The 576,716-nt window shown below is 40.2% G+C and overlaps 3 protein-coding genes and 2 long non-coding RNA genes across 15 annotated transcripts; 2 read left to right on the plus strand and 3 right to left on the minus strand.

Moving 5' to 3' along the window:
- Nucleotides 1-71,429: 71,429 nt before the first annotated feature.
- ARHGAP6 (Rho GTPase activating protein 6) lies at nucleotides 71,430-392,672 on the minus strand. Of its 7 annotated transcripts, XM_064646600.1 has the most exons (15): nucleotides 192,568-192,670; nucleotides 191,575-191,654; nucleotides 191,139-191,217; nucleotides 134,296-134,455; nucleotides 113,881-113,952; nucleotides 104,373-104,629; nucleotides 99,284-99,479; nucleotides 96,222-96,277; nucleotides 92,469-92,619; nucleotides 91,127-91,275; nucleotides 87,685-87,864; nucleotides 82,949-83,046; nucleotides 76,546-76,808; nucleotides 74,793-74,873; nucleotides 71,430-73,541 (listed from the first exon to the last, which is right to left on the minus strand). In XM_064646600.1, the coding sequence occupies exons 3-15, from the start codon at nucleotides 191,142-191,144 to the stop codon at nucleotides 72,835-72,837; spliced, it is 2,376 nt and encodes a 791-aa protein (XP_064502670.1). In that variant the 5' UTR covers nucleotides 191,145-191,217; nucleotides 191,575-191,654; nucleotides 192,568-192,670; the 3' UTR covers nucleotides 71,430-72,834. The 7 variants fall into 7 exon arrangements, with proteins under 7 accessions (XP_064502670.1, XP_064502672.1, XP_064502671.1 ...); XM_064646602.1 differs by lacking the exon at nucleotides 191,139-191,217; XM_064646601.1 differs by lacking the exon at nucleotides 192,568-192,670 and having other exon boundaries at nucleotides 191,575-191,784.
- LOC135410167 (uncharacterized) lies at nucleotides 335,958-341,833 on the minus strand. 2 transcript variants are annotated; one of them, XR_010428544.1, is made up of 3 exons: nucleotides 340,898-341,833; nucleotides 339,650-339,716; nucleotides 335,958-336,306 (listed from the first exon to the last, which is right to left on the minus strand). It is a non-coding gene; the product is annotated as an uncharacterized LOC135410167 (long non-coding RNA). The 2 variants fall into 2 exon arrangements; XR_010428543.1 differs by lacking the exon at nucleotides 339,650-339,716.
- A 5,408-nt stretch (nucleotides 392,673-398,080) lies between the features above and the next one.
- On the plus strand, nucleotides 398,081-412,369 carry LOC135410171 (transcription initiation factor TFIID subunit 4-like). 2 transcript variants are annotated; one of them, XM_064646607.1, is made up of 3 exons: nucleotides 398,081-399,430; nucleotides 401,878-401,925; nucleotides 408,524-412,369. In XM_064646607.1, exons 1-2 carry the CDS (start codon nucleotides 398,096-398,098, stop codon nucleotides 401,884-401,886), a joined length of 1,344 nt encoding a protein of 447 aa, XP_064502677.1. In that variant the 5' UTR covers nucleotides 398,081-398,095; the 3' UTR covers nucleotides 401,887-401,925; nucleotides 408,524-412,369. The 2 variants fall into 2 exon arrangements, with proteins under 2 accessions (XP_064502677.1, XP_064502676.1); XM_064646606.1 differs by lacking the exon at nucleotides 408,524-412,369 and adding an exon at nucleotides 402,012-403,062.
- Nucleotides 412,370-427,762: 15,393 nt separating this feature from the next.
- Nucleotides 427,763-431,959, minus strand: LOC135410172 (uncharacterized). The gene is made up of 3 exons (XR_010428546.1): nucleotides 431,379-431,959; nucleotides 429,206-431,297; nucleotides 427,763-429,114 (listed from the first exon to the last, which is right to left on the minus strand). It is a non-coding gene; the product is annotated as an uncharacterized LOC135410172 (long non-coding RNA).
- A 30-nt stretch (nucleotides 431,960-431,989) lies between these two features.
- On the plus strand, nucleotides 431,990-452,008 carry MSL3 (MSL complex subunit 3). Of its 3 annotated transcripts, none has more exons than XM_064646604.1 (13): nucleotides 431,990-432,709; nucleotides 434,712-434,794; nucleotides 435,374-435,469; nucleotides 436,035-436,135; nucleotides 436,849-436,940; nucleotides 437,788-437,910; nucleotides 438,371-438,531; nucleotides 440,404-440,562; nucleotides 440,830-441,092; nucleotides 441,480-441,589; nucleotides 441,775-441,874; nucleotides 442,307-442,391; nucleotides 451,078-452,008. In XM_064646604.1, the coding sequence occupies exons 1-13, from the start codon at nucleotides 432,005-432,007 to the stop codon at nucleotides 451,175-451,177; spliced, it is 2,178 nt and encodes a 725-aa protein (XP_064502674.1). In that variant the 5' UTR covers nucleotides 431,990-432,004; the 3' UTR covers nucleotides 451,178-452,008. The 3 variants fall into 3 exon arrangements, 2 of the variants coding, with proteins under 2 accessions (XP_064502674.1, XP_064502675.1); XM_064646605.1 differs by lacking the exon at nucleotides 431,990-432,709 and adding an exon at nucleotides 433,400-433,532; XR_010428545.1 differs by lacking the exons at nucleotides 442,307-442,391; nucleotides 451,078-452,008 and having other exon boundaries at nucleotides 440,830-441,130.
- The last annotated feature ends 124,708 nt before the right edge of the window (nucleotides 452,009-576,716 follow it).

A 576,716-nucleotide genomic window follows, 5' to 3' on the forward strand; every position in this document is an offset into this window, starting at 1 on the left:
AAGAAACTTTGAATTACATCTCTATGAAACCAACATTACTTTGATAAATGAAGCATTTTCTCATTAGCAAAAAGTACTCATGCATATGATAAAATCTCCAACAGGGTTAGCAGCTGTTTATTAATGTCTGTTGGCTTGTTGATACAGTCATTTCTGTTTAAACATGAGCCAATATATTACTGCAGCGGGTATATCTGTTCCTGTGTTTTTCATTTCATCCATGCATATCAGAACATATTCCTGTTTCTTTTACCATTTGTGTCATTGCAAACTGGGAGTTACTCCTATTAAACTCAAGCAACCACACCAGCATAATACTAGATAAAAATGAAAAAGGAGACAAAGCCCATATTTCTCATGCAAAAACAATTGCCATACATTATGGGTGCTATATGTTCATTTTCTAGGTATATTTTCTGAGATCTGATATACTAAAGTGTTCAGAATTATATTGATGAATTATTCAACAACTCTCTTAACTATGATTTATCTGACAGCCAAAAGAATTCATCACCAGCAGAGCTAAAATAAACACACTCTTATGACTTTAAGATTAAATTACTGACATAAACAGAATCTGAAATTCCTACATACAGTGCTCTACATCAGCAGAGAAAGGAATATTTTCTTGTAGTGGCTATAAGAGTGCAGAGACAGTTTCTCAACAAAAATCATACCTCTTCTTCTGTCACAAGGATAGTAGAAGAACCATGTATCTAAAAATTTCCTCCAGTTGTATTCCTGACAATAAATGGTGACATAAATGGAAATTTACAGGTATTGCAAAATGTTTAATATAAAGCAGGTAGTAAAATGGGCAGTTTACTGAGGTTATCTTGATGCCAGTTTCCAACAATGAGTAAAATCTGTAGTGTACAGGAATTATACTTTTTTATTTTAACTTTACCTGGCGTGCTTTTAATTGGCCTCTGAGGAACAAGTTACAATCAGTGAATCCAGTCATCCCCAGGGTACTGTAACCAGGGGTACACAGTTTGCCTTTAGTTCTATGCTTCATAATTAGGCACCCATGGTGAATACACACACAAGACTGAAACACAGGATTCCATTGTGCTTTCACTTATTTGCAAACCTGAAAAGTTTATTTTTAAGCTCAGCATTGAAATGAAGGTCTTTTCTTTCCCTCCTGTCACATGGAATACCAGAGAGGGATGGTTATTCTGGAAGGCCTTTTTTGTTGCATGTGAACAGCATAGAAATTAAGTCCCAGGCCAAACATTTTAGGACTTGTAACAGGAAAAAATTGTAAAATACCAAAAACCAGACAAAATTCTTCTACTGCAGCTGGAGTCTCTAATAAATTAAATTAATTCTAATGACTTCATACTTATGATAGCATAAGGAATTGTAGGACTGGTGGATTTACAATGCAGTGCACTAACCCAGTGCACTTCTTTACATGTTTTTATACATTTCCTGTGTGTTTCAAGAAAAATGTTCTCACACATATATCTGTCAGATCTAGGCCTGGCTTTCAGGCATGTCAGCTGTTTAAATCCAAGGCCTGAATTAAGTCAAACATCTATTGACTGGTGAAAAGCTACTATCATTTAATATAAACTTGTTTTCTTTTTTCAAAAAAGATTTTTTTTTGGTTATCTTTCCAAAGTTTTCATAATATTTGCCAAAGCTTGATTTATCAAAACACAGCTGCTGGTGGAAAAGAGAAATACATATTTTTAATGTAATTATTTGAAAATATCAGAACTTTTAAAGCAACTCTCTAGGACATCAGTTTTGGCTACAAGTGCACATTCTCACAAAATAATTTTTAAGGTACATTTCTAGTCTAAAAAGTTTATATGTGAACTACTACTTCTCTGCTGTATTCCTCAGCTACTTACTGGAATAATCTTACCCACATGACTGTTTTCATCTTGTCTCAACTCTTCTTGGACTCCCTCACCCTATAAATTTGAACAGCCTCTAACAATGGTACTTTGATCTGGGATATTATTTTAGATACAACTGAGATATTCATCATAATAACAGTAAGTGCTGCATGCCTTTTAAAATCTTGCACAAAATTCTGCTCTTTCAATTTCAAAGGCATCAAGATATTACTCCATTACCTCTTTCATAACCTTCGTCTCCAGCTTTTAGCCTTGGGACACATGAGAAATACTTAGTCACTTGAAGTGTTAGATTGGCACATTTCCTAGAACAGAAAATAAGATACTTCAATTTCTGAAATAAACAAAAAAGAGCAAGCACCGACCTATATGTTTTAGATATTGCAAAATATGGGATTTTGTGTGACCTTTCTCCTCTCCTGGAGTGCATACTGGGGCACACATTCTCCTTCCCGATGAAGCAGAGATTATTGTACAACAGGGGGCTTCAGCAGCAATGGAAAGCATTTTATTAGGATATTAGCTACTACATAGCAAACCCAAAGTCCTGTACTCAGCGCTGATGGTCAAACACTTCTAACAGATAAAACCTCCATTCTGAATCGATGGTCTGAACACTTTCGGACTCTCTTCAGTACCAACCGTGTAGTCCAAGACTCAGCAATTCAGTCCATCACACAACAACCAGTGAAGTATGAATTGGATACTGCTCCCACTTTAGGAGAAACCCTTAAGGCCATACAGCAGGTGAAAATTGGCAAGGCAGCTGGGATTGATGGAATTCCACCTGAAGTCTGGAAACATGGGGGCTACATGCTAAACTTCATGAGTTTGTGGTGCGCTGTTGGGAACCAGGCGAACTACCATCAGACCTTCAAGATGCAGTCATCATCACCTTATATAAGAAGAAAGGAATTAAATCAGACTGTTCAAATTACCGTGGTATTACTCTGCTCTCCATTGCTGGCAAAATCCTGGCAAGAATACTCTTGAACAGACTAATACCCGCTATAGCAGAAGGAATTCTACCTGAAAGCCGGTGTGGTTTCAGAGCCAACAGGAGCACCACAGACATGGTATTTGTTCTCAGACAACTGCAAGAGAAGTGTAGGGAACAGAACAAAGGTCTCTATGTAACCTTTGTTGACCTCACCAAGGCTTTTGATACTGTGAGCAGAAAAGGTCTGTGGCAGATTTTGGAACGCGTAGGTTGTCCCCCCAAGTTCCTTAAAATGATCAGCTCACTCCATGAGGATCAGCACGGCCAAGTCAGATATGGCAATGCACTTTCTGAGCCCTTTCTAATAACTATCAAAACCCAAGTGTATATGTAACAGCTGTGGTGCATTTAATGCACTGTTCTATCCTGTTTAAACTTATTCTAAAACAATGTGCAAGAGTAGGTTATTAGTGTTACTGGTATAAGAAGCGGTTTGACTGAAAAATATTTCCTTTACAGAATGATGAAAGAGAAAACACTAGAACTACCATCTTCCTGTGTTAAACAAAGTAAACCATGCCACTTAGAAGGTTTAATTTTCATTTCCTTATTCTGGAGGTTACTCCTACTAATCTTTAATGAAAGAGAACTACATTTCTGACATGAGTACAATTGCAGAATTTTGATGGTCTTAATTAACAGCTAAATTAAAGCTGTCCATGAAAGACTGTAGCAGAAGGGTATTTTTTGTCCATTCAGTTCAAGTCACTGCTGATTTAGAAGAGAGCTTGCTCATTTTCTTGCATTCTTTAGCTAGGATTTGTGAAAGCAAATATGAATAATAGAGGAATGCCATTACTGCAGGTTTGGAAGAGAGATGAAAGAAGCCAAAAACACTACAAAAGGAAGCAATGCAGATCAGATTTCTGAAAGAATTATTTTTCTAACCGTGGCTGGAGAGTTAACATAGAAAGTTTTGAACAGTTATGTGTCTTCACCTGGATTAGATTATACCATTGTAATAGGAAAATTAGTCAAACAAATTAATTCTGTGTACCTAACCATCACTTAGAACAGAATTAAAAGAACCAAGGTGCATTTATTTTTTAAATTAAATATTTACATTTAAGGTATACTTGGCAGTATTTTTAAGGTAGTACTGCTTGAACTTTGCTGCTTTGGAAAAATTATTATTTGCCCATCATACTGCACATCTTCATCACTGAAAGGTACATTATTTTGGCCTGCTCATATACCCTGGAAACAGAATTTTGAAGGAAATAAGTTCAAACAGACTGGGTCAGCCACAACCAGCATCTAGGAGGATTCTACAGAGTGGCTTCAAGAGACAACATAACCCAGTAAACTGGTTTTGTGCCTACAAGATAGTTGCTGTGGACTCCTAACCTCTCAGGGAATTCATCTCAAGTCAGGCATCGAAAGTCCAAAGCTAGGATGTAGGTTGCCCCTGGTCTTAAAGGCTCCCTGCCACAAAAGGATAACAGGTGTCTCAGAGGTTGGGTCAAAAGGAACCATTTTGTGTAATGAGCCACCCATATATAACCAAGCAAATGTGATAACCGTAAAAGTATTTCTGTAGTACCAGCCTTATTGAGGACATAAAGTTTGTCTTTACAGTCTATGCAATGCCATTCACAGTGGCCAATATCGTTTTGAATAATGGAATCCAGATATCAAAGGCAGGAGAACTGCATGATTACACTTTCATAACAGTCTCTTCTGCCTCTTCTGACTCCAAGAAAATAGCCCTAAGCGAGGACTGACTCCTCTACTCCCAAAAGAGTCACCTTGGCTATTCATCTGCAGAGGCAATGCTGGCCTTCCCTGCCTGCTCACATTATTTTCCATGTAGTCCACAGCCAGGTTGTCTCTGAGGCAAGATCTATAGATGGGATACTCTCTTGGCAAAGGCGGGACTCCAGAGCACAAGTCCCTCATTTTCCAGATGTGTAGTCTAGCCACCACCTGAAACAGCCATTCCCTACCCTGCCAGCCCAATGTTCAAAAATTGGTTACAACTGCATTTTTTTGTGAGGTGCTCCACCCATGTGGCAGTAGCAAGAGATTCTTCTAAAACACCCATGGGCCATCAGGTGCCATATAATTTAGTTTCTGTATTTTGAGTAGGATTATGTATGAAAGACTTAATTGAGTTGCTCAGGGGAAGACAGCAAAAGAAAAGGTTCATCACATTTAGGTTCAAGCTACGTTCTTCACAGAATGTGTTTCCATTGTACACCAAGATTCAGCTCAAACTATTCGGCAAGTGAGAACAAGAGGCACCTGAATTATTGGTTTAATTGAAACATCTGAAATGTAAGGTAATCCAACAGAAACAGGGACTTTCCATGTGGATCAGTATATGTTGACTGACAGACAGCTAGCAACGAGCAAGAAAAGTAGTGGTCTCCCAGATCACAGGGCTGGTGTAAGATGAAGACTTCAGGGTATAAATTTATAACTGTAAATTAGTCAAGAGAATGTATGGTTGATATGGTGAGATGATGACTTATCACTTTGGGTATGAAGAATAAGATGAACTGTCTGCTGTCCACTTTGGCTGCTTGGGACTTATCAGAATTACATTCCCCTTGTTGTCTTTTCATGTTCCATACCATGTAAACTAAAGTAACAATACATACAATTATCATCTTTTAATTCCAACCGACTAATAAATTTGACAAAATTGTTTCATTAGTAATATATTCACAGAGGTCACAGAGATCTTCCACTGGTTTTAAATCACGGAATCATCTCGCATTTCACCCACTGAGAAATCCAACAGTAAAAAGCTGTGGTCAACAGTAACTATAAAAAAAACTTTCCATGGAACTATCAAAATAATGTGTTCCTATATAATGTACATTCCTATAGGAAGTGTGTCAGAGTTTAAGCATCTCACAGCGGAGAAAGGACAACTAAATTCTCTTTCTAGATTCATGCTAGAGCCTGTTCCAAATAACACAGCTTTAATGGGAACTTACTGATTTGAGTTGAGAGCTCAAGGGTCACATGTGATCCTTGGCATGACATTTCTCTGCAAACCATACTGACTTGTAAAACCATAATCTGCGCTGAGCTACAAAAACTGGCACAGCTTTTCCACCCTGGTCTAAGAGGCTCAAAAAGCTCAGGTGACCTTTTGATGCCCAGAAAGAGAGGACAGGCAGTAGAGCTATTAGTGCAATGAATAACTATGCTCTTTTTGTAATGCCTGCAATAACAGTAAGACTACCATCTTCTTCACAGGCAGGGGATTCTGGCCTCCTGGAACTTTACAAGAAAATTTAATCTACTGTTTCCATTCAGCCTATTTACATCATAGTTTTTAATAAAATGACTAATGTTTTACAAGAAACTGGGCATGAGTTAGACATGACACATGATTTAAGAGCTGGAAAACTAGATTTATTTTAATTTCAGACAAGTAACTTGTTATCTCAAAAGCTATAATCATCTTAGTCACTTAAATATGAATAACATTAGGCATTTTGGGATAATTTAAAGGAACTACTATCTCAGGATTTCTAAAAATGAAAAAAAAAAAAAGGAAATTCCAGACAGTATAATTCACTGCTGCTCATTAGTGACTTCACATCAAAGAGATATATTTATATGTAATAAATACTTGCTCTTATAAGCGAGGTCTTAGGTTACATCTGATCAGGGAACTTGAGAATGTTTCCCTGCTTTACATTTTTCTCCCTGCCCCAGCCAATTCCCTATCAATTAGGACAAAACCCAAACACATTATTCCCCACTTTCCACAGAAAGAAAACCCAAATACACAGGTCAGGCAAGATGCAAGTGATGCATGGACCAGAACCCCGGGGCATGCATGGTATGCCCCAGCAGAAAACTCTAGACACAGCTTTGAAATACCAGTAGGAAACTGATTGAAGAAAACTCACTTGGTTTGTAATGTTCGAAGTGCCCATCAAAAGTGAGTTTCTCCAATATCAGCTTGTCACAAAAAAAACAGCCTCCCAGAGTGAGTCTCCAAAGTAAGAAATCTCACTCAAGCAAAGATTTGGCCACCAACATTTGAAAAATTCTTCAATATCAACTTTATAGTCAATGAAAAAGAAAGAACACTGGCATCATGGTAGCTATATCCCAAAAATTCAGTGAGCTAAGCTAATTTAATTTTATCCCTTCTTTAATGTATCAAGTGAAGGAATCTCTTAATCGATGAAATGTAATATTAAAGAAAAATAGAAGCTTCAATAATAACCCAGTGTAGCATATAAGAAAACTTCACAAACCACAGTTCTGAGTCCCCAGGATTTCCGAATTCAAAACCACACAGGTTTCAACTTTCAAATCATAATATTGTTTTATTATGCTGAAGTATTTAGGATGTTGCTACACTTCTTTTTCAGTCCTGGAGATAACATGGAAGAAAAAATGAGAAACTACTGAAGATGTATGAGTGGAAAATATTATAGCCCTGCACAAAAAATAATAACATCATCATTTAAAACTGGCTCTTTTCTGTGCATGTCAAAGGAGACGATGCTTGCAAATTTTGAAATTAAAGTTTCTGTTGGCAGTTCTGTTTCATTTTTACTCATTACTTCTAGTTATGTCCTGTGTCATTGTAACCCTGTTATATCTGAAATTATAGGGTGACTAACAACTTCACTTTAACATATTAAGGAGAAAAAGGTTCTTTTCTTTTTGTCTGGTCTCTGAAAGAGTTTTTAATTCCTCCCTTATCTATATGCATTATTTATAAATATGCATTATTCAGTACCTAATTTGCTGATGGGCCAAAAGAATTTTCATGGATCACATTTACAGCTGCTCAGAGAAAATGACTTTATCAGTGATACCACTATCATCATCACTGAAAAAGTTATTTTTGCTGAGCAAAGGGTCAAAATCCTCAAAGACATCTGCTCAAAATACTGATGTGTGTATTCCCTGCATTAAGATAAAACTAACAGAAATCTAGGAACCACTTTCTTAGAAATCTAAGGCAGATTTACTGAGCTTTACTCAAATCAATATTGTTGCCAGAACAAATATTCTGGATACACTGACTTAGCAATTTGTTTTGCTGCAAAGTTCTATTGGAAGATGTGTAGCTACAGGCCACCTCTTTTATTTTCAGGACTGAGTGCAGTAATATCAGATTTTCCCTGGCTAAATTAAAACAGGGGAGAGGAAGGATCTCTCCATTCAGAAGAAAATTCAGCATATACTATTGAAAGAAGACTTCCTTTGAAATTTTATTTCCTTTTTGCTTAATTTGGTATGGTCAGTATGAAATTTGTATAAAGTTGTGAAAGGCTTCCATGAAAATTGGTGATGCTTCATCAGGGGCCATTTTCCAGTCTGCAAATGATGGGTTTAAACCTCTTATTTTAATTTCTTTTTTTTTTTTTCCCCTTCTGTTACCATACTCTTGTCAAAAACCCTGGGGAATGTATCCATCTCCTAAAACCCTTAGGGAACCTTAGCTATTTGCTGGGCAGCAGTACAGTTAGCACTTGTTGTGGTTACCTCTCTTTACAAACTCAGCAATATACTTTATGTCTACATACATCTACACCCAGCTATAAAGGTGTTTGATAACATCAACAAAGTGCCCAAGACGTAATGAGATAGATTCCCAATAAGCCTTATAACTCAGTGACCTATTGTAACTGGCACTCATGGCCTTATGCTTTTTTTTCCATTAAGCAGCTCCCCTATAGAACTCTGCCAGAGCATCAGCTAAATCAGTTCAATCCTGACACTTTATTTGATTTCTGACCTAGGACTTGCAGTGAATTTTAGTGTGGACCCATAGAGCTCTCCTAATCCAGTGCGAGTGCAGGTTCGGAGGAGTGAGTAAGCATGTTGTTTTGGTGGTTATACTGAAAGGATCAGTACCTAAAGGATCTGTTTACACAGTGCAATGGGTTATGGGGCATGATCACCTAATGCAGTGCCAACCAAGCTTGTTCCAAATTGGAAAAAAATGTACTCAGCGGTGAATTTGGCTGCTTTGTTCCTGGAACAGAGACTGGTCCCTGTCCAAGGCATCCTACAATCCTGAGGAGACCTCCTGCTCTGCTGTGAGTCATGGGGACTCTTGGCTTTCCCTACAGACATTGGAACTGTAAGAGCCCGTTACTTCTCATACACAATGTGCCCTGACTCTGCCTCTCTGTGTGTATGAGCATGAGAAGATGTCTATAGTTCATTTAGTTCTAAATAGCTGACCACACTGCTTCTGTAACCAGTTTTTCTTGATTTTGGCTTTCTATTTAAATGAGAAAAGTTAACCAACAAGAGCTCATGCTTCCCAAGTGCCATTTGGTAGTGTAACTGCACAAATTCAGAGTAGTTTCCTTAAGTGCTTAATTAATTTTGACTTTACTTTCTCCCATCTTGTTAGATAGGACTACACGAACTTGCATGACTGTCTATTCCTATACTAATGAGTAACCATTCTTTTTACTATTTTTCAAGGATAAGGAGAATTTTATTTTTTAAAAGTGGACCAATTATGTAGTAGTTGGCCTTTTGCACTAATTATTGATGAGTAAAGAAAGAGTTCGACTTTCCTCCACAGTTGTCCTCAATTACTTCCCTCAGAGTTTTGGGACTCCATGTTACCAAAACATGTCATTCTTAGTTTCTCTTTTCTTTGTGAAAAGGTGAAAGCCCTTGGCTTTATACACTTACATTTCTGTCTTTGCTTTAGGTGGGGACAGGAGTGGGAAGCAAGAGATGAACTGGCCTGGAGCTGTTTAGTGGTGCTGCCACTGTTTCTACAATAGTGTTGGCTTCTGCACTTGAGAGTCTCTAGAAACTTGCATGGTGCTCTTCAGAGCTCAGATTATGAATAGGCAGATAATATTGCTTTTCAAGACAAGAATCTTTACCTGCCAGCTTGCAAAATGGTAGAATTTATTAGAGCCTTAGCTTGTTTCCCCAAATGCTGTGCATCTTCTTGGCTTGTGCTGTTTCAACACATTCAGCTACCTGCCCTGGTTTTGTGTGGAGCCTGGGACTAGCACCCCACATTCCCTGCTCCCTCCACCCCACAGAGATGTTCTGTGGTCCCAACTCAGAGTCCTGCTCATGAGCTGTATGTAGAGACTTATTTTGCTTGACAGGTGCTAATATTTACCTCTTACTACAGCCCCAGTATGCTTTCTGCTCTGAACTAACGCACTCACAAGAGTGCATTTCTGCAGCCATCCTCCCAGTGTCTCCACTGTCTCTTTGGTTTGGGTGATAGGAGTGTACATGCTGAACTCCTCACAAATGAAACAAAACTGGCAGTACCCTCAACGTGAACATCCAAAGGCCCAGACTACAACTAGATCAAAGCAAAACTTCTAAACAGTGCAGTAAAGGCATCACACTGCACCATCGACAGAGGAGCTCTTGGTTAAGCACCTTTCTGGCTAACATAGTCTTTTGTTACTAATTTCTATTCCAGCCCCATTTGGTTTTTTACCAAAGATTCAATTTAGCACTTGCGGATGCAGCAGCCTCACTCCTCATTTTAAATTATTTACAAACCCTTCTCAGGGACTTTGATCCTTACTTAAAAGCAGAACACTAGTTCTTGGTTTTCTGTGCCATTTCACATTTAATGATATTGTTTCCTTTGCCTGAACTGTCTGAAAAATCACAGTCTGTCAAGTTCTTTAGCAGTAATTAAAAAAAATAAGGTTCCCTTCTACTGGTTTTCCTTCTTAGTTTAAGCAGTGTTTCTATCTTATGAGGTGTCAGCAGCCTCCAGTTTCCCTCCAAGTTTCAACAAGACCAGACTCGGAAGTGTCCCCATTTCCACAGTTCACACCAGATGACACTCGGCAGTTACTTAAAAGCCATGAGACAGACATTCTCCACCTTCCGAGGGTTCTGGGTATACCTGCAGGGTTCGTATTCCTCCAGGGGCTCCATGAAATCCAGCATCCTTTTTGCCAGATAGCTCTACAGATGGGGTAGCAAACCAGTGGTTATGGGTTTGAGAGAGTGATGAAAAGAGAAAGCTGCCACCTTCTTGATAAGATTTCATTCTTTGGTGACAAAGCATCAGAGTTGGCTTGAGACTCTACAGGAAAAAAACCAAACAAAATTGCTAGACCTTGGAAGTGCTGGAAGGTGTTTGTAATCATTAATCACTCCAAATAAAGGATTTCAGCCTTAAACTTCACCAAACCCAATCAAGCTGGTGACAATGCCTCAGGTGAGAGGGTGAGAATGCCTGTCATGTGAGGCACAAGTCACACACCTCACGGGGGTGCCACAAGACACAGGATGCACAGACCTGCTGCCACTCTGACAACACACTGAGAGAAATGGGTCTCCAGAAAAGCCTACCCCCATCTGTGGGGGTAGCACTATGCATACAGCCACAAACTGTGGATGGCTCATCTGCACTCATGAGGCAAAATACTGATTAGCAGCTTCTGCTTTTTCAATCTGGATCTCAACTGGGCTAGTGTTCAAAGGCAGAAATATGACAGCCTAAAAATAGCTGTCAAAAGCAGAAGCTGGAAGCCAGTATAGTGTCTGGGGTTATTCAGACTTGTGGATGTGTTATGAGAGTCTAGGGAATTATAGAGCTAACTCTCTAAAGGCATTCCTTCTGAGGCAAACAGTAAAACTCTTGCGATAGGAAATTAAAACATCAAATTGGAACCTAATCATCTCAGGAGTTTAAGAAAAGAGCTTAATACCTTGACTTTCATTTTATAATTTGCTCTTGATTAAAAGGAAGATGAATTACACATCTGTGTGACTAGAAGTGATTCAGACAGTATAGGAAAGGAAGAAAAAGTCAGTTCAGTGGATTTTTTTAATCTAAATTTATTCTTTCCTTATTTACAGTGACAAATGGATTACATTACAAAAGCAAGGGCTGACATGCTTAGCTTTAGTATCAACTTTTCTATAGCAACATGCTTCATAGAAGAGACTGCAGCACCCCAGTTAAAATGGCTGGCTAAAGTGCACCTCCTCTAACAACCACCTCTCTACTACATGATACAAGAATTGAGAAATTAAAGAACCTTGCCTTTTCCCATTAGAGAGGATGTCCAAGGTAAACTATAGGTTGCCAGCAGATCACCCTTTAGGGTTTTACCCATGCCCATCCAAAGTCCCCAATGCTTGACTTTCTTTTGCTTTATTAACATAACAAAGTTGCATAGAATGCATCTGTGCACAAGCTTGAACTAGCCAGCATGTGCTGACAACTCACCGTGGCCAAACACAGCATTGGTGGCTCTTCATTCTGCAATAGTCCAAGCCTCCCCTACACAGCTATGAAGGCAGCTCTCTGCAGGAGCACAAGCCCCAACTCCCACTGCTGCTCTTCCCATTTGAGATGGGATTTGGTGTAACTCCACCTTGTCCATTCTCCTAAAACTGTTCCTGTGTTCAGGCTTTCTTAATTCAATAAGCATCATCAACCATTGTGGAGAAATGTCAGGATGATACAGCTGTGTGTCTGCTTCAATTTTAGCAGTCATTGTTGAAGCTATGGAAACAAACAAGGACCTCTTCAAGAGGTCTGACTTATCCTATTGCTGTTAAATGCAGACTGACCACCATTAATCCAAGGAAAATTGGTACAAATCTCTTGCAATAAGAAAATAGATGTGGAGGAAATAGCAGCTTTGCAAAATTGAAACCTGTGTTTAATTTTCTAACAGGGAGAGTTTATGAACCTGATTCCTATAATTAATGCCTGCACATACAGTTCCCTGTCTTGAGTTCCATCCAATACAAACATTGCTTTTCCAGAAATGGAGAAACCTGTGATATGTACCACAGCAAGAGGGCCAAGCACAAGGAGGTCTGCACGCTACCCAGACGGTGCAGAGTGCATCAGACAACCTTGCTGTCTCTCCCATAAGAAATGTGTGTACTTTTAGTAGGTAGGTCTTAATCTAGGACAAGAATGAGGAAAAATGGTATATTGGCCAGTTATGGTCTGCAAATTCATTTCATGTAACCTCTGACATCTTTCTTTTCTGACTTATATATTGTGCCTACAAAAAGAGTATACAGTCCTCAACTAAATAGATAGATAGATAGATAGATAGACAGACAGACAGACAGACAGATAGATAGATAAATTTGTCCAGTTAATTTAGATTTGTCCCTTTCTGCCCAACAGGGTTTGTCTCATTCATTCTTGTGTTGCTACTGTCGTTCCTTCATCTGCTTCCTGTGCTTTCATTACTCCTTTCCATTACATTTCTCCTTTGGTAGTTTCATTCTAAATTGGATGCAAAACCAAATACATTTATTCTCAATTTATTAAAAACGTTAAAAATATTTATGCAAAGTAAATTTTCCCCATATTAAATCAACTTGTTATTCATAACACGAAACACTGAATATAACAGTCTGTCTTTAAAAAGTTCTAAGAACAAGAGAGTTTTCTTGCAACATTCATTTGTCATTGACATTATCCCTGCTACAAAAAGCAAAGTAACTATAAATAAACAGTCAATATCTTAAAAGGGAACACTATTAGAGCTAGCTATGGAGTGCTTGGGTTTTCACTCCTGAGGCTATACAGCAGTAAGCCCCTTATTAAAGTTGTGTTTTCTGAGATCTCAGTGAAGTGCATGAAACTCCAAAGCTATAATCCATGGCTTGCATTTTTAATACTTAATGCACTTGTTTGCATGTAACTAGAAAATGCCCCTTTCATGGGGCATTCCAGTCTAGCTCTCAAAGAGGAAGTTCATCAAATATTTTCCTACAGAGATGCATTTTTATATGAGTCATTGAGCAACTGGGTCTGTGTGAAAGGGACTAGATAATAAATCTAAATGTCTGAGAACTACCTATAGCTTGTTACTTTATGACCTTGGGCAAGATATCTCACTCTGCTTTATGTACATATGTAGAGTCATCTGTGACTGCCTGCTAACAGAATTTAACTAATACCATATCAAATATTTAAATAATGTTTAGCATAACAAAGTTAATCCTAAAATTTCAGATGTTGAGTCAAACTGAAAATACGTGTTTGCTTTATAGCTATGGGGGAAAAAAATTGTATTGTATGCAGAACAACACCCGATCACTTTGCATGTTAAAAAACTGTCTCTTTAGCACCATGATTTATTTAGAAAGGAAGCAAGTGTTCTGTATAAGCAACCTACTCTTCATAAATATTGACAATATTAACTATCAGGCAAGATAAATCCTTGGTGCTATAAGTGAACATTGCTTTAAGGTCAAAGCCATCCCTCTGGTTATTGCTTGTAAAATGTGCAAGACAGAGGAGTTGTACACATTTATTTTTTCTACTCTATTTCTTTCTCTGTCATTTTAAATTATTTGACCACACTAGGCTCAAAGCATGCACTTGTAGATGAGCTTACTTTCCAGGTGGCTTCTCCCAGCCTTTCTAACAGGAGGAATTCTCTCTTTGAAGCATATACAAGCCATCATTTAAGTCTGAAGAAAACCTTTGGCTAAGCGATGTCAGTTTTATGATGCTGTTTATTATCAGCTATATTATCCCAGTTTGAGGCAAGGATTACTCAGCATTTACAGGTAATCCACTCAGATCACTGCTATACCAAATGAGGACAGCACAAGGTTACACCAATTGAATCATTTAAGTTCCTACATGCATTTCACAGAAGAAAACTACAGAGTGAGTCTAACACATGACTTCATTAAAAAAATAAGTTTCTTTTAGCTGTCATGTTGAAAGCCATGAGGTAAAAGGTAGGGAACTCAAATTATCAAGCTCATTCAGAAGTACAAGGCAACTGGGAACACCAAGCATCTCCTGAGTTTCTCCAATCTCTGCAGAATCAGGGTCACTTCACACATCAGCCATCAGCAAATCAGATCAGTGAAATTAAAACTGAGTATTAATGAACATTCAGAAATTATGTCATAAACTGAGATCTGCTCAGCCACATCAAGCACATTTCTAGAAGCCTCTTAGTAAACGTGATAGAAATAGTATCTTAATAGCTGAGCTTACAGTCAGAATTGTCACATAGCTTAGGAAGTAATGGACCAAATAAGTCAGGACACAAATATCCTGAGCACCTTTTCCTAGTTTTCAGGCACATATTTTTCTAAACAGGTCAGACATCACCCCTATGACTCCCCAGGTAGTGTCTCTAGCATATCATGAGATGTGTATTGTGAACATCTGCCGAGTTCATGACCTCAACCACAGAAAAGAGTTAAAACCCAAGTGAACTAGTTTTACAAACATTCCCACAAAAGTTGAAATACACAAAACACCAGAAGATTGAACTTGTAAGTGACAAAGAAACAGCAATTTGTCATGTGCAGAATACAACATGCTGACAAAGATTAAAAGAAACTTCCAAGCAGGACTGGGGAGACAGATATGAACTGCTGATAAAATCCCCCTCCTACTCATCCTCATAGAAGAAATACAACACTTAACAAGTTATCCCTATCGCTACAAGATCTCTTTCCAAAAAAAGGCTATTTTCTTTAATAACTGGAATGAATACGTTACTCACAGAGTCACTGGCATACTCTCCTAACCATAACTCTGCTGTGCAAGCAGACATCTTGCACTGAATAGCTTAGAGGGGCTTATTTGGAGAAGGAGGTTGTGGAGGGATAAAGAAAACTAATAACTCCAGCCGTCCCCCTCAATCATCTCCTAAAAAGGGTCAAAGTGCAACTGCCCTGAAAAATCCAGGCCATGTCTTGCCTGAATTCCTCACATTTGTGGAATTCCAGACACGATTAGGAGACCATTAATGACAGGGAAAAGCACTGACTGTGTGCAATACAAACAGCAATTATCGAAACCATTGCCAAGTTTATGTCCCATGGATGCACACTTTCTTAAGTGAAACGGTTCTGATAAGCAAAGCCTGGCAGCTTAGGAAAGCAAGGAAAGGCAAAGGAATTCTTTGGTGAGTTATCTCCCTTGGGCTGCCAGGTGGTGCAGGAGATTCCACAAGACTGAAGTCACTGCGCTAAGAGAAGGCCCTCAGCATGGGAATGACACACCTTTATTATCACCAGTCTCCAGCCTGAGAGGAAACCAATATACCAGCTGGGGAATTATCTGTACCGTCCCCTAAGCTTTTCTCCTCTTCTCTCACTCCTTCACTAAAGCCCATTATCAAAGAAAACACAAACAAAACCCAGACTAGACTAGAAGAATCTTTTTTTCTTTTTCCTTTTTTTTTTTTTTTCCAAGAAGAGAACTAGCAGAATTTCAAACATCTTATGACTGGAGAACATGAAGAGAACATTTCGCAGTATGTGGTGAACATAAATTTTTAATTTAAAGCATGTAGCAGTTTCATGAAAAAGTTCTTTCTGGCATAGGCTAAAATAGAATCCTGCAAAACCAGTACCAGCCACGTATGTACTGATGTGACAGGAGGCAAGCTGTCACTAACTGGAAGGTCCTAACTGGATTCATACTCTTAAGTTAATGTATATGGAGATAATTCATATTGGAGACCGCATTCAGCTTTTATATGTTATGCCAAAGAACTGATTTTCTTAATTGACATAACTACCAGGGGACACATAGTAGCATATTAAGATGTTGTCTACAATCTGCAGTTTGCATCTCTAAAAGGCTATTGAAAGTATTGTGAAAGGTACAAAAGAAAGGGTCTGAGGTATAGAAAATATCTCCAACAGGCAAACATAAAGACTGAGTTTAGCAAGGAGAAGACTGACAGGTGACATGGTTACACACAGTTATGTCATGGAGAAAAATAGCAGGCTCATTAATTGAAGAGCATAATCCTCAGTGGTCAGCTTCTGATGCCAGATAAAGTTAAATTGAAAGTAATCGTTTGTTTGGACTTCGTCAATCATCGACAAAATGCTATCAAAGCAAACTTTCCTTAATTTCAGATCAAAACCGGATGCCTTTCTGGAAGGCATGTTTAACTTAAACAGGAAGTAATGTGTTCAACATGGATAATGGGATGAAGTGTAGCAGCTTGTGAAATACAGAGAGCAGACCACATTATCACCTTCCAGCTTTAGGTTTTGCAAATCCCTGAGTTTTTTGCTGGACTTAGTCATACTCTGCCATCAACTCTTTTATGCATATCACAAGGCTGTCTGGACCTTCACTTATACACTGGACTGTACTATATATTCTTTATGTGAACCTTTCCTCGTCCCAGATCAGAGGCAACTTGTTAGTTCACTAAAAATTCATTTGAACAAGTCTAGTAAAAAATAAAGACAAATAAATCAGCTGTGAACCCTGTGGCTCAGAACCTAATTTTCAAAATATGTGTAAGTTGGTGACATGAAAATCAATTTCCTCTGGAATGTGCTTCTCCTCAGCAAGGGCTATTTCAATGCCAATGTGCTCTCTCACATCATTGGGTTTGGCTGTGATACTATTAAATGGAAGTGGCAATTTTTTTTTTCCTTCCACAATGAATAAACCCCTTAATTTTCTGAAGTGACTGAGTAGAGTTTAAGGTCTGGGAGGGTTTGATGGCATAGTTTGATGTGTATTTTGGAAGAAAAAAGGCCTGAAATTTTCAACATAAAAACAAGAGAATATTAAATTACAGTGATTGAGAAAAGCAGTTAGGAGACAACTCTGTCAGAGACTTGAAAACACAACTGTACTACAGCTGTAAGTGCAATTCTGAGAAGCAATGAACTAACCAAACGAAATAACTGAAACAACCAAGTATCAACGGAGTTGCAAGTAACGGGGCAGAGGGAAATCAAGCTTCATTCCTGCCATGGGCTTCCTGCCCCCTTCCTACTCACTGTAGTGTGTCACAAATGCAACACGATGCAAAACGTCCCTTCGTTCCCACCCCCCCCCCCCCCCCCCCGCCGGTGTAGGCAGAGGGTGTACATGGAGAAAAGCAGCAGCAAAACCCCCAGCAAGGTTGGGAGCCCCAGGGAAAAGACACTGGGCTTCTCCCATGCACTAGCCCAAGACAATTCATGCTAACAATGGGCTTCTGGTGGGGCTGAGGGCTGCACGTGATACCTTTTAAGGATATAGGACATATTCTTAACCAAATGTTTGAGATGCTGCCCTGCAGACACGGGCACAATAGGAGAGAGTGGAAAAATGCAAAAAAAAAATATATCTATGAAAGAACAAACAAAGAAAAAGGAGGAAAATGGGAGGGAAAGGAATATTTGATGAGAAATCTTTCCCGTGCTTGCTGAGCCCACAAATCCTCAAGACCACCCTGGATATTAAGTGAAAACATGCCAAAAAGAAAAGAGGAAATGCTTTTCACAGAGCAGCTACATTTCAGCTCTCAGCTTTAGAAGTGCCAGGCTGCCATTTTCAGAACCTATATAAGAACTCTTTTTACTCTCATTTTCCATTAGTTATGAATTGTTTTCTATTAGCAATCTATTTTAAAAAATTTTGACAAGAACCAGCTCTCAGTCATATCCATTCCCAGAGGCAAACTTGCTTCATCCCATTCTGAATCCTGGTTGGTAAACAAATCCATAAATCTATTTTGACAATGTCATCAGATTAGGCACTGGCTTTTTGGGGGTAGGGGGTGGAGCATGACGCGGCAAGAAACAACTTCAGAAGAATGACAGAAGCTTAAAAAAAAAAAGCTGACGTGAGAGAAAACATGAATAGTTCAGAGCAAAATAGTTATTAAATAATAGTTACAAAATTTAATAGTTATCAAAACCCCACATCAACCTCATTTCTCTATATTCAGCAGCATTTGACTTGGATCTGTTTCCACCAGGAGTGAAGGTTTTTCATATTCCCTATGGGAAAAAAAATCCCTTCCCTATTACACAGCTTTGATGGATATTTTTTTTTATTCCAAATCCAATAAGAAAATCAATCACCTTCATTCATTCATCTGCAGGGAAAAACCCTAAATATAGTCACTTCCTTTGGTTGAGGGAAAGGAGGGACCCTGGGCTACAGAGCGGTAGGATCACACTACCTGTAGTCTGAGTGCATACACTTGGCGAGATATTCATAAGGGATTAAAAAACACATGTCCTACATCTTTTTATATGGCAAGAGGCTACATGACATTTTCCATTCTAAAAGATTTGTGAAAGCTTTTAGAAAGAATAGCTCCCTCTAAAATGAAAAATCTAAAGAACAAAAAACCAGAAGTGTGACAACAAAAAAAAGTCTTGGATAGGGAAATCGCCTTTTTTATGCCATGAAGTTTAGGTAGGGTAGAAATTTTCGCAAGTCTATATTTGTTTTCACAGGTTTTTTTAGGGAAACTCCAAGAGCAATAAATGAAACGGGGACATTTGGACTATGCCTGTACCAGTAAGTGACACAAGGGGACACTCCCAGAAGTTACAACTTGACCATGTGTATCATTCACTTCTGGAATGGGTTTGACTTAAACTATGGGGAACACTCTCAAAATATTTCCAGGCATAATTTCAGTCAACTTGGATCCATTGCTAATAGGTGGTCTGCATGACTGTTTTGAAGGGTAAGAGTTTAATAGCATAGCTATGAACTGCTCCAGGTACATTGGCCTTGGGGCCAGGTATTGGGCTGGCCCTGTTGAGTTTACTAGTCTAGACCAATGCCAGACTGATGCTATTGCTAAAGCAAAGCACGCTCCGCAAGCACTAGAACTGCTTTTTCTTTAATCAGAAGATGAGAGTCTCCATGCTGAATTATGTAAAGCTCTTCCCACAGTCTCTCTTGTGCAGTCCCAGTGGCTCCCACATCCTCTAGGAGGAGAAAGGAGGAGAAAGCTCAACTCAGTGGTCCCTGCCCACGGACCCCACACGAAGCCCAAACCAGCCCTTGGCCAGCAGTCAGCCAACTTCACTCATCCCTCTATTCCTAGTGGCAGAAAGCACAATAGGAGTAACTTGTTCACTGCCTAAATAAAAGTTACATATGCTATGGGAGTGACTATAGTTTGACAATATACATTTTATTTTACTTTTTATACTAATGTTTGAAATTATGCACCAATCCTTTATTAAATTTATGATATTTTGTTTGACGAAGAAAACGCCTGTGAAAATTATGAAATGCCACACTGAGATTTCTGTGCAAACATTATATATCTACATCTCTGATGTAAGTTTCCTCCTAAACCAGTTTTTTTTCCCCCTGCAATTCCTCACTGCCAAATAAATGTATTTCCAGCTGTATCTGTGGGAAACAAATAGTGTCATGCAATGAACAGCTAGGAAATGCACACCTGTCATAAACTAAAGCACATCTCATGGGATATATTATATTCCATTCCCAACCTACCAAGAAAGGATACAATGAAAAAATGGATTGGTGTCAACTGCCAGATGTTTTCAAGCCTCTCTAATTAGGTAAAAATTAAACAACTGCTATGTTCTATATTATAGATATTTTGCAGATGTGTAATTCACATAAACATAAAGTCTGATTTTCATTTACACAGAGGCCTATTTACACTGCTTTAGCATCACAACATTGTTTAATATTGGCCTTAGTTACTTAGGTTTGTATTTCAAGTTTCTTTTTTTTGTAAGAGTACATAATAATCAATTTTACATAAGCATATCAGGATAAGGCCCGTCGTATGAAGGGCATGACTTTAGCAAAGAGTCTTGAGGGACACCAGAAGGCAAAAGAAGCATTCTCTATTACTATTTACATTTCATGGAGAACAAGTCTGTTGAGAATGAGTTAGGTTCAATTCATCTGTACTGTACATCTTCACAAATGTCATTACATATTTAATTGTAATTGTGCTTAATTTGTTCATGGGGAATGCAAAATGTTGAGCTGTTTCCATTACCTGCTCAGCCTTTCTCCTCAGGCTTTGCACAAACCCTCAAGATGAAAAACATCCAGGGGGAAAAAAAAATTAATAAATCCTGCTTGTACCAAAGCAACAGCAGTTCCTCATCTTTCAGATTAAAATAAGAGGAAAATTATCATTAGACAAGGTAAAAGGGAAAAATTTACTGGAAAAAAAAGCTAATATTGAAATAAATTATCTACTTTATTCTGCTCCTAAAAATGAAAGGAAAAATAAAGTTCCTGGGTTCTTTCATAATAAGAAGTCTGGTTTATTTAGCTGTTCACAGATATCATGCATGAAAGACCATAAGAGGAAGAATACTTTGGTGCAAATAGTTCAGCTCACAGAAGTCAATATATTTTATTTTTATCTTCATCCCAAGTAACAATTACCAGATATATATAGTTAGATACACATTTGTAACCCAAATAATTAAGTATTTTTAAAAAGAAATAATATGCATTTTATTAAGAACTTAAGGCAGGAATGTGATTGACAATGCTTATCAGCACCTGTCTCCACCTACTTCCAGCACACTTTTCTCATACTCCTCAGACATAGATTTCTGTATTTGTACTGCAACAGCAATGCAATCCCTCCACTGGGGACTCTGCTGCTGGGAAGAAAAGCCTGATAAACCATATGCTTAAGAGAAGGAATGCCTGGATTGAAAATTATTATTACTACAGAAGATTAGACAAACATACATCCATGGTGTATCATTTTCCCCTTGGAAAAGACCAAAGCATGGTTATTAATGTATTTAATTTTTTTCTCAGCATTCCCGAATCATTATTTACCTTTTAGCCATCTGGTCTAATTGTTAATTTTCCTTAGAGATGGAATAGTAATACTAGCAGTAATTACTATGTGCTTATGGTAACCAGGATTTCTTTATTATTACAGGCAGTATGTGCCTAAATGATATTGCGCTAGTCGAAAGCATTTATCCAAAAAACTACCAAGAATTCATGTGATAATCCTGATTAAAATGTTGTGGGGTTTTTTGCTGTTACAATTGCTGGGAAAAGCGAGTGTTAGTCTAACCACATGTCCAACTATATTTGCAAGAGAGTTTTGTGAACTGCAGAGAAGTCTGATCTGGGTTTCTGGTTTCATTTCATGTTCATTTTGTGAAAAAAATTAAAATTACAAGAAGGGAATAACTTTTTACACACTTCGGTTTGTGTGGAGCGTAAGGATGAAGGCTGCCACCTGTTCATGGACAGCATATGCAGAAGTAACCTCAAATATGGGCTGACAGACCAAAGAGAGCCCAGGAGACATCAACAGTTGGGCTACAAACACCATTCCAGAAATCCAAGATACTCTGTAATATACACGTGCAATAAGTATGTACAATGCTCTGCAATATACCCTAGAAATCACTTATATGTCCTGTTCTGCCTCATGTATTCTAAGCTGTAGAACACCTAAAGAATGTCTTTTTCCTCCTTTTGTGCATTTCAGTCTCCATGTTACTCTCTGTTCTCAATACTTTCATAACTTTTCTGTAACTTTTCTCTTATGTGCTTACAAATTATATCTCTATTTGTCTGTTCTTCTCCAAAACTTTCTTTAATATTTTGTTCTGCCACTTATTAACCCTCTTCTTTCCTTCAAATCTTCTTTGTTCCATGTGAAAGAATGGGGATAATTTCACGGCATGATGCAGTGTTATCCAAATGCACTGGAGTAGGCTCTGGACTGGACAGTAGTGTCTGGATGCACTAGCATGCACAACCAGACTTAGGTTTATTTGCTAGCTACACCTCAGAGAGCATAGCTGCTTGTAGCGCCCAAGCCATGATATTTCATGCTAATGCAAACATTGCTATACCTCTCTGCATTAGCAGACACTGAACACACCTGTCTCAAATGCTCAGACCAAGGATCACATGTGTATTTTGTTGAAACGATAAACCCTCTCAATTCACTCAGGCATTAAAAAAAAGCTGCAGGAGTATAATGCTGGTTGACATACAGGTCACAGGATCAAAAAAAAATACAAAACAAAATATCCCTTCTATATCCTTCTCTCTACAACACCAGCACTGAATAATAAAATACTGATAACAAATAGGCTGCATCAATCACAGCAACGTGTTACTCAGTGCAGGCATTGAAGAGGGCACAAGACTGATATCTGCATTCCTTCTCATCTTCCAAAAGAGACTAGCAGTTAGCTAGGATGTGTTAGAGATCTTGCCTTAGGAGATATGGTCAAGGGGATCACAGCTGCTGCACACCATTCACAGCAGGGCACTTCCACTTCCCAGGTTCCCAAAGGATGCTCCCATCCTGGTCCCATGCCTTCCCAGCAGTGCCTCCCAAGGCCTGTCTGAAGACAGCAAGCAGTTCCAAGAGGAGTCCCACCATATGGAGACTAAGCTGAAATAACATAGCTACTTCATATGGAGCAGGAAGATTTCCTTCATTTTCCACTTGTCCAGCAAAACTACATGTGTGGGAACCTGGTAGACAGAGGAATGGCTGATCTGTAGCTGCTGGAAGCTCCTCACATGTATCTGCATCACTGAATAGCTTTGGGAAGTATCAGTAAGGCCGTATGGGATGGGAGCCAGGGCAATCTCAGTGGATATTCAGGGAGGGGAAAGAAAGTTTACCAGCAGTGGTAAATAGTGGGGACAGAGAACTCCATCTCTCCCCACCGAGTGCCAACCCAACCATTCATCAAAATATTCCTCCTTACTCCACCACAGGGGCAGCTCTCACATCCCCTATAACCAGAAAGACCTTGTACCCTAACTAGACTGCCCTTACCTCCCCCACAGATTAGACATCCTGATTCCCTATCTCTGCTCCTCTTCATCCTGCCCTTCCTCACCAAAGAAAGCATTTCCTTCCTCTGTTAACAGCTCCCTTGCTTCCCTTGGTCACCCCTCACGCCACACATTCCTACACCCCTGCATTTCCAGCAGCAGTGACACAACTGACAGAGGCTGTCAGAAAAGTTCTCCTTATGCCATGAGGAGAAGGAAGCCAGAGTCAGGAGGGTCTCATAGATTGAACCTGTGGATCCTTCTGCTCCACCAAAGATGGGCACCAGTCACCTCCCCTCCATCCAGTACCCAGTTCCTTTGGGTCTTCCTTCTGCAGCAGCACCAGTATCACTAGGCATTCAGTGAATGGATACTCCTCAAATAGCCCTTCTTCAGCAAGATCACAGGCAGTCAGCAGTCACTGTTTTCTCACTCCCATTCATCTCTGTAGCCAACAGCCTTAAGTAATCACATCATTTAAAGAGCCCCACGGTCTTACTTCCACCTACTCCTTTTCTCAGCAGCTCACTGAGCCTCTGACCACCCAGACACCTCTCCCCTGAGCCTTCTCAGCCAGGCCAAACTGCTGCTTCAGGGCCCCAGAACAGACCCAACTTTTAAGATGCAGCAGCAGCAGCAACAACAAAACCATTTGCAAAGTGTTTTAAGTACATCTGGTCCTCTAATGAGTTTGAAGCATGGTCCCTCCAACGCAACTAAGGGGATAGAAGTGAGCAGGAATCAAAGGATCCCTTTGTCCCATACAAGCACCAAATAAAATATATCACCAAACTTCATCTGTCTTAATAGCTTCCCTTCCCAAACACACCCTGGGCCTTGTAAAGCAAAAAGAGTCATTAGACGGTGAGCCTCACCTTCAGGAAGTTTCCTGTTGATCTGTAATCTCTTGGTTTTTATCTCTGAGATAAAATAAACGTCTGGAGGAACCTCTGTCCAAGTCAATCCCTGCAGCAGTATTTGATTACCCCTGCTGTGTACCTCCACAAGAGTCAAACTGCAAACAAACCAGATCCTACTATCAATAAAATTCAAAGAAAGTCTTCATTGAGATGTGCTGGGAATCTAAAAAGCCAAAGCAAAAACCCACAGGTTCCAGTCCTTAGCATGGGGAATAAAATGGGATGTCTATTTCTTTAATTTGCTATTTTCAAAGAGTAGTCCAGTCCTTATTACAGCAATATTTTTATTCTGAATATTATCATTCCTACCACAAAGGAGGAACAGATGGAGTTTCTACTCATTATTGTAAAACAACTTAGCTCACTCATATTGACTGGGTCAATACTGAATTTCTGAGCTTGAACACTATCAGTGAGTGAGGCCCTCTTAGAAATCTGCTCCTTGAAACCACAGTATTTCACGATGTGGGTAACTCTAAGTGTCTGAAATGAAGCATTCAAGTGTAAAGAAGAGAGGGATTTTGGAATCTGGTCTGTGATTATGAACATCTTTCTATTGGATTGGTCAGTTATCACACATCACCTCCCAAGCAAAATAGATCACTAATCTTTTTGCATAAACATTTATCTGCATTCTACCAATACAAAGCTTAATAAGAAAAAAAACCCTTCTGAAAACTGTGTTACTAAATCATACAGAGAAAACAAAATAGAAACTTTAACAAAGACTCTTTTACCTAAGCTTGTTCAAATTGAAAAAAACAGGTGGATATGTGACAGATATAACGAATATAAATAATGTTTGTAATCTCAACTGAACCTAGAGAATATAAATATATTCTTCGTAAAAGTCTGATTAAATCTTCTAAAAAATCTGTTTATCAAATTGATCATACAGGGAATCGGAAGTAAAAGGTTTTAAACTGAAGCAAATGAGGTTCAGGTTAGATGGCAGGTACTGTGAAGAACTTGTGAAAGATTGCATAAAGAAACTCAGAGATTTCTATCACTGTAATTCCTGAGAACAGGTTAGATAAATTTGGCAAGACATATGTAATATATTCATCCAGCCTTCCTTGGCTCAGGAAGGAACAAACAATTTGTTCAGTGCAGATAATTGTTCTTTGTCATCATAGAAGTCGCATTAATTTTGAATTACACAGTATTTACTACCTAGCACTTAGGAAACCCATATCATCTGCTTGCATTTATGCAGTTTCCTTTTCTTATTTGACAGATAAGAAAACAGCAGAAAAACTATCTCATTACAGCCTTTAACAAAGCTGTAGAAAATTGAACAATTCAGGAGTTTCAGTGCCTGTTTTCATGTTCACTAATGGGATTAATAGTTCTTCATAATGGGTTAGCAGAGCTAGGTTGGTTTCTAGAGACATTAACCCAGAATTTCCCTGCTATTGTTGGTTTGTTGCACACAAAGTATCATTTAAAGCAAGCTTTATTTGTTTTACCCATAGCAATGGAATAAGGAAATAACCTTCACTCCGCTCTTCCTCCACACCAACATCAGTTTAAAGTCCTTCCTGGCTATGTGCACCCTAGGAATATATTTTCCTGAGAAGTAGTTTGCTGAATAGAATGCTGGGAGGGTGGAAAAAGTCATTATTTTATTAGAAACCTGAACTTCTTGGGTCTGTCTTGTTGGCTACATTTGCCAAGAAGCATAATGCACTGGAAGAATAATTTGAAAATCAAGAAACATTTATTCAACAATGACATAATTTTCCATTTTGGTTATAAATGTTTTAAGGTGTTTTTAAGTTTGCTGTTACAGCTCTTTGTTTTAGTACCATCATTGTATCCTATCATATAATATATATTAGCACGCACAATATATTTTTTTGTGTAAACTGCTGTACATATTTCAACACCTACCTTCAATAACTTTCTCCAGGTAATGAGTTAATCATAACTGTACCAAAGCTTGCACATTTGAGCTTTTACATTTTTTTTTAAATTGCCTCTACTTTAAGTTGTACTTAATCTAACTCCTTCATAAGACACCTCTCTTTAAGTGACAGTAATAGTCTAGTTCCTAGGGGCTCCTAGTTCCTAGGACTACAGGAGTAGTCTGTGTGGAGCCTGAAGTCCATATTTGTACAAGGGCCACCTCAGGCCATTCCATATGAGTGGTTTTGGTTCCTGGGCTACCCTGACGAAGCTGAACCAGGTACTTATGACCTATAGGAAGAAGGAAGAAATTGATGCTCAGAAGCAATATTCACACAGCCAACATGCTGTGGGGGTTGACCTTTCTGAAGTCCCATGCACACATAGGACCACAGCCTGAAATTCCAGCAAGAATTTGGCATGAGAGCATTGACTTACCCCTTAAAAATGCTTACACTGTTGTAATAAAGTCAGCAGTGGTGGTGCCTACCTCTCTGTAAGACGTGGTTAGAGCATTTCTTTATTTGGGACATTCCTCAGTTCAGGAGACAGATGGACAGACTGACCACTGTCCATCCTTTACATGGATCAGAATAAAAGACGTGTTGGGCAAGGGGAGACCCAACAAAAGAGCCCATCATGATTCCATGATTCAGCAGTCCAGCAGCAGGGGGATTGACCTTTGATGGGGAGGAATTTTAGATTCCAATCCCCCTTCCACAAGCTGTTTATGTATCTTAATATAATTGTTTATTAATTCAAAACACACAAGAAGTCCCAAAGTGCAAAGAAAGCCAATTAAATGAGAAAAATAGCAGGCACCAGAACCCATGAACTACAGTTCTCATCTTTGTTACTTTTGAGAGGTTATTCTGGAGTGTTTGCATATAAAGGTTATTTACAACTGGCTTGAATAAGGAGGAGTGAGATGATCAGTCACACTTAATACATCATAAATACATAGGGTCACACTTAAAGAAAATAATCCTGAAAATTATACTTATGATAAGTCACTGAGACAGCCAGCTAGGAATAACACACATATTTTAAAAAACCCACTCGCTCAAAATCAAATGAGAATGGAAGAACAGAACAAAAACATCAGTGCAAGACATTTCTTCTTCACTTTTTTTCCTTCTTTCCAGTGTTATCACTAATACATGAATATACTAGGTGCTCATCTATCATAGATTTCAACAAAGGTTGTGTATTTTATCAAAAAAGCTAATAATAACGCAAAAAGTAGATTTCAACAAAATTGAGGCATTCTAACCAATGAAGAAAAGATAGAAAGATATACATAATTTTAGTATACCTTCAAAAATTGATCATGGCTACAAAAAGCTACATTATATTTCGTGCTAGTTTAGCCATAAGGCTATGACAAGACATGGAGAATGGAGATAGAAGTATCAGGAAATAAAATTATGGTTAGGCAGACAGGTGAAAGAAGAAAGAGTAATGAAGTATCATTCTCTTCATATCATATTCTTATGACCACCAGTCAGAGCAGTACATCACAGGAGGGTTACCAGGAGACAGAGCTGGAGATCTACACTTCACCCATGGGAGGAGCAGCTTGCCAAGAAATAAGTGACCAGCTGAGGGACAGAACAAAGGAAATGATAACTCTGAAACTCATAAAAATGAAAACACACATTAGTGTGTGACAAAAATAATTTCCTTAGGCTCTGCTAGTGTATCAATATGCCAGCACGACCCTTTAATAAGGTTGACTCTGTCATAACTGTAGCAGTATTTTGACCTAGCACCATACTTTGTATTGGGATGGAACATTGAAGAAACACCAAACTCAGGTATGGAAACAAGAAATCCAAACTGAAAGAAGGTAAATCCTCAAGAACCAGCAGAAAACACTGCATATACTCTTCTGAGTTAATACACTGAAGGGATTAAGCGAAGTATTCTCCTCTGGTTTAGCTGTTGCCAGGGCAGAAGGAGGGGATCTATTACTGTCCAATCTTGAGCCAGTCTAACCTACCATGCAGTAAAGGACTATTTCAGTAGCAGGATTCATCCCTTTCTTCCTCTCCTTCTTATCTGTCAGGTTGAAAAGTCACATTTTCTCATAAATGATGGTGGAATAATGCCCTTAAGTGAGCTTTTACTTGATGTGTACGGTGAAATCAGGCTTAGTGCATGTGCATGTAAAGTTGCCCTCCCCAGGCATGAAGAGCAGGTTACATCAGTTTCATTTCCCACAAATATCCCTGCAGCCACATTTCACTATTTCCCTTCAGACGGTCCCTGACAGTGGCCCAACATTGCCAAGGGAAGGGATAATAAGGAAATTTCCACGGAGGGAACATATGCTGTTACATAAATGCTTCCATAGGCCTGACTACTGTTTCCTGAGAAAGGAAACTCCATTCATCAAGTCTGTAATAAACTGACATCTCATCAGCAGGGGAAACAAGAGGAAGGTACTTGTGAAGGGAGAAATCTGTCCCTCTACATATAGGAACTGTTTTCCTTTGCATGCCTAATCTGTGAGGTGACTAAAGTTTCACCCACTAGTGCTATAATACTCACATGGGAAACATTAAGTTAAATATTACAAAATTAAAGTGTAAGAGTTATTGGAAACTAGAGCCGAGGAAAATATTAGAATTTTCATCCTGGGGGAAATTCTAATATTTCAACATTTGTTTTCTTCCAAAATTAGAAAGGAAATACTGAAATACCTATTTTTTTCATAGAATGAACATGTTCTCAGCCACTTTGACATTAAAATGAATTTGACAAAGGTGTTACAACATCTCCTGGGAATTGTTGTTAAGGTACCTTGTACTTAGAATTGTGTTAACAAGGGATATTTCATCTGGGTTATTGAACCAAAGCTGTAAAAAAATGTTTGGGGTCGGGTGGAACTCTCACTTCATTTTTGCTTTCTTTCATATTATTTAATCACCGTATTCCCTTTAGCAAAGAAAAAAACAAAAAAACCACCCCACCAAAAACCACTCAAACCAAACAACCAATCAAAAAAAAAAAAAAAAGGAAAAAAAAACTTGTTCTGTTCCAAAAGGGAAACAAGTTTTGCAACGGAGAAATCACATCATTCCATTTTTTAAGATATTCAACAGTGTTCTGGATTTTGTATCTGATTTTCAGAAATGGTTCTTTTTTTGGTTAAACTCCAAAATGAGATAACTAATTTTGGTTCATATGTTGTTGCCAAAACTAATTATTAATATGGATTCAGTAAGTATCAATCAATTCACAACTGAATTGATCAAGAAAATAAATCCCTGAAAAAATCTATCTCATTTTTTTAAAATATATTCATTTTTCATAGGCTTCTTGCTTTAATTGAGTGCCCCCATAGGTAACCTTTAAGCTGGGAAGTTGAAATGCTCTCCTAATATATTTCAACACTGACACCTTAGCAAGTAGCATCCTGGGAACTTACTGTTTTTGTTTCTTCAGGAGGAATACTTTTTCTGTCCTGATATTGTGTTGCTGGGTGCTCCTTGCTGGGTAGATCACCTTTGTTATTGGAGTACTGCTGGTATGTTGGCTGAAGTCTGTGGACTTACTAAGGGAAAGAAGTAAGAGCAGAATGTAAAAATCTCAGAAAAATGCCCTTATGAAGGTGAAAAGGTATCTTGCTGCAATTAAATGCATACTAAAGCACTTGAGAAGCTAATAGAGGGGACCCCACTGCTAGGATTCTTTTTGCAGATTTAATCAGACTAGAAGTTTTCCACTTACTCACAGATCATTCATTGATATTCTGATGTTAGTTTAGTTGGCACATATTTTTTTTTTCTATTAAATAAATAGGGCCTGAGACCTCAGATGTTTATATACACACATTTTTTTAAAAAAATTCCTGTTCATATTTTTTTTCTGCTCTCATATAAAGTCTAAAGGTTAGGGTTTTAATTTAGAAATAATATTTTCATGGTTCATAACAAAATCTGTAAATCTGTATTAGTTTACATTTTTGGCAACCTTCATTATACCCTAGTGATTCCTAGAAGTCCTCGTACTTTCTCGCTGGTGAGAGATACTTTCCATAAAATAACACAGTATAAAAAAAATTATTATTAATTCACTGTGATGTATTTTAAGGTGCAGAGAGTGTATTCAAAGGAATAAACTTACTCGGTGTCCAGTTTTATGGCTATGTTTTCCAATTATTATGTTGTAAAAATGTACTTTTAAACCAGGATTAGAAGGTTCACTAGTGAGAAAGACAGGAGATAATCCTAGTTATTTGTAACAGTCTCATATCCCTTAGGTCTGACAGACAACTACAGTTCACCTGACCGAGGCTTTTAAAGGGCTTGTGGGCTACAGAAGGGTTCCGCTCTGAGAACAACTCTAAAAATTGGTTCAGAAGTTCCAACTCTCTGCTCTGACACAGTATCAAGGTTGATACCTGCATAAAGTATGTTTGAAGGATACTGAAATTTGATAGTCGGTATACTGATGCAAAAGAACTTTTCTCATTTTTTTTTTTCCAAAAGGATGCCTGAGTTGTCACAAAACAATGATTCAGCAAATTCTAAATACTGCACATAAGTAGCCAGGCTCATACACCACACACATGCACAGTGCTGCTCAACTAAGCAGCTTTCTGAGAGCTGTGGGGCTATGATCCATCTCATGTTTTTGCAAACGATCCCTATGTCTTGCTGCATTTAAGATGGCAGGATTTGCCTAGGTTATGTGTCAATCTCTGAGAGGAGTAAATGAATAGTGGTGTTGCAGGTGGTTTTGCTGTGGCTTTTCAATACTGGTAAATATATTTTTGTGTTTTTGTGGAATTTGCCTAAAGAAAGAAATGGAATTTTGTTTCATTAGTGCTTTTATAATCTCAGGAATGTTTTTTCTCCAGCAAATCCATTTGAATGTTCATATCAAATTGATGCATTCCCAGATTGGTATACATTAACAAACTGAGAATATTTATAATTTTATATGCCTGTCTTTACCAATACTTATTTTCAAGAAGAAGCCTATACACACTTACAGAACAAAAAGACAACAGAAATAAATAGTTCTAATAGTGAGAGATATGCATTTTACTGTACCTTATAAGATACTATATATCTCACAAAAAAAAAAGTTGATTGATTTTCTGTACATATTTAGTGCAGAAAACTTTCTAGTAATTTCTGAAATTGCTTGAAAAGATATCTACCAAAAATCACCTCCTTAGGCATCTCATGTAACATGTGACTTTGAAGTAGAAAGCAGAGAAAAGATATGGAGCAAAAGACAATACTGGTGATCTTTCATATAAACAGTTCATCCAGAGATCCAAAGCAAGTAGTACTGTATCCATTTCACAGAAGGAGAAATGCATAAGCAAGAAAAAGAAGCATCAGCCTATTTGCTTAGATTTTTTTGTTTCCCAGCTTTCTACTTGGATGTGTACTTCAACTAGTAGCTGTAAGGGCTGCAAAACAGCATAGAGTAAAGTCAAATATTAAAACAGATTAAATAATGTGAAACAGTGAAGATTATGAGTCGAAGATCTACATTAATCTGTGCAAGGGAACACTGTGTGACAAGCTTTAAAGATAATTTTTATTATTAACAGAATAACATTATGAGAAACTAAGGCAAATGCTGTACATTAATGAAGTGCATTTAACTGGAGCTCTAAAAGTGTCTATCTTAATATTTTTATCGGTAAGTGAAATGAAAAAATCAAAAGCCATACTTAGCAGAAAATCATTTCCTACCTTCATAACAGCAGAGCTTTACATGCTTCCCTAGTAGTAGCAATGGTACATGTCCATCACAGACTGCAATTCTCACAAGTAAAAGCCCAAAGTCAATAGCTTTGTCACACTGAGAAACAAACAGAAAACAAACAAACAAACAGAAAACAAACAAACAAACAAAACAACAAACAACAAAAAGACTGTTGACAGACTGGACATGTATACTAGAAGTTGTACACTTATAGCCAGATTTTGAGAGGCAGAAGCAGACCTGAACTGTTCTAGCTGGAACAATAAAAAGAATGAATACTGAACTGTCACTTGTATTCATGTATTCTATTTCATTTCTTCTATTCCAAGTTCCTGTCCCTTTATTTAAAATATTTCACCACTTTAATTTTTTTCTCTTTCTTTCTTTTATAACTACTTTGTCTAGACATGCTGAACAAGTTATTCCTATCTATTGACTTCGGTCTATGAGGCAAATTCTGAACATGCCAAAACGACTCATACAGATTGAGTCAGATAATGTTTCTGGTATCATATTCTGCAGAACACTTAAGTTACACATGTAAACACACACACAGTGAGGTAATTTTTGAGGTATATTCACTTTAATATTGTTTCGAAATTCAAACATTTTCCCAAAAAAAGCACGTGTCCTTTAATCTACTGATCTTTATGTCAAGCAACTCTGAGTACGAAATGAGTATTGTATATATTCTATATCATATCAGAACCAGCTGTCTCGAAAATTTCTCCAAGGAGAAACGAAATAAAAAAAATCCCTGGAAATAAAATAATTCTAGGAATCTTGTATGACTCTTACTGAAGAATCTTTCATAACCTAGGCCATATTATATCTGAAATGGTAAGCCATGCTTATTTTATATCTGAAATGATGCTTGCAAAGCAGTATAAATCTAAGCCAAATCATCAGTTTTAAAGGCCAAAATCGTGAATGAATCGTGTCATAAAATGACACTTGCAGGAATGAGGGAAGAATATAGGATATGTTTCATCTTCTAATACTCAGAGTTGAAAGAAGAATTACTCTTTTCATAATGAATTTCAAAAACGTAAAATACTCCCATGGCAAACAGTAGGTCATCAAAAGTCCCAACAGGTAGATATTGCTATGCACTTAATACACCAGCTCAGATAGCTAAATATTCTATTTTTAGGGGAAGAAAAAAACGCTTCTTTTTAAACATAGAATTTCCATGTAACTAAGCACTAAAGATTTTTGTTTTCTCTTATCCCTTTATTTCTGTAAAATGTTGCACATTGCCATCTTATATAATCCAGAGGAACAAAACCACCAATGTGTTGCCTGAATGATTCAGTGCAGTCACTCCTTTCTGTTCCAGCCCATGTAAAGCTGCCTTGGGAAGCAACAGCAGCTTTGGCAGCATCCAGATAAACTGTATCCACAGACAGAGAAAGACAGTGTGGCTCTCCAAAGACAAATTCAGGTCAGAAAAGACAAAAATCCAAAGCATCAACAAAAAGAATGTAAATATTTTGCCTCCGCAATCCAGTCTGTAATTTCTAGATCTTTCAAGTATTGTGAAAGAAGATCCTGTCTAATTCCCAATTGCCAATTCTTCCTCATTGCCGAACTGAAAAGTATTTAGCCTGCAAAATCCAGTTCCTGTACTTTTCACTACAAATACGTCTTCCATTTTGCAATTTGGATTCTTCCTACCATTTGCAATCTTTTGGACATCATTGTGGGTATTGCTTAGACTTACTTTCCTCTTATTCTTAATCTTTCTTCCATCTTCCTATTACTTTTCAAGCAGGCAAGACCACAAAGTCACTGTACTGCTGAGATTTTGAATCTGAAATACTTCTGCCAACCTACACCTTCCAGCAAGGCATTCACACAGCTTGATAGCATGCCCTTAACAATAACAGTTATTAGGAGCTACATTGCAAGAGCTCATTTTCAGTTAACAGTCTGTCTAAGCTCCTGTAAAACTGTTAAATTTAAAATCACTTCACTCTGTTATTATATAAAAAAAAGTGGTGACACACAATTAGCAATATAATTATAGAATTATTACGCTCCAAAAATTATACAGTTAGGCCCCCAACACCCATAGCTGCAGGGCCCCAGTGCAACCAGGAGATTTTTTTCTTCTAAAACAACAGATGTGTCAAGACAGGTTAGAAAGTTTTTCCAGATTTTAGGGGTTTTCTCTTTTTTTCTTTTTCTGCCAAATCTATTTTATCTTTTGAGATGTCCTCTCTAAGAAAATGTACAAATCAAGATATGAAGATGTAAATGAAGGCAGTGGAGTTCAGGTTAATACTCCAAAATTTATCAAGCCTAGCTTGCATCTTGAAGTGAGGATGCTTGTGTGACACTGGCTAAGAACCAAGATGTGAGCCCACCATCGCAGAAGGAAGCTGAAGGCCAGCTTGCTTCTTTTAGCAGAATAAATCCCTCCAAATGCTGACTATTTACAACCTGCTCTGAAGAAGTGTGGAGTGACTTGCTGATGCCAGCGCTGTAGCCAAGGACCCCCCTCTCCCCAGAGCAGAGTCCACCAAGCCTTCCTGCCACACACCAGCTGCCACAGGACAATAAAATACAGCACTTTTCCCAAAAGCTTAGTTAAGCCTCATTAATCAAAAAGGGCCTTGACACAAAACCATTGGCTGTTTTATATACATGCCTAGTTAAAATGAGCAGTAGCACCTGACTTCTGTTTACAGGAACATAAATGTGAACACAGGTAGGCATACAAATTAACCCACTGACATGCAGGAAAAGTCTAAAGTTGGTCACCTTTTACAAAGCCTGACATTTCCAGGAAGGTATCAGGATCACCTGACTTGCCTGCTCACCTAAACTAGTTTGACACAGTACACTGGCCCTAGTCACAAACTTAACACAGAACAAATATGTGAAATTAGATCCAGTCTTTCCATTTTAAGAGAGGGGATGAGGGAGAAAATAGCAATTTTTTTTGCCCTCACGTGGTCAGGCAGCTGCTGAAATCTGTTTTAATAATAAAAAAGCAGGAGTCACCAGGATGAGTTTGCACTCTCCAAGAGCAAAAAGCAAAAGCAGCAACCGCTGCATCCCACGCACCTTTGGTAATTCCCCTTCTGGGACTCAATGGTATCTTTGAGGAACTTGAGGCATGGGAGAGAGACCCAAAGGAAGATGTACAAAATAAGCAGCATTGAAAACATGTCTAGGGAGACAACAGGTTAAAATGTAGCAGGATTTCCAGGCTGCAGTGGGTTGTGGAGCTACTTCTGTCAGAAGGTTTCCCGTCTCCCTGTCTGGGTTCAGTTTTCTACATAGCTCCATGCTATAATTAGTCTGATAGCTGTGCACTTATTTAATGAGCAGCAAAGCAACTGCTGGAGTTGCCTATAGCTGGATTGGTGTGTCAGCCTATAAATTACAGTTCTGCTGCCTACACACTGGAGTTTTAAGTCCTAAAGACATTTCTCTGCAATTTGCTGATTATTGTAATTTTGATAATTTTATATGACCACATCTCTACCAAACACCAAACAAAAAATATATTGAAGAGTTTTACTAGTTTAAACTGGCTAAAGAGTTAAAAAGAAAAGCATTTAGCACTTCCAAGGTGCTTTTCAGTGTGTGAGTGCTGAGGGAACAAGTGGGTACTCAGCTGTTCATTTAGCTGTCTGCTCTGTAAAGAGATGGCAGTCTCACAGAAGTGCCTACACAGAAGAAGAAATAATTTTATTAAAAGGAAGTGAATTCTCAGTCTGCTCCTCTTCCAGACATTTGCTATTTTTTTCTCAATTTTGGTAATACCTCATTTTGGTCGCCTCTTTGAGCAGCTCTCTCTGGCAGTCTTTGCAGTACAGTGGCACAGCCCTATTTCAGCAGCAAGCCCCTGAATGAGGAGCTCAGGAATCTACTCTTATCCATCAAACCCTCAATGACCTTTACCCACCCTCACTTTCTGCTGTTCAAGACCTCTTCACTCTGGCACCCCCCGTGTATATTAGGTCTCTGACTGATGGAAGAATACACGTCATGGATATGTTTGAACCCCAAAGAGGGATTTGAGAGAGGTTAGCACTGTGTTTCATACTGGATATCTATTTTAAAAGCCAACCTTAGCATGCCCCAGACACTTGTACTGTGACTTCCTATTTAAACCTTATCAGCTCTACAGGATCCAAAATAGAAGACACCAGCCTCACTAACACGGGCACCTTCGCACTCCGTGGTGTTGAGCTGTTACTCCATCACTGCCCCGGGGTCAGGCCACAGGACCAAGTTTTCCAGTAAGCAAATCTAGACAGACTGCCTGCACCACTACCACTGATACCTTGTCATCTGCTTTCCTCCTCTGACCTTCAGGGTCTCAAATAGTTTTAAATAAAGGTCAGTAGGATTCTAGCACAGCACTCTCTGTCTAGAACGAAGAAAGGAAAGTACATCATTAAGCATGTATATCCAGAGTTAACAAGAGCTAATTCCCTCTTAATTAACACTTCACCACTCTCTCCCCTCATCAAATAAACCGTCAAGGAACTGACATCCTGCTCTTGCCAATTCTTATTAAATTATCTGGAAGCTTATACCAGATTATCACAGTGGCTCCATCTGGTCATACAAATCCCTCTCTCCAAGTTCTTGCCCTCTGGAAAACTCATCTGTTCCTCCTGTGAGAAGAGAGGCAGCTCACCTCACACAGCAGTGGTAAGGTGCCTGGTGGAATGGTTTCCAGCATTGGTGCACCCTAATAAACACCTACAGGCTCAACTCCCTGGCATCTGGTATTGGGTGCCAGGATGAGCCATCAAACCTGTCCAGGACCATAAAACACAAGCAGAGCCACATCAGCTATTCATAATTGTCATTACTTTTCTTTTAAAACATTACAGCATAGAAGTATTGATGCACAGTAGTTATAAAGCCAGCAAAAATCAAGGGTGGATGCTCTGTATCAGGAGGAGGAATACTACTTCCCTGCTTATCATGAACACTGCCCCTAAGATCACAGGAAAAAAAGCATGATCAGGATTATCTGGCATTTTCTCTGAACTTGGATTGCACAAGCCATGACCTCATGCAACTGAGAGTGACAGTGGCAGAATGAAGGGCAGTGACAAGGAAGGTTTGCTCTACACTCTTCTGGTTCCCACTAGACTAGATTTTCTAATCTTTCCTTGCAAAGAAGGGATTAAAAGATGTATCCCAAATCACACAATAGGTATATGAAGAAATCCCAAAAGTTCCTGGTGCCCTCTGTAAGCACTTTAACTCTTCTGGTAGTTATCGTAAAAAAAATCCCATAGAATTGCAGAGTGTTGTTTGCTTTTCACACTGCATTTCAATAAAGATTATTCATTGTCAAGATTAATACGAACCAAACCAGAGTATTTATTGTAAATTAGAAAAAAGGGTCATTATCTGTAAAGGACTTTGTAGCAACTTCTTATGTGTCCTTTTTCACACGCAGATTGAGCTGCTACGTGCTTGTATCTGCGAGCCTGGGGATAGTCAGCAAAATCCCCATGGCTGGCTGCTGTGCAGGCACAGGAATGCAGAAGAACTCTGTACATTCTGGTGTGTTAGTCAAAAAATAAACCTAGGTGAGCTGTGATTTCAGTTTTTGATGTGCATTATATTATTGCTGGCTAAAAACTTTTTTTCTTCTGTAGTTACCTCAAAACTTGTTACTTTGAGACTTTATCTCAAAACAATGAATTTGAGAAATACTTTGCTATTAGTTTTTCTAGATAATTTAATGTGGCAGAAATTTTGTTTATTTTTTGAAAATTTAGCCAATAAATTAAATAGAAGAAGCTGTCAAAATTGTATTTACCTTAAAAAATAATTAATTCGTCATACACACTGAAAAAAAATGCTGGGAGTTTAAAGTCTCTCTTCTCAACTTGTATCTTCAGTCTGCAACACCAGGTATAGAGAAAAAAACAAACCAATTCCCCTTCCCCCTATGCCCTCCCAGCTTTCATTGTTATTTATTAAAACAGAGTGTAAGCAAAACCACACTGAATGCCCTTGCACTTAGATTTTATTGGAAAGATCTGGAAGGCAAAATTGATTCAAAACAATCTGTTTGAAGACAAATCTACACAGAAATCTGTTAGAATCTCTCCAGACCAAGCCCAGAAACACTAATGAATTAATTTTTTTCATTAGTTTTTGAATAATAACTGAATTAAAGTTTCATTTCATGGTTCCTCATTCCCATCTTTGCTGGAAATCAGTCAAAGTAAATCCTCACCTGTAGTGAGAAGTCCAAATTCCCACATCGGGCTTTGCTCTTAGATCTTTCAAAAACTTCAGTGACCCAACCTTCAGAAATTATGAATTTTCATCTAAATGTGTACTTTGAACTTGCATTTTACATCAGTAATCTAGCAGAGTAGCATTCAACTATGCAGAATTATAGTTTTAATGAGTATTGCAGTCAACCTGGGTAGCTTTCACAATTGGACATTACTGCCACAATTGGACATCACTGAAATTGTGATTAACAAATGTTGCTATTGATGGTTAGCATCAAATAATCAGCCATTTTGCTTCATTACATCTCTTCCCTACAAAAATTAAGGAGATCTTGAAAGCATAAATGCAAGCTAATTTTGAGTGAGGGGGGGAAAATTAGATGAAAATGCAGGAAGGAAATGATTTCAAAATTGTTGGTGATTTTTAAGTAGTGTGCCAATTCCTCTTTAAATTTTTCACTCTTTCTCTCCTATTTTAAGAGAGAACTTTTAGAAATTTGTAGAAACCTCACTTTTCAACTTAAGTCTGGAGGGAGACAGGTTTTCATTTAATATTTTTGTGATTTCTTTCTTTCTATGAAAAAATGCAAAATATTCACTTCTGTAGTAGTTACTGGAATTTGAAGTTCATCTGTGAATTGGTGTCTAGCAATTCATGAAGGGGCAAATTTCCCCTCAAGAATTTCGACTGAAGTCTGCAAAAAAACCAGAGGTCAATTTAAAGCTCTGAGTATTTTAGAAGTTATATGTTTTGATATGAAAATGAGACCTCAATGGCACAAAAGCTGATAAATTTATTTGTTTGTTCTGTCATGGCCCTCACAATTTTTTCAAATCTGATTTCTAAAACCATTTAGTGTGTGGTCAAATGAACTTATTCCAACCACATTAGAAGAGCACAAGAGTGAGAGCTGAGCTGACACAACACATTCCTTTAAAATGACAAAACTGCCTGACCGAAATTCTCAACTCACAGGGAGAAAAGAAAAAAAAAAAGGAAGTTGTAAGGAGAGAATGATATCTGCAGCAGCACTTAAGCAAGGATGAACGAGTTCCAGTGGGAAAACAGAGGACTGCTTCCTTTTCTAAAGAGAAACTAAATCAGGGTAATTTACTTTGATGTTGATGGGAAATTACTGTATGCTTTAAAAAACTGGGACCTAATAGGCTGCTATTCGACTGGAATCACAATGGTTTGAATGTGAGGAGAGAGGTGTATGTGAGAAGAGGGGATGGGCAGAAGAGTTCTTATTGACAAAGCCCAGACAGGATTGCCCCCAGTGATGTAAAAAGGAAACAGGACAGTTGAGGTTCAAACCAGTTACCAGCTGGATTTTATGGCTATTGTTTATAACACTTTGTAAAGATTATTTATTTAGTGTTAATTAAAAAATTCAGCTCCAAGGGGAAAAAAAAGCAGATGTAAAATTAATGTCTCTATAGAGATTGAAGTGGTCCATTTGGAATTTCAAAGGCAGGAAATTCATGAAAACTATCATACAGTGGAACTGTCAAGCATTCAGTAATATCAGCTACTTAAGGAAAAGGCTCAGTATCTCAGAGGCAGAGTCTGTCACTGATTGCTATGCATATTTAATGCTAACTTATTCAACAATTCATGTCCATGCGCTCAACAGGACTACCTAGTACGTGAGGAGCTATTATTGAAAATGTTCCCTTTATTACCACAGTATATTGCTAAGTGCTATAGCTAAGTTGCCAGGGTCAATATCTATGTGGGGCGGTTAATTTATAAAAGAACTACAAACAGGAAATAATGAATAGACTGTAACACCAAATAGTTATTTTTATTAATAAACTATCAATTTGATCCCATCTGACAACCAAGAATTATTGCTGGTTGATCAGGCCTACAGTTGCTGAGGCCTACAGTTCCTCAGATGACAGAAGCAAAGCAGGACTGAATTCTACCACAGGGCTAAAGAGCAGGGTGAAACTTTCTGTTAGTTTTGGTTTTCCCTCTATAATTAGCTAAAACAACTCTATGGCTGTTGTTGCCATTCTTCTCTGATCAGCTCACCTTGTTTTCCTGTATTTCCCTTTCTAGCTTGCTTTTGATTAGAGATATCATTCTGCCCCCTATTACACATACGGATGGGCCAAGAAAAAAAAGTGATTTGCCCCACATTTGTTAATTTTGCTGCATCAAAACAGAGCATGATCCAGAATATATAAGAAATGTTGTCAGATGCGCACCTCTTCTCCTCAGTGCATGACTCTTACTTTGGAATGCTTCTACTTCTTGAAGGAAGGAGGAGCATCTGTCAGAACTAAGTCTGCATTTTACTGATTTAGTGGAAGCAGACTATGATCTCTGAGTTTCTTTTAGCAAATCCTTTACATTACCTGTACCCTTCTTTACAGTAATCTACCACCACCATGGGAACAGCACACCCTAAGTTTAACATCACCTACTCTCACTTCAAACCATGACAAATGCATAGGCGTTTTTAGCAGGACTGTCTACTTTGCAAGATTTAAAGAACAGTCTTTAGATACAAACACAGAATGAAAAAAATAAATGAGTAAATCATAACTCAAATAAAATCATCAGCCATACTTAAGTTCCTGCCTGGCTGTTTCAGCTCCACTCTGTAGGAATTTCTATCTTGCCTCTCCTTGAGTAGGTCCTGGGACCTTGAATTCAAACACATTCCTACCTCCCCAGGTATTCCCTATATTCTAGAGTCAAATTTTCCTTCTAATTCAAGTGCCCCCTGACAATCTACGTAGCTCAGTCTTTCTGACTATTCAGCAGGATTTCTCTAGCCCCAGTTTGCACATAGCCATCCAGGAACGCGTGATCTAAATATGAACACTGATGGGACTGGTCAACTTACATTTTTAAAGTCTCTCTTGTACTCTTCTTAGTCAGCCCCGCTGTCTGCCTCCACCCTGAGCAGATCACTCTTTTGGTCCACCAGAGATTAGTAAAACACTCATATTAAATGTCACACAATGCATACATTTTGTCCAGCTTGTGATCTGGGTCCCTTGGCAACTGTCTGTGGAGACCACACAATGCTTTCAAATAACTGAGAAACACTCTAAAAAGTCAAGAAGAGAAATCCAGCTCTACAGGACCACACTGGAGATCCATTTAATTCAGAAGACAATATGAGAGTAGTGAATATTTTGGAACAGAGTAAGAGACAAGGGAAAGAAGACAGAGGTATTTCCCTTGTATATTCCACTAACTCTTGGCCCTGCAAAATCTAGGACTTTCTGAGCCAATGGTTGCATCAGAATCTTAATGTTTAATAGGGCCTTGGTGGAGTTTTCTTCCATGAACTCCTCTCATTGCTGTGCCTGGAAATGCTAGAAAGACAAGCTCTCCTCCAGTCATTTACTTTAACTGAGGTTCCCATGACACAGAACGCAGTGGAATGCATATGATGTTTCATCACTTCAGAAGATAAGTACCTGGAAAACAGACAGCTGACTCAGCTTCAGTCTGGATGAGAGCTTGGTGGTGCTGCTAGATGGAAGAAAGCCTCATCTTCCATGAGCCTGGAATTAGATTTTAACTGACTGTATGTGCCAGCCTGTGATTACAAACCACTGAACATTCAAGGCAGCTTTCTCAATTGCCAGATGTCCAATTAACTGCACCCCCAAAACTTACCTAAACGAGCAGATGCATAATTTTCAGGGTTGTTTCAAGAAGTGGGCAGCATGAGCTGCTAGTTAAAGATCCAGCTCATCCAGCTACTGAAGACAGTGCTGACTGTCCCAAATCTGGCACTCTGCAGATCCCAAGGCAGAATATGCTGGCTGTGGTTTCCTGCATCCATAACAAGGAGTGAGAGTCTCTGCATCTATACAGAAAGTTTCAGATTTGTAAATAAAACACAGCACAGACAATATATGAGAGAGCCCTGAAGAGAAGAGAGCATGCAAATGCCCCTGAAGAAGTGAAGTCCATGGGGAACTCCATTCCAGGAAGGAGGATGCATCTTCCCCTCTGTATAGCTGCAAAAACATTTGTGGCCATACAAGAAGCCTGTGGATTTACCAGGTCATGAAAAAGTACTAAAAATATATTCTATTTCTGATGAAATTTTTTTTCCTAGGGCAAACACCTTTTTGGAGCCATGGTGACATCTAGACACTCACAGATTTCTAAAGTCAACGTGTGGACACAAAGCCAGAGTCCCTGAAGAGCTTGCTCTCAGATTCTAACAAGACAAAAATGAAGGAGGAGTCAGGGCACAGAAGACTTACCTGGAGTCAAAAAGAGCCAAAATCATAGAGAAGAAAAGCAATCCTGCTTCTCCTAAATTCCAGGCTAGTTCCCAGTGTATGCAGTCCTAGACCCTGCACAAAATTCAAGCCATATGAAGGACAAAGAATTGTAAAACCTGAGACTAATGAAGATAAACCATAGACAATACTGGAAAGAGGAAAATAAAGTGGATGTACATGTCATAAACTCAGCAGAGCCAAGAAAATCACAGGGTCATTTCTATTAGCACAAATAGATTAAACTCATGTATATTTGCACAAGTCTTCTCCAAGAACAATTGCTTGAGCATATGCTGTAATGCAAGCCAAATGGAAAGGGAAATTGTGCGACAAAAGCCTCTAGAAAAAAAACTAAATAAACCTACACACACACATATGTATGTGTATATATATATATATATATATATACACACACACAGACAAATGAATACTCTAGAGATGTCTCCTTGAAATCACTCTTGAACTCTTCTTTCCAGGATAAGCTTCTGACTTCTGAAGTCAAAACTTTTAAAAAACTATGCTGGGAAAAAAACAAACAAAGAACTCACCCATAGTATTTGATATTATGGGTAGTTGTAACTTTATTGTCCTTTCACACTCCTGCTAGATGGGTGCATTGTCCTACTAGCACTTATTCAACATCAAAACAGCTTAAAATATCATTCAGCTGCGTACCAAAAACTGGTGTAGTGCTCACCACATCTTTCAGTTTAGCTTTAGTGCAGAAGGACCCACTTGGTTGTATATATGGAAATTAAAATCCTAACATAGTAGGAGATCATATGATATGCTCAGCCATAGAGAAGCAGTCTGTGCAGCACAATTGAAGCAATTGCAGGAGCAAGCTCTCTTTTCAGAACACCAAGGCAGAATGGTTATAAACACTGTGGGTGGGTGCTGTTAACACCTGTGTCTCCTAAGACCACCACCTTTGTAAGCTTTGCTATTGGTACTGCTGGAGGAAGGAGAAAGACCAAGAGACCAGATTAACTCTGTTGTGGTGGGTTATCATCGAGGTAATGCCATTGGCTTCTCCATTATGAGATACAGCAGACCTAAAATAAACCTTTTAGGATTGTATTGGGAACACCAAATTTCTATCCTAAAGAATAAAATTGCTAATGAAGGTGGTTACAAAAGAGCTGATCCTGCATTCCTCTAAGCTCTTTTTTGGAGAGTGGGAATGGAAGAAAGGATCCCGAGTATAACTAATAATTTTCCAGTGATGGAAACTTTAAGCCTAATCTAAAAAAAAGTACAGAGGAATCTCGCTTGGAACAAATTCCTGTACTGCACGTGTCCCCAAATATGAATTAGTGCAGTGCCCTCATGGATGTTTTTTATTCTCTTGTTGTATAAAAACATAAACATTCAGGAAAATGGGAGGAAGATCCTCATTTGAGAGAAAGTATGCTGTTTCCCAAAAAACTGGAAATGCATTTCAAGAGTAATTTGTCCTAATGCAAATCTAAGCCATGGCTATTTTTAATGCAATGACTGAACTTATAGAATGAAATAGAAACATTTGTCAGGAGTTGCAAACCAATTTGTCATGGGATGTTAAATATAAATTTACATAAGTGCAGGCGGCTTTGCTGTTATGAGCCCTTTACAGAAATAGTTAATTAGTGTTCAATTCCGGCTTCATTCATGGCAACTAGCAAAGCCCATCTTAGTAAAGTGTCTTTAGCAGCCAATATTTGTCATCTGGAGAATGGAAGAAATCTCAGAAACACCGTTATAAATAGGGGAGTGATTTAAAGTTTATTAATAATACAAAGAACAAATCTGTTTTCTGTCTCTTCAAGGAATCATTGTAATTTGCAGATTGCAGTGCAAAATGAGATGGAGCACAATGATTAATCTGTGAGCTACAGAATAACTACTATACATATAACAGATGTCTACTGTGACAAGGGGCACATTACCTTCATGTTTATACTAAGAAAGAAGAGAGATTCAACTGTTTTATATGGGAGAGTTGTGGGAAAGATCTCAAAAAGCCCCCTATGAGAAGGTGGGGAATCATAAATATTTGCAAATGTTTATTCAGGTGCCACTACAGTACACTGGTGAAACATGACCTGAATGCAAAGGGGAGTGAGGGAGAAAACATCTGATCTAAATGTTACTGGATTCATTTCACTGATACAGATGCTGACTCAGTTCATCTCACTTGGTTGACACCAGCCCTGAGCCAAAACTTGCATGATCATTAGCATCAGCTGTACAACTGACAGGGCATTTTTCAGGGTAAAATCTTGCTGGAGAAATAATATTATTAAAGGCAATTACTTCTGAATAGTGAGAAACACAGGAAGCAGCTTATCTTCATAAAGGTGGGTGGATCCCAGGTTATTTAGAGAGATGGCTTCAGATACCCTTCTGCTTTCCTTGTGTTAAGCTTAATTTTGGCAGCAGCTAATGCCTTTGCTCTTCCTCTACCACCACCACAAGTTTGCACCACAAAGCCAGGTTCTTCAAGGAACATGAGAAGTCCATCTGCCTTTGCCAGGATGGCAAGAGAAAGGTGTGCGGTACCACTGCCTTTGAACGAGCAAGTGGAAGAATTTAGTGATTTTGGTTAGAGTTCTCTTCAATTTCTGATGGAAGAATGCAAGTATTGCAGCTTTACATAAAAAAAAAAAAGGCTAAAAACCCCAAATCAAAACAAAACAAAAACAACAACCAAAAAACCAAACAAAAAAAAAAAGCCTAGCAAAGCAGACAACAGACTTAAAGGGTAGGATTCAACCAAAGTCACCTACACATAGTCATATGTATATGATGCCATGTCAGCTTGAGTCTTCAGGTCCCACCATGCTCAAATTCCCTCATCTAAAAGTGGAGCTCTAACAGATCTCCCGAACAGCTCTCTAATTTCTCTTGAGCACACTTTACCCACATGGAGACACCTACATCTAATTATAGGAGTCCCAATTTACAAACTGAATATATCTGAATTTTATCTTTATGGAAGAGAGACTATGAAAATTAAGACACAGTGCTCCTGTTTGTTGAGATGGGCCTTTCCTGCTCACCTCTGAGCATCCAGAGAGACTGAAGTTTTGTGGGTCCTGCCAGCAATTACAGTGTGGGGCACTCATAATCCTTCTCCTCTCTGAAAACTGATCCCATCATGTAAAAAATGGAGGAGTCTCAACTGGCTATTTCTCTCCCTTTTTTAACAACTTTGAGCAGTCCAAATAACACACACTTCATTCCAAAATCTTGCTGTTTAAGTTTGCCCCCTAATGGGAAATAGCTCATGCCCATCAAATTCCTTTCCTCTCAACCATTGCCTGCAGGGAGGGGGGCTGGTAAGGGAATGGCTTCGGAGCATGCTCAGCTCCATTTGCCCCCACGGACGCTGGCAGGAAATGATCCCAATTATCTCAGCCTTAGGAACACTGCCATCTGTAGACACAGGAAAATCATGACTCCATTGTCAGCTGATGGTTCCTTTGCCCAGTGCTCTAGAGGGCTGATAAGAATTACTGTGCTAAAGGATGATAAACAGAGGCGAAAAAAACAGGAAAAAAAAAAAAAAAGAAGTTAAGCTCCAATCCAATACACCCTGAGGCTTCCGAAAGGAAGAAAGGAAGCAGGATAGCAGCTCAGTAGCTGAGTATGCATAGTGTTTATTAGCTCTGCTTTTCTTATTGTCAACTTCTGATTTCATTTTAAACATCGTCCAAAAGAACTCAAAAGAAAAAAAATACAATCCGTGTTACAGTGCCAGAGAAAACTGGAATAGATAATGTCTGACCAAGGAAAGAAAGTTAATCAAATCTACACCTTAACTGAGCACAGTAACTCATGCTGGCTAAGCATGTTGTATATTTGGGCACAAAAGATGTGAAATCCCAACTGACTTCAAAAGCAATAGAATTAGGTCTTTCAGAAAACAACCTATCAAATATACACTTGCTAAAACCCACAGTCATAAGCATAATTGTATTTATTTCACAGATGTTATTGGTAAAAAACTGCAACATCACCAGGCAGCAAAGCAACATTTGGCTCGCTTTCCATTGAAAAAACCTGAGAAACTGTACATGTAAGATTTGTGGCACTTGATGCCTGCCAGTTCTCTCCATGCTTCTAAAATACCATTTACAATCGAGACCTGGCAATCTCATGTATATGTAAACAGTCCCGAATCACATACAGTGCAAAATGTGCCAGGATCAGAAAGCAAAGCATGACTGAGAATGGCTTTTTCCTACAAAATAGAAGTTATTCTTGAAGGATTTCCCTTAAACCGAAACTGGAAGTGCAATTATAAATCCTGAATCCAATCTCATCTCTGAGAAGAAACCATCAGTCCTTCACTGTCCCAGTAGCACCAGTTAAAATTTTCTTTATTAGGAAATATCATCACAGGAAGCGGGAAAAGGAACACGACATTTCTGTTTGACCTCCAAACACCCTGTATGTATCAAAAGTCAAAATATGAAGCAAAGTGAGAAAACAAAACTTGGTACAAGAGATGCAAAATAATATAAAGGTGGATTCCTCTGGAGAGGAAACAAGCACTGAAGGCCAACCCACAGGAGCAGACAGCCAACAGGAAATTGAGGCATGGTACTGCAGATCATGCAGGAGCCCTGACAGATGACTCAAGCACCTGGGAATTGTACTGGATTTCAGGACTGCCTAGGTTTGTCTTCTGCACTGAATTTTATATGGTATGTTTAACAGAACGACTTGCAGCAAAAACAACATGGTATTTGCTAAAGGAACCACTCAGTGTAGTTAAAATAACAGGATAGTCAGAGGAATGCAGCAATCCCACTTACTCCCTGATTCACCTCCTCTGCCTGAGACTGTGGAGAGGTGAGAGGAATGAGAACAAATCTTCCAGTTTGTACAGCAGGACATAAGCAAGGGATGAAATACTGTAGGCTCCTACCATAGTACTCTAGTCTACTATAACCTTTACTAAGACTGCAGACACAAAGGTCTACACTTACTTTCCAAAATCCAAACCAAACATTACAGATGAACCTGAGGAAAAGCAAAATCCCCAAACTCCTCTACAGGAATAGCTTCCTGACATACTTCAGCCCTAACTCCTTCTGTTTTTTATAGGAAGAACATAGAAAATAGCAGTCTGGAAAATGGGAAAAGAAGGAAGCAAATCTAGATGCCATTTTGCAGCTGCATTTGTCTGAAGCCAGCATTTATACTGAATATAAAGGGTATAAAGAGCTTTCAGATTATTAAAAATAGCCTCTTCTGCACAGGGGTAAGAAGTTACAGATGCTGCAAACCAATGCAAGGGCAATTCTGAATGAGGAAGTTCTCATGTAATTGGAGAAAGGCCTCTGATCATCTACAAAGCAAACCTATGGAGCAGCCTTTCAAAAAGAGTAGTGGGACTAGAACTCAAGCCTGTAAAGATGAATTTCTCAGATGCAGATATCATATGGCTGTCTAGGTTAGCAGTGGGCTGGACTAGGTGATTCAGGAGGTCTTTTGCCATCCATATCTGTATGTCTCCACATAATGAACACAATGAAAGATGACAACTGTGATGCAAAGGCCACACATCACCATCTCACAGATTTTTTTCTGCCGAGGTGATCTGCTCCATTGAATCTAGATAAATAAAGTAGATCCAGAAGAAAATAAAATAAGTCCTGCAAGAGAAGGGTAGAGAGCCGATACTTCAAAATTTTGATCAAAAATAGTTACATGGGCAGCAAAGTTTGATTTTTCATCCATGACCCTAGTTGCCAAATGCCAAAATTCATTAAGTCCCAAAGTCAAAATTTGTCTTCAAAAATGCTTACTAAGCCACAAACACAGCCCCATGAGCAGTTCATCTGGATATCCAGCACTGTAGCATTGAGACAAAAGCTGGAGCATAAATTTTGGTGTTCAACTTGGGCCCTCAAACACTGGTATTGTGTGAGAAAGGCACTCCAACTCTAATTCTTGTACCAGTCCAGCCACCTCTATGTCCTTCCACGGGCACATTTCTCCCTCTGACAAAATGAAGGGAGGGGAAGGGCAATAGCAATATTTGGATTAAACTGATCCATCCAGAAGTGATCCAGTTCTAATCAACACTACTAGAAGAAAACCTCACTTTCCCTTCCACTCCCAAAAGTAAACTTTATTCTCCCAGATCATCCAGCACTAATGAACTCAGATGCATATTATGTAGCTATTCACGTATGGTCAGACAAAATGGAAAAAAACGACTACTGTCTTCCAGCGTATTAAAAAGATTCAAACCAGTTCAGTCAGGGTCATCACATTTGAAAATATGTTCACCACACTTGCAAAAATTTAGGACCACCTTTTATTTAGTTATTTCCAGGAAGTAATGGGAGATTTCTATTAAAAGCTAAATCCCAGGACCACTCTTAGCAGAGTGCACAATGCATGAGATCCTGGTTTAATACAGCTTTCAGGAGTTAGATTTTCACCATGCTTCAAGATGTAGTTTGAAACAAATGTCTAGTTATTAGTTGAACCCATTATTATAAAAGTGAGCAATACTGTAGCGACAGAATATGTGAACAGCTGAAAGAAATACAGAATCATGAATCCTAAGCAAATAAAAACCTTCCATAAAGGAAACATTCCAAAATATATTTCCAAACAATGGTTGACTGCAACCAAGTAATTCACACCCCGTTGTGAAACAAACAGCAATAATTCCTAGCAGACACTAGGGCTCAGAAGCAAACAATGATCCCCCTTTCTTTCCCCCTCCTCTTCCAGACTAGTTTACAAAAAAGTGTGGTTAGAAGTAGTATGTATTAAAGCAAAGAATTGAACTCACTTTCAGCTCTGAGGGGAGAGTAGCTTAGTAAATGTATTTTTTCCTCAAATGCTATTTCTAGCAGAACTCTTTTTAAAAAAATCAATCTACAAGCTTCAAAGTCAGCTTAACACGTCAAAAAATCACTTTCTATCAAAAGAATTTTTGGCATGAGGTTCAGCTATTGTTTTCAGCACTCTTTCCAAAGGCTGGTATGCTGTAACTGCAGCTACAAGCCCAGACTTCACATAGGTGACCATGACTGTACACACTAATTTTGCAATTACTTGAACTTGCAAGAAGCTCAAGGAGCTGAGCTGGGACAATGTTCACATACTCTATGTGTTAAAATCACCATGAATTTTGCTTAAAATGGCTTCGCACTTCCATATAATTAATATTTTCCTATAGAAACTACAGAGCAAATTTCAGCCTTAGTCATACAATGAACGCTTTAAGTTGTTTAAGGGACTCCAATAATGCTAATTAAAGTTGCAATGTTAAAAGTCAAGGGTTTTTGCTAAACCTTTGTGAGTGACAGTTTCCTTCACTCTCTTAGACAGGCAGGCATGAGGAACAGCAATTAAATGTAAAGCACTTAAGGTGACAGGTCTGCCAAGGCCCTGCAGGCTCCCTTCTGGCCCTTCTGGTTTGGGCGAGTGCAGCATCCTTCTGCCCAGAACCTCTTCACTGTAAGACATATATCCATATATCTGTCTTTTCTCTGTCCCAGCCAGTGCCAAAGGGAGGCAGCTCACTCACTCATGAACCTCACATTTCAGAAGTTTTTTGAGAGGTCTAGTTCATCCCTGAAAAGCTGGGTCAATATGAGAAATTTGTATCCCTACCTGGAATAAAGACCATTCCACTTATGGGGCCTAAAACCTTAACAAAAGCAGAATCTACAGAAATTTTTAGTGATTTAATATCAGAGAAGAATTAAAATGTAAATGTTGGGGGAGGGTATTTTATTTTTTAATCATTAATATTTTGTGGTTGATCCTTTACCTCGTATCAAACCCTAAGGCAGTTTTCTTTTTACCTAACCCATTCAGCTGTGGCTGAGGTATAAACTTTGGCATTTCAAAGGTTTGACTGCCATGCAAAGATTGCATGTATTTTGTATACTACTTACAGTTATACTCAGTGTACACATCCTGTTGGATAAAGCACCCATGTTCTGAAGAGTTCAGCTAATGCTGAATTTCTCTGTTAAAAGAACAAATGTTTGTTGAAGCCTGATGATGAGACTGACCCAATTTTTGAGAAATCTCAAGAATCTGTTACTGCCCAGTAATAAAATCATAACAGAAATCCAATAATGAAAGCACTTTAACAACAAAGTTATGTGTAAACAATTTGGTGTTACCAGCTGCTCTAAAATGCTATTGTAATACTTATCCTTCCAGAAGTTTATCTGAAAGTTTTTTCCTGAATTAAAACTTACAGACATGGGAACTTTTAAAGGTAGAAGTTTGGACATTTTTATTGTTGCAAGTGGTCTGTAGCATGTCGTGTTTCAGATGGATTATTTAAGGTTTCTGTATGACCATGCTTGTGGTCTTTTCACCTCTCTCTTGCATTCTATAAATAAAAATAATTCAATTTTAACGCAGTCCATCCTTATATAATCTGTATCGGGCAGAGACCTTTCTCTCTCTTTCTTTCTTCCTTTCTTTCTTTCTTTCTTTCTTTCTTTTCTTTCTTTCTTTCTTTTCTTTCTTTCTTTCTTTCTTTCATTCTTTCTTTCTTTCTTTCTTTCTTTTCTTTCTTTCTTTCTTTCTTTCTTTCTTTCTTTCTTTCTTTCTTTCTTTCTTTCTTTCTTTCTTTCTTTCTTTCTTTCTTTCTTTCTTTCTTTCTTTCTTTCTTTCTTTCTTTCTTTCTTTCTTTCTTTCTTTCTTTCTTTCTTCCTTTCTTCCTTCCTTCCTTCCTTCCTTCCTTCCTTCCTTCCTTCCTTCCTTCCTTCCTTCCTTCCTTCCTTCCTTCCTTCCTTCCTTCCTTCCTTCCTTCCTTCCTTCCTTCCTTCCTTTCCTTCCTTTCCTTCCTTTCCTTCCTTTCCTTCCTTTCCTTTCTCTGTTTTTCTCTTTCTTTCTTTCTTTCTTTCTTCTGTCTATCTATCTATTTCCATGCTACTTAGAACAGTAAAGACTCAATTGGACTCTTTGTAGTACAAGTATATACAGCACGGATGCTACAGAAAGTGAGAGATGACCAATGTATTGCTTCTGTTGCATCATTCTAAGCATTACTTAAATTCTGAGGTTTAGATTGTTTAGAAAATTGGTAATTCTCTGAAAGAATTGGCCCCAGGAGTTTATTTTGGTTTCTCTTAGGAAGCTGGAAATACAACTGCAGGATGCTAAAAAAAGATGTCTCTTGCATTTTTGTCTTGCTTTGGGAGAGGAAATATTTGTCTGTTAGTGGTTCTGATTAGGATAACATGGTTCCTCTGCTGTTAAGGGCAATAATGCCTCTCAAGACAGATGGAATAGTGAGTCAAAGCCCGCGTTAATATTCTCCTTGTAGATTTTTTTTGATTTGTAGCATTAGATGTAGTCAGATCTATGGCTCTTATACAAGTCCCCTGAAAGTCACTACCACAGGCCTCCCCTCTCTTCACCACTTCAAGCAGGCAAACTGGAAACAATAAAAAGATTTTAGAGATTTTAGAGAAAAATCGTTCTGTCTCTTACCTCTGTGAACAATTCCCAGGTGTTTCAACACAAGTTCAGCTTCCCTGCAGGAAGGAAGAAGCAGCAGTTTATGTCTGTGGAGGCTCCAAAATGGACCATGTTCTCCATGATCTGAGTCCCTCATGACTTCTTCCTGGCTGGATAACTAAGTGAACCCCAAAGAAAATCTTGTCATGAAAATTATTATGGAAACCTAAATCCAAATGGTAAATAGAGGTCTGTGTGACTCAGGGTGCAGAGAAGTGTTTGGATGAACCTGAAGCTTCCTTTTCTGCTTTTGTTGCTGAAGACACCCAAGCATGCCAAGACGTGGCTCAGTGTTTAGGGGTGCCAGAACAACTAGACATCTGTACTCTGCCTGGACCCTACTTGAGGAAGTAGAAATATAAGTTTTAGAAACTCCAAGACATAGTAGGGGACAAATGGCATTGTATACAAGCTTTGCAAACCAAAGGGAAAATCTTCTTTAAGCCTCATTTAGGTCTTTTTCCTACCTCCCGTCTCCTCCTAAACCCATATGGCAATTAGGCTCACCCAGACCACTTACATCCTCATTTTATACCATCCAAAATTTCTGTTGGATTGAGTGTTCAAGAATATGTTTCTGGGGGGAAGGAATTAGCACAATCACCACTTGCAGTGGTCTATGGAAAAAAGAGAGATATTCAATGGATTCATTAAGCGAATAAAATACTGAAGCTCCCTCACATATGGATGCCAAAGGCAAGTTTGGCTTCTTCAGCACTGTGTGTGTATATAGAAATATAAAACCACACAGAGTTACAAAGCAGAAGCTATGCTATGTTTTCTTAATAAATGAAATATAGATACTTAAATGAAAATTAAACAGTCAAGTCTTTGTTATTGTAGCAGAACCAAACCAGTGTAAAAATCCATAGAATAAATAATCTATATAATCCTCTGGTTAAAGTAATTCAACAGAGTAACTCGTATTGACTCCAAGAATTTGCTTATGCTTGTCTGCATGACTAGGTCTCCATCTTTAATTTAAACTGCAAATAGAATATGCAGTTATCTTCTGTAGGGCTTTGCAATTGCTTTTCTCTAAATTGGTTGTAGGATTCGGCTGGTCCTTAATCTGGCTAGGATGAGATATGTCGTACAGAGAGCCCTGTTCATAATTTTGGTTCTTATTTTTGTAATCAATTCCTTAATAGTATTATATTCAGGGTTCAGTCAATTATCTCAGCACTGAGCCTAAAGTTTTCCTTGGCCCTATGCTCTACAACAACACTCCTATTCTACTGTGACAAAGAATAAAGTTGTTTAGTCCCTATGCATTTGTTGTTATTGGCATGCAGCCCAAATGACATAGTGCTGAGCATATCCTTAAAAAAAAATATATGTAAGAGAAAGGTAGATATCCTCTCCAAGCCAAATGTACAGCATGCAGGAGAAATACTCTGACCACTTAGAAAATATTTAATTCAAAACCCACCAAAGCCTGAAGCATTAGCAGTCAAAGAAAGAGGAAAACCAGGAATGAGTAGTATCACACTTCTCTGAAATAAATTCACTGCTGATTTCCATAAGAACCAGAGGCACCTCTTTGAAAATCCTGATGGGCACTGATTGTAACTGTTCCCTTAGCCTGTGACAAGCTTCTGAGGGCTGCTGCAGAAAGTCTCCAGGCAGAAACCAAGCCATGTTTATTTTTGGTTTCCCTTTTTACAGGTTCTGTCCAAGTATTTTGACCCCAAACTTTTAAGGTTTAGAAAACAATAATACTGCATGTTAGTCAGTCTCTTTAGCAGTTACAACATGTGCAAGGATACAAACCACAAAGGCTGTGAGTACCATGTAAGACAGCACAGGGCTTTGACATAGAATAGAACCATAGAATGATAAAATAGTTTGGGCTGGAAGGGGTTTTAAAGATTATTTACTCCAGTCCCCTACCATGGGCAGGCACACCTTCCATTAGACGACATTGTTCAAAATCTCAACCAGCCTGGCCTTGAACACTTCCAAGAATGGGGCATCCACAACTTCCCTGGGCAACCTGTTCTAGGGCCTCACCACTCTCGCAGTAAAAAAATTCTTCCTTATATCTAGTCTAAATCTACTTTCTTTTACTTTAAACCATTCTCACCTTGCCTGATCACTGCATGCCCCTGTCAAAAGTCCTTCTCCAGCTCCCTCATAGGTCCCCTTCAGGTACTGCAAGGTGCTGAGGTCATCCCAGACCCTTTGCTTCTCCAGGACTAACAGACCCACCTTTCATCCTGTCCTCATAGGAGAGGTGCTCCAGCCCTCTGATCATCTTTATGGCCTCTCTAGATTTGCTCCAACTGATTCTAATCCTTCTTATGTCGGGGGCCCCAGAGCTAGATGCAGTACTCCAGGTGGAGTCTCATCAGAATGTCCTGTTCCTTCATCTTGACAAAGAATCACCAGAGAGGGATGAGGGTGTGGATTTAGTTATATCCAGAGATGTATATGATAGTGGTATTGAGACATCTCAATAGAAGGTGCATGTGGAGCACCATGGTGGTGTAACAGCCCCTGCATGGGTTTTCAGGAGGGCCACAGGTAGCAGACGAAGAGTCTCACAGAGTGGGCTGCAAACTGGCCCCCATTTTTATGGAAACCTGCAGAAAACCTCAGATCAGTCCCACTCTACCTGCTCTACCTGCCAAATCTACTGTATTACCTCTGCTGGGGCTGCAGGGTGGGGTTCAGGCTGGAGAGGGTGCACGGGGGTTTGGGTTGGAGAGGGGGCATGCAGCAGAAAGGTGGGGGCAAAGGAGAAGGCAAGTTTTGGGCACATGCACTACAGGTAGTAGTAACCCACAGTGAATGCAGGTATTGGAGAGGTTAACTCTGGGGAACTGTGCTAAGTGCTTCCTGTGAAAAATTCTGTCCATTCTGCCAAAACCCTGATGACAAGAAAAAATGAAGGTAAATGAATAGATCATTCACTAAATGTATGTATTCCTGAAGTTCAAAGTGTTTTCTCACTTCACTGAACAAATCCTCATTTGATAGGACATTTCCAGTCACTTAAGTTTAGAAATCCAGTCAATTACTAAAGAGAGGGAAGTTGGATTATTCCTGTACTTATCTTCTAGGAAAACAAACTCTTGCAAGACTATACTTAGTGATCTAAGAGGGGGAAAAACATTCAGAACTTCAGAAAGATTTTAAGTCCCTGTGGGAGAAAGCACATAATCCTGACTGTGATTGTATTCTGACAGTATTATATATTCATTAGAAAGCATAACTGAATCATGAAACAAAATATGTTACGTGAAATGCAGTGAAAACATATACGAGCTGGTTAAAGCTCATGTGTCTCATAAGCCATCACAGAAAGTGTTCAGTCTAACTAGCTGCACCATCGGCATGAGCTGAAGAAAAAAGAGAAAAAAAGGCTTTCCCAGGCCAGAGACCCATAGTGGAAGGTGCTCAGAAGAGGAGAAGGATTAAGACTCCTGGCTGACAGATGCCGTTCTCCACTGCCCTGAGCTAACTTGAGTTCCCTGGGCAGGCAGCGAAATGAGCTCTCCTTTCACTTGGCTAAAGACCTGAAACTGATTATTCCAGGTGCAAAGCAGCAGGTTTTTTCTGGTGAGTGAGTATGTGCATGTGTGCAGGCAGGCTTCACATGAGCACACTTGAAGCTTTGCTCTTGAGGCAAGAAGAGGGTTGAGTGGTGCATGCACTCCACTACATGGAGATAAGGAAAGAGAGGATGCTCAGCTTTGCCAAGGCAAACCTCCCTATTCTAAAAGATATATTTTGAGAATTTTAACATTTATTTTGTGCAGATAGGGTATGAGGTGGTCATTTAAATTTAACTTTCATCCCTGACAATGCAGAAGATTTTTAGGAGAGCTTCCAGAAATGTGCATACACTTGTCTCCAAGGGCTTTAAAACTGGCACAGTAATATTTAAGTCAGCTGAAATAGCTACAGGATAAGATAAAATCTCCTCAGGTTAAAGAACTGACACTTTGTTTATTTTCCCCCTCCCACCCCAGTCTTTACCTACCTACACAACTTATACTGTAGACTACAGTTGCATTAATCATATTTGAAATATTTCTCTTGTAAATGCCAATTCTTTCCCCCTCTTGATGGACTAGATTTTTTTCTGTTCAAGTTTCATTATATAAAGCATCTATTTTCAACGACCACTAACAATTTTAACATGACTTCCCTATACATGAAGATGCTCTCATCTGCATTCACAATAGCACTCACAGCCAACTTCGGAGGCAGGCAAGTTCACTGCAAGGACTGAACATACTCAGTATCTTGTAGGTTTTCAGTGAGTATAAATTTTCTAACAATCACTCTGCTGCTTGTGAGGGCCAGATTTTAATGTCACAAAAGAAAACCAGGTTAAAGACACACCTGGAAGAAAGTCTCAGTTTTCAGCACAAATTTACATGGCCAACTTTGCAAATAAAAGCCAAGTGTTTCACGTGGTCTTGTTCCAAAAATCCTAGAGGGAGTTCAGTTGTTTCCACTCCAAAGAAGCAAAACATTTCATTGGCCTCTGAGATTTCCTACATATTGTGTATAAACTTTCAGATATCAAAATGAGTGCAGTAAGCCAAGAATACAAAGTAAGTGATGTGTATTTTGAATTGTTGTCTGCAGTAAGTGACCATGAGAACTAACAAGAGGAATACAAGCTCTTCCTCTGCCTATGGTGATGCTTTTCTGCTTTCTTGAGTTCTATCAGATTATTTAGCAAGGAACCAATTCAGAATTTACTGGAATAGATGGCTCTAGGACCAAGTCTTATTTCAGCATGGTCCAAAACATATGAGATAAGGAAAAGAAAGAGAGAGAAGATATTTTTTCTTTACTTGCAAGGACTTACTTCTTGGGCAAGCCTTAATGAGCATCTCTGTCCTCCTGAAGATACTTGGGCAACCCTGGCACAGCAGCCTGAAGGACTGCATTATTGCTTTTATCTATCTTGCATCTGAATGAGCACTTCGCTCTTAGGCAGCATCGTGTTCCAGCCCTGGAATGGACATTTTCAGTTCAAGATCTGGCCTTTAGGCCAAAATAAGGAGCATATCATGGAAAATTTTGGTTTTGTTTCTTTGGACATAATCCCACATTTCATTCCAAAGCAAGCAAAAACTTGGCAGGACCTAAACCAAACATTTCAGTCAGTACTGGTGCACCCCCACTCTTTCAGCCAAATAGTGAGCACTTTTTACATGAGGCATGGAAAATTTAGGTTCAGTCCCATCCTCTATGTAAAGTTACTTAATTTTTATCATATGCTTTCTACAAGCCTTGGTCTTCCTGCGATAAGGGTTGTCTGGGCACAGTTCCCTCACTCTCTTGTTCACACCACAGAGCTTTGTGGAAAACACTGGGCTACTACCTGGAGAAGGAGTTGGATTGCGTCTTCCACTCCCAGCATGTCTCACCTCTCAGTGTGTGTCCTGTCACATACTTCTTTTCCAATTAATATTTGCACATTAGTAATGGATGGCATACCACTACCATGTCACCCTGAGGAAGATCCTCCTGCAAACACACTTTAGCCTTGAAGTTCATACCCTGTCCTTAGGAAAACTGGGAGAGAAGGAGGAGGGGAATTGGCTATTGAGCAAATTACAGAGATGCCTGACTCCCTTCTATTCATCTAGCATAAAACAACAGAATGTACACTACCAAGCAAGTTCACACAAATAGCTTTAGGATGCCAAATCTGCATTTTTCCTTGAAGGAAATAATCCCTCTCCCCAACCCCATTTCCAAAGGGATTAAAAAGAATCTGCCAGCCCATCCCTCCAGGCTTGTCTATACAAAAGCAGGCCTCTATAAGAGCATTTATCTCTTGAGTCAGAATAGTTTTTCCATCTAGTAAATAAAATATTTCTTGGTTCTAATAAAGAACAACAATTCATAGTTAATATCTTTAACAAGAACTTGTTATACAGTTCCAGAAAGTAAACCTGCAACTAATATCCTGAAACTGAGAATGCTGCTGATCTTGCCAAGGCAATCTAGTGCATTGCTTTGGAGAGTAAGGAACATAGTATAGACCCTCTGGGTGGGATTTCTTACAATAGGCTCAGAGGAGAGCAGTTTTAGAGGCAAATAGATAGGAGGGAAGCTACCCCTTTTCTTCTCTGGCTGGTCCCTGAGTAGAAAAGAATATTCATATTCCATTCCTGTCCCTTATAACAGTGCATCTAAATGAACTGTAGATCCTGCCTCAGATAAATCCTTTACCTTCCAACTCACCATCCTTATTTTGCTCCACTGAGCACAGAAGGGCCCAAAGGACAACTCCACACTAAACAGTGTAAAAGTTTCTGGGGAATTCATGGCCAAGAAGTGTAGAGGCATGGAAAACATGAAGTATACAACAGGACAGAACAGAAAAACAAAGATGTACGGAACACAGAGAACAGAGAAAACAAGGGATTTTTCAGAAACAATTTTGTGAGAACAGATGAACAGAAACACTAAACAAAGGCTGCAGAAACTGTCCTTGGTAAAATGGGATGAGTTGGAGGGAGGAAGGCAATTGCCTATAACTTCAATACCAAGAGAATGTGTTTTACACAAAACCAGTTTGGTGGTGAATAGATAGGATGAGAGCAAAGGACTTAACTCCTTGCCCAGCAACTTTCTGTGCAGCTCAGTACTGAAATGACTGATCTTCTGGAAGGAATGGACTTCAGCAGCAAAGCATTTTGTTATCATTCCTATGTCTGGCTACATCAGTGATGGCTGCTGGGGCTCCCTATCATGAATATATGTTCCACTGTCAGTCAGAGCAGCAAAAAGTTACTAGTTTGTCCTTTAGCCATGACAGATTAAGACAGAAAACACAATACAGAAAGCTTTCAGTTGCTGCAGGATGTTAAGCACTGGTACCTAGTTTTCGGGTGAGAGTCACAGAGACTGTGGAGAGAAAAAGTTCACATAATGAAAGAGCACATGCAAGGATTCCTTTGATAGGCATAGGCTCTGCAAAAATAAAATGTAATTTGCCCAGGTAGGTTAAGGATAGATATTCCCATGGCACAAAAGGGTGTGCAATATAAAAACCTCTAAACTGCTGTAGCTGGGTGTTGATCTAGTAGTGGTATAGTTACCCCATCAGAGTATTGTATGAGCATAGTACATTTTAATCAACTGATTAAAAAGGCAAATCTTCTTACATTTTGCCTGACAGTATACCAGAATTGTTACCAGCTGGAATTGATCTAGTGTTTCCACATAGAGCTGTACTCTGTCTTATAGGTCTACAAGAGTGAGGTTTTTTCCCAATTCCCCAATTCTCCAATTTCACAATCTAAATACACCCCAAGTATCCCTAATGATGTCTCCTGGAAGCATCTCCTTTTTTATGAGCCCTAGAAACCCACCATTAAAAAAATACCTTCTTAGGGAGAACCACTAATTAAATGCTATGTGGAAAAATTCTGAGTAAAAGAAGAAAGGTGGGCAACAGCTGACGAAGGAGATTTCTCCAGTGTTCTCAGTGTCCCTTGACCACAGTTTGTGGTGATCACCTCAGACAGCGCTTGGAGATCTAGATAGTGTCACAAGACACAGACAACTACGATAGAAAAAAAAAGTATATATACAGTGCAGTATGAGGATTGGTATTGAGCATTTACAAAGAAAAGGAGAGTGGTCATTTTTGCTCATACGGTTACAAAAGTCTGAATAAGCAGTGATGGCTCATGACATAGAATTGCTGGGACTTGCTCATACCTTTGTTTTTACAGTGGTTCTTCTGTGCAGTAGTAGGACCCCTTCAGGAGGTGACATTTCCCCAGCCCCAACACAGTGCAGCCAGGGGTCGAATGCTCAGCTGTGATTCCCTTCTATTCCCTGGCACTACAGAAGGACAGACATTCCCATACACCCAGATTCTTCTCATAGATGCACAGTAAGAGAATGAGAATGGTCACAAGCTGTAGCAAGGGAAATTCCAATAAGATACAAGGAAAAGCTTTTCCATCATGACAGTGGTCAAGCACTGAAACAGGTTGCCCAGAGAAGTTTGGACATCCCTGTCTCAAAACTTCATGGGACACAGAGTAAGCTGCTCTGTGAAATTGGCCCTCCTTTGAGCAGTGGCTTGGACCAGATTATCCTGGAGGTCCCTTCCCACTCAACTGTGCTGTGAGACCACTTCCAGCTCTCCCCTCTGTCTGCACCAAGCGCAGGTGATCCTGGGTGGAACAGGACAGTGCATTGCTCACCCAGCTAAATACTTACCTCTCATACAGCCAGTAATAATTTAGCACATAATTCCCAGTCAGCCTGTGAGAGACAAAGCTTAGTTTGCTGCACCTGAAGCACCATCCACGAAAGTCCAAGGCCTCACTCCCCCTCACAGGTCTGCACAAAGTGAGGGACCTGAAGCTATGACTTGTCCCTCAAGGTCATGTTGTATTCCTTGTCCATTCGACTGATTGTGTCTGTCACGTCACCATCTCAGTCCCACAGCAACTGCGTGTGAACAGATCCCAACCAGTCTGGGTGGAGACTTCCACATGTGCAAGGCAACTAATAACTTGCAAGTAGAAGTCCTAAAACTCCTGCTTGGACACCTGCTTGCCTCCAAGGCACAGCTGAAGCAGCAGAGGCTGCACCTTGTCTTACCAGACCCCTTGAAAATGCCAGGATTTGAGCTGCTTACTGGCAATCTCTTTTCCTTCCTTTATCCCTGCTGAAACCTAGCTGTGATTAATATTCACATTTTCTGCTGCATTTTCTCTTAGCAGTACTAACAGATTGCTTAAAAGCCTTCAAGGCTTTATTGCATTTGCTGGCCAATACAAAACCTGGATGAAATTAAAGCCTGACTGAAAGCCATAGCACATCGTCCTCTAAAATCCTAGAGTTTCATGACACAGTAATGAGCTGCTTTGGAATATTCATCCTGATGTTTTACATTGCAAAACAGACGGGGTAACATCCCGCTTAGGTGAGACAGAAGGTGATAGGATCACTCATGCAAGGCTGAAACAGAACCTCCTCCTCTACCACATGCACTCCCATATATATTCTTGTCTCCCATGATAGTGGAGGTCTCAGAAACCATTAATGAATAATAGCAACCCAGTCTGCCTTTCCCTACAGAGCCTTCCAAAATGAGAGATCTGGGGAACTACGTGGATGCTTTCATCATCCCAGTGCTCTGTATATGGTGGCCTCCCCAGACCATGAGATAACAAGTTGCCAGTGTGCAACTGAGCTATCCCAGGTGATGCCCAAGACATCAAAGTGCAGTTAGTGATAGCAGCAGAGCTGGGGTGCTACCCAAGATTGGAATTTTGTTTATAAAATGGTTTGTCTTGAGAGGAAAATAAGGTAAACCCCAAACATTTTGGGTAGCTAGTGCAGTAATGTCAGTTAATAATAATTCTGAAAGGGGTTTTTGTGAATTTTTGTTTCAAGCTGCCTGAAAGTTTATGGTATAAGAACTCCTTTCTAAACTACCTCATCACACCACAGGATGTTCATCTGAGCCCACATCATTTACTTTGCTGAGTATCTATCATGTAATACTGAGGTAAATAACAAGAAATGTTTCAGTATTGCCCCTGCCTCTGAGAACAGGCATTAGGAGGCAACCAACCTTGTGCTTGGGATGAAAGAAGAGTGGAAAGGAGGGCTTCAGTGCTGCTTTTCCTCAGCTGCTCTCTCAAAGCTCAGGGAAAGCATCCCATCTACACTTGGGGCCATGCAAGGATTAGCTCTGTAATAGTACAGGCAGTATCCTTACATGCCCCCTAAAATGTTCAGGAACTGATGCTTAAAATGAAAGAGAGTCATTCTAATGGGCACAGGTTACCTTAGACATGAGCCAGGAGGGTCTTTCTTGGGACATTGCACTTATAATGCCATCAAATGCCTCAGACACTGCCTGAAGAGTACACAAAGGTCTTGTTACTGCGTCTCTCACAGCACACATGCTTGCTTTATATTTGTTCTCCTGACAGCTGGGACCTCAGTTCTCCAAATGACAGTTTCTTGAATTCACTCAAATGAAATGGTCAGTATTGTATAAGTCTGATCTGGCTTGCAATACCATTCTATTAACATGAATCCCTAAACAGACTTTCTTTGGCAGCCCAATCATTCAGTGTTTACTCCAGAGTGGCCCTGGTGTTAAACATGTGACAACAACAAGTGAAAAAACTGAAGCAGAACTTAATGCCCTTAGAAAAGATCCCACAAACAAAGCTAATTTTGTGTCTGTCCTGCTGTATCTACAAGAGTGTAATGTTCAGAAAACATGAAGGATAGCTTAGCACCCTGACTGGCATGGAGAGCTGGGCAATGAGGCTCTTTCTCTGGTTAATCCCTTTGTGGGAACATGGCCCAAAACTCTCATACTTTAAAGAAAAGGTCCACAAGCTCTGACATGCAACAGATATTTGAATTTTCCACCGACATAGCTATGCAACTTGTGTCTTAGTTTACTGAATAAAATTAAAAAGTGGAAAGGCAAGGCCTGTATGCATACATTCTAAGAAAAGCCTTTTTTCTCTGTTTCCCCCCTCACTGAACGTCTGTTTCACAGTGGACAAGATTGGCAGAGTTTGGGATCCAGCCACGAGGAACTCAGTCCAGCAGCCTGTTTGCTAGGTGGAAGAATCGGGTCATTCAGCATGGCTCTTGCTGATGCCATTAAAATGGATTTATATTAACACAATTGTGCAGTGAGCACAAAGTTTCTAAGGGAAAAGGTCTACTTCAGTTGCCCTGCTAGTGTGTTTGCATGCACCTGCCAAATAAACAACGTCTCCTGCTGGGTGATTGGAAACAAGTGTAAGAAATTCTGAGTATAGGATGCTAATCCTATAGGATGCTAATCTCATCTCTGCTCTGCAAAGACTTCTCTGACCACTAGATCTGACAGGGTTACACAGCAAAGCCTGTGGGTTGGCAGTGAGAGCTGGGTGCGCGGCCACCATGAGATCCTGCCTGGAGCTGGGTTAAGGATGGGAAACTCCTGGAGCTCATGCCCTGCCCACCTGCCTTCTCACACAGAGTCCTGACCTGCACAAAACTTCCAGGCAGTAAGAGATGTGCTATAGAGGGGTATCACAGCCATGGAGAGATGGAAATCCAGGGCACAGACATAGCAAATAGTCCCAGGGCCCCATGGGAGAGTCAGTATCACTCCTGCTGCAGCCACACACAGCTGTGCGTGGCTGACACTGATGGTGAAAGTTCAGTGTGCCCCTCACAGCAGCAGTTACAGTGGAGAGGTGCTTGCTGCAAGTGAGGGCTGTCTCCACAGCAGTCAAGGAGACAAGCCAAATCCACCAAACTGCCTACAAAGCTGTGAAGTGAACATGCACCAAGTGCCAAAAGCATCATGATTGCGGTTCATGTTTTCTTTTTCTCTCTCCCTCCCACCAAAGAAACCTCCTAAGTTTTGTTCAGAGGTAAATGTAAACCTGAGGGTCAGCAGGAGTCAGCTTTTGGCTTTTGACACCAAGTCCAAGCCAAGCACCACAATGGATGCACAGTAGTCATCGCTACCCTTTTCTAATACACAGCATTGCAGAGAAATACCCTTCTTGCTGTGCCTAGACAAGTTTATAGTAACACTAGGTATTAAGGTTAAAAAAAAAAAAAAGAAGGGGACAGTACTTGTTAATAAGCTGGAAACAAAAATCATGACCTGAAAACTCTAAGCTAACTCCTTTTCGTTTTGAGGGGTTCACAGTGGTTGACTGTGCATGCTGTGATGAACCTCTGCAACTAGGCAGAAGTTATCCATATTTTACAATTAGTATATGAGCTCAAGTGCAGCAGAGCATGGCAAACAAACCTTAATAGCATGGCTTTATTGTATTTGGTGCCCAAATTTCTTTTCTTGCACTCAGTTCTGTCCCAGTCCACTGGGTGGGGACTGATCAAATTTGACATGCTCACTTGCTTGAAGGAAGAATGGTTATAGAAAAATTTTTTAAAAGTTTTTTCTATGAAAAGGAACAGTGTGGCTTTCTGTCTTCCCAGTCTCTTTTGGTTACTTTTGTACTTCCATTGCCATCTGCATCCCCGATGCTCCTTATCCATGGGTTTAAGCTAATCCCTTGATACCAGAGGAAAGGAAAACTACATGTACTCCCTGCCCACTCCCTTAAAACACAGAGTAGAAAATTGCCCGAGGCTGGTATGAATATTAAACCGAAAAAAAAAAAAAGCTTCTGGATAGCTCTCCTTGAAGAGGAGTACAGACTTCTGCTGCTCCTTTTGTGCACAAGGCAGATACTACAGTTCATGAAGATCAGTGGGACCTAGGGGCAGAGCAGAGAAATATTAAATAAAACCAAGACCCCCACAACAACCACAAACAGAACTTGCACTACAGGCAGAGAAGATAGAACAAAACCATTACCAACAGCACAACCTTGCAGCCCCATGCTCCAACCTCTGGGCAGATACAGTCTACCAGCACATGCCTCAGCACTGCATGATCCAGCTGAGCATGCCCTTCCCAGGTGGATGGATAAAAGAAAAATGGGAGAGGCTTGAGGAAGGCAGGACCTGAAATCTGTGTGTGGTCCATTGACGAGTGAAGTGCAGCTGCTGGTCTGCCCTTTGTCCCCTTCACTAAACAGGGGAATGGGAGAACTAGATGATAGATACTCAGAACTTAAATAGCCTGATATATCCCAGGAGTACTGTTCAAATCACCAAATGATAGGAAGATACCATGAAGGAGGGACATATTGAAGGTCACTTCTTTTGATTTGGCCAGTGCACAAGGAAGAATGCAGGAACCATAAAACCAGAAGAAAAGCAGAACAAAAGGCACTATGACTCTGTCCCACCACTTGTGTAGCAATGCCATTGCAGCAAAGCTTGAAGCTCACACGTATTCTCACACCTATTTTTCACTAGCACTAGGATCAGGTACTTTCAGGGCACAGAGGGCAAAACACACCAGCCAGCAAGATCTCCTCACACCTTCTCTGGTGCTCGTGGTCCCAGGCTCCACCACATCAATTCTGGATATTCCTAGCTGCAAATCTTCACTCTTCAAGGATGGGAAACGTGAAGGTTTGGAAGCTGGTCTGCCAATGGCTGACACAGGAAAACAGCATTCATTCTCCACTGCAAACTAACTTTCTTGCTTTCTTTCTTTTTCTTTCTTTCTTTTTTTCTTCCTTCCTTCTGTCCTTCCTTCCTTGTCTGTCTTTCTGTCTTTCTACAACTCCAGCCTTCCAGCTCTCAAGGTCCTACCACTCATTTACCACTGTCAGCTCACAGAGTTAGCAGTAGGTTCCTCCAAAATAATGATCACTCACTGACAGCCCCAGTGGGATGGCGTTGCTACTCCAGAGCTCTCTTTTTTTGAACCTTACTGCTTTTTTCACAGACTTCAAAGTGGCTGATAATACTGAAGCCAGGGGGTTTGGGAATTTTTTTAGGAATATTTCAGAAGAACCTTCTTGCAGCTCAGAGCTCTTCCAGTGTTCCAGCTCTCCCTGAGATCAGAAATAAGGCCACAACTACACAAAAGCACAGCTAGTAACCTTTAGCTGCTATTGGGAGCTACAGAAATAGCCTATGGGTGTAAGGAAGAGTTTGTTCAGCATTTCACCCTTTTAAACCTTTTTATAGGAGAAGAGCCAGATGCTGCTTCCATATTCAACACTCAGTCTCCCCAAAGTGATTATATGGTTCTTGTCCTCGAGTGAACGGTGTGTTTTTACTTCCATAACCTGCTTGGCAGGCTACCACATGCATTTTTTTATTTTCTGCATGACAAAGTGCTTTTCAGTTCAAACTTCTTCCATTCTTTCTTTTCTCCTTGCTTCTTTCTCTCTCATTCTCTTTCTATTTATCTCTTTCTTTCTTTCTTTCTTTCTCTTTCTTTCTTTCTTTCTTTCTTCTTTCTTTCTTTCTTTCTTTCTTTCTTCTTTCTTTCTTTCTTTCTTTCTTTCTTCTTCTTTCTTTCTTTCTTTCTTTCTTTCTTTCTTTCTTTCTTTTCTTCTTTCTTTCTTTCTTTCTTTCTTTCTTTCTTTCTTTCTTTCTTTCTTTCTTTCTTTCTCTTCTCTTTCTTTCTTTCTTTCTTTCTTTCTTTCTTTCTTTCTTTCTTTCTTTCTTTCTTTCTTCTCTTTCTTTCTTTCTTTCCTTTCTTTCTCTTTCTTTCTTCTTTCTTTCTTTCTTTCTTTCTTTCTTTCTTTCTTCTTTCTTTCTTTCTTTCTTTCTTTCTTTCTTCTTTCTTTCTTTCTTTCTTTCTTTCTTTCTTTCTTTCTTTCTTTCTTTCTTTCTTTCTTTCCTTTCTTTCCTTTCTTTCTTTCTTTCTTCTTTTCTTTCTTTCTTTCTTCTTTCTTTCTTTCTTTCTTTCTTTTCTTTCTTTCTTCTTTCTTTCTTTCTTTCTTTCTTTCTTTCTTTCTTTCTTTCTTTCTTTCTTTCTTTCTTTCTTTCTTCTTTCTTTCTTTCTTTCCTTCTTTCTCTTTCTTTCTTTCTTTCTTTCTTTCTTTCTTTCTTTCCTTTCTTTCTTTCTTTCTTTCTTTCTTTCTTTCTTTCTTTCTTTCTTTCTTTCTTTCTTCCTTTCTTTCCTTTCTTTCTTTCTTTCTTTTTCTTTCTTTCTTTCTTTCTTTCTTTCTTTCTTCTTCTTTCTTTCTTTCTTTCTTTCTTTCTTTCTTTCTTTCTTTCTTTCTTTCTTTCTTTCTTTCTTTCTTTCTTCTTTCTTTCTTTCTTTCTTTCTTTTCTTTCTTTCTTTCTTTCTTTCTTTCTTTCTTTCTTTCTTTCTCTTTCTTTACTTTCTTTCTTTCTTTCTTTCTTTCTTTCTTTTCTTTCTTTCTTTCTTTCCTTTCTTTCTTTCTTTCTTTTCTTTCTTTCTTTCTTTCTTTCTTTCTTTCTTTCTTCTTTCTTTCTTTCTTTCTTTCTTTTTCTTTCTCTTCTCTTTCTTTCTTCCTTTCTTTCCTTTCTTTCTGTTTCTTTCCCTTATATTTATATATTCCCTTATATCTAACTCACCTTTGTGAGGTTGAAGGTAGTAACCAGGGCTCAGGTGATCTTTTCTCTTAATGACTGGAGAGTTTTTAAACTCTAAAGGGTGCCTTGATTAGTTGGTAGCTCTTTTTCAAAGCAGACTAAATTTGAATTTCTATTGAGATGATGCAGTAAGTAATCTTCCTTCCTGACCAGGGAGGCAAAGCACCCAAGCAGGGAGCAGTCTGCCAGTGATTCCGTGTTGGGAATTGCGGTTTCTGTGTCTATAACCTGGCTGGTCTGGGCAGAGGTGGCTCGGCTTGGCAGGGTCCCATCTGGCCAGGGCAGCAGGGATGGCCCCGACTTCAAGGAGGGCTTCATCTGCCAGGCAGAGAGAGCCGGGGCTGGTGTCGGCACCTTGCCCAGGGGCTGTGTGGCCCTGAGCACACCTGCGCTCCTTGCTGGCGAGCAGCTGTCAGTGCCCCCCTACACACGTGCCAAGGAAAGAGGAAGGGGCTGCTCGTCGTTTCGTTGGATGGGGTAAGATATTTGTTGATCTTTTTCCCATATATTTTTCTTTACACACCAGAAGCAAATGCTTTTTTTCTAGTGAACCCAGCAAAAGGAAATGGTGACTGAAGTGTCCAGTCGTGTTCCCTTTGTTTAACAGAGACACTGTTAAAAATTATTCGGTTTTATTTAAAAGTTTGAATAATCATTAGAAGAGTGTCTGGAGTCTGGGGCTGAAGTCCTCACCCAGAGAGTGCGGCAACAACCCAGCCAGATATGCTCCTCTCACCTGCTCTAATATGCTCTTTCATCCTCTCCCAAATGCAATTCAGGAGAGAAGTGCATCAAGACAGCTCTCCTCTTCCCTCTCAGGAGAGAAGTGCATCAAGACAGCTCTCCTCTTCCCTCTCTCCCTTGCTCTTTGACCCTAAAACTCCAGTGGTGAAGATATTTGCTTACTCAGAAGCAGAGGAAAGAGGACTCCCATCTTTCAACAGGAAGATTTTATCTGCCTGCCTCCATTTGCCAGGGCTACTTGGGAATCAGTATAAGTCCCCTCCCCCTCTATATGTCTAAAATGCCCAAATCAGGTTGCTTTCATAAATCCTACATTCATTTTTTAAGTCACCGAACAAATTAATTAAATTACAGCCCTGTTCATGAACACTTTTAGATCATCTGGAAACAGAGGTTTCAGTGAATAAATAAATAAATCCATGTTAAAAACAAACAAACAAAGAAGAAGTACAATTCCAGACTCTCCCTCACTTTCCAAAAAGCCTGGGTTTCTTACTGTGCCATCTCCTTCTGCCGGCCAGCTCCCCAGGACCCCAGAAGCAGCACCGACTCGGCCAGCCCCAGTAGCCCTAGGTTATCCCAGGAACCCAGGGAAGAACACAACATTGTTGAGGCCTCTGGATAAGTTTCACTCCTCCTAGGAGCTGGAAAGGTGTGCTGAACATTCACCATCCATTTCCTATTTTACTAGACCCTTAGGGTGGGATTCATTCCATTAGATTTGGAGGGCTACCATATTTGGGCAACTTATTTAGGCTTCCTTTATACAGGCAGGGGAAAGAAATGGGCCCTTCTTGTGACCAGCCCTTCAAAAGACACAATCCTTCACAGAAAGGCTCATGTGGGCTGTATCGATGGTGGCACAGAAATACCCATCTCTTTCCACTGAATCAAACGGGAGCCTGTAACTTTTCCAAATGCAGATACCACCTTTTGAGATGCTTTACACTTCAGAAAAATTAGATGAATGCTATTTTCAGAGACAGTGCATTTTATGACCCAGTTGCCTGGGTGGGTGTCTACATGCCTTGAATAGTTCTGTGGTCTCTGCAACAGTGTCTGGACGCCGAGACGCTTTCCCCAATAGCAACTGAAGCACACCAGTTGTTCCCTGTTCCCACTGATGTTGTAAAAGGACTTACTGTTGTCAAAATACTCTTTAATGAGGCTGAGAACCATCTCCACCACTCTGCAGCTCTGTGAGGCTACAGCATTGCACAATGGAGATACTACTTTCTTTTTTATTTTCTTTTAATTAATGCAAAAAGAAGAGAAAGAGAGAGACAGAGAGAGGGAGCAAGGTGAGGCTCAGACATCCTGTGTGTTTCCCAGAGGAGAAAGGAGTCCTTGACCCTCTGCCAGACCAGCAACACAGAACAAGCTGATGCTCCAGAAAGGCTGGAATTGAGGTTTTTGACCTTGACCAATGCATGTGAAACAACAAAACCAGTAAAAGACCAGGAAACACCCCCCTCCTCAGACCATACAAGCACAAATTTCAGTTCATTGAACCACATCATTTCAACAGCACAGAAATTCTGAGCAGCATTAATCCATGCCATGGTGGCAGCCTGGGCTCCCAACGGAGACAGCAGAGTGCTTGAGATTTCAAGTACCCAAGCCAACAGTTGGATTGGCTCAGGTTTGTACCTCAGTCACTCTCAAGTGCTTGGCCGGGCTCCTGCCTGCAGGTTGCAGCACCAAGCCCTGTGGCTGCACAAGCAGCTGAACAGGGCTCACTGGAGGCAGCTGTCAGAGGGGGCAGCCAGTCCCACTCTCCTCCTCTCCCCTTCTCTGACCCTGTCCCTCCTTCCCCTCTGTGCCTACTACTTGTGAAAGCCACTAAGCTGCTTGATTTTATGTGTCTTTTGCACAGGGCAAGTTTTAGCCAAGTCAACAAGCCCCGGAATTCCTCCCACCACTCCAAGAGCTGGGGTAACTGATGGGATAGGAGACTGGGGAAAAGGGAGAAGGTTCTCACTCAGCAGAGGAGCACAGTCTCAGAATGGGTGACTCAACAGTGCAATCACATCTTGTTTTAAAAGACAGCAGCAACAGCAATTTTCAAATTAATATTTTGAAGTCTGTGCTTTTCCCTTTTTCCCTTGGCTGAGAGGTTCCCCACCACATCTGGCTTGTACCTAGGGCTGTACTGAATCCTTGATTTTTTTTCTTTCTGCAGCAGAAGAGAGAAGGGCAACCCCAGGCAATGCCTGCGGGAAACTCGCAGGCATCTTGTTCTTGGAGCACCCACCTCTCCTGGGCTCACCTGTGAGTGCACCTGGAAGACAACCCCTGAGAGGAAGTAATTCAGCCCATCGGGGGAAGCAGTTTATTTACAATCCTAGGTATGAACCAGCATGGTGCAACAGGAAATGACGGGAGAGAACAGAACCACAGGATCTTGCTGTGAGGCCTCAAGACCTCCAGAGAAGACCTCCTCTATCACACTCTTCACTGAAGCACAGGCCCATGACCCTTTTGCTAAGGCAGGAATCCTCCTCCCCAGAGAAACAGAGAAAAAGCTTTGATATCCCCACACTACAGACTTTCCTTGTAAGAGGAGTGTTATGGTTATACAAAAGCACGTGTCATAGGAAGAAAAACACTGCAGAGATCTACAATGGGATACCACACACAGATCTATCAACCAACAAAAAACTAGAAACAACCTTTCATGGCTACTTTTCTTGTGAAATGTAAAAAAAAGACATAAAAATTATGTCACTGACTTGAGCTTGGAAAGAAGTACAAATAAAAATTACATTCTTAATCTACTTCTGATAATTCCGCTCTGTCCTGTTCAAGTGAAAATGATACAAATAATGTAATCTTGGCTAGTGTCACTTTAATCCATTGGAATTTATACTATACCTTCTTTTTTTCCAAATAACAGTTTATTGAAATTTCTGCAGACAAGGCTGTCCTCCAGCAGTGGTCTTGTATTTTGGTTTTGTCTTTTGTTTAAACTCCATGTAGATGATAATATACAGATATTTACAAACACATACAGAGAGAGGTACTGGCAGAGAGCAATCTCTTTATGAAGCTGAGATATCCTTAGACAGCTTTCATTAAAAATATGCATGTGCTTCTGTATGTAGAAAGGGTTTTAAAATTAAGAGATAGATATCTAGTGAACATAGTATCTTCTGCAGCAGGATTTACACTATGCCTGGTTTTGAGGATTATTTGGGAGCTAATTCCCTGTAGCAAATCTGTATCAAGCCTGGCATAATACTGAGACAAGATCAAATAGTGAAGATTGCTTGTGAGAGCTCACTTTTTTCCTTCCTTATATATTACAATCATTTTAATTTGCGGTGGACTGCCTTTTTTGGAATAAATTGACACAGCGCTGCTGCAACAAGGCAGACACAAGAACCTTTTCCTATAAAGTCTCATATCAAGATGGTATTTAGAAAAGCCTTGCAACCAGCAGAAAAGAGTGAGATTTTTTCTGCACGCAGCATTCATAAAGAACCACAACAGTCAAAGGCCAAATCCTGCCCCTTTCTACTTGGCTTGGTGTTTTTATCTTGTAACTTTCATGGAGATATAAGGGGAAATGGAGATATAAGAGGAAATGGAGATATGATGGGCAGACTCTTTATATGATGGATTTTAAGCCTCAAACTGAAGTAAACCCTTGGATCTTGTATATTTAAGTAGCATTTGAAGGTGGTCCTTAAGCTCCTAAGCCTTTTACATGTTTTTGACAGAGATACTCAAGAATGTAACAAAACCACATTATCTTCCCCATAAACCTTACTTCAAAAAAAGGAGCAAAAAATATGCTCGTTGTTTTACTTAGCTTTTTATTCCATCATTATGGCACAAGATAGAACTTAAAGACAACATTACTGTATATGTCTTCAACTTCATTAAAATTAAGACTAATATGTTTTATAAAATTCTTTTATATGATACATTTTCCCTTATCGAGTGTTAATAAGGATTTTCTCTAAAATACTGCGGCACATTGCCACCTGCTGGTCACAAACCGTTCTGCAACTTAAAAACACCACAACGTGTATAAAACAGCAACATTAACAACGCAACATATAGGTACTGAGGAAGTATTACTGACTCAGACTTTGGCACAATATTTATAGAAACGCAGTTGTGAGCTTCTCCAAACCACATGTTCATTTCTGAAACTCTGCTTGACTCCCTTTCGTATGTCTGCCTGCATTTTTTTCCCTTCTCTAACTTTCTTAATGCTGGAGCTTTGTTATTTCAAAGGAAAAGCCATATTCCTTCTCAGTTGTTACGCATCTGAATTTATGGGGTTTGGATTTCTAAAATTTGGATTCCAGTTTATTGTTTTAGAACAATACATAACATCATACATGTATAAATATATATATTATATCCTGTATATATAACATTGGGTTTCCTTTAGAATGGGAGGGCAGACCTTTGCACTACATCCTTAGTTGGTTTAGGCATGATGTTGCTCTTAGCTGATTCTCTGAGTTGCTTCCTACCAGAATCTAAAAAAATACTTTTACAATCTTGTACCGAATTTTAAATTTTTTTGAAAACATATTTATAAGAAAAAAATATTCGGTATTTTCCCCTCTAAGTTCACTACTACCCTTATAAAATATATGGCTTTTCATGTTCCACTCTATTTTAGTGTTTTTCAATAGGCAGTGAAAAGAAGGACAACTTTCCCCTTTAACAGCTTTTTTTATATATATATATATATATATATAAGCACAGAAACCAGCTTGTGCACTTTCTATAGAATTCCAATGCATATCACGGTAATGTAAGTGCAGTGATTTTTAAAAAAAAAGCAGTCATGATTGATTGACATCTGTATATGAAAACATAATATATGATTATCATACAATACCCATTACAGAATATACAATCATCAAAACTGCAGATATATAAATACATTTTTAGCAACATCAAAGCAACAGTTTTATCTTATACACAGCATATGCATACAGTTATTACACTAAAATTTTCATCTTTTTTTTTTTTCAAAAGTTTGCTGAAAAACAGGAACATACTGTATTTGTAAAGTAACTGCTTGACAGTGCTGTTACAAAATTAAAGTGAACAAAGTTTTAAAAAAGTATATGCAATTCAGTTGATATAAAACAAACTAGCCCTCCCTGTTTTCCAATGTCACCGCTGTTTTCCTATGAAACGGAGGCACAGGTATGAGAGGCAGCTCTGCAGAGTCAGATCATACAAGGGTTTCTGGGAGAGCATCAGGGTTATCAGCTGATAAGAGCTCCCAAATTTGCCACCTCTCCCTTTGCCACTCATTCCAGTCCGCCTCTGAAACACTTTTACTGTTCTGACTGTGAGGTGCTGTGGAACAGGTGTGACCCGCTTGTGTGTGCGGGGCCGGCCGCTCCTGCCTGGAGGTGGCCTGGTCAGGGGCTCTGGCTGGTGGCCCTCCAGCTGCTCTCGGCCCTGAACCTTTTTCTGGGCGTTGAAGTCTCCACAAAGAGTGCAATGTTGAAGAAACACTCGACTGCTGTGACGAAGCAGGGCTTGGTTTTGCTGGGCCTGGGTAGGGGGGTGGTGGGCGCTCTTTTCTGTAGGATGGCTTGGCTGTGCTTTGCAAACAACCCGCGTTCGAGTCACGCTCACTGAGGTCCTCCACACTGCTTAAAGTCAAGTGCTGCTCCGACTTCGAGTGTGACAGGTCTGAACTCCTGCTGCCAACTTCAATTTGTGCGTTACTGCACACGCGGGACACCATGGGATGGAGCTGACACTCGGGAATGGCAGCTGTCGTTTGGCTCCTTCGCATGACCTGCCTGCCGCTGTCCAATTCCAAGGAGCTGCCCTGCCACCGAGGAGAATACATGGTGAGGTTCCCCTGGGAAAGAGAGCACTGTCCGGGTCGCAGCAAGGTGCTTTCATAAATATTGCCGTAAGAACCTGGGGGATAGAGTCAGAAAGACAACATGAGTCTGCAGAACCATTTACATGGCATTAAACAAGTTAATGCTTTTCCCCCTCACCACACTGCAGAAGAGGGATGGGGGCTTTTACCATCAGGCTGTGCCACTGCAGGTATATCAGCCCCACCTCCAGCTGAACCTGGGGACATGGAGCAGCAGCCCTACGCGGACCTGAACCACATCTAATATGTTACCTGTTGACTCTAATACTTTGCTCTGTCATAAAGCCTTACAGTACTTAACATTTTTCAAATGAAGAGTGGAGGGGGTCGGGGAGTGTTTTAGTCTCACAGTTCCTCTGTGAGGTGGGTGCAGACGGGAGAAAAACAAAGGCAGGACAGGTCAGGAACTGGCTGGGAACATACTGACTAGCAGCAGGGTCAGCACTGGAGTTGCCAAACTCACAGCCTGTGCTTGTGCCACTGTGGCAGCTGCTCTCAAATCTCCACTGGATGTCCACCTTCCAATAAAGCAAGTCCAGAGGAGGGCCATGAGTTGATAAGGGAACTAGAGCACCTCCCCTAAGAAGACAAGCTGAGAAAGTTTGGGCTGTTCAGCCTGGGGAAGAGAAGGCTTCATGGAGACCTCATAGTAACCTTTCAGTATCTGAAGGGGGCCTACAGGGAAGCCAGAGAGGGACTCTTCATCAGAAACAGTAGTGATAGGACAAGGAGTGATGGGCACAAATTGAAAGAGGGGAAATTTAGGAAAATTTAGGAAATTTTAGATATTAGGAAGAAATTTTTTACCATGAGGGTGGTGAAACACTGGAACAGGTTGCCTGGGGAGGCTGGGGATGCCCCAACCCCATCAGTGTTCAAGGCCAGGTTGGATAAGGCCTTGAGCAACCTGGTCTAGTTGGAGGTGTCCCTGCCCATGGCAGGGGGCTGGACTTAGATAATCTTTAAAGTCCCTTCCAACCCTTAACATTCTATAGTTCTATGACCCTATGAATTTTAAAAGAATATAAAACTATTTATTGAAGTAACTTTAAAATTACTTTTTATATTATCTTTGATAGTTTGAATTGTTGCTGCTTCCCTGTATTCCACTAAATACCAAGAAGTATAACCACTGTGCTTCTCTGTATTCTACTGAAGAGTCACCTTTCAAAAGCCCAACCCTGGACAATATGAATTCTCCTGCTGGTTTCACTGCGATTTCTTGAAACCAAGAAATTGTTTTTGTCTTTGCCAGATTTGGGCTTAAAACTTGAGAAGTAACTGACCTGTCATTGCTGGATCTTTGCAGCCACTTTTCAGCGTTGAATGCCAAGTGCCCCAGATATCAAAATGATCTTCAGAAACATCTAAACAGCAGTAAAAGCAGGGGAAAGATGATGAATCAATCTTCTTAAAGACATTATTTAGAAATACACCGGTGGAATGGTAAAACCTTGTATATGTTATCAGAGTCATTAACATCTGTTAGCATCTTTACTGTGCACCTAACACAAACATCTCAAATGTGAGACCCCACCCAGAGTACTTCATACAGTTCTGGTGTCCCCAGCATAACAACATGGAACAGTTGGAGCAAGTCCAAAGGAGGGCTATAAGTTGATAAGAGGACTGGAGCACCTCTCCTATAAAGGCAGGCTGAGAAAGTCCATTCCAAACCCTGAGTATTCTATGTATTTGTTCACAGCTATTTTTTGTTTCAGGCTCAGATCCTGCAATGGATTCAGCGAGCTCTGTGTGGGGAGGGCGTCTGAGTGGGCTGAGTCCTTAAGTCCTCTGAATTATTGAAGCCAGAGAATTTGCCACAGGAACAGGAAGATTTGGTTCACAGAAGGTAGTTTCTGGCAAAGCTCCCTCAGGCAGCCCCAGCCCCAGGGGTCACTGTAAGGCATGCTCTATCAACCCAAAGATGCTGCTGGTCTTACATGGAAGTGCAGCCACAAAATAGAGATTTAATGAAATGCACATATCAGGCATTGTGCTGGATTATAAACAGTTTCATGCCTTCTTCTGGTTCCATCTGTCAGTAGAGGAATTCCCTAATTTGTCATGGCCCACTACCGTTGTGATGGATATTAAAGTCCAAAAGATGGTTAATACGATAAAACTTCATGTGATTTCCTTTTCATAGCTTAATAGAAATCTGAACACCTGTTTAAACCTATTCAGAGATTTAGATGCTGAATATGAAAGATAAATGCCCACTAGCATTTATAAAGCATATAATTGAGATATTAGTGTAAATCCCATTAATTCCCAAGGGAAGTGCCTAACTAGTACCTCTGAAATGAAACCGTTTCAAAAATACCACCAAACAGTTATGTGCATCCCTAAGCATTGAAAGTTCTTTATGTCTGGCTCACTAAGTATGAATTTCATGGATGACAATTTTTTTAATACATATTTTTATAGGAAAAGTATCTTGAAGTGCTGGTGAGCTATTAGACTAAACCCCAGTTCTTTACCAAAGAAATCATTCAGGTATGCACTCCCTAAGTAGCTACAGAAATTATGGATCCCTGCACTAGTATTGCTTGGTGTGTAATTGGCTACAGATGTAAAGCTGTGCAGCTTGGCTATGGTCTCCAGTGAGAGGGTGTTGAGGTAAATCTTTACAGCTGGAGAAAATCTGTAGCTTGAAGTCTCATATTTTTCCAGTCTGGACCATAACCTTGCAGGCATTACAGTCCCACAGATCAGGACTAGACTTTGCCATGCTGTCACAGGCTGAAAAGCAGGACATACATAGTTCTACTTTCCTAAAAATAGCTCCAAGTTTTGAGAAGTGCTATACCAAGAGCATCCCTGACACTTGGCTGAGTTAATGGGGAGGACTCAGCACAGACCCTTTGGGCTCAACACAAAAAAAAAAGGATGTTGGTCTGCAATTTTTTGTAAGGTTATTTACATGATGGCTCCTCAAATCACGGTAGCTGATAATCCAAATCCAGCACTTTTCAACTACTTCAGAAATCCCCATCAGTCACTGAGGAGGAGGAACATGAGCAGGAGGCACTATACCTTTTCCAGCCTGTGATGCAGAAGAATTCTCCTTTGGCTTAGGCTGCAAGTGTCCAACCAGCGTGTACTGCTCAGGTACCTTGTACAGCTTATCTGGGCTGCGAGCAACTTCTTCTTGTGATGCCAGCAGCGAGCGCTCAGACAGTACCGGGGAGTTGTTGTCATATGGGGAGACATCGCCACTTGAAGCTTTGTTGGAGTCTGTGGAAGAATGTCTTTCTCCTGCAGAGTAGGAACCTTCTGACCGCATCATCTCAGGGCTCCTGATAAATTTTGATAAACAAACTACTATTAATAAAAAATGCTTTATGTTCACAGCTAGAAGTGCAGTTTAACATCAAGACCAGGTTGAATGGGGCTCTGAGCAACCTGGTCTAGCAAAAGGTGTCCCTGCCCAAGGCACGGGGTTTGGAATTAGATGATCTTTAAGATCCCTTCCAACGCAAACCGTTCTATGATGATACAGATAAAATCAAATACACGAGAATGGTCACAGCTGCTGAAATGAAAACCCTTCAGAAGCAGTTACAGAGGTGGATTTTCCATGAGTAAAACTTTTGTCATGAAATGGCCAGCAGAGGCCACTCAAACTCAAAGGATGTTGCCGTCGAGAACAAAAAAAAAACCCACACAACTGAACAGTAAACCACAGGAAACTAAGCAGTGAATCAATTCCTTATGTTACCTTGACAATTTAGCTTGTTATAGCAGTAAAGCTGAGGGCATGATAGGGAAAATTAATTTGATGCTAAGCAGTATGCTAAAATAATTTCTTCTATTGTGAAGTTTTGCACAGTCAGTGAAATCAAGCACTCAGCTCACCTCTCATGCTATGAGAATGATTTTCTTCTAGACACATCAGAAGGTAAATATTCTATAGGGGGCAAATAGATGTATCTACCGTACTTATGACTGCAGCAACAAGCAACTGGCTCTCCTGATACCTTCTACAACTTCTTTTACCTTTTCACCTTTACATCAGCAACTGCATTTAATTTGGACAAAGAAAGGCAAACAAAGCCCCTGACAAAGTACAGCCAAGGCTCAGAGAGACAACTAATTTTTGAAATGTGTTGGGAACATTGAGGGAGATTTCTTGAACTGTCACAGTTTACTACACAGAACAGGAGGCAAGCTGTGAGTCACTGTGAGTCACTGAACATCACAAAGAATATGTAGAAATACTCTGTAAACAAACATAACTTTTTTCCCTATTTTTCCCTAATTCTCTAATTAATATTTCTCTTACTCATTTTTAATTTCTCTGAACCTTTGTTTTTTACATGCTCATCTTTTCCTTCTCTTGAGTCAAACACTTCTCTGTGACCTCTTGTTACTATCTGTTCTAATTAAATGTGATACAACAGAGGCTCATTCTTGTAAATGTCTGAAAATGCTCAGCCCTTCTCAGAGTCAAATCCAAAGACAGCTTTAACTGTGTGAGCAGCCAAAACTCATTTCTCGTTATGGAACAATAACCCCGTTTCCAGACAAATGAAATAAAACTGCAGAAATAAAGAAAACACACAGCTAGCCACAGAACATTAAATATTAATACAGAAATAATGACAAAACTTAACTTTCAAGCTGTTTTTTTTTCACCTGGCCAATTTACACATTGTATGTCCCAAAAAATAAAATATATACACTCAACAGCATGATTATTATGTTAGTCAATATTCATTTTTTTTTCAGTATAAAACAAACCATAAAGCATTGGGAATTAATTAAATAAGGTTACTCCTCACTCTCAGTGAGAAAACCATCACTGAACTGATCCTATCCTGAACTTTAACTGGGGCTTACTCAAACAAATAGAACTGCCATTTGGCTAAGTAGCTCTGTTCCAGGCTTCCCGGTGTGTTAATGTTGAGGAGTCATTAATTTAATTTAAAAAAAAAAAAGAAAAAAAGAAGAAAGAAAAAAAGCCTCAATTAGGTAACCTCCCATCTCAACTTCTCCTCTGAAGATGCGTCCAACACAAATTAATTCATAAACAGTCACACACTGAGGAATTATTGTATTTTAAGTATGTATAATTCTATTACAAACCTTTTTTCCCTTTTTTTGCCCTCCTAAGTTCTAAAAAGCCCTTGCAAAATGATGAGATTTAAGTAATGTCTTGGGAATTTAAGAAGAACTAGAAAGACCTCTTAGAAAAGGTAAGAACTGTTAGAATTTATAGGTTTCCTATGACCAAATATCTTTCTCTCCAGCTTTCTAGACCGAATGTCATCTAAAGCTCACCCTGCCAGCTTACAGACATACTTAGCACTAACTGGTGACACTACTGGTGACACCAAAAAGGCTTATCACATCTAAATCTTTGCAGCACCAAAACCTAACTGTACTGCACAGGGCAAAGATAGAGGTAAACCACCACTCAGCCATGGCAAGGTAACACAAGGAAGAAGGGAAACAGAAATGGAAATGAAAGAATGTGAGAACATAAATTTGAGCTTTGTGAAACACTGATTTCATGTCTTACCTTGAATGATCTGTTATAGTCTATCTCTTCTCAAGACAGAGCTCCTGCTAAAAATTTACCTGAATGGAAACTTTCAAGTCTTTCAAAAGATTCAAACATTCAAGTTTCTAAACTGATTTACAGTTTCTGCTGGTAAGACCATGCTATTTTATATATGTGTGTATATATATATATATAAAATAACTTTCAAATTTGTTTAGAAAAAATAGCTTTAAAAATCAAAGGATGTGCCTGTGGATTCTGTCAATCTTACTACAAAAAATCATCAAAATGGATTGAGTACTTTAAAGCTGGAAATTGAAGTCATACATTTGCTATGCTCTTCATGAACAAAATAAAACACAACTTGCAAAAGACTTCAGTTTGTATCTTTGCAAAGAACAAATTCTCACGAATTCCTTAAAACAAAACTTTTGCATCTGTTTGCTTTATTGTTTGAGTTCATTAGCAAACAGATGTTTACTAAAATTCAAAATTCTTCTTCCCTTGGATAGTGAGATTCTTTACCCACACACCAGGGAAAAACTAAATTGGGAAGCAAACTTTGCAAGATACCCACTTGTTTATATGCAGTCTGAGAGGAAGGGCAGATTATGGCCCCCACAGAGAATAAATAGATGATTCTGTGCAATCAAATGCGAGAAACGGGAAGGCACGTAAAGTATTTTCCAGTGGTTATGAACTATGTTAAGGAAAATATTTAAAAAGTGGTTAAGTACAAATGGAAAGGTTTGCAAGCTGCAAAATCAACCTATGCCACATGAGTTCAAAAATACGATTTCAGATTCCAAACCAACAGGCATCCTTCTATGAATTTATGCTAGTCACCAGAGTCTACTTGTATGGATAAACTGGCAAAATGTTAATAGTAATACTTACTTCTACTGGGGATATTCCTACTTTTCTACTAGCATCAAAGTTATCAAAACAGAAATCCCTTTCTGTTTCTAGCAGAACCCCTTTTCTGCTATACCTTAAAGCTTTTGAGTGGGAAAAAATTATGCCTTCAAGAGGCAAATCATATGGAGTGTGATGGCTTGGCAGCACACAGTAATTTCCACACATATTTGAGCAACACAGGTGCCACCAACAAACCAGATTACTATAGGATTATGATGTGGTTGCTACTGTAACAGGGTAGAGGACTCCATGATTCACAGAGCCTCTGCGTTTTGAAAACTGCATGTACACATACTGTATGGCTTCATCTTTGTGCCACAGGTCAAGATGGATTAAAACCCATCATCATAATCCAAAAACATAAAAAACTTCTGTAACTTTGAAACTCATTTACTCTAAAAGGACTACTAACCATTATAAGCAATAAATAATCATAAGAAATAGATTTTATTTTTTGTTAGTTTAAAGATGCTTCATCTTACAGCTGTAAACCCCAAATTCCATTGTCATCAAGCCAACATACAAAAAATTGGGGAGTCATCCACAAAAGCACACTTGACAATTGCTGCCATTTGTAGTTAGCGCTTTACCATGAACAACTCTCAAAAATTCCCTGACACACCATTCACAATGCTCAGCTCTTAAGAGAACTAAAAGATGAGAAATATCTGATTTGTCCTCTCTGGGGAGGAAAAGAGATTGTGTCTTCTCTGTTAGACCAGAGCCAAGAAAGTATTTATAATGACAGCAAAAGCAGAAATGTGAGGGCAAGTGCAGAAGCAAGACAGTCAAAGCAATTAATGTGACATTAAAGTCTTGAAGCTCATTCTATACTCTACTATATGCAGCCAACTAGCTCTTCTGATGAAGACTGTCTCAAAAATATGCAAACTTTTCTGTTCCACAGATCCACATTTGGATCTTGAGTACGTGACCAGGCAATTTCCAAGAGCAGTAAGGATGCATTTTGAAGTCTCATTTTTATGAAATCAAGACAAACATCTCCTTGTTGTCTACTGCCTCACATTTCTTATTGGAAAAATAAGCAACAAATATGTAGCTTCAAAATTGAGATTACACTCTGAAATAGATTCATCTCTTAAGAGCATCACACTCCTAGCAATAACACTTAAGCAACATTCCCTCTAATTGCCTGGAATATCTTAACCAAGAAGTTGCAATCACAGTGAAAACATATCTCATTAACATTAAAAATAAATCACTTACATGATAGCAGAGTAGAAGAAAAATGACAGATAGTAAGTTTTTCCTATCTCACTGATATTTATGTGCCCATTACTGAAAACACAATCAATTAGTACTAATGTAGCTATACGTTCCTATTCGGTTTCAGAACCTTTCCTTACAAAATGCCTTTTGTCAGTTGTGACCACCTTTCCACAATAAATCCATTTTCTCTTGTAACTGTGCATGCTGGATAAAGGTAAGGAAGCTCAAGGAAAGGTCAATTAAGGAAACAGGATCTAACAGTAACCTGTTACATCCACAATGATTTGTGACTAATTTATGCTCAATTGATATGTGTAGTCACACGTGAGACACAATTTTATGTCTTTTTATTATATAGACATTGAAATCCAGCATGAAGGTTTGCATTAGCTTGAGTTAGAAATAATATGATCATTCCAAACTGAGGGCTTAAAAAAAGAAGTCTCTACAGACTTTACCTTATATCATGTGATTTGCAGTCTCTCCTAATTGTAATCCTGGCTCGTGGCAAATGTGAAACAAGTGTAAAAGACAGCTAATGTACTTGTAAACTATCTTGTACTTATTGTGATCTAAATACACACATGTACTTGTCGGTTAGACAAACTAGCTGAAATTATTTCACATAGAGAAAATTACCCCAAATCAAATATCTGTGATAATTTCCTACTGTATGTTATCTGTTCATGTGGTTAAGTTAGCAAACTAATAAAATCCTTTATAACACAATACATTCCGCATATATTTTTATTTCCAAATTTTATAACTGAAGAAAGCTTTTCCCCCTAGGTGTTTAAAACTTAACTATTTCTTGTATACCTCTTCCTTTAAAGCCAGGCACACTATTATGTTGCCTCCAACTATACAATGTTCAGAGGGAGAGAAAAAAAATTATCGCTAACTGACTGTACAAATTCAATTTAATTATATTCTGAATGCACTAGGCACTTTCCACAAATACAGGAAGACAAAGTCCAATCTGTCCTAGAGAGTTTAGAGTCTAGGAAACCTGTTAAAAATTCCTTACAGCAAGTCTGTCAAATTTTGTGATTTTTGGGTCTGACATATTGGTATTCATTAGAATAAAGACAATGACTGTGTGGTTCCATGAGGAAGCCAGGAATCCTGTTAAAATGAATGTACAAACTCATAGCATTAAGGCACAAGGGTGCAGGCATATATACACCATACACAAAGTCACAATATGATATATATCATAACTGCAAGAGTGATCAGTGTGGGATTTTTCTCCTCAGATCTTTCACAAAGTATACAATTAAATAATATCCAAAGAGTCTCCATAAACGTGCTGTTGTGGCAGTTGATTTGTTTACAATGTCCTATGTGTACATGATAGGAAAAGAACAACAAACTGGTCAAGCGGCTCACCAGGATGGTATTAAGGCACTCCAGAGTGTGTTTCAAGGATAGTGGAATAACGCCTCCTGTTACTGAAGACTACAACAAACCCAAGACATAAACCAGCAGATCACTAAAATACATCCTGTCAGGTAATAGTGCACTGAATATTCTTATGTACATGTCACTCTGTTCTCTGCAGCAGAACACAATCTTTCCTCAGAACTGGGAAACAAGTTTTGTCTTTAGAAAACACTGTACAAGAGTCATAATTTCTTTGGCAGAGTCTGTGTAATGGGGAGAGTAGTTCTACACCACTGTAGACAGTGCAGAAGAGCTGTGGAAAACTGGAACCTTTTGAATACTTCCAGTGGGAGATAGAAATTCCCAGCAGAAACAGGGATGATGAAAAAACAGATTACTCACGATGACTGGGAAGCTTTCCTCCTCAACAAATAGTCCACAACATCTGGGTCAGTCTCTAATAAGCTGATAAGCACTTCATTCTGTAGATCAGGGGAAACCTATGAAGACATAAAAAAATACTCAGCTGGAGATTAATATCCTTTCACCAGCAATTTTGGTACTATGCTTAATCTAAAAGACCAAGCACAACATGTTTACAGAGAGTACATAAAATATTCAGAAGCCTCCACTTAAAAGAGAAATTTCAAAAGATAACAAAAGATAAAGTAGGACTAAGGATCACTTTGCACAATGTTAAATGCTGATTACTGTTGAATACAGTTGGTATCCAGTTGGCTTTTACACCTGGTAATAACAGTGGGATTACTCATGTATCACAATCTCAAAAGCTTCAGTTTAAGGTCCTCACCTTACATCCCTATTGAAAGATCTGTGGACATTGACATTTACAAATCTCCATTCCAAGGAACTGTACTTCTCTTCTTCTAGAAACAATGTGAAATGTAATTACAACAGAAGGAGAATGTTTCTTCATATATTCCATCGCATTTGACTTATTTATGTCCTTCTCTTACGGAAATTTCACGGTAATTGTTCTATCTATGAAGATCTTCAGTTGCTTCATTTCAATGAGGGCTGCCAAAGGTCAGCATTTTTCTAAATGAAGCCTTATAAATATTTAACGTTCAGGTATCCATATAGCCAAATCCTGAGATCTTAGAAGCATTTAAATTCCTGCTTATGCTCAATAAGACCTTGAATAATTACAGAGTTCACCTGTCCATAACTCAGGCTTACAAGTGGGTCCTGCTAGATCTCCAGCCACTCTGAGCAAGAGGCTCAGCTGGAATTTGTGTCACCTTCTTTGGAGTCTGACCTTCTGATTTGTTAACCTTCTCTTTGCACTTTGTATGGAGGTGAACCTTCAAAATCCTTGATAGTTTCAGCAGATGCAGGATACAGCAACGTCTCCTGGGCACGTAGCAGAAACGGCACCCCAAAATCTGCACAAGTAAACTTTGAGCTTCCAACTGCACTTTTCAGGAGTCTTATCAATCCTTAAGTGAGTATGTCTACGTCACAGTGGAACATTCAACTCGAACTTCAAAACAATGAAACAGATGAAACCATCCAAAAAACTTGAACTAACAGCCCAGGTTCACTCATGACAGAACTGGAGACAAGACAATCCCAGCAAGAGGTCATCAACTGTTTTTGGATGCAACTTGTCAGGGCCTGAATATCTTGACCTTCAAGTCACACTGCATGGGCCATTTGTTCTCCCTGACATTTCTTGGGAAACAGGAATTACTAACAGATTGCCCAGAGGAATACCTCAGTTTGGGAGGTATTTAGGGAGTCAAGTTACAGAAAAGGCCTATTTCTTTAAGGAAATAATTAGAAAACAAATGAAGATATGCATAATTTAATTCAAATTGATCCACAATCTCTATGAGAAACTTGTGTAACCACATACTCATTTTTTAAAATTTGTATTCAGTCTCTAGGCTGGAAAAATATCTTACTGATGGTCCCTGATATTCTAGTCTTTAAATGAATTATTTTATCTTTATAGGAATATATTTTTGGAAACCTAGTGTGCTGTAACTTCTTCATTTAGACAGCCCTTCTATACTGTAGAATAAACTCCAGATAAAGTTTAAGGGTAAAACAGAATCCACATCTTTCTGTCTGAAACTTACTATTCAGTTTTATATCAAGTAACTTGCAAGAATCTACTGAGATTTTGTCAGTAAAATAAAAATATGTTTTCCATTATTAAAAAAAAAAATCAATCTTTCATTCCTTCGAAATGATTCTGAAAAAGTTCCAGCTAGAATTTCAGTTCCAACAGAAACCCAAACTTAACAGTTCTATTGAGTTATAGGGCTTCCATCTGAATGAATGAGGACACATTAATGAATGAATCTTCAACTTGATTTGTACTGATGGTCTCTTTGCTAGCTTTCTACTGAGTTTTATTGCTCCTGTGCAGCAATTTTCTTCAGTTTAGTTAAGTAATTTGGTAAGTGTAGACATGATATGCATGTAATTATAAATTTACAGTTATAGAGAACTACAATACTGGTATCTCAGACAGATGTCACAATAACTATTACTGAATTAATTGTTTAACTGGCAGTTGTGTCTGAGTAGATGGATGAGAACCTGAAATTTGGGGACAGAAGGGAAGCCAAGGCACTGCTGAAATAACAGCTATTGAGAACATACAAGGATGTATCAGAGTTGTCAGGACTCCAGTACAGTAGATATTCTGATGTTTGGTGCTGGGTGCTATTATGAGAGTCATAGCTGTTGAGACACAAAAGGTGGAGAGACCCTTGAAGTGTCTCCTTTGTGCTGTTCCCTGCTACTGATGTGGCACAGAAAGGCAGTGTGTGCCTTTCTCTGCGGTGGGGAGGCCACAGTAGCCCCTAACAGTAAAAATAAGAAATTTCATCACTATGTAGTGCTTCTTTGTAGCAGGGCTGGGTTTGGGTGCTAGGAGATGAAAATGCATGACCAAGCTGCTGTTCTCTATCCTCCATGCTGAGTCAAAGCCAAAAAGATGAAGGGTGGTTGAGTTGTACCTCCTTGCATTGAGCTGCTGGACATAGTTCAGGGACTGGCAAAGAACAGTCCTTTATACATTTCCATAAAACATTTTAATGTATCCCTAAGTTTCACTGAAATGGAAGAATTGGATATGAAAGATCTTATAGAAGATGGAATCTAACCTTTCTTCAGATGTCAGTGATGATAAGAAATCCACATTTCTTATTCCATATTGATGTTACTGATAGTTGCTTAGTAAAAACAGTGCTCAGTATCATGGGTTGTTCTGACAAACAGAACCTCCCTGACCACTAATATGTTAGAATCATTCTGATATTGTGGTCTGGGTACCCCAACACATCCCGGTTTCCTAGGTTTTGGTTCACAAATGTTGTTCCAATTTCAATGCTGAAGCCAATCACAGCTTTATAACCTCCCCATACATAACAGTAACATAAAGAAGAAAAAAAAAAGAAAAAAAGAAAACCAAACACAAAAGCACCTTAGTAGAAATACACTATGTTACAGCTGTAGCTGAATGCTTAAGTCCAGATGGTTTTCTTTTTTTAGTAGCATAAATGTCAAGTATAAACAGTAAAAGTTGTTCTGGAAAACAAAAGAAAAATTTTTTCCCACACTTCGTTTAACCTTCAGATGAAAGTGCAAGTGCTGAAGAGATAGAGGAAAAAATCTGTCAGAATTAAAAGAGCCCATATGTAGGTCAGTCTAACCTTAGCCCCACCCTTTCCAGAGTGAAAGGTGGAATGTGTGCCTAAGTATTATGTACTGAGATGTGTCTGTGCTGTAAGAAGTTCTTGAAGAGAAACAGTAAGAAATCTTCAAGTATTGCAAGTATTCTTATTCAAGTATTATTTTAAACTTGATAGTGTCATCTTCACTCTGGGCCAGTAGACCTTCATCCATGAGTGCAGTTCTGTCACTTTCTTTTCCTGATGTTGAAGGAAAAATAGCACCTAACATTTCCCTAAACTGTGAAAAGCATTAAAAAAGAAAAGAAAAAAAGACTGTGCCTCAATGATACAAGAATAAAAATATATGCAAGGAAAACCACAAAGAAGTTCATCTGAGGCTAAGATTGATAGGCAGGGTTCGTGACTGCTTCTCATGCTCTTCTTCCTGTTGAAATCTGATAGACACCTTCCCCTTACAGTACTACATGGCCATCAGCCCACAGTTCAGGCTTCTCCATCTTCTTCCAACAAGGTCTCCAGCACTCAGCTTTGCCGAAGCACTAAAGGAGGTTTTCAGAGTGTTCTTCTTTCTGCTTTGGGAACTTATCTCCTCAGTGTAACATACTGTGCTGCTTAGTTTCAGGACATAATAACCAAAGCTATTTCCACTTTTTCAAGACTACTGGTTGTGTTAGGATGCGTATGTTTATTAAAATGAAGATGGGATAGTGCACACAGGTCTAACTGGTCTTTGCTAACCCAGAGCAGGGCCCTCTCAGGCACAAGTCATACTGAGGTGGCCTATAATTTTGTACACAAAAAGAGCACAAGGTAAAGCCACAGAATTAACTGTCCAGGTAACTGCTAGGCATTAGGAATGTGATTTAACTAAGCTGCATCTTAAGTAAACAACATGTCCAAATCCAAGGCCATCAGCCTTCTTATGAAGAACTTCCTTGCTTCAGCAAGAGAACAGAAGGGAACTCAGGAACTACACAGATTTATGTTTTACTCCTCTTATCCAACTGAAAAATGAGAAAGCTTTGTCCTTCCTCTTCATCCAAGCAACAAAAAAAGTCTCTGTTTCTTAAATTAACCAAGGATCTCTTAATCCCTGCAGAAAAACTGGCTTCCTGACTTCCAAAGCTGAGATGTAAAAGGTCATTTTCAGTCTTGTCCATGCATTGTTTAGTATACAGCTGAATAGCCAACCCCATCATTTCCACAGACAGAAATCTTCTAAGGAATATACCCTTAATTACACAGAAATCATTCCAGGCAAGATGTAAGTACACATTTTTAATACTTTTACTTACTGCAAATCATTCTCCTTGATAGAAGACTACTTTTTTTTTTACCGATACTAATTGATCCTAATGTAATGCAGCTTCTACAGTTTATTTCATCTCATCTACTTTAAGACCAACCAGGTATTCTCTCTCTTATCTTAAAAATGTATAGGAGTAATATGAAAAAATATCCACCTACCATGAAAAGGGCTTCATAGTTTTCAATCATCTTTTGTACAACAGCTATGATAGCAGTACTCTCTTCAGCTCGAGCTGAGCTCTGAACTGAGAATTCCTTGTCTGTAGATTTCTGCTTGTGCAACAGGTTAGGGCCAAAGATGGTAGCCAGGTTAAGTGATGTCATTTTGTTCCCAGTAATCTAGAAAACAGAATATAGATGAGGTGGAGTCTCACAGGGTGTAATGTATACAGACATGTATATACACATATCTACACACACTCGAACCCCTCCACACCCACACAAAAACACACACACTCTCTTCCTTATTTTCACAGATGTTTCACTCATCAAAACCAAAACCTAGCACTAAGTCAAATAAAAAATGAACAATTTTTAGAAATCTTGAAACACCTTGTTTGAACATCTCTGCAACAAGTACTGTGGGTATTCAGGATATATTTTTAAATTAACTGGAGGAGTAGAAGGTGGAAGTACTTCCTGCCCTTAGTTCCCTGGAAGCTCGACAGTGGCATACTTCTGAACTCAGAGAAACCTCCCCACGTTATCATCTCTTAGGACCAAATACTGAAAACTCCTACCTTTCTCAAATAGCACTCATGATTTGAAACCTACACAGTGATACTCTTCCATGTTTAAACACTTTAGATAACTAAGGAACAGGCTCGTTATTTTTACTAGTATTTGCCTGCATTTTTGCTTGTTTGCTAGAACATGACAAATGTTTACGTGTTGGGTGAATTTTTTGGTTTGTTGTATTTTTACCTTTCTTCCTGCTTTTATAGATCTGTGCTCAAAGAAGCAATAGTAACCTGAATTTTGAGGAAGCAGAAAGCTAGGAATATATACTACACTAGACAAGAATGATTGAAAAATATGGCATACATTATTATATCAAGAATTTAATTGTTATATTTGTAATTACACTACTTTTTTTCCCTTCTATTCTTTCAACAGAGCAAAAAGTTGGGATCATGTTCTTCTTCTCTCTGTCTCCCCTTGGTTGCTACTCTTTGAATGCAGACAGTTAAGACTGTAAGTGAATTTTGGCCACTGTACCAGTACTTCTTGCAGGATTATAAAAAAAAAAATTCATGAGAGTTATTTTTCATTTGTTTCAATTACACTTGAACAAACAATTTTACAAAAGGACACGAAGAGGCACCAAAAAGAGGCAGTAATGGAATTCCGAGGAATGGGTGATATAAAATGGATCTTCTCAAAGCAGTATTTTTAAATTTTTTTTTGTAGCTGGTCATTTACTGAATACTCCAGTTGAACTTACAACTGTGCACTGACTATACCTGGTTTATCTTTTACAGAGCTCAACTAGACAGCACAGAGCTGACGGTAAAAAACAGTTTTTCCTTTTACTGGTGAGACCACTGTGTAATGTTGGAGAGACATCTGCACTAAGTAGGTGGATGGGCAGTCATAGCAAACATGTTGGCTCTTTGTTCAGAGACTCATCCCAGCATGACTGTGAGAACAGCACACTCCCTTATTTGCACACCACCATGCACCCAGCTGTTTTTCGGGTGACCTGCTTTTTAAACTCTCTCTGAGTTTCAAGTCACCAAGGATGCAGAGGCATGTGGTGCCTCCAGTGTGCCAGGGGCAGCCTCTGGTTGTGCCTGGATCTGCATGTGCAGGCTGTTTGTACAAATAGTGAGTCTTTTCTTTGGGGCAGCCTCAGGGCATCCCTTAAAAAATGTTGTAAACATATCCACTGAAATGAACTGAATGAGTAATTTTAATACAGTTAGTCATCCATCTTCATCTTTGTGAGAGAAGGGCTTTTGAAAGAAATCATGAAGAGGTCCTGTGTGCCAAAGCTTGGCTGTTTTCCTTCCAGTGATAGCAAACAGTCTGATAAAATACTTTCTCTTGCCCTGTATGCCTTTATTCACTTAATTTTTTAATTATTCATAAATGGCTTAAATAACTGTGAGCAGAATATTGTATTATCTATAAAAGGTATCCATTTGCACATAATATTCCTGATGCTTACAATACTGTCAAGAGAGCTTACATAAATCCGCCTTGCCAAAATACCTGTGGCAGAGCTGATGTACTGTTAAGTGGAATGAAAATGCCTTTAATACAACTTTTGGGCCAACTCAACTCTCTTAAGCAGGATCTCCTAGCCCTGCAATAAGATCCTCTTGGGTACATTCCTGAACCAACAAAGAACTTTTTGCAGGACCAAGGGGACCATGACCTTAGCTGGCTTATACATGTTTTCAAGCACAGTAAAACTGTTACAAGCTGCTCTTTCTAAGTGCTTTCCATCATAGTGGTGTAGTTTTTTACCAACTCCTTGCTAAGAACAAAAATAATACTATTTAAAGTGAATTTAAAAGTGAAATAGGCCTAGAAGTCACATGCAGCACACTGGAAGTTAGGACCTGAGGCAGAAATTAGGAAAAACTTAGTCTCAAAGTGCCAATTGTTAAATCCAGGCAACTGCAAAAGGTGTCCAAATTTGATGAAATCAGTAGGATTTTCCATCTGGAAGACAAAATTCTCTAGGAGTTTCAGAAGAGTCTTAGAAGTAACCTCAGAAGAAGATTCTGCTGCAGTTGAGAGGACAAAGTCCATCCCACAGATAAACCAGTTCAGTTCTGTTAAGCAGTGACAGACTGTATCCATTCCACTCAAAGTTAACAGAGTTGCCACCTTTTGCAGAGCAGTCTACTAGTCCAAGTCTTTTCCTGGTAGAAAATGGGAAGCCTGGATTTTCAGGTCTTCTCTAGTGTGAACGGGCACAGACGCAGACGTGTGAAGCTCTGAAGTGCAGCTCAGCCCCACTGCTACAGGTATTCTTGTATCTGTGGGGTTAGTGCACACCAACCTCTCCACTGAATTTGGTCCTGACTGCAACAGTAAGGAGGCCAGAAGGAAAACAGGCAAAGATGAACACGCTGACTCCAACTAGTGATGAGGTCTGTCAGTTGAAAGGATACAGCTGGAGTTCCTGTCCTTTGTTTTTTATTTTTCACTACCCAGTGCACACAAGGAAGCTAAAGGAACTAAGAAGTGAACTGCTGTGTCCAAAGGTCATATAAGAAAGTAACAACAGAGAACAAAAAGAAAATGAAAAAGCATATTCTTGCATGCCTGACCTCTTCTGAGTATTTTTTCCATAGAACATAATAGGATAAAACAAAGCTAGATGAATAACATTAAGAACAAGGTTGGTTACGCTGTGAATCAACCAAAGAAAGTCGTAGATGCTTCACTGATTAAGTCATACAAAAATTAAACTTTCACAGCCCTAAGAGCATAGTAAACAATCAAATGGCAAAAGTGTAGGCAAGTAGATTAAATGCCTCCCATCTTTCACAGGTATGCCACCACTGTGAATGTTTCAAGGCTTTCAAGATCTCTTTTCAGACCATCAGTTAAGCAAAGTCAAAGGATACAAGTGATCAGGACTTACCTCTTGGCCATCTTTGTCTCTGGTGTCTTCTGCATGGCCAGCTACTGTGGAGAGGAACTGCAGCAGCCGGTGTAGGGTATCGCAGTTACAAGGAGGTAGAAGATAAATGAGAAGCTGTAAGGTGCTTAGCTGTTCATCTGGCTCTAATACTAAGAGGGGAAAAAATATATTCTAAGAAAATCACTCCAACTAACCTAAAAGAAGAACAAATAGACTGTTCCAAGCCCTAGGGAAGGCATAAGAATAGCTTTGTTTAAGGATCATTTCCCTTAGAACGTCAGAAGAAAAAGAGAAAACTTGAAGGAAATATCAAAAGTGCAACAACTACTATTATGAGATTTTTGCCTTGGTTGATAAACATTTCACTCACAAATTCAGAGGAACTTTTCTCTTTCTATAAGAGAGCAAAATCCATGTTGCACACTCCATTGCTGCAACTGGACTCCAAAATTCTGCTTACTTTTCTATTTACTCCATTCATTTAAGTACAGCTCCTGGTATATACAGTAGCTGCCAAGCATCCCAGTCAGGTTTCAATATAGCCATTTTTAATCAGTTTTCTTACAATTTTGCATCTTACAGAGGTCCTGGGAGATTGGAAAAGCAAGTAGAGATATAAAGGATATTCTTGCAAACACCACCACTCGAACCTCAATGGTAGCCAGTAAGACAAGACAGAGGCAGGATCTCACAGAAAGATTCTGAAGAACACAAACCGAGCAGCAGCTGAAGCTTGAAGGGTCCAACTTTACTTTTTCCTAAATTTGTGAGAGTCTGCACTCAGGCAACACATCGTACTTAACATGATGCCTTTAAGGACCATTAACAATGAAGAAACTTGACTATTTTAAGCTAGGATGGAATTTTGGTCAGTGAACAGCTCTAAAAATTTTAAGATACTGGGATTCAAACTGGAGTCTGTGATCAGGTACTGCTGAACCAATGACAGGGTCAGATTTTAATAGATAACATGAATCACATCCTATATACAAATGCAAAAATATGTATGAGTGAAATAGTTGCTGTTCTAGTTTTCTGGATTACACTTACACAGTATGAACACAAAGGAAAAACCTCAGTAAATTTATACTAAAGGATATACTATAATATTTATATTATATACAATATTATATATATGACATACACTATAGTATAGTATATTATATATAGTATAGTATATTAGAATATACTATATTGTTTATAATACATTATACAAATATTTGGAGCAAATCAAGGCTAAAGCCTTAAATGCACAGAATGAAAGAAGATGATTAGTAGAGATAAAAGAATTCAATCAGGTTAGTTTTTCAAAATTGGTAAATAAAGATGCTGCAGAGCTCACAGACAGTATTGATGAAAGGTGTATAAAGTTCTCTGGTGAGAAGCGGGTCAGGCATGTCACGCAGAAATTCCTTTAACAAAGCAGCAACATCATGAATGCTGTGCTCTTCATCTAATACAACATCGATGCCTCGGTCAAACTCTTCACGTAACTGGAAAAGAACATGACAGAAAACCACAGTCACTTACTGTCCCAATTAATACATCCCAACATAGAAAATCTTTTAAGAAGTAGATTTACTAATTTTCACTTTTGAGTTTGGGCATGACTAGTTTTTGGTAAGGTCAAAGATATAATTCATGTCTAATTGTTGTTTATTTCATGATACATGACTTAAGGTTTGTACTAGACTGTAATAAAATATAGTTTTTTCTTTCCAGCTAATATATGACACTCTTACATGAAAAAATGTGCCCAAGTATAATTTTTGCAGAAATGCAAGGTTCATATCAAAGGCAGAAACCAGAGAGAATAAGGAAAATTGAAAGAAAGGCTTTCTTATACCACCTTATTGCATTATCCCTAGAACCAGAAAAACTAAAATTGCATTTCATAACATTTACAATTTTGTACAAAAACATTAATAATAAGATAATGTTAATATCCACCAAACTCACATTTCTCTTATGATTTAAGACTCTATGTAAGGATAGCAGCAAGCAGACAGGTTTACTCAAACAGCACGGAATTCGTCCACATACACCTTGTTTTGCCTTTTAATTTAGTTATATTCACTAAGTGATCATTATTACAGAGTTAACATTACAAGGTATTGCTACTTTTTTTCCAGCTACGGTCCTCAGACAAATTCCATTTAATTCAAAGGCATCATGCTTCCAAAAGGCAGAAGAAATTCCTCTCCCACATCCAAGATACCTTATGAAGAGATAAAAGCCTGCCCTTCTGGAGAGATTTCCCAGCACCAAGAGCAGAATGCTTTCCTCAGGTTGACAGCTCCACTTTTTACTCTCTTTTCATTTTGAAAAGAGTCAAGATGTTTTAAAACTATTTCCTAGAGAAAATTCATACCTTTGCTAACATTATGAGGTATCACAATCTATCTTCTCAGAGAGTAATTACAGCTAAACCTTACTAAAAAAGGAAATTTAAGGTATCAGATTTCTTTACCAGGAATATTACAGACATACCAAAAAGAGGAAAGAAGCTAAGTCACAAGCAAACTATGTGCCTGTGATAATTTGTGGCAAATCCTGACCACGTGCAAATCTATCTTGAGTGTGTACAGCATGAAAATCCTGTGTTTTCAGTTGAAATTGTCTTTCATAATGGCTGTGAAAGTCTGAAAACCACAGCCTCCATTCTAATTTATTAGGATTACTTTTAACATTATTCATATCAGTCATTACTAATAATGAATAATTATTCTACTAAGACCAGAATATGTTCTTTATCTGGTATTATGCTTCCCCCTGCTGATTTGTGGTCAAAGATTTTTCAGTGCCAACTTGAGGACTTCATTCCTGGCTCGATTCTCCTCTCCAGACTGGTGGCAAATGCAGAACATCTCCATGGAGCACCATGAATTACCTCAATCCAGAAGATTTCTTCTGCATTTACTGCCCAAAAGCAACTGAGGAAACAGCACTGCATCAGGAATTCAGAGTTCCCAAATAGCTGTCTAAATCATAAACTGCTGTTACAGCCTTGAATATGGCATTTCTGGTATCTAATGAGGCCTATAGAGATGTCCTACGCAGCACAATATCAGATAAGCTTTGGTGAGACATGGTCACATTTCAGGCCCAGGTACCACGGCTGTTTAAAGTGTGTATTTTTAAGTTTAAACTTTAGGTCTCTCAGACTCCACTCAGAGGGAATACTTTCAGACTTCTGGAAGATACTTATGTTGAACTACAGCATCCACTGGAGCTTATGATATGAGAGATGAGGACATCCATGCTGGGAGAGGGGATGGGAGAGCAGAGCTCCAGCCATGTCACTCTGCAACCTCAGGGTTGAAGCTGCCACCAAGTCACCAGGCCCAGCATCGAGGGCTGCCCACCCTAACCTTGGCAAGAACACTCTGCTCAAGCATCTGTATCATTTCTGGGCACAACATGGTACCTGGCATCCCAATGCACCAGACCTACCACCTTGAGTCAACACGAGCTCAGGCATCTTTGTCCTACACCCCACTGAACGTGAAGGAGGAGGTTTGTAATAGGTGCACTTGTTCTAGATTTTCTCTTCCTTATGTATTTATTGCAATAAACTACAGTGGAAACATTACATTTTCTAACTGGGAAAGGAAGGAAAACAAAAATATGCTTACTTTCTAGACAAGGAAAACTAATGAACAGCTGCAAAAGCACACCAAAATCTGAGTCCTGGGTTTGGCTTTCCGTGGTTCAGAAAATGAGTGGAATTTTAATTGAATCCAGACTTTCCCACGTGTTCATGTTGACAGCATTTATTATTGTAACTGCAAGGGCCAAGCTGATGCTTCCTTGTTGTTTAATAAAATATATCAGTTTATGTAGTTCAATAAATTAGTCAGTGTAATAGAACACATAGATACCCAAATCTTTTTATTTCCTCACCTTTTGAAAGCACAAGAAAAATTGGTGGAAGTCATTGATGTTCAAAGTAAAGCTTAGTTCACAAGTAAATGATAGAAGCTCTCTGCTTCCAGAGGTATGATGCAATTGTACTCACCCCTATATGATAATATATGTTTTGACATTAAAGCTTGCAAGGCAACTTCAATACTTTATCTAGTTCAGTGCTGACCTAACAACTGCCTCTGCAGACCATGAATGTTTTTAGCTTGGTGTTACACCAGCCACTCAACAACAGAAACTGCTAGAGAATAAGCTACAAACCAGCAGGCTATACTGTCCTACCAGCCAAAATCAATTCAGTTTAGCTACTCAAGGTAACTTGACAGAGCGACAAAACATTACACTGTTTTTGCAACAAAGTACTTCTGGGATCAGATGCAGTCAAGCTTTCTTTTGCTTTTTTTTTCTGTTTGATGCTTTTTGTCTTATACTTCCTGGGAGGGGTATTTTTCTGTAATGTTTTATCCCTTCCTTAAACATCACACAAACATTAATTACTATTTCTTACTGCTCTAACTCAATGTATTCCCAACTTCTGGAAATAACAATGCAATATCTAGGGGTAAGGTAACACCCACTTCTGACTTTGTCTCTGAAACCTAATTGTACACCACCTTTGATTTTTCATCATTTGGTTGAAAAAAAGACTTGGAAGGACCTGCTCTGACCTTCAAGTTTAGCAGGGGTAAAGAGAGGTGACATTTAGGAGTAGCAATCTGAGGGTCAAAGAGATTGTTCTGTACTTGCATGTTTTCTCATACCGTGAGTTTTCCAAAAAAGATTTACAGTTTGAGTTTACTTTGGGAGCTTCAGCTGTTTCCGAGATGAAATGAACAGCCAAGTTGTTTTTTTTTTTTCCCTACAGTGTAACCTTTGGAAAATTTCATCACTGTGGTCTGTTTGGATCTTCAACCCTGTGATACTTTTGCAGAGCAAAACATAACAGACTGTTAACCTGCTGAGAACCTGACAAGGATTTCACCAGATGTAAAAGATACTGGAAATGGCCTGTTATGAGCCATCAGAAAAACAAGTCACTGATCCAGAAACCCTGAATTTCACCAGGTGATGGATAGGGAGGAAATCACAACAAATGGAATCGGATTTGTTTGTATCGTAGCTGGAAGGAAAACCGTATCGTAGAAGGAAAACCATATCCATATCCACTCACCTGTCGTACTCTCTTTTTTGAGCTTCCAACTCTGAATATTCCTACTGTCTGGAGACCTGCAAGTGTAGCACATCATAGAACTGTTTTATCATTAAATTTTCTCCTGACAATTGCATTCAACCCAAGTAATCCGAACTATATGTGTACTTAAAAGAATAATAAAAAAACTAGTAACATATTTCTCTACAAACTTGTACTTACCAGGCTGAGGCAAGACTCAGTTGTGATTAAGAAGCCATCCACTGTGGTTTTTAAGGACCTCACCTAATCTGCAAAATGGTATCTCTGTGACATTTCTTGTGATGCCATTTTGGTAGTGCCACTGCTGCTGCATGAGGAACAGAGGTATGCAGAGAGTGAGGCACTGCTCAGGGTTTGGAGGTGGCACTTCCAGGACTGTCATCCAAGGGAACAGGTTATAAAATAACTAAATGTGTGAGCATTGAGCTGTGTCTTTGGATACAGGAAGCAGTTGGTGTTTGGGGTTACTCACTGGCTCTATAGTGCCTGTCAAGACAAAGTTGAGTTTCCTTCAAAGGGACATAAATAGGGCACTCAGGCAGACTATGAGAGGCAAGAACTCTACGTGGGAGTTGTACAGTTTATAGGGTAGGAACAGTTTTTATACAGAGGGAAAGCTATAAAGAAGCAAAGTGCAGAAGTGTGCCATTTAGACTTAAAGTGATTTGGAATGGGTGTTGCCTGCTGTTCCATAAGAAATTAGTTCAAACCTTCATCTAGCTCTGTAGATACCACCAGAGTATCAAACAAACAATAACATGGTTATCAAATGGACATACTTTGCAGACTAACGGGACCAGAAAAATTTGAGAGTAAATGCTACCCTAGAGGTGACATGGCCTTTAGCAATGGCAATGTGAGTGGAAATTTTAGAGCCTTAAGGAGCTGTATACTTAATATAATTTTACAGAGTTATACATTTTTGCAAAAAGGATGAAATTATCTATAAGCTACACTTATAACGAAGGGATGTGTCACTTTGCAATGGTGTTTGGAGTTGCAGATTTTCATCAGAGAAATTCAGACAGGATTCTGCTTTCTTGTTTTTAGTCTCAACATGACACATCACTTCAGATCTTCTGTCTTTGATTAACAGAATATTACACTGATGGAATACCATTTAGTAAACCTAGAGACATTAGCAGGGAATCATCCTAGATGGAGATACACACATTGGGCAAAACCCACAGGCTGGTTATCAGTCCCTGCAAAGACATACAGTATTTGTTCTACACTTGACTCCTACAGGGAGTCAAGCTTTACATCTCTGAGACATGATGCCAGGAAAGACAGGTAAGGTGAACAAGGACAGGAGCTGTTATGGCTAAAAACATAACCATTTTTTGTCATATAATGTTCAAAATTATCGTTTAAAGCATTTATCAGAAAATGCTGATGATTTGTTGCTGAAAAATCAGCCTAAAGGCTTTAGAAATCAGAAAGGCTTAAGAATCAGAAACTTGGTCCATCATGTAGCCTTGAATAATGTTCCTACAGGATTCTTGCTAGAACTGGAAGTCCTCTATGATCCCAGTGAGCAAACAGTGATGTCCATCTTTTGCAATCTTTAAATTTCTCTAAGTCGTTCAGTCGCAATGACTGTCTTGTGGACAGCAGATTAAATTGAAAAATGAAGAACATCACTATTTGCCTCAAATTATATCATATTATTGTGTTGTGGGGTACTATACTGCACTCTTAGACAATGAACTCATAATAAATTTCCTTTAAGAGAAAACTTCCATGTAAAGCAAATATTTTAGTAAAGAGTGTTGTACAGAAAAGAATCATTGTTATGACAGTGGGTTAAGGGGATCAAAAAAATTATCACAGATGATCAAGTGACATAAAATCACAATATCCAAATGATACTCAGCTGAATGGCTTTTTTGGCTGACTCAGATACTTTTATGTTCTCCAGACTCAGCTATCCTTGCTTAAAGGGATGCAAGTCATTCATCTCAACCTTAATCATCCAACACTTATTCATCAGCCATGGTATCTAATCTCTGTAAAAGACTAACAGTGACTATCTTTTGCAGCAACACAGTTTTCAATTACAAATTATGAAAGCTCAGCATTGTTGTTTAAATTGCAGTCCCTCATCTGCAAAAGCCTTTCATTCAGAATCAGTAAATTATTTCTTTCTGGTGAAATTAGGCATCAAATGCATCATTTGGTGTTGCAGTCACCATTATTTTATGGTTTGTTTATTATCTGACCATGTGATAACTCTGTCTTGCTGCAGCCAAGTTATTTCAATTCTCATTAAAAAACTTCACAAGACTAAGATAGTTTGGCAGAGATGCTAAACAGATACCTTGACTGACTATTGTTTCTGCATTACATAAAGCTGTGGGAGGTTCGTGTCTGGACAACCATGAAGACATGAGAAGAATATTGGCAGGAGTCTGTAACTCCCTTTGGAGAGAGCAGGCCTGAGCCTTAGGGTGGTCAGCAGGAATCAAGTCAGAGACAAACTGAGTAGTCAGACTTCAAGCCTTGTAGAGAACAGGAAAAAGCTTCTTGAAGCTTAATATATATTTAGCATGGGATTTTTTCTTTTTCTGTCTTCAAATATCAGAAGTCTTGCACTGTAGTATAAACAGTTCATTTAGCTCTCACACCATAAGATCCACTGGTTGTGAAGAATGACTCCAGACTGACTGGCACATTTCAAACTTTTATTCTCAAGGTATAGGTAAACCTGTGGGGTGTGAAGAGTCGTTCCTGCAGAGCTGAGCACCCCAATAAAAGATGAGTGACCTCCAAGAAAATCTCTATCCCCACACTCTATGGGTCAGTTTCCAAGCTTGTAGCACAGAGCCCTAGTTAGGGAATTTATCATCTAAGTACGAGACAAGTAAGTCTCACACTGTAAGTGAGACTATCTTTAGCAAGAGGCAAAATAGGAGGGAAAGTGTCTAACTTTCAAAGATGACCTTGCAATTGGAAGCATATAGTTTCTTCTTAAAATGTGCATTTATTTATGTTATAGTAAAAATACATCTGCCCCTCCTGGGAAAACAAAATATTCTTACCATGCTTTTCCAAGTGCTGGCAGCAACTATCTACAAGCCGGGGAACCTGCCTGTAAATAGGGTTCAGGCTTAGTTTCTTATCTCTTGCCTTTTCTTTCTTGCTCTGGGCTTCTGCTGGCAAAGACAGCTGTAGAGCCTCCAACAATCGTGACTGATTGTCATCAAGATCTGTAATAGAGTCCACAGACATCGCACCCTGTAAAATACACACACATGAATAATCAGTATGGCTGGAGAAATATAAATGTCATAGGACCTCATCTAACAAAGAATTTGCCTACCTGCATTTTAAACAAACTAATACGAAAATATAATTTGCTACAAAGTTTTTATAAATTAATGAAGTTATAATACCAGTGTAATGGATGGGAAAATCACAATGGTACCATGCTATTCCTAACATATTACAAGAAATACAAATTAAGATATTGGAAAACCTAAGTGCTTTCCACTCATTCGCTACATCTTTTTACTGTTATAAACCTGCACATACTGCAGGACAAGGGTGAATCATGGTCTGTGTGTGTACATCAGCAGTACCATATTTACGTGCATGGAGACAAATACACATTTTTAAACCTGATTCCCTACTTCTTCTGTAGCTTGGACCATTGTATCAGTGAAACTCATGCAAACAGATTTAAAACTATACACTATATACAGTCAAGAGTTAATATCACAAATACATACAGCTGTGGAGTTTGAATTAATCCCACATTATCACAGAACAAAGACACACCAGAGAAGCAGAGGGGTAATATTCTTTAGATAATTCTACTTCATGTATCTTCATATTTCAAAATCATTAAAATTCCAATGAAAGCTTTGAAAGCTATGTTTGGATTACAGCAAGGCACAGAAGTTCAAGCAGTCTGTAAAGGAAAAAGCAGTACAAGCAGCAGGAGGTTTATGGCATGTTTCAATGTTCACACTTGAAAAACAAGTGGTTTTTTTTTTCAAACCACAAGATTACTGTCACTTCAAAATTACCAATTTCCTCAACTGTTATTAAACTTATCAGGCAGAAACATTTTAGAGGACATATAGGCTTACAAACAATAATAAAACAAAAAGAAAATTTTTGGGTTTTATTCCTATTAAAAATATGTTGTAAAGTTTTTTCTTTCTTTCCAAAACACAGCACAAACTTTACAGTAACATAAAAAGTACTGTACAGGGATCCAGTGTGTCATGTAAAGAAGAAAATGTAAATTCCTACTCAAAACTTTGCTGACAACTATAGTTTCTTAAAAGCACACTGTTCTGATGACAGGTATTTTATAGACTGCTAGTTAGATCTCAATGTGTATTATATGAGAACATTACAGCAGCCTGCAAGGGAATTTCAAGCTCTAGAAGTATTTTCTTCCATCAGCCCAGCCAACCAAACTTTACAAATATTTCCAACTCATAAAAAGTCCAATGAGATTTCAAATTCATTAAAAATTTCTAGTTTGTAATGTCTTTTCAAAAAAACCCATTTAACTTACCAGGTATAATTATGTTTCTTATAACTCATGGAAGACATATAAATAAAGCACAGTGAAGTTTTGGGGTTTTTTACCCACATTTTTATATACAATTACTAGACCCTTTAGAATGCAACTTTTGACGTTTATTTCTGATGTCTCTCAAAAGTACATCTGCTTGATTCCCTTTACCATTTCCTGCCAAATGGAAACAAAAACAAACAAACAAGCAAACAAAAACCTGAAACCAAACAAGAAACTCTGGCTAGGATCCATGTGTGTTAAATTCCAACTGAACGATTTTTTGATTTTGTTTTTAATAGTTTGGCATTCCAGACATCAAGTTAATTGATTGACACTGAAAATCCTAACAACGCCCTGACCGCTGCAGCTCCCAAGCAGATCCTATATGACACATGCCTTCCTTTATACCCTGCCTTAACTGGTCCTCTCCTGTCTGCAAAGCATCCTCATCTCATGAATCATTATTATCACAGAGTCACTTAAGTCGGATTCAGATCCCTAAAATAGATGTAAATACAGTCAGTTCACCGTTGTCCTTGGGCATTTTATCAAACTTGTGGATTAACTGGAGCTAGCTTTAAGAAGGGTGACCTTAAGTTCAGTGACTGAAGTACAGCAATGCTTGGCAATACCAAGTCCAGGCCAGCTCTGATTTTGAACTTCAAAGTGTACAGGAAAACACTACCAACATATTCCATGGATCCAGCTCAAACTCAGCTAGACCTATTCGTTCGGGCTCAGACAGATATAGGACAGCTGAGGAACAACGGAGGAGACTGTGCTCACTGCTGCCCACTACTCCAGGACTAATAACACATACACAGTGATACTTGGACTGCAGTGCCCAACAACAGAAGAAAAACGAGTTCCATCTGCTAGGCATTACCTGTGTACATAATGGATACCAGTCCCTGCTCCCCCATGACAAGCTCAAAATCTAAATAAGCTGGGCAAGTCTTAAGCTAAACGCACAGAAACACAAAGGAAAGTGAAATTTAAAGAGAAGATGGAAAGAGCAAAAAGAAAATCAAGGCCAGAGGAATAGGTGTTCAATGAAGGTCAGATGAAACTTTTCTTTACCATTTTACTTTTTTAGGGTTTTAGAAGGCTTTTCTCTTTTGAAAAGATGAGCAACATTAGAGTATGCACGGGATGCATTTCAATTCCATACGTTACGCTATTTCAGTAGTAAAGCAGTATGACTGAACTCCTCATACTTAAATTCTGGTTGTATTATATATATAAAGTATTAACAGGGAGTCAGAATTCTCTACAATAGGCACACAGAAAGTGCTTTGATGATAACCAGGGCCTGAACTTCCAACCGCTGGGTAAAAATCATACACAGAAAATGCAGCAACAGTGATTTCTGTCAAACTCTTGGAGGAGACAGAACCACAGCACTCATACCACGAGCTCTGCAGCCAGTATTACTTTATATCTCTTATTGAAAGTCTCAGCTGAGTGTTTGAAGACTCACTGGAATACACAAAGTGAATGACACAGTAGCAAATAAGTGAATGGTACAGTGATAAGCAATCCCTCACATTTAAGTCAGAGAGAACTGCACTCCAGGTGTCTGTGCAGCATTTGTGTGATAAACCAGTTGTAACAGTTGCATGTACTAATGAATAATTTTCAAATTTTTTTGTAAGCATTTGTCTTCCTACACTTGAAAATAAACAGTGCAATAGCGCTCAAGAGATAAAAGGTAAGTGCAGGCTTCCTTACCATGCCCTAAAAAACCTCAAGAGAGAAGAGTAAGTACACTGATAAGCAGAATTCTAAAGGCTAAAGACAGGCAAGATATGGCACATGAGTTGATATTAATGTTAAATAATTGACAATTCACAACGTACATTACCTGTATTCCCAACAGAAAATGCCAGCTCCCTCCTGTCACACTGTCCACCTTAGTCTACCTTACTTCTCCGTAGGTGAACCATGTGTTACTGCATTCTCATGGCTATGGACTAAAGGCTCCATTTCAACACTGTGAAAGCTGCAATCCTGGCATTAACAAACAAAAAAAACCCCAAAACCAAACAGACAAAGCCCCCCCCAGCCCCCCTCCAAAAAAAAAACTCCAAACAAAAAAAAGCAAAACTCTCCCTTTGCTTCTAGGAACTTGGTCCTGATGGATCTCTATCCTTTAGATGTACCGAAGGATCACATTCCTTCTGCTTCCTGGCTGGTCAAATGCATGTCAGAGATCTTATCACACTTGAAAAGAACAGCAGACGACCCATATCTGGACATATGAATTATTTTTTACTCAGGTTCTGAAGCCAAGGGGTGTATATGGTGAACTTCTATTTTTTGTCACTGACTACGCCAAATTCTGAAAGAAGTTCATGGGTTTCCCTTCACACTTAGTTCAAATGTGCTTTGCCCTTTTGTGTGAACACAACTGCCTGTTCATGTGGTTTGCACAGATCAAGAGATGTGCATTAATGCATATATTAGAGTGCAAACATCATGTTTTCAGCTATTTGCAGACAGCATATAGACACTTCTAGCTTCAGCTGGCAGCTAGAGTGAACAAAGAGCCTCATGATCTGTCTTCTATCTTCTCTTAATTTGCAATTTACTCCAGTTCTATCCCTCTTAATACTCTGAAGAGCCCTACACGGCATTTCCCTGAATCAGGTTTTATCCTAACGATGAAAGAAGGTGAGGTTCCTAAGAAGATCTTTTATTTTCCAGAGTCTGTTCTTATACCCCAAATTGTTGCTTAGATTTCTTAAAAGGGGTTTAATTTAAAGTATTTTATTATGCTTTTTTTTTCCTCCCTCCATTGCAAATGAAATCAAAAAGCAATAAATGTTAGAACCTCCATTTCACGGTAGCAAAGGAAAAAGATTTACTGCTGTTACTGTACTACTGGAAAGTTCAGAGAGTAAAATTTACTTACAAGGAACAGAATCACGCTAACAAATGGTCAACTAGGCACCTATCTTACATGTAGATTAACATTCTGCCCAAAACCACCACACTGTGTTCTGCTGCCAAAGGCATCTTCATAGCCTGTATGCAGAAACATCCTTCAAAGAGCCTGGTACAAATCTACTCTGACAACTTCTTACTTACCACTAAGGACATGATCAGAATTAGAACATGAGGATTTTTATTAATATTAGGATAGGGATTAATAGTTAAGACTTATTACCAAGTTTGTAGAGCTAGTTTAACAGAACTGTATCTATAAATATCAATCACATAGGTTTAGTCTTCTCTAGTATTCTTGGTTGAAGACAGATGGAATTTGTTAAATCTAAAAGACTTAGATAGAAGGAGGTTGATAAAGGGAGCAAACAGGAAGACTTCTAGATAATCTCTCTACTGCTTTGTGATCTGTAACAAACTTACACAATCTATAAAATCTTCTCCCACCAGCATCACAGAAAGAAGATTCCCACTACAGTAAAGAGTCTTCTGGTGTTGACCAGGTTGACTTCCACATGAAAAAAACTCCCACTATTTGAAACGCAACAAAAGAGGTATTCCACAATTCATAGACACAACAGGTGTTTTCCTGGTCCAGCTAGACCCTCTGGACCTACTGTCATGCATCCCCTTGTGATGGGTCTACTTACACGCCTCCTTGCTCGTGGCGCTGGCTCAGGTGTGTTAGGAGAAGTGGATTCGTTTGGTGTTTCTGAGGTTGAGCTAAGAGATGAGTTACTGCTTGAAAGTTCTTTGTTCTGTCTTTTAGTTCCAAATGGCAAAAGAAAGGCCACAAAATCTGAAACATCTTTTTGCTCTTCTCTCTGAGAGTCTTGCTTGAGCTTGTAGGCCCGGTCATTAGCAATCACTTGGGATAAAGGCATTCCAAAAGCCTGGGGAATAAATTCTGCAACAATAACAACAAAACCCTAATATTTACCAAACATCTGCTATTTATTTATTACAAAAAGAATTAACGGTTAAGCTGTTAAAAAGAAAAACAATCTGAAGTCTCTTTAAATATATAGTAAGTCCAATTAAGTACTAGACTGCATAATAATAACAACAATGCCAGGTAATTGTAGCCCATGGTATCTGAATCCTGTCTCTAGTTGCATCATGAAAGATACACCATGCAGAATCTTGGTAAATCACTTGGGAGCAGAACTAATTAAGATCTTCACTTCCACTGAAAGTGAGTGAAGTCAGGCACTTCTGGTTACATCCAGATGGTGCAGAGGGGCATCAGAAACTCTGTTAACCTCATCCTGAGACTGGGGAGCGTAGCTGGACTGTGCCACAACTCCCTCTCATTTTTCAGAGCCATTCACCAGGCTTCTTTCTCATAAGTGTTGTAGGGCACCAGAGTCAAGGGGTACCAGTACGTGCAAGGTTTTCATTACAGTTCAGGAGAGTATGCATCTACCTGTACAGAGAGCTTGTAAGTACATTCACTTTTCAGACTAAGCCTTCAAGGATATAGTTTTAAATATACACAAGAACTATACTGTTTTAAATATTGATAAGACTAACCCTGTTTAATAGTGGTGTATCAGTATAAAGGTCCTTTGTAACAGTATAAAAATATACATGATGTATAGAAATACAGGAGAAGAAATGTTTCTCTCAATTAACAAAAAGACATAATCCCATCCCACATCAATATAACTGTAATGTACAAAACCAGCATATACTTCAGGTCTCTAAAATGCTTAAATATTTTACAGAATAGAAAAATGTTTTACAGTGAATCAGCCAACAACTAACAATAAAATGCTCATCATTAAGTTTCAAATCAGACCTATCTGACATTAGCAGAACCAAAACCATTGGGACAGACTTCCAACTAGAACTGGTTTGTGCTCAAATGGAATGAAAAAAATATCTATTGATGCTATTCATCCTAATGAGAATGGGTGCAACTTCTACTAGGTTCCAGTTTCAGAACTGCTTGTATCAGGAATAAATATAGCAGCAGAGATCAAACCCTTTTTTTTAAGTATGAAAAAAGAAACCAAAAAAACCCCCCAAAAACCCATAAAAAACCCCAAATCAAAAAAAAAAACAGAAACAGAAAAATTCTTATATGCTCTGCTTCTCTTTTGCCACAATCATGTAAATAAAGGCCAAAGTTCCTCCTAGAATTTTAAGTCTGACTATGTCTTTGATGATATTTTCAAATTTTATATAGATTTGCAATATCATTAAGGTTATAGTAAGGTATTGAAAAGAAGAGGTTATTTTATGAATCTTGACTGAGTTCACTACTAGTTTATCACACTAAAGAAACAAGAGCCTGTTGTTCCAATTCAGTGAGAAACATTCCTGCTCTTTAGAAGTATGAAATGTTAAAACACCGACTAACTTTGGTGGCCAGACAAAACTAAATCAGGAAGCAGAGCCTCATATATCAAGCAAGTCTGGAGGTGACCTGTGAGTATAATGACATCCAAAACCATCTGCATTTAATTTAGGACAAGAAAGAACATCATCACACGGATATCAAGCAACGTGAGGATTGTCAGTTCCAGGAGTCCCTCCTGTACCCAGCAGAGTGTGTCTGAAAAATTTTGAGAGTACTAGTATTAAATTACTGTTCTGAATTATCTGCCCAGTGAATATTTAAGATGACAAATTTGAAACACACATATGTAACGTCTCCCCTCTCACCTGTCTAACCGTGTGCTTTGTTATACTCCCAGCATCCCTTTTTATTTGTCCTTCCACAACATTTCCTGAGAAAAGCCACCGAGTCAAATGAAAACCTGAACACAAAATACTTCTCTGGTTTGGGTCAGAGCCACTTGTGCTTCAAATTGGGAGAGGACAGCAATATTTAGCTCATGTGATGCCCATGCTGGTGCCATTGATCCTACAGCACTAGCATCAACTGGGGCAAGATCAGCAGGAGATGAGATCTCAACACTGCTTCATTAAAAGAATTTCATTATAATGACCCTTTCCCTACTTCATTATGTGAAGATTGATATTTTGAGGTAGGTGTTGCCCCTCCTTGGAAATTGTCAGATGTGGGATTCCAGGTTTTTAATTGCCCTTGCTCAATGTAGCCCAGAGAAAGGACACTGAACCTCTACTTCAGGACACTCTGCTGTAGGCCTCCTCAGAGGACGCGAACTGCTCCCCCGATTTCTCAATGCCTGGCAGAGATGCGGAACTGGATGAAAACCAACTGGCTGATTTTTCAGACTAAATACAGATGGAAGTGGTGCTGGCTGGCAGTGGTAATTACATTAAAGAGTTGGCAAACCCATTAACTTTTTGCTCATTTGTTGAAATTGAGAGAATCAGCTGGCTCTTCCACAGACTGGCTACACCCCCAAGTTCCCACCAAAATGCGTGTGTGTGCGCGCGCTGTGGCGGTGGGGAGCATGTCCTACCCACTACTCTTCACAAGTATTCAATCCCAACAACTTCCTTGTTGGACAGGCAATTAGAGTCAATGTCAGCCCTTCTGACGTTTCAGACTCATTAAAAAAGAAGAGTTGTAGTCATGCAAAGTAATTAGCAACCCATTGATGAGGGAGAAAGGGCACTAACTCAGACACAAGAGGCATAGGTTTGAGACTCTGGTCTCACCATCGATGTATCAACTGCCTCTTTACAGCTGTAGGCTGGGGATCCCCACTGCTGGAGAGGTTTCATTTGTATGAAGAAATGTTCCTTAGAGCAGTGGCTCAAACTTTGATCTGTTGTATATATACTGAGGGCCAAAGCTACTAAGTCAGTTACTTTCTGTAAACCCAACAAAAATTTGATCACTTATTCAATTAGGAGACTGTACAGCTTAAAAAGAAATTTTGCACAAAGTACCATATAAAATGTGAAACAACCTGGCAGACAGGGCAATTAGCTTGGAAATGCAGATTCATATCCTTAGCCAGCAGCAATTTTGATACACTTTGGTTTTTAGTGTTTACTGGCAAAGGAGACAATTTACTATTTTGGAGAAATGCATAATTTCTCTTACCAGAAAGTCAATCTTGCAGCTGAGGCCAGTTTCTTAACAAAATTTTGATCGAATCTGGTATGTCCTGTAACTGGTAAATCAGCATTTTCTAATAAAAAGCAGCATGTCACAGAAAAAACTCCTAGCCAGATCAAATAAGAGTTTCAGTGATCCCACATCCTTCTCTTTGCTAACCAAATTATAATATCAAGGATGTTGACCTACACAGTTATAGCTTACTTGACCTCATGTTACCCTATCCAAGTACAGCTTAAAAGACCTCTCTGAAGTTTCAGATGGTGAAAACTGTGGTTTCCATCCCACAAAACACATCAGTCTATTAAGAACCAATGAAGTCTATATTCTAGACTCTTTCAATGCTAATACAGTAAACAGCAACTTCTATTAGTCTCCTTAGCATTTTGAGTTTTTTCTTAAGTACACCTTAAGTGCTAGTTTTGGGCTGCTAAAATCCTGTGACCAAGATGTACTAAGGTGTTGTACCACCTCTATTTAAATGATAGGAATAGAGTGGGAGAGAGATCAGAGAATAAAATACTTTAAAAGGGATATTTAGATGGGGTCTTTAAGTCAATCTCCCCAGCTAGCCAGACTGGGTAACTCTTTTGCTAACAGAAATTCACTACTTCAGATCTGTAGAGACAGTGATGGAAGCAGAAAACACGGAAAACAGAAACCTCCGTCTACAATGGAAACAGCAAAACTCCTTCCATCTCAAGGTTCATCAAAACTCGCAGTGACTCCAGGAGACTTGAGATAAGAGAATGTTCTCAGCATCAGTTCTGTGGCTAAAAGTCTCTTCTCCAGCTACTCACTTCTGTGGTTGAAAATCTCTTCTCTAGCTACGCGGAGCTCACTGACCTGCAAGGACTGATATAAGGCCCTCCCAATTACTTATGCTATTTCTCTGGGTAGGTCTGGATTTCTTTAAGAAAAGTTTAGAGATTCTTTGGTCCTTCAGTTGACCTCATTACAAAACATGACATATGGTGCTTAAAAAAACCTTTTGTATGCCTAGAGAGCATGAGAAACATTTTCAAAATTTTTTTTAAAAGCGTGGTGGGGTGCTGGAAAGGCTTGGAAAAAAAAACATTTCTGATAAACCATAGTAAAAAACAAACTTCATCCATTCAGCTCTCTCCTTAGGCTGTGCCAAGGCACATGGACATCATGACAGGCTGAAGAACAAATGCAAACATAAAGAAATACATCTTAATTTACTGAGCATGGATGGGAAGTAAACACAGAAGACATTTTCAAGAATTTTGAACTAAAGAAAAATCAAATGTCTACTGCTGGATTTGTATATACCACCGAGTTACCATGAAGGCCTTTTCTCAGGAAGTCCAGCACACACAGCAGCTCTGCTAAGGCGCCACAGATGAACTTGCTGAATATTTACATTCCACACAGAAACATCAGCAAAAGGGATGATTCTCAGCTGCTCAACCAATCACGTAACAAGTGATTATTATTTCTCAGCAGGTCTCTTCTTTCACCTGTAGTATTTACTGGAACCCAGGCAAAATGGACCTGTTTTACTGATAAAATCTTCTAGGACGAACAATTTCTGGGAAGCATCTCTCTCTGGAATGCCTGTGTGTACTTTAAAAGTGGGCATGCCTACGCTGATACCCATATCACTGGCAGGAGACAGACAAAAGACTGCTTCTGCTGCCGCCAAAATTAGCAGTGAATTTGTAAGGGAACAGTATCCAGCTGACAGCATGCATAGCATCCTGAGAATTTCTTATTCTAAGCAGCATGGACATGTTACTGCTCCTCCACCCTGAGTACTGTCTGTCAGCAGCTAAAGCAATTGTTTGGAAACATATGTAGACAGTAGGATTGAGAGTCATGGTCATTATTAACAAGGAGGCTGGGTAGAGTAAAGCCAAAACACTTGAATGATGGAAGCTGAAAATACTGTTTAAATGTCTGGGTGGAGTGGTGTTCTCCTGTTTAGTCTGTTTACATCCGGTAAGTTTTGCTATATCCTGCTTCAGTGAGTCACTCAGAGATGTAAAAACAACTGAAAAAACCCACTTGTTTTAGTATTTCTCCCCTTTTAATGATACAATGACCGATGTCAAAAAGGACAAAATAAAGATATGAAACTCATTTAAAGTGCATTCAATTCTGCTTTAGTGTCTTTATTGGCCTTCAGAAATCTAATAATTTGCTGAAACTCTCACTTAACAGATAGACAGGTTGACTGACATCCATCCAAATAAAACGTGAAGTTTAGAGAGTAAAAACCCCATAGAATAGACTGAGTCCTAATATACAAGTGATTAAATCTCCAAACAGTCCTAGAGAAAATGAGTACCATTCCTTTCGGTTATACCTTCTAAGTATAGACACCTGGCGATGTGGGGTGAGGAAGAACAGTCTTGGGTTCAGTGCATGTCAGTGCTAAAGGAGAGGTTTTGTCAGGGAAGACCTGCAGTGAGACCTCCATTGTGCATCCCTGGTAATCAGCACAAGAGGCCCTTTTTTTCCATCTCTGTGGCTTCCTGTGCCAGGCACATCTCTGTTATCTTTGGCTGCAACCCCCCCACACAATCCCATGGTGCTGCATGATTGTCAGGATTAACCTTCAGGAGTCTATCTTTACAACAGACTTTTCAGGTGGCACATACTCGAGGCAGGACTAAACACATGGCTGCCCCAGCTGTTACTTGTCCTGGTATGTGGGGGCTCCCAGGCTGGGATACGGAAAATTCAAAATGTTTGGAATTAATTAAATACTCTTTCAACTGCAACTGTGCTTACAAAAGTGATGCTGAATGGATGGAAATGAAGTCTGCATTAAAGCAGCTACATGTCCTCTGTATGAAGTATCTGGAAATCAGCTTCCTTGCTTCCCCTCCGACGTCCTGTGGCCTGGTCTTGTTTTCTTCTTACAGCAGTGCAGTTGGACTAGTTACTAAAAAAACCCACCACAAAACCCCAAAAAGAAAGAGAAGGAAGGCATTTCTTTCACACATGAGAACTAGGGACCTGCCCAGGTGGCTAAGTGCGTGCTCCCAGTCTTTTTTGTGAGCACATCCACGTCCACAGTGAGGAGTGTTTGTTTTGGACTGGTTGTCCAGAAATGGAAGGTACTCTCTTCATAAAACAAGCAGTAGAAATGCTTATTAGAAAACCCAGCATAGAACAGCCCAGGATAACACTTCCAGCTTTGCTGTGACACACATGCAGAGGAATGTTTACTCTGACTCTAGGTGACATGGAGACAATTGCTCAGGGAAGGTGGTGGGGCTCAATTGTGAGCATGGTAGGCTCATCCTTATGGAGGACCAGCAGCACAAGGCCTTATATTTTTCTTTCCAGAGCACCTGAAAGCTGGGTGACACTGTCCCTCCTTACTCCTGAGGCTGGGAGAGATGCTGGTTCTGATGATTCCCACGGGAAAATGGTGACCTTTCAACCACTGTGCCAGGCTTACGGTCAACACAGCACAATCCAGCACCACCCTGGTTATTCATCCCCTCTGCTGTCATGCATTAGGAGTCTGCTCAGCAAATACCTGAGTGGCAGATGATCTTTAATAACTCAGAAGGACAGAGAAAAGTACACCAGAACCAACAATGGCCAGAAAACCTTAGAAGTTGGATGCCATATACTGCTATTCAGGCTATTTTTGCCTAACATTTGCTGTTGGCAACAAATAAGAGTGAATATGGCTTTCTTTTCACTCTGCTGACATAACCTGTTCAGAACCTGACTCCTTCCAATTTCCTGGACCCTTACTGACTAACCCAAGTTCTTCCTGAAGGAAGGAGAGAAATATAGATTCAGCTGTTTGAGAAGACCTGGGGTATTTTCCTTTCAGAGGGTGCTCCTATAACATTTTATAAATTGAGAGAACATGTCAGACATTTCTATAACTGAAAATAAGGCAGTGAGAGATGGGAGAAAAAGGATAAAAGCAGAGTGGTATATACTTGAAAGACCTGAATTTCAAATAAGAAGGAAAAACGAATTAAAATTAGGAGAATCAACATAGTGATTTCTAAAAATGCTTGGTATAGTTAACCAGAAGGTATGAGCAATGCTGAAAATAAGGAATATAAATATAAATATATAGGAATATAAGTATAAAGATAAATATAAACAAGGATAAGTATAAAGTGCTGACCTTCACTATGGGCAACTAGTGAGTCCTAAAAGGCAAAGTGCACTCAGAAAACCCTTTGGAATAAAACCAGAAAGTATATCCCCAAAGCTACTAACTGAATAGCTTATAAATGCTCCCGTGCAAATAGACAGAAAAGAAAATCCCTGACCAGAAGTGTAATAGCAGAAAATAATATTATCTGGAAGTGCTCAATCAATGCATCTAAATTATTAGAAGCAGAAGTCAGTGTGGCTGTAAGGAAACTACAAAAGAATACAAGGCAATGTAAGAAAAATCACTGTTTTAAAGATCTCTGACAACAGAGGATTTAGAGGAGTAAAGACCAATTCTGAGTTAAGCATCTGTATCCATTACCAAAAGGATGCTATCACTTCTCAGAGCACCACACCAAAGAGGTATTGGTGGAACTCCAAAAGTGCAATTGCAAAGATCCTCCAGCTTTGGGTGACACAGCAAAATTCTGGCTTTGGTGAATTATCAAAGCAATTTATCATTGTTAAAATCTGCTACAGCAATGAAAAATATGAGAATAAAAAGTTAAAATGTATTTAAACTCTCAAAAGAGCTTCTAAAGAGAAAGTTTCAAAGGAGACTGCCAAAGTCATGCTGCCCATAAGAGAGGAAAGATAAAAGCTCAAAAAAAAGAGCAGGATGTGGTTAGCCTTTTCTGATGCAGAAGAGCACCCCACAGGCTGCTATGAAGATCAATATCTGGCAAATGCACTGAAAAGCAAGGAAGGTTTTGAACAGAACTATGTTGCTTTGCACTTAGTCAAGGATGACTAAGGAAGAAATATAGCGACATAATAACTACTTAATTAGAGTGTAGCCAAATGTAGTGTATTAACAGGAGCACTAAAAAAATTGATTTTCCCCAAAGGGGACTATAAAATTATTGAACCTTTTCCTTAAAGACTCCTTCTGCATGTTAGCTCAGTCCTACATCAAGTGATCTTGTAACAAATAAAAAGTTTGCACTTCCAACGTAACATAGGAGGTCACTGGATTTATCCAAACAAATGTGTCAGGGGACATTCAATGTTAGAAAGATTAATGCAAATATTTTCCATAACCAGTTTTAAATCAAGAAAGGACTAATCACATATTTGAATTCATGAAACAAATAAAAATTAAAAGAAAAATACTTTCTTCTTGACAAATATCTAAAGTAACTTTGAAATGGGGATGTTCATTTTTTTCAATGGAATATTTAAGTTCCATCCTTCTGTAAAACTAGACTAAAAGCGATAACATCAGAGTAACCAGACCACTTCTCCTGTCATAAATTTGTGCATTTCTGTGTGTGTTTGTGAAACTGGGATGTCAATACTGTGTCTTACTACCATTTTTCCAGAATGTTTTTCCAGAAGGGAACACAAAATTTGATGCACAATGCAGAAAACTGCAATTTCACAGACATTTTTCAGTGTCTCAGTATTTAGATTTAGTTCAAATGGCTCCAAACTACAGGTCAAGTTCAGGTCTTGGATTAGGACCCAGCCCATAAAGCTGATTAGTGTCCAAACAAAAGAGTACAACCATATCTGTAAATCCATGTCACATGGAGTTTATTAAAATCCAACTGATCAGTAGCACCAAAGCATTTATGTATTTTAAACAATGGCTATTTTCCTAAGGTTAAAGAAAGAAAAGCAAATGAACTGGCTTGCTTGGGCAGTGCTGGGTTCATGGGTTCACGTGCTTTGTAAATTGAAAGAGGAGAGTGCAAATGCAGGTAAATAACTGGATCATGTTATCCAGACCACAGTCTGCACTGGATGGTGAAAACAGGGAGAAAAAAAATGGAGAAAAGACGCATTGCTTTAACACTTCCCTTTCTCCCATAAAAAAAAAATATCTTTCAGTTGAAGAGATATGGGTTACACCGAAGTCAAACAGAAAGGATAAAACATATTTTTCAGCTCAGCAACATTCTCCTACTCCAAAAAGTATATGTTTAAGACTAAAGAAATCTCGTAGGGAAAACTAAGATCTGATCACTAAGTATGTACTCATTTTATTTTACCTTTGTCTCTGTTCTTCTCCTTTCCTAAAGAGTCCAGTTTCTTTCTTAATGATTTCTTCCTCTTTTGTCCATCTGTAAAAGGCAAGAAAAGAAAATAAAAAAAGGAAGTAAATGAAGTGAAATAACACTAAACAATCTGCTGCACAAGCTATAGGAACATGGAGTGAGAAGGTCACAGCATTTGGAATCAGGAAGGGTGTGGGGACATATTGCACAAAGGCTAGAGACTGTCACAGTCCCTCAATGGAGAACAAAGCATTTGGCTTTGTTCACTCAAATGCTGAGGCTGCACAGGGGAACCAAATGTATCCCCCTGCGTGCTGCTCGGCACATCTACCCATGTGTGGTCATCTAATTTTGAAGACTTAATAATGGAGTTTTGCTGCTGGATGCTCTTGATAGCAAGGTACCATAAACCTAAAAAGTATTGTTTAGTCGTCATCCATGGTCACAAGACTGTGATTCAGGTGTGCAGTTGAAGGTAGTATTTGGAAAGAGAGGATTACTAAGCCTCTAGGATAAAGTTCTGCATACCAGTCATACCCGTTGACCACCTTCACATGACCCATCTGATCTGAACTCACTCTGGGAGTTTGCAGTTTGGTACAGCATGTCCAGATTGGTTCAGGTGGATTAGAGTCTCAGAGAAATGATTGTTCTAATAACCTATCTATCATCCAAGTTTTCACTAAGGTATTAAGGACCAAAGTTTTCAAGCAATAGTGGAGGCAAGTTGGTTCTTGAAATGATTATATCAAAAGGCTGGCTATCATTATTTCCTTCAGCAGCATCTTTTATAATGAAAAGTCAACAAAAAAGCATTTTATTTATTAGCTATCAACATATACCAGGGATTAAGACATGGGCCTGCTTTAACTTGTACCTTTTGAACTTTTTAAGTTCCAAAGCAATATAAAGGGTCTAACATAGGGACTAATACTTTAACATAGACACCACTCCAGATAAAGGTTAATGAACACGTACCTTTTCCTTACCAGTTTTGTAACATGGCAAAAACTCAAAACCAAACATACCGTATCTGTTTCATTTTTAGGGCAAGAAAGTCACCAAATAATCTGTCTCAACAGGTTTTTCTGGTTATATAAGCCAGTGTCTTAAATGGTCTTTTACAGTAAGGAACATACCACAGAGGAGTGAAGTGGATCTTTGTTGATGAACTCTCATCTTTGCAATTAAGGGTCATGAGAGAGCACAAGCCATTTCCCCATACTTTTCCCTCAGCTTCTTCTGAAAACCAAATCCAGAACACTACTCAACGGACAGCTCAACAAATTATGACACTTTTTATAGCCAGTTAATATCCTTTTAATTTAAAATTAACATTTCTTTTTACTTTTTGTAACAGTGGTTTGATCAATTCCACTTGCACACTTGCAATCTGCATTTATTTACACCATACCACAGAACCACAGAATCATTAGGGTTGGAAGGGACCTCTGGAGATCATCTAGTCCAACCCCCTGCCAAGGCAGGGCCACCTATAGCAGGTAACACAGGAACATGTTCAGGTACGAATTTCTGAATTTTTTAATTTCTCCAGAGAAGGAGACTCCATGACCTCCCTGGGCAGCTTGTTCCAGACTCTGCCACCCTCAATGTACATAAGTTCTTCCCTCATGTTGAGGTGGAACTTCTGTGGTTTAGTTTAAGGCTTTTACATCTTGTCCTGTTTTTGGGCACCACTGAAAAGAGTCTGGCACCATCCTCTTGGCAACCACCTTTGAGATAATTGTATGTATTGATGAGATCCCCTTTTGGTCTTCTGAGGACTAAATAGGCCAAGCTGCCACAGTCTCTCCTCATAAGAGATGCTCCAGACCTCAAATCATCTCTGTGGCCTCCACTGGACCCTCTCCAGTAGCTCCTTGTCTTTCTTGTACTGAGGAGCCCAGGACTGGACCCAGTATTCCAGATGTGGCCTTACTAGGGCCAGGTAGAGAGGGAGGATCACCTTCCTCAACCACCTGGCCACACTCTTTCTGATGGACCCCAGGATACCATGGGCCCTCCTGGCTGCAAGGGCTCCCAGCACTCACTCGACCATGATACTCGAGGTAGAATTGTCATGTGCTGGTTAATTCCCTTTTTTTTGCACCTGCTCCAGTGAGAATTCATCTCTCTGAAATAAGGCTGATTAGATGGATAAGGTGTTCCAGATAAGAGTTCAGCAATATAATGGTAGTAATTCATTGCCTGATATGATTAGGTCTATGATTACATTTTCCTTTTTCTTAGCCACATGACAAGGTTATAACTCAAAAGTCATACTTTGATTGATTAATATGCCCAGTCTTTTCACACCTTCTGACATTTCCTGTTGCTAAGATTGAGTTTACAAGAGAAATTCTTTCACCTCTTGGCAACATGAACAGTCAGTAGCCTGCTTACAAACACCTGAAAGTACAGCTTGTTTTCATAAGGTTCCCTACTACCATTGTGTTCTGGCTTTATAGATATAAAATAATTTTCAAATTCTTTTTCATGTTATAAATTCAAATTACTGCTTCACAGTAGCGTTTTGATAAATGACTTACATTTCTTTGGAGTCATAGAGCCTTATTCTCCAAAGACCAACTTATTGATATTCTGACACCCCACTGAAGTCTACTGAGACATAAAAAATGAGAAAAAAAGTCAAAATTTGATGTAAAATACAGTGTTTTGCTACAATCATTTACATTCACAGTTTACCCCATGGCAAGAGAAAAAGAGTTGCATATGAAAATAAGACTGAGAGGTATCTCAGTGAAAAGCTGAAACTTAGGAGATCTGCCAAGAGGTCTGAGGCCAGTTCAAACTCTCCTCCTCCCCAGAAAAAGATATCATAAATTAGAGTCTATATTCTGTAAAAATAAATATGTTTTGAAATGACTGTTGAATCAAAGTACATCAGGCATGAACACTGCTGAAATATTCATAACATGCTTAAAGACATGCAATTCTAGCAGTTTTACATATTAAATGAACCCAATTCACAATAACAATGCTTAGTACTTATTAACTGCAGTGTGTTTTGAGAATATATTTAATATCCAAAGCATTCTTGGGAAACAGGAGAAGCATTATAACCCACACCTAATACCAACTGTACATTTTTTAATTAACTAGCAAATATTTGTGCAAAATAGTATTGTATCAGTCCAAAGTACTATTAGATATCAACTGCTCTTTTCATTTCCAGTTTGGAAATGTTTAAACCACAAAGTGATAAAAGCTGTAGGGGTTTTATCCAGCCTTTTGTGTATATAATTATCACTTTATGTCTTCTTTCTGCAGATCAATGATATACTACTCCTCCAACAGATTCCACTCAAGAATATTAGCAAAACAAAAGAAACACTCAAAAGACAACAACTGTCAAAGTGAAGGAAGCTTCATCTTTTTTCTTTGCTAACCCATTCTGTTTTTCCTGAAGGACACCTGCCAAGGCAGCTGTGCAGATCAGTTTGTTTTTCAGAAATGGACTTGATCCATTCAATACTTACTAATTTATATGTTTGCTGCATTTTTCACTGCAAGGCATACATCACTCCCTGGGCATCTATGTATTAAGACTAGCACAATGAATATTTAAAAGACCAAGAGTCTATAATTGAACTCCTGAGTGCACATTAAATTGCTGTGTGACCTGTTTTTCCAAAGTGGTGAGCACTTCCAGGTTCAGTTAATGCCAAAAAGACTTTTCTATTTAAAAAATTAGGTCATCTTTTTAGGACTTTGTCAGTGAACCACACAGCCTACAGAATACAAGAATATTTGTACTGATCTACTGACTTTTGACAAGAACTGAGCAGATTGACTTCTGAGATTATTTAAGTTTTGATATTTTGAGTTAAGGCTGACATTCACCTGCAGTGTCATCACTAACACCATTTCATTAGCAGTTACACTATCAAACCCCAGATTTTCTACAGACCATTTCAAGGCCTAAATCTCTCTCTATGTGAGACTATGGTTCTACAAATGAGGTAACAAGAAGTCATTTTCATGATGAGGATATATAAATTTCAGCTTTAACAGTTAAAAAAAAAAGAAAGAGAACATAAAGAACTTTGTAAATTTTTTTAATGACAGATTGTTCTGTTGCTTTGCACAAGACCACCTATCACTACCTCATATGACTCAATGAGAGAGAGTGCAGGCTGAATCCTGTTACTATTTACTTCCAGTAATTCTTTATTCAATTTATATTTAAGAAAATCAACAGGTCTGTTTGGTAGGTAGAGGTGCTGCTCAGCATCAGCTAAAGCATCACTAATTAGGTATAGGGAATTAGCTCAAAATGATACAGTAAGTGGCATACCTAAAGTTAACATTCAGAAACTGGTCACCAGTTTCATATTATGTCACTTAATAGTCAATATACTCTGAAATCATAATCCAATATGTTTTTCATAATTAATATAATATACAGTAAAAAAGTACAACAGCATCTGAGCTTTATATGTAATTTTTGGGACACTATTACAGTATTAGGCTTCAGATCATCAAAAAATACCCCATCAAATATGCTTGAAGTGAACATGTAAAAAAAATAGGATTCTTCAGCACTTTCTTTACTTACACATGGGCTGGTAAATTATCTGTAAGAATCGATGTTCCTTTTATGTTACTTACATGCAAGCACACTTTTTATTAATCAAAAAATAATTCATAAATTATTACAGATCCTTTAAACTATTTTAATTCAATGGGGTTTTGACATAGATGATCTGCTGCTTAGAGGGTTGTAGAGCAAAGAGAACTCCCCTCCCCATCTATTGGCAACTTCCTTTGCTTAAGAGAAATGTGTTTCTTGTCCATTTAGGGAAGAAAGTTGTCTTGTTCTACAATGAAGGGTTATTTTCACACAGTATAAAGAGAGGAGTTATGTGAGAGATTATTATCAGACCCATAGCTCAACTATCAAAACAGAAACCAATAAAAAAGTTGACACGGTGAGATTTCTAAAATACACTTTCATAGTAATTCTATTCATGGCCATTTTCCATTAATAGCCACTAGTAATTGGATCTAACTGCACTTAAAGAAAAAAAAAAAGATCGTATCTTCTAAAAGTGCAATCAATTTTGTCTTGAAAATTACTACCAATGGCACCACAAACCAGCAAGTGTGACCCTTCTTGAGCAGTTGTTGGTTCACTTCACTCACAGAGAGCAATGTATTTCCCAAGTGCCAGCCTCTCACAGCCAGCCTGTGCGCTCACTGTCAAGCTGCACAACACTGTGTGCAGTCTCCCTGACCTGTGCAATACTGCAAGGAATCGAGATCTCATATAGAAAACACTTCTAAATTCTGTTGACAGAGCACAATAAAGACAAGACTGCACTTCATTCACTGACAGCTGCACTGTGGTTGTGGTTGAAGTAGCTCCTTTGGGTCACTATACAAAGCAAATTTACTTCTGAAGACACTTGGAGCTGCTCTGCTGAAGAAGAGTGTGCTGGTTTTACTTAGTCTTTTCTGTGACTATAAATGTCCATCTTGAAATATTTAAATAAACTTGTTGAAATGCCCTGTCCCCATGCAGTAACTTCCAAAGCACTGCCAGCTGCAACGAAGAAGGAAGCTAAAAAATTTCAATGAGAGAAACAGGAGTTACAGATTTTGGTACATAAAGCAATATGAAACAGGAAAGGCTGAGCATACGGGTATTTCTCATCACTGTCTTTCTCTCTTTCACCTGATCTCAGCCATACACATACAGGATCTCCATCAGTGATGCAGATTATTATATTAATTCAGAAGCCTTGGACTATCATCCTGTTTTTCCTTATGGCCTATGTTGCTCTCTTTATTTCACACTGACTTATATCAGCACTTCTTCGTGCTTGTCAGCTAGCAGCTGATGGAAGAAAAGCCATATTCATTCAAGAGTATATCTCAGCTGCAGCCACGACCTTCCAGATGGCAGCTGGCTCATGTATGTTCGCCTCAGCCCACAGAGTCAGGTTCAGACTGTTTGTCACGAGAACCACAAACACAATGGAGGCAGCTTTCCCCTTAAATGCTTCCTCTGATGCAGCAAACAAGTTTCAGCATTCCCCTTTCTGGGAAGTTCCTGATGAATGTGCTTATGGCAAAAGAAACAGTGTGAAAAGGGCAAGCTGAAGTCAAAGCTGGTTCCTCAGGAGAAAGGCTGTACCTCTCCATGAGCTGTGCACAGGCAGGACCAGAGCCAGAGCACTGCCTGATCCAACCCTTCTCAGGGCAACAGTGAGAAACCAGGTGAGGTCTGGAGAAAGCTCACTGTGCAGGAAACAACATTCTCAGCAACACACAGTGTATACAATACCACTACTTGAGAAAACCCACAACCATCAGACAAAAATGTGCTTTTCATTCTCTTTTTCTACATTCCAGCAGACTCTCTGGTAATCTGCAGTCAGTGCATCTTCTTCAGACCTAGGCTTCAGTCCCTTTGGGCTAAGGCATTTCTGACTGCTAAAATTAAACCCAGAGGAATTACAAAGTCCAGCTGCACAGGTTTAAGTGATGCAGATGCTAGAACTTTAAAACCTGCATTATACACAAGTTTTAAGTGCAGAACAGTAAGAATTAAGTCACACTGGTATATGAATTAAATTACTTATCTATGAAGTATTTGTAAGTTGCCGAGGAACCTACCTAGAAGGCAAAACTGCTGGAAACCTCACCTACTTCAAAAGAGAGCTGCTTTCCCACAGGAACCTCAGTTTTGTTAATGAAATAACCTCCAATTTATTTACAATAACCTCCAATAGTTCTGGTATAAATTTAAAAAACAAAAAAACCAATCCTTCATAATTTGCTTGCCAGGTATTAATAGATTTTTTGATGCACATTTGTTGATACTGCACAGCTATTCTGAAGGCAAAGGTGATATATCAATTTATACTAACTGAACATATTATTAGTAGACTGTCATGTCTTTTAGGAAAACAAATCTAAAAAGTGTAGTTCCAAACTAGGATGAAATCTAGAAAAATGCACCATTTCTATTGAAACTTACTCTCAATGTCTATTTCTATCAGAAAGAGCCATGTCCCAACTTGCTGAACAAAAAGTGTTGCATGTTAGAAAACAGCAGGATACAGATTTAGACTGTAACTGTAACCACATAGGTATAAACTCTTCTTAAACAAACAAACAAACAAACAAACAAAAACCAGAAAAAACAAAGCCAAAAAACAAACCCGAAAAACACCCCACAAAAAATCAAAACTAAACAACGTTGCAGGTGCAACGTACCCTAAAAGTGAGAACCAAACCTTAGGAGAGAGGGAATAAGGGATTTGGGCTCTGGAGAGAGGTCAGGGCTGCAGAAGCCACAGCTGGAGGGAGGAGATGTCAGCAGAGCCCACCCCTGCGAGGAGAAGAACCAGGAAGGAGCAGCTTTCCAGGCCTGCACCCCTGCTGTGCAGGAAACTGCAGGTCTAACAGATGAACAGGGCACAACTGCACCAGAAGAAGCACTTAAGGGAGTACAAAGAGTATGCCTGCCTTCAGTTTGTGCATGCAGTGTATAAATATCCTTAAAATAACAGAATCTTTAATATAGTTTCAGAATTCTTCAAACCACCACACCAAAACTAAGAATAAATTTCCCTGTTTTCCTTTTTAATTTGATTTTTTTTTGTTTAATGTATTCTTTAACCTTTTTGCATTTGGACTCTTGAGTAGAGATAATTGTGTTGGAAAAGTTGGGAAAAAAAAATCTCTTCAGTTATTTTGACGTTACTGAATGAAAGCATACATAGTTTACATAATTTAAATATTTTTAAACTAACAATACATTTAAAATGGCTGCATTACTCTGAGGAACAAGATACTTAGTGAGTTTTAGAATAAATGAAAAAATCATAACACTAAATTATAATTGTTTAGGAGCTGATTTGCACTTGCTAAATCTTCAGCTGGATCTAAGGAAAACAACTCATTTTGACATGAAAATAAATAGTTGCTTAAACCTCTTTTTATGTTAGAATGAGGAAAACGGCTGCTGCTGCCATACACAGAAGGGACAATGGAAATAACTCAAAACAAGCACGCAAAGCTACCTGGCAGCCTTTAGAGGATTACAAAGGAAGGGTCAAATGCCTTTGCATTCCCTTTTGCAGCTGTCAGTGGAGAGCAGCAAAAAGCAGGTAAATGCCTGGAAAGGGAGAACAGATAAAGATGCAGGATGTCAGGTCTGACTTCCCTGTGCATAGACAGACTCAGATTCTCAATTCATAAAAAGCTCTGCTTGCTTCAGTACCTACATTGGTGTAGGATTTCCTGCATCATAAGAAATCCCAAGCCATAGTAATCTAATAAAATAATAATAAACCCCCCAAACAAACAACCTAACCAAAACCCCAATCTCACCCCCCAACAAAATCCTTAAAAAAAAACCCCTGAGAGAGTGGGCCAGGCCTTTTGATGGAGCACATGCCTTGTGTCAATACTGGAAGCAAAAAATGTGTCTAGGCATACTGAAATTAGAGGGAACCACTCCTTCTATGCTTCAGGGTATATTTGCTATATTGACACTGATGACAGGATTCATGAAATAGTGGTATGTCAGGGACCTTGCTGCCGCCCTTCTCTCTAAGTGGAAGACACTCAGAAACCACAATGATGGGCAGAGGCTTAAAAGCTTTGAGAAGGATTGAACAACATTTCCTTCTTGGAGTGCTTTCATAACTGATGAATAAACTGTCAACACTAAAACAGGTCAAAAACTGTCTACACTAATACATGAAAACAACTACAGTCAATGAAAATATTTTACATGTACTGAAAAAAAATTCAGAACACCAAACAGAAGCCTTGATGCTATAATTTGAGATAGGAAAACTACAAATAACAGCTCTAAAACTGCATTCAGCCCACTGTGGGCAGGGGAGAATTGACTGTCTCCTGGCATCAATAACCTAAATAAAAAGTAATCTTATAATATGGAGGGAACAGAGTCATTTGATGCTGTTGGTAGTCAAAATATCATCTTATTTTTGTTTGATAAGAAGGAAAATTAGCTTTAATCCCCATAGTACAGGGTGGGCTGGGGCAGAACAGACACACAGTTGCCACCATGGAACTGGCATTGGACTTACTGCGTACCAATAAAGTGGCCTGCACGCCTGTACTGGCAGGTGAAGCAGCAACCAAGTTTCTTTACATCTCACTCAGATCTTTCCCCCAGGTTGCTCTCAGTGTGAACACTGGTTGAGCTCTTCAAATGAAGAGGAAATTCCCCTCATGCAGGAATTCAGGAGTCCCACCAGTGGTCACAGAGATGGTTCACAGCATCCAGGTCTAATTAAACTAGTCCATTACAATACTCCTGCTCAGAGCATTGATGAAGAAATTAAATGAGAGAGAAGCCCTCAGCACAAGGAAGTGAAATCATGGTGCAGTAGGTCTCTCTCTGGACAGGCTGGTGGCCTCAAAAACTGAGATGAAAACCACAATCAATGGAGCTTCTTTCTAACGATGTCTCTTTGTAATAGTTACTTGTCCTTTGTATCATCAATCATCTAGCTTACATACTTTTTTATTAATAAACAGGAACAGGTGTTGAAAATGTAAACCACACAGATAAAAGACAGGAGGAGCTCTGCAGAGAACACTCAGGTCAACTTCCTGCACAGAAATAGAGTCACATGGACATTTGTCTAATCTATTCTTAAAAACCTTCAGCAAGAGATTAGGTCTTCATTAAATCTCAAGGTAGCCTTTTCAGTGTAAAAGCCTAATACAGAGACATATATAGTACCAAAGCTCTGATATAATAAATCTATTTGGAGTCACTTTATCTTTTCTAATCAGTATTTAGAGACATTACACTTCTGGCACCAACCACAACAACTCCACTTAAATAACGTCTTTGAAAAAACTATAGAAAACTTTTCTACCTAAGGCAAGAAGAAATCACCAGGAATACTTCCCTAATGCATTTTTGAAAGGAGTAAAACACATAAGATAACAGAAATAAGGTCGATTTTCAAATGCAATTTTTAAATAAGTATACCAGAGGAATACACATTATATTCCTGTTACATACTAGCAAAGCTCTGCCAAAGTCAAGTAGAACATGGAAACTGGTAGGCTGCAATTCAGTACTCTCTATAAAGGTTCAAAAGCTTTTCACATGGGATATATTTATTGGTATTTATTCTTTGGCTTTGAACCAAAATAAAGCACAAATTCTTAAGTCACTATAGAATCACCAGACAGTTATGTGGATTATTTGGAAAGTACAGAACAGCCTAGTTATGAATCAAAGGGTCGACACTACATCAAGTACTAAAGACAAATTTGGCAGGACACAATCAAGAATACCTCTGTTACACCACTGTTCTCATAAAGATTTAGGAAAAAAAAAATCAAATATACCTAATTGTGCAAGATGTTTTAGAGCCTCTGTATGTGTATTTTGCTTCCCAACATTGGTTCTCTCAACTATGTGTCTCAACCTTTCAATAGAGCCAATGGTCACGAGCAATGTTTTTAAATGAAAGCTGAGACTTCCATGTGTAACACTAACACAGACAAAATATCAAATATATTTATATGTACTTAAAATCAATAGCTATTTCAAGTGTACTACTAAGAAAATGACATTAGATAGGATTTTTTTTGTCTCAGAAATAATTTCTAAATTCAATGGGACTTATCATCAAATATATACATGCAGCAGTCTCTGGATCTGAATTTTTAAGAGCAGTACCCCAAATCCACCAGAGTCAGCATCTAAATAAGCAACTGCCCTAATAGTGAAGAACTCTGGTCATGACTCCATCTCCAGTAACTATGTCAAACAACATTTGTAAATGAAAATGTGGATTGTAGTATTGCCCTATTTATCTTAGGAATCTTAGTAAGATCTCTTCCCTTCATTGTGAAGGAAACTGAAAGACTCCTGCCTATCCTGCCCAACAAGCTCTACAGCAAAGCATTCCTTCAACATCCATCCCTACCTCCATTCCCTTTCTCCCCCTTCACAAAATATGCCTACACAATAGGTAGATTTTCAGAAGTTACACAAACCTTTCTTTTAAACGTGCTGAGTTATACACTCATTTTTCCATGTTTACATTTAGCAGTGGCACTGATTTCCCCAAGAAGCCTATAGCATTTTCTCCTTCTGTTCTGTGTTCATATAGCACTGAAGAAAACGCATGCTGCTTTTCAACCAAAGCTCTTAGCTATTTACCAAAATACTGTTTAGTAAAAAGACAAACTTTTTTTGTTTGTAATGAGTTTTGTAATCAGCAAAAACATTTCCTTTTAAACATATTAGCTTGTCTTTAACTGAAGAAATAAATATGTTGAATAAAGTTTTCCTGATGTAAACAGACAAGTAAAACCTGCTATGTGATACAAGAAAATCTTGGAAATCAATTTGCTGAGCACTGCGCAGTCTTCTATTAAAAAAAATGCCTCATAGCAAAAATTAAAAAAGAAACAGGGCTCTACAAACTTTTTAAGTTTTGAAGATAGTAAATTATTTTCCCTGTTCCAGTGTGGGAAAACCCACGTTCTTGCAAGCTTCATGTATTTCCATTTATTTCCAGTTCTTGTCTCAACAGTGGCACAAAGTTGAATTTGGGAAAAAAAAAAAAATGAAAAATTTCAGCAAATTTCCTTTCTTATCTCTCTGCCTGTAAAAGCTCCTGTCACATTCACTTTGACAAATGCCTGTGTAGCAGAGTGCAAGGCTGTGTCTTACAACCTCTACCCTGCAGCAGCTGGGACTTCTCCTAGCTTAAAACATTAAGTCAATTTTATTTCTTTTTTTTTTCCAGACTGAGTGATATTGGGTTTTGTTTTCCCGGGAGGAAAAAAAAATCCTCAGAAAAATACGTTTCCATGAAAAATTTGAATTGGAGGGCACAGGAGGGAAGTTTCAATCTGAAAATCAGAAAGATAAACAGTTCTTATCTCTGACCAGTCTGATACAGTATATCCAAGACTTACTAATTCAGCGTAAAGGACCATGTTAGAGACAGTATTTATATGAGAACAATCAGCAGAAGTTGGCATTAAGAGGGGTGGTAATAAGCCTCTTCACTTAAAAGATACAGACTGGATGCTTTTGATTTGGCATCACTATAAGCCCATAGCTCCACAATGTATATGCTACAGTTTACTTAGATGTTTTCCACTGCTGCAACAGCCTATAAAGTATATAACATGGTCAGTGATTAAAAACAATGAGCAGTTTGGAGCCCTCACAAAAATGCAAGCCCAGATAAAAATCACAGTCAATCTCAGTGTTAAGGAAAATGAATCAAGAAATACAATGGCGAGTAATGTAAGCAAAAAACAGATCCAAAGAGCTACTCCCTGCCAAAATAAACAAGAAGGAGAGAATGTGTAACTCTGAATTCCCATTTTTATTCAGAGCTTAACTGGAATGTACTGGGGGCAAAGTGCACAAATGAAGAGTAAAAATTCAGAAAGCCCAACTGCATTTTCTTTCATTTCAGAGATGGGGTTGTCTCAGCTCTCAGTCTGTAATCACACACTTATCCAGCCCTGCTCCTTCAAATTTACCTTACCAGTTGTACAGGAGACAATGGCTCGCTTCATTTGAGCAGATGCACAGTGTCATATGCCTGGTGGAATGAGCTACAAATCTTGCATGGAAAAACGTACACCAGCATATGTTCAAGCAGCATCAGTAATACCTTTTCTTAAATGACTGGGACTGCATTTAGGCTTCTAAACCCAACCTTAGATCATATTCATTAAAACTAAATGAATGAAATGAGATTTGGCAGTAAAGTTAAAGATTACCTTCTCTCTACCCAAATGTCACAGAATCATCAAGGTTGGAAGAGACCTTCAAGGTCATCTAGTCCAACTGTAAACCCAGCACCACCATAAGCACCTCTAAACACAAGTGCCACATCCAGATGCTTCTTGAACATCTCCAGAGACGGTGACTCCATCCCATTCCTAGGCAACCTATTCCAATACCTAACTACTCTGTCAGCAATTTTTTTTCCCCTAACATCTAATCTGAATCTCCCCTGATGCAGCTTGAGGCCATTTCCTCTTGCCCTTCACTTGAGACGTGGCAGAAGAGACCAACCTCCACTTTGCGAAGGAGCAAGATTCAGGATGGGAGCGGTTTCAGGCGTGGAGAAAGACATACAGCAATTGACAGGACTTTATTATATGGACTTTACCGTTATTATGTGGTTTCAGATATGTGTATCACATTGTACCCACACTACACAGTGCACAGCCTGGGCATGGCCGGGTTTGCCACGAGTTTGCCTGCTCTCTGCTTCCCCGCTCCCCTCTCTGATAGGCTGAAGAAGCTGCAGAGAGGAGACAGTTACCATTTGCCCTTTCCTTCCCTGGTTCTTCCCACGTTCCTTCCCCTTTGCCTGTGTCCCTACCCCGATTTGTTCCCCCGTTTGTTTGTCTCATGCTCCACCCCGTGTTCTAGTCCTTTCCCTGCCTGAACCCATAAAACCTCTGGAAACCTCAATAAAGTATTCCAGTTGCACCTCTACCTCGACTCCAGACCCGTCCGTGCTGTGTCACGGCCCCAGCCTCCCTCAGACCGTGGCACCACATCACTACAACCTCACTACAAACTCTGGTAGCTGCAGAGAGCACTGAGGTCTCCCCTAAGACTCCTCTTCTCCAGACTAAACAACCCCAGCTCCATCAGCCGCTCATCATAGGACTTACCCAGGCCCTTAGCAAGCTTCGTTGCTCTTCTCTGGATATGCTCTGACACTTCAATGGTTGAAGTGAGGGGCCCAGAACTGGACGCAGGACTTGATGTGCAGCCTCACCAGTGCCGAGTACAGAGGGACAAACACTTTCCTTGTCCTGCTGGCCACACTATTCTTGATACAGGCCAAAATGCCATTGGCCTCATTGGCCAGCTGGGCACACTGTTGGCTCATATAAAGCTGGCTATCAATCAGCAATCCCAAAATTATGATGAGATGTCAGGACTTCACCCAAAGTATAGGAATAACAAAGACAACTGGGCTCAGCAGAAAGTGGTTATCACACCATTTTAATGTCAGCAGAGAGGAGGAGGGGCTGGGTCTGTGGCACATAGTAGCCGCAGGACACACAGCTGTAGGGAACTGGACCTAAAAAATGCCCAGATCCTACCTCTTCCTCCTGCATCCACACCCCCTGTATTGTCTTTCACTTCCAATATATGAGTTTTCAAACAAATGAGAAATCAGTATATGAGAAACTCAGGTCCAATAGTTCAATCTGTACAAGAAAGAAGCAAACACACAGAATTACAGACTTCTAAATATCTGCTGAGTATCCTGTCTGACCTTTATTTTCACTGCAATACCCTGCCATTTAGCGAGAGCCACTATTTACAAGTCATTGGTCACCATACGGTCTGATGAGCTTAATCACATGCTAAATCATCCCTAAAACAATTTCATATAGTACTTTTGGGGACTTTCGTGGGATGGTCAAGCTTTCAGTAACAATTCAGCTACAGTGTATCTACTTGTCTAAACACTGGTAGTACCTACATATTTTTCCTACTTCCCTAGTAGATTTTCACAACAAATACAAAATTTCAGTGTCTGCTGATGCCTCAGAACATAGGCCATGTAGATTGAACCATTTGCAAACAGTACTTATTATCTAGTGATTCCCACTCATCTTCTCTTTTTCTATGGTAGTATTTATAAATGCTTCATTATTCCTAATTATGTGTGCATCCCCCTTATTTATCTTCTTAACAAATGACCACAAAAAGCAGCTCAGCCACGTATGGTTGCATGTCTTACTGGTAAACAGACACCTACCTAGGCACTATTCAGAATTAATAACAAGCTTTTCCCCCCTTCCCCTCATTTATTCCCTCTCTCCCTACGACACTGCACAGCTGAGATGACAGCAGCATATCCTGTTGGAAACTGTCAAGAACGTGAGCAGTCACTCTCTCTTCTTGTGTAAAGAGAAGTGAAAACTGCAACTGTGACCCCCAAATCCCATTCAAGACCCTATACCTTAAAACCCAGCCAGATGCTTGAGGAGCTGAATTAGGGTTGAGGCCCTAATTCCTCATTTGCTCTAACTCATAAAAGTCCTAGTAGTGCCTACCAGTGCTTCCAAATACAGGTGTAGTGAAGTAGGACAGGACTGTGAAAGAGATAAATAAACCTCATTCAATCACTCCTCTACTCAAGAGATACCTGGAGCCAATTAACAAAAGAAAATGAGCTCCTCTCTAGCTCTGATCCCAGTTTTACCCCATAAAAGCCATCTGACTTACCACTTTTTTGTGAAGACCTGCTCTAAAAGCTTAGTTTTTCTCACTACTTGTGTACCATGACACACAAAGAATTGAAATGTCACCAAAATGTAAGCACACCTAAAGTGAATTCCATCACCTTTGTTTTCTCCCATTACAAAGAGAAGATTTACTTCCCTAAAATGAGAAAAAACACAGTATGTTCTAAACAGGAACTGTAAAGGAGCATCACCAGAATGGTACTATTGTGTCATTCAAAATATCAGACGCTAAATTAAAAATCTTGCACAGAGTAATTGTATTGGTAAAGAAACTGTGTAATACTCTGCCTGGAAATGCCACCATCCTAGAATCATAGAATCATAGAATCATACAATCAGCTGGGTTGGAAGGGACCTCCAAGATCATCAAGTCCAACCCTTGATCCACTACCACCGTGGTTACGAGACCATGGCACTAAGTGCCACATCCAGTCTTATCTTAAAAACCTCCAGGGACGGAGAATCCACCACTTCCCTGGGCAGCCCATTCCAATGGCTGATTACCCTCTCTGTAAAGAAATTCTTCCTAATATCTAACCTAAACCTCCCCTGGCACAGCTTAAGGCCATGCCCTCTTGTCTTGCTGATAGTTGCCTGGGAAAAGAGACCAACCCCCACCTGGCTATAACCTCCTGTCAGGTAGTTGGAGAGAGTGATGAGGTCTCCCCTGAGCCTCCTCTTCTCCAGGCTGAACAGCCTCAGCTCCCTCAGGCTCTTCTCATAGGACTTGTGCTCAAGTCCCTTCACCAGCCTTGTTGCCCTCCTCTGGACCTGCTCCAGCACCTCAATATCCTTCCTGAACTGAGGGGTCCAGAACTGGACACAGGACTCGAGGTGTGGCCTCACCAGCCCTGAGTACAGAGGAACAATCACTTGCTTGGACCTGCTGGTCACACTGTTCCTGATCCAGGTCAGAATGCCACTGGCCTTCTTGGCCACCTGGGCACACTGCTGGCTCATGTTCAGCTTCTTGTCAATCCAAACTCCCAGGTCCCTCTCTGCTTGGCTGCTCTCCAGCCACTCTGTCCCCAGCCTGTAGCACCTTGGAAATTAACACATTAACCCAGAGAGGATAAATGATTCTTGGTCTAGTTTCTGGTGGCAAATGAAGGAGTGACACAGGAGTGAAAAAGATGATGATTACAGAATCTGAATATATGAGACAGGAAAACAAGAGAACAAGAAACAAATCTGAAGTATCTCTATCATAGATATAAAAATACTAACTTGAATTTATTCTAATTACCTACTGCAGTGCAACTGTAGGATATTTGAAATGACATGCTGGTTAAAGAAATTCTTGTGGGAGGTGGTCCCTTCTCTGCGACCACAGGATGTTTTACTAGGAGATGTTAGTAATGTTCTTCATTAATGGTAATGGTTGCAATACTGAGAAGGAGAGGGATTACCTATGAGTTCCTCTACAAGTGTGGGAATAGCCAGATGTGTCCTGGAAGTGTTAATTGCACTTGTTGTGACAAAGGGGCCTTCAGAGCATGGGAAGACCAAAACATTATGAAGAAGCAACCAGTAACAACATCACTGTGGTTGTAACAATAAGGCAGATGCTTCCGTACTCTGACTAATATTCCACACAAGCATGTTTGGAGCAAACACTTGTTACCCAAGAACAATAAATTTTTACATTTTACAGTACTTATGCCAGTAAATGTAAATACTCAAATACCTGCGGGAAGCAAATGCCTACCAGGCACATGTATGTTCTAACGTCATTTTCCAGCAAGTTTTAAAGAATAGTCAAAGAAGTCCAACTTTTAAAACAGCTTTCTAAATTTTCCAATACATAAATTGTTCCATTAACCTCTATTCATGAATATTTTCATATGGCATTTTCTGACGTAGAAGAGAGTTGTAGAGTACACCTTTCATTTTTCTGGATCTCTCTGGATCTCTCCTCCAACTCACTCAAACAGACAGTAATAGTTCTACATCTCACTGCTGTGGGTTTGGATTTTTAAACAGAAAATGTTTAACAGCCTTCAGTCTGTTTTTAACTTGAGGCACAAATGCCTGTGACAGAGTTTTATTTTATTTGTATTCCCGCATGCCCAAAGTGCCCAAGCCAGTTTCACACTGATAAAACTTGAATTCTCCATTTACACAGTCCTGTGATGTTAGCAGATCAACTGGATGGTCACCTGTAATCTCTTACCATACGTTTTCACTCCCCACCATTCAAAAATGATGGGTACATGAGGTGGACTTCAGAGTGTCTCTGCAGAGGGCCTAAGTCAATCTGTAATAATTTAAGAATATAGCAGATTCTTATTCTCCTACCAAAGTACCAGCATGACGGACTGATAGTATGATTATTGTATATACCTACTGCAAAATATTATTTATACCTATTGTCAAAATTGGTGACAGACTCAGAAACAGGATGGACAGTTAAAAACTAGATGTACCTTCATTGCCTTCAATAGATGGTACTACAACATTTTAAAATTCAATTGTAACAGCTATTCCTTCACTCTCCACACCTTAGAATACAGAAAAATTCATAATCTGGTCATTCAAGGTAAGAATGTAAATGTGAAATGATTTACCTCTTATCAATAATCTCACCGGTACCTCTAACCTGAAGAGCAGAACTGAATATTTCCCATTCAAACTGCTCTAAAAGATACATGAAATGATGGGGTCAGCAGCAGAGATGAAACAGGAGCCCAGAGCTCCTTACTTTGTGAAATACCTTATATTTTAAGATGTTTAACAAGAATTTATATTCTTATTTAGTTTTTATGCTTAAAATTACACTTTTCAGACTCCATATATCTAAAATTAACTTCATGTTATACATTTATCCATGTATATATGTGTGGTGAAAACAAAAACTGTTCTTGTGTGTGATTCAAACCTGAAAGATTCCCCAGATGGCTGGCCTTTCATGGCAGTCCCAGGAGGAAACAGCAAGAAGAACACAAAAGTAGTACTCACTCTTCACAGCTCAAAGTTTCTGAACATGGCTCAATGCCCAGATGGACATGGGTGACAAGTGGTGTCCCTCAGGGCACCATTGGTACCAACACTGCCTGACATCTTCATCAGTGACACAGACAGTGATACCAAGTGCACCCTCCGAAAATTTGCAGCTGACACACCTGAGGGATGCGTTGCCATCAGGAGGGACCTGGACAAGCTCGAGAAGTGTGCCCATGGGAACCCAATGAGGTCCTGCACCTGGATCTGGACGGCCACCAGCATCCATACAGGCTGGAGCTGAATGAATTCGAAGTAGCCCTACTGAGAAGAGAAGGACTTGGGGATGCTGGTGGATGAGAGGCTGGACATGAGCTGACAATGTGTGCTCCCAGCCCAGAAAGCCAACCACATCCTAGGTTGCATCAAAAGTAGTGTGGACAGCAGGTTGAGGGACATGGTTCTGTCCCGCTACTCTGCTCTGGTGAGACCCCTCCTGGAGTGCTGTATCCAGTCCAGGGGTCCCCAGCACAGGAAAGACATGGACCTGTTAGAGCAGGTCCAGAGGAGGGTCACAAAAATGATCAGTGAGCTGGAGCACTTCTACAGAGACAGGCTGACAGAGCTGGGGTTGTTCAGCTCAGAGAGAGAAGACTCTGCAGTCTTTTAGTAATGAAAGGGGGGCTTATAAGAAAGATGGAGGCAGACTTTTTAGTAGGGTCTGTTGCAACAGGACAACGGATAATGGTTTTAACCCAAAAGAGGGTAGATTTAGACTAGGTATTTAAACCAGGTATGTGTGTATATATATATATATATATGTGTATATATATATATATATACATACATACATATATATATACATATATATGTATGTATATATGTATACAGGGGAGTTAGACTAGATGACCTTTAAGGTACCTTCCAAACAAAGCTAATCTATTATTCTATGAATATGTATACTCTATTGTCTTTGATGGTATTACCTCCATTTGTGTATCTTCATCTCCCACTGAAACTGCCTGTGGCAGTTCAGACTGTCAGAAGTTATTGCAGTGCCCTTAGTGATCCAGTTCCTCCTATGAATATCCTGTAAAATTGTTATCCTATTGATCAAATGTTTTTTGAGGCACCAGGGGAGCTGGTGGGACTTGAAGAAGTTGATTAAATCCATCTCACTACAAACTGATGCCTTGCTGTAATTGGTAAGTTGGACTTTGTTGGTTTTGGCAGGACTTTTCTGCAGATGCTGAAAAGCTGATGAATACACAAGCCTGTCACTGTCACATTTTTTCTTTCCCACATCATTATTTTCATGGACTGGATGACTTTTTTCCTGCTTAACTTTGACTCATTAGAAAATTGGTCTTGTGGCACACAGCACCTCTGCTCATAGCCAAAGGTGAGAATTCAGCGATCCCTTGATATTCCTTACATAAGTATACAACTGCAAAGAAACAACAGGAAAGCCAGATTTGCAGATGACTGCACAACAATTGTCTATGCTATGCTTGATCTCCAGCCTACAGGAAACAACAGAAACTTTCTCACTAGTTTTAGTGAGGTTTACATCTCTTCCATAGTAAACTAAGCACACATCCTGCATCAGGATTCTAAGAGCTGAGCTTCTCCTTTTCAGTTAACCTCCTGTTTCCTAAGAGTTCAATGTTTTATGCTGAAGATTAACTTGTTTTTTAGGAAATAAACACCACTGTCTTTAGGAAAACTTGGGTAGGATTCATATTATTTGATGTAAATATCTTCACTGTCTGTCTGAACTAGTGATACTTGGCTTTCTTCATAGACAATGCAATACAGAGTGAAAATGCCACTTCTAGGGTATGATCTACCTGACCTACATAGAGCTTTACTTTAGGATGTCAGGAAATGTGAGAAAAGCCTTTCTGCCTCAACTGAGTATCAAGACATCCTAGGATGAATAGGTCTGATTTAGATTATCTACCCTGTAGACATCTGTCCTTGATCAGATGATCCCATCCCCAGGTGGCCCGAATTGGACGCAGCAGACAAACAACTTTACTCGTCACTTTTACACAGTGACTGTGTTTAAGCAAAACTGAAATAGAAGACAATATCTGCGGAATAAAAAAAAATCTAATGTTTATTGCTGTGATATGAAATCAGTGGCTTAGCAATCTAAATAGAGACAGTTTATCAAGCCCTTACCTTTGGGGATAGTAATCTGACAGCCCAGGTCACAGTCCTGCTGCAACTGATAAAAAGCCACTTCCTGCAGCCGAGCACGCTCCAGCTCCGAGAGGCTTTGAACGGGAACTGACTTCAGCCGAACACTGCGCCCTGACATGCTGTTCCAAGTGAAATCACCCTACAGGAAATCAAATGGAAAAATATGAAGCATCATATGGTATGCACAGTTTAATAAACAGAACCATCTCTTTTACTGCTAGAAAAAAAACAACACAGGTTCTTCGTACTAAAATGCAATTTTCTTGGACACTTCTAAACTTTCAAATATCTTTGTTTTCCCTAGAGTAGCATTCCTTAAAAGGGGCACAGACATGCGAAACAAGAAGTCAATTTTGTCTGAAACAATTTAATCAAGTATTGTTGCAAAAACATTAGGACTCCAGTGAAAAAAAGCACAAAGTAGGGGAAAATAAAAAAGCAAAAAACAGCCCAAACAACCTTTATCTGTTTTTCCCAGTTTGCTTTCTTTGTACAGTACTTGATCATCACTTCATTCCTTTTCTTGCACTGTCAGTCAGAGATGCAGATCTCCACAGGTCCATGGACAACACAGATCTTATCTCCCTCAATTTGCTAATCCCATTCCACCAGACAGTTCAGAGAGTACCCTGGCAGAGCCTCTTTTCTGACACATCACATCCCCTCCTTATGAGGATACTGTGTTTAGAATACGATTGACTAAAGGACATGTTTTTGAAGAGCTGTAATAACAACGTATGTGTTAACATTTAAAGAGGAAAACAGCGTTAAGATATGTTACATCTCTGCAAGGTACCAATTATTCTCGGAAAGCAAACAAAAAGATTTAGCTTTTCTATCTCCCACCTGTGAAAAAATATACAAGAAACTATTCTCTGAGTATTTAGATTGGGTCAGAGAAGTAATCATTACTCAAAGAGAAGAGCAAGCACAAAACAGGCTTAAAGGGTGACAATTAACTTCAAGCAAGGCTTTCAGAATTCATCAAAGCACCATCAAATAGCACACATTAGCACTACAGGGAAAGAAAGAAAAATTTGTTTTTCATTCTATCCATGTTAAAAAATAAGCATTAGTCTTGTCAGTAGGTATAACCTGATGCACCTGCAGATAATGAAAAGCTCTGATGTACATCTGCTGGGCTGTAACAACAAACTCACCAACCTGCCTTTCATCACAACATGGCAGATTTACAATGAACAAACTTCACTCTCATTTTCAGCTTACATTTCAACATCTGTACATTCACTGCATACTCATTTTTTTCACTGTACACTGTTCTGCACATACACCTGCAAAGGATGTCCATTGACTTTAAAAGATATTGGCTGAAACTCCTTAATATGAAAATCAGTAAATTTTGACTTTACTTAAGAGTTATGCATCCTGTTGCATGTAAACATCTTCATTAACAGTCTACATATTTTGCCTATATATGTGCATGTTATTTATATGCATTCATACAACCTGTATATACATTTTTGTATACAAACATATATATGCACACTTATGACTGCCTGTGTGTATTCTCATATAGGTACAAGACAAAAATTATTCACAAATATGCAGCATCATCTAGCAATATAGATTTAGCATCATTTAGCAATATAGAATTACACAATAAACAACATTTCTTGTGATTCATGACGTATATCTGAGTTCATCTAGGAAGATTTTTTTGCCACAGTAGTTTTATTTTAAGTCATCGTGCAACCATAATAGATATAGATGTTACCTCAACATGAACAGCTGCACTTCTGTATACTCAGTGGATGTACTATGCTCAATATCTTTATGACATTTATATACACATGGGCCACATATGCAAACTTCTGTGTTAGCCCAATATTTATTTGACTACCGGAATTTGTTCCTTCATTTTTTGCCTCTTCACCTCTTCTTGCTCTTCTAGAGCCTTACTGTTGACTAACCAGATTTAGTAATCTCAAACTAAAGGTTTGCATGGTGTCACAAGCCCAGCTGATCAGCTTAACTCAAGCAAAACCAAAGCAGCAAGTCACACAAACCCTATTTGCAAAATTGCAAGTAAACATTTACATTTTTTAAAAAGCTGTTGTCATTTATAGATAAAAGTCATCAAGAACAGAATCCACAACCAAATAATGTATACTATGAAACTAATTCCTTTCCAACCCTGATAATGCAAAAGAAACTTTACAAGTACAGAAAATGCAATACAGTCCTCTGAACATATAATATATAAAATATTCTACAGTCAAAACAGTACAGAGAGACAAATATACATCTTTATGGTGGAGTTTAAGGCTATTTTATCTGAGTTATTTCTCTGACATGAGCATTTTCATAAACAAAAATATCACTGATATGTCTACCATAAAAAATTTCAAACTGAAACACTTAAAAGAGGAATGGGAAGCAAAAATGACGCTCCTTAGAAGACGCTGAGCTAATAGAATACTTATACTATTTAGAACATGTCCTGTTTCCTGTAGACCACAAAAAACCAAAGGCTGCATGGGACCTTTAGGAATTACCACAAATTAAACAAATGGTCCTTAACTGAATTTTGCACGGACACATAAATTATCCCTCTTTTTCAGACAGATTTGCCCTTGGCAATTTTTAACTCTGGAGGTAACTCCACATCCTCTGAGTTAGCTCTGTAACCACAAGCAGTGAGCTGTATCACTGCAATGCCCAGTTCTAACATTAGCTCTGCTAAAACAGCTGACCTTGGAGAGATGAGGCTTGCAAGCTGTGGTACAGCTCTGCACTAAGATTCTGCTTTGAGGACTCCAGTAACCCCTGCACAGAGCTGTGCTGGTTTTTTACGAGCAGAGCACCCAACTCAGCACTACCAGGCTAATTTCATCTTCATATGGGAATAACCCATCCTTCTGCCCAGGGAAGTGAGGGGGAGGAGTCACAATTCCTGGAGGTATTTAAAAGACACGCAGAGGTGGCACTTACGGATATGGTTTAGTGGTAGACTTGGCAGTGTAGGGTTAATGTTTGGACTCAATGATCTTAAGAGGTCTTTTCCAACATAAATGATTCTATAATTTTTTTAAATTATTTTTATTCCTTTTTTAGTAGGAGTTCAAGGGCTTAAAACCAACAGAAAGGTGAAAGCACCAAACAAGACTGAGGGTTGTTCCTTTCAACCAGGTTTTTATTCTGGCAGTTTGCCAGCATGCTCCTGGTGCTCACAGTTTAGCTGAAAACTGTGGGATGCAACTTCTGCACCTTACAATGGCATGACAGGTTGCCGAGCATCGATAAAGAGTGTGGAATCACTGTCCAGTTGCAGTGCACTGAAGAAGACATTCCTCTTCAACACTTGATGGGTTTGATAACAGCTCTGCTAGGTCACATTAACACAGGCTTTTATTATGCTAATGGAACACATGACTAATAAATTAAAATATTTTTGGAAAATCATATGGTAGGTAGGGCCAGTGGAATCTCCTAATCTTTAAAGAAGCTAGAGGCTCAAGAAACATTTCCTCGAAAAAGTCTGTTTCATTTTGCAAATATAAATCAGTGTGTTCTATGAGTCAAAACACAGTATTTCATAATTTAAGCTATTAAAATACTCCTATGCTTTATATAACACAAAGTAAATTAAAGGCCTCATCTTCCTCCCAAAGCACTGCTGAGTTTTACAAACAGACTGTAAATTACTAAAAAATCAAACAAGCTTGGGAGAGGTCCAGAAAAGTCAAGCTCCATTGAAGAATGGGTGCCGGTGTAATTACATCTGCCTGAAGCTATTCTCCATGCTGTGGGGCAACCAAAGGAGGATAAGGGCAGCACAGACATGAAGAATATTTTCTGTTTCTCTCTCCATATGAGGGGCAACACTTCACCAGCTTATTTCAACATCAACCTGATATAGCTCCTTGGGCAAGCTTAAAAGGAGCAGATTATCTTCAAGCAACAAGTCAGAGTGACTTATTTTTTTTGAAGTTCATGCCCAGCATATGTGTTCAGACACAGGTACACAGCTTATTATTTAGATTGTAGGACTGTAGGTCTAAATATGACCTGCAAATGACTTCTTCATAACCAAGAAGATAAAAAAGACAACACACAGAAGGAAGAGTGCAAACAGAAATACTGCTCTGGGATAAAGTGATCAGCCTGATAGGACATGAACTGCTAACTGCAAAGCTGTTTTCATAAATGAATTTTACGAAACCTTAATCCAGACTAAAAGCCTTCTCTGGTTTCTAACACCAATCAGTCACGTATTTTTCCTCTCAAGCCTCCAGCTTCAGCTGCATTTTCTCTCTGGCACTCCCACTAACATCTAACATCTTTCCTCCACTCAACCGAGCAGTTCACGTACCAGGTAACTAACTAAAATACCAGAGCAGATGACTCAGCAAAGGAGATGACTGAAAAACTGCATCTTTTGCCTCTGAAGAATCTGTCAATTTTCCCCATACTTCTTGTCCACAGTCATAAGCATATTTTTAATAGGATGCAGACTGTAGTTTTACTAATATATCTTCAGGCATTTTTTTTAATAGGTGGGATGTTTGGTGGCTCCAAAATAAACATTAAGTGGTACATCCTGACTTAAGTAACACTGTGTGCTTAAATTACTCTTAAGCATGTCTAAGCTATTCTTGTGTACCTGACCTCTTTCTCCTGAGACTCCAACACAGAGTCTTTCAGAGGTCTTTTAATAAAGTCTTGTTCTCCTGTCCTTTGTACAATACAGAAAGCAGCTGACAGCTACTGCACAGAATGCTGAACGTGAAACTATGGGCAATGACCAACCTCTGCTGATTTCTGTGGAGTTTTAAGGCTTTGGGAGTAATGTGGATGGTGCATAGGGTGGGAAATAAGAACCCCCCCACATCATAGTTTTAGAAAACACAAATTTTAATGCAAGATAGAGAAAATAATTTTTATAGAATCATAGAATCATAGAATCGATTGGGTTGGAAAAGACCTCTGAGATCGTCGAGTCCAACCCTTGGTCCAAATCCAGTCCATTTATTAGATCATGGCACTCAGTGCCACGTCCAATCTGCGTTTAAAAATCTCCAGGGATGGTGAATCCACCACCTCTCTGGGCAGCCCATTCCAATGCCTGATCACTCTCTCTGTAAAGAATTTTCTCCTGATATCCAACTTAAATTTCCCCTGACAGAGCTTAAGCCCGTGCCCCCTTGTCCTATTGCTGAGTGCCTGAGAGAAGAGACCAACCCCCACCTGGCTAGAACTTCCCTTCAGGTAGTTATAGACGGTGATGAGGTCACCTCTGAGCCTCCTCTTCTCCAGGTTTATCTTACTGACTTATTGTTACTGTTAATGACTTTGGTCTTTACTCATTAGTTGTCTACTTTTCATTAGTCTTGTGCTCAAATCCATTTGAAATCACTAAGATCAAAACCAATTATGCTTACTTGTTCTTATCCTATTCTAGCAACTCTTAGCTATGTATTTATATTTAGATGGGTGTCCATTGTAAAAGAATTCAGTGGTTTTGCACACTAAAAGATTAAACTGCAAATAACATGGCAAATACAGCATTAGAGTGTCTTAATTCTGTTTGCTTAATTACTTTTTTAAGCTTCATGAAACAACATATAATTGCCACTTTACAACCTCTTGTTTACCCTGGTCATTTATTTCAACTCTCTCTAAAATTATTTCCAGACTCCTTAGGCATAAACTCTCACAATTTGGCTGTTGGTACAAGTAATCCCTCTCTTCTTCATTTCCCTGGTGTTGCTGTTAGGAAGAACCAAAACCAGTTCTGAAATGAAAGCTAGTCACTTCAGTACAGCTAAGTACTCTGTCCTATTGAATCAACGTACAGAACATTGCTCCTGGACAGGATGAGAATTAAGGAGAAGGGAGAAATAAACTAAATAAAGTTGCCTTTTTAGCATTACACACAGGTTAAGGACTGCATGGAAACTTCTTTGCTATTGCCACCCTAGGTAACCACCTGTAGATTAATGAATAGTTAAGAAGAAACAGGATGGTACAAGTGTGCTACAGCCTGCCATCCCATTTCCAGCTCCTCTTCCATAGTCAGTTCAGGGCATTATGGGCAGCGTACTGGTTTGCAGCTGGCATTACAAACTACTGCAACCTAGGATGCTCTGAGATCACACAGCTGTTCCCAAGGATCTACTAGTAGCACATGGCACCTAAACACTATACAAAGAAGCACAAGACTTGCTGCGTGACACCAAAGCATTCAGAGGAAGATATCTGAACATGTATACACCAAGTATGGATGCACAATTTATCTTCATTAAGAAAGACTGACTTCAGTAAGGTTGTTATCTAGGGTGACATCCTGTTCCCCTTGACGTCAGTGGCAAAATTATTAATATGTCTCCACTAGGAAAAGAATGCACAGTCCAGATGATCCTGTGTTACAGTTTGAAGCCTTGCACTAAAGTGGCCTTATCTCATGCTATATTGCACTTAGGTGTAGTTTTGTCAGAAAGATCACACTTTACAAAACAAAGATTTTGTTTAGGTTTAGGTATCAAAACTATTTAATGGCAGTTTAGTGTTGCCAAAGACAGACACTTCCTTACTCCTAGCAAACATCCTCTCTCATTCCCAAGGCTGGAAATCCATGTACCCAGCATCAATACTGCAAGGCAATCACTGTGGGAACACTGGAAAGCTGGTATTCCACTCAGGGAAGACAGAATTCACATCGACAACAGAAATACTTCACTTAGCAAGATGGCATGAACCCGTGCCCAGGTAAAGATACATATTTCAGAATATTACAGTGGTGATTTCCATTTATCGGGGGGGGGGAAAAATAGTCCTTCTAACTTTAGTCTAAGGATAAACAGAGAGCAGAACAATGAGCATGCTTTCACAGCAGTATTAAAATTGTTAAAATAAAGAGAAAAATATTTCCGGAGCAACCTCTCCAAGTTTTCCAAATGCCTCAGGATACTATTTCATGTTTAGAGTATTTAAAAAGCATTCTCTTAAAAAGACTGATGCATAATGGAGATGTATTTAATTTATTTTCTGACATTATTAAACATTAATTATGTTGAAGGTATTGCCTAGCAAAATATTCATCCCTAGCATACCCACTCTGTACTGAACTTTTTCAATAGGTCCAGAAAACCAACCTCCAGAAGTTAGAAAACTCCATTAAAATGCATCAAAATACATGGTCAGATTTTCAGGATTTCTTACTTCAGCAGATATCAGTATTTCTTAAGGGATTTATCAAGGAGCACCACAATTAGAACCAGAAGGTGCGAGTGCTTTTCTGGAGGTGGCAAAATGAAGACAGAACACCTTAAAAAGCCTAGATCCAACTTTAAAATTACAGTTGAAATTTTGTCAGTGTTCACGTAAAGATATTTTTGTGAGTAAAAGAGAGTGAAGCCATACTGCAATACTTTATATTTTGCTGCAGGTTGAGGGTACAAGCAGTGCTGCCACAACCCCGAATGCATGCAGTAACAAGCTGAACTGCAGTAATTAAACCATCTGAGAGCACACTAATGGGCTACAGAGGTTTCATCAATCTCAAGACAAAAGATCGGGGTAGCCTGGGTTCAAGAGGAGAATTCTTATCCCTTTTATCAGTTCATATAGTGTACATTTTGAGAGGCTGGTGCTGTGTTTTTCTCAAGTGTTGAAACAGATTCCTGCTTCATCAAGAGTAACAGGAACTCTGCAAGCTAATGGTAGCTGACCCAAAATCCAACACTACAGCTGCAGGATTATCGAATGTGCTTCCAATAGTCCTCAGTTTTCAGGTGCTTGTGAAGCTGAACAAGGAACCACAACTCACAATATACTGAAGACTGGCATGCCCTCTCTGAGTTGTCCTGTGCCCCAAGTCATGGAAAAGGTGGACTCCATCCTGAGGACAACTTTTACACAATATGCAGGTTTTACAGTACCCATGAATGCCATCTATTCAAGCTACGCTCTTACTAAATGTAAAGACTTCCAATTAGATTTTGAATATGAAATAGTGCTCTTTCTCCTAAGCCTAATGAGACTAATGTTAAGCAAATAAAATAGTAAGGCTGAAACTATATGTGAAATGTATTTAAACAATTTGGATGAAACAAATATAATCACATATCCTATTTGGATACATGGTCCTGAAGTAGTACAAAATCTCCTGGTGAAACAATAAAGATCTCTGCTAGCACAGCACAAAAGTTAACAGTTTCTGCACTCAATAAGTATCAATGTGACCAGAGCCAACGGTTTGAACCGTTAGGAGTGGCATCTATTTATATTATGTTCCTTATAAAAAAAAAAGTGAAACATTTTAGAGAGAAGTAAATTACCTACTATTTGAAAGAGAGAATGCATGTATGAGGACACACTGTCATTTCCAAGCATGCAAAAACCATATCAGCCTGAGTATTGTATACAAGGCTAGAAATACATATTTGAGTACTTTAGTTTACTTCCTGGATTTTGAGCTTCTAAGACTCATGTAGATTGTATGGTCTGACTAGCATACCATCAGAATCTCATAATGAAGTTAAAGTCAAATAATTATGTTATTCCAAGAACTAGGATTTGACTAATAGTGAAGTCTTTAATTCAATACAACCCCCTATTCTTATTGTTTCAAGTGGTTCATGCCAGTATTTTCTTTATACCTGTACAACTCACAGAAAGGAAAATGAGATCTGTTGCACATATGAAAACAACCATCCAATTAACTACGTAGCAGGTCTGGTTGGAAAACAATTCTAGGGTTTTTTTTCACTTCTTTTGCGGGGGAGAGTGAGGGTGGGTGTGATCTAGTTGATAGGAACAAAATGTAAGACATCTCTAAATATTTACATTTGGAAGTAGAGTGAGAGCTCTCAGTTACTCAGCTAAGACAGAGGACTTGGGAAGAAGTCTGTACTACATGGCTTAGAGCAAAACCTTGAACCAAGCTTTCATACAATTACAGAATCATTTGGGTTGGAAGAGATCTCCAAGATCAAGTCCAACCTTTGACCAAACACCACCATGTAAACTAGATCACAGCCCTAAGGGAATAACTCCAGGGATGGTGACTCCACCACCTCCCTGGGCAGTCTGTTCCAATGTTTAACCCTTTCAGTGAAAATACTCCTCCTGATGTCCAACCTGAACCTCCCCAGTTGCAACTTGAGGCTATGTCCTCTTGTCCTATCACTGGTTGCCTGGTAGAAAACGTAGAAAAGGCTGACCCCCACCTAGCTACAATCTCCTTTCAGGTAGTTGTAGAGAGTGATAAGGTCACTCCTGAGCCTCCTCTTCTCCAGACTAAACAACCTCAGCTCCCTCATCTGCTCCTCATCATAGGACTTGTGCTCCAGACCCTTCAGCAGCTTCACTGCCCTTCTCTGGACTCGCTCCAGCACGTCAATGTCTTTCTTGCAGTGAGGAGCACAGAACTGAACACAGTACTCGAGGTATGTCCTCACCAGTGCCAAGTACAGAAGGAAGCTTCCCTGGTCCTGCTGGCCACACTATATTTTATACAAGCCAGGATTCCACTGGCCTTCTTGGCCACCTGACCACACTTCTGGCTCATGTTCAGTCACTCTCGACCAGCACCCCCAGGCCCTTTTCCACTGGGCCTCTTTCCAGCCACTCTTCCCCATGCCTGGAGCGATACACGGGGTTGTTGTGACCAAAGTGCAGGACCCGGCACTTGGTCTTGTTGAACCTCATGCTGTTGGCCTTGGCCCATTGATCCAGCTTTATCCCATCCCAGGCAAATGCCCCAATCAGGAGGGTACTGACTGCTCTAACATCTACCCTGACTACTATACTGAACCTTCCTAAAGATTATCATCCCCCTTCCAGAGCAACCTGCAGACTCATTACATGAATGGTTACTCTCAGAGCTGACTTGAACACCTCCAACAGTGACTACCCACTCACTCTGTACTGTGACCATGTGCACTCACACACATTCTCTCTTTCATAAATTAGTCGAAATAAAGGCAGAAAAAAACAGGTTGAAGGAGTCATTTTCTTATTTAAGGAAGTTTTCTTTGAGTCACCAGTCAGCAGTGCTGCAGTGTCAGTGACACAAGAATTCAACAGATGCCTATAGGAGGAAGGGACGGGCACATTTCAAACATGCAAAAAGTAAGCAATTAGCTTTTAGAGAATAGGATTTTTCATTTCTTTTGCTACATAATCACTCTACACTTCCACTTCGGTTTTATCACTCTCGCACTATGTTCACAGGTGCAAATACTACCCTGTCCTACACACTTATGTCATGTAGCCTGGGACAAGTCTGTACCACTGAGTCAGTTGCAGTGCTCTGTCAATCTACTCCAGTTTATTGGGATGGTATTTCTTGCTTTGTTTTGATGGCGTTTTTATAAGATCTGGGATATCAAATTCCACCCATACTAGCAGCTGTTTGGATGACTCTTTCTTTCCAGAAGACCCTGCAAAGACAATCCTCTATGGAAAAGATAAGAAAATAAACGAAGTCTAATAATAAGGAAAAATACTGCGAGCACAAAGAGGTGGCTTTGCACTCACTAGCATCACGAATACTTTTCATCCATGAAATTACTACTTCTCTTCTCTCTATGCACTGAAACAGCATGTGCTCCCTTCTTGCAAAGCACAGCACAGGACAATACCTCACCTTATTGCAAAGCACTATTTTATCATTTCTTATAAAACAAATTACTGTTTGTACACGCAAATCTGCTGATTTGCCATTAAGTTATACCAAATACCAAACAAGAGTCTGAATATTTTTCAAGAAATCACCTCAGCTACACTGAAAATATACAAACAGCTCTGAATGTATATATAGCTATAGGTCAGACTGATGGATCAGTGTACATACCTGGAAAGATCTCTAAAGAGTAGGTTGAAGCTCATCATTGTCTATTAACATGGAGGCTTGTTAAAAATGTGACTTCCAAAGTAAGAAATGTAAAATGGATCCACACAAATAAAAACACTGTGCTGCAACACAGTGCACTGTGCTGCAACATCAGTTTTCAGGAGAAAGGTGTATTTTCTAAACTGCCCCTCCAACCTGAAGGACCCCAAGTGCAAACTGTGTGCCTGCCAGACAGTCCACCACTTCTGTTTTTTTAAGCAGTACATTTACTTTGGATGGAAAAGGGGGAAAATAGCCATAAAGTTCCCACTGTTATGAAAAACAGAAACAACTGCTAGAGTTACAAGCTCCTCACAGACAAAGCCAGAAGATGAACAGCTCTTGGTCTCTACTTTCTTGTACGCAGTTAACTTGAATTTAAAAATGCAACAATAAAAGTCATGGCCATAAAACCTGATGCTTACAGAAACTGTTATTTGCCAAATTTTTTTGCCAAATTTACCACATATTTGCCAAACCAAACCTATGCAACTGCAGCTGTCAGTTTTCAAAAACTCTTTATCCTCAGCATATTTTGCTCACAACTGCCTGGGTTACTTGTCCTTTATGCAAAGAGCATACAAAAAAGGATAAACATGTCACCACAGACTTCAAAGGAAAGCACCTGACGAAGCCACTCAAATACAAATCGGTCTAATTACACAGTTTGGATCGAAAATGTTAATGCCACTTCTCATTCCACAGTTTCATTCCTCTCAGTCCAGTTATGAAAACAGGTAAGGTCATGAAACTGGTCTGAAAACAAACAGTATATGAGGGCTCTCAGTTTGTTGATGAATTTCCAGAGCACGGTAAGTAGTTGGTAATGCCAGCTTTTTTTCCCACTGAACCAAAGCTGTTCACTTTTCTTCAAATTTAGCTAAAGTCCAAAAAAGTTAAACCCCGTGGCACCGTGAGCCCCACATTCAGCCCATGTTGTCTATTACACTTACCTCCATCCTATGACATATAAGATATTCAATTTCTTTACCCATTAACTGAGCTCTCTTGTGTCTTCAGTGTCCTTTAGTATTTGACCAAACTGGACTTGAATTAAGGACCCAGATCCAGATATGCCGTTTCGTAAAACAGGAATAAGTTAAGAATGTCATTGACCTGAAGCTGCATACTAAACAGCTGAGAGCGAGCCCAGCTGGAGCAGCTGCGACTCCCAGGACACCTTTTGCTGCCAGACGTCATGAATCTTAAAGAGGAAAAATTATCATTTCCTTTCTCCACTTTGAAGTGAGCTCAGAGCCAGGCCTAAGGAAAAGCCCAGGCACAAAGATAGGTTGTGACTGGGTTCCCAGCTTCTGACTCCAGCGATGTCCTGAGGCAGTGCAAGTGGCAGTGAGGAAGGGGCAAAAATCCCCAAAAATCCTTCAGCCTGGGGCTGTGCAAGCTCAGAACCAACTACCCAACTCTCCCTCTACCAGAACTAGCCTAAAGAGTGCTGGATGCAACTGCCATGGCACTTTAGAGGATAGCAAGGAGCACTCAGCAGCTTCTGCCTGACCTTCTCACGCAGTTTAGAGCTTTTTAAAGCACCTTTGAAAAATTACTCAAGCAGGCAGCCCAGCTAAATTTATAACATGATTTCGGCAATAGCAACTTAGAAACTGAGCAATTTACACAGTTTGCTAGGGAAAAAAAAATCCTTGATAAAGGCTCTGCTTCATAAATGATGTCTGTCATGTTCACAGTCCCCATACAGAATGCTGTCATCTATAATGCGTGGGTAGGGAGCATAGGAAATTTGTGAGAAACAAACAGTGAATCACCAATTATTTTGATGGCAGCTCTGCCCTACGTGGCATTTCACCAAGTCATTCTTCAGTGACAAGTTTGTTTGTCAGCTGGCACGACTTAGTGCTTCATCAGATTGCTCACAGAACAGGAGAAAAACCATGGGCTAGAATTCATGGCAGTGGCAAGGGAGATTATGTAGTGTAATTTTATTTTTATTTTTTTTTCTTTTCAAAAATCTATGCAGACACTTCATCCACCTCTAAATCAGCAGACCGAAGAGCCTTCCACCTGCCAGGGTATAAGAGCCCCCGCTCACGGCTCTGAAACACATACAAGCCCTTCCTGACTTGACATCTTGGCCATCAGCCTGGTTCCTGGTAGCACCAAACTCAGACATCCAATGTCAGATGCTTTGGAGCCCAGGGAAACCGATGCAGAGGCCTCAGCATTTTCAGTGCCTCTTAAATCAGACACCAAATCCTCAAATCATGCAGCTCCTCACCTCCATTTCCAGTCTTCTTCCATATCACTGCACAGGGCCGAGAGGTGCTAAGGCCAGCCATCATGTTGCACACTAGGCATCAAACCACACAAGGTTTATAAGGCAAAAAACCTGTCTTATCTGCAAAGATAGCTGAATAACCTCAGAAGTACTGTCACTGCTTGTCAAGATGTTGCAGATAAAGATCAGTGTCCTGCTAGTCATCTTATAATTATGCTGTACATATGCAATCTTTCTTTAAAAATAAGTTTCTTCAGCCCATATATCCCTTGTACCAATATTCTTTGAGTTTCCTCTAATGAGAAAAACTCTGCTATTTATATAACTGGAAATGGGGCTGTGCTTGGAAATGGCAGTTCCTTCATCACATAAAGGGTTCATGAAGGAACTGCCATTTCCAAGCTCTGCACAGCAGCTGCCCTGCAAGTAAAGTATCTAAAAATCACCAAATTTTCTTGGTGGCCCCACAGAAAGCTAAAATAGAATGGCTGTGAAGTATCCAGCTAGACTACCCCCTTTCACTTACGAGCTCCAGAAAAGAGTTTTTTCCTTTACCTGAGATAAAAAAAACCTAGAATGACATTGGAACTATAGGCTCCAATGCAGGTTGACAGAGCTTCCATCTCAGAAACTGAATTCTGCTTTGAACCAGGGTTCTTCCGGTTGTTCAGTAAAAAAAAAGGAAAAAAACCAAACCAAACTAAACAAAAAACCAACCAACCAAAACAAAAAAAAAACAAACAAAAAAACCCCAAAGCAAAACAAACAAAACAAACCAAAACAAAGAAAAAAACCCAACAACCAAAAAAACCCCACCACCAAAAAAACCAGGGATGTTTTGGGCACACTGTCTACACTGTCTAGTCGAAATTATTTGTACATAATTTCTATTACATACCAGCACATCTAGGGATTTATTTTTTCCCCATTTCAAACCTTTTTTTTCAGTAATGCACAGCTTTATATTTAAAAATATGCTACCAGGAAGAAAAGTTATAACACAAAGTGTTCATGGCTTATAGAGAGGTTATACAAAATGTACCTTATCAGCAACAAAAAGGAAAAAAATGAACTTCAGTTGTCTACTTTGGATTAATTTCTTCCCAGAGCACTCAAAAATATTAATCTTCAAACTTTGAACTGAGCTAGGCCTAAAGTCTCATTAAGAAATTGGTTAAGCCCATCTGACACTGTAACTTTCTATTCACAGATAAGTAGTATGGGACTTTTAATTTGTTTCTTAATTATGCAAAATTCCAAGGACTCATTCTCACTCTGGAGAGGCGCAGGATTAGGAGAACCAAATTAGCAGGCAGCTGAGAATTCCTCTGGCTGCTCTCTTGTTCTATCAATGACCAATTCTAGACACAAATCTGTCACAGGACTGTCAAAAATAGCTTCAGAAACAGAACTGACCTAAAATCTCATTTTTGCAGTGGACAAAAAAACCCAAAAAAACCCCAAAAACAAAAACAAACAAACAAAAAACCAAAAAAAAACCCTCAGTATTTTGTCTTAAAAGAACACTCACAAAAGATATGTTTCCTGTGGGGAAAAAAATGATGGTTTGGTCAAAAAGTTAAAAAATGTTTGCAGCTAAGAAAGATGTTTTCAGTCCAAAATGTGCTGGTATGCCTCACAGGAGCTACCTTTCCCCTTGCGAGCAGGAGTTCCTGTGACAGACTCCTCCCATCCTCTCCAGGGATGGCACTGCACCACCAAAGCTCCTTCAGGCTCATTAAAAAGAATCAGGAGTATAAAAACCCCTGCACAATAGCTTCCAGGAGACATGGCAGAGCTATTTTGAATACAAACACATTCAATCTTTGCATTTCCATGAAAAGTAATTGAAAAACACTGACTAGTTTAGACTTTCCTGTATTCTTTTTGAACTCTACCAGGGAGCCTGAGAGACAGACTGAGCAATGACAGTCATACAAGGTTATATACATTAGGCTCAGCTGAAACAGCTCACTGAGAAATAAAAATAAGTAAGAGAAGTACAACAAGATCTATTAAATTTATGCTTCATATGATCCTAAGACCTATGATTCTATTCTGAAAATACAGAAGTGGTTGCAGGTTGCATATGCAAAAAAGGCACTTTAATCATATCTGAGCTGTCTGGTCCAGTAACCACAAAACACCCATCTGCTCCAGAGATTGTCTGCCTGTGCCTCAAAATTTCTAAAAAGCAGAAAGCAAACAAAACCCAATTAAATATATTTAACTTGGGCTTTTTTATCTCATAATTTTAACTGCTATCCACTACCAGAAAGTGATGACTCCAAACGAGATGATGTAAGTACTCTGAGACATTAGACTTTAATAAAAGCCCATACATTGAGACAGATAAGGAAAGGACATGCAGCATCGTTCCTGTTTCTAGAAAAGGAAAACATCAGAGGGATTTTCAGAGACTTTGGTTAGCTGATGAAGAGTAAAAAGGCAATGCTGGAGGAACCAAAGCCGGGTTTGCTCAGACATGCTGGTGCTGTAATCTCCAAGAAGAGTATGCCCTATATTTTCTCAAAGACTCTTAAAAGCATTCAAACATATTCTCAGTCATTGCAATATCCTGAAAACCCCACTTTACAGATTTACTTTTATAAAGCCACAAAGTAGATTTTATCTTTATTGTAGTTCCAAAATCCAGGTGCAACAAGCAACATTAGGTACAGCCCACACCTCACTGGTGCTTGAATCACAAGGACAAACTCCTGTCTTTAGGAGTGTTTAGATTTCTCACCTGCAGAACTATGGATTCAACTGATATTTTGGAAAATGCTGCTCTAGATTTTAAGCATATTCAGTGAGAAGAGGGTGCACCAAGGTTGTCGCCCAGCCTTCAGAGGCAGCAGCATGGCCAGGGAGAAGCTTGCAGCAGCTCCCCAAACGTGCAACCAAGGCTCCAAGTCCTGTTCCTGAAACTAAAATCTTAAAGAGCAGAAGCCCTACACTCAAAGCATTTGAAAAGACATGTCTTTATCCACAGTCTCCAAAGGAAAGATAAACATAAACAAACTCAGAGGCAGACTGGAAACCTATTTTTAGATGAATGAAGAGCACAAAAGCTTTCCAATGTTCTCTTCTTACCCCCTCTTCTATTTCTTCTCCTCCCCTTATCCCCTGTATGCTTTGGCTGGTGACTGCCAAATGCTCTCTGCTCCTATTTAAAATTTTTAATGGCAATCTAGCAGACATCCCCAATCCAATTATTTTAATCTGTCTGTGTTAAGTGGCCAGAGCAGCTGTTCACCTCCTCTTATTGACATTATTAATACTGTAATTAAAATATATGTTAGTCAGCTGAAAGATCCACATAAACCTCTTTAAATTTTACTTTTCATTATTGATTGAGTAAAGTGCTTAGTGAAAAAAGAAGGAACCAAGAGTGTGGGCTTTGCTCTTGCTAAAAAAAGGCATGTAGGCACAGGAAGTTAAAGAGCTTTCGCTGCAATATCCTTGGTTTCAGACATGTATATTACTTTTGAACTTTTATCAAACTCCACTAACATCAAAATATCACAGCATTTCAGCTTACTATGAAAGATTTCCAGTAACATACAGGTCTACAGAGCAGATTAATTGATTAGTTTTGAGGTTTACGAGGTTTAAAGAGTTCTTTTCTACATTATGCCTTCCAATGACCTAAATAAGATTATTTGATACAGGTCATTAATAATCACAAAGAGTATTCAAGGGAAACTCAAGCCATAAACCCATATTTTGAAACAAGAGGAATTATACACTTATCATTGCAACGTGCTTCTAACAGGCTGCGGATGTGCTTTAGTTGATCGCCTTAGACATGCTCTTTGTTCTTCAGATCCCCAGGGATCCCCTACAGGAGCTTCTGCACTAAGGGGGAGAGTCTACCACATGCCAACCTCTTTCAGAAGTTACACTCACTTTAATGTAATTACACATAACTACTCACGTAAGAGTCCAGCTCTTCAGAGATGTCATTCAGAGCTGTCCTGGCAAAGCAGCAGGACTTCAACAGCTTAGTTGCACTGTGACAGTTTCCAATAGCTGAAGTTGTTGCTATTTGTTCAGAACCAGAGCAGGACAGAAAAAAACTGATATAAATAAGGCTTTTTAAGAGCCTTTACTCAGGTCTGAAGAATTCAACAGCTGCATCCCATTCAAAAAATGGAACAGAATAAATATCCTCAGCTACAAGAATGACTTCCAGGGGCCAAGCTGAAAATTGGGTACATTTCTAAAAGACAACGTTGATTTTAAAGGCATTTGCAACACTTTCATGGTATTTTTACAAGTTAACTTTGTGGTATTTTGGTATTTGCTTTAAAGCCTTATCTCCAGGAGGTACGTGGAAGTCCAGGCACATCTCACCGTATGTATTTACATAAGGAATACATAAAACTCGAGTTGTTGCAGAGAGAAGCCTGCAGGTATGCTCTCTGTACTTTTGCAAAGTGAGAACCTGAGAAAAGAAATTCAAATGTATTTTTTAATTCTGTCTGATGATTTTAAAGCCATTTTCATTATTCTGCTTTTCTCAGGATCCAGGTGATTCTTCCTTTGAAATGTGCAGCTACAATTCCTGGCATTAGGAAAACCACTGGCAGCTGCCTGAGCTGCTCCTTCCAAAGGGGTAAATGGGCTGTGGCAGGAGGGAGCCAGCACATTTCTGCTGGTGGCAGACATCTAGGGTAACACGTCCTGACTGCTCTCACCCCTGTCTGAACTTCTGCATTTGAGTTCCCAGTTATCCACACAATGCAAATTGTATTTCCTCCTAGTAGAGCTCTGAGTCATACAGAAGCATTTGGTATCTCACCGGACTGGGAACTGATGAAATATGTGAAGCTAGCTGATGAAATTATATACACTGTATACAAGAGATATTTTGGTAAAGATGGATACAACTAGCCAATAATGCTTGCAGATGGAAACTGAAGGAATAATAAAGAACAAAGCATCTGTTAAATCTATAACTTTGTGTTTATTATTCCACAGAAGGCTACTTCCCTTACACTTCTCCATTCAAACCCTCCTCTGAATAAACATTAAACATGTTTTTCCTCTATGACTTTTCACACAGCACAGAATAAATGAAAGAATGTATTACTAGTGTTATTACTTTTATCGTCATTATTATTACTCATACATAATTCATTACAGAATGAACTGGCTTATCCTTGAGGAATCCCTCAGACTTTTGAAATTTCACCCTTTCCATTTGACAGAGAAATTAAAGCTGGTAATGACAAAAGTGAAGGCTAATTATGGATGTTTCAACTGCTGACACATCAGCTGTGGGGCAGACGAGACCTACAGTGGGATTGCTTTTGAAATACTGCCATCTCTATCTAACTAGACATTTTAAGTATCACTTCGAAACAGCAGTGAGAAACAGGAACTTTTGGGGAAGCAATTAATTTCATTTGGCTTACACAGATAAGAATGAAACTCCAGAAATACCTTCTTCCCGACTCCTCCCATGCAGGGAGGGAGTGCACAGTGCCCAGAAGTATATGCCTACACTGTGGCTAAACAGCAAACATACAGTAAACGAACTGAATTCCCTTCTTACATACCATTTTCCCTTGTTGCTAAGCACTAAGTTTCCTCCAAGTTCTGACCTTTGCTAGTAAGGCAGCAGATGAAGATGCTTATCCATGGCCATCTCCACAGCTGCTTGATAAAACATGGGATTTTGTGGCAAACTTGCCAACGAGTTTCCCAGGGCTGACCATTTGTTCAGCTACAGCCCCTCCTGTAGTCCTCTAAAAGAAGTCAGACAACCACAGCCTTCAAGGCACCGACTCATCCTTGCAGAGTCCAGACCATGGACACGAAGCTGCAGACCTTGCAGTGTCCAGAAAACAGCTCGAGGCTATAGTTCATTTTATTACTTTCATGTCCAACAGTGAAAATGGAAGCTGCAGATGAACCTGACATTGCTTAGCTCGTTGCCTGCTGTAATTCCCTGAAGTCCAATTGGCATTTATAGCTATGGGGCTGGGTGGAGCATTGGAGCATCCCTGGGAAGAAGGAGATCACAGGCTGCATTCTTCAGCTGCTGCAAGAGTCTTTTCCCCTAGGAACTGGGCATACACTGTGCTATTATGAAAAAAACAACAGTCGGTCACACTTTTCAGTTACACTACTACTACTGGTTTTCAACTGATTTGGTGGCAACCTCCAAAAGAACGACTTCCAGCAGTACAAAACTTCATCCCGAAAATCAGCCCAGTGAGTTCTGTTACGGAGGATGTGAACTCTTAACAAAAATGAACTATAGTACAGATAATTAAATATCAGATGAAGCAATAATGTACTCATCATGAATTCTGATGCATAGTGGTGTAATATAACTAATAAAAAGTATTATAAACCAACACAAATTAACAATGCCTTAAACTACTCTGCCCCTTATTGTCTTCCCTCAAAAAAACCGTCTGTAGCTTACAACAGGAAAAGAGTGAAAACTCTTTCAAGTCCATTAGGGACTTGCTATTGCCAGTCTGTCCTGCACAGGAGGCTACCAGGGACTACACAAAGTAGCATGCAACAGAGAAAAACAAAGAGCATCCACAGATTGCAATGATATAGTTAATACTGTCTTCCTCTCTCATCTTTTCCAAAAGGCTAAATCTGCCTTCTATCTGAAAGCAAACCAGAAGACAATAGTACAAATACCATCCATGGTTCACACTTGCAAGAGTACTCTGTTTAAAATCAAATAATCTCCTAAATGGCTTTCCAAAAAAAGAACCTTTTTTTTCTACTAGTTAATAATTACAAAAGAATTTTCTCAAATTTATTGATGGTGGGAAAGAGAAGTGCAGTTAGAATGTTATTTTCTTGTAGAGAACCGAAATAACATTTTTTCCAGATTTCCACAGAGATGTTCAGTGGAAAAATGCCCAGTATCCTGAAACACTTCTCTCTGGAAATTAATTTCACTCTTTCCTTCCCATATAGTCTTTTATGGATGTGTTGAAAAGCACACAATAAAACAATACACAGCCTTTAAAAACACATTGAAATATTCATTTCTGATATCTGAAATGTCTAGCTGTGAGTTTATTATACAGTATTACAACTCGATAAAGATTTTCTACCAATCTAGAAAGTCTTTTTTAAATATTGTTTCCTGCCTTTGCACCTGATGAGAATCAGCAAGTTCTATTTGGATTAGTTATTTTACATAAATAGGTGCATAACAAAGACAGGACTGAACTTTTTTATCTAAACCTTAAGCTCTAAGGTAAGATGCCAACTATTCAAGCATGTCTGTCCGACTCAAGTTCTCATTTATTTTCAATTCTTCTAGTAGTTACAGAAGTAATTTCATAGAGTCATCCAACACATCCTCCTGATGAAGATATCTTTACAAAACATGCCTACTTGTTTTTTTCACTGTACCATGGGTGAGAGGATAAGAAGCATTGCAGAATGTGCAAGATGAACTGTTTTTTTAAACTTTAGATTACCCAGACAAAAACTTTCTCAGAAACGTAGGAGAGAAAGAGGGCGGGATAGGGTAGAAAGAAGAGGGAAGAGGAACTGACCCAGCTCATTCATCTCACTTCCAAAGGAGGTAATCATTTCAATCCTATCACCTCAACAACGAATTTAAGTTTGCCTTGCCTTTTGACATAGGAACTAATATGTGATAAGTGTTACTGAACTCAGCCATGAGCCATCCCTCCCACCACATTGTCACTGTCCCTGCAAGAGACACAGGGCTACTCTCCAGAGGGGAGAGCTGACAGAGGTGGGTCTGCAGCCACAGCCTTCAGCTCAGTGTCCTTCCCCCTAAAAGTGCTCACCTCCACCGCTGGGACTCAGCTGTGAGCTGAGGGGAAAGTCCTGAAGACATACAGTCAGCTTCAGTTGGCACCAGTTTAGGTTTCTAACATGTTTGCCTATTCTTCTTCAGAGCTTTTCTCTAGTCCTATTGCTTTGTGGTAACTACTCCCCCTCCTGCCCTTCAGCCCTGCAGGACTACCAGAAAAGGAAAACAAGTGCTGTACAATACAGAGGCAAAAGACAAACTAAACAGCTATTAACATCACAATACAACAACAAATCAGAGGGATGAGGAGGGAAAAGGACTATCATTTATCTTCTGCTTAATGCCTCTTCTGTATTACAGCACCTACAGTATTTCAGAAGCAGTATGATTTTAAAGACAACTACCCTTTGTAAACTGTGTTCCCTGTTTACCCATCTGTGATGAATTATTTGAGGCCAACTCTAGAGAATGACAGCCCAAGTTACATCCCACTGGCCAGGCTGTGCCCCGAGGGATGACTGTCCTGCTCCCTAACACTTCTGTCATCGAATACCACAGCCTCTCAGCAGACAACTGTTTTGCTGTCTAATGTAGCCCCTCTTCCAGACAACACCATGGATTGCCTTTGCAATGCCTAGAATAAAAAAAATTATATTAAAAACAAAAATTCATTTGCTCTTACTGAAATACGATGCACAAAAAGCATTTGATAGTCTACTGATCTGTGTACCTACAGCTGCTTAGATTTACATTATGCTGGCATAAAATCAGTGCAATTATGCGTGAAATAAATACAGGACCCTTTTTTCTTAACAAAATGCTTGAAAGGTCAGCTTGTAGTACAGTGCTGTTGAAGAAAACATTATTAATCAGGATGTTACCTCGTGTTTTTATTTGAGTATCGTTTCATAATTTAGGATCCACATTTTGAATGCAAAAAATTATACTGTTTGTTTCCTACTGACCTTACCACCAGATTTGCACATTCCAGTTTGAATTAATAAGGCCATTAAATCACTTAGCATTTGTCTTCATGTAAACAGTCAGAATCTGGTCCTCCACTCTCAGTCACATAACACACCTCACAGACTTTTCTTTGTATATGAGGTATTCTCTGTATAAAGAGATGCATTCTGCATAGAAGATAAACTCCAAACAGCAGACATTTACCTTGCCAATAGTACTGTGTTACTATCTAAAGCCAAGGATGGGAGAATTTATTGGCTCTGCTGACAGTCACCATAGATTTTAAAACTCCACAAGCCAAGAAACATTCATCTAAGTCATCTTGTGGTTTTTATGTTGTGTTGAATTTAGACCTGTTTTCTAAATCTTGGAGTCTGCCTCACCAGTAAAACAACCCAGGGGAAACCAGTGCAGCACACAGATACAGCTGGAGCCCCACAGAAGCTGTAAGGATATCGACATAAAACATGGAAGAAGATATTTGTGTGTTTGCATTGCAGATACGGGTATGCATGTGTTGGCAGTTTAAGAGAAAAATACCACATATTAAGAACAATTTATTAACAAAACAGTAATAACAGAATGAGAACACTCAGTTGTTCTGGGTTAAGAGGTAGGAAAAAAAAAAGCTATTAGAAGAATGAGGACTTTGTAGCTTTCTCCTGTGCCCCCCATTTCCCACTAAGGCTGAGTTCCTTTATGCCTCTATGTGCTTGAGCAGCCCACAAAATTCCCACTTTGCCCAGCTGATGAATTAGCAAACAAAACTAAAACAAATAAACAAAAAAAACTAACAAAAAACTCCACCTACTGAAACTTGTAACACGCTGTAACAACCAATTACCTGTTTTAATCTGCTATATATTTAACAACTTTCCATATAAAGGTATGTAACCTACCAAAAGGGCCTAAGCATAAAGAAAGCCATGCAGGATACAGTTACACGGCCTTTTATAAGGTGGAGTGCTTTCCAGTGGGCTAAGAGCGAACCTCACCTTGCTAATTCTACTGTGATAGTGAATATTCCTGACTGTTCTTATTTGTATGGCACTACGCTCTGAAGATTTTTATGAAGGTTTCTCAGTGTTGGTGGAGACAGACCCCACTGTCCCCAGAGGAGGTTGTAGATGCCCAGAGAAGCTGGCTTTAGTCATGGGGTGGATTGCAGTGGTCACAGAGGAGCCAGCCCTGACTGGAGAGCAAGCACAGCTTCATGTACATCAATGACAGATGCTTATATTTTATAAATATTTATCAGAAAGTGTGTTACTTTGTCCCTACACTTGGGGGGACACACCATGGTGCCTGCCCCACTCAGATAGTGCTGATGGAGAAGCTGCAGGGTCTTACCTAGGCTCCCATCTGATCCATCCACCCAGGTTTCTCTGCAGGGAGGGGGCTGGTGCATGGCCAAACCATGCCCCAGAACCCACCTGAGGGAGCCAAGATGTGCCCTTGGTCTGCTAGTACAGCTGCAGCCTTCAGCAGCTATGCATGCACAGGGGAAAGACCCTATGGCCAAGGAGCTTGTACGTGACCAACCTTATGCAGTTAAACAAGTGACAACACATCAACAGCAATGCAATTACCACCTATGTTAGCACTGCTAACTTGCAGCTAAGGAAAGACACCATGTGCTAGCTTATGAACACGATGGAAGTTAAAATGAATATATTTACAAAGCGTTTTTCCAGTCAAAGAGCGCACATGTGGTTAGCTAACTTAGCTCTGCCATCTGCTAAGCTTCAGCAGCCCCGGGATGCTCCCCATACCGTGGCTTATCACTGCTGACACAGACAGTTGACCAAACGGTTCTCTTGCTCAGGGCTTAGGCTGAAGAGCTGTGTTGTCGTGTGATTTCAATTTAGGATGGAGAAAACCACAAACCCATAACCAAAGGCTGAAATGTATACTGGCAAACTACACGTGTCTGGGCTCGTGCGCTGGCAGTGACCCAGCTGGCAGGGAACAGCCTTAATCCACACTATTAAACTGCCTCCCCCTGCAGAGCAGCCACGTCAAAATGGTCTGTCAGAAATAACTCCCGGCCTGTGGTAACTATATGCCAGCAGCACAGATGATTAAATCCCAGCACCAGAGGATGCTCCCTGACATGGCTCACATGGCTGTGTAGACATAGCCCAAGAAATCAGAGCAGGAGGCAGAAAGGCAGCACCTGCAGTCAGGGCACTGAGGTATCTCTAAGAAAGTTACTCATGCTCTGCAATATGCCCTAAGCAAGAGAAGATATGAAGCTGTACTGTCAAGAGTAAGGCAAGAGGGGAGAGAGAGAGAAGCATATCCTTGGTTTACTTCTCCTTTCATGGTTGTGCTAGACCTGTGCTGCCTACTGCCTCACCTTCAGAATGCAAATGATAAAGAGATTCCAGCCCATGATTGAGCAGGTCAGTTCTTCAAACCTGCACAAAAAAAAGTAATACTACATTTTGTGATTTATTTTTCCTGCCCAAGCTATATGAAATATTTGTTGTAAGAGTGACATAAGTTGTGTGTATACTAAGAAGTTTTAACTAACTACAAGAAATAACTAACATTCTCATTAACATCAGTGCTATACATTAATTAACATTTTGCCCACATTAGGATAGTCTTTCCAAGGTACTCTCAGTCCTACTGACAGGATCACACTACTCTTAAAGCAGCACCAAGCTTCACCTGAGCCTCAACTAGATTCAGATCAAGTGACAGAAAATTCAGTGTACCCCCAGTCAGGCCGATTCATACGTTTGTTATCATTTGATGCTGTTTTCTACAAAGTGGACACTGGGATTGCTTCTCTGAAATTAAATAGGAAGTTGTACACTCCAGTTAACAGAGACAGCTGAAGCTATTAGTATTATTTTCAGATAGTAGTAAGTACTTTCACCTACTTGCCAACCCACACCACATTCAGTGGGACCGCGTATACAAGCAGTTAAGCACAAGATGACGTGTCCTGTTCGATGACAGCCAAATCAGTAAATCTTTGAAAATACAAACGATATTTTTCCTTTGGCCACCCTGTTGTATTTGACTTGCAACAAATTTGACTGCTGGCAGGCTTTAGCTCTGCAAGAGCTTAGTAACAGTGCTGTCTTCATTGCACATTTTAAACCAGATTTGTCAGTTCAGTATATTTTTTTCCTATTTTCACTCCTGCACAATTCTTCATATTGCAGAACAAAAACAAAACAAAACAAACCCACGAAGGACTAATTAGTTCTGACACAGTGGGTTCCCCGATGGCTGCAGTTTCCCAGTTCCTAAGAAGAGATCCCACTGTCTCCAAGCCCCCCTTTCCTGTTCTCCTGGGACAAGAGAACAGTTTGACATTTTCCTCAGCTTTGGAAAGGCAAATGAAATAAGGAGACCTATGATCTATCAGATTTATTTTCCTACTTTGAGAAGCCTAAGCTGTTGCAGCCTATTAATCTTTTCCTTTTAGCCCAGAGAAAATGATCTTTCCAAAGGAAAGGAGCTATTCCCTCCACTCTTTGGCAGGATAGCAGGTGATCCCATTACTCCTTGAGAAGCAATAGCAGAAAGGATATTCTCCCCTCCATAATAAAACACTAACAGGCTCTGTGCAAATTGAGCAGAGTAGAGCAGGAAGTTCAGGCAGCACAAGGATTTTCTTTAGATTTTACTTGTTCCAGCTAAAGAGGTACTTGTCATTTCCCTGTCTGAGCATTTTTCACTCCATTTTACTTCAGCTAATGACTATCCAACCAAACTACTGTTCATCTTTCTTCTCCCACTTAATGAATAATATTAACATTAGCTTCTAATTAAAGAATTGTCACAGAATATAGAAATTGTAAGCCACAGAAAATATTTGGGTGGATTTACACCATTACTGCATTTTTTTTTCATGGTATGAAAAAACAATTGTAATCTACTGAGCCTTACTCAGCATTTCCGCAATGTTCTTCCTTAGTGAGAAGACTTCAATAAGGTTAATGGAAATAAAAATGAAAACATCACTTAAAAATTAGTGTATTAGCCTAACTTCTATCACCATGAAAACTCTGAATCTTTTTGTTCTGAAACTTCACACCAGGACAGAAGAAACACCATGTCTGGCTCACAAAATACATACCTAAATACTTGAGAAGGCAGGAGCTCTATACATGAAAATTGAAATTTTAGTAATACAATTTTGTTTTCTGAAATTATTTCTGAAGATTATCAAACAACACAGTTAAGTTTATTTTCATAACCTGACACAGCACTACTAACACAGAATATGAACTAAATTGGCTTATTACAAGAAAAGGAAAATACTTCACTTCTCTTCAACTCCCAGTTGTGATGATGTGAATGATGGAAGACCTCAAAGCCTTATTTGTAAAGGCATAAAGTCATTAGGGGCTAAGAACTGGAAAACCTTTCAGAATGTTATCCAAATGCAGGAATTCACCCATCTAGTCTGTTCCTCCTCTTCACTAGGGTGAGCAAGGATATTCCCTGTAGGAAGATCTGGTTGCTCACTCCCTGGGTAACGCATGGATGACAGTTCTGTGATTGCTTAAAACTATGTGCAAAACTATGGGCAAATAGATACTAATCCTCCTTCTCCAATACTGAATCTTGAAGCTGTGAAATCTTTTCACTGAAAACCTATTATTTCTTAATTCTATGAGAATGGGACAAATTCCTGCAGTGGAAATATCATCTCCTCCCAGATTCTTAGCTCTGCTCATGACAGCATGTTGAAGGCATGACCTCCTTAACTTTGATGCACCTCTCTGAAGAGAGGTCACTTCAGCTAATACTTTGAGCAAGACAAACGCACCACACCGTTATAATAATAAACGTTATGAGAATTTGGCACAAAATTCTATATTTTGTGAACAAAGTTACATTAAGATAGATAAAACGGCCAGGAAAGGGAGAAAAAAATTGTAATTCTACCAAGGGAGTGGTCTTCAAGGCAGCTCTTAAGTAAATATTTTTATCAACTTTTTTAAAGTCTTCTGTGAGGTTTCTCAAAGAAAAAAATGCAAACATCAATCCCCAAAAAATCATGAGAGCAAAAACTCAACACAGCAAGAAGGGATCATGCACAGCTCTCAAATATTTTTGCAGATTCTCCAGTTGCTAAAGCTTATTGTTGTTTTTTTAAGGCTATGACTGCTCCCACATTCCTCTCTCAGGATCTACTAAAGCTGTGCTGTTGGCAAGTATTGCTACATTACTTTTAAATGACATTTAGTCCTTTTGCTCTTGGTACTCATGAACAGGGCTTCAAAATTAAAGGGAACTGCTCTCAGAGACTGCAGAAACAATGGAGATCAAAACCAAAAAAAACCTCAAACATTTGCATTCTGTCTTAAGATAAATTCCAAACTCCAAAAGAATTTTATCTCCAGTTTGCTCTTCCACTAAACACTTAAAAAATGAACCAACTTTCCAAGTTGACTGCAGAAGATCTGTCCCTGATATCTACAGATTGTAAAGCTGGTCTGTATACTAAACACTCTGACTGGAATTAATTTTAGCAGACCTCTTGGGAATGCTTTGTCTGATCCATGAGACAGTGCCATTGTCTGGGGAAGCTAGAAGCCTTGGTGCTGAGAGCTGTCCTCGTGCCAGGTGGGACCCCTTCAGATCAAGGACCCTCCTAAACCCCCACAGTTCCTTCCTCATGGCATCAAGTTCAGGTGGCTGGTTAAGTCAGTGGTCAGGGAGATGAAGAGCCTCAGCACAGCCCCACACAGACATGCCCAGCATGCATAGGGGAGTGTTAACGAAGAGACACCCACCTTGGTCTTAGAGGCAACACATGGCATTTGGCAGCTCTATTCCATTACTGCTTTCAGAAGACTAAACTACTTCCATGAACAGCAAAGGGAAAAGATTAGTACAGCAAATGAAAACTCGCTCACCTGACATCTGGAATACTATTTGGTGTGCCATGGCGTGATGTTACACAATTGGCAGCTGTTCCAAGCCAAAGGGCAGGATTTCTTTTCCAAACTCCTTCAATCTTATTAATCTTTCCATAGGAATGAAGCAGAGATAGTAACACTGTTTTGACCGATAATGCTTCATGTAAAAATAAGCTCCTAATGACTTCAGACAGAAGGCAAATTTGCCAGTCAGCAAAACATTGAAGTACATGCTTAGTTTAAGAAGTTTTGCCATCTATTGTGTGCAACTACTCTCTTGGATCACAGATGTGGGCTCAGTTTTGTATGGGTGAACTTGAGCTATTTAGCAAATCATCTCACCCATCCTGGCATCCCTCGACTGAAAGAGGAGCTCAATCTTTCTGTCAGCTACAGTGAGGTACAAGACAATTGCCTTATATGTTTAACTGGTGGATGAGAAAGCTCATGCTTGAAAAATCCTGCCCTTAGTGGCTTATCAGTAACTCAGCGAGACAAATCCATCACCACCATATTCATTACACGAAGTCAAAGCCTGCCAGCAAGACCCAGGTCAAGACCTATGGTACTTCTGAGTAATTTTACTTCATAACACCAAGGCAAACAAAATACATCTTACAGTTTCCTTTTCTAGCTACCTCCATCCAACACAACCTGGTTTTATCAACTTCAGCTAAAAGGTAAAATATTTTCATCCTTCTGACACACTCATTCACTTTAAAATACCTGACAGCAGGAAGACAGTGATTCATTATGAAGTTATATTAGTGTCAACCAGCTCCCAGTGATGCAATATCAGAGAACTGCAAAGGGAACCTGACTCACTGGATCTTCAGACAGAGAGGATCCATTTCAAAACAAGTTCAGAAGATGAAAACGTACACCTATAAGGAATATCTTCAAGTGTCAGTCCTGGTTTATCAGTCCAGAAAGTTGTTTTGAACATGGAAGTTCATGCAGCAAATTAAATTCTGAGTTTATGACAAAGGAATTTGCCTAAAAATGGGAGGTGTTCATGCATATGAATTCAGGCAACTCCACAATCATAAAAGCCCATTATATTCTTTAAATGGAGGGGAAAAAATAGAAAACAAAAATCTTGTCCAGTTTCAGGGAGCTTTTTTTTTTTGCCTAATCAGAAAAGTTCAGAAGTGTTTAGTATTTGGAAAAGGTTATCTGCGTAAGAGAAAACGTGATCATTACATTAGGAAAAGAGAATTGCAGATTTTGGAAACTATGATATCTGCTTTTCCCCTGCTTTAGTATTTTAGCTAGTACAAAGATATTTCCCATTCCTCTAAGACCAGATGGCTTAAAGTTTTAACATTGTGGACTGCAGTGGCAAAGTTGAAACAGAACTGGAAACACAGAGATTTTCATTCTCATGAAATGGTAATGGTTTAAAAATTTAGTTTCAGCTCACGAGGTACATAAGAAAACTTTGAAAATGTGTTACAGCAGGAGGCTCTGCATTGGGGAAAAAGACAAGAGAAAAGTTTACCAGAAGGTCTCCGTCTGCCTTTTCACCCAGCAAATTTGGGACTTCTCAAATTTTATGACTTTGGGCCAGTATCTCCATGTAGGAGGCAACTCTAGACCAGAAACTTCAGCACTTCTAGACTCACCTGAAAAAAACATCGTAGTAGACCCTGTGGTCTGCATCAAAAATTTTCATCTTTGAATTACCAGAAATTAATAAAACTCTGTAAATTTTGTCACACAAAGTTTGAGTCTTTTTTTCATGGAATTATTTTCCTCAAATTGTTCTATCTTCTTATACTGCTGTTCAGCACTCAGAGGATACTGAAAACCTTTTCTAGAAAATGGTGCCATCATAGGTATTACAACTGACTCAGAGCTTAACAGCACCATCAATACAATGCTTGGCTCTGCCATCTGTTCTCGGGCAAGGAAATATGCTAAGATAGCATACCTATGGATTACCATTGACTCCTTTTCTTCACTGGATGAAGGAATACCTTCTTTGGGGCGTTAGCAACACCTTGGCCTCAAGACCTGAGGCAACACATTTCCATTTTCTTCTGCTTTTGTCTGTATAGGCAAAATCTCCATCACAGACAGACTGGCATCGACACCAACTGCCTATGAGTATGTGTACAGAGGCATATTACTGCAGCACTAGCTCTTACATTTGTTACACAAAAACCCAAATGCCAAGCATTTAAAAGTGCTGTGTCAAGGCATCTGGAAAATGGAGAAGGGGAATCTGTACGAGGGGAAGACTACACTTAGCAGGACCTTGCATCCTAGGAAAACATAAAAAAACTAAAATTGTGGCCTTTGCAAAAGATAGTTAATAACATGTCCTTTTATGTTTAGAAGAAAATAAGCATGCAATATAATACATGCTCACTAAGTGATTCAGAAGGCATGAAGATTATAAGAGTTTCTTCTAACAGTGCAACTAGCTTACACAATTTTTAGCTCGCTGCTCTTCTCCCCATTTTATACTTTAAGCTCACTAATGCTTTTACTCATGTAAAAGCTGCAAATCTCATTCTTTCAGTATCTTTGAACTCATTTCTTATCACCACTGGAAAAGAGACAAAACACAAACTTCATCACTGCTGCACGAGAGCTCTTTGTAAGGCTGGTTTTAATTTCATTTTTTTCCTTTTCCTTCAGGATTAAAGACCAGGAATCAGAAAAAAAATCTAAAGCATGTTAGGCATTTTCACTTGCTTTCAAAAATCAATCCATCTCCTGTAGTCAGCAGTGCATACCTCCATGAACTCTTCTCCTCAGTGAGCACTCTAACTGGAAAAACAAAAGAGTGTAACTAGCAGAGAATAAAAAAACTTTCAGAAAAACAAAACAAAACCCCAAACAAACAAACAAAAACCCCCCAACAATTCTTTTGTTGAACTTGGGATTTAAAAGATGAGCTTGAGGTGTTACACTTTGTACCGAAAACAGCTCAGTGACTGCACAGAATAAACACGCTATCCTGAAAAATGATCACACTGTGGTTTGAAAAGCTACGATATACCAAATTATAAAGACTATCTGATAACTTTAATCTGAAAAAAGTACTTAAAAATACAGACATACTTAATCCACACCATGAACTCTTATTGTAATTGAACTTGACCTTAGATAGTGAGAACACGACCCTGTTGCAAAGTACTTTGCACTTCTAGTAAAAACATAGAGAATTAAATCTCCATGGACTGTTTCTAGTTTTGTTTTTGCAAATTATCTGAGAACACAAGGCCATATCTTACTCCTTCCCTTATTAATGAGAAAAGAAAGAATATTTTTTTTTTGTTCTGAGAGAACTGAACTTATTAAAAAACATTTTATTAAAATCAGTGGCTTAACTAGCTTCATTTTACAATAGAGTCTAAACCATTTATACTTCTGTTAATAGGCACACACATAGGGAGTTATTAGCTATAATATCCTTAAATTAAGTTTGACAGGCTTATACCATAAAAGTTAGCACTATTAAAGGCATAGTGCCAGTTCACAGGCTATATAAGCAACCTCAACAGCCATACGTAAGAGAAAAGCATGAGAGGTATTTGCTATCAATGCCATGAGCTGGCATTCTGGGGGAGGATTTACACCACACTTGTCAGAATTCACTTTCCCAAAGAGCCACAAAAATACAGAAATAGGCTTTGGTTTTTTTAGTTAAAAAAAAAAAAAGATCTCCTCCCTGGCCTGACTCATGGAAGCCAGCACTATGCTCCCTGTCAGCCTCAATTGACAGCAGGAGTGCTGCTGGAGCTCCCTTGGAGAAAGGGAGAAGAGCTTGCAATGAGAAAGCAATGATTCAGCCACCAGCAGTAAGCAGTGGCTGCTAGGAAATCCCCAAAACGTGTCCCAACAGTGAGAGCAGTCTGAGCCTGGGTGAGGTACGCCCCAAGCACATGGCTCCCGGCTCTGCTGCTGGCCAGGGTTGTGCTCACTAGGCACTCACGCCTCCACAGATGTCCACTGAGACTTGCAGACACTGTACTTAAACATCTCTTAAACATGCTTTCATTTTGCTTTATTCAACAGGAACAAAACCACACAGAAGTGAAGAGGCTTCACCTGAACTATGTGTCTCCATGTCAAACTTGCTACAGAGGCATTGCCAGCTGCAGCATCAACACGAGCTGCCTACACTGCCTGGCTTTAGGTCCAGGCATCAAACCCCAGTCCTCTTCAGCATCACGGACAAAACCACTCTTCCAGGCATAATCTCTTCTCCTTTAAGCATGATGCTACACCTGCTGAAAATTAGCTCTTATTGGCTTAGTCATCAGGGCACCATCTCCTAAAGCCAACAGAAAGTCAGAAATCTACTAGCAAACCCACTCTTCATCCAAAAAAGTCTTTATTTTTAGAATGCACAGCCAATTTAAAAAAAATAATTTTACTCTTTTTTCTGTTTTAAAGGCCAAAGAAAATTAATTTACTATTAAATTTAATAGTAACCACTTAGAAAGAGAAGGGAGAAAAAAGCGTTAGTTGACTCTAAAACAATTTATTGTTTGCTTTTCTAACCAAAGCAAAAGTCAACCTCTAGACTGTGCTGCCCATACACTGAGATTTTTCTTCTACATATTGGCAATGTCCCTCTGCATGGATGTTTGCTCTAGAAAAGTGTAAATGGTATTGCACATCACAAAAAAACCTGTATGGCAAGTGCTGTTGTTTAAAAAGGAAGGATTTTGTACACTACACTGGATGCTTTGCAGAGCCCCATTATGAGGTAACAACTCCTTAGTGTCCACTCTAGCCCTAGGATGCTACACCAGCTCATCACAAAGTACCACAGAGAAGAAATACAGACAACTGGAAAGGAGCTACTGCAGCACTTGGCATCATGCACTTCAATTCATCTCTAACCACTGTGCAGGACTGCCCCAGCACATGAACAGAAGAGTTTAAATCTCAAGCTGCCTCCCTTGGAGTCATCCTGTAGCTGCCTCTGGATCTCAAAGAATCGCTTACAGCAACTAATGTTTGCACACAAAACACAGGAAACACAGTTCACAAGAAGAAAAATGCAGCAGCAGCAATGGGTGGGGGAAGAAAAATCTCCTTTTCACAAGAGATTACTCTGTAAAAAATTAAAGAAAGCAAAGATAGAGGAAGACAAAAAAAAAAAAAAGAACAGTGTTGGGGGGGAAATGGGAACAATAAGCAGCATTTGACAGACAAAACTTTGCATACTGATTAAAAAGTTACTAACCTTTCAGCACAAGCAGAAGAAAGAACACTGAATTCAAGTGGAAAATACTCAGCCTAATCTGTTCTTAAAGCTAATTTGCAAATTAAGACCACAGTGATTGCCTTCATTTGTTTTTGAGAACCAAAGTGAGACTTTCAGAGAAACGAGAATCAGGAAGCGGCATCAGAAAAAGGAAGATACAAAACTAGTTCATTTGAAAACCTAGAAAAAAAACCTAAGGCAACAGCCCTCGGCATGTAGGCCAGTAGATCTGAAGGGCACCCAAAACCTTGCATATCAACATTTTGAGGGACCTCTACACCTTCTTACCTGTTGTATTACCATGAGCAGACTTTCAAGGCCGCAAATGATAACTCAGAGCCACAGTCCACTGGGAAGCACATCGGCACATTAACCATTTGCAAACACAAGAAATGCATATCTTTGACTCCATGCTTCTGAAAACCTGTTTCCTAAGATGATTTTGTAAGAGCAAGTCCACTTCCAGCTAGATGTCCAAGTACTACCATCTTGCAATGACTTACAGCTGTCATTTATCATTTCATAAAGGTCCATTTTTTTGATTACCCTGACAAAAGACATGAAGCAACAAGAGAATGATAAGAGCAAACAATCTTTTCCCTTCACAAATAGTCCACTTCTATAAAAACACAGCCCACCATTCTGATGTCACTTGTTCCAGAATTCTTCCCCCATGTATTTACCACTTTTAAATTTTAAAAGCAGCATTACCCAGTTCACTAGCTCACACCTGACAGAGACTTATTCTCTCATTTCCTCACATATAAATAAGGAAAAACAAAAGATAAGCTCAATTGACCATAATGCAACATACCCACTAGCTTTGCATTCCCTTCTCAGACAGAAAGTTACAGACCCGGATTTAAGTCCTATTCCCTCACCTTTACCTTTGCTATACAGCCTTTCATAGAGGAAGAAAGCATACAGGTATAACATGGAAAAGACAACTAGAGGAAAATCACCTGCAACTTGTTGAGATCCTTTTTCTTCCTACTGCTACTGACTTACTGCTGGGGAAAAAGCATAACCTCTATAAATGCACGACATATTTGGCATAGGGCACTGCTGGAAATCAAGGAAGAGATAAGCAATGCCTCATTTTCTTTAGCCACAGCCAACTGACTTTTGCAAGCCAATTAACTGGGAAAAAAATCCCATAAGAAACTTAAAGGGACAGACTGGGAAAGAAAACCAAGAGGGAAAAGAATGACAAGAAAAGAATTAGTGGAAACCTCCAGCAGATTGCAGGGTACATCACATTACCAACTTGCAACCTGAGAGAAGATGGAGGAGTTTTCTAACATACAGATTCAAGTTGGGCCGAGAGTGTGAGATGTATTGAATATCCCACTAGAAACAAGTGGGAAAAGTAGATGAAACTTTGGGGAAAGCAAAGGCAAACTGGTGTAAAGCAAAGAATAAAACAGAGAAGGAGAACTTAAAAAATGAAGATAAAAATCAATGTGAGACCACATGAAATTAATTGAAATTCATCTAGAAAGCAAAACAGTTATTTCCCCTAAGGGACATTTCTCTTGATACAAGTTCACATGCAAAGACTATTTATTATTGTTGCCTAAAAATTCCAGCAAAGTAAATTATTCTCAAGTCCAAAGCATCCATGGGAAATTTCTCTTCTTGACAGCTAAACCAACCAAATTGGTAGTTTCAAATATCATAACATGACGAAAAAGAACAGCATGAAGCGTCTCAGGTATTTTTTTTCATCACTTCCATTCTACCATCAAAGCCATGTAAAATGACTGAAAAACATTATCTGAAAAACAACAGAGTTAAGAATTTTTTGGGGGGCCCACAGGGATTCCCAGCAGCTCAGAGCTGTTTGTGGAATGCAGCCACCCTGGGAGGCTTCAATCTCTTAGCCAAGCAGGAGCGAAGGGATTCCATCGGATACTAATTGTCCATAGATAACGTTACCAGTATTAAAATCAATCAGAAAATGATCTCCCGAGAGAAGTATTGTGCCATTAACTTGAATGAGTCTGCATGTTATCATATGTTAAAGAGTGGAAAGTTTCCACAGAACTTAAAAACCTAGTGCTTATATAGTCCATTTCAAACCCTGTAAAGTGATTAGGGCCTTGATTAATGAAGAGAGAGGAATGATTTTGAAGGCCTCTGAGGTACAAAACACTCCCCTGCAGCTGAGAAAGAGAGCAGCCCACGGTTAGAGCAAACAGTGAAGAGCCCAATTGGAAACTACGGCTTTGAAAGAGGCAATTAGTAGACCTTGACTGCAAGGTCAGCCACCCTCTTGATTCCTCCCACCATAAAGGTTCCCCTTCCAAACCTTCCCAACCACATGGGAAGCCCAGAAGACAGCAGTGGTCCATGTATGTGCAATATCTCTACAAAGAGAATGATTGGTAAGATTAGGAACATGGAGACTGCTACACGCAGGCTCTTCTTTCAAGACTTAGTCTTCTGTGTCTGTACAATGGGTGTTATTTTAGACCCAAGTGAGCTTCTCCTTAAGTTAATGGTTATGAACACACTGTGATCAAAAAGCATGCCTGCTATTATTATCGGATCATATTTTCTCTCACATCTAGTTATGCAAAGTATAAACTTAGATCAAAGTTAAACACGGCACCTGGGAAAATGATTTTAATAGTAAAGGCTAAATGGAGGGGGCAGAAGAGACCAGAAACAGGAAGAGCAAGGTTGAGGAAGGAACAGGAAATTCACACCTCTAGGCGGAATTCCTCTGGCCCTTGTGAATGTCAAGGGGTGTGAATCAAGCTCCCCTTGATCATATTTTGCAGAGACATGTAAGGTACTTCTTTCTTTCCCGAGCAGCCCAGGATGCACCCCAGCCACTTAAATAATGTCTTCCTTTATCTTCTTCCACAGATGCTTTGGCAAGATAAAACTGGTGTCGTTCAAGCATCCATAAAATGAGAGAGGAGCCTTCCAGAGAAGAAATGGGGCAGGAAGAAAAGTTAGTTCACATTACAACTCACAAACAAAGGCAGACAGGTAAATTAATATCTTCATTCCTCCTCAGTACAGAGCAAGATGTGGCTAATAAGACTCCCACTCAGTTATCAAATGTTTCCTCTTTGGAACTGGAACAAATATGTTCTGTGCCTCACTGAGCTCTCCTAATAAACAGACACCTCTCTCATCAGAATATGGGTAAATTATCTCAGTAACATTTCTGGCTTGGTGTAAAATGCTAATCTGTAATGATAAGAGAAATGTACATATCCCTGTCATCTTCAAAGCACCACGCAAATAATAATTAACTGATCAATGAACACTGCACTGGGGAGTGCTAACATGGGATTACTGTGTTCATAGGTACATGGACAGCTAATGTGTATGGTCAGTGTTTAATCTGTGTGCCTGATTTCACCTTCCAAGAAAGGTTGCTCCCTTAAGGCAGGTCATCTGTCTGCCTGCAAGGGAAGGGTGAGAACCAGGAAGCAGCTGCTGACTCGGCGCCAGATCCCGCCTGACAGTGGAAAAAGCAGCTTCAGAAAAGCCTGGAAAGGTCCCAAAGCCTCCCCGCCTCCCGAGCCAAGTGAAGAGAGGAAGAGAAAACTTTACAACTTAGGCGGGTTAACGCCGGAGGTGGCTGACATTTCAAACAATAGCATACTAAATTGGAAAAGTAAACCTTGGGACACAAAGCAGATCTGAGGCAACTCTGTGACAGTTGTGCTAAAATTTTATTTTGCACTACAGCATCTTGCAAGCACCCAGAGGAAGAATGGAGATGGGCAGGAGAGCACCCAAGTGTTCCCCTCTCAAGCCATACATTATTCCATGTGTTCAGGCTGTCAGAGCCAAAGAAATCCATTAGCCATGGCACCACCTCAGCCAATGTGCCAGATTTATTATCATCTTGAGAAACTGATAATCTGGCTGATAAGATCCTGAAAGGTAACAAATACAGGCAATGCAGCACTATCTCTCTATGGATAAGCAGCTCCAGGCATTACATCCCTATGAGCACAACTACAGCCTGAGATGGATGATCCATGAGTGGCCAGTCTTAAACCACAATAAGACTATGTTAATAAACCTCTAGATTTGACACCATGCATAGCAAATCAAGATTTTCTTTGTAATCCCATTAACTGAGAGCTTTCCAGTTTATCTTTCCCCAACCTGCCACAGCCATGTCCCTCTTTCCAACCACAGCTTGCTTACCGATTTTTGAGGTCCAATCTGAGCAGATAGGCCACTCCACTGCCAAGCAGATGTTTCGTAACAGCAAGGTAAGTGCACAGGATTATTATCTAGATGTAAAACCTTAGTCGGTGAAAGGTCCTGCACTTTTACTACCAGAAAAAAAAACCTCTCCACTTCCTGTTTTCAGTTGATCACCTCCTATATAACATGCCTCTTAGCAAGGTTTAGCAACAAACAAATAGTACAGAAACAGGGCAGCTTTGACCCACACACACCAGAAGAGGAATCTCACTGCAAGTAGCATAGGCATTTCCATGCCCACCTTTGCTTCTGCAGAAAAAGCAATGCCTTGGCAGTATGGAAGCCCTCAAAAGTTGAGGGCTGCTACACTCTGCTGCAGTCTGCTTGATTTTTACCTCTGAAGAAGTTACCACCCAAATCAATCATGAGTTCATAACAGTATGATAAATTAATAGTTATTTTGGGGGAAAAGATAGTATTTTGACAATGTGTCAGAATTTGGCTTTTCTAACACAGATAGCCCATGGCACATCCATGTAGGAATGGGTGAACGAATGGCTGCTATTCTTCTGTAACTTGTGTTATGAGTTTGCACTTTCAAATTTAGGTGGCAGAAGCTGGGTTTGAGCTTTAAAAGTACAGTTGTTGCTGCTCCTATCCTTATTTTGGCCTATCTGGTTTTGCTAATACAATTCCCAATGAATGAGTGTCAACACCAGCTTCTCCTAACAGAGGTGTTATATATTCTTAAACAGATGGATATACCATCTGTATAGCCACCCAGGCTGCACACACAGCAGCAAGAGCTATGGAAATTCTTTCACTCTCAGACTTCATGTGTGCACAGTTCAGACCCCTCACCACCACCACACAGGCAAGGTGGCAGTGATAAACCCACTGCTTGGCCAGGATACATGGGAAACAGCAGAAATACAAAATAGGATGAAAGGCTTGTCAAACCCGGGAACGTAAACAAGCACAGCTGTAAAGAAGTGACAGCCCCTACACAAGTGCTGCTGTTACATTAGATGTTAAACACACCTCCTTGTAAAACTGCATGTAACTATCAATATTCCTGGCAATGTAGATTAAATAAATACTTAGAAACAAAGGCCAGGCCTCACTGAAAGCTCTCCAAATGTCTTTGGGTTAAGAAATACTGCAGCCCTTTGTGCTGCAAGGTTGTACTCGCATTTAACACTCAGGGATATCATATATCAAAGAAAGCTTCTTCCTTCAAAGAGCCAAGGGTCTGTCTTAGAAAGCTACCAGAACTACTTTCCTTCTTTTTTTGGCAGCCTCACATGACCAAAAGTTATCATATGCAGGCATTAGGCAACAGAAATAACACTTCATAACTCTCCATATACTGGACCATGTCCTGGGCAACAAGATCTACTGCAACCGGTCCAAACAAGGCTGGAGCTGTCAGAAGTATCACTCTCAGACTATGAACACAGCTGATTCAATAAATTCAAACCCAACTCTTTTTAGCAGAGCATCCATTATTCAATAACAAAAGTCAAGTATCTCAGTCACCCCTTATCTGCAGCTAACTCTCTAACTAGGCTCTTACGTAAGGCTACAGCTTTCTCATTGACTCGCCAGGTTTCACAGAAGAGCTGTCTCTAGAGGCTCCAGTGATACAGTGCCATGCTCTGGCATCCCAAGCTGGATTCCCATGTACCAGGTGCCCCCTGGATATCTCTGTCAGGAGCCCCCATGTAGGAGGATGGCCACAGTGCAACCCCAATGTTGCCAAGGGGGTGTTTCTTCACAGGATGAGATCAAGGGATGCTCAAGGGAGTCCTTGGAAAATGCACATCCTCCTTGCAGCAGCCTCACAGTGCAACCTCTGTGTTAGCCACAAGATAAGGAGCCCATTGCAAGATGCCCCGCTTCTTAGGTAAGGGAACCGGTTAGGAAGGGGTTGTACTCAGCAGTGTCCGCCCGGGAGAAGCCCCGCCCAGGGTCTGCAGAGGATTTCCTCACCGTGTCCCTGAGCCTTCCCAGCCTGGCAGCATTTGCACTGACACCTCGAGCATCACCTCCCTCCTGCCGTCGGAGGGTTTAGCATCTCTCTTTGATGTTAGGCTCAGACTTGGACAGGATAGCCTGCATGGAGCCAGCCAGGAGACATCTCTTATGTTCACTGCTACAAATCCTACAGATTGCACAATCTCCCTGCTTTTGCTTTTGTTTCGTTTTGAATATAACAACCTATTTACCTCTCAATTTAAATCTGTGCCTTTAGGGATGCACTAGAACAAAACTACAGCACGGAAACTCAGTCATATCTACAACTTTTATACATATCTCCACAGGAATTACATGACCTTGTTAATTGAGTAAAATCAGTAGAACCTAAATCAGATTTTCCTTCTACCTTATAAAATGCAGTGGTGCCTCAGGTGAGCTTGTGCATCTACCTTAGAGAAAGGCAAAGGCATTGGGAAAAAAAATCCTATCATAGCAATGTGGATCTGAGCCATGTCAGTTTTCATTTCAAAGACACAGAATTTTGCTTGCTAAATTTAATGTTTGTGGATAATTTTGCATGTGGAGCCTCCCACTATTAACAGTTGAGCATTAAAGAATCACAGAGAACCATTTGCTGGAAAACATGGAACTATACTGTTCAATTTCCCAAATAAGAGTTTTCTATCTTTAAAAAATGCTGTTTTTTGACAATAAAATACTATCATCATTTGCATAAACTGGGCTTCAGTTCAACTCCTTTGGTCTGTAATTCCATCAATATGAAGGCAGAAAATTCTTTGGTTTAATGCTACTTTTGAATACTTTATAGTAGCTATTTCTAACCATTTAGAAAAAATTCACTTTCAAGACAACTGTGAATAACTTCCTGTCATTTTTGATCTGGGGAAAAAATAAATAAAAAGAGAATAGTGCTTTTCCTTTAAGTTTTATAGGAAAAAAAATGCATGTGTAAAATCCATACCTGAAAGGCTTTTAAATAACACTCGTTTAGGTTACTAAATTAAACTGGATAAGATTTTTCTGAATATCCTCATACATTTGTCTCAAGCTTCCTAAATTTTTTACTGATGCCAGTGATGACTGATTAGTGTTACAAACTAAGTAACCTGCTTTTGCTTTCAGATTATATAATTTCTTCAGGTGAGAAAATTCAGTTTATCTACAGAAAAGTCTGAAGTGATTGGCTAAATGAGACACTAACATATTCCAGTTACTCAGTAAATCTCAAAGTTTAGTTGTTCAGACCATTTACGAAAGTGTGCTGCATGCCTACAGCTGCCAGCAGCACTGGCACACTCCAGCTGAGTGCCCATGAATCAGAGACCCAAAAATTGTATAAAAAAGCAGTAGCATACCTAGTTTTGGGAAAAAGGGAAAAAAAAAAATCAAGTAAATACCTGCATGTTCTTCCACACCAGAGCATAATTAAGCAGGAGGCTTATCTGCAACACAGTTAAATACAGCTGAGAGGAGAAACCCTTAACTTAAAAGGTATGGGAAGTTTGCACTCTGTGTGTAATTACTGTGTAATTTCTCCCTGACCATCACATTTTCTCAACAATTTTTTACCTATTTTGAAACAAGCATAAAAATGTCAGCATTTTCTGTTACATATAGTTCTTCATAACACAGGCATCCTTATCTGTTTCCTAGAAAATCACTCCACAATTCACTAACAATTCAGTGGAGCTGAAAGGCTTCCATCTCTTGTGACCTAAAGAGCAGAAACAATGCACACTGATCAAGTGCAAGTTCTGCTGGTGTCCCTCTACTAACACTGTGCTATTTGCTAGGCACAGGATGCTGGATAAGGGCAGTCAGGTGCCATGGAAAGGATGAAGTCCTGATGGAAATGAAGAAAAGTATTTCAAGTATTTCAATCAATTTGACAAGAAAACAAGGAAGAAGATGGGCAGCAGTTGGAATAGCTCAGGCTTCTTAAAATGAGAGAGATGAAAGCTAGTTTGTCTCACTGAGGAAAAGATGGTGAGACATAAAGGAGAATCTTGGAACCTGAAGGAGTGAGAGTAAAAGAGATTTGAAGATGAGGTTGTGTCACTGGGGCAAGTGAATGAGAGAAAGAAAAATGAGTCATCTCAAGGTCTGGGGAAGGATGCAGGAGGAGAGTGTTGTGTAGGAGGAAGAAAACCACATACAGGATGCTATGGGGAGGAAGACATTTATGGCACAGATTTCAAATGTTGCAAATTTCTAATAAATACTGCTCACTAACACATGAATATCTAAAAAGAGATGTTTTTGTCAGTCTTCCCTTTACTTCAGTTACTTCAGTTATCTCTAATCTCATGTGAATCCACAAAACGACTTACTGAATGCAAGAAGGTAGTAACTAGTCCTTTACTAAGATTTAAAATACATAAAATTGGTAGCAAAGGTTTATTACTTTCTCATCCGTGAAAAAAATGTGTGCATGCTTCATGCACTGCTTCTCAGCAACTCAAGAGCAGTGAACTTATTCCAGCTAAATACCTCAGTGTCATTCACTTGAAAACTGACTCTTAGTTCAGTCATAATTTTTAGTAAATGCACAGTGTAAAGTTGTTGTAAATTGTATTGAAGGTAATTTAATTTTTTTTAAACTGCAAAACGAAACACAGGATTCAACCCTACAAACCTGGGAGTTCTGGGTATGAGTGGTTAATGCTCAAAATATTAGCAAGGACATCTGTAAAATAAATCTTAGTTCTAAAGAGCTAGGTAAACATGTTTGGTTCACGGGGCTTTAAAACTAGTGTAAGAACTGCAAAAATCTGTATTTAAGGTACTAAAATTGTTCATATTTATGACTCATTTACAAATATGCTTAATGGTTTAATATCTACTCTTTAATTAAAATCAGTAGCTCTAGCTTAGAATTAATTCTCATCTTGCATAAAGAACCCAAGACGGAGGCAAAGTGCTATATAAGTGACCCTTTGCAACCTAAGACTTCCAGTGAGATTTCAAAGAACAAGAGTATTAGCCAAATTCTCTTCCCCTAATATTCAGCTGTAAAATGCCCCCAAATTTCACCAGCAAAACTGAAACTACCACTAAATTAAAATATGTAACCTTAAACTAGTGAACAAACGCTCAGGTTAGACACCTTTTTGAATATTAAAAGTGAGTGTCTGTATGCCTGCCATGTGATGTGTGTTTTCCACTCATGTATCATTCTTCCCAGCTGTTAGCAGCCAGCTGGGTCCTAAAGGATTAGAAGCGTTAAAGTCTCTCCCTGGACAGCAGTTATTGAATAACATCTATGCCAGGGTTGCTTCTGCAACACTGCTGCAGAGAAAGCCAGCAGAATTCCCCTCCTGCCACAAGTTTGCATCATCTTTCATTTACTCTACAGTACATCATCATTCCTCCATTAAAAAAGAACTCCATGGTAACCAAAGAGAGTTTAAAAAACTTTGTAAAAAAATAATCACGGTTGGGAGGAACGGAGAGGATGAGAAGAAAGGAAGCTATGAAATGAAAAAGGCTTGTCCTAGTGACATCCACATCTAACAAAAATTTCTTCAGGCAGAACATTTGTCCCTTGAAAAGTATACTTTTCAGAGATGCTTGAATCCCTGCTTTCTGTTATGTAAATAATTTCTTCTGTGCTGTCTCTGTAAAGATCATGCAGTCCTGCAAATAAGGCTGAGCTGGGCAAACATTGAGCCATTTCTCAGCCGAAGTCATAAATTACTTATTGTTTTAATATACTGGAAAATTGGCAGGAAGCGGGGGAAGGTACGTCAGTTACACAAGACTTTATACCATCACTTATCCTTGCCTTTCATTAAAAAAACGTTAGTTGCTGTAGCAACTGTCAAACCACACTCCAGTTCCTCTTCCTCCAAGATACAGAACTTCTCCAAAACACTCATACACAACACAGCCCTCCACTATCCAAAGGACAGCTTTCTGGCACTTTTGCATTATTTAGAAAGACAGACGCTCTCCAATGAGCTGACAAATCCCTTGTAGGGGTTTTGCTCCAAGGTACACTTCCATAAAGACACTTACTTGAAATCCTTGCAATTCTTACTTTTTTCCCATACCTCGAACCCTCTTTTTTTCCTCCTCTTCCTTTTTCCCCCTTCTATCTCTGCATTACAGAGAATGTCCATGCAGCTCATTCACCATTACATCTTCCAGTGTTACACAAAATGCCTACAAGTCTCTCAGATGTCCCTCCCTCCTCATGGGAAAGGCACAAGTAATAGGGACAATGTCACGTAACATATCTTGCTTTTCCTGACCTAGAGATGCTGCAAAGTGAAAGACAGGTCTCCTACCCAACACCTAAAGAGACAATCCCTCTCCACAACTAGCACTTCTCAGTCATTCCCAGGGAATCCCTGCTCTACCACCAGGGAGAACAACCCTCTTTTCACTGGCTGAAGTTCTACTCAACAGGACAAATTTGAACAGGCTACAGAAACCAAAAAAAAAAAACAACAAACCAGAGCCAGGAAAACAAGGCACGAAGAGAACCCTTGAGAAAGCTCTGTCAGAAACAAGGCAAAATCACACACTACCAAAGAAAATGTCATGAGAAAGTGAAAACATATTCCTCCCCTTTGTGCAGCATGCCAATATTAACGATAAGCAAAGATCCCTGGGAAGCTCTTACATGTTCAAGGACACTAGCTAGGGCAGGATATTTGCACAGTAAAAGAGAGGGCTTACCCACCTTCTTACCTGCTTCAATCCCCAGCAGCTCCATTATTTTCTAACCAGAATTTGATGCTTAAAAAATTTTCATGCCTAGATCTTTTTGGTTTTAGGAACTCTTAATGCAAACAAATCTGTTCTTGTACCTAATGGGATGATTATATTTTTAAATGCTGTCTAGAAAAGAGAGCATTGTAGTATTGCACAGATTGTATTCAGGAACATGCACAAATTTTACTCTTTCAAAAAAATTTCATACTTGGATATACTTACCTTTTTCTATTATAGTAGTTTTATAATGATTTTTCTGAAATGTCTTGTAAAATGGGGCATTAATGGTTCCACATAAAATTATTTTTTGTTCCTCTAGAAAGATTTGAGCTTCCCAGCCACCTCACCTTGCAGTTTTGTTTCTTCAGTGACATAAGTATCACTTTCATTCCTTTCTAACCCACCCGCTTGTTTCTCTGACAGAGCAAAAATGAACTGAAAATGTACAGCACACTTCTCCTACAGCAGCAAAAAGCTCTGAGGCAGCTACGGGAGGACGGGTTTGCGTGCGTGTCCATACAAAATTAATTGCAAAGGAATATGCATAAGCATACCCTGAAAACAGCTTTCTGCAAGCTTACAGTGGAAACAGCTGCACACTGGCCCAGCTATATAGCATAAACAAGGTCACTTCGCTACTGGGAGCAGTGACACACCACCACCAGTTTGAACCACAAGCAAACAGCAATCATTCGCTGCAGGCAAGTGAGAAGCACTGAGGGATGTCCTTACTCACTCTCAGCTCTGCCCACCAAGAGCAGTAGCTGATAATAAGTATTGGTGGCTGCTCTATCAATAAATCTCAAACTAGCCAATATGTTTTTTCCTGTACTTAAGATTGCTGGACTGTATCAAATCATAGTTGAGGAGGTTTTTTCCTATTATCCCTATGCAAAATTGTCCAGTTTACACAAATCTCTTCACTTTAAATGTGACAGTCGGCTGACAGAGCCAGCCATTGATCAAGAGGCTTCTTAATATTCCCTTAAATAATTCCTTTACTATACAGCTTTATGTTACATGTTACTTTGTTAGTTGTAATACCTATTTTTAACTGCTTCAATAGTTGTAAAGCTGATCTTTCAGTACCACACCTATTTAATCTGAATTCTTTTAGTTTAGAATGATAATGTAGGACAAGTAGCTCTGCTTCCTCAAATACTAAAAGCTGTTGCAAAGGGACACACGTTCAAGCCAAGTTTTGCCCACATGTAAATAGGGTGACACTTTAAAAGCAGAAATTATAAAATGTGGAACAGGTTCTAACTTGGCTACAGACATAGATTTTAAAATACTTTCATGTTTTTTATAACTTCAGGTTTTTAACTTTAAAACATTATCTCAGTCTGCCTCTAAATAATGAAACGAACCTGTTCCTTAGAACAAGCAAATATTTCATAATGTTTTCTTCTGAGTTCTGCTTTAGCTACAAACCAAAACAGACCTCTTATCCCACATATCCCACTCCTGGAGCTGATTACTAGAAACTCAGCTCTCTTCCAATTAAAAAAAAAAAAAACCAAACCAAACCAACCAACCAATCAAAGAAAAAACAAAACAAAAACAACAACAACAACAAACCCAATCAACCAACAAAAAACCAAACCAAACCAAAAAAAAAAACAAAAAAAAAAAAAAAGAAAAAAAAAAAACAAACCAACAAAAACCAGGGACTGAGGAGGAGAGAAAGAAGCTCATACCCATTTCCTGAGACAGGAAGTCTGAGTGAATATGGCCTGATAAAAGGAGGAAAAAAAAAGCCCTCAAATGTTTGAGTCTAGTAGCTTGGCTACTTCTGAATATGTACCAGGACACAGCAAGTTCCTCATTCTAAAAAAAAAGCATAATGAGTCATACACTATAGCAGAAACCCTTAGGGGTTTTTTTGTATTTTTGTTTTTAAGTTTCTAAACAAAAAGTTTCATACCAATATAGAGGAATAAACAGCCTCAGGAGAGTGCAAGGAAACGTAAGAAATCTTAGTCTAGGAAAGATTTTCCCATGTGACCACCTGTGATGGTACCAAAAAAGCAAAGAAAGTCAATTTCTTGAGAAAGAATCATTTTTTTTCCTTTCATTCTTTCAATTTTCATTCTCTCCATTTACATGAGGAGCTACAGTTGCTTAAAAGTGATTTGTGCACTGCAATTGTACAAAGAGCTTCTACTCAATCTCCTTCAAACGCAGTTTGTAAACCTCCTTTTCCCCCCACAAAAAAACCCACAAGGCCCCTACTTCCCTTACCAACTTAAACATTTTTAGAGTAAAGGAAATAATTTTGTAGATATCAACTACCATTAGAATATAGATGTCTCCAGAATAAAAAAAAAAAGAAAATAAAAACCTGCATCAACTAAGTGCAGTATAATCACATTCTAATAATAAACTCAACATTATGATGTAGAAAACCACCATGAGACTGCAAAATTTACTGAAGGACTACAGAACAGCAATAGTTAAATAAGTTAATTCTTTCTCTTCAGACGAAGGAATCCAGCTCCGAGCTATGGTTAGGACATAACTACAATACTAGTTCCTAAAATATCAGTCTTAATCAACAGAGAATTTCCCCAGCCAAATTTAATTTACTACAGTGAGAAGACAAAAGGCTGACTGTAGCTTAAGGAAATACCATGACATCTATGTATGGATTTGTCCATGTTTGTAACTGCACATAAAAGCCCAGAAGCTCAGGTTACAACAGGTTGGATCTGGCCTGCCCAAAACCATGTTTGGATTACTAGGCTTTTTTTTACTTCTGCTCCATCTTCTAGAAGCCCTACAGTCCCCTCCCAGCCACATGTCTGGAATAACACCTCTCACATGACAAAATGCCACCTTCCCCCCATTCTGTAGTGCACATCTGTTAAGTGCACAGGAGTGCCTGTGACCACTGGCTCAAAGTCAGGGCTGCCTCAGCATCCATCCCACCCTACAGCTAGGGGTGTTCCCATTCCATGACCACAATGTTGGTGTCCCCCATAGAATCACTAGCTATATTCCCAAGGAGAAATGCCTACACTTTGTTACTGTGATGGAAACACTGCTGGTCACGCAACGGAAACCTCCATAACAAGCCTTGGAAAAGACAAAAGATCAGGCACAAGTGAGGTACAGGGCCTGAATCTGGTAGTACTGAGGCTGACAGTTATGAGGAGAAAGGGCAGACAGAGGACAGTAGGTTTGGAAGAGAAGGAGGGAGAATGGTCTGAGAGACGTGACTGATGATGTTTCACTAAAATGAAAATACAGCTTTAAAAAACCAAGGGGAAAATCCTTCACTATCTTATACAGAAGTTAGCTAACAAAATGTTACTCAGTAATTAAAACTGTTACCTGGTTATCTGAGTACAGAACTTGACCCATGCAGGAAACATCCAGGTGAGCCAGGTAGGCAATCAAAAATGAATGACTACATGAAGTCTTGAGATATTCAAGTATGATTAGCATTTGTTAAATGTGAAAGGAGAAAGGAAGGTGAAACAACACCATCCTTATCCTAACATATAATTCGTATCAAGCTGTGATGTCACTTGCGATATCAAGATGTGGCCTACTCATACATGCACTCAAAAAACCTAACACATTCTGAGCAGAATTTACATTATAAATGCCCTTACTAAGCATGATTCCAGCAGTCTTAAATTCACTCTAAAATGATATATGATGCATAATAAGTCCTGCTTTTTCTTTATAAGGAACCTCAGAAGGAATATATTGCAAATCAAATTCAACAAAAATTTACCAGTCAGATTCATGTTTATTGCTCTGTCTTGCCCCCACACCCACACAGATAAGTACCAAAACACCAAAAAAATAGCTGCTTGTGAGAAACAAGCAAAGGCTAATTTCCAGAAATAACATTATTCTTGAAACTTAAGCAAATCTACTTTTTCAGTTGTTTGTAATTGTCCCGCCTTGTCAATAATCATCACCCCAAAGACTGACTCACACTTCACATGATTTTTACAAAAAATCAGTTTTGTTAAACTATGCATGCATATACTTGTACAACATGCCACATTTACATACATATCTAATACATCTGTGCATGTTTAAAGGGGTAATAATTTTCTGATCATTCCCTGTTCCCTACTGGACATCTGTTGTTGGCAGTTGACAACAACTGACAGCTGTTGTTGGCATCTGCTGTTCTTTCGTGTTTCAATTGCTATTACAAGTTACAGTTACCATTTGAATTACTATCATAGATCAGGTCAATACAAGTAAGTTGTTGACATGCTTAACAACAATAATAGTAGTAATAATAACAGTCTCTGCTGCAAGCAATAAAATTTTAGAGCATTTTTCACATCTGGATGGAGACATACCATGAATTTCTATGCAAAACACAGTAATCGTGGAAGCCATGAGGCAGATTCAGAGCCACACAAGCCTAGCAATATATTTGAGCTAAATTTCCTGTCTAAACACCACCAGTTCTGTCAGACAGAGATATCAGCAGAGGCAGCAGAGCAGAGTCTGGTCCCAGTAAACACCCCACCAGAGCAGGAACAAGAAAAGCACCAGCAGCTGGACACAGCTGAGCAGATGGAAGATCAGAGGAAGAGTGAGGCTGTAGTGGCCAGCACAGCTGGCCAAGATATGAGTGAGGCAAAGCATGGGGGAGAAAGGAAAGACTTTTACTTATCAGGTTCCCAGCCAACATCATCTGCCACTGTTTACCTGTTCTGTTAAAAACTGTATGATTCCTGTCATTTTAATTCAATTTTTCCATGCTAGCACAAAAACAACTCCAAGAAGTATCTAAGTGCCCAGAAAGCATCAATCCACAGCAATTTCCAATGCCAGTTAGCTTTGATGAAGCAACCCCATTTAATGAAAAGCTATTATGGTCTCAGATTACAAAAGGGTGACACTCGTGAGAAAGGTTCTCTCTTTTGCTACAGCAGATTGCCTGAAAGGCTATTGCATTTCATAACCAACCTTTCCTAACACTGAAGGTATGAACACACATATGCTCCTTTAGAACTCTACAACTCTCCTAAATTCTTCTCTGGGGCGATAAGACAAAAAAAAAAAGGAACAGAAGTAAACAATAGGGAAAAGCATCATCAAGAGAAAGAGAAGCAGTAACAAGTACTGGAAGGCTGCAATAAGTTCTCTCTGGAGCCTTCTCTTTTCCAGGCTGAACGACCCCAGCTCACTCTGTCTTCACAGGAGATGTGCTTCAGGCCTCTGATCATCTTTGTAACCTCCTCTGCTCCAACAAGTCCATGTCTTTCTTGTGCTGAGGACCACGGACCTGGACGCAACATTCCAGGTGAGGTCTCACAAGGGCAGAGTAAAGGGATGAATCATCTCCCTTGACCTGCTGGCCACCCTTCTTTTGATGCAGCCTAGGCTGTGGTTGGCTTTCTGGGCTGTGAGTGCACACTGTTGGCCATACTCAACTTTTCGTCTACAGGAACTCTTAAATCCTTCTCCACAGGGCTGCTCTCAATGACATCTTCATCCAGTCTGTACTTATGCCTGGGATTGCCCTGAGCCATGTGCTGCACCTTGGACTTGTTGAACCTCAGGAGGTTCTCACAGGCTCACTTCTCAAGTTAGTACAGCTCCCCCTGGATGGCATCCCGTCCTTTTGTTGTGCCAACTGCACCACTCAGCACCGTGTCATCTGCAAACTCAACGGGAGTGCATCGATCCCATTGTCTGTGTCACTGGGGAAGATATTACAGAGTGCCAGTCCCAAGACAGAGCCCTGAGGGACATCACTCATCACCGACCTCCACCTGGACACAGGGTCATTGACCACAACTCTGTGTCCATCCAGCCAATTTCTTATCCAGGAATAGTCCACCCTTCAAATCCACATCTCTCCAAATTGGAGATGATGATGATGTGTGGGCCAGGTCAAAGGCCTTACAGAAGTCTAAGCAGATGACATTGGTAGGTGTACCCTTGTTGACCGCTGCAGTCATTTCATCATAGAAGGCTATCAGATTGCTCAGGCATAATTTGCCCTTAGTGAAGCTGTGCTGCCTGTCTTGGATCACCTCCTTGTCTTGTACATGCCTTAACATTGCTTCCACGAGGATCTGCTCCATGATCTTCCCCAGCACAGAGATGAGGCTCACCAGTCTGTAGTTCTCCAGGTCTTCCTTTCTCCCCTTTTTTAAAAATGGGAGCAATGTTTCCTTTTTTTCCAGTCACCAGCGATTTTGCCTGACTGCTATGACTTTTCAAATACAGAGAAATTTATTCAATTATTGAAGTAATTGAATATTTAAATGACTAGGCTGCACATTCACATTGTATCTTTGTGTACATGTGTAAACCTTTTCAAGGTAAACGGGGGGGGCAGTAGGGGAGGGTAGTGGATTTTATCTTAATAGAAAATGTCATACAAAAATTTACTTTAGTAGCCATCCTTCTGGACTCATTAAACTACATGCAAGTCAGTTTTATAAATGCATAGCTCTTGAGGAGATGGGTTCTTACAACACTTCTATAAATATGCTTTGTAAAATGTTTATGTGGGCTCAGTGTGTGGGCAAATTCATAAAGAGACGAGCTAACTCCTTTCTGCCTGATGACCAATAACCAGAAGAGGAAAAAGAAGAGATCCCTTTTAGAAGAATAGTCTAGACAGTTCAAAAATAGCCTCTGTGCCCTTGCCAGGTGCACAGAAAACTGAAAAAGCAGGAACCATGGTGCTTACTGGAACCAGAGTGCTGTTTTGACTGTATTTTTCATCCACCCTCAATCTTCTGGATTTCAGCAAGGAGATTCATACTCATTCAGCTCCCAAAGAAGGCCACTTCATCCTAAGGCTTAACTAAGAAGAACCATCATCAGGTTTCCAGGTGGCCTTCATACAGTGCAAAATCCTGAACATTAGGAGTATTTGTGATGCAAAGTGGCAAGAGGCTTCAAAAGCTGAGATGTCTTCAGGGCTTTAGCTCATCCTTTGCCCATTTGTTCCAATAAAACTCTTTTTGCTTGTTTGCTTGGCCTGGGGAAGGAAGGTAGTAAGGGAAATTGCATTCCCTCTTTCCTGTCTTCACTTTTCAGAGAAAATAGCAAAGAGTTACTTATTCTTTCAAGACAATGTGCATGTTCTGTGCACTCAGGATGACATTCTCTCAGTGGAGACATGTGGAGATGTAGAGTTAGATAACATCAATTTATATTAAATAATCTTAAAATAGAAACACATACAGTGCTGTTTTTAAATGTACTAGATAATGCTTTCACATAGTCTGATTCTGCACTTTAGTTTTTGTTTTCTTTCAGTGTGTGGGAGATATTATCTCATGTCCTAATGGATGTGGTCATTTTCTCTCTGTGGCCAAGTTTATAGATTCTTGAAGGTTCTGCTCCCACAGCTGGGGACTCTACATTTCCCTCAAGATCCTGGGTCAGCAGGAATCTATAAAACTCCACTCTGCCAGTGAGCCTTCACAAACCTGAAGTGACTGAAACTAGAGAGCCCAGGGATAGCAAGGGCTGCTGCAGGAAGATTTATCACGCAATGGTCTAGGATGTTAAAGACTTCAGTTCTCTAAGCAGAGTGCTAATGCTGCATGCACACATTTCATCATATAACAAAGTAAGGTTGTGGCCATCAGATCATATCATAGCTCAACCAATTTGAATTCACAATACTGAATTATACATTACTATATGCTTAACACCACCAAACTTCAGGCCTGTAAACACTAACTCCGCTCTTACTAGCTGCTATAAATTTGCCATTAGAAACTTAGTACTGTAGAGAGATTGAAGATTAATTGCTTTTTATCTTCTCTTCACAAAGTTTTAAGTTATGACACTGTAGATATGAAAACAGTTCTGCAAGCCAAAAACTAATGAAGTTACCAAGCTGCTAAGGGCTGAGCTGCCATTACCTGGATCTACTTGATGCTTCTCCTGCCATAGCCAGCATCCTGTTTAACTGCTCCTTTCCTAGTCTGCCAGCATGTTGTAAGCTTGGCCACTAGCTAAATAGCAAACAAAACATACTATACAGAAGGCAAAGAAGAGATTATGCTTGAAAACACCAGCGCAACTAGAAAAAGTGTGTCTAAATTTAACAGGTTTTGGGTTGTGCCTACTTTTCCCTTGCCCCCGCTTCCTTAACTTCATTGTATACATCAGCTTTAACTTCTTTCCCAAGGCACACCACCAAAGTCACTGTCAATCTCTGGCCTTAATTTCCCACAGCATGCATGCAAGTCCCTAAACTCAAAAGCATTACAAGTGGGAAACATCAATGCTGGATGGAGTCCAGATCTGATGATACAAAGTACAATTAAAGGTTCGGCAAATTAACAAGCAACAGCAGCTGCCTAACCACATTAAGAAACACCTTACAACATACATGCTTCAAGGGACGTTTTCTGAAGCTTTATAAATACTGTTTCTTGCAATTTACACTCGCCAAAGAGCTACTGTTAAGGATTCCTATAAAGCACTGCACATACAAAACAGATTAATTAAATGCTGCAGCCAAAGGTGATTACCCCCAGCTCCAGGTTTACACTGCTGAACTGCTGATGCATTTTGCAACACTGCTTGGAAGGAAAGAAAACCAGTACACTCAGAAAATCTTACTCTTTTTACAAGACCCATTTTAAGAGAGTAAGGAAATAAGAGTGCCTATAGATATATTTGTTTAATGCAAAGATGCTAGTGCTTTACTCTGTGATGAAAGTCAAGCAAGAAGCAAAAGAAAAGGAAATGAGAAAATTAATGAACTGGAAAAAGAATTCTTGTTCCTTAGTAGACTACCTAACTTTGTTTAAAAATTACAGCTGCCTGAATGTTGCTCTAATAAGCATAAAAAGTTCATACTTGCTTGGCCTAGTGAGTGAAAATAGCAATTATTTTCTAAACTGACAAATCATTATGAATGGAACTTCATTTTTAAACTGCAAATCATCTCAAGTATATACTGAATCCTAACTTTGATTGAAGGTGTCACACTACTTTATTTATTTGAATTGCTACATCATATAAGGAAACTCAATACAACACAATTTTCACAAAGCAGGCTTATAGAAATAACCTGAGGTAACAAAATAGGGTAATTCTGAAGGGACTAAAGCAAATCTTTCCAAGTCAATAAAAGTTTACAGCAGACTTGCAATCTATCTCACAAGCACCAGACTTCCTTAAAAAGCTGGTATTCATCATACAAATCTTAGGCTGCAGAAAAAAAAGGTATATATACAGTATCACACTAACAGAGAAACAAGCAAAGAAAAAAAATGTTTTGACCCAGCCATCTGCCCCATGATCCTGATCTGTTATTTATTCAGCCAAGCACATCATAATCACCTCCAAAACTACTGCTGCACTTTTGCTGCCAGTTAACAGAGAAATGGCATTTTGGCACCTAGTTCATAGGGCCATAACAGATGATCTTTTCTGTTTCAGAGATGAGTATTCCTCCATCTTCCTGACAGGTGTTAGGAAGTCAGCAAGTCAGCCACAATGATGTCTTTCAGACAAACCTGAGGTTCATTCACAACCCCCTCCCATGACACAGTGTTCAAAATGGCACTTCAAAATCTCAGAGAGGCTTCTGATAATGTGGAGTTTAGAATCAGACAGCTCTGGCAATTCAGCATCAAACCAAAAAACCAGATGAGTTACTGAAGTGTTTCTGTTCCTGCAACAGGAATGGCAGGAATGAAGTTGAATACTGATCATGTGCATGGTCCCTTGCATTTCTAGGTCTTCATGCTGGTACTTCACTTAAGGTTTTGTATTTTTTCAGTCAGACTGGAGAGTTCCCAAAGCACTGCTCACTTCTAAAATGCATGAACTGGCTTCCCTGGAAATAGCACTCAGCTGTAAAAGAACAAGAATTATAAAAGTAAAGACTGCCCAAGGGAATAAGAGATAAAAATCCTTTGCATTTACAGTTAGGATTTATGAAGTACTTTGTTAACAATTTGCATAGCAATAAGAAAGTCTTGGTGGGCAGCCTGAAGAAAAGCCAATTCTGACAGCCTGGTTTTCCTTTTATTCTATGATTCTACCATTTCCCCTACCTTTTGGTCATTCCTTCCCATCATCCATACCTTTAATCCTTACTCTGCTGTCCACATCACCTTACAGAATCAGAAACACTCTGAACAACCTGATACTGCATTATCCTGTAGACAGAAAGTTCAGTTTTCCATACGGCCAGACTGGAGTGGTGGAAGACACGTTATCCAAAAGCCTAGACATTTCCAGAAAAACCTTTGCTAACAGCCAGTCATAATTCCCTTAGAAAGGTGCACTAATTAGAACATGAGTACATTTTTGCAACTTCTTTAAAACTTCATCTCAAGAGCTCCTTGATTTTTCATGAGGAATAAAAATCTCTTCCTGCTTTTTTTCAACAAGACCTTTAAATGTACTCTTTCCTTCAGATAACTTTTTCTACAGCCAAGAGCATAATATTTCCTTACATTGTTACTGATGCTCTAATTATGAGTTCAGCATTTGCCCTGGAAATATAATAGGAACTCATAGATTACATTATCCAAATTTTTCTCCCCACTCGCTTGGACACTATCCCAAATAAAGCCTAATACACAGTTTACAGTTCATGCCCACTGAGGACTATCTTAACAGCAGCAGATTAGCATGCATGTAAATTCTATACTGTCAGAATTTTTGGTTACAGAATCACAGAATATTCTGTTGGAAGGGACCCACGAGGATCATGGAGTCCAACTCTTAAGTGAATGGCCCATATAGGATATGATTGAACCTGTGACCTTGGCATTATTACCACCAAGTTTTAACCAACTGAGTTAATCTCAGGGCTGATGGACACTTGGACATTTTGCAATAAACTCTGTGACCTGCACTTAAGGTCCTATGTTTTTAAGACCAACACATGGAAATTTCTGCTTCACATTTTATTCTGCCTCTTAAAGCAGGGTTTGTGCCCTCAGATTTGGAAATATGTGAATGTTTAGAAAAGTCAAAAGAACGGACAAGTACATATTTTTAAAAATCCATCTCTATATTTTTCAATCCATCTCATGATTTCTGTAGTCTCCAGAGTGGACAGTCTGTCTGCAGTGGAAGGCATTTTACAGAAGTTTAAAAGAAAGAAGTATGGCAAGCTACAAGAAGGATGTAAATACATGCATAGTTTCCTCTCTGTCAAACTAGGATTTGGAGACCTTCTAATTTAAAAGGCAGCTGCAAAGTAAAACATTTCTAGGGATTATTTACTGTAGAATTAATTCTCTGTTGGTTTGGTCGTTTGTGAATCTTATAGATATACTCCCATATGAGAGAGGTAGCAAATTAAGAACTTCTGTTGTTTACAGTGCTTGAATGGGAGAGTCCTAGTGTACTACATCTGGAAATTAATATGCTCCCCTGTGCTCCAAGTAAATGAACGCTCCCCTCTATTTCCCAGGATTTTACATCTTCCTCTCAGAAATATAACAAATATAACAGTCAGAAAAAAAAAATTCTTTGCAAAGTAGATTCACTGAGGAATTATATTGAATTGACACTACCATCGCATTTCCTTCTGACATTCTATAGTCTACTATATTTAGTCATAATCAGTATTTATATTGCATAACTTTGATACACATCAGATAGCATGTCACGGCTCTGACATTATTCTCAGTGTAGGCAGTTTCCACTTCTTAGGATAACAATTCAGTCAAACATAACATTAAATAAGATTTTAAGACAGCAGATGGCATCACTTAGTTATTTTTAACTGTTGCACACTGACCATTTACTGTGCACATAACCCATCTCTGAAGATTAGTTAATGGAGCTCTATGGACAGCACAGAAAAGTGACATTTCAAATAAAAAAAAAATATTACCATTCTACCGATCTGGTTGTTTTGATCTTTACTGAGCTTCATGCAAGCATCTTAAAAGAGTCCAGAATTTCCCACAGCTGCAGTTGCTCTTCTTTGGGTTCACCAGGTACTTCTGTACCCCTAGCTGAAGGCATTCTTATCTGTAAGAGCAGTGGCTGGCTTTCAGCAACCTGTCAGCTCTGACTACAGCTTAGTGGGAATTCATGCACTTTTCCTCGTTTTTTCCCACTAGGATTGCTGTTAGAGCTACACTGCACCATTAGGCACAAAATCACAAAGTATTTCAAAACACTATTAGAGAAGTTGCCCATTCAACAAATCAGAGTTAACAAAAGTGGTGAATGCCACAAAGGCTCCTCATGCCCATACAGCATGACACGGGAAATAATAGCTGGGATGAAGAGAGACCTGGCTCTGAGCTTTGTGAGGAACTGCAAAACTAGATCTGCTATTCCATCTTCCTTTTATAATTTCTTTTGCAATGTTCCTTGTATAATATCTAGAATTATGTGAATTCAGATGATACATGGATTTGAAAAGGTAAACTTTAAAAACAAAGGTGTCTGTGCACAAGCACAAACTGCCTGGGGAAATGGGAATTCAGAGAAGGCAATGTACCAAATCATTTTTCTGATCCCTTTTCAGAACAATAAAAACATAATGTTCTACTCAGGGTATTTAAGAAAGTGCCTGTCACAGTAGTTAGGTGTTACAGTCAGAGTTTGTGATCAAAGAGGTGTATTTTTCCATGTACCACTCAGAATGGATGCAAAGGAATGCACTGTGGAGATCTTGAGCTTGCAATACCACTAGGGAACAGTCAAGTGGACGACCTTCAGCAGGCTGCATGGCCAGACTTGTAAAATCAAAGTGATGCATAAGTGCACATGCCCAATGGTATTCATGCTTAGTATTTAGTGTGGATTTTACAGCAGCCAGGAGCTCGACCTGAGCATCTTCTGTAGGCATTAATAGATTTTCAATGACGAATGAATTATGAAAATCAACAAGGTAAAGCAATTTGTGAAAAAGCGATAGATTTCTTCAGAAAAAAAAATACTACAGAGAATACTGAAAACAAACATTAGAACTAATGAAAAGGTTATAAAATCTTTTCATTTTATACCTTCATAAAGATCTGTTTTCTCCTGCAGTGTTCAGATCAGCATTGCATTAACAAAGCACTCATCCTTTCTACTCCTAGCCTAGGGCAGAAATAAGCCTTTTTAGTCACTCAGAGTATGACATTATACTTCCAGAAAGCAAACAGAGCTCCAAGAGCTGCGAGGAACAGAGGTGAGAAGAAGGGAAAATGTCAATCTCTGATACAATAAATAACTCAAATCTTTTTATAAAGTCACTTTCTAAAGTGTTGGCAGACTGCATTAGACAATTTTTTTTCCCCTAAGGGTTAATTTTTTTTTTCCAACCTGCTAGTAATACAAATACAAATTGAATGTAATTTTCCCTCTGTAATAGAATGAATTAGACAGGTATATCTAACAATAATGTGAACCCAAAGTAGCAGCACAATTACCACGATAATTGGTATTGATACTCACTGTAGCCAAATGCTTCCTGCTGAGTCATGTTTGAAATACCAGTTCAAAAGGTAGCAGACAGAAGATAGAAGACTATATTCCTAGAGGTCACCAAATAGTTGGTAATGTTATTTGTAGTGAAGGTCACTACCATAACGAGAAGAATTACACAATGCAGTTGCCTACAGTTGCAGTGGTCAGCCTCAAATGATCTTGCTCTGTCCAATCTTACAGCTGCAGCTTAACAAAACATGATATAGACACAGTAGGTAAAAACCACAAGACACTAGCTCAAGAGGTCTGTACTCAATGTCATAAGTGACATTGGGTAGACTTCAAATTCTAGGTGAAGCATATTCATTTAAATATAAATATATTTTAGCATTATTTATAGGTCTAAAATTACACATAGAGATCTACCAGGGCTTTCTAAAACAGAAGCAAGTCAGTTGCCTAAGCCTTGTTGCATTCAGCAGCTGTTAACTCAGCAGTTTGTTTAAATACTGTAAAATGCCACAGAAGACTTCCCCTACATGTATGTGTGCTTAGGCATTTCCAAGCATCTGGCCAATAGGCACATGTGAAGTGAAGCCCTTTAAACTTCCCCATTATGTATGCCATTCTGCCCTATTTGATGAATTTTGTGGTGACTATCATAATCAAACTGTGTATTGTATTCTTTATGCCAGAGGCACACATACATAAACAGATAAAAAACAGTTTCTAGAATCACAGGGAAAGTTCTGTAGACATGCCTACATTATTTCACAGTCAGCTACAGTGAGCTTTTGAGCTAACCTATGTAAACGAAGCACTATATTCTCCCCAGCTTACTTCTGGCAGGCATAAACAGGTCTCCAGAGCTCCACCAATTCCTATGATGTACCCCTTCCTGCACCTTCAGAATTACTTCCTTCCCAATCCTTCTCCTAGACTAGCCTTCCCAGCTAAATTCTGAATTTAAATAAGCAGTTAATAATAGCTGGTTTCTCAAGTGCATAACGATCTACTTACCCTTTTATCCCAATTTCAGCTGTCCTAGGTGGTTTGCAGACACCTGTGCAGCAAATGCCAAGGGACTGGCTATCTCCTCCCTTCCTTTAACACAGTTTAACTATGAAAATATGAAAAATTACCTCTTTTCTGTCTTCAACAGCACTTTTAAAGTGGTGGTGGGAGGAGTAGAAAGTCTCCCTATCTTGGAGTGTAAGAAAAAGCTAAAATTCCCATCAGAAGTGACTCACCAGCATTAATCATATATACATCAGATTGAAAGGCACTCAGAACATGAAGCTTGAATCTCATCCTCAGTTAAGCAAATGAGAAGCAAATTGCTCAGTACTATCACATTATTTCAACCGCTGTATCTGTACAATTTTGCACAATGAAGCTGATTAATATAAATTTATTGTTTCTAGCACTGAATTCCTACAGAGAACTGCTGCTGAATCTTTTGGAAGAACAAACAGCTGAGTAGCATGCAACTTCCTTTATCTTGAAATGAAAAAGTATCAATGTAAAATATTTTCATATGTAAGACATTCACATCACTTACCACCTGGTTTATGCATTACAATGAATATCATTATAGCTTAACCAAGCAGATGCACATCAGAGTCTTCAGTAACCAAATTACACTGCAGCCTGAGATATTTCATCTTGGAGAGTATTGTGAGTTTTTATTCAATAATATGAAATTCAAGTACAAAAATCCACAGAGTACTGTTTAGACTCAAGATAACAGACAAATGTTGGGAGTGAGGGAGGATGAAAAAAAGGAGAAAAACAGTAGGAAAAAGTCCTACTGTCTCCAAAATGAAGTTTGAGAATGAGAGGATTTATTTTCTTATTTAAAAAAAGACAACAAAGTCACAATTGGAAATACACACATGCCACAGAGACTACAAAGCAGGGAATTTTCCCATTCATAATATGTACTCAATACCGCTCTATGTTCTTCGTAAACTGGACTCAGGCTTTTTGCCTTTCTGGTGTTTTTAATTCTGCCTAATACTATTATCCAGCCCTCACAGCACTATACTCGGAATTGTATGTGAAGAATATTCTATTAACCATAAAAAACAACAGTAGAATTATAAAAAGTGAACTACACTCCTTCTATTTTTCAGGGAAGTAGTCTAATGCCCAGGAACCAGATTACAATCTGACACCATCTTGTAAATTCAGGATAAATCAAGTGCTGCTTTAACAATACTTTGGCATAAAAGAAATCAAGATTTCACTGCAATAAAGTGCTTGAGCTACTGCCAAGTTAGTAATTTCTATTGGCATTTAATTATAGTGCATTTCCTGAAGCTAAGGCACAACCTTACCATGAGCAGGGCTACTCTGAGCAAGAGACTTGTTCTGTTCAAATGAACATTCATCTGACAAATGGGTTTAATATGTAGCAATGTGTGACATAGAAAACCAGGTAAGGCTGTAAATTTAGCTCCTCACTGAATGTTAGAGAATATTCAACCCAGAAATTATAATTATCAATGTAAATAATAGCAATACTTAAGTACATCCTACTTATGTTTGCAAATGTAAGCACGAAACAGTCAGATTTCCTTCTGGGTAGAGGTATTTAAAAGAGTCCTGGTCAAAAATTGGGTTCTGATATACCTTCCACACTTATACACCTCTAGAGAAAATGTCTGCATAACCTTCTAATTTTTGGTGACTAGGCTTTTTCACAGTATTTTTAACATATTCTGAACATGTCTTTTTTTGACATATTCAAAAAGAAGCACTCTACAGAAAGGCCTAGAGAGATCCTGAGCTGCAAATATCCCCGAAGAATATGTTCACCAGAATATGCCCTCCAGGTAATGTTTTTATGTAATAAATAACAAGAAAGTCTTTTAATAAAGTGCTTTAAAATTGCTACTGATGGTCCCAATGCCATCAGTATTGTAGTCTGGGGTACAAGAGTGCAAAACCTCGAAAAGCCATATTAATAATGTAGAAAAGTTCAGTCTAAGGACTAACACGTTGGTTGCTACACAAGATCCTACACAGACAAAAATCAAAAGAAGGTAAGCCTTTGTTTCTTGATAGATTTTGAGAGCATAAAGAATGACTGCTTGATTTTACTTTGAAAATGAACATCTCTACTCTCACAAAAAAGAGCAGTGTTAAAAATCAAGTGGGAGTAATACCTCACATCGTTTGAGACTTGTGACTAGTAAGAACAAAATCTACCATGATTAAGTTTACAATGTTCATAATGACATATACAGCATACTGAATCCAAAGCAGCAGAGGGGACCAATCCATATGCCTGTGAAGTATCCAGCTCTCAATAATCACTCCAATTCACATGTCAGATGATCAAAATGAAAGGTTTGTGTTAGATGCTTAACAGAGACTGTACACAGGCATTTAAAGTCAGCCCAGGAAAATTGCCCAGGCTTCTACAGCCCTTCTGGCATGGTCAATGAAATGTCAGTTTACAACCAATCCTCATACCTCACCTGCCATACTGCCCTAAGGTCCACACAGCAGTGATTGAACAGGCAGGAAGTTCAGGAGGTGGTCTTCCAGAGGTAAATATAAAAGGCAATGTGTTTACAGGAACAAATGATGACCACAGCTTTCATTCCGAGACATGGAACTAGGCTCTTCTGTAAAAGAAAAGCTTCATGCCAGAATACTAAGCAGATGTGGGAATATATTTCTGGGGGAAAAAAAACAAAACAAAACTAAGAAAAGAGTGAAGAAAAAAAAAAACAAAACCCTCAAACCAAAGCCAAAAAACAGCTGCCACCACTACCACCACAATTAAAAAAAAAAACCAAAACCAAACCAAACAAAAAAAAACCCAAACCAAACCAAACAAAAAAAAAAAAAAAAAAAACAAAAAAAAAAAAAAACAAAAAACCAAACCAAACCAAACCAAAAAAAACCCCACAAACCAAAACCAAAAACCAAAGCAAAGACATAATCAACTAGTGCAAACATAAGACAAACAAAGGAATTCCTGATTTTAGGCTATTCTCTAACCTAGTGGCTTGTAGCTCTTTCAAGAAACTGGAGTTTGAACCTCCTGCCAGGCCACACTGGAGAACAGTGAACCCATGTCTTCTGGGTCCTGTGCAGCCCTGTCTGGCATCACAGCAGGTCTATGATACAGCACCTGCTTCTTCTCTCCATTGCATAGTGAGCTCAGGCACGCACTCAAGGATGTAGTTTCCCCTCCAGAAAAAGCCAAGCATTTCAAAGGTCTGTTACAACTTTGCAGTTTGACACTTCCCTCCCTATTTTAATTTAGTCCCAAGGAAATTGTTTAAGGTCAGCTTCGTAGAAGCAGGAATAGAAGTCCAGCACCAGTCTCAGATGTGGACCACACCCTGATGTTCACTGCCCAAGTATGAGTGCATCATTCAAGATCCAGGGCTTAATCCTTTCTCTTCTCCAGATGCTTCGCAGCAACTGTTGTCACTCAGGCTGGAACACAGTGTGAAGAGTGCTACATTTCAAGTACATTTCTGGACTCTTATGACTCTTGACTCCTCTTTCTTGTCTGTTTAGAAACATACGGGGGTAACATACACCATAAATAAAACAAATGTCTTTCAAGAAGGCCTCAGGAAGATGTTCAGAAAGTCTCTTGCAGTTTATGATTCAATCTGTCTCCTCTTGAGTTTGATCTGATGTGTTGGCCTGTTACAATCTGTGTGGTGCTTCAGATATTTTCAGTAAGTCTTAGTAAGACAAATTCCCCCCCCTCCCCAAATTTAGACTAAATTGGAGTTTTCATCTATGTTATCTGAAATTTTTTACTGATCAGAGTAGTCGTCCTAAATTGACAATGCACTGATATGGGCAAAATAGAAAGGGGCTACTCTGAATATGGACAGTCAGAAATCGCAAGGTTATGTAAATAGAGAACTCACATGAAATTTGAGTCTCAGAGTCAAGGGAGAGATTTTATCTTTTACACTTATAATTAATTTCTAGCCTCGTTAAGCACACAAAAATATATGCTTGCCTTTCTTTCTACCTAAGCGTACAAGAGTCTCAGAAAATTATACTGGTAAACAGGAACAATGACAAGTCTTGATTCAGGTATAAAGAGAAAGGAACAAAAGCAGGGTCATGAAAAATTGTAGAAGCAAGCATTGAATACCTGAAGGGAATAATTCATGGGAAGTTAATGAGTACCCAATATGAGACTGAGCAGGAAAGCAACAGTCAGAGACCTTTGGAGGAAAAGCAGCAAATGTAAACAAGGAGAACACAGAATGAAATAGGGTGTTGACAACAGGCAAATAAAAATTCAGATTATTAGAAAATTAGGAGAACTGAAATGAGCAACCAGATGCAGGAAGGCAGGAAAGAAAAAAAAAAAAGGCCAAAAGAGTAACGAATAATTTCAAAAAATAATGCACTATTGAAAAAGAACAATAACGTGATATACAAATCTTGGCAGCTTGTCAAATTTTAATTATCTTTTCAATTACTAATTAGGTCTTCTCATTGATTCAATGAGGAGACAAACTTTCAAGAGTTTTAATGTTATCTTTTTTGTCAACCTCTATGATCTGCCCATCACAGTGAAGAACCAGAATCCCATCAAAGAGCAGAATAGGACATTTGCTACAAGACAATCTCTGTCCCTTAATACTACAGAAAACCCGAGTAAACATCTATCCTAAATGAAGAACAAGGCAGATATTTCAATTACATCAGTGGAATACGATTTTACATGTGTTTTTGACAAATAAGCCTTTCTGAGAAAGCAACCTGTCTTAAATGGAAATTAATATTTTTTTTTGTAGTTTTGATTGGAATAATTACTTAAGCATATGAGCATCAAAGAGAAGGCAGCTGATGACCATTAGCAGGCACACATGATGCACAGGAGTGGTACCTGCACATGATCATACCAAGTGCATCTGCATTTCTTTTTAACTGCTACCAGACTGATTTCCTTTTAATCAAATAAGAGAGAGAAAGACACTGCCTGGCCCAAAGCCAGCATTACCACTTCCAGGCCACCTTCTCTCCCTCCTCTGTAGGCATCAACACTGGAACATAGGGAGGGCATGAGGAAAGCCAGGAATTTCCCCTGAAGCCTTGAAAGGAATAGCAGTGCCTAGAGCAGGACAAAACTCCTACAGTTACTGCTGGAAACTAATGCCGGGCCCAAAGTGCAAAGAAAGGTACCTGGAACTTTGTTCTTGCTCCTTTAGGGATAGTACACAGAACATGTTGTTATTTACAAGCTACAGAGAAAAATCCAGTTGCACTCCTTTCCTTTATGATGGCTTTCAACTATGTATGTTAAATCTTAAAAATTATATAAATTAAGGTGCATTACCCAGGGGAACATTAATTCATTTTTGTATTACCTCTTTTCCTAAAATACTTCAATAGGTATTCATTTCAGATTGAGCCTTAAATCTTTTTGCCCAAATTCAGTGGGAATACTTGTGCAATACATGTCTTAGTGAAATTAATGTGCATCAAAAACTGCCCCACTGTCAGTCATGAATCTTGCATGAGACTCAATATATATACAGTAGTGCTTACTCTGGAGCAACCTGGGAAGGCATCTTTTATCTCTTCTTTGATTTTAATGTATCTGACATAAATAAAAATGCTTTTTCAGAACAGCTGTTGTTATAGATTAGGTATAATTAATATGATGTTGAAAATGGAAAAAATCTGAATTAAACTGATTCTGTACATCTAGGGAACTCTGATAAAGTAAAAACTCCTGTTCACAGTTTTGTGAGAACAGAAAGTTTTCTGTATATTGGAGATGCACACAAAGTGCACTAGAGCAAACAGAAAGATTAATTGCTGTACTCTAAAATAAGCTAAGTCCAAAAAAGACATGCACTGACTTCTGTCCTCATGGTCACTAAAAGGCAAGAACAAATTTTACAGATTTTACAGAACAACACTGGGTTTGAATCGGGTCAGAGTATCTGAAATTTTGCTGGAAATGAGAGAAAAGTTCAAAGGCAAGCAAACTTCCATTTTTGCAGCAGAGAAGGCAGCAGTGAGAAAATTAATCTTGTGCATTAATCTTAGCATTCCTCACAAGTGACTCAGGCCTGCAGAAGAAAACATTCCCACTATCTGGTTAGAAAACGTCATGTTTCCCATGTGGAGAAGAGGAGAGGAGCTCAAGCAGTGCTGTTTTTACTACTTTCACCCTGATTAATTTGCTTGCAGACCCTTCTGCTGCTCAGAGTCCCAAACTGTTAAGGAAAATAGCTCCCATTTACCAACAAAAATTAAATTAGTCCTCATGTGTATAATAAGCTTGAGTCAGAGCATTTCTAAACAATTATTTAACTATTTATAATTTATTATAATAGTCATCTTAGAATGACAATCAGCAGCAAAATAGAAGATAGGCTAATAAACTCCATGGCAATATCTGTTTACACACTTAAGAGCTATAAAAACATTAAGTGGTGACATGCATAAAAAAGAGCCCATTGAGCAATGAAGAGTAAGAAACACCCTTGGAGAGCTGGAGAAGTCAGAGAGGTCAGAAAGCTACCTCCAGCACCTGAACCTCCATCACTTCTTGTGTCTGAGCCACATGTCTCATTTAGAAGTGAAATCCCAATTCTGTCAGAAGCACTGATGACCACACGCAGTTCTTATGCACCTCCACAAAAGCCAGTGCAGTTACCAACTGGGAAAAAACTACATTTTTGCAAAATGGTTTGCAAAAAGGACAGTCAGTCTTGATATTTTGCTCTTAAACCCTCTAAGCTTGCAACAGAAACCAGAGCATCCCACTGGGAAGGGCAGTTACAAGCGACCACTTCCAGAACCGCCTGCGCGCGGAGCGAGCAGCTCCTCAGACCGACCCCAAAGGAGCAGCAGATGCCTACGTCCCAACTTACATCACTTCAGAGTGCTGAATGGCTACACTCAACACCTAGAAGAGGCCTGTATCATGCCAGCTCTAGGCCTGCTCACCCTCCTCAGGCCACGAGTGCCAGCATGGAAATTGCGACACAGAAGAGTGAGCAGGAGGCCAGTTGCATCAGAGGTGGGTGCCCAGGGTGCCTGCCCCAGGATCCTCCACCTCACCCAGGGTGAGGTGTTCCTCAGCATCACCACCTCTCACCCCCATCCTGCAGGATTCAAGAGAGACTCCAGGTGGATTTGAAGATTGGATTGGCAGGACAAGCAGCTGAGCACTGAAACCTAATTTACTGTCTTGATAAAACATATTGGGACAGCAAGACAGAAGACTCAAAAATACCTCCAGCTGAAACAGGTAAAAACCACCAAATCTTAACCGCTTGCAAAACAAGAAGGAATCAATGTGAAACAATTAAACTATACAGAACATTTATACAGATTGCTATTTACAAATCTTAAAAGTATTTCCCATACATTTACTCAACTGAGCTTCTGATTTGTTTTGTATTTGTGTGACATGAAGGTTCAATTCAGAATGATTTTTCTCTATTTTTATTTACACATGGGAACACTTTACGATTCCAAATCAATTTTTTACTGTGTCTCTGATTGAAAATTATCAGTTTGGACTGAATAGTTTTTCTGTACCAGCTTAGGTCTTTTAGTTATTGCTTTTTCACAATACAATATACTGAAAAAGGATTGAGACTGCTGAAAATAATTGTATTGGCAAGCAAGAAAGGCAAATTACTAAGGGCAAATATTTCAAGTTTTTAAAGCCAAGTCCTCCTATTACAAATTCTATGTCTAACTCTCTTCCACTTTTCTTTATTAAATATTTTATTATATTCTACCAGACAGAAATGTTGTACAAGGACATAAAATATGCTTTAAATGTTTTCCCTCTCTCTCTGTATCTTGCATGTTAGGTCAGTTGTCCCACTTCACAGCTTAGCTGAAAATCTGTAATAAAAAAATTGAGGAAAAATACATTTGAAGAATGCCACAATAAAACACGGAAATCAAGGAGTGAAAATCAAGGAGTTTTTCCATTTGTCACGCTATGGTAAGGGATGTAAGAAAAAAAGGATTTAATTCAAGTTATTAACAGATTTTTCCATTTCTCTCCTGTATCTCACTGTGGTTTACAACATCCTTAGTCATGTTTGAGTTTTTTGGTGTTAGAGGAGTTGTTTTTTTGGTTGCTTTTGAGTTTGGCACAGACAAAAATGAAGTGCCTCCAAGTCATGACCTATTAGAAGCTTTTATATGAAAAAATAAAATAAAAGCTTATTACTAGCTAAGTGTTCACTTTAATCTGTCAACAACTTACAAAAAAAAAGATGAGAGTGCAACAGCATAAAGAATTATAATATATCAACTACATTTGACTGATGAGTTTCCAAGGTGATTTTAAAAATTAATATTTTAAGAAAATGCATATATTAGAGACTTTGTAGTACATACATGAAAATGAGACTATAACAGTTATTCCAAGACAGAATACAACACAGGAAGGTGGTACTTATGTTCTTATAACAAAGTTATGGACTTCAACAACTTCCTTCCCCTCCTGTCACCTGACACTTAACAATTCACCAAAAGGAACACCAAGTAGGCATCCTCCACACTTACTCATTTTTTCATCCATCCATAGCCCACTAATTATCATAATCTGTATACATGCTAATATTCATATTGACTAACTTGTTATAAGCACCTTTCATACATACACCGTACATTGATGTAAACTTCGGGAAGGATTATAAAAAAAACTTCATAAAGAAATGTACTGACTAATTTAATCAATGTCTGACAGCTTCACTAAAAGATTTCACTGGAAAAATACAATCCAACAATAGAAATCCTAAACCTAGTTAACATTAGCACAGTAGGGCAGAAACAGCAGATATTTGTTTTGTATGGAGTGACTGCTGTTCTAATGCTTTAGAGCATCTCAACCATATAAGAAAGGCCATCTCTCAAAGTCACTCACATTCATCACCTACAAAAACAGTAATAAAGAAAGCTGTTGATCTCTAATAACTGAAACAAGGAGAATGCCAGACATTCTCAAAATCAACAGAAAAACACAGGAGCTCAAATTACCAAGAAGCAAAGTAACATGCCACAAAAGTCAGTAAAAGAGAAGGAAGAACACACAGTTATACTGACATGTTATATTGGCCTCAGAATGCAAGATTCTACCTCAAAAAAGTCAAAAAGTTTAAGTTAGAACAACTATAATTTAAGATTTGTCATAATGCCATTATTCTCTGCAAAAAAAAAATTAAATTCTGGGATTTCTTTGATCCCTACTTTAAACAACAAGCTAGAATGCAGAGAATTGTAAATGTCAAAAAAAGCAATCCCTATATAGCTTCGGATCTTAAAATACAAATTTTTAAAAGAGCTCTTCAGGTATATTTCAGCTGTCAGTTTGGTTAGTAAGAAAGCTTATGAGTAGAAATACTCTGCTGAAGGTAGTGGGACTACACAAACTGAATTCAGTCACACAGGATTTTATCTTAATCTTTAATGCTGATTCTCCAAAACTGCCCATGTAACTACCTTCATGGTAGACAAAGAAGAAAAACATAACACACATCCTTTATGACTGTACTTAACCATTACTCACTTCTTTCATTCAATTAAGATTTACTTCTTGATCTACAAAATCTTCTGGTCGCCTGTCAAAACATGACCTATTTTCTCAACTGCTTATTATTATTAAAGATCTTCCCCAGGAGTCATTTGACCTGCCCCTCATTGATCTTGTCCCTTTCCCTACAATACTTGTCTTCTAATCCACCTAATCTGCCTGGATGAACTCTACATTGTCCCTTCCCCATTTCCTCCCCTTAGACTTCCTGACTCTCTTCAGTGTATCATCTTCCTCACTTTTTTTTATGTCCATACTGTATCCTAGCAATGCATTACAATGACTGTGAATACAGGTGCATTAATCTCTCAACCAACCCCATTACTACATTGCTTTGCCTGCTTCTACTCTTACTCAAACAGCATTCATTAGTAGTTGTCTGATTCCTTCTTAGCTTGAAACATAGGCAGATCAGGCAGCATTGCCACTGGGTTAACTCTGTGATAAGACTACAGCTGAGAAGACTCTGCTCACACAGCAACTCCACAACAAATATGAACTACATTTCCCTTTAGTGGCAAAAGAACAAGCCATTCTTTGTGTATCATGGAGTAAGAGCATTTGTAATGCTCAGAAACTTAACAGGCGATATGCAGCAAACTAACATTTACCTTGATGTAACTTGCTTACATTTCCAAAATGTAAACTCTTTGGGAAAGCTGTTTTAAGTCTTGCTGTCCCATCAGGTATCTTCAGAGTATATATATTCTCCCACTATTAGCTGCTCTATATAGTCAGAGAAATGTAGAGGAAAATTATTGCAAGTGACAATCAAGCCTTTTAAGCTATATGTAGTAGAAAATGTGGCAGAACATATCCACATGATAAAAAAATCCTCCATCTGAGTAAGAGTCCGTGAAACCTCTCTAAAAGCCCTGTTTCTGATATTTATTTTAACCTTGCAGAATTTTGGTGGGGTTTTTTTATATGAAGGAGACTAAAAATTAAATATTCTTCTCTTATAAATAATGCAACAGAACCACATTGTACATACACTGTAAAGCAACTAAGGATGTTTAATCGCTTTTTTCCTAGGATTCTCCCTTAATTTGACATTTCAAAAGTTGTACAGCACATCAGCAAAAATAATGCACTGATGTGAATATTCTGACAGAAACACAGACATCTGCCACTGCCACATGGAAAGTAATTTTTAAACAAATAAAAAGCTACAAGGCCAAAAAGAACATTTAACCACAAAACTATAATTTATTTTCTAATACATCTTCTTATGTGGTAACTAGTCCCTGTCTCTTACTGTTGAGAAGGTATTAGACAACTTGGCAACTAGATGACAATAAAACAAAATTTGAAAAGGTCTGCAGATGTTCAACCCTGTACAGGTCTGAGCATGTGAAAGGTGAGAGGTTCCCCACATGCTTAATGCTTAACAAGAACTTTCCATATCTCCTGAGACCAAGCCTTAAAGAGCTTTTTATTTTTTGATGCCCACCCATTTAATATAAACTTATCTCCTTGATTATGTGTATTCTGGGAAATGAGAGCAGTGTACTGTTTTTGAATAAATCTTTACCTTTTCAAGCCACACAGCTCTTGATACCTTTTTAGCCATATACTCCTACAGCTCACTTTGCATGAATTAATGTGACTTTCCCGTAAAAGCTGGCTTTAACATCATAAATAACTGACAAGTGTTAAATAAACTCCTCAGAAAGGAAAGCTCAGGATGAGATGGAGACTCCCTGCAGGCACCCCACCTGGCAGCAAGAAAGCAGAGGCCACCGCAGCTGCTAGTCCACACCACCCCAAAGCTTACTGGGACATTCCAAGGCAGTAGCTCTTGTAAATATTTTGAATGTTGCATTCACGAGGAACATAACTGGGCAAACTGAGTGCACCAGCAGTATGGAAGTTACTCTGAGAAGATGCAGGTTTTATTAGAGACAATGCTTTCAGCTTCCCTGCTCATGAAAAACCCAGGGCTAGCATATAGCCAAATTTTCACTGTTTTTCTCTCATTTTTTCAGGTGACAGAGCAACACATGTGTAGTACATCCTAAAAATAAGGCAGAAGACAAGCAGTTTACAAGCACTTCTGACAGCACTAGCCTAATAAGCCTGTGGTCATCCCTAAGCTTCCCTCAAACTGTACCAAAGTAGGTCATCCACTTTTTCTCTTGAGCAAGTGCAGCAGCTTCAGACCAACTATATTTTTCCGCCCTTCTCACTCTTCTCAGGTTGTGCTTTACATTTGCTCTTACATACCACTGTCTGCCATTTTCCTTAGCCTGCTATCTATCCTTGGTGCCTTTACACCATACGTCAGTACATCAGCCCTTTCACTTGCACTCGTGTGGTGCCATCTCACTGTATCTGTGTGGAAACCTACCGTGCCCTGGCTCCCTAAACCCTTACATGTATGCAACCCTGCTGAGGGCAGAAGGAGATCAGGGGGCCTGAGGGGAACCATCAAGGACTGCTCTAAAAGACGATTAAGCAACACACATTTCCAGCGTAGCGGCTCTGTGCGTGCATTCACCAGCTCCAGGGAGATAACACATCTGAGGAAGATGGAGTCTCCTCTGGCTGGGGAGGCTGTCTGGAGGACGAATTACAGGGCAAGGACAGGACTCTCCCTCAGCACTGGGCCTCTGCCAAGGCAATGAGATGAAAGGACTTGACCTCTGAAACTTGCCCAAGGATTAAATGAGCTTCTTCACATTGCGTACGAATGCAACTGTTTTGATTGTGGTTTGCCATCCTACTAGACTGTAATAAGAGTTTTTCTCTCAGCATAAACCAATTACATCAACAGTCCAAGGCGTTGTGGGACAACATGTACACGCACACTTCCTCTGTGAGCATCTCCCCTGTGTGACACACAACCATCGCACCAACCACTCTTTTTAACAGGGAGGATCAACCCTCCTGGCCCACAGGCAGGGCAGGCCATCACAAGGCAGATCCTTGCGGGATACCATCATGGTGCTCAGTCAGGTCAATATAAAAAGAGACAGTCTTATTACATGTAAAAATTTAGTACGAGAAAAATCCTTCAAATATGTCTTTAAAATAACCTCATTCTCTTCCATTCTCAGCCATGATAATATGGCTGTCATCAGTGGAGTCTTCTCAACGTCCAATGTGAAGACGACAAAGGGCTCCAATACTTTTACAAAAGAAAATAAAGGTGCACGAGGAGAGTTATTTTGTAGCTTCTAATAATATTTTAAGTAATGGAGAGTTAAAAGCAGATATGAAAATACCAATTGATAAAAATACAGCACTTTCTGAAGAACAAGTACTGATTACCTTAAATGACAACAGATGGGTCTGATATCTTCACCCAAGGTAACAAGGTACAAAAAGAGAGCATTTCACCTTTTCAGCACCTACCTCAAACACTACAGTCAGTTACACTAACAAAAATTTATATTGCCATCAGACACTCAACAATGGGCTTCTGTTGTGCTAGGTTCCCACCTCAGAAATGTCTCAGGAGGGAGTTACCCCTCTCACTCATACCACGGCAGGTGACATGCAAGAACAGCGGCACACACTCGTCCATTTACCACACATAAAGTACATGCTACCTCCTGCCCCTCAAAGGCCCCACGCCTTACTTCTCAGTAGTACCAGCCAAGGCAATTCCTAAAGCAGAATCTGATAAAATCTGAAAGAAGTAGCTTCTACCATCTGGATGATTTAACTGATGTAGGCTAGAACGGCCTGTCTGTCACTGAACCTGGGCCTGTTATAATCACGTACACTGCCAGGGATAAGAGGATTTTGTGTACATGACAATCAGCTTGGTAACCTTGACTGAGACAGTGAGGGAACAAAAAAAGGTATAAAGTCTTCTGTAAAGATAAAGTGGAAGAGTTAATATGTCATCTCTAATATTCACTTCATCCTACTGATGAAGAGTTTCTCTGATGGACTGGGGAACACAGTCACAGACTCCAGAGAGCAGCTCCCCAAAAGGGACAGACCTAGTAGCTTTCCATTTTAAATTGCAAGAGGACACTGGCACTGTAACAAATTAACCTCTGTGAGCTTCCAAATACCCAGTGGGATGTTTGTGTTTAGCAATACAACAAAACATTAATGCCTCCCAAACACTAACAATGTGACACTTCTTGCTACTGACAGTCAAACAAACTCACTCTTTCCCAGCTAGAAAGTATTATTAAATCCTAGCTCCTAAGAATTAAAGGACAGATAGGTACACAGGTACTTAATTCAGTCAAGATCTTTTAGGGATTCTTCTACTGAGGAGTATTAGCAGTTCAGTCCAAAAACTTCGTGCACATCACATAAGATGAATACTGCTCACAGTGAGTAGAAACAGCCACTGTTACAAAAGGAGACTCCCAAATCATTAATCATTTCCACAACAGCATACATAGTCCAGGCACGTTCCTTGTTCTTGCGCACCTCCAAGAGCATACATTCACAGTCCAAAGGAAAGCTACAAAGCAATGACAAATCACCTCGCACTATAAACACAAATATTTGGCTAACTGACTGGTTCTCAGAAGCATCCAAAATAACAGAAAAGTCATTTTCTCTTTTCTGCTAAAAAGTTCAGCCCTCTTCTTCTTCTTCTTCCCCCTTTCCTTTCACAGACTGAAGATGGTTGGTCCAGCTGGTTTTATCTCAGTGACTTCAGAACTGGTTCATTCTCTTGCAACAGTTGCACTCTTCTTCCCTACAGGTAACATATGGCTCATCACAACAGTCTGTGGCTGGAAGATACTACCAGTCTTCCATGGGACCTTACTACCAATGTAAATACTTTTTAACTCTCATTTCAAAGTCTATCAGGTTTTTCAGTCAAACTTATTTTTCCAGAAGTTATCAAATAAGCATTTCTCTGTTCTATTCCTTATTTAGTAGCTACCATGTCAGACCACTTGTTGAAGAACACCTAAAGGCAAGTTTAATTCTTCAGTGTTCTGGTGAACGTGTGGAGCAAACCAAGTAACTGCTTTGGAATTTTCATCCTCCAAGGCATCCTTGCAAGGCAACATACATTTTTCAGGATGACACTAACACTGAGCCTAAAAATGATAAATCCTTTTAAATGCTGTACATCTTTGGAATAAAAAAATATCTACTGTCAGCAAGTCAAAGGGAGGGGGAGTTTTACATAGGACTTTCATACTCATTTATTTACCTTGGCTTCAAATACAGAGGTAATATTAGGTATTTTCATCACTGATACAAGGTCATACAATTTGAAAAAAAAAAAAAAAAAGAAAAAATCTAATTGTTCTTTTGACATATTCAGGTTGGGCTTCAAGGCTTCAGTACTTTTGAGTGTTCGCCTATTAAAGCAATTAATTCTTTCACATATTGGCATTATATAGATATTAAGTTTTCCTTTCTTAGAGGAAGAAAAGTGTTAACTGGATAACCAGGATTATAATTTTGGCAGCCTTATGCATTCAGAAAGATAGAATTGCATCTTTACATCTGACAAAAAAATTACTTAATGCCTTTACAAAATTATTGTGGTGTAAAGTTGTGAAGAAAATGTTAGGGGTCTTTGACTTCCTTGCTTTTGTTTCAAAACATTATTCCTGTTTGATAAAGATTTTGCAAGATGCATTAAGTCCACATGCAGAACTTCTTGGTCCTGAACCATGCATAAAGCTTTCCAGCTTCTTTAATTTCATATACATGAAAATTCAAGGAGTGGTGACTTGCAATCCAGTATAACTAAAATAGGAACCAAGACTAGTGACAGGTACCATGTCTGCTCCTGAATCTTACTGTTTTGTTGGTTTACATCCAAGTTTTTTCCTTAATGTGAGTGAAAGATCCACACTAAAAAAAGAGAAGGCTTGCATCTACAAACCACTCAGGCAAAGCGGGTATGTAATAATAACAGATCTACACCGGCTTTTGAGGATAAGAGCAATTCTCTCTGTGCCAAAACCTTTCAGATGCCAGCTCACATTTTGGTGTAAGGTAGAGACATGGAGCTACCAACAACAGAGAAAACTTAATGCAGAACCAAGCTCATGTATTTCTGTCCACACTGTGTGAACAAACTGAGCACATGGTATTGATTCCCCTCCCAGGACCATGCTTCCCAGCAGATCACTGCAGTTATGTCAAGCAGCCATCATAAGGTTCACAAGCCAGCTACAGTTGTCAAATGCTGCAGAGTTAATGTGGTACCTGCAGGACAGGGCAGGCATGCTGCACAGAGGTACACAAACCTAATGATAAGGTCACCTCTCAGGCCCACATCACATCCAACCTGTCAGACCTCTAGGGAAATTTGGGCGTAACACCAGAACTGCCCAGCATACAAGCCAAATATAGCAGGGCCACCAAGCTGGAAAACAACTTTGCAGAAGAGTTCCTGGTTCTGAAATTGAGCCAGCAGTGCATCCTCACAGAAAAGAAGGCCATCAGCTTCCTAGGCTGCATAAGCTGCATTAGAAAAAAATGTCACCAGCAGGTTAAGGGAGAGGATCCTTCCCCTCTGCTCACTATGGCTGAGGCATACTTGGAATGCAGGGTCAAGCTCTGGAGAGACAGCACAAGAGACAGGGACTTACTGCAGCAGGTTCTCAAGCAAAGGGCCACAAAGATGACTAAGGAATATGAGCATCTCTCTTACAAGGGAAGGCTGAAAGAGCTGGAGAGCAGATGCCTTAGGGGAGTCTTATCCATGTGTAGAAATACGTGACTGGGGGGGAGAAATAAAGACTCTTCTCTGCAGTGCCCAGTCACCAGACAAGAGACAGTGGACATAGACTGAAATTCCACTTAAACATAAGAAGACACTTTCCCGTGAGGGTGATCAAACACTGGCACTGGATGCCCACACAGGCTGTGTAGTCTCCGTCCACAAAGACAGCCATAACACAACTGGACACAGCCCTGAGCAACAGCTGACCCTGCTCTGAGCAGAGGTTGGACTAGTCTATCTCCAGGGGTACCCTTCCAATCTTAACTATTCTCCATAGCTGTAAAAATGAAGAGAAAAAAACAGATAACTTCTAATCTTTCCGTGGTAAAAGTCATATTAGATAGCACTCGTAAAACTAGCAAGAATGCATATACAGAAGTATGGCTTTTTTAACTGACAGTGTCATTCATTGAAGCTTATCAGTAGACCCAAGAGAGTTATTACTTTCATTCTCCAACCTTCACAGAAGAAATAAAAACTGTTTTAACCCCATAAAACTTCTTCTGTCAGATAAACAGAAACTTATCTACAGTAGTTTACCAATCAGCTGAGAAAATAAGTGGCAAAATAGTATTTAAAAAAACAAATTAGTACATACTGCTATTTTCCCCAAACCTTCACTGTCAGTCTTGAATTTGAGGGCTTATTAACATTCTAATTAGTACATGTTGAAATAAAAAGTACCTATTGTGATAAATAATTACATCTCACAGAATATTCATAGTTTTTTATGAAAACAAATTTCTTCATAATTCAAAATGATAGCACAGTCTTTTCACTATGCAGCATATGAAAGCATGACGGCTGCACGCTTATACTTCATCTAAATGCGGCCAATGAAAACCAACGCCAAAATAAAGAGTTCTCCTTTAGAGGATAAATAAAAAAAATAAGTAAGAAAGGATGTAATAAAAACATTTGTCTGAGTAACTCATTACCAAACTACTCAAAAAATTAACACGCTAATAAACCTTTCAGTTTAAAAATAAAAAAAAAATGCATCACACTTAGAATTTACTTTACCTATTTCATGCCAATGAGGAAGTTGACTCAATTTAGATTCAAGTGTACGTGAAGTTGCTCAAATCTCTGTGTCTGGGGAAGAAATCCAAGGAAACAGTCTGGTCTTTTACTGCAAATCAAAGAAAGCAATTCTCAAAATAAAAACTGCTGGTTTATAGAGTCACAAAACCATAAAGATAAGCCAGACCATTTCTTCCTTTGAGGAGTTTTTGCTCGTCTCCCTGCCTTGAAATTCCTCCACAGAGGAGTGGTATCTTTCTCTTGAACTCATGGTCATTGATGGGCAGCTCAATTCAAAATGCACAAATCCTGGCATCTCTCTGATGCTGAGACTCAGTTGGGAACAGCACTGCCCTACTTAAGTCTCTTGCCTTGCCATGCCTTCTCGCCAGGAAGCTTTTTCACAAAAGCTCTGTCCCAACTTGATGCCTCCTGACCACATTTTCCCACAGAGAGGGATTAAAATGCAAAGAGCTAGCTAAAGGCATACTCCATGACAAATGGGAGATGTGACTTTCACTGATGTCAAAACAGCATCAGCCATGGAAGTTTACTCAATGTTAAGGAGAGGACAACATGAAAAGATAGCATGAGTCCTTATGCCTTCAACCACCCTAGTGTTCTTTACTTACAGACATAGAGAGGATGAACTTGTCACGTTGGCAAGCAGTTATCCACAACTAGATTTAGCTCCATCGTGTACTGTCTGTACAGTGCCATGGCATGTTAATATTTATTAGGAATAAAAATACTGAGGAGTCCTATAAAGTAGGAAAGGTTGTTCTGCCCTCCATGTCATGATGATTACAAATGAAGTCAGTGCCCAGTTAAAGAGCCACTATTCAAAGTTTGGTAATAAAGCTATTTCCAGAGGTAAAACAGACAGACTTGGGAATGCTTAAGCGGTGCTGGAGTGTCTGACATACCAGCAATATCAGGGGGAAGAGGGAAGAAACAGTGAGAGAAGAAACAACTCCCACTCATGTTAAAGGGATTAGGATGAGTCCTGCAGACAGCACTACTCTACAAGCCACACAGAAATCAAATATGTTTTAAAAGTTCCATGTATAATAGTAGCAATGCCAAAAATTTTATCAGGATAGATTTCACTGCATTACATTTATTTCTAGCCAGATCACAGCTCACAGCCTGTTGCCCATGCTAAGAGCAGCCTTGTCTAAGCCAAGGCCATTCCAGAGGAGTTTCACAGATGAGAAGATGCATTAAGGGTTTGACTTAGAGGAATGATTTTAACATTTTGCTAATCTAAGTGGTACTGCATTAAACCCATGCTAATAACTAAATTAATATATGAATAGAAAAAAGAAAACAAGATTGCTCTATCAGCTTGCAAAACCAAGCACCTCATGCCTACCAGACCAATATACATTTCATAATAAAGCCACACCCTGAAGAGGAACAGCTCTAAATCTAGTGATGCCTAGTTAAGCACAGTGCCTGGTGGGAGGAAAGTTAGGTATAGTGTGCAACCTAATCACAACAGCTCAAAATGGGAAAAGCCAGAAATGTAAGGCATGTAGAAAAGAATGAAGTTGTCCTGAAGTAGCAATCACATTTTTCACTTTCTTCAAAGACTCACAGGATTTGCCTACTTATAAAATAACTGTAAGCTAAGGAAGTACATTGAAAAAATGACAGGCAAATAAGCACTCCACCACTGAGTTCCCATTAGCAAACCATATAAGCTGAAATCCAAAAAGCCTCCATTGCTGCAGTCTTTAGCAATTCATGGATGCCAATTACTGAGTGCTTGTAAAACACTCTTCACATGCTTCTTTGAGACCCTTTCTCAGCTAGGTTTGTACAACTCCCCACCCATGTGAACCAATTTTAAGGTAAAGAAGCCATGAAATGCACCAAACCTCCAGATAATTTTTATGGAGCTTTGCATTTCTGCTGCTGTTTCTGGTTTCCATTTCATTCCATTACTTCTCCTATTATTTAATTCACTTATTTAATGATTTACATAGCACCTATAGCCTTAGCTATCAGCCATCTTCCCATATAGCCTTAAAAGGACTTGTTTGAGTTTGCAGGAGGAGGGGGAGAGGAGGAAAGGGGGTTCCTTCTGACCCTGCTATGTCAAGGTTGTTAGAAGCCAGCAAATCCTGGCCTCCTGACCCATTTTTAAATAGCAAATTATGAAAAGAGACCTCACGCTCTTTCTCACTAAATTCTGTTTTATGATTCTACTCGTAGTGAGAGATAAAAATCTGCATTTTGGTGACAAACAGAATGTGAAGCATTCTATAATTTTCCCTTTAAAAGGATGCAAGAATCGCTGGCTCCTTACAAACTTGTCATACTCAGCACACACACACAAAAATTTAAACAAGTCCTTTTAAGGCTGCATAGCTTCTGTCTTAAAAAAAAAAAAAAAGAAAGAAAGAAAAAAAAACCCCACAACCCTCACATATTTGCCGGACTGCCTTGCTAGCGCTTCCCAGGGCTCTTCTCCATCCCTTTACGAGAATCAAATCATACCCTGTCCCCAGACACATGGGGACAAAACCGCCCTCATTCCCCACCAGAGGGGAAGGGATGGCCGAGTGACATTTCTTCCACTTGGCAGAAATCTTGAAGTATAAAAAATATGAATATTTTAAAATTACACTACAAATGGTAAAAAAATTAAAGTGGGAAAAATAGAATTGGATTAAACCACTAAAACTACAAGCTGTTTTTCTGCCCCAGTGACACTAAAGCTTGATCTTCACTTTCCTAATGCACTTGACTACTGATCTTTGCTTGCTGAAGTTCTGCATTTCCTGCCTTCATGACATTAATGTACTTCAGAGCCCAGAAGACCAATTGGTGCACAGGATTTTATGTCTTATAAAGTGAGCTGCCCCCATCATAAATACATTCCATAATAAAGTCTAGAGATGAAAATATATGCTAACTTTTTCAGTTTTTATGTCCTCCAGCATGTTTTGTCTCCATGGATACTAAAGGCTCTATTTTTCATTTGTTCAGAGTGGAATATGAGCTTTTGAAAAGATATACACAACACTAATAGTCCTCACACACAAAACCCACCACAAATTCCCCAATGTCAATCTTTTTAATCTAAAATAGTTCTTCTGTGAAAACCAATACATCTTGTGGACCCCACAAATCCTGGGCAAAAGAGGTATTTCCCATTCCAGCCACACTTTTCATGAAAGAACATGAGAAGAGGAAGGTGAGCATCAACTGATTGTGAGGTTGGTCGAGAAATACTTGCTTCCCTGGAAGAATTGCTAACCTGAGTTTATTTATGTCTATCTTATGATTCATAGCTGTGCTTTAATGGAAAGAATTGTTTATTTTCTGTTTATTCCCTTGATGAATCATTGACAATAATCACACCCTTCTCATCCTCCCTTTCACTTTGCAAAGCAAAGCTATTCTCCTCCAGTCCTCAAGATGATAGTACCTCTATTTTCCTTAAATGTTTTTATACAATTTCTCCAGATATTAATCTTTCTTGAACATGGGGCACTGGAAATGTACTCCTATTCTCCGTGAAACTGTATCAGTGCTGTTTGCAACAGTATAAACACTTTCTCTACCAAAACCACCTGATACAAGGCTTAGTTAGAAAACTAAGTTAGAAAACAAAACAAAACAAAAAAAAAGGAAAAAAAAAAAAAAAAAAAAGAAGAACCATCAAATTACTCTGGCACAATCTGGCTACGGTAAAATTATGCTTCATTTTCCTCTTATTTTCCATTCATCATTATTCCTTGTTTTTTAGTAATGACTTGTTTTAAACTCTTTCACACAACAAATGTCAGAATAATCAACCTATAGGTGCCCGAGTCACATTTTTGCTTCTTTTTAACAGCAAGAAATATATTTCTTATTCTCCAGTCATATGTGAGCAGTTCTGGAAGGACTGAGCTATCAGAAATGCTTGAGATCAGATTTTATGTGTCACACCCCTACAAAATTTTGAGCTGGTGCCGAAGGCAGCCAACACAAACCTTGCAGAGAGAATAATATATTTTACAAGAACAATCAATATAGCTAGGGCGAAGAAAGTATACACAGGGCTTTTGACCTCTGGGCATTATTACAGTCATTTAGGGATGGCTATAATATGGTTCTCAGGATCCAGGAAGATCAGACACATTTTATTCTTAAAACAGAGATTCTATTTTTCAGGTCCTCACTTATACAAATTACCTTGGTTTTAATATAGCACCTCCAATATTATTACTCAATTATTGAGAGTGGAGATAGAAAATACCTAGTTTTGAGATCATCTCTATAGTATTTTTAAGGTCCACTACACCCTCAATGCATCATGGCTTCATTTCAGTCCCTGTTTTTGTGTCTGAAGGGCATCTTTTATTTGCATCAGTTTCCTCTGCAAAGAACTCAGCTTGACTTCTGACAATTTACACAGAAGCCTTTAGCCTTCAAGCCACATCTTTCTTTGCAGGACCTCCTTGCAGTTCATGCTACATTTGCATTTCCAATAGAACGTTTTATTTTTGGTTTTGACAGCTTAGGGACTTTGATTTCTGACCAAAAAAAATGTCTCCCCTTTAAGTTAATTAATTAATCTATCTTCCCTTTAAGTTAATTAATTGCCTAAATTTTATTCCCTGCATTTTGTTCAACTTTCCATTTGAAATTAGTGAAATTGTCAGCACTTGTTCCAGGACTGTTTTCATAGCCAGCTCTTCCACAAGACCATTCCTACTTACCAAAGCCAAGCCTGAAATGGAGCGATCTTTTCATTCAATAACTATTAGAAGAAATATGTTGACTACTACATCCAGAAATATCCTTCCTATCATTATTAATAGCATCTTCTCCAAGGAATAAAAGTTTCCCATAGATATGGATCTCCCAGTAGTATTTCTTTCTCCAGCAACATTGACTTCTAGATGAAAGCTGAATTTGGTATCTACAGCAGACCCATCCCACTGCATCTCTCACCTTAAACCTACCCAGAAAAGATAAAACAGGAAAAGAATAAGTGCGCAGGTCTCTGCTCCATGCCATCAACCAGGAGGCCTTCCAGGCTACCAGCAACTGTAATAATCTTCTCACCCCCCCCAGGCTGTTCTGGCACTGTGTGAACAGGCTGGGAAGCACAGGTATCGTGTATTTCATACAAAACTCACTAGAATCCATTTTTTAAGTACTCCTAATGACAGAAAAATTTAAAAATTCATAAACTTTGACAAGCTTTTTACAACTTCTAAGTTTGTGGATCCCTTCTGCCAAAAAATGTCAGAGAATTAGCCAATTTGACCTAACAGGATATTCTTATCTACATTAGACAGATGTTTACAGACAGACAAGTCTGAAGACAATTTAATCCTTATTTGGCATTTCAGAAGCACCTCTCACCTATGTAGTGTAACAAAGGCAGTTTTAAGTAACTTGAGTGCAGTTGTATTTATTAACACTTTGCATGAGTCACCACTCCCAAATGCCTTATGCTGTCCTTAAAATCATATTGGCATGTATTTCCTTTGAACATTTTGCTAAGTGCTACTAAAACTTTACAGCCCTGGGGAAAAAGATATAGGAGACAGGTGGCCCACTTACATTTTAAACAATGAGGAATACATAAATATTTTCCTCTTTACATTAAGTAAAGGTGATTTTTTACATGTCGTGAATCCAAATGGGGTAATGTCATCCATAAAATGTTACAAGTATGAATTACATTTCCCCCAGAAAATGCAACATGAACAAAGGGCTACTGCTTAGCACAAAGATAATGATTTTAAATCTTAAGTGCAGACACTTAAGAGAGGGGGAAAAAACCCAATATGAATTTTAAAATTAATTTTAAAAACAAATAGGTTTGCAATAGGTTCTCTTTAAAGAGTATGTACTGTTCTGACTTTTTAATCTTATATTTTCTGTTTTCAAAAGTTTGGCAAAACAGAAAGAATAGCACCAGTGAAGCGAATGAATTAGGAAAAGGAAGAGGACTGAAGAAGTTCACATTATTTCCTTTTAGTTGTTGTGGTCATTTTTGTTAAATACATATATATGTTCCAGGCAGAAGGGTATTTTTCCCGTTGACAATGCATCCATAACCATCGACAGGGAAATTTAGAAGTTGGAAGTTTCCTTCAAATTAAGCTATCCATCCAGAAATTAGTCTGGCACAGAAGTAGCAGTGCAAACAAAAGAAATCTGTTCATATGAGCAGAGGGTTTACCCACTATAAATGAACATCTGCTTCACCTACTGTGGTTTACTGTGGTAGAGACACATCCAGGAGCTTCTTCCACAGTTGCTACTCCAAGTGCCAGGAGTCTTTATACCCTGTGGGCCATGCTGCAGATACTGGCAGAAGGGCAAGGGGCTGCAGCGGCTGCAAGAGATCAGTGCTTTGGCTGTGGGCTGGCTGCCAAACACTAGGGCAGCAGGGTCACCTTATCTGTGCCCTTCTCTCTCTCATCAGTAGTTTGCAATTCTCCTTTTTCATCTCCCGTTATCTACAGTTTGCTATCTCCCAACTCCACCTCTCCCGCTTCTGTCCCCAAAACCACTATGAAATACATTTCAAGGGAAACTCCCATAGAGTGAGAAAGATGAGGTTATGTGCTCAGCTTCTCTCTTCTCCGCCTGCAGAGGTAGCAGATCTCAGTCTCTGAGAAACTGATTCTTCTGAGGAACTGCAGAATAAAGCTGATTAAGGCAACTATTTCAAAGACAGGAAATTTAAAAAAAAATCAACCATCAGTTGAAAAGGTTGCCAAGGGTGGCATTCATCTAAATGAAGAACACTGCAATGTTGATGTCAGCTGCTAGGCTTGGGCTCCATTTATAGTTGGGATGAGGAAGAGTTTCTGACAGAGGACATTTTCTCTTTGACTTCAGGCCATGATACGAGGTTCTGTCACTCTGCTTTCCCCACTGTGTGTGTGAAGTTCATCCCTGAAGAAAGCAACAAGTGCAGACGACAGTTTCCAGGCAGAGACACAGAATAAAGGTGTCCATTACAACAAAGAGCCAGCACCGTTCCTCAGGCAAAACAAAACAAAGGGAGAAAAACCTGGACAAAGAACTGGACAGCAAAAGTGCAGTTTCAGCTAAAAGCTCATATGCACACGTTGCCCCAAGAATAAATTTAAGCCAATGATGACTGTCAGTCACAGGGCTCTGGAATAGCCCTTCAAACGAAGGAGTGAACTGAAAAAAAACATCCTACTACTGAGACACAGACCCTGCTGTGTTTATGTAAGAGATTACCCACAGCTAAGTGCAATAGAAAGGTGCAGGGATCCACAGCCCAAGAGGTCCCCCATGTCTTACATTCCGAGATATTGGACAAGTGGAATTTTACTAAACTTTTCAAATATTTTGTTTCCAAAGAAATCCCCTTCCAGCTTCAAGCAAGTATGAAGAGTTACAGGCTCAAAGACTGATTTTCTTATAAAAAGTTACATTAAAACAGAACGAATATGCTTCTGTGAAAGCTTCAGGAAAAGGATCAGTCCCTTAATTTGCCAAACACAAAAATAATAATTGCACTAGCATGTTTCCAGGGTGCTTTTTTCTGGTTGCTATTGCCATTCTTTCTGAAGAAGAAAGTGATTCTCGGGGGAACAATAATTAATAGACTCAGTCGAGAGATCATTTCCTCCGGTCCCTCTGCAGTGCTAAATCGCATCAGTCTCCAGGAAATAGAGCAAAGTGAACAATCTAAAAACAATCTAAGCCTACCACAAATGTGAGGAAGACTTATACCAAAGCAATAGGGATCATGCACACATTTAAAAGAGCTCCAAGAAGTTGTTCTTTTTTTCCCCCCTCTCCCCCCATTTTCCTTGGTGCAAAAGTTGTACCTACACAGATTTACTAAGACTAGAAGTACATTTTTCAGAGGTCATTTAGGAAGTAATTTAAATATATTAAAGATTACATAAGTGAGCCAGGAAACTACCAAACACTCCTGATACAAATATAACAAATCCATGACTAAGAGGTGTCCAGTAGGATCACTGCAGACTCTACCCAGAACAAGGCTAAACAGCAGACACAGTTTTGATCCCGAATCAGAGAGGATGCACATGAGCATCAAAAGAAGGCACCAGAAAGCAGACTGTCAAAACTATTATATGACCTGAAAAACTTCTGGAGAAATTGTTTTTATGCAAGGGCAGTTGCGAGTAAAAGTCAAGCACATCAATGTAAATACTTTAAGTTCACCTCTGCTTTATCAATACATATATCTGGGCCCTTATACTTTTCTCCAAGTTGGTATATTGTTAATTCTCAGAACTAACGCAATTACTTCTGCTATCATCAAAACTGCAACTCTTTTTTCTGCCTTCTTTTTATTTGAATTTATTTTTGTTGAATGACAAAAGCTAACACTGAAGGATTTCTGAGAAGTAATTGTGCAAAACTTGCAGGTAAGGTTTCAATAACACCAACACTGAAATACCACAACACTCCATACTCACAACTGGGCATTAGACCAGCAAATCTAACCTTGCATGAGAACATGGCAGGCTGCTCTGTGTTTTACAAGATACAAGAAATTACTGTACTCACTCATAAAGAAAACATTTCAAAATGGATAACTGAACCTGGTCCTGGCAAGGTAACTTAAGCATCTTTTAGCAAGAGTGAACGAGCTTTCTGTTACAGTCTCAAAAGGCCAACCGGCAAGCTTTGCTCGTTCTCTCGTGTGGTGGTGGTCGATGCCAATGGCATTTGTTAAAGACCAAGCATAATTTGGTAATTGAGTAAACTTGTGGATAACGTGAGGTGAATACTTCCAGCAGCAAAGAAATACAAGAATGGTATATAGAAACATATGTAACTAATACATTGTAATATACATACAAAAGAGGAAGAGAGAAAGCTGATATGCTTGTGATTACAAGAGTCTCTTTTCCCAAAGAAATATCTTTTGAGCATTGTTCCTCACTAACATGATGGTTTGGCCTTCACGTAAGTGGGTATGTCAGCAGGGCTGTTTACGAGCCAAAAATATTTATGTGAATGTCTAACTCAACCTCCGAGTGCTGCTCTTCAGTGACATGGAACAAACAAAAGCTGCAGCTGAAGTCTGAGGGAGCAAACAACCCCCAGGACTAATGAAAACCAAGACGTTGGTAAGTAGTTGAAAAGACTCAAGATTCACCAAACACAGGAAGATAGGGGCTTTTTTTCAGCCCTTTTTTGAGTGTCAACACAGTTTCTATACAAGGAACTCCTTTAAAATGTTACTCTGACAGAGCATGCATCAAACACTGGTGCATGCTGGCTAAAGGGGCAGTGGTCTTGCAGCAACTGGCTGCTGCCAGCAGGAATGGAGCTCAGGAAAACATCCAGCTACACCATCGGTAGGACTGTTTGAAACAAATATGAACATTCCTGTATCTCAGAGCAGGCCAGGAATAGACCTTCAATCTTCACTAGGTTTGCTTATTTATAACCATCACTGAGGCTAAAAGCATCACTCATAAGGCTAGGACCATCTGAACTCTGTGTGGCACAACATGGACAAAAGGGACAATCCCAAATGCAAAGAATTTGCATCGTAAGACATAATTATAATGAGTGATAGGAAATGCAGAGCCATTCGTTTTCCCCCTTCTGCTTCAAGCAGAGAAGCCCTGAGGAGATTAAAAAAAATTTCATGTAAAAGCAATCTCATTCGCCTGATGAATGCAAAAAGGTCTGTTTCTTTATCTGTTTATTTGCAGTCAGATTGAGAAACTGCACTTACAGTTAAAGCCCTGTCTAAATACCTAAATACACACTGTGATGAGTCATTTATTGTTGTCTTGCTCCAATCACCCTGTTAAAGCTGCATTCAAGCTTGCTTTAAAAGGGATCCACAAAGATAGCTAGAGGCCAGTTCAAGCAGAATTAAAGAATATGACCACTGAGACACATTAATTCCTCATGGCAACTCCATCAACTGCAGATATTTATCCCAGAATAAATGTGACCTCCTCTTTTCCCCCTTGCTTTGCATCCTTAATAGACAAAGAGAAATTCTACGGAGTTAACAGAAAACTGAGTAGTATTACCACTAGTGGGGAAAAAAAAGCCCAATGTGAGAAAACACTGAGATGAATCACCAAGAACATAACAAGGTTATTTGTGAAAACCAAGGACATGCATACACACTCTATAACACACTCTTACCTCTAAATGCATTAAACACTTTACAGAACAAGCTGTGCACAAACTCTGCTATTGTCAGTTTATAAATTTGATTTCATTAAACATTGAAACCATTCTCACCTTTCTAAAGTAGCCATGAGAATGCTGGAATTTTCAGAAGCAGTGACTGAAATCTGCTTTCAGTTTTGAAGTTCGTTTTACTCGAGACGTTGGTGTGAGCAGAGCTGCACCATTTCAGAAAACTTCAGATAGAGTGTTTCTAATATATGCTGTAAACTAAACATTCATCCATGTAAAACAAAACCTTGACTTAGCCTGATCTAGCACCCTTACAAAGAGGAATAGTATTAGACAAGAGATCAAACCTACAAGTGCCTCAAACACGCAAGACTAACACACACAATCCAATGACAATCCATACAAGACGGGGAAAACCCAAAAGGGAGACATTTTAGCAATCTTCTATGTCTTTGCAGCTGAAGCCTTTCATTTAAATTTGAAGGGTTCAAAACAAAGCCCCATCTTGCAAAATGACACCAGCAAAATTAAAGGAACTATAATTAACAAATGAGAACAGCACAAAGATCACAGTTCTAACAACACTATCTTGGGAGAATGTGTGTTAGCAAATTACACACATAACTTGGAAGAAATGAAAAACCCTGCTATTTCCTGTGACTTTTAGTGAAAGGGACATTCTAATCTGCAAAGCCTCCCACATTAAAGTAAATAATTACCAATAGCCAACTGCATTATATTTAACATAAAAAAGATGTAGAAAAATTATTAAAAGGTGTAAATATTCCACCAGAAACAATACAGAATGAGTTGGGCTGATAATGTGCTCTTATTGTTTTTATTAAAAATTTTATATTGTTTTTATTAAAAATTGTTGAGGACGACCTACATAGCATCAGTATTTCATAATGGTTCATCTTCTCACTTTCTTCTAAGAGACAGAATTTAAGAGAACTTTAAAATAAGCAATAAAAAAACATCCTCAGGAACACATTAGTAAAGGAAAATAATTCAATTGTATTTCTTCAGTTGGAATTCCTTTTTCAGGCATGAATTCTGCATAAAAGGCAAGTGATTTATACAACTGGTACAAAAATATAGCAATATATAAGTAAACTCTGCTGAATATTATATTCTAGTTAAGGTAACAGGTATCATCTCTGCAGTCATAGGTAATAACTGTAAGGGCTTTCTGGCAGTAATATTTCTTCCAAACACTTTGGGGTTAAAAACAACCCAGCAGCTTCCTACTCATCAGATTTGCTCTCTGTATGCTTTTCAATTACTCTCTATTTAAGCTAAAGACAAAAATACTGTCCCTTTCACCCTTCTCAGTCTTGCTGAGAGAAAAGTAGTTGCAACAGCATAGGAAGAGTTTTGCTGCACAACAATTACTGGGTATTTTGTACTGGCAACAGCACATAATGAAAAAAAGCCACAGCTCAAGGCTTCAGCTGGCCAAGTGAACAGGGCTGGCTCCTAGTCAAGGCATCTTTTCAAATCCAGCTATATAAATCTAAAAGTCACTGAAAGACAATAAAATTGATAATCAGCAAAGTAATTTTTTCCCATCACTTCACAGAGGATGACTAAATGCCCCTATGACATATTTAGGGGTACAAAAATAGGTCTTGCTTACCTGGATTTGAAAAAGCCTGCACAAGTGGAAATACAGAAGGACTTTAAATGGATGATAAAAATGCACAAAGGAAAAGTGATATAAAATAGTGTGACACAGTACTGGAAAAAATCAAAGTCATACCACTGCAGCAAGGACTACAATCTTGACTCGAGTTCAGCCTAATTTAGAGACTAATAGGCACACTACGGCAATTTTAATTTATAGCCAGAAATGCTGTTCTAGCACTGAAGGATTTAAATACTCTCTAGCCATTATGTACCTTCTCTAGGAGTAAAATACATCATTCCGTTCAGCATAACTGACAACAAATGTCCAAAATCATGCAGAAAGACTCAATAAATGGAGACTCACAAATTTCTCATATCAAGGACTGCTTTCAAGACTACAGCACAGTCAGAAAATAAAGATTTGCAAGGAACACTTCCAATGCCATGAATTGCCTGTAGTGGGACAACTACTGTCTGTTAGAGAACTCAGCAGGGACAATGTCCTCCCAGAAAAAAACAGTTGGCCAGAAGGTAAATCATCAGCTAATCAGCATTCAGAAAGGACAAGAGCATCTCTTCTGTAAATAAATGTAAGCAACTCACACTCTCCTTGTTAAAATATAGTAAAAAAATAAATCATTTGACAGATGTACAAGTATGGAGAAGGACTGCACAGTTCGCTCTTTGCAGCCCTTTTCTGGTCTGTAATTCTGATGGAGATTAATTCTGTCCTGCTGCAACATTTTTATCATCTTAAATTCCTATAAACACAGAATTTGACATTGCTTCACATGGGCTGTGCATTCGTGCACGGAAAATCCTGACCGAAATGCAGATGCATTCTGGAAGAAGACAGGTAAGGGGCAATAAATTTCACAACTGTGCATTTAATTAGTCTGTTTTCCTGTGGCCTTCGACTGAATTTCAGACTTAAATTGATCTAAATCAGAACTCGTGAATACATTTCAGGGCAAGGCATGCAAAAAATAAAACAAAAAAATCCACAAACATGTATAGAAGAATTCATATTGATTCTCCTCAATAACTGTGAAAACAAAGCTCATCACTAGCAACCTCAGTAATTCCAGCCACACCATCCACAAGAAAACAAAGCAGCCCAGAACGATGCATCAGCAAGATCTTTGCCCAACAGATAAAACTGTGTGCCCTGAATGACAACAAACTGAGCAGGACCTCACTTTCTGCTGAAGAACTGTGAAGCACCTCTGGAAAGCCCTGTGGCTTTAAATCCAAAACTGCCATGGCATGCTGAGAACAGGATTGACTCAAGCGCTTGTGTGACATCGCTGTTTGCTCCTGGACAACTTAACCATCACACAACTGTGAGCGAGGGATGCAATTCTCAGCTGCTCACGGTTCTGTATCTTAGCCAGCAGCAGTCTCCGATGTTCCTCCAACAGTCAACCCAGGCTGCAAGCTATGCAGGTGTATGTCAGACATCTCTCCAGTGAAAATATGTCATTGAGATACATACCTGATCTACAGATCTGAACATCTTGCAACCCTCACTGTAGTGGCAGCCCCTGAGGCTCATATGGACTTCTCATGGGCTGAAACAAACCCCCCCAGTCATTGCTCCTACCTGTACCTTTCCAAGACACTGCAGACACCACACAAAGTAAGAGATTCAGCGGCTACAACTCTGAAAGACATCCACTCTCCAGTAAAAAGCCAAGCCATGTACTTTCTCTCCTACCACCTGTTCCTACCATTTGTCCAGATGTGCTCAGATGCCAGAACAGGTCGTGAACTCAAGCATGAAAGCACTCACAAGGAAAGACCACAGAAACAGGCATCTGGGAGGAGAAACAACCATCTAATCATGAGATTCCCCAGTTACTCAGAGATCTCTGCTTGTAAACCAAAAAAAATCAGATATCCTACTACAAGTTCCTCAATGCAGTATTCTGCACTAAAATAAATCACTCACTTTTATTTCAGATAACTTTCATTGAAATAGGGAATATTTATAAAAGCTGACATTTAAAGGAGAAAATAATCACAGTATGCAAATATTAATGACAGGCTGCAGTGATACAGGACAAGAACAATCTACCACAGAGGAAAAAAATAAACATTTAAGGTCACAGTACCAATTAAAGGATGTTTTGCCCAGAGGGTCACTGGAATGTGAGACAATTTGCCAAGGGAAATGGAGGGTGTGGCCTATGCACAAAGCTGGACTCAACATCTGTTTCAAGAGCCGGGACATATTTCAGCAAGAAGAGGACCAGGCTGCAAGTACCTAAGGTTTTCTTCCTGCACAATTTGTTTACGGGTTTGGTTTGGTTTTCATACAGATGGCACTACATACTGTGCTCATTCAAGACCCCCATCTGAAAAGCAGAAATACATTTCCAAGTTTTTAAGCAAGCTTAATATCCATCTATCAAGCAATGATCTTCAGATTCTTTTCCACAGCTTGTGTTTAAACAAAGTGCTTTGCAAGCCTCAGGATATTTATTAATAGGACTAGACTGGAAAAAATACAGTAATCACACAAATGAGAATTTCAGCCTGCAAGGATACTGAATCCATATGCCAAGTCACGTATAGATGAGCATAACAGGACCTTTTACAAACTAACAGGTAAAAGGAAAAAACAGTCAACATTAAACACCACCTAAGTTAGGTTTCTAAATCAAATCTGGTACTCCAAGCAATGAACTGACTTTATAAATGTGTAAAACTTTGCAAATATTATACCCTTATCAACACCAAAACAAAATAATTGCAAGTTTCAGGAGATAAGACAATCAGGACAAAGTTTGGGGGCTAAACACCAGGTACCTATAGGCATACTTAGCTATTCAAGATGCTTGATTTCAAAAAAATTTATCATCTACAGTAAACAAAAACAGTTAAGACTGTTTTTCTAGTATAATTACACAGCATAGAAGTAGTTATAAGATCATAGGACCATCTATCTTCATGGCAGCATAGCAAAAGTGACCAATAATCAGATTCATATAAACTAATGCACAAAAGTATGAGATATTATTTAAAAGCAAACAATTCAATTGTATGATGAAATATCAACAGCCTCCACTATAATTTACACAGCTTCGTTCACCTGCTTCAAAAATGTAAAGCATCCAAGTATGAAGTAACAGCAGACTATCCTGCAAGTAGCTAAGATCAGCACTTACTCCTCCTGCATACCTGAGGGCACTGCAGCCTGAACAAACCCAAACTTAACTTAGGTTGCCCTTAACAACTGGACACTAAATATAGTGTATTTAAGTACTGTTGTAATACTCAATGTTCCATCAGAAATTCCTAATATTTTTTGATTTAGTAGAGGACATATTCAGAAAATCCTCTTAAATGTGCACTATCAATAACACTTAGATAGCAATCATTAGAAAGAAAAAATATTACTTACGTTTCTTTTTGAGTCAGTCATGCCTGATAAGATCCAGGTATCTCCCAAAGGAGCACTAAGATTTGATCCCCTTTAGGGAAACTTAATGTGAACCATATGGACTTGTCAGCCAAGGCTTGTTACAGAAAGGTTGTCAGAGTCTTTTTGTAAGCAACACAATGCATGCACACCTCCTTTATTCCCTAGACAAGGAAAAGCCATTTCACTGCATGGAGTGAAACGTCTTTCTGTGTTCTCAAATGTCATAGAAAGGCAGGAATAATGTGGGATTTAAACTCTGAATACATCTTTTACAGGTCACTAAGAGTTCAGCTGTATTTCTGCTGCAGGTACAGGTATTCCATAAGAACAAGAGCAGCAAACAGCCCTTGCACAGGAACACTCCTTGGTGAATGACAGAGGTACTTAGCAAACAAACCAAAGAAGTTCAAAGATCCCTATTTACATGATAACATGTACACCAGTGTTTCCTAGGTGTAATTTTCATTTCAGATTTAAATTCTAAGTATACATGAAATCTTGAAGAGCTGTGGCCTGTATCTTTATAACTGTACAGAAACAAATCTTCCAAGTAAGTAATCTCCTTCGCACTACTATGCAGACACTCGTGCATAAAAGGCAACCCATTTGGAACCGAAGATAAATAAAAGTAGAACCAACTATCTAAATATATCTGTGACCTCAATCATCTTCCATTTACTTCACTCTTCAGGCTGAAAGAAGTGTGAAGATGCACTTGCAAACTCCAAAAAGCTTCTGGAAAACAGAATTGAAATACAAACTGTCAGCCTGCATGGGGAATATTGATCACATGGAGTCCAACATTTTTATTTTAGGGTAGTTCTGTATTCACATCATCTTCACATCTGAACAACCTCTAAAGGTTAGCATGTACTTGCACTTCAGGAAGAGAAGTATTTCCGCAGGAAAAAATAAATAATAAAAGGACCGGAGAAGAGCCTTGCTCAAAAATCACCAAAAAAGGACACGACAAAGACCAAAATCCTCATCTTGCACTTCATCTACGTGGCTAACCTTCATTCCAAGCACAGGTTGCTGATTTTAGTCATGCATGACCTTGCTTCTCAGGCAGACCTCCTCAGCATCGTGAGCCCAAAACCTCATCCACCCAGCAGCTTTATGAGGGACTACTGCCGGATGATTAAATCTTTTCCTGGAGAAGCAGCATCAGCATAAACTGTCCCAGCAAAACATACTACCACATCTGAGCCTGATGACTATATGCCACTCTGAAGAGAAACCTTGAAGGTCCACTTAAGAGAGTTTTATTAAACAGCATCTTTGTTAAGTACTATTACAAGAACTGTCATTGCTTTGCAGGGATAGATTATGCTATGTAAAGACAGGCAGAGAAACTGAATAAAAGGGAAGCTTTACCTCCTGCTTTTTATACACACGGTGGCCACTTTCTCCATGCTTTAGGCCACCTCTTTTCCTGCACAGTATCTGGTAGCAGACTTATACAACCCCATCAGTTTGGCTCTGCAGCTAACTTAGCAAGCCCGGGAAACTCAACATGCATCTGCCCCCATCTTTCTTCTGCACATATGAGAGGAAGACCATTCATATCCACATGTCTGTGAACAGCTCCAGGAATACATCAAGAGTTCAAGAGCTGTAAAAAACCAGAACCTGATCAGAATGGAAATCTACTTCCTGCAACTTTTTAAAAGCATGTGACACACACAAGAACTCTTCGGTTCCTGTCTTCCCCTGATTTCAGCTCTTCGGTGTTAATTCACAGACACTTTGCACAGCAGATAAAAAACAGCTGGACTGACTTCAGATTCCATCAATCCCAATCAAAGCTTGCCCTTGTTGTTCACTATTGAGTGACAAAGAGTGCTCGTTTCCTATATTTATATATGCTCTTTAGAGATTAGCAATAAAAGTACTTTCAAATGTTGCAAAAGTGTAAGCATGAATCATCACTGTCACTGGGAATTTCACCCAAAGGAAGAATGAAGCACTGGGTTCAACATTGATCAGAAATCATATTCCTCTTTCCAAAACAACCAACATGCATGAGGTTAGCATAAGTGCTTGATGAATAAAATCCAAGAGTCGGATGCCAGAAATTTGACATTTAACCATTCCTCTACTGCTAATTGCCTCTTCTGTAAAGGCAAGCTCGCTTATTTGATCAAGTTTAAAGCTTTCATCACAATTTCCTAATTTGAAAACAACACCTACAGAACAATTTCTTTGAAAAAGTTAACTCTGCCTTTGATATTCAGAATAGGAAAAAATAAGTAGCTACCTTCTGCGAAGCAGAGATGATTAAGTTGGTTTTTTTGGTAGGCAAGAATTTATTCTCAAGCCCACTGCCTGCCCTCCACCTCACCAAACCCGAGTACAAATATATATTATGACTGATCTGAATATACATTGATCCAGTCTGCGCCTGAGCTGTTTCTTGCTGGCAAGCCCATTGGGAAGAGAGAGAAACCAGTCAGATGGTCTAGGTGAAGTGAGCATACTTATTAGTCCAGTAAGATAAATTACTTGTAGGATTTCCTACAATCACAGTAACTAATGTGGTCTGCTTGGGCTATGTAATTCTGTTGTTAAAATCTGTGAGTGGCTGAAGGCTCAAGTCATGAGGCAACATATATGGAAATCAGAAAGGCAAGCAACTCTCTTTAAAACTGGATTCTTGCAAAACCCAGGTGAGCCACAGGAGAATGTTAGTGCTTGGGTCCTTCTCACAAGGAGATTTTCACAGTTCCAGCTTAGAGTTATACAGCATCACCACCAATATCGTTATTTCACCTTGAATTATTCTAGCATCTCACCATCATGACTAACAATTAGCATTACTACAACTAGAATATTGGATGAAAATGTCTATTATCCTCTTTTCATTCCCTCTGTTCTCTAGAAAGCATTCTGAGGTTCACAGTGTCATAGTTTCCCTTGCAAACTGTTTCTTTTGTTTCCTCCATCCTTCCACACAGATTGACAGATTTAAGACAGTAAGAGGGAACAAGTCCGCCCGCTGCCCCAGCAAGGGGTCAGCTGGGCGCAGCCTGAGCCAATGCACAAGACAATGCCCCAAATACTGCTGGAGGCAAGGAAAAAACCCTTCTTTTCTCAAAATACTCCTCAATGTCTGAATTGGAGGTGACCTCATTATCAGTAATAGATTCAGAAGCTTAAACCAAGTCTAAGTTGTGCCCTCTAGAGACCCACACATTCCCTCCACTCCGGTTGCCAGAAATCCCAGGTTTTGGCTCCAAGAGAGTCACATCTCCTCAGATGAATCCCCCAAGGTACGCCACAGGTCATGGCAGCCACTTCTAAATCCCAGTTCCTCCCCATTTTCTCATATTCCCTGGTTAAAGACAGCCAGAGTTTCCTCATCAGGGTAAAACGTCCTTTCCCTTCAGGGAAATCCTTTCTGGTAAATGTTTCAAGACAAAACAAGATTAAAGCTACTCCACTAAGATTAAAATGGCTATATCCAAAACAGACCATACTCCAGGCTTCCTGCTTTGAACCACTGAGGGGCCAGTTGATTGGGCAACAGCTGAGGCTATTTTGAGTCTTTTTGTCACATACATAACAAAAACCCTACGTTTCAATTAACCAATGGATCTCTTAAAGTTAGTACAATATCACCTTCCGGTGTTTTAGCTAAAATACATGAAGCAGCTTTTAGTTCTCCCATAACAGCTGCTAAGAGTGGGGGAAGGGGAGGGGGAGAAGAATTTAGGAACCAACAGGAAGAAATCCCAAGTCAGGAAGGTGACCACTCTTTCAATGAATTTATTTGAAAACTGTTCCTGGAACATCTGGAGGTCTTTGAATCAATTACAAAAGCCACAATATCAAAAAGAGCTTGTAAAACAGAGTGAATTCAGCTGGATGATTAGTGGACAAGTAAAACTAACCCATGTCTAAAAATTAAAGGGTACATTTTTGCCAGGCAGCATACAGCAAGAATGAGATATTTACCTTTCTGTAAGTTTTCATAAAAGTGTTATTTAAACATATGAGAAAGGGAGAGGTCTTTGAACTAGTGAAAAGATATGAGGAAAATATTTGCTCTCTGACCCAATGCAAGAGGGTGTTGTTTTTTTTACACCTACTCTCCTTTAATAAGATATTTGTATTCATTTTCAACAGGCTGGTTTCTTTTAACTTACTTTTCACTGAAAACAATGTTTCAGCTCATTAAAATTACCTCTTTGCCTACTGGAGCTTTTTGGTGAGTCAACACCAATGCCGAGTTCCATGTGGAACCGTGACATAATTATCAGTCATCCCACTCACACTTAACATATGCTGGATCAAACGCGCTATAGGAGAAGTGATCATCCCCACTGACATAACCGTCTTAAGTTATTAAGTCTGTGTTTCTTTGAGCTATGCTTGGAAACACACTATGGAGCCTCACAATTGCAATGGCATTCCTGTTGATTTATGGCTACATTATCGTGTTGCACTGGAAGTAGCACATTGCAGAGATAAGGAGCTGGTATAGAGGATCCAATGTCCAAACAATATGAATTTTCCAAGTTTACATTGAAGCTGACTCCAGCTTGGTCCTGAGGCTCAAATACCCTCCAGGCACTGAGAAGCACCACGAGCACATCCCCCAGATCAGCATGACCTGAACAGGTGCTGTTTCCCATGCTCCAGGGCTACCCCAAGACATGAAGCATGGCACACAACTGGGGAAGATTGAGAAACTTCCTTCAAAAGCACACTGATAATCAGAACCAAGATGATAAAGCAGATACTTCCTTATGCACTTTTATGAAAATCATGAAGCTTTAATTATCAGTCCTGAAAAGCAGAAGAGAAGCCCACCACATAAATCACTATAATTTCTTCTGCCAATAAATTAATTGCTATTAAATGCTATAACACTGCATAATTTTGATTTCACAGTTATGAAAACAATCCAAGAACTTGATTTGTATTTATACCATGCAATTAGTTAAAAAGAATGGTACTAAGTTACAGTTAAGCAGTAATTACTAAAACCTCAATACAAGAAAGCTCTACAGTCTGAGTTTATCATCAGGTCAACAACCATTTGTTTTCAATTAGGTTTGTCATAGACTTCACATTAAGCCAATGCTTGGATAATGCACAGCATCCAGATCCCTATTCTCCAAACAAACCAGTAACATCATCCGTAAATATAACTTAACTCCTAGTGTTGCTGTTTTATTACTGAAATACTTCTTAAAATAGTAAAAGAGTATTTTAAAGTATTATTCTTTAGTGCACGATTTATCTTTTGCTGCAACATACAGCAATCAAAGAGCAGTGACTTTGTAACAGGAGCAATGGTCCTCCAAGATGGTTGGCCAACCTGCTTGTCCCCTTGCATGCCTGCTGTCCTGAACTTAATGCACTATCTGCTGCTGGCTCCGGGCATAAAAACTGACTGATATCCCACTGACAGAAACAATAATGTGTTTGTAACTAGTAGTTAATGGCAGATTGACAAGCACAATCACAGGAAGTAATAAACGTTTCATGGAGCTAGCATGTGACGTGACTAGCACTGGTCTCCTGCGCGTCTAAATACAAACGGGGCAATGACCCTATTAAAAGAAGTGGTTCCAATTCAGTGATGTATGATAACTAGATTCCCGGTGAAATCACTATCACTACTCAAACACGATGCCAAATGTGTTTCCTTCTATTAATTAATTTAGTCGATACGCCACTACCTCTAAAAACTGTCGTATCATTACAGCAGCTGAATGCACTAACAACTACAGTTGAGTGTGTACAAGAGTACGTACAAAGAAAAACATTAGACTCCCCCACCAAAAAAAAAATAAAAAATCAGTCTCTTTCAAATTTTTCACACAACGTTTAAAAAAACAAAAAAAGGCATAAAAAGAAGCTTAATTTAACGTCCAATAGTGAAAGAATTAAAGTGAAGCGAGTGGAAAAAAGCACATCGCAGCGTATCTCATAAGGGATACACTTATCAACCCAACCCTGCAATTCCAGCAGCTGGTATAGAGGCTCCCAGGACCAGAGAAGAAAGCCTGCTCTAACTGACAATTCCCACACAACTTTAACAACAGCAATAAAATTATTCATCATTGACAGGGGTGCAAACGAGAGCGGCACCAGCCCTCGCGTGCTATTACTCGTGCTGGCGTTTATTTATGACTTCAAGAGGGGAGGCAGCTGGTTGTTTTTACGGGGCTTTTTTTTTTTTTTCTGCCCGAGCAAACGAGAAAATGCTCCTAATAAGGTTGGTGGAAGTGCAGCGGCTTCTTAACAGCACCAGCTCTTGTGAAGGAAATGAAATAAAGTATGCTGTTACTATCTCAAACGCGGTGCCGGATACAGGCACCGAGAGCACTCCCGGTGTTGGGGCTCACCCCAGCCCCGGGGGACACAAGGGGCCAGCCGGGGCCGGACAGGGGACTCCCGGGACCTCCCGAGTGCCCCGCTGCCCCCGGGGAGAGGCTGCACCGCCACCGCTCCCGCAGGCTGCGGTTCGACTCACCCGCGGCTCGCATCGCGCTGCCCTCCGTTTTATTAATTCAAAAGAAAAAAAAAGTATTTTTATGTCATCTCCAGCAAAGCGCGACACTCCCACGTAGGAAAGCCTCCGGCTCGGCACCCTGCCTACAAGCTGAGCGCATCGCGGCGGGCGCGGAACCCTCGCCGGGCAGGACTGCAGCCACGCTAACCCAGACCCCCGGCCCCGCGCCTGAACGCACAGACAGGCGGACGGACGGACAGACGGGCAGGCGAACGCTCCCCGCCACCCCCCGGCACACGTGGGCGCCCCGTCCCCGCGCAGCCCCCTCCTGCCCCGCACTCACCGCGTAGCGCAGCGCCGGCCTCTCGCTGAACACCGAGTCCCCCATGGGCGCGCACGGACGGCGGAGGCGCCGCTCCCTCCACGCAGCGCGGCGGCGGCGCTGGGCACTGACCCGCCGTCCGACGGCGGCCGCGGCTGCGCTGCGCTCCCGCCTGACAGCCTCCGGCCCCCGGCGCCCCTCCTCGCTACTCCTGCCCGCACCCCGCCCCCGGCTGTCCCCTCCCCGCGGCGGGAGCCGGCAGCCCCTCGGCAGAGCGGGGCGGCAGCGGGAGGAGGCGGTTCCCGCGCCGCTGGAGAGGGGGCGGTTTCGGTTCTCCCGCCCAGGCGGTGCCTCCCGGTGGCGGGGCCGCTCTCCCGCCGCACCTGCGGGGTGACCTGCGGGGTGACCTGCGGGGCCCCCGGAGCGCCGAGGGGAGGAGAGGGTGGCTCCTTTCCCAGCTCTGGCCGTCCCGAGCGGTCCCCTAGATCCCGCCAGGAGAGGCGCCCCGTTGGAGGCGCTGTCCCGAGCCCCCGACCGCTCGGGAGCGGCGGCTCCAGCCGCCCCGTCCCGCAGCCCCGGGGCAAAACATCGGGCCAGCCCACGCCGGCCCCTGGCAGCACCTGGAGGCGACAACCTAAAGGTGAAGGAGAGAGGGACAAATAAAACATAACTTTTCGTGTTTTTGTAACGCGTGCTTTGGGTGTACTGGCTCACGATTCTTTAACGCTATAGACTTTGAAGAGCGAAATCCTATGTCACGGCCTATTTGTTATTTTATGAATATGTCTTTACACAAACGGTCGATCAAACAAATTCGTGGAAGGAAAATTGCATTCTGCTGTGTTATAATTAGTAGTGATTTCTGTGTGACTTGGCTGGGGAGATTATGGCATCTCCATCAATGGAAGTGTTTAAAAACCTCCATCAGTTAGGCATTGCCTCAGCAGAGCCTAGGAGAGCTTACATGATTTCCTGAGCCCTCTTTCACCTTTTTAATCACTTTTCAGTGCTCTGCACAAATCTTAATTAGCACAGTAACTCCTCAAGTTACTCTCAGTTGTTCTTTGAGGAAGTGGCTTTATTGTAGTGCTGCATGACATATATGTAATTAATGAGTTTTACTGTTTCCAGCCTACAGTCTAGGCAAACATGTTCCCAGCTCATTGCATTATCTCTAAACAAAGGTAACATAGTACTTTAGTGGGAAAAGAAAAATTATTTTGGGAAAAAAATGTGTAAAATAACTCAAAATACATGCTGGAAGGATAAATCAATTGAGCCAAAGATTTTATGTGCTCTCATGATGATGTCCTGTACTCAACGAGCTTCCAGTTATGGATCTTGCATGGATCTTAATTCCTATTGCAAAGGAAATCATCTTTTAAGTGTTCCCATGGACAGTCAACTTGGCGTGAACAAAGAACACAGTATCTGCATTTACCAATAAAGTCCATTTTTGTCTCTCGGGTGAACAATCTGTGCTACTCCCGTTCCTGGAAAACAAGGCAGGGTAGATACTTGAGCAGTTGCAGAGCATGTATTGGAAAGCAGCACCCAACAAAAAGAAACCTTACAAATCATCAGGATCTCCAGGCAGGCAGAAAAGAAGTTTGAAAAAAATAATGGGATCTGAGTGCCTGGTTTTCCCTCCCAAACTTCTGCTTTTTATTTCAAGGAGATGTTTTGAACCGGAGAACTCTACATATATCACATGCTCTGATTCCTTATGTTTTTTCCTCTGTTCTGCAAGTTTCACCACAGAAAGCAGGTGAACAAGTTTGGGAAGAGGTTTGCAGGACTTCTACCCTCAAGCTCTATAGCATCGCCACCTTTTTCTGACCACCTTAAAGCAAAAGGAAATGTTAAACGTTACAAAAGGATTAAAACAGGGGGGTTGTTTCTAATAAACACCCCAAAGTGAAAAGAATACTATGGAGGAGAGCAGAAACCCCCTACTGGAAGGTAGAGAAGAAGCACAGGGAGAGATGCAAAACTTTGAGGAAACAGAGTAATTTGGGGAAAAGGAGAAAACCACAAGCCAGGAAGGTGAAGAATGCCCTAGAGGGAGAAGCCAGAGAGGGGAAGGACTAAAGGTGAAGTTTTGCGGGTCAAACTCGTTTGGCCAAGAAACTCATTGCCACCAAAAAGGAGAGTCGGGCTCCTGTTAGCCCTCTTGGTTCCCAACTAACAGCTGCATGCTGCCACCACCTCCCTTCCCTCTGCCTCCGTGCTTCTCACAAACCAATATAGCAAATGGAGCACGCAGTTTCTTTCCATTTAGCAGGCTGAATCAGTCCTTCGAGGGAGCAGATGAGTGCCAGACCTGGCACAATGGAAATCTGGAGGCTGTCTAGTTGGGAGCAAGATACTGGGGACAGAAAAGATGCATGCATGGAAGCGCTTTGCAATAGTAACACGTCCTTACAGTGGTGCAGCTAAGAATAAAAATAAAGAATACAAAATCAGGAAACTGTAGTTGAACTTTTTACAATGACAAGGAAAGAGTTATAGGCAGAAACGTACAGTTTGGGGGGGTATCAACCCAGAAAAGCACAGGCTTATTAGATTCAGTTTTGTTCTGTACACACAACATAAAAAATAGGAAGAAAATATTTTTAAGTGTCTTCATGTATAAAATCTTAAATGACTTGTTAAGTTGCAGCTATCAGAAATTCTATGGTAGAGTTCAAGATTTTTGTGTACCTAGTAACAGAATTTAAAACTACTTGCTGATTACAGAAGGTGTTTTCAAAGGCCAGACCTCAAAACAAAAGCTTTCTGGATTTTGATCACAAGTTGTTGTGGCTGTGACTAGAAAGCTCACTTACACTGTATTTATGATGGCCAAAGAGTCTACCTGACTTCAAATTGCACAGATTTGGAGCACACCCCAGTCTGCAGTGAGCAGTAGCACACTGAGCTGTAGTAGTCAGTTGCCTGCAATCATGTTTCCCTCTTTTAAGCCACTTAGCAACTAGGATTAGCACACAGATCTTTCTCGCTGCTCTGATTACCTTTTACCCTTTCACATTACATCCTTATTCACTTATGATTTATTTATGATTCCTCTCTGATTTCCTTCCAAACTTCCTTCCTCCTTTACTTGCCTGATAATTAGAAACCAAGGAATACGTGCGGCTCACTTTGGGAAGTGTAAACTTTCCAGGTCAGCTTCTCTTAACAGATGATATAAAGCATTGCAGTTAATTTCCTGCATATTCACTCCAAGACAACTCAAAAAAATTCTAGAACTAATTTTAAATAATTTCTATTGTATGAGGTACTACTTCCTTGCATTTTTACTAATGCTTTCCATGGTTCCCATTGTGGTTGTTCCTTATACAGCTTTAAGGAGCTGGAATGTGTGCTTTACACCTGCAAAGATAGATTACAGTAACAACTTCCCTCCTATTCTATTTATCATTTGTTGTTGACAACAGAAAAGAAAAATGAACAACATTCCAGCTAAAATTTAGTTGCTTTCAACACAGCAGCTGGGAAACGAGTAGGTAATTGAATTTTACCTACCTGATCATTAATGAAGCCAGGTTTTGTTTTTCCAGTATTACTCTGGGAACTGAGTGTTTTCTCAACAGTAATTGCTATTAAACAAAGGAAAATAGTTTTACAGTTGCAGACAGCACACAGTTATGAAACCAGGGAGAAGTAACTTCTCTACTTCTCTACCATGAACTTCTCTTGGAACTAGTGACTCAAGCTGTCTGATGTCACATCAGATGAGGTTGGAAAAAGTTTTCAAATCCACCCTGAAATGGGAGGGCAGCCAGCATGGTCCTTACAGCAATAATGAATTTGTCTCACCTAAATGTAAATATCTACAATCTCCATCTCAGCTTATCACCCTAGGCTCCATAGGAAGAAACCCACACATCTGGTGGACAATGTATGTCACTCCAAGTAGGCATCTAAAATAAGGCACATAAATTGAAGTGCCTGCTTCATTCAGGTGGGAGTCCATGACAATTAGGTCAGATGGCTGCCCTTCAGGCAGAAAAGTCCTTAACAGTCTCACTGTCTTGGTTCTTCTCATTCCAAAAAGCAAGGGCTACCCTACCTATCAAGTGAAAACACAATAGATATCTTCAGGTGAAAAAGCTTCAAGAAAGCATGAAGGTCATGTTCTGTTTGACCTTTATAACAGCATATGAATGCAGCTCCACACTGAGCTAACTCCAAATCTGGAAAAGACTTGCCTCTGTGGCTGCTGAACCAGAGCCAAGAGTGATACTGGCAGCACACTTCTTCCTCGGGGAATTAGCACTTTTCTTATTCTGGCCAAATATTCATTCAGTCATTACAAGTTACAGTTTAAGTCTATTTCTCAAAAAGAAGAGAGAAAAGATTACAGATAAATATATCAAATGCATAAAGCTTGAGAAACAGCTAAACCTAGAAACTAAGGAATCAGAATTTAGGAATAATACACTGCAAAAATCTTTTGTTCAGAACTTCTTTTTAAGTATTTATTTGCTACCCATCAAAATATGTTGATAGTTTCTCACCAGTTTGTAACAGAGCTTAGGGAAATAGTACGTAATGCCCATGAAGAACGAGGTGCCCTCTCACTCGTGGAGATGCTTCTTTACAACAGTGATGTAAATCTTCTTAGACAAAAGAAATCCTATTTAGAAAGAACTTGATCACTGTAATTTCCTAGATGTTTGAAAGCCGTTATGATGTCTAATACACTAGAAGGGCGTGACCCTGCTACTGCTCTCAAGGAGCTGTTGCCCAAGTGTTGCTCCTGCTGGTGGGGAAGAAGTTACCGCCTTATTCCTGGGGAGCAGGTACAAAGCATCCTGTCAAACACCTATCTTGTGCTTGCACTAGGTGGTGCAAGCTGAGAGGAACTGCATCCTGTGCACACCTACAGAACGTTCCCACACGGTCCAACTCTGAGAAGCCCTCGAGGGCAAAGTGGACTCCAGGTTACTAACTCAAACCTGTAAACTGTGCTGTACATTGGGCAGGAGGAGCAGCTTTTCTTAGGAGTGGCATCTGTAAGCATCTAGAGGAGGACCCTCCACTGTTCCCCGTGCCCTTTGCCTGCCGTCAGCCAGAGCTGCTGGAGTTGCTGCTGCTGCCTGATGAGGCACCAGCTGGGAAGGAGCAGCAGCAACACAGACATAGCCCTAGGGGAAGGTGAGAATCAAAACAACATGCCCCGGGGCCAAAACCACTTCTTCTGGTAAGCACTCCATGTAAGAAACGGACAACTCATGGAGCAATCACAAGGGAAACCTTTCCCTAAGGTAAAAGATGTTGGCAAGCATCCAGGAGTTTGTTAGTACTGGTGTGCTACCAGAATCTCACTCAGGTATTTAATTCTAGCTATCACATTCAAATTTATTCCATTCAATAAATCACTATACTGTTTAAGTTATAGGCTCCTGTATATATACTGTATAATTTGTAGGTCAGTGATGTCCTGTATGTGATTGTGCATATTACTGCACTATCAGTTATCAGCAGCATGGCAAAGAAATTTAATCTAAAAGACTTATATTTTAGAAAAAGGTTAAATTACTTTGCATCCCTTTCATTTGCACATTGTTCTCTATTTCCAGCATCAGTGAAAATTCACTAGAATATGTTTAAACTAAAACTCCAAACTACTAACCTGTAAATAAAAAAAATTTCCCTAGCACATAGTTTTTCAACAACAATTAGCATTTGCCCTGTGAGTCACTAGAATTCACTGGGGTTTTAAAGCTGCAGAAGAAACTACCAGTTATCTTGCCATCCTTTTCTCTCCTTAGAGGTACAATTTAAATAAATGGGACCACTCGTTTCACGTGAAGATAAATGACAGGGTTTCAGGCCTAATTTTTTTTTTTTATGTTTGTTTTTCCTTGCTGACACAGAACAAGCCAAAAAGGTAGATAGGAATAAGGGAAGAATATAAGGGGGAAAGAAGGGGAAAAAAAAGGGAAGCAAATGTAAATTCCAGGTTGACATCCTTGTGGGTGGGTCCCTTCCAACTTAGAGTATTCTGTGACTGAATAAGTTCGGTTCTGTGACTCTGTGAGTATCAAAACAGCTTAAGAGACTTAAGCGTACAAACCAAAAACCTCAGTGAAGTCTCATCTCTGCAAATTATACACATCTGGGAAAAATAACAATTCAGTGGAAGATTTTTTTAGTTCCTGAAAGTGGGTAGATCTCCATGTATTTCCTTCCTTGTTTATCTCCTTGCAACTCACATTCACTGTAAACTGCATTACTGGGCTGAGCTCTCACTAGCAATTATCCCTCTCCCATAAATATCTTCCAGGAACGGGAGAGAGAGAAAAGCACAATTTTCTTTCATTACATATGACTTGTAGAAATTGCAGCTATATAAAAAAAAAAAATTAAAACCACTAACTTGAAACAAATCAGATACAGATACATGATCTGCTTGCTCTGACTAGAAAGAATAATGCTTATCAACGCACGGGCTCCTATGTAAATTTACCATCTGAGTATTTGACAAGAATTTAGGAGGACAAAGGGCTCTTTCAAAAACCTCAAGTTTATTCAAAATTGTTTCACAAATAGTATGGGACTGTTAAAATCCATTTAGTCTGTAGAGTAATAACTACATAATAAACCTCCCAAGAAGTAACGTGACTACTGTACATTTTGATTTAATGTTGTAATTCATAAACCAGTTTTGTAGTGTAAAAGTAATTATTTCAAGACTGGAACAAGACCAAGCCTCTTGTGACCAACAATAATAATATTCATAATGTTAACAAACCTCTTCAAATGAAGTCATTGTTTAATACACTTCAGGCTATATGTGAAGTGGTTACAAACATCATGTTTTTGTAGTTGTCAATAATTTGGGGATCATGTAAGCAGATGGACCTCACATTCTTCTGTTCTGGATTTCAACTGTAAATTAAGAGTCAGGGTAGTATTATTCATAGTATTCACTGGAGATGGTGGAAAATCTAGTGCTCCAGCTGAGAAGGAACTTTGCTTTTCAAAATCTGATTTTCGTTCAATTGACTCTAAAGCCAACATTTTCAAACTTTTTGTGAACTATGAATTCTTATACTTTGTTTTTCAGTCAGAAGAAGACAAATCATGAAGTAGTCTGCTTGGTTAGCAATGAGCCTGACAGAAATTCCTCTTTTCTCTCAGCCCTGGGGGAGTGCTCATGCAAACTGCCCTTGGAGTGACAGTCCCTGGGAGGCATCCCAGTACCTCTCTGCTCCAGGGCAGGGAGCCTGGGAAGCCAGAAAGGCAGCCTGAGAATTACTATGGAATTAGGATTTGCCACAATCCTGTGACACCCTGAGGTCTTGGCACTGACAAGCTGCAGGGCCGTGCCATCTCCAGTGGTGCCAAGCCCTGGCAGGCAGCCTGTCCTACAGCCCGGGAACTGCTGCAGAGCAGTTATGCCAGGCAGCCTGCACTAGAAATGGGAACCAAGAATTTTCAGGACCACTGTATCAGGGTTTGGATCACTGGATGGACTTAACCAAAGATACATACTCTTGAATCAGTCCCAGACCTTGGGCTGTGGGACAGCCCAGGAGGATTTTTTCACAGTCATAAATCCAGAGTCTTCATGCAGCCTGCTTATAACTCAGGGATAGTTTTCCTGGATTGATTAGAAATGGATTCAAGGAGTTGCAAATGAAATATTCAAAAGCCAGCAAATCAACTTTTTTCCACTGGAGTAAATTCATACTCATTAGTGTGATTAATGGCTTTTGAAATGTTTCTTTTGTATTTATAAAATGGAATCATATGCAATATGAATTCCTTATGAGGTATTTTAAGCTTGTATATATGACTGTCCACCGGGTTAACAAGGCATTTTTACAGAGTGCTCTAGCAATTTACATTCAGGGTCTGGTGTTACTGTAGAAGAACAGATATGGTTACAATTTCAGTATGGTTACAATTCAGTGTGTGGAGTCTGAGGGCTTCAAGCAGTAATGAGTTTTATTTGAGCATCATTTTCCCTGACTGTAAGTTTATTGTTGTTTTCACCTTGAGGCTGCAGAAGCATCAAAGCATATTTGTTTTCTAGTAAGAAACTTCAATCACCTAATGATTCAGGCATAACAGTTCCCCTGACCTGTCATGACAAGTGAGAGAGACTATGAAGGAACTGACTTCAGCACCCAAGGGGAGATGGAGAAATGCAGAATCTTAAGCACTCTGGATGACTCTTATCCTAACTCTAAAAACACTGTAAAGTAGTTAGGAAAAAATCAAACAACCACCAACAACCATGTCCAAGTGTTCCAGGTGGGACTCATCTTCACATTCAGACAGCTATCTATCAGTGTCTATGCATGAGTTAGGCATTTTGGTCCCCATTACAGTCACTGAAGACCTACTCTATACAGTACAGATAGAGCTGAAAGCTCTTTGGAACACAGCAGTCTAAAGCAGATGCCATGTTTGATCTGCTGAACACATTTCCAGACCAAGACGAGTAACCAACTCTATGTGCCCACCTGTAAAAGCTGCCATTGCAGACACATCCATGTCCAGAGCCCTACAGCAAGCTGTGCTACACAAAGGTAGTAATAACTGTGTTAAAGATCTTTAGTCCAACTGGCTGGATAGCCTGTTTCAACTGTCATATGTTCCTAAAATATAAACCAACACAAGTCGGAGTTTGGGGAAGGGATCTGTAAGAAGGCCTGTCTTATATGTCCAGGCAAAACAGATTAATACCTTACCCAAGAGGATCCCTGGACTAACTCGGTACTTAGCAGTGCACATTTCTGAAAACACAGCCTAGTAAACATACAGCAAAGGTGTATTTACTGTACTTTTGTTCTCCCCTGCAGCAGTCGGGTCAACAGTTGCACCAGATGTGACTGCTGCGCTGTAAATATGGCATGCTGCTCTCACAAATTAGTCCTCATGCCAGAAGAGCTGAGTTTCACTGAAGGGTTATATTATGTTAGTGCTCAAACTGCTTCCCAGTTGTATTCAGTGAAAGGTTAAATCACCCAGCACTTGGGCATCTGACGCTCCCTGTTACCTGGAAACTGGAGCTCTGACTACAAGCACTGTTGAGAAAGTGATTTGAAAAAAGCAAGAGGAACATGAAAGCACAATTCATATAAGACATGCACCATCATCCAAGCATTTCTCCAACTGCAGACCCATATTGTTTTAAGCTACAAGATCCTTTACTGATAGAAATATACTGAATCCCTTGTAGCTATCTCCAGTATATCCCAAACTGCGGCTATTCCCTTTGCAGGGATGGGAGGAAGGTGAAAGCAGAGCATAGCCCACAGCCTTCCAGATCCATAGATCCAGAGGTGGTATAGCTGCAGTGCTGCTAAGCAATGACACTTAAACTAATCTGGGAGGAGAAGATCCCCCTAGGCAAAATAGCTTGGGAAAGGCTGGGTTGTATAAAAATGCTGGTCTATTCTCAGGCTATTGTTTTGGAAAAAAGGTAAGCTATGAATTGAAAGCACTGCAACTATTCCTAAAGAATCTCCCACTAGTCTGCTCTTCTTCTGCAATAAGGACACCCAGTTCCTTTGTAGTTAAATTCTTCTCAAGTGACTTGTATTGCTTTAACTGTCCTGGTAAGACTCGAAAAAATGTAAGTACAGGAAAGGCCTTGGAAAGATTCACAGCAGTTTTACACTAACTTGACAATACTGGTGATCTCAATGAAGCCAGAATAGGAGAAAACAGGAATAATGCAGCAGTGAGAGAGCCATGCTATTCCCCCCCACACTTTTTGTCCTTCTCCCTTGATTGAAACATCGAGGGGAAATCTTGGAACTGATCCTGTACACGATTTGTGCTCCTAAAGCAGAGCCAGAATGCTGCGAGCCAAGCGCCGGGCTGAGTATCCAAACTTTTACTGTTTATATTGAAGCATATATTTGCTGGGTGCAGGAGTTTGAGACCACTTCTCCCCACACACCAGCTGGGAGGTATCAAAGCCCTTCGCACTATCCACCCATTCACCTCCAATTAGACCAAGAGTTCACAAGATGCTGAGAACATCAAAGTGTTAAGGAGAAGGAATTCATCCACACAGGACAAAGAATTTAAGCTGTTTACAACTTTCTGCTCTCTGATGTTTACTACAACCCCCCCCTATAAAATCTGCCTCCATCTGCGGTACCTTGTAGCGACAGAGTTAATGAAAACCCAAGCCGCATTCCAAGGATGGCAATACAGAATGAGAGCGACCTCAGCATTGTTTTGCTAAGATCTCGAATTGCCAGTACTGCAAAATGAAGTAATGCACTCTGTCAACATGTAGTATGTTCTATAAATGGGATTGCCTGTTCATCTATTAGTAAAACATGCAGAAAAGCACTATTTGATAGGCGTTAGAGCAGCTGACTGCTTGCTTTGACTTCTTTCTTAAGATTTATCTGAAGCGTGAAACTGCTGAAAATCTGTCATGAGTAAAAAAGACAAAAATATATAAAAAATAATTAAACATATTTACAAACAGCCCTTACTTTATGTGTCTGGTCTTGAGTCAGCATTTCTTTATCAGCAGAATTAAATCTGAAGTTAACTAAAGCACTGAATGCTGAAAACTGATTTCCATGAACTTCAGTATCAACTTATAAAACTTATATCTTTTTACAAACAAAAGATTACTCTATTAGTTAACTTAGAAATCTCAGACAGTTTTTAAAAATGTATATACAGCTTCCAGATTGAATTTTGCTGATCCAGGCTTCTTAGGAGGAGTTTATGGAGCCAGACTTGTCATATGAGCTATTTCTATAAGCCTCAGGTAAATATACACAGGGTTAGTGTTGTTAGAGAAAGTATTTTTTTCTCTTCTAAAAAATTTAAGTTAATCTTAAGCAAAAACAAAAGTTCATTCAGTACATTTTGTATTTGTTATTTTTGACCCATTTTGGGAAGTATTTTCCTTCCACAGATTTGGACTGTCCCTGCTTCTCTCCAATTCACTTTAACTCTTTCATTTCTTTTACCACTCTGCTTCACAGTCTGCTGCTCTGGTCTCTTGAGTTAAAAACAGCTAGATGGCACAGCTGGAGAAAAAGAAAAGGGTTTCAGGTATTTCCTTCTCCTTCCCAACCAGTAGCTTTCAGGCCTTCCCTTTCCTTCATGTCTCCTTTAACTCCAGTGTCATAGAAAAGTTTGATCTGTATTGCAAAACCAATTAGAAGTGTCAGTTTTTACTCATGTAGCTGATGCAGATGCAATTACGGGGATCAAATGGATATGTTTTATTTCCTTTTCCATTCAAAATTGCTGTGGCCATCTAAAACATTACTAGAATATCACTCTGTCTGTAATAACAGGGGTCTCCAATTTTCAGAAAGTTGTAATTTGTAAACTCAATAGCCAAAGCAGTATCTCTTATTTAAGATTTTGGTTTAATGTTGCTCTTTCAATGGAGTATCACATAAAAATTTAGCCATAAAACTCAGACTCAAAGAGTCAAAAGTACTCTAAAGTACTCAAAGACAGGTATCAAAGTCAGAAATCAAAGGATCTGTAGCTTCCCCTTCAGGTATCCATAGGCCTGGCAGCAAGATGGGGAAATGTCCCTCCCCTTGGTTTCATCTATACCATCTCTCCATCCACCATTGGTATTAAGCTGAAATTTGCAAAGCAATTAATTCTTTTTCCACTAAAGTAAGATACAATATGCTTACTACAGGTAAAGGTTTGTAATTAAGTTTGCTAAGTCTTTCTATGACAGAGAATGTGAGAAAAGGTAAAGCAGATAAAGAATGAAGACATGGATAAGGCAATACAACAGGGATTACCAAAATTCTTGATCATTGGCTGGAAATGGACACTTTCATATGATCAAGAGCCTTCATGTGCCCAATGCCCCCAACTCAAGGGCCTTTTAGAGCAGGCTCCAATGCCTCTTGGAGCAGTTCTCAGAGACAAACACACAATGGCCAGGAGCTCCCACTGCTCCTCTCTGAGACACCACTGAATCTCACCAACAGCTGGGGACCCAGTCAACCCAGCAAGGCTGCACAAGCAATCACTGTTGGCTTAGCTCTACTCACAGCCAAGGATGTGGATCAGTCCCTGTGCCAGCACAACTTCACTGCGGGCCTTATGATACAATTTTGGCACTTGAAATGCCCCATGAGGACTGCAGAGACTGGCTACAGCCCGCAAGAGATTCCAAAGAAAAGAAGAGCAATGTTCACATGGGGAGAGACCCAGGTAGGTTGTCTGAGGGGGAAAAGGGTAGATTGTCACTTTTTGTTGGTACTTATGAGAAGGCAGGCAGCAGCAGTTTGCTGATGATGATGCCCAGGCCTGGTGGTGTTCTACAGAACACTCCAACAAAAGACACGAAACAACAAAGTCATATCTGAAAACCGCCCATGACAGACTCTTCTACTCCCTCTGTACCCTCTGCTCCCAGCTGTACTAGCACAAGAAGTTCTCTTGTGATCCTGCGTAAATGATCACTGTTCTTACAGAAATTACTGATCCCATGGGTCCTCAGAGAGAAAAAAAATTATGATATTCCTTATTTAATTTTAAGCAAAAGCATCTTGGCTTATTTGAATGGTTAACACTGGTAGTTGGAGAAGATTTGACTGATTTCTTGCTTAAACCATAAGCATCCAACTTTCACACATCCTGGTCTCTTGGTACCTCTGAGACCTACAGGCACAGCACAGTGATGAACAGATGGTTGCAGTGACCTGTTCCATCCACCTAGAGGGATCCACAAGCCAATGTCTGTATATGTCTGTCTACCATCTGTATTATTCCAATAAATGGGATCATTTTTAGACTGCTGTGGTTACCCTACTGATTTGCAAATGAATGCTCTTGGTATTGTCTTTAATTCAAAAATATTTTGAAACATTCAAAGTGCAATACAAATCTCCCTCTTACTCTTTATTTAATCACAGGCTGCAGACAATGGCTATGATTCAAGGTAGCAACTAACTACTCATATAGTTTTCAGTAGGTTTGAGCATGGAAATGATAACTATGGGATTCTTGTGGAAAATTGCTTCTGAACCAAAGGCAGAAGAAGCTACACACCTCTGGGTGTGATATCTGCCATATCAAAGCTATGACTGCTACCTACAGGATGACCTCAGGTCCAGCTAAGGGTCTCAGATAGGGCAGCCATCTCTCAGGCTCATTATTTCAACTGGACAGAAAGCCACATAGGAAAGCTTTCAATATTGCACCCTCTGTCATTATCTTTTATCAGTTTCTCTGCATTCACCTATGAAATACCATCCAATGAGCAGAGTGTTTTGCTTTGGACTGTGCAGTGTGTAATTCTGCCAGAGGTACCACAGCACAGCAAATGCTGCAGGAGGTACCAGTGCATGAACCCTGGTGCCCACTTGATGGAGGCTAAAAAGAATGTGTCAGTTCTGCTGCTCAGGGACTGTCATGACACACAGACATGGTGGGAATCCAACCAAAGCTAATGCAGGGCAGCTCTCAGCAGAAGGGAGGAGAGCATGCTGTGTCTGCAGTGAACTGGAGCCACCGATGTGCCTCAGCCTCAGCTGCAGCTGGACTATAGCATTCCTCTGGAGCTCATGTAATTCTGGAGGCTTTTCTGTTTATTTTCTTAACAAAGTTTTGTGGACTTTTTAAGTGGGAGAAGGGATACTCAAACATTCCCTTCCCTCAGTTTTAAAAAATCAAGATTCAATTTTGTAAATAGATATAAGAAAAAAATCTCTGTTAGAACCTGCCAATCCTTTAAGGTCTGAACTTCATGACTTAGGATCTTTTCATGTTTTTAACTATCACATTTCTTTTCAGTTGAGTATTATTAAATGAGCAACACCATTATGGCAAAATTGGTATTATTGTAATTGAATAATATGAGATATATCCAAAGGAAAAGAAATTAAATTAATCACTCTTCTTTTGATCTAAATTCATAAGTTAAATCCAAATATCTAAGTGAACTTGACAGTGTCTGTCACTTTGTCTGCAAGTAAATTTTTACATCTTCCCTACAGCACTGGAACATAAAGGTGCCAGTATGAGGATAAGCGTTACACATTATACAAAACACCAGTAAATTAATGCCTTGTGTTGTAATGGAAAATCTCAATTTAAGATCTGAAGAGCAGTAAGAGAGAGAAGGAAAACTTGTAGCTATGATTTTTATCATAGCTGGTGGGATTTTTTTTCCAAATGAGGTCACGGAAACAGATTGGAGAACTACATTTAAGAGGCTCCTCCTTCCCAAGCACAATAGGAATAAGCCCATCATTCTTCTTGTGGTTCAAACTATTCAAAATTAGGTGGCTCTTGTGCCCATGTTACTGAGGGTGGAATTTGTCTTAGCAGAGTGCAAAAAACCAAACAAGGTTCTCAATGAGAAAGCCCTGAAAAGATATGATATCTATACGACAAGTTAGACAAAGAGTATGTGCTGCGCTACACTTTTCAAACACTCCTGCCATTGAGACCCTGTGCAGACTCATGATTGGCTTAACCCATCTGGTGGTGGGCTGACACTACAAGAGTGGTCCTGCATCCCTCTTCTCTCCTCATGTCCATCTACATGCTCCTGGTTTTGTGGATATATGGCAAGGCTGCTACTCCAAAGGAAAATTAGTAGTCTTATGGATTAATTTTCTGTCACATCAACTACCCCTGAGGTCCCTCAACTGCTATAGCTGTTGAAGGGAAGTGAGAGGAATGGATGATTGCAGGTTGCCTTTAACTGGAGTAATTAAATCCTTAAACCAGAGTAAATAAACCTTTTGTACCACTGTACATCCATTCTTCCCAAATCCTGCATATTCAGAGCATATTACTCCAAAAAGAGATGACACTACCTGTTGTTCTTCCTTTCTACAAAAAGACAGACTCTATCAGCATTAGGAAATAATTCAGTTGTGAAATTCATTGTAACAACTGTTAAAGTCAGGAGTGAAAATGGGTATAATGGTTTGAAAACTGAATAGACAAGTTCCCGACCACCAGTGGCTATTATTGTAGATGGGGAGTCCCAAAACCAGGCAGAGTATAGTTTGACAGGCATTCCCTCTTGAATCCTGAATCCCACCCAAGTCCCATGATCAGCTGGACACTCTCCTGTCTCCCTAAGACACAGCCACTGCAGGGTAGACAGTCCCTAGAGAAAGCTCCACACCAGGAACAACAGCAGGCACATTAGGAGCAGCAAAGCTTTCAAAGGTGTGTTACAGAGCTGGTCATAGAAGGCATGAGGGGGTCAGGAGGAATAGAAAGGATAGAGTCTGCAGACAGTTTTGGCACCCACAGCCATGGAGCATACTTACCGACTGGGAAGGAGAAAGGCAGTCCTATATTTAGCTATAAAGGCAGATAGGCTCTCTTAAGAAATGCTCATAGCTTTGATCATCATGGTTAGGCTTCGCAAACGAAGATCTGGGGACACAGCTTTGAAAGGTTAACACAAAGCAACAGCCTTGTCCCTGCCCTTCTGTAAGAGGCCAGCAGCAGTCCCTGCATTCCGCCACTGTCACCACCCTCTCTGCTCTCTCGCCTCCCAAGTGCTAAGGCTTGTCACAGAAGCCTCTGCTCGTTCTCCCACAGAGCCCCACTCATTTATTGCTGCTCAGACATGCAACACCCATGCACGTCTTGGCCACTGCCATTTTTGATCACAGACTAGGAAGGAAACACAACTGTTTGATAATTTTATAATTGGACACTAAATTTAGATTATTCGGGCTTGTTGTCCAGAAGCAAAAGGGCATTTTCTTAACCCATCACACTGCAGAGTTTGCAAGTCAGATAATTTGTAGTCTGCTGAAGACACAGACCTGAACTCAAGTCTTCCTGTTGCTCTTTAAAGCTATTTTTGCTGTCTAAATGCTAAGGATTCAGAAAAGCTGCACAATGCACATCACAGCTCTACTCCTTGTTTTCCACAGACACATTTCTCTCCATCAGGAGCCCATGCCAGCGAGGCAAAGGGAAGGCAGAAAATTGCAGATGTTTCCCTTTTCTGCAGGGAAAACAGTTTTGAAGAGCATAGGGGATGGAGACTGCTCACTCTCCACACATTTTAGAGCTTCAAGGAAGGAAGGTGCTCCTGGTTGTCCTCCTTCCTCTTGGCTGCCAAGCCTGGGAAGGCTTTAACATTGCTGTTTGACCTCCGGCATTCCCGCAGCAGGGGACAATTGAAGCCCAGAGAGAGATGTATTCTGCCTTCTTGGATGCCTGATCACAGATGTGATCTCCACCTCCCCAGCATTCTCCTCACCATTACACAGACACATCTTGTTCATGCAAGCACAGAAAGACAGGGAGCTGACTGGGAAAGCCTTTACCTTCACAAAAAAATTTGCTTCTGTTCCAGCACCTAAGGTAAATTATCAATAGCAAATCTCAACATTTAGTAATTTGTTTTTAATTTAAGGGAATCTCCTGACGAAAAAGTTATTTTTTTAGTATGGTGAGCATTTTTGAGATAATATTGTGTTTCAATGAAGACCAGTTTTTCCACAGAAAATAAAGTTTCCTTAGACCCAGACCCACTCTAAGAACTAAGGTGGTTTTCAGCACACCAAACTCCACAGGTGATGCAAATCCCTTCTTTTTTTCTGACCAATCTTACATATTTTCCCTAATGGGTTTTGATAAAAGTTTGGCTTGAGATTTTTTTTCCTCTCATCAACATGACTTTTCAACACTGAATTTTCTCTTGGAAGTCACAGGTTTTGCTAGAATTATCCAAGGCGTTTTCAGTGCTCCAAAACTGTAATCTTCCACAAACTGCAATAATCAACTAGTTTAAAATTCCAGATCATTCATGAAAGCAAAATGTAAACAAAATTAAATGCAGATTTACTCCTGACACAAAGATATTTGCATAACTGTCATCATTAATTCCTAAACTTAGTTTGAATTTGATGGTATCAGCCCCGAATTTCATATCAGCTACCTTACTAAAAAGCTTGTGATTGCTTCAAAAATATACAAGCTTTGCAAAGTTTGCTCTGTTTTCTAAAATCCATGTTCCCCACAGTATGTAAAAATGTTAACATCTGACCATTTCCAGAAGAATCTCTTTATTTGCTTTTTGCTATGCTAGATATTGAAGCGAGACAAACTGGCCAGCAGCTCTCTGAGTTGTTTACTTAACCATTTACAAAGAGGAGATCTCAGCAGAAATAAATGGTGGTATTGCCCCTTATCATATAATCTGAATGAAGGATCTCTGTTTCTCCCTTCAGGACCCTCCAGTCCAAATCTCCAGGCCTACTCCAAAGTGTTCTACTTCTCTGGAAACCAAGGAGTTTGCTATTATGAATAATGAACAATACATTGCTCTGCACAAACATTGTCTTGGTGTGAGCTCCAGGGGCCGGGAGCAGGATAAGGTTACAGCTGAGTGTGTCTCAGCACTAGCACTGCTTTCTTGGTTGTCCTACCAAGCCCCAGCTCAATTCCTGGGGAGAGTGGACTAGCCTCTTCTGAACAACCATGCAACAGGAGGAGCATTCTTTGCTGAAAAAGCAGATGTTTTCAAGTCACGTTTGACCGCTTAGTAATTATTCTGCTATGTGTATCACATTGTGAAATGCATTCAGCAATTCATAAGCCTGGTGTGCCAGTGGCCCAAGAATTTCTTGATGCCCAAGAACTGTCTCCCAGCTTCTACACCAGTTACACTGCCCTAAGCACAGTGCCAAGACCAGGAACTCGTCCATCCAGTGCTGCTGCCAAACCACTCGTGCTGTGGAACCACAGTCCAAAACATACAATGTTTAGTCACAAAACTTGCTTAGGCAGCTGCTGAAAAGGAGAGACAAGTTTCTTACACACGCATAGTCCCAAATGACCTATCTAATATGTCGTTCAAGATGCTTCAATAAGTGTCATCTAAACTCAAATATTATTTCAATCATCTAAAAAGAAGCCACTCCTCTGAGAGTCAGAGCTCTGGTTCACACGCACCGAGGTGATGAAGTGGGTAGACATCCACTGCCCATTTGCTGCTCAGACACAGGTTGCAGTGACTGCAGCAAGGAAAGCTGAACAACATCTGAAGCAGCTTCTAGACTCCCACAGTCTCTGCCCAGTGCTTCAAAGTAAACTGAAATTGTACCACTGTATGCTCTCAGAAAGGCCATTGTGGTAACCCATTCCTGTTTCAAAACACCAAATGCAGGTAAAAACATGACACATCATGCCAAGGGGCTTTTTGAATGCACATTTACTTTAAGACAGCAGTGTAGTAGTCTCTAGAGGTTACATGGTTTTGAAGCTGAGAGCACAAGACATGACTTCTGATCACCTGGAAACCCTTATGCTGGATCACAGCTCTCCTGTGGATAAGGCAGTACTGCCAACAGCTCACTCCCCATTTGTGCACATTTCTTTTCCAGTACTTCTCACTATGTTATTACAGCTTTTGCCTCACGTTTTAGCAAAATTATAACCTTATCTAGCATTTATCTACTGTATTCTTCTAGTTATGATGATATTTTTAAAGTTTCTTTTGACTCATTTTTTATTTCCCAAAAATATTATTGTAGCCTGGAGAAAGACTAATGTCAAGATGGGCCTAACTGAATCCAGGGTGGAGAAACTTTTGATATGCTTCCAGACCATATAATTCTCTAGTCAGGCCTCTCGAGTATCCGAAAAAAACAACTTTCCCAGGCCCTGCATGCCTGTGAGATGTTGGAGAATAAAGCACCCAGTCTTTCTGAGAGGTAAGGTGCTGATTACACAACTTTCAGCACATCCTGAAAGCTGATTTCAAAAACTAATATTGCTTTTGGCATCACACAGTTCTTCACATAGCATTAGGAGGGGAAAGCAAGTGCAGGAAGGTGAGGGTTTTTTAATATAACTCGGAAAGAAGTATGGAGTTGAGAAATAAGACCCAAATACCCAAAAGCCAACTCAGACTTAGCCAAAACTTAGCTGTATCATTCATGACATTTTGTTTCTGTCCTCTCAATTCAGTGTGGTCGTGCATCAAAGGCTGCTCCACAAAATTATTAAACTGAAATTTTTACACACTCTCCTCTAGCTAGTATCCTGAATGGGTGTGCTGCAGAATTGCAGTATAAACTGCTGTACATGGAGACAGAAAAGCTCAAGAGATTTCAAAAATGCTCATAAAACAAAACTTGTTCTTGCCAAACTGATGACATGACTGGTTCTAGACACATTCAGTAGGCAAGAAAAGACACCAAAAATGACCAAAACTTCAGCACCTGCCACAGAGCAATTTTCTTGTTAAAAGTTCTTGGTTAGACTCCAAAGCAGGCTAAACAAACAAACCTTTTTTAATACATAAGCAAATATTTTCCACACACACATATATATATGTATCTCCATATATATCCATATATAATATATACTATATATCCATACATATATATCTCCATATATATATATATATTTGGAAAAGGAAAAAGGGAAATGAAAATTTCCCCTCTAAGCTGGAAGCAAAATTTTCTTTATTGGCAATTCTTTCCCTACCCGAGTACCTTTCACTAAATTACAATAGTGTACAAAGAATCTTCCCTTCACACTTCTCATATTCAAGCTATCCCAAAACATTCACCAAGCAGACCAACACAACACTGGCTGTGTACCAAGACAGCCTCCTGAACACTGATTTTACTTAACATAAGAGGGACCTTGAGTTCAGTCTGGATAGGAGATGTCTGTGTAGCTGCTCCCTCCTGCCCCACAAAGCCAGCACCCATATGTGATGCTTCCTTGCATCCCACCGCCTCTTCTTCCCATCCTCACAGGGGAGGTCACCCCTCTCAGCACCTCCTTCTCCCCCCTCTTGCACTGAAGAATGACTTTAAATCAGGATCACTTCACCAATGCTGACTGGAAGCCAGAGAGACCTGAGGATAGATGGAGCCGCTGGCCTCCCCGAGCTCCATTCACCAGTGATATTCCCAGAGCAGCATGACTCCTTTAGCATGGCTGTGATAGCAGAGAGTTCTGGGCACGAGTGGAGACCTCTCTCTGCCAGGTGCTGCACAAACAGCTTAAATTCATAGTTCACTGAAAAAACAACCAGAACCTGAAATGGACACTCCCTTCCTTCAGAGCAAGGGAAGGGAAAATAAATAAGTGAGATAGATAAATATAAGTCAGCAGAGAAATTAGTGTCTAGCCTAGAAAGTATTTCAGAAAAAGGATGAGCCTCTAAAAATGACAGCTTGAGAGAGAAACACAGTTGCCAGGAATCAGACTGCTTTCCCACCAGGTTTAAGATGTTTTAAAAAAATGCAATTCATTTCTTCTGCCCTGAAAGAACATGTAAGCATTCTTTTAATCAGTGGGAATTTTTCTCAACCTTCAACTCACAGCTGTTTTCATCCTTGGCTTTGGAGCAAAAGGCTTTACCCTTGGAGAGACAAAAAAATAACAAAACAAAAAAAGAAAAACAGGGTCAGAAAAAATGCCACCAGTTTCATTTCCAAGACAAAAGAGGACTTCTGAGATTGCAAGCAGGTTGGCACTAAGCCTTTGAGGTTACAGTATTTTCCCCAATGTATTTTCTGTTATGGAGGAATAGAGGTGCCATTGAAGGCAGACCATTGACAACACAGTACTGGGACACAACTAATCATTCTGCTGTTCTCCTGCATGTTCATCTCTATCAGGTATTTAAGCTAATTTGGAGGGAACAGAGACCACAGTTTTATGCTAAGCCTGTGAGGAGGACAGAAATCTGTCTTTTGCCTGGGAACACTGACTGGATAATTTCTCAAGTCTGCCTTTCTTCAACAGCTAGACATCGAAGAAAATAAGGAACACCACAGCCTTCTCTTCTCATACCTGTTATGTTTAAGGTAAAGAGAGATTTTGAAAGAGGTGTTCTCAAAAATGGAGAAGAATAAACCCAAGGAGAAGGACAAAACCACAAAACCTAGTGAGTAACTATCAATCAGCAGTAGAAACAGATTATGCAGTTTATTTAAGTTGGGCTTGCTGCATACTTTGGCATCTGAGCCACATATTGGCTGGGACAGTTTTTTTCCCAGGTCTTTTCTGAGCATACTGCTCCCAAGACGGCCTCCTTAATAACCAAATTCACTCATCCAGAGGCCTTTTCCAGCAGCAATGCCTTCATAAGCATATAATTCTGGCAGGCAAATTTGCTTACGGTGACTTAGGATGCTCACATGGGACATCAGGGAGCTGACTAACTCCTCTGCATTTGATGTCCACAACATATGGTCAAATGGAATGGGTCTATTCTCTTCCATCACAAACCCAGTGCAGGTGGGCCAAGCGCATGCCCCATATGGAACCACGAGCAGTGCTGACCTTTGGTGCTCGTGGCTCTTCTTTTTTTCCAGAGATCTTTCCCAGAAAAAACCCTTTTCTTTCCTTATGTAAAACAAGGCTTAGCACTAACAAATCCAGCATAAATCTGCTTTTTAGCAGGGCCTGTTGTAATAGGACAAGGGGCAATGGTTTTAAAGCAAAGGAGGGTCAATTTAGATTAGATATAGAGAAGAAGTTTTTTACAATGAGGCTGGTGAAACACTGGAACAGGCTGCCCATAAAGCAACCTGGTAGATGGCCCAACTCTGGAAACATTCAAGTTCATGTTGGATGAGGGTCAGGGTAACCTGATCTAATTGAAGATGTCTCCAGTCATTGCAGAAGGTTTGGATCTAGATGACCTTCAAAGCTCCCTTCCAAACCAACTGTTCTATGATTCTATGATAAACCAAAGGGTTTCATTAATCTGATGTCTTCTTGTTGTCAAAGCAGTATCAGACAAAAACTACCTTTTTTACCTAAGGAAAGCAAGTTCCAAAAAAAGTTACACAGCACAGACTTTAGAAAAACATTATGTTATCATGCAACTGATCCCAGTTTGTCATCACATTAGGTATTCAAGCTATTCCAAACTGATTCTCACAGTAACACTTGTAAGCCATATTAATCATAATTTTAGAATACATTTATCTACAGATAGCAACCAATTGATTACTTAAAAGTTCAGTGAGCTAAAAAAAAATAATGACTTTTTCCTCAAGAGGTAAATACTTGGTGTCCAAAATATGCCACTGAAATAGGCATGAAAGATGCATCCAAGCATTAAAAAAATATATTTAATAAAGAGGAGTGCTTCTCCAAGTCAGCAACTCTTGGGAACTAAAGCATGTATTTCTGTAACAATGGATTTGCTAATGTAGGCATTGTTACTGTAGATGTGTTTTTATTTGCATTCACTGGTGCTGTAGTTTGCATGAGAATCCACAAATACAGCATGCTATGTTTCTTACATCCCAAAAATTCAGTATTGTACTCCTGAGGCTCAACATGTTAAGTATATCAGTGATGTTCTCAACAGCACAAAGCACATATTTAATCTGCTGCCTATTTGCAGATGCTGTTTTGCATCTGTAGTAATAAGGCAGTGAGACTGAAAGTCTTCAGAAGCTTTGTGTCAGCACAATTATATGGGGATCTAGAGAGGTTTGCAAGGATGCAAACTAACTTCTCATCTGCCTTACATCTACGGAGTGTGTTTATGTATGGGCCTGTCAGCAGTATTCAGGTAACCTTTAGCATCAGCTGGATGCTGCCTTATGAGATGGTGCCTGTGAGATCTGATTAATTCTGCCCTGTATTTTGAACCTCTCCTCATAAACAGGACAGTATCAGCAAGACAAGCAATAATGATGGTGGACAGAAAGAGTTCTGCAGGGCTGTCAGATTCAGGGCATTTCCCAGCACTTTAATAAGTGTCCCTAGATGAGATTTCCAGAGGGACATCAGTCTGAAGCCAAAAAATGATTGCTATAAAAGGTAGCACTGGTATGAGCTTGTGCTTGTTTTCCTCACTGCCACAGACTGAGAAGAATGAGGTAAATGACTCAGCTCTCTCCACACGTGTATAATGGCATTTCCACCAGCCCTGGAAGATCACAGCTCTTGGACATGCAATACCTCAGATCAGGGAATCTCTGCCATCATAAAATCAGGCTTCTTCACAAAGACTTTCAACTCATGGGACATTCCTACAGTGAATATAATCAGCCCCAGTTTAAAGCTGGCAGCCAAAGCAGGGAAGAACTTGCAAAAAGATCACACACATGGGTCGGTCTTCTGTGGCAGATCCACTCAATTCCAGGCAAGTACTTAAAACACAAAACTCTCATAAATTTAAAACTGAATTTTCACCATCTCCTGTATTGGAGGTCATGCTGAAGAGTACTATTAAAATTGAATTCAGCCCAAGATCTTATGGTTAAAATAATTTTTAAATGTAGCCTTAAAAAAAAAAAAAAAAAAAACAAAGAGCAAAGACAAGATCTGCAATAACACAGAGAAAATTAATTACCTAGGCAAACTCCTTTTCAAGTTCATGACTCATGCCAGCATATAAATGTCTGCATGAAGCCAGCTCTTAATGCTAATTTTGTCACTGTAAGAAAATTGTAACCCTCTCTGAGAAAAACTGAGTGCATACCTTGCTGTTGATTTTTCAAGACTCTGACTGGCAGTGCTGTACTGTAACTGCAGATTTCTGCTAATGCTCTAAAATGCTTTATAAATTTAATCTTCCACCGCAGATATAAGAGACTCCTGGCCATTCTGCAGTTGGCCTCAGCTGCACAGAAGCTGTGGTCACAGACACTTAATTTGTTCCTTTTTACTGAATATAGGCATGGCAAGATTATCACTTAATAGGTCAAAAATCCCATTCCGTATAATGACAATAACACGGTACAAAGAGCACAAGGAGTAGGAGCAAGAAAATATGCATTTTTTTAGAGCTAGTCCGTGGTTCAAAGCATACCCCTCCGCTTCTTCCCTGCCAGAAGCTGATGTGTTTTTCAGCCAGTGCTGGCACCAGGTCGCAGCGTCGCAGCGCTGACAGGGTTTCTGAAGGAGCCAGCCCTATCTGCCTCCACAAGACCCCTTCTTGGAACTATCACCTCTTATCACAGAGTTAATTTAGAGACATGAACTACCAACTGCAGGTATCTGCTTTTTATATAAGAATTACCAAAGTGCTCCTTGTTCAGGCTTTTTTTAATCTTACTGGAGCACCGTTAGAGAAAGCAAATGAGTCTGATGGCCCATGTGCACAGCCCTACTTGACCACATGGTGCCAAAAGCCACATGCACCACAGCTACAAGTACCCATTACAAGGGCAGCATCTCTATTAGGGGTCACAAGCTCATTAAACAGGGGAAAAAAAGAAACATGGGCACACTGACACGGGCACTTCTCTCCACTGGTGACAGGCAGAGCCCAGCCAGTGCAGGGAGGAGGGACCCACCACAGCTGGTGCAGCAGCACTGCTGGGCTGCACCACCCCAAAAGCTGTTGGTCCTTTTCATCTCCCTTGGTAAGTCCCTGGCAATGAGTGGGATGCTCACATTAGAGGTGTAATTAACACAAGGACCTAGTTGTGACAGGCCCTCTCCAAACATGTAGCCAGAAAAGGGGCCTGAAGCACCGTATTTTACAAGGCACTGAGCACAGCAGAGGTTTTTGGCTGGCAAACTGAGAGCAGGTCAAGTGTTCTGGCAGCCCATGTCATGCCACAAGGTGCCTTCCCACTACAAAAAGCAAAAACAGCACAAGAAAAAGGACAAGATGGGGAAAACTGCCTCGTCCCCACCATCATTTTCTCCTCACCAGCTCCACGCCTCTGGCAGCATGCACAGGGAGTGATGCTCAGCACCGCGAAAGCCAAGGGCAGGGGGAAAACGCATCCTGTCACCTGCTACACCCAGGCTCCCCCAGTCACTGGGCACCCAGTGCTCCAGGTGTGCTGGTGCAACTGGTCCAGCGTTCACAGAGGCCCATGGAGCAGGGAAGGAGTAGGAGATGAAGGCAACAGGGAGTGCCCTGGTGCAGTGCCAACCATCCCTATCCTGCTCTGCAGGGTGACCAGGCTGGCCCCAGGAATGATCCCAGGGGAAGAAGATAAGAGTGGAGTGTAAGATAGTGCTCACCTCACTATGTACCACACAAAGCCACACAACAGAGTGTTTGCACACAAACCAGCGCAGATTCAAGCAGGGACACTTATATGATGCAGTGCCATATGGTCTGGAAGTCTGAGCCTGCACTTCCAAAGTGGCCCAGTCTTATCCCAAAGTGCCAAACGTAAGCACCATTTGGAGGCAACACAGGGAGCAGCATCTCTGCATCCCATTTTCTAGGCTATATGGAGATAGATTCAGAGCTGTTAAGGGAAAGGTAACTAAAGCATGTTTGGTTTTTTGGGGTTCTTTTTCAAAGAAAAAATATATTTTGCATTTCTTTTAAGTTAATTTTAAGTGTGAAATGTTTGGTCAGTAAACTCATTAATTCCTTGCATATATTCTCAGAAAATGAAACAGAATATGGTCAGCCTAAATTTTTATGACTGTTATTATTTTTTATTCATACCACTGTCTTAAACTTATGCACACATGGAACAGTCAACTGGACAAATATTAGCATTTCCAGCTAAAGTGGAATAAAACTACTTGCTGGATGTTCCAATGTTTCTGTAGCAAATCAATAATAAGTATTTAAATTGTTGTTTGGACTTCAAAGCTAAGACGAATGAGGACATTCTCAATTCTTTCCTGCCGTTGTGCTTTCAGGCTGTGCCTTTTGAATAAGACCTGGTATGTGCAATTCACATCAAAGAATAAGTTATACTTAAAAGCTACAGATCTTATTTTCAGAGCAACATGCCAGCCATCTCCCTACAATGTTACATTGATTTGGCTTGTTCATCTTAATTGCAGTAACTGAAAAGCATCCACAGCAGTCTGTTATGTGGCATTAATACCTTCTTCATTATTGCATCCAGACAACATAGCACTTGTTTGCACTAACCACTCAGCATGCCAGGGAAGATCTATGGCACATTCCTGCTCACAAATCAATCCTATGCTAGACAGTTTCCAGAAACCAGGACAATTCTGGGGCTTGAGATCAAACTTACATATGTTCATGATCATATTTTCAAGGTCCATTAATTTTGTCAGTGTCATTTCCCAAACACAAAGAATTCTGGTCTTTAGGTCAAGTCTACTGATATTTCACTAAATTTTGTGGGAGGTTGAAGAGAAAAGAATCTTTAGAAATGTTATCGTTGTGTTTATTTAACCAAGAGGCTCTTTGCTGGATATAGTACTGGATATGTGATTTATTTATTATTTGATGCTCTGCTTAAGATGAATTCTTCTAAAGGCTTTAATCTGTATAACTAGAAGTGTGAGGGATGGCTATGTTTTACAGAAAACAGGGATGTGGCTTTCTAAATACCTGAGAAAATATTTGCATTTGCAAAACAGGACAAACATAAGAGCATAAATCAACAACAAGGACTTCAAGTACACAGTCAAGGACACAGACCTTAAGAAGGCCATTTAGCTTGTGTAACTTAGGCCATACATGGAGATGTACAATTGCATAGAAAGGTTATATATTCTCTCTTCTAAGCAATGCAAAAAAAAAACCCAGTTATTAATTTTTGTTTCTGAAACCTGCAATGAAAACAAAATGCCTGCAGGCCCCAGATGCATTCTGTAATGCCCCCATTTTCCTGTTTTGATCATGCTGACCCCAGCAGTACACCAACACCTTCTCTCCCCTGGGCCCACCTGCCAGAAAGCACCATGGTCCTCTCTTTGATAGTGAGTAGGACTATGCTTCTCTCCTGCCAAGAGATTAATAGCTCCCCTGAAGCAGAAGCTGCTCCCTTGGAGGAACCTGAGACTCTGGGGTGCTGCTCAAGCCTTTTCCCCACAGGTGTCATCAAACAGACGCGGCAGAACAGTGCACAGCTCAGCTACCACCTGCAGAGGTATTTTAAATGTAAGCACCAAGCAGACCAGTTATGAAGAGAACCTAGGAGTTAGTTGTGCCCAAATGCTGCTTCCAGATCTCTGGTATAAGGCGACTTACCCTGACTGAAATGAGGAAACGAGCTAGGGAGCTGGAGAGATGAGTGGCACAAAATCCTCAGGCATAATTGATGGCTGTTTTCACCTGACCTTCATGTGATGAAACTGAGCCTGTGACTCATTACCTTAAATTATATTTCCAAACTGCCACAGTAGAGTAATGAAGAACAAAAATATCACTCAGAAACTAAAAGCTCTGGTTTTCAACAGCAGGTAGGCACTGTACGAGAACAGGAGAGGAAACAACAGCCCTAGAGGCATCATAACTTCAGCCAACCCTACAGTTTATTTAGCTATTTATTTAGCTATTTAGTATGTTCCTTATCAAAGGCTTTGAATTTCTGACTTTTAAATAAAAAGATTGGTAAGAAACATTCAGAATTGTAAAGACGCCAGATTCTTAAATAAAGATTCTTCAGCTCTTCACTTCAATCCATCTACATCTACTCAGCTGGTCTTTGTCATACTGGTATTAAGAGCACATCCCTAAAAATTAGAACAGAAATAGCAACACTCTTATAATGTCAATAACAAAAGAGGGGATTTAAAAGCATATCTAGACAATAAATATATGTTTTCATTTTTCAGCTGCTTAGTAATCATTTGGAGGTCTTTTATGTTTTCTTCTGAGACAGACTAAATACAAATCAATACTCAGCTTTCAAACAAGGGAAGTCAGTGGGCATCCTAAATTCTGCTCCAAAACTACATCTGGCCTCTGTGACAAGAGTTTTATACTGTCATGACTTATTGAAACACTGGTTCACTTTTTATATCACTGCAGGGGCAAAAAAGGAGTTTGATCCCACATTTTCTACGGGACAGACACCAGATATTTTTAATTCTTTTTTGTGGTGGCTTGCAAAATTCAGTGGAAAACATGCAGCTTAGACCTTTAATTTCGGAACTGGTTAAACAATTTTCAGTGTCTTATGCAATCTTTAGTATCTTTTTTGTTGTCTCTGAAATTATAGTTATAAGGGGACAAACTTTGAATGAGAAGACCCTTCACTGTGTTTTCTCATAGCCAACGGCAAGACTGAGGAACTTTTAAATCCAAGTTTAGTTAGAACCATGTGAGCCTGTCCCAGTCACTAATAATATGCCCTTTCACTCCACGTTTCCATTGTCACTTTTAAAAATTTCTTTCAAATGTAAAGAGATTAGTCTTCTTTCTATCATATGTGTGTATTTTTTGTTTGTGTCAGAAGTATTATCAGGCAACTTACTTGCACATAGCCCATGATTCACCTGTAAAAATAGCCTCAGGACTGAGCAGTAATGCAGGCTTTACATACAAGTGTGTGTCTTCCTGTAATCCCTTCATTTTGATCCTCCACGTGGTTACTATACTAAAGCAACACAGGAAGAGCTTAAGAAAGATACTTGGTGTGCACAGAGTCAGGGATATTCCCTGTTGCAAAAATCCTGTAGTCTAAGTGAATGACATAGACTGAAGCAATACAGATGTGTTTTTTGCCAGAACATCATTTTACTATGCTGTTGGTAGAATGGAATAAATATCATTCAAGACACTAATTCATAAATATTCATTTCACAAAAGCACTCTTTTGGTAATGAAAAGTCTGAATAAAGGGCAACACATTAACAAAACAAAGCACTGCTTCATTCAAGAAACAGGGGCGACCCTACACTAGCATTTTGTGTATGGAGATATTTGTGGCTAAGATACTATGATAAACCTTGCACATCTTCAGTATCTTAAACTGTAATATCATAAAGCCTTTCACTGACAAAGATTTGACACACATTGAAGACAAATAAACATGAATACTTCCATTATAGACTTGTGTACAAGGAAGTTAAATGGGGTTCTTGCCCACAAAGCCATTTGTGGCATAGTTGAAAGAAAACCCCCAGTAATATTTGGTTTACCACTTTATCCAGTCACTAGTCCACATGTTCCCCTGAGGCCACTACATTTCAGTCCCTAAATTATTATTTCTCATTCTGTGTTCCTGATATTATCTTGATATTATTGGCATATGTTAATAATGCCCATAGGGCAGATAAACTGTTCTGATGGTCTCAATTTAATAAAAGAAAGGTTCTTACCAGGCATAGAGGAGATTCCTCAGAAACCCATTAACAGTTACACTCAATTTTCAATTCACTCAATTTTTCATGGATCTGTATTTGCTGTGGCATCAGCCCTGCTCATTGCATATTAAGAAATGCCACATCTGTTAAATCCCCAGTAAATGGTAATTTTCCCTCCATTACAGTCCAGTTTGACATGCATGACTTCAAAGATATGTATTGTGGGATGCAGTCCAGTAGTGCTTCTGTTTGGTTCAGGGGATTTGTCCAGCTCTGGGGCAACCTCTGCCCTCCTTATTTCTATCACAGAGGTAAAATACTGACTTAATTATGTTCTTGTATTTTAGGCACCACTGTTCCCCTTACGCCCCCAATACTTCTTCATATGGTCTCTTCTCCTCCCATCACAGGCTTTGTCTAGTCCCAGAGAAAGCCACTGAGGTCCACAATTACTTTTTCTCACTTCTTGCTCCCATATCTGCCTCTGCTAGAGAGGCAGCAGAAACAGAAAACCTCCCCAGTGTGGACTGCTTAGCTGCTGACAGCCGTGATTTATCCAGGACTTCTCAGCAACCATGACCTAACAGCATTTCTGAGATGTGACTTGAATTCATGATTATGAAAGAGCTGAATGCTATGGCTCATGTGGTTTTTAAACCTTCATAGCTGTTGTCACCTCAAAGCACGCTCCAAGTCAAAAGGCTGGGTTTATACACACAAATATATATGTACTTATATTGTATTTAAACAATGAAATATTCTTACCACCTCGCCATGTCATATCAGTGATTCTCCTCAGTATCAACAGACTCGAGGACACTGGGAAAGCAGAAGTTATTATTAAAGTATAACGAGATTGTATTGGATAAACATGCATGGATTTATTTCACCAATGGTGACATAACCCAAATATCTAGGTTTTAGGGCAGGTCAGCACATAACAATAAGCAGAGAAGCCTCTGAGCTGTCAGGGTGCCTTTAGACAAAGACATGACAAAACTGATGTTGTTTAAGTTTAGGTTTCCTACTAACATTGATGCTTCAAAGCTGGGGGCTCCTAATCCAGGGCCCCTGAGAAAGGAGAAATAAAACAACATCAGCAACTACTCAGTCAGTAGAGGCTTGTAAGGCCACAGCCTTGATGACTGACAGCAAAAATGAAGAAAAAGTCCAGAGGAGTAGACAAGGGGCTCTTAGAATCACAAACAGTAAAGATAAATATTTTCTTTCATATACTTGCCAAATTTTATGAAACAAATGAACAACCCTAGCTGCCCTACGATGTTAGTTCTGGATGCCAGTATTTTCCATGTTTTAGCACTTTCTGTTCTGACTTAACACACAATATTGCAATTTACGGAAACAAATTTAGCAGTGTTTGAGAATAAAAGAAATGTGATTTTTTTTGTGTGTCGTTGTCTAGAAAAGTTTATCTAGCAGGGAGCAGTCCCAATTCCAACATGAGTTAATGACAGTTTGTTTTTTAATGGATTCAAATCATAATTAGGTAATTATAAGCAATCAAGTGAGAGCTGTATAAAAGCTACTGGCTACAGCTGTTAGCTACCTCACCTCAGACAGAAATCAGCACCCCCTTGGCTGGGGGATTTAAGCAAACCTGTTTTATCACAGCAAAGTGTAAGCGCTCACGTCTTCAATTACTCAGCTGAGAAATCAGCAACTTCTGGGAGCAAGGCAGTGAGTTTGTTACAGCTCCTCATGGATCTGGAAAGGGCATATCTGACTGTGCCCACAAATTTGAGCTGTTCTTTCTCCAAGGGTGACTGTCAGAGTTAGTAGTTCACATTGCTACTTATATTGCTCTCTGGGCTGCTAGGATAGTATGCCTTTAAAACTCTGTTCTTCCCTGAAAAATTATTTTAATTAAAATGGTATTTGGGGTCCCATATTCTTTGTTTCTCACTAATTATCACAGCACATTTGTTCAGTTTCCAAGCTAATGAGTGTTTTTGCTAACTGCCAGCTCCCAAATTAAACATAGGATCTGAAATGCCAGGCTTTTTTCTTCTCATGTCATATTTCACTGCCATTCCATCTTCTGGGATTGTGTAGTCACTGCAAGGAGAACATCCTCCAAGGTCTCTTTGAATAAAACTCAGAGATGAGTCCTGCTGAGTGTGTCTGACAACACAGCACATGGCCCAGTCACTGTGTCAGGTCTGTGCATGAAACAGCAGCAAGAAAATACTTTAGAGCTCAAAGTAAGCAAGAAATAATTACCATGAAATCATCATCAGTGAGAGCACAAAACACAGAAAGCAGAACAGTTAAGCAGAAGGTGTAATTTGGACATAGGCACCTCCCCAAGCTTAAAATGACAGAACACTTCCAGAGCAGCAGTTTTTTTCCAGCAGTTCATCACGTGGCTTTCTTCTTCCATCAGCTCTCCTGCAAAGGGTTCCAAATTTACACTGATTATACAGATATGGAAATGTAATGGAAGTAGGAGACGATTTCTAATATGACACAGTCCTGAAAACCTGAATAAATAATGCGTCTTTCATATAAAGTGCTCAATACACTACATTTTTCAGGATGAGACTTGTGTTAGTTACTTCGACATCTACATACTGTATTTGTTTGCTTCAGAAATGCAGGCTAACATGGTAATGTTATACCAGTCAAGCCTATCAAGTAGATCACAGTAAACTTTCCACGGAAACTCTTACTCAGAAGTCAAAAAGATTTAACTTAGCACACTAGGAACAGTCAGCAGATGCACAGATTCTTCCAGTCTTTCCAAAAGACTACTACCTTGATGTATACTTAGCCAATGACCACCATAGAGAACAAAACATTTCAGATCCTGCAAATAATATTGCTGCTCTCCCTGCTCAGAAACTATGAACCAGAGGAACAGGTGCAGTGGTGCACAGAGCATGAACTGGGGACAGACTGGGTCCCAGTGACATCCATGTGCAGTGCTCCCATGCACAGAAATTAAAGACCCTGCACAGAGCGAAAAGATGTACAGTAGATTTCTGAAAAGATCAGAGTGAAACCATAGTTGTAAAAGATATTCTATAAGCTTAAAGTTAACTTCTCTTTTTGCTGTGTGCTCTTCCAAAACAAACAAACAAAAGGTGTACACTTAAGTACAGCAGTGAGCTAGTACAGGAGCAGCCTCAGCAACTTGTTGCCCCACGAGGAGCTTGAATAAGGTTCCTGACAATCCCTTCTGTGGGCTCAGAGAGGGAACTGGCCCCCAAAGGAAAACTGCTACTCACAGGATCCAATAAACAAAGTGATCAGAGGGTGCATGATTCAAAATAACTCAGTCCCTGGGTTTTGGCTAACCTAAGCAAATCTGACGAAACACAAGGGGAGGTGGATGTCTATAAAGGAACTACTTTTTTTTTTTTTAATTAAGAATATCCCTCATTCCACCCTGAGAAACAAGGATGACCTGGAAGCCACTGCACGTCCCAACACCCACAGCTACAGCCTGAGCAATGCTGCCTGCTCTGCCAAGTCTTGTTCCTAATCCCACTGCAATCAGATACACATTGGCATTACCGTTATTCACCTGCATCCCTTGACATTTGCAATTCCTGTCATATGTGACTGAATGCCAGACAGACCACTTGGAGATATGGTCTCGGTGGTTTTGCGTACATACATGGGTATAAGAGAGCAGGTGAAAATGCGTGAAATTAGTTTTATTTTAAAATAAAACTACCTTCCCATCCCCTACAGCTCTACTCCATTAGCTAGGTTTTGTTTCTGAATTGTTGCATCATTTGCTATATAATGGCCTTGATTTTGTTCAGCATCATCCAGGTGCTGTTATCATACAGACATGATGTAAATGTGTGACTCTTTTAAAAGCAAAAGCAAAGGGCATTTTAATTTTGTGTATTACGAATAAGCCTTTCAAATGCCATGCTATGTACAAGGGAACCTAACCCTTTTTTCAGGAAAACCAGTCTATTTCATTTCACATATCACAACAGCAACTGGAGAGATGCAACAGGGTTCATTAATGCATCACTACTTGTGCTGCCAGCAGTTAAGCCAGGCCCGTGTGCTGTAAGCAACTCCAGTTGTGTAGCCTAATAAACATCACAGCAAATTAATGGGAACTGAACAACAGCACTAAATACAGAAAACAGGAAAACAAAAAAGTTGCATTTCAGGTTGGAAATGAATGCGGATCAGTCAGAAAGGTGAATAATGAGAAGCCTAAGGAGAAATGTATAATCAGAGCTTGAGCATGACTGTCCTAAGGGTTGCACACCACTGTGCTGACACAGAACACAGCATCAATATTTAGCATCCTTCATACCAGCTATCTGCACCTGAACAGCAAGAAGACTGTGATGGCGATGTCCTACCTCATCCTTAATGTACCTTAATATCACTGCTTTGAAATAACACAATTGCACAGAGTGATAGAGTAAATTTCATATTTTTTGTTGCTTTTTAAAACTGTAACAACAACTTCAGGGCTGTTTCTTATCATGCATGGTCTTTGCTAGTTTCCTATTAAGCATTAATTAATTACTCATATACCAGCAGCACTGAGTACTGTTGAGCAGAATCCAGGTCATGATGTACCGGGTCCTACCAAGTTCTATTGCAATAGAATGTCTCTGCCTCTCCCACAGCAAATAAGTATATCTCTACAGCCAAATCATGCCAGTTATTCCAAGACAGCCATCACCAACTTTCGGTTATCAGAACGACTTAAGAGCTACAGAGGAAAATCAGAAAAATTCAGAGCAACTTAATAAAACTGGTAACTATAAAACAGTAGTGCATGTTGCATGGCAAAGCTCAGTCTGCCTCATCAGGTCTTTCCTTTCTTTCCTTAGAACAGAGATGCATTTACAACAATGCTCAAGGTAGCATTTGGAGCAAAATTCTTCTTTGCTAAAAGCACACTAATCACTAGGATTGCTACATCATACATGCACATGTACAAAAAATCCCATAGCAGCCGTGATGTCAGTGATGACTTCAAAAATGCTGAAGCTAAACTCTTCTAAGCTCCGGTATTCCCACTGTGTACACTACTGCTGCTGTTTCATTTACTTAATGTGTCAGAGGGTGTGATGAGTAAGAATGCAATTCCTTCACAGCCCAGAGGAAGAAGCAATATTAAAGGTGATTATGCAACTGGAAGTGCATGTGAAGTCTGACTTGAGGACTGTTTTCGTAACAGACTGGATATGGATACATCATTTAGTTTTACCTTGATAATGTAACTTGTCCAGTAACCACCAGGTGATAAAGTGTCCCAGGAAGTCTAATAATTTCCAAGAACATTCCACAGCAAACCAGTTTTACCCAAAATGAGTGCACTTCTACCAGGAACAACTGTGAAGAACATTATTGCACAAGCAGGATTTTCTGTGTATATGGGTATAGCCCTTGCAATATACCTGCTATTTCCTGAAAGTAACAGGCCCACTGGGTCTTTTGGGGACTGCCCAGAAGGTTTTGGAGTGGCAAATAAAAAAATGAGTAAAGTCATCAGTATATGAGGTCATCAGTAAACAGAGAAGCAACTATGTGGAGTTTATCTGCATTTACCCACAAGACCAAGGCTCTCATAAAACACTGGCTTTAACAGAATCTGGTGCTACACAACTATGTGGCAGTTCAGTTGAGGATGTGAAAGACTTGAAAGAGTTGTAGAAAAACCTGCTACAGTTACCCTGACAAAATTTCCAGGCAGGGAACATCTAGAGAAACACAGAAACTGAATGATGTTGAACGAAAGTAGCAAAGTCAGAGTGGGGCCTTGCCCAGGACTGCAGGAAACCAGAAATAGGTGAACTGAACTATCAGAGTGATCAGTCAGTTGGCTTGAACAGATAATGACTGGGTTTTTTAAACACCACTCCACCGACCCCCTAAATAATCCTAAATATAGGTTTTAAACAAAATTCACAAATTTCTCAATCTGGTCATCTTTTCATTCTGTGAGAAACTTTATTTTGGAAACATGTAATTTACAGATGGTTCATTAATTTAGAGTCCATTAATTATTAAAAAAGAAAAATTACTTTCCATTTACTTAAACCACTTGAAAAGCATTTAATTTAATTCATGGTTGGTTTAGGTTCATTGCTGTATATAGTTCCAAAGACATCATTCAGGTGAATATAGATATGGAGCTGCATAGGCAGCAGGTAACAGAGCTCATTAAGTGTTAAGAATGTTTCATTTTCTTCAGTCAACAAAATATTTACTAATACTTTAATTTTCATGTTACAGTTCTTAGAAAAATCTCAAGAATTAGAGGTGTGCATGAATTATAAGCATATATCTTATGAAAAAAATCTGTATTTCTGTCTTTTTTCCATTTTAAAAAGGGGTGAAAGACTGGAAATGTGACATATTCTACTGAATAGACATTTCTGAGAAATAACAGGTTGTCACGCCACCTCCCTGGATAGCTGTCACTCAGCATATCAATCAGCCTGCATTGTTCATAGCCTACCTACTGCACTGGATGGGTAGGAGGAAAAAGCAGACTTCACCTCCATTAGGACTTGCAACAGAATTGCATACATCCCCAGGAATATTTTTATTTCAACATACAAGATTTCTCTGACCAAAAGCTCTCTTAAACGTTGTGGTCAGCACATATGCACACACGTTCACATCTGGAGATGTTTGGTACAGGTGGGAGTGCACCATTGTTGGACCAACCACAATCCTTTCATTTTGTCTGTGTGAGGTGTGGAGAGATGAAAATAAAATAAAAAGCCAATGGGATCACTTTAGGATGAGAACACTATCAGAGCACGTCTTCTACTCAAAAGACTGGGAAAACCTTGGGAAAAAAAACACAGGCCCCCCTGTAGATGTCTTTTTCCTATACAGTAAGAGGCCTGTAGATATGGAATGGAGGCCAGGTGAGGGCTGCATAGGAAACAGTGGCTCATCCAAGTTCTCACAGATAGAGTTCTAGCTACAGCTAAAGGGCTCAGATTATTACGTCAATAAATTGCAAAAATCAATTCAGGAACAAAGCTAAGACTAATAGAATTTTCTCCTAAAGAAGCAAAGCTCTGTCATCACCTCCTTGAGCTATTGCACTCACAGGTTGATACAGGAACTTGTGACTTCTCTAGTGAGCAGTCCTGGAAATTGCACAGACACACAAGCTGTTTGCCTGATCTAAATACTTGATGACCTAACACACACGTTATTTTAACTGGCTGTTCTCTACTGTCATGGCACTTGGCAGTGCCTTGCTACATCCAAAGCCTTGGCCTGAAGTTCACAAATCTTTGATGTGCCACCCTACAGGAAGAGGGATCAGCACTTCCCAAGTGGGATGGTTCCGACATCCTCTTCCTGAACTCAAAGTGACCGTCAGGGCTTAGTTCGCAATACTCCAACACCTGGCACATTTTCCTGCAATGGGAATCTTTTATCTCAGAAATATGAGATTATTGATAGAAATTTGGGTAAATCCCTAGCCCTGTGAGCTGCAAAGAGCACTTGCAAAACTCTGACTCACTGCATACCAGTGGCACAGTGTTTGAACCAGCTCTGCTGACAACCTGCAACAACAGCTAGGAGAGGTGTGACCTTTCTCAGTTCAGAGCAATTTTGAAAACCAGTGATAAATCAACGTCAGCTTTGTTAGCAACCTAATGAAATTACCAGAAGTAAGAGGGAAAATCACACTCTGAAGTAAGTAGCTTGAGTAGCTTATGAACAGAACCTACGATAACGTCAATGGGGTTTTTTTCCAGGTATTCCCAGCCAGGAAAAATAATATTGAATTCTGCATCTCGAGCCCAGTCTCCTACTGTTACAAACATCCACATCACACAAAATCTTCTGCAAATCACCCAAGCACACAGGCAGAACTAGGTAAGCATCTCCACTTCTCTCAGTGGGAAACTGTTGCAGAATTTTGCTTCTCTGATGATTAGAAATATTTTTTTATTTCTAGTCTAAATGTGTCTCACTTCAGAGCATCTGTTTTATACACTAAGACAGCCCTATAACTAAGCATTCCCTGATTTTTATCCTCTAGATACATAACAATTAGGGTTTGTTTTTCTGACCCAAAGTCCCAAACTCTCAATCTTACCTCCTTAAAAAGGCACTTTTTTTCTCATATCACACCACTTCCATTTATCCAATTTGCAAGACAATCCAGCTCCTTTCTTCCCCTTAAGAAAGGGATATTTAATCATCCTTTCTCTTGAGTACAACTCCAAGCTTTGAGTCATCAGCATATTTCATTAGTACTGTTATTTTATTCCAAAGGTCTATTATACTAAATTAGTCCCAAGACCAACAGGAATTTCTCTAGTAAGATCCTTTCAGCCAACATTTCAGCTTTCAGCACTAATTGTTGTCATATCCCCATTAGTCAATTCCTTACTCATCTCAGATTTTTCTCCTACTAATCTGACTCATTGTATATAACAATTCTCCATGCAATAAAAACATTTAGGTCAATTAAAGATCTATACACCAAAAAAATACCATATTAAAGGAAAAGCTCAGGCAAATACTTCATGAAGTTATCTTCCAGAACCACCAGAGCCATAACAGAGTAAAAGCATCTGCTAAGTCTCCTTTTTCCTTTTGTCGTCGTCTTCTCCCAGTCTGAGCACAGAAAGTGAGTGTGGCATGGCTGTAACCTCAGCTGTGGTTATTTCCATTGCAGGAGCACTTGTGCCAAAGCTGATTTGAAAGGATGTTCGCTGCTCAGCTAAAGCTGCTCCTGAAGGCAGTTTTATGCCAACATTCGAGAGTTTCCACCCAACTGACAGACCTTTTATTCTGCTCCTGCTGCTGTGACGGCAGCCATCCCCTGTTGGGAGATGAAGTGAGGAAGGAGGCACCAATAACTTCTCAGACAGCTGAAGTCGGGTTTGCTAGAGCACCTTCAATAACACATTAGAGAGAGCATTTTAAACTGATCTCCCTAAGTCAGGAGAGGCAGTGAATTAAAGCCAGTAAAGGATGCAATTTCATGTTACAGATTATGATGAAGTGCCACCAAGAGCTGCAGTGCTCCCCTGTTCAGCCCACCACTGCTAGCACCAGCTCCTACCTGACCTTACAGGAAGCTCTCAGGAATTCAGGCAGAAGAAAAACTATCACTTCAGGGCTTTTCTTTTCTTCAGAAAGCTGTTTCTCTCTCTCAATCAGTTTGCCAGGAGCACCAATGCCAGCGCTAGTGGAGCAGTTTAAAACTTTTCTGGAATAAGCATACTGATCAGGCAGCTGTACTGTCTGCAAAACCAATTTATAAACAGATTTAAATAGAAGGCGTGCAACTTTTTTTTTTCTTTCTGGTGCCAATGGAGCTTGTGGGCCCAGATTCACGGCTGGGTGCTCCTATCACCAGCTGTCTATCTTGTCCCCTTGGCAGACAATATTTTCCATGTAACAGGGACAACAAAAATGGATGTGACTGTGCTCAGATGGCCTGTCTGAGCATCATCATCCAGTCTGTTGTCCCTACTTCAGGCAACGTCTAAAGTCATACCAGCAAAATGCAGCAGGGATGTCCACTGAAAAATCTGGGTTGGGATGATTAGAGATGTAGCTATTATTTCCTCAGGAAAATTACTGGAAAGCTATCCTGGCCCTACATTAATCTTATGTCCATTTAACTGTTGCCCCACTTCCAAAGAAGCTATGTTAGAAGCTAACTTTTGCAGCATGAAGCCTTGTGTTGTCTAAGATAGTGCACCAAAAATATTACAATAGTCTAGGAGACTGAAACTGTTGAACCCTCAGAATAAAAAAAATTGCATTAGAAATGAAAATATTTCCCATTTCCTAGCAGAACTTTAAAAGCACACAAATACTCCAGGCAGTCAGTTTGCATTTGAAAATAAGTTTCTCTCACAGAATACGTCATTTCGAATAAGATTTACTAACATTTTTAATTCATCTGCTTCCTTCTAAAGATTTCTCATGACAAAATTGTGAATGCTGTTAAGCAACATTAGGAAGTTTTGCCATATCACTTATTCTACATGTGAAAGAGTTGAGCCACCCAAAATGTGCAATAATCTCCCAGTATACATTGTTTGAAGGGCTGTATTGTTTTCATGTGAAAGGGTGAAGATGGAGGAGTCCATGTTTATATACTTAGGTACATTCTTGACACATAATCAGGAAACTCTTCTTAAAGTATGTCCAAACCCATCTCCAAATAATATTCAATACTGTAAATCCCACTCCTGTGTAATCCTCTAATCTGAGATGAATCATGCTCCTCTGAAATAAGAGAAAGTCATCTGGAGTCTCTTGCTGAGCAGTTACAAAACATGGTAGAACTAGATGTATGAAAATGAAAATTAGAAATTCTGAATCACATCATAGAATCATAGAATTGACTGAGTTGGAAAAGACCTCCGAGATCATCAAGAGAGCCAACCCTTGATCCAACATCGCTGTGGTTACTAGACCATGGCACTAAGTGCCACATCCAGTCTCATCTTAAAAACCTTCCAGGACAGTGAATCCACCACCTCCGTGGGCAGCCCATTCCAATGCCTGATTACCCTCTCTGTAAAAATTTTTTTCCTAATATCCAACCTAAACCTCCCCTGGCAGAGCTTTAGACCATGCTCTCATGCCACACATATTCTTGATTTTATGCTATAAAACATACTCTGGGTGGCTGTGACACACGTTGTTATTATTTCTCTTTTTTTCTTCTTTTTCTTTTTTCCTGTTTTTTTTGTTTTCTTTTTAAGTTCAACATCCATAGGCGAGAGGGGATGCAGAGTCAAGTGGTGAATCCAGCCAGTACATGCCAGTGAGCCTCAGGGGCATGTTCTGGTTTATGTCACCTCTGAACTAAATACATACGCAGGTTTGGAGATATATGTACTGCAAAGCTAACACACAAACAGTGTGATTCTTGTGCAGCTTAGGAAGGTCAATCTCATCGCATAAATCAGAGGACTGGACCATGGCACTTTCCACTCCACATATGCTGTACTTGGCCAGAGCTAGGTCTCTCTTTCTGTGTGTTAAATCTATATCCAAAGTGTTGAGTTAAAGCAACGTGGAAGGCTGTCAAAGGAAATCTTGCTACTAGGGTTAAATGGATTGACCCTGCAGACCTGTGCAGCCACACCTCTACACATCAATCCTCTGGCAGCAACACTGGCATAAGGCATCCTCAATTCCCTGATGCCTCATTCCCCTCTCCGCTCAAGGCTGAGCACCACCACACCTCATGGTACCCATGTACCTACTACAAGTGGGATTGCATTGTGAAACAGGTCCTGCCACTGAGGCCATGGGCAGTCTGTGGGCATAGAAGAGAGGGTAACAACTTGGAGCACAGGGGTAGGGAAGAGGAGGCCAGTGCTAGAGGAAGGCTGAGTTTGGATACTTCATCAGAAAGCTTTGTGTCAGCACAATTTGCATAAACTAATCTGTTCTTAAATCTCTCTGGTTAGAAAGTGCAGAAACTTGGGGAGAAAAAAAGACAATGTGAGGATTCTGTTTCCATGTCCCACATTCAGAAACCCTCAGAAATATCATCTTTATTTTGCTCTCCACTAACCTAGAAGTATTTCCCAAGAAGCTGAGCTGTTGGTCTCTGAATTTTTCTCATTTATCTATCATTATTTTCTCCTACAAGTTAATTTTTCCTATTAGTTCACTGGCTTCGTATTTATAATATAAATATTATAAATACTAAACTTGTGTAAATATTTGCTATATAAATATTATAATTTACTATGGTAAATGATTTCTAAGTAAAATCTGATCTCAGTCAAGTTTCTCATACTAGTGCCATGCCAACTAAAAAAAAAAAAAAAAAAAAAGAGAAAGAAGATACTGTATAGAAACAGGTTTTGCTTTATACAACATACCATCTTTTATGTTCTGGACCATCCAGCCTTGCCAAGCATTACTTCAGCTGGAAAATATCCTGGTAGGGAGATGTACTTGTAACTTTAGATACCATGAAGCACAAGTTTGAAACTTCAAATTTCAGCACTTTCTTCATAACAGTAAAGGGTAAAAGAACTCCAGCTGGAAAATAAATAAAGTTAAGTGAAAATATTATTGCATAGTAGTCCAGCTAACAAGCAGTAACAGAGAAATCAACAAAGTGAAATTAAGGCAAACTTAACTCATTTACAAAATGTTAAAGAGAACTCAAGATTCACAAAATTCCCATTTTGTGTAAGGTTTGCTTCTCTCTATACTGTTTGAGTTAAACAAAATCATAGAATCATAGAACCATTGAATGGTTTGGGTTGGAAGGGACCTTAAAGCTCATTTACTTCCAACCCCCTTGCCATAGGCAGGGACAGCTTCCACTAGACCAGGTTGCTCAGAGCCCCATCCAGCCTGGCCTTGAACACTTCCAAGGGTGGGGCAGCCACAGCTTCTCTGGGCAACCTGTTCCTGTGCCTCACCTCCCTCACAGTAGAGAATTTCTTTCTAATACCTAATCTAGACATAGATTTCAGTTTGAAGCCATTCCTTCCTGTCCTATTCACTACATGACCTAGTAAAAATCCCTCTCCAGCTCTCTTGTAGACTTTGTTAAAGTACTGGAAGGCTCCTATACAATCTCCCCAAAGCCTTCTCTTCTCCAAGCTGAACAACCACAACCCTCTCAGCCTGTCTTCATAGGAGAGGTACTCACAAGAAAGACTGGTTTCCTGACAGCTTACTTTCAAACAGTGTAAGACCACGAAATACTATGCAATGGCATGGATTTTTGCTCCAAGTTTTTAATTAAAAACAAACCCAAAACCAACCAACCAACCAAACACAAACCCAAGCATTACAACTTTGAATACATCTGGATTTTCAGGCCTTCAAAACTTGGTTACTGCCAGCCTAAACCTCTAGATGTGCTTGTTTCCAAATACCCAAAAAACTGCAGAAGACTAGGTCCACGTGCAGATCGTAGGAAGGCAGTGATTGAGTTGTGCCCAGCAAGTAATACTGTTTACCAGCACAGTACCTCAACACCTGACAAGACATTAAAGCACCACCTCATGAAACTATTGAGGGATGGTGCTGTCATTCCTGAATCACACATTCTTTGTTATGCAGTTCTACCTCTCTAATTAATTTCTGCATCATAGCAACTTTATAAAAAAAAGGGGAATCCTTTTGTTTAATTAAATCATGGTGTTCTGAAGCTGAATTCCATAAGTTACCATGCAATTTGGCTTCTCAACACCTTTGTAAGGCAAGATGCCCACCTGGGCAATTTCTATTCAATTAATGGCTACAGAGTTCAATGGCAATTAAGATTTGTGTTCTCTGTGTTAAATGTGCTCCTTCAGGGCAAGCAACTATATTTTTTCCTCTTAAAAAACACAGTGTTGTTTAGAACGGGAGGTTTGGAAAACAGATCAGAAGCTATGACAGTGAATGAGCATAATGGTCAACTAGTCCAACAAATAAGCACATTTTTATGTGGAAAAGAGCAGAAGCAGTGGAAAGATCCCTTACATGACTGGAGGGACCACACGGCTGTGATCTATGAGAATACACCATTGCAGGGAATACTCAAAGGGGCTCACATCATCTTCTTATTCTTCCTAGTGAATACTCAGTTGGAAGATATCTGAGGTTTTGTCATTGTTGCCAAGACTGCTGACAGATTTAGCATTGACAAGTCATTGAGAGGACACAGGAACAAATCTGGCACTAGCGATGAAGTTTCTCTTCTCAAGTGAGGACCTTACCCTGCCTTTTTCCCTACTCAACTATTAATGCTTAGCAACAACTGTTCACTTGAGCCAATGCTGTCCTCAAAGGTGAGCTTCAACCTCCTGACTACAGAGACACATCAGTTTGAAAATATCTTGAATGTTTCCAAGGATGGGGCATCTACCACCTCCCAGGGCAACGTGTTTCAGTGTTTTACCACTCTCACTGCAAAAAACTCCTTTCTCATATCTAACCTAAATTATTTCTCTTTCAGTTTAAAAACATTGCCTCTTGCCCTATTGCAACAGGCCCTCCTAAGAAGTTTGTCTCCTCTTTATTATAGGTCTCCTTTAAGTACTGAAAGGCCACAATAAGGTCACCCTGGGGCCTTCTCTTCTGCAGGCTGAACAAACCCAATTCTCTCAGTCCTTCTTCATAGGAGAGGTGATCCATCCCTCTGATCATCTTTGTGGCTCTCCTCTGGACTTGCTCCAACAGGTCTATGTCCTTCCTGTGCATTTTTCCAGAGAAGGGCGACAAAGCTGGTGAAGGGTCTGGAGCACAAGTCCTATGAGGAGCGGCTGAGGGAGCTGGGGTTGTTCAGCCCAGAGAAGAGGAGGTTCAGGGGAGATCTTATTGCTCTCTACAACTACCTGAAAGGAAGCTGTAGGTGGATGGGAGTTGGTCTCTTCTTCCAGATGACTAGCAACAGGACAAGAGGACACAGTCTTAAGCTGAGCCAGAGGAGGTTTAGGTTGGACATTAGGAGGAATTTCTTCACAGAAAGGGTGATTAGATATTGGAACAGACTGCCTAGGGTTTACCATCCCTGAAGGTGTTTAAGGAAAGCCTGGATGTGTCACTCAGTGCCATGGTCTAATTGACATGGTGGTGTTCGGTCATAGGTTGGACTCAATGACCTCAGAGGTCTTTTGCAATCTGATTTATTCTGAGATTCCCTGCCCTCCTCTGCCATGTGATTTCCACCATCACTATGTGAGCCTTGTCACCTTGCAGATGTGCTCCTGCCTTACTGCCAGCACCCAGGAATGTCTCTCATCCCACATGACAAAATACAGATCTGAAATAGAGATCACAGAAAACTCAGACATCTGCAGAAAGGGAGAGAGAATTGGCAGAGTCCGCAAAACTCCATCATTCTTCAGTATAAGAGGATGATGGTCATGATAATCATGTTTGCAGCACTATGATTTGCTCCAGCTTAGACACTTCACTGATCTTTCCCTGCTGCCAAAAGGCTCCTAGATTCCCTTGCCAACAATGATGCTTGGAGGTGGAGTAGAAACAGGGAGGGCATAAGGGATGCAGCAGAGAAAGACTCCTCTCTTGGCTGCCTAAAACATGAGTCTTGGTGCTTCATTAATGCTTTGCATAACTGTCCTGCCAACTTAAATGCTGCTGTCAGTCCTATGTCAGGACACAGTGGAAATTCACTGCTAGAGAAGCAGTCACAGAAACATATCACTGAGTGCTCTTACTGCTTTGTTACTCCACCTCTCCAGCTGCATACTTGGAGGCAATAATTCTCAATTATCTTCCCTTCCCAGAGCAGTATGAGATCACTGTACTAAATTGCAATCTCTTCACAAGAGGTTGCTTACACAGGCATGTCTGTTTGGCTATAAGAAAGAGTACCTCTGTGCACAGGTTTGCCTATCTCCCACTAAGAGCTACTAAATATTTATGCTAGCTAAAAATTGAGATGTTTTCCTGATTTGTTTAATCCAGTTTTAGTAGAGATGGTCACACCTTCCTATCAGTTCTGTCTTCATGTTCCCAGTCTCCTCCTCATTGCAATGCTAAAAATTTTGTCAGTGTGTGATAAAGGAAATGACTTGCTGTAAATTCAGCCAGAGGCAAAAATGGAGTAAAAGATGAGTTTTCAGCTGGATCAGTTCTCTTATCTAACAGCTCGCTATGCAGCTGTGTCTTTACTGGGCACATATAGGAAGTAGAAAGAACACAAATTGCTTTAAATCATGAAATAGCAACCTAACCAGACTTAATTTTAAAATACTGTAACAGTGGCTGGAAGTTTTATTGTAAGTGGATTCCCAGAGCTCAGACTATCAGCCCACTTAAGGAAGTGGTGCCACATGGTAATCTTCACCTACAGGACACCCAGGGCCCCTCAGCAGTCTGATGGGTGCAGTGCAAACAGGGACCTTAGGCTCCCTTCAGAATTGAGTTAAGGGTGTCCATGCCACATTATATTAATAGTGCTGTGCAAAGAAGAGCACAAATAGCAGTTATTGTTATCCGAGAGTCATCATGTAAACAGCCCTCCAAAAGCAAACAGGTAAATGGTCTGTGAGAAGGCAGGAAGCCTTTTTGCAGGTGTTTTGCTTTTGTGCAGCATTTGTTATTCAGATATCATCATACTTCCATTTCAGGGAACAGTTAGCTCCAACATTTTTGCGTATTTCTTTTATGTTTTTATGATTTGAACATTCAGAAACAGTTTTCTGTGAGGTTCATTGTTGCCTTATTAAATGCCTAATCCTGTAGGACATGGCAGACACAAATATTAACATTAAATTTCAGGCATTAAATCTAGCCACATAATTCTAACTGATGCTAAATTTTGCTTTTGTCTAAGCTAGCCTATGCTGAATGATAGGACAACAGCAGCAAAACTACAAACATCCTAAAACTAAGCACATATCAAAAGTACAAAGCCTGACAATAAAACAGTTCACAGAACCACTGATTTATGAGACATACTTGTGCCCAGCCCTGTGCCAAAGACAAGGAGATGCTGCCTCCAGAAGAAATTAAATGTAATGTGGTTCTTTCCTCAGCAGGAAGATTGCAGCACTTGAGGGGAGCTCCACAGCAGCCCCCCAGTGATGCCGCAGCAGGGCTGGGCTCATCTCCAGCTCCTCACAGCCCTGCCCTGCCTGGACATGGGCCCTGCTGAGCCAGGCCCACAGGCAATGTACCCATTGCCTGTCCCAGCCTCGTCCCATCCCTGGCCCCAAGGAAGGTACTCAATGCCCCAGTGCCCCCGGCTGCCCTTCTCCTGGCTGGGGGCAGATGGGCCCTGGCAGCCAGGCCTGTCCTGAGTCCCCAGCCTGGGGGAGTCCCCAGTGTCCCACAGGGCCCTGGCATACTGGATTAAGAGCTACGGCAGGAATAAAAGCCTGAGCAGCAGGTCTAGTTTATGCCTCCCTTGTTCCTGGATGCTCGTTGCCATAATCTGCTGGAGGTTTGCAGGTGACACCATTTGCGAGCACAGACCTGCCCAGCAGCCTCTGCAGAGAAAGGAAACCATAGCAAGAACTTGGGATAGAAAGCATTTGTTCCCCATTCAAGAAATGCCTTCCAGCAAGCCACAGAAGATCCTGTGGTAAAATGAAAATGTCACCAAGCACCAGCACGGCATAGCACTGGGGTGCTGACACAACAACCACCTGCACCAGAGCACCACAGAGTTAATGTCAGTTCTTCAGTTCCCTGAACGCTAACTTTGGCCCTCAAAATGTGACCCAAATAATTAGGGTTAACAACAGCTCAAGTTAGGACTCTGGTGAGTTCAGATTCAGAAAATGAAACTGTAACAAAGACCTATTAAAAAGGTGTGAGTGCAGGTCCCCACTGATTTTAATTATAACAATCCCTATGAATGTCTCCTGTTTTCCCCAGCCCTCTTTTAAAGCTCTGCAGTCATGAGGGTGATGTAAACCATGCTGGAAGAAGGGTGGCTGACAGTAGCCTTATCTTTGGCCTCTGGATAACCCAGTGTCACAAAACTGGGAGGTTTGTCTGGGATTGGGAGCAATCTCTCTCCTTTAATTCTTATCAGACCATAAAATTGGGGTGCACAGTTTCTTTGTCTTTCTTATTGTCTCATACCTCCATGCTGAACTGGAATGTCAAAACCAAACAAGCAAGGGTTCATCAGCTGAGATATGTGCCACAGAAACTGAAGTGCCACAAGTGAGGAGTCAACCTTCCAGCCAGGGGAGTTTGTCAGGAGCTGGATAAGGGTCCTAAAGCACGTGATTCTCCTGGCCCCCTCCAAGGGACACTCACTTGCATTCTCTGGGGTCCCTCTCACTACTGAAAAGGAGGCATTCCTCATGACTTATCAGTCCCCCAGTCCTGATGCTGAGTTTGATTTCTGGTTGCACAGATCATTACAAGCCTCCTCAGAGGGCGGGCCAGATCCTTTCTGTATCTGTGAGCTCATCTGAATCACTCCACATTCATACTGATGCCAGGCTAGTGGCAGGAACATTCTGCAGAGGGAAAAGCCCCACAAAAGCCTTTCCTAGGTAAAGGTAGAAATGAGGTCCTGCTGACCTAGATTTAAAATGTTAAGATGGGTTTGCACTGGCTCCATTTAAACTGGAATGGCAGCTCTGGGTGAGCCAGGTCATCACATGGCCTCCTGACACTCTATGAGAGGGACGATCTGTCAGTTTGCTGGTGGGGAAAAAACAGGGACATGGAATCAGAATCACTGCAGTGCACAGTGTTCCCTCCTGCTTGGTGACCTGTCCACCCGGACACAAAACTCTCATGGTTCATAAGCCTGTGGTTAGCCAAACATGGTATCCTTCTTGCCACAAGGAGAAAAAGATGAGCAATATACAAATTCCACTGGGAAAGTGCAAGTTTAGCTCTTCGCTTTCCCCATGATCTTAGCCTTGATGACTAATATGATAATCCCAGATTCTCAACAAAACAAAGTTCATATGTGACTGGTTCACATCCGGGCCTCAAGGGCACATCAAGGCTAAACATTCTACTTCTCTGTGATAATTAGGTTTGGTTCCAGTAATTTAGATTCTCAAAGGGGTTTCTGTCCCTTATACTGAAAGTTTTCAGGCTCTGAAAGCACAGCAAGTTATAGTTTTTAAAACATCAAAGGGGTAGCTTGCAGCTTCCCAGATAATTCTGAGTGAAAAGTGACTAAAAATGGTACCTCAGGATTCAGTAGCAGTTAATAGCCTGAAAGTCAAATTAAGTCTTGGTCACTTTGGGTTAAATAGCTGTTTGTCTTAGCCTTGTAAAACCTTGCCTAGGTTTGAGAGACAAACTGGTTCCCTATAAACAAATGCCAAGACCTGATAGAATCATAGAATCACTGCATCAACCAGGTTGGAAAAGACCTCTGAGATCATGAAGAGAGCCAACCCTTGATCCAACATTGCTGTGGTTGCTAGACCATGGCACTAAGTGCCACATCCAGTCTCATCTTAAAAACCTCCAGGGACGGAGAATCCACCACCTCCATGTGCAGCCCATTCCAATGTCTGATTACTCTCTCTGTAAAAAATTTCTTCCTAATATTCAAACTAAACCTCCCCGGGTAGAGCTTAAGACCATGCCCTCTTGTCCTGCTGCTGGTTGCCTGGGAGAAGAGACCAACCCCCACCTGGCTACAACCTCATTTTGGGTAGTTGTAGAGAGTGATGAGGTCTCCCCTGAGCCTCCTCTTCTCCAGGCTGAACAACCCCAGCTCCCTCAGCCTCTCCTCATAGGACTTGTGCTTCAGTCTCTTCACCAGCCTTGTTGCTCTTCTCTGGACCTGCTCCAGCACCTCAATATCCTTCCTGAACTGAGGGGCCCAGAAATGGACACAGTACTCCAGGTGTGGCCTCACTAGCTATGAGTACAGGGGAAGAATCACTTCCCTGGTCCTGCTGGCCACACTGTTCCTGATCCAGGCCAGGATGCCATTGGCCTTCTTGGCCACCTGGGCACACTGCTGGCTCATGTTCAGCTTCCTGTCAATCCAAACTCCCACGGCCCTTTCTGCCTGGCCTCTCTTCAGCCACTGCCCCCATTCTGTAGCACTGAATGGGGTTGTTGTGGCCAAAGCGCAGGACCTGGAGTTGGCCTTGTTGAATCTCATTCCATTGGATTCAGCCCACCTATCCAGTTTATCCAGGTCCCTCTGCAGAGCCCTCCCACCCTTCAGCAGATTGACACTCCCCCCCAAACTTGGTGTCATCTGCAAATTTGCTAATGGTACACTCAATTCCCTCATCCAGAACATCAATAAAGATATTAAACAGGACTGGGCCCAACACTGATCCCTGGGTGACTCCACTAGTGACCAGTCACCAACTGGATGCAGCTCCGTTCACCACCACTCTCTGGACCCGGCCCTCCAGCCAGTTCCTAACCCAGCTCAGAGTGCCCCTGTCCAAGCCGTGGGCTGCCAGCTTTTTCAGGAGGATGCTATGAGAGATGGTATTAAAGGCTTTGCTGAAGTCCAGACAGACCATATCCACAGCTCTCCCCTCAAGGGGAAGACACAATGGGGAAGATCAAGTGAGGAAAGAGTGAGTCCCTTCTGGCAGATGTGAGCTCTCAGTCTGACCCACTTGTAAGGTGACTTAAGGGTACTGTGAGCCAGGATTGGTCCTTAGTTAAGGATTTTTGCAGTCCCACACATGCTCACATTTAATATGCTGTTTTCCCTGAGTTTTAGTTTTATCACTTGTGCCTGGCTTAAAAGGTGATTCACTGTTGCATTGTGGCAAGTGCATTTCTGTGCAAATTTGACAACAGAGTAATAACTCTCCTTTCCTCATATGATCCTAATCTCTGGCAAGAAACTGTAAAAAACTACCTGCAGAAAATAACTGATAAGTGCAAACAATTCAGTGCCATTTTCACAGCAATGTGCTTTCAAGCTATCATTAAGTCTCTGTGAGAAAAACAACCACAAAACTACCAGAACACACTGAACCCCAATTGGAGGTTTTATTGTATCCGTCATTTTCCACTGTACGTATATATATAAAAAAACAAAACAACAAACCTTTTTGGCACATAGAACTGTTGTGTTCAGAAAAGTTAGCCAACATAATGCTTCAAGAAATGTAAATGTACATGTACATATTTTAGATTTCTACATAGTGAACTAGTTTAATTGATCCCACTGAAGTTATCCATATGCATCCAATTTAGAGGTATGTAATGTTGCAACTCTTCTGGAAGTAGTTGAGATTAAGGAGGAACAAGTGGAAAAAGAAAACATTGCAAACTCCTAATTCCCACACAAACCCTTAAGGAGAAAGAGAGCAGCACAAACAGACAACTATTTGCAGTCTTTGGACAGTGTACTGTCTAAACTAGAAGAGACTAAATTTTAAAGGCCTCCTTTCCAACAGTATAGATGTTTATCTTTGTGAGTATATAAGAAAAATCAGTCTAGTCTTTCTAATCCTGCACAGAAGATTACTAGTTAAGTCTGTCCTTCACAGCTCGCAACTGGGCTTGCTCCCTTAGGAAAGACCACATCAGTGCCAATTTCTTCAGTTTCACACTTTTTTAAACTGAATTCCACTAGGAACCTTTTAATGTCACTCTTCCACAAGGTTATAGAACAATGAAACATGGAAGAACATCCAGTGCTTGGGCAGTGACAGATACCAAGCTGGCCTGTCGCCTACTGAGAAATTGATTTCTTTCCTAAAGGGTATGACTGCCTATGGTAGGTCATCACTCCCCCTCTCTTATCTCTCTCACTGCTTAAGGAATTATGACTTTAGAAAATGGTTCTCCTTAGCCAAAAAGGCAGTACCTATGATATAAGACAACAATAATGGAGGATGCTAAATACATACAGGACTTGCACAGATTTTGAAAGAACATGGATGATTCCTGAGTGAATTAAAAGCCATATCACCACACACTTTTAATTTTTCTCATTCAAAATCCTTTCTACCAGTACTTCAAATCTTTACTGGAATGTAAAGGATATTATCATTTATTCAGCATTCTGGTACTTATCTGACACTCCTATTTTGCTCCTATGATAGCCTTAAAATATATATTATTCATTGTATTCATACAAGGCCTATTATTTTGTGCATGGCTGCAAACCTCATGAGAAAACCATGACTATACATGATACAGCACAGTCAGAATTCCCCTTGGTAACCTACTGGGAATCAGTGCAGCTGGAACTGGACTGATTTTCACCTGTACCTTTATCTTCTGTCAGGTTTCTGCTTCCCCAGCTGAAGGAAGCAAAATACAACAGGCTTCTCATCCTAAATCTAGAGGAGATGAGGAGCAGTATGTTGTGAATTAAGCTGGAAAGAGTTCTCAGAAGGAAGACTTATCTTTCACCCTTTACATGCTACTGTGGAAAGACAGTAACAGGAGATGAAATAGAAGCTATGTGAGGAAAGAGATGCAACGGGCAAGGAACTGAGGGTGGGGACTGGTGGACAGCCATTTTAAGACAATTTGTTGGGTGTATCCAATGCATTTCAGGAGACATTACCTTAAGTGTATGAGCAGACAAATGAAATACTCTTCTTCCAGGAGGAATTAGAATACAAGACCAAAATACACTAGAAGTTAGAAAAAATACCTTAGTTATGGAGAGTTAATATTATTTTAGTCATTATTTTAAACCAGTCTGTTTATATTTTGGATTATCTCATTTCAAATTCACTGGCAAAATACTTATTTTTCAGTACATGATTAATAAGTGGTATTTCACTGCCACATGTTTGACTCCAGTACTACATGTAATTTCTGGATTTAAACTTTGGTTTCCACAGTCCCTTTGGTTTTGAACTCGCAGTGGCCTCTGCCATCATCCTTTACCTCACAAAAGTATTTCAAAGATGTGTTCCCCAAACACTAACCTACATCCCTTTAACCAGTATTCAGCAAGAACCCATTCTGCGGCTTAAGTTTTCAAGCCAATTCTCTTTCAAGCAGTGTGAAAAAGCATTCATAGCATTCTTAGTATTCCCTGCCCTCGCAGCCCACACTTTACAATGTTTTTGTTGGAGGCACAAAGAAGGAAACATACAGAATAACCTCGCTGAAAAGAGCCATGGTTTAACACTATAAAATGCTAATTCTGCTTCATCTGCTACAGCATATAAACCCTACTGTATCCAGTCCAGTGGTAGACATTAAAAGTGCTGGCATTTTTATAGTGCTTTCTATATTAAGAAATAAATTAGATGTCAAAAATTGCTACTCGCTTTTGAAAAACTGAAAGGATTTTAAATGAGGTGATTTCTTGCAGACCACCTTTTCCAGAAAGCATGCAGTAATTCATGCCTTTTTAAAGATGCTTCAAGCTGGGTAAACAAAATCACCTATGACTATTCTTTAATGTCTCCAGAGCTTGAAAACAAATGCAATTTTTCACTGACAAACTGAGTTTTTGAGTGCTGCAGCCCTATCATGTAGCAGTGGAGTATCAAGAGGGACAGTGGTGTAAGAGCATGCTGATGGGAAAGCTACTACATATCCCAGAGGCCCTGTTACAACCTACTCATGAATATACAGGGAATCTGCCAAGTCAATTTTCTAGATATCCCTATCCCTAGGCTCCCAAATATTTTACTCACATGGGGAGGCTCATCTGTTAAACCTGTCTCTGGCTGGGATACCCTCATTTCAGCAGTACCATGTTTTGTTGTATAGGAAACCTCCACCCTTCTAAAGAAACACCCAGAAGGCTGCATGCAGCTTTGCCAGAGGGACTACCTGCACACGAGGCACTCCTGCCAGGAAAAGCCACGGGTGTCAAGGCTCTCACAGCTTCACACCGCAGATGTGACCCAGCTGCCTTGGCAAAGTACTGGAGCACAGAGCTGGCCTCAGCCTTGGGTTGTAACCACAGAGCTCTCCTCGCCGTCAACAGGATGAGTCAGGTCATTAAATTCCTCTTGATAGATGGACTTTCATGCAGTTTCACCTGGTTTTCTTTCACCCAGAAAGAAAACTATAAATATTTATGCATTTAAAAAATAAAGAGGGCCAACTTCCTGAACATGATCCACATGCATTTCTTTTACTGCTACAAGGGAATGCAGAGCAAAGATATTTAAATGCCATCTGGACAAACAACTTCCACCTACATAAACATGTCTCAGCAAGTGCAAGTCCCACAGGCAGGATACTTGCCACCAACTTTCAGATTCACATGACCCTTCTCACAAACCCTTCAAGGCCTTTAGATTAGGCATCTCTGTTACTGGCACAGCCTTTTGATGCATATTCCCTCATGGCTAGGGAAGAAGGAGCTCATCTAGGTAACTGATTTTTGTCCACGAGACCATGAGACCCCAGTTACAGAACTGCTGCCGAGTATCTGTGACACACTGTTAATTTGTACATTTGACAGCCCTTTAACACATCCATCCCATTTCCCAAACAGTAATGTATCTTAAAAGCTGTATTCAAGTTTGGTTTTAACTAGTACATGCTGCTTCTTGCTGGGTCAGGACATGACAGTATGTGAAGGAACAGGGGCACCAAAGACCTGCTGGAAAGACCTGGCACATTCTCAGGCTGATCCTTGGCTCCAGGTGGTGAAACATGATGTGACAGTCAGTGTTCTGGTCAGTCACAGCTGTTCCCCTAAAATGGGCAGTAAAACCATGAGGTAGTAAAACCATGAGTGCAGAAAGAAGATGGCTAAGCCCAGCTGCATCATTTGCCTCCTCTATCCATCCAAGTACCACTAATGTCCTTACTGGAGTCAAAAAGAGTCAGTGGAAGTCAGGCTTAGGATACCTTTCCATTTCTACTGCTCCCCTGCCATCACCTTCGTCTCTTCTAATCCCCCTCTTACCCAATCTCTTCTGCGATATTGTACCAATCCTTCAAACAGGCTTCTCATTTCCTGACTACCCTTCCTGTCCTTTGAGCAGCTCCTCTCCCTCAAAATGGAGTCAGGCTTATTCTTGCTGTGAGGAGCAGGGAGAAGGGGAAATCTCTAAACAGCTTCTTCTCCAGCATCACTCTTGTGGTATGCCTCCTGTGTTAGGGAAGAGGTGGGAGAATGTCAGGCAGGTGTACTAAACAGCTACAATGGTAATTGCATTATTAAAATCCTCTAATGTAAGACTGCCTAGAGAGGGGAAGGAAAACAGCTAAACTGCCTGCTCAATACTTCTTTGTATAAACAAGACCATGGAAATGTATGCAGTGTACCATGGAGACTGGCTTATGAGAGCCTCCTTACAATCTCTGATGCTCTCTAGAGTTACATTTGCTCTATTGTTCACTTGCCTCTTTTGTTTCTTTTTTCAGGATTAGCTAATCATCCAAAAACAGTAGTTCACACTCAGACACAATAATGCTTCACCCTTCTACCAAAACCACTAAATTCCTACAACAGTATTTTTCAAGAATCAAAGTCAAGAATAAAGAAGAGGAAGCTGCAGGAAAAAGAACTTCGGCATAACTAAAGGAACATTTTATTTGTGATTAAATAGGAAAAAAAAAAGGAAGACAAAACCCAACAGAACCAGCATGTGTTTATTTTGTACCATTTCTACACATGCCAGGTAGTCACAGACCTTTTTTTTCTCCTAACTGATGGCTGTCCAGACTGAATGCCTTTTTTATGTAAGCCCTCCTTTCTGCAGGCTTCTCAAAACACGCTCATCATGTAGTCATTTCAGGAGAGCACTATTCTAAAACAGAGTTCAGAGTTTCAGTCCCCACCTACCTGGGGACTCTCAAGTTTGTCCCTAACTCCATCTCACACCTGACTCCCTCTGCCCCCTAGAGAGTTGCCATTGAGACAACATCAAGACAGTGAGAAGGAGGGTCTTACACCTGGAGATGTTGCTACTGAGCACACTACCAAAATGCTTCAGCATCTGAAGTCAAAGCCACAGATCTGGCAATCCTTACAGCCTATTTAAAGCATACATTTGGAGTGTATGCTGTCCATGCCTGGTGGCTTTTCTGGATATCTATTCATCCTGTTGTGTGAAAATAAATAATAATTAAAAAAAAGGTATGTCCAGAAGTAAACCAGGCTTGGCCTATTGCTACAAAACCTGCGGTTCAGGGACTGGAAGATGCCTCTGAGACAAGAGTTGTGGGTATTGACAACTATGGCAGTATTTGCTCAGGCAAATACTGCTTTCTGAGGAGACAAGTCTTTTCATACACCTGTTGCCTTTACTCCCATTACTTTCACTCTGAAGAGTCTCAGAGTCTCACTGCTTTGATGGTTGGAAACCACCTTCTAATTTCTGTCCTAAGGTTATTCAGTGCCACATTATAGCCCTTTAAATCTTTAGCTTAAATAGCTCTTCCATTTCATCCCTAGTATTTGGTCCCTACTAAGAAAGGATAATCCTACCGCCTTCTCAATGTCCTTCTTTTGTGAGGCTAAGCATTCTAAAATCTTTTGATCTTCCTCCTCCTTGATTTTAGCAGCACTTACTTGGATCCACTTCAGCCATAGGTCGTTGTACCTGAATATGAACAACTAAAATTACACATGAAGTCTTGGTCATATTTTGTACAGTGGAGTAACTCTTTTTCAAATAAAGCATGTAAATAATACACATGTAAAGTAATAGTTTTACAAAGATCATAATACATGCCATGAGTGTCGTCCCTCAGGGGGTGGTATTGGGACCAGCAGTGTTTATTATTGGTGACAGGGACAGTGAGATCCAGTGCACCCTCAGCAAGTTTGCCCATGATACTTGGCTGCGTGGTGTAGTTGACACACTGGAAGGGACCCGGACAGGCTGGAGAAGCGGGCCCGTGTGAACCTCATGAAGTTCAACAATTCCAAGTGCAAGGTCCTGCACCTGGGTCAGAGCAATCCCAAGCAGAAATATAGGCTATGTGGAGAATGGACTGAGAGCAGACCTGAGGAGAAGGATTTGGGGGTGTTGGTTGATGGGAACCTCAACATGACCTGTGCTTGCAGCCCAGAAAGCCAGTTATGAACTGGGCTGTATCAAAAGCAGTGTGGCCAGCAGGTCATATTGATGGAGGTGGAGGTTTGAAACGACAGTACTGCTAAGACTTAAATACGCTAAGAAGGGAAATACTAGGGGCAAGTATTTGTCCACTTACTGTGAAATTTAAAAGTTTTTTATCTGTACTCTTGTCCCTCCTGATATCCTGCAGGAATCAATTATGTCCTCTCAAAAAACTTCTTTCTTTCTTTCTTTCTTTCACTCATGATAAAATCTGCTGCCCAGTATTCCTGCACATCCCACCCAGCATCAGAACAGTAACTTTTAGCCAGCATCTACATTATGTGTTACATAATGGATTGGATGAGTGGACAGTGGGGTGGATTGAGAACTGGCTGAGTGGTAGATCCCAGAGCATCGCAATCAGTGGCACAGAGTCTAATTGAAGGCCTGTCACTAGTGATGTCCCCCAGGGTTCTATACTGGACCCAGTATTGTTTAACTTGTTCATCAATGACTTGAACTGGGGGGCAGATGCCTCCTCAGCAAGTTTGCTGATGATGCAAAGCTGGGAGGAGTGACCGATACCCCAGAGGGCTGTGCAGCCCTTCAAAGGGACCTCGGCAGGTTGGAGAGATGGGCAGAGAAGAACCTTCTGAAATTCATCAAAGGCAAATGCAGGGTCCTGCACCTGGGGAGGAATAACCTCAGGCACCAGTACAGGCTGGGGGTGACCTGCTGGAAAGCAGCTCTGTGGAGAAGGAACTGGGGCATCCTGGTGGACAACAAGCTGTCCATGAGCCAGCAGTGTGCCCTTGTGGCCTCCATGATGGAATTCCTGGGTGCATTAGGAAGAGCATTGCCAGCAGGTGGAGGAAGGTGATCCTGCCCCTCTACTCAGCCTTGGTGAGGCCACACCTGGAGTGCTGTGCCTAGTTCTGGGCTCCTCAGGACAAGGGAGACATAAAGTTCCTGGAGCAGGTCCAGCAGAGAGCTATGAAGTTGATTAAGAGACTAAAGCATCTCTTTTAGGCAGAAGGATTTGGGCCTGTTCAGCCTCGAGAAGCAATAACTGAGAGGGAACTTCATCAATGTATATCATCATCTAAAGGGGGGGTGCCAAGAGAATGGAACCAGGCTCTTCTTGGTTGATGCTGAGCAATAGGACAAGAGACAATGGGCAGAAACTGATGCACAGAATGTTCCACCTGAACATGAGGAAGAACTTCTTTACTGTGCAGGTGACTGAGCACTGGAAAAGATGCCCAGAGAGGTTGTGGAGTCTCTCTCACTGGAGATATTCAAGAACTATCTAGATGCAATCCTGTGCAATGAGCTCTAGGATGACCCTGCTTGAGCAGGGAGGTTGGACCAGATGACTCACTGTGGTCCCTTCCACCTTACCCATTCTGTGATTTTGTGAATATAAGAAAAAGATATTCTCCCAGAAATGGCAGAAATACACAGAAATTTCTGTGAACCAACAGATACCATTATATGATTCACTCCAAAATTTCCACAAATATATATGCCTGTATATATATAACTTCTTGGGGATGTTGCTACTGCTGTGATATGGTTTGTGACAAAAGAATGGAGGTACTGAGCCAGGACTTTGGCAGCACACATCCCACATGGCCCTTAACTGAGCAGAATGACCAGCGGGACTGCACAGTGACGGAGAACTCTGAAGAACAGCAGTGACAGCAGCACTGGAGGATTACAAAGACATTATTCTTACAAGTTGCTCCAGGGCTCACACCCATGTTCTATGGCAGAAATATAATCTGGGAGCACCCCTCAGCACAAAAAGTATGGTGTGAGCTCCAGCTGGAAGGGATCTATCCCTGCATCCAGGAGCTGGGTTGATAGTGGTGTTGATAAATTCATTATCAATGCTGTTGTCAGGTGCATTTGACCTGCTACAAGGCAGTATTTCCTGTATCTTGCCAAGAAGCTGGGCAGAAGGTTAAAATCCTTCTCATAACCAGAGGCCTAACATACACTCAGCTTTCCTGGCTTATGGAGTCTCTTGCTGAATACTTGGCCAACAAGAAGAAGAGATGTAACTGAATGCAGAGGAGATGTGCAACTGTGTGTTTTTGGAAGATCATTGGTTAGATGGCAAAGCCATGCCTCTCAACTTTCTGTTTCTCAGAGGGGAATTGTTTGCAGCAGTTTGCCCAATATCCTGAATAATATAAAAGAACAGAAACTGAAGAGACTTTCGAAAATTTTGGGCAGTTGTAGAGGCCATCTCTGGGAGAAAAAGTGGAATTTGTCAAGGAAATAGGTCATTGATACATTAGTATTGCCACTTTAATGGTAAGGGCAGTTGTACTAGGAAATGCTTTGCTAGACAGGAAATATACTTTTGCATAGGGAAAGAGAGAAGAAAAATGGAAAAGGAAAAGTTAAGTATAAAGAACAGAGAAAACTGGCATATTGTAATTTGCATATTGACCAGAATTATATAAAGGTTTTTGCACATACAGTTAAAAATGCATTTGCTGGATTCAGAAAACAGAAGCATTTGTTCCACAAAATCTGGACATTTTTAAACGTGAGAAGAGGAGAACTAAGTCACAGCAAGGAAGATTTTATCTCCTGCAGGACTGAGTAGAGTGGAAACAATCTGCAAGTTGGCTGATTGAAATGGATATTCCAGTGTGGAGTGTTTACTCCATTTTGCAGGGCACTAGAGTACTTGATCTTGTAATCAGAGGTGCAACTCATCATCAGTGTTCCTCTGTAGGTTTTAATTATACCACTATACACAGCCCTGTGTTACCGTTTGCCCCTCTGAGATTGCTCCAAGAAGCTAAATCCACAAGTCAGATTTTGCATCTCTCGGATTTGATGAACCAAATGTTTCCTGGAACTATTTGGAGATATTTAGGGAGTCCTGAGAGAGTTACTTGATCATTTATTACTCTTGTCAAACAGAATACTTTCCTTGTCTTAATTCCCACAGGCCAAACTGAAGTGCATTGCCAAACTGATAGTTTTCTGTATGACCATGACACATTAGAGTGCCTTAAGTATACCAGGACTTTGAACTGCTTGTAGCCTTGCTTGAAACCTTTGAATCATGACCTCTTAAGTTTCATGAAGAGAAATGCATGGACAAGATACTGTAAGAAATAAAAGATAAAATATTTCAATCTCCAGCATAGAGGCCACTTGGGAAAATTTGTCAGTAGGGGGCTAATAGAAAGGTACATTCTTCTAACCAACAAAGTGTTAGGCCATATGTAGCTAGGAAAAGTAGCTGAAATACACCTGTTGAAATGCACTGCAAAGAGAGATCGTACTACTGGAGAGACTCATAAAATAGTGCTTTCAAAAGGACTGTCCACTCAGGGGTCTCCTCCTGTGAGCATCTCTCACAGATAATGTTCCTCTCCAAATTGATTGGCAAGTGACTGCCATGCTCTCTGAGGGGCTCTTCACGTTTCACTTTTGATGAATGGTAGCATTTCATCCAAAAAATAGGTTCCAGTTCTTCAAGGGAAAAGTAGATACTGGGTGCATCCACCTCAGAGACTTCATTTTAACACCTGCACAGTTACAAGCCCTGGCAGTATCCAGCACCCACCAGTCCTATGGGACATGGAAACATGGACATCAACTCCAGTCCTGACTTCATGTCTCAGGGCTTAAGACTGCACCACTTGTTCCTTCAAGGAGAAAGGCCATCCTGGCTGCTTCAAGTACTGGAAAAGAGTCAAGGAACTCATGAGCAAGCAGCTACCAAGCATTTAGATTTAATTCATGCAGGATGCCAGTTTGAGGACTGCCAACAATGCAGCTGCAAAAAATTTGTCTATGCAAGCTTTAAAGCAAACCACCTCTTTGTGAAGCAAAAAGGTTGATGCTCTGAGAAGACTACATACAGAAATCTAAAGTGCAAAATAAATGGTGTTTGACAAACACTTCCAGCATATCGGATCCTATAACATGAACTAGTAAACTAGAGGTAGAGCTTTTTTCAGGTAAGCTCTAACTGAATTTGTGCTTCTACAGGAAAGAGAGAAGCAGAAAGTACATAAAGCAATCCTGCCTGCTTTCCCCCCACTCACGCTCCCACAACATGCACACTCCCAGCACGGCTGGTACACAGGCTGGAAAGCTCATGAGCCATTATTAAGCAATAAATTCCAAATATTGTTCACTGAAAAAAAAAAAAAAGTTTGGAGTTGTTGAGAAACTACATCAGCCTAGAGAAAGTTGAGAACTGCTGAAGAAAATATTTTCCTTTAACAGGGTAAAAAACCTCAGAGCTTAAGTGCCCATGCTAGCAAGAGAGCTGCTTGCAGCCAGATATGCAGAACAACACTCCCTCATGTGGTCCCTGAAATAAGCGTTCTTCCTTCCCAAAAAGCTGAATCAGAATCACCATCAAATAGCAAGCTAAGCCAAACTCTATCAATTTTAGCCAAATGGATATAATCAAAAGAGAGCATTGAAAAATAATGACAGAAAAATCTAAACCCTGATAGAGAGACTAGCCCATCACAAACTTTTACTAAAACAGATACCACTGAACAGTGTAGCAGGTGCCCATCTTTTTCTTCCCCAGTAAAGGCTTCCAACTTTTTTTTTACTTTTTCTTTCCAAAAGAATTTTTCTTTTTTCATTTCAGTTGTTATCAGGTGATCAAATAGAAATGTCTGTTTATATCCATAAATGAGAACAAAAACTAGAGTTTGGAAGAGCAGAACTTTCTTCATTTAATTTTATCCTTTTTTCCCCCAAAACAAGCCATCTTTGCTATAGCTATGTATCAGAAATGGGCATTGCTGCAACCTTAATCCCTGTAGCATTTCTCAAGTGTTTTGACTAGTTCATTTTTCTTTATTTAAAGAAACAAGGGATTCTTATTTCCCTTAAGGGAATCTCAAGGAAAACTTAATTTGCATTGAAATATATCTAACTCTTCAATTATTAGAGCCTGTATGAACCTTTCCTTAAATTCTGGTAAAAACTGTTAGGCTTTGTTTCGGCTTAATGGAAAAAGAAAGCAGGAGGGAGAAAGTGAGTCATCACACATGTCCTCATGCTCTGTATCAGTGAAATCACTGAACACTCATTGCATCACAGATGTCCCACGCAGCACCCAGAGCATCTACGATAGTTAAAGATGCATAAACTTGTGTATGCCTGCACGTAAACAAAAAAGAATGACGTTTCCTTTTATTTTACAAAGCTGCATACACGCACTCCTCTAATCTGGATCCAGTGAGGTTTATATCTGTATCATCAGCTTCCTTGAAAACTACAGCTTCAATAATGATTAAACAAAACATTTTCAAACCATGATTACTACATTTCCAGCAAACATGCTGTAAAAGACACGCTTCCGGATGCACAGACCTCAGCTTTTTGGTCAGTTCACATTAATACTTCTCCATTGGTACATGCTGTGATCATGTCTTAACTGTTCCTTTCAGAGTCAATGGAAAACACCATGTACAACCCCGCAGGAAATAAGGAAAATCACCCAGCAGAGCTCTTTTTAATGAATCATTTTTGAAGAATTAATCATTATTCTGCCACAAAGAACAGTCATCGACAACCTTCAGAGGAAAGCAGTGTAATTTTCTAACTCCCAATCACCACTTGCCTCCCTATTCCCATATGTATTAAAAAAATCACATAGCAAACTGAAGCTTTTTTGTTTTAAAAGAACCTCACATACACCCACTAACTTTACAGAAGCAGCTTTAAGAGCAAATCTGATGGCTATGGCATGACTCTGAGGCCACAGGAAATATGAAAAAAGCAAGCAACAAAACCAAAGGAGCTAAAAAAAAAAAAAAAATTGGCTGAAAAACCTTTTAAGTAGAGGACCCAAAAAAATCATCAGCCTCTGGGGTTTGCTCAGGAAGTAGTTTGCTAACTGAAATTTAGTGACCAGGCCAGTCCATGCCTGCTTTCTTTTGGCCATGACTGTGCCAGCCTGGCTCCCACTAGCAGGGCAACTTCCACCTATCTCAGCCCTGCAGAACCCATTGCCTACAGCAGGAGGGACCACGGACTTGCAGTGGGACTGAAGACACCAACCCAGGACATGGGTTGGTGATGGAAAAATCCAAACTGATGCAGAGGGACTGTCAAAATGTTGATGCGCTATAGGGTGGTATTTCATGAGCCTGCAACTACAGCTCCAAACAAGCCGGGTATACACAGCCATCATGGCCCCTCAGCATCAATTGGCTCAGTTGGTGAGGGCTGCAGTTTCCCTTGGAGGATTCAGTTTTCCAAAATCTGGGCAGCATTGATCCAGACCAGCATATGACTAACAGTGCAGATGCGAGCCATGGTGGATGCTCTCTCCCTCACAACACAACAGCAATAGTAAGACTGTCAAGAAACATTTAGTGAAAATAATTTGATCTCTTGTCACCTGCCAAGCAATCAATAACAAAAAAAATTATTTTGTTTTGCAGCAGCTCAGGAGCAGACTTGAATGAACTCTTCCCATGAGAGCAGACAGTGGACACAGGCAACACTTTGGGATGGGACAATACTGATGCCAGGCTGGGCTACTCTACTTGGGCTCAGCCAAGGCTCACAGCTTGAGCGACTTCAGCAGCAAACCAGACAGACGCCATCAAACTAAAATCTCACCCTTTCAGATGAAGGCAACAGTAAAGGATGAAGCAAAGCTATTGAACCTCAGTGCCACCTTCAGCACACCTGTGTTCCTTCCCTGGTGTCTTTGTTGCCTTCAGCAACCAGCATGCAGCAAACCCCGTGACACCGCAAGAGCCTTGGCAGCCTTCGGATGAAAATACCAGGTACTGCTTGGTAACAGCCAGTCAGCTGGCAGGCAACACACAGGGTGCTTTACACCTCTGTGAGCTGCAACTTGTCAAGCTTCTTTTTTTGTGAATGTTGTTAATCACGCTTTCCCGAGAATTTCAAGATTGATGGCACGTTATGTGACTATGCCTAAAGGAAAATCTGACTGCAAGTTCCTAATTATAGTGTACCAGTCATTTTAGAACAAATTAATTCCTGATAAGATCTTAAGATACCAGAACCTAGTATTTATGAATATCAAGGAAAAAAATCTCACATATTTTTCTAGTTTTCTGCCAGAAAACCTTTTCTTGAGTTCAAGTATGTAGAAATTGAGCTTTTTCTCCTGTGAGAAATATATTATTGATAGTAAAATGAAATGAAAGTTTTTCAACGCTTCATTTTCTCTTTTGCAGGTAAGGAATCATGAAGTATATAAAAATCATTTCAACATAACATATTCATCATTTTTAATGGAAAACGAAGTTTTTAAATAATGGAGTCTCATACAGTCTATGAACTATTTCAGCATAATTTTTGTGTCATTTTAAAATACAGATTACATTAATAAGAAGAAAAAAATTACTAGGAAAAATTAAAATTTTAGATATATTAGTAAAAAGTTAGAAATAAGACAGTAGCAAGACAATTAATAAGGAAAAAAAATCTTAATTTTTTCTAAAAATTAGTGGCTTTGCATCTTTACTAGCAAGAAATTCTTATTTGCCTTTTTTTTTTTTTTGTCTCCTCGGAAGCTAACCATATTCCTCTTCTCCACTGGGTGGCATTAGTACCTAGAGATGTAGTACCTGATGATTGTATGAAGTTGTTACAATGAAGTAAACATCTCGCATACATTATTGATCCAAATCTACAGAGTAAAACCAATTTCCTGAGACAGCCGTCAAAGCTAGTCTGCTAGTGCAAAACTGCCCCTTCTTAGGAACAGTCCTGTCTCAGACTTTCAGAATGAAGATTGCCATAAAAATGGAAATTTCAGCGTAATTTAATTCATTCTACTGGGTTTGGCAATGTTGAATCATTTACGTCTCTACAAAGAATAATATAAATTCGAAGGGATAGACGAATATAGTAAAAACACATGGTCATTATATGCAAAACAGACAGAAATGCAGAAATAAAACCGGATATAAAGTAAGTCACAACTTCCAGATCTGAAAGCACATTTGAGTTCTAGCAAAACTCGGGATGTTCAAGCACCTGAGCAGTCCCAGTGAAGTGAGCCACATGCTTACAAGTACACCTCGATGAAGTATGCTGGAGGTGTCAGAAAAAAATGCAAGAGAGCGGATGTTATTGTCTGCTGCACATGAACAAGATACCTAGGCTCTGCACTGAATCCCAAAAATCCCACCACCAAATCGTCTCTTTTTCCCAATCCGTGTACTATTCTGTACCATGACCATTCTGCCAGTTTCTTTCCAGTAAAACCGAAGTGCAGGGAGCGAGGAAAGAAAGTACAAACTCAGGTTACATCTCCTTTGGCATGAAGTTATGTAAGTGGTGTGCACACACATCTGATGGGTTGGGGAATATTTTGGGTCATGGTTTAGACAGCAACTCAGCAGCACTAGTAGGAAATACAACAGGAATGGAAAAAAATCTCAACAATCTCCCTTTTCCCCTCCCTTTTACAATGTTTAAAAGCAGGAGGTCAGAAGGAAAAAGATTAATCTAGTTGTTATTCAAGAATCCATATAAATAAATATTTACAGGTAGAGGGTTAGATTACAGGATAACAAACTAACAAGATTTTTTGATGTTGTTAAGGATTTTAATCTGGTTTGATTATAAGTCTTAGACCATGATCCCTGAGTTCCTTTTCTTTGATTATTCTGTCCTTCCCAATACATTTTCTCCACCTCTCATTTCCAGAAACGCTGTTGTTAATCTCTTAAATAGACAGCCCTTATGTGCACAAACCAGTCCTAGCACACATCAGGCTCACAAACACTTAGGACAGTGAACCCTGTACTTCTGGCATATCACAACCACCCTATTGTGAAGTTCAGTTCTCATGTTACCATCACATTTTGCCCCAGGTCTTACCCTAAGCTTGAACATTTTCACAGCTGAAGGATGAGGACAGGAACCTGCCCTGACTGATCCTTCTAAGAAAAAAAACCAAACCCAAAACCTTCCTATTTCCACCTCGACTCCCTCAAAATAAAAAATCCAAAAACTGTCTCGTCTTCAGTAATGCCCTCTCCGGGTAAGGATAATAAAACCTTCCCAAGGTGAGGGCTGCTCATGTTGCACAGCACCTTTCTTCTTTTGTACTTATTCCAGAGAAATCCACTTGAAACTGAGAGGCCTGAGCATGCCCAAGCTGGCTCCCACACAACTAAGAGGAGCCGTGCATTCCTGTCCCACCTCTTGGCATGCACAATGGACAGGGCTGCCCACGCTCATCCCTATGCATGTGCAAAGGGAAGCTCAAGACACAATGCACAGTGCATTTCCACACTGCTGAATTAATATAAATGTAATTTAGAAAAAGAGAAACCTCTCTGTCCTACGAAGCTGTCTACCCACTACTTCCTTTGCTCTGGTATTCTCTCTATGAGCATGTACACTTTAGGTAAGATCTTGATTAAAGAGCCAAATTTGTCTTTCCCTGAAAGATTTGTATTTAAAATCTCCCAACAGAAACAAGGGTGGAATTCTTTTTTCTTCTTTTGTTTCCTTTCAGCAGCCACATTTAACCCAATTTTGTTACTTCCACAGACTTCATGACTTTTGTTTCTATTCATCTCTGGACTAGCTTCTATAAATTGTGGTCTTTGTCCTCTAACAGGAGGTTAGAATAGGTGGAATGAAGTTTTTTCAATACTGATTGTTCCTTTCAGTAAGGAAGTTACAGATTTTATTTATGTCACCAAGGACAAAGTTATTTTTATAATTTGATTGTTATTCAAAAGTGACCAGAAGAGTACAAGAACTACTATTATTGCCAAATACAGTTTATCCACTTAATATTTTCAACAGTTCATATAACACTCCTACCTAAATTTACCATCTTCTCAGTTTTGCTACTTTAACTGTTTGCCCAGTGTTATCCTAACCCAACTTTCTCAAGTGATCCAAACTATGAAAAAAGGAGAGAGAAGGGTAGATAAAAAAAAGAAAGAAAATCTAATACCAACTGTTCATACACTTTTTGCAGACCATTTTAAAAAATATTTATTTCACAAATTTGGAAGAAAAGGACTACTGGGAAAATGAAAACAACAATCATATAAGCCAAATCTGTCACCCACAGAAGAACCTCTTCCACTCAAATTAGTTTGGGATCAGGCCTTACGAAGGTACTTTCTGTAAGTTCATCTCCATTTATGCATTTGAGCATTGGTTTGGCCAACATACACATCTTCCTGCTCCTTACCATATCAACCACATCAAAGAAGCAATGTCAACTGAAGAACTTGGCCATACCGCATAGTAAAGGCAGAGAAGGTTTCTGCTCCTTGTTTTTCACTCCCAAGAGTTTGGGCTAGAGCCCTGCTGTGGGGCTGAGCTGTTGGGAGCCAGAGCTAGTGCTCTTTGAGACATACCATGGATGCCAGAACTGCATTTCTGGTCAAACCGAGGCAAACTATGCTACCCACCATCCTTGCAAAGATGTTGCTCATTATTTTAATGACTATACAGAATGAGCAATTTTCAGCTCCATGTGCCACATCATGTATGAGTTAGCAAGTAGAAAAAAAAGTCTTGCTACAACAGCTAAACTGACTAACTCACGTGCAGTTGCAGCTGCACTGCTGTGTCCAAGAAACATCTCGTCATATTTGAAAAAGGATGGGATTAAGATGCACTCAGGCCAGTAGTTCTGAGTTGTCTTTTTCCTCTCATGAGGGATTTGCAATAATCCTACACATCTCTCAGGTGTCTGGATATGTGGACCATGCACACATCAGAGAATGTGCAGGGCTGTTAATTGCTATATCATCTATGCAAAGTAGAATGTCAACAGAGGACTTAATGCAGTCTTTGATTCTTTCACTTGACAGTTTATGGCAAATTCTGTCATGAATTTTGGGGGGATTTAAAAAGTACAGGAGATGTATCCCACTTTACAGTAGAATTCACCAACTAAATCTAGCCATTGGAGACCTACACACACTTCCTTTTTCTAGAACAACACATTGTCATCTTCTCTACTTGCTTCTTATCACTGCATAAACCCTTGTGCCCAGCTGTACACAAACATTGTCACTGAAGACACAGGTGGAAAATCCTGACAGCCATGATCAGCTACAGCTGAGCTATTCCAAGACGTTGCTACCTACCAAAGCCATGAAATTGCTTTACCTGGGAAGTAACAAAAAGGTTAGGCAATCTATTTCACTTCTTCACTATCCTCACTATCAGAGAAATACTGATGTTTACATGTTTCCCTTTCATTCTATTTTGCGGAGTCTTATTTCCTGTGGATGCAGAGAATTATATTGCCTCTTTGCCTGTGGTTATATTAAAAAAATTTGGAGTGTCACTCTCACATCTTTTCTGTAAATTAAATAATCCCACTCCTTTCAGACTTTTTTGATATATAGCAGTCTGTAAACTTCTGGTAGATCAGAACTACTACTGTAAGATGGCCCACATGTTTCTTGATGAGGGATGCCCAAAAATGGACATGATACTTTTTTGCTAAAGTTTCAGCAGAGCTAAGTAGTGTAGGCAGGTTACTTTGCAAGCCTTGTATACAGCAGTCCTGTTTATGCTCACTGTTATAGTGTTTGCTTCCCTTACAACACATGCCACTCTGAACCACAGATTAAATGCAAGGCAACAATAATCACTGCATCTTCCTATGCAGACCCGTTGCCTAACAAACAATTCATCTGCTAACAAGGTGATGTGCCCTTGATACCTCATAAATAAGCACAGCGTTTTGCACTTGACCTGTATCTTATTTCAGACCTAGATGACCAAAACAAGTAAATTTTAATCCCATTCTTCAATGTTTGCAGAACCATTCCTCGCTCAGTTTGGCATCAGCTGCATAGTGATGCACTTTCTAAGTCATTAATGAAAAATGTTAACTCATTTTGGACCATGACGGATGTCTGGCTCAGTATATAGGACTGACGTCTTTTTCAGCATATAATTCCCATTATGCCTGCACATACAGTTTATTATGGTTATGGAGATAGAGCACACAAATCCCCCACAATTCGTAGGACTTTCAAGACTATTGAAATAAAGATCAGGTCTATTACATTTCACTTTCTTGAAAATGAGCTCTTTTCAAAGAAAAGCACTAGGTTATATTCCATTTTTTCAATTAGTCTTTCCTTCAACACATGTTCAAAGCCCACGGGGTACAGAGAAACTCAGTTAATCAATGTGTATTGCCTAGACCACATTTTTCTACCTGTGCTCAAATTTGAGTACTACGTTTCTAGCCGTGTGTTTCTTTAGGGGCAGTCACCAATTTGACTGACTTGATATGCATTAAAAATCTTTTTTGCCATATCTATGGTTTCATTCACTTTAAAAACATGGCAATAATGAGGGAAACACACTCTGAATCAGTCACTTCAGCTGTTATTTTGGTTGTGCTGTTTTCCACTTCCAAGCTTCAGTTCCATGAGTCCTCTTTCTTTCTGTGACCTTGCCTTTATATCAACCCTTTCATCTCCAGCCATCAAGAAGAACTCCCATGGCCTTCACCCAGCACCCACACCAGTCAGGACAACACCAGGGAACAGCAACATGAATCTGTCCACAAAGTCATCGAGTGTACTCTGTGACAATGGTCACATCAGTTTCCTCTTCTCTGCTGCTTAGAGTGTGACCCCTCCAAAGGATGAGTCCTACCAGATACACACCAAGTTCTGTACTCCACCCAAAAGGATCCCAGCACAGGGAAGGCTTTGAAAGACAGATCTATTAAAAGCAAATTGCATCAAACTCACTCTAAAGGATTCCCCCCAACAGCTGCCATAGGAACAAAGTGTTTGTGGGACAGAAAACAAACAGAAAGTCACATTAAACACTAGCAAAAATTACATAAAAAATATCAGAGGCTGGAGATCATGGGTTTACAAAGCAGTAACGCAGAGGATGACAACAGCTGCCCCTCAGCATCAAGATCCTTTGTCAATAATACACATTTTAGGATACTTTTATTTAAAAGTGAAGTACAGTTTTCAAGGATTCAAGCACTATAAGGGATGAGTTTGCAACTGATTTTTTTAAGAATGATCTTTCTTTTTTTGCGCTTTTTTGTTGAACTGATGTAGCATTTCAGTAGCCTGTTACAGTACTTTTAGAAATTATCTACAAGTAATGATTTTCAAGAAATAAAGGACTATAGTCTTGCCTTTATATCATCTTGTCATTTTGTGAAATAGATATTAAAACACGGAATACCCCAGGTATCTGTGATTCTTCAGCATGAAATGACCCTTTTGTGAGGCTTTTACTCTTTACAGTATCTCTATCTCAAAAAAATGCTCATTTCCTACTCAGAGGCCAGTTCTTATCATTTTATAAAGATGGATTTTGCAGCTTTTTCAAAGCAAGACTTTTCTTTTTGCACTTTTCTAAATTAGTCTAGTACTGCTAGATGTTATCTGCAGGATATATACAGAACACTTCCTTATCATACTTTTTGACCTGCATCATTAAAAGTTTTCCCCTTAAAGACCCAATAGTTACTATCTATATTCTATACACATATTCATGCTTTACTACTTTCATTTCTGTACTATGTAATTGCCCTTAGAAGTTGTGAATAACCAAAAAAGACTTTTAGGCAGTCCAGACAGAACAAGTGAAATATTTCAGAGATCAGCAGCACCAGAACCTGAAGTGTGAACAAATACAGGCCTGTGGATTACACTGAGTAGAGGATACAGTGCTACACCTTCTTCTCAGGGCACTGGGTCTCCTATAGCTACATTTGCCCACAGATAAAATCATTTGCAAAAGTCTTTCGCTCATCTGACAGGAAACAGTAGTTCCACATCTACCCTAAGCCATAAAACAAGACCTTGAGGTTCCATGTCAGATTGCAGACCAGAGGCCTTCCACCAAACATGACTGGCCACTGGGGCCACTATATGCAATAAATGCCACCAATGCTGCTTTACCCAGGAGTTATCTGGTCCATAGAGCTCGTTGAGGAGAACACTCCTATCAGCTCTTCCTATTCATGTGCAAACCCCATAGATACTCTGACAGTAACAGAAAAAAGCCAGCCTGTGATGAGGTTAAAGGGCAGATATGATGCTTGCAGATACAGCATGTTCCCTCAAACATGGCATTTGATTCTTGCAACAATGGGGTAAGAGCTATGACAGCTATCTGAAGAGGTGTTTCTTCCCAGCATAACAGGCCACTTGCAAGCTGAGCCTTACAGGGACAGTCAATCAACGAAATGAAACCAGGACCCTCACACCAGGGAGAAAGTAGTATTACAGCAAGAGCTAAAGACACTTGGTACATATCTCACAATCAAAAATTATTTATTGAGGCAATAAACTCATAAGCAATTTATCCTTTGATATTTGGCTCATAATTCCCCCTGGAATCATATGTACTATGGAAACTATGACGGATAATCTGGCAAAGAAGTGCATCTGTTTCTTACACAATGTTTCCAGCATGGACCAAGCTTGAACTTAACAGATGGGTTCTTCTAGTATTGGATCATTTTGTGGATAATTCTTCTCCCAAATGATCTCAAACGCTTTTATATTTTCCAAGACCAAAGGAGTGTTTACATTCAAGCTTCCTCACTGTCTCTTCTTGATGGCAGCCCACATTGTAGAAAGCTGCCAGATTTTAAAATGTGACAAATACTGTATAAGAAAATGTTTCCATTGGTTTCAAAAACTCAAGAAGTATCAAGGTAGCTCACCTGCAAACATGAGGAATAATTAGAAAGCTGCTACAAAGAGTACAGTTTCATCAGTAACTTTGTCATCAGAACTCAAGAGTTAAAATCAGAACCAGAGGTTCTTCAGATAAACTTCAGGGAGGTAACACGGTAAAGAAAAGTGGTGAGCTATTGACTCCCTTGAAGGCAGGGAGGCTCTTGATAAATTAGAGGACTGGGCAATCATCAACCACATGAAGTTCAACATGGGAAAGTCCTGGATTCTGCACCTGGAATGAGGCAACCCCAGATGTATGGACAGACTTTCCAGATCTGGAAAGCAGTGCCATGGAAAGGGACCTGGGGGTCCTGGTCAACAGCAAGTTGAATATGAGTCAGCAGTGCCCTGGCAGCCAGGAGGGCCAACTGTGTCCTGAGAGGCATCAGGCAAAGAATCGTCAGCCAGACAAGGGAGGGGATTGTCCCACTCTGCTCCACACTGGTGAGGCCTCACCTTGAATACTGTGAGGTTTGGGAGACCTCATTGCAGTCACAACTTCCTCGTGAGTGGAAGAGGAAAGGCAGGCACTGAACTCTTCTCTATGGTGACCACTGACGGGACCCAAGGGAATGGCCTGAAGTTGTGTCAGGGGAGGTTTAGGTTGGATATTAGAAAAAGGTTCTTCACCCAGAGGGTGGTTGAGTACCAGAACAGGCTCCTCAGAGAAGCAGCCACAGCATAGGCCTGACAGAGTTCAAGAAGTGTTTGAGTGATACTCTCAGGCCCATGGTGTGACTCTTGGGGATGGTCCTGTGCAGGGCTAAGGGTTGGACTCCTTGTGGGTCCCTTCCAACTCAGTATATTCTGGGATTTTGTCTTCAATTATTTTCTGCAGTTATTATACAATAAATGTGTGCTTTCAAGTCTCATGAATAATCTCTGTGAAAAGAGGATGAGTCTGTCTGGAAAATCTCCAAGTGTGTCCCTCTCATATCCTTCCAGTGTTTCAATTTAACAAAACACCCACACAGATACACAGAAGATCTACTTCCATACTAACAAGTAAAAGTACTTACCAGCAATCTAAAAGAGACTTCCTCAATGTATCGAGGAGACCTAAACACAATTACCATTAATTTAATATTTGGTAATGTTCTTGCCAGCATCCTGCCATCACTAACATCAATATCTGTTTAATGACACACAACTACTTCTTGTAAGCAACTGAACTAAAGTACACCACGACAAAAGAGCTGCTCTTAAACCAGTCAACTTTTTGGTTCTGAAAAGTTCAAGGACAGGATGTGATATCCCTTTTTCTGTCATTTCCTAAGAAAATTCTAAGCAGAGAAAGCTCCCAGTGTGTCCCCAAAGACAGGGTGTTATCTTAGCGTTCATTCTTTTTTCATTCTGTGATCATTTAATGTTGTTTCTAGCAGAGCTGAAATACCAATTGCCAAACACCAAGATTGACTTAGGGTCTAATCTTTCCCTCGAGAAGGGCAAAATACATTGTTGCCTTGCCTTTGCACCAGCTTCCTATGGGGCCCAGCCTGAAGTAAAAGCCCTCAGAGTGGGATCCCTAAAAATCCACAAAAGCAATGTTGTACACAACAGTCATCTGCAGAAAGATCAGCATCTCTCTGGAGCTGCACGACGAAGACTCACAGCACCAGGCTGAAATCCAAAGGCCAAACTGACCCTGTCAGAGGTGAAATGGATTATTAGTACTAATCCTGCCCAGACTGTGGGATTGGCTTTGTTTATATTCTCTTGAAGAAAAGTGACTGTCCCATACATATTCCAAAAGAAAGGAACACACATCATTTATTTTTGCCACTTTTTGGAAAAGTTTGTTTTATTATCCCAAAGCAAGGGGTCTAGCTTACAGTTTCAAAATCAAGGAGAAAAGTTTAAGCAACACCAAAGATTAAAGGGGGAAAACCCAAATCCACCCAGTCTCCTGTGATCCCTTTCCAGTGCATTAAATCCTCTCCTGCCAGAAGCCCTGAAGCTTCCTTGGACATAGCTCCAGCGAAAAATACTGGACACAGGATGATAGTATTTCCCTTTAAAAAAATCTAGGAATACAGAATAAATTCCTTCATGGGAAAAGTGCACTGGCAGCACAAATCATGTTGTGGCCAGAAGCGCAGACACTGTGGCAGGTGACAGCAGGTGACAGCAGGTGACAGGCTGCTGAGCAAGTGACAGCCAAAACAAGAAAGCCATCACAGATCTGTAATTAGGTCTTCAATATTCAAGGAAATGTCACGGCTAGTGTCTGCACAGATCTTCTCATTTTAACAAGTGCACAGTCAATTATGACAACAAAAGGTACAAAACATTTCTGAATTAAAGAATAAAAAAGAATCATAATACTTGCTTGAAGGGAAAGCACAACTGTGATCGTTTCCCTGACTTAAGGCATCTAACGACAGTTCCTGAAATGGAAATGTCTTCTTAGACCAGTTTATAAGTCAACCAGAGCCCTTCCTGAGCAAGGACAGGAAAGCATGGAGTCTTCCCAGCAGATTTCATGCATTTGGTCTCCTTCACTTCCACCCTCTTCTGAAACTCTAGTACTGGGAACAATCAAACGTGAAATACATGTTATTTACATAAAATATTACTGGATTATGAATCTAGATGAAAAAGCCAAAAAAACCCATTCATTTGGATTAATTGCCATTTTTAAGAAGTCCTCAATGGAGACTGCCAGGGTAGGATTCAACCTCACAAATCCAAGTTGCTCATCTAGAGGCTTTTTATAGGCAAAGGCAGCATTTCCAGGCACATCCTTAGGCACATGAAGTGCCACTGGACTGACTGCAAAGAGATCCCATGGGGGATAACGCTCATATAGACATTTACATTGAAAACATCTAGAGTTGGACTGCACAAACCTCTACTCTCCTAGATCAAGAGAAAGGGAAAAAAGAAGGGTTTGGGATGACAGAAGTAGCAGATGACGATGCTACAGAGCAAGCCCTGGGGATGAGCTGCTTTTAGAGGGACAGATTGTTATGGCTGTTCCCACAATGAAGCCAGTATACCCAGCTAAAACCAGAGCATCAGACACACCACCATGGGGGCTGTCTCCAGCCCGTGACATTACAGCAGAACTGATTTGGCTTGACAGTGCTGAAATTAGCACTTTATTCTGACCAAGAGCCCAAGTATTGGCTATCCTCTCCCATGTGGCAGAGCACTTTGCCCTCTTCCATGGAAACCGAAGATTTTGCTTCATCTCTGAGGTTACTCTGAAAACACCTCCCTACAGCCTTATCTTAGAGACACAGGCCAGTGAGGAGAAAAGGTTCAGCTAAGGACACCATCAAAAGCTTTGATTTTTAGTGATTCAGGGATTCAGGCGTGACATTTCCTACTCCCAGTTCCATTTCGTCCCTTTCAAATAAAGGACTGGATTCAATCACTGGTTTATTTTCACAGGCATTTAATCATAACAAAAAGTAAACAGAAAAATCTGGCAATGAGACAAGCTCTGCAGCTTGCCTTCTTCCTTAACACTGCTACAACTCATTACAGAGCAGTTCAGTCCAGCTGTGAAAATGCCAGTACCTATCTTGATACAATACAGAAACCTGTGATGTATTCCCAGCTCTCTGGACAGCAATGAGAGCTATTCAAAATATAAGCCGAGCACAAGACACGTTCTTACAAGTAGCTACAGGAAAATATTAGCAGATGCCATTAAAAAAAAAGTTCTTATCACCTTTCTCCTACTAAAGGTCTTAGAATTACCCTATTACCTAATTCTGAATACAGTGTTTTAAAAACACAGTGTTAGTGTTTATCTATTGCACAGGTCCAAACACTTGTTTATTCTAAAAAGGGCCTGAGAAGCCAAACAAATCAACAGCTTTAAGTTTCTGTTGGACTCCAGAAAGGACCTGAAGTTCAGAACAAAGAGGGTTCTTCACAATGGGGAAAAAAAGAGGAAGCAGAATAATAAAATGCAGTTTCAGCATCTCCCTGGGAGGATAAGAGTTTTCGCATCGTGTTCTTTCTAGTTCCTAAATTCAAGCTGCGTATTTTGCATAACAAATTTAGCGTGGTCATTCGTCTTAACTTAGGCAGGGAACTCAGTTCAATCAAATGACTACTTGTTATTGTCATTGACCAAAACCCTGATAACACAAAAGAACCCCAAAATAATATTTTAATGATATTTTAGGAATTCTTAACATAAAAGGGAGGAGACCAGAGATGGGGAGATGATTTAAGAGCATATTATCTAATGAAATTAAAATTAAGGAGTATCTGTGAAATGGAATTGAAGTCCAAAGTACAAAACGCAAGAGACAAAACAAATACTGTATACCCATGATACTGAATTTTGGAAGGCAGACGAAATTTTCCCCATTGTCTTTTCCTGAGCTGTCCTTGGGGAAGCACCTGAAGCCATTGTACGAGGAGTCCTCACTGCTGAGGCTGGCAAAGGAAATAGTACATCAATAAATACCGACCCAAACCAGCTCCACCATCTGTGCCCCACACCCAGGCAGACCCTTCCGACAGGCCACTGCTGGAGAAATCACAAGCACATTACGCACTTCGAGCCTTTGCTCTCTGCTGTCCTTCTTTTCACCTTCCTTATGGCAATGCAGGCAAGAGTAAGAAGAGGCTGAACCTCACATCAATATGTACATCACTTCTGACGTAGGCATGCAGCTTTGCCTTTGGCTCTGCCCTGCTTCAGCAGCACAATCAAACACCAGATATTGGTACCTTTTTTCACTGGTGAGGTAGCTTTATTTAGGATTAACCAGTTCTTAATAAAAAAATAATCACCATGTACTTCTGGAGATGTGAATTAAATGTGATTAAATGCCACTGGGAACAAAAAATGAGGCTGTTATTGGAAGGAGAGCTGCACACAGCTACTGGGTGAAATCATGAGGATGCAAGGCATAAAACCAGGCTGTTGGTGACAGCAGTTTTCATCATATCCTCTGCAGAATTGGTTAAACGTGTTCAAATCACAGAGTTAAATCAGCTTCAAAATATGACACTTTTTTTTTCTGCAAATATTTCCATTAAATATTTTCCTGTTCACCATCCAGTTCTCCATCTGCTTGGCAAAAGGGCTGCTGTGAATCTCACTGAGCAGTCACAACTAACCTTTCCTCTCTAGCTCCCCTCTCCTCAAAATTTGTCCTATTCAGTAAGTGATTATTTGGCTTTACGCTGATTGAAAAGGCCTGTACTTAAATCTTCAGGACTCCTAAAAGAGTCTAAGACTTCAGGAAGGAACTAAGGTCAGCCTGTCCTCGATGGAGAGTGGCCTCTGCAGGATGGCAGCACCAAAGGATAAAAACTCTGATATCAAACCTCTTCCTCCCCTCAAGAGCTTAATAAAGTAAATAAAATAGAACCTGAGCAGCGTTAAACAAATACTAAATGAGAAGACAGTACCCATTCTGTAAGACACGGGTCAGTGTACTGTCTGCAGTATGAATAGCTTTTCATTCAGCTCTCTAATGAAAAAACACACTTCTCATGTTGCAGATCCTAAATATCTATCACTTCCAAGCAAGCCTTCTTGGTTTCAGTCATTACTCAAGGACCAAAAAAATTTCTGTTATTGGTGTGTTACACTGTTGTTACCAAGAATGAATGTCCTCTGGTCCCTTCTCTATCCAGACAGTGAAAACTTCTATCTTTTTATACATTTCTTTAGCCAGCAAAGCTTATCTGGATGTTCCCTCTTTTCCCTCTACCTTTCACTTTCTACAAATTAAGGAAGATTAGAAACATTTCAACTGTACTGGAAGATTTTCATTATTTTTCTTTAATACAAAAGAGTCATTACAAGAGATAATTGCCATCTAAGAAGAGAAATCTAAGACTCTTCAGCATTCTAATGAAAATGGAAGCCCAAAGGCGTTATGTTAATGCTTCTAAAACTGTTTTAGGGAAGAAAACCCACCACACCAATCACAGTATTTTATAGCTACTATAGAATTAAACAAAAAGGCCATCCCTAGCCTGCATTATCATAGCAACAGCAAGAGTATAATTTTTTTTCACTTTTAATAAGCATTATTACAGCATACAAGGTGGATTCAGACCTCTTCCTCAAAGCATTCAATATCTGGCCAGTGTACCATTTCATAAATTTCTAACAGTATAATATGCATTGGGTACACATATCTCACAACATACAGAAATACTTCAGATACTGACCAAGAAGAGGTAACCCCCTTAAAATCTTCTATGCTGCTGCTGCTCAGTGGAGTTGAAGAAGTTCCTCATTATTTTTGCCACAGCAAGTTCTGAACACCTGCTGGAGTAACCACATCCTTGACACTCTGCCCCTGTGGGTTTATTGCAGGCAGGTGATACTGCAGGTTGGGAGGTCCACGTGAAGCACGTGCCTCAACAGGAGACTAGGAGTTTTTGCTCAAGACAAAATTCACCCAATTTCCATGGACTCTCCATGGACTTCACTTTCCACGGACTGTATTTCAACTTACTCTGGCAATTCCTGCAGTGCTGTGAAGTGCCCCATCTGGCACTCTCCAGACAGCCCGCCCTGGCTTTTCTTCTGCCAACTACAGAATAACATTAACTCCTCAGAACCCATGAGGAAAATTCAAAACTTCATCAAAATATAAAAAAGGGAGCTGCAAAGCCTAGATAGGCCCTTCAGGTGAATATCTACGACTTGGAAGTATTTTTTTATTGAAGACTGCAGTGTATATATGTCACAGTACTGCACTAAAATAATTTGCAAGACTGATGCAGCCCACCTAACCATGTGGTTGCCCAAGATCTCCAGGACTTTAAACTTCTGCTCTACTCAGCAGGGCAGATGACAATCAGAGAAGTGCTGGTGACAACGGTCCTGCCGACTCCAAAAAGACAGGCAGCTGCTCCCCATGAGTTTGCACCACTTCCCTCTTTGACAATGGAAATCTGCTTCTGAGATACCCCTTTTAAACAGATACCCAACTCTGGGGAGTGCAAAAGACAACAGGGATGAAACTAAGAAAGAGTTGTGGAGTGACTGAGTTTTCTTATGACAGATTTTGCTGCTGGAAGCCTGTTTCCATTTCCACCCATTTACACCAGTATCTCTGCTTCCTTGGGCAGCAACACATACAGCTCTGAGCCATGAATCTGAAGAGACAAACCACGTCATACTGACCTCCCTTATTGGTTCTGCTGATTAAAAGCTTCAAGTGAGAAGTTTTGCATAATTTTATCTTTTAATTGTCAGGATAAAAATGACAGTTTAATCAGCAAGAAGTCTCTTAAATTCACAGGGAAATTCTCAGTAAAGGGTTTGTCTGTCATTTACTTTTAGTCTAGCAGGTGCTTCACAGCTCTGATCCTATAAACAGATGTGTGTTTGTGATCCTAATTTTCCCCTTCAAAAGGACTGCTTTCATGCACACATGTTTATCTGAAGTTTACAGCACATATGTTCCCATACAGCTGGTTTTATTCCAGAGAGGATTTCAAGAGTTAAATTAGAATCAGCAAACTTCTACAATGCCGAGCCTAAATTCGTGACATTCAGTCCCTTATTTCTACAGACATAAACAGATCACAAAGTTCAGTATTTTAAGAGTTGACAAAATATAACAGCTAGCTTAAATACACATGCACATGCATGCACATGCACATACAGATCAAAATATACAAGTCCTGAGCTTACCAGATGTGACATAAGCTGCAGAACCCCAGTGGATCAGTGATGACAACAGCAAGATGAAGGAGGGGTAGTGCTGAGATTCTCTGCCAGACAAGTGAGACTGGGGACAGGGAGGCTCTGTGTGCCCATGAGGGGATGTGCAGGCAGTAGCTTGGCTCCAGCCCTTGTACACAGAGCCATCAGGAGACCCAGCTGAGCAAGCTCCAGTCATGATGTGCAAGGCAGAGGTAGTAGCTATGCTGAGTACAACATGCCAGGAGGTAACTTACTGCTCTCCAACCAAAACTCCTGCAAACCTGCAAACACTTTGAGCATCACCATACCTGGCAGTGAAGGAAGGACAGAAGCTGTGGGACTCAGAACTGCTTGTAAACTCATGTCACTGAGCACACGAGCTACCCACCACAACCCTGCTGAATGTCATACTGCCAAACACCACAGCAGCAGTGGTGGCTAATGAGAGTGCTTACATGAGGCCCTCTGATGTGGATGTACCATAAGGCTACAAGTAAAAAACTTAAAAAAAAAGAACATGCCATTGCCCAAATCCACCTTCCTGCTCCCCCCAATAACATTTGCAACTGAAATTTTCCCACTCAACTTTGTAGTTGTTTGCCAAGAAGATGGTGAGACCAAAAGGCATCAGCTATGCATATTTATGTCAGAGGCTCAGCAATCCACTGGACAAACCAAAGGCACCTTTCACTAGTATGAGGTTTAAAAAAAAAAGTTACATGCATCTCAATACTTTTCACTAGAATTTGAGGACAAAATAAGGCAACACCATGCATAAGGCCAGTATGAAACTCCTTTCTAAAAACTAAAACCAAAAGCTTCAACTCTGCTGATGATTCCACAAAAGCAGAAACACTGTCTAATGAAAAATACATTGCAAGTAATTCACCTTGTTCTGCTCCATGTCCCTCTAAGAAAATACAATTCTTGTTGACAAGACCTTTTTTTTACAGTCCTGTTGTTTTTCTGGGAGGAAAGACTCTTTAAGAAGCTTAGATTTCTTCTAAGTCTTGAACTCAGGAGTCATTTGCTTTGCTCACTCCTCACCCCTGCTCTTCTTTTTCCACCCCCCACCAAACAGATAACCTATCAGTACTTAAACAGGAAAGCAAAGAGGAGTGGGAATGTCTTTGTAATCGAGGTCTTTTGTAAATGTATTTATTTTTTTCCCAGCATGTTTATTTTTAACTGCTTTAAACACTCAGCAAAATCATGTAATTGCTCCCAGCCCCAATGTGGTCACAGAGGCACCTTGCAGGGCAGCAAGGCTTTGCTGGCAGAGTGTGATGCTGCAGCAGAGCAGAGTGTTCACAGGGCAGTGCTCAGAGGGCTTGCTCAGGGTGGAACAGCATCTCCCACACCCATTGCTGCCAACAGCAAAAGCTGTGTCTGCATGTGGGACAGTGGCAGATGCAGCGTCCTCTGCACGGAAATGCCTGAAGAGGGAGGTCCATCGTTCACCCCACCAAGATGGATTTGTGGTCAGCGACATTTCCAGCTGAAGGGTTGGTGTTGAGGGCAGAAGGACACCAGAGCTGCAGCAGCTTCTGCTGCAGGTGTCAACTGTGCTTTTTTAATTTGGGTCCCAAGCATATACTGAGAGATTCTCCTATCCCCATCATGCTCCACTGTTCTCCCCTTCTCTGTCACACAAGCTTTTTGCCATCTCAGAGGCTGGCACCTTTTTAATAAACTAGGAGGATTGGGCTTTCATAGTGGCATTTATAGGAGTAAAAACAAAAAATATGCAAGCTATAAACAGAAATAAAAAAGGGGAGAGACACTTTCCCCAAGAGCACACTGAGTCACCCCACTGCAAGTTGTCTCTCCTGTTAAAAACTGAGCCGTGCCTCTGTTTTTCATCCCACTTAAACTTGTCACTGCCTTGCTTTCTAGGATCACACTGGATATGGTCACTGATGCACTCTAAGGGATTTTTGCAGGCATCCTACTATTAATAGAGCAATTTGTTTCCCCCACAGAATATATCTACTTGAATGCCCCTCAGCAGCGAGGTGCCCTGGGACAGAGCACACAGCACCTCAGTGCTCTGTGACCCTGCCAGAACTACCTTCCTCAAACTAACCAGGTCACAGCTCATTCCTGCTGCTGTCATTGCTACACCCCAGTCCACAGACAGGAAGGAAAAAAACCCCACATGAAATATTGCAGGGAAAGCTAGAAACTGGCATCTCTATGAGAACTGGGCTGCTTTAAAACATGTACTTCAATTTTTTTCCAAAATATTGTGTTATTGACAGACATTTAAAGATTTCACTTTTCCTTCCCAGGATGCAACCACCTCCAGCTGAATTGTGCAGGGCTCTGCCTTCCCCATGGGATAGGGAAACAGAAAAGAAAACCCAAGGCTGCCTTTTTCCAAGAGCTCTTTTCAAAGTCCTCTTTGATATTCAGAAAGCCCTGCTTGATGTTGACCAGAAGCATGAATTTGGATTACTATAGGTTGCCTTATGCTACAAATATCCCCTGATTTTAGTGGGATATTCTTTAAAAAAAATATTTTCTACAGTGGTTTGTAATCTCAGAGTCTAGAAAATATAAAATACAAGAGTCTCTCTTCCCAGTCCATTCCATGTTTATTAGGAAGGAGGATAAAATACACAGTCTATAAACTGAAGTGAGTATTTGTATGCGCTTTACCACTGTTCTCATGATCTCTCACTGGGCAGTACAATTCCTGAATTAAATACTATTTTTAAAAGGAACCTGTTGTTCTCTTTAAAAGGTCATGCATTCTTTTAATGCCATATGCCAACAACTAAACAATGAAAATCATTTTATCCTTCTGGAATTCACACTTAGAAAACTTAGTTCTGCAAAAATAAATTATTTGAAAAAAGATTTTCATCAGAGGTTTTGAATTCTAATAGGTTAATAATGTTCATCTACCCTTTTTCTGGGCTACAGGCACTATGGGAGCATGTTCCCATGAACAGACAATGTATTTTCACTGGAAAACTTGCCTATTAGAAAGAGATTATCTGATAAATAAAAATGTTCCACACTTATATACTAAATAAGTAGAAGCTAAAAAATTATTGACTTGCCTGTATCAAAATAGTTTAATTTTATCAAAAACCCTGAAGTTAAAAACTTCCTTAAGTTAAAACCTCCTGAAGTTAACTTCCCTTAATTAAAAAATTTCCCCTTAAAATTTTGAATTTTTAACTTTTCATACCAGTTAAAGGGAAAGAAGTGCTACAGAAAGCACATTTCAAATTTCTGGCAGCTGGAAGACCAACCCTGCTTTAAACAGGGTTATAGGCATCCCACCGTATCCTTTCATAGGACATCAGATCAAGTGCATCCTCACTGAAGATTCGCTCCTTACCTCTTGTATAAATTTTACCAGCTTCGAATAAATGAGTTCATTATACTTCTTTTTCAGCTAAGTTAGAAGTCAAGTTGTATCAGAGATCTCTCCAACCACACACAAAGATGTGATCGCAGCAGTGGGTTCAGTTTCTCACTGGCCAGACCAACCACGTAAACACGGAGATGCCGTGGAACAGAGGTATTAAATGGACACAGAGCAGAGTGCCAGTATTGCATTCAACATTTTGTTCTATTGCTCTAACTCTCTAGAACATACTGTCACAGAGAAGTTTCAAAAGCCTATCACAATACTAGATTTTCTACATGTTTTGCAGCTTAGGTAGTCTACATTTCCGGAGCAAGCAGCAAGTGGTGTCATACAAGACTGGTAAGATCACCATACAATTCAGATGAGAGGGATGACCTTGCTTGGGTCAAGGTTACAGAGAAGTGGACCCATCAGGGTATTATCAGAAATGCACTCAACAGGGGATACCTGTTTTGGTGGTAAAATGCATCTGAATTCAAATTGTTATAAATAAACATCTTGGCCAGATCTGAATCCCGAGCAAGTGCCCTAACAACCCGTGTATTGGCACACTCACCCTTAATTCCTCGGGCTCACCAAATATATGTCTTTTATTTTATTGTTTTTAAAGGAATAGGATCAAAAGCAAAGATTAGGAGTGACATACCCTCAAATATCCTTTGTTTTGTACAGCATATTACTTTCTTAAGAGATGACTGATGCGGCTTCAAGTCCTTTTGGCCTTGAACCCATTCTTCATTATCACCTCCTAATCAAGGATAACTGGTAAAAGCAGAAGAATTACCACTTTAGCCTGAAACATTTTTCCATCCAAACCTATTCAGCCAATCATCCCAAACTTCCAAATAGCTGAAGAATGAGAGAAACCACTTTTTATTTTTGGGTAAACTATTTTCAAAAAGAGTGTTAACTCTGTTCTCAATGAGAAGTTGCAATGACTGCCTTCAATGCCCTCTATAAACTGAAACATAAATTTTTCATGGTTTATATGGATACACCACAGAGAATGTTAAAGTCCAAAAACCCCACTTTCAGGTTAAACATAAGGTATTCTACTCCTTGCTAAGATGAAACAAAATGACTAAGAAATTTAAGGTAGTTAAAGTGGTTTTTTGGTTTTGGGTTTTTTTTTTTTTGGAGGGGGAGGAATTCCCTTCCAAAGCAGAATTAAGGGCTCCAGCACATGGTTCATTATTAGAGTCAACAAGTTTCTGTGTCAGCTGATGTGCAGTAACCTCTTCTTACATATGCTTAGACTTAGATAAATGCAAAGTAATATGACTTAAATTCTCATACCTTCATTGCAATTTAAACTAAATCAGATTACTTAGTATTTGCCACAGGCAAGGAACATGTGCAAAGACTACTGCAAACAGCTTCTTTACTAAAAAACAGCACACTACTAAGTATCAGTAATATGATTATGCAACTGACACCCAATGTATCCATTGCAACACTCCCAAACTCATAATTTCATTAAGTTTTAATTGTTTTTCTGGACTGCAAATGTAATATTTTAAAGCTATAATGGTCTTGTAATTAATTTCTCTTTCCTCTCCACATTACTGACGTATAATACAAAATTTCATTAGAATTTAACAAAATTTGTCCTTCCTTATTAAGGAAGAGCATTTAATGTTACAAGACATACAATTACAGAGTGCCCAGGAATATTTTCAGTTAGCAAGATGACTACAAATATGGAAATCTCATTAAAAAGAACTGTTTGAAACTTATAACAACCAGATCCTGAAAAAATCTGCTAAATGATAATTTTATTCCTACCGTATTTTTAGGGAGAATGATAGTCTTGCAAAAAGATTCTAACCGTAGTCTTTCAAGTAACTCTATGTGGAATAAAAAAAAGGAAGGTTTAAATATTGCTTCTAATGATACAGATAGCGATATAGGAAAAAGATAGAATGAAAAAGGGAACATGTTGAAATTATTAAAGCACAATGATCATAGAGAATCGCCAGAAAAAACAAACAGTATAAATCGAAAGATGTTCTTTAAAGACTGGGTTCTCTACTCCATTACAAAACTGAGTGTTGTCTTTTTGGACAGATAAGGAAAATTGGTAAGAAACAGCCCTCGCATAGACTGTAGCACAGAAGTCAAAAGTAGAGCAGGTGTGGAAGAATAGAGAGGAAGCTTCTCCTTTGAGGGATCTCAAAACAGACTGGATAAGCACACATGGATAAGCACAAATTAACACTACTTTGTTAATTTGTGAATATTTGTTCACAAACATAAATACTTTGCAAAGTTTGACACTATTAATGACTCCTTCAGCTTCCCCCAAATCCAAACTGTGCAGCAAAGTTGTCCTCTCTGGCAGGCACTGCAGATTTCTTATTTCACATTCTACGTGAAATGTCAGTAGCAAAGTTACTACTCAGAAAAAATCTTTCTGCAAAGGCAATCCTCTCATACTTCTCTCATAATTTTATCACTGCTCAGACAATAGTTGGCATTTTAGTCTTAACTGGTTGTAGTCTTAATATCAGAAGTAATGTGAATATTCCATTATGGAAAAAGTTCTCCATCAGCTACTTCAGAGAAAATGTGTTAAGAAAGATGCTCTTGGTTCGACATCAAAAGTAAAATAAATGCTTTCCTTCCTTGCTTTTAGATTCACTTTCAAAAGCCTAATGCACAACTGGAAGGTACATACAGCTGCTAAGAACTTAAGCCCAAGCACCAGTACACCTGGAACAGCAGCTTATTATTGGGTACAGAGGTTACTCGTGTAGGAGACGTAGCTTTCACTCTACCTTCCCTTAAAGCCCTGCAAGCTGAAGGGGCTGTGTACGGGTCCACAGAGGGGATCAGCTGGCAGCAAGCAGCCTCTCACACATGGTCTGATTCAGGGTCCACTAGATTTCAATCTCAGAGCTTGGGCCCATAAAATAAACGCAAGATGTTAACAAAAAGTTAGATTTTTATATTAACAGGATGCACATAATGCATTTGCTATGAAAATAAATCTCTTCGAGCAAACCAAAAAATGCCCTTATTTCTAATAATAGGAGAGAAAATTACCATTGGCAAACCTAAGACACAATTAAGCCAGTGTTTCAGAGAACTCCAGATCACTGCCAAAACAAATATTCAGATAAAAGAACACAACTTCCACTCCCTGCTTCCTTATTAATTGTGTTTTCTTCTGTCGCCATTACAAATAGGTTTGTAAAATAAACTTGGAAAATATATGGGTCTCTGTTTTTTCATTTGCACTTGATTGTTGTTTCTGAGGATTCACCAACTGCTGAAGAAGAAAGGATTGCACTAATAGTCACTCTATAAATAATGCAAGAAAAAAAAAGAAGAGCCACTGCACAGCAAGGGTAAATGAGGACAACACAGGAAATTCATGTTATAAGGGACTGTGAGGCCTCTCACTTGGCTTTCCAAGTGCAGGATATTCATTGCATTTTATTAGCTGATTAACGAGGTGTGTGGCAATTCATCTGGAGCTACTAAGGTCCCTTGATCCACCCTTCTTGCAAGAGCTGCCCCTAACAGACAAAAGAAGTTCTTTGCAGCCAGCAGGAGGATGCTGCTGGGGGCCAGGCTGGAGATCAGCAGCACAGTTTCCCCATGCCAAGGGAAGAGGTCCAGTTGTCATGTCCATCCCACAGCACCAACCACTAACCCTCCTGAGGGTCCTGAGGGTCCATCCCCGACCTGCTGAGCTGGACTTAGGGGACACCATTCCTGCCAAAGTACACATAACCTGGCACTGTGCTTTCTCCATGCCATCCTACGTCTCTGGGAGGCTCTGGCAGGTCTCACCACTCCATGACTAAATGGGACAGGCAGCTGTTGCTTGAGTATTCCTGGACATGTATGCTCACTTTGGGGAAGCCCTCAACCTACAAAAGCCCTCTTACCCTTGCACACACAAGTATTAATAACCTCAATACAAGCAATTCAATCTGGATCCCTTTCCCCACCCTCGACGTGGGGGAGCCCAGTTGTGGTTCCTTCTCCATCTGAAGAACCATTCCGACGTCTTGAAAGGACGGGGAAAGGGGACTCCAGCGACAGGGTTTTTCAGGCCCCGAGCCTGGAGGGGAGAGGTGCTCCCCCCTCCCCCCACCACCCACGTGGCCCCATGGCAGGCACAGAGACAGCACACCGGGCGTGGAGAGGAGGCAAGAGAGAGTTTATTGTTGGGGATGTCACATTTATAGGGTTAGGGAGAATCACAGGTTAACCAATTAGAAGTCTCAAGGGGCTTACAGGAACACCCAATCACAGGAAAGGGTTAACAAGGACCAATGGGACACCTCAGGACACCTTTCCCAGGACATTCCTGCATGGGAGATAACAGTTGCTGTGGGGGGTGTTGGGAAGAAGAAACATGTGTTTACAAAGAGACCACAAAGAGCCATCCTAAGACATGTTCAAACAAGTTTCTCATCAGACTTAGTGCTACAATTCAAAGCTCTTTTTTCCAGAGATATCATGGCCTCAGACCTACATATGGTTTGTAGTGTTCAAACCTAAAGATTTCAAATACTTAAACTCTTCACTTTGCTCTTGGGCACTGAAAAAACCCAGTCCATCCTGTGCCATAAGGCAGACATGTGCAGAGCCCACTGGACCAACCATCTTTTCAATTGCCAGCAGTGGTGGGAATCTGGACCCAATAACCCAAGGATCCCTCTAAACTATAGGCTACAAAGGCCAAAGTTAAGCTTCCTATGGTAGGGTACACCATCCTGGCTACGAGGAGCTGAGAGTGAGCGTCTTGCTGCTTACTTTGCAGCTTCAGAATGATACAAAGTAGTACAAACTAAAGCGGACACTTTTGAAAGCAGGGAACTGCCTCACTAAAGAGGCAACTTTTTGTAGGTGTTGTCTCTTCCGCCATTTTCACTTCAAACCAAAACCCAGAGGCTGTCCTTATCTTGTGGATTTCTTCCTGGAAGTCAGCTCCACACAGCACAAAACAACCTATGATACGAATCCAGGGGGAGCAGGGCAGGAAAGGGGCAGGAAAAGCAGTGTGATAAGAAGCCAGAGAGAGCAGCTTTCATCTTGATCAAGATGAGAGTACAGTGTCTCTGGAAAGCAGTTGGGATATCCATCTGTACCAAAAGAATGGACAGTTTCACAAAGGTCTCTGAGATGGGATGAGGCAGTCCTCTACGCCAGCTGAGCATCAGAGCAACTGCTGATGAGCTTTACACTCAAATATCATCCAGAAAGAATTCTGTTTTTCTGTGCAGTGAGTATGCTTCTGCTATTTTAATCAAGAACCTAAATTTTCTGGAATAATCCTATCTTACTTTAATCTTCTTCCTCCCCAGTAAAAAGTGATCTCAAAGCAATCAGAGGCACTGAAACACTCAGCTCATCATTTTGGGAGGCAGCCAGGGGCCTAAGTATAACCATTTAGTGCCACTTTGAATGCACTTGAAGATAGTCAAGACTTCCCTGGGAGCAAGCAGAGTGACATGGGCCCTATGCTGGACTGCCAACAGGTGGGACAGCCAAAGTCACCTTAAGTGGTTCCAAACAGCTCTGAACCCCAAATGCCCAAGAAATAAATCTGAATTCCCAGAAGATGAATATCAGTTTTTCTCTACCAAATTGTAAAGGGCATTCTAAAAATAGAAATCTACCCATGGCAGCTCTAAACCTGCACCATTTTAGTAAACAGCATCTGATGGAGAAATACCTTATGAGTTAAAGTTTATACAAAGTGTCATTATGAAGCTGTTTAGTAAGACGGAGGCAAAAAAAGGGCACTCAAGTGACATTCTGAAGGACAGGGGGCTTCCAGGAGCTAGGACTGCTGCTGCTCCTGGCTCGTCTGGAAGGTGGCACTCACCACAGCTTGCTCTGACAGTGAGCTTTTGAGTCCACTAACTGGAAGCTGATGCTGCTGTTAACAATAAAAATCAAAGCTAAGGTTTATGGATACTTAGCTTTAATGGAGTTTCCCACTTCCAACACCACTGCACAGCACTGACCAGCCTGTCCTGGTTACTACAGGAATCATTTTAAGTGCAAGCTGTGCATGGGTCTCAATAATGCACAGTTTAATGGTAACTTCCTATTAAGAAATCAAACGTGCAGAGTAGAACAATAAAGGTAGTGCAGTGTTAAAGATTTACACGTATTCATGAACAAAAAGCAAATGCATTAGTTGAATTTTCTAAGAAGGGCATCCCATGCTGTGTTTTCTAATAGTAAGTGATGAGGGATAAAATGAAGCCACCAGAAAACAGCACTAACAGCCAGTTTCAAACAGAAATTTAATTTATTCAGTCTTGGTCTGTGTCAGATTAAATTCTTTTCTCAAATAATGTTCAAAATTACCTTTTCCAGAACTTTAAGACATCAAAGGAAGTATGCGAAGAACAGGACTAAATAAGTGAAGCTGGCAGATGTAGATGAAATGGAGCAGTTCCTCCACACTGACGTTTCCAGACTGCAGCACTGATAGGCCATACTGGTGTTTGCTTTCTCTGGTCTTATGTCTTCTCTGGGTGGTGAAGGATGGGAAGAGAGGAAGGCCATGCTGTGCTTCCAGGGACAGACTGATGCTGCTGTCTTTTTCAGCTCGTGGAGTATTTCCTGTAATTCCCATCATCACTTCCCTAAGACACAATGTGACATTTCCCTTAGAAAACCTCCTTTGCATCAAACAGATGTATCTAATGCTGAAGTCAGTTAATAGATATTCCCTCAGTACGAGCAAGGGAAGGTACAGAGCAGCATGAAGCAAGACCTATTAATCTGTTCACAAGAAACCAAAAACTATATTTAACTCTCATCTAGGATATGTGCTGCTCATCAAAGTCACAGGTAGCAGAAGCCTCACTCTCCATGAGGTGATGTTCTTGTGGGAGGCTCAAAGCAGCTCTGTGCTGTCACAAGCGACTAAACACCCTTTTTTAGTCAAGGTCTCTGCACCAGGAACACTGGGTACAACTTCAGAAGAGAGTTCTTCAGCTGCTGATGTGGGATTCATGACCCTTTTAGATTTAGGGTACCTACCTACCCACCCCTGCCATCCTGTGACTGCCACCTCAATCAACATCCTCCGAGGCAGCAGCTGTACAGCCAGGGGTCTGTGAGGCTGGACTTTCAAACTGGTGGGGTCAGATTTGGTTACAACAAGATGAAACTGGTCCCTCAAGACCTTCCAGTGCATGTTACACATGCACAAATGCAGTCACAGAATCAAAATGTTTTGACTGTCCATTTTCGTACAGCTAAAAACCTTTTATCAGTGTACAAGCAGTTCCAAAACAATTGACATTCCCCAAAATTTTCAAAATGAAATGGTGTGCTTCTTCAAATCAATGTTTTAGTTTCAAAGTGCTATTTGCATAAAGAACAAGAATACTTGAAAGGCAAAAATAAACCAAATAAACCCCTTGAAATTAATCTTCTCATTCAGCCTGAAATAAATGTCTTTGTTAATTACCACTCAAGACTCACCGAAATAATTTTAAGGACTTAATCTCAAAGGAATTTATGCATTTCTGGACATGACAACAGACCAGTAACACCCCAGGCTCACATTCAAAACTATCAATTTTCATGACTGCCAGTGGTGAGCTAGAGATGTTGGGATGTTAAAAACAGCACAGCTACACTTACAAGCATTCCCAATAGCGCTTACAAAAAAGCACTACCAGAAACAATTGGAGTTACTAAATATATTCAGTAAAACTCGCAAAGCATGCAAAAGCCAGCCTTGCAATGGTAAACGCCTGCTTAGTAACTGGATCTACCCTGAGATTGTCCTGGATGTCACTTGACTTACAGGAAAATGACGTCCCTTAATAAGGACCATCAGTGGAGAGGGAGGAAGATGGGGCGGTGGGGAGAAATGTTTTTTTCATTCTATAATTATAATTTAATTTTGAGATTAAACTGATTGTTTAATGACTCTCCCCAGCTTGAAAACAGGATCCAGGAAGAGACATGGCCAAACAGAGGCCATCTGTCATCTCCTGTCTCTGATAAACTCCCAGCAGCTAAAGGCAGCACCTGCCTGGTGGGAACTCCTTGTGCCCTCCCCGGTAGGCTGAGCGCCTCTCACCCTTCATGCCTCTCGCTGCTGGCAAGGACACCAGACCTGGGCATCTTCCAGCCACGGTGCATTTGGGGCATATCTCTCAGTGGGCACGGTGCTGTCAAAACAAAACACCCCAAAAGGTGTCTTAGGACCTCAAAACCTTGACATGGAGCAAAGAGGTCCATGAGGAATGGCAACTGCCTTCTAAGCTGCACTAGGAGCCACCCTCATGGGAATGCTCATCCATGCTCTTCTACCTGAGCCTGATTTCTACAAAACTGGTGGGAACTTCTCACTGTCTCCCAAGTCTTGCACAAAATCAGACATTATTCATGAGGGACAGCTCAATTGTACAAGAGTCACTCGCAGAGCAAAACAACCTAAAAATATTTTGAAACTACCATCACGTAGTTTCTATTTGTCCTTATCTTTCAAGATACTTTCTGCAAGCCCAAATACACTATTTTTTAATTTTAGATGATGGCTGCACTCCTCACATGTGTACATCCCCCAGTGAGCCGAAGCTTAAGACATGCAAGAAAAAGGGCAAGGGTCCCTGTGACTGACTATACCACAGGGGGCAATGGGCTGGGTGAGATGGTATGGCACCACACCTTGGAAAGGCCTTTTTCAGAAGCAGAGGTCCTGGCAAAGAGTGAGTGTGCGGGCAAGGCCATGGGAGAAGCAGGGGGAAGACCACTAACACTGCTGAAATTAGGCTGATGTGGCCAGCTGAAGGGACACCTGCACTGCAAAGCTCCAGATCCAAAAATGTAGGAGTGGCTGGGATATATGAACCTCTTCAACTGAAAAAACCTCAGAGAAGCACCTGCATGGAATTTCGGAAGCATCAGCCCTCAAAAGGGGAAAAAAAGAAATGATGAAATAGTTGAAAAGGCAAGGGAAAAAATCTGACACTGAATCCAACACATTGCATGATAAATGCATTTGCAGCCAAAGCCAGACAGACTCTCCACTCTCCTCAACGAAAATTAGGAGAGCTTCTAATACTTTTAGAAGAATCCACCTGTGGTAAAGGGCATCCAGCCTGAAGTTTTGCAATTCTTTATTTGCTGTTTGTTGATGATTCGTGATTTATTTTCCCAGCAAGAAGACAGGCTAATCTAAAAATAAGTTGTGTGAGCAAAGCCACACAATTACATTCAGATCTTCAGCACTTGACAATTTTTAGGCTGCAGTTCCAAACCATTTCATTTTCTTTCAGCACAAAGAAGCAGCAAAATATTTTGCTGAAATGGGGCCACATAATAGATTTGTTTGATAGATGAACATCCTTTTTGGCCCTACAGGGTATGTTGAAAATACTATGTTTAGAATAACATTGCGATGTCTCATTTTCAAGCATGAAAATCCAAAATGATTAACATGGCAAAACATACTACACATGACCCAGAGTCCTTTTTTTCCATGTTTGCCGCCTCCCTAAATCAGGCAAATATGGTTACTTTAAGTTTCCTTCAGAGGTTGTGCCAAGAATCTAAATGTAATAGGAAATCTTTCTCTGTAGATTTTCATTGAAACAGTATACTTTCAAGCACAATGGCGTGCTATTATTTTTAAATAATTCAAAAAAGAAAGTGTCAGGGTTATTCTATAATAAAACTTCACAAGAAACCTAGGTCTCTGTGCAGCAGTGACATGGACTGTGTTCGTCAATGTGCACTCCTAGGTCTTTCCTCCTAAAGAAACTTCACTTAACTTGTTGAATTGACTATTTTCAATGTTTTAATTGGACAGAATCACAAAAATTTTTAAATTCTCATACCTCTAATTATAGGTTTGCCTTTAAAATCACCTTACAGAGCCAACTTTGCCTGCTATTTATACACACCCCATGAGCACTGCGACCACCATCAATGTGACAACAGGCCCCAAATGCTTCTACACTTTTCACATGTGCAGAGTTCTTGGCCCAGCAGCATTTACAGCTTCAGTTAGGGCAGGCTCCACACTGGAAAAGGGGACTTCAATACAGGTTCTTCCATTTTAAGGCCAGTTTTCTACAGGAACAAGGCTAATGCCCTTTTTCCTGTCCATTTGTCACTATTCCCACAGCAGCACTTTGGGACAGCACAAGCCACATTCTCCAAGAGAAGAGAGGCCTGACAGAGGATGTATTCCATTCCCATAAACTTTGCAACTTCCCTGGCTGACGAGCAGAAGCCCAGAGGGTTTCCCTAAGGGAAAAAAACACAAAACAAGTGCAGCACAAGTCCATTCGACCTGCTGGGCTGCCTGTCACTGCACATGTGGATCAAATGGGGACCTGTGGGGTGCACTGCCTGTCTGCCCCTTGGCCAAGGACTAGGCCAGCAGCACAGTGCCTGCACAGGGAAGTACGGGAGAAGGACTACCTGAAACTTCAGGGGACCAAGTCAAGCAGCTGAGGAGAAGCACAAGACTTAGGAAGGAACATATTTCATTAGTTCCTTTCCTCATAGGACAGCCTGTTATTTTGTTAAATATAAATTATATATATATATAAATACACATAAAATAGAAAAGCTCTGCTTTTTTAATTTTTGGCCCCACAGCTCAGCATGCTGTGAATAGCCAATTAAGAAACAAAATCACAGCTATTAAAAGGATATGGGTGTGGGTATATGTATGCAGCCCCAAGGAGTATGGTGCTGACACCAGCAGTGTCCAGTCTCCCCAGAAGTGTGGCAGTAAAAGAGTGTGTCTGTAGGCAGTGAGCCAGGGAGACAGACAGCGCCCAGGACAGAGGGCTGGATTCACTCACTACAGCAAAGCATTTGCTGACTCCTCCACACCCGCAGTGCCACAAGCTCCCCACCTAAGCTGCCAAACTTTGTCTCCTATCAGCAGACACTGTTCCCCTGCGATGTTAGTTTATTAAGCACCACTTTAGAAAGTGTTATTTTTCCTACAAGCCAAAAGCCTCCCAGGTATCTGCTTCACAGGGCAGCACTTGCTCAGCAACAGATTCCCTCTGTGGCTGAGAAAACTATCTGACAACCCAAAGCCTCTCCTCCTCTTCACTGTGTTCACTTCGCTGCATTTCAGGAGTTTTAATGATAGTTGTTCCCAAACAGAGACACTTCTGGTGTCGCCTGGCAGGAGCCCCCAGTGTATTTCTACATTGATGGAAAGTCAGTCTCCCTCTGGATGGTTTACAAAGGAGCCCCTATATTCACACCAGCCAAATGTTTCATTCTAGGCATTTTATTATATAAACCAAACAGATAACAAGGAGAGCAAAGACCTTTAAAATATTTATGAATCAATTAAAGTTCTAAAGCTTTCTACTGCACAGTGATAAGGAGTGAATTCTCACTTAGGACACCATGGCATGTGGAGCAACTGATTTTATCCAAGTTCAAAAACTGTAGGTTTGCACACAGTGAAAGGAAGCAAAAATTATCTATTTACAGATTTAAAGATAGCTACTATATACCATGAAAGCAATATGCAATAAATTAATGTGACAGAGTATATAAACTAAAACAATATGAAAGTTTTTTAATCAGCCAAACCTGATTTAGTGTTTGAATGCTTTCTGATTGATGTACTATTTTCTCAACCATTCAATACTATGTTATGTTATGACAGCAAGCAAAAGTTGTACATAAATACAGGTAATACATAACAGCACTTTTTTGTTCAATGTGGACAAAAATTATTCTCGTTATTCTGGAGTTGCAAAGATGCTTATTTTTCTCATAAACACCGTGTTCGAGGAAGCCTGAATGTGAAAATAAATGGCTTCATTTTGTTGCTTTGGTGCACTTCGTTTCACAAAAAGCAAGCATGACTTACTGTGAAGGTCACTGTTCATTATGCACAGTGGCAGAAAAATGAGCAGAGTGCACCACACCAACAGAAATGTGGACTTGAAAGAGGTTTGAAAAATAACCCAGTGCAGTTAAGATCACAGCAACACTGAAATACCATATAGGTCTGAATGGTGCTGTCTCTCCAAATTTGTCACCATCTGAAGACAAGAAAGGAGGAAGGGGCAAACAAAGGCAGTGCCACAGTTCCATAATGTCAATCACCTGTTCAATACTTTTTCCCAGAATCAAGCTGTGTTTTCCTAACTTGTCTCCTTCATAGTGGTTTTTAAAATGTTAAAGCTGAAATTAAAGCAATCTTAGCTGAGGGAAAAGCAACTGAATAAATGCACCAGAAAATAAACTGGTCTCCACACACTGTAACTGCAGGGGCAGGTGCTGCTGGCACACACGTACGTCTCCCCAGGTTATTCTGGTGCATCTGTCACTGTGGTATGCAGGCAACATTTAGTCTGTCAGCCAAACTCACAAGGGCATTGCAGGGGCTTTGCACAGTCCACACACATATCCAGGTCCTAAACTTAACTCTTTCACTTATCTGGGAAGCAACTAAAATGTTGTATCCCTTATATGTTACAGTCTTTGAACAGTGTCAGAGAAAGGGGGGAAACAGGAATAGCACAATAAAGCAATGACACCTTCCATTTTTAGCTATTTTGCTAACCCACATGTAGGAACAAAAAAAAGGCACCACAAAAACCAAACAGCAAAACCCCACTATCATCACTGATGAAAACTGCTCGAGGAAAATCTTTTGCCTTTGGATCAGGACAATTCTTTGAATATGAAACATTTCACCGGATATTGTCAAACCCATATCCTTTCGGCAGAAATTAGCCTGTTTTCCCAAGTCCCTGTTATCTCCTTGATGGTTCCTAGTCTGGCAGGCCCACTGGAGACCAAAAATCAAGCTCCCGGGTCTCATAACAGCCTAAGAAGCCCCATTGATTTCTATTGAAAACTTCATATATGTCACCTCTGTAATTATTTAAAACTCATCCTGTGTGAGCACTGACTCCAAAATTTCAAACATCCTTTAGAAAATATTTTTCTGCATCTTTCTTTCAGTGTGAATTATTGCCAGAGTGTCATTACAACAAAGCATATCTGGAGATGGAGGATCACAGTGTGAGGGTGTCTGTACTCAATCACAGTCCCTAATTTCAAGGCAAATTTCAAATCTTAAGGAAGAACAATACAAATCCAGGTTGGTAACGCTAAATCACTTTTCATCACATGGGACTGCCTAGCAATGAGGACACAGGCAGCACGTGCATCTGGGCAAGCAAGTAGTGGTATAGAGACAGTCCCAAATCCTGCAAAGATTTAGCAGAAAAGCATCAGGTTTTTAACATGCCACTGGCTAAAGTGAAACTACTTGGTTCAAGATGTTAGTCAGCATGCAAGACCAATCAATGCATGCTTTTCTACTGAGGAAGCTAGGCAAATTTTGGAAGCCTGCGATGTGTTGCTGCCCTGATGGTCGCAGAGGCTGACCCTGACTGTCCTGGTTCTTCTTTGGAAGCAGAGCTGAGAAAGGCACATGAAGAAGAGTAAGCATTCTCTGAACTGTGCTCTTCCTGGGGAACAGACAATTTTGTTTGGATCTAGAAAAACTCACCTCCTCAAATGGCAATTTATAAACCACCACAGCTTGTAGGAACAGCTCACATGACTTCCAACTGAATGTTTTACAATTTATGTGAAGAACAACTTCAGAGATTTAAATACTTCACTGCAGAGGAGACATATTTATGAAAATGTTTTGCTCTAAAGTAGGTCACAAATGTCCCACAAGGAGGGGAAGCCCTTGGATGACAGCAAAGGACCTGCTGATGCTAACCATGTGCTAGAGAGACCTGGGGGTCATGTTTTACATTCATTCAGGGAGCCTGCCACCCATATTAACGTCTCCCAGCCACGACACTTGTGCTGCACCCATACATTAACTGCTGTTACAGCCTGTTACAGCCCCATAAACAGCACAGTAAGAAATGAACCCACGTGCCATTAGCAGCTGAGGTGCCTGTAGAGGCAGAACAGGCTGCTCCATTGGCAGTGACATCTTGTAGAGCTGCTTCTGCTGTCACCCTCTCCCCAGCCCTTCTCTTTCAACACCCAGGGCAGAAGGATCAGGCTGCTTGGCCCTATTCTCCCTGTTTTCTCTCTGGGTGGTTTACTTACTCATCTCCTTATTATTCACAGTCTCACTAAAATTCATTTCTGTCCCGGAGATGGTGATGGTGGAAAAAGATGAGACATAAAGGAAGTTACTTTTGTACAGAGAAGAAAAGAAAACAGTCACTGTAAATAGAGCATGATATTAACAGGCTGATGCCTGACATTAAGAAAAAATAAAGTCTTCTCCAAGAAATTTAATTTGCCAGATATGCGAGGATCTTCGGTCTTCACAATTATTCATCCATGAAGCCTCTTGATCTACATGGCCAACACATTTCCTTTTGGGACAGCAATGGCAACTTCTCTTTGAAAGGGGATAATCATGTGTCAAACATGTTTAAGGGAAGAATTGACATTAATAAGTGAAGTAGGCACAAAAATAGAACATAATCAGTGGCAAAGTAGAAAATTAACATGTAAATTAATAAGAGCAGGAGTTTAGAATATGGAAGTAATGAGTGCCAAGCAGACTATGATACACCCCTTTTCTGTCAGCATGCTGGCTCCTCGGGAGAAACACAGCTGGCAGTTCTGTTTCTTAAGTAGCCTCCCTTGTACTGGGTGAAGAAGTGGTCTCACTCACTTTACACCATCCTATCAATGATAAACTGAATGCAACAAGAAATGACCATTGCCAAAATATTTGGGTAGTCAATTTTAGAAAATCTTGTTTTAAATTCTATAAAATTCAGTCAAAATGCAGTGGTAAGCCACATACGATACAGACTCCCCCCAGTCTGCACCCTGGCCAGAAGGAAGGGGAGAGAGTGTGGCTTTCAGCCCCTTCATATACCAGCACTTCCAGGGGCAGAAGTCACTTCACCTCTGCCTTGCCCGAAGCACCACAGAGGCTGTAACAGGAGGGCATTAGCTCCACCAAAAGGGGCAAATGGGTGAACTGGCAGCATGTACTAGATCCTAGGAAATATGAAAAAGAACTAGAAAAGGCATGGGAGTGAAGATTCACCTTTAAACACATAAAAGCACTCAAGATCTGGACTTGGACAAACGAGATGAGTTCTTGGGACCACAGCATAAGGATGTACAGAGTAAAACAACCAACCAAGCATCATAAATCTTTGCTCCTTCCAACCAAAAGCAGCAGTGCCCCAGTTGCAGATGGGCATGAGGCACCAGCGCAGTCACAAGGTGCAGAGGCAGGCAGCCTGGGGCTGGGATGGAAATGGCACTGGCTCACCACATCACCCAGAGATGAGCCTTGATGAGTAAAACAGCCGAGGAGCAGCTGTGTTGACTTGCCCCAAGGATTCTCTTGTGAACTTTGCATTTCAGAGAGCAGCACAAATTCTGTTGGTGTTGCAGCCCATTGCTGCTTGACATATAGTTCAGTCCCCCACTCTGCAGGGCTGTTGCTGGAGTTTTATAGGGGGAACAACGAGTCAACAATTTAAGGCTGAAAAACAAAGCACTCAATTATATGGAAATGGTAAAGTGAGAACAGTATTCCCTTTCTCATTTGCAGTTGGAGTCTCTGGGTGGACTTTGAACAAGCCCACAGCGTCTCAATTACTTGAAATATCAAAATAACACCTTTTCTAGCCTACCTCAATAGTCATCATCATTAACTTTAACATGATGTTCAATATTTGCAAGGTTAAGTATGTGTATATATATATTTTTGTATATATATTTATATATGTACATAAGGTATGCTAATTTATTATAGTAAGATTAGAGTCGTGTTTTCTAATCCTTAAAAGAAATTATTGTTTTAACACTACATATCAAAGTTAACAGAAAATTAACCTGGGTACACTTTGAAGGCAATGAGATTTAAAACAGAAATTACTGTTTGCTATCTGAATTTTCCCCTCCAAAATGTGAATCATATGATCTAGTAATTTTACCAGTACATAAACAGTTTGTTTTCTTCCTCCAGCACAAGCTATGAATACACTCCTTTTCTATTTCTGTCTTGTGTAAACACATTTTTCCCAGGACTTCCATATTTCGGTACGTGGAGGGAATCCTGCAAATAGCACATCCATGAAGCTACACTGATTGCAATAAATCATTTATATGCAGAGCACATAAACGAAAGAAGTCTCAAAACATACTTTTCATTTTATGTGTACAGTAAAACTAGTACACCCAGACTACATCCAAATAGGACCTCAAATCCCAGATCATTCACAGCTGACTTTATGTATTTATGCTACAATTCTCAACTAAAATGAGACCATAAGAGGCCATAATAATAAAATCCTATAAAACTACAAATACTGTCAAATTGAAATATCTTTTAACACCAATGTATTTATCCAACTTCAAATGCATTTGTTTTCATAATTATCTCAGTATCTGTTGTAACATTATATTTAAACTTTCAACAGCGTTTATCAAGTCAAAACAATCTGATGAGACTCTTCAGTTGTCACGGATCACAGGCAGGAACAGTGACGCAAACATCTGCATTAGGTCTGGCCGAGCTGGAGTTCATTTCCCCACAGCAGCCCTCACAGTGCTGTGCTTTGCATTGGCAGCTAGAAGGGTGTTGATAACACACCGGTGTTTTGGCTACTGCTGAGCAGGGCAGGCACAGCATCAGCTCTGTAACATTCCTTCCCCAGTTGAGGGCAAGATCCTGGGAGGGAACTCAAGTAGGCCAGCTGACCCAAACTGGCCAAGGGGATATTCCATACCATATGACATCAGCTCAGATATAAAAGCTAAGGCAAGGAGCAGGAGGGCGGACATTCATTGTCTCCAATGGCTGCCTGCTGAGGAACCATTATGTGTGCTGAAGCCCTGCTTCTCAGGAGTGACTGGCCATCGCTGCTGATGGGAAGTAGAGAATAAACCGTGTTATCCTTCGCTTTGCTTTTGTTTTAATAAACTGCCTTATCCCAACTCACAAGTTATTTTCCATCTTACTCTTTCCCCTGTCCGGCTGGGAAGGGGAGTGATAAGAGTGGCTGGGTGGGCACCTGGCATCCAGACAACATCACCCTACCACAACATCGCAGATTGAGACCCCCCCACCTGGAGTGCTGCATCCAACTCTGAGGTCTTCGGCACAGGAAAAACATGGATCTGCTGGAGCAAGTCCAGAGAAGGACCACGAACATGATCAGAGGGCTGGAGCAATTCTCCTATGAGGACAGGCTGAGAGAGCTGGTGTTGTTCAGCCTCGAGAAGACTCCAGGGAGACCTTAGAGCAAGAACGATGAAGACTTTTTTGTAGGGTCTGTTGTGATAGGACAAGGGGCAATGCTTTTAAACTCCAAGAGGGTAGATTTATACTATATATAAGGAAGAAACTATTTACTGTGAGGGTGATGAGGCAGTGGACCAGGCTGCCTAGAGAGATGGTAGGTGCCCCATCCTTGGAAACATTCAAGGCCAGGCTGGATAGGGCTCTGAGCAACTTGATCCAGTGGAAGGTGTCCCTGCCCATGGCAGAGGGGTTGGAACTAGATGCTCTTTAAGGTCCCTTCCAACTCAAACCATTCTGTGATTCTACACATTGAACAGTTTCTTTTTATGTATGTATAATTTATTACACATATATACTTAAAGCGATAAAAACAACATGATTCTGACACCCCAAGGCATTGAGATATATAACAAGTATTGTTACATCATGTCATAAACTGATTTTTCTGAATCAATGTGAAAACTGAAAAAATGCAGAAAATACAATTTTCTTGTACAGAAACCCTTTCTCTTTTCTTCCTGAAATGAATGCCCATCATCAATATCACTATAGATTAAATAAAACAGTTCATCAACTCATTCTTTCCTATTCCCTCTTCTAGGAAGTTAGGGGCTACTTTTTACTCTCTTTTAAATAAACTGGTTTTATATTCAGTGTTGAGCGCTATATTTCACAATATAAAAAAGGAAACATTTCATTTCTAAGATGACAAATGCTTTGATTTTTCAGTAATGTGTGTTGTTGTTTTTCCAGCTGGAATTATTCACCGAAGGTGTTTTTATTCCATGTTCAACCAAACTCTCTAACACAAATTTACTACTTTTTAATGAATTGTTTATTTTATTTAATATAATAAATCATATAAAAATACTCAGTATGGGCCCGTAGAAGAATGAGAAAAGAGAAACAAGTGTTCAGAACTCATCCATGGCCTATATTTAGAATTATTAGCTCACATATGGGTCTCATCTGCTTCAAGCTGAGTTTAGGAAGAGTGTAAATAAATTAACATTATCTTTGAAAGCTGAGGAGGGCAATAATAAAACATGAAATCCTGGAAAAGACCAATTTCTGACTATAAACTCTAAATATATGGAAACAATTATGTGATAATTTGAATACTTGTTATATGATAAAGGACTTGAAGGATGTCTGCTCTAGAAACTCTTTCAGGAATAGCCTTGATAGGGAATCAGAGATTTTTAGGATGCTTGATGAAACACAATTCACCTTTTTCATACATCTCTTTGGCTACAGTGACATTCTTCAGAGGAAAAAGTATTGCTTCCCTCTGAAGAAAAAAAGGTTACACATACAGGAAAAAGATATACCAGCTCTTCATGCCAAATATAATCATACTTATCATACCAACCTATTTAGAAAATATAATATTGCTAAACCAGTTGTTATGGTTGATTAATCCAAGCCCTTCTTTTTAAAAACAGATGGCACATGCAAGAATAACAAAACACATTCTAGAGGGTATTTGATGAGAAAGTTCATTATCTTTCATTAATTTCTTAGTTATACAGAGCAATAAACCTGGATTACAAATAATTACAAAATATAAACAAAATGGAAGGCTGAAAACAGAGACCAGTCAATTATGCATATGAACAAGTATTTTTAGGGATTTTGAGCAGATTTGAGCTCAGGATTCTCCTGGTTCTCACACTAAAAAAAAAAATTCTCTTTTTGAAACATCATCTGTAAATGTATCTATGAAGAGAGGTAGCATTTTTCATTTTCCTTAGTTCCTATAATGATCCTGTTTGACTGTACTGAGCTAATGTACATTTATCAAGCCTTTTGTGATGGCCTGATTGACTCCTTGCATATCCTTTGTCTAACTTGGGCGGTGTGTTAAATGAGAGCTTGGAAAATGTTCTATCAGTAGTAACGCTGCCTCAGTGTCCCATTAAGATAAAATGCCTGAAATGAAAGAAAAGCCACAGGAGAAGGGAAATTATGAACTCAGTTGCCTGGCCTGAAACCCACACCTTCATGGATGGCAGAGAGAGCAACTGAGCTGCACAAGGGAGGCAACACCAAAACATACTGCCACCATCTGAAAAACGTAATTACGCATCTGAAAAGCAGAATGTCAGAGCTGAAGTCTACCAGGGCGGCTGTGGCTGATTTTTACATACAAGGTATGTAGGAGGAAGGAGGAAGCACCAGAGACAGCCAGCACAGACCATAAGTCAATAGCTCCACAATCCACATCCATGACCCTGCAGCCTGTCCCTCTGGGAGCTGCCACAGTGGTGACCATGTCCAGCCCAGCTGGAACATGCCCAGAGCACCACATACGTCCCAGTGGCAAATCTGTGCTGGTAGCATGGGGCATCAGTTTCCCCAGGGGGCCAAGGCATCATGCTCCACTGGCTTGCTGCATTGAGCAAAACCACAGCACTGCTCCAAGCCCCCTTCTCACTCAGGAAGAGACGAGAACACTGGAAATAATTGCTAAACTTCCTCCCACTTCAGTCTGGATCAAACTGTACAGCCTTTCAGCAGCTATGAGAGCTCTTATGTCTTCTGCACGGCACTTTCAACACTTCCAGCTAGGAACCAATAAAATAACTAGACCAATTTCTTGGTCTAGTTATCATGCAATTTCTTAGTGAAGAAATTTACATTTCCTCTTCAGAATAAGCATTCAAGACCTCACAAGGAGGAAAAAACAACATCTGGGGTTGAGTCCTCTCTGAGTTCATGTATCAGGTCACAACCTCAAAATCCTTCAGCTTTCAAAAGGGGAAGAGTTTACAATTTAGCCCTCTTCCTATAAAGTCCTTTTAGTTGCCTTCCTACGACCCTTCTCTCTGAGATACATATTTTAAAAAATTGAACTGCATGGGTTTCCTGGCCTTACCTGAGGCACGCATCTCCCTCTGCCTCCATCCTGCCTGTACTCCTGCCTCCTGATTTGGCCAGCTCCCAAGAACATCAGGGGACAACCCCGCTGCTTTCCTTCTCAGAAGTGCAAAGAAAGGAAACTTTGTGTGAAATGGGATGCTGTGTCCAAAACAGATGTTTCCAATACACTTCTACCATTTTAGGATGGATTAAACACTTTGCTTTCCCTGTATGGAGCCTGCTGGAGGCAAAAGCTCTCCAGGTTCCCAGAAATATTTCTCCATAGCAAACAAGACACAAGAGGACTTGGGCTATAAAGAGTCCATCTATGACAGCCTTCAGTCAGAAGTAAAACCTGATATGAAAAGAGCCAAAAGGAATTTTCTGGGGGAAACAAACGCTGTAGTAAAAAATGAAACAAGTGTGCACAAGACTTATGCAAGAAACTGCAACAATGAGAGTCACATGCAAAGGCTACAGAGAACACACAATTGGTTTCTCTCAGTTAGACGTGTGCTTTAAATCCCTATTTAACAGGAACCGTAGCTTTGCCTTGATTTACTGTGATCAAAATACAATTATATTATTATGAAAAGTAATAAATTTGCATTTACAGGACATCCAGAAGAATTACCTTCTCCAGCTAACCTGGAATATTTTCATACTCTTACTACCTGCTTCCTTAAGCATTAGCATCACCTGCAAATCCAAATGTACTCTCCTTGGGATAACAGTGCAATTCATGCTGCTCGGGGGAGAGCTGAAGGAGCATCTGCACCTCCTTGAGAGCAGCTAACACCTTGGCCTCCATCAGGAGTTGCGAACAGGGTGGTAATTTCTAATTAAGTCTGGAGCTAAAGACCAGCAGCAGAGCTCAAACACGTAACAAACCATGGGGTTGGATGAGGTCATGGGAAGGGTCTCCACAACGCAGGGAATGACAGCAGTGCCTTCTGCTATTTCCTGAAGCACACGGACAAAGGAAATTCACATGTAAAATGAATGGATGAGTTCTCAAGGCAAGGACCTGTGTTATTTATAGATTTAGCCAGTATGCTACTCTGACTCTCAACGTTTAAGCAGCAATTACTGGATAAGGGGAGATTTCAACAATCTGGAAGTGACAAAAGGAACTACACCAACTTGTTCGCTCTTCCCAGCCCTTACATTCATAAGCCATTGGCCTTACTTGCTCACGAGCTTCTCACCAAGCTGCAGAGTCCATCCAGCTCTCTTTAACAAGCAGCAAAAGGCGACTCTCACCAGATCTGGCCTGATGCCTTAAGCCCCTAATGGTTTTTTATTTTTCTAATATTTGTAAGACTTGTAAGTTTTATAAGTAGATTTTGAAAGCAGCAACCCCCCCCCTTTGTCCCTTGTCCCTTTCCCTTTCTCTAGCACCCTTGTTTACACATTCCTTAACCCTCTTACCCCATTCTGTGCTCCCTATATCAATCCTGAATATAGCAGAAATGTTTGTCAAGGCAAGGCCTAGATTGTTGGCAGAACAGCATATCAGGGCCTAAACCACAGAATACGGTCAAGAATTAGGTAACTATGTACCCTTTGTGCTCTGATGAAGAGGAAGGTGGGATGAACACGGGGTCCCAAAACCCCCAGACCCATTTCTCAGGGGCGGACCAGAGTAAAGGCCACAGAGTGGACACATCTGGGATTGGATGGATGATATTATAAAAATGTAACCTCTCAGGCACAGAGGTGCGCATCTTGTAACATCTTAGCCTTGGCAAAATAAACCCTTTCTTATCTCACCCCTAATTAACTGCTCTGGAGATTTTTTCAGCACCAAAATTTCACGGCAACAGGCCCTGGCTAATGTAGAAGCCAGCCCAGCCCAGCCCAGCCCTTCTGGAAAGCACGGGAACCAAGCTGGCCGGTACAGCCCCTTGGGCAGCCCCGGAGGCCAGGGGGCATCACCAAAGCCCAAGCTTCTGAACAAAGCTCCGCCAGAGGGAGGGCTTCTTTTAAAAACAAAGCGTAACACTTCAGAAGAAAACACTTTTACATTTACAGAATTCTATTAAACCTGCTGGCAAACTCCCACCAATTGCAGCAGGATACCAGGATTTTACCCTTGACATTTTAAGCAACAATACCCAAACAATCCACACAAATAAGATGAAAAAATCCCAACCACCAAACAACATACTGAGAGGCTCTTTGGGGATCTTCACATAGGAGCTGTCAGACACCCACATACCATTGCAAAGTCTTCGTTAGGACCAAGTGCTACGTTCCGCTTTTCTTCTTCAGCCACGCAAACTCCAGAGATAGGAAACCACCTCTTTTCCCCCGGGATCATGCAGACATCTGATTAAAAATGGTGCTGTTTTCCTGCAAGTCTTCACATGGAGGCACGAGATGCTGCTGAACGGACTGAGCGGAGCTGCCTATCACCCAGCCCTAGTGAGCAGGCTACAGTGCTAGAGACAGCAACGGAAGAGCCAGTTCCTGGAGATTTTTTTCTGACTACAAGTCTAGACAGGAAGCTTGAAAGAAAAAGAATTGCTTCATAGGGGTTCAGATTTAATTTTTTCCTTTAAAAGGATATTCCTTTTATATGATATCATATATAGGATAGATGAGACAGAGTAACTCAGACACACACACACATATAAATATATATATGACACAATAAAAGCTATTCATATTTTTGAATTGCCTAAACATGAACAATTCCTGGAAAATGACACAGTAAATTTTCTATCTAAATGGTATGCTAAACTAGAATTAAGATTATGTTAAAATAATAATTAAGATAATTTACTGATTATAAGTAAATTACAAATAGAAACATAAGCAGCATGTTTTCATTTTCTCTGAAACAAGTATTATTATCCATAAAAAATCAAATTCAAGTGTAAATTGGAAATTAAAGTATCAAGCAGAAATGTACAGGAAGGACATCAAATTAGTAGCTATGGACTTAAACCTCCTCAGGTTATAAATGGTTCATATGGCCCCAGAGAGCACTGGAACAGATGTTCAAAGCCATTGGATACAGTTTTGGTTATTTATTCCCCCATTCATGGACAAAATGTGTCTTCTAAATCAAGATCACTTCACTGCCTTCCATGACCATGCTGAGACAACAGGTACCTCCACTTTGTTTGGAGCAAAGATACCTTGAGGGGGTGGCTGGGATACCACAGTGCATTCCAGCTCAGAAATAAGCCTTATGTTGAAGGCAAAGACACACCACATAATCAGCAGTAAGAACCTTCATGCCCATGAACTGTCATTTACAAGGCGATCTGAGCCCCTGATCTCCTTATGGTGTGATTATCTTTCCTTCTCCTTAGATAACACATCTCTAGGACCACATCCAGGTCTGATAAAATGTTATTCCTAAAAAAAAAAAAAAAAAAGAGCGAGTATAAAGATAAAACAAATAAGAATTGAGCAAAATGGTGGTGACAATGATTGTCTTTCCCACTATTTCAGTCACTAGTAAGCAGGAAAGAAGTTAAAAATGTCATTTGGAAAAAAACCCGCTTCATATACCATTTTTTTGAGGAGTAGGAGTGGCTAGATCACAGTTTGAAGAAGCAATAGACAAATTTCAATTTTTGGGATTCTCCAGCTGCAACCAAAGTGCATGCTGCAAAGCTGCAAATGGGGAACAGGAACCAAACATCAGAAACCAAAGGGTGAAAGGACATCACAGTGACACTACCAGAGCCTTCAAATGCCACAACAGGTCCACCTTATTTATGCACTGAGGCACGTTAGCAGTGTAGTCCCCAGACATGTGATTCAACTTTGATTGCAGTAGTGTTACCTAATGTCCTTGCCCATGGCTGGGGGGTTGGACAAAATGATTTATTAAGGTCCTTTCCAACTCAAACCATTCTATGACTCTATGTTCATCTTCTCCAGCTGATCCACTCACTTTATAAAAAATACCATTATAGTTAGCATGCATTCCAGTAACCTGCAAGGGCACCCCAAAGTTGAGAGTAAGTGTAGCTCCACGTGGGGCACAGGGAGCTGAGAAGATTTTTCCACAGCAATAGCCTACACACAAAGAGCAAAGTGCTGACCCAATGCCAAAACCCACTCTAGTTTTACTTGCACAACACATGAAAGCTGAAGTGCTTTCTGGAAAGTACTGGTGTTTTCTTAAGGCACTGTTATTATGTAGATAAGAAATGGAAAAGTATGTTGTTTACTATAAGCTCTGCTTCAAGGACGCTTTTTTTAGTCATGTCTTACTACCTAATTAATAAACGTATTGAAATTGCTGTGCTGAATCAAGGGCAAGGCAAGCAGCTTTAACAGATCTGTGAAACTGGAAGCTAAGAACTTTTATCAAGATTGGCAGCAAAAGTTTGTATTTCTTATTTTGTAGTACTAGAAGAGCAAGAGCAACACTGGAATAACCAGATAAAGAAAAAAATTCTGGCATTAGAAAATCTAGTTCACTATTTGTCTGGGATGTTATGAAATATCCAGAAAAAAATGGCTTCCATGGCCTTAAGTATATTTTCACCATTGTCACACAGAGATATAAAGCTTCAAGAATCAGTATTCAGTGCTGTTATTTTGTGGGGCAAGAAAAATACCACTCAAAACTTGCTGTTTATAAAAGTTACAATAGTAAAATATTTCTCCATAGTAAATTATCTTCAGTTACTAAATAATATATAGGAACACTGTAATAAGATTTACACAATTTGACTTACATCCAGGTGAAAGTTCCATAAAGCAACATTACTGAAAGCTAAGTGAAAAACAATTCTGTTATAAAAATTCATTTGAACATAACAAAAAAAATATTCCTGGAAGAAAGTCATTACAGTGCAGATGGTGACCTGCTTGTACAATGTATGATAAACTAAGGAAAAATTTAGAATAACACTACTTGCTTCTTTCCTTTAGAAGAAAATTATGGGCTTTGAAGGACTTTGTTAAAAGAGGCCAAAGCAGATCAATACCACTGTTGTAAAATGAATTCTTTAACAAGATTATGATGCATGACCTCTTTGTCCAAGGAAACAGGTTGTTTTTAGGGTGGACACAGTAGATGGAGGCCAATTTATAAGCAGATCCCAAGGCAGGCTATCAAGCATCCTACAAGGCATTTCAAGCCAAGATAAAGCATGTCCATGAGTACATGTCTAACTGGCACCTGGCAAAAATCAATGCCTGCAGCTTTACTGCTGTGTCACACCCCTTGTACTAAAGTGCACTTCACAGCACCTGTCCCAGGGCAAAGGGCTCCCTCCTGCTCAGCACCACACAAGCTTTATTCAGAAAAGGGTTTTGTCCATGGATGATGACCTTGGTCCTGCAGAGTCTGCAAGCACCATTAAGATCACTTGCTGATGGAGAAGCTGGGTTTTGCTCCATGAGGGTGCCTCTGCTTCCTGCTAGACAAGACAAGCACTGATCCACAGTGTGGAAAGAGGGGAAGGGTGGAGCAGGTATTGTGACTCCTTTGGCGGAGAGATTTTCTTCTCTGATGTTCACAGTTTCCCTTACCTGTTTTTATCTTCTTTTTACTGCTAGTGCTGCCTGTCATTACATACAATTTCCCTATTGAGTATTTTGCCATGCAGTTTAGTCAAAATTAGCCATTACTCAGTTTAGCCTGACATAAATGTTTAAGGAAGCTCAAAGCTCAGGGCTGGGCCACATACACATTGCAATTTATACAATTTGTAATATAAACCCAGCTAAAAGGGAGAAAGGATGAAAAGAAAATTAACAAGAAAAGCAGACCTAACAAGACAAATAAGTTGGTTCACTTCTATCTCATTGTTTCTGCTACTCTGAAGGTTTTTTGATCTGTCTCGCTGTTCCAGCTACCATTTAACTGCTCATTGTGAACGAGCCGCTCAGCACTTCTCCCTCTAGAGTAAGTCTCTGCTAGAGGATGCAGTCCTCCTGTTCCTCGTACCCATCTCTGCAGCCTGACAGCTTCCACCACAGCAGGTGTGTCATGCTATGTGAGTTTACACAAAGATCAAGGGCTTGAGAGATTGAGAGTCTCCTGAGTCACTCCAGATTTGCTAGGGTAACTCTGGCTACGTTGACAGATGAGAATTTGATCCTCTGTCCTTAAAGAGATTAGTTTTATGAAGCAGTTAGGCAATCCAAAAAAATGAAAGCTATGGTCCCACATTCTTCTTCTCCAATTTTACTGTATTTAGCCAGCCTATTACACCCCTGTTGTATGTGATAAACAACTGAAATGTTCAAGTCTACCAAGGGCATTTTATAGTGGGCCTGCATGGGCAATTGCTGCTTCCATACATGATGCAGTGTTTTCAAACTCTGTGACACCAGTGCCAAAAGTCAACATGCTGACAAGAAACGCATCAGCACTTAAATTAATTAAAATGTTCTGTATTGCAAAAATCCCATCAATCTCAAAATTTAAGGCTGCCTCCACAGCTCTTTGTGCTTGATGAATTCTCACAATCTCTTGAATAAGTTTTCTCTACATATCTTTGCATGACAGAGTCAGGGCATTAAGCTTCTATCATTCCAGTAACACCAAGATTTTTCCTTCAGTCTTTTCAACAATGGATGATGTATGTTTGCTGCATATCACCACCATATTTTTGAGCTTTACAGAAGTATGCTGCAAAATCCTAGAGTCATCTTCTTGCAAATATATTTTTGTTTCACTAATCTGTTAAAAAAAAAGGAGAAAAAGGAAGAAAGAAACTCTACTAGAGCTCACCTCTGACTTTCTTTTCCCTCAAAGAGGATTTCCCCCCTTTGCTTACAAGAGGTGATACCTCCTTCACCTGCAAATGGATGGGACTCTTGGTGAATCCCATGACATCACAGAAAGGCAAAACATAGCTACAATATGTCACTTCCTGCAATTTAATGCCTTTGAGCCAACTTTCATCATCCAGGAGACATAAATATGCAGGAAGGCATCCACAAAGGAGACTCAGAGGCCCTGTGGAGTAGGGATGGTGCTGAAAACAGGTAGCTAGCAGGACAGGAGATTGGTGTCTTCTTCCTCCCTTCTTTGCAGCCCTCCTGCTCCCCATCACAGCCCTGACCTCCCTGATGGCAACCACGAGGACTTCTCTCAGGGACAGGCCATCCCTCTCTGTGAATCCAGAACACACAACCCACAGACATGCAGCCCCAGCTCCTTGTTGGAGTTCTGCCACAAGTGACCTGATGGTAATGAAGTGAGGACTTGCAACAAAATGGAAATGGAAACAATGAAGTTTTATGCCCTGGAACAAGTTATTAATTGTAGTCAATCGATGTTGTAATCATAGTAACTTTAGACAAGATAGACACTCTTATTAACCATCTGATCCAACACTGTGCCCTGAATCTGAGGTTAATCATAAAAATATTTCTCTCACACCCACTCACTACAACAACAAATGCTGCCAAGTGTAATAAATTTCCCCTTTTTTGTTGATCTGCCCATGTCCAGAGTTTGCTGCCTTTCTGTTAAGATCATTCCAACAAGAACAGCGTAAATCCTTCCCTAGCTGCCACATTATCAGTAATTGCATGTCTTGAGAGTTATTTTGCCTGGTTTTACCACCCAAGAAGCTATTAATAGATAAATAGAAACAGTGAAAAGAAGAAAAAAGATCAATGCATTAAAAATTGAGCACAACCAGGTCTTTTAAATAAACATATGTACTTCAGCCTCCTGCTGTTAATACACAATTTCTGGAAAGGTTATACACTCACTTGAAAGTGCTACTCTTAATGTGTGCCAACTTAAAGGGGCCAACATGGCTACTCTACTCCACGATGGTTCCAGGCCCCAGCCCACTCTCCAAGCTAACAGTGTGGTTGTGTCTGATCTGCCTCTGCCTCCTCCTCTGGCCTGTTCTGACCATACTGTAACTCGTCTATGGGCATTCACACACGCTTTGACCCAAGGCAATGCTGTCAGTCAGTATTATGAAGCTTAGGATCTCCAAACTCACCACGCTTTACTTACAAGTGTTCTCCTGTCCTGCTCCAGAATGGTCCAGCCACTAATAGTTTTCTCCTCTCAAAACCAGTCCTTGGCCATTTTCGTGGCCATCTTTCCTCTTAAGAAGATTGGTTTTTGACTATAACAGTTCAATAAATTCACCAAAGGTCTTCAAAAGCATTTGTCAGAGCTTCCCCCAGCCTGGATGAACGTCATTTCACAAGTGGCATTTCCAGAGCTTTTCCCCCTGAATTTAATGCTTAAAGCAATCTTATATCTACACATTTTGGATGATACAGGTCTTCAAGTAACAAAAAAGGAATTAGTGTGGCAATATGCTGCAGTGAGAAACACTTGAGGGTATGAAATGCATTATGAAGGTTAATCATCTATCAGCTAGCACAAGCAGGTCTGTTACAGACAGTTAAACTGTCTGTACTAACACAAAATGCAGTGCTGGAATGTAGCAAATGGACCAAAGTACCACAAAAAACATTTTCATATCCATAAATACATATTTTCCATCCCAAATGAAACTATTCCTTCCTTGAAAGAAACAGATGTTATGGCAAAGCTGGTTTCTCTTTTAGGACTGATTGTTTTTGTCAGTTTAAACTTTTTTAGCTGGTACACAACGATATGATTTTGATCCGTCACTGCTTTACGAAGGAAATGGAAATGGAATGAAAAATGAAATCCTACTGAGATGATGAATCTTAATCACAGCAGGGAAAAGGAATATTTTGTGCTATTTCTGTAGAAGCAGTAACAAAGGTATGAAAAAAATAAACTGAGGTAGACGGGCAGCTCAATTACACAGCACCACTGAAAGCAAAAATGTTAAGGTTTAAAATATAACACTGCTCAGTACTCTACTTGGGCTAAATTGATACAACAAGACAAATAATTTTAAAATTCTTAACGCTCTCATTTTATTGTATTTCCCTTTTGAAATTCCTAACCAATATCATTCATGACTGGGTAGTAACACAGTGGTCAGGAAGCATGCCTGAAATATTATGAAAACAATATTACTTTTCCATTTGTCATTTGCAATAAAGTGAGATGATACACTAAGATCATCATTTTCTCTTAAGTTCTGTTTGTGGGAGCTGAAAATATCTGTCAAACACAGAAGTGCAGCACTCAGTCAGCTCACATGGCATGAAATGTCAACTCTTTCTAGGCCAAGAAGACACAAAGACAGAGGGGTTTATCTTGGCAGTCTTAGAGGTGTAGTGTTGCCTGCCTGACCCTGCATATTAAGTATTCAGAAAAGCGTGAATTACATTGATTTTAACAGATATATTCTGAAATTTGCTACTCATGATGTACATTTCACTATGGACCCTTTCACTCTTAATCTAATCATGGCAAAGACTATGAAAATACACCTAGGAAGATCCTTTGATGGTGGTTCCATTCTCCATGACATCCATTCTGCACACTGCTGGATAAGCCAGCAATAGAAATTTGATCCAGGCAAGGCACAGACAAAAAATTACATCTTTGTGGAATAAGCCAAATCCTTATACTTTTATGCAGGCTGCAGAAGGCCAGAACAATACCTAACACAGAAAATCTTGCTGGCATAAGGTTAACCCCCAAATATTGAAAGAGCAGAAGAAGTCAACATTGGATGAGTGCTTTGCTCCACATGGCCACAACATTTCTGATCCGCTAATCAGAAACAAAACGTTAGATGGATTTGTGATAGGCCTTGAATTTAGTATGAGGAGAACAAATCTTGCAACAGTGACTCATTTTGAAAGAAAAAAAACTGGTTAACCGAGGAGTGATCTTGCCTTTGGAAAAGTTACTAAGGTGTCCACTATACTGTCTGTGTTTGCCCTAACTAGTCCAGACTATAACTGATAAAAATCTTGGGAGATTAGAACTGCTCAGTCAGAAAAGAAACAGCAACTGGAATTTCATAAATATGCAGAATCAAGGAAACGAAGATCTGACCAATCTGAAGTGGGAGGAACGGGGAGGACCTGCCATAACCATTCACTCTCCTTGTGTGCTCACCCAGGTCTGTGGGGGGCAAAAGAGTTTCCCAAATGTTTGCTATAATGCAAATTGTTTCAAAATGATCCCTCTTTTCAGCAAAAGTCAGAGTCGAGCGTTATGCTCTTTAACAAAACCATTAACATATTACTAAGTGTTCAAACAGGATATTTTTAAGGATGTTTCACGTAGGAATTACCATCCCCTGGAGCAGCCTAAGATCATTGTTAATGTTCAGTTCTTGTCAGTCATCCTCCATACACCAACACTAACAGAGCTAAAAACAGCAGCACAGTTTTGGAGGATATTCTCCAATGTAAACATTTTATAAATTAAGGGGTTTTTTTTAGATTGGATATGTATCATCAACAGAGCCAGTTAAGTGTGACACAAAGCAAAGTGTCCATGAAAAAAAGGGAGAACTTTCCACATTTTCTCAGCCTGCTAGAAAGAGAGAAAAATGACTGAAATTGTTCTTTTTCTGCCTCTGCTTAAAGTGTAATTGGACTGAACTCTGGATAATGTCCAGAAATTGGAAGACCTCCCTTTGATCAAATGTGTATTTTCTAGAATGGAGCTGGAATTACCCACAGCTGCAGGTGTCAGATACCCTGCCTTTAAGTTACAAGTAAGATATTAAAAAAACTCAAAAATTATTCCTCCTCTGCTTAAAAAAAAAAAAAAAAGAAAAGAAAAAAAAGCAGCCTGTAGTAACGATAGCTAATAGTTGAAATGGATAGAACATATACACAGATTTTTATTTGTGGTATGACCAGTTCAAACTACAAATCCAACGACTTGTCTTCTAGTAAACACCCCACCTTGGCGTAACTTCCCTAGGGGCATATCCATGTTACTACTAAGACACAGTCAGAACAGCATGTGGTAAAACAGAAGAAACATATGGTTTGTGGTTCCTGCCTATGCCTAATTCGACAGTCGTGGATTTAACAAAAGCTAGTTGGCTTAGGTTAAATTACTGGTGCAAAACCAATTAGACATACTTGGCCATGTGCACATGTCCACATGGGCAGGGATCCCAAGGCATGGGGTGTGCGTAGGAGATGTCTGTGTGTGGTATGTGTGAGCCCTCTCTTTTCTCGCTGACGCTAAAGGAAAGACCCAAGATAAAAGACGACAGTCACTGAACCATAGGGAGAAACAAGGCCGGGCAAAGGAAAAGATAATGGAGAAAAAAAAGAATGGAAATTGGAATACAGAAAAAAGGGAGGAAATTAAAAACTGACAGTACGCATAGCAGAAGGATAAATCTGTGGCTAACGTACAGGACAAAGAGTCCTTGCCAAGCACCATGTGTAACCACAGTCACATCTTCCCTTGTTATTTCAGTTAGCACATCTGCCAAGCGAAGGAAATACTGAGCTAATGCAGGTAGGAAAGATCGCATGAAGTCCTGCGAGTAACACTGCTCACTTGCTGCTAGCACAAAATAAACTAATGGTGTCCCAACCTTTTTGGTTCAAAAGCCAAATAAGGTTCTACTTATTATTTTGAAGAGGTCAGAGCTGTAATGAACAGTAGCTGACAAGACTTCTGCCCTCTTTCACTCTACATCCCAAACTCACCTGGGAAGGTCTAGCCATGGGGAGACAGGGGATCACTGTTGCGTGGGAGGGATCTTGGGTGACAGGGGCTGGTGGGGACAAGTGAAAGCAGTCCCCTCCATCCATTCTCAATGGGACCAGCAGCTATTCCTAGTTGCTCACACTCAGCTTCTCCTTTCCTTCTCCTACCACAAACAACTCAGGGTGGCATAACACAAAGCAATCACCTGCAAAAGGCTTTCCTGGTCAAGAACATCTACCTTTGGTTCTTTTGGCTACTTCCATAGAGATGCAAGACTTTGAGGAGGTCAAAACCCCTTCTCCCTTGGTTCCATCCAGTACAGCAGGGCAGCAGGCAAGCTGGGCAGGGGTAAGGGCTGCTGGGACTCAGCTCACACCGTGGCTACAGCTGTAAGCCCAGCAGCAGCACTGCAAGTGCCAACACACCACTCTGTGCTTTCCCGTAAGGGATTCTCCCAATGCAGTTCAGGAACAGCACTTTTGTACACAATGAAATGCAGTTTTTTCTCCTAAACAAAGTTGTCTAGAAGTGCCAGAAGTGCCAACCACCCAGCCCTAAGTAAAGGAAGCCCCAGGCAAACCAATAATATTTGCTCACTTCCACTGCAATCTCAAAAATAGCTGATGCTTCAGAAACTACTTCAGGCTTCTTCAGAGCAGCCGGCAGATCTGAAACCTGGCTTTTACATTTCCACAGTACCTCTGCTGACCTAGCCAGCAACCCCGTCTCCTAATTTGGTAGCAATCCTCTCACTTCTCCTGCTGTGGGCTATGTGTTTGCAGACTGAGGAAACTGCAGCCAGGCAAGGATCTGTCTCAGCATAGCAAAGGGCAGTGGAGGCAGATGGGATAGGATGATGGAGCCTGCACTCAAGCTGTCTTGGACCCATATGCAGTAAGAGTAAGCAAGCATGAGAAGAGACTAAGTGTATGGTATGGCCCAGGCCACAAACGAGACCCTTAAAAAAACCAAAATGCACCACTGATACCTAGTTTTGCCTCATAGCGTGACTAAACATAGTTCTTTAACATTCTGAGGACAGACATATCCTCCTCCATCTCCCCAGTTCACCCCTTGGTTCAGGGAGCTCCTGTCACTCAGGCACACATGCTAGTCAGCAGACTATGTGGCTTACACCTCAGCTGGCCTAATAAAAGGCTGCAATGGAAAACACCCCAAATTTGCAGCTAGGTTGTCACAGCACTGAATTGGGCAGAGTGGGAACATCAACCTGGCTCCCTTATACCCAGGTGATGGGGCAGGGTGAGGTCCATCACTAGTAATTTTTTTGCTTTAATATCTGTTTTTGCTAGCAGGAATCCTACCTTAGACCCATGCAAGATTCTTGCTGAAACTCCATTTCAAAAATACATAATGTAGAAAGTTTCTACTTGTATAATTAGAATTTTCTGATGCCAAATATATTTTAAAAAATTTGCAGTACAAAAGTTTCTGCTTTTGTACTCATAGACCCAGCATGCACTCTGTAAGTACACAACAGCTTCAGGGTGAGAGTAAATTTTAGTGTGTTTCTCCTATAAAAAGCATATACAAACACAAAGGCAGAAAGGAATTCTCCCTATATTTCAGCTGCAAGGATCCTCTACGCAAGTACTGAGAAGTAACTGCACAGAGTCCTGTTTCCCCCATGGGATGGAAACATATAAATTCCAAATAATTCAAGGTGAGCCAAAGAGAAAAACCATCCAGGCAGGATAAAAAATTCCAGCTGCATGCTGACCACAACAGAAATCAAGTCAACTGTTCAAAGAGCCGTGCCAGGCATCCAGATGCTGCTGCTGGCATAAGAAGATCTTCCATAGTCTGATAGCAGCTGGTTCCAGGAACAGCAGCCAAAGTCTGAACTTAAAGTAGAGAAGAAAGGGGAGAGAACTGACAGCTCACCACTCGATTAGCATCTTTCCTTCTGTACAGGCATAAGCATGTTAGTCACTAATCATAGATGTTCATCTGGAAATTGAACACTTTTATATAGCAAAAACCCAGGTTTGATGCATGAGTATACCAAGCCCTACGCCCCTGAGATGAATAGAACTGACATCTGTAAAAATATCACTGCTCATGTAGGCAGGGCCACTGCAGGATAACTCGATGAGAAAAAAAACTGCTTGAGAGCATGGAGCCAGAGTTCTCTCAAGTTTTTCACTATTTCTGCACAGTGTTCTGTTTTAAAATGTTCACTTCTTCAGTTACTGGAACAATCAGGACTTCTCAAATGTTCTGTGTCTGTACCTATCCCCTTTCATTTCAAACTGCTGCTGACACCCTCCTTCAGCCTCACGGCACATGGTTTGGGCACTGCACAAGAAAGTTGCCTCAAACTGAATGGCATTAACATAATGGAGGCAACTTGAAATGCTCCTGTTATAAACTGTCCCCAGGGATTGCTTCCCAGGCACTTTCAGGCATGTTTGTGGCTCAGAAAAAATAAGTTGTGTATACTCCCTTCAATCCGGGCTACTTGAGACTGACATAAGTCACCATAGGGTAGGAGCATACTCTGCTCTGCCCCTCTACTCTGCTCTGATGAGATCCCACCTTGAATACTGTGTCCAGCTCTGGGATCTCAGCACATGACAGACATGGTCCTGTTGGAGTGGGTCTAGAAGGCTGGAGCACCTCTCCTATGAGGACAGGCTGAGGGAGCTGGGGTTGCTCAGCCAGGAGAAGGGAAGGCTCCATGGACACTTCACAGCACTTTACAGTACCTGACGGGGGCTACAAGAGAGCTGGAGAGGGATTTTTCCCATGGGCATGTAGTGAACAGGACAAGGGGCAAGAGTTTCAAAAGTAAAGAGGGAAGGCTGAGACTAGACATAGAGGAGAAGTTTTTTATGATGAGTGTGATGAGACACTGAAAGAAGCTGCACTGCTGTGGATGCCCCATCCCTGGAAGTGTCCCAGCCCAGGCTGATTGGAGCTTTGAGCAACCTGGTCTAGTGGAACGTGTCCCTGCCTATGGGATTTTTAAGATCCCTTCCAACCCAAACCATTCTTTGGTCCTGTAGCATGTAGAGTTGGCGGAGAGAAGTGGGGACTGACAGCAACTCAAATGATCTGAGTCAGGTGTCTGCTCCTGGACACATTCCAAGTAGCTAGAGGTCAGTTGCTGTTATGACATGTGGCAGAAAAAAACTGTTGTGGTTTACATGCAGATGGTGGCAATTAGCTATGACACTATATTCAAGTTATATAGTACAGAATGAATTAAGACAGAGCATTACCAGGAGGCATAAAACATCCTCTGATGTGAAAAGGTTACAGAGGGAAAATTTTAAGGACAGATAGTGTTGGAGTGCAACTAAGCCAGGGGATCCCATTCCCAGACCTTTGCTAACAGCAGCAATAAATCTACTTCTCAGGAGAGAGATAAGTTTGTTCTTAATAAGGGATGTGGACTGTATTAGCTACAGGATACATGTTCCTCTTTTTTACATGGAGAAAGGGATGCAACAAATACATTGGTCCTCATAATGTCTATAGGTATCAAAGGACCCAAAAAAAATATAGCCATTATTATTTTTCAATAACTCTCAATAATATTTTTATTAATGACTCCATTAAAATTAAGATTCCGATACTCTTCATACAACCAGAACAGACCAAAGGTCTAGTCTGGCCCATTGTCAGTCCTCAGTACCTGGAGATAGCTGGAGATGAGCACGAGTGCAGAGCAAGCACAGCTATACAGCACAGTCCTCCATCCACCAGCTGAGAGCAGGAGCCTCTCTGGTCACCTCCACATCGGCACGTGGATGGTGGCCAGAGGGCTACCAGAGGGGCGGTCGTGCAGAGAAGAGGACTTGACTCTATATACCTGTTTTGGGGGTGTTATTTTGGAACAGATAAGACTGAATGTCTATTTGCACATTCAAAACATTAAATGTGCTTCTGAAGTGCATCTTCTGGGTGAGTTTCAGCTAAAGTGATTTCAGCTTGTGGGCCGTGAGACTACTCCTGGGCAAAAAAAGCAGAGGAGGCAAGGAGGATCAGGCAACTGCTTCAAAAACTGTTTCTAGTTCCTCTTTATTCCTTCTCTGTAGCTCTTAATTTTTTTTTTCATTTTTGACAGCCATTGAACTGTGTCTACAAAATTATCTGCTGTAAACCCAAGATCTTTCTCCTAAGGTACAGTAGATTGCTTAGACACACTATCAGCAGTGAAAAATTAGACATTAGAAATCCGAACCCTGCCCAGTTTTTTGGGTTTTTATATTCTCTTAAGGATCAGAGCACAATTATGGTCAAATATATCCCACCCCCAAAACCACAATTAATCCCTCCATCCGATTTTCTCTCAACATTCCTGATCACCAGTGGAGCTTCAAATGATCTGCTTATTTTTGTATCTCAGAGGAAGATGTTATATTCTTCCAGTTCACAAAACAAAAATGTTATGGTTGGAGGCACTGGGCAAACCAGACTCAGTGTGGTGAAAAGCAGGAAGAGTAGCTGCTCTCTTACAAACAAGTTCATCATCAAAGTCAGTCTGGCTGCTGGCATGTCTGCAGGACCGAAAGGTAGTCCTTTATGCCATTGGAGAAGTTTCTCAAGCTCTAACTTCACTAATCTAAATAATCTAGTCTTGGAAAAAAGCGGATCCTCAAGTCAGAGGCAACATGTGTGGCTGATCACATCTCCATGGGGACCCTGGAGCAAAGGGACAATGTATGCCAGTGATCCCAGTCGAACAACACAGAAAAGGTCCTGCTAAAGATGACAAAAATCGTGTCTCACCAAACCTTTGTGGCTCTTGCCTGCATGCTTCAAGTGCATTTGTTTTCTTTCTTGACCAAACTAGACCCTCATAAAAGTCATTATAAATCAACCCTGACCTAGAATGTTGTTCTAAGCTCTTTGGTTCCTCTTGTGCCTGCTTAGGAAAATAAAACGCTGCTACTATAGATGCAATGCCACTATGCCTAATCAGCCTGCACTAAGGGTGCTAGGACAAAGGTTGGGAATGAGAAGGTAGGTGAGAAAGGGGACAGAAATTCCTGACTTCAGAAGAGACAAACTGCACTGGAGATGGAGATGGGGTCCTCGAGGGAGTTGGCCAACAATTCCATCTAGTCAAGCATCTCCCAGAGCCTGTTGTCCTTTGGTAAGGACTGCTCTAAAAACCACAAAGTTGTTCATTCAATAGGATGAACTATAAACTTACATTTATATTTTGAATTCATTCTAGTCATTACAAGAACCTAAAATTCTTGAAAGTACTCCTCTGCCTATGCACAGTGACTTATGCGGGTTATGCATGATAAAGAATTTTCTTACAATAGTCTCCCTGTCATTTATCATGTCCTGAATAACTCATTTGTGGCCTTTGTCCAGAAATAACAGAACTATTCCCATGTTGGTGCTGATAAAGCTTTCCTTCATATCATCCCAGATTTTCTTCTCTATTTGACATTATACACACAACAAAGAAACATGGATAGATACATTAAAATGTACTAAATTAAGAAATTAGAAGGAAACAGGAAATAGGTTTACTGTAACTTTATCAAATGAAAACAAGGCAAACTCCAGAGCAAAAAGTCAGTCAATTCAGCATGAAACTAAACAAATATGCAAGGAAGAAAATCTACATGAAGGTCCAGATTTCATCCAAGGATTCAAGTTCAAAGGGGAGGCAAGGTCATAGCTCAGGGCCCACAAACCTTCTTGCATCTACAGAGAGTAGTAACTGGTTGTCAAGAGAGGTAATAAAAAGCATCTAGCAATATCCTATAGAACAAACTGGCTGTTGGTAGCAGCTTGCTTAAGCAGGGCAAAAGCATTTAGGGACTGCAAGAGGTTAATACCTCTACCTCTGATCTGAAGACTGCAGTATTTCATGAAGACCATGTTTATCATAAACTGATGAGGATTTTGATTTTCATTTTGCTGCCTCACCTTTGAGTTGGGATCTAAAAGGACATAAAGACTAAAAATGGGAAAACATCAATCTGCTCAATTTCCCTTTTCAGTAAGTCCATCCCGTACAATTAACTGCAACCCAGTTTCAATATGAGATCAAAGGATTGTGCAAAAAGGCTGAGGGGAGTAACAGGGAAAAAATAATCCAATAATTGGATTCAAACATTGGACCCAGCTCTCAAATCTAATGCCCAACCAAAAAAAACAACCAAAAAAACCCAAAAAAAACCAGCAAAGCAAGGCCAACAAGGAAAACGAACATCATATATTGCCTGAATATTCCAGATATAGGCGTAGGTATTTATGAATATACATAGTTTCGACTAGATGCCAAACTACCATGTAAAAATGATGATAACTCTAATGAGAACTTTGTTCACTGTACTACAAATGTCAAACAAAGGTACAATACTCTACATGGATTTTTCTATTCTTTGTTAGGATTTTATTTTAAAATGGAACCAGCCAAAACAAACAGCTGCCAAGAATCTCTTCCAGTACATGAGCAATCTGCTTCTAATATTTACCAGGTTGTGGGTTTGCCTTTAGAGAAAAGGAAAAAAGAAAAAAAGTCCTATGTTTGGATACAAGAAGTTGCATGCAAAATGCTAAGTGTTTCCTCTTACTGTATCATTCCCTACACTATACAGGTAAATTTCTCTCCCATTAGAAATATCTGCATTCAGAGGATGAGAGACCAGCCTGACATTTCCATCAGACAGCAATGGCACTCATCCCAGGACAAGCAGGTGATTTTTTTCAGTCTGCAGCATTTCACGATGGCACTATTCCCTACCACTGCATATCTGCCAGCTGCAAGTGATAGCATTTCAAAGTTTGAACCAAATAAATCAGAATTAAGATATTACCTGATCCCTTATATTTTTAGAACTAGGTCAATAGTTATGTTATTTCCGCAGCCAAAAAGTTTGAGCAAGATGAACTTCTTCAATCAGTACAAAATGTGTTCATTACTTTTTCATGTGTATTGGCTTAGATGTCTAGTCCTGCTTCACCATTTTAGTACCAAAATGAAATACATTATGCTGAAGCAGATAACCTTATTAGATTTTGATCTTCACTACTAACCCCCTCTAGTTAATCTGTTGCATCACAAATGTAAATTACATATGTGCTCATCAGTGTGTATATAGTGCATATAAGCATTTATGCATTTCTGACCCATAAAATCAAAATTCTGCTTTTGGGTGTTACTTGTGGCAGAAAAAGAAATGACAATGGAATTGTACATTTGTCTGATAAAGCCCAACTCTCTTACAAAAAGCATGCAACATCCCCTCCTCTTCTACACAATACAATCAAAGAAAAGATACTTTCTTTGGTAAGAGTTCCCAGCCCTATCCTGTCAACAGTTAGCCTGAACAACAATATTTTCTTCACTGATCTTATTCCTCGCACTTGTTCTGATTTTGTCTTGGTTTCCTTCTTGATCACTCATGTTTTCAACATGCTGCCTTCCCATCACAGGAATTGTTATCAGATGACAGGGGATACTACTTCTGCTTCAAAGTTAAACCTCTGTGTAAGACAAAGGACAGAATTTTGGGGACCAAGAGCTTCTCAAGCTTTTAGCTGTTTTTATAATGCCCTTCTTAGTTTTACTATGAATAAGATAAATCAAACATTTAGTAAGGTTTCATCCAGTCCACAATAACACATCTTCTATTCAGCATAAAAAAAAAAAAAGGGAAAAGAAAAGGAATCGAATTTTCAAGTAGGTTATGTACCTGACATCTGGAGCCAATGTATCTAACAAAAATTAGAGTAAGTGTTCATTTGCTTTTTATACAGGTAATTTTGTACTTATGAAAAAAAAATGAAGTCACAACTTGATTTATATCAGCCACAAAATACTGGGATAGATACAGGAACAGTTGGCCTCAATCAAGGTCAACCCAGATCATCATGTTCTGTTCTTGCCCTAAGGTCTAATATATTATTCTGGATACAGCAGAAGTTAATCTGAAGAACATGCAGGGAAAGTTTCTTTATGTATCTGCATTTGAAAAAAAGAAAAATGCTAAAGCAGAAATATATACTGTCTTCTGTTGCCAGTCTATTGCTAAACACACATTTTACACTTCAAAAGTCTCACTGTAGGAAGGTCCTAGATAGGATGAGAATTGGCATAAATAACTCTTCTAATTTGTAAAGCTGTTTATTTAACATTTAAGGATTTGATGTCTCCTCTGTGATTTTTATGTTATGTTCACACGCAATATTGCCCTTTTGTAAAAACAACTTTATTTATTTTTAAAATATAAACTCTGTATGATGAACAAAAATAACAGTGCCTCAGCTGGATTTCATGCCACCCCAATTCCAATGCTGAAAGATGTGGTGGAGCAAATCCTTAACAATTGGATATGTGCTCAGATTTTGCAAACATGGTGAGAGAAGGGTGACACTGGAGATTGCATTTCAACTTAGCTGCTCTCATCTGACATACATAGAAAAAATTTTCCCTGGCATCCATCATGTGTAATCACTACAGGTTTTCCCATGCATTCAATTAACCAAAAAAATGTTAAGTTCCATTAAATTCACCCTGAATTGCAGAGAGTCAAAACTGATTTCTAGTTGATGCAGTTACAGAGTTTGTAGTCCAGAGAGGACGTCTCTGGCTCTTGGACAGCCCTTTATATGCAACCTTCCTCTTCCTGATTTGCAAACGATATTCTAGGAGGCAGTGCAGTAGGAAACTGGACCTCTTCTGCTTTACTGTATGTGAATATGAAACGGCAGTAAAGAAGAGCTATTCAAGGGTTTTTAGAAAATAAGAGCAAAGACTGAGTACTGTGAAAATAAAGGTAAACTACAAAAACTTCAGTTCACTATTAATAAACTCCCTGTTTTAAATCAGCTGATTCTTCAGCACAAACTTCATTTGATAGAACAGGTCAGCAGATACTACTGGGAATAGATCCACCCAGGAATACGGGAAGGAGATGCTATTGTCATTTTTGACAATAGCTTTATACAACTACTTTATACAAATCCACCATCATAAGCAAATAAGAAGCACAGTTAAGGAGGAAAATCAACTTGCAAGTATCAGATTTGTAGATTTTTCAAGTTCAATTATTTACTATAAACTGCTGAAACTTGAACTGCATGATTATTTGCCTTAAGCACTACAGAAGAGCCTTAAGCATCTTCTACTACAAATGAAACTATTGCACCTCAGGGAAAAAATAGGAAAAATAAAAGAGAGAGAGATATACTCCTGACTCTGTTTGGAAGCTGGCAAAATTCAAAGCCTTATCAGACTATGGTAAGCCTCCCGCAACAACTTGGTATATCTGGGGCTCCTTTAGGAGACTGCTTAGAAGTTCAGATAGTGAATTTCACAAAATGCCTTCTGTAGACATTCACCTAGGGGCATGAGAGTGTCTTTTAAAGCTGGCAATGTGCTCCATAGGCTATTGATTTTCAAAATTATTTTGGACTAAGCATGTGTCAGTAACAGACACAAAGCTGCTTCCAACTATTAAAAAAAGTGATTAAACAGCGAGACAGCAGAGATTCGGGAACCATTCTCTTGGTTCCCTTATTGAGTTTGAATTAGGAGAGCCATAGAAAAAAATTCTCCTGTGTTTTAAGACAAATGGTACCTTAACATCAACTGTATCTGCGTGTACTTGGTACTCAAAAATGTGATGAATCCCCAGTAGATATATTAATCACTGCAGGAATTTAGATGAATGCCTGTATGAGTGTCCTTCAGCAGTGTCACTCTCTGTCCTTCCTTTGCTGCCTGTTGAGGCTGCAAGCACTTGGGGCAGAGAGAGCAAAATAAATCCCAACGCTTTCTCACCTGGAAGGATATGAAGCAGAGCCCTGTACAGGTTCAGAGTTGTCAGCTCCTTTGTCTCACAAAGTCTCAGGATACATTAGCCTATAGCATCTGACAGCACATTCAGAAATTCATATATATATATATATATATATATATATACACACACACATATATGCATATATATATACATATATGTATGTATATGTATATCTATATGTATCTATGTATGTATGTATATGTGTATAGGAGATAGCAGGAGATTAAAAATATTTACATTACAGTTTTCATATTTAATTTCCTTTACTGAAGTATTCACGTTAGTTAGAAACCAAGATGATTTACACACACAAAATCCAGCTGTTGTATTTGGAAAGCCATTTCTAAAACACCATAATGTTAGTGTGAACACAATCCCACAGAAGACATTCCTTATCTCTCCTAGAGTTTAGTTTTAAAAGTCATCATAGGAAAAGCCATTGTTGTTTTTTTTTAAGTAACAACTGGTATACCCTTTAAAACTGCTTATTTATTTATAAAACATTTGTGTACATTTGTTAGCTGTCTTGGTGCTGCTTTGTTTTGATCCCATTCTTTGTAACACTATGAGATGCTTACCGTCCAGGCTAAAGCTACTGAAGCTGAGAGGTGGAGTAGTATGTGAGTAGTTACTTTCTGCAGAGCTCTGAAAACTGGACATTTTAACATCACGTCAGATTTCACAGAAAGAGTTAATCAAATGCTTCACTACATGTGCAAAAAATGTAGAAATCATAGCTAGTGAGACAGGTCACATAAGGACTATTGCTAGGCTACGCTGAATATTTGAGGTAGAACTTTACAGGAATGTGGAAAACGAACATTTACTTAATTTTGACTTTACAGCACACTACAATACAGTAATGATTTCTAAAAATGCTCTGGAGATGTTACTGCCTTTAAGACACCTGTTAAGAGTTTGGACAAATCCATATAGAACAACATTACTTACACAGCGCACACACTGCCATTATGATCTAAAGACTTTAAACAGCATAGTCCAACATTGTGTCATTGCTCACGAGTTGCAAAACCACACAGCAATGATGTTGTTTATCTTAAGTGAATGTCAACAAAAGCCTTCCACAAAACTAGGCTGTCAAGTATGCTCTGTAAGTCATTAGGGGAAGGTATGTATTTAATCTCTGCAGTCAGATTTCCAGCCAGGAGAATATCCAACCTGCAGCGGGCAGCAGCAAGGCAAAGGACTACACACACTCCATGCAGCCCCAGGGGCTCGTCCAGGTTCTTGACACAGCGCTTATCTGACTGGGAATGCTGAAAAGTATGTGCAAGGGACGACTGTGTTGGTCTTGCAGGAGCCATCTCAGCTTGAGACACAACAGCATCAGCCCTTCTGTATTGACAGTATCCCAGCTCCTTGTTGCCATAACGAAGGTAAGCAGGACAATGCATTGGCTGCCTTTTCTGTCCACTTGCCTGTGAGGCTACACTTCTTCATTCATGAAATCTAGCTTTAACGTAGAGATTAGATGGTTGTAAATGTAAATTCCACCTCTGTAATATCTACTCTTCTATTTATCTCTTCAGTATCTGTTTCTTTAATTTTCTTCTATTTTGCCCAATACAATAATGGTTTGAAATGCCTCCTCTCGGGACACATTATGTCTATAAACATGCTGTACAATTCCTTTGGGAATAGGGAGGTGCTTGTTTTCTAGTATTATGAGGCTTTCTTTCACAGTCCTATTAATTCACAAGTTAGCAGGCTGTAAATCTGCCACTATTCTAATACTGTACTTTGGCTGTTCTGTCCCTCAAGCTACTGCACCATTTTCAACCCTGTAAGAGAATGAAATTACACATTTTGAAGAAGAAAACATTTCTATAGACAACAGTAGAGAGGATGTTTCAACCAACAAGCAAAACATAAAAGTCATCTGACAAATACGTATTTTACCTTTAACTGCAAGCCATACAGTATTCTCACTGAACACTTATGCATACTTGGCCAATGAACTCAGAAACAATAATTTAGTAAAATTAGTAAGACAGTTCTCATGAACTGATCATGTGACTGGTTTGAAAGGATGGGGGGGTTTTTTAACTGTATGAAGAAAAGTATTCTCCTTTCCTTATACTTGCCTTTCCAATGAACAGACTGCTTATATCTGATTGCAGCAAAAGTAAATTAAATTTAAATAGTTAGAATATATGGGAGGCTTTCAAGGTTTTGAGATATTCAAACTTTATTCAAATAAATATTATGGAAAGCTTCAAATAACTGAAAAGAGACTTACTACAGATCAAATTACTCCTCCACAACTACAGGGACTTTTACTTAATGTAGTTACTCCAAATTTCAGCAGCCCCCATGCTCATTGTGGGAAAAGGCAAGACTGGAAAAGACGTTACAAAAGGGCCATTAACATACTGCAACTTCACAAAACTTGGAAGAACTTTGTTTCCTGTGATGCTTTACAGTTCCAAACATAAGAGTTTTTTTGTGATATTATGCTTCCTTAAACCTTTTTTAACCCTAAATTACAGTCATTTAGCAATATAAATAGAAGGACTGGAAAATAAAGTAAAAAAATGCAGGAGCACATTCTGTGTGTCTCTCCCATGAAGCCTGGGCTGTCTAGCTGGAATGCCCTTAGAGAACTTTATTTCAGCATAAAACGTTAAAGCTGTTGAATCCACTTTTATGTAAGGATAAGCTGGCTGGAAATCATGCAGTCATGACCAGATCCAAACAAAGCCTCCGGTCTCTCTTCCCATGAGGGTGATAACACTAAATCAGCCCTCAGAAAGCTGGTATCACACAAACCATTCCTCTTTAGGAAAGACAGCCTCAGGAGCAAACACCAAAGACACTGAGTTGAGAAAGAACAGATCTGAGCCATGAGCTGGGAGCTTTTCTGTAGCACTGTGCCAACTGTGACATCATGCTTGAACTACAAACAAAAGCTAATAATAGTTTCTGATCTTAATTTACTAAACAGAGTTTTTACACATTTTTGGAGTCTTACCAGATTTGAAAGATCCATAGATCATTGCCCAGGAGAACATTCATATTCCTCTTCAGCCACTAGAAACAATTAAGTGTTCTGCATCTACCTCAGCATCCCACAGACATTCAAAAGGTCGAAACTATTGATTACCAACTTCCAAAGCCCATTTATCAGTAGGGAAAAAAAATCAATATTTGGCTTTAAAATAAGTCTAAGTTCCTGCTTTTTCTTTTCAATCCAGTGTTTTCTTTGGTAAAAAATAAACACATCCTTACAGGATGCTATCAACACAGTAGTCACAGGGAACCCTCCTTGCATTTTAAAAGAAAAACTGAGCAGGCCTGACAGTCCCACCAAGAACGTCAGAGCTTTCAGCAGTTCAGCAGTTCTCAAAGCTAATGAAAAAAACTGTTAAGAAAAAGACAACAAAATAAGCACTGTAGCCCTGACACAAATTTTGCTCTTTCTAACAGCGATTCTTTTGGTGCCAATGCATTGCTTCCAGCTGACACGTGCAGCAAGAGCCATCAGGTGGAACAAACTACTTGAATTATTTTACTGACATGGAGGAAGACAGTGTCCATCAGCAGCTATCACGACTCAAGCACCCTTCAGTACCTAAAATCACAGACTCAGACATTTAGGCTGCAGAAGGTATTTGGCAGGTCAAAACTGAGGACTACAGCTAATGCTTATGCAGCATATGGTGGGCATCTCACATATCTATCTGCAGGCACCCCCATACTTAGGTAATGAAAACTGTTCTAATTTCAAGACTGGTTCAATGTTTCAGGCTAAATGTTGGTATTTGAAATACAGTTCAATGGCTCACAATTCAGGATAATCATGACAACTCAGGACAAGCATGAATCAATACACCCTTCTGGTGATGTTATCCCCACGATTCTGGCCCGGAGCTGTTTCATCCTGCAGGACAACCAACCAGTGCAATGAACTAAAAAGATCACCTTGGATCAACTAATTTCACTCCATTTTGGACAGAAGTCCTTTCTAAATTTCCCCCTAAATGCAAAAGAATCATGCTTTTTTAATATCCGAAGGTCAATCTACCTTCTATCCTTTCCTTCAGGTTCAGTCACAGATTCAATCTAGGGGCTTGTGCTTTAATTTCAACCAACTGTTGAATACTTCAAGTTCCAAAACCAGATCTAAAATTCAAAATTTTTAATAAGCTTACTTCCTTTTCTTTAGGCTTCCCCTCTTCAGTATTTTCATTCCATCAAAGACCACTTCCAGTGCAGCAAAATAAAACCAACACAGTAAGAAACCAGACTATGGCAGAGTCCTTGGAGATGTTACCCTTAATCTATTAAACAGTAACAGATCGCAGTGCCTAGGCACTCTGTTCCTCTTTCCATGTGTTTACAGATCTCGGGTAGCTTCTCTGCAAAGTGCATAGCCAGGTCAATCAATATGGGGGAAAAAAGTCTATTATTGTTATTTCTCAATAAATAAAACTTTTAAGTCACATCCTATGTTGAATATGAAAACATGGTGAAAGCAGTTTAATGCCTACTTAAAACACTGCTATGAGGAAATGCTCATCAAGCCATGGTGATGAGGTGGTGGGTGTGAGTGACTTTGGCCCACCATAGGGACCAGGGTCAGGGACACAGGAAAGAGGCAGGAGTTTGTTCCCTCTAGAGCCAGCAACAGAGCACTTTACCCAAAGCAGCTTTTCTCTGAGAATCAAAGCCAGATCCTCATAATTCATCACTTAATTACAACTTCTTTGCAGAGCAGGCTGCAATAGAGCTAAGAAGCCTCACAAACTACCAAAATTGTTGAAGCAGGATAGAAAAATTTGTTTAAAGTGTACCCTTAGCAATATGTTTTTGTGATTTTAACTTTTTTAGTGACTTCATTCCATTCCTGTAAATCTGTATTATGAGTAAACATGCTTTTATCATTAAATCTCCTCAGTGATAAAGCTGACTCAGAGTAATATGACACACACCAAGACCTCTTTCTTTCCAGGGTACCGAGTCATCTTTCCAGGGCAAAGCCATCCCTCTGTTTCCCACTGAATAGCTCAAAGCCTTCCCGAAAGCCTCCCAGTGATCTGCCACAGGGGCACGAGGTTTTGGCTATAGTTTTTCAAAAGCTATCTGTCTGTGCAGCCACCCCTTTCTCAGCAGTGTGAAGTCAGTGGGAGAAAATCGCAGAACTCAAGCATCAAAAGAAATATTTACACTCAGCTTTCCAGGAAGGAAAAAAAATATAAACAATGCTATAACAAATATTCAACAGGGTCCTTATGGAAACGAGTATAATTTATAAATTCTAGGTACCCCCTCACACTGGGGTTGCTGCCTGTCCCCCCCACTATGTAAAGAAATAGAAGAGGAACATCTCAGTTGATACATGCATTCTTAGCCTTTGAGCAAAGCCTGAAACTCAGCAGCTCTGAGCACAGAGCCTCTTCATTATGGTGGCTAATTAACAGCTGATTACCACAGACATAAGGGAGGTCCACTCATCACTCCCTGTGCTATCACAGGATGGGCTCACCTCTGTGGGTAGCCTATTCTGCCTGCATGTGTGCCTACAGGGCTCTGAATGCAGCAGCTTGGGCAGAGACCTCCCTGTTGTTGGGGTACCAGCAATTGCAGCAGGGTTACGCCTTGGGGGCTTGAATGCCCAGGTGCCACCAGCTCAGGAGACTGGGATCCAGGGGCAGCTACAGGCTAGACTGAGAACATGTAGGTACACAGATATGCTGTACATTTGTCTATATAAGTGTGCTAGATAGATGTCTCTATTTGACTTTCACCTTAAAGAGCTGGAGAGGAGAAACAGGATCAGGCCCTCTGTGCCACTCCTATCTGTGTGACTGCTGTGTATCTGCTGTCTGTGTTGATCTGTGTGTCTATATAACCATGTACATACACACACACATATAACCATGTACATACACACACACATATATATATATAGTGTGCCTATTGAGGACCTGGGAACACAGAGCTGCAGCAGCCTCACCTCTTATCTGGCTGTTAGATTCAGCACCTCCTCACTCTGCACAGTCTCTTGAAATGTTACCAGATCTTCAGAATGTATTTTAGAAATTATTAGTATAGCTTAAAATGTAAAGTGCCGTTGGAAGGCCTCAAACAGTTCTTATGAAGACTGCACCACCAGATATCAGCCTTAATCATAAAATGCTTTTTTCAGCTCTGCATGATACCCCTGGATCCATCTGAAGTATCCTACTACAGGAGGCTTCAAATGTCTTTATGCAACAATCTGCAATATGAAGAGTCATTGGTTTACTTTATACTGCTAAAACACAGTGCCCTCTTTTTAGCTTTTCAGAAAGTGATCAAAGAATCACCCTTCTTTCAATGCTTATTTCAATTGTAAAAAAGTTTCACCACCTTGATTGTGTGTATATGAATGTTGTTACAGAGTAACATAGACAAAACAAGGAATTGAACTAATTTCATTTTTTAAAGAAATCTATATATAGGTAACTAGGAAAAGTTCAAGAGTCCATCCTTATTAAGAAAATATTACAAAAACACATTTGGGAAAACTGTTTCCCACTCTCTGAGAAACCATTTCAGCTGTAGAGTACAATGAGAACATATTACAGGCAAGAAAACACACGGACAATTTATTCACTGCTCAAAGGGATTGGAAAAGTCTAGGAAAAATGAAAATGAGGAACCAGTCTCCAGTCCCTTGATCCTGAGAGTGAATTGCAATCAGAAATCAGAGGTTAACTATTAAGTACTAGGTACTGTTTTTCATTGGAGTATAAAAATAGAAACACTCAAAATAGAAGAAAGAACAAATTCTCCTCTTTTAGGTTCAGCTTGAAAAAGTAGTAAGCTGTAGTTTCTCAGTGTTTTTCATGGATGAGATAAACTATCTCAAATGGGAGCTGGAGTCAGTTGCAAACATGGAGAGTTTTGAGATTATTCTAACTTCTCACGGGAATGAGGGTTCTTTGGTGTGGTTTCAGCTCCTGAGAAAGGGTCCGACACAAAGTTCACCAAAGTCTATCTCTGACTACAGACAGCTTTACATCAGGTCCATGCGATGTGACTTTCATCTACAGAGCAAGAACATCAGGACCTGATGGGATACAGCTGATGAGAGCAGTCTCCATCACAAGCAAGATCCTAAACGTACCAATGGCTATGGACAGAAAGCCAAGCTGCACAGAAATCCAAAAGGAATACACCAGACCAGAGCCTTCATGTTCCTGATGCTGAACTCTGCACCAGTCATTGTATTCAACGCTAGTCACAAGTTTCTTCAGAGTTCATGAATTAAAACTCTCGGATAAGAGATACAGACTGATTTGGGACATCAAAAATATCACGGATTACTACTGTACGAAGCACTGTAAACAGGTACATATGTTTCCCACTTTAAGCTGTAGATACTCAGGTATTATGAAATAAAGTCTAAGCCATAGCTTAAAAATACAAGTTAAGTAAACACGGTCAGCAAAAGAACTGACAGTGGCTGACTTCACATGACTTAAGATGTACACCTGCAATCCAGGTTTATAACCACATGCCATCCAGGGCAGAACAACAGCGGTGCATGTACAGTGAGTCCTCCTTAGCAAAGGTATGGCCCAAGATGGGCACAAGTTACCCTTGGGGTGTGGAACAGTGATTCCCAGGGTGAATGAGCAAAGGAAGAGACTGCTATTGAGCTTAGCTTAGTTTGCACCTTATATTTTATCTCCATCAATTTGAATATAAACAGATTTTTATTTTACTTCAATTCGAGTAAAGGAACAATTTAGTTTGTGTTAGGAAACACATACGTAGCATAAAATGGTTACACTGTGTTTTAATAATACCTCCATTACAGGGGATAAAAAATTGTATGCATCCTATTAAAATAATGATGTGCATTCATGATGAGGTTAGTTTCCAGCACCAACTTTCAGTAGTCTACCTCAGGAGTTTAAAATTGAAAAGTAAGCTTTTCACCATTTATGGCTTGTGTTTTCTTGTTTACATTGCACTCTGCCTTCAGAGAGACAAAGCCAGTCAATTAGAATTTCAGTTCTTCAACATCAGGGCTATGTTATTGTGCATGGGTTTCCAAGACTAACAAAATTACTTGTATCCAAAATAAAACTGTTAAATGAAATTAGGAAAAATATTTCACATTCATAGGAGCAACATAGCTGAAATGCTCTGTTTCACATTTTGAGAAATTAATTTGCAAGGCAAACCACATAATCCTGTCTCTTTAAGAAAACTGGGATTTGCCATACTAAATGGCACAAATAAGCATTAAATATAAATCGCATCTGTTGCACTTATCTTGTTATTTTTAATCCTAAAAATGCAAAGTTAAATTGTTTGAGGACAAACTGACCTTGTTGACTGTTGATAAAACAGCTGTATATGGTTTTCATTAGGCCATATAAGCTGTGGCACAGGTTGGGGGCACACTGGGGACACGCAGGCACAGGCAGGTCACTCTGGAGAATGCTCTCGTGTGCCCCATCACAGCAAAATGCTGAGCACTACTGTTTTAGCCTGTTCTGAATACATCCATTAATGTTAATCAGAACCTCAACAGCAAGGGAGAAAAAAACCTCACATTTCCTAAAAAATGCTATGAAGAAACCCCCAAATTCTGTGTTCTACCCCATGGGAAAGTTCATAAGAAGTCCCCAAATGTGCCTCATGTCTTTATACAACAGGAAATTAGTTACATACAAATGCTGACACTCTTGTGTGCTCTATCCAAGACCTTTCAGGTCATGAAACAGACATCACTCAGCTAAATACTACACTCATGTTCACAGGACAAACCACAGCAATACTTTCAAACCACAGCTAATCCTATCCAAATGGGAATGTAATCTGTTTGAATAAATAAGAGGCAAAAAGAAGAGTGAAGTCAAAGAATAATGAGCGTTTCTCAGGGCTCTGTGTCATGGCTGAGTATTTGAAAACAAGGTTGCATCATTTGTACTGTATATGCTGAAGAAGACAAACTGCACCCTGTAAGGCAACATAGACAAATGTCTTGGGATAGAAGACTCCATGCATTAAACTATGATTTTCTGCCTGCTGGAGAGTGCTCTTTGAAGTTACTGTGTATGAATTTCCTCTGTAATTGTAATCACACAGGTGCACACACTTGCATTATGTATTTCTCATCTGCTTCTACAGCACTGAGCATTAGGCACAGCCAGTGCCAGAATGACCAATTTCGCACCATAAGGTCTGACTAGTACAGAGCTCCTTGAGCAACATGCACTAACTTATAGTGATGTCCAAATACTGCATTTCTTAATACTTTTTGCCATAACCATTCAATATGTTTCAAACAGCTGCAGTGGAGCCTACAGTTATATTGCAATTTTTGCTACTGCACAGTGATTTTTATATCCAGTATAGAATTGATGGATATTCCAAAACTGAGCTGCTATACTATGAGCTTCATCTCCAGGACAAAAACTGCTCACTGCATAAATTAAAGACAACATATGTGGTATGTATAATGACAAATAAAAGCGCAGTGGGTATTAAGACCTTCCCAAAGATGAGGTATTTGGCTGGGTGTCACTCTGCTAAGCCAGTTGTGCTGACTGCAAAGGGTACAGGCCCTGGCCTGACCCAGCTGTCTGTCATCTCCCCTTCACTGGAGATTAACGCCTGCCCCAGACTGCTGGTGCAGCTGCTCCCAGGAGTATTCCAGCACCTTTTCAGCAGAAATAGACATGCTAACAGAGCTCAGTACTGGAAGCTAGCCTGAACAACTGAGACTTAACACAATGTGGATCCCAGAAGTGGCTCTGCTGGACACCTGGAACAGTGCTGTCCAGGTAGGAGCAGCCTGTGAGGAGCTGGGATGGAGACTTCTTCATCCCAGCAAGATGGAGAGGCAACGTGATCACAAGCAGGCCACAAAACTCTATTTCTTTGTCTGACATCACAAAGTGTCCTGGGTTTAGACCCACAGACACTGCACCCCACAGACCTACAGACAAGCACCAAACCTGCTCTGATCATTTATCTTCTGAAAGCCCCTAAGAGACTGAAGTGCTGAACACTACAGGTCTGGCAGATCTCTTTCATTTATGTGTAGTTTTTAAAGAAACAACCTCTTAATGTGTATGAAAGGTGGAATGACTGTTCCTAATATGTCCTACAATAAATCTCCCCTGGAAACATTAAAAATCCATCTCCTTCCTTCCAGATGACCCCACCTTCCACACCAGGATCTCTTCAGAAGCTGGATTTAGGATGAAGCTATCCTAACCCTGTGTCTCCAGTCTTCTACTTCAGTTTTTCATTGTTTCTATTTCTCCTTCCCTGTGAAAATTCATGAACTAGCTTTTATAACTATTCCTGTCATCCCAGAAGAAATTTAACTGGAAACACATGATTTTTGTCATTTTCCTTTCTGTCACAAGGATTGAAATGGCCACAGGGAAACTGCCTGCAGTGTTATCAGAATCAGTTGTCTGTAGTTTGGCAAAGTTTAAGCACTGGCAAGTCCTGGAGTTGTCTAAGGGCAGAATCTGGAAATCAGCTTTTAGCTCGGCACATTTGGGAAAGAGGTCCTCCTGAAACCAAAAGAACTACAGATGTTTTTATCTAAACTTAAATTCTACTGGAACTCGTAATATACACGTCTTACTCCCTCAGCTATAAAATGCAGCTTCACTTTTTTTCTGGAATGTTGACCTTGTGTAACTTCACTCAAAACCTTCCCAAATAATAAGATCTAAAATCCATTAGAATAATTCATTACTTATGTAATTATGTGAAAAGAATAGGGCCTCCTTTTTTGCTCAGCAGCAATAAAGATACTCAGAGATAATACAAGGACATTAGTGATCTATATAGGACTTCAAATATGCCTGTAACCAAAACCATTTTGAAGTACAGCCCGGGTTAAATAAACAAAGACTGATCATGACTCCTGCAAGCAGCAGTGCTCAGCTGAGTTCAGCCACTGCATATCCAAAGGTCTTGCTGGATGAATATTCAAACAATGCATTCAGCCTCATGACCTTGGACTATGCTAAACAAAATTCCAGGAGACCATCGAAGTCTGATTCTCCACGACCTCCCTGGGAAGAGAATGTAGAGATTAATGACCTGAAAGTGTAACCTAGAAGAAAACACAAACCATACTGAACTAGAGTTGTGAAAAAGGTAAATAACTGCAAACAGCCATAGAGACACTCTGACAGATATCAAAACCACAGTAGGGGCGGGGGGGAGGGGAAGGGAGGAATATAGCACTGCTGTATCAAATGACAGCACATAATATGCCTAAGAAAAACTTTGTTGAAAATGGACATAAAACTCTGTCCACATACTGTGAAATTTTGCTGCTGTAGCCAAACCGGGGACCAAACTACATGAGAAAATGAGCCAAGAGTTGACAGTACTCCCTACTCAGAAGGGCTGTGATGCTTAACACGTTGTTCAAATACCCTCCTTATCTAGAAGAATGAAACACTAAAAGGAGTACTCCTTCCTTTGTACACATAAGCACAGATTTTGCAAAGATCCCACTTTGAAGAAGAAAAGTCCTCTTTTATTTTTCAATATCAGTGCTTACCTTGGACATAGACAGTCCAAAAACAGTGAGGGAAATTTTCCCTTTACTTTCAATTGTTGCATATACAGACAACTGCAACCCTGTGCTAGGTGAGCACAAGAACAAGGAGTTCATTGACTTGCATCTCACTGTGGTCTCATGAGATATCTGTACAAAAGTTGTACCTACCTTGCCTGCTTGGCAAGCTCCAGGCTGGGGCTCACACTCTGCTACACACAGTACTAAGTCAAGAACCCAAAATAGAGCTCCTCCTTTCTCCCTGCAGTCCCCACTAGCCCACAGGGCCAATTTCAGAAATGCACTAAGGGCAGACCAGTGAGCCACAGCCACAGAAACAACCTTTCATGCTTCCCAGCACCCAGATGCACTGTTGCTTTGCTTTATTTTTCCCAGCTCAATGCCAGCCGCCTCAGAAGGACTTGGGGGACAGAGACAACTCCAAGCATACAGGACACTCAGGCTCACACAACTGGTCACCAGGAGGCAGCAGAGCACGATTTTTCTCCCCACCCATCCCTGCCACTTCTGGGCTTACTTCAAGGTGGACCCAAGTACAAGCACAGAAGAGGTTAATTTGCACCAAGATCATATCTTAGAAACACAGAATCAAAGACTGGTTTGGGTTGGAAAGGGACCTTAAAGATCATGTACTTCCAATACCCTGCCACAGGCAGGTATACCTGTCACTAGACCAAGCCACACTCAGAGCCCCATTCAACCTGGCCTTGAACACCTCCAGGGATGGGACATCCAGATTCTCTGGGCAAACTATTCTAGTCCCTCACCATCCTTAGAGAGAAAAATTTCTTCCTAAGATCTAACCCAAACCTATCTTCTTTCAGTTTAAAGCCACTCCCCCTTGTCCTTTCACTACATGCCCTTGTAAAAAGTCCCTCTCCAGCTCTCTTTTAGGCTCCCTTTAGGTACTGGAAGGTGTTATAAGATCTCCCTGGAGCCTTCTCTTCTCCAGGATGAACAACCCCAACTATCTTAGCCTGTTCTCATAGGAGAGGTGCTCCAGCCCTCTAATCATCTTCATGGCCCTCCTCTGTACCCACTCCAACAGGTCCACATCCTTCTTATTTTGAGGGTCCTAGAGCTGGATGCAGTACTCCAGGTGGGGTCTCACAAGAGTGGAGTAGAGGAGGAGAAGCACCTCCCTTGACCTGCCTAGGGTGCTCCCAGCCATGTGCTGGAAGAAACACTTTGAAATAAAAGTAAGCAAAATAGGCACAAGAAGGGAGGACAAGAAGATGAATATACACAAAAGTACTTTGATTTCTTTGCATCTTTTGCATTCCATCTTTGTAGTGGAAGGACTCTAACAAAGTAACACCCATACTTGCACTTTCTGAAATATACTGTTGACAGATGAAGATGAGAAAGAGCAGAAATAATGAGGGCCATGTATGATTGGGATCCAAGGGTTCTGAACACAAGAAGTATCAGTGACTGACAAAATAGATAATTGGGGTTTATTTATTTCTATAGAGATCTCTCTCTTTAGACAGCAGACAAGTCATTATACCTCAGCTACAGACAGTGTATGGCATCCTTAACACCCAGAATATATCTCCAAAAGAATAAAAAACAAACTTTCAGTGTCAAGATTTCATTTACTATAAACTTGTGTTTTCTCATTGTATTAAAGAATTTATATTAAATTCAAATAGTACATATCTGCTGATGAAGTTTACAAGGAAGTAAACCACTCAACTGGAGAACAAACTGCTTAACGACCTCTAGGATGCATCAAAGTGATAAACCAGCAAAGTGGTGTCCTCTGTCACAAACTATTTTGTTGACAATAAAGAGCATTTCTTTAGTTTGGCCCAGCTCTAGAACAGGTTTGCTTGAGGTTTGAAGAACTGATTGGAAGTAAGGATTTTTTCCCTTCCAAATCTATACATACTTGACAGAAGAGGCTCATATAGCTCTGAAGTCTGAAAGAAATGGAAACCAAGAACAGTCCGTTCAGGCACCTACACAGTCCTACCTACTGATGCTGTCCAGGATTTCTAACAAGTTAGTAATTCCCTTAGCTGTAGAGGCAAAGCACAGCTTGCTTTTTCAAACATCCTGAGTACGTGATGTAGGATGAACATGCATTAGTGCATTTTGCAATGTAGTTTCATGTAAAAGCAAGTCCATTAACATGCTCCAAGGCTGCTCCAGAATGTGAACTCAACTAAGGTCAACAAGTGCAGATAATCAACACAGTGGCTTCAAAATACACACACCTGATCCAAATTAAAATTATCATTTTAATGTACATCCAGTGTTGTTTAACAGTCTGATAATTCTCTTAGTTTCAACAGCAAAGCATGATTTTACACACTTTCCAGAGCTTCTCATATATGTAACTCAGTATTATTCAGCCAATTTTATTACACTGATTTTCTGCCTCATAAACTGAATTCCAAGAAGACATTACCACAAGCAAAACATGACCACATGCTACATACATTATTCACCATCTATAACAAAGACTATGTATGCAGTTTCACAGTCTGAATAGCAAAAGAAGTACCAAACTAAGGAAAAGATTAAATTGCCATTGACACTCAACACATGAAGCAGCTATGAATCAATACAAATCATTTTTGCAAGAAAAATAACTATGAAATACAATCCAAAAAGTTTTAAATCGAATCCCTCAGTTATTAAATGAAGTACACATTTAAAATCAGTGATCAAAATAAACTGCAAACCCAAAGATGATTTAAAGGATTACTAATAAAAACATAACTGAAGACCCAGTCAAGAAGCAAAGGGTTATAACTCAGATATAGACAGCATATGACATCCTTAGCACCTGTGAAGTTCTCATAAAAGATTAAATAACAACCTTTGAGAATGCCAAAAGCATCTGAGGACAAAAGACAATGGAATACTTTTTTTTCCCCTAGCTTACTGCGATTTTAATGAAATTACAGATATGACTGACCTCCTTGTCTGTATATTCCAGAAAAATTTTACAGGTTTATTGATATTCTCAGAGATCTCTTTCCTTCTCCTTGATTAAAGAAAATTTTGCTTCTCTAGATACCCACAGCATATGTCTGCAGATACATTTATTTTAGGAATGGGATGAGGCAAAGTTTGGATGTTTACCTACTCACAACAGACAAGAAAGCTTTGCCAAAGCTTTTTGCTCAAAACCCCCAAATCACTTCCAATTAGCCACATTTTCTCTGGGAGTCTGTTCCCTATTACTGAAGTCTGTTTGCAACCCAGAGTTATATTATCCTAAAGAAATTAACCCCATTTTAAAGCATTAAAAGTGAATGCATTTTCACAAAAATAGCCAATCTTCAATTCAACTGAGCTCTGAAAGCCAATGGGGGGACCTCAGGGAAACTGAAGACAGGGAATAGGAGAGGACACCTCACCTACCCCTGTCATTAGCCAGGGAAATGTGAAGCATTTTGAATCATCTTAATGGAGCAGACCCCAATAAACCAGAACAGAGTGGAAATAAGATAATGAAGACACTGAATGAGAGTGAACATTTTTCAGATTAGAACTAAAAGAGCCCTGGCCTTCTGAAGGCCCTTGTTTATACAGATTGTGCTGAAGTGGGTGGAATTTTAATCATTTCATTGGCAGCTCACCATTAACAAAGCCAAACAAAACAACACAAAAAAAATCAACTGCAACAACTCCACATTTCCACACATATATAGACTCTAACAAAGTAACTGTTATTTTTTTAATATTCCCAGAATTCTGATCTGGATAGACCGACTTAAAAAAAAAAAAAAAAAAGGAAAAAAACCCATCCTTCTCTTTCAGACTTAGCATGTTGGCAGTCAATAACTGCAATCCCGTATGAGAGGCACCTCATGAGAACACAAAGTGTTCAAACCTAGAAACTTTTGATGATAAAACCGCTTGTATAACTTTGACTCTAAACTCAAGTGGGAAGCAGTCATTAATTACACAATCACCCAGAGCATGATGCTCTACACATTTTTTCTATAACTCTAAACACAATAACATTGTTGTTGGAAAAAGCAGTGGATACACAGTCACATGCAAAAACGAAAAGCACCTGTGAAAGTCACATAATAAAAGTCACCAGTTATACAATGCTTTCTTCCTAAAACACAGAAAAGCCCTAAGAATGTAAAGGGACAGCCAATCTAAACTTTCAGCTAAATTAGCTCTGTGGAGTACTTCTTCACTGACAGATCCAGGAGTTCTTCTGCACCCTTTGCTCCAGCTGGCTCTTCTCCCTGCCCAGGGGCAGGACCTGGGTTCACACTAGACCTTCTTGTCCCACTCCCTCATCTCTTCACTTCTACATGAAGGAAAAAGAGTTACAAGGGAAGCAAGATTCAGCCTATCCATGTGGCTCCCTCGTGTCAGCAGATGGGGATCAGCTCCCTGGCACATCCCTGTCCTAAAGCGACACATCCAGATGCACCACACACACGCCTCAGTTTGCTGGTCAGTGCCCGATGAGCCAAAGCTCCTCCTCCTATGCTAGACTAGTACTGGATAGGAAGATCTGAAGCTAATTTACTAAACACAAGCTTAAAGAGGACTTTGGAGGAAAATATTATGCTCTAGAGCTTCCTCAGTTGTGAGGCCAATAAGAAATCTTTATTTTTGTCCAGTTTTCACACATACAATTCAGCCTGCCAGAGCCAAATGTGGGAAACATTTAGTCCTTCATTTGTACACAAATTATTCGTGCATGAAACTATACAGGAACATACACATGTACAAGGAATATATTTGTAATTATATTGCTCTTTTAAATCTTATCTTTTCATCTGCATATTTGTTTCTGATCTCAGCATGTATAGGTGAAATCATATTTATATGGAAACATCAAAATGAGTGATGTCCTTCAATTCAAGGGATACAGAATATAATATTGCTTGTATATATAAAGATAAAATAATTAATATCCTATTGAATGCTACTTCTAACATGAACAACAGGTCAACTGTCTCCCAAGTGTGATAAGACATTTGAGCAAAGCTATGTAATACCCCATACAAAAATGACTAAAAGTATTTTGTCACAAATACTATCTTATAAATTACTCGTGTTAATTCACCAGCTGCAAACAGCATAACAGATAACTCAATAATCATACACATTTGGTATCTCTTTCCCATTCAGGATATTGGAGCAAGTCATAGGAACAACACACTTTCTAGATGAATTTTGCTTACTTCTCTCTACTTCATAGATACAGTCGCTCTACGAAGATCTGTCTAAGCCATGAAGTACTGAGTCATTTACAGAACAACGAAGAACAGGGAAGTGAGAGAAGTCTCAAAATTAAATAAGACTGTATGTAGGAAGTCTGGAAAGAGACAGACCACATCTTAAATAAAAGATTATCAAGAGACTCACACAGGGATGTACTGGAGTCAGACACAGCACTGCTTATGGAACTGAAACACAGCAGTGATTGACGGGACAGCTTAAACAAATATGCACACCAATCCAAAATTTCCAAAATGTTTTTTAAAGAAATACGGTAAATATGAAATAGCATCAAGTAAAAACAAATCAGGTCCTTATCTCACCGCTGCAGTTGACATTGTATTACAGCTTCCCAGCAGGTGTTCATGTAAGATTAGGCATGGTAAAATCTAATAAATACAGTCCTCCCTACTACGGAAAGGCAAATTAACTGTAAAAACAAACCCCCATCATAGATAGAAATAAATACCATCAAGTGAAGACCACAACAGAGTCCTGACTGACCATCAGTCAGTGTGATCAGTGTGATCTACAGCTTTTTTGACTTAATATTACTTTTCATTATATTAAAATAAGCACATGTATTAAAAATAGACCATTAGTTGTGATTCCCTGACAAAAAAATTATATTGCTTCAGTCCAAATATAGGAACCAGGATACCCTCGATTTTTCCACTATAAAAGGCTATATTTCCTTCATGAGCATTACATGACCAACCCTAATTTTAAAGCTGACTTATTTGTAACCTTTTCCTGTTAGGAAGGGCAGGGTGTTTACACATCTGTTGAAACATCACACCATTTGCAAAGTCACATCTAATTGATTCCGTAAGATGTTAAGACATGTTTTAAATAAGCCCACCACTAATAAAGAAATCATGCCAATTAATATCAGCATCCTGCTTGATAAAGCTTCATGTTTGCTGGCCATACCAATCTCCCTAATTTTTTTTTTTAAAAGGCAGAACTTGCTACAAAAGCCTCTGATTTTCTGACTATAAATATTTTTCCTACAGACTAGTGCCTTGCATTTTTGCAAAACAACCAAAGCATGGCCCTTTGAAGTCTGGCACATTCTAGCAGGATAAATGCATCATAAATATTAATTAATGTGAGTTGCTTCATGTGAGCAACCCTCTCCTACTATGTCTGTGAGCAGACTTGGAGCCCAGTATCAGGAATCAAACAAAAGCTGATATACATGTCTTTAAGGAGAGACAACTGTATTCCTTTAAAATTGAAAATCTTATTTTTTTCAAATAGTTTAAAGAGATTCATCAACTGAGATGAAATACATACTTTAGCTAATTCTAAGATTCACCTTGGTAGTTGCCCTTTAAAATGAAAAGATTTGAACAGAAAAATATGTAAAATCTTACACATTAAATATTCACTCAAGAGTATAATTTTTCCTGCCCTGTTAATGGTATTCCATGTATTTAATAGAAGGGGAGTGAAAAGAGCTTTTGCACGTCTTAATGCTTAAAGCATATTGCCATTTCCCTAATTTCAAACATACCATTTTCCTGTACGTCCAGAACTCCATTGCTTCTACTCTTTCAGCAAAATAAGCTATTTTAGAAGCAAAGTTGCCTCCTTCTGATTTTAACACCACGCAAAGCCCACCTTTACAACTCAACTGGGGAGAAAGGTGAAGGAGCAGCGTGCCAGGCACCTTATACCTGCCCCCGATGAAGGGACTTCCAAGACAGGTCTCGTCAGTGAGGCAGCACTGGCAGAGCATTGCAGGCCCTTTGGGGAGCCCCTGGGTCACAGGGCATCCCACAGGGCAGGGGGACACCTACTCAGGGACAGCCAGGCATGTTCAGCTGTCTCACCAGTGTCACCACTGTTGCACAGCAACCCTGCAGTGGCCAAGCCCGGGCAGACAGAGCTGCCCCATGAGTCGCACAGGGAAGGCTTCCTGTGCATCTGCCTCCAAAACAACAAGTTCAGAGCTGGCAGAGCAGGCTTCACTGCATCTGCCACTGGATCCTTTGTGCTGTCCTTTTAGGAGATGTTTGTTCAAAAAGGGTAAATCATTAGATTACTCTTGGTAATGGCTAACTACCAGGGCAAGGACTTCTGCAAAAGCCATCAGTGCCTAATAAGGCTGAAATACTAAACCTCAGATAAGGAGTCGCCTGTTCTACTCTCACCTTCTCATGCAAGGCACTGAAATAACCATCTTAAAGGACAAAAGGTAACAACCAATTCTTCTCAAGTGACAAGGTTACCAATAATTCATGTCGTGTTCCTGAATTTGCATTTCCAAGTAAGATATCTAGCCTCTTAAATGGAGAACGAGGTCTTCAGGTTGTAGTGGTTTTGTGGCATCTTCTTCTCATTTTTTTCCCAGTACTAAAAAAGTGGCCACTGGAAAACTAATTTTTACTGAAATAAGTTTCCTTATCATCAAAGCAAGTTCTTGCAGAAGTAATCCCTGGTTTGGGGAGGATGGCACACTTCTGAAGGGCACCAGGATCAGAACCAGGAACTGCAGCAAGCAACCTTGGCTATAATACCCATCAACTGCTTTCTGAGATGTATTAACCAATTCAAAAGGTGGAAGCTCGACAGTCTCCAAGAAGGTAGTGAATGGAGAACATGAAGACACCCATCGAAATGAAAGGCAGTAAGATGCTTTGGCATGCACCCCTCCTTGTTAGGGGGCTGAGGTGCTGAAAAAGATAAATGCTGTGCCTGGCTCTGTGCCCCACAGGCTGCTGTGGTCCAGCACTGGGTATGGGAAGGAATGGAGCTCCAAATAATGAAGCACTCCAGACTACTGTGTATGGCTGGAGGTTGGTATGCCCTTCACACACAGAAATAATAAGGTATTTCGAGAAGAGGCTTACTGTTACTGCTGCTGACAGAGTAACAGTTCAGAAGTAGTTAAGTGGTCATACAAAAAAAGGAAAGAAACCCTTAAGTTCATGGTTAGCAACACTGGAGGAGGCTCAGCATAACTGTTATGTATAAACCACCAGTAGCCGCTTTCTCATCTGTACCTTTATTAAAGCACAGGCTCGAAAACTCAGTGTTTTCATACAGAATTACAGAGCTAAGTTTCAAGGCAAACATATGTAAACACTCATTAAGGTAAGTGTTAATAATTCACAGCAAGATGCCAGGTCTCCATTAAGACATTTAATCTGCAAAGAAAACATTGCAAAACGTCCTTGGAATAAACTGGATAAGTTTCAAACAAAATGAATTACTTAGTGTATTTGTATTGTTCATTAAGCCTTTCTTTTGCTGCTCTTAAAAATTTATTTTAAAAAAAGTGTTTCTGCCTAGGGTGTAAATTCATGTCCTTAAAATCATACACATAACCTCTTCCCTTTCTGACGATGATGCTTCTGCCTTTGCCAGCCAAAAGGGCAGCATCAGGCTGTATCAGGTGTCAACCAGACATCAGGATTCAGTAGCCCACCACAGGGAACAGTACCCAACAACTACCACAGCAGTTGGGTAACTGTTCCAAGGTGCACTGTCCCCACACACTCTGCAGACCAACGGGGTAAAACCAACACTGCTCATGGGGATCAAGAAAGAAGATTGTAAGACACCTTTCGGGAAGAAGAGTAAAACTGCCCCAGGCAAGGGGCTGTCAGAGAGCCAGGCAGGTTCCAGCTGGGACAGGAGACAAGTGGGTTGGTAAGGTATCACTACATGGGCAATAACTGAACTCAGGTTTATGCTTCATTTCTGGGTAATCTCACACCAAAAGGGTGTCAAACTCCTTTCACAGTACAAGCACGATCTATTACCACCCAAGTAAGGTATAACGTGCTAATCAAAGCAGACATAAGTACTGTAGAGATGAAAGTAGACTGATACTTAAATTAATTTACTTTTAATGAATTATTATTGTGATTTACAAGACTATTAGATTTTATTAGATTTCTTAGCTTAGTCACTGTGGGACCACAACACTACTTTGGGACTTCAACAGACATATGCCACAGCTATATACCACATCAGCTTCCCAGTTTAGACCAGAGATCTTTACACCATGCTGCACTGTGCATCTACACATACTCTCCAGAACACGAGGAAAATCTCATGCCTGTGGAAAGGGAGGCAGGAAGGCAATGAAGAGCAGTATGTGCAATATTCCTCCTATCATCTACCTCCATCGAGGAAATAAAAGAAGTTATATTTATACACAAATCGTCAACACACAGCCTTTTCAACACAAAACCCAGACAGAAATTCTGTGCAGACTGCTATCTTCTCAGTGGCTCTGGTATTCTCTTTCCTCACCTTTCCAATACAGTGCTGCTCTGCTTATACATATCCATAATACTCTGCAAAGACTTCTTGGCTTTGATGACGTTGCCTTTTCTATGTAGCATTCCACTGTACCTCACCTGTTATTACATCAAACATTAAACATAGTCCCATCCTCTCCATCATCCTCATCTACTGCCTATGTCCATCCCACCTTCTCAGGTATCTGTTACCGAGTTTTGTGCACTGGGAACTTAACTCCTTCTCCTCTGACTACTGAAGAAATTACCACTAAATAATGTTTTATTGTAATAATATTATATTAACTTTTATCTCTGTGGTTTAAGATTCTCTAAAACTTAGCAAGAGCAAAACATTCATTTGCTGAGGCCACTAAATATCACCAAACAGTCTCTGTGCAATTCTTGGTTCAACTGTATCTATCCGTTGTCTCTTATGTAAAATTTTTGGAAATTAAAAAAAGTCTTTTCGTGTTTATACACCTTGTAATGAGATATTCTAACCCACAAATAGAGTGCCAAGACACTATGGTAATGTAAAAATCACCTCTGCAATGCAAGGGGACCTGTGATGCAGGGATGCCCACACAAATCCTCTGGATTCTGTACAGATTTGCACACTGTTGGATGTTCATTTCTGTCCTCAACCCCCTAATGCAAGAGAAGAAACAACAGATACTCTTATCAGTGAGCTTTACTGTCTCGTCCCAAATTTGGGCATAATCCCAGTTTAAACCAGTTATCTAACAGCTAAATATAATTTCTCTAGGCTGGATATTCCAGAAATAGTATTTCCAGAAATAACTAATGCTGCATCGTCTTCACCCCATCAGGGAAACACCCAGCAGCAATTGCCAAACCCCACCCAAACCCACTGCCCTACTCAGCAGGGCCATGTGACACAGAGACCTAGCCCTCACAGCAGACACTTCCCACACTCCTGCATGGATTAGCCATCAAATCCACGGACTCATCGGCAGCTCTGATTTTTCAAGCCTTGTCCCTTACTAGTGCTTCAATGACCTACCCCCGAGGCAGTTCCTAGGGACCAAGCAATCTCCTGTCCACTGTTTCTGTCCCTCTCTCTGAGAGGAAGTCAAAAGATACTCTAAGAACAATCTGAGCTGTGCATACTGTAAATAAAATAAATATTCTTACAGAGTGGATGTAGACCTAATTCATAGTACCATGGGAGGAAGAAAGAAAGGGCAAAAACTTTCTTAGTCCCTGCAGCAAAATCTATAGTTGATCTGTTTCCAAGCTGGGCAAATTAATTTCTCTCTCAGTGGTCTTGAACATTGTCTGAACCCTTGTAATTCAAATATTTCCTAAAAAGCTGTGAAGAACAAAAGCAAAACCAGAAACAGAGTGTTTCCAGAGTTACCCTAATACAAAGCATGGAAAAAGAAATTCTTCATTTCTTTCAAATTCAGTACATTAGATCCTTTTCTACAAATTGATGTTCCGCCAGTTGAGCATAAACCACTCTAAAATACAGGCAAAAGCCCTCCAGTTCTCTCTGGAGGCAACTGACCTCCAGCTATTTGATCTCTCAACCACTCACTTGTCTCCTTGTTCTGGAAGCACTTCCATAAAAAGAATCTTGAGGAGTTTGGTAGGGACATCTCATGTCATCTGAATCGAGCATGGTGGTCCCTGGTGTGGTGGCATACACAGAACTGTGGAGCTGCTGTACTGGAATGCAAAGCAGTATCCCACTGCCTCACCACACTAAACATTCAAAGACATGTCTGAGGAGCCCCAGCTCTACCCACTACAAACTTCACCCACCCTGCTTTGCAGTGTCTCATCTCCAGGAAACTACATCTCTTAACTGGGACGATGTTTCCTGACAAAATGAAAGAGATGAACAATAAAACCTTGACTTACATTACATTTTACATTATTTTTCTTTTCCTTGACATTGTATGCTGCAATGTTGTATAAGTAACAGCTTTTCAGTAACCTGGACTCCAGAGGTACTTAGTTTATTGTGAAATGGTTAAACTAACATTTTTGCATGTGGCAATCATTCACGGAAGAAAAAGATCCAGACACAAAGAATATTTTCCATGCAGAAATATAACATACCAAATATAATCTGCAAGTTTAGAAAGAATGAAACAATATATGTATTAAATATAAATATATTTTACAGGCAAAACATCTTGTCACAAAAGTTAAATAATTCCCCTGCAGTTCGTAATTCCAACCATCCCAAAGAACCTCTAGTTTACTTTTCCCTTATTGTGGTCCTAAACTCTTCCCCTTCCTCTCATCATATACTTGCAGCTCAGCTGTCCTGGGCAACTACCCCTCACAGAAGGTGTGATAATGTAGAGAGGCAATTCCCAATTTCCTTCCTTAGGGGTTAAATTCCAGGCTTCACTAAGGTTTGCCAAACAAATTAGAGCACTTCACCACTGCACAAAATAATCACTACTAAGACAAACCTCAGCAACTCAATCTCTTATCTCAAAATACATATATGGTACTTTCAGTACATCAACACAACAGCTACACCGGTTCCATCTCCCGCTACGCTCACTGATCTCCAGATCTCTGTTCAGTCATCCCAGTCTTTCCCAAATTTCCCCTGCCCTTCTCAGTCTCTCTGCTTTAAAAGACTGGGTTATAAAATAACCAAAATAGCGGAGGAAAAACTTTGGACTAGATGGAAGGTCCCATTACACTCTCCACATGCGCCTTGTTCTGTGTCCTCGACAGCTCAGCAGCCGCTTCTGCTGCACGAACACCTCCAGCCCTCAAACCTGGAAGCAGATCCCTTCCCTTGCTCCTCTAGCCCTTTATCACTGGCTCCAAGGAACATGCCAAGCAAACTCATCTTTGCTTTTCTGTGTTCAGCTTCCTCTAGCCTTGGATTTTCTTTCAACAGGGGTCATCAAGCAAGCTCCTGTGTAGCTCTCCCTATGTAAATTCTATAGAAATCTTCCACATTCTTCTCCTTGGGAACATCCTAACAAATTGTTCCCTTCCAGCTTTGCTTAGATTTGGCCCAGATGTTTCCCAATGTATTTCTCTCTTCTCCTTGGCTTCTGCTCCATCTGTCTGAGTTAGATCCAGCACAAGAAGAGCTCCTGCTTTCCTACAAATGCTACGGTCCTATTTTAATTAAGGGGCCAGTCACCCTCTAGCACAGCAATATGGTTATTAAATGCCTTTAACCAACTAAGGGAGCATATTTCAAAAAACTGTAAGGAAGCCAGGAATACATAATTCACTCCAGGAATCTCATTCTTTTCAACTGTAATTCAAGTTACATCTTCAGCCTGATATCTTTGCTCAAAAAAGTTCTATGGTTAAATCTCATGCTGAATGCTAAGTCCAAATAGCTGGACTTGGTCTAGAAGAAAGGTGTCCAAGACCTCAAACCATTTAGGAAAGGTGTCCTGCCACCTGAGACCACAGCCACCACAGCTGCAGCATGGCCATAAAGATGAGATCATTGCTCCTTGTAATGTTTCTATTTCCAAGATGCAAGAGGTCTTTGACTTGTCAAGTGGTGAATGCTCTCTCTGTTCCCTACCCCTGTCATCGGGATTAAGGAGCTTTGGTGGAAAAGTCTGTTATTGTGGAGCACTGGAAACAGGGATGGCCTATTATCTCTACCAACTCCTCCTGCAGTGGCACCTCACTGTTTCTGCTGGGCCATAGCCTTTGGCAGCCTTCAGGATACAAGAAAGATTTCCTCTGTAGAAAGAAGATGATATCCAGCTTCCAGACAGTTTGTCAGAGAGATTCCCAAACAACCAAACTTGAAACACTGGAGAGCTTTGCTTTAAAAAGACTCTCAGAGAGGAAGCTCTGACAAATACAGCACTGCAGCATAGCTCCCTCCCTGAGAGTCCCCTCCAGGTCAGCTATCACAGAACACACGGAGTTACCAAAGAACAGCAGATACTCTCTTTTTAATTCTGACACTTATGCCAGATCCCACACCCTACAGCAATCAGAATTTCCATTTACCATCTGACTGTATAAGCTGGATGCTACCAGTTTAAAGAACTAAAGTGCATACATTTGGACTTCATAATGCACTGATTATGAAGTTTGTGTTTCTCAGTATGTGTTTCTAAAAAACAAGCAGATATGCTGTCACAAGCCAAAACCAACAAATGATAGTAGAAGGCAAATATAATATATCAAGTTGTGCTAAAGCACATAGTTATCACCATAAAACAAGCACAAACAATGCATAAATTACATTTGAAACAGCAACAGTTGAAAGTGCTACTAAAATAAGAAACTGCCCAAGAAGGTGTATGAACAAGGCCTAAGACATCTGTACCGCTAAAAATTGGTATTCAGGCATGTGGAAGACCTCAGTATTACAGACCTCCTCTGGGAAGGAAGAAGAAAGAAAGAAGACTCTAATTACAATAACAAAAATAACAATACAAAAGATCAAGAATAATATTTCAAAAACTATCTAAATAATTGAGGAACTCAAGGTTCATCTTCAAAAGTGAGTCAGTGGCTTCAGAAAATCTCATCACGAGACAATGCTGAGAACTATTCAGGGAGCACCAGTAGGGACCATGCACCGCTGGGTCCAACACCAACCTTTCATCTTCCTGAACCACACCAGAGGCTGGAGCTTCTCGGAAGGCCAGGTGGCACAGGAGGCAGAGCCACAAAGCACAGAGCCACCCCAGCATGGTACCTTGGGCTCAGTGCTCCCTGGAGGAAACCAGGACATCACACCATGAGCAAGACAGGGCAGGGACACCCAAGCAGGAGTCAAAGCTCTCCTCTTCCCAGCAGTGGTGGTACATCAACAGTAATCTTGTTTTCCAGCCTTGCTGATGTTTTACTTAGATATTAATTTCTTACGTTGTTTTGTCTTCTCTCCTTCCTTATCTTCTTTTATTTGAACCACACAGCTGTAAGTCACCTTTTCCTCTTCTTACATTCTGGTCCATCAAGGAAAGAAGTACTTATAGAGACTGCAAAAGGTAATGAGTCCCAGCCATCAAAGCTCTGTTTTATTGTGCTCAAGATCCTCCTGTCAGCCAGATTTCATATTCGATGCTGGAGGCTGCACCTGCTTGACAAAACCTCTGCCAGCTAAATGCAGACTTGCCAAAATCATTTCTCGAGAGCAACAGAAGAGACACAGGAGATGATCAGATGCTGACGGACATGCTCCAGAAGCTCAAAAAAGCCCACTGCTGCATTATAAACAGCAGCAAATTATGACCTGTGCTCCTTTTAAATAGCATGGAAGCATTTATTTCAGCAAGCCAATTTGGTACCAGCTTTTTCCAGGCTGTGTGGCCCCATCTGCCTATTCCAGTTTAATTTAGCTTTGACTGATCCCAGTTACATAACTGTACCCTTAAGCTCATAAATTGTAAGGTCAATATCAGGTTAAACTGTTGCTGTGTAAGACAATATAGGCAAATCCTGGCCTATCCTACTGCCACACCTATTGTTCTGTGTATCTGATGCAATTCCAGGCTCAAAGCTCGGCAGATTTCCTTTTCTTCTTGCATACCTCTTCAGTTTTTTTCCTTCTTCCATCCCTCTCTCAGAATATTTTTACTTTTATAATACAATATGATAAAAATGAAAGTTAGAAATGCTAAATTGACAGGAATGCTCCTGTACCACCTTTTTATTACAGTGTTGAATTGTTTTAGGCCTGTCATGAGCATAAGGTAGGAAAAGATGATGGTATTTTGCCAAATGTTCAATATTTTTAAACCTAAAGTCAAACAACCCAAAAAAGCGGATGGAGCTCAGTGTCAGAACAAGGCTGTCACAATAACACAATGTCCTGAAAGTAGGTACCTTGTAAGCCCTGGGCTCGCTAGTGCTGGAATAAGCAGGCCAGCTTGATTAAATGTAAGCTGACAGGAAACCTACCTGGCAAGTAGTTACTGAAACTTCCCCACCAAATCCCTGCTGAAGATCTGCTAGAGTCCCATCAAGCTGCCTCTGCAAAACACTTGAATTTGAGAAGGGCTTGGTTGGGTTTTTGTTTTAAATTCTACTTCTTTAAAGAACCACTCTGGCTTTCTTTGCGTTTGTGAGACACCAGCAGTGGAGCTGCAGTGTAAAAGTAGGGTATGCCTCACAGAATAGAAGCACACCAACAACTTTGGAGAATGATGCAATGAAAGAAATCACTCTTCATACAAGCCTGCTTCAAATGCTGGTGCTGGAAAGCATCATAATTTCTGCAATTCAGCAACTTTTGTTCCATCAACGGTATGTTGTAGCATAAGGAAGGATGGTAGTTTTCATTCTGCTGTGGAAAGAAGTGATACTTTGAGTCACAGAATCACAGAAAAAAATTAGGTCAGAAGGGACCTCTGGAGGTCGTCTGGTCCAATCTTCTACTCAAAGCTGGGTCATCTTCAAAATGTGGTTTGAATCCTTGGGGCCTTGCCCTGTCAAGGGTTGAAAACTTCCAAGGACAGAGATTCCATACTCTCTCCGGGCAATCCATTTCAATACTTAACCACTCCTGCTGCGAATGTTTTTTTACTTAGATCTACTCCAAATTCCTCTTGCTGCAACTTGTGACTGTCATTGTGCAACTCCGACAACACTCAGCCCCATCTTGTCCTTAGTCCCCACGTAGGCAGTAAAAGAGGAATTCATTCCTCCTTATTCTTCTCCAGGCCTTTGTTTGTGCATTAAGCCCCCTTATCCCCTAACTGTTCTAATGGCCCTCCACTACACTTGCTCCAGTACCTCAACATCTCCTTTGTACAACGGGGTCCGGATGTGGATTCACCAGGGTGAAGCCAGTTCCCTTGACCCATCAGTTACCTCTTTGCTTATGCTGCCCAGCATGCAGAGATCCTGTTCTCCACATGGCACACCTTCCACTGCTCACTAACACAGCTAACTCATTTTCCTCTGATCCACGTGAGGTGGTACAATTTACCTGCATTTGGGCTAAAAAACAGGTGGGAGGCTCTGTTACGTTGAGAAGCATTTTGGACAGTGTGCCACAAACTTTTAAAATATGCAAATTTACCAATGTAAACCTTACTAATCATTCTACTAAAAAGTTGCTTTAAAACCCTCAATACATGTTGACTGCCAATTACATCTCATTCCTTTAGTGAATATAGAATTAAGGCACTTTCTCTCTGAAATAAGTAAGACTTCTAATTGTGCTTATTTAAGTAATTTGGCTGCCTAACTCTCCCAGCTGGCTGTGGTTTCGTACTCGCTCCCTGGCACAGCCCACTTTGTATCATTTCCAAATATGCTGCCCCATTCGAAAGACCTACGAGACGTGTCCCCATGGAGTGGTGCTACAAGAGCTGTCACTTGGTGCAGAGACACGAACACATGCTTGAGAAACAGTAGTGAAGCAATGAGGCACGTCGTATTTTGTCAGCAGGAATGTTATGAAATAGCCACAAGAAAACTCAACCATATTGTTCTAATTTACGATAGAGTAGATAGGGTCTTATTTTGGAGCATGAAAACGTAATCTATCCCAGTCTGTCTTTCCCCACCACCCCTTTCAAATAGCAGTTTGCACTGTCATCAAATCAAATTAACACCTAAAAACAGATTTCCAAACAGGACGTTACTAGGATTTAGCCTTCCTATATACATATACACTTTAAAAAAAATTGTGGTGATGGGATGAAGATCAAAATATTGCCCAGAATCCTTTTAAAATAGAGGGCAGGGAAAAGAGAAAAGGGATTTCTTTATGATTTAAGAAGGATAAATGTGAAATATGAACAATCAAAATAACGATATTTGAGAAGTGACAGCAGATGTGTCAATCCATGTATTTTAGCTTCAAATTCTCCCATTTCATTTAAGTGTCAGCTTAGCCCAGAGTCTGACAGCACTGTATAAAGAAACAATTGCACATCTTCTAAAAACAGAAGATGGTGAGATCTCTTAAACAGTTTGCCCAAAGATCCTATTGTGCCTAAACTCTTTATGGGTTTATTCAATAAATTAAAAGAAATACCTCCTATGGGAAGCAAAAGACATAACAGAATGAAAAACATTTCCTGGAGCAGGAATATTTTTAGAATTTTAGAGAGAAAAGCAAAGGAAAACTTAACACAGCACTGCCAACTGGTTTCTCACCACATTACTCTCAGTAGGGTGCAACTCAACTGAAATTACCCTTTGGAGAAAAAACTAAAAAGTTAGTGCTCAGAAACCATCTTGCCATATTACAACAGTGGCAGAAAACAAAGGAATAAAGTAAATAAAACCTGAAAATAGAAATGGAAAATTTGTATTAGTCTTCCTCTTGCAACATTAGTTATAGATGTTCAGCAGAGGTACAGTTCCACCACTGAAAAGCAAATCCAGGAAGCCAGTCCTTTCGAGAAGCCTAACTCCAAGACAGTGCAAAAGTAATCTTAACTGCACTGAAAAAAAAAAAACCAAAACAAAACAAAAGGAATCTTTCATTTGTTAGCAAGGCCAGTAACATGCTTTGTACTTTCCTGAAAACCAGTCTGTCCATTTATAAGAACAAAAGTACTCACTAAAATTTAACTTGGCCAATCCAAATAGTAGGCTACAGCTACAGTAAAGTAGCTGCTTTTTCAAGTGAATTTCAGGTGATCAAAGCAAGAAGACACATATCTTCCTTTTTAACATCTGGCATGGAGGATAACTGAAGATACACAAAACAAGGAGAACTAGACATGGATAAAAGACAAGCCCAAATTAAAAGGGTTCAAGTGTGTGGAATAGGACTTAGAAAGTAACGAGGAGAAAAAAGAAAAGCAAGTTCTCAGCAGCCACCAGGAGAGTTTCTGCATTGGACTGAGTGCTCACATGCATCCTCACTAAGGTAATGCTCAAAAATCTCTTTTTGACCGTACAAAGAGTCCTCATGGATAAACATTATAAGTCAGAAGATCTTTTCTTTGAGAGGACACAAAAGAGATGAAATAGAAAGAACCAGAAAAGACAGCTCTTGTTTCACAACTTTGGATGCTGATGCAAGCTGTTCCCATAGCCAGGACTGTGAGGATGATGACCCAGGGATGACAGCTTTAGGGTGGGAAACTAATATTTGTTTTTACTATCCAGAGACACAGTACCTAATCTACTTAGGTCCAAAAACACGAACATGTGGTACCCAGCATCTGGTTCCAGCACAACAATGTGGCAAGCGTCAAGCACTGGAAGCTCATCAAATCCTTCAGAAACACTCTCAAGTCTCCCAGGGATTTAATAATTCTTAGCTGACAACTGGAGTGGAAAAAACATGTAGCTTGAAATAGCCAATCTGTACACATCTAGGAAAAACTAAAACTCAACCAGAAAGCCTCCACATACATTTCCATTGATATGTGTTATTGCTACAGGATAAGAACAGATTAAAAAACCAATAGGAATTGTTTTGAACGAGCACAGATTAAAAATCTGTACAAAATAATAGACACAAAAGTTTTAAAGAGAGGTAAAGAAAGTAAAATTCCTAGGGCTAAATGGTGACTCAAGGCTTTGCTTTCTTCTCGATACTCTGGTTTGATTAGTAGTTTTCACCAGTCAAAAGGAAAGCACACATTTGAGTACTCTGTTAGACTGAAGTCTGAAAGCTCAGGACCTTGCAAAATTGGACAATGAGTTGCAATGTCAAATTCCAATGAAGTCTGAACCTTGCACTCACCTCCTTACTGCTCCCCTTCCAGTTTCCATAAGCTGAATGGAATATTTGGCCTCTTCTCCCACAATCCAGACACCTGGTTCAGTTAACAACCAGTGTAACACAGAATGTACAAAAGCTACATTTTAAAACGTTAGCTTAATTCCAGTGACCCTTATGCTCTCAAACACTATGACACATAGCCAGAGAATCGAATATGAACAGCATTATATCATGTTTAAAGAGACTAAGATAGGATTGCCATTTTAGCTTTCATTTTTAGTGCATTTTTACATTAAGATTTCAAGTCTGCAACTCTGACACTGATACGATCTAGTTACTACTATGTCAGGGGTGTTCAGCCATATTTGCACAGAACTCCCTGCTGGTTTCAGTTGTGATATTTACATCCAGAAGGAAAAAAATCACCCCAAAACAGGCTTAATATCTACACATTTATATAGCTACAGCACTGCATAAGAGTGAAAAGAGACTTCTGAAATGTTCTCCACCTGCAAACTGTCACAGCTGCAGTTCTTGTCATACAAGAGAGTCTGCAAAACTAACTAACTATGCTGCAATTCCATCATGAAGTCAATACAGCAGTCTGGGTTGTGGATATTTTAGAGGCTGCTCAAAATTACTTTTCAGTCTCATTTTTATTATTTTCACAAGTTCCTTTCCCATTATTTAAGCAATGCTCACTTGGGGAATTCTGTCTGTCCTAGCTGTCAACCCCCATATTTTCATCCAATGTCTTCAGACGTAATTTAGTTGGGAATGGGAAGAGTGCATTTGCCAAAATCAGAAATGTTGAATATATTTAGTTACTTTTAATGGCATTCTTCCCATAAGAGACCCACAACTTTTCTGCCCACCAGATTCTGCAGTTATACAACTCTTACAGCATTGAATGAGGTGGACTTAGGCTGAAACTAATTGTGTGTCAATTCAGTGGTAAATACCAACACACACAGCTTTTTACTTTAAAAAAAAAAAAAACAAAAATCTTCTGAAATACAGTTCTCACACATCTCATCAAAAAGCCCTCGTGAAAGCGAAAAATGCAAGTTAGCAATATTGGAGGATGGGGGAGTATCCAGTTTTTTTAATGTCTGGAGTAAGAGAAAGGTGACAAAAAGCCATTTAAACATGCTAGATCCTCATTTTGCTTCCAGGACAGTTAATCAGAGCTCTGCAAGGGAGTATGTTCCAACCCCTCTTCTACTCATATAGCAAAATCTCTGAGTTAGGTATCAAGGTGCTTAAGGATAACAGACACTGTGCTCACACTTAATGACCACATGAACCTCCACTAATGCAGTTGTCATGCACTGACCTTGGCCGGATTCTAGGCACCAACTAAAGTTGCTCTGAGCTGGGAGAGGTCACACAGGTAAAACAGACTCAACATGGGGTTAATACTAAAATTTATTACTAACAGGATAAGATCTAAAGAGCAAGAAATAAAGTAGCCTTAAACACACTTTCCACCCACCCCTCCTTCCTTCCATGTTCTCCCTTCTCCCCGCACTGCTTCATTGGGGGGGGGGGGGAAACTTCTAGCAGCTTCTAACCAAAGCCACCCCATGTAGCCCCCCCCTCCCCCGCTACCAAGAACCCAGCCACCTCAACCCACGAGGCTGTTTCCTCTTGTCCTGTCACAAACTGCCTGGGAGAAGAGGCTGACCTCCATCTTGCTACAAGGAAAGAGAGACTCAAACACCACATTCCAAATGGATTTAAACTCTTAAAGTATCAAGCAAGTGAATTTATCAAAACTGAACTCCCTCACCTATCCACTGAAAGCCGTGTTGTGAGTGTTCACTGCTTTCGATGGCCACACTGTAAAATAATTTGTTTAAACTCATGTCGTTCTGATAGTGAAGATTAGCATCTCCAGCATCCTTGCAGCTAGTCACAGCTTGGCCAGCCAGCAGTGTAGGAGACACCTGGACAACTCCTGTCTTCTCTCCCAACATCTGGTGAGGAACCAGAGCAACCTTCCCTCCTGCACCACAGAGAACTTGCCCTGCTGTGCTCAACAGAAAACCATCCTAAGTGAGTGAGCAGGTCAGTTGCAGGCTGAGTCAGGAGGAGGAAGAGGTCAGGAAGGGCTGAGCAAATCACATGCAGCAACCCAATTTTGCTGAGAAGCAAGCTGCAAACTAAGGATGCTGCCTCCTGCTTCCCAGGGGCCAGACATGCAGGTGGAAAGGCTGCAGATGTTATGCTACTACTAGTTTAAAGCAGCAGTTGGATATGGTAATATTTAATTAGTCAGTAACACAGACAGTATGATAGCAAAATAATCAGGCCATTTAAGTTTAAGTGTGTAAATTTGGTTTATCATCTAGGACAGAAAAAAAAGCAGAAGAATTAACACAACTTGAGAATTCACAGAGATAGATTTATTTTGAGCTATTCTGGACTTTTCACCCAGCAAACGTATTTCCATCAGTCATTACAAAACACTTGCACCCTTAACCTGTACAGGACCACTCACATACGTCAGCATAAATGTATGACTAAATTTTGGTAGAATCAAGGCATTAAGGTATCTCTAGATATTTTTACCACCTCTTCCCATGATATTTAGTTTACTTAGAGAGTCATTTAAACATATGAGACACTTAATGAAAGCATAGTAAGACAATTTTTTAACCGAAAGTGAATTTTCTTTAAGGGAAATGGATTAAAAGGACAGCTGAAATCATGTGGGAATGGAGGACGAATGCTTTTTTCCCTTGTTAAAAATCCCCCTTGGCTTTGCACCGCTGAAACCACTGGAAATGTTGTCACTGATTTCCACAGATACAGGAAAAGGTTTTTTTATTTAAGCAGCTTATACATGAGCAGATATTAAAAAGGTGAAAGAATGCTTGCTAGCAGAGTAAAGCTCTACCAAAAATAATCTTTACAGATGTAAAATATTCTTGCAAAACAAACTACATGTCGATAAAGAGCCAGATCACTCTGTTGTGGTATGTAGTCAGAGACACATTTGTCACATGTTGCTTCACATTCAGAAGTCTGTGGATTCAAGAACACAGTCCTAACACATTTAGGTGTGACCTGCTGCTGAAAATGGAAATCCCCTCTGCACTCTGGCACTACATTAAAAATTATTTATGAATGGTGGCACAAACTGAGCACCAACCTTTCCCTCTATAGTCCAGCAGACAGGCTTGTGTTATAAAATGCTTAAGTCAAAGAACTTCAATCAAAAAAAGGCAAAATAAACAATCCATTATTCTCCTGGCCTCATATCAAAGCTATTACGGACATTTTGGCCTCATATACAGAAATTGCAGATCAGCAGGACAGGCATCCTTTAAAACCTGACTAGAGCTGTGCCAGGTGCCCCTACCTCCGCAGCCCCAAGGCACTGGCTGTCCCAGGGCAGGATTCACAGAGCACAGGTTGTAAACCCCTTCTTCACCTCATCCCTCTAGATGCCACTACACGGATCCAGCCTGGGACAGGAGGAGGAGGTCCTTCCCAGAAGCTATAATTTTGAGGGGGTTCTGAAGAGGAAATCTCCATGGCATTTTTACTTCTCTGTACTGCTTTAGAGATTAACGTATTGGGGAAGAAAATAATTACCACATATATCTCCTAGCACATGAACCTGTTGCTTGCACAGTGGCTCTAGAGAAATATTTTCAAAAAAGTGCAATTACACTGAGGGTATTGGAATGAAGGTAAAGAAAACAGACTTTGCAATGAGCATTCTTTTATTCCCAGCTAGTAGGATGCGAATTTTTAAGTACACCAACCAAAATTTTCAATGTACTTTTTCATTTGGCAGTCATCTATTCAGTTGTCTTTTGTAGTCAAGTAAAATTACCATGGCAATGTATTTCATTTTCTAAGTTGACAAAAAAATGGAACTACAGATTTCCTACTGAGAATGCAATAATTTGAATAATGGGACCTTTTAAACTTACAATATTATAGACAGTTATTTCCTTTTCACCCAATAAAATGTGGTTTTTTCACCTCCTCGAGCATACTAGCTTTCCCATAGCCAGGATAAAGCTCCAGAGACTAAAAAATCCTTCACTTCCTAAAAACTGAACAAGACCTTTTCCGATAAAGATCAAATGCAAAGGAATTAAAAAAAATATATAAATAAATAAAGGAGTATTAATAATGCTATTTTATTATAAGAACAAACTGAATGACCATAAGGATGCATGCCTGAAATAAGAGGGGGAATAATATCAAAATTATGTATGTGCAGTTTCCCTAAAACATAGATTAAATAATTTGTACATGTCTTTGCTGAATAACTAAGTTAATATTTGTATAATGTCTCAAAAATGGGAACTCTGAAACTAGCAGGTATCTGGATATATGACAACTGACACACAGTGACACCAATTCACAGTGATGAAGGGAGCCAAGATTCAGGTGCTGCACACCCTGCTCCCACCTGGCAGCCCCACCACTGTGACTGCTGGGACAATGACAGCGATGACACTTGTGCCCAACTGAGAGCTCATGGAAAGGGGTGGCCCAGTGTGATGGTTTCAGTCTAGGCCTTCCTGGTAACCAGCTTGTAACCAGGAAAGAACTAGGAAGGTGACCAAGGAAGTATTCCATGCTATTCCTTTACGTAACCTAGGGTATAAATAAGGCATCGATAAGCGGGTTCGCTCTCTTCTCTTCCGGCAAGGTTGGAGAACGGTGGTCCCTGTCTGGGCCTGGCTTATCTGGAGCTGAGGCCTACAGTAACTGCTGTTATCAGCCACGCGTGAGGGGGGAGTGCTGGGCCGTGTCCAGACGTACTGCTTTCTTTCAAGGGAAGTGGTGAGCTCTTGCCAATTCTTCAGCTTTGCTGGGTTTTTAGACTGTGTAGATCTGTTTTATTATTTGTCCCTTTTCACCCTATTTTATCCTTTTCCCTTCTCCCTTTCCCCCTCTTCCCTTCGACTTCGGGAAGCTATTTGGGATCATAGATTCATATATATATAATTCTCATTGTATATCTCTGTTTTATACATAATATATATATATATATATATTTTTTGCTAGAACTTTGGCTGCCTGGTTTTTCGTTTTTTTTTTCCTTCCCTCTCTGGGAAGGAGACCCTGTTGTCGAGTTTCGGAGATTTGGCAGGAAGCCAACTCCAAACTTGCACACCCAGTCACCTGCCCCACTCGGACAAGGGGGCACAACAGAGATGTGGATACTTGCTTGTCCTGACAGCATCGAGCTCAAACCTTGCCAAAATTGTTCTCTCACAACAAAATCACCTGTTGAGGTTACTTTTTTTCTAAAGTAAAAATGATTTTTTTTAAACTACACCACACATACGTTTCAGTTACTCGAAAAATCAGGCCCCACCCATAGCAAAGGTGCCTTCAAAATACAAAACCACACTTTGTTAAACATCCATTCTTAACTGTATGAAAGATACTCAGGTTCAAATGCCACATAAACAACAATTTGTCAGAGAACAGTAACATCAAATGTAACTATAAATTATATCACTATACGGCATTAGAGTTATTAGTAATATAATACGCCCTTCACAAAAAAAAAGGTTTGTCTATTTAAAAATGCTAAATTCACACGCCAAATTAAGAAAAAAACCAATGCTTTTAAATTTGCAGTTAAAGATGTGCTGTGCTGTGCTGTGTGGTGTGACAACATACGGATCTGATAAAAATGCCCCAAGTGTCCACCAGCTTCATGTCGATTCAGTGAAAACAGGGAGACCTGCTTAGATTTAGAGATCAGAGACCATTCTGAGTCTTGGATTCAGTCACGAAACCCTGCACAGGAAATCTTAAGCATCTTATACTTTTTCATATACCTTATCAAATCATAAGTGGATAAGCAGCAAACTTACCCTTCATTAGTGTGACCACCTACTGTCTCACTGTCCACTGGAGGTTTTTTGCCACTGATGCTGCAATTCCCACAAAGTTCTTTGAAATAATGAATTTTTAACTATCTTAAAATTCAAGCATCAAGATGAAATATTACTAAGAGTAACTCCTGATCACAAGACTTAATAATCCATTTTTTAAAGCCGCAAAAAATCTTCACCACCTCTTTAAACATTACCCAGCCTCTTGCCTGAAGTCACCACCCACAGGCTGACATTCCATCTCAGCTTGCAGACATTGACAACTTTTATACTCCAAACAAACAGGAGAATATAGGAGCTCATGCAGGATGAGAGGTAGTGTTTGCCTTTAAAAACTACATCCTGTGCCATCATGATGCCTAGTTTGATCCCAGATCACTGTGTAAGGTAATAATTTTTCAAGGGCTTCCGCATCCCACTTGAACAATGGGGGTGTCTTATTGCTGCTTATTACTAGTTTTTTATAATACACACATCTTTGGAAATGAAAAAAAAAAGGAAAAGGCTGCCTTCTGATCCCAGTGCTCCAGGAGGCACTACTAAACAGTTAAGTGGGAAACCTCATCACCACGGACAGGATGAAGAATTTCTTAGAACAAAACAAATTATTCTTCTACTGCTACAAAGGGCTCTGCATAACCAACTCACCGAGCAATCGCTACCAAGAAACAATGCTACATTCTCTGAATACATTTATCCTCATGGTATGGTATCTGCAGCCCAACATCGACGACATCCAAGTTAAACGAATAAATATTTGCGTTGCAGAGTTGGATTTGTCTTGGAATACAACTGCTTCTCATGTGGTTTTGACACATGTGCGTTGTCAAATAAATCACAGCTCACTGGGTGTGCACATTAAAAATAATTTGTCTATCTTGTTAGAAACCATCACATACTTCAGTTTAAGACGTGTGAAACTGGGAGGGGAAGGCTTTACAGGCCTGGGACAACTACACATGGAATCCGTCGAGGGAACCTCAAACACCCGACCCTGCACGGCCGCGGATGCCGGCTCCCGGCACTAACAACCACGGCGGCCTCGACGGCCCCATCGCGCCGTGTCCCCACCACCGGGCGGGAGCCGGTGGCTCCCCCGGGCGGGCGGCGGGGGCGAGGGCGGCGCGGCGGGTGCCCGTCCCCGGGGGCGAGCGTGCCTACCTCGGACTTCCACACGACGTAGGTGGCGGGGCGAGGCTCGGGCGGCGAGGGCTGCCCCTTCCTCTGTTGCAGCCAGCGCCGGGGCGAGGAGAAGATGCTGTTGGCGGGGCCGCTCAGCGCCAGGGCCGAGGGGGTGCGCGCCAGGAAGGGCAGCTCGCAGCCGGGGCTCCGCTTCCCGCGGAGGGTCTCCTCGTCGAAGACCGCGCTGCCCGGCGGCGACCGCTCCAGCGGGGTGCTGGGGGTGGAGAAGGAGGCGCCGTGGGGCGGCGGGGCGCCCCGGGGACCGCAGCGCTCCCCGAAGGGGCTGCCGGCCGCCCGCGCCCGCGGCGCCCGCCCCGCGCCCTCGCCGTCCTCCCGCCCGCCGCCGATGATGGCGGGGTCGAGGCTGCGCGTCTGGCGGAGCCTCCGCTTGGAGAGGCTCTTGGCGGCGGCGGGGGCGGCGGCGGCCGGGGAGGAGCAGGAGAAGACGCTGCTCAGCAGGCTCTGCGCCGACATCGCGGCGGGCGCTGCCCCGGGCACGGCGGGGCAGTCGGGGGTCCCGCCTGGGCTCTCGCTGCCTCTGCCTCCAGCGCCCGCCGCGGAGGGGCTCTGGGGGCGGCCCCCACGCCCGGGCTCAGCCCCCGGCGGCGCGGCCCGACGGCGGCATCGCGGGGCTCATGGCGGCGTCCGGCGCTGGGGCTGCTCCGGGGCTGCCGCCGCGGCGGTCACTTTGCTGAGAGGGAGAGGGAGGGAGAGAAAAAAAAAAAAAAAAAGTTACGAGAGAAAAGGGGAGGGGAGACGGCAGCAGCGGAACTTTTATCTGGGCTCGCCGCAGGCTGCCAGAGTCACTCCCCCCTCGGCCGTGATGCGCACGGGAGCCCGGGCCGCCCACCCCGCACAGGCACCCCGGGGGTGGCGGGACCCGTCTGCACCCCCCGGAGCGGGGAGAGCCCGTCCCAGTGCCGCCCGCACCCCGGTGCCTCCGCCGGACGCCCACGCCGGAGCTGCGGGTCCCAGCGCTGCCGCACCGGCACGCGATGGTTCCGTTCTGGGGAGGGATCGCGTAGCGACGGACGGTTGTTTTTTGGAGCGATCGTTCCCGAGGCGCAGCCGGGGAAAGCCCCGGTCTGACCTTTCTCAGACCAGCGCCGCGTCGCCCTCCCTCCTGGGCTGAAGGTTATGGGACCCCCCGTCTGTCCCGGCTGTGCCGGAGAGAGCTGAAGACTTAGGAAAACCCCACAGCAGTAGGCAGGGTGCTCGCAGTGTGCAGCACACGGGACGGGACCTTCTTCTGGCCCATGTCTCTCTTTCCATCCCTGCCAAAACACCTACTTTGAGGGCACGTGGACGTGAGTCCGACAGGCAGCATTGGTCACCTAAGACCTGTAAAAAGAGAGTGTGACCAATGAAGCTAAGCCTCCTCAGGACAAGTGACTGGACATGCTTGATCTCCCATTGAGCCTTTTTCTGCTCTCTATCTCCAAGCACAGGCAAGGAAACTTTTACCAGAAAAACAGAACAAACGTGGAAAAGGCAAAACTGTAAAGAAATTAAGAAATAGAATGCACACAGAAGAACAATACCATGCAACACCATGAAGGCAGCCAGACAGCTCCTTCCTTACCTGGAGTAAAGGAAACGGTCCCTCAGACTCCCTGTAGACTCTGACTCCTGCCCTGACTCCAACTGGGAATATTACAGTCCTCCCCTCACTGGAAGCAGTTCAACAGCAATGCTTCTCAGGTTCTTTCTGGACCCTATACACCATAATTTACTTAATGTTTCAACTTTATTAAGTAACCATTAGCTTCATGGGTAGGTTCAGTTCGGTTGCTCTTTTGTCAGTGAAGACTACAGCCGTTATATCTTTCGAGATGGAAAGCAAAACACAAAACCAAATCCTGTTTTTCTTCCACATCTATACTTTCATTTAGAGAGAGTGGAAGATGCCTAAGGACAGACTAGCTAAAAACTCCTGTGCAAGTCTTGAATCTCCCCTGTCTCAGACAAACTCACTGTTAGACTGCTGACTCCATGGGGCCTAAGCATCCTTCTTTTGACTTGAAAACCCACCAGCTCCACAGTCTCCCCAAAAGTGTTGCAGGCAACTCTTAAAAAACTTCCTTAGAAAAGGCTATTTTGAAAAGAAAAGTGCTTGAGCACAACAAAAGAGTTATTAATTTCTCCTCATTCTGCGTTTTCTCTTCAAACCCTAGTGCAGGGTTGTGTTGTTCTCCCTGATATCCTGGAGCCTGTGCAGGTAAGTGGTCCCTGGCAGCACTTTCTGTTTTCATCAATAGAGGGAGTAGACAATTCCGTCCTGTGTGGTGCTGTTTAAATTTCATAAAGGGCAACAGCACAAGAGCCCATCCACTTTCAAAGGAGGGTGTTCTGGTTTTAGGTAATGTTTCCAAATGGGATTCTTTTTTCTTTTTTTTCTTTTTTTTCTTTTTCTTTTTGTCTGCAAAGTAGCTTTTTCCCCTTATTTTAATAAGCTGTGCTATTGCCTAATTCCAAGTTCCTCCACAGCTAAGGTTGCAGCTGTTTCTGTTTAAAGCTTCGTTTTGCCTCCTCATTAATGCCTTCAATAAGGTCTCATGCATGAGACTACGAAGAAGGTCTGAAGCGTAAAACAACAATCCGTGTTTGTTTCTGCAGTTCTGTGCCCATGGTAGCAATTTGGTTGAGAGGACCCATCTGCAGTACAACTATACAGACGTGTGGCTCCAAGTATTTGCTTCTTTTGTCCTCTACAAACATATCATGGGACCATAAAGGGACAGGAAGACATGAGGAAAAAGGCAGAGAGGGAAATTCAGAGTTTTAAGGAGCTCATCTCTTGAGGAGTAGAGAGGACAGTCACACCTGCATCCAAAATCCACCGAAAACTGTTTATGCCATTCTCTGTGAGGTGCATTGCCGACTTTGCAGAGCTGATACTCTTGGGCACAGCCAGCTGCCAGTGGGCAAACCTCCAAGTGCCAACTCGGATCATTACACACTGCACACACGGACTGTGAAAGGAGTCTGAAACAATCAGATAAGTGCGTAGTTAGGAGCATACATCACTTTACAAGTAACTACTTAAATGAGGTGGGAGCAAAGCATTCTTGTTTCCACCTGCTTCAGTCCAGGCATGACTACTGCACAGCTGGTTTTCTTCATGAAAGCTCCCATGAAAAATTATAGTTTTCATGAGATGTAGACCTGCAGCATCATAACTGCAATTCAAAGAGTAAATGCGACATACATATAGAGATGCTTCGTGTAGACAACTTCACTACCTGTCTCAGCTTCTCTCTGCATCTTTCAGGAGAACAGCAATAAAAGCACTTACTGATTATTTTTAAAGTTTCTGTTCCTTATCACTGCATTATTATGCATTATTATGAACTGCATTATTGTGAGACCCGGTAGCACCACCCTGCAGCTAGGCTCAGGGGCTCAAGTGGGCATGGTACAAGCACAGGACAAAAAGATAGCCCTAGTCCCCAAATTTTAGCAGTAACCTCCAGACATAAGATACCAGCTGTGCAGCCATATCTGCAGAGGAATAGTGAGACAGTACTAATTGATCTCATAATGGTTGTCAGCCCTTCTTTCTCTTACAAAGCAAAGCTGTTTGTGTAACACCTGTCATTGCAACCATAAGTTTGCAATAGCAGTCAAGGAACTGAAAGACCTAGCATGGATTTACCAAGGGTAAATTATATGTAACTAACCTGATCACCTGCCTTGATCTATGGATGATGGGAGAGCAGTGGATAGGAGGCTTTTGGCACAATCTCCCACAGCTTTGTTTTTGAGACAGAGAGAAAAACTGACTGAATCATAGTGAGTAATGGTTCATACTCTACAGGTAAGCTGGTTACAAGTGCAGTTCTTCATAAGTCTGTATTGATTCGTGTCCTGTTTCATATCCATATCTATAGCCCAGAGGAGGACTCAGAGTGGACTTTCATCCAGTTTGTGGACAACATCAAATTAAAGCATATAGTCAACATGCTCCAGGGAAGGGCTGCTATTCAGAGGGGCTTAGACAGGCCAGATGAATGTGAAAACAGGGATCTAATGAAAGTCAGTGAGGACAAGTGCATTTGGTGTGGACTTACCCCTGCATTTCTATGGGCTGGGGAGCAACTCTGATGGGAAGGAGGTCAGGTGCTCTGATGGTCAATAGCCAAACATGATGGAGCAGGAAGCCCTTGCAGGGATGAAGGCTAAGAGAATCCTGGGCTGCATCAAAAGAAATATAGTCAATAGACTGAGGGAGGTGATTATTTGCTTTTACACAGCATTCAACAGACCTCATATGGAACAGTCTAGTTTGTGTGACTGCAATTAAGGAGGACTTTAATAAACTTCAGCTTGGAGGGCCACCAAGACAGTTTGGAGCTGGAACATTTGCCCTGTGAGGATATGCCAGGAAAGCTGGACTTGTTCATCCTGGGGAAAGGGAAACCTAGTAATAGCCTTCCAGTTCCTGCAAGGGAGTTATCAAGAAATTGGAGCCAGGCTCTGTGCTGAAATTCAGAGTGAATGGATGACAGACAGGAGTCAAAAATAGACAGAGAACTTCATGTAAGGAAAAAAAAGTCACTGAGGATTATTAAGCACTGAAACAGGTTGTGGAATCCCCATAATTGGTGGTGTTCAAGACCTGACTGAAAAAGGCACTGAACAGCCTTGTCTTAGTTTAGTTTTTACCCTGCTGTGAGCAGGAGGTTGGACTAGAGACCACTCGAGGTTCCCTCCAACTTGAACAACTCTCTGGTTCTAACCGAATATTAATTTTGGACTAAAGTCAAGAAAACCTTAACCTTCAGAAAATTTTAGAGATTTTGTATAAATGTCTATCACCTGACTTAATAGCAAGCCTGCTGCATGGGCAAGTTTTAGAGAAGTTATGGTCCTAGAGTTATTTTAACAATCTGGTTTTATTAATGCCCCAGTAAAGTGAAATTAGAAGGAGATACTGCCACCTGTTTTGGTTGCACTTTAAAAAACAAATTCCTTAACAAAATAAGAGTGTATTCATCTCAAGAATTAAAAAAAATCTGTTCAGATATCTGAATAAATCTCTGAAAACAAGGGTGAATCAGAAAACAGGAGCATTTTGTTTCTTTAGAATTTATTAAACATTAAAAAAACGCCAAAGCCGCACTTCTACCTTACTTTTTTCTTACAGAAGGATTTCTAACTTTGTCATTCCTGAGATTTGATTTTTTTGACAGAAAGACTTTTATCTAAAATTTATCTCTTCCAGTTTTTCCATTAAGATGAAATATCTGCTACATTTTTTACAGAACTTCTGTCTATATTGCAGTGGAAATAATCTACAGGCAGTTCAGCACAGCATTCAAGACTGATTGTCCAAAAGAGAAAGCCCTACACAAGTGTTTGTGGAAGCAGCTGGGGAATGGGTGCATAAGCACCCTTCTTTGGCTGCAGTGGTATTTGACCTTCACCCAGCTGGTGACCAAGTACTGTGATGGCCTGGTCCTACAGAGGCCTACAGAGTCTACCATGTGTTTTGACAGTGACCTCAGTAAGACATAGATGGCTGTGTGGTAGAAAGTGTTTGGATGTGACTAGGAAGGAAATTGCCCACAGGGCTGCATCTCCCATGAAGTCCTCTCCTGTTTCTTACCTGGCATAGGACTCTGCAGGTCAGTCACTGAGACACCCAGAGGAGTCTGGGCAAGTGTTTGCCCAGATTGGCTGCTCAGTGCTTAGCTAGGACAGCTGAATCTCTGTGATAGCACACAAGGAAAAAAAATAAAATTCAATAAAGAGAAAAATATACTTATTTATACTGGAAGGGAAAAGTGATAGAATGCTGTAACTTGAAACATTTGCTCTACTGAAGCAATAATAATGAAAACAGGGACACTATTGTGTAGGTACGCTATTGTGTACCTACAATACAGTAGCATATATATTAGTGCATAGTATATATAACTATATATAGTTTACATGAATAGTGTATATATATATATATAGCGTTCATATATATACACTATATAGTTTTGGGGTTTAGAGAGAGAAAGAGTATTATGCACTCTATGCTTAGAGCATGGTGCTAATAACACCAAAATCGCGGGTTCAATCCCCATACGAGACATTCACTTAAGAGTTGGACTCGATGATCCTAGTGGGTCCCTTCCAACTCAGAATAGCCTGTGAAATCCGTGGAAGCCAGGCACTTCAGCGCCAAACAGCCAGAACCTCTGAAACACCACGGGCAGCGCCGAACCCGGGGGGCGGGGCCAGGACCAGGCGGGGGCGGGGACTCGGTGTCAGGTCCCGCCCCTCCCCACCAGGCCCCGCCCCCTCCTCGCCGCGGTCCCGCCCCCCGCCGCGCGCGCCGCCCGGAGCCTCCGCGCCGATGCCACGTGGGAGGCGGCGGAGCCGCCGCCGCCGCCGGGCCGGACCCGCGGCCCCGCTGACGCTCGGGACGGCGCTCGCCGGCCGCCGGGAGGAGGGGAGGTCGCGGAGCCCCCGGGACCGTACCGGCATCGCCGAGACCCGATGGGTGCTCGGCGCGGTGGCGCCCGGCTCGCGGCTCGGCCTCCCGGGCCTAGAGGCGCTGGCGGCGGCGGCCGGGCCTAGGGGCGGCTCCCCGCCCTGGGCGGCCCCCTCGCTGCTGCAGGTGCCGGCGGCGGCCCAGCCGGCCCCGCGGCGGGACGGCAGCGACCTGCCCGCGGGTGCGCCGGCCACCCTGGCCGTGCTGCGCCTCCAGCCTGGCGCCGAGGGCTCGGCGCGGGTGGCGGCGGCGGGGGCCGCGCCGCGCCTGCGGACCGTCTACGTGAACCCGCGGTGGCTGGAGCGCCAGGCCGCGCTGGGGGCGGCGGCGGCGGCCGCCAGCCCCTGCGCCGAGGCGGCGGCGGCGGCGGCAGCGGCGAGCGGCGCGGCCGCGGGCCCGGCCGGGGGCCCAGCGGCGGCGGCGGCAGCGGCGGGGCAGGGCGAGGCGGCGGCGGAGGCGCCGGCCACCCCCTACGTGGGGCTGCGGCGGCCGCTGGGCTACAAGCTGGCCAAGGCCACCAAGGAGCGGATCTGGCGGGGGGAGTTCATTGACCTCTTTTCCTTGCTCCACACAGAGCTGGCCCCCGAGCACGGCCCGCGCCCGGGGGACACGCTGGACCAGTGGGTCTCAGCCTTCCTGGTGTACGCCAGCGTGCTGTGCGAGAAGCACCCGGCGCGCTGCGGAGCCATGTTCAAGTACCTGGACACCATCCGCAAGCTGCACGCCACCTACGGGGGCACCTCCTGGATGAACTACGACGAGGACTTTAGGCGGCGGGCGGCGAAGAACCCCTCTCTGCCCTGGGGTGACGTCGACCTGGACCTGTGGATGAAGTGGATGGCGCCGCTCAAGTCGCTTGTCCCCAGGCACTCGCGGGCTGAGGGCGAGACACAGCCCTCGCCGGCCCCGCCGCCCCCGCCGGCGCAGAGCCCCAAGCAGGAGGAGAAAAGCCAGGTGTGATGAGCCGATGGCCGCGTGTTTTCCCGCTCCGCTGGCTGGGCATGGTGCCCCCTCGGAGGGGAAGAGGAGGAAGGGGCAGTTGGGGTGCCCATGCGTTGGTCAGCGTCTCCAGTCTCACGGCGCTGACCCTTTGCTCGTGCTGACCATAGGGACGTGGTATCACGGGTGCCCAGCTGGCCACCGGCAGAGATGGGGTCGTTGATGGACGCTGAGTAAATAACTGTAGTTTTTATTGCCCTGGCCACCAGAAAACAGGAACTCCACTAGTTCCCTCCCCCGATACATAACTTCATCTTCCTGAAGACATTAGAAAAAAGATGTGGTTTTATTTTTTTCCTCTGAGTTGTCTTTAAAAAAATAACTTTCTCATCAATACAGTTATTTGTATGTAAGACAAAGCATCCAGACTCTCCTGTTACTATGGGAGCATGTGGGTAGTTGCAGGCTGTGTGGGAGGGCAGCAAAATTGATGTGAATAAAGATAAAATTCAGTATGAATGGCCACAGCTTGCAAATGCACTGTGATTTGAAGATCAAACCTGGTTTGGGACTCAGGAGATTTAATATACAAGTTATCACCTGTTTTGTGGGAAAAGATGGTGAGTGTGATTAGGGAAGGTGAGGGAGGATTTTATGGTTTGGTTTTTTTTTGCTTTCAGTAGAGGCATCACTGAGTTCCTCTAACCCCTGGTGCACACAGGCAGGTCTTCTGCCGCCTGAGGCATGACGCTGAGCTCTACAGCTACTAAGAGCTTCCTGCCTATATTAGGGGTTGTGCTGCTTCTCTTACTCTGGTGGATGTAATCTGCCAAATCTCCAGCACAGAAAATGCTGAATGCTGAACATTTAGTTTCATGCTAGCTGAATGCTGGTGTAGAGATTCTGTGATACTGGCTATGTTTATTTCTAATCAGATTTTTTGGGTCTGTAGGAAGAACCTTTGCATTCCTGTAGAATTTTTGCTAGTTTATCAGATGTTCTGCTTCCTGGGGATTGCCAGCACAGAGTGGCTAAGTTGTTTGACCCTGTTAGCCTGATCTGGGAAGGGAGGATCCATTTTCAAGGCATCTGGACGTGTTTGGTGTGTCACACCAAGTCCTGACTTTTATACCTATTAAAAGTGACTTCACTAGGCCAACTGCTGACAAAGAAAGGGAGTAAACACCACACAGTAATATAGATAAACCCAGGTCTGTTGGCCTTGGGCCTTCTGTAGTTGATGCTCTATGTTCCTGCAACTTTTTCCGATATCTTGTTTATATTTCTCCATTCTCAAGAACAACAGCTCAGTTCTTGTTCTCCTACAGATCTCAGTTGAGCACCAGATGAGCAATGGCTTATAACTTTCATCTCATCTGAGACTGGACCTTCAGCTTGTCATGTTACCCGCTCTTGTAACTTCTGCAGCAGCTGGTCTGTCAGTGTTGTCTGTTGAGGCACCAGAGGTCTCAATCCCCTTTGATTTCATGGAAACTTCCCAACTGATTATTAGCAGTGGCATTGATACCTATTTCTTTTCCCCCCAGAAAGTGTGTAAAGGAAAAATGTTTAACTAACTTACAAAATACTGGAAGTTTAATCTTTGTAGAAAGAGTAGTGCTTTAGCGGCACAATGAGAAAGTAAAAGTTTTGCAATTGTTCAGTGTGGTTACAACCACTTTTCTATTATTAGAGCAGTTTTTAATTGGTAGTGCACAGTGTCTTATAACTGCTTAAAAATGTCCTTAACTGAGCTAAGGGTTTGAGCAGCTGTTAAATGTAAATGAGGCCTAGGATAAAGCATGAGTTTATCATTGGCAAGGCAGCAGCAAGGAAATGTTTTCTTGGAGGTGACTTCTGTCACCTTCCCCCACACCTCCCCAGTGCCTTGCAAGCTCTGACTATGTTGTGTAAAACTACTTCAGTAAAATAAGACGTGACATCACACTTGGGCAAAAGAATTGGAGAATTAAAATGGGAGAGAATAGCCTTTTATGGGCTTACAACTTTGGCCAAAACCTAAGCTTTTCCACATTCATGCTGTCAAGAGGAAGAGGAGGTGTTCTACAAAAACCTTTTCCAGATTGTTAGTTTGAACTGATTTTGGTTCTGTAATTTCAACAGATAGCATTAGGCAGCATGACTGAATTTCATTTCCCCTCTAAGTCAAAGACTGGAATTTCAGCCTCATTTAGTTTAGTGACTGTATCTCTGGTTTTGCATTTCCACAGATGGTTAAACAGTAAAAGTCAATGTAAACAAAGTTTCTGTCTTCTGAAGCTATCTGTCCTTTCTAAGGCACTGGTGAAGAGCTGTATCTTTGCTTTATGTGGAAAGAACAAAGTGAGAAACGCTAGTTTTAGTTTGAATGTGGTAATTGGCATGTATGTAGGATAGCTGATATTCATTCCTGCAAATTTGTCTGTATATGTAACTTCAGACAATTCTCTTTTTTTCCCCAGACTCCATGAAAACAGAAGGCCAGTTGGGATGGCAGTCAGACTAATTGGGTGAGTTTATTTATCAAACTGACTAACTTTGGATCTTAAATATTTGCAGATTTGTTAAATACAGAATTTTTTATTGGTGCCAACAGCCTGACTCCGTTGGTGTTTAAGTGGAGCTCTGGTATTCTAGTGCATTCTTTTACCTCTGCTTCTGTTGCGTTGCAAGCTGTGCTAGAGAAGACGTAGGAAATTGATTTTACCCAATCAGCAATTATAACAATGGACTACAAACCTGCAGAGCAAGCCAGTTTGCTGGAAAACAGGAATTCCTGCAGCGCAGCACTTGTCACAGACTATCCAAAGAGGGCAAAGATTCAGGAAGGTGAATAAATTGAACATTGGTTGAATGAGGTCAGGAACAGTCTCCCGGAGGAGAACCCTGCTCTAAAATACTACTTTGAAAGTAAAAGCCAATTTAATGTGCAGATTAAATCTTCTCATTTGACCAAACTGTGTGCAATCCTGGATCTTTGCAGATCACAACCGGACACTTCAAAACCTTATGTATTATATTTGTTTAAAAAAAAATAAATCATAACTTGTCTTGTTACAGCTGTTACTTTTGCCATTTCATTGAGAATATTTGCAACATAAATGTGTATTTGACTCAAAACAGTATCATACACTTGCTATAATAACTCAGGTTGTCAGCAGAATTATTCTGTGAGGCTCAGTATCACCTCTCCATTGTTCTTTAAAAAATGAGTTAACCATTGCTGTCATTGCCAGATAGCCCAACTGTGCATTACAAAATTCTTCAACTATAGTAATTGACCTAAATTATAATTTTGTTTTTATTTTTGTTAGAATACTTAAGATCCTGAGCATCAGACTACACCTTTGTAGTCTGGTGTTCATGAAAATTATGTTCGCTGGTTCATGGTTTAATCGTTCTGCATCTCAGTGTTCTGTTTTCTTTTCCTTTTTCCTTGCATACTAGGGGTTATGATCAAGGTAATACTATGATCCAGTAACACGCATGATGGTAAGGGTTTGCCTTTAGTTGTTTCAGGAAAAAGTTGCCATTATCTCCTCTCCTTTACCTTTCTCGATAGTTCCAATAATATGCGTAACATGGAGTGTTTGTAAATTAATATCAAACTGTTTGTGACTTCACCTAAATAAATTTTTATATTCAAATGCTGTTCTTAATCTTAGTGGTTTTTCCTCCTTTGTTCTTATATTGCCACTTCCCTTTTGTAATCACTTTTTTCTATCACCTGACCTTTTTACAAAATTTTTGGTTTTCAGTTAGTAAAGCACAACCAAATTTTAACTGTGAGGAGAAAACAGCCTTTGAAATTTGCTTCCAATATTTTGCATAAAGACTTCATGATGTAACTGTAGTTGCTGTAGCTTATTCATCTGCCACTTGTTTAGACAGTGATAGGTATCAGGCCTTGACCTGTCTAAAAATGAAATAACTGCTGTGCTAAAATACCAGTATTTTAATGGCCCCCGAACTCAAACTGATCCAGTGAATGCTGAGATTCCTGCATTCAATATGATAGAATATAGAGCACTTTTACAGATGGAATTACAAATTTCAAAATTCCTTTTCATTTTTGAGAAGAGGCTTAAAGTCAATCATCAGATCATTCATGTAATTTTTCCCTCGTCCTGTTGTCTTAAGAAATCAGAATTTAGTTACTCACTGGTCTGTGCTGCGTTTGTTACCATCATTGCTACATGAACTACATGCCTGCTCCATCACTGCAGGCATCTCCTCCTGAGGAAGTGCTGTAACAGTGGCAGGATTTGGGGAGAGATGTGGGAGAGGGAGGGAATGAGGAAGGATGAGCAAATACTGGTCTCTCCTGTCTCCCTCATGAATTGTTCAAGTGTGGGTCTTAACCTACTGACTCAGAGCAGCAAAGCAGCAACAGTTTTGGTTTTTGTGTCCTATTTGGGAGCAGCATACCCAGCTGGAGTCTGAAACACTTCCTAATGTTCTTTAATGAGTCCTTCTGCCAAGAAATTTTTGGGTTTTTTGTTACTCTCTCCAGCCTTCATACAGTCTGGTGCTCTTCCTGGCACTCTGTCACCTCCCAGTTTCCTGGTTGCTACTGGTGCTGAGTTGGACCACCCTGTCTGCTATGTCTGCTGTAGACAATTGCCAGAGCTTTGTCTTGCTCTCCAGCGTCAGTGGCTGCTTTAAACTTGCTGCCTACTTTCATAAAGAAACTTGAATTTCACACAGTGCTGTTTTTACAACATGTGGGACCTCCCCCTTCTCCCTTTGTTTTTTTCCTTCTTCATCACTCTCTTTGAGCCACACAGTAATTTCACTGTGGTACTTGTGCATCCTTGCTTTGGGGTTTATTGTTGCACATGTGCTTTCCCCCTTATTGGTGTGCTGTAAGCTTCTGCATGAAACTTCCTCGTACACTAGTTTCTCATTAAGAGTGTTGGGCTTAAATAGGTTTGTTCAAATTTTAACAGTTAGTTACTGCACGGGTTTGCCTATGTCCTTGACACCCAGTGAATCTTATCTTTACAGCTCCTGATGTCCCGTCCTTGTTGAGTCAGCATGATGGCTTACGAAAGGGTGGTGTCAAATCTTCTGTTCACCTATGATTTATGAGTAGATTTTTTTGGTGATTGGAAGCTAAACTTGCTGTCATTTACATGATATGGCAGGCAGCATGAAGAATTTGAAGATTTTTACAAAGGTGCTGCGAAGCCTTTCACCAAGACATGGAATTTCCAGTAGGGAGTACTTGTAAAATGCATGGGAATTGATTTGTTTGGGGGGACGACCAGCATCTTATGGAAAAATAGTTTTCTCTCGGTTGACTAGAATTAAGGAGCATATACTTTTGGGGAGTAATTTCAGACAAGTTTATTTTTAGGGATTTCTAGCAGGATAGGATTCTTTTTCACAGATGTTCTTTTTTGTGTGCTGGATTGATACACATTGTTGCAAAGAACAAATTAAAACCAGTGCAATGTGACTGACAGCACAAAATGTGTTGCAATGTAGGACTGAGACTTAATTACCTAAGTCTTTATCAAGCTTTAACAAGAGTTGAGCTTCAGCAAAAGTAGACTCAAATTTCTAAATTTCTCAAATTTCAAAATTTCTACTCAGAAGTAGACTCAAGTTTCTAACTTCCACCTGTGTGCAGCAGTTCAGTTTGAGATACTTGAAGTATCTTGAAAACTCAATGCTGTTACTACTTTTGGTCATAATGATGTGTCTTTAAAGGTAAGATGACAGCAGAATATTTTGCATGTGGGGTATCCTGTCGCATCTGCAGTTGAGCGAAATCATTACTTCTGATCTCAGAAGATCTACCAGTTATTCAGTGTGACTTCCAATTTAAGCTTAAAACATTGCTTTCCCATCTTCTGCTGTCTCCTATCATCTTGCCAACTTAGTAATCTTCTTTATAAGAATCTGGTGAGCACAGCAAACATGTTCTGAGGGCCAGCTGTGGGATCAGGCAGCGTCTGACCAGCCTGTCTGCATGTACAGAGCCTTTCACCCCGGTATAGGTAGCTCTGTGACGGTGGTGGTCTCGCATTAAGGAAGTCAGGCTGGATGGAGTGCACACAGGAGACTCCCCAGCTACCTGCAAGGCTTGTGGGTTTTTGAGAAGCCAGTGGCATTGGCAACAGGTTTTTCTGTCCACTCCTCTGGTAAAACCAAAAGCCCCAGAGGCTGTTGCAACCATTGAGGGGAGGGATGTGACTCAGTTCTAACAGCCTAGGTGTTGGTGGAAATGTTGCCTTAGTGATCAACTTCTTTTTAGGTTATATCCTTAACATATGCTACAACAACTGATAGTATCTGTGGAATACTTTTGGTAGTTCTTTCTGCAAAGAAAACACAGCTGGAGAAATCACAAAGCTAGATGTTACTTTTCTCCTCTTAGTTTGGCACTCAGGTTTGTCTTTTTCCCTTTTCATGAAGTTCAGCATGCATCAGCCCAGTCCAATAAAGGACACACATTTTTATCCATAAAATCTTCTGGGTCCTGCACTTTTTTTTTCTTCCCCTGGGAACTCTCATCAAAACCAGTTGGCATCTTTGCAGTTTAGCAGTTTACTGGGCAATCAGCTAAACAGCAGTGGAGATTTAAAAAGCAGGAACATGTTTATGGTATTTTACATTTTTGTAAACGTGAAATAATTCAGTAAGTACTTTTACCTTTTTTGGTGGTTGTTGCTCTTTCTTTACTTTAAAGAATACTTTCTTTTTCATGATGTCTCAGTGCAGTGTTGCTGTGTCAATATTTCCAAGGCAGCAGGGGAATGTTTACATCCAAACAAAATCTGTTTTCTTCGAATTTTTTTTATTGCAAATATTTGTGTCTATAAAATCCTTTCCTTAAAATTTTTTTTTTTTTTATTCTGTGCAAAGTTAAACTTGGAACACAGTTTTCAGATTTGTTTATTTTCTGAACCATGTAATACGAGCGTTGTATCTGAACCTACATCAGCAGGTGTAGAAGGTGCCACTTCTAATGGCAGTTCTAATGATCAGAAGTCGAGTGGTTGTTTAAAAACAGCTACATTGCTTACACTGACTTCACATGTTACAAGCACCGTTTGCATTGCTGATGTTCAAAGTGTCCATAAGCATTACCCCCCAATATGAGTTTACATGAAGACAGGAGGCAGTTAAAGAGTTACATGAAGGCAGTAAAGTGTGCTGGTGTGGGTTGGTGGGGCTGCTTCGTGGATAAGCTGCAAGATAACGTGGTGGCAGAGGACCTGGGCTGTGTGTTCCCTGTAGATGTGCCTGACACAAACAGAGGCAAGACATGCCCTTGAAAGGTGTAACATGGGCCAACAGCTCGTTTTCATACCTCCTCTGCCTAAACTTCCCACCTTCCACTTGGGTGTTCTGGCACGTATCTTCCACCGTACTTCCCTTGTTTCTGCTCTTGGGTTTTTTTACTTTCTAACAGTGAAATGTCATTCATGTGAGTGTTTGGAATGAAGAAATACCCCTGGGACATGCAGATGGTTCCCTACTGTCTATATGTTTCCTGTGGATGATCTATGCAGTGCTAAGGGAAAAGATTTTTTTCTCCAATGACATTTATACAAGTACTGAACAGAGGTGCTGGGATTCCAAATGTTAGCAACTGGATTCTGGAGAATAAAATAAGATCAGTTGGAGGTGGGGACATTTCTGAGTGTCCTTGCTCAGGGCATGCAGGCGTGTATCTTGCTGCACTTGGTGTACCTGGGGGTAATGGACTTGAAGCAGTAGGCTTCTTGAAGTGCTGTGGGATTGGGAGAAGCATTTAATTTTCCTGTTCTCTGTCATTTTCCTTGTCCTTTCTCCCTCACCAACAGTCTTCCAAGCGAGATATGCGACTTTGTTGTCAAGCACTGGACAACAGGGGAAATCTCACTGCCATTACATTGGGTTGCTGGGAGAAATTAGTGAGTTTATACCTGTAAGATTGTGGGGTTTTTCCAGAAGCAGCACAATAAATTTGGTGGCATTGAAGGGAAAAAGAAAGGAAAAAGAGTGACTTTGAGGGTACCTAGTCTGTCCTTTGCTTTCCCATTGAGGAAGAGAAGATTTAGCTATTTGGCTTAATGTGATATTGACCAGTGGAAAAGCTTTGGGCAGAGTATCTCAGTAAGATTTGGTACCACAAAAGAAATTATGTGTGCATTGTTACTGCTGCAGGTGCTCTGTAGGCCAATATATGAGCAGAAAAAGGAGCCCTGGCCAGCAGGTGAAGTTGGCCAGGCTGCCTGTGATGTTGACCCGCTAAACCTGAGGGTGTTTCATAGAACTGGTTACAGAATCATGCAGCTCAAGGAGGAAACTTAAGAGAGCACTCTTCTTGTGCCTTAGGAAGCTTTAAAAAAAAAAAAAAAACACACCAAAAACAAAACTCAAAAAGTACTTTCATTGTATAACTGGAACGTGCAACAAATAATAACATAAAAGATATACTTGCAAATGCTTTCTGAGAGGAGAGGAGGTGGTATCTATTATGCACCATTGCCTACACCATGCGTTTTCTATTTTGAATATTATGATTGCATGCAAATGAAATGGAGTAAAATTGAATCTTTCAGTACAAATAAGATGGAGAATAATACAATTTACCAGTGTGTTAAGACAAATTAAAATGTTTTGTAGTTCTGTTAGTAAGCATTTAAAAAAAAAGCATTTAAACATTAGTTTATTTGGGACTTTTTTGTCAGTACTCAAAGCATTGAAAACAAACCTTTAGTATGTTACAACATTGTTGCAATGTTGAGAGCAGCACAAGTTGTTCATGGCCCTGTGTTTCACAGATGTATAAGCAGTCTCAGTTGTTGCCCATCAGATGGGAGAGGAATGGATAAGCACATCCTTTACCTGCCTCTTTTATGAGGAAGCTATTAATTTGGAGTGCTTCCCCAAGTGGACAAGCTGACAACTAGACCTTGGGTCACCTGGTTCCCCACTGATTCACAACATCTGAACTGCTGGGCTTGGACATAGGCAGTACCTTTTTGCTTCACTTGATCTCTCCAGCCCACAGTTGCTGAATGAGCAGTTCCTGAAGAGCATGGAAACAAAGAAACTCTTCTTTTTCTGTGTTGTTTGTTTGTTTGTCTGTTTTTTCTGGTGTTCCTGCAGCTTCAGTCTTGATGCCTTGTTCCGTGAAGCTGCTGCAAGAGAGAGTCGCTGAAGCTGAGAAACAAGCGAGGAGGGCTGGCTGAGGTGTTTCCTCACAGGTGTAAGAAAAGTGCAATGAATGCTACTCAGCTTTCCTAAGTCTGGGAAATGTTTGTTATAGCCTAGTTCATAGCTCACAGTGGTAGAGGACCGAAAAGGTAAACTTGCTTGTTGCTGTAGCTTATGTTGCCTAGCAGTGTATTACAGCATGTTCTGTGTATTGAATGGCATGGGAAGATTTAGTTGTGGTAGGAGGTGAAAATTACTTGACAGACATGTCCTGGTAAGATGGCTGACACTGTGGTTTAACCTGGCAAGCCACAGGGAAGTAAAACATGTCTTAATTCTCTTTCAAAATGCAGAATTGACTTTCTTGAGATGGGGGTGTTGCCTTGAGCATGTGTGCCTGTTTGATGTAGGGTGATTAAAAATAGTGATGCAAATGACGGGCCTGGTCAAGCAAGAACCTGAAAGCTTTGAAATGTTAGCTCTAGATAGCTTCACCTGTGAGTTTGTTCTGCTCAAAACTACTGGCAATTAAATTAACTGCTGTATTCCTGTTTTAATGCCTGTGAAGTTGCACCACAGGTTTACAGTGGCATTACTTCATGCCCAACAATCAAAGGACCTATTCTTCTGATTTGTCATCTCCTCCCCCCCCTTCCCCATCTGTGGGAGAAATGCCACTGTGAAAAGGAGAGCAATTTCAGGCATCGTGGTGAAGGCTGGAGTTCCTTAGGAAGCTTCAGAGGGCCTTTTGCCTGATCTTCCCCTCTCTGTTGCTGCACACCTTGAAAACAGGCAGGCCCAGAGTCAAAGAATCAGCAGTACCTGGGTGGGTCAGTGGAGTGAGCCCTTTGAGATAGCTAAGGATGGGAGAGTTGTCAATATTTAATGACTTTCAGCTATGATGTCCATTTTAAGTATTTGGGGGAAGTAGGAAACACACCCACCCCACACACTAGTACTTACACAGGGCCTCCAGAAAAGGAGTGAAGTCTGGGACTAGCTTTGATTCCCTCTTTCCCTCCTTGCCCCTCTGCCTTGCCTGCTGTGGAGGCTTTGGCCAGAGGAAAGAGTCAATTCATCACCCCCGTTCCCCATCACACCTGGGCTGTGGAGTTCAAAGTGGTTCTGGAACAGTTGGTGCTGCTCGGAGAGAGGTGGGGTGAACTGCAGCTGAGGGCTGGTGGGAACAATAGTGAAAATTAAGTTGTGCTGTGCCAAAGCTGCACCACAATTGCCTGAGCTCATCTTACTCCAGGAGCTGATGTTAGAAGCAGGAATTTAGTTGATGTCTACAAAAGCTGAGTTTTTCAAATTTGTAAGCATTGGAAATTGTAACTACAGAGCTACAGGAGGCTGGAGAAAACATAGTCAAGAGTAAACTATGGGAAATACTCTTTACTTGGAAGCCTTTTTCAAGCAGTAAGGAAATAGCAAAATCTGCCAGACTGTTGTTTGTCATGCTTTTTTGAGTAAAGGACAGTCAATACAGAGAGATACATCAGAAATTATTGAGATGCATTGTACAGCTCAAATTGTTGAGTGTGGCATATGATTATTTCTTCCTTGTGTTATTTCTTATTGCAGTTTCTACTTCAGTCTTTGTCCTAGAGTAACTCTTTTGTTTCTTTCTTTTTTTTTTTTTTTTGACTAGGAGTTCCCAGGGGCAGTCAGTGGCAATGCCCTGAGTAGAAATTGTTTAGAGCCCTCCAAGATACACTCATGGTTTATCTTCCATGTGTGCTCCTTTGCTTTCATGTATGCTGGATTTTACCTCCTGTTGTTCTGTGTAGTTCAATGGTTTCCCAGGGCCCTTGGCAATTTCTCAGCGTTTCCTTAAAGATGACTATTCAGCCTGCATAATTTCCAAACATCACAGTATTCCTTTTAATTTCTTCTGAGTGGAGGTGCTTTCAACATCTCAAAATACCTCTGCTAGGTAGTGGGTAAGAGAAGCTTAACTTCTATGTCCTCGTGTTTATTTTGTCTCTGTCATGCCTCTTGTCCTCTGAGACACTGTGCTGTTCTTTACAGTTCAAGCTTCTATGTCTCATGTTTCTAAAACAAAGCTTAGTCACCTGACCTTGGATGTAGCGTTATGCCCAAAAAATCTCTCAATCCATTTTGTTCAAAGTGAAGCTGCTCCTATGCCAACTGTATAAAAATTATTCCAATTGTTCTCAACAGATGTGTCTCTTACATTCAACGTCACACCTTGTACATTTATTTATAGAAGTATTTCCAATTAAGTGTTTTCATTGTTGAAGATGTTAAGAAGTTTCACCATCAGAAAAGTTGTTTCTTCCAGTAAACAGCAATTTCTATAAAACAGGAAAGGTCCTGAAAACCCATCTCAATTATTCTAAGATGTTTTGCTCCTTTTTACTCCATGAAAGGAAAATTGATTAATCCAGGAATTTGCACAGAAATTTCTCTCACTACTGCAAAGCCCTGGAAGGTCATTAGAATTGTCTTGTCATGCAACTTGTTACTGCATAATGGTGTGTGTGCTAACAAATGAGTCTTGGCTTTTACATTAATGAAGATGGCCTGCATCACAAGTGGGATGTTTCAAAACATTTTTAAATCAGAAATTTTAAATAATTTGTCTTTTTTTTTTTTCTTACTTAGAGGATAACCAAATTGATATGAACCAATTTCTGGAACTATATTTGTAGCTCTATCTTTAGTTTCTATTTCGTTGTCCAGCTTGGAGCCAGACTTTTTTTTTGTTAACTTTGATTTTTTCCTGATACAATGGAAAACGGGCTCTGTTTTATTATTCCAAACATTTTGCAAAATCTCCTTTCAGAGTAGACTTTTCTAAATTAACCAATGCTTGTGCAGTTATGTTCTACTTCTTACAAAACCACAGCTGAAAGGAGCAATTAAAACAGTTGATTGCTGCTTTAAGCCTGGAATTTAATCTGTATTTAACACAAGTAAGCTCTCATTTCAAGATTTGATGCAGCCAATGTTAATCGTACTTTTGGGTGTGTGCAGACTGTAGGATCTGGTGCTTGGGGATTTAGAAATCACAGGCTCTCATACAAGTGATTCCAGATGGGTGGATTTTTCCTTCGGACACTTCTGGCTCTTCCCAAGACATAACTTGTACCAACCAGTTCACACTTGCAACATGATGCCTCTCAAGAGGCATTTGGTGTCGCTAGGCTGTATCATGCCTCTGTAATCCTGCACCAAATTTCTCTCATCCAGACTTGCCAGCAGAATAATACTTACCAATACAAAAAGAAACACGTGAAAAATCCCTGGGGATGACTCCCTGCATACTCCCTGCAGTTTCATTGTCATTATAGGAGCAGGGAGGTGCTTGGTTCAGATACAGCTGAGCTGATCCTGGTGTTAGGTACCGCAGAGCTGTGGCAGCGTCCTGGTGATGTAGGTCTGGCAAGTCCGAGTCCTTGCTTGCTATAAACAGTGTCCCCAGCAAGACAAAAACACGAAGGAGGTGAACTGGTGCCTATCTGTCGCTTTTAGACAAGACTCTGTAAGGTGAGCTACAGAGCCAGGATTTACTCCCAAAGCAGTTTAAGCATAGGAGAGCACTGGGTCGAAGTCACACCAGTCCCAACCACGGCAATGATTAAACCTGCATCTGACTAAGTTTAGCGCTGTCAGTACAGAAGGCCAAAGCATTATGCCTGCCTACCTTTACTCCCTTTGTCCCTAAAATATAAAGCTTAGTTTACATAAATATGTAAAATACACATATATAAATGTAAAGCTGATTTCATCCACAAATGTTAAATAAATGTCAGTGGTCTAAACATAAATAAATTAATGGCTGTATGTGTCTGTTTTATTCAAAGCCACTTTTGCAATTCAGAAATGTTTCTTGAAGCCATCAGACTCTTCCCAGCTCTCAAGCAGAGAGAATCTACTTTGGGGAAACTGCCTCAGGTGCTACACTACTCATGAATGTGTTGCATCTACTAACTGCAACAGCAGTCCCTGTCTGAAATTTGGGGCAGTGGAGGGCTCAACTGCAATCTTACTAGGGCATCACAAAGCTTGTCACGTATAATCAAGATACTTGTAGTTGGACTAACTTAGGTAAGCAACGTGAGGACAGAAAACCAGATCACAAACAGTTGGTAAGACATAGTGTTGTTTGATTGCTCTCTTGGTGCACATCATTCCTGTGTCGCAGGAAAAGTCCCTACCATAAAAAAAAAAAAATTGTCTTGTTTTAAAACAGGATGCCAAATCACATGCACAGGGTTGGTATCCACTAAGTTTCAGTGCAAACTTTTCTTTCCTGAGTAACAGAAGTTCTCATTATCCTCCTGAGGCATTGATTTCATTCTAGTTTTCCCAGCAGACTACAGAGCAAATAACAAATGAGTACTTTGATTTTTACCAACTTTTAGTAGTTGGCATGTTTTCATAACACATAAATTATTACACAGATTGTCCTTTTGGCTGGAGAAACGAGTTCTAACACATTGCAAAGCTTTAAGGGGGAGAATTTGTTCTGAGGACAACCATGTGTCCTGGGAAAAAGATGAGAAAAGATAAACAAAATAAATTAACATTTGGAATGGAAATGGTGAGTTAGTATCTGTGTTAGTGGAAAGCAGAACTCAAGTGTATTTCTTCACATGCATGTGCAGTAGTTTGGTATCTTGAGTCAAGAGAAAGAACATGAAGAATCTGCCCATTCTTTCCATTAACTGCCTGCATGCTCACATCCAGCTAACATTTGCATTTTCAGTGTGAGCAGCATAAAAAGTCCTAGCCAACCAACAGATAATATACTGAAATGGTTGATTTGATGTATTGTTAATTCTAATCTTTTTTATTCCCATTACATTTAGATGCTCATTTTGCTTTCTGTTTGAAAACTTAGAGAAGTTTTTTTCTGCTGTTTGATTTTAGCTATATAGACCCATCCTGCAGTGTATCACTAATGGGTAAGATTTTAATATCATAAAAACTAGACTGAGGTGTTCTTAGTTACAGCATTAGGGATGGATTCATCTTCCTTTGCATTGATCATGGGTCAGCTGAGGATTTCACTGGTGTGAGACAACATATGGCTGATGCGCTGAAATTCAGCAGTGCTGAAATATGCCTGTTGTTGCCATAAGCAGCAAAATTCAATGTAGTCCTCAGGATCAGGCTGACAGCAGCTCATGTGTATGAAGGCATTTTGTCATGCTCTTCAGGATGTGCTGAAGAATCCTTAGCCAAGCAATGGAAATAAGGCACATTTCCAAGTCATGTCAGCAAGTTACGGTGCAGTGCTGGTCAGTAACTGTGTGTGCTCCTATTCTGTCTTGTTTTAGTCTGCCCTGAAGAAGGAGGAACTTTTGGAGCTTGAGAAGTACCTGTACCTGCTCTGGCTAAGCTTCAGACTGATTTTTCAGCTCCTTAAGCAAACCAAAAGATTAAAAGAAAAAGCCCTCTCAGTCTCTTTGAGCTGACTTTTTGTTCTTCTGGAAAAAAATATTTTTTTAAACACAAAAATTATAGAGATAGTGTAGGGGATTAACAGACCTAGCTCTATTCCTTACTGACAATGAAGAGACATAATTTGAGAAGGTGTCTTTCAAGGACACCATTTGCTCCTTGTCAGTACAGGCCTACAATGCAGATTTAATTATTAAATGAAGTATTCCTCATCTAAAGTTTCTTCTGGGTGTTCTATTTACACATAGTCCCTATGCTGTTTGTTTCTTTCTGCTTCTGTTGTCAATCTCTTCCTTAATTTTTAATTTTTTTTTCTATGTTTGATTAAAAACACCTCTGTGAATTTTTTTCCCTTGCCTTATGACAGGGGTCTTCACCATGCATCCAGTTTCATACGGCTGTCTGTTCACATTGTATGCCAGAGCCTCTCCACGCCCCATCTCCCCATAGCATCATGCTCCACTTCTCTCCTTTTGCCTGAGGCTCTGCATCTCCTCCCACCTGCTCTTTCTTCACCACACTTATGAGTGCCATGAATGTGCCTCTCAGTTGGTCCTCACCCTCATCCACATTGTGGTCCTTCCCCAGGTCTCCCTCTGGCATCCCTGCCACCTGCCTCTGCTCTGCTCCAGAGCCCCTCTCCCAACTCAACCCTTAAACTAGGAGACTCTCCTGCTCCTGCTGATGTTTCATTTTCCTTCTCACTCACTGACACTCCTAACTTGGCAGCTCGGGACCAGGTTAAAAACAGGGTGTTGTTTTTGCAATTAATAAATAAATAAATCTTTCAGGCTCTCCATGGCTGTATTCAGCAAAGAAAAGGTGACAATACTCTTGTTCTAGTAGAAATCTCAAAGGTAAATTGGTACCTTATGGGAGTAAGGAGGATAGATGAAGCAAATCACAGAATCATAGAATGGATAAGATTGGAAGGGACCACAGTGGTCATCTGGTCCAACCGCCCTTCTTAAGCAGGGTCATCCTAGAGCACATGGCATAGAATTGCATCCAGATGGTTCTTGAATATCTCCACTGAGGGAGACTCCACAACCTCTCTGGGCAATCTGTTCCACTGAGCAGTCACACACACAATAAATTCTTCCTCATATTCAGATGGAACCTCCTGTGCACCAGTTCCTGTCCTATTGCTTGGCATTGCCAAGAAGAGTCTGGCTCCATCCTCTTGGCACCCTCCTTTCAGACACTGATGGACGTTGATGAGATCCCCTCTCAGTTGTCTCTTCTTGAGGCTGAACAGGCCCAGATCCCTCAGCCTTTTCTCATAAGAGAGATGCTCCTGTCCCTTAATCATCTTTTTTGCCCTCCACTGGACCCACTTTAGAAGCTCCATGTCTCTCTTGAACTGAGGAGCCCAGAACTGGACACAGCACTCCAGATGTGGCCTCACCAGAGCTGAGCAGAGGGGCAGGATCACCTCTCTTGACCTGCTGGCAATGGTCTTCCTAATTCACCTCAAGATACCATTGGCCTTCTTGACCACAAGGGCACACAGCTGGCTCATGGACAGCTTGCTGTCCACCAGGACCCCCAGCTCCTTCTCTGCAGAGCTTCTTTCCATCAGGTCAGCCCCAGCCTGTCCTGGCATAGGGGGTTATATTAAATTTTGCGATTTTTTTTGTTAATCTGTACTGCCATCATTCAATAATCTCCTTTTTCAGTTTGTTCCATATGCCCATAATGCTACCTAAACTGCCTTAATTTTCCCCGTTCCACTTCCCAGCCTTCAGTTCTATGGCTCCTGAGTCCCAGAGAAGCAGAGGGTGCAGGAACTCATAGGAAATGCTACAAACACCCACTGACTGGTTTTTTTCAACGCTGACTATTCCCACAACAACCTGCAGCCTTTTTTTGTGACTTCAGCATGTCTCACACTGTGAGTCTCTAGCCAGAAGCATATGTATAAGCAGGTGAATGATTATCTGGAGAGATGAGGCAATGTGGTTTCACCTGCAATGCGAAACCTCCTGGCCTCCATGACCTTCTTGATAAGGCCGGCCCCACACGGCGTGTCAGGTGCACACCTCTTGGAAGACAAAGCAGTGAACCATTATCTCGGGAGTCAAACTTCAGGTCTGAAAAGGTCTGTGAAAAGCTTCGTGAGCAGCTTTTACTTTTTCCTCCAGTCACAAACCTTATCATGGGTATGACTTTGGGAATGGGGTTGTGGTCAAGAGAATTAGGAGTGTATTCAGGTTTGCTACTGGGAAAAGAAACCAGCAGCAGCCTATGCTAAGAGAGCATTGTAATTAAGCCAGGTGAAAACTAAACCCACATTGAAACTCTCAAGTCTTTGAAATCCCAAACTACATATAATTTTTGAAGCTTAAGTAGATACTACTGTTAGATGCCTTAGCTATCTGCCTTAGGCTGAGGTCACCTTTGAGCCAGGAGTGATCTCATGACATCACATCACAGGTTCCTTTCCTGTTCTCCCCAGGACTAATGCATGAACAAGTCAATGACTGCACTGAAGATTTCTTTTAAATAAATACCACAGATATGTGAGTTTAAAAAGTTAGTTACGATGTTCCAGTGTGAAATATAAAATGTACTGCTCCTTATTTGTGGCAAAGTCACTTTTATAGCATTTTACTGAATGAGACTGTGTCACAGCCATTCTCTTGAAAAATGAAGCACACTTTTCAAACTAATTAAGGTCCCCAGTCTGCTTCAACCTAGAGGGAGTAAGGCAAATGAGAGAAAGACTTAATCCAAAACCCTCTGACTTCAGAGGGAGTTTTGCTGATCTTGGGATTAGATTCTCCTGTAAAAAGTAACATAAGTCATGGTAATGGATACAGAAGCTGTACTACTGGATCACCTGGCAGCACAAATCTGATGATATCAGATGTGAACACCTCTGCATTACGCTGAATCAGAGTGAAAAATATGTTATGTATGTTGATTTTATGCCAGCCACAGGAGGATAAACAATACCTCAGCCAAAAGAAGGTGTTATAATACTTTATGTAATACCTTACACATAGCTTATGTAATAAGAATTCAGACAGACTATGTAAGTCTCTAGGACAAGACATACCTCCTACCTACATTTTTTTGAACCAGTATGAACCAGTAGAGTGAGTTTGTCTGGCACTGTGCAATTTGTGTCTGTTAGGTATGGTATGAAACACCCTAAATCAGCTTGTCAAACCACAGCCTAGGCAAATAATAAACCAAGATATTTCATACAAAGTTTCAATCTTACAAGCACAGTCATACAGCTGAAGTCCCCTCCAAAAACACATACGTGCTCAGGAGAACACCTCATGTGCTCAGAATTGAGTAATTAGCTGAGAAGTTACACAAAAGGGGCATTAATCCATGATTTCCACAGTTCAGTTTGGCCATAAACCTGGCAATGTTTAGCTAATACCCCAGAAATGATTCCAACCTGGAAGGATATCTTTCCACCCTCAGCTGGAAATATTAAACAAGATGAAGTTTTCTGCATGGTGGGATCCAAACACTGCTGCTATAACATGTTTGCACAATCTCTGCAGCTGGGTTTCTCAAGAATTTCATGTACCAGAGGTCTAGAGGTTCTCAACAGTACCAGAGGCACACTTTGCACCTGAAAATATGAAAAGGTCACATCCTAGAACAGTGTTCTCTTGTTGTTAAAACACAAAGTGCTGTTCATTCCCTTACCTGACTCTTTATTAGAGGAAGCCAAATATAAGGAAGAATGTTTGCATATGACTCCACAAGAAATGCCTTTGCAAATCATTTGCACCAGAAATCATCTATTTGAAATATGCTGTCCTATAACATAATCTGTGAAGAGACAATCAGATGTCCTGGAAATATAACAGCTTAATGACACCTCAAGCAACACAGAACCGTGCTGGGCTGAGGCTAAATATTTGGGATGCTATATTTTTGGCTCTATTCAGCCCAGTTAATTAAGAGGACTAATTGTGTTACTGAAAGTTTTATTATCTTCCCAAATTCATTTGAGATCACTACTGAAGGAAATATAGGCAGTGATTTAACTACAGCAAGTCTCTCAAAAGATCAGATACTTAATTTTGCTTAAGCAGAAAAGGCACCCTGAGGAAGAGAGGAGATTTATTTTCATAACAGGGTGGAAAACATAATCATCTGTCTCCAGAGAGGCTGTAAGCTGTTGGCAGTAAATATTTAACAAATAAAATGTAATCTGGTAATCAGTTTAGTGCTGGGCCTTTACCCTGATGTCTCAGTTTAAAGAGACTAGAGTGTTTTGCTAAGGAGGATGAGTTATGAGGTAGACCAAACTCTTCTCTCTCAGCAATTGTAAATCCGAATTAAGAGGGTCCAATCGAGGAAGTATGGGAAAAGGAAGAAATAACAACCCTTTATTAAAGGATACATGTGTATTAGCAAAAACAGTAACAGAACACAAAAACAACTAAGCAATAATCCTGTACCCAGAAAAGTCCCCTTCAAAAAGGAAACAGTCTGATACTTCTCTGTCCTCTAGCGTGATTCTAATCATGGTTGGCAGGAACACTGTTGGATCATTGGAGCAGCAGAGCCTGCAGTGCTCAGTGTTGGTCGGCAGGGGCGCTATTGGGCTCTGGCGGTCACTGCATGGGGGCCCCGGATCACGGGAGAAGCCGAAATGGAGAACTTCCCTCCACCAAAGGGAAAGGGGAAGAAAGGGGAAAGAAAGGAGGTTTCTTTCCTACTAAACTCACGCTGTCTGCGGCTGGCTGTAGATAGGACTCCCCCTTTGTTCGTCGCTGAGCACAAATTCTACGATGAAATCTGAGCAGATTCGGCTGGCGACACACAGACCGTAGACAAACCGAGGCTGGAGAACAGACAGATGACCAGGTCGAGAGCAAAATGGTCTCCAAGCTTTTCCAACACACCTTGCCCCGTTAAGGCACAAAGTGAAGTGTTCCCTGTTTGTAAAGAGAGGAGGAGAAAAACTCCTCCCCTCCCCTTGCAGTTTTTAGATGGGCTATTAGCCAGGAATGCAGGTCTGCCAATTAGTTCTTTTGTATAATTAATTACCCCTTCCCCCTCCTCATTCAACCTCCTTCTCTTACAGTGGAACAGGGGAAAGGAAAATTTCTGCTTGGATTTTTAGAACAAGTAAACCTATGACACCTGAAATTGTCTGTATGAACTCAGAGCAGAGCATCACTTAACTCCTGGCACCCAAGCTATGGCAAGGCAATGCCAAGCTGAAGGCATTTTCATACATGTTACTGCATCCACGTCAATAGTACATGGGACTTTCCTGTAATGAGGAAAACTAACTCCTAAATGAGGGGAAAATACACTGCTGCAGAGAAGTCCCAGAAAAGTCAGGTGAAAGCTGTAGTTATCCATCAGGTCATGTTTCCCTGCACGAGGAGGGAGCTTGGGGATCCACTTGCTGGGATGGCCAGATAGGGCTCACAGTCAGTAACAGCATCCCCAGCAGGGTCCCAAGACCACAGGATCTTCAGCTGGCCTGTTAGGAGATGAAAGGACTTCAGTACTTCCCTGGAACTAAACTATAACAATTCATAGTCTCTTTGAAATTGGAAATAGGTTGTATATTCTTTTTTTCCTTGCCCACACTTAGATTTCACTTTGATATATCATTAAAATGTGAGAGATGAATGTAAAACAATCGGATGAAGCGTTTTCCTTGCCTCAGACTGTGTTTAGGATTGGAATGACATATTATATTACTGTGGAGTAAGGACTGCATTTGTTTACTTACTGAAATACAGTCAAAATCTAATAATATTTGAGTTCATTTTTCAGCCTTTCAATAAGCATGTCTTTTCACATCTGTTAGTTTTTCTGGAACTCGATTAGTAAAATGTCTTTCAGTCTCCATTTTTATATTCACGCTCCATAGATAGACTATATGGTTTCTTACATATTATGTTCTGTCTGTATGATGCTCTATATGCATAAATCAGTTTTCTTGTGTTTTCTTTTCAAAAGATGTCTTAAAACTTTCTCAGAAACTTTCTTCTACTTCTTAGTATTCTCAGATATGTACAAAATATAAATCTATGCCACTTTCAGTAGCCAAGGCTAGTCTGCTTAACAGCTTAGTATACATGATCCAAAGAAGTTTGGACATTGCATAAGTTGTCTGATGTAAACAATTGCCTTCAATAAATAAATTAAGTAGAAATATAAAAAAACCCAGTGTAATGGAAAGTGATTTAGTTTACACAGAAATCTAAGCGTAAAATGTCATACTTTGGATGCCAAAAACTGTATTAATATGAGATAAAAATGAGCCACTTACTCCAAGTAGCTTCTCTACAACTCCACATCCTATCTTTCCAATATCAGTACTGGAAAGAACAATCTTCTAGGCTGCTGTAATGATCCACTTCAGAGCTTATTCAGCCTTTCTCAGCTCTCCTCCTATGTTACACACAATCTGCAAAGACCCCAAGACTCACCTGAGCCCCCACTGCCCACTAAGAAGATTCCAGCCAACAGCAGCTCTCCTGAATTTGCAGGTTTTGTCGCAAGCTCCCTAGGCAGCCCTTGTCTGATGCTTGATGAGGATGAATTCTACAGCCCTCCCCAAGGCCCCTGAGCATTGAGATGCTGGGCATCCCAAGACCAAAGCTGGACCAGGGGTTGGGACCTCTGCTCCTCTGGGGACTTGAAGGCCTCTGCTTTGCCAGCCATCTTCAGTCATTCATAACTGGCACATGCAAGGAAAATAAACATAAGACATCTTATACTATTGATAATTGACTCCAAGATATCTATTTCTTTTTTCCTAATAGCTGCCAAGGTCATCATCAAAGATTTCCACATTTTCCTCAGACTTGGGTACACTGTTTTTGATAAATTTCATCCTGGCCTTAGGCTCGCAAAGCAACTACTGACTGTATACTGACTGTATCTCTCCTTTCACCCCTTAATAGTAAGGCATCTACTAAATATAGCTTTATTGAAGGGGTAAAGTCTTTTTGATTGACTTAATTAGGACATTACCTTGTCCTCTAATTCCTGGGGACTTCTTTTACTCTAATCAGTGAAATCTTATCTTACTCAAGCTAGACCAGTATGCCTTGATCTTGTCCAAGCTCAAGGTATCCATGAGTACCTGAACTTCTGGACAGGAGAAAGCAACCTATACAGGGCCATCAGACATGTCAGTGGACAGATAACCTGAATATCTTCAGTTGTATAGATCAAAGAAGGACTGATAAAGACTTGCCAGAGAGAACAAATAGGCCCTTCCTGTTTTCACTTTTCCCTAGAAAATTGTTTTTGGAATAAGAAATTAAAAAAAAAAAAAAAAAGAAAAACAAAAGCAGACCTAGCTACCTAATCAATAAAAAACCCATAGTGGTTATATCTGTTCTTGTACTTTTTTCTTAAAATTGCTGCCATAAGGGGTGTGTGATAAATTGCTGAGGGTGCCAGGACATAGCAGGCGCAATAGGGCAGGGGAGGGAGAGGCAGATTTGCATGCCTATGCCTGGACTATACAGAAGTGTGAGGGACCAAATCCCACAGGTGGGCTGAGCACAAGATGTATCAGGCAACATTAAACTTCCTCATGGCAAAGCACACAAGATCTAGCACAAAAAAACCCCAAACCACTACCACCACCAAAACCCAAAGCAAACAGAAAAAAAACCCCAAGCAGATAGAATGAGCAAACGACCCACCAAGCTGTTTTCTGAGCCTGTTAGCACAGCTCTTTGTTCTGACTCTGGGTGTCTGGAGATGCCTGTAGCTGAAAGTAGCAGAATACCAAGAGCTCCCACATCTGTGGGATCCCACACCAAGAGCATACCAGACTGTCCTATATCCTACAGTCTGGGCATCACCCTCATGTCTGTTCTGCCTTGAAGAGCTCCAGAGGTTCCCTGGAGAAACCATGCTGAACATAAATAGGGATGATGTTCCCCTCTTGACTTTGGATGTGACAAAGCAGGAACCTTCAGTGTTGTCACAACGGTGATTCCAGAACTTCCATTATTTTCCTCAGCTTTTGTTTTGGCCTCCTTTGGATGCCAGGTCCCTTTATTCCTACAGCACCCACAGTGATGCACACTGTTGGTGGAAGATGCTGCTGGAACTGGCTGTTTGCCAGACAGAAGGGCATCATCTAGGGGTTGGTGTGAAGATCTCTGTGCTCAGTGCTTATAGAAAAGAACCAAGGGAAAGATCTTGCTTTTGCTGAAGATGACTCTTGTCACCATCCATCCAGGCAGCAGAAGTAAAACTCCAGGCAGTCATTTCTTGAGTAACTTTGCTGTATCTTATCAGCTTACTTTCAAACACATGATTGCAAACTATTTTTGTGTGTTGGGAGTTTAGGTATCTGCACCACTTTAAAGTCAAAATTTCTCCAAATTATGCACACAGAATGCCAAGAAGGACATCTAAGAAGTGTTCTCTTATTAAAAAAAAGATTTAGGCACAGTTTTTGACACCAAAGTAGGTACTAATATTTCAGTGTGTGTTAATACTCTTTGCTGAATAGGAACTGAGTTTAGCTTGTGATTAATTTCCAGCAAAACAGGGAATTTCAAACATGGGCTAATCATGTGTTTTCCTGAATTTTCAGCCTCCAGCAAAACAACCAAAGAACACAGGTGAGCCTACCATCTGAAAAGCTTTCCTGCTTTCTCTTTTCAGGGTGCATTACCTCTGTTTAGTTGTATTGGCAAATGGTAGAAGAAACAAATTGTACTGTGTGGCTTTTAGCTGAACCATTCTTCCCTGGGAAAGGCTGGTTAGTCCAGAGCAGACCAACTAATACCAGAAGGCAGAATAGACAAGAAAGAACAAAGACACTTAGCACTAAATAAGTATGTTGAGAAAGGAATTACTCAAGGCTTGAAAGAATATGAAAGCACGTTTTTAATTCTCTAAGTACCAGTGACAGCAGCCTGAGTAATCAACAAGAGGAAGTAATTGCTTTAAATTAGCATAAACTATCCCCCAATTTTACTAATAAGACACAGTGGGAACATTTATATTATTAGATTTTTAACAATAAATCTTTTCTCTAAAACCAAGCAAAAGAAAAGAAAGTAAAAAAGAGTCCCATTAACTGGGAAAACAGTTTAAATATTAGGTATTAGATAGGTTTGATTAGGGAAAAAAAATCACACAACTATCAGAGGAAAAGAGTTGTTACTTTCAGTTCATTGAAAAGACCTATCTTGAGGTGGTGTAGACCAGGGCTATGGCAGTTTGTCTACCTTTAATATCTAAATCCACCTCTCCCCATATCTGAGGAATTGCTGTGGTCTCCAGGTGCTGCACTAGGCTAGACTGACAGTTTTTCCTCTTGACATTTTTCAGACTCTGTGAATAATTAAATATTGACTGGAGCAGGGGTAGGTCCAGGTTCTACCTCCTGGGAGAAGGACCCAGGCACTGGCCTGCACAGTCAGTCTTCATCACTTAGTCTTTTTTTCACAGTAGTATTTACACACAGTGAAACAATATTAAGGAAAGCCTGGAGGAAGCTCATTGTGGACAACTTTTGAATTGAATGTTGGGTGGTATTCTAAGAAATGGGAGAAAATCTCTGGCAATGGGAGAGTGAGGAAAAACAAAAGCTCTGTTTTTCCATTCCCATTTTCAGACTGGTTTGCGTAGCCTTCCTTACAAATTAATTAGGATGGATTGAGTGGGTAGAAGGGATGGAGAACTTCTACGCTATATTTCTGAACTGGTTTCCAAATCACTCAGAGCCTGAAAGCGAAGGAAGGACTGAGAGGATGGGATTTCACGCCACAAATGCATAATTCACAGAGATCAGTTGTGGCTCCACAAATTCTTTCCCACCATCTGCTGCTCACCAGGCTTAGTCCTTGACTCATAAGCCCACCTCTGACCTCTATCTCATGCCAAATATCCTTAATTTTATAATTGTAGACAGGTCTATTGTCTGACTTCAAGAATTTGTCTCAGCTTGGGAAGAGAGGAAGAAAATGTGAGAAGACACACAACTGTTCCCAGAATTGCACCCTTTCCTATACTTATTTTTCCAAAAGCTATCAGTCAGACACTCACTCTGAGGATAGCAAAGGCCATTCATGGTTATTTACCATGAAGCCTGGACTGCCACTCTAAACTAAGGGGCTCCATTGCAAATACATGTTCTGCAGGGAAGAGCATGGAGGGCTTCACTGTTTCAAAGAGAATTTTCTTCTGAGCACTCAAAAAAATGACATTCTGTTCCAAAGTAACTACACGCCAAGTTTCAAGCTAAAGTCATTTTGGAGTTATCCAAGCAAGAAAGAAAATAAAATACATATCCAAAAAATGTTTTAACTACGGAAATTTATGCTCAAGGTCTAAATAACTCAGGAGATGCCTAAAAAACTTTTGTGAATTACGTAAAGAAAAAATCACTTAAAAGCACAGGGGCCCAATAAAACATGAAAAATATCAAACTACTGGACAGATTATAAACACACGAAAATGTAAATTTAAAACTTTAAAATTGGCCTTATCTCCACAATTAATGAAAAGAGTAAAAGTATATTAAGAAACAGTCTCCCCCATATGGATTTTGCCATGTCAGTTCATTTAGAAATAATTCAGAAGTGCTTTTGTCATGTCAGATGAGAAACTTTCAAGAATGCTTCAAGGAAATATATCTTCATTATAGCAGGCATTGTTATTTGTATCTTCCAAAGATTACCTTGGTAACTTTTAACACTGATCTTCCACAAGTTGTATAATCCACATCCTGTTGCACTAGAGACTGCTAAACCTTTCGAGAATGCTAAATCATATTTCAATGACAGTCTATACTTTGACTTCTTAAACTTTGCTTTGTCAGACTTATTCAATGTACAGGTACAGAAGCAAAGGGAGGAACATAAGCTGTTGACTGAGTGACCTTACAGAACAAAAGACCACACTGTATCTTGTTATCTCAGGTATTTCTTTTTTAAAAGTCTCTCCCCTTCTTTATACTTTGGAATAAGATGACCATGAAAAATAGAGCTTAGCAAAAGAATGGACATATGAAAAGAAAGACTTTACTGTACCAGCACTTCAACTGAAGATATGCAGTATGTTTGGCAGCATGAGGACATGCCTTTCTTTGCAAAAGGTAATTGTGAAGATAAAGAGAAGGTGCAATTCACTTACCTGTACTTAACATCAACTTTTCTGACTCTTTGAGTAAGGGCATGGGGTCAGGTTTTTTTATCAACCACCATTTACTTTCATTAATTGCCAGTTCACACTCTTACATCTACATGAGGAAAAATCTTGACCTTGCACATGTACTCACCCTTCCCTTTCCAAGTCATGCGAAAACTCCTACATCCAAAGAATATTAATGGGAGTGTGAACTCCAACCAAGTGAGCAGGAGGTGTGGGGAGCTGAAGGCTACAAGAGAGGATGAGAAGCTGGGGCGTGGGCAGGGCGGAAGTTTCTTTTCTTGGAAGTTTTTCCTGAGCACTACTAGAAAGCTTCAGGGAAGTTCTCCTCAAGCTTCCTACTTAGAAAATTGAACAGGAATGAAAAAAAGGCTTAGGTGAAAAAGCAGATGCAAATTTTGTCACAGATCTTCCACGCCAGGTAGAGATATCAGCCCATCTCTTTACAAAACAAAGTGTCAGTTCATCTCTCCCCACCCCACAAAAATGGGAGATGAGTGAGGAAAAAAACCCAGAAAAACCACATGGTTGTGGGAGACAACAAATGATACAATGAAAGAGGGAAAAGAGTAAAAAATGTTGAAATAGAAAATGGGTGTGGAAAAGCCTAGGACTGCTGGGGTTACAGTGGTTACATTAAAGAAGAAAACAAAAGCCATGTGTGCATCCCAAGGTCTCCCCTACATGTAAAGGATTTCACCTCAGCCTGTGCAGCTGCCTGAACTCAAGGAGTTTTCTGCAGACCACATCAAGGGACTGCCTGCAACAAGAAGCTGCTCTAGAGCAATACAAGCATCAATACCCAGGGAGTGGCCTTCCAAAGAAGAAGAAACCAAAAAACACTGTTCTGTGCTGGGGGCACTGCAGAATGGAAAAGGCTGACTCCTAAGGCTGTGTTCCTCACACCGTTGGTGATCCTCTCCGACAGCCAGGGGATGTGCTGGTGCACAGCCTGGCCATGCTCCACATACCCAGGAAATGGCTTCCTCTGCCCTCAGACTGGGGGCAGGGAGTGCCCTCTGCTCTCTCGGGCACTAGCTGCTTCTGCTCAGCCTCAAAACACCCATCCACCCAGCTCTCCTGCAATGGCCCCAGTTCCCTCCCCACTGGAATTGCACAGGCCCTGTTACACATCCTGCCTTGCTCTGCACTTCCCTGGGCACCAAGGCAGCCATAGTGGCTGTATTTGCTTTTTCCTTTCCAAGCTCCTGACTTTGGGGCAGTAACTGACTGCATTATTTACGATGTTGCAGTGCAAAGGCCAGGAATAAGGGTGGTTTGCATTCCAAGAGAGCCATTTCTTTCCCAAGAAAACTATGCACAGTCCTAATGCCCAGAGTATGTTTTCTACTCCGGACAAATAAGTTCTATGATGTGTGGTATGTATATATACCTTATTTCTACCTCTCCTCTTATGACTTTTGCCCTCCATAGCAACATAAAATAATGACAGACCCTGTAGGAAACCAGCAAAATTTTGTCTAATTTTTTTATATTTATTCAATGTGTATGGGGTTGAGCATTTGTAAAACCTCAATGAACACCCTTTGAATTACTTGTGGTTATGAATACTTAATCCTTTTTTTCTCCCTCAAATACTTCTGCAGCTTCACTGACCCCACTCTGCTACCACGGTCAAGCCTCTCTCAGAATAAGTGTGTTCAGAGTCTCCAAAGAGTCTCGGGCTACCAAAGGGCAAATCTGAAGATAAAACTGCAAATACAACTGAAGGTCCAAGCACTGTACAGCTTGCTGCCTGGATGCCTGCAGGCTTCATGCCTTGCTGCCAGCACCACTTCACACTCCATGATTACTTCATGGTTCATTTAAACCAGAAAGGTGTGAAAGTTTTAGCTTTAGTTCCCTGCTGTCTTGAAGTATTATTGTTACTTCACAAGATAGGAACCAAGGAAAAACCACTGAAGTCAAATGTAATTTGTATTTTGTAATAACTACACATGGAGATATTTAAGCCTTGATTATTTTTTAAGAATATTTCTTACTATATGTTATTCATACTTCAGCCCAAACTTCTGCTCAATATTGCTACAACTATAAAGACTCAACCCATATTCAGATCAGGCTCCTTGCTGTGCACACAGCTGTGCCAGGACAGCTGGTGGTGGTGAGAGAGAAAACAGCCAGCAGCAGAAACTTCTTGAGCTTCTTCAAGGAACTCTGGCCTGAGACCTTCTAAAATTAAAGAGATCTCTACTGGTCAGATGAAGTATAATGTTTTTTGCCTGAAGTACTCTAAAGCTATGACTACAGCACTAGAAAAAACAGGGCCTGGAAATGAGCTTAAGCTGCTAATTGCCCATTATGCTTAACTGCAAGCGTGTGTCCTGGAAAAAGTTTGGCTCATGTCAGCTGGCACTGTTCCAGACAGAGTCCAGACCAGGAGATGGTGCATGTACAACCCATTCTGGCAGGCAGCACACACCAGGCAAATGTCACATCAGCCTCCTTGTTTTCCCCTTTCTGTGCCCAGTATCACCTTTTTTTCACTGTCCTCAGGTCCTTCAAGGCATAGCATATATATTCTCAGCTTCATACTATGAAAACATCAGTCCAATAACCCTCTTTTTTTTTTTAGGAAAAGAAGGAGCCAACAAAAAAAAGCACAAACGTACTAATGATTGTGTCTTAGGTTCATGGAAGGGAAGCAATTGCTTTGTAAAGTGGATCAGGCCAAGTCTTGGCACTTGGCCAAAAAGCAGTCCTTGACTTCTTTTATTTGGTGTTAAAAATGTAGCCCAGTTGCAAGAATCTGGTTTTACCTTCGCAGGGATGGCAGAAGGCACACCTGTGACACTAAGGCCACCAGCCTGCTGAAATCCTTGAGGGTCTTAAGCAAAGATTATTTTGATTTTTTTTCCTTGTGCAGAACAAATGTTAGTTTTGTCCCTAGGAACAATAATTGCTTTGGCTGAAACCGCTGAGTTTGAAAGAGACACCCAAACAAGAACATCAGGAGGAATGTCCTTCATAGGTAATGATTATCTCCTCATATGTAGCCCTTTTTTATCCCAGAGATGTCTGTAGCTTTACAGTAAATTGGGGTGGGTTTTTTTCTTCTCTTTGTTTTTATTTTTAAGATCTCACAATTTAATTATGTTGAAGCAGAAAGCATGCTTTATTTAAGTGATGTCAGGATTTTCTTGAACTGTTTCATGGGAAACATTCTTATTTCTTTTTCTCTGTTTATACTGAAGGTTTATGAAGCCAATGTAAACAGCAGAAATGAGTGTAAACACTAGGGACTAACTTTAGATTTGAAATGAACAAGGTTTGCCTTAATAAAATTAAGCAAATAGTTTAGTATTTCTATATAACTCTATATATAGTTCAGAGATACTGAAGAAGTATGTTCTCCTTATTAAAGGAGCTTTGAGCTTTTTGAGGATCACCTCAAAAAATCAAGGATAGCATTATGTTGGTTTTCAAGCTATTTTTTTATTAACTTCAGAAAGAGAACAACTGGGTTATTGCTTCATTAAATGTGCAGCCACACACACGGAAGTTGTGTTCTCTGTGCTGCAATCCAGCAAGATTGTTATGCAGTACAATATTCTTTGAACAATTATTGTCTCTTTCTCATGAGCTGTGCTTGGATTTTAACTGCCTCCTCCTCCGCTCACTGTAGATATCCTCTATTTCCTCTGAGTGTCCTGTAACATTAATGGGAAAATTTCCATGATCCTAATACTAAAACTACTTGTGAAAAATGAGTGGGCAAAAAAGAAGAATATCACTCTGCCAGAAATAATGTATCATCTTGCCTTGATCAACGCCAAAACAAATAATTTTGTTTCCTAACAAACAGAACATACAAGAGAACATTCAGAAGATGGCTGTTGAATAAAAGTTTAGGAACCAAGTTATACAGTTTTAAGGGATTCCAATCTGGGCAATGTGATGAGAGCCTCTTAAAGCCAAAATACCCTCAGAACGCTGAAAAGTTTCTGCTCGCCTTTTCCGTCCTGAAAGAATGAAGAAGGGATTTTAAACAAAAACTCATTGCAGGGATAAAAAAAATTATGGATTACTTAAGTATAACTTAAAGTCTCTTACTCTCTCAAGTGTAAGTTGAAGTTTCACCAGGATTTATAAATATAATAACACTGAAGTTCTTAGAAGCACCACTTGTCTCTGCTGCCCTCAGCTGACGTGCTTTCCCCTCCAGCGTGTGCGGGTTGAGCACCGGGCCAGCTCAGGTGACCCAGGTAAATACACACCTGCCACCCTAACACCGATCCCAGGTAAAATAATGGAAATCAGGGAGGGGGCAAACAACGGCAACTATGCATATTACATCTTGCCAGAGTAACTGGGTATGTCTTTAGAGTGCTGTCACCTTTCTTTTTGGGCTGCAGGTGTATAACTAGATGCCTGGTAACAGCAAACGGGGGTAAAACTGGGGTTACACCAGTTGTTTGTTTTTCCTGACGCACCGGGTCAGGAAAAGCTCTGCACAGAACAGTGGGCAGGCACTGGCCCGCCTGCCGACGCGGGCACCCCTCTTATCCGGACAGCCTGAGCCTCGGTGTTCCCCAGAGCGCTGTGCAGAAAGGGATGAGGCAGGAAATCCTCCTCTTCGGGAGACGCTGAGGAGGACCCTGACCCCCCCTTCCCTGCGGGGCGAGGGAGCGGCCCCAGCCCCCCGCAGGACTACAGCTCCCAGCGGGCCCTGCGAGCCGCCGCCATGTTGCTCCCCGCCTGCGAACAGCGGGGGTTGCGTTGTTGCAAATAAAACCCGTTCTTGAATAAAACTTTCTCAGAGTGTGCTTTGAGCCTGCAGTGAGGCTGGCAGTCGAAATAGTTCCTCATTCTGCCGAATTAGCCCTCATGATCTCATTGGGTGCGCTTTGCCAGGGGTTGCTTGGCAGCAGGCCAGGGGTCTCCTCTCCCAAGCCACTGTCTCCCAGAGGAGCTGTAAAAGCTCTTTTATTTGCTGGAGGCAATGTAGTGTCCTGGGAATGTCCTCAAAAGACATGGTGGGTCAGCTCATCTCCTGATTCAGCAGTATTCAACAAGCCCTGCCGCTGGTATATCTCACTTGGGACATTTATCCCAAACACTGCCCCAGATACGGCTCCATTGTCTGTGACTTCCCCTTGGAGCACACTTGGTGCATACGATCGAGGCACAACTCATCACGGGCATTGCATGGGCAGTACGTACATGCACCCACAGACACCATTTTCCTATTTTTTATTAATTTTTTTTTTAGTTTTTCACAGCCATTCGGCAGCCCTTGCTATGAAGAACACAGTACCTTTGAAAAATCCACATTCTGCATTTTATCTAGAGGTAGGCATTGCCTGTGTAGCACTATCCCAGGGCGAGTTTTTCATAAACACACCAACAGTTTCTCCTCTCTGGGTTCCCTCTGGGTGGTCTTATTTAAGCACAGCCCACATATAGGTTTTTAAAAGTCCTGCTAGAGGAGGAGCTTTGGTGGGAAATCTGGCAAGGATCATCTACAGCCAGGTGGCTCAGGGAGATAAGGACAGATGCACATGTGCACCTATCTGAGTGTGGGAACTGGGAGAGGATAGGCAGGGAACAACTGGATCTCAAATCCTATGGCAGAGATCTGTATATAAGTGTTAGGAAACCCAAATAAGAAATTTAGAGTCAAAAGGCTTGAGGAGTAGCTTGGGTGGGAGCCGTGAAAGTGGGCTGGGGTGAAGTAGGAGAGGCTGAGATGAGATGAACGAGAAGCAGAGTCTGCAAGTGGACATCAGTGGGGAGGAAGAAAAATGGGAATCTAGGAGGCAGTGTGGAAATATGTAAGGCTGTTACTGCAGAAGTGGTGTGAGTGGTGTGAGTACTCTTAAGACCAGGCTGGAGGCAGGGACACAAAGCACAGGTTGGTGGTTCTCCTTCCCTTGTTTTGTTGTTGTTGTTTTCCCCCATTTTTAAAAGCATGGTAGTCCCTTGGAAGCAGCTTTATTCTACAAGTGTCCAACAACATTTGCTTTATCTTAAAAAAAAAAAAGAAGAGAATTTCAGTGATACTTTCTGCAATTGACATTGAATCCATGCATTTTTGGAGCCTGTTTGTTAACCTTAGCAGCAGTGGGCTCTGAACAATGTCAGAACACTTCCTTAATTTTCTCTCACTCTTTTCCATCAATTGGCTTCTCTCACTCCATTCTCTCTTAGCAGCAAGTTTGCAGATTTTTCCCACTACTCCCACTATAAAAAACATGTAAGTTTTGAATCAAAAGAAATTGAGTACTTGGTCCATCCTATCCCAAGGATACCTACCCTCTCAGAGTCTTGTTTTCTGGGCACCCTGTATCACTTTTTACCTTCAGAAACCTTCTGGTAATACCCTAGCAGCTCCCTGTTCTTTCCCAAGGCATTCCTGCCATTTTCCAGTTTTGTTACTGGAAAAAAAAAAGACGATTTAAAGTTCTCTTCCCCTTAGCACTGGACTACTGTATGCTCCATTGCAGGATTGCCTTTCTCTGTTTAGAGTAATCCACCTCCTGAACAGCTTTTACAGAAAGGCAACTTCAAAAATGCTAAATAATCACAAATTAACTGGTCTTTCTACCAGGATGGCTAAGCCCAGGCCTCTCAGCTCTGTCATGGTCTTGTGTAAATCAGAAATGTAGAACTGGCATCAAAACTGTAACAGCCTGAGGAAGCACCTAATAACTAACATCCTGTGGGAAACTGCAGTGTTCCTCTGGCTGAGTGCCTTCCAGGCACCAGTGCACTGGCAAGAAAGCTGTGTATTGATTTTATTTCCACTACTTGCATGCTCGTGGAATCTCAAATTGAACATTGGAAAGATAAACTCTAAGGCAACGGCCTACTTATTTCGAGCTTATTTTCTTGAAGAACAATGAAGGAACAATGGAGAGGAAAACAAACCTTTCAGGAGCTTACAATATATGCATAGCCCACTTGGGAGTTAGGGGCTGTTCTTTGCTGAGCAGAGAACACGGGAAACAGGGTAAGGACTGGGAACGTCTGGTGAGGGGCAGCAGCAGCAGAGAGGACAGCCGTTCTCCTCGGGGTGCATCCGGCCCCGCAGGCGGGCACAGGCCTAGCGCAAGGCCCTGCCCGGGAGCACTGGGGCTCCGCCAGCACGGCCGGCAAAACCGCGCCCGAGCGTTCTCGCCTCCCCCTGCTCGGGCTCTCCCGGCCCAGGGCAGGCGGCCGCCCTCTCGCTCGGAGGGACCCGTCCCCCGGCCGCCGCCCCTCCCTCGCCCGGTCCCAGCCGCCCGTGCCGCGCACCTCGCGGAACCAGCGGGGTGGGCACGGGTGGGGAGCTCATCCCTGCCGTGGCCGGGGCCGAGCACCACTCCACCGAGGAGAGCTAGGGTAACAGCGCACAGCACCTCGACTTGCTCTGCCCCGCCCGCCCCTGCCGGAGGAGCCGGGGGCGGGGCCGCGCCGGCCGCCGCACCTCCCCGCGGGAGCGGGCGGGGCTCTTCTCCTTTGCGCCATGATGAACAAATGACCTCGCGGGGAATGAAATTTAAGTTCCACCGGGGAGAGAGAGTTCTCTGCTTCGAGCCCGACCCCACCAAAGCCAAAGTGCTCTATGATGCCAAGGTGACCGGCCGCGCGTGCCCCTGTCCCCCCTCCGGCCCGTCCCCCTCGTCCCCGGGCGCGCGGGGCGGGGCCGGCGCGCGGCCCGCCTGCTCCCGTTACCGCTCCCGCTCTCCCGTTACCGCTCCCGCCGGGCGCTGCGCGCGCTCCCGGGCGGGAGGCGGCGCGGGAGGGAAAGGGCTGAGGGCCCGACCGGGGATTCGGAGGCGGCTCCGCCAGCAGCAGCACTTGTTGCGGGAAACGGGCGCTGGCCCGGGGAGGGGGGAGAAGGCGGAGAGGTCGCGGGGCGGGGGCCGCCCGCCAGCACGGGGCAGGGAGGCGAAGCGAGGCGGTGCCAGCCCCACCGGGCCTCTCCCCTCGTCATCGCTCCCTGCGGGCGGCTCAGGCCCGTCCCCTGACGAGACTCAGCTCTGTCCCTCCGCACACGGAGCCCCGGGGGCGAGGGGAGCGCGTAGCAGCCGTGTAGGAGCGTCTGGGCCTTTCCCAGAGCGCTGGGGAGCAGAGGCGGGTGACAGGCGATGGGGCCCGGGCCCTCGGGGCCTGGCTGTCGCGACAGGTAGAGCGGAGCCGCCCAGGATTTCTGGGAGTGTCGGAAGCGCTTCCCGCCTTCTGTTCTCTGCTGAACACCTGCAAAGTAATTCTGAAATCTGGTTTTCATCCCCGCAGTTGCGTAGCGTAGATAGATTTATTTATTCCCCCTCACGCTTTCCCACGCTTGCTGCCCTTCTGCCTTTCAGAAGGGTTTAAGTGGTACCGCTGGTGCAGAGAGTACACGGAAATAGGATAGCAAGCGGTGCGCGGTGGATCCTAAATGTTGGAGTAGGAGGTGACTGATTCAGTAAAGCCTGACCTTAAGAGTAGTAATAGTAATTACAGAGCTTTATGTAAATACAGGATTATTTTGCAGTCCTAAATCATCTCTGCCCAACTTGCAAACAGAGGGGTTTTGTTTTGTTTTGTTTTGTTTTGTTTTGTTTTTTGTTTGGTTGTTTTTTTGTTTGGTTGTTTTGTTTGTTACAGAAAGGGATGAAAAGGAAAGTATTGCAACTGAATTCTTGACCAAATCAGTAGTTTTTGCTGGAAGTTTGCTAATTGTGTAGGTCTGTGTTTCTCAAACACTTTTGATTAGGAACACCACCATCCTGTAATATTTTGGGCTGCCCTTTTGTTTGTACACATATTCTCATGTTCTGACAACCCCAACAGCTTTAGTTGCTATCCACAGGGGTATCCTGAGTGCAAAACTGTGTAGTGCCTTTTCTTCCTCACTTGCAAATACCCTAAATAGCATTACTGTCCTTGAATCCATCAATAGTTCTTAAACTCTGGACTCCCAAATTAAACATTGCACATGTTTTTAAATAAAAACATCACTGTAGCCTAACTGCTGATACATGATCTACTGAGAGCTACTCAAGTGCAGGCTGCACGATTCCTTTGTTATTACTGTTACCAATGCTTTTCTTAATGATCCACTAGATCCATCTTTTCCTTCTGAGGTGCAGGCTCTTTCAGACTGGCCCATGCATGAAAGAGAAAGAAAACAAAGGCTCAGATATTCACAAAGCATTTTAATGTTTTGTGGCTGAGATTCTGTGGTATTCAACAGGGCAGCATTTCTGGGGTTTATATATAGAGAAGTGTTTTCTCCTGCTTTGTGGGCTTGAGACAGCGCACAGGAGAAGACATTGATGGCCCAAATCTGCATATCCATATTGTGCTACTGCATTGTTTGACATCACTCTTTGTCTGTCTTGAAAGCATGGGATATTTGAGGATAGGACAAAGATGGTGAACAGCCTCCAGTGTTAAAAGTACTCAACAAGAAAGCTAGTTTTTCTGACCGTTTAGTATAATCCATATCTTCTGCTCATGTCAGTGTTAACTGGCAAAATAATAAGTCCGTTTAATTTAATTTTCTTTGTTTGTGTATAAACTCTCTAAATACTGGAAGGGTTACTTTCTCTCACGCTTTTTAATACATACTATTCAACGTTTGTTTCAGATTGTTGATATTGTTGTTGGGAAAGATGAGAAAGGCAGAAAGATTCCAGAATATCTGATCCATTTTAACGGTTGGAACAGAAGGTAAGAACCTTTATGTCTTGTTTCAGTTCTCCCATTTCGTCTATTTTATTCTGCAAAGACAGGCATTGCACTGAATATCAAAGGACTGCTGTTGTCAGGAGTATTTTTGGTTTTGTAAATGCCTTTAGTATACTTGCTCATGTTGACACATTGATCTGTATCCATAAATTTCAGTGAATCAGTTTGATAGCCGTGAGTTTAAACTTCATGGGATATCTGTCTGCGATATATACTTGTGGATCCTAGGTTTCCATTAATAAAAGTTTATGCTTTGTTAAATCTAGACCTGGATTGTTTGGTTATCAAGGCCAATACATGAGTGCAGCGTCTGACTGTGATCGATAGCATGTGTTGGTGTTACAAACGCTCTTGCATGTGAAGTCAAAGCTCGAGAGGTTTTAGACAACAACGAGAGCTGAAGCCACATAAATGCAGAAGAACGCAAACCTTGTGATACAGATGTTGCTTCTTAATGACATTAAAAGAGTGCTTCGTAGATTTAATGTATATTAATTCATTAGTAATCATGAATAGCATATGTTCATAGTCATTGTTAATTTTCTTTCTACTTATCCTTAGCTGGGATAGATGGGCAGCTGAAGATCATGTTCTTCGTGATACAGACGAAAACCGCAGATTACAGCGTAAATTGGCTCGGAAGGCTGTGGCTCGCATGTAAGAAATCCTTTTGGCCTCAAAATAAATGAGAGAATAATTTTCAAAATCAAACAGATACAAGTCTACAAGTGAGCTTGGCCTTAGCTCATGCTGTAGATGGTAGATATGTACTCAGTACAGTCAGTGCATTGTAGAGAGCTACTCTTCTCATACTGAAGTAGATATCTATGTATTGTTCTTAAGCACCACTCTAAAAGACTAACACTTAATAACTACGTTATTCTTAACTATTGTGCAAAATGCTTGTATATTGGATCTACATCTTCCCAAAGAAATGTACTTGCAAAATAACTTGGGAAAACTTAAAGTGTTTTTCAACCAAAAGCAATAATCTAATATTGGTTGGCCAGGGCTTGAGGATCTGCTTGAGAACAGGAATATGAGCTACTGTGCAGATATTAAGGTGTCCACTCTCAAATAAGCATTGCCCAAATTATTTCAGCATTAATTAATGAAAATAACTGAAACATATGTTTCCTGTGCATTTGCATGTAGTTGAATTAGCTAGGGTAAACACTGAAATTTGGCTAATATTTAATTTGAACAATTTTATGTTCTGTAGGAGAAGAAAGGGAAGAAAGAAGAGACGTTGCAGGTTGCCTGGTGTTGACTCTGTGTTAAAAAGCCTTCCTGCTGAAGAAAATGATGAGAGCAGTGAAAACTGTGAGCTTATTTTCATCCTTTGGTAACTGGTGGGATGCCTTTAACTTCTTGACCTGGGGAGCAGTCCATGCTGTAACTTGCTATCAGGATGATGTAAGAGTATCATGGTCCTATCTGAAATACACAGAGGCAGTTATATGAAGAAGGAGGCAGTAAGATTATTTTTTCCCTAGTCTACCTGACACAAAGGTCTGTTTCTTGTCAGCTGACTGACTGATTTTCACTTTCAAGACAGATCTTTAATTTCCTGCAATTTTCTTTGTAACTAGAAAGCTAGCAGGAACACTGGCTGGCACTTAACTGATGTTCTGGAAACTGTCACTGCACAGATCCAGACCTTTTGATTGAATGATTAATGTGTTAATTCCCTGTTCAGAATTAAAGACCAATGAAAATTGAGAAGATCCCTGCATGTTCAGCAATGTAGGGAGCTTTTAAAAGTGAGTGTTTTTAGAGAGGATGCAAGAATACTTCCTATAAATTCATCTTACATATTTAAGATGTTTATAGCGTGCTGTAAATAATACTTGTGTGTTTAATGAGGATGAATAATTCTAATTGAATTAAGTAGAACAAGCTAGTTGTGGTTTTTTGGTGGCTTGGTGTTTTGTTCTTTTTTTTTTTTTTTTTTTGCATTGGGGCCTGAAACTGTTTGGTCATAACCTCTGCAATGTAATAACGTGAGATAATTATGTGAAATCTCTTTTATGCAGCTATAAGTAGTTCTTCTTCTGATGACAGTGATGAAGGAACAGATGAAGAAATAAAAAGTGAAGAAAGTGACATAGACGAGAGGACAGAAATGGTATATTCATGAGCTCCCTAAGTTAATAGAATTTAAAAATCTGTACTTGAAAATCTGGAAAAATTGAATTAGGTGAAATGTAGACCACAGGTGGTAATTTAGTTGGAATTAAAACCATAATTTTCTTACTCCTGGTCTCTACTGTTGTTGAGATTTCAAAAATTATACAGTATGTCATATTCTTGTAGAGTTATTTGATATTAATCTAAAAACACAAATTTGTTTCTTTTCCCCTCTTCCTACACATAAGGCTTACGTGGAGAAAATGTAGGAGACTAGATTTTCCAGTTTTGTGGGTGCTGTAAAAATTTACTGATCTGTGCAGGTTGGACAGTTCCTAATAGCAGCAGGTTCCTTGTGTGTTTTACTGTGACATAGACATGTCAACCCTGGTCTTAAATTAAGATGTAGAGGACTGACTTCAAGAAAAAACATTTATTTTTCTACAGTTGTTCTGAAGGTGTGTGGAATCAAAGTAGTACAGGGAGGGTGATCTGAAGCAGCAAAACCTAACAGATTTCTGGTTTGGTTTGGTTTTGGGGTTTTTGGTGGGGGTTTTTTGTGTTGTTTTTTTGTTTGTTTGTTTGTTAAATACTTAAGAGAATGCTAAATTTAAAAAAAAAAAAAGTTTTAAGAAATGAATTTGCAGATGCTTTCAAAACCAGTATTGTTAAATAGCTTACAGTAAGACTATTATCCACTTAAATATTTATTCCATAAATAATACAATTTTATTTTTGTCTGAGAAAAATGGATTGTTATATTGCATCCTGACTGCTGAAGTTCTTTTTTCACTAATATTCATGAGGACAAATAATATATTGTTTCTTGCACTGATCTGTTGTAGAAAGAAGAACAGGACACTCATACAAAAAGGGACATGGAAGAAAGAGCAATAAGCATAGAAATTCCTGAAGTCTTGAAAAAGAAGCTTGAGGAAGACTGTTATTATATTAACAGAAGAAAAAGGGTATGAAATAAAAGTTGTGAAATGAATGTTCATGGGAGGGTGAGGAAGATATCAAAAGTAGTTTTTGTGTACAAGTTCTGTTTTTTTTAATTTCGTGGTAAAGGTGAGCTTAGACAGTATAAGGAAGAATACCAATAATGTAGCAGACTTCTCTATAGTTAAAACAATGACTTGTCATATTTAAGTGTAGTGTTTCAGTACCCAACTGTATTTTAGAATGCAGATAGGTTTTAAAGCTAGAAATGCAGCAAGCTTGTTAACCTGACCATGTTTTTTGTTGCTCCAGATGTTTATAAAGCATTGATCAAAATTGCAGTTTAAGGGTTGAAATTAATCAGTCCTGAAATAGCTTCATTCACTAGACATTTACTGAATTAGTTGGTACATTACAAGCTCCTGTTTTAATTTGGTATGCTTACTAACTGTTTTTATAAGACATTAATTTATTGTTTCTTTTTAGCTAGTGAAGCTTCCTTGTCAGACAAATATAATAACCATCCTGGAGTCATATGTGAAACATTTTGCTATTAATGCCGCTTTCTCAGCCAATGAAAGGTCTCGGCACCATCAAATGACTCCACATGCTAATATGAATCTTCATTATGTGCCACCAGAGAAGAAGTAAGTAACATTTAGTCCAGTGCTATTGTCACAGGAAGAATGACCTTGCGTTCTGCTTTATGGCTGTTCACTTCTGTGAGCTTATACCATGATTTATGTCTGTTTATAAGGCTTAAGGTATTTGACAGATACCTGTAGTACAGTAACACTGACTGTTTATCAGTGAGAGTCCCTATATTCTGAAAAGTCATTATGCAAAAGTATCAATATCCTGTTTTAGCATGTGAGTTTTTGTAAATATCATGACTCGTTTGGAAGAATGTGTTGCTGTTGTCAATGTGAAAAATTTCATATCTGATACGAGAATGTCCTGCTTAAATAAAACTGAATGGGTTCAAGTTTTATAAAGGATGAAGAATTAATACAAACACTTCAAAAGAACTCCAAGTGCCGGTTGGGTTTTTTTTTTCAGTTGACATATGATCTTAAATCCTAGAGTCAATATGTAGGGAAGCTGTGGGTAGTAACACCATTCCTGTTTGTTAAAATTAATTGTCTTACTTTCTGTTTTCTCAGCTGAGCTCTATATTCTTTTACCATACTACAAACAAATTAACCTTCCATGTTTGCAGTGTGGTATTTTTTGTTTGGTTGGTTTTTTCTCTCATGTTAAAGATTCTTGGTGTTAGATGAGGCTGCTTCTTTATGTAAGTCTACAGTCTTGTATTTTATCTAAGAGTGGTCTTGACTTGTGTTACAATGTTCTATTTCAGTGGTGTGTAATTACACTATTCCTTGAAATACTTCGGTCTATATGAGTGTCTAGGTTTATGTTGATGTCATTCATTCTTTGACAGATTAATACTTTTCCTTTGTAGTATAATCTCCCAAACAAAAAGTTAGAAGAAATATCAGAAATATGAACAGAAGGTTGTACACACATAATAATTTTTAAAGGTGTGTGTTTAAGGAACTTCTCCAAATGTGTATAGTTTTAGTGATCCATTAAGTAGGAGAGGTTCAGCTGATGGTTTTATTATGTTACCCTTACTGCTCTAACAATGAAGGTTATTGACCTTATTGGATCTAGTATAATTTCTGCACATGATGGTCCCCCAACCCAATTTAACTGTAGTTTTTAAAAAAAACAAAGGCAGTAGTTTTAGCAGCTGATGTGAAATGGTAATAGGTTTGGAATTTCTAACATGGGTCATTTTGGCAGAATCAAATTTCTATCACCCTACACATATATGCACTTGAAACATGAGAGTGGAATACCTTCATAGAGGTGAGAGGCGTTGCAGCTGGGCTGCACTTGGTGTTCTTTGTTCTGCTGTAACAGCACCACCTAACATTGTGAGTCTTTTGCACAAGCCGAAAACTGAAGTTCCTAGTAGCCTCTAAATGTAGTGTTTGATTACTGGAGCAGACCATTGGAGGCTGATGTCCAATGGAAATTTATCTGGTTTTGTTGGTTCACTGGATATCTCTTAAGCACAGCCTTAACTGCATCTTAGCAGCTATAGATCAAATTCTTCATATTCCTTTCAGACAGAGATTCAGTCTGTTGAGTACTTCCTTTTTCTGTGCCTCTGTTTTCAGCCTAGTAAACTTGGAAAAACAAAATAATGCTACATGAAAAACATCTGACTAACTTTGTTTACTCAACAGTAGATTTCATTAATCCAGTAATACAACAGAAAAATTGTGTAGTTTTTTTGAGGTTATGAAGCAGACTTTTTAAAAATTTGTAACTCTAAGTTAATGAGAACAATCACTGTCTTTTTAAGTATGCTTTTAATCACTTATTACTTAGTGATTAAATCAGCATATTGTAGTTATGATATTAATGGTCCATATTAAAGGGCAGTTTTGTACAACTATGCTGAAAATTTTTGACATGCAACTTTTCATATTCTTTTTCCCCTCTAGTGTTGAGTTATGCAAAGAGATGGTGGATGGGCTGAGAATAACCTTTGACTTCACACTTCCATTAATTTTGCTCTATCCTTATGAACAAGCTCAGTTTAAGAAGGTGACCTCATCAAAGTTCTTTCTTCCTATCAAAGAAAACTCAACAAATACTAACAGGTAGGTTGGATATAAGGAGTTTAATACTGCTCATCTCCTCAGTAAAATGTAGAAGAATGTCGTATTTGTGGGTTTTAACTTTTATTTGAAAACAAATATACTTCTGGAAAATAGTATTTAATAGAAGGCCTCATCACTTTAATAGTTATTGGGAGGAGACTTTCTCATCTGGATAAGTGTTCAACAAGATGTGTGAAACTGGAAGAATGTCTTTTGTGGGGGGAGCCCTCATCTCATCAATTCTGTAAAGCTGCCTTAATTTCCTAGGAATCAGGAGGAACTTTCCCCAAGTCCTCCTCTACTGAATCCGCCCACGCCTCAGTCAACAGACAGCCAGCCCGCCACAGGGGAGCCGGCCACGCCCAAAAGGCGGAAAGCTGAGCCTGAAATCCTGCAGTCGCTGAGACGTTCCACTCGCCACAGCTCCAACTGCGACAGGCTATCGGAAAGCAGCGCTTCCCCACAGCCTAAGAGACGTCATCTCGAGACCCCGGCTTCTATGCCTAAGCTCTTCTTGCACCTGGAAAAAAGTAGCTTTTGCTCTTCAAATTGTTGGTCTAAACAAAGTGTAAAGTTCTGTTCTTTTTTTAATGCTGTGTGGACTGTGAGTTGCGTGATTGAAGTGGGAATTCCTTACTTTTTGTGTCAATTATTTATCTCTGAGGCATTATTACCAAAGAGAGGAATATAACACAATATTCTCAGTACTCTGATACTGTATTTTTCCACAGTATTTATTCAATGAACTGCATTTCTGAAAGCCTATTTTAGGATACCTTTTATTGAATTTCAGTGTTTAAGACTTCAAACATTTTAGCAGCAGACCTTAGTTGAGTTTAATGGCTTATAGTTTCACAAAACAAGCAGTAAAATTTATTTCTGATTTCATTTGTTTTGTTTTTTCTTTCTTTTTGAAGAAACCCCTGTCCATAGTGGGTCGTCTTCACCAATAACTTTGACTCCTAGCAAAGAAGGGAGCACAGTTTTTACTGGCTTTGAAGGTAGAAGAAACAATGAACTGAATGAGGTAACAGATTTTAATGTTACTACCCTAGATTCCATAATTAAGGGTTTTGTGGACCTCAGAGTAGGGCTATGCAAAAAAAGATTTTGTTGGTATTACTTATCTTTGCATTTGAAGTTCTGTACAGACTAAATTATTTATGATGCTATAAAGATTTAATAACCAATGTCTTCACGTTTCATGTTTAGGTTTTGTCCTGGAAATTGATGCCAGAAAATTATCCACCAAGTGATCAACCGCCACCTCCTTCATATATCTATGGATCTCAGCATTTGCTGCGGATGTTTGGTAAACTGATGAAAAACTCTGCTCAATCGAAGTTGCTTTATTTTTTTTTCTGTTGCTTATACCTTTGTGACTTTTCTGTTTGCTTTATCACATTAAATTTTATTCTTGGCTAAATGTACATTTTAATCTATTTAGAACTCCTAGGCTATTCATAGATTTGGTTATCTTTTACTGGCTCTGTAAGCCTTCATTTAAGAAAAGCAAAGCAGTGTTACTTCCAGTACACTATCAAACATCATTAAACCAAGCAGCATTCGCTTTCTCAGCATGTTCCTATTTAGTAAGGCTTTGAAAGATCAATGAGTAGCTTGCAAGGAAAAGTGGGGTCTGTGGGGAGAAGAAATTTTTATATTCTTTTCTTTATACTGGATAAAAGTAATTAAAAGTTGCTTTTACAAGAACAGGTGTAAAAATTATTTCTTTTATTTACAGTAAAGCTACCAGAAATATTGGGGAAGATGTGCTTTCCTGACAAAAACCTAAAGGCTTTAGTAAAACACTTCGAAATGTTTCTGAGGTAATGTGACACAATGTACCACAGCAATGTTTCCATTGTTACATAGATTGAAATGTCCTGGAATGACAAAGAGGGTTTAAAATAAGATGTTAATTTTCCATTACTACAAGAATATGATAAAATTAATATAAAATTTTTACAATAACAACTTGAGTTAAGATTAAGGTTTTTCTATTCTGTGACTCAAATTGAAGGGATCCTGAATTTCCTACTTAAAGTTTTGAAAAATACAATGACAGAGAACTGAAGTTGGAAAGTTTGTTACTATATATAGAATGACAAGTCTTGGTTAAGAACCATGTTTATGAAGAAATTCAAAGTCTACAGTGTTATTTTTTTGAGACCATAATCTTGAGAGTTTTGACTTTCGGTGACATAAGCAGGGGAAGAAAACTTGTGCTTTAAAACATGTTTTTAATTATGGTCGATTTTTTAAAAGAAATATCTGTCTGAATTGAGCTTTGAACAGCAAGGTTTCTCTGTGATGTAGTGCAGTGGTTTTTAGAGATACCCAAACGATCTGAACACACAAGCTCCACAGCTGGAGTCAGTAAGCTCATACCTGCACCATGATCAGCTTTATTTCTACCAGGTGCTGTAGTTAGTATCTGTGCATGACATTGAGGTGATAGATACCTAGTGTGGCACTGTGCTGTGCAGCATCAATACAGTGGAAAATAAAATCGCCAAGAAAGTTTTGTAAATGTTAAACATTTGGAACAAATGTTGAAATTGTAACTTAATTTTTGGTCAATGACTTTAGTAGCCACGTATGGAAAAGTAACATAACATTACTCTAGCATAAATAAAAGTCCTATTAGAGATCAGAGAGATGAAAGCTTAAATATGCTTTTACTTAAATTGTTTATCGAAAATAAGATGTCTCAAATGTCAGAGTTTCTACAATACAAAATTTTTCCCTGGAAGCATTTAGTTGTTAACTGTTGCATCTCTCTCTTTTGTCAGATCCTTGTTGGCATTCAAAGTACCCTAAAGTCAAACAGGACAAAAGTAGAGCTCATTGTTGGAAACCTGTTTTTGGAGTGAATATTTCTTAGGGAACTTAACTCACTATGGATCAGATCAGTTTTCATCAGACCTTTGCCTGTTCAGATTCTTCTGTGTTGACCACAGCAGGTCTCTGCTTTTTAGCATCCTTAATGCAGTGTTTTCATACCCATTCTATGGATGAGCTGTAGTGAAATAGAACAGAGGAAAGGAGAAACATGTCCCCTGCTCCCTATACAAGTAGGGAGGTGGCTAAACTGAGAGTTATGGTGGTAGTATCTGTGTCTGTCTTATTTTTCCATCTGACCATCTCACTGAAATGTGTATTCATCTCTAAATAGCAATAAATCATGTTGGCATTTTTAGGTGAGATAGAACTGTGCTTTTGAAGCAAATCTTTTGGTAGTTCCCATTTACCGGGCTTTGTGTTGGGATGTCGAGTGCTCAGAGTACACAAGCTGCATTCCTTGTAGAAAACACTTAAGTGTGCTTCAGTCCCCAAGTCTAGGCTACAACTAAACCAAAATGGCCCCTCAAGGCAAGCATATCTGCTACAGCAAAATATTTGAAGGCTCTTAGTTTTTTTAAGTGCTTTCTTTTTTGACAGTGCCAAAAAAGCTTCCAAGTTACAGTTACTTCTGTAGGCAGCATTTGGTCTTTGGTAGCTTTGTTATAAATACTCTTCTTAGTCTAGTTTCCTTATCAGTTATGTTGTGCAGTCAAATAGGTAGCACAGAAACCATGCAGATTATTAGATTTTTTTTTTTCCTCAACACATATTCATGGTACTTTAACATGTCTTTCATTTGGGTATGTATTTCTTTGTCCCATGTGTCATTGAAAGTGGTCAAACAATTACATTTCTAGGAACTTGTTTATGCTTGATTTTTATCACAGAAATAATTCTGCATTATCTAATTACAAGAGAAAAGTTGAGGTGACATCTTGTGCTAGTTCTTCAATTTTCGGATTCTGTCTTTTCCTTTTTGGGAATGAATTAATGGATGTTTATTATAAATACTTTATATCAGTTCTATTCTGGCTTACTTTTCAAAGGGTAAGATCTGTACACATTAGATGATAGCAACCAGTTTACTTGTGGACCACTTAATTTTTTCTAGTGAATTGCTCTTGAGTGACAAGCTGAAGTACTCTCCATTTCTTTATTTTTCTAATAGCAGACAAAGGATTGATGTGTCTGTTTGCATTAATAAAACTGCTTCTGAATCTTCTTTGAAGTCTTGGTAGAGTAGTCCAAGCATAAGCAGTTTATATATTTTTAAATAAAACTTCCATGTAGTAGACAACTGATTTATTTCTTGCATAGATACTGATTTAATTTTGAATTATAATTTTATGGCTAAAATTTACGGTTTCATTTAACATTTATACTATTAATGTCACATGGGCTGAGGAACTGAGACTTACTTAATACTTTGTCTGGAAGCTTGTTTTATTGAGTTTACGTAGTACTTGATAGATGCATTAAATTTTCTTTGAAATGCTACATGGATAATATTTTCCAGTCATGCCCTCAGACTGCTGCGAGACAAGATTGTTCTCAGTTTCCCAGACAACCTATATTTTTGAGGAATTTATGAAATGCATCTTTTTGACTTTCTTGTTAAGTAGAAGCTGTACCCTTTGTGCTTAGTGCAGCTTTCTACACATGTGCAAAATGAAAATTTCTTCATGGAGAACATGAAAGTTGATTTCTCAAGTATAGAATTTGCAGATGTAAAGGAAATCAGTTTCTCAAATTAAATACAAAACTCTGAGTCTTAAATTATTTAGTTTGGAAATAATTCATAATACTTGCAGTCTGAAATAGACTTTATTGACAGTCACCAGGTGGTTTCACCAAATTTCACTTACAGTTTGAGTTTAGTCTTGAGGAGCAAGCAGTGGAAGCTCACAGAATAACTGGTGCTCGCTTACTGGTATTCCAATAGTGAAGGACTCCTGATTAAATCTTCCTGCCTGTTAATAGTTTTTGAGTAGAGAAGGTATTATCTTTTAACTAGTTCCATTATTTCAGCTATTTTTAAAATAAAATGCTGTATGAGCTGTATTTTATGATTTCTCTTTACTGTGAGGTGCTTAGCATGGCTCCAGAGGCTGCTTCAGTGATGAGAAATGATAGGCAAGAAGGTGCCAGTTTCTGGTTTGCTGTTCCCATTGATTTGAACACAGCCTTGACTTGGAAAACTGTTTTGGAATCAGAGAAGTCACTTCTCAGGACTGTTGTCCAACAGGAGCTACTTAAAAATTAGGAGACATCAGACACAGCATGTCTGTTTTTACAATAGCAAGACCCATCTTCACCGAGATAATTTCAGGATTGTATTGTAGGAAAAAAGGCAAAGCTAAGTGTACAGCACTTCAGGAAGACAGGTATTTTGACTTTCATGAAATGCAAAAGAATAAGTGATGAAATATTTCTAAAATATTGCCTCTAATACATATTTTTCAGATGAGGCCAACATGTATTCTTTCGCATTATGGAGAACTAATTTCTTAATAGTCTCTAGTTTTGCAATTTGTCCTGAGTTTTGAAATACTCCCAGGTATTTGAAACTCAATATTTCCTGTAAGCTTAGATCTCTTTTCTTTTTCCCCGATGCTTTACAATCTGCTCGTATCTATTGTGCCACTCTGCTCCATGGGTAGAAAAGTATTTTGATACTGTTGAGCACTTTCTGAGAGGGAAACCAAATGAGACTGTGACCAAATTAGAGAACTGTAATAATAAAATGTATGTATAGAAAGATGACAAGTTGTTTCAAGTAACCTTAAGAAACAGAACTCTGGTTTTGACAGGACATTTTGAGTGTAGTAATTGTATATGTGCAGTGGTGAATTATCACCACTAGTCTGTGCTAATGTACAATTAATGAGAGGTTATTAGTGTCTGAGAATGAAAAAATGAAGCACTGCTCATGGTGAATAGAAGAGAAAACATCTTTAGTTAGGTCAAGTTTCTTTGTGACAGAATTCCTGCTCATTGTGATTCATTGTGGCTTAATAAAGTTGCAAGATGATAACTAACTAAAAATCACATTCTGATAGATCATAAAGAATGCAATTATGCCAGTGTTTGTTATATTGATTATTAATTGATCCATATTATTGAACATATTAGGGTTTTTTTGGCCTCTCAGTTTTTGGGATCAACCAGTTACTTGGCAAAAAGTATCTGTGCAACATAGCAGTTATGATATACTAGAGAACTTTATGAAATTGGAGCTTACATTTGAGAAAATCAAGTTTTCGAGTATAAATTGAGGTGTGGGTTTAGAGGGCGCAGACATATAAAGGAATATTCTTTTAAAAGTTTTGAAACACTTTGAAGTAATTCTGTTTGCACAGTGCCTTATTTCAGGGCATTACTATCATTTATTTGGGCTTTGCTGTATTCATTGAATGGGTAGAAAAGTAATTGCCATTTTAGGTCCTCTCAAACTTTTGGCCACTTTAGGTCCTCTCAACCTTGATGTTGAATGCTTTTTAGTCAGTGAGTACCTGGTATCATACAGGTTCTTATTTTCAGAGGGCTTTTGTTTGCTTGGTCTGCAGAGTATGCTCATCTGTGCTTATTGTTCTTGACTAAAGAACAATAAGCTTTGATTGCTTTACCAAAAATACTTGCTGAAACTCACCATGTGGTTTGCTTCTCTTCCTTCTGCTTATCAAATCATGAGTGTTTGGGTACTCGAATGAGCATATTGCTGGTCAATGGCTGAGGTTTGGATCACACATCTAAATTGAGAGGTTGCCCAAAATACTTTAAATGTGCTACAGTAGCTTTTTAGAACGCAGCTCTACGGATCTGTGCTGGCCTTACCACAAGTGAGTCTTCATCCTCAAGACAAACCAAGGACTCCCGTATTGAGCTCTTGTAGGGCTGTTTTCCCAAAAGTGGTACTAGAAGTTACCACTTTTAATGATCACTCAGCCTGATTACTGGAAATGCTGTGTTGACAGCTTGGCATCTTCAGAGTTCTCTGCCCTCTCCCTTAAAAGACCAAGGGCAGTGGTGTTATGATGGAGTTTTTGTTGGGGATCTTTTGCTCTGAACAGCATTCCAGATGGAGATAGGCCTATAAACTGGGGAGATAACTCTTATTCTGCAAATGACGTTTCTTTTGATGAGGTGACTCATAGGGTTAGGATCCATAATGCTCTCTTAGCAAATTCCTTTTGATAGATCATTACAGTTGCCTTTCAAACAGCACCTCTCAGGCCACTGTTCTCTTGAAAGCATCTGCTTACCTTCTCAAACTCTGTAGCAGAAGTGTTTAAGATGTCACCTTCCTGGGAGCTTTTCCTTTGGACTCTGTGTTCTTATACCTTAATGGCTGAGGTTGTCTTTCTAAAAATTAAAGTTTTCCTTTCATTGTCATTTTCACACTTTTTGGACTATCCCTGAAGTTTATTCATGTGATAGTAGCTGATGTTGAGTAGAAATTTTTTTTCTTCATGCAGAGACTGTTCTGGTAATAAGTTGTGTTGACGCTGTCAAGACAAGGCCCTTTTTGTTAAAAGGTGACGCTGTTAAAGCTCATATTAATTCAGTGACTCGTGTTGATAAATGTTTCCGACATGTGTCAAGTGGCCTTCTAATGTGGATAGTGATAATTCTGTGCCTCTTTTGTTAGATCTGCCTGTATAACTCAAAGTCAGGTGGTAGTATATTTGTGAGGCTATTGCTTGGAGTCACCTGAGGTAAGCTTGCTTACAGACTCCCATGCTTGAAGATCAGAACACAGAAATTCTTCAAGCTAAGTTGCCCACATATCTGTTTCCCTCGTCTCCATCCCCTCTAGTCCTTTGAGAAGTATTGCCTCTAGCTGTGGTAGGGAGGGAAATAGCTGCATTGTACCATGTTACTCCTATGTTCTAAGCATGAGTGTAAAGCATGAGTTTTCTTTTTGAGGATGCTCATGATGAAAAATTGTGCAGTCTTGCATCAGTGTGGACTGTGCATCTCAGAACTTGATTACTCATAAGCAGTTTCATACATCAACCATGTAGATGTATGCATTTGAGCTCTATAAAAAGCATAAAAGTGAAAAAGGCGATAATGTAACAGGTGACTGAATTGATCAGCTTTGTGAGTTAAAAGTAATGAAACAGTTTCTGAGTAACTCAATAGCAATGTGCTTTCTGATCTATAGCTGAACATTGGTTCTGCCTGCTAAGTACAGCTCCCTCTGTCTCTAAATCTTGGCTCATGACTTAGAGGTACCATTGTAGTTGATCCTGGAGCTATTTTAGCTTGTCCAAGAGCAAAGCATTAGTGAAATATCCGCTAGCTAAGAGTCTTAGGAGACTCCTAATATTTCTGTGCCAGCGTTCTGCACTGTGATGTAGTTTGAATAGAAAACAGCTTCAGAAGGGCCCTGCTCTTTGTGTACAGATATACAAGGGATTGGGACAGAAGCTGACCATGTGTTTCTTTCGGCAGTTTTCTCCCACTTCTCTGCAGAAGTAATTTGTTTGCTAGCTCTGGGGTATTTTGTTTTTCACAACTGTTCCGTGGAGAACAGGGAGATGTACATTTGACTGCGTGCATTCTGCCTGCCTTTTTTTTTTTCTTGAGCTATAACTGTGGCACAGCATCTCAGTTAACATTTCTCATGTCTACCAGCTGTCACTTCAGTATGCACCAAACTGGCATGTATGACTGATCTTAAGCAAAAGTCAGGAAATTTGTAAGAGAAAATGAGCTTGTTTCCCATTACTTGCAGTTAGAATTCTTGGAACTGTCAGCTAACCAATGCCCCCTCTGAAGGTTCCTTTGTTTTAGTGTTCTTTTAAAACATGTTCCCTAGTATGATCCAGCTCTTAGTACTCTGTTTTACTGAATGTTATCCAAAGACACTAAGATTTTCATCAGCCCCTGTAATCAGTTGGAGTCATCAACTTGTGTTAATGAAGAATTATTAATTAAATACCACTTGTAGCTCATCTTAATCTTTTGTTTTCTAAGCATGTTAGGTGCAACTCTGTTACTACTTAGGCCTTACCACACTCAGTTCACACTAACCCCTTGTATTGCAGAAAATGATTGGTAGCTCAAGTCAGAGGTCATAGCAGTTGATGATTCAGGTATTTTATTAGCTTCTAAATTGCCCTTTTTTCAGTACTCTTGTAGTGGTTTGAAACATTTTAAGTCGGAAACCATTCTAGGCCCCCCTGTATACTCTTAATTAGAGAGCTCCTATGAAATAAGCGAGTATGGAGGAAGTTGACAACATGCAGTCTGAATTAATGATGACACGCTGAAGGATTGTATACAAGCTGAAAAAGCTTGTATTTCTCACTGCTTTTTCTAGACTTAGTGGGATATAATTAGTTATTCCTCCAGTTTAGCACTTGTTTGATACCCGTGTTTAAGTACAAGTGTGTGGGAAAAATCAACCTTTTTTCGCTTATCTGCAATTTTATGCTGTCACCATTTGATGTGAGCTCTGAGCAATTAATATACTCCTTATTAAATTTAAATTGGTTTATACAGAGAATCTTGCCAGTATTCTTTGATGCTTTTGCTCTGTTAAGATCAAAGAATTCAGGCAGTGTAGCAGTGAGTGAGGTTGGAGAAACACTGTTTTTTAGTTTGGACTTCCTGTGTCCAGAGTATTGGTTCTGCAAAACTGATATTTCTGGCTTCCAATAGTGAAGTCATCACCCTAGCCACTGTTTCTTGAGAAAATCCAGATCCTGCAAATGGCACTGTTTCCTGTCATTTATTTCTATTGCTTCCTCCTCTTAGCTCAGAGAACCTGTAGCTAACAGTTTGCCATGTTTATTGATGCTGATCTTTAATATCCAGGTATTTTTGAAGGTCTGTGGGGTTTTTTTCTGAAGCGCAGCTCGACTGTAGTCTTGAGTTTAAGAACTGTTTTACCCTTTGGCCCCCACTTATATACCCAGTGTCTTTGATTACAAAGGAAAGAGCAGAAAGCTTATAGTCATTTTATCTGTTTGTTACTAGTGTTAGTAGTAGCACTGTTTATTCTCATTTTCAGTCCTAAACAAGGAAACAGTTGTGTATTAGAAGAGCAGGAAGACATCATAAAATATTGGGTGCTTAGCTGTTTGAATAATACTTTAAGACCATCTTGCAGAAATAGGAAAATAAGGAACTGGATTTGCCAAGCATGTGTTTTGTCTTTGAGAACCATATTTAAATCAGATACTCCTGAAAGATGGAGACCCTAAATGCACAGGCACATGAAACATGAAATCATAGCTTTACTTACCTTAAAAGATACAGCTTGACTTAATGGTTCCTGGCCATTTGTATAAGATACTGACATGATAACTGAAAATACTGGTTTCGACACAAATGAAAATAGTATGCTGAGCAGGTAATTTACAGCAGTTGCAGAAAGATCTCTTTAACTTCTTTTTTCCTTCTGTGATAGTTCTTGAGATTCTTTTTCTGAGTGTAGCTTCAGCTTTTGAATTTTTTTTTAATTGATAGGGAAAGGCTGTTTCTCACTATGTAAAACTTGTAAAAAATAGGACAGGTCTTTTGTATGCCAAATTTCAAAGTGTAATAATTCTTAATTCCCAGGCTGTGGTTTTGCTGAGCTTAAAAATTAATTTGAAAATAACATTTCTCTTAAATGTTTCATGTTATGTTCCTTTTTTTGGTGTGCTTTCTTCTCAGGTTTTTAGCAGAATACCATGATGATTTCTTCCCAGAATCTGCTTATGTAGCTGCATGTGAAGCCTACTACAGTACTAAAAATCCTCGAGCAATCTACTGAAGTTATTAATAAGGATTAAATCCTACTATACATAGACCATGACAATGCTATTCTGCTACGTGGCTACAAGATGAAGATGAAAAAGGAATTAAAACAACTTCTAGAGTTGAAGAAATTGGAAAATATCTTTTGTGATGGTTGGATTACTTAGGAATGGAGAACTACTTTTCAGAAATGTGTGTAGACAGCATTGTGAGTCACTTAGAGGATTGGATATAAATCTGATTCCAGATGAATGAAGAAGCCTTGTTCTGACTTCTAATGCATAGGACTTCACAGGACTAATAAAGAGGAAAGGAGGCAAAAGCAGAGGCATTAGCAACAGGACATTTTCATGAAGATAGATCATCATGCTGTTTCATTTTAGCTCAGCCTCTCCTGCCTGAGAAATAAGACTTGACTACACATAAAGAGAACATCTCTTTACATAAAGAGAACATTTAACTGGTGTCTTACGAATTGTTTTCCTCACAAATTACACTTCATTTTGTGGAACCGTCGTGATAGAAAGGATTGCTTAATGTAAAGGTGGCTTTGCTATTTGGCTAGCATGGCATCTGCCTCAAGAATGACTTTGTTGCTTGAACAAAAGATGTGTTGCTTACTTTGCATTTTGCAAAGGTGAATATAGCCCTTTCATGGTAAGACTGCCAGAGTTCCAAGCAGACCATACATTGCTGGGAATTCAGCATTTACTTGGCAATAAATGATTTCCAGAGCCATTATGAAAGAACTGTTTTTCTACAACTAAGTGGAGAAGTCAATAAAGTCATCGCAGTTTAACTGGCAAACTTCTTTTCTTAATAAAGTTCACAGTGGCTGCTGTGTAAATGTGTGATTTTCACTGTCTAAAACATCTTGGTTTTGCTTAATTAGTATTTTTGAGGGTGCTAAGTGTGCGAATAATGAGAAGTGGGAGCACTGACAACATATGGAGAGAAGCCTTTTCTGTATCGTTGGGTGTTCTTCTGCAGACTTGAAGGATGTCTCTTTAGACAGTTTTAGACACTTTGGCTCTGGAAATAGCAATTCAGTGAGAACTGAGTTCCTAGAAATCTGACAACACATTCAGTAGAAATTAATTGAAACATAATTCTTGTCATCAAAACCTTATCCATGACTTAGAACGCTGGCCTTCAGAACACTCTGCTATGTCGAGATAGACACAGGTTTTAAAAGCACAGGGAGAAAATAGGACTCTGGCTTACAGACCACTGCATTAATCACTCTGTAATCCTTGGTTCAGAAAACTTCTATTAGAATGCTGTCTGTAAACGCAAAACTCAAGTTTCCTCACAGATTTGCAGAAACCAATAATATGGAGAAATCATCTTTCAAATGTAAAGGCAAGCTTAGTCTAAGGCCAAAGAAAACCTGAAATCTGCTGTTGACATGCATTGTTACTTTTCAGATTGCACTGCTGTGCTTTTGAAAATATACGAATTAGCTTAATTTTAGCAGTTAAGGTTCTTCTTTTTAGAGAAACTTCTATGAAGAGTCTTAAACTCAATGGTTATTAAACCAATGCTTGGCATGGACACATGCAGATTTGGTGATTGTTAATTCTAAAGATTACTGTTTAGCAGTACTATTTTTTAAATGCATTTCTGTTGTACCAAAAAGCCCCCACATTTGTAAGCTTTCCTCATTCTCAAGTGAGAAGTTTTGAATCTCTAGCAGAATCGATGTATACCAAAATCCACTTTGCCAACATGTTTCATTCTAGGTTTAAACCATGTTTCTCTAAAAAGACAATTCAACAGAACACTAATGACTCTCTGACATGAGCTTAGTCTAGGAATGCTGCCTGAAACTTCATCCTCTATCCTTTCTATTGCAGGAATGTTAGTGTATAATATGGCAGGTCTGGTTTTGTTCAATTGTTGGTACCTGTGCATACAAGGCAAGTTATGAGCAGCATTTAAACCTTATTGTATGACTGTGTTTAACCATTAAAATGGCAATTTTTGCATGTGGGTGTTGAGACTACTGTTGGTATTGCCTTGTTGATACTTTGTGGTGATGCTCAAAAGATGTGAGGGGGAGAAACTTCTGAAGGTCCAGTTAGTATAGTCTTCACCTGAACAAACTTTGTTATGAAATTCTCTTGGAGCTGCTGTTGGATATAATGTTACACACTATCTTGCCCTTTTAACAACCAAAAACTTTTCTCAGAAGTTGCACCTTTTTTGTGCTTCTTGACACTTCTAATTGATACAACTTTCCCAGACACTATATATTTGAATTAAAAAAAATTAGGCTTACATATTCAATTACATCTTTGTAATGTACATCTTTGACATCCCCCTTCCCTACTGTCACTCTTCCTTTACAGCATTTGTGGTTTTATACCTGATTTATTTATTCTTAAGCTACAGGAGTGGGAGAGACTTGGAGAAACTTTAACCAGATTGAGTTAGAGGGATAGTTCTTACTAGTCTTGAAATACATAGAGACTTACCCTAGTGTGGGCCCCAAAATTTGCTTGAAATATAATGTTCAAGGGTTCTTGTGGCTGGAGGAACCTAAGTAGTGTAGTTATACTTCCAGTGTGAATCTGTAGCTCTTTGAATGTCCTTGACTGATCAGATACTTGATGGGATTGATATCCATCTGAGATGATGAAAGATGCACTTAACTGTTTGTTATTCCCTGGTCACTCTTTGTAGAGCTACTCATATAAATGTTTTCTAACCTGATTCAGTCAAAATGGCTTGGGTTAGCTGAAGGAATGTGAAAACCTGACTGAAACAGGCTAGGGAGCCTTCAGGGAACAAGTCTGCTGGCAGACTTCAGAGACAGCCTCTGCAGAGGAGGAGCTGAGCTGAGAAAGCAGGTTAAGGGACAGTGGTAGTTTACAAGTCACATGTGCTCTGCTTCCAAAGGAAGAGGGGTTTGTTTGTGTATTTAAGGGAAGTGTCCCAGTGTGATTACAGTGCATACTTATACTGGTAAGTCTCTATGCTGAAGGCAAATCCTTCCACTTGTCTTCAGGAGTGGAGTGCTTCCACAGTGAGTGTGGTGTCGGGTTTTGGATATGACTATTCTTGGGAAAAGGCAGAGGGGAGGAATTGCAGCACAAATTTAAAAGCAGATGATGCAGCTGTTGCGGTGTGGAAAGAGTGCTGCTGTTTGTGTACCTGAGGTGCTTGGTCTGTGCTTACACCACTAATTTCAGTACCTGCTCTGACTTTGTCAGCATGAAGGTGCCTGAGTAACTCGACAGTAGGCCACAGGACTGTGAAACTGCCCTTACGTAAAGTGCTTTACATAGACAGTAAAGATTACCAAAGAAGAATAAATGAACAGAATATAACTTTAATATTCTTCTGCTTTATTCTCGATTTTAGGTTTGATTTTGTACCTATCATGCTTAAAAAAAAAAAAAAGAAGATACTGTTCTTTGAAGTGCACTAACTAGAGTTGCCATATTGCCTTTTGTTTTGCTACTGTGTTTTTCACGCTCAGGCTTTCATGTAGGGTCCTTTTCTGCTGAGATGACCAATGCAGAAGTGACCAAGTGCTAATTTAAAGTATGTTCCATGTCCAATTCTAAAAGCAAACTTACGCAGATGTTAGGGTTTCTCTTGGCGCTTGATGTGGGCTTACATCATGTGTTGTCAGCTGTTACGTCAGGAGTGTTTGATGGGAGCTTGTCAAACAGTAGTGTAGGATGACCTTGCTCTGAATTATGACAAGAGGAATATTTGTAGTCAGATGAAATAAAAAGCTGATTGGAAATATAAAGCTGTTAATGCTTTTCATGTTTGTATCATAAAAAGTGTTATCGAGACATTTGGGAAATACACTGGAGAGATTGTTATTGGAGTTAAGATGTATATGTATATATTAAATCCTTCATTTTTTGAAAATGATAGATTTTCCCTGCTGGAGTCATAAGCATGTCTCCCAGAAATTTGTATACTGGGGTGGAAATAAGCTTTTCAAGGCAGGGGGAAGGAAGGAACATGTATTATCCTTAACCAAGCCAAGTCTCAAGTCAAGCCTTTATTGTGGTAGTTAGCTGTAGAAAAGCACTATGCTGACAACTGTTGGACAGAGAGTCTTGTTTTAACTTCTGGCCTGGTGCATGTTTGATTGTTTTTAACTTCTTGACCTATGAACAGAGCTGGAGAGCAAGTTTGTGCACTTCAGAGCGCTCAAAGTCTACTCTCTAAATTCAAGGATAAAATGCCAAATAGCAGCAGCAAAAGCATACTTAGGCCAAATGCATAAAATATATATATATTTGTCCTGTGTACTGTAGTATCTTTGTGGCGTGAGGTCATGGCATTCAACTGCATGAACAAGTCAAGTTACCTGTTTAGTTTTCTATGTATATACATGATAGTGTCATGGGGTTCCCAGGAACAACAGTTCTAGATGGCATGTTACATTTGCAGTGCATTTGGCTGTAATCGCTACAACCTCGATGTGTTTACATAGTCAGTTTTTTCACTTGCTTATGAAACACTGAATTTGGAGGGATTCTCAGCTTTTTGTGTAGTTGCATCATTTTTCTGTATGAAATTAGTGAATACAGGTACTACACTTCTACAGTCAGATGTAGAAACACAGTGCAGTGTTTCTGTCTCAATTTTTAATGGCTTTTACTTCAATGACAACACCCCTCACACGCCGCAACTTCCAAACCAAAGTTTGGAGTATATATTGCCTTGGGAAAATGTTATCAGCAATGGCTGAGTAGCAGATGTAGATGCTTACTAAGATCTAACTTAATGCATCCTCCCTATTGCATGCATTATGTATTTCCCCCTTCTAACTCATATAGCAGATGACTTTTTTGCATTAAGGCTAAAGATTATAGCAAGCTGAATAAAATCAGTGTATTATAAACTCGTGCTCAAAGATGAAGTCTGTTTTAAAAAAAAAAGTGTGAAGGGCAAATGAAGTACACATTGTTCCTTCTGTCAGCTGACAGTGGTTGCTCCTGTCATGTGAACTGGGCAACATTTTGAAGAGAATGAACAAATCTCAGATGGAAATTGATAAATCCTAGCACTAATACAGACCTTTAAAAATGCCTTCTAAGGAATGGAGTAATCTCTCTACCATTTTGTTGCTAGAAATGGCAGAAAGCTTTGATTGAGAAGGGCTTTTTCTCTTATCGATATAAGACATTGTCTGTACTTCTGGGGAGAGCAACCCAGGTATTAAAGCGTTGAATGATACAATATGTTTATGGGGATATTTCAGCGTGATGCCAGAAAACAAAGTATGTTTATATAGCAAGAAATGTAGAGATAAATGGGTTTAGATCCTGGAAAATGAACAGCAGATGCCTCCATCACAGCAGTAGCATGCAGGTTGTGCTTCTAATATCTAATGTCGAGCAGATGTTCAGTTTATTAAAATTTTTCTAGTCTTTAATTATAAGCTATTAATAATTACTAATATGATAATTAAGCTATTAAAGTCCTTGAAACAAAAATATGTCTGAAGTATTTTCATTCTTTACTTCCTTCTTTCCTAGCTTATATATTTCTAGTAGCCTAGAAAATTTCAAAACTATGCTTATGACGTTCATGGAGAGGGGGAAAATGGTTCTGACTCAGACTAAGCAAGTTGCATGTTAAATGTTTAGATGTCTCCAATTCCTTCTGACGTACAATCATCACATCTGTGTTACATATAATTAGGTTTTTATTTGTAGACTTGAAAGAAGAGCTGAAATGAAAGAGTCAGGTGAATCGAATTGTGTAAATATCTAGTTGAATTAATGGACAATTTAAATATGCCTGAAATTAGTTCTACTGTATGTATTTAGGGGGGGAGCCGGTTAGTTTTAAATGTGGCTTTCTGATTTGTCTCTGTTACTTGATGCCAAGCATTGTAAATGAGGGCCTTTCTCTAAAGTGTAAAATTGATTAAATGTCAGCATGAGTAATCAAAACGTCAAATTTTGCCATCAATTTTAATTTGAATGTAGAAATGCTACCATCCCGTGTTATAAGCAAAGAGCCATTCTGCCCTTCCTTTTGCAGCAGCTTCTTAGAAATACAGTGTGTGACAAATCTGCTGCCACATGGCTGGCCTTGTGAAGGTGTTGTTCTCAGTGGCAGGACGAAGGTAACCTGCAGCTCTCCACTAAGTGCCTTCAGCCCATGCAGAAGGTGCCCATGGTCTTCCACTGGTGGTCTAGGGGCATTTATTTCATCCTCGGATGAAATAAACCTTCACAAGTTGCCTCTTACGTTTGTATTTCAATGACAGCAGTACAGTGAATGCTTGCACAGTTGATATTTAGTATAAGAGTTTTCTTGGCTTACAACCTTCTGTTTTGTAGGCTGCTGAGTTAAAAAATTTGAAGTAGTTTTCTTTAGGTTTCACATGCATGATTGAGTAGGAAGTAGATTTTAATAATTGTTTTTAATCAGATTAATGAGGAATTTATTTTCTGTTGCTGTGAGTGACTACTGCAATGATATAACTTCTTTGGCACCAGAGATTTGAACATTATTTAAAAAAAACATTTATTAGAAACAGGGTGAGTAGTAATTAATTGGACATGTCATAAAGATTTTGTTTACTAGCAGATGGATGGTATGACACATGTCATGTATATACACTATTGCCAACTGTAGGCATTAGAAATCATGAGTCAGACGCTTAGAAGTCTTGAGAGTGGTTAAGAAAATGTGACGATTAACTCCTGGGGTAACATGAGTCAAGCTTGCAACAAGGCTTGCTTGAGACTTTAGAAAGGAAAATGGGATTTTGGCTAATTGCATGTCCTTTAGAGTTGGAGCTTTAGAAAAAAAGAACAAAACCTTGCAAGACTGGCAATAAAATGATGATTTGGCAATGCTCTAATAGAGCAGGATGTCATTAATCTGAAAATAATCAAGAGACTGAATTTATTTGTGAACATCTGTGCGAACATAACACAAGCCTTGGATAGCAAGGTTTTCTGGGTAGGAAGGTTATATTCACTAATCTGCAAAACAGTCTACCTTTGCCAAAGACATAAATCTAAATTTGTACATTCAATTTTTTAATTGTTTGGAATGACTATTAATAAACTGAGAGAGATAAATTGTTTACCATAGTAACAGAATTACCCTGTGCATGATGATGTTGATGAAATCATGCCTCAGAAGAAAACAGGAAACAAGATGAGAACACTGTTTCTATGCTGTTATATGCAAACCTCATATATTGTTTATGTTGTTAGACCCACTCTGAATTATTTGTCTCTCTTCTGTTGTGACAAGACAACAAGTTGTCACTGTTGCCTTAGGCCTGGCTATGTCAAAGGCAGTAGGTGTCTAAAGAAAAATCTAGGCTGAGATCTGTAAGCTAAAGGAAGCAATCCACGAATCCTTTCCTTTTCTAAATCTAGCACAGCAATCTATATGTAGCTGCCTAAGTTTTTCCCAGTGAAGTTATTTAGATATGAAAAAGACCAATGGAGCTTTTAGCACCCGTGCCAGGTTTGTGAGGCCATGTGGGATGTATGGATTGAGCACCAGTCTTAGCACTTGATTCTGCTGGAGGATGTGCATTTTGCCCATGACGGTGCAACCCATGTTATAGCAAGAGCAACTGCTCTAACAGGAGGACCGGGCTGGAAATGTGGTGCCAAGTCCTTTTGATACACTGATTTAAAGGTTGTTTAGAAAATGGGAGATCTAGATTTGGTAGCTACTCCACATGAGAAGTTTTGCTATGCATTCTATCGACCCTGTTGCATGAGGCTTCCTTGTACACTGCTTATAACACTGCCTCACTGCACAGAAAGGGCAGTGAGAGACATAGACCTGGAAAGAAGAATTTTGTTTCTCATTGAACTGGAGAGTAACATTTCCACTTGCTTGTTCTGATTTCCCATACAGCTCTTGGATTCCTTTTTTTTGCACACCTTGAGGACAGCCTTGCCACCAGCCTGCTAGGAGATGCTGAAGTAATTTATTTGAGGAATACCAGGCCCAGCTTGAGAGTATTTTGAGTGGGTCAAAGTTCCACTATAAATCTGAATTTTTGGGTTCTTCTGGTAAAGACTCAAAAAAAACCCCCAAGCCCCCAACACCCCCCCCCCCCCCCGTTTGTTCTTTTTGTTGCTGCTCAAGCATGTAGGGTGGGATTCAGCCCAACAAATAGGGATGACGGATTTGAAATACCCTTGTCTGGACAACTTCTATAGTCCTTGAATAGAAGAAATACTTCCAGGGTGGTGTGGTTGATTGATCTTGCCCTGAAGCAAGTGTAGAATATGGGATATTGATACCTACTCTTTTCTTAGAGAAAGAATCTAGAGTCAAGAGCTTGACACAGATGCCTTGGCATACATTTAGGGGAAGGGGTCCCTCACTGTTCTATCTGTATAAATTCAAACTCATTTGGGGCGTTCTAAGAGCTTTTACTTCATGGTTTTACTCTCCTTTACTTAAGGGAATTTTGTAAATATAAATCACTCTCTCTCCAAGCTCAGCAAAGGTTAGCTGTTATTCTACCTAGTTATTATTACAGGAGCATTCAGACACTTGTGGCACAAGAGCAAAGATAGAAGCTCAGAAAAAACAAGTGCACAGAACATTTAAAGAGTAACTTAGCTGTGGAGGGAGAGAGCTAGAAAATAACTGGGTAATGTGTATACAATGTGCAGTTGAAGGCAGGCAAACAGCAAGCACAAAGTAGGTATGATCCACATTATGGTTTTGCCCACCTCTGCTGCAACATTTAGCCCATGGTTGCTGGTGTCACATAGGCAAGTTCTGTCAGTCAGTGACCCCTGTGCTTTCTCAGATCCTGGAGCAGAGGTCCTATGCAGCACACCCTGCAGAAATTGTTGCTAAAGCACTGTAAAATCTAGTGCTGCTTAGGGAGAAATAAACCCAGCTCAAACATCATTTTTTGTTGTAGGACTGCATTCTTCTCTGGTCCCATACCAATCACAATTTTTAATTGTTCACATCAATCATTGTTTTCCTGTTCAGGAGCTCTTGATGCAAAACCAGTAGAGGATGCAACCTTGGTTCAGTTTTGCCACTTCCCTTGCTTGCCTGTTGCATCAGTGTGAAAGCAACCATGCTTTGTGTACATCATGGACTGAAGCCATGAAGAGGGATTTAAGTAGTCAATGACACCTTGGGGTTGCATAGCAATGTACACGCTGCTTACTGTGAGGCTGCCCTTGCCTACATCTACCTGACCTGGAGAGAAAATTCCTATGGGTTCATGGCTAGAAGAGACTTCTTGTCTCTTCTGTGTTTGGATTTGGGAGAATAGCTGGTGTATGAGATGTATGTGTGGTCCATATGGTGCTATGAAAGAGTTTGAGGACAGGTAAGCTGTGGGCTGCCACATGGATTGAAGCGGCTGGATGCAGCACCGGGTTTTATGTGGATTTTGCTTAGGATTAGCAGTAGGTTGGTTTTCAGGCCATACATGAAGCTCTGATGAAGATGACTGCAGGGCATCGTGAAAGGAGTTATTTCCAAATATACATTTTTCTAAATATTTTATTTCCGTACTTAAGTTTAAGGCCACACAAATTCTAGCCTGTTTGACACTGCATTTGTCATTTGCTTGGATATTTGGGCAGAAAAACATACAATACCTTTTGAAGTAATGTTTAGATTTTCCCTGTTATGCTCTGTTTTTTAATGTCTAAACAATGCTGAAGCCATTTTATCCTAGGGCTATATTTAAAAAAAAACTCAACTGGATGCAGCAACACTTATATTTGGAATCATTTGAAGCTATTGAGTGTCTGGAGTGAACTTAGCTCTTGATATGCTGAGTTGCTTTAAGAAATAGACTTGTGAGTAGTCATCAGAGCTAACAAATCTCAGAACGCCATTGCTGTTTCCTGGAGTCCATCTGGGGCACCTGTGTACAGAGAATAGATGAAAGCAAATTGTAAGAAATTGGGCATCCTTCACTGAAGAGGCTTGATGGAGACTTGCTTGTGGAGAGTAGAGCACTGAATGCCTTGGCAAAAAAGTGCTGAGGAAGGAAGTGAGTGTTATGGGCTGAGAAGGTACAGAAATGCAGAGGAACTGCTCAGAAATAGAGTGAACAAGTGCATTTTGTGGACACGTAGTGCATGCTTTCTAACATGTGATGAATGTAGGCTTCTCTCTCACTACAGATGAAATGATGAAAAATTCATAAGGACAAGAAGCTCATTTTCTGGGACAGTATAGATGCAATTAGATTAATATTCAGAAGATTGTAGTTCCCCACCTGGGATTTAAACTCTGGATTAGAAGATTAAAACTGAATCGCCATATGCTGCTCAATCTCTGTGTGTAATTTGGTAGTTGTTCCTCTAAATAATTAATTAGATAATGCTCCAAGTCAAGTAATCGGTTTGAGGAGAATTAATATAAAGTCCATCAAACCAGAGAGGATTTTATTAGGAAAACCATGATTAAAGTTTCAAACTTTAAATGAAGACTTCTTAATTATGCTGTTCAAGTGCAGAGGGAGAAATATTTAGTGTACTGAAAGATTACGGAAGACACCTCCATTTTCTTTTTATTTCATCTCACAGAAAAACAGGAAGAAAATTCACACCTTCCTCTTAGAAAAAATGAATTTGACAAGTCTTGTGGAGTTATGAGTGGCTGACCTGAAAGCACAAGAGGCAAATCAGTCAAAATACTTTTAAAAAAAATTTCTCTCCCATAGTTTGACAACACCATTTCCTTGAATGCAGGATTATGTTAGGTATTTTTCCAGTCATCTTGTAACATTTATTGTGCTTCAGCTGAAATGAGATAGAGCAAAGTGAAATCAGCACCTTTGCCTCTGATAAATAGCTTGAAAATTGTAAGTACCTCTGCCTGGAAAGACAGGGCACGTACTTTCCATCCCTGAAAACTGGGGTTAGTGGCCATCTGCTAGTCAGAGTGGAGCAGTTTCTGTACTGTAACCTCATGGGGACACTGAACAAGGCACGAGATAACATGACCAGCAAACTAGGGTCTGGTTGACTTGGATATCAAACATTTTCTATGCTCTCTGCTTTGTGGTGGAAACTGTTGTTTTAACAGTGTTTTTCTAGAGGAGAAAGATGTGTGTGACCAGCATTAGACTTCTTTTTAAGGTGTTTAATTAATTAATGCTTAGTGTTTGCCTGGAAATAATAAATAATATGTTTGGGTTTTTTTCCAGAAGAATAGGAAGCTACCTCTTGGTTTTGAACTTTTACATCAAGAAAGCATTTGTAAGGAAACATAAATATTGAGCTTGCTCTCTTTCCATTTTACCTGGAGGAAGAAGAGATAAGGAACAGGAATTTCAAGTGCCCTTCCGGTAGTAAAAACCCATATCTTCAAATGTGCAAGAGTGAACAGCTGTCATTATAACAAGTCTAAAGTAAAATTTATTATGCTGTGGACAAGTCCTATAGATCTCAACTTCCATGCAGGATATATGGAAGTGTGCTGTGTGTAGAAGTGTACAGTATGTATACTGCCTTTACAGTAAGGCAAGTATGAAACTCATGTAAGTAGTCATATTTAACCAGATACGCTTCAGGCCACATGGGTTGAAGAGAAACTTAGCAAACTTTGTTCCTTTCTTTGTTTCATTTGTACTTTTACTTGATAAAGGAAGAAGTTTCTGCAAAAATCTGAGGCTTTCCATGAAGGAAAGCCAATTTAAACAATTTCTTAAAAGGCCCACAGTGATAATTACAGTTTTAATAAAAACAACTGGCTGAAAAATCAGAAACCAAAGCAATTATGAGTGGTAAAATAGCAAAGTGGAACTCACTGAGGATTAGTGCTGAGCCTAACACTCCCTTCTGTATAAATGACCTAAAATAATAACAGAAGAAAACTTACACATCAATCAAATTCACAGATGGTATCAAGAGGCTGCAAAGAAAGCAGACACAACAGATAAACCACCAAATAACTAAAGAGTTTAGAGAAAAAAGGAGCATTCAAGGACGAGATGCAACTTTGATATGTGTAAGGTTCTTTTGTGGATTAAGAGAAGGCTAAAAATGCCAATGTGTGCGGAAGCACATGGACACTGATTTCACCAGGAGACACGGACAATCTTATATAACTGGACCTGTAACCAGAGGCAATTAGTTTAAATTCTTTTTTAACAGCAGTTTTTGGTCTTGTGAGCTCTATGCCTGAGGTCTGCAGGGAGACTTCAGGATTTTGTTTTCAGATGCTGCTGGAAAGAGAGCAAAACTTTTTGAATCTGTTTTTCCCAGTTTTGTCAGGGCCTGTGTTTTAAAACGATAAGGTTTGACTGGCATTATATTTTGACAGAGGTGGAAGACTCCCCCTTTACCAAAAGCTTAAACAAAATCAATGTGCCAATGAAACTTGTTAACATTGCATACATGGTTGATGTGGTGGGTCAGTATGTGGCTAAATATATCTTCATCCTGATCTGTCTGATGTTTGCTTCCATATCCACAACACAACCTCCTTGTTTTGATTTGGCACACATAGGACTGGTTGGAAAAACTGTTGTATTTAGCACAAGGATACAAAACTGTTTGAGTTTGTTATCCTTGGGTAAAGGACAAGAAAATAATACTCTGCCAGACAAGCAAGTAGCCAAGAAACAGATGACCAAACTGATTTCTGGCTAGCAAAGGACATTGCCTGAAGTCACTAGTAGGGCACTAGTACTTATAAAATGAAAAAGATTATTTTACAAGCAGCCTTTCTTTGATTATCAGAAAAAGACAGATGTAACTTGGCTGCAGGGACAGGAAGAGATGAAGCTTCAGGAAAACCCTGGAATTTCTACAGACACCAAACAATGCAAAAAAGTGGTGCTAAAACTGAGGCAGTGTTTCAAATGTTGCTATTTTTTATTTGCTTTTCTATATATCTTTGTTTCCTGCACTGACTGAATAATGTGACTTTTTTTCTTTTTAGACAAAAGTTGGCAACATTTTATGTGCTTCTTTTTCATGGATCCCTGAAAAATAGAATGATAAACCAATGCATCTGCAAAGGAAGATGCATGTATCAGAAACTTGGAAAATATTTTAGTGGGAATACGGAGGAAATCAACCTGCGAAATGAAGCTGCTCATGGTCTAAGATTATTGACATCCTACCAAGGCCTCACCAGGTAAGGGTGTGCACATTACTGCAAGATAATATCTGAGGCTGTGGCCATATGATGTTGGATAGTTATTTAAAAAGGGCTTATTTTTGTTATAAGTGACAAATAGTCAAAGCAATGTTGTTGCAAGAATGCATATGCCTTTGCATATAACATGGTTATCTGCAGGGCAGTGGGAGCAGCTGGTGGAGGGGAAGGCAAGTCTGGTAACTCAGTTTGAAGAGCCTGTGGCTCAGGCCCGCCATTATTAGCGCATGTGTGTATGGCCAGTCTTCGCGAACGAAGATTTGGGAAAGGTCATTCCCCTTCGAGCCTGCGCAGTGGATTTTTTAGGTGAGACACAGTGTGCGCTGAACTGAGCCCACCCTTTAATCCTAAGGTTCATCTGCTGGGGCTGAGCAAGCTTGGACGGTGGCAGCGAGGTCCTCAGGACGTAGGTTTGTTTAGAGTGACCTTCTCTTAGATGGATGGCCTTACAGGGCTGACGAGCTCCATCTGCCCGGGGGAGTTCCCTGACCGGGAATTGAACCCGGGCTGCGGTGGTGAGAGTGCTGCATCCTAACCACTAGACCATCAGAGGGCCCCCCTATTAGCACAAATTTATGAAGGATTGAGGACCTCTAAATGGGACTGAGTTATTTTGCACCTCGAACCCCAAATTTTGATTCTTACTCCCCCTTCCTTAAGTTAATTCTTCAGAAATACAGATTTTCATACTTCTATTCACCAAGTATTTAATATTTTGTTTCTGTGCACACTTACAAATAGCTGTTGGAGCAGCAGTTAGAAATCAAGCCTCTTCACTTCTGACCAAGTTCCCTAGTCAGTGGTTAAAAGAGGCAACTTCTCTCCATTCCACTGAATCTTTAATAAGTTTTTGTCCAGGTACATGACTACAACAGGAGGGGAGAGGAAAATCCGAAGCATAAAAGCTGATGTTATAACTGTGACTTGGGCAGGTGTGGTCACATGAGTGGCAGACTGTCAGGCAGGTGTCTCTCTGCAGTGTCTCTTGGCAAGCTTGGGTGCCTCCTTGCTCCCAGCTCTGCCTGTTGCAAATCCGGTGGAGATGGCACTCAGCAGCAGGCAGGAAGAAGGCAGACACTGCAATGGTCACTGCTGCAAAACCTGAATCCCCTTGGGTCTCTGACTTACAGTGCAGATAATGGTGTAAAAGGGCTGTTAAAAATCAGTAGCTCAAGTAATGCAGTAGCAGAAGGCAAGTGAAGATAGAAGACCTCTCTACACTTGCATTTTGCTCACTTTTCTTTCTTCGGAGCAATGTGACATCTGTAGGGTGGGATGGAAACTTTCCCCATTTCCAAGATGCCACTTTTTCCAATGCAAATACTTTTTTATTTTCTTCCTCAAAATGCTTGTCTTGTTCCATGTTTTCTGAGTGCTCTGTGGATCATGCAGCTTTGCATGTGGGATGTGTGCCCATGCGCTCCTCCCTCCTGATGACTGAGAAGGAACATAGGCTGCAGAGGAGCCACAGAGGAGGGGGGCTGGTAGGATGGATGTGGCCTGAAAAACCTTGTCATCAGCCAGCACCCTGCATTTTTAAGGCAGAGGATATGAATGTCAACCTTTTGTATGTTTTCTGGAAATGGCTGCTGTAAGACTTCCAATTAATCACAGCACTAGCAGGTCGTAAGCACAGGCTTTGTGAATGTTCTCAGTATGGCTTGTCTGCATAGCATGAGCTCCTGCACGATGAACCTTATTTCTGCACACCTCTCATAAAAGCTTTGGTGTACATTTTGAAATGTACTTAATTCTATAATAACTATAATTCTATAACTTAATTCCATAATATGTTATAGAAGGAATTTCACCACTGGTTAGCTGTTGGAAATACATCATAATGGCTGAATCGTTGTTGAAGTTATAGTTTCACCTTTAGTGATAATGGACCTCTAGATCTGTCAGCCTGAATGATTTCATGTGTTTTTGTTGGCCTACACCTGTTGTGTGTGTGTGTATGGCCAATCTTCGCGAACGAAGATTTGGGAAAAGGAATAGACTTCAAAATCATCATTTTGATAAAACGATTTTTTATCAAAAAAAGATTTTTTTTTTTATTGCAGGTTCATTTTTCATATTTTTTTTCCCTCTGGTGATTGTAGCAAGTCTATCTGCTTTCAATTTAATTAAAGTATCTTAACTTGGCAGGGCAACATAATTTCACAAAATACAGGAATTTTCAAATATGAAAAAATAATTCAACTGCTTACTGTGAAAAAAACCCCAAACTTACTTATTTCAATTGAAATCATAGGCTTTTCTCATATATTTAACCTAAGTTTTAAATTAATTACTCAGGGGTTAACTGCATTGCATATTTAAGAAAACCCTAGAATGTTCTGGTTATTTCACTGAGACTTGAAATGTACTTCATGCTTTCTAAAATGTTTTCTCAATATATTGGCTGCTTCTTATAAAATAGCCACTGGGGGTAGTGAGTAGTGAACCCATAGTAAGTCTGACTTGATCTATAATCTTCAGAGCTGTGCTGCATTGTTTTTAAATGTTGCATTCGTGCCAACACTATAATTCCACCAGAACTACTGGATCATGTTGTGATAGGGCTTTCTGGGTTTTATGAAGTCACTGCCTCTCAGTCTAAGTGCATCACTATTTTAATTGATCTCCATATAAAAACTGTCTATATTTTTAGAGTTCCAGCTGTAAGCACCCTGACATAGAAGCTTCAATTGTTTCCGAAGAAAATATCTCCTTTTCTGAATATTTTACCAGAACCTCTTGCAAAGTGTGCTGAGTCATCAGAATGGAAATGTTAGTAGTTTGCAGAAGAGAATATGAGTATGTGTCTTCACCTTCATTGTTGCCTTCCAGAAGCAGCAAGACTTTACAGCATACTTTTAATTTTTCTCTTGTGAATTAAGCGCAGTCCCGGATGTCCTGTCAAAATAGCTGGATGGTGATAATTATCATGCTTGTTAATTACCACCATTTTCTGCTCTATAAATTATTGGTCTTCCACTTTCTCTTGTTTAGTCTCATTCACTGAAACACAACCTGCCATTTCTTACCTCGAGCCTGTTCAGAGCTAAGAGTGATCATGGAGTCAGCTGGGCTGAGGAATTGTAATTCATCCTACTGCCAAACCTCAATCAAGTGATGATGTCTTTGTCCTTTCTATGGGTGATGCTTTGGAGTGAGGTAAAATTTTCCAAAGGTTTCATGCTGTGTCAGTGTCCGAAAGCTCAGGTTCACAAAAGCATTTCTCTTTGATCTAGAAATCTCAGACAATTTCTTTGTTTCATCTGGCAGATGATCGCCAGTCCTGCTGAAACAGGTAGTAAGATATTTCTGGTTCTTAGGTCTAAAGATGAGGTCTCCAAGAAGTATCAGATAAGTGAAAGAGAAGTAATTTCATCTTTGGAAATGAAGAGTTGTTTTTGTTTGTTTGTTTGTTTGTTTTTTTAAAGCTCAAGTATTTTCAAGCTTTATTTTCAGTATCAAGTGCTGTATTTTATATATCTGTATATCTATCACACTTCTTTACTATGAAGGCGACCACACACTGGAACAGATTGCCCAGAGAGGTTATGGAGTCTCCCTCACTGGAGAAATTAAAGAACCATCTGAATGCAATCCTGTGCAATGTGCTCTGGGATGACCCAGCTTGAGCAGGGAGGTGGCACCAGACGACCCTCTGTGGTCCCTTCCACCTTACCCACTCTGTGATTGTGATTTGTGGCTTATAATGCTTGCTCAGAGTCACAAATATGTTGAGCAACTCAGCTGAGTAAGGTAGAGCCACCACAGAAGCGTTCTGAAAATAATGATATAAATATAATTCTGTGTGCTGAATTTTTTTTCTTTTGGAGGGGGAGAATGTTGTTTGGCTAGTTTGACATAAGACAAGTTCAAAAATTGCAAAGGATAAGCAGTCCAACTTTGGTAGCAATTTAAATTCAATGACACTCCAGCTGGGATGCTGCAGCTGCATACAAATATTAAATATCTTTTTAGAGTGAGTTGTGAAAAACTGTACAGAGAAACCAGCAGGCTGGGACTGGTAGGCTTGATCTTTAAATGCTTGCTTTGCAAAATACTCCTGAGTCTAGAGGGCCATCAGAAAGGGTCATCATTGCTGAAGTAACAACTCTCCAATAATTTTTTGTTTTATTTCAAAGAATGCTGTGGGAAAAATTTTGCCACAATGACAGTTACAGAGTTCTACTTTCCAATAATGATATTAAATGCAGAACAATAAGAGAAATTCCACGAGTCATACCTGGAAGGGCTTTATCAGCACAAAATATTCAAGGCAAGAAAATACTGATTTGAGAAATGGGAATTGGTTGGTCTGTTCAGTAAAAAGTCTCAGACCAAATGAAAACAACAACTCGTAGAGAAAGAGAGAGCAGCTCTGTGGCCACTGTGCCTTTTCTTAATGCAGGGTTTGGGAGCGCCCTTTCTCCCACTACAGCAATGCTTGGTGCTATACAAATATGGGTTTCTTGGGTTTTGGTGTTTTTTTGTGAGATGCTGCAGAGATGCCTAGGCAATACTGCTGCCTTGAGATATCTAGGTTTGTGCATTTGCATGCCTGGAATATTATCTTGGCATCCTCACCGTTATGCAAAGTGAAATGAAGCATTGGCTCAAATTTAACTTAGCTGCAAGAAAGACAGTTGTATTTGTAAGTGAATAATAATTTAATATATGCACTCTGACATGTCTCAAGGCAAGTGAAGCTCTTTGTTTTAGACATATTTACATAACTTCCTATGCCTTTTGCATCTTGTTGTCATTCCACCTTGTATTTCTACTTTTCCTGTATCTCAGAGAACATACAACCGGAAAACAGAAGCTAAAAAGCTTTAAATTTGCTTTCAATAAAAGCTTTAAAAATCTTTTATTTGCATTATGGAAAACAGCTAATTAATTACATTTGGAGATATTAAATGTTAAAGGCTGCCAGCAGTCAGCTCAGGTTTGTGACAATGATCATTTTATGACTTGCATCTTGTCGGTCCCCCAGTAGATTCCCTCAGTGAATAGGTGATTCCTATTACAGTTGCCAGGTAGCTTGGGGCACAGGGTTGTGTACTAAAAATAGGTTTAGTTTCCACATTCCTGGATCTAGTTTTAGGTTGCCTGCCTGGTGTCAAAACTGAGATAACTGACCTCTGTGTTCCTACTCCTTGTTTGTGTTTGAGAATGATACAGATTCAAGCCTGGGGCTGAAGCATGTTGACACTACAGCTTCCATCTATCAAAGAGTAAGGACCATCTTCACAAGTCTTACATGAGCAGACTGACGGGACAAGAGGTTTGGAAAGGTAAAGATCCCACAAACATTGACAACATTCCCACTGCTCTTAATGTGGGCAGGGACCTGTCAGAGTGGTAGAGAAACCAACCTTATTCACAAGGAAGGTGAGGAAGGGACAGGATGCAGTCATCGCAATGAGAGGGTGCGGCAGACCACAAATCCCTGAAGACCAAGAGGAAACATACTCTCCACTTGGGAAGACATTCAATGTTTAGGGCCAGAAAAGTAGTAGAGAAAAGTTAACAATGTTTCATCTAGTAGAAATAAATAATTGCATCAATAAAAGACAAAACTTTTATTCCAGTCTCTACAAATTGTCGGTAATAACATATTCTCTCCTTTTTATTGCTATTATTTAATAACTCTTAAGTAAGTGTAGCTGCAGATGAGAGCAGTTGTTCCTTCTGTTACTGCATTTTTTATTTTGATCTTCTTTAGTTAAAAATATAAAATGTGAGTTGGTTTGACACTATAATACATTGCTACAGTAGCTCCATCATAGCAGGGCTGGGACCTGCAGAGTGCGCAGAAGTGTAAAGCTTCAATTTAGATAAATGAAGTACTTATGTGCAACAATGCCTGCAACAGTAATATTATCTGAGAACAATAGCTAACACTTATGGTACAATTTTTATGAAATATATGAATCATCTGTCTTTTGGGGAACCCATTGTAACTTCCTTCTCCTGATTCTGTGTTAATATAGAAATTTAATTTCTGTTTCTCACACATTTTTCTCACCAGAAAAATAGCAGCAAACACTAGCATTTAATAATCACAGCCTTCAGAATGCAACACATGCGCTACGAGAGCATACAAATAGGCTGGGAGCATGCAGAGTTATGGAGAAAAGTACAGCATGTTCCTCAAAATTTGCAAGCACCTGTTTGGAGGGATGCTGCGAAGCAGAAATGCTGTGGAGGTTGGCACCTCGCGGTGACCCTGCCCACATGCCAAGGCTCACTGTGGATTATTCTGGACCAATGGCTTCCCCAGCAGTAGATGCTATTGAGATTACTCACAGAGCTTTCATGCTCCATCCTTTGGAAAGATCCTTGGAACTTGTTCCAGCTATCAGAGGAGAGAAATTTTTGGGTGGGATGCTTGCCTGGTGAACAGCAATCTGGGCTTTGGATACCTTTGGATTGCTACAGTTCAGCTAGCAATTGATTTTATCTAGAGACAGGATTAGGGCTGCCAAGACAGTTTCTTGGCCCAGTTACCATTTACACTGTGAGTTCTCCCTGGAAAACCATGCAGGCATATCTGGGGATATCTTCAGTTAGCGTAGGGTGCCACGTGGGTTGACTACATTGTTTGATCAGGTTTTGTGTGTGTGTTTCATTTTTTTATGCCTGCAAATAGACCATATGGTCACTTCCAGACTAAAAACCTTATTGAAAAGCTATGATTACTTGTTTTCCAAAAAACCTGTAAAAATGATGAATAACTCCTGTTACATTTTCTTTTTCGGAAGGATATTTACTAGTGCTTTGTCCAGATTGAACAAAGAAAACCTACTCCTTCTTTTAATTTCCTATTCCATATCTACTAAGATAATGGTTAACAAAGTAGAACAAGAGTGGCATAATCCAGGAATGCTTGGCATTACAAAATCACAACAGGATTGAAATCTCAACAATTTTTTCTCTGAAGAAAAATAGCATAAATTTAAAATTAAATGAAGCATATTGGAGCAAAGAGTAAGTGTAGGTAGAAAAGAATTGATAGTGCTTACCATGATGTTAACATTTTCTAGGCTGAACAGATTCAGATTTCAGAAAATTCTGAATGTAATTTGGGCATTTATATAGTAAACCACAAAGCCTGTGGTGTCAGTGCAATCCTTCTGTTGTTGCAGTGGTCTGTGAATTAGGGACTCACAGGAGGTATGGATTAGCCTGGTTGCATGCAGAAAACATTCTTGCATGTTCAAATCCCATTTCACCTTTCTCATGTCTCATTTTCCCTTAAAGCCCATTGCCTATTTAAAAATCGTAATGACAAGAACTGCAAATGAGCAGGTTTGGGGTTTTTTTCTGTTGTTTAATTTTTGATATGTGGAAAAGACAGGGATGACTGAAAGGTTAGTGATTAAAGTCTCAGGCTGAATGTAACCAAGTTATTCCATTCTCTGTTTGGACTAATCAGAGGAAGCAGAGATCCTCTTTGTTTGACAGCTTTTATTGCATGACTTTAGTGATATCTCAAAGCATGCATTTGAGACAGTCTCTGCTGTGCCACTACTTCTTGAGAGACGAGAGATTTAATTTCACTTTGGCAAGGAGATTCAGTGTGCCTAACATTGGTGCTCAAATCTCTTATGCTGTCAAAGAGTGAAAAATAATCCCTTCCCTATGCCTTCTGCCACATACACAGATGTACAAACACATCCTGGGGCAAAATTCTGAGCATGCTAAATCCAGCAGAGCCATTAAGGTGGGGATGGAATAGCATATACATATATATATATGTATATGTATATAAACTCCAATACTGGTAGGATTTATTATAGGAAGAGAGACAAAGTAAAAACACAGCTGGTAATTTGATGAATTTATATCACTGAATGAAGAATAGCATTTATTAGTTATCCCCAAAGTTATCAGTGTGCTAAGCAGAGTGTTCTGCTTACCACTTTATTATATTTGATTTCCTCCAACTAAATTCATACTAATTTCATCATAAATAATACCTCTTTTTCTGAAGTCACTGTTATGTGTGGTGAAGCCCAGCTTTCCTGGAAGTGCTGGACACCCGTCTGCCCATCATAAGTGGTGAATGAACTCCTTATTTTCTTTGCTTTACCTTTTAAACTGTCTTTATCCCAACCCATGAGGTTTTGCACATTTACCCTTCTGATTCTCCTCCCCGTGTCACTGGTGGGGGACTGAGTGAGTGGCTGTGTGGGGCTGAGCTGCCTGCTGGTGTTATACCACATCAGAATTAATTTCTCAGTTTTTACAAGAATAGATGACATGAGGTTATTAGCTCGAGGTTGCAAAATGAATCAGTAATGGGTGCTGCTATCTGTTGGGATCTCAACTAATCTATTGAGTTATCACAGTCATGGTTCTTTGCCTGAAGAGTTGGCAGAACTCTGTGACAGAAGGTGACAGAAAAGGATATGGTCAACTTAAAGGAAATATCAGATTCCATCAGTTGAATCTTTTCACAAAGAAAAACTGGTATCCCAACTCCTGTCAGCAACTTACTAAAAATCAAGCATTCAGAGTTGCTTATTAAAATGCAATCACGAAGTGTTGCCTTCTCTTCTATGCCTCCGCACTAATAAGCAAGATATTTAGTAAATCAACTGCTTCCAACAGACAAGAGCCAGCTAATGAATACGAAACCTCTTTTACAGCACCATAAAAGATTATACAAACCAGCAAATGCATCTAGAGGACAGTACAACATAGCTGTTTCTACTAGCATTTCATTTACACAGATGCAGTTGTTTAGAAATTGTTTAGAAATTGTTGATAATTTAGAAATATTTGTAGTATAGTACACTAAATGTTGTAATTTTTAAAATGTGTATGGCATAATTTGCAATGTGATCTATGGAGGAATTAATTATTCATAACAAAGCTAATGCCTTCTTCATAAATGTCTTCATAGGCATTGGTAGAACAAGGGTAGAAAGGAAATTATGAAACAAGCATAATGAGACTGTGAGACTGTCTCAATGGTGGCATCTGGTCTCTGTGTCCATTTGCTTAATTTTATCATGTGAGTTTTCAAATCTAAGGGCCATCTTCATAATTTTCCATTTTGCAGTACTTCACAGAAGCAGGTTCTGGTCCAGAACACCTGCTTGGTGGAATACAGCCCAGAGAACAAGCAAAAGGAGGGGTGCTCCTGGTTCTGCGTTTCTTGTATCTGCTGTAGGACTGCTGTTGCCTGTCAGCTTTGCTCTAGTTAAACTTCAGACATCTCTTCTGCTTCTGTAGATCTTAATACTGGGTGTTTTCAAAAGATACTCGTAATCAAACAGCCAAGACTGTCAAGAAGCAAGAAGGTTTATCTCTTTGGAAGGGGAAGAGAGGACAGGATCAGGAGATAGGTGTGCCATGTGACTGGTTAAATATAAAATAAAATGTCACTTGCATGTGACAAATGCACAGTTAGGCACTAACTTCAGTGGCACCATAGACATGTAGAGAGTCAGCTGGTAAGCACGTGTTCAGCAGTACCACATACTCCAGATCAAATCTGTCACCTAGAATAACAAGATGACTGCAGTAAAGCCAACCACTAGCCTGTAGTGGGATCACATAAGCTCAGGGATGAGTGTCAGCGTGTCAGGAAGCACTGTACAGCTGCAAGGCCCATGGGCTTTCACATCCACGGGATGTTGTTGGCAGGCCCCCACCAATCTCACACAGCAACTTGCTGCAGGAAAGGGCAGAATCTGTATGGAGGGACCTTCTGCCTGACCAGGCTTCTGATGACATGATAGTGCTGCAAGGCTGTTCTACATATGACAGAGGACTTGGGCAAAGGGTTCTCTGCAAACATCAAGCAGGGAGCTGCTTGGGCCAATGTCATAGGTTGTGCAGGGACAAGCCTTCTCTGACCAAGCTCCAGGGCTTCCCAGGAACTCCTGCCTGTCTTGCAATTGAATTAGATAAATACAGAAACTTCGCACATTGTGAATGTCCACCCTTCAGTTTAAGTTACTGTGGGAGGCATTATGATGATGATGATGATGATGATGATTAAGATTAACAGCAATCCTTTTTCTTTTATTACTTTTTATGGGCAGCGACTCTATACAATGGCTGCATCTGAGTTAGTCACTTGGGGCACCAGTAGATGATGATGTATTTTAAAGTATGATTTATCTTCAGCATAAATTAGTGAGTCAGAGAAATGCATCAGATGCAGAGAGTATTGGGTAAGCAACTCAGATTCACAAATGTACATCGTAAAACCTAAAGTTAGGTGAAAGGGATGAAAGCAATTCTCCATGTGCAGCAACCCCTATTTACCTCATAATTTTCTAGTGTCCCGTTGCTGGGTACATACCTGCTGCTTGCTCTCCTCTTCCTATCTCTTTATGCCAACCACTTGTTTCTCTCTCCTGTAGTTTGATTGTGTAATTCAGACAGCAGAGAAACTGATGCTCCAATTCTTGTGCTATGCCAAACACACTGGGACTCTGGCCTGTAAATGACTCCAATACAAATTACTGTCATAAGCCTCATTAACAACATATTCCCATCAGGAGAGCACTTAAACACATTTATGAAACTAAGGGTGTGCTTATGTTCCACTGAAGACAATGTTCCCAAGCTGTACACTTAGAATTCAAGACGTGTTTTTTTCACCCAGCCATGGCTTGTAACTCAGTCTGAAACAGTTGATCTAAAACTCTGCATCAGCCCCAAGGAAGGGGGAGCCTAGATTACATGTTATAATGAGGAAAATTACTGTTTGACTGCTATTGACGTTTCCTTGGCACTTCATCACTGGGCTGTGAGTGCCCACAATCATTCTTTGCCTTTCTATTGCATCTCGTTCCAATCAAGGATCTCAACACATTTTACAAATGACACCAGATTTGGTGAGAAGTGGAGTGTCTTGGTAATTGATTGATTAGCTGTCTTCTTAATAACATCTACCCTTTTTATAAAATCTGGGCTTTCACATTAAGGCTGAAGTTTGATTTGGCAGCAGATTTTAGATTTGTTCTCTTTATGCAGCTGACAGTAACTATTGTTAAGTTTGGAAAACAGAGTTAAACTATTTTAAATTCTTATATTTTATGTATGATGCTCAGGTTTGCAGCCCTATGCATAACATGTGGTTCCCATTTTCACTGGCTTTGACATTGCAGGTTCATGATGCAGGATATAAAGCAGTAACAAGGCCTTTAGCACAGTGATGGTTTAGATTGGTTTTGTCAACTGTTATTGTTTCTAAATGACTTTCATTTTTAAGCAACTGTAGGTAGGGCTTATTGATTGTGCTGTTTCTATGATGCAATGAGATCTTACAGTCCAATTAAACAGTGTTCCCCAGCAGCATCTCTCTGAATTTTTATGCAAACAGTTACACTTACAATATGAGAACAAGCTGCGTTATTGGTTTTTTCTCAAACTGTCAAAACATTTAGCAATCCTATCCAGGCTGGTGCTGCAATCTTGCCTGCTCACAGAAACAAAACATCACACATGCAGAGGGAACAGAAGTGTGAATAGTGTTTACCAGAGGTCACCTCCTTTTGCCCTGAGGTGATGAGCAGTGGAAGGGGAGAACTAGCATGTCTGGGCGGGTCTACTTTTTAAATTAAATGCTTTGTATAATTTATACAGAGTTTATATGCTTTTAATATTCTTTGCTGTGCTATAGGAAAGACAAGTGCATAGAGGATGAGAGAAAAAATTTTGGAAATTGTGGGTTAAAATGTTGTATCCCTTATCTATTGATTGTTAGTACTGTTGGAGGCAATATGTTTTGAGTGTCTTTCAAGGCTTCAGTAATAATTTGTCTGCTGTTCACACATGTAGATGTTACAAAGAGAAAAGATGCTTAATAATGTTCCTTACATAAAGGTTTTTTTAAAAAAATCTGTTCTTATGAGGAAAGGTTAAAAATCAATGTGAATAAAAAGTCCAATGATCATACAACTAGTCTTTGAAAAAATCTTATTAATCTCTCTCTTATATTAGACTATAAGGAAAGCAGAGCTTTTGATAGACTAATTAGAAGCTGAAATGTGTTTATTACCGTCTATTTTATATCTTCTCATTTTCTGTTGATCAGGTTGACTTGATCCATTCATCTCATCTTTGAGCTCATTTCATCATGAACTGATGAAGTGTTTGAAAGCACCTGTGATGTGTGACAAAACCATTTTTCTAAAACTTTTTTAGTACTTCAGATACTTCTTTTTGGCTTGGAAGAGGGGAAGGCTTAGAGGAGAGAGCTGTTTTCCATGTACCAAATTCTGCCCCCATTCCTGCCTGACTTGACTTACCCGTCCACTGAGAAGAACAAAAGATTACTCTAAATGAATAAAGGTAGCCAAATCTGTCCTCCCTGTGGATACTTCCATGAAAACAATAACGTTACTGTTTAGGAATTCATCTCCTGTTCTCTCATTTTAAATCAGCTTTGTATATGTGACAGAATTATTGTCTCAGGAGCAAAATAGAGTATTATGTGAAAAGTGAGTGCCTGGTAAACAGTGTAACAACCAACTAGTCACAAGGAAAATGTCATATTTATGACTGGTGTACAAAGAGGTACGTAAAACAGCGTGTTAAGGGGCATCACAGTGTAATCTCACAGGTTGCTGTCTTGTCACCATCCAGGAAGCTCAAAGGGCTCTCTCTTTTTCAGAGATATAAAAGAAGTCAAACTAATGAGACAATAACTTTAAAAGAGACCACTGGTCTATACAATACGCAGGATCAGGTTTTCCAGCAATCCTTCAGGCCTAAAATGGGTTGGGCACTTCTGAGAGGTGTGAGTTGAGGCTCACTGCCATTCTCAATCCCACCACACCCCATGAGCTCTCCCAGGCCAGGCACTGGGCTGGTGGGAGGGCACATATGCTGTCTTGCTGCAGGGCCTGCTTTTACTGTTTCCTTTATTCTCTTTCCATCAGCTTTACAGGGCAGTCAGAATCACATCACAGCTTCTGTGTGGTTTTTCTCTCTTTTGGGCTTGGAAAAGATGGGATTTCTCCGAACAGAACCTCCTCTCCCCCAGCACAGCCACATGACAGCTTCAGATAGTGCCCACTTGGAGGACAGGTGTGCTTTGAAAGGAAGGGCAAAGTGACATTCTTGGTGCTGCTCTTTCCCCCAGCCTGTAACCTGTGAGAGGAGCAGCCCACACGGACTAATGAGGGCCAAATTGGCCCAGAAATACAACATGATATGTATGGCTGTCCCTGGAGCTGCTGATCCCACAGGCCACCATTTGCACTGTCACCTTTGGTGCACCAATGCATGTGTGTGCTGGCAGTGCTGGGTCTGAGTTCACATGTGACACAGACAAGTCATGCCTGATGTGCTGCTCTTTTACTGACAGTTGTTGGGTCTTAATGATAAAAGTTAGATGCACTTTCTCTTTCTTCCTCCCCAGCTAACAAGACTCAAAATATGGGAAGCATTAAAAAGCAGAAATGAGACTTGACATAATTTTGCCCATATAGTTCAATGAAAGAAATAAAATCTCAGTTTCACTACAGCTGTATGTAAAAATTATGGGGAACAGAAGTGCAGCTATGATAATGATAAAAGCAATAATACCAATGATTTACTCCTTGATTCCTGGCTTTTCTGTATTAGGTTTCTTTTACCAGAGATAATGAAGAACCCAGAAAGTGTTTCAAGTGAGAGAACTGCTTTGCTTTTATAGAGGTATCATTTGATGTTGGAAGTAAAATGCTATAAATGATAAAAAATTGAGGTACGTTTCTTATTAAAAGGTAAAATCCAATTCTGTCTATAGCATATTGACTTGCTCTTTGCTCTTGTGTGACTTCAGGCAATTTGTGTCTCTTGCGGCCTTGTTTCTCTTTCCGCCTCCCATCTTTCTAGCTTGCAGTCTTTTGTGGTTATTGACTAACTCTTATTGTTGTACAGTGCCCAGCTTAAGGCAGTCTCAATTCCAGCATTGTGCTTCAAAACTCTAAAAGAGAGAAAATTGAGTAAGCACTGACCAATTTTCTCCCCTCTGACACTGACTGGATTAAAAGGGTTAGGACTGTAAGCTTGTAGGATCTCCAAGGGAGACCTCTGAATCGGCACTCAAGATGTGTCACCAATTGCATTGCATTGCATATGCATTGGTGACACATCTTGAGTGAAAACACTTATCTGTAGTCAATAGGGTCCTCATTGAAAGGTGACACCCACAGGAGTCTGTCAGTACCTACAGGAGGCACTGCGTGTCCAAGAATCCCTACCTACACACACAGCACCCTGCAGCTTTCAACCCCCCGACTTGGTCTTCATTCAACTTGCAAATTAGAGGTTTCAGCTTTGATAGTGCCTGAGTGAACACCACAGACTGATGTTGAGCACTCGCATGTGCCATCTTCAATATATATTTTTTTTCCATCTAATGTAATAAGAACAAAAAGCTATGGTGTCTTGATTCTTTTAAAAAGTCAGACAGGATACAAGTTCTTAAAGTTCCTCATATCAATTAAAATGTATTTTTGAAGGCTACCTATGAATGAAAAGCTCATAAAGTTCGTGGTGACCTTCTCAATACGGAACAACCTCTGAAAAGCCTTGCAGGGCATGAAGGTAATTTCTTTAGAAATATTTCTTATTTGATTTATGTTTGAGAAAGCAAAAGTGCAAAATCAATTTGACTAACTACAAAGATATTTTCTTCTCTATCTGTGAGAAGAGGTAAGGTTTCTTTCTATGTTGTTGATCTACCTTGTTACACAGCGTGAAAATTAACAAAGTTATTCTGATACACCTGATACATGACAACTTCTGTTTCCCTTTTTAATTCACAAACTTTGTTTCTGCCCAAAAGATAGGAAACATAGATGAGAAAGAAGATAATGGTTATTGCAGCTCATATAATTTCTACTTTGTTTTTCTGAAGACTGAATGTGCGGGCATAAAGGATAATTTTTTTAAAATTAAAAGAAAATCTCCATGCCATGCAGGTTTACTTACTACTTGTAATTTTTATAACCTTATCTTAATGTTTGAATGTTCCTTGTGTCCAATATTTATCTCCTTGTTTGACTATTCTCCCAGACCACTCTCTCACTCTTCCTATCTCTCCACATCTCTCATTTAAGGGTGTCTTTGAGGTTCTGCCTGTGATTATCGGGTGATCTCAGGGCAATATTCCAGGCTTTCAACAACAGGCAAGCTGGCCTCTCTCTTTTTCCTTCTCCTTCCTTTCTTTAACTATCTTTTCTTTCTTTAACTGTCAGCTGGATTTAAGGTGATGAGATTATGTACAAACACTGATGAGTGGCTCTGCAGCATGTGAATCATTAACACATAGAACCTGCTTGTGTGACTTCGTTTTACACCACGCTCCTGCTTGCAAACCTGACTGCAGAAGAAGTTTCCAGAGAAAGAGCACTGATCAGCAAAGATGCAAGTCTATAGAAGTCACTGGAGTATAGACCAATCCTTTGCCAAAAGCTTGCATATCTTGTAATTCTGTTTATGTGAGCAGTCCCATGTGTTTCCATGGAATTGCTCTTGGAAGTCAAATTGCGTATATGAAGGCATCTCCCTGAGTTGTGTTTAACTTTCCTTAATTGTCACAACCAAATTATGAAAATTACTCCAACGCAGCCAAATACCTAAGCAAGGGGATATTTTCAGATGTCTAAGATGAAATAAGGTAAATTTTCTTCCTTTCCCTTCTGGATATCTTCTCCTAAAAGGTCTGAAAGAGATCACCTACATTCCTGGGCAGTTATAGTGAGGGAACAGCCAGCTCTGCTAGAGTCAGTGGGGGACTGTAGCCATGCTTGAAGTGGGCTGAAGGTCTCCAAAAAGGGGACCTGTACAGATAAGATATTTCCTCTAAATGTCAGTGGCTGGCTTTCTGGAATAAAGGCATCTATTATAGTTCTAGATTGACATTTACTTTTATAAAATAAGTCTCAAAGGAGAGAAACCATTTTGTGTTTTCTTCACCACTGTTGCTGTCTTACTTGCAGTAAATTGCTCAAAGCCACCTCTGGGAGTGAGTGGTGACTGTCCCAGCAGCACTCAAGGAGGCTGGAGTGCCTTCTTGCATATCCTAACTGTGTAATAGATGCACGAGCAGATACTTTGTCCTGACCCTGGGATTCACCAGTCATTTGCTAAAGACTCCAAATACTAACACAGTGTGCATTTTATGCAATGAAGCGCTCATAAATCTCCACAGATTGCTGATTTGGATACATGAAAAATGAAGCACTTGTAACAAGTCTGGTAGAGTAGCTTAACTGTGAGTGGGGGTCCTGCACACTCAGGGCTCAGAGAAGCCATCTGTTTTCCCACTGATCACCTACAAATTCATCTGTGCCCTATTGGGAAACAAGACATTTACATCGGTGCCATCCATGCCAGGATTTTCAGGCTAAAATTAGGCACGAAGTAAAATGCATTTAGAGGTTTCATTAAGTGAAACAGAGGAGTGGATATTTTCAGTAATAATTTCAAAGGACCTTGCAGACTGTACGATCTGCTCCAGGGAATATTTTCTCTCATCCCTGGCAGGATTACCAGTGCACGCTCTGCTGCAGCAGTGAGTGGAGCGAACAGATCTCAGAGGGCGGGTGTGGAGCTCCATGACATGTTAGGTGTCTCAAAAATAGGCTTGAATGTTTTATTCTCTTTCTGCTCCCATTTGGTACTATTTATGTTAAGGCAAATCTGGATGTATAATATTGCTGTAAATAATTGAAGAGCCACAGTCCCTTAAAGTGTTTTCTGCATTGCACTCACAGCCATTTGGAATTTTAATATGAGAATTGTGGAAACGGTTGCAATGTCCTTATTTTAGATGCGGTAGGAAGAGAGAACACCAAGCACAGTCCAGCTAGATAGGGAAACAGAAATGCTGTCAGATTAAAATGATGCTGTCAGATCTTCTGCATTGTCAGAAATACCTTAAGTACCTCCCTAAAGTAACTTAGGAAAGGAGGACTAGTCAGAGGGAAGAGGTAACTTTATATCATGAATTCACATCTGTGTTTTGTGGCTCTGAATAAGAACTGCTTCCAAGGTAGCTGGTAGCAGTCCAGGGGCTGCTGTGTAGGCATTCTATCATCCCTGAGCCTCTACAACACCTCTGGTGCAGGGTAGCAGTGCCCCAGTCCAGACCCTGCTCATTCTTTTCATTGCTGTTTACATGGTGGTTTCACCTATGAGCCTGGCCACGTGTCATAGACTCACAGTACCAAATGGTGGTAAAACTAAAATAGAGAGTTCTATTTCCAGACTTGTAGTTTATATATACTTCAAGAGACAGCCAGGAGGAGGCGGAGAGGCACAAGTGGGCAATGCCCAGCTGGACTAGCACTGTAATTTCTGCCAGAGTTTGAGTGCAGCGGGAAGCTCTTCCTCCTGGTTATCTACTCATGAAGGTACTCCAGGGAACTGGTTTACCCTGAGAAGACTGATGGTGATTTCCAGCTCAGCTTTCTTACAACATACGTGAGAGATATGGTCCACCTTGCAGAAGCAGAGCACTGATGAACTCCTATCCTCAGGCTTTGGTTCTCCAGACACCCTAAGGCTGTGGCCAAGAGATGGATGCTTTTTTCCTATCTGCACTGTCCCTCTCACTCTGCCTTTTCTAACTAGCATGCTGTGTAGCCCTCCCTCGCTAATTCATGTAGTGTACATGAATCAGTTGTGATGGTCCAGGCACAAGATCTTGTTGCAGCATCACAGATTTGTCTAGCCGTGTTTTTGCCTGTGTGAGGAGGCTGGTGTGCAAAGATCCCCCACATTTTCCCCTTTGGACCAGAGTGTAATGGAGACCTGTGAGTCCCTCATGCCATGGAGTGGTCTTCAGCCCCAGGAGGTACTGAGCCCACTGCAGATTTTTAAAAGAACTTCCTTTGACAGAGTCCTTTTTTTTTTTGGTGCCAAATGTTTCCTGCATTTCCTACCAAATTTGAACTTATTTTCTCAAAGAAAATCTCTAGCCTCTTTAAATTCAGTTTGTGCTAGAAGAGAGGTGTGAAAAATATTAAGCAGATGAAAGAAGCAAAACCAGTGTAGGGAGAGAATGTTCAAGGGACCAAAGTTCTAACTATAAATTATTTAAAACACTGAATTTGAATTTACAATATCCCTTTAAATCATCCTCTGTATTCCATAATTGGAGGAAAGACTTTCAGAGACATTTAGCCTGCTGCCCTGTGCTCAGCATCTCTCTCTCTTTCCTTTTCTTGCTGGCTAAGTGTCTGTCAGCTTTGTCTTCCTCTCTGATCATGCTGCATTTAAAGTTCCTTTTAGGTGGACTTTAAACGCTTGAAATGTGAGTTCACAATATATTCTTCTAATCAAGGACCCTCTCCTTGTTTCTACAAGCATTAAATGGTTAGCCCCTTCCAGACAGAGATACACAAGGAAAGGTATGTGCTTTATTCACTGTGCTGTATAAGACTTCCCTGCTAGCATCCTGGCTTGATTCAATACTGAGTGGAGGACTGCTGCTGTGCTCCTCATTTTTCACTTGAGAGGGGAATGTGGATACACACAGAGCCATGTTCTCAGTATCATCTTCCTTATCCCTGTAGTAAATTGGCCTGGTTCAGAAAGAGAGGCTATTTTTCCTTATCGAATATGAGTGTTAGAATCCAAGGCTCTACTTGCTGCCTTGGAGAGGCTTTCAGTCTGCTACCGAATGTGCTAAATCCTACACTTCTGCTAAATGGTTGGAGAAAACACCATCCCCCAACTGTGTAGGTTTTAAAACTGGTTTAATATAATTTTGAGCGCTTTAACACATTCCCTTATTTGTGATCCGCAATTTCTGAGCCTGCATGTTGGACAAATTATCAATAAAAGCCTCTGCTTCTGTTGAAAAGAAAATCTCATGCGGCTTCTTGTGCAGCCATTGTATTTGTAAATCACTCAGGGCACATGACCTCTTAAACGTATCTTGTTTCCAACTTGCAAAATGATGTAAGGTGATTGGGCTTCATATGCTCACCACCACTCTCCCCCTTCTCTCCTCTATACGATTTTCCTTCCTCCAAGTTACTCTGACAGAGTAAGCCCAGCTTGCACCAGCCTTTTCCAGCTGAGGGGCAGCTGGTGCAGAGCAGCTTCATGCGCTCATTGCTCCCGCAAAGGGCAGGGTCGATGATATATTCCTGTCTCTGTCATGGAGAGGGACTTTGGCAGTGGGAAAAAGCAAGCCCTTTGCATTCCCTGGGACATCAGCGAAGTCATGGATGAAGGGGAAGAGGAGCAGTTTTGCCCGTGAGTAGTAACACTTAATTTGGTAGCTGCTTTCCATGTTGTCGAGAGGATTCACAGTGTTGAGAACTGTCCCTGAATTATGTGGGGACAGACTAAGTTCCGTGTATCCCTCAGTGTGCCAGGGTGAGCAAACAGCAGCTGGCCTCCAGCCCCTCAGAAGGTGACCTGGGCAGAGGACAACCACAGGTTGGGGGCCCCCCCTTGTGCACGTGCAGTTTCATAGGGGGCTATGAAGGTTTTGGGAGCAATTGAAAGAGGAAGAAAATTCAAGCTAGAGAAGACAACTCCAGGCTAACTCGTATGCTGTACATTTAATTTTTTAAGTGGCTGTAGGAAAGTCTATTTCTTTATTGTCTTAAGAGGTCAAAAGTTCCATCAAGAATAAGAGAGCAGAAAGTACTTCTTTCTACCTATATACCATGTCTTTTGCTGTTGAAGACCTGAATATGCAGCTGCAAAAACTGCAGCAAAGAGAATGGGTTTGGAGAGGTGAGAGAAGGGTTGGCACGAAAAAAAAAGAATTGACAGGATTTTAGGCTAATGTAATGACAATGTCAAATTTTGCTTCAGTTTTAATCCTTGATAAGATGAACAATCCTGGCTGAATTTCAATACTAATTGAGGGTGTCTCTTTTGATCATCTTACACATGCCAGACTTCAGCACAGTCTTTAGAATTGCTTAACGGTACACAAAGATATTCAGATGTCCTTTGTAATCAATAATATGGGCATATAAACAATCAGATTTTTTGAGTTAAAAGGATGTTTTTCTGATACAGAAACTGTCAGGTGAAAACCTGTGTCTCACAACATGTACTGACCTTTAATTTCCTTCTGCCTGACCAAGCTTTCCTCATCCCTGGTGTGAGCTGGGGTATGGGACAAAGATGGGTTGGCTCCACCTGCTCTTTGTTCCCTTGATTTTAGTAGATTAAAATGGATTTTATGGGGAGAAAATTTTGGATCTGGAAAGGGAAGAGGGAGGGGGAGGACTTCTCTGCATGCTTTTGGAAGGCTGTGTGTTGATTGATGTGCTGCTGTACAGTCGACCACAGTCTTGGTCATCCAGCTGTGACTGTATTAACTGCACAACAATGTTACTGTTTCTTTTCTTTTCACTGGGAATCAAGGGAATGGGGAGAATTGAATCCTTTTTTTCTCATCCAAGATATTCCTTTGAGTCAAGATCATGTAGTCAGGCTTGGCAGACGCACTTGGACATGTGCCCCTGCTTATTTGCTTGTAAGACAACCTATGCTTTTCTGGTTTGGGGAACATGGAGTGTATCTTTGTCCCCCAGGAGTAACAGAGATCATCCCAAGAGTCGTAAACTACATCAGCAGTTTGTTAGGGGCTTACTATAAGCAGGTATCTTAGACATCGCAAGGGCACTGGTCACGACCTCCTTTCCTGTCACAGAATCCTGTAGGGCAGAAATATATGAAAGAATATATTCCAACTTAGTTGTAGGATAAATTACCCTCTGCCAAGGCTTGTGGGACCAGGAGGCTTGTGAGCTGCCTTGCAGCATCCACTAGAGCCAGGGCTTAGGCTTTCCTGTGGGCACAGGTGAGAGGTGCCACAGCAGCCACCTTTCCCCTAGACTGAGGGTAATGCTTTGCTGATGGCCATTTCACACAAAGAAAAAGAAGCTGCATTTGAGAAAAAAAAATTGCTACCATACAGACTGTTCTTTCATTTACCTTAGGAATCAATGGGAAAAGGAATGAGACAGCACAAACCACATCAGCTTCTTGCAAGAATAATTACAATTTCCCTGCCATTATAAATAGCAAAATAAAAACCTTCAAAGGGCACTATGTAAAGAAAGACAACAAATTAGAGAAGTGTGGATAGAAATCTTTATAGCAGTGAACTGTTTTCATTTCTTACCATAATAGTATCTCTTTATTATTGTTATCAGTTTAGTCTCAGCTAAAATAAATCTTGAAGTATCATTTATACTAGCACATGTGGCATGCTTCCATCCTACCTATATAGCACAACATGCAGGGTCCATTCAAATGCCTACTAATGGTTGAAAATAGTTAGCCCTGATGAGATGCATAATAAACCACTGGTACAAATGTCACTTTCTTGCAATCATGTGGATATCCTATCAGAGGAGGTCAACTCCACTGTGTGGAACAGGGGTAGAAAGTGAAGGTACAGAGGATTCAGTAAGCTTTGCAAACTCTTTCCATAGCTCTTTTCATGAACATTTATATCATGCACTGAAATGCCATCAAATAGAGTTGCTTTTGACTCCTGTTTTGCAGTGCCTACACCTTTCAGGATAAAACATCTCAAGATGCTGAAGTGACTTTAATCTTCCACTTCATTCATTTTGGGACTTGTTTGTTTTTAAGCTGAAGATAAGTATTTTTATATTAATCAGTTTGACACTCATTGGCGTCACAGTTGGTAGGATGAACTTTGGCAATGACATGACTTGTTTTTTCTCTCTTAGTTCTAGGGAAAGTATTATTAATCTTATATGTGAATAGAAACACAGCAGCTGGCTGACCTTCACATTAGGAGGTATATGATTTGTTAGCTGCCTGTGAAACCTTTGACTCACTGAGACTCCTGCTCCACTTGCAGCGAAGCTTCTAGCAGATGGTTTTGATGGATTTCAGGGTGAATGGAGAAGTGGTTCAGTGAGCAATGGAATGAGCCTTGTGCTTTGATTCCCTGAAGATTTATGTCTTGAAGTTGAGCCGCCACGTGGACACTGGTTCAGCTTGGGTGGCTGTCATTTCTTTACCTCACTTCCTCTTTTCATGAATCATGTTCAAACCAAATTCCCTTGATTCTTCTGCTACTCTGTCAAATCTAGAAACTGGCCAGCAGTTTCACAAGCTATTAGGAATGACGGGTAGACACATAGACAGAAATGCCTGGTAAATATAGTAAAACATAGTAGGTATGTCCAGATGTCTATAAAGCAGATTACTTTCAGTTTCAGCATTTTACTTTGAAGGGGAAGAGTATGATGTGTCCAGGCCAAGTCCTAAGAAGTGCTATGCACCTTCCATTCCTGTTAAATTCCACATAAATTTAGCATTACTCTTCACCTTTCAGGCCAGGGGGTTGGATTTGGCTACGACTTTCTCCAGAATTGAGACAGGTACTCTAATAGGTATTATAAATTAGTCTGGAAGAGAAAGAACAACAACTCCCCTTGAGTAAAGGCCTCACAACTGTAGTGATCCCAGCTGTATTTCAAATGATGTGCAGACTTGCATTTTGTAATAAGACTCTCTGGAGCTCATTTGACCATTTCCCATCTCACTTTGGGGCAAACGCTGTAAAATGCCTAAAGCAAAAAGAACTTCACCTTGCGATATTCTGTCATAATATGACAGACTTGTGATCACAACAGCAGGGCAAGCACCACTTTTTTTGAGGTGGTTGAATGTGCATTCCTGAGCCCCTCCAGTAATGGTCTGTCACCTCTCAGCAGTAATTAGCTATTTCACAGCTGGTATGCAGCAGTGTTTCTTGTTTAATTGTGTAAGGCCCTTGAGTTTGAGGGCTGGTGCCCAGAGGGCTGATGGGCAACAAGAGGTCAGGAAAGATGGTGGGAGAGAGGGGGCTTATGGTGAGGTGTGTCCTTTCTCATGGGGCTGTGGGCCTATTTCTGGGGTGGCAGAAAGGGTGTCTGGGGCTCAGGCAAGGGCTCATGGAGGAAAGTGAGATATTTTGGGTTGACTGTGCACAGGAATGGAAGGAAGAAGGCCGAGAGGCAGCAAGGAGTGTTTTATGTTTTGATGCGCGGTACGTCACTCTGCAATTTCTGCTCATCTAAAGCTGAAGGTCACCTTAGATTCAGGCGTAATTTAGATTTGGGTCAATACAGGAATTGTCTCATCTTTCCATAGAGCATTGGTGGTTACATTAACCGGCTGAGGTTTTGTCTGAGAGGCTGCATTTTGCTGCAAGCCCCAGCTTGTGCTGCAGAGATATTGAGCCTGGTTTGGAAGCTGCAGGAGTGATGGTTATTCAGAAACTTATGCCATTTGAGTTCTGGTACCACAGTTAGTGTGCTGATGCCCACTTCAGTCCCATGTAATAGTATCTTCTTTTTTTTTTGAAGAAGAGAGAGATTGTGAGTTTGTGTGAGGCAGACAGGATGCAGTGGGAAGATGGCAGAAACAGGACCTGCCAGCTTTTTCTATGGTCAAGTAGGTTGTTAGGGTCTTTAGGACTAAAATGAAATGGAGAAGGAGGGGTAATTTTAAGGCTGCAAAATTTTGTTGTTTAAAATCAATTTAATAGCATAGACAGCTCTACACAAGTCCTGGTATTCATGACTTTTTATTTTTTACCAAGTTTGATATTATTAGCTTTTCAGAAACTAAATGCCCCATATGCTCCTGGTAGCTTCAATCACAAATGTGTATGATCAAGAGAATATTTTACTCATTTAGCTGGAGAAAAAATTCTACTTAATTTCACCTGTCAGTTAGCCAACTGTTAATTCTGAATCCACTGAGAAGCTTTTGATTAACTAAAAATTGTCCTTTTATTAAGCAAATTAGATCCATTCAAGCAGCACATGAGACATTTGTAAAGCCACTATTAGAAGTAACTTACTGATGAGTCTACACTAAGAAGTCAAATTGCCAGGAAGAGGAAACCATTTTAGTTTCAGTGGGACTGGGCATAGTCAGAGGCGCAGCATCACATCAGAATGCACAGTGAAGCTAAGCAGCTGTACTGCTCAGGATGTTCATAATTATTTGTTTCCTGTGTGAAAAATATGCTTCTTGTACACTAACAATCAAAAAAGTTAAAATATGAGGTAAGAGTAAATAAGCTGAACTGCATTTAGTCACTGCGCCAGCGCTCTCAATAAGAGTTGACCTTAACTCAATTAAGCAGAAATTATTTTCAAAGTGATATAAACTAAGTGGTGCAGTAGAGGCAGCAGGCTATCAGATTGCAAATTGTTATGTATGAGGGATCTGCAGTAATTGCCAATGGTTCTTAATATGTAGTAAAAGTGAAGTCATTCAAGCTACAGGGGTGCTGGGGCAGAGAGATACCACACAGAGATGCTCGTGTAGGATCTGGCATGTTACTTCAAAACTTGTAATCCAAGCACTAAATCACTCAAAGACCTTTTTAATTCTGTATGAGGGCATCTGCAAGAGAATTTAATGAAGTTTACCTGCACTACCTTAAAAATGGATTGGGATTAACTCTGCTGACTGCTGTGCATAAACAGGCTATGATATATGAGTTGGATCCTGAAAGCAGTCATGGAACAGCTGAAATCTCTTCTACCATCTTTAGGGATGTGTGAGATGCAAGGGATTCCCGTCCCCCTTGGGAAGGGAATTGCAGAGGTAACTGAGCAGGGCATGCCCTCTGAATGAAGAAATGGCACAAAGAAATGCCTCTACTGTTGAACTTGTGGGAGTGAGGGAGCTGGGTACTGCCAGCTGGTGCAAGCTGGCAGCTCATAACACCCGTCAGAGTGCAAACCCACAGCACCACCTAAATCAGGCTCCAAATGCCTTTATTCCACATCTCATTGCAGAGGAAGGTGCCACCATGTCCAGCTCCAGAACTGATCTGGCAGTGCAGCTTTAACTCATGTATTACACTTCCTGTGGGTAACGTAAAGGACATGGAAAACTTGCCTGAATCTCCCACTGCCTCCTTGGTACACTTTCCCAGACTCATTTGGCATTTCTGTGCTCACTCGTAATGAGCATTCACTAACAACAATAAAGAGGAAATTTGGTGAAGAATAAAGGTGAATTTACGAAGTCTAGCAAGTGGGGAGAAAGATGATGTGTACTGCATCTATAATTTTGCCAATAACACTGTGACAGAAATAGGAGTTTAGGGTTTGCATTCAGTTTATGCATCTGCATTTCTTCTTTGTTGCTTTGCAATCAGACTAACAGCCACTGCAGAGACCATCAGTGACAGAGATTACATTATGACCTTTTAAAGCTTACTTTCAAAGTAAAGATTTTCATCCCATATTACCGATAATTGCTGAGTGAGTTTAATACAATCCTCCCAGGGCACTGAAACTGCAGGGTTTGTGATTTCCATGATTTAATAGATCAAGTGTCTTGGCCGTGGAGGAGACAAACTGTTGTAACAGGATCTTTGCTGTTTGGTGATTTCAAATTTCCTACTAAGAGGCTCTGTATTTGCTGTATGACTCTGTCGCCCCAGACTTGCAAATGACTTGCTGACTGCTGTAGATTACAGCCTTGTAAGGGGTGTAGCCAGAGCCAAACCTCAAGGGTTTGTCAAAGCTTTGTGATAGTGAGATTCCTGTTTAGTTTTATCTCTAACCAATCCATGAGAGCAGAGAACAAAAGGTGGTAAATTAATCCCACGCTTCAGCCCTCCATGGCATGTCCTTTCCTGGCAGCTGTATAATGCATGTGGCCCAGCAGATGTTTCATGTGACACCTGTGAAAGCCAAGACACGGTGATTTGTGTCTCTGTAAAAATGCTTCTGTGCCTACCTTGGTCATTTATGCACCTGACTTCAGTCATGTGTAGTGTGTTAGTCTGGACTTATGACATATGTCTATACCAGGCAAAATCTGCTGGGCACAAAATAAAACACAATCAGGTCACCAGCTCTGTATAAACTAAGCAATTCCAGCATAGCATTTTGGAATGAACACTGTCTAGAGGGACTGAATTGAGATGTAGACTGTGTCTTATATATTTTCTGCTTTTTTTATAGGGGATACTGGTATTGATACAGTCCTAATAAACAATTTGCTTACGAACAGTGAAAGGTGCCATAGCAATAGCTGGACCATTTTCCCTGAGGAAATCCTGCCAATGTGAGAAACACTTGGTAAGGTAGGCCTTGTACAGTGCCTGGGATATTTTGTGGCTACGGAACAAGAGCTCCTTGGCACTTTGGCTCCTTCAGCAATGTGTTTCATCCAGGGCTGCAGCTTATGTGTACACACATACCACTTGACCATTCCCTCTGCCCCAATCAGTTCTCCTTTTGGGACAGAGCAAAACCGAGGTGTGGTGGAGTGGTCATTCTTGGTGCACATCAGGGGCAGACTGCCTTTGCTTCTGCCATGTGCTGAACTTGAACAGGATAAGAATGCCCTCTACAATCAGGGACATCCAAAGCAACCTGGAAAAGGTGCTGTGGTCATGCTAATACTGTGAGGAATCAGGATGAGTCAATTTGTGTGAATTAAAAACAGACATTCAGTGAAGACTGAGAATGATCCAAATGATTTTGAAGTTTAAGTCAAACTTGGAAAACTTGATTTTGTTAGTTTAGGTTTTGCATCCCCTGAACACAGGTGAAGATGGGCTGACTAGAAATGACTGATCAGCGAAGACAGCACAGTGTGGCTTTTAGTGCTCAGTGCAAAAAAAGTTGCTCTGAACCCTCATCCTGATGTTTATCTTTCAGATAAAGATGTCCGTGCTTACCTTATGGCTGGTGGCAATTTGTTGCCTCTGAGAAACAATTACATACCAAAACTGTGCCAGAACTACCAGTTCTAGGAGCCTTGTGGAGATGTGCTTTTTCACCTACTTGGTTCTTGGTGTTGGTTGATGGGACAGCTGATGCTTTGCCAAACACATCAGTTGTTTATGGAGTGAGAACATGTTGACTGGGTTCTGGATGAGACTCCTGAGCTGAATCATGGGTTCACTGATAGTAACGACTCCACTGTAATTCTTGCTCTTGGCATCAGGTAATGGCTCTATATCAACAACCTGAAAGACAAAGGCTTTACAGTGTGTCCCTTATTGGTTTGCTGAACTAACCAGTCTTCCCAAATGATATTAATACCCCTACAGTGTAATTTCTTCATTAAACAGAGAACCAAATGTTTTTCCATACCTCCACTTGGTAGAATCCTGTATAAACAAGCTGAGAAGGCTCGTCTCTTAAATTTTCTAAAGCAAGACACTTCTATCATTTTCTGAAACACTGAAATTGAAATCTATTATATATAATAATTTTAATGCTTTTATTAAACTGTTCTGGCATCCATCCTTTCCATGTATTGTCTAAAAGAGCATTAACTACACGCACGAGAATTATGAAACTAGTCAGCTAACATTCAAAGCAAACATTTTAGCAGCACGCCCCCACAGTTTTTGGAGGCTGAACTTTTGTTTCAGTTCTGATGTTATACAATCCTATTTCCATGGCAAACTTACAGATACACACTTGTCAAAATTCATGGTTTATTTAGCAAAACTGTTGAGGCACATATGTGCCATATGCATTCTCCCATTCTTTACAGATATGCTTTTCAAAACAGCGATTTTCTGCTGCAATTAAGTGTGTTGCTCGGACTTCAGTAGATGTGTGTGGCATTGTAAGGGAATCTGGCTTGGATTTCTGTCACTAAAAAGAGCACTAGTCAAAAAAACCCACGTGTTTTTCTACTGTTCCACCTCCTGCCTATTACAGTCTTTTAAATATCCTGTTTTACTTGATTTTTCTCCCCACACCTGTATTTAACCTGTATTCAGAAGGTACTCTTTCCCTGAAGAAAACTGTACCTATTGCACACACCTTAATACTAATATATTGAGCACTGTCTGTCCCAAGAGTCTCAAAGATCTGTGACTGTTATCTGTCCTGGCATCTCCTTCATACAAGCCAGGATAAGCACATGGGTAGTCTGAGGACAAAGAAAAGGAGGTGACTCCTTCCAGCACAGAGGTGTGTCAGGCAGGCAGGTGGGTAGAGTGAGCCCTCACTCTACCCTGCAGACAGAGGTGTCACCTTTGAGCAATGGAAAATAGTAACAGGCAATGGAAATTGCATTCTCAGGCCTTGACTTTCAGTTGAGTAGAATCTAGGAATCTGGTAAAAACATAGAAAACCCCATGAGGCACTCAAATTTTTATTTTTTTTTTATTTTGAAAATTTTTCAGTGTGGAAATAATTGCCCCTTCTGCCTTTGTGTCCCTCCTGTTTCCTTTTCCTTATTCCCAACCATCACCACTAGCTCCTGGCTCTGTGATCTGGTCCCAGTCTTTGCACCCAGCTAGGATGCATCACACCCCATCCCCAGTTCCCCTGTCCCAGTTCACTCACACCTTTAGAGTTTAGCTAACTCCCAGTTAGCTGTAATACTGTTGTCTCTCTCACCACTGTGGTGCCATCCTTCTGCCTTTCTTTCTCCCATTCTGCTCTCCCAGCTCCTAACCTGGTACCAGCCACCCCTCTTCTCATCTTGGTACCTCTACCCCTCTTTCTCCCAGTCTTTACACTCTTCACTATTAATTATATTTGCAACCATCCCTGGGCTCCAGGCTCAAATGTGTCTCACTTGCTTTGCTCGTGGTGTCCTGTGACAAGATGGTAGTTGCCAAAATATGGCAAATATATGCAAAGTTCCCTGCTTCTTGGATACAGTGCCTATATCCATGACATTGGGCAACACTATGCCACGGAGCCGCTTGAAGGTGTCCTTCACGCATATACTGGGACTCTAACAAGAGAAAGCACATCCTTGTAAAGGATGATGCAAGGCTGCCTATTTGGGGGAGTATTATCAGACCTGCCTGCAACATGGGAACCCAAGCAACAAACTAGAAAAAAGCAAGGCACAGAACTAAGGAGCTCCAGCTCTAATATTTCTTTGCTCTGATCGCTAAGCTGACATAATCTCAGCTGATTATGGAAAATATCATTGAGAATGAGTGCGGAGCCCTTTCTCCCTTTGCTGATTACTCCTCCACCCCCAACATTAATGCAGTGAATGCTATCAAACCATGACTTAACTCTGAGCTAGCTCAAAGCACAGCCACAACAGAGCCAAAACAAATTTCAGTGCTTGAAGAAGAGAAGAAAAATTCCATCCCTGTCTTTCTCCATGGTGCAGGGAGGCAGCTTTGCACAGTGACAGAGCCATTTGTATTGAGAGAGGAAGGAAAGAGAAGAGTAACTTGAGGAGGGGGTTGTGCTTTGCTCTGCAGGAGGGATCACTGGCCAGAGCTGGGGGAGGGCAAATGGGAGCTTTCAAGGGGATGCATATGTCACTTTTATTGTTTCGCTGCTAAATAGCCCTCCCTAGCACAGCCTTCCTCTTCTCCACTCTAGCTCATTCAGTTGTCTCTCACTATCAAACTGCTTTTCTTCACAAGTCCTACTCTCTACCACAAGCAGCTCTCAGTACTTCAGTTTTGCAATTTTGCCATGTGAGAGACACCTGGGATGGTGTAGGAGAAAGAGAGGAGCTGGCAAGGAAACCCTGGCCAACTGGACTTTGATTAATTTTTTTTAAAAATAAAAATCATAACGACTAGTGGTAAGAGTGTGCAGAAGGCCATGGTAGGAGAGAAGCCCAAGAGGGAGAATTTGAAGCCTTAGTAGATCAGTCCATACCATTCTATATAAACAGCTCAGTACATGTTATGGCCATGTGTTACTTTTAGTACCACCAGACTGCCAGCTCAGAGTATTGGGGTTAGACTCCTGGACTAAGAAGTGAGAGCAGACGATTAATTTGCTGGACTGATACAGAGGAAAATAAAGAAACCTACCTGAATTAGATTGCAGCTTTTTTTCTGTATCACAGGTAAAGATCAAGGTATGATATAATTTAAAGTAGTCTGTTTTAGGGTCAGCAGTTCTCTCTTTGAACCTTCCATACGCTATTAGCAGTAATATGCACAGCAACAGTCAGCAACCTTGGTTTTGCGTCCTTTTCAAGGCTTAAAAGTTTTTTCCTAGTTTGTTTGTTTTTCTTTGTTTTTTGAGGGGGGGGAGAAGGAAAGGGGTCAAATGTTAGTGAGATCATGTAGAAGAGAAAGAAATGTGCAGTTTTGAGGGTTGCCTGTGGCAGAAAGGCTCCCTCAAAGGACAAGCTGTTACAGCATTTTAGTAATTTGCCTGTTCTATAGATTGTTAAATAACCAAATCCTTCAGCTGAAATTGCTCTGTCCCCACTCTTGTCTGTACCACTGTACAAATAAATGTAGCCATTGAGGTAGTAGGTAGTTGAAGTTTCTTATTTGACACAGATGGAGCTTGATGCACTCGCTAATAACAAATACTGAAGGATAAGCAGAAGCTAATCTGGATAGAAGCCAAGTGAAGTTCCTTAGTTTGTCCCAGAATAAATCAAGGGGTCTTCTGAGATAGTTGTCAGAGGTTCAGTATAAGACACATCCTCCCAGTGAAATGAACACAATTGTTTCATAGATTTCCCCTTACTTTAAAAGGAATGACAGCAGCATGGAGGACACACAGTGAGTAACAATAATCCCATTATCCCATCACGGCTCTTAGGGGCTCTTAGGCACATTTATTATTCCATTTCCACCTGCACCGGCACGCTCATACTTCATCCTTCTCCCTTCTTTCTAGAAGTGTCACCAAGGAAGCATACAGTTCAAGCAAGGTTTTATCTCTCTGGTTAGCTTTCCTGCATTGCCTGCCTACTTCTAGATGTCCAGAAACTTAAGGCTATTTTAACACATAACAAGGCTTAGGCAATTTGCTTGAATTATTCATACAAAATACTGTCTAATTACTTTTTGAATTGATTTAATGTATTCCTCCCCTTGCTAAATGTAGGAAACATACATGTATTCTGCAACCACTATTATTAAGTAGCTCAGGCTGTTTCCTCTGATTGTGATTGCCTGAACATCAGTCTTTTTTCCTTGGGAATTAGTAATAGGTTACATGCACTTGGCCTGAGTCTTCATTGCTCTGCCCTACACAAAGGACAAAAAGCTACATGTAGAGATAATGGCCTTATTCCCTGTTGTTTTAAGTGCATGTGTGAATCCAGTCCCTGGAAGCATGCTCCCAATTTGTGAGCAATCTGTTCATCCATTCTTTCAAATACAGTACTTTTCTTCCAATGCCAAAATTTGAAATAACAGAATTGTCTCCTGTCTTTTTTTCTTAATCTTTTGCACACATAGCCACCTATGCAATTATTCATTAATAAAAACTGCTTTCCAAATAATGCATTGTTCTTCCTTACCTAAAAATTAATTGGAACTTCCTTCATTCCTACCACATGGAGAGTAACTGGAAATACCTGCATAAAATTTAACCTGAAATATGTACATGGACAAGTTTTAATAGTTCTTTTTCATGTCCAAGTTGCTTTGAGTGACCAACCTCCTTTACTGCAGTGATTGGTGAATTTACAAGAGTGTTATGCCAGATTTTTAGTTTCTTTACCAACGAGCCTTTATACCTTACAGGTCAGCAATACACCAGCAATCACTTCAGTAGTGATAAAAAAACTTCCCTCCCTGAAGTGCTTACCATTTACACACCTGAGACCAGGACAGAGAACTGTGGCACAGAAACAGTGATGGAGGAAATCTGAGAGGTGAAGCCAGATTTATTGCATGACTAAATACATACCAAATAATAACTGAATATGTGCTGAAATGAATGCAGTTAACCTGAATGAGAAATATTTACCTTATTCCTTTTCTTCCTTTTTTGTTTCCTTTTTCAAAGCAGCCATTCATTCGTGTTACACAAGTTTGCAGGTAAAGTAACTTAAAAAAAAAGATGGAACCTTTGAAAATACATTTTGGCATTTATGGAACCATGTAAGTAAAAGTACCAGGATTCTGAATCATATATAGATAACTCAGTTAACAGTTACTGACAGTTACCATGGGTATCTTTTGATATATTTAACTAGCATATATCTAGCATAAGTTACATCACTTTTAAAAAAACGGGTTAAAGTAAATATTGCTATATAAGCAGTAGCTAACTTCAGTGAGTCTTCTCTAACAATGCTGAATGTGTAAACATACATGGTGATCAGTTTAATATTGCTCTACCCATGTATACCTGCAAATAACTAGCTTAAGATTTGTGGGTGTTTATCACATGAATTCAGCAGAAATGTTTGTTTGATGCTCTTTTGTTTTCATAGATAAAGTGCATTTCTTTTGAAAGGTATTTTAGGTGGCTTTTTTCCTCTACAGCCTGAAATATTTTTCCCATAAAGTGTTTTAGGGAAGTGTTTAAAATGGGTTTCCTTTGGCTGCTATGGTAATAAAAATGCTTAAGTGCCTCTTAGGAATTTTTTGTGTTCTTCAAGACAAGAAAGTAAGAGGAAGGAGTTAAAAAACAGAAGTGCCATAAGCAGAAATAGATTTTACAGTCCTTCTACTGGAACGTAGTATCATCCCAGTGGAAGTCATTAGACATTTTTTCTCCATATATAATGAAGGACTGCAGTGACTCATTCCTGAGTTGTAAATGAATTTTTAAAACCTTTCAGAGCCATGGTCAGGGACATCATAAAAACGAACAGCTCAGGATATTATTACGACCTGTAATTTCTTACCAAGGAGATTATATAGGTCAACTGCCGAGCAAACTCTGTTTATGGTCATTGAACTTCAGGTCAAGTGTGTTGCTGGGGAATTAATTTTCACTGGAATTTTAAGTGCTGATGGACAAAAATCAAAAGAAATTATGACCAATTATACCTGTATAAAGCTAAGCATGTCTTTTTGTTCTTACTCTTTTAAAATATTAGTGACCAGAAATCATCAGAGACAAATCAACGAAATAATTTCTACTGATTTCTTGTCAAATTGCCTTCTATATTTCTTTTTCTCTCATCTCTGTGGGATGCAAAATGACACCATGTCAGTCTTTCTCACATAATTACATTACCGTATTATTGCCTTGCTAGAAGTGGGAAATCTTGTTCAAAGACTATTGTCAAATATTGTCCTTTCCAGCTTCTTCTCACTTAGCCTCTACTTTTTAAAGTACCTATTTCTTGTAATGTGATTTTATCAGTTTTTCCGCCATCTGGCCTAATAATGGTTTGGTAACCTGGAAAACGGTGAGCAGAAGACTGCACCTTTGCCGAAGCACAGCATCCCTTTCCTTACATCCTGCCATAATTTCATTTTCTTTGTGTGTAGCTCACTGGGTTATATCTCACCAGTGGCCTGAAATGTAGGTATCACTTTTGAGAGTCAGGTGTCTGGTCAGGCTTGAAGTGGTACAGAGATCACAGGACAATATTTTTATTCCTTTCTGTATCTCTTGGAAAGTTACTTCAATGCTGTGTGCCTCAGGTTTTGCATCTGTAGCAAGCACGTGGTTACTCATCTCACAGGACTGCTAAAACTTAGTTCATCAATAGCTGTAAAGCACTCCGAGCTTCCCAGATCAAAAATACACATATTTTAGAAGATTAAATTTAATACTTATGGAATCCTTTAGCATCTTTAAAACCTCTACTCCATCCATTCAGAACACCAACTCCAACCTACACAAAACAGCCCTTAAAACATTCCTCAGTCTTTTCATGAAAACCATGATGAGTTCAAGCACTTTCATTCAATACTCTGTTCAGAAAATATTCAGTCAAACCCTATCCTTGCCAAAATGAGTGGCTAGGGTTTTGTTTCCAATTTAGATTTAGAGTCTCCAGACAATAAAACACTGGTTATAGAATCATTATAGAATTATGTCCTTTGGGATCATATTCCAATGGCTTATTGCTCTCATAGCTAAAAATCTTCAATTTGGAGATGGCATTTCCCAAAGGAGTCTGCTCATCCTTAGACTTGTTTTGAACCATCTCTTCTGCCTTGCAATTGAATATTAAATATATTCAGAAATTCATTTAATAACATCTTGTGGCTGCTGGCCTTTTCAAAAACAATAATGTAACTATTTTCTAATAATCTGAAAGCATATTGCCTTTCCAAATATCTCAATTTATACACAGGAAAGAGCTCAAGTGATGGGAAAAAACCCACCATTCTCATTTGAAGAACTACTGAAGTGTTTTTCAAAGGCTGATACTGAGAAAGTAGAGGCAATGGAAAAATGAAAAAAGAGTTTATTAGGGGATATATATTCTGTATATTTCCCCCTTCTGTATAATATAATTCTTGAGTAGAAGAAAGTACATAGGAAATATTTCACTTCTATTAAAAGACAATGAAGACTGGATACATACTTTCACATCCAATAAGAAAACACTGGTATTAGGTCAGCAAGCACTACAAAAAAATATATATATATTTTTCCCTTCCATACGGGTGGATTGTAATTTCAGCTACAGGAGTGCGGAGACAAGGGAAGGAAAGAAATCTTACAGCACTTCAGGCACTATCACTTTGATGTCTTCAAATGATCCTGGATTTTAGAGACAATAGGTGATTGGCATTAACAATGTTTTAGTTGAATGCCTGGGTTATTATGCTGCAAGAATTTCAGTCAGGCATAGCTGCATTGTTGCTGTGAGCAGAGCCTCAGTGAATTTCTTTCGCCATTAACAAGCTGAGCTAGATCAACCTATAATTACATGCATTAAAAGTGAGGTCACAACAATAACGTGGCACTAAAATCTGCTTTAACGCATAAGAATTTTACCCAAACTAGTCTGAAGGCTAGATCAGATCTTTAGATGTTACTCCTTTTATTGCTCTGTTGCATCTGTGGTGTATGATCCACATCTTCCCATCTGTTTGGAGTTGGATGGAGGAGTCAAGTTCTGCTCCTTAGAGAAATGGAAAGGGAACAAAAAGCTGTAGTGTTTATGCTGTTCAGGATGGAGATTGCCTAGAGTAAATTGCTTGTTTGTCATGCAGCCTACAAAAGGGACACTAAGAAATGAGGCTTGCAGCTAGAGAAAAAAGGTCAAGAAATCTTGCAGCTTGCCTCCTGTCCAGGAGAACCAAATACAGGATAGACAGCTCATCCTCATGAGGAGAAGGAAGCTCGTGGCAATGCAGAAAGGAGGTCGCTCACTCTGCCAAGAGGTAGTCTCAACAGGAGAGCTCATCCACTCTCTTCTCTGCCTACATCCCTGAGGTGTTCTCAGGCCAAACTTTCAAAGTCATGTTTTATAGCTCAGTACAACTGTTCAGGTTGGTATGACTTCATGTTTAACAATTTCCATTTAATGGAAATCAGGAAACGTTAAATGTCTGGTTACAGTGCTGTACCCATGTCTCTTAAGCAGTGAAAGTAGTATGGACAATTTAGTTCAGCAAATACTAAAACATGCTGCATCCAGATGTATTTTACTGCTATATTTTAAATCATTCAACAGAAAATGCAGTTCTCCTGTCTAAATGCATGTCTCAGCCCTTTGAATCCAGTAATAGGTCTCAGGAAAGTTTTTGCTGATGCTGTAATTTCAAAGGTGAGTGTGACTCTACCTCCTGCCCCAATTATCAGCCAGTTTCTTTAATAATTCAAAATCCTTGCTAAAATCCTGACCTTAGAGATTAATAAAATGATCCTTTATAGCCTTTCCAAGTCAGGCCGATTAAACACAGATTTGGCACAGACAACCTGAGAAACTTCAATAATGTTATTCATTTAGCTAACAGAGTTACCTCCCCTGCTGACGCACTCCCAATTAATGCCAAGAAAGGCATCTGATCCAGTGGAAGGGGACCGCTTGTTCCGTGCTCTCTATTACCTTGGATTTGGTCCCAATTTAATGATAACATCACCGTGTTTTTCTTGAGAATTGTAATTATTTTATGGAAGTGGGTAGCGTTCTGTCCAGCTCAAAAGCCTTCCCAAGACGACAGCAGGTCCCAAGCCTGGCCAGCAGCAGATGTTTTGGAGGGAAGCATTCGTTAGCTCCATCAAGAACATCTGAAGAAAGGCTTTTTTGGTATGGCAGCGGGTTATTAATTTATACCCTGCAGCAGGAGATGAAGTATTTTATAATTACAACTGATGGTCTTACTTGTATCAGTATGTCAGCTTTTCCAGACCCAGTCTCTGCTGCAGCCAAGCAGCACCAGCTTAGCTTAACTCTGCCTGCCTGCCACTCTGCTTAAACTGATGAAACTGTACACAGGATGACGGATTTAAAATTAGTTTTCTGTTACGCTACTGTTTATGAATGCCAGCTGAGTCACTGCAAGCTGAATTTAAACCAGTTTACTGGAGTTCATATCTAAAATTAGTGGGATTTAGTTGAACCAGTTTAAAACTTATCTGTGGGGGCAGTGCTGGCTAAGAAAGTCATGATGCAAGGCTGCCAGGGAGGAGGGCTGTGCTGGGGGAGAGGGGATACCTCTGGCCACAGCCTGGCTGCCCATTGTCTCTTACATGTCTCCAGGGGTAGAGAGGGCTGTGCCTGCCCCTGAGTAGGGACCATGGGAGGAGGAGAACAGGAGATCTGATCCCAGGAGGAGACAAAGGAATAGAATCATAGGAACAGAATCATAGGAACATTTAGGTTGGAGAAGACCTCTAAGGTCATTGAGTTCAACCATTAATCCGGTACTGCCAAGCTCACCAATGAACCGTGTCTCTAAGTGTCACATCTGCAAGTCTTTTAAATATCTTCAGGAATGGTGACTCTTACTGCAATGCCACTGGTCAGCATTGGCTGAGAACTTGATCCAACATAGAGCTCAGATGTTATCCCCCTTGCCCAAAGACCAACATAGGATCATGATTTAAAAGCTGGATATCTTGGGCTATTTCAGACAGTTTTCCAACCAAACCTTAGTGACTCTACTTTCAGGATCCAGCCCAAGTTGGAGAAGGGAGAGAGATTATCTAACCATGTAAATTTTCCCATTTCCAGAATATAAAATCATATAAAGTGATACCATGCAGAATGAGATCTGTTTGTTTAAAGTATGTTCTTTCAGTGCTGAACTGGAGGCTTCGCGTAAGATCTCATAAGGACCTATTGAGGGCACCTCCCAAGCCCCGGGCAGAGGGGAGGGCCCAGATGGAGTCCGTGGGGCACACAGGAGATTCCATGGCAGGGAAGGTTGGAGGTTTCCAACTCCTGTCAATGGCAGGGGACTGTCCCTCCATCCACAGGCCTGCAAGGAATGTGTGTGCTCCATGGCAGAAAGCTGTGCCTGGGGAGGCATCCCAGATTCACTTCAGCATCAGGAGGAAGTAGTGAGGGAGACCCCCTTCCCGCAGTAACACAAGCCCTTGTCTCCCAGGCTGGCTTGCTGGTGGGAGCCTGGGCAGGCCCTCAGACCACTGCTCCACACAGGCACCTCTGCCACAGCCAGAAGAGATCCTGGTGCTTTTCTCTTGGATCCTGCTGCTGAGGGGAAAGGGCTTTAGCTGGCTGCATAGCTGTTGTCAGCAACAGATTTGGCTTTCACAACCATAGGCCACACTTCAAGAATTGAGGATGGCTTTGGGACATCTGATGGACATCTCCTTGTACCTACAAGGAGATGGAGTCAGGCTCCTCACAGCAGTGTGGGGTGGAAAGGCAAGAGGCAACAGGCACAAGTTTAAATGAGAGAGGCAGTGTAGTGGGTCACCCAAAGTGACTGTGCCATCTCCATCCTCAGAGTGTTTCAACCCCTAACTGGTTCAAGCCACGAGCAGCTTGGTCTGCCCCTAGTACTGGCCCTGCTTTGGGCCAGGAGGTGGACTGGAGACCTCCTGAGATACCTCCCAGCCTGAATTCCATCATCATCCTATGATAATCAAGTGTTTTTAAACCAAGACAACTTCACACATACAGCACATTACACTCAGCCTTTAGCCTCAATAAGTTCTTGTGGCAGCCAATTATATAGATTAATCAGCTAACCATCACTTCAGTCAGCTTTATTTTCACTTGGACTGTGACGTAATGAAACAAGACAGTTTAATTTTTGCAATCCCATGCACCTGAGGTAAACTTTCCAATATACATGCTTAAGTAAGTAACCTCTTTCTGAGTGTGCTGAGCTCTCATCATCTGTCTCTTAAAGGGAAATTATTGCCAACTGCGTGCTTGGGGAAACTTCATCCTTTGGTTACTCACCTACATAAGATTTTTGGCACATCTTCTTCAATGTCTCTGCCACAGTATCGCCTAAGTGTTCTGAAAAGGTAAATTCTTTCCTTGGAAGCAAGATGCCTTAGTATCATAGAATCATAGAATCTCCTGAGTTGGAAGGGACCCACAAGGATCGAGTCCAAATCCTGGCCCTGCACAGGACAATCCCAAGAATTGCATCATGTGCCTGCTTTTTGAACTCTGTCAGGCTTGGCGTTGTGACCACATTGCCGGGGATCGTGTTCCAGTGCCCAATCTTTATATCTTTGTTATCATCCTCCCATGATCAAAACCAGTACCTGGCCCACCGACAGTCTCACAGTAAGTGAAAAGAGATACTTCTAAGCACAACCACCCATCTGTTAGCCGTAGACTTCATTAGCAGAGGAGCCAAGATCCACCATCCTTATCCAATCAGTTAAGTTTTACTAGGGTATAAGGGAGTATATATTAAATATGACCTTTATTATGTTTTTCTAAAATATTAAATTTTGTGCATACTCTATTTTTAGTCATATGCTATCTGTAAAAAAAAAGAGACATTTTTCTTTTCTAACTTTTATTTATACATCTGTTTTCTTCTCTTTTTGCAGTAAATTGATCACTAATTTAATCATCTTTAAGATCCATATGTTCGCCCACACCATCCTTCATATGAGCACGAGATAAAGATTCTTATTTGCTGCACTGATGTATAATTAAACATTCTGAATTTCAATTATTTCAATTTCTTACCATAAGAGATCACATGGTTATCTACAGTACAGGAAGATAATATTTTCATTTTAAATGTTTCAGAATTTTCTACACTCATATTTTATTTTAACTTCCAGTCTTTGATAAGAGAGTTTACTTACATCAAACCAGTAATACACTCTGCTGAAATGGTGTCTTTTGTTTTGTTTTCTTTTCCTTTTTTTTTTTTTTTCCTATGGCCATATTGGCAAGTTTCACAGCTGAGCAGTATGACAAATACCATATGTTCACCTTCAGGCCACTATGTTATTTGCTGGTAACTGCAATTCCTGCTGCTGTGGTTGCTCTCTGAAATTAAGAGTGACTATGACACTTCCCTTCTATTACCTTATGTCATTTTATGTATCTAGGCAACTTTGTAGTCACTGCTCCATGAAATGGAGAGAAGTGTGTGTAGATTCACATTTCACATTGGTAAAACACAAATAACATTTGAATTCTCAACAGAAATGAAAAACATTCCAATTGGAATGTTGCCTGCAAAAAATTCAATACCTTTCTGCCTTTATTAATTTATTTCAGCCTATACTGCCTATGAATCTAATGAAATGCTAGGCTAGAACTCCATTTCAGTATGAAATGACTCAAGGGAATAGACTAAATGTCCAGCTTCATGAACTATATATGACAAAGCCGTAGAGCAAATCCTTTGATTAGTTTATCTAGTGGTTTGTAACTTATTTTTTAATAAACAGGGGTTGTCAGGCTGAGGTAGCAGAAGATTTTGCTGTGAATATTCATGCAAACATGCCCATCCTAAGTCTTCTACAGTTTAATGGAGTTATTCCTCTGCCTTTCTTTGATTAATTGACTTTATTAATGAGTTTTTGCTCATTTTTTTTTTAAATTTCTAAGATAGAGGGCACAGAAGAACAACCGACCAAACTGTCATTCCCTGAAGACTAAGATAGCTGTCAACAGGAGCTAAGAGTTCAACAGAAAGGCAGGATTGAGCCTTATATTTCCTCATCTTTTTCTGAGTCTTGCTTCCCTCAGGACCACAGGAAGAAGGGCTGACTAAGTAAGAGATTTCAAGATTCTTGCTATTTTTGATCTTTTAACAAGTGGTGCCATTCTGGGCGAAAGGGTTTCCTTCCTTGCTCCACTGGCTCTAGAGAAGCTCCTGCTTTACCTTCTCCATCCAGACCATTAGCTTCTTCACCTCCTCTGACTGGGGAAATCCTCCTCAATGCTTTGGGCTGACTCTTCCTTCTTATGCTTATATCCTTTATCAGCTACAACCACTCACCTGCAGACATGAAGTAGCTCTAGTTAGCAGCTGCACTGGAAGTTTATGAAACTGCTTTATTATGCACATGCTCTCCCAAGTTAGCAACAGTGCTACTGCTGGTGAAGGAAGAGGGGGAAAAAATAGAAAATCAAATTTCAAGTTAGCAAAGGTGCTGTGGCCTTAAGAAAATCATTGGCAGATTTAGTGTGGGATCTTGCCAAGACTTTGCAGAAGCAAGGGGAGAGAGCTAAAGATACATAGTTGGATGTAGTATATATGCTTAAGCAGTATCAAATAGTTCAGTCTACACTCATAAGGAGGATTAACAAGGTGTTCTTCTGCCCAGTAAGAGTTTCTTTAAGGAGGTGTGTCTGCTCTTTCTACAACGTGAAAAGAAAGTTAGCATCATAGAACAGAACCTGTAAAGGCGAAAACAAGAGCTGTCTAGGCAGCAATAGAGACATACAGAGCTTTATATCTACTTCCCTCCAGGCAGTGTTATTTTAGGCTGACTAGAGATGCCTTCACACCTGTGAACCCCCTCCTGGAGTAATCTTCCAGAGAAGCCAGGACAGTTTGTTCTCAAAAGAACAAGCAGGTGTTGTTCTCCTTTTGTGGAAGTGTCCAAGAACAAAAATTGGTCACTCAGAAGCAGTGGTGGCACCAGTTCTTCCTTGTGGCTTTGTTTGCTTCATCGGGTACTCCAGCTTCCAGTGAGATGCAGGACAATTGCAGATAAAGAGGTTTCAGCGGAAATTCTGATGAAATTTAGGCTCTTAAATTCATAGTTGTTGTCCTGAAAACCTCTGGTTTATCTGTTACACATTATTAGTGGAAAATTTGATAAAATTTGATCAGATTCTATCTTTGGGTCAGTATGTAGAAATATGTACACTATATAGAAATTGAGAAAATTAATAAGGGTTTGCCTACAGTGTTCTTCAATAAGGATAATTAAAATACAGTAATTTTATTGCTTGATATAGTCAAAATCCAAAGACATTTCAATTTCTGTACTTTTTGACCATCTAGTCCTTGAATCAAGGGCACAGATCAGGGATTTGAACCTAGACTTCTCCCTTCCCTCTCTTCCAGACATGCCTCTGTCCCTTTAAAGTTGTAAAGGAGATAGATGAAGTCCTCAAATGAAATAATTTTCTTGTGTGCATTTTGACTACAGAAAACATTGGTAATAGATGTTTTCCAGCTAATAAAGCTGAAACCTTGTGAGAGCAAGGTGTCAAAGAAGAGTTGTTGGAACAAGCTGCTATAATTAAGCAGTAGTGAATTTAAAAGGAAACTTGGCTTCTGCTCCACCAAGTATTCTGTGGAAACAGAAGAACAAAATGGTTGTGTTGTTAACAAAATACACAGCGTTATTTTTGCAGCAGATCTTAAGGTAGCAAATTTCAGGCTTATCTCTAACAGAGGCTCTGTAGTTACTGTGGAAATTATAAAAAAGTTTGTCTACTGTCACTATTGAGTAACAGGAGGAAACAACAAAGAAAGTTATTAGAAATCAATAGGAACATGAATAGATATAATACAAATCAACAATGATGCTGTAAAAGAAAGTGGACTACTGTACATGCTAGCATAGCGAGGTCTAAAGCAAAATAACCTGAAAAAATTTATCTGGACTTTTAGAAACTACTTTTCCCAAAATTCCTGAAATGGAACCTGTTAAGGAAATTAAGTAATCATGAGGTGAGGGAATTATGATTAGGGAACAGTAAGCTGTAGAAAAGCAAGCTGCGTTGGGCAGGTCATGTCTCCAGGATGAAGGACCACCGCCTCCCTAAGATCTTGCTTTACGGTGAACTTGCCACTGGCTGCCGCATGAGAGGAGCCCCGAAGAAAAGATACAAGGACTCCCTGAAACAACATCTCAGCCTTGGCCATATTGATCACCATAACTGGTCTACTCTGGCCTCAAATCGGGAGGCCTGGAGACACACCATCTATAACGCAGCTGATGCCTTTGAGAAAGCACGCAGGATCACCCTCGAGGAAAAAAGGCAACGCAGAAAGAACCGTGTATTGCAGAATACACCATCTAAGGAGTCTTTCTGCTGTGCCTTTTGCAATCGGATTTGTCTGTCACGGATTGGCCTCATAAGCCACCAGCGCGCCTGTAGCAAATGTGGATAGAGCCTTCCCAAATCTTCGTTCGCGAAGCCCAGCCATGATTGATGATGCTGGCAAAAGGCCAGACAAGAGATGACTGCAGAGCTGCACTATGAATGCTGTCAAATACATTTCAAATGGTGGAAAAGCTCACTTGAAGTGCAATAGAGTGTAAAAAGCACCTAACAAAGGGACGTAACAAAACTAGGTAAACTGGCAGTGGGATGATAGATGACATAAGTCAAAACAAAACAGTATCATGGACAATATTGCTAGCTTAAAAATGTATGTGTTTTTTTTTTTTTTTTTTTTAACCCCAGCACTTAGGGATGGAAAGGGCCTTGAAAAAAAATCACAAAAGTACTTTTTATCAGCAGTGATAGTCAAAGTGTGACTGGATGTCTAGGTGAAAATAGAAGTAATAATAAAATTAATACTATATTGTATGTGCAATGTATTTTATTACACATGTATAAGGTTTCTTAAGGCACAATGTGTGGGTGCATGGGTGGGAGTGCATAAGTATATCTGTGCACACATATGCACTGGCATAAAATATTCCGTATCTCTAGAGCTGAATTTTTAGAAGCAATAATATTTAATATGATAGTGCTATGATTCAGATGTTCTGTGCAGTTTGGAATGTTATACCCCTGAAGTGATAGTGCTTCAGATATTCTGTGTGTGCACATATGCTCACAGAAACAGGTACATGCAAATTTATCATATACATATAAAAATATTTCCCCTGTTTTGACTGCCTTTTATAACATTTTGCCTGTTTATGGACTCCTCACAAAATGATTATAAGCAATCAAAGTATTCCATAGGAATATAAGCTGAATAGACAGAGACACCTTGTTTCACAGAGGAGCTGAAGAAGTATATGAAGGATACGTGAAATCAGGGTACAGAGGAAGACAATCAGGTGGTGTGTTTAAGGAGATATTTGATGCACCTGAAATACAAACCCCCCAAAACAGAGGTACTCTTACATTTATCACTGGAAGAGTAAGTTTACTTCCAGAACTTACTGGCATTCGATAACCACTGGGCCCAGGAGTTCACCAAGATTCTCCAAGCAGTTAGACAGTTGTATCAATGACAAAAACCACTGGAACCATCAAGTAAAAAAGAAATTAATAGGCACATATGGGGACAATGAGGCTTAAAATGATATTTCCTGTAGCAGCAGGGCTTTCTACAGGGTTTTTGGAGTGACTTGAGGCACTTGAAAATGCAAGTAATCATTGGATTGGTGGGTGACAGTGTGATCTGGCAAGGCAGTTAGAAGTGATGGACTCAATTCAGAGTAAGTAGGAATCCCAAATGCTCTTTCTATTGCCTTAAAACTCAAAATCATTCAATCTGATTGGAGAGAAGTGCATAACCATTTTGGATTCCCGAAATAAGTGTTGAGTTATATGATTTCTTTCAGTGCAATTTTTTAGTTAGGTCATGTACTGTTTAAGCTCAATTTCAATAATCAAATAAAATCACAGTGAAGTGAAATATTAAGTATAGAATGTTAGACTGATGCACAAATCTGCAAAGGCCATTTAAGTATCGTATTTGCTGATAATACTATACTTAGAAGAGAATTTTTCCCTAGAAATTTCCTACCCCAGATAAATAGAAAATTAATGTCTCTGTAGTGTCATATAGTCTTTTGTCATACTGGTTTTGAACACGATTGTAAGTAAGTTTGCAAATGTTAAAAGTGGGCATTCACAAGCAGATGATCTCCACTTATTTATAACGTTTGGGTATGAAATAAATCAAATCTCTTGAAGTGTCTAACATGCTCAGCAACTGCAGCTGCAAAACTAGAGGAAAGTTCTCTAGCTAGACAGGCCTTTGTAAGTAATTACCTTTTTTTGCTGATATTGTGTGTTACACTGTAAGCCTAGCTGGTTAACTTAGGGATGATTTCCACTGCTCAGCATGTGTCATTAAGTGACTAGATGCTCCTCTGCCTTGTCAGTGTGAAGACTGACAGAGCCTGCTTTCTCCTATGTGGGCAGTTCTTAGGAGCAGGCAAGCCTGGCACTGACAGCTTTCGTTCTGGTACTGTGGACTGCTAGTGAGGGAAATGCTTGGGAGAGGGCTGGCTTTGATTCAATGGCCAACCTTTGTGTGCTGGAGTTGTTGGCTTTTCTTCTCACTTCCACCATTGAACTTGCTGGGCAATTTTGTCTGTAGCTGCCTAAAGGGATGAGAGCCAGAGCTGGTGAAAATCAGTGGCCTAGGAAAGGGGAAAGGGCTTGCAAGTATCCTAATCTGACAAAACCCCCAATGTTTCTGTTCTGGGGTTTATTTTGTTTTGTTTTGTTTTTCATTTCAGTAGGAAATAGGCAATTCTCTCAGGGAAAACTAAAATCTGATCTTAAGTTTAGACACCAAAGTAAAACAGCTACCCTTCCCAGATCCCCAAGAAAACAGGCTGCACTTGCTCACTGCTCGTGGGAGTGGAGATTGCCCCCCAGGAGGGGCCTGGTAAGCTCACCCAGTGCAGTACATAGAAAACAGCATGCTGATTTCTCTTTGTTCTTTTTGTCTTAGGTATTCTGAGTTATAGCAATAAGGTCCAAGAATTTCAAAAATCATGCTGTAAAACCTGTGCCAGAAAAATTAAACCAGTCATTCCATGGCTGCTCTGTACTCGTACAGGACGGCACTGAAGTGAGAACCATGTTAATTTGCTTTGTATTTGTATGAAGACTACTTTATATTCACTACAGGATCCTTAATATTGTGTTATTTCAGCTTTCTGCATTTGAATATATATCCTACTACTGCCTTATAATTTTGTTCCTAATTCTGAAAGTTCTAATTGGTATGCTATTTGCCTTTTTGGTTGCTATTTTGATTGAGAATCAGCAGTAGATATCTATATTTACAGACTGAAAGTGAATTATAACTCGCTCTGCTACTGTAAAATTTAGTGTTACCTTTTTTTTTTTTTCCTCCCAGCAGCAGTAAGCTCTTGAAAATGGCTCTTGTTGTTCACCATCAAAATAACACACTGCTTACACTGGAGTTATTCATCACAGGGTATCATTTAAAATATTATTTCAAAAGTGAGCCTGGTGGTTCTATTTCATGTAGGCGTTTAGATTTTCTCCCTCTTACGAGTAAATACTCAGTTTCAGGAAAATGCTCCGAATTGTTAATATCAGGTGTGCTACCCTCAGAGAGGCTTTAGCAGCCTCTGAGCTGAGGTAGGGAGCAGGAGAGATTGCTCTCCTCCTTACTCTTGGATCAGAATACATTCCAAAGAGACAGTGGCTTTCTAGCAGCCCAGCCTATGTGTCCATGGAGAGCTGCCTAGAGCGTTTGACCTTCTTTCTCTCAGAAGTGTGCTCACAGGCAAATAAAACGGGTCACCTATAATATTTGCAGATCTGGTGACATTGATTTCTTCTTAAGTGGTTGTCAGCTCTGCTGGGGTTGATATATGGGGTTGCTGCCCCTCTGGTGTAAGTATTGGAAGCAGGAGTTTTGGAGCCACACACCAAAAGGTGAAAACACTCAACTCATTTGGGTCTATAAGTGGCATTGGACAATTTGTTCCCTTCTTGCAACTTTCCCTAATCTTTCTTAATGTGCGTGCTAATTACTAATGTATGCTGCAGTAAACATTATTTACTCTTCTTTTCTCAGGGTGATTTGTAATTCATAGAGGGTTGGGAACAGCTGGAAGGCAAGTCAGTGATCCTGAAATTTTCTGGGACTAAAGTCAGTGATGCTTTTGTGGTCATCTAAGTTTCCTGGGAGTATTTTGTGTTACATTAAGTGGTTGTTATGCACCAATGAGCATACCTAATGAATGTAGCCACTCCCGTGGCTGATAAATTATGGGGACAAATTTGAATGCTTATTAACATGTATAAATTAACCCTGTGTGGACATCATAAAGACTTCTGCAGTATACAAATTATTGCTGTGACTTATCCTTCTGTCTGGATCTGGATTTATCACTTGTCAGAAGGAGATCAGCCTAAATGAAAATAAATAAATTACTTCTTTCTAATAATGGAAACTGTATTAATATAAAACTGATTTAAATGCTGATACCTGTGGGCAATTCCTTTCCTGTCAGAATTACCACTGAGAAGATATTGAGAGAAATAACTGCATGAATCACTATAGTAGTGAGAGCCCTCTGTGGCAATGGCAAACTGAACCAAGTGGAAGTGTCACCTTTCTTTATTTCAGAGGAGGCTGAAGTCCTTGGGAACAGCGACCTGCTCAGCTCCTTTACAAGGTCATCACTTATGTTTGCTTTTTTAATATAATCCTATTTTTCTATGGCCACATGCAGATGTTTTTATTGTTGCCATGAGCTGAGATACAGTCTTTCCTGGGCAAAGGAATATTTTTCTTCTAGGAAAATTCAGCAGGTAAGAGGTTTTTATCATCATATGCAAAATAAGTCAAAAGGACTAATTTTAAAAAGTAGCTTTTGATCTGGTATAGCTTTTTCCCAGGAGCTCTGATCAGATAACTAGTTGCATTAATTGGTACTCGGTGTAGGAAGAGATGCTAAATACTTCTGCCTGTCAATTCACCCAGATGTACAGAATAATCCAAAAAAGCACATGCAGTAACTGACAGCAGTGAATTCTAAAACAGCTGACAGTCATGAATAATGCAGTAAGGTAAAAAAAAACCTGTGGTTGAGAGGTAGTTCAGAGGTTCCTTTACTAGCACCTTCTTTAAATGTAAAGTACTGTTTAGAAATTGAACTTTTCCTGTGAGTTTCACTAAATTAGACAGCAAACTATGAAAGCAAGCTTAAAAAAGAGTGGTATCACATTTGAAATCTTTGAAATATAAAAATCTGGGGCCTGGGAAGGAAGCTCTACTAAAATGACATGTTTGTAATTGCAAAACAAACATTATTTCTTTGCTGTCTGTATGTATAACAGAGACAGGTTTCCACAGATTGGGAAATAGACATATGCAAAAACAACTGAGGTCCCATAGAAAGGGTCCCAGGGATTTCCGTGGATGATCACGACAGAATATTTTCACACTCCCTATCTTAAGCATGTAATTTGATAATATAGGTGATCTCAGTATTCCCTGATACTTAAATCAACGCATTATTCTCTCTTGTTTGATTGTAGTTTTGGTAGAGTTACTATTTCCACCTGCATAGGTTTCCTTTTCACCTGCAAGAATAGGGGTAGTGACTGTTGCCAAATGTTCCCCAGCAATCATCAGAAGCAGAAAAGTAAGAGTAGAAAAAGTATTTCAAGGAAATCGTGCTCCTTCCCTAAGTTGGTCTCCTAGCATCCACCAACTTATAGCCCAGAGTCTGAGCTCGGAAGTGATGACCCTGTATTCAGTAGCTCTCAATGGATGTCTCTTCCATAACTTACCCATCTGTACCAGGAATCACTGCCACCCCCTGTCAGAATGACCTCCACAGTTTACTGTGAAAACTCTCCTTTTACTTCTATATTTTTGACCTGTTTGGTGTGAGGTTGTGTGGGTTGTTGTTTTTTTTTTTCCCCAGTCCACGTGGAGATGTTCCTTATCCATTGGAACTGTTGATGCCTGAAGGTGGCCAGGAGGCAATTGAAAGCCTACTGGGATCTACTGGGGTTTTTTCTGACTCTTTCATGAGTGTATGAGGCAGGATTTCCTTCACAAATTCCTTGCTATCTCCTCTTTGATGTCCCAAACTTATCCACGTCTCCTGTTCTTTTCTTTATTATGAGTAGGTAGGCAGTTTCACCAGAAAAGCGGTTTAGAGGTGGGTTTTTCTTTTTCTCTCTGGGTGCCTTGATCTCCTACAGAATTGTTTTCATTTGGTTTGGTTTATTTTTTTTTTTTTTTTTAATAGATGATAGCTTTGCAACCCTCCAGCCCAGAGGGTCATCAAGGAATTATGTTGGACTGCAACAGAATAGCCATTTCCCAGAATGTAATCTTCACTGTATGAGAAAAGGAGAAGTGTCAGACTGCGTGTCCTGCCCATTACAGGAAGAAGATGAATATGTAGATCAACTTTTAACAAAGAACGATCAGCATACAGAAAAGTGAACCACTCGTAGTAGCACACATCAAGGCTCTGTGATACAGCAGCATTCATAAAAAGCAGCCCTTAAGAATGACCTGAGGTTTGATTGTTACACACACAGACTGTGCTTAGAATTCTTGCACTGTTTTCCAGAGCTGTGTATACCCTGAAAAATAAAAGATGACCTGGTTTCAAACCAAGTCCAAGCAACAGGGACAGGGTTTATGTGTATGCTGTGAAACAGCAGCCTCTTGCAGATCAGGGCCATCTTGCAGACAGCTGTTTGGAGAAATCTGTACTGGAACCAAGGGCTTAAAGAACAATTAAGCTGTGTGGACAATCAATAATCAAGCTTGGCCTTGTTTTATTTAGGGGTATAGAGGCACTCAGTGTGATCCTTCTAATAAACAGGGACAGCTTGTAAAAGGATAAGAGAAAACAGAGCGATTTCTGAGTAAATAATCTGATCTAGAGAATGATGTAAATGACTAGCAGAGGCACTTTCATGCAGCGTGAAATCATTAATGTTATGTAAGAGCTGAAAGCATTCATGAAAGGCTGGTGCACTTGTATCGGGACATGGATCATGCTCTTACTGACATTTAGTGTCCTTTTATTCCTGGATCTGGGGTCACTTGGGGAGCTCCATCTTAGTAAATTGTATTTAGACTGTAATATTTTGATGTTAACTGAGCTGAAAAGGACTCTCCCAATGAGCTCCTTAATGAGAAAAACAAACAAATCTGAATTTTGGAAGGAATGACTGCATGTTTTTCTTACCTAATTCCATGTCATGAAGTTGAATCTGAAATGTGACCTGAAATTACTGAATTGTAAAAATGAAATGAAAAGGGGTGGGAGTGTTTCTGCTTAATCCACTGGTCTAAAATGCAGATGTTGGTTTTGGTGTCTGAGAGCTGTAATTACAAGCAGTGCAAAGAAGGAAGGTGGTGGTGGTTTGAGTGCCTTTCAGACCAGCACTCCAGATGCTGAAATAAGCTGTATTTAACGTTACCTGCTTTCAGGCTGAGATCTCTTTGCATAGTTTTTTTCTTGAAGGTTAATAATAATAATTTAATAATAATAATAATAATAATAATTTAATAATAATAATAATAATAATTTAATAATAATAATTTAATAATAATAATAATTTTCTTGAAGGTTAATGTTTTCATAATATCGTCCCTATTTCCCGATACAAAATCTTCACTGTTTCAGGTCTAAATGGTAAGCTATAAGTTAATTAATACAAGCAAATTTGCCCATAGTAGACATGCCCTCTTAACCAAATGAAGAATTTCAGAGATATAAAAGCACATGCTTAACGCATAATGTGCAGTCAAGGGAAATACTATCCTGAGAAGCTTTCAGCAATGTGACACTGAATGCTGCACTATGCAAAGTTCAAGAAACAGAATTAATGGGCTTCATTAGAAGAATCCAGAGCATGCTGATCCATCACTGATGAAAACCCAGCTCAAGGCTAGCTAGAAAAATGATGGTTATTTTGTTTTTTTCCTTGTACCAAAACATTTTGTCTTTTAGGCCTCAGAGTGCAGTCTCCACAGCATGAGAGAAAGAAGGTGTCACCTTAAAAAAGCTGTCATTTGCACAGCCCAGGACACTATAGACTCATAGAATCATAGACTCACAGAATAGTTTGTGTTGCGAGGGACCTTTAAAGGTCATATATTGATCTTGGATCTTGCCCTCCCTTACAACCACCCCAAAGACCTTTGCTCCATGTTGTGCTCCCGGTGCATAGTGGCACTCTCACCCAGCGGGACACAGCTCACTGCCACGGAGTGTGAGAGAAGAGCTGAGCAAGCAACTGAGCTAGAGAAAGGTGCTACATATATGATTAGAAATTAACACCCTTTTGATAATGGTAGCCAATATTATTATTTGTGTGCAGTTTTAATTCCTTCAGCATCTCTGTGTGTGTTTTGACTTCTCCTTATGTACTTTGAACTTTTTGGGAGAACCCCTAAGTCATAGAATCATAGAATCATTTAGGTTGGAAAGGACCTTTAAGATCATTGAGTTGAGTCGAGTCGAGCCTGAGAATACCAGGGATGTTTTCTTAATATACACTTACAATCTTTTCTGAACACAGCCGAGTGAAAACTGTGTAAACCAAAGGGAATACAGCCTGACAGGATACACAGAGCAGTGTTTATCTCAATGTAATTTTCAATGAATGGAACTACACTTCCAACTCAGGGAGACAGAGAAGCTGTTATTTTGGATAGCTAAAAATTTAGGCAAATGGAAACTGCAAATCCTCTTCTGCAGATTCAGACATCTCCAAGAGACAGGCTAAGATTGTTTCTATGAATATTCCATTTAAATCAGTTGCAGTGATTAGCTGCGAAGTACCTCTTGGGTGCTTTGATTTCATTTGTTTCAGAACACAAATCAGGTGTATTTAGCTAATCCTCTAAAATTCCCCTGTATTATCTTCTTTCATTAGCCTCTCTAAAATGTATTTTTACTGTTATATTTTAAAGAGGATTAATATGCCTTAATATAAATCACAATAGTCTCTTTAGTTATGGTGCATCTTAAGGTTTACAAAGTTTAAATGGTCTAAATGTCGATTTATTTTTGCCTAAATTATTTTATTAGAGCTGTTGGGAGAGTAAGACTGTCATTAGAAATATTTTACGGCTTGATGCATCAGATAGGGATTCTGTTGAAGACCTGGTTCTTTCTCGATTATTGTCCAACATCTCAAGCACTCCTTATCTTTTTCTTAAAAGTTTGAGAACAACTAGGGATGGATGTAAAATCATTAAAAAAATTAAGTTTCTATAAAGCCTATTTTATAATAACCCCCAGCAGATGTGTTCTCGATATGTCACTGATACCTGGAAATACTAGCAAGCCCTATTCTGCCTTCTAAAAACATGAACGTGAGCTGCCACTTGAGTATATTTGGAATTCTTAGATTTCTCTTGTCCGTGCTGTCATTCTGTTAGTGATATTTATCTATTATGTTTTTCTCATCTGATGTGAAATACGTGGGACACTCTCACTTCCAGAAAAGACTGTTATGGAGACTTTGCAGAAGTTACCCTCTTTTGCAAAATGCAATTGGGGTTGATCTGTGAAACTCTCAGCAGAGGTCTCCTCTCTCCCACATGTGCCCTGCTTACTCTGAATCACAACTTCCACTCAGAGAGAACTACAGAGGCTGGGCACTGAAAACCGCAAGGAGACCAGTAAGCTGACGTTGCCTGGGGCAAAATGAGGACATGCATGTTTTCCTTTGGATGGAGATTTTAATGTCATTGCAAGTGGCTTACGTATAATTCCTTGGATTTATTAAAAAGGTTGGTTTTAATAAATGGGTGGGGTTACAGCAAGAATGAGGAATCTAGTCACAGTTTAGCCACTGATCTTTTGGCTGATCTCTTAATAGTCACGTGTCAGAACTTTTAGAAAGGGCTTGGAATTTGGGGTGTCCTGGTTTAGAGTCCCACTTCTGATTTTTATTTAATTTATTTTTATTTATTTAGGCGGAACATTTAAAAACACTGCCTCCTTTTTTTAGGTGGAAACACAAAATGATTCTTTTGAAACAAGCCCAACACATCTTAGTCCAGGCTCTCGGTGAAAGAAAGTATTTTTAGAAATTCCCTTTTTGTTGTTTTCTTATCCGTATTATGGACACAGCAATGTTAATCATGTAAAGCTTTTGCATCTCTGTTAAGGACATTTAGGTCTGCTTCATCTGAAATTGCTATAAAGCTGTGAAAGCTACAAATCAGGCATTCCCATCTTTTGAGCTTACAGTCAAGTGTTTGTACATGAATTTGCATTTTGAACCCATGCATGTTTCAAACTGGTTCACAGCGTGCTGAGAGTGGAGGCAGATATGAGATGTATCTTAAGGACAGCTCCTCAGTGTGCCAATAGGGTGCTCTTCCGAAGAGATTGTTCATGAGTACCCATTTGACTACACTTTGCTGACAGGAGAAGGGTAAAGGAAGAACATCACAAACCCTTAATCTCATGTGCTAGGGTTGGCCGGTGCTGAGCATTCAAACACATGAACATGAAGGAGAGAAAAGGGGATGTAATCATTACACCTGTGACTCTTCGCCAGCTTCATATTCCTACCAGCTTTCCAAGGGAAATTATTCACTTCCAATCACGACAGCACAGCTGGGTCAGGGCAGTGTAACAGTAATTCCTGAGGTCGTGTCACACTCATGAGAGCATGAACCTCAGCGAATGTAAGACTTCAGCTTCAGTGACCTCTTGGGTGCATCCTGATCTTTGTTGTTAAAGGGACTCTGGTAGAAAGTAAAATCAAAGAGGTAGTTACTGTATTTTTGTGTCAAGCTACAAGAGAGAAAAGGAGAACACTTCAGCAAGATTTTCATATCGCATTATTTCTTGTAGCCAGCTCATCTACAAGTTATACATACAGATATCATCATCATCATGGCTAGGCTTCGCGAAGAAATATTTGGGAAGGGCTCTACCCACATTTGTTACATATAGATGTATATCCCTTGTAAAAAATTGCAGTCTAAAGAGGGGTGCTTCAGCATTCCATGGTGGGTGTTTTAATTCCCAAATTCAGAGAGTCCTTAGGTCTAGGTGAGAATTACCTGCTTTGGGGGAAGGACTTGACCTAAAAGGCCTGTGAAGGCAGCTACGCAACAATAAAAGGTAGAAACCTAAGACTGGGATTTCCTGTTTGAAGTAAAATTTAGGAAGTATTGGTGGAATGTAGGGTAATTGGGATCCTTGGTGGAATGTGAAGTCATCTAAAGCAAAAGCAGGAAGCCCAAGAGATCTGGCAGATGCATAACTGTCCATGATAGGTGTTCTATATTTCCTTATAATGTCACCTACTACTTACCATCAGAGAGATGCTCCGGATCTGACCAGCTGTGTACTGCAAACCAGCTCTGTTGACTAGACAAGCAAATCTGCTCTGAGACTTTCTAGCAGTCCCTTCAGTAGGACTGATTTTGTTTAATTCATGATCTGATTTAATGCGATTCATGTGTGACCAAGTTCACTGGTCTCTACCACAGAAGAAGGCACTTGAAAAGATGCAAGGGAAAAAAGAGCCATATTTATTGTTCAACATTGTAACATTGTAAAAAGTAATTAAGTAGAACAATTGAGAGATCTAACAATTTTTGATTTTTTTTTTAAAATGTGACAAGCAGAAACCAGAAAGGAGTTGATGTGAATTAATTGAATTAAAATGTATCTTACAGAAGGGAGTAACATCCTACTTAAGTGTTACCATAACTCTTGATATTTAAATATATGATCCTTATCAGATGGCTTTGATCAGCCTTTAAACAAAACTAAATTTTGTTTTAATCAAACTTACAGTGTTAACTGCTTATTTCACAGTTTGTGGTATATTAGCAGTATGTTTTATGTAATATAAAAATTGATAGATTAAATACAATCTAGGTTATTATTTTAGAATTGTGTATAATTTTATATAAATTATATATAAGAAATTATTATATTTATTTATAATTATGAAATATTATCTAGATTTATATAGATAGATTAAGTATTATGTAATTACCTCCCTACTTGTAAACAGTGTCCTCGATAGTGTGGGTCACTAATTCAATACTTAATATGTTTAATGCAACTTCTAATTTGAGTTGAGGGGTTTTTTTCCCTCTTCTCTTGCTTACCAGCCACATATTTAGTGGAGTTTTAATATAAAACTTTGCAATCGGATATGTCTGTCACGTATTGGCCTCATAAGCCACCAGCGTGCCTGTAGCAAATGTGGATAGAGCCTTCCCAAATCTTCGTTCGCAAAGCCCAGCCATGATGATGAATATAAAACTATGTATTTGATACAGATCTGTCAATGAAGGCAAAGTCAAGCAATCATGATTTAGTAATAAAAGCAGTTTGTGGTTATCTGTAGGTGTATGTTTGACACTCTGGATTTGTGCTTTACTTGTCTCCCAAGAAAATTCTAGTATCTTTGTCTTTGCAATGCATAATTTCACTGCATTTGAGGGGCAGACATATAGGCATATTCGTCATCATAGAACATTAGAAATGTTAGAGATATTTTAGGTTCAAACTTCGTAGAAGAGAACAAATATCTTGCATCCAAGCCTTTTTTTCCTGGAAAGTCAGCATAGGCCAGCAGAGGTATGATGTTCCCATGGTGACCAAGTTAATTCTTGAATTCATTTTCATGCAACACTGCATGTTACACAGAGTTACACCTGTTACAAAGGGGTACAGACTCAGAATATCATAGGATAAAGAGTCGTACCAAGGGAACTCCTAAGACAAGGGCAAAAATAGCCACCAGTGGGGAATGATGGCCATTTTCCCCATCAGTGGGGAATGGTGTCCCCTACTCTAGGGGATAGAGGATGCTGGCTGCCTGCATATTTGGCAAGTCAACATCTACAGATTGTATACTGCTCTGATCAGTAAGGATTATGCATTAATTTTAAGACAAATGGGACTTAAATCCAGCTGAAAAAAGCCTTTGTTTTCTTCTGCCCTTCCAGCATCAATGTGTTTATTCAAATATTGATTAAGTTGTCTCTTGTCTAAACGAGAGTAAATTAAGGATGCCCATTAAGGGCAAGGAAACCATCACTACTTTTCCAAGTAGGAAGCAGTGTGCTGTTCACTGCATGTGCTTAAATCCATTGCTTTACGGCCTCATTGAGATGTGGAATCCCACCAGGACCAACTCTTAATGCCTGCTTTGCAAAAGAGGAGTCTGGACCTTGGTATCATCTCCCATCATGGACCTGCTGTGTCTCCCTTGGAAAGTTTTAAATCGCTGCAATGCATTCCCAGTATTCCTGTTAACTTCTTTAGTTTGTTATCTCCCATAACTTGTCGGTCATGGCTAATGACGTAGTACCTGCTGTGGAAAACGGATCAGTCCTTGGAAGACAGTCATTAAGCCGTCAAGTCCAATGACGTGTCTCTCCTTTCCCTTCCATGCTGAATCTGTATTACACCAGGCTCAGAAAACCTGTTGTAGATGGGTAAACATGAAAAGAGTTTGTCCTGAGATTTTTATGATTTCACTTGGAATTTAAAAATAAATTCGCCTTTTCTTTAAAAAAAGCATGTGGAACAATTCTGATTTTGAGGAAAAGGGTAGGGTGGACTAAGAATTTTTGTGTGTGTGTTTATTATCATAAATAATTTTGTTCAAAACAGATTAGTGGATCACATTACTCTGTAAGTAAACAAAGTGGCCAAGGATTAAACTCTTGGACTCCACTGTTAGAATAGTTGTTATTTCCCAATACCCTGCTAGAGTGAGTGAGAGGGGAAACAGGTGTGTATTGGTTGGATTTGGAGGAATTCCTTATAATGAAGCCAAGTGACACAGTAGGTAAGCTCAATGAAATGACATGACACTCTCTCTTAATAAATAATCTTTAATAGCTGACAAGTTAATTTAAATGCTGTTGCCATATAATAGGAGCTAAGATGGTTCAAGGTAGGTGTCATAAGAAGCAAAAATTAATTTCCTATTATTTCTTGCTAGTTTACATGCAGTTCACATATTTGTATGATTCCAGGTGGTTAAAAGTCAAACATTTAAGAAGAGTTCCCTTACTGAGCAAAGTTTTTTTTCAATATTTGTTTTTTTTTTTTTAAATGACCATTTCAGGTTTTTTAAAATTTAATACCTCTCTCCCACACCCACCCTGTTAGACCTTCTATTTGTTCTTACAGATTAAAAAAATATGCAAAGTAAAAGCGAAGGTGGTGTTATGTTGCGCTTCTTAAATTCTGCTGGACTACAATGTAAACATATAATGAAATGACTGCTATAATCTTCTTCATATTTTTTAAAAATCTTTCACAATGAACCACAACTGGCTGAGATGATTGCATTTTTTTAGCAGTCTGTAGAAAGCTAAAGTGATGTTTCAGAAGTGCTGAAGGAAAATAATACAGGATTTAGCTTGTCTGTTAATTTGCATCCTTGGCTTTTCTAGTTCTTCTCCTTATAATTTGCACAGTATGGCAGGTTTTGAGACTTCAATTATAGCACCAATTCTAGTAACAGCTTTCTGTCTTTGACTGGACATAATGCTGGAAAAAGGGAAATAGATTTTTCCTTTAACCTGATGAAAATAAGGGTCCTTCTTTTTAGAAAGAAATTAGATATACACAATGCATTTTTATGATGAAGAAAGAGAGACATAGCTCAGGCCCATGTGTTATTAGGCATTTGCATGTATTTAGCTTTAAATAGGCAAATATTTGTGTATTGTGTTAATAAAGTAGAAGACATTCCCCCGGATTATCAGTCTAGTCTCAGCAATGGAAGTTACAGCACAGCAGTAAACATGTGCATGAAAAAGCTTTGGAGAAAATAGCCTTTTTACTTGCATGCCTGACAAGACTTCCCTTTTTTTTTTTTTTTTTTTTTTTAAATCTTTTAAAACTACTGCTGTATGTCCAGCAAGCCCACAAAAGGAGTTAACAGAAATTATTCAAAGAAAGCAGGCATAACCCTACCTTTCCCCTGAAAAAACAGAGCAAATCCAAAGTAGTTATCCCAAGAATAAAACCAAAGCATTGATATTTAGTTTAATTTGTTCCTTTTCTGGTGGACAGTGAAAACTGAAGATCTCAGTTGGGTACAACATGGACCCTTTGGACTGAAGAGAGTCATTGATCTGTCATTTTATAAATGTCAAGCTGGCCCTTTTAGCACCCTTATTGATCAACATGTTTAACATGCATCACAGCCTTTCAGCATTTAAAGCGAGACTACAAGAAAGTTAGGGACAGATGTTTTAATGTGGCCTATTGCAATAGGAAAAAAAGTAATGGTTTTAAGCTAAAGGAGAGTAAATTTAGTTTAGATATATGGAAGAAAAAAAGAAATAAAACACTGGAACAGGTTGCATTCAGGTCATGTTGGATGGCCCTCTGAGCAACCTGAAGATGTGCCTGCTCATTGCAGGGGAGTTGGACTAGATGACCTTGAAAGGACCCTTCCAACCCGAACTATTCCATAATTCTATGAGCTCTGTGTTGTCGAGTGAAAACATGCAAAAACCCAATAGGATGTGGCTGCCAACGTCAGTAAGCCACGGGCTGTCTTCATCATATAAGCTACAGGCTCCTCAATCCTGGAACAGTGGCTCCCAGAGGTGTTTTTTTGCAGTAGATGTAATGGTTGCAAAATCTGAGGCTATGATGACCAGTGACACAGACACCCATCACAAGCTGTTAGTGAATGCCAAGGGAACATCAGACTCTAAGGTGCACACTCTGCAAATTCAGCATCAATTTAGATTTAAGACAGGGCAGCTGCAACAGGCTCTCTTGTAGCAAGTCCTTGCATACATAGCAATTAAGCTTGGCTAAGGATGAAAATTATTGTCAATGTTTGTGGAGAACGAAGGAAAATTGAAGCTGCCATGATAATTTTTGGCAAGAGCAGACCAAAATGGGGACTTTCCATCTACATGTACACAAAATAATGTTAATAATGAAATGATGAATCTAGCAGGAAGAAATTCTGCCACCAAAATAAGATTAGAACAGTTTATAAAAGCAGTGGAATCACCTCCTGCTTATGTTTACCTCTGTTTGTTTCTACCTTGTTTTAGAATATGCAAAGCCCTAAATTAATTGTACTTTATTGTTTATACAGTGTTTACACATTGTTTACACAATGTTTACACATTGTTTACACTTGTTTCAGTTGAGTCAGAATAATCTCAAAATAGTCCTGAAGGCAGAGCATGCCGTACTGGTGTTCAGCAAATGCTGTCATCTCTTTTTGCCGTCTTAATGCAGAGATTGAGCTTCACCCAACCTGTCAGACAGGCTTTATTCTCTTTGCTTGGTTAGAGCCAGTACTGCTTTACTGAGCTGTTATGGAATAAAACAATCCAGACTTCCTTTTGGCAGCTGTCAGCTATGCCCAGAGAATTCACCTGGTAAGCCATGTACAATGCTGGGGATTGAGGGGTGCCATCTACTGGCTCTACTTCCTCCCAGTTACACCAATACTAGCACCCTGCAAGGAAGAGGCAGTCTTGTGGCAATTCTTAATTCTCACATTTCTAAAAATGGTTACAAGGACTCTATCATACCCAATTATTCCCACATACTGCACTTTTTTTTTCATCTCTTCTTTAGACCTTTTGACCTACCTCTACTGCAGGAAATTTTATAATCAACTTCCTAATGTCCATGACAAGTCTATTATTAAATAGACACTAATCAAATTACAAATTATGAAAAGATCATATTATGTTATATTAGTGGTTTCTAGTGGAAATAAAAGCTACAACATAAAGCCAATAAAGGTCAGTTGACATACAGAGTATGACAATTAAAACTGTAATCAATCAGGAAATGTTGCCATTTGCAGTTTGCAGACCCACTGCAATGAGCCCGACATATCTGTGCAATATTCCAGATTGATTTTCCCCTTTTTCACACCAAATAGGCCACTAGAATATTCCATAAACCGCCTGACATTTTGCAGAGCAGTTTCTGCTACAAGTTTAATTATGTTTTTAACAAGGTGTTCAATGTTGTTTGGAATCTGGAAGACCTCTCTGACCCATGGCATTTCAGTTCAGAGTATGTGCTTGCTTTGCAACAGAGTAATCATCTACTTTGTCCCTAGGACTTTGTACTTAGGACTGAGTGCACCCTCAGTGGGTTTGCAGATGACACTACCCCGAATGGTGCAGCTGACATGCCTGAAGGACAGGATGTAGGACATCCTGTGGAACCTTGACAGGCTTGAGGAGTGGGCTTATGGGAATTTCATGAAGTTCAACAAGGCCAAGTGCAAGATCCTACAAGTGGATTGGGGAATCCCCAGTATCCATACAGACTAGGGGATGAAAGAATTGATAAAGGCCCCATTGAGAAGGACTTAAAGGGACTGACAAATGAAAAATTGGGCATGAGCCGGCAATGTGCACTTGCAGCCCAGAAAGCCAACCACACCCTGGACTGCATCAAAAGTTGTGTGGGCAACAGGTCAAGGGAGGTGGTTCCATTCCTGTACTCCATTCTTGTGAGACCTGGAGTACTGTATCCAGCTCTGGGGTCCTCAACATGGGAAACACACCAATCTGTTGGAGCAGTTCCAGAGCAAGACCATGAACATGATCCTCTGCAAAGAAAGGCTGGGTTTGTTCAGCTCAGAGAAGAGAAGGATCCAGGGAGGCCTTGTTGCAGTGTTCAGATGTATAAAGAGGGATCATAAGAAAGACAGAGACTTTTTACTAGAGGCTGTAGTGACAGGACAAGGGGTAATGGTTTTAAACCGAAAGTGAGTAGGCTTAGAAGAACTGTGCCTGAAAAAACTGTGGATGTCCCATCACTGGGAGTGCTCCAGGCCAGGGAGGATGGGGCTTAGAGCAAACAAGTGAAAGATGTTTGCGCCCATGGAAGGAGGGTGGACTAAATGATCTCTAAAGGTCCTTTCCAACCCAAAGTATTCTATGTTTCCATGATTCTATACTTTCTGCATATATTTGTACCTATCACTAAGGAGAATGTATCATTTTGTTATCAAGGTAGCCGAATCAAAAGCATTCTTGAATTGTTCCACAGCAACAAAAATTATCTGAAAGATATAACCTCCTTTTATTTCCATGAATATTTAATGTTAATGTAGTCAGGAACACAGCTAAAGACTTAAAAGGCTAAAAGATGCATAAGATAATCATGCCATCATTATAAAGAAATGCTTTATCACTGATATTAAAAAAATCCATTGATTATGCTAAAAGAAGACAATATTTTTTCAAAACTTGGAAAGTCTTTCTCAGCTATGCTTTCCTCTGTGACTTCATGCTAACGACATGATTAAGATTTATTCTTCCAGATGTAATGAGATGGAATAAGTTTCTTTTACTGTATAGACGGATTCAAACATTTTTAGTTTGAATGAACTTCGAATGATTCATGCTATTGCATAAGAGAATGCCAACCTGTTACACAAGCTCATATGCAACTTACAAGATTCATGCACAACCCCTGTGTTTTGACATTGACAGTTCAATCCTTGATCGCAAAAGTGCACCACATGCCCATTTGCACAGCACTGGGAGATTCTTAAGCAATTGTGCTAGAAGTGCCTCTGGACATTCATAAATGTAAATCACTAAGAGTGATTTACTCACATAAGAGTAAATCACTGAGAGAGTGAATAAATAACATATGAATAAAGGTTATGTTTGAACTGGAGTTCTAAAACTAATGTAGATCGTGTCTACAAAAACTGTACACAAAAAATAATTGCTTCAGCTCAATGTATCCTTACAATGGATACTTCTTGGGTTTTAGTCAAGTATGTATGATCCTTTGCGCTACAAAGATCTTTTCCATCCTTGAGGATATTTAGGATAGTTTGATCTAAGGCAAGGAGAGAGGATTATGTTGGTCTGCAATCTTGCTGTAAAATGAACAAAGACAAGTTGCAAGCTGCTATTACTTCCTCAATCTAAGGAGAGACAGGGTTACTGGAAAATGTGCTTTGATTGGGAGAAAGCCTAAAAATATAAGCATGGAATAAATGTATATTGGTAATGTTTGAGTTTTTTGTAGAGCTCTCTTAACAACTTTAAATAGTGGCCATATGGAGTTTTTAGTGTTTGGGATGAACTTTGCACATCTCCCTTTTAAGCAAGACGTGAAGCAGTGAGAGGATCTATGCAGCAGCACACTGCAGCTGTAGCCCACTTCTACTTTGGAGGAAAGCATAAAAAAAAGAGAAAAGTAGTGATCAATTATCTCTTGGCAGGTCTTTGTGAGAGTTTGGTGTGGTACAGTATTCTGGGCACAAGTGCATTTGGGCAACCACATTATTTTGGCCTGAATTTGTCCTTGTGGTTTCAGTCAGAATTGATATTGTGTACTTTGAAATTGCTGTGTGCTGCTGTTGATGTGCACAGCTGAGCAGCTGCTCCCTCTCAAGACAAAGCAGGCTGCACTTCAGGACACGTTCAAGTGATTTCTGATTTTAAAGCATTTTGGGTCCTTCAGACTAAAAGGCATTCTTACCACTTCTGCAGCTTCTGGTGCAGAGGGAACAGACGAAAAGTTTCCTTGAGCTGGTACAGATGAACTTTGATTTGAAATAGAACTTCAGTAGTTCTGGAAGTTTTTTATTCTTCATTGGTTTACTGTGTAGTCTGTAATGGCCAGGGTTTATACATAATTCTCATTAGGGCATGCTGCCACTGTAATTAGTGACAAAATCTGATTTAGTTAATGAGTAGGATAAGACTTCAGGGATGGTCATGAAGCAAAATTTCTCAGCCAAATGAATTGATTTCCATTGAATTGGCTATAAATATAATATCATTAATAATTTATTGGTTCATTGTAAGGATACCAGTAGACACTAGAAATGAGCAGATGTTACTTTTCTGCCTCAGAGGCAAGTATGAAGAGTCGTTTCCTCAGTAAGTTCTTTAATGATGTTGGTAGAATTTGTAATGAGCAATGTAGCACTGTCTTGGACAGATATTGTCACTGGGATGCCTTCGGGTCCAGTTAAAACAAAGGTCCTGAAAACTGAGTGCCTGGGCACTCGTCTCACAGAAGAAACAGCTGAAAAATCCTAAATATTCTTGCAGGCACTGTCTCTTTAATCTTCCCGAAAATCATCGCTGCATAGGTAAGGAGTAGGTAAGCGATGAAGAGGTCATCAAAAGCAGCAGCAATATTAAAAAAGTCTGTTGATTGAAAGTATTTATTTGATGAGGAGGCTGGAGTTGCCACCAAACAGATAATTTCAACATCCTCATTGCCCTGTATACTCCACTTCTCCACACTGGAAAACGGATTCCTAAAATGCTATACTGCCACTGGTGGCATTCCCTTTTGGAAACTGAACATCATAAGGCAGTGCTTGTTCTTTAAAGATTGTGATTTTTCATTCCTTAGTTTTCTTTATAGACTATGTTCTTTCTAATTACATTCTAAAGTCTGTAGATGTTTTCATTTATGTTCAGACTTCTAAATAGGAATAGAAAAGACCCCAAAACAACTGGATGGGAAAAAGTCAAAATTACCATTTTGATTCTCATACGTATTCTGTGACCAGCACCCAAACCTTATTCATAATGTATTCTCTTGCATATGAAGCCAGGTAACACCTGAAAAGCGAATTTAAGCAATATAAAGAGTTAAGCACAAAATGTAGAAGCAAGCTTTAGCAAGGCACATAGAATTCAGCATTTAGAAAGCGGAGGCAATAAATTCACTGAGGTACGGGTCGCTCTGACACAAGAGAACATAAACATGAACAGAAAATGCTAGTACACACAAAAAGAGACATATGGGGAGGAAACCAAAGAGATAAAGAGAGGGACATGCCAAGAAATTAGGTATTGGTGCCAAATACCGAAACTCTCTGCCAAATTCATAAGGAAGCTACCCAAATTAGGGAAGGTTCAAAAGTTTAGGAGGATGATGATGAAAAGGACACGAGGTTCATGATGAAGGAAGACCGGAACTCCCACCGAAGTTCTCCCCAAATTAAGGACCACGCCTCTAACTCCGCCTCAACTCCACCTGTTATGAATATTAAAAGTAGATGTTGCAATGTAATGAATATTCATAATATATGATGTAATTGCTTAGCAAGAAGTGTATAAAAGTTGGATTGTGTGTTTCTCGAGTTGGAGCAGTTTGTCCAGGGCGACCTGGCTGCTCCCCGGCCGTGAAATAAATACCTCCTGCTTATAGACTGAAATTCTGTCTCTGAGCAGTTTCTCCGCGCCTTGTTTTGGGGCATAAAATTGGCATCAATTTGGCGAGCCAGCCAGGAGCGGGGGTCTTCCTGAGCCAGGACCCAAGGGGCCGGGACGCTCTCAGGGCCCCCCGACTGAATTTTTGTCGGCAGAGTCTCCCAGACCCCTTGGATCTGCGCAACGGTGGACAAGAACCTCCTGCTTCAAATTAAGAGGTATTTATGTTTTGAACTGCAGTTTATAAAAGAAGGTAATTAAGTTGGTGGGGATAGGACGCTATCGCCCAAAAGGGAGCTGGGGGACGCCTCAGCATTAGCCCTAAAGCTGGGTTAGAGTCCCAGGTATTGAAAGTTGCAGGTTAGAGTCCTGCCAAGAAAGGGTTAGAGTCCCTAAACGGGTTAGAGTCCCGGCACTGCAGTGTAAACAGAGAGCAGGTTAGAGTCCTGCCAAGAAAGGGTTAGAGTCCCTAAACGGGTTAGAGTCCCGGCACTGCAGTGTAAACAAGAGAGCAGGTTAGAGTCCTGCCAAGAAAGGGTTAGAGTCCCTAAACGGGTTAGAGTCCCGGCACTGCAGTGTAAATGTCTTTTCTTTGTAATGCTGTGTTCACCCTTTATGTTTCTGTGTCTTGTTTGCAAATGTTCTTGCTCTAATTTACCCTGATCATTCTTTGTTTGTTTGTTTGTTTTGTGTAAGATATTGTCTGGTAATGCATTGGAAACTGTGCTCGATTCAGAAAATTAACCATTTTTAATTCTTCCGAGGCTGTTTGAGAGTTTCTAGGAGCTTTAGGACCCAGAAAGCTCCTTGTACTAGCAAAGAATTCTTGGAATGCGGTTTCTCTTGCTAAATGTTTTGGTTTTTGTCAACGAGTAAAACGAAACTAAAATAAGCTGTTTCATTGCTTGCAGCAGTTTGTTTGTCTGTTGTAAAAAATTAGATGTTGTGTTTTTCATATATGGTATAGTTCTTAAGACGTCTTTTTAACTCTATATGGGAAATGATTGCAATCTCAGTTCTATAAAAGTGAATAAGCTCTTGCCGGCACGTATAAATCCTAGGATTAAAATCTGTCCTTTCTGTTATTGTTCACTGTATGTTAGAGCTTTGTGTAACAATTGTGGTAAATATATTCTGGGTCCAAGAGGAACACAAGAAATAGCGCTCAATCGTACCCTTACCTTCTACTGTATACGCTGTTGGTCAAATCAAGATTTGGCAGAAACTAAGTGGGTGAGATTTTATTGTTGCCACACTCATAGACAGGTATTTGTAACATCTTGGTTGCATTTTCTGTAAGAAGTGTGTTTTATAGTTTGCAGCAACATCCTGTGAGTTTGTGGTAACATAAATCGGACAGCCGACAGCAAAGCCATATCTCTCGGTCTGCGGCGCCATCTCGCGACCTTGCTCGGTAACGCAGATTGCTCAGATAGAAACCAGAAGGTAGGAAAGTTCTCCTATATCAAGTGTGCAAGTGTGAATGTGAGTGTGATTGAGACGCGGCTCTGCTGCGGGGCGAGTGGGAGTCCCGCTCTGCGGTTCCTGTTCTCCGCGAGGAGCCAGGCCAGAAACGGACGAAGCGATTGGAGATTGCGTACATGAAGTATTGGGGCAGAATCAGAAATACTCTAAGACGGTGGAATAGGATAAGGAAAGTATTGCGATTTAAAGTAGAATTTACTGACATACCGAAAGCTACACAGTGTGAACACATTGGTGGAAGCCTAGCCCGATTGGACATAGAAGCACGAATTCAGAGACAAGAATTGCTTGACATAATAGAATATCACGTAAAGGAATTCATAAGAAAAATAGAAAAGGAGAGTGGGAGGTTGGGATACGATCCACTAGTATTAGAAGAGTTTCTTGATTGGACACCCGTTTGGGAACACGATCCCCAGATTAGTTGGTATATTACTGACGCACAGATAGTAGAAAAATCTGGAAGAGCACCCTATAAGTTTGTCTGGTGAGCCCCTACCTCTCACAAAACCTTATCCATTACTACATCACCAGGCCCTACGATAATAATGGGAAGCCAGCAAAGTAAGGACATAAATATGAAAACCCCCCTGGGGTGTATCCTAAAGCATTGGAGAGATCTAGGGGGAGCCCCAGGAGGAAACATAAGCAAGAAAACACTCTTAAAGTACTGCACGCAATGGTGGCCTCTGTATAAACTAGATGATGATGAGAAATGGCCACCTGAAGGGACAACAAATTACAACACTATTTTACAGCTCATGTTGTTCCTCCGTCGACTGGGCAAGTGGGATGAAGTGATGTATTGCGACATGTTTTTCACGCTCAGGAATAAGCCTGAGTGGCAGAGAGAATGCGGAGTAAATGTTGCACCGCAGGACCCCTTGGTTTTAGCTTTGGAAAAGGATAAGAAAAATTTGAAACCAAAGGGACGTTGTTGTGATGCTTGTAGTATCGGACAACAGTGTCTTAAATTAAAAAGAAGGGACAGTGAAGAAGAAAGTAGAATAAGTTTATGGGAGTACCAACCATATGCTCCAGGATACGGGATACCACGACCAAAGCGGAGAGAAGGTGAAGGAGACACTAGCCTATTAGGAGATATTTCGCTAGAGCTAGGAAGATCCAGGACCGGAGCTAGTCCTCAAAAATCGAAAGACAGTTGGGAAGAAAGTAGCCCATCAAAATCGGAGAGCCCCCAAGGAGAAAGCAGCTCGCAGGGACTGAGTAGTCCACAGGGGTCAGAAAGTTACAGAGAAGAAAGTTACAGAGAGGAAGAGGTCGATAAGGAAAAAAGTAGCCTGATGAGACCGGAGGGTCACGGGGAAGAGAGTAGTCCGCCTAAACCAAAAGAAGACAGGAATAGAGATACCAGTACACCGAGAAAAGAAGACAGTGTCTACAGAGTGGAAACTAGCACACCAAAAGATGCTAGTCATGAGAATGAAAGTAGCCCACCAAGACTAAGAGGTAACGAAAAAGAGGGCGATTCCCCCAAGGGAGGATGTAGTGGTATTATTATTCAAGGGGAAAAGGAAGACAACACCCAAAGGTTAAACATAGTGATTCAAATAGATGATAAGAGAGATACCAGAGGGACAGAAGAAGGGGAAGAGAGCAGCCCCGGGCAGGCTGAGCGCCGACAGCGTCTCCTCCAAACCCAGAGAGAGAAGCGACTGGACTGTGTGAATCATGCTAGAGGGTTGGCAGAAGATGACTGGGCAGGAACGGGAAGTGAGGACGAAGAACCGAAACGAGGGAAAAGAAAAGAAAAGAGAAAGAATAGAACAGACACTAGAACCCAAGAAGAAGACGACCCTGGAGAAGGAACTAGCCACCCACACTACACCAGGTCTATAGCTCGAAAGGAAGCAAAAGAAAGAATCGAGAGAAGTTATACAGTAGCTCCCCTTCGACAGATAATGCCCATTGCAGGAGACCGGGGGCGGGTAAAGGTACCATTCACAGCAAGTGATTTGAATAGTTGGAGAGAAGAAGCCCGGAATTTTAGGAAGAACCCAGAGGGGGTGGCTAAGAGGTTCGAGTTGATTGCAAAGAACCTAGATATCGACTGGAGTGATATAGAAGTAATGCTGTCAGAATTAACAGAAACGGAAAAAGAGCTGGTATTGAAAACAGGAAGAGATAGTGCCGCCGTATTGCCCGAAGAATTGGAAGTTGTATTCCCAAGTAAAAATCCAGAGTGGGATCCAAATAACCCCAATCATTATGAGCTGCTGGTGCAATATAGGAAGCTAATAGCATTAGGTCTGCGGAAAGCAATACCTAAAGCCATTAACTGGGCAGCTTTGTATGATGTTAGACAGGGAAAGGATGAAAGTCCCTCAGAATTTCTAGATAGACTTAGGACTGCCATGAGACAATACACACCCTTAGACCCAGCATCGGAAGAGGGGAGACAACAACTGCTAGGGCTAGTAATGGGACAGTGCACTTCAGATATTAGAAAGAAACTACAAAAACTTAAACATCCAGCAAATAAAGATTTAGAGACATTGATGAATGAGGCCTGGGAAGTATACAACAACAGAGAAAAAGAAGAGAAAAAGAGGGAAGATAAAAGAGTTGCTCGGATCGTAGCAGTAGCAGTGGCAGCCCAAAATACAAAATTCCAAGACACAAGTGCCAGGGGTAGAGGTCGTGGTTACCCTATGAGAGGGAGGGGAGGATTCAGACCCCAACCCATCAGGGTAGGACCAGATCAATGTTCCAATTGCTTTCAGTTAGGCCATTGGAGGCGAGACTGTCCCCAGCTAAGAGAAAGGCTTGCAAACACTGCCATTGCACATCAGAGCAGTGACTGAGGGGGACCGGTGAGTCGTTCCCTAGCAGACCCACTGGTTAAAATGGAGCTAGGGGAAGGTGAAAAAGAATTAGATTTTTTGATTGATACAGGAGCAACATTTTCAGTTTTAAATCAAGAATTAGTACCAAAGAGTGATGAGTTTGTACAAGTTGTGGGAGCAACAGGCCAACCAGAAAAAGCTTACTTCCTAAAACCTATTAAATATAAAATTGGAAAGCAAATGGGGATCCATCAATTTCTATATTTACCAAATTCTCCAAAGCCTTTACTAGGAAGGGATTTACTGGAAAATTTGGGAGCTGTAATAAAATTCAACAAAGACAAACTCGAATTCCAGGTAAATGAAGAACAACTGATTGCAGCTTTAAGTCTGACAATCAGTTGCATAGAACCAAAACCTGAGAGTCGTAGTATCGAGCGAATTATGAGCGAGGCATACCCATTGGTATGGGCCACTGATGTACCTGGGAAATCCAAACAAGCAACACCTATTGCTATTGAACTTATACCTGGAGCAAGACCAGTAGTAAGGAAGCAGTATCCCCTGAGATTAGAAGACAGGAAAGGGGTCGAACCCATAATTGAGAAATTTTTGGAATTAGGACTATTAGTGGAATGTGAATCAGATTATAACACACCGATCCTGCCAGTGAAGAAACCAAACGGAACTTATAGACTGGTTCAAGATTTAAGAGCTGTAAATGCAATAACTAAAACTCTACACCCAGTGGTGGCAAACCCTTATACCCTCTTGACTAAGCTAAAGGACAATTTAATTTGGTTCACAGTGTTAGATCTAAAAGATGCATTCTTTTGCCTTCCCTTAGCCCCAGAAAGCCAAAAGATTTTTGCCTTTGAATGGGAATCTGTGAGTAAAGGGAGAAAAACCCAATTAACCTGGACAGTGTTACCTCAAGGCTACAAAAACAGTCCAACAATCTTTGGTAATCAATTAGCCAAAGAATTGGAACAATGGGAAAGGCCACAGGGGGATGGTACTCTTCTGCAATACGTGGATGATCTGCTGATTGCAACTGAGTCAGAAGAAGAGTGTGTTAAATGGACTATTTCTTTGTTGAATTTCTTGGGACTAAGTGGATACCGAGTCTCTCAACAGAAAGCGCAACTGGTGCAAGAAAAGGTAGTATACCTGGGATATGAGATCTCCAGAGGACAACGATCCCTAGGAACAGCGAGGAAAGAAGCCATTTGCCAGATGCCCAGACCAGAAACGGTGAGAGATCTACGAGCCTTTCTGGGAATGACAGGTTGGTGTCGCTTATGGATCTACCAATATAGGGTACTCGCCAAGCCATTGTATGATTTATTAAAAGAAGCTAAGAATATCCTGGTTTGGACTCCCGAAGCAGAGGGAGCTTTTAAGAGACTGAAACAAGAACTCATGAAGGCCCCAGCTTTGGGCCTCCCGGATGTAACAAAACCATTCTGGCTGTTCTCTCATGAACGGCAAGGGATGGCTTTAGGAGTCTTGGCGCAACAGTTGGGACCACACAAAAGAGCTGTGGCCTATTTCTCCAAACAGCTGGATGAAGTAAGCAAAGGATGGCCCAGCTGTTTGAAAGCGGTGGCCGCAGTAATCATAAACATAGAAGAGGCCAGAAAGCTCACAATGGGCCAGAAAATGACTGTGTTAGTGTCCCACACTGTGTCTGCTGTACTAGAACAGAAAGGTGGCCATTGGTTGTCACCTTCCAGATTCCTAAAGTACCAAGCAATCCTAGCTGAATCAGATGACGTAACCATTCAAGTAACTAACATTGTGAATCCAGCCTCATTTCTAGAAGGAAGAATGTCAGCAGAACCAATAGAGCATGACTGCCTAGAAACCATCGAAGCAGTCTACTCCAGTCGCCCGGATCTCAAAGAAGAGCCATTTGAAGATGCAGACAACTGGTTCTCGGACGGCAGCAGCTTCGTGAAGCAAGGAGTAAGAATGGCAGGCTATGCAGTAACCACAACGGAAGAGGTAATCGAATCAAATCCTTTACCTGCAGGGACCTCAGCCCAAAAGGCAGAATTAATAGCTCTTACCCGAGCCCTGGAATTGGCAGAAGGCATACGAATTAATATTTGGACAGACTCTAAGTATACCTTCTCCGTCGTACATGCTCATGGAGCAATTTGGAAAGAAAGGGGACTGCTAACCGCCCAAGGGAAAACAGTCAAACACGCAGAAGAAATTCTACGATTGTTAGAAGCAGTCCAACTCCCAGCACAAGTGGCCATAATGCATTGCAAAGGACACCTAAAAGGTAACACTGTTCCAGAGATAGGAAATAGGAAAGCTGATGCAGAAGCTAAATTAGCTGCTGCAAGAACCAAGGAAGTGGTTATAACAGCTCTAATACCAGAAGAGCTAAATACCGACTTCCAACCAGATTATCAGGACTCAGATCATAGATGGATTCAAAAGAACAAGGGCAAATTATTAGACAATGGATGGGGTCAATTAGAAACAGGACAATTAATAATACCAGAGAAGTTAATGTGGCAATTTGTGAAAACAGAACATGAGAAAACACATTGGAGTTTAGACCCGCTTTACCAGTATTTGCAAACTAGAATAGCAGGGCCAAAATTATTCACTACTGTAAAATAAGTTACAACCCAATGCGAACGATGCTTGAAGAATAACCCAAATACAGGGACCAAGATACATCAGGGAGCAATAAATCGAGGTAAATTCCCAGGTGAAGTATGGCAGATTGATTTCTCTGAACTCCCAAGAAAAGGGGGGTATAGGTACCTATTGGTACTAACTGATACATTTTCTGGGTGGCCTGAAGCATTTCCCTGCAGAACAAACAAGGAGAGGGAGGTAACTAAAGTTTTGCTAAACGAAATTATACCACGATTTGGAATACCAAGGAGTATATCCTCAGACAGAGGTACACATTTCTGTGCAAAAGTTGTGAGAGCAATAAGCAAAGCATTGCAAATTAAATGGCAATTGCATACGCCCTACAGGCCACAAGCTAGTGGGCAAGTAGAAAAGATGAATCATCTCATCAAACAACAAATTGCTAAAATATGTCAAGAAACTAACTTACAATGGTATCAAGCTCTGCCTATTGCTCTGATTAGATTGAGGGTCAAACCTCGATCGAAAGAAAAGTTGAGCCCGTTTGAAATTCTGTACGGTAGACCTTATGCTATGCAAGTTGTAAATAGTGATGCTGTAGACCAAATAGGCAATCAATATATATATGATTATGTAATTGCTGTTGGAAAACATTTTGATAAAAATGCTGCAGTAGTAATAGAACACCAGCCCAAGCAACCTGACTGTAAATTGCATCCATTTAACCCCGGTGATTGGGTGTATGTTAAGAATCTTTTAGGAAAACCCCTACAAGAAAAGTGGGAGGGACCTTTCCAAGTGCTGCTGACCACCTTCACCGCGGTTAGGATCAAGGAACGACCTACATGGATTCACTACTCTCGAGTCAAGAAAGCTCCAGAAGATAAGCAAGAAGACCTGGCATCATGAATCCGGCTCTTTCAACATTGATCATTGGACTTCTGATAAGTATAGTTTTATCTCAAAACTCTACCTCTGAAGGACCGTGGTCTAATGCTTACATAGAAGTACCTTTCGAAGGTGATTTCCCAGAAATGGAGATTTATATTTTAAAGAATATCTTGACGAAAGTTGCACAAGTAAGTCAACATCACTGGTGGGACATTTTCACAGGGTACTCTCCAACAGCAACACAAGTCTTTCACTACCTAATACACCCCATATTGATTATAGCTATAGGCATGTTCTTGTTAACCCTCATGAACATATGCCTGTGGTGTAAGTTAAGGTCCATGGTCAAGAGAACCCAAATGATCTGGGCAATGATAAAAGCATATCAACGCCCTTTAGGATTAGAACTTGACGAAGGAATTCGTAAGTTCTAAGAAAAGGGGGGAAATGAAGCCAGGTAACACCTGAAAAGCGAATTTAAGCAATATAAAGAGTTAAGCACAAAATGTAGAAGCAAGCTTTAGCAAGGCACATAGAATTCAGCATTTAGAAAGCGGAGGCAATAAATTCACTGAGGTACGGGTCGCTCTGACACAAGAGAACATAAACATGAACAGAAAATGCTAGTACACACAAAAAGAGACATATGGGGAGGAAACCAAAGAGATAAAGAGAGGGACATGCCAAGAAATTAGGTATTGGTGCCAAATACCGAAACTCTCTGCCAAATTCATAAGGAAGCTACCCAAATTAGGGAAGGTTCAAAAGTTTAGGAGGATGATGATGAAAAGGACACGAGGTTCATGATGAAGGAAGACCGGAACTCCCACCGAAGTTCTCCCCAAATTAAGGACCACGCCTCTAACTCCGCCTCAACTCCACCTGTTATGAATATTAAAAGTAGATGTTGCAATGTAATGAATATTCATAATATATGATGTAATTGCTTAGCAAGAAGTGTATAAAAGTTGGATTGTGTGTTTCTCGAGTTGGAGCAGTTTGTCCAGGGCGACCTGGCTGCTCCCCGGCCGTGAAATAAATACCTCCTGCTTATAGACTGAAATTCTGTCTCTGAGCAGTTTCTCCGCGCCTTGTTTTGGGGCATAAAATTGGCATCACATATAAGCTATGTTTGAAAAGTTCAAGAAGTTCAGAGGGCTGGAGCTTCCTATTCCTAACATAGAGATGACAGAATCTTTGTTTTATGTTTGCATAGCTTAAGGAATGCTTCAGTTACAGATGAGGAAGGATTATTGCAAGTCAATCTTATGAACTTTGTTTTCCAAATTAGTTGCAAACTTAAGATACTTTACATATGTGCTGACATAGAAGTGTTTGCATATAAGCTTATTTTACAGGAATCAGCAGCTAGTGCTCTGCTATCACAATGTAACATACCCCTTGCCACAATAGTCCAGTAATGCTCTGTTGACTTCGTCCTTCATTACAAGACTCAAAATAAATGCCTTAGAATTGCATATCTATATTCCTGATAGCAAAATCCACATTTTCAAGCCCAAATACTTGTCTGTTATGTGGAAAGGACTAATTCTCTGAACTGCAGAAAAATCCACAAACCCACTGAATTCCACTGCATACAGTAAGTGACTAACATTCATGAAAATCAGAACTCCTCATTCAGATGTTTGAAAAATAACTGGAATACTTAATATCTAAGCAGGTCTGTTCCAAAATGCTGGTCATTAAAATGTGTCTCTTTGTAGACATTTTACAGAAAAAAAAAGTGGGTTTGATTTTTCAAACATGGCTTCCAATTGAATCTATCTGAGCCCGCAGTTCTGCCCCAGAAAGAAAATATACAAAGATTTAGCAAAGGTGAAAAAATATGCCTTCAAATATGGAAATCCAATTAAATTCCCTGGGTTCCAGTTACTTTTAGCAACTGAGAAGAATAGAGAAGAAAAATAGGTTGTTTTTCATGTATTTATGTAGATTTAGAGAAGAAAAAAAGAGACATCCATCCAAGGCTCTACATTTCTGCTATCATTAACCACACAATAAACACATTCTCATCACATTAAATAATCACTTCAACAGGAACTAAGCCAGCCAGCCAGCTACTTACAGGGAGTCCTGGGGGACAGATGAAGGAAAAATAAGTACCTGTGAATACTCTAGAAAACAGTAAATCTCCACTTTCCATAGCACTCCTGCTTCTAGCCAACATGAAGGGCAAAACAGTCAATCTTATAAACTCATTATGATATAAGATGGAATATTCCCTGCCCTGACTGCTTTTCCAGGTGTTATTTTGTTACAGTGTTAAGTGGACAGTGTTATTTTGGGTGGCAAACAGAACTTTCTGATTTGGAAGGAAAAAGAGACCATGGCTAACAGTGCTAACAGAGTCTGATCAAAGGTGGGGGAAGTGTGGACTAACTTAGCTGTGGAAAAAAGCCAGCATGCAGAAGCAAGGGTGCTTAGTAGACATCTGCTTCAGGACCCAAGAAGAGTATGTGCACAAGCAGCGGGTTGCATTTGTTACTCACTTTTTGTATATGCGCGTAGATTTTTCAGGTATTATATCATGTCCTGACTGTATTCATAATACCATACATAACAGTGCAAATGAAATGTTTGGCTCACCAAAACATGCTAATGACCTAAGGCTACAATACCATGCATCTAGAAATAATTAGTGCTGAATGCTGTCGCAGGAAGGCACAAATGCCACGCACAGTCAAGTATGCAACTCCACACTGCAGGGGAGAACTCCGATTTATCACAGAGGATGATCAATACATGTCCGAAGCATCAAGACTGATAATGTTCTGTGCAGCTACAAAATACATCCTCATATTCTTTAGGTTTTTTTCTACTAAGTTTGCCATACCGAGGTATGTAATGTCAGGGAAATGCACCTTTGGTCTTCTGTGCAACAAACCCACAAATGTAAAGATTTGCTTTTTCTTTCTGATCACAGTATTTTGAAGCTGAAGATATTTATAAATAAACTTCTTAGTTTGGAAAGGAAATTATTACAGCTATAGTAAGAATTCTGAGCCTTATGAAGGAATTCTTCAAAGATTCTATATTAACAAAAGAAAAAACCCAAACCTTTTAATATATTTCTCTTTGCTTTTGTATGTTTTATGAGAAACTGATAGGTTTCATTATGGGAAGCAGTTTTTGGATATTAATTCTCTGCTCATCTGTCTTCCCAAGCCCCTCAGACATTAATTAAACTTTTATAGCCATTCAAACTAACGTCTAAACATTCCAACTCAGAGCGGCTTAAGTACAGCCTCAGGCTAAAGCTGGCCCAAATCCACCAGAATGGCTTGGTGCCCAATCCTCTGTTGCAGCTATTGACTGCTCTTGACCCCTTTTTCCTTAACTTTTATCATATATTGTCTTAAGGGGGCTTATTCTGCCCTAGTTCAATTTTGTCCAGTGGCATAAAAAATTCTTATTTTTTCTGTATCCCTCTTACCTGTGGCCAGCAAGTATTCTGCCTGGTAACACTTCCAGAGACTTGAAATATCTTGACAGTTTGACTTTATTGAAGTTACACAATGGGTGATGGTAGCTATTTGAGCTTGTGCTTCCAGATGGCATGGGATCAATACATGGGATGTGACTCACAGCTAACTAGATATTTGGCCTTTGAAGCGCAGTGTTGCAGCTCCTTAGTAAGTGTTCCAAGCCTTACTGTTTTGAAGGGAACCGCTTGCTGATATTTGGTGAGGAGGGTTGCAAACCATCAAAGCTGAAGAACATTTGGGCTGAAGTTTGCTGTCTGAGCCTTAAGTTTGTCAGAATCTCACACTGCATTTCGTACTTCCAGCATCTAGATGTGCTATGACTTATACAGATGTCTCAGCTCCTATTAGCATCAGTGGAGTTTAAGAGAGTGATTCAGTGAATTTTGGGTAAGACAAACAATTAGTCAGACACCACTGACCATGGGAACTGCATTGCATTTATTTGGACCTTAGACAAGCAACATGTACCTGAGGACATCTGTGTTGCAGACAGATAAAATTAAGTCAGCTCTTTTGCACACAGGTATGCAAATCTACTTACACACCACAGTTGCATGATATTCTTTAATGGAGAACTGAGAAAATGTTTTCCAGCACTTGGAGAATCCCTCGACTATTTGGGTAATGTTTTCTAGACATATGGTTAGCCCTCATTTTTTTGCCAGTTGAACATTACTGAGTTCTTCAGATTAGTAATTCATTCACAAAAATATATAGTAATGAAATAATATTGCTCTCTGGGACAAAGCCCAGTTTTATTACTAAGTAATTCAGGTTTGTTGTAGAAAGCATACCACCTCATGTGAAAAGAAGATTCTATCAGGCCACCAATGGATTCCAAAAGGAACAACGAGATAGCTGTGATAGCCTTAGGAGTCATTTGTTCAAGAACCTTTCTGATTTTAGCAAGTATTAATGAAGGGATTTTTTCATGTGCATTGTTTTACTTTTGTCTAATTTTCTAAATCTTCTTTTTGGATGTGGCACTAATGTCCCTTGTTTAGATATTTCTCTTATAAAAACAAATAAATCTGTTTTCCTTACATGTAAAAGTGCTTCTTGTGCTGTAAAGCAATGGAGACAGTATCCATGAGGCTAGATTTCTGGGGAGGACATAAGCTTCTAGCAGTAATTATCAGTTATGGTTGGCAGCGGGACTTCAGGCAGCTGTACTACAAGGCCTGGCATCCCCCAATGGCAGGATAAGGCTGGACCAGTAAGAGGAAAGTCCAAGGAAGGAGTTCCTGTTCCTGAAGGTGCACCTGCTTTAACTTTGACAGGAGAACAAGTAAGATGTCACCTAGCATTGTAACAATTATGTTTAAAGAAATACTAATTATTGCAGTGTAAATCATAATATGCAAAGTCTTAGGTATTCAGCAGTTATAGAGAATTAAAACACTGGCTGAAAATTTGAAACCTGAATTCTAGTGACTCAGTTTGTCTCAGCCATTTTAAATCAGTTAAAATGCTTGCCAGCAGTTAACAAATACCTGGTACCCAGTACTACAGGAGTGAATCTTTGGAATAGTTAACAATGGTAATTTTGATTGCTATTCCGATGTGTAACCATGCAATCATTACACTTCATTGATCACATTCAATGAAGAGGTAGTGCTATTTACTAGTACTGGCTGGGAAACTTTAAAGCTCCATTCTTCAGAGATTATTCGTATCCCCAAAAGCACTGTTACCCTTTTTACTCCAGGCTCTTACCAAAGCAGGAAACCTCAGGTTTAATATCTTGTAGTCATTACCAATTACTAGATGTTTCAAGCAAATGATCCAGTATTTTTTAGTATCCAATATTGCAAACTGTTTACACATAAAGCTAGTAGTTATGATTATGTTTATTGCTCATTCTGTATTCAAAAAAAACTAATGAAATGGGGAGAGAATTGCTTTGTGAGAAACCTACTGGCCAGTCTGTGAAACCTATTGCCTATGGGCAGCTCTAATTAAAAAAGCTTGTTACCAAATCCTATTTTCTAATCAAGAACAGGATGTTAATTTTGCACAGTAAAGGTACTGGGGCATAAAGAACTGATTATTTAGATCAGTCTTTTATTTAGAGGGGGAGGGAAGTCAAAAGGTCTGTATTTATAAAATGCAATTTTTATGAGGGTTGAGCATTAATTCTGGATCCTGACACTTTTCAGTTTTGATGTATTAAAAAAGCTGTTACCAAATCAAATTAATTAAGAAAAGAAACTATAGTATTTTACTTTTTTCTGGTAAAGTTGCATGCAGTTATAAAGGGAATGCTGAAAGAATTTCCCTTCTCTCCCAATCCTCACCCATTTTTGTGAAGATTAATGAGACTCATTAGGTGCCAAAAAAAATGGCATATATGTTAACATCCCTCTAGGAGCCATGGCTATGACCCCAGGAAATTAATTTAAAATTCATGCTAATATGGTTAAGATTCCTTAGTGTTTCTTCCTCAATGTTACAGGACAGGCTCTAAATATCAGAACTTGCAAAAACTATACAATAAATAAGATCAAGCTGCTTCTTGCACAGAGAACTGGTATAGAAATTGTTTTTTTTTCTCTCTGCTTTCTTCTGTCATCTTCATCTTGCTTAAAATACACAGTAAGAGCTCTGCCAATTGGGATGTAAAATGCCTTCTTGATTGTAGCATATAATTAAAACTTCCCTTTCAGCTTTTTTTCCACATCATTCTACTTGAATTTGAGGCAAAAAAAAGACATCTGGCTTCATGGTTTTGTGTGGGCTGAAGTTAGTTATGTTCCTTTTTTAAATATATATATTTGTACTGAGTCAAGCCTAAAATAATGAACACTCCTTACCCACTGGAATATATTCCTGCATACTGAGAGGTAAAATAAATTCTGCCATGATCACTGAAAACACGCCAGAACCATTATTGCACATTGTGCTACTTTGGCCCGTTACCAAAAAATTTAAGTCTTATGCACACAAAAGAAACCCAAAAACACAAACGCCAGATCTTCAATATGAAAAAATTCAGCCATCCCAAATCCTTTTCTTCCAGACCTAGCTGGAAAAAAAAATAATCAAAAAATAAAATAAAATAAAAAAATCAACAAAAAAACCCAAACCACAAAAAACCCCCCCAAACCCGCCCAAAACCAAAACAGGTTAAGACTACTACTACAGCATGCTATATATGAGAAAGAGTTTGTAATAAAACCCTGTCTATAATTCTAAAGCATGCCTGAACTACATGTTTCAAAGTGCTGAAAATATTTTTACTGGGTCAACATCATAACAGCCATGTATTTATCCAATGTCCTTGATAAGAGTGACAGGGCTGCTTTACAATGAAGCTCATTAAAAATTATCAATATTTAAAAACTGTTAAAAGAAGCAGCAAATATATTTTCAATGTAATTTTACATGCTAGAAGTGACTGCGCAGTTTTAAAATAGTAGTGGAAAGTTTAAAACTCAAGTAATATAATTAAAAAACCTCATGAGTTCTTAATGTCTAACAGTAATGAGAAGGGCAAACAAAGCAGCTATTTGATTCTGGTGGCTAAAGAAAGCCAGAAAACATGGATGACAGAGCTGAGGAGGTGAGCTGGAATGCAGGTGTCCTCATAACACCATGCAAAGGAGTAGGCAGTGGGATGGAGGCTCCCTCACCTGCCATTGAGCTGCACCAGTAGCAGAGCAGCGTGTTCCGCTCAGCGGTCACACAGCACTTGGAGTATTTCAGGGTGATCTGGTTTATTCTTAATCCATTTTGAGAGTAAAATAAAAAGAAATGAGAAGATTTAACAGTGTGTTTCAAAGATGGTTGTGCTTTAACTCTGTCAAACCTTGGCAAGCATCAGTCTGGACTGTGTGAATTTTGTTGCTTGGCAAATGCTGGATGTTTTGCCAAGTGATAAACTGGATCTTTCAACAGCCTTTCTAAACTGTTGAGATTGGGATTACAGTCTCTCAAAATATCAAGGTTGGCTCCCCTGCCTCAACTGTGCTGTACTCACAACCTCTGTCACCTCCATGGTGCAGCAGCAGTTTATCCCACGGGGAAGTTGTTAGGGTTGAGACACCTGAGGGATTCACTAGCGAGTACTTTGTAGTTGTGAGAATCAGCTTTGAACTCCTTTTGAAAGAGAAAAAGTATAAAGGTCTGTTGGGCAGCAACAGATATGGTTCTTGAAGACAGAGGAACATGTCAAACCCCAAACAAGCTCTAAAAAAACCTGCGACAGGGTCTATTCTGCACTCCAGCACACGTAAGCTGGCAGTGTCCCTGAGGGACCACACACCCCAGAACAAACTCAGGAGCTCCCCTGACATCCCACTGATGCTGCAATTTATAGCAGAGGAGGGATTCAGGAATCGAGTGTAACATACCCATACATACTTCTATAGCTCCCTTTGCCCACAGGCAAATCACTTTAGAGAAAGGCTAAAATTTAAGTTATTTTACCAAATTTTTACCCTTATGTAAAGTTGTTGGTAACAGCAGTGTTGCTAATTGCTAAATAGGCACATGTAAAACAGTCAGATTGATAGTCTCTTAAAGTGGAGCACTTGCAGCAGCTACACGTTGTTGCCAGGCAGCTGCCGGGTGTGGGGCCATGCAAGGACATCAGTCTCTTGTGAGCAAAATGGTTTCACTTCTACCCTGTGCACTTTGGTCACTGGCAATGCCAAATGGCATCCCAGCTATGGCCAGAGATTTGCCCCTTCAGTGACAGGGCTTTTGCAGCCTGGCAACATACAGAGCTCAAAACGCATCCACAACCCAAGCCACATGGGAACAGGAATTCCATACTGTTGCTAAGTGAAACTACAGTTAAAACAAAGACTACTGTTTGCCACATGAAGAGGTGAGGAATAAAGGATGAAGAGAGGAAAAAAAATTACTTTCTTTCCAAGCGGTAAGGTAAAATAAATGGCAGCAGATGTGTCTTCCTAGAGTGGCACTGCTCAGGTGGGATTGCAACTAGACTTCCCTGCTGTGGCATGCTCTGCCATGCCACAACCATGCCATGCCATGCCATGCCATGCTATTCCTCCATCAGCAAAACAGTGAGGTGAATGCAGCATGTGTTTCTGGGCCACGTGGCCAGATTTTCCTTGTACAGGGAGGGGATAGGGCTTAGGCAGGCTTGGAACTTTCTATGGTGTGGAGTCAGGAGAGGTCCAGGGTATTTTGTGGGAAAGCCTTCCTGACTGGCAGGTTAATAGCAAGTTAACCCCAATGAACTGCATGTACACAGCTTCAAAAAATCTGGTACTGGGGTAACAACAAACACACCAATTTTTATTTCAATCTGTGCAAGGAGAGCAATATAATGAATACTGAATGATTGTAATTTTAAGCACCTCCTGAATTTTTAGAACTCCTCTGTCTCTTATCTTGAAGGACATGCTAAGTGGAAAGCTTTTCTAGTCTCTTTATAGATTGCCACATACAGTAAACCTTTAAATAACTAAGTGTCTTGAGCACATGGAATCACTCTATTTTGCAGAGTCTTGGACCTTTACCAAATGTATTCCTCGGTCAGATTGGAGGGCAGTTTATAAAGGCTAACACAGTTTTAAAAAATATTTGACGCGACAGCTTTTTGCATGCCCATTATCTGAGAGGTCTGAGAGCTCTCTCCTGCTGCGAGACTGACAGACTGCATGCGGTAGGGAGGAAAACGAGCAGGGAAAGCCCATGAGAGCTTTATTGCCATTTCCATTCTATGTGTACATACCTGAATTTCCTCTGCAAAAAAGGGATTATTTCCTTCTAATCTACCACTGCATTTTCAAAGGGTTTCTTTTCCGCTTGAAACGTGACTGCGAAAAAATGTCAAGTTTTGCAGAACAAATTCACTCCCTGTGTGGATCCAGTCACATCTGCTAACTACAGTGATGAAGCATTAGCTAGTTCTCAGCTGAAATGTTCTGGCCTTCATCCAAAGTATTTTGGTTTTCAGCCTAAAAACAATAATGCTCTGTTCTAGTTTGTAGTTTTTTAATAAAAAGAGGGCACCTCCCCACTTTTTTTTTATTATTTTGGTAATGAAAGCAAGTGTTTTTGGCCCCCCATTTCTGTTCTGTAACAATTACAATTTTTTGCTAGAAGGTGTTTTTTGTAGAAAATTTTACCAAGTTTATCACATATCAGCTCCTCTTTCAGTCAGCAAAGCAGAGCAAACTATTAAAGCTATTAAAAGGAAATTTTTTTGGCTGTTGTGAATTTTGGCATTAGTTACTAATAGTTGCTAGCTGAGTAGCATGAGGGATGGGAAGAAATGTGAGAGGCAGAGATGGCACATGTCACAGGGGATTGCCATCTTGGGCACCAGGATGATCTTGTGAGGAGGTAGCATTTGTACTGCAGAAGCTGTTGCGAGGCTCACTGCTTATCTAGCAGAAATTAGGGCCTAGAAGGAATGGGAAAAGTGATGTCCAACAGCTAGTGCTTCTTTACTGCCTATCTGTCTGGCTGCCTGACTTTTAGGGTGTTACTGCTAATAATCAGTTTTCTCTGCACATTCATTCTGTCTTGGGTAAAAAGGTTTTCCTGTAGGAATAAGAAACATCGAATGTTTCTCATAAAATTCACAATTTCTCCCTTGGCATTTCAATATGCCTAAGAAGATTTTTGTCATCAACTCTGATGAGCATAAGTTGTAGTGTAAGCATTTCCCATGGACACATCTCCACTTAATCACCACAGTACACAAGCGTGAAGCAAGCAGAAGAGTTTCTCACATGACAAGAGATCTTGGCACTGATGCTTAGAGGAAGATTTATACATCTTACCAAGACCTCTTAAGAACCAACAAATTTGAAGAAGAGGAACAGAGAAGATGACAGCATCTTTTGTAGAGAAAGAAATATCATCTTGTGTGAAAGAATGATCTCATGAACAACAGCCAACATAGCATGTTCTGCTTCCAGCCTGTATCTTATCTGCTAGGCAGATTGCAGATTGCCCACAGACATCCCATCTGGACGCACTAGGGAACATGATAATAGTCTTATTGCATTCAAGGATGCAGCATCCTGAAGTATGTGCCTCTGACCATGCTGGAAGTCAGGCTTAGAGGCTTGCTGGCTGAACTGCAGGTAAGATGAACAGTTCTACAGCTGCTGGATATACACAGTGTAAATGCATCTGTTATTCCAAATCAGGAGAGCCTGCATTCTTGCACTGAATCTTAGGAGGGTTAGCAGATAAATCTGCTACTTACAGAAGGCAGAAAAGTAAATACAATGACCCTAAAGTACAGCAAAAGAAAATACATGTTAATAAGAAATAAGGAATACAGAACAGTATGCTGGCTTGCAGCAGAGATGGAACTATGGTTAGGCAAAGAAGACAGCTAGGGTATGCAAAAGGGTAGCATATGTTTTCAGCTGCTGCCATGATGAGGACTCATGACATTAACACCCTTACACAGGGAGAAACCTGGATCATGACAGTGCAGGGGAGATACATAACTGGATCTGTGTGCACTTAATTTCTGAATCGTCTTTGGAAAGCTAAGGAGAGGTAGGCTGGATTATCTGAAAAACGTTTCTAATACAATTTAACAATTTGAAGTTCTAAGATAACCGATGGTGTAAAGTTTTATAAACAATTTTCTGTCAGTTTTTAAGCAATTCCATGTCATTGGAATAATATCCTAGTAATTTATATAGTTTGTGCTAGCAAATAAAACTCAAGAAAAGATTCCACAGTATGAGTTGTAAAATTGTTATTAGGAAACTTGGGGACATTTCCATTCTTCCATCTAACATTTATTTCACACCACAAAAGTAGCTCATGTTCCTCTGATGTGTTTTGCGTATTAGAGACATCCTACTGCATGTGAATACTTTCTTAAAAATATGAATGTAACTCTGACTTCTGAAGTATTCTCAGCTCTGGGATTCCAGTTTCTGTCAAATTTCTAGCCATCTAGTGGTTTTCATTCATTGTCTTTTCAACCAAATGGGACCACAGATTTGCCACTGGCATCAGTAGGAGCATGGCCAGTCAGAGCTTGGATTATCATAGAACAGAATGCTCATTTGTATACTGATGTGGATTGACTTTGATTTGACTTTGAGTCAGCCCTCTGTGGAAAAATATATACAGCTCGTGAAAGAAATTCAACATTATAGTGAAGTCATTTGCTCACCAGCTGTTAAAAATAAATAGCTATACAAATGATGGGCCATAAACTAAGACTACTGTTATGCATAAGAATGTGTCTCTTTCTTTGATGATTGTTCTTCGTTTTGTGATAAGGTGGTGAATGTGCGTGTCCTTGGCAAAGCTTTATCATTGTTGGTGACATTCATTAATTGTGCTTTTATGCAACACTAGTGCCACTCAAAATCCTTTCAGGTTTTCAGTAAAGGGTAGCTGTAATTCCTTTTCCTGTTACACTTCTTGCAACTAGAAGAAGCAGCAGCATGCAACACTCCCATCGCCTCCCGGGGAAACAAAGTTTATCACTGAGGCAGCATTCACACTCCATCCAAAACACACAAAGCTGAATGACATGTAAGCGAAAAGCTGCATTGTCTTGTCTTGATATGGAGAATTTTAAGCAAGATAACAATAATGGTGCTGACCACTTAGTGTCCTTTGATAAAGTTGCTTGAAAGAATTCTTTATATGTTTTACCTTTGTGAGATATGGCAGACGTACATGTTTCCATTATGTGGAGAAACAAACTCAAACACACCAAAGTAGGGAATTAGTTACCTAGCTATGTATTGAAGCACTTGTGCAGATGTGTGACTGGAAAGCAAGACTCTCTTTGCTCTGATTCAGTAAGTGCTATTCTCTTTCATCTTGTTTGGTTTCCAATATGAAATTGTTCAGTAACGTGACTTACAGAGCCTTCTGTTTGGATTATTTGACAGTCATCTTTGATATTTAAGATGTGATATGTAACGCTTCGTGATTTTTAGTCGTATGCAAAATACAAAGTAGCACAGCTGAAAAAGAGAAATTTTAAAAATAAAAACATCCCACTTCACAATATTCAAGCACATACTGATTTTCCCTTCCATCTTTGACTGCAAAAACTCTTCTATATCAAGAGCTGAAGGAAGATAGAAGAGGAGGCATTCATCACTGAGCTTTATATACAGACCTAAACTTTCACAAGGCCTTTGATAAATGCCACTTGATTGCAGGTTTCTGCTTACCTTACTGTATGGGAAGGATCCACACAAGTAGCTGTGTCATACTGAATAGAAATATTAAGCGGAATCCCATTGATTGTTGGTCAAACCTTGAACCTCTGAGGCATGCAATAGATACGAGTGTTCCAAGGGAAAGTGTGAACTGTGAAGCAATTCATCCTGTGAACAACATAGAAATGAGAAAATAATGAACTTCAGGTGAAATGTGAAGGGATTTCAATCAGACGTATAACTGGTTTGACAGAAGACTACTGTCATTTCACTCTGACAGGCTGGAAGCAATAAAAAAGTACCAGTGCAATACAAAAGCAGTTCAAACAGAAGCAAAGTGCTGTGTGAAAAAACTGACAATAGAGTACATAGAATTTCTACTTGGGGAAAAAAAAATAGAAACTTGGATTTCTTCTCTCTTCCATTCAAAGCACTAGTTATTTGTGAAGCCAAAACAGAATCTTGGCTTCACAAGCATTCGAATGTATGCCAGGCTGTAATGATCTATGCTTACTGTATGTACACACAGCATTAAGAGAAGGCAATGTTATTCAAATGAGCCTGTGGTTTACTAGATGAATTTAATTATTTCTGGTTTGTTTTTGCCCCTAGGGGCTAGTTTTTGATGGAATAAATTCAATATTAGTACTTAGATGACTTGCAGTACACAAGCAACACTGCTGAGAGCATACCAAAAGCAGTGTTCAATTATAGCTCAGTGAAGTCAGTAAGGACAATAAGGTTACATCTGTTATTCACAACCTTCAGTGGAGAAAACTAGGTTGCACATAAACTGAATATATAGGGGGAAAAAAAGAGTATTCTGAGATCAAGCATGGATACAATTCTAAGTGGAGACCTATAGCCTCAGATTAGTTTTTCCCCACAATAATTCATAATATTTTCTCACAATAATAAAGAGAGAAAATTTACAAACTCTGAAAAGTCTGTAATTCTGAGCTTCTCACATCAAAGGTGCCCACAGCCAGCCGTTTCAATGGGAATGATTTTTGGAAGGAACCACTGCAAAAGTTTTGTAAAGGAGACTTCTTTTCTGCATCCCACATTAAAGCTCCTCAAATTGCTAACTGCTTTTGAAAAATCAGCGCTACCAGCCAAAAGCAGACCAAGATACTTTGGGGTTTAACAGAGTGATAGGCAGTGATTCAGATAAGTAAGCCCTTGTACAGTCATGAATCTCCAGTTAAAAAGAGCTAAAGCATTGCCATGCTTAGCAGAAGTAAAAAGCAGTATATATTAGATGAGGTCTGGCAAGTGAGCTCTACTTAGGCTAAAGAGCATTGAGGTCAGTGCTCACGTAGATTTGCAATAGTACATCTCTACTGGTACACGCAGTTTTTAGTAATTAAAAAAGAGCCAGTTTCAGCTGCAGCTTTGCCTGAATAACTTCCAAGGCAAGTGCAGGAATGAGTGGGAGAAGGAGATGTGCATCAGTAGGCTTTTAGTGCTGTTGGGAGAGGGCCTAGCTACTGTGTGAACACTTGTGTGGTTACCAAAAATAGTAGCCAATTCAACTGAGCTAATATGAAAATGCTCTACTGCAGGGTTAGAGCATTAGGGAGGACAAATGTGCAAAATAAGGTTCCCTTCTTCCTCCACAGAAGCTGCTAACACATACAGATGTGTGACAGACTGTTCACGCCGTCTCTCGGTTGCTGTGGGATGTGAACAAGATGAAGGAGACAAAGTCAGAAACACATCTCTTTTCTTCCACCATGTTTTATTATCATGGAGCACCTTCACATTTGGAGGGCCATTTGTGATTGAGACACTGAACAAAAAACTGTGTGGAAGAAGAAGCACTGACCACTGAAGACCAGCTTGGGGCCAGTATGTGTCCTCTGCTGCACCAGGTCACTGGGCAGCCATGTGGTCTGATGGAGTGCTTGTTGCTCCCTCAGTCACCTTGCAGATTGCTCTGGGAATGGTCAGTGAGCCCAACATCCATACTTAGGAACAACCACCATCATGAAAATGGGGTGACATATTCCAACATTGCCTTTATACTAAAAAAAATACATAAGAAGCAAAAGTGGTATTAAAATGAAAGACTTGAGAAATTAACTACTCCATTAAAAGGCGTACAGAGAGAAGTTAAATACTTGTCTAAGATGTATTTTGCTGATGATGATTTCTGGTTGACTTTGAAGAATTTTCTGGTTCATATTGACTGTCAAAGTATCATACACAGCCTTCTAACATGGGAAGCATCTCCATTAACAAATCTGTTCCTGAAATTTCCCTTACTTGGAGTGGAGACTGACTTGGAAATGAAGCTTCCCCTTCCCCCTACTCATTGTTTTGCATGCAAGTGAATTGGCTTATAGGACTTTTCACAAACCCTTGTAAGTCTTTTAATTAACACAACTGTTCAACTCATCACTGCCTTTCCTCTGGTTCATCTCTGTCAGATATGGTTTCCCTTTTGTTCCTTAGTGATGCTTTTGGAATCTGCCATCCAGCTGGGAGGGTACCACTTGTCTGGATAACTTAGTTGCTACAAACACAACCATATTCACAAAACAGAAAAATGCCTTTTCTGGCAGACAGGAGGGCAGCGCTGAGTTAAATCACTCTAAATACGCATAAGTTTAAGAACATAATTTTTAATGCTATATAACTTCCACAGTAGTCATTATTCTGACATATGAATGAGAATGATGAATATGGCTTGTCAGAAATCCTTGATAGAAATTAGGTACAATCATAAATAAATAAGCATGGGGTATTGCTTTGTCTGGATCAGGTGATCTTTAATTATGGCTTGCTGGAACTCCAAAGTAAAATTTCTATGTGCATCACCTTTAGCCCGATTGCCATTTGCAATCATGCATTTGCATGAAGTGTTGTTTGCAGTTTGTCTGGGCTGTTCATTAGCCATTTTCAAAAGTGGAATGTTGTTTGTCACTGCTGATGTAACATGACCATGCTCAGGTGCCATGTACAACAGTCAACAAGGTGTGAGCCGATGCGACACAGACCTGGATCCCCATTTCAGATGCCCCAGCAGCTCAGTCCATGGAACCAGCCAGTAAACATGGAAAAGACAGACTGCAACTGGTCCCAGCTTTGTTTTGAACAGACCTGACTCGTCAGTCATTGGAAAACCATCTGTGAGGTGCTTAACCTTTTTCATTATTTGCTTCTCCCTGTCTGAGGCAACTCTGTGCCAAAATATGTTGGGGTGGATATAAATCTTCTGGTGGGGCTTGACTTCTTAGATCACAGTCCCAGCTCACTTACAGTAGGGTGTCAGTTTCTGTTTGCTCAAGGCAGTAAAGAATGTGTCTAAGTTAATTATTACTTAGGACTTCGGTATATCTAAGTCTCTAGAACAGGAAAAAATTGTTAAACCCTTCTGGCAGCACCAAGGCTTCTCTCATTTTCTTTTACATATCCCAGATTGATTCCATCATGCATATTCACAATGAGTTGTATCTAATTCTGCACATGGGATTTTGCCATAGGATTAAGATCTGGCAGGTGCAAGGTTGGAAAAATACAATTTAAATATTTCTCCTGATTTTACATTTCCCAATATCTAAGGAAAATGTACAACAATAGCACTTATTGCATCTCTGTAGTGCACCTGAAAATGTTTGCTCCTTTTACCGATCTGTTTACTGGTTTTAAGATGATAAATAATAGCATATGAAGAATCTTCATAAGGATGTCAACTGCTTTATATAGCTTTGTTGATATAACATAAGTGCTGAAAAATTACATGATTTAATGCAAACATCAATAAATACAAGTCAAACATACGCTGAATGTTAAACATATACATTGGAATTCCAAAGGAATCATAGATACACGACTAGCACCACCACTGCCCTCATCCAGCTCTGCCCACTCTTTTCAGTGAACCTGGGACATGCTCATAACTCCAGCACTGCCAGCCTGTCCTGTTACATATCCCTGTCTTTTCCACACCTCAGTTCCTTTCACTAAAGGCCAGAACTGGAAATGAGTGTGGAAGGAAAAGATGAGCCCACTTTGCAAGTGAGAAACACTGTATCAAAAGTTTTGAAAGCAGCGCTGGAGGACCATGACTGTGAGAATAACGACCCTGAAAGTCGGCCCTGAAATTGTACAGGATCTGCTGCTCCAGGTGGATTGCTACAAATCTATGAGGCCTGATGGGATTAATACCAGAATCCTCAAAGAGCTGGCTGATGTCATCGCAAAACCTCTCTTAACGATTTTTGAGCAGTCTTGGGAATCCAGAGAGGTTGCAGTTGACTGGAAGCTGGCAAATGTTGTCCTGATTTTCAACAAGGGCATGTAGGAGGACCATGGAAATACAGGCCTGTCAGTCTCGCTTCAACGCCTTGTAAATTTATGAAGAAGATTGTTCTGGGAGGTATTGAAAAAACCTGGAAGGCAACACTCTCATTGGTACAGCCAGCACGGCTTCATGAGAGGAAAGTGTTGCTAACCCACCTAGTTTACCAAGGGAAGCCAGCTGATGTAGTCTTTTTGGTTTTCAATAAAGCTTTTTATACGGTCTCTCACAGTATCCTACTGGACAAAATATCCAGCACACAGCTGGATAAACACATAATGCCATGGGTGAGCAATTGGCTCACAGGTCGAGCACAGAGGGTAACAGTGAATGGGGGAACATCAGACTGGTGATCTCTCGCTAGTGGGATTCCACAGGGCTTCGTCTTGGGCCCTGTGCTCTTCAATATCTTCATAAATGACTTGGATGCAGGATTGGAAGGGATACTAAGCAAGTTTGCAGATGATACAAAACTGGGAGGAGCTGTTGACTCCCTCTGAGGCAGGGAGGCCCTGCAGAGAGACCTTGAAAAATTAGAGGGCTGGGCAACCACCAACCAGATGAAGTTCAACAAGGGAAAGTGCTGGATTCTGCACCTGGGATGGGGCAACCCTAGATGTACAGACAGACTGAGAATGAGATGCTGGAAAGCAGTGCCATGGAAAGGGATCTGGGGGTCCTGATTGACGTCAAGTTGACTATGAGTCAGCAGTGCCCTGGCAGCCAGGAGGGCCAACGGTGTCCGGGGGGCATCAGGCAAAGCATCGCCAGCCGGTCGAGGGAGGAGATTGTCCCACTCTGCTCTGCACTGGTGCAGCCTCACCTTGAATATTGTGGCAGTTTTGGGCACCACAATATAAGAAAGGTATTAAACTGTTAGAGAATGTCCAAAGGAGGGCAAGGAGGAAGGTGAAGGGCCTTGAGGGGAAGCTGTATGAGGAGCATCTGAGGTCACTTGGTCTGTTCAGCCTGGAGAAGAGGAGACTGAGGGGAGACCTCATTGCAGTCACAACTTCCTTGTGAGGGGAAGAGGAGGGGCAGGCACTGATCTCTTCTCTGTGGTGACCAGTGACAGGACACCAGGGAACGGCCTGAAGTTGTGTCAGGGGAGGTTTAGGTTGGATATTAGAAAAAGGTTCTTTACTTAGAGGGTGGTTGGGTACTAGCACAGGCTCCCAGAGAAGTGGTCAGAGCACCGAGCCTGACAGAGCTCAAGAAACATTTGGACAATACTCTCAGGCACAGGATGTGACTCCTGGGATGGTCCTGTAAAGGGTTAGAAGCTGGACTTGATGATCATTGTGGGTCTCTTCTAACTTGGCATGTTCTGTGATTCTGTGATTCTATGATTCTGTAAATATGATAAGTGATGGGAAGAGGACTCTTGCTGTACACAGTCAACATCATAGTCTACCTGAATTATGCCCAAACTCAGTGTGTGGGACTTAATGTGTTGGGGTCTGGGAGGAGGGGAGAGTGTTGGGCTTTTAAGGTAAGAGCCAGAGCACTGCCAGAGCATGTTTTTCACATGATTGCTGGTAAGTCTATACTTTCTGACATGTAAAAGATTTTCTTAAAAAAACTTCTTTCGAAACCTTTGGAAGGCCAGGTTCAGTCACACTGGCAAGTGTAATTTTATGGAATGTTGCCTCAGGAGAGCAAGTTTTGATACTGGCAGCATGGTAGACCAGTGTAACACCAAAGTCTGGTTTGCATCTTGCTTTCTTCCCTCTATAATATAGAGCCTCAGGGGAGGCCCTGAGACATAGACCTTCACTTGATGTATAAAGTTCAGAGTTTCTCCTCCAGCTCCAATTCTCCTTTGTTGTACACAAAGTATTGCCATCTGCAGTACCACACACTGAATAGCTCAGATAGATAGACAATGGAGAGAAACAGACACTTCTAGGCATTATTCATCTTAACCATAAAGCAGCTGGCTGAATTAGGTCAGATGAATCACATCCTAGAAGCAGCTGTGGAGACAAGCAGTGGGTGACTAACACAGACAGCCAACAGCACCATAGACATCTGATGTTAGAACATATGAGTCCTGTTTATGAGGATTGTTGCCAAGACAAAATAAAACTATAGATAAAGAGCATGTATAGGTTAGCTATTGCATAGAAAAGTTCACCCCTTTCTTACCCTTAAATAGTGTTCTAAATGTTTTTATTTTTCTCTGAACTGAATTTGCCTATCATGCTACTTAGTAATTGCCCTGTGGTATTGCCTCCATACATGACCTACTTGATTACTTAGAGGCTTCTATGTATTGAAATGCTATCAGATCTGAGTCACTGACACAACATGAAAAGTTTTAAATTTTTTAATAATTCCTATAAACCAGCAGTTAATCTCATTTTTAGCAGCACAGTCGAATTGGTAACTTAACAGCATTCATTTATTTAGTAAAGCCTGCCTTTGGCTTTGTAAAATCATATTGACACCTTATCCTTAGAAACCATGTTGCAGCCAGTGGACTGAAACTGATGTAGAATAAAAATATGGGCTGGCCCTGCTGTAACCTAAGCAGCCATAGGAACTGGGATGAGGCTTCACCTTGCCTCAGTTTAGATGGCTGTCCCAACTCTTCTGATGTGATTCATTGAACCAAACACATCTCCGTGAAGCTGATGCATTACATCTATAGGCACTTTATTCTTTGATGATTTTGGAGTCTTGGGGGAGAGGGTAAAAAGTCTGCACTTGATAAGATGGGTCCCATTTTTCTGGTTTAAATGGAAAAATGTTGGACATGACAGTCTGTGAGGAATTAATTTTGTTGTGAGTTCTAGGAACACTGTTATTGTGGGTTCAGTTGATTTTTGTCCTTTTTTTTTTTTTTGAAATAGCAAGGTTAAAGTATAGTCATGTTCCTCTCAACAAAGTCAATCGTATTAAAAACAAATCCTGTACTGGAATTACCAGTTACATAACTTATGAAACCCTTTATTAAGGATCAGTTGTCGTAGCTTCTAGTGTATATATAATATTGTTGCTCTACTGGTTTGTGCATCAATTCATGCCAGATGAGCATCTGGCCCCAAATGTTCAGTACATGCTTCTCAAGATGCTATTAAGAGAGTAGTGAGAGGGAAGGATTATGTTAAATACCGGTTTATTTCATCATTGGTTTGTTCACAAAAGAAGCACAGAGAAAAACAAATAAATTAACGTATGTCCTTTTTTTCCCCTCCCTGGCTCTTTCAGTGCCCCCCTTGCTGGGATTTTAGAACAGAGAAGTCTAGAATGGGGAAACTGCTGGTGCTGAAGGTTGGCTTCTGGGACCTATCTCATGTGGATCATGTTATCTCTAAAATGATCTACTGAATTTCTTCAGAGTAATGAGCTTGACCTCAGTGTCTAATGGTACATGAATAACTTCTGCCATGTCTTACCTGGTGTGGAGGGATAGCAAGATTGCTATGCAGAATGAGAGAGACTCTGAAAAATGAGTAATTAAAAGATTCAGTTATATTACATACAATGGGGAGAAAACATGAGAGTGTAAATAAGTGATCAGATTATCTTGCTTAAGTGCATGTGAGGAAACCATACGGGGTAACTACCTCCATCATCCCTCAGGCTATTCCAAGAATATTGTCTGATTAATCTTTTAGATATGTAAGCTTTTACTCCTATTTGGAGATGTGAAAACTAACAACACAGCCTGAGTATCTGTGCTGAAGCTTGTTGCTGAGTTTGAGATGAAAACTTGCTTTTTTAAAATGTGGCTTCTGATTACAGAAGTCAAATTAGTGATAGCTTGTACCTGAGCTTTAGAGAAAATGATCATCTGTAACCAACCCTTCAGAATGACACTCTAAAAATACAGCCCTGCATGTCTGAGGCTAAATACTGAATATCAGTAGCTCTGAAGAAATGTCTTTCCAGGTTGCCTGTTAGCAATTTACTCATTGCCAGAAATGAAATTAGTTTCAGAGCTAGGATCTGAATTCAGAAATTATGCCCAAACCCATATTTGTACTATACTGCACCTGGAGATTTTCACTAGTGGTATTTCAACAAGGCAGGTGCTGGGTTGTGCTCATACTCTGTCCTGAAAATTAAGACTGTGGACTCTCCATTGGCACATTTTAATGGAAATATTCATAATGGTCTCCATTTCTTTTCTCCACTGTGTCAAAACATGAGTTCTGCAACATAGTAAAAATCCAGCAGGTTGGCAGCTTTGCTTTTACAGGGAAGCTCTGGAACCCTGGTGTGGATTTTCCAGGTGTGTCCTCCATCCACTGCAGCCACTGCGCTTCCTTCTCTCTTCTGTTGTCTTGGTCTTTTTGGGCCATGCAATGAAATGTTCTTGGCCTTGATCATTATCCTTTGGCTTTAATTATCTTTGCTAAACTGTCGTCCCTTCCAACCTTACCCACCCTGTAATTCTGTAATTCTGTAATCATTACCTTTAGCAATGCTATCAGAGTTTATGATACAGTTGCCTGTACTTCAGTTCTGGAGGAGTCTTTCCCCTCATTGGGAGACACTGCACTTCTTTGTAATTTGGTTGGGCAAGGTGAGAGCTGTGGGAGAGCAGGTGGGTCTAACTTGTTAGAAATGGGGATACCACTTAAGTAACTACTTTCAGCACATCCATTGCCATCATGGCTACCTTTTATGCCCAAGCCCCACATCACTGGTATGCAGCTCAATGACCAGACACATCACTTTTCCCTCTCATTTTTTTTCATCCACTTGGACACAGCAGTTCCTGTTGCCCAGTGTGGTTTGATGGTAAGGGCTGATGTGCCCTCCAACAGCATCCCATGAGCCTGTTGCCCCAACATCACTGAACCACCTGTTCTTCCTCCTTCCCTGAACAAAGCTGTGCTCAACGCTGCACTCCTAGAGTGCAGGAATTGGTGGATCTGAAGGGAGGAAGGAGACAGAGTGCTTCCTTTAAAGTGCTTAGCTGTCATCAGATGTACTCAGCTGAAGAATTTCTTCATGCAGGATCACTGGGGAATAAATTGTTCCTTCAGCAACTGTCTTACCACCATTGTGTTTAAATTGCAGTGCAGATTGGTAAGGAAATGTTGTCTCTTTACATGAAGAGACTGTGTTTCTCACAGGTGTTTGCAAGATGCTTATGGTCTTTAAAAAGACCTACTTTTCAAGAATTAAAGGCATGCTCCTTTGAAAATCAGAGACCTTCAGCTGAGCAAACGAAAACTTAGATACACACTCATTGGGTTCAGTGGACTAGTTTGTACTGTTCATCTCGTGATACTTAATTGACAAAGAGACTTTCTCTTACTGTCACTTCATTTTTTGCATAAGTAGAAGAAAGCTTTATTTCATTACAAACCCAAAAGTCATACTCTATTATATGAATACTAATCCCAGCCAAGGCAAGGAAAGCAAAGCACAACTCTGACTGTCCCTCCTTACACTGGAAGAAACTGACACATCATTAACATTAAGCTGGAATCACACATCACACTTGTGGTATTTTAAAACAGGCTGCATAAATATGCTTTTCTATATTTTTTAAGGGTAATCTCAAGGCTTGGTTCAAGGTGAAGCAACACAACAGTTTTAAAAATTGTCATTAAATCATTACAGCCCAGACTATGGGACTGCAATTTTCACATTGATCCTCCCCTGTCAGCAGCATCGACATGGACTGGCACGTGGGAGTGTCACTTCCAGAGAACCCCCTCCATGTCCCTGGTTGCTGGCCATTGCCTCTGGTAGCTTTTAACCAACAGCAACATTCGTGGTTCAGTAGCCAATCTGACAAAGGCAGCTGAACCGGGTGAAGCTGAGCAAGAAGCACAGAGAGGAGGGTTGTACACACGTATGTAAAGCGTAGAGCAAGAGAAGAGGCACAGATTCACTGATCAGGACTGCTGAGTCCCAGGAGCTGTTCTCTTTGCCAACTGCTTCCATCAACTCTAAATACAATGGACGTTTATGATAATCCATTGGGAATCTTTACTGTGATTCAGTAAGTAAGCTAATACATCTGTACTTCATATTTTAAGTTAATGGCACTATAAATATTTAAATATATGCATATTTCACAAGAGCAATATGGTTTTAAATACTCACACCTCTGTGCCTATAATGATAAGACATGTTTTGAAATTTCTTAGTTAAACATTGAAAATAGTTTGACCTTTGAGTTAAACTAATCTAAGTAGCATTTCAGCAAGCATTCCAGGTAATTTATTGAAAATGCCATAGAACTGCAGTGAACTTCAGAAAGTGAAGAAAGGAATCAGGCATTTTCTTTCTCCAAAAAATGCTGACTCTCAGAAGTTTTAAGGATCTATAGCTGTTTTAGTAAGCATGTATTTATGTCACAAATGCATTTGAAAGATCCTGAAAGTTATGAAGATAATTTCCCATTACACTGTGTGGTATGTTTGTTTTTGAAGAATGAACTCATATAGTAGATAAATTATTCAATATTTCACTGTATTGTATCTATGTTGGGTCATAGTACAGGAAATGATGTTCGTTTAAAGTGTGTCTCTACATTTATTTGCTAAAAGTGGCTCTCTCAGCAGGAGAGCTGCGAGTTGGTATGCCTGGATTCTGCTCCCAGTACCAGCAAAGACAAAATTCTTCAGCCAAAGCCGTGTTAGGTTATTTGGGTTTTTTTGAGTCTTTTTTTTTTTTCATATCTAAAATGGTTGTAAAAGTAGAACTTAATGAATAGCAGTGTGTCAAAAGACTTAAATTTTACATAATCCAAATCTTCAAGAATTGTAAAGCTTTGGACTCATCTAGTCCAAAGTCCAAAGTTTCATCTTTAGTAGAATTGTCTCTTCCCATGGAGCTGGACTGCAGCTGAAACAATTTTCTCTGGTTCTTTCAGTAATGTGTGGTTTTTGGTGTTTGGTTTTGTTGTGTTTCCCCTGTGCCCCCCCCCCCCCCCCCCGCCCTGAGTTATTTAACTTGTTTTGCTTCTATTTAATCTTCCATAAGTGAGACAGAAAAAGATAAGCTGAAAAATGTTTTCATTAACCATATGATTGTAAAATCTGTATATCTTTTCCTTCTGCATTGTTTCCTTTTCATTACTCTTTGTCAAGTTTTAAATCTATGCCAGAAATATTTTTTATTAGGGACCTTGTCTTTTCAGGTCTCCAGTAAAAAGGCTAGTGTATTCTGGAGTGCATTAAAATAAATGTCAGAATTCCGGATAGTTTATTTATCAGCGTAAAGTCTGTTCTTCCTCCTTTCCACGCACTCAAAGGCAAGTGGGCCACTGCTGTGGGGTTAGCTTGCTCCCTTATTCTGGATACTGCAAACTGAAAAAAGAGAGAACAGAGGCACAAAAAGGATAAAAAATATAGAACCATATTCATAAATATTTCTCTTTCCCTCCCCAAAGACAAGAAAATAAAACCCAAGCCGGGAACGGGCAATGCAAATGGAATACAAGCTGGCATGTTGTTGGGAGCATCAGAGAGATGGCTGCTTCAGCTTCACACCCACAGGGGATCTGCTTGGGGCAATGCTGTTGCCCTTGGTCTTCCAGAGCCTCTGGATGCTTTGCCTTTGAGGCCTGTTGAGCAGCTATGTAAAGTAAAGCAACCACTGCCAGTGTAATGGGGCATAGCAACTGAACCCCTGCAGGAAGATTTGCTGAATAAATTGATGGAAAGATAGGTTCATCTTACTATATCCTCCTTCACATTTCTGTGGGGCTGAAGTGTGTTTGCAAAGTCCTGCCTTTTTCAGCAAGGGTTAAGGGTACCCTAACCCCAAAGACTGTGTACAATTGGTACAGTTATTAAAGCTCATATGCACTGGAGTTAAGCTCAGCAGGCTTAGAACTACTCATTAATTTCTTTTCCAAGTGGAATTCTTTGAACGTATTACATCAGAACAAAAGATGTTTGGAATAAGTGGGCAGAGCTTGTGGAGGCTCTACAATAGAGCCATGAGAAAGAGGCAGAATACTCTGTTATGTACATTACTCTTGAAACATGAAGAAATCTGGCAAGTCCCATCCAAGCATAAGTAATACCAATGAGGAATCTGAAAGCTTAAGAAGAAAGGAAATATTCAGACACAGTCATTACAGTCTCATTTCTTTGATTATCTGGATGAGGAGTGCCAGGGATACAGAATGAATTAAATGAAGTCTCTTGTATAGTCATCAAGCCCCTGTATTATCTATTGCAGAAACAGAATTCAGTTATTAGAGAGGTAGGGTGAGCTTTTTTCCAGAGAATTGAGCTATCCTTCTGGAAGCCAGTAATACAGGTCCCTAGTTGCTTGTGGAAAACCTAGCCACAGATCTTGATTAGGTATATGCTCCTTGATATAAATGGTTGAGTCTTCATCTCTGTGAAAGTTATTTATCTCTATAAACAACTGAGCTTTATTGGGTTCAGAACGGAAATAGGCAAGAAAAACCAACCAAACAAAAAACCCTCAAAAACCAAACCAAACCAAACCAAACCAAACCAAACCAAACCAAAAACAAAACAACAAAAAAAACCCAAAAACCAAAGAAAGGAGTATATCTCATCATGTTCCTCTCCACAGTTGAGTAGTGAGGGTCAGGCCTATATGTTGGGGTGTTTTTCCAGTTGTGTTTCTGACACTCTTCTCTGAATGCCCATCAAACTGACTGTGAAGTGAGCTTGCAGGGGTTTAACCAGAGGAGTCAGCTTACTAGAAAACAGTGTTTGTGCTTTCCGTGATTTGGCATCAATAAACATCTCCCCTGTGCAGCTGCACAGTGCTGTCCCCAGAGCACCACTCCTGACTCATGAAGCATCATAAGAACAGGTGTCCCTCCATGGACATGCTTGGAAGATGACAATGTTTGGCAGTGACAGCCTGAAACGAATACACTTTAGGAGGCAGTTAGTATCAAAGCATGACAGAAAAGGCTCATAAAGTAAAGGACTTCATCAGTGATTTGTGCCGCTCACTGTTAAACTTTCAAATTACAAAAAAGGTAGGTATTCCCTAATTTGAATCTCTTTGATTTAACTACATAACAGAAAAGCAGGCTTTAGTCCTACTTTTTCCCCTAAAAAGGAAAAAAAATTACCTGTTGTCAAAGTGGTTCATCAAATTTAACAGTTTTGTGTTTAACCCTGTACAGACAATGTGAGTAGCAAATGATGCTTTTATTAACTCCACAGTCAGAATCTCCTCCTACACTAAAGATTTCCCTGAACCAAGACCCCTCTCAAGAGATCTCAAGATGTGTTTGCCATGAGCAGTTTAGTTCAGATCAGGCGTGTAGTCGGGAAGCATATATTCTGTCCCATTTACTGTACTCAGTGTGAAGTGCTCTTGGAGCACACAAACTGGATGCCCCTCTGCTGAAACCAGTAGATGGGGTCCAGCAAGGCACCTGCTACACCAACCACTCAAATCCTGTGTAGGGACCAAACAAGAGCTAGTCTGAAGTAATATCCCTAAGACGTGTACAGGTTGGCCCTCAGCTCCTCCATACCTATGATTGCACTCTACAGACCCACTCCAGTTATGCTGTGCTACTTGCTAATGCAGAGATGCCCTAGACTTCTAAAGGGGACAGTCAAAATCAAGCTGGCATTGAGCCAGATCAGCTATTAGCTTGCCAGCCTTTGCAGCAGTTTGCATTGAGATTATGGAGAGGTGCCTAGCAGGAAATCTATGACTGCAGTGTGGGTGGTGTTTAAAGCAGTTTTTAGCTTTAGGTTAGATGAGGGTTTCTGAAAGAGTGGTCTTAGTGACTTTTTTTGCTGCTAGATAAGATGTGTTGTTCTCTCTAGTTTGTTTTTTTTTCCACACTGTGCTCATCATTGTTATGTGGAATGTTGTGTCAGGAAGTTCTAGTCAATGCCAGCACAAAATGGCAGTAAAGCCCACTGTCACGAGCCATCCACATTGAAACAAAGGCAAGGTAGAGCAAGTGTTACAAACACTTCGTCAGAGAGATCATCTGGGTGATGTAACTGGATCTGTGACCTTCCTTAACTCACAGGGGATCTTTTCTGCTCAATAGGCCACTGAAATAGCTGACTTCTGGCTAGATTTAAATAAGCCACTTGTAAATAATTTTGTCATGTGTACTGGGAGGGAAAAATTCTGGCTGCAATTGATTTTGTTCCTGTACTTTCACAGCATTTTGCCACAAGCCCTTGGTATTGACAGTCTTCCCAGACCTACAGTGAATTCACAGTGGCTGCCCTAAATATCTCATGCCTGCTATTTTCTCTTTTCCTGCATGTTCTTGTTGAAACCATTCCTGTCCCTGAAATATTTGCAGATTGTGGTAAAGTCTCTAAAAAGGCTGTTCTGTGATCAAGTCTGTAAGAGACACTTTACTGAGAAGATGCAGATGAGAATGAAAACCAGCTCACTGTTAATTTGAGTTATGCTATGCTTGTATCTACTGGAAAGCTTACATTCATTTTAAAGGGTGGAATGTTGAGATTATGGAATCCTTTGCTTCAGGCAGCAGTTTGTTTAACTAAGAATACAGAAATGATAATGGCTATCTTCTCACATTCGACCATTGGCCTGGGTTTGTGGAAGGATGAGTTGACCTCAGACATGGACCACTGAGCTCTTGTTGGACAGGTACACAACGGCAGTCTTTGAGATGGTGACCCACAGCTGAAAGCCAAGTAAATCATTGTGACAAGTGGTGCTTCTCTTGAAAAATGCCAGGGACTGATAGCCTCTGAAGAAGGTCACCTGACAGTGTTGGCTCTGCTTTGAGTAGAAAGTTGGATGAGAGACCTCCAGAAATCCTTTCCACTCCAAATGACTCTGTGATGATGTTAACAGGACAGTGGAGAGGAAATAAGTAGCTTATGGAAATTAAGTTTATGTACCTCTCAGAAGTCCCAGATGTGTCATTTAAATGTAAGAAAAATACTGATGTTGACAAAATCAAGACAGCTGTGGGCAATTACAGTACAAACATGAAAGACTGTACTAGTGAATCAGATACATGCTTAAATTGGCAATAACATATTTTGACTTCTTCCTCTGTGATGTCCTTCCTTCCACCTTAATACCCAAACTTCACAATGGCAGACTATGTAGTGGTGACTTCAGTCTTGACAAAGTTGATAAACTGAAAAGGCATTTTTTGTTCTGCACTCAGATTGGCCAATTATTTGTTGGTTTTTCAAATTAGGAACTTAGTGTGGGCTGATACATCCTGGTCTTCAGCACAACAAACTAGAGCTCCCTCAGAGCAAGTGGGGATAATTCACCATTTAAAGGTGTTCTTTCATCCCTTCAATTCAATAGCATGTAGGTATTTTTTTTTTAAGGAGCTGTCTGGCACCTGCCTGCATCATGAATCACCTTTGAAAATGTGCCTCTTTGAGCCCTATTTTCAGAGGTATTCATTGCTTGTGCTTCCAATGACAGTGAGTCTGGAATGGAGAGATCTTACCTGCAGCTCCGCAAATCAAGCATCAGACATTTCTAGTGTTTGACAGCAGAATAGGTGGTCATTTTAGAGAGTTCTGGAGTATATTTCTGTGATTTCATGGTGGTTTTTACTGTAGAGTTGCTGAGAAAGGAAAATACTCATCTGCATGCTGCAAAGCATAGGCAAGAAGCCAGATCTGTGCTATTACAATATCTGATCTCTGTAAGGCAAACATCCTTTTGAAAGGAGCTAATGTTTCTGTCTATTCAATTCTGATTCACAGTTCAGTACTTTCCTCACTCAAACACCCTGGGGAAGAGTTAACTGTATTTTTCTCTTCTCCTTTTATCTTTATTCCTGGATTAAGTGAAGAAATTATTGGTTCATGTTACAGCCCTTTTTTCCCCTTGCAGTAAATCTTCTGCAATATTTCTTGCTATTGGTATGCTGCATGTTACGTATATCCCTGTTCATGTCAGGTTGAAATTGTTAATCATTTGCATGACAAACATTCAAGTTGTGTCCCGTGAATTGTACCATAAGCTGTACGTGTTGTTAACTAATGCATATGTGCACATATCTTAGAATGAGCTTTGCATCAAAATCAAAGAAGTGCTCTTAAACATTTAATAACAAATGTTCTCAATTATTTTCCCTACTCTTTATGAAGACAGATAATAATATTTAATATAATCATTAGTAGAATCTCAGCAGTAATTTTTTATCTGCTATTCCCTTGCTGCCTATGCTTCACACTTTCCAAAACTCAAATTACAAGAGTCATGAGGTGTAGTTTCTTCTTTCTGAGAGGATACGAATGACTATTAAAAGGACCTTTAATTCTGTGAATACAAACTTTAAAATTATTTTTCTATAAACACTATGCAAAATGCAATTCATATTTATCACTTGTATTCCTGCCAGGAAATTTAATTGCTGTTACAAAGAGCAAGTATGGAGAAACATTTTCATTTTAATATTTAAATATTTAAACATTTAAACCTTTCCTATATATGCTTTATCTGTGAAAAAACCCAAACAAAACAACCCAGCACCAAACCCACAAAACTCTTACAATCAGAGAGACTTTGCCTTTATCAGCACAAAGGCTAGTTATGTCTTTCTCTTCAGTCAGTCTGCTTATGCTTTCTCTAACACAGCAGTTGCCCTCTACCTACACCTGTAGTGTCCGTATGGACCCCCTGCCTTTCCAGATGAACAGACACAGGAGCTACTTATTCTTGTGATGATCCTTCAGGTAAAGTCTGGCGAGCGTTTTGGAAGCACAGCACAAGCCTCTCCCTGCTGAACCAACATTCCCAGCATGCTGAAATGCTGAATAAATAACTTCCCTCCAAAATCAATGCAGGTTATATATTTCTCCTTCATTTAAATATCGTCTTGTTTATCTCAGGGCTTCAGGGTTAGAGCTGTGCAATGTGAGGGCGAGTTATTCCTGCATGGTTTCAAGCTTCATTTGCAGCCCAGCTAGGGCAGCACAGGCTATTCAGCAATATTTTCCTTCCAAACACTTTTGCTTGCTCCCACTGTGGCTTTACTGACAAATTCTCTACTCTGTGAGTTGACAGCCCACAGCAGCATCAGGTAGTGAACTTAAGGCCTTACCATCCAGTCTTTTCTCCCAAGGGGAAGTCAAAGGCCCTGGTGCTGGTCTAGAGCCTTTCTGGAGCTGGTCTAGAGCAAACACCTCGTTTTCAGTACCAGCTGAAGTACCACCATCCTCAGTCTGGGGAGAACAGGGTTAAGGAGGCTTTGCACTCCCAGTGTGGGGCTGCTGCTGAAGATGTGGCTGCCCAAGCAAAGGCATCCCAGCCTGTGTGGTTTTGCCTGTTCTTATCCCACTCTTGGTCACATCTTTCAGCACTGCTGGAGAGGACCTGTATAGCAGCTGTGCCTCACAAGCTCAGCTTCCCAGGGTAGTAATTGCCAGATGAAAAGCTTCCACAGTTCTTTTATGGTGCTACAGCAACAGCCTTTTGCAGGAGGTACAGTCGCTTCTAAATACTTGTGGTTCCACATGTACATCTTAGCAAAGATGCCAGATTTGCACAGCTTGCCTGGGGTCTGACTAAGATCTTGCCATCAGTCCCTGGGATCTGAAGTGGGGGCAATGGGCTGCATTTCATTACATGTTTGTATTTCAAATGAGACTCGGTTTTCTTTTACAGCAAAAGTACAGCATTAATGTTTTGTTAACATTGATATATTGAAGCTGGAATAGCACAGGTCAGTTGATGCTAATGAACTTTGCATAAGTGGAAAAGCCATATGAGTGCTCACATGGTTCCGACCTTGTCCAGCTGCACCCGGTAGCAGGGGAGGTTTGCTTGTGAGATATGAACAGGTATCATCAGCCCTCTCCAGAGAGAGAGTGCTTGACATCCCTGCACATACTGACACAGGAAAATATCTCTCCAGCTGTCAATCCTTCAGCATCCTACAAGAGGAAAAAAATTGCTCTGGTTTGTTGTGACTACGTACCAGTTTAACTGGGTTGTATAACCAAATATTTTACCCACATAGAAAACAAATTTCAACAGTCAAATGTAATACTGAATTGAAAAAATACATATGGTACTAGGAAAATTGTATCATATCCTTTTCTGTGTAAAAGCATCAGCAGCAGTAGAAAAAAATGTGTCATGCATTTTTTTTTTATTTTGAAAGTTGCTATTTACTTATTTCTAGACAGTTAAGCTTGCTTTGAAAGGCTACCTTAAAAGTAAAGCAGGAATGCATTCTTCTAAAAAAATTTTGGCTTTGCAACTCATTGACCTAGTCAGGAAGAGAATTTTAAAAAAATAAGCAGTTCTGAGCAGTCAGTATATCCCTGAGTGCCTAAATAGGAGGAAATGTTTCTTATAAATTAATATTTCTCATCTCTAAGAAGCTTTCTCTCTGATTTGTATGGGTCAAAAAAGTTCCTCTCATGAAAACAATTTAGAAAATTCAAAGGTAATCCAATTCTAGGCTCTCTGCCATCCAGGTGCTTGTACCCAGCAGGAAAAAAAAATCTCATTAATCCTTTTTTGTTTTCATAATTACTTGTTTTTCCTCTTCCCAGTAGTTCTTCTGTTGAGCACAAAAGTTACCATATCCAATTATAACTTTTTGTCCTTCCTTTTAAAATCTTCACGTCTCCTCAGTTATCTATTAACACAAGATTAATCACCTTATTAATCTCAGTTTTTTTTCTCATCTGGTACAGTGACAGCCACCAACCAGCCATTTGGTGGCATGTTCTTAGGTTTTTTGTGTGTTCAGTAGATATATGAGACTGCATGGGGGGAAAAAGAGAGTGAACTAGAGAGAAAGCAAGAGCAAGAACACCAATATCACATTTAGCATGGTAAATGCCATGGCATTTTGGAAAGACTGGCTTCCACATGTGACAGTCTAATAGCTTCTGATCTACATTGCTGTGTACTTCATTGTTTATGTAACAGAGGCTGACAGGAAGGGCACTTCTTGGCAATTAATGATCACTGTCATTGACCCAGCCAATCAGTCAGTAACTGGAAATATCTGACCTTTATGGCTTCCTTCCTTTGATGATTCTCTTTAATCATTTATTTTTTTAACCTTTCCTGTTGGATCTAAACCTGTGTGCTTTGATATTAATACAATGTGCCATACTAGAATGAAGAGATTTTTTTTTTTCCCCAGACTGTTCCTGACAGTTATTGTAACCAAAGGGAAAGCAAGATTTTGTTCTGAAAGCTCCATCATATTTACACTGTCTTCTAATGTTCTCCTCTCCCTCTCTTAGCTTTGCTGAAGCTGCTATAACTTTGTACTGTTCACTGCATCTTATTTTCAGAGTTCGGTTCAGAATTTGTTCATGGTTGTTTGCTTAAGGTCTGCTGCAATATAAGTATTTTAACCTAGGGGTTTTAAAGGTGTCCAAAATTTACTTTCTCTGACAAAAATACACTGGTTGATTGAGACTGTAGCCTTTCTTTGGGAAGAGGTTATTAACAAAATTTTAGTTTTCATATTACTTGGGGTTTATTTTGTAAGTCACTGTAAATTCAAATGTTGGCATGAACAGAAATTAATTTACTAGAATGTAACATATTCATAATGTTCATAAAAAGAACTTTGCTTTCTAAGCCATTTTTTGAACAGTTACACTTATTAGAGTAAATATTTATACACTTCTGCTTAGGGAGAAACATTCTGATTTATTTAGGCAAATATGAATACAAAAGAGAATCTCCAGTTTACAGTGTGTTATCATCTAATAATTACCTTAAAAATCATAGTTTGTCAGTAAAGTGCTGAAGGCCGTGTTTACCTCGGCAGCTTTCAGTGATGAAGCCCAGAGCTCGAGTCCAGCATGGGTGCTACTGCTCTGACCTGCCGGAGCCTTGGAGTGATGGTTTTGCTCCCCATGACCGAGGCTTGGAAACACATCGGTTGTGCAGCCAAGCACAGCAGACATGGGGCAAGTTCGACTCAATAACCAAACTGACTTCCATTGTCATATTTTGTTTTGTCTTCTACTTAAGCCTATTTCATGTAAAGCATAACATACACCATAATCCATGAGAAAAAAGAGGCCAGTCCAAGTGCACTGAACCAGACACTTTGCAAATGGAAAGTAGCATAAGTCCACTGATTTCAATGGCCAGCAGTCTCTGGTATTCCCATTAACATGGTGCTTTTAGCTGGAAAGATGCTGGAAGGTTAATGTTTGTTAATATATTCTGGTCTTCTTTTGATGAAACTCAGAGATACTCTGTCCTGCCCAGTGTGGAATCTCTGTGTTTGACTCAAGCATCACAGAAAAGATTATAAATGTTTATCAATTGTATCTTGAAGCAATAGACTTTATGTAGTATAGCATTCAGGTAAGTTTGGACAATATTTCTAAAGTGATATGAAACTTACTTCTTGATGCTTTTCAAATTAGTGTTTGTGAAGTGTTTGTTGAAATTACTATGCTGCAGAGAATCAGTGAAAAATTACCTATCTCTGAAAAACCTGAACACCTGAGATACAACAGTAATTTTCTATATCTAAAAAAATATGATATTGGTATAGTACTGCGTGAGCATTGTGTCCATGACAGTGGGCTCTCATTTCTGGCACCAAGCAGCCAGTGACCAAAATGAACTGATGTTCAAAACACCCAGCCTCCTCTCACATCTAAAAATTAGTGGAACAAAGCCCTGTATCTTGTTCACCATACAGATCCCTGCTTTGATTTGCTTGGTAGCCCTATCCATCCCCTGTCTTCAGGAGTGACAATTATGATGATATTGTGAAGTGTTTTGAGACCAGCTGGAGAGAAATGCCACTCCTGAGGTGCTGCTAAATAACCCCCCAAAGCTGCCTTCCTCTTGCGCGGGAGAGCCATACGTGCTGTGCCTGGGTAAGGGGACACTGGGGAGAGAGCTCCAGTTTGCAACTCAGCTAATTAAACATTAATGAAGTCCTTTCAAACGAGGGAGCTTTGCTTCGCGCTTCCGTACGCTTAAATGGAATCTGTAAATGTTTGTTTTCCCCATTTTAGCTTTTTAATTTATTCCTCAATTTTCTAGTCTCCAAAATGACAATAAAATGTACCAGATTTGAAATAGAAGTCTCCAAACAGTATTTTGGCTATCTGTTAGGAGTTGGAATACCCATGGATTACCCTGTAAATCTAAATTATTGGTACTCATGAGAGATTATTTCCATTTATTTTGTTTTACAGTGTAATATTTTGCAGCTATGGCTGCAGTGCTGTTATTAACTGGTGATAGTTCTAAACCCTAGTAGGTGATTAGCTCATTTACTGTGTAAAATTCAGGCCTCCAAAGTAAGATGGTGCTAATCAGTGGAGCCATAGGAGTCCCAGCTGCTCATTCTCTCCAAAGATTTGACCCCTCCTGTATTGGATAAAACTCAACAGAATTTTAGTTTGCAAGTGGAAACAATTAGTAGAATATATTTTTTATTGACTTGCTGTAATAGAGATAAGATACCAAAAACATTGCCTGAGCAGGGGGTGATTTTATTTTCACAAAGAAGTTAATGACAGGAAAATAGTCTTTCCCAAAGACAGTTTATATATTGCAAACATGCTTTCAACCATTTGGAAGGACAGTATTTTTCTCTGTTGAAATTAATTCCCTTTCATATTAACATGAATCACTTATGTATCTTTAAAACTAAGATAGCACTTTATGTCAAATGACAGCCCGCACCGGTGAAAGATAATTTTGCAACTCGGGCATTCAGGAGATAGGGTATTGCCACAAAGTCACTGTTGATCCTCAGGCAAGTCATTCTATTAGATTTCTTGCCTGTAAAGTGAGATAAGTCATCCTGCATAGCTAAGGTAGGATTTTTCTTCTTTTTTTCCTATGTCTCCATATCCTTGCGCTTTAAATGGATTTGAATTTATTCACTTAGGAAAGAAAAGTAAACCAATGCTTTCTCAAGAAACACCCACAGAAATATTTCACAGAATATTCTGAGTTGGAAGTGACCCACAAGCATCATCGAGTCCAACTCTCAAGCGAATGGCCCATATAAGGAACAAACCCACAACACTGGCGTTATCAGCATCACGCTCTGACCAACTGAGCTAACCCAAACAGACTTAATCCAAAAATCTTGAGAATTGCAAAGTCTAGCACCAATTTCCACAGGGAGGAGGAGAAGAGGACATACAGAAGCTCATTCATTCACTGCAGGTTGTGAAGATTTTTTTTCTAGGCAGTTGAAGCACGGCTGAGAGATGCCTTCCACCAAAGCCTTTCTAAGCCCAGCTGCAGATTCCATTGATGCAGGCAGTACTTACTGTTCGGACAGCTTCCCCCAACTGATCAGGATTGGTCGTAGCTTGGATCATGAAGGCTTATGTCTTTACGGAGTTTTATAAATGTAGATTGCCACTGTAACCACATACACAAGAAACACCAGCTTTCTTATTTAAGTCAGTGACCAAAATGGAAGAAGACTCCACAATTGCTGGTTCCAAGTCCTTCATTTAATGTGCAATAAAACCTCTTTCCCTAAACACTCATAATATTTGATTTTGAAGTATAAAAATGTATTACTCCTGCTATGTTATGTCTATTGAGGGCTCATCCAAAGCATTTTTACAGTCCTAGCCCATTGATCCAGACATAACTGAAATAGTTATTTAGAGAAGCAGGTAAATGTTATGTAAAACCAGAAGCATGTCATCCAGAACTTCAGTTCCCATTAACCTACACAAAAATACTGGAGGGAGGGAGCCTTCAGCTTATTTTCTCAAACTATTGCTTGTGGCTTAGGTTTTTGATCATAAGCCAATCACGGCAGTTAATTCAAATAACGATTAGAACAGCAATTTAGAAGAGAAGTGATTTTAATTCCTCACCACTAATACATCTTATGCTAGCAGAAAGTGCAAAGGATGAACTTCCCTCTTCAAACATTAAGTATTTGTATTTGATGGATACGCTTACAGATTGATGTAAGTGGCTTTCTTTATTAAAAAAAAAAAAAAGAAAAAGTATATTAAATGAGTTGCAACAGAAGAGCAACTGACCTTAGAAAAAATACAGGAAGATAGCAGAGGGACGCTTTCACATAGTTGAAGCAACAAAGAATGATTTGTCCAAACGTTCTGTCTGCTCTTCAAAATGAAATTCATATGATCAGACATCCATGCAAGCGATCAGACATCCATGCATGCTGTGGTATGTATTCTTTGCACATTTTTGTCAGTCCCATCAGCTGAGCAGCTTGCTCAATAAAGACCAATTAAAAAAAAAAAGATAAATTTTCCTTGTGCTTTTGATAAGGGTGTTACATTATCCACATTATCGACATTTGCAGTAACATCGCGCAGCTTGAATCTTCTCAGAGCTCACAAAAGTAGCTGAACCAGGCCTTATTGGCAGGGAGATGGCAAACTTCCAGCAGCTCCCAGGTGCCACAGAGTTCAGCAGCGATTAAAGATGTGCCACTCTTTGCTTCCCAGCCAAGACCATGCTGGCTTGCTAAGACCCAGAACAAAGCCAGGAATATAATGTCAGTTTTTGGATACAACATAAAACTGAAGTCCTGGCTACATGTGGTCATTAAAAATCCCCTCAAGCCCTTGGAAGACACAGTACAATAACTCTTTTATCCTGGACAGATGCTACTCAGGTTTGCTGCCTCATCTGACAGTTGATGTTCCCTCTGTAGCCTCCAGTGGGTGTGGTGGTCTGGTTTAGTGGACAGGCTGGTGAGTACAAGCTCTGCCTCTTGCATGGCTTTCATCCTCTGTGTGCCCAGTGTAACAATGTGCTCTTCAGCTTTCAGGCTTGCCCAAGAATCTCAGTAATGAGACCATGTGGCTAAAGTTAATATGAGGAAAATAGGTAAACTCTTTACTTGAGAAGCATTGTTGCATGGGAGTTGTGTGGAATATTCTAAACTTTTACATGTAAAACCTGTTTATTAGTCCATTCAGCCACTTCAGGACTGATTACTTCTTACAGTTAAGACCCTGAGTTTGTTCCAAAGATCTTTTAGAATATGTGGAGTTAACTATCCTTTGAGTTTCTACTCCCTGCAGACTGGACTGAAAATCAAATAGAATTGTAGAATTACCTAGGTTGGAAAAGACCTATAGTGACAACGAGTCCAACCATTAATCCAGAACTGCCAACTCCAACACATCAATGCCCCTAAGTACCACATCTACATGCCTTTTAAATAACTCCAGGGATGGTGACTCAAGCGGTTCCCTGGGCAGCCTGTATCAATGCCTGACCACCATTTCAGTGAAGAAAATTTCCCTAATATCCAATCTGAACATCCCCTATTTCAGCTTGAAGCTATTTCCTCTCATCCTATAGCTGGTTGCCTGGACCCCCACCTGGCTGCAACCTCCTTTCAGGTAGTTGTTGAGAGTGAGAAGGTTCCCCGTGAGCCTTCTCTTCTTCAGGTTAAACAAACCCAGCTGCTTCAGCCACTCCATATAGGACTTGTGCTCTAGACCCTTCACCACCTCCATTACCCTTCTCTGGACTTGCTCCAGCACCTCAACATCTTTCTTGTAGTGAGAGGACCAAAACCGAACACAGGATTCGAGGTGCAGCCTCACCAGTGCTGAGCACAGGCGGATGATCACTGGCCTGGTCCTGCCGGCCACAGCCACACGATTTCTGACACAAGCCGGGATGGTTGAACAGCATACACAGTCTGCATTGAATGCCTACTCAGCATCCACAGTCATAGAAATTAAGTACTTTTTATCTCCTGACTGCCAAAGTGGATAACTGAATAGTGTATGTCCAGCTCTGTAGTTAACAGCATGCAAAATGAAAGGTGTGAATGGTAAACGCTCTGAGGTCTCTAAATTACCTGAAGCAAGACAGTTATGGTCTCACCAACTGCATCACAACCAACACTGTGTATCCAATTGAAAAATTGGAGTTTTGCAGTTCCCAGTGCAATATAGCTCCAATTTTGTGCTCCTAGTGGATGTTGGATAACACAATAAAGCTGTCATTGGTTTCTGAATATATGTATAGTGCCCAATCAGAGCTCCAGGTCAGTATATGTTAGAGAGAAGAGAGGAAAGCTTTATGGACTGGCTGCACTGTCATGAAAATAGTATTTAAATGAGCAGCTCTTCAAAGCCATAGAGCTATTTAAGGCACATGGTGTGATTCTTGGAGTTGTCCTGTGCAGGGTTAGGAGCTGGACTTCAGCGATCCTTGTGAGTCATTTCCAACTCATGATATTCTATGATTCTATGATTTAGAAGTTGCAAAAAATATGGCTGAAGTAGTCAGCAAAGTGGCTTTCAAATGGTCAAAGGTAAAAAAAATAAAATCTATCACCATGATCTATCTGCACTTCATCATATCTGTATCATCACTGAATTCACAGATTGTTGACTAGAAAGTCCAGGAATAATGTGATAAAATAAAAAAGGAAGAAAGAGTTTGGATTGGAACACAAATGACTTTTTTCTGAGTTATTTTGAAACTGATAGGGAACAAATTGCTACGTGGATTCTTTTCAGTCATACCAATAACAAATCCATAAATAAATATGAAACCTAAGTAAAGTAGAGCACTGCTTTTCACTGCTCTAGCCCTTGATCCCTGCAAATGCCAGGAATCACTCTACTTCTCTTCCACAGGGTCTCATGAAAATTTTTTTTAAATTCTATTTCACAGCTTTAGTGTTTTGAAAATGTTGTTATCCTCAGTTCCTTTCAATAGACAGAAACAGAGATCTCCAGAGAGCTATTCATCTCATCCTAAGATAGGCATCTAAGACAGGTCAGCAAATGTCTTCTGAAGATGATTCTATTAATTATAAAGGGAGAGTAGACTTAGATATCCAACTTTTAGAAGTCCATAATTAGACAAGCTGATTTTCAGTCACCAAGCTACTTTTAGACAACATATACTCTTTTTTTCCTCTTATGATATAAAACCTCAACTTTTTGAGTTAGAAAAATACACTATACCCTTGCTAATTTTAAAATCCTGCATATAGTAAGATGGCCTTTATTCTTCTGCAACCTAGACAAGCTCAAGCCTTTCCTTTTTCCCCCACTCAGAATGCCATAATACTAGAGGGGCATGGCTCTGCATTTCCAGGTGTAACTCAAAGCAAAAGTGTCTGAAAATTCATGAAAAATACTGTACTTGTCACATTTTCAGCTCAGGTTCAGAGATTTCCATTTCATGCATGATTCAAAGGATCATCTAAATATTAGGATGTCTGTCCAAACTAAAATGAAATTCCAGACACTTGAGATTCATCTGTCATTGATGATACTGATGCCATGAAGAAAACTCCAATTATCCCACTAGCGATGAAATACCGAGAATAACAGCAGTAAAAACAGAACTTACAGTGAAGCAAAGCTATGAGCTACCAGGAAGACGAGCAAAGAATGGGGGAGACATATCCCATTACTCATATTAGGAGCTGTACTCTGCTCCTTGCTGAAAACATACCCCTCCTATACAGTACTCAGAGAGCCAGATACTGTCCACCCCAAACAATTGCATGTGTCAGTTCAAATTGCCCACTGAATGGCGATACCTCACTCATTTCATACTCCTCAGCCTCTTCTCTGTATCATTCCTCTGTTGTGACCCTTTATGTCAGAGATGTTAGTTTTAAAGCCAGCATGAGATTAACTGCATAATGCTCCCCTTTCAAGCCTGCCCTCGCTTTATCTCCATCCAGCAGAGCTGGACAGGAGGATGCACCAAGCCCTGCCCCGGGATGGCCGCAGCTCCCTGTAGCCTGTTTGCATAACAGCTCACTTCTCTTTCTAACATGACCACAATAAGAAGAGGGGCCACATTGTTTCCAGAAATAAAACAGATTACTTTAATCCTAAACCTACTGCAGTGCCAACATAATAATTCCCTTTTTTAACTATGTGTTTAACCATTTCTAAGGAGGCTAAAAGATCTGGTCATTTGTGTGTATCTTATTACTGTTTAAGGAACAGTACTCAGCTGGGTTTATTAGGGATTTGGGTTCCCCCCCGCCCAGTTTAAACAAATACATTCAGAGAAAAAAAAATTAAAATCTGAATACTGCACGACTGTTTGCTAGTCTCCTTAAAACAAACATATTTAGAGTTTACTCCAGTCCACTGTTTCTCCAGCCAACCATTACTCAAAGGTATGTTCTTTCAAGGAACATATTACTACATTTTTCCATGAAGGCCTACATCTGCTCTCTTTTCTGATTAACCAGCTAATTGATACCTTCTATGAGGATGCTTTTTTTCCTGGTTTTTCCCTGAATGTTTATTCTCTGCACAAGGCACTGATCTTCCTGTTTTTCCACTATCCCAGGCAGTTTTGACTTCTTCCCTTCAATCTACACTGTAATAAAACAAGACAAATGCTTCATATTCTCTTCTTAAAAAAGAATAAGATTTTAACATCGATGGTATTTACAAATAAAATTCACCTCTCTTAACTTTTCGCCTCTATAAACTAAGTTTCTAGTAATTTGTCTCTGCAAACTGATCATTTACATTCTCTACAGTCAACATGGATAGGAACATCCTGAGGGTAATTTATCCCCTGCTAAAATGGGTGCTCAAAGCTGCCTACCTCATCATTAATAAATGCAGAACTTTGATGAACTGGCTTAAACTTGACATGTAAGATTTGGCAGGCTCAAGTTGTAGGAGATGAGATTTGCCCAGTGTGTCTGAATACCTTTAAGAACCTCTAGTAACAAAAAACCACAAAACAGCTGTTTTCGTATAATCTCAAATCATCTTTAGTGAAATGAGTAGTGCTGCATCATTTATCATGGCTTAAAATGAAAATTAAAGTAATCACAGAGGAATGAGTTCCCAGTGATTACAGACTTTTTTTTCATTTCTGTGTCCTTTTGTAAAGATAATTGTTCAGACCCTGGAACAATGAGCTAGTGGCAGCTTTGATTGTACATCACCCGATGATACCTTGTCTATATACTTAGGAAAGACATATTTATTATGGTAATACGGTTGCTAAGTGCTGCTCAAGTTTCATGTCTTGCTGAGGAGGGAGAAAAGAAGAAAAGGAAGAGTTATTTTATCTCACTCTTAAATCTACTTCTGTATACAAATTTTATCCTTGAATAAATTTAAAAATGTCAGCTTTCTCACAGTTTGAAACCACAAGCATTCTACAGCAATGTTTCACATGACATACATAGACATATCAAAACTAGTGATAAATATCAATTCACCTACAAATAGCATCCTGCTGAATCTATATAGCTATGTTGAACAAGAAACTATCAGTAGATTTGAGGATTAAAACTCCTAATGTATTCCATAACGTATTCTAAACATAAGCTTATGTCTACCTTTGCAGAATAATATCAACTTGCACAGCTGAGAAGTATGTGACATGAGTTGAGTGATTATTTGTTATAAGCATTTACTGCATCCTCCTTCTGCCCCGCACTGCAGACCTCGAGCAGGTGCTGCAAACCTAAATGCCTCCCAAAACAGCAGGATCCCACTTATTCAGTGCCTGCCTATGATGTTGTCAAAGCATTTCCTGATCTCCATCCCCGTTGCCTTTTGACACATATATGCAAGATTAGAGCTAAGGGAAGGAAAATATCTTCATGGCAATATTAGTGGGTGGAATTTTTGGACTGTTTGAATAAAGGAATATCTTTAATTTCAGGTCAGCAAGCAAGGAATTATAGTAGTTTTAGGATATAGAGTTTTCAGAAGTTTAACTCTTGTATTTGAGAATTGAATTGTAGCACAGTATGGAAATACTGAGGGAACTCTTTGTCCTTTATTGAAATAAACTGTGGTTCATCACAGTGATCTGTATATAAAGTATGACAAGAGAAGAACTATTCTGGAATTAATCTAATATATGAGGGGAATCAGCCAGGACTCAACAGGACAAAAGATGCCTCCAGTTGTC

This window comes from Pseudopipra pipra, chromosome 2 (genome assembly GCF_036250125.1).
Source record: "Pseudopipra pipra isolate bDixPip1 chromosome 2, bDixPip1.hap1, whole genome shotgun sequence".
In the NCBI taxonomy this organism is placed as follows: domain Eukaryota; kingdom Metazoa; phylum Chordata; class Aves; order Passeriformes; family Pipridae; genus Pseudopipra; species Pseudopipra pipra.

Bases quoted from the DNA above. Each gene is read 5' to 3' on its own strand.
- ARHGAP6 (XM_064646597.1), bottom strand. From the start codon at position 392,466: ATGTCGGCGCAGAGCCTGCTGAGCAGCGTCTTCTCCTGCTCCTCCCCG. The intron at 91,276-92,468 runs GTGAGCTCTGCA...TTCCCCTCTTAG, and splicing joins ACCTTTCATCAATACTGTCT to TATTAGAGCCAGATGAACAG. The intron at 76,809-82,948 runs GTGAGTAATCTG...AAAATTTATCAG, and splicing joins AGGAAAGCTTCCCAGTCATC to GAGCCCTGAGATGATGCGGT.
- LOC135410171 (XM_064646607.1), top strand. From the start codon at position 398,096: ATGATCCTAGTGGGTCCCTTCCAACTCAGAATAGCCTGTGAAATCCGT.
- MSL3 (XM_064646604.1), top strand. From the start codon at position 432,005: ATGGAGAGGAAAACAAACCTTTCAGGAGCTTACAATATATGCATAGCC. The intron at 436,136-436,848 runs GTGAGCTTATTT...TCTTTTATGCAG, and splicing joins TGATGAGAGCAGTGAAAACT to CTATAAGTAGTTCTTCTTCT. The intron at 440,563-440,829 runs GTAGGTTGGATA...TTAATTTCCTAG, and splicing joins AACTCAACAAATACTAACAG to GAATCAGGAGGAACTTTCCC.